At 45.9% G+C, this 483784-nt stretch overlaps 4 protein-coding genes, 3 long non-coding RNA genes and 2 pseudogenes across 15 annotated transcripts; 6 read left to right on the top strand and 3 right to left on the bottom strand.

Moving 5' to 3' along the window:
• Positions 1-8186: 8186 nt before the first annotated feature.
• On the top strand, positions 8187-30653 carry TXNDC8 (thioredoxin domain containing 8). Its single transcript, XM_045841048.1, has 5 exons — positions 8187-8210; positions 12254-12358; positions 18111-18170; positions 19961-20026; positions 30547-30653. Exons 1-5 carry the CDS (start codon positions 8187-8189, stop codon positions 30607-30609), a joined length of 318 nt encoding a protein of 105 aa, XP_045697004.1. The 3' UTR covers positions 30610-30653.
• A 9694-nt stretch (positions 30654-40347) lies between these two features.
• LOC123819616 lies at positions 40348-41731 on the bottom strand (annotated as a pseudogene).
• Positions 41732-43790: 2059 nt separating this feature from the next.
• Positions 43791-53002, top strand: LOC123820098. Its single transcript, XR_006785888.1, has 3 exons — positions 43791-44067; positions 51070-51344; positions 51895-53002. It is a non-coding gene; the product is annotated as an uncharacterized LOC123820098 (long non-coding RNA).
• A 3734-nt stretch (positions 53003-56736) lies between these two features.
• Positions 56737-67729, top strand: TXN (thioredoxin). The gene is made up of 5 exons (XM_045840842.1): positions 56737-56893; positions 61788-61892; positions 62369-62428; positions 66736-66801; positions 67463-67729. The coding sequence occupies exons 1-5, from the start codon at positions 56870-56872 to the stop codon at positions 67523-67525; spliced, it is 318 nt and encodes a 105-aa protein (XP_045696798.1). The 5' UTR covers positions 56737-56869; the 3' UTR covers positions 67526-67729.
• A 22520-nt stretch (positions 67730-90249) lies between these two features.
• CUNH9orf152 (chromosome unknown C9orf152 homolog) lies at positions 90250-96262 on the top strand. Its single transcript, XM_045840841.1, has 2 exons — positions 90250-90442; positions 94408-96262. The coding sequence occupies exons 1-2, from the start codon at positions 90250-90252 to the stop codon at positions 94935-94937; spliced, it is 723 nt and encodes a 240-aa protein (XP_045696797.1). The 3' UTR covers positions 94938-96262.
• Positions 94871-99764, bottom strand: LOC123820127. Of its 2 annotated transcripts, XR_006785893.1 has the most exons (4): positions 99686-99764; positions 96799-96874; positions 96120-96194; positions 94888-94996 (listed from the first exon to the last, which is right to left on the bottom strand). It is a non-coding gene; the product is annotated as an uncharacterized LOC123820127 (long non-coding RNA). The 2 variants fall into 2 exon arrangements; XR_006785894.1 differs by lacking the exon at positions 96120-96194 and having other exon boundaries at positions 94871-94996.
• Positions 99765-113407: 13643 nt separating this feature from the next.
• PALM2AKAP2 (PALM2 and AKAP2 fusion) lies at positions 113408-421278 on the bottom strand. Of its 8 annotated transcripts, XM_045840285.1 has the most exons (13): positions 421264-421278; positions 420539-420584; positions 352801-352881; positions 340807-340937; positions 305095-305209; positions 304206-304227; positions 298630-298731; positions 287683-288378; positions 239881-239966; positions 141944-144338; positions 126308-126486; positions 121161-121199; positions 113408-117340 (listed from the first exon to the last, which is right to left on the bottom strand). In XM_045840285.1, exons 2-13 carry the CDS (start codon positions 420581-420583, stop codon positions 117242-117244), a joined length of 3990 nt encoding a protein of 1329 aa, XP_045696241.1. In that variant the 5' UTR covers position 420584; positions 421264-421278; the 3' UTR covers positions 113408-117241. The 8 variants fall into 8 exon arrangements, with proteins under 8 accessions (XP_045696241.1, XP_045696242.1, XP_045696244.1 ...); XM_045840286.1 differs by lacking the exons at positions 121161-121199; positions 421264-421278 and having other exon boundaries at positions 420539-420857; XM_045840288.1 differs by lacking the exons at positions 287683-288378; positions 421264-421278 and having other exon boundaries at positions 420539-420856.
• Positions 319245-325504, top strand: LOC123819757. Its single transcript, XR_006785858.1, has 4 exons — positions 319245-319331; positions 319557-319653; positions 321905-322052; positions 325014-325504. It is a non-coding gene; the product is annotated as an uncharacterized LOC123819757 (long non-coding RNA).
• LOC123819756 lies at positions 396009-396554 on the top strand (annotated as a pseudogene).
• Positions 421279-483784: the final 62506 nt, after the last annotated feature.

Below are 483784 nucleotides of genomic sequence, written 5' to 3'. Positions count from 1 at the left end.
AATGGTATATCCTTGTGTGATTGGATAAGAAATGATCAAATGAAATCATCAGTGCCTACCATTGTATCCATACAGTATTTGACATGAAAATTTACAAGCTTAGGTGAATTACTGGCCCAAGGCTCTAGAGATATTTTCTACATCTGTGAAAAGCCTTCTTGAGTCTCTGTGTTCTCTAAACACTGCTATTTCTAATAAAAAATAAATATCGGGATAAAGGAAAAACAAGAGTTCTTTGCAACCCTGAACTTTGCTTTGGGAAAGGTTCTTCCCTGAGCACCATTGTTTTTGCTTGGATGAGTCTTTCTCAGATGCCTCTGTGGATCCTGGCCCTGTTCCCAATTTGGTTTGGTTTTTCTAATAGGTTAGTGGAAATATGGGGGAAAGAAGTTGCCAAAATCCAGCTTATTTCTCCCTAAAATGGCTCTTATAACAGAGCTATTCCCTTCCATACGCTTGAACTACCTACTCCACCCATTATCGGCCTTGTCATCAAAGTCCCTGGTGACTCACCTAATAAACACTGGAGGGCCTGTCTTTTTGGCAGCTTAGCTGGACGACACCCCTAAACCCTGACTTTGTCTTCTGATTGTTGATGCTATCATTTTTCTTTTTTTTTCCTGGTGTGCTTTCATCTTCATTTTTCTCTGTCCAGGAAATATGCCTTTCCCCGAGTCAGCTTTTGCAGTAACAATTGCCATTAGTCTTGACAGCTCAACTCTCTGCAAGGTTGTTGTCACCAGAAGGGGAAAGGGCCTTGGGAAAGTTAAGAGTTGTATAAGCCAGCAACTCTCGTGATTTCTGATTTTAGAAATGAAGCTCAGGGGTGAGGGAGGTACCCAAGTGGCACGATTAGGAAGGGAGTGAAGAACAGAAGCTTGGCCACTGGCACCAGCCATTCCTCCGGGGAGCAAAGGTACCTCTTTACTCAGTTGAGATTCTTTCCAGCTGCAGTCTCAAGAAGAGCAGATAAATTGCAACACTGGGCAGCTATCATCCTCTGTGTAACCTTTCTGGGTTGTCATAACAGGATATGAGAATGTACTGGGCATCACTATTATAACCCAGAGAGTGCTGGCTTTGTAGGGACTGCAATGTGGTTGGAAAATGGAGTGAAAAGGTCCACTTGTATATGACTTTATTTAAGATCAAGGAAGAGTCCGTCATCCACATCACAGAGTGGAGGGTATGTGGGAAGGGTCAAAGCATTCCCCACACTAGATCCTTGGCATCCTCAGGCAACCAGGTGCTAGATTTCCTCATCTGTAATCCCTTAAATTTCTTCTCCATTTGGGGATCTGGCTGGATTAATATATCATCTGTTCTTCAGAGTAAAATGACATGACGTTGACTTGGGGATGTATTCTCCTCCCCATGCCAATGAACATGTTGACTACACTCCCTCTTGAGAAAATGCATACATGGTGCAAAAAAAAAAATTAATAGTTTTGTCTCCGATAAAGGTGATAAAATAGAAACTTAATGGACTTAGTAGTAGGAGGCGAGGATGCCTCTTAGCCTAGCTGTCTGGTCCCTTTGCTGTCCATGAAAGTGGAAGACTTCCATGCCCAGACCTTCACGATGTCCCTACGTAGAATTTCCCTAATACAGTGGAGAAAAATCTAATCTGAATCTTCCCTTCTCTCCTCTCCTCACTGTTTTAACATTTATTTCCTCCAGACAACTTGCAGCCCAAGCAGTTTTCAAACTTGAGCATCAGCCCAATCACGTGGAAGGGTTTATTAAAACATTGGCTTCTGGGCCCCACCCTCAGAGATTCTGATTCAGTAGGTCCAGGGTGGGGCCTGAGAATTGGCACTTCTCACCGTTCCCAGGCAACGCTGATACTCATGCACTGGATAGTCTGTTCCACCGACAGCTCCCTAATGGATACGTGTATCTAGAGCAGTGCTTCTCAAATATCAAGGCACATATGACTCACCTGGGAGGGCAATGGCTGGAAGGGTACCAGTCACATTCAGGAAGTGGGTGAAATTACTGGAAATGGGGCACCTGCTGGACAAACCTCCAGAAGCCAGGCAGCAGCATTATCCCCTCGCCCAACCCTCCCCCGCCCCAACAGAGCCACAAAGTTTGAAGCAGGTTGCCCTGCCCTGGCGATTACCTAAGGGTCTGCCCCATGCAATTTGCAGGTGCCTTTTCTAAGACAGGAAGTCAAAGCAGCTCTACCTAATACGTAGAAACAAACACAGGGAGGCTACCGAATTGAGGAGACAAAGAAATATGGCCCAAATGAAAGAACAGATCAAAACCCCAGAAAAATATCTAAATGAGACACAGATAGCCAACCTATCAGATACAGAGTTCAAAACACTGGTGATCAGGATGCTCAAAGAGCTCATTAAATACAGCAGAAACATAAGGGAAGAAATGAAGGTTACTCTAAATGAAATTTTAAAAATCTACACGGCTTCAACAGTGGAGAGGATGAAGCTGAGAGTCAAATCAACAATTTGTAACACAAGGAAGGATAAAGCATACAATCAGAACAGCAGGAAGAAAAAATAATTTAAAAAAATAAAGACAGACTTAGGAATCCCTGGGACAATTTTAAACATGCCAACATCTGAATCATAGGGGTACCAGAAGGAGAAGAGGAAGAACGAAAAATTGAAAATTTATTTGAAAAAATAATGAAAGAAAACTTCCCTAATTTGATGAAGGAAATAGACATACAATTCCAGAAAACAGAGAGAGTCCCAAACAAGTTTGAGTCCAAGAGGACCACACCACGGCACATCATAATTAAAATGCCAAAGGTTAAAGGTAAAGAGAGAATCTTAAAAGCAGCAAGGGAAAAGAAGAGAGTTCCCTACAAAGGAGTTCCCATAAGACTGTCAGCTGACTTCTCAAAAGAAACTTTGCAGACAAGAAGAAACTGTCAAGAAGTATTCAAAGTGATGAAAAGCAAGGACCTACGACCTAGATTACTCTAGCCAGTCAAGTTGTCACTTACAATGGAAGGGCAGATAAAGTGCTTCCCAGACAAGGTAAAAGCTAAAGGAGTTCATCATCACCAACCCCTTATTATATGAAATATTAAAGGGACTTATTTAAGAAAAAAGATCAAAACTATGAACATTAAAAGGGCAACAAATTCACAACTATCAACAACTGAATCTAAAAAAAACAAACTAAGCAAACAACCAAAACAGGAACAGAAACATAGATATGGAGATCATTTGGAGTATTATCAGCTGGAAGAGAAAAGGGGAAGGATGGGGGGAAAGGTACAAGGATTAAGAAGCATGATTGGTAGGTAGAAAATAGGGGGATATCAAGAATAGTATAGGAAATGGAGATGCCATAGAATTTATATGCACAATCCATGGACATGAATAAGTGTGAGGAATTGCTGGAAGGAATGGGGGTACCAGGCAGATGGGAGCAAAGGAGGAAAATCAATACAACTGTAATAGCATAATCAATAAAATATATTTGTTTTAAAAAGAATCACCTGGGAATCTTGTAATACAGATTCCTATTTAGTGGATCTGGGGTGGAGCCCGAAGTTCTGCATTTCTGTCAAGCTCCCAGGTGATGCCAAAGTCCATGTGACCTTGAATAGCAAGGTCTTGGAGTATTATAGACAATTCACCCTTCTCATCCACATAACGAAAGTCCTATTTATAAATCCATCATCCTCCTGGTACACAAGTGCCTTCTCATCATCCTTCTTTCATTTATTATTCCGCTGTGCTATTGTTCTTGCAGCTTTTCTTTCTTTCTTTCTTTCTTTCTTTCTTTCTTTCTTTCTTTCTTTCTTTCTTTCTTTCTTTCTTTCTTTCATTAAATTTATTGGGGTGATGTTGGTTAATAAATTATATACATTTCAAGTGAACAATTTATAATACATCATCTGTATATTATATTGTGTGTTCACCACCCAAAGTCAAGTCTCCTCCCATCAGTATTTATCCCCCCTTTACCCTCTTCTACCTGTGCCCACCCCTCTTCTCTTCTAGTAGCCACCATACTGTTGTCTGTGTCTTGTCTCTTTCTTTCCCTTCCTTTTTTCCTTCATTCCTTCCTTTGTTCCTTCCTTCGTTTCCTTCCTTCCTTCCTTCCTTCCTTCCTTCCTTCCTTCCTTCCTTCCTTCCTCCCTCCCTTCCTTCCTTCCTTCCTTCTCTCTTCCTCCCTCCCTCCCTCCTTCCCTGCTTCCCGTTGGCCTCCTTCCCATGGTGACTGCATCTCACCATGAAACTAAAGCAGGGACATGCACACACACACATGCAAGATCCCACCAGGGAGCTGGGTAAGAGAGAATAAACTGACTTTCTTCCTTAGGATAGGACTAATAATGATCTGAGTTTTGTATAAAATAGTTCTCTATCTACTTCTGCGGTACTTACTATGTCCATGTGTCTCTAAGTTCTGAGGTAATTTATAAGTGAGTATATGAATGATTTATTTCTTCTATAAAATTTTTCACTTTGCCATCTTTTGTACTTTCTTTCTCCCTTGTCATATCACCAGCTTTCTTTTCATCCTTTCTCTCTTTGCTATTTTTCCTCCCACTCTGCTATTTTCTTGTTGATTTTTTCAATGTTTAAAATTCCCAACCCATTCTCAGGATTCCACCCCTGAATTAATTTTTTAAAAAACCACTCAACCTTGACATCTCAAAAAGAGACTCCACCCAGATTATTTTGGAGCTTCTTAAATCCAATGGTGAGACCAGAAATCAGTCTAGGAAAATACATGTGTGTGCATGTCAGAGAAACAAAGAAGGCAGTCAAGTGCAAAGGGAAAGGCTAGATCGTTCTTCTCTAGAAAATACCTGGCCAGGGCTTTATTCCAGGACTAAACATTTGTCCTGCTTACTGACTAAAGTACTCTTTCTCTCTCTGCAAAATAATAAAAAGGATGTTCATTTTTGTGAACGTGGCTATTTTCTGGATATTAATAGTGCTTAATTCTACTTAGGAATAAACAGACTGCTGTGAGCTGAGCCTGTACGCTCCCTGCCCTTGGGCTGAGCAAGGTGCTTAGCTGTGAGTTCCTTGCAAAAGTCTATCAGTGACGAAGCCTTTCTCCACTTCTCGGAACCCAGGGACAGGGCAGGAGTCTGTTTGTCTGTGTCTGAGAGTGAATTCTGTACTGTGCTCTTTCCAAATGCAGTGAGGTTCAAGAGAAGTTAAATTTTTAAGGAAAAGGAAGGTAGAAATGCTAGGTGTCTTCTTGGTGGAGAGGAAAGAGGACATCACTCTGAATTCAGTTCACCCAAAGCTTAATGGCTTTTCTAAGAGACTTGCATGTTTTAGTTGATCCTGTGTTCCTCGCTATGTGACAGGTGACCCAGACCTGAATTCTAAATGAATTCTAGCCAGGATAAGTTATCCAAACTTGTTGCACCTTGATCATCTCATTGGTAGAGGGGACACAATTACCTTAACTGACTGGGTGCCTGTAACTTAACAAATTAAAGGCATGCCTAGAAGCAAGCTCACACTTCTTCACAGCCATTGTCAACTGGGGGCTTGGAAGACGTTTATTATGTGTCAGCATCCATCTTTCCTTCCTGGATAAAAAGAAAAGACAAAGGAGGAGGGAATGATAAATCTGCAATATATAGTACCAATAAAATCCCTGGCTGTGATGGTAGAAGCATCAAAATCCGGGGGCTCGAACTCAAATGCCAATAAAGCCAGGCAGGTTGTGTGAATCAGGACAGCACCACCGAGGGAAAGAAAAAGGAGCAAAGCAGATGGTGGACAACCGCGTTAGAAATACCTCAAATGCCTGTTAGTTTAGCATTAGGAAAATAGCTACACACCCATAACAAAAATGGCATCCTGCCACTCCACTTTGAGTTCTCAAAGTAACAAGGAGACAGTGGGGCAGGGGTCAACTGGACAGAGCATGCGCCCTCCGGAGGGGAGCCACTCTCTCCACCTGACAGGTATCATGCAACACCGGACTCTAGGCTCCGTGTTGCCAGGTCTTACAGCTGTTTTCAAGATGCATAAGAGGCTTTGTTTACTCCTAAAATATTCCAGTTTATAAATGTCGGCCAGCCCTGTGGTACGGCCCAACAGAGCATACCCTCCCAGGCTTGTGGACAATGAGGTTGCAACCTGGGCGCACAATGAATTGCTGTTCGCTTTCTGTTCTCTGCGAGGTAAGAAAGCCCTTTCTGAAACCTGAACTTGGAAAGTCAGAATGGAATGCGTACACGCCTTTGCTGACTCAGGCTGGAAATTGCACACCCTTGACTAGACTTCTTCGTGTGTGTTTAATTCTCACCGTGTCCCTATGAGGTGAGCATGATCCCTGTTTTCCAGATTAGGAAATACGAGCTTAGACAAGCAATAGTTTGCCCAAGATCTCACACAGGAGCAACGCTCAGAGTTGAAGCCGATTGTTTTGTCCAAGTGTAGTGCCTCTGTCGTACCATGAAGGGGAAAAATAGCATTTGTGAGCCCAAGCTTCAATTTCCTTCCATGGTTTCTCTTGATAAACATTAGGTAGGTCACTGGAATGCCAGTTAGGAAAGTGGCTACCTCAGAGGGTGAGTGAATATTTTGAGCCTGGACATATTAGAGGCCAGAAACTAACTCCCTTCATCCTGAAGTTAGATTTGGCTCTACTATTTAGGGACCTTGTGTGAGAAATTTTTAAACACCAGTAATGGTGGGAAGTCATAGTTCCTGCAATTAGACCCAAGGAGAGAAACTTCCTTAATATTATATCTGCATGGTTTCCAGGAAGGTATGAGAAATGCCAGTTTAACCCAATTGAAACTATAAAGGAACTTACTGGCTGTGGAAATGACAGTGCCAGGCTTAGATCGAGTTTCTGGCAAGACTTAATCCAGTAGATCAAGGTTTTACCAAAAACCCAGATTTCCTCTAGGTCTCCTCACTGCTTTCTGAAATCCGGCCTGAAACAAAGATTGGATTCCCATGTGTTTTTTATCAGCCAGCATCTTCTAGTTTCTACCCTGGGGAAGAGAAAGAGAACAGTGTAGTAACCCTGTCCTCAGTGCCAGGAATTGCTTTCTCTGGCTTTCCTGCTTTCTAGCCCGAAGATAGGGTTACTGGTTGGGTTAAGGTAATCAGGTCTAACTCTGGATTTAGGGCTCTGCCACTCCCACTCCAGTTGCACAGCTGCTATAAAAAAAAGGTGGGGCGGGAGGTGGGTATATTTGCCCACAGAAAAGTGAGTATGTTTGTAATGGAAAATGTTCCTCCATTTCCCATGAGTTCAGGGAGGCAACTGACAGATACTTGCTACAAAAACCCACCTGGTCTGTGGCTGTACGAGACATAGTCACACTTCATACAACATGTTCTCTCATGCACACAAAGAAAGGTAGCAAATTCATCCGGGGGAGCCAGGCTGGATGGGAAACCCAGACAGAAGGATTTTGCTGTTTTTGCTTTAAGACAGAAATCTGCTGTGTCTCACTTTGTGGTTGTTTTTGTTGCTCTGAAGAAGATTTGGGGAACATTTGCCATTTGGGAGGGTTTCTAACACTAAATTCTGAAAAATGACAAACCATCATGTGCTCAGGGTTCAGCAAACTGCTGCTGTTTTTGTAAACTAAGAATGGTTTTTAAAAGATTGTAAAAGCAAAGATTATGCAGCAGAAATTAAACATGGTCTGTGAAACCTCAACTATTATCGGGTCCTTTTCAGAAGAAGTTTCCAGCCTCCGATCCAGTGCACAGAAGTGAAGTTTCTTTACCTCTTATTAGAGCAAAATAACAAAGTTTAGCGAATCCATGACTCAAAACCAAATTCACAGGAAACCTATTATAGAATTAAGGCATTAGTAATTTCCTTGACCACAAAACAATCCCTTCAAAGTCCTAACTGAAAACAACTTTCATCTACTACTAATATCTTGCTTCTTTCTCATTGGCTGGCTGCGGGGCTGGGGGAAGGAGAGGGGCGCACGGAAGTGGGTGACGGGAGGTCAAAGGCAGAGACATTATTGATTCCATAGGCGGCTATTCTTGGCTGATCACCCGTCGACTACTAGTTGTGGCATAAAAACAAAATCTCTGCCAAAGTTCTAGGTTCTGAGATGTCATGTGTAATGATGTCACAGAGAAATTACCCTTATATTCCAGCTAAGATCCTGTCATGAATAAGAGACAGCTACAGTGAGCCAACTGAACCAACAAGAGAGTTTTGTCAGCAGTTGCCAGGGGTAAATCATGGTGCAGATTATTAAAGATGAGGCAAGTATTTATTTGGCTTCGTTGAATATTTCCAAAGAGACCAACTTGAGAACAGATGTAATCAATTTTAAGAATGATTCCCTACACCCAGGACTCTGTTGCTTTGCAGCAAGGGGGGATTTCAAGACTCCTGCTCTTTGTGCTGTATCTTGAAGGTGGCACCGTCTGGCAGGGGTGTCCAACCCATGGCCCGCAGGCTGGATGTGGCTCAGGGTGGCCATGAATCTGGCTCAGTACAAAATCGTAAATTTGCTTAAAACATTATAAGATTTTTTTTTGTGATTATGTGTCGCAATGTATTTAGTATGTGGCCCCAAACAACGCTTCTTCCAGTGTGGCCTGGAGTCGCCAAAAGGTTGGGCGCCCCTGACAGAGTAGCCAGGGGCGAATGAATCAAGAAGGGTTTTGTTCCTCCCTGATGCTCCTTTCTTGCTCTGACTCTGGCTGAGTCCAGGCCAGCCCCGAACATATCCCATTCCGTACCTGATCCCAGAGTCTACCTTAACCAAGGGAAATTCTATGGAAGCCAAAGAGTCCGCATAGTTATCCTGTTCTGGGGAAGAGAAGAGAAGAGACACGGCTATGGAGTGGGGTAGGAAAAACGGTGGCCAGTGGTATCAACAATCCTTGAGTGGTCCTTCATAAACCCACTTGGTATCCATTGCTCGATGTCATCACAACAAACCTAAATATAGAGACAGGCCAGGGATACTTCTTTGTTTATAAAGGAGAAAATTGGCTCTAAAAGAGAAGCTGAGATCCTGCCTCATCCAGGGGTGGAGTGGGCATTAGAATCCGGGCTTCATTATAGGAGGCCCAGGAGCTGGACGGACCGAAGCGGGGAGGGCAGAGGGCCTGGGTTGCCAGCGCCCTTGGATTTTGACTTTCGACATTTCCCCCAAGTGCAGCTGTGCAGAAGGTCACAAAAATGAGACTGACCAGACTGAAAGGAAGTGTTGCCTCCTAACCTTGACAGAAGCCAGCGATTTCCAGCCGCTGTGCCGCAGTGCCCTGGTGCACCACAAGACTTTCTAAAACATGCAAAACCTGACTTGAGTCAGGGACACTGACCTCTTTTCCCTAGATCATCAAATTAAAGAACGACAACAGCCAACACAATTGTGGCGGCCTCCGGCCAGCAGAGTCCACCTGTTGTGACTGAAGATGAGAATAAATGCCTAGGAGACAGCAGTCCTGTGGAGAAAAAGGGGATGGCACAGTCACTCTCTCAAGCGGAGAGCGCCCCGAGTGCCTTGGCCACTGTCTCAAGAGGAGAGCACGCCGACCCTTGCCTAGACAAGCTTTTATGTTCTTCTCAGGTCTTACATCAAAGAAGGATTTATTATCTATTACCTAAAATATTGTTGTCTACATTTTAGGTACAATCAAGGAAGTGAAAATAACATGCAGAAGGGAAAGCCGATTAGCTCTGTCCTTGGGAGAATTCACACAGGCTTTGGAAATTACCTTGAAGACAGACGATACACATTTGTTGTTTTAGACCAGGGTGATGGAGTTTTAGCAAGAGCAAGCCATAGCAGTCTGTATGCATTTTCTAGGCCTGATTCCCACTGGAAAACCTGGTTTGAGGGCCTGGCTCCTGCCCACCACCTCGCTTCTGTAGGTTTTCTGTAAAGAGCTGAGTCACATTTGCCAGATCAAAACAAACCGGTCCCCTACAGGCCACCAGTGTGTGTGAATAGCCCCCAGCGTGAATGCATCAAAATTATACCTATTTTTTGGTCAGATCAGCAACAACTATATTTTCTGGTGTGCCGCAGAATTTTAGTAATTAGTTTAAGTGTGCCAGGAGATGAAAAAGGTTGAACATCACGGATGGATGCACACATTTTAAAACAGCACACATTTGCCAATGCTTTTAATGCTTCTCTTTTTCATTTTCTGCGAATCTCACAGTACAGCCTGTCCTGAGAAGCCTCCCCACCCCTGAGAAGCCCTCTCCATCTCCTCCTCAGACCCGTCTCCTGAGGGCCTGTTATCTCCCCCATGCCTTTATCCAAACCCGCCTTCTCACTGAGGTGGGCCTTGGCCACCCAGACTATAACTATAATCCTGCTTCTGTCCTTTCTTCCTACTTCATTTTTCTCCTTTTTTTTCTTTATCAGCAATGATCACTAACACACTACATATTTTACTTACTGATCTTACCATCGATCTTACCATCCGTTATCCCTCTACATTATAAGCTCTATGAAGGCAGGGAACGTTCTGTCTGTTTTTCTGTCCACAGCTGCATCCTGGCAGTGTGTCCAGTAGCTGGCCCAGAGCAGGCCCCAGCAGGTGCACGCTGAGTCAGCACATGCACAGTGGGGGTAGTCTCTTCAGAGAACTTAACCAAGGCCACGCCATCAGTCCAGCTACGCCAACTTACACCACAGCAACTGCTGGGAGGTGGAGGGTGTTGAGAAACAGAGGCTTGGTGTGGCCCTCTGACCAAAGGTAATTGCCCCATAGCCTAGAGCAGTGATTTCCAATTCCTTTTCATCTCCTAGCTCACATAAATTAATTGCTCAAGTTCTCCAGCATACCAAAAAATGTATTTTTTTTTTGCCTGACAAAAACAGGTATGACTTTGATTCATTCACACCAGTCAGCTATGGTTGTGTAGGGTGTTGTCATATTTTTTTTTATCTGACAATCTGAGAAATAAAAGGGGTCAGTGCCCCTGACTAAAGAGTCAGGTATTGCATGTTTTAAAAATCATTGTGCCACACCGGTTGAAAATCTCTGTCCAAGAGGAAAATTGGTAAAGGAACGAAGTATATCTTTTTTGAGCCATCAGCTTCACCTGCTTGAAAGTAAACCAAATGGCAATGAACACGTCAAGACTCTCCTAGTGCAGAGCCAGTGGCCCTTTGGGTGGAATTTACCACTTCCCTAATTCCAGTAGTAGGCCCTGCTTGACTTAATCCAATTGGTGATCCCATTTCCCCCGTCTTAACGAGTGGTCCAGGGATGAGCACGTGATACAATTAGAACCCGTGAGAGGGAGACTGAGCCCCAGTGCTAAAAAGAACTTCGGAGAAACTTTGTGTAGCAATTGAGGAAAACGGACCCTGGAGTCGGCTGCCTAGATAAGCAACCAATACACCACTCACCAGCTGGCTGACCGTGAGAAAACTGATCAATTTTCTTTTTTCATCTGTAAAATGGAGATCATGCTAATAATATCCACTCCATAGGGTGGTTTTAAAGACTAAGGGAGAGAATACCAGGCACAAAGTAAGTTAACTACTATTATTACAATTCCAGTCAGAAAGGGGAAGCTAAATCTTGACCAGAACACTAGATATTAGCACATCATTCATTCATTAACTACACATTCCATGATCACTGTGGAGGTTCCATGGAGGTCACAGGCGTGAGTCCAGGTGAGTTCTGCAGGGGCATGATAGAGAGATAAACCATGCACCTACACGGTTTATCTTGTTGATACAGCAAGCAATTATGGATACAGTGACATGAGGCCCTAGGAAGGGAAAGCTTATTTAGATGATATGGACAGGTGGTGGAAAATTTACTTAAGACATTCAACAGGAAGTGTGTCAAATCCTTAAATATATGGTTATGACGCTAGATGTAATAATGATCACTTCTCCAAAACTAAACAGAACAAGTGACTCAAGGTGTTAGATTCATTCTTCTCCTTTTAAATTTCACTATTTATGTATGTTTAGGTCCTTGTTTGAAAACTCAATACAGATGCTCACGTTAAACAACCCTCCCCCCTCCCCCCCCTTCTCTCACGGACTAATCTCGGTTTTCCCCAGGGGTAAATAACCATTACCAACAATCACTTGGTAAATAGGCTCCTAATCTGGAGGGTGATTTAGCATCACATGTACTTAAGAGATAAACATATATGACCTCAGGGACATTTGGGAGATTTTGGGCCACCAGGAGAACCATGAGATGGGGAACCTGGGTGAGGTTTGGAAGAAATCACCTATCATTTTATTCTTTGTAAAATTTTGTGAGTTTCTGTGATTATGCACATTTCCTCATTTATATTCTGGTTGCAGGATGAATTCAAAACATTTCTGAAAACTGCCGGATGCAAACTTGTGGTGGTTGAATTTTCAGCAAAATGGTGTGGTCCTTGCAAAAGGATTTACCCTCTTGTTCATGTAAGTATCACCAGTCTCTGTTTTCCAGTTTTAGAAGGAATTTCAAGCCCCCAAACATTTTTCACAGAAAAATCTTAAAAGTTTGGCACTTATGAGCCATTATGGAATCATGGTTTTTCAAACATCTTGATTAGCCTGAATATAATATACCAAGATCAAATTAATTAGCACACACACCAGAAGATGAAGAGTATTTGTCTATGGGTAATTCTGCAAGGAACATCAAGATGTGCAAAAGAAGGCAATTGTACAAGTGAATGGATTATTCATAATAAGGACATTTTACCAAAGGTCTTGAGTTGAGCACTTCTAAATATTGGAATAGATTCCAGATAAACATGAAACTTGGTTTTAACTGTAATATAAAAGAATAAACTACCCCCAATTCCTCAACCCTCTTACATATTCCTTTTGTATCTTTGATCTACTTTATAAAATAGTTTAGTAAAATATTCTACTTAGTAGAATATAATTGCACATTTATATTCAGATTTTTTCCACATATACATTTGTTCAAGTTTTTGCAGGTCTTCAGATTATAATTTTAATGCCTATCCAATGTTTTTATCTATTTAATTTTTCTCTTGGCCCATTTAAAAAATTTTCACCATTTTCTTAATTTTCAGTGTAACATGCTGCAGAAAAAAACTTCAGGGCATTTTTTTCTCATTTTCCTATAAGTGCAGAAGTTTTGCATTTATAGTAAAGTTTGTGAAATCTAGTTCTTCAAACATAAACAAATTTTCATTTCTCTATGCAAGTGGAAATAATCTGGTCTATTTTTCAGTGAGGTTTCTAATATTTCAATTTTTTTGACTTGAACTCTTGAATCAACCTGAGTTAATTCTATCCACAGTTACAACCTTTGACATTTAATTTAAAATAAACTTAGATTCAAATAGAGAAATTGGCTACGTGACATATGAACATCCATTCTGTGCCTAAAATTCTTGGCATATCAGAATGCAACATTAAAATATCTGACAGGCCCCTCTATTCTGACACTCAAGACTTTATGAGAATCTCCAAAGTTCAGCTTTGGGAGTATAAATATACTCACATGTTACAGAACCAAAGCTGATCAAATTCCAACAGCCAACCAGAGGCATTTCATAAAACACAATGAAACCTAAGGCTTGGTTACCTCTCCCCTCATCCCTTCGGGCCCTAAGGGTAGTAACAGCTTTGCTGCTACATCCAGGCTCCTGCAGCCTCTCCTGCCTCTTTCTTTATTGTACGTCACAGGTAGCCCTGTGGAGATAAACCTCCCTGAATTATCCTAACTTGAATGTGCCATCTGTTTTCTCTTGGAGTCTGACTAATGCAAACATAGTTTTTAAATAAATTTTGGTGCATCCACAACTGTGAAATACTGTTAAAATGTTGAAAAGAATCAAGTAGACACATATGTCTTGAAGATAGCACAGTATTAAGTATAAAGAGCACAATAGAAGAAAATGTATAGATGTGGTTCCATTTATGTAAAATAGAAACACATATGTATATGTGTACACACACACACACATACACATATATGCAGAGAAAAAGCAGAAGACGCATACCAACGTTTTTTTCTGTGAAAGGGAGTAAAACTTAAGGGAAGACTGTGAATGGGAGAAGTTCATGTTTTGCTCTGTTTTTCTTATAATGTTTGAACTTTTACAAGAGGATGTATTCATGTATTGTGTGTAATATTTTAAAAACTCATAGTACATAAGGGGGTTGGAGAAAATATTTTACTTCCTCGAGGTCTTTTATCAATCAGAGATCAAAGCAGGAAACAAAAACCAAATCGGACAGAAAGATTTTAATACAAGAAGTTTAATCCTTATAAAATCACTGAGAGACTGGATGAATGGCCTCTGGACTGGCACACCATGAACTCTTTCCGAACACCACAGACCCACCTAGAGGGATTCTAACTTTGCCGTAATCAAAAATGGGAAGATGGCAGCCGCCACTGGAAGAAAACAAGCAAACAAACAAAAAACCACAGAGCAGCAGCCAGGGAGTCGGGAAGCTGCTGCTGCCACAGCTGCCTCTGCATATCAGGGAGCTAATGGGTGATGCTGGATCCGAGTCTGGCGGTTGCTGCTGCCTCCAGCACAACTGCCTTCCAGTACCCACAGTCCTGCTTTCTAGCAGGAACATCCAAAAACAAACAGAAAGTGCCTTCTGTCTTCTGCTGCCTTTCAAGTCTTACCTGCATGCATCTCACAGGTAAAACCAATTTTCATCCAGGACTCTAGCTGCAAGGGAGTCCAAGGAATCTTCACCTTTTGTCCTTTCTAGGCTCCGAAGGAAGGTGGAATGGAAGTTAGCTAGCTAAACCTTTCCTCAAGGAAGAAGAACTCAAGATGTTTTAGACACTCAAAAACTGTAAGTTTACAACCCATAGCATCTCTGCTAAAGGATACATTGCAATGAGAACGAGGTGAATTATAAGAAAAAGTGGTTTTTAAGAAGTCATTTAGAACTTTAAGTGTTAAGTAAATTCCACAGTCCCATTTGATGACTGAGAACAGGGGTTGCAAGTGTTTCCTGTAAAACACTAGAAAATCAATATCTTCAGCTTTGCAGGCCGTATGGTTTCTGTCATGACTACTCAGCTTTGCTGTTGTAGCACAAAAGCAGCCAATGGCAATACACAAACGAATGGATAAGCTGTGTTCCAATCAAATGCTACTTACGAGACCAGGTAGAGAGCTGGCTTTGGTTTACAGGGTACGGTCTGCTGATCCTGGGCTGAGAAGATCACCAGGCATAGACCCCCCAGAAAGAGCATTTCTGGAAAGGGAAAGGTTGCAAATTTGTTGAGAAACTACATGGTGTGATCATGCAAAGGCAGGTGTCTTTGAGGCTAATTACAGTGTACACAAAGGAGCTTCAGAAAGGAAGCTGAGGCCAGATCAAGAAGGACCTTGTGCAATAACCTAAGTTGCTGTACACTCAGAAGAATTTTAAAAAGGGTTTTGACATGATCAAATGTGGGTGTTAGAAAGTACTTTCAGCACTGTTGCTTAGGAATGGTTTGGAAAGACTGAAGGCAAGTAACCCAAGCTGAACAATAATCTCTATTTTGGAGATTTGGTGGTTTCTGGGGTAAAAAGGAAGGCCAAATTCAGGAGACATTTTAGAGTTAAAATCAACAGAATAGGTGACCCAAAAGTAACATTAAACATGAGGACAAACAGAGCGGAAGGAAGAGCTGTTGTTAGCGGCTGGGGAGAGAGGTGCTAGGTGGGAGGAGTGGACATAGTGAAGGAAGGCGATGCCCACACGAGAACTCCGACCTAGCACGGAATCATCTCTCTCCCATGTCTTCTGGCTGCTACTTGACAGAAAACTGAAAACTGCCACCTACCTGTGTATTTCCTGACAGACTTGGGATGCTCTGGAAACTTCATAAATAGAACTGATCCTGGGAATTAGGTGCCCACACAGGTCACACCCATCGCCCTGACCCCTACAGGGGAATATCCAGATATCTTCAAACTTGCAAAAAGCAAGTCATTCGCCCTCGAATTCATGGGTGACACCATTTTCCCGCCAGGCATCGAGATGCTGCCGATCAAAATCAACAACTTTCTTATCTGAAAAGTACTCTAAAACTCCGAAGGCCTTTGTGGCTATCACCTGAGAATTGTCCCCCGATTTCACCATCTTCATGAGTTTCTAAAGGAGGGACTCCCACTTCGGTCACAATCCGCGGACAAACACCTGGAGTGAACCCTCCGACGGAACTGTGCTGTCTCCACTACTCAGCCGGCTCCATGCTTCTCCCTCCTTCTCCGTGGGCGCAGCCCTCAGTGACAGCCCCATCTCCTACTGCCTGCCCTTGGCCAAGCTCAGCACACCTTATACCAGTGGTCTCCAGCCTCTTCCGCACCAGGGACGGGTGTCATGGAACACAATTTTCCCACTGAGATGGGGACAGGAGGCGGAGCTCAGGAGGTTTCATTCATTGGTCCGCCCCTCACCTCCTGCTGTGCGGCCCCCATTTGCAACAGGCCACTACCCGTCCCATTTCGCAGCCCAGGGGTTGGGGAACCCTGCCTTACACCATGATCAGAGAGAGGTCGCATTTGAAATAGGTAACTGGATATGCTTGAAATATGATGCTAAAGCAAACAAGTCAGTGTGCTATTAAATGTCAAAGTATGAACACAGCTGTCTGGAAAAAAACAAAACGAAGCAAAAGCAGCAGCTGACAGTTACAGGCTGTTTCTGCTGCTGCGTCCACTATGCGCCCCCCACCCCCATCACTAACACCATTGTCACAGCCGCTGCCAAAAAGGCTTCCAGAATGTGGAAAGCAGGGCTAAACTACGATGGTGTCTGTCCTGTGCTCTAGGAAGCCATGTTTAGGGCATGCGCAGTCGAGCAATGACTCAGAGGGGTAGTGCAACCCCGGGAGCAAGCGCAGTACAATGTGGGAGATGTGCTTATCCAAGGGGTAACACCCCGCACTCAGAGCATGCGCAGTGGGGTGACATAACCAGCATGTGCTTACAGAAGTGGCACAAGACATGTATTCATCGAAGGCTGATGGAGCATCACATCCTGCAACACTATGAAAGCAGAAGCCTTCAAACAGACAGCTGAGACAGCTGAGAGGAAGAGAACGGGCAGGCCGCTGCCCTCACCAACCCTGCCCTCGCTGACTCTGAAGCCGCTGCAGACACTGCCTTGCAAAACACTGGCCGCTGCTTCCCGGACCGAGACTCTGATCCGGGCTCTTGGGATTCATTATCCCTCGGTTCTCTTGTGTGATGTTATTGCTAATTGTTTATGAGTGGTGATTAGCGTTATTAGGTTATTACAGATTTGGATCGAATCTACTTTAATAAAAGCTGAGTGAAGAGCGCAGTCACCTGTGTGGACTCACTGTTTTTCCTTGGTGGCAGCGTTACCTGTGGGGCGCATAGACCATATAGGTGGCCTGACGCTTTCAGTTCCTAAGGCCTGGGTCAGACAGCCTGAGCAGGAGGTGGTGGGGGGTGGGGGCGGTGGTGAGGGCTGGCTTACAGGAAAGACTGTATAGTCAAATGTTTGCTCATCACACAGAGCAAAACAGAAGCAGAGAATGTTGCTTTTCTGCCTCTCACCTTCCATTTTTCTGCAAATGCTTCGCCTTGGCAGAACCTAATTGGAAGACAGCTGGCAAAGGATCCGGAAAACGCAGGTTCGCAGTGCAGTGCAGAGTAAAGCACGGGGGATGGCAGTGAGGGAGAAAGAAAGCAATTAGGCTAATGGTCGGCACAGATATTCTATAACACCTCAGCCGTTCGAGCCTTCCGCCACCCGCGGCATCACCACCTTCAAAAAGCCTGGCAAGAGGAGAAAGTAAAGGCAGCGTTTGGTATTTGGTTCAGAGGTCTGTGTTTTTCAGACCACTGAAAACAGACTCTCCCCCCAGAAAAAGCTGCTCTCTCTTCCTCCCTCTCCCCAGGTAAGTCTGGGTCCACCACATACTGCTCATTATTACTTCGTTTCGTGTCCTTGCCCAACTTTGAAACTCTAACCTTCAGTTCGGTTCTTAAGACTCTGGTTCTGCTGTTGACTTTAACTTGACCTTGGCAGTGAAATACTTTGGTGCTTCAGGGTCTAGGTAGCAGTGAAAGGCCAGAATGATGCTTAGCTGTCTTGGACATTAGTTCGTTTCTTGCTTTTGCCAAAAAAGACACCTCTAGTGTGTAATTTAATATTAACACTAAGCTAAAAGGGAATTTTTATGCTTTTCTTTTTCAAGGCAATGTCTCTGCAATACCAAAATGTAATGTTTGCTAACGTGGATATCGACGATTCTCGGGTAAGAGTTTTAAATCTTTCCACGTAGGCACGTAAAAATCTGAATGTAACTTCACTGAGAGTACTGTCTCAGTGAGTGATTATAGTCGATTTAAAGTCAAGCAGAATTTCACAGTTCTTTGTGATGAACAGTTGTAAACTCTCTCATATGCTCTAGTGTGTTGTGTATTACTTACAAAAAAAAATTTTTTAAAACAGCAAACATGGGCCTCTCCTGCCACCCCTCCCCCCTCATAGGAAGGCAGGCTTCATTAATCAATCCTCACATTCTTCACCACTTACTGACCCTGGACTCTGCCCCAGAAACCTGCTCAGCAGAGTTGCTGGAGACAGACCACACCACCTGGTTGGAGCTGGGCTCAGGATGAAAAGTGAATTTCACCCCTGTGATTATGAATCAATTTCTAACTCAATGCATTACAGACGTTTTAATCTATCTTACTTACCTCTTGCTGTATCTTTTTTCTTTTTTTTGGTAAGGTTTTTTTAAACATCACAAGAAATTCCAGGAAATCTTTCTTTCATGTCCCTAGAGCCTTTCTTTCTGAACCCATCCGCCAAAAATAATCAGCTGCAAGTCCTCACATTGTGCCTTATTATACACAGAGTGTGGCTACAGAATTATTCTTCCTAACATTTGTTTTACTTGTCATGAGGAAAAGTAACAATAAGTGGTGACCTATGCAAACATCAGAATTTGAGCTTTAGAATAGCAAAAGAGCATGTGATCCACCCATTCTGCTCTTTCATATGTTTCCTTCTCGTGTGGGTATGTATATCTAGGAGTAGAATTGTTGGGTCACATGGTTACTCTGCATTTAAGTTTTTAGGGAACTGACAAACCATTTTCCAAAGCAGCTGAACTATTTTGCATTCCCACCAGCAATGTCTGGACATATGATTTCTCCACATCTTCCCTAACACATTATTGTTTGCCTTTTTAATTGTAGCTCTTTGGCTTTTAAGATTAAACAAAACGCACAATTTTCTTTCCAGTTAGTAATTTATTTATTACTTGTTGTCATTGCTGTTATTATGGAAATTATAATGTAATGTGTATGTGCACATGTGTGTGAGTGTGTGGGGGGAGTGTGGTAGTAGCAGAGAAGAGATTTAGTACCATGAGTGACAAGTATATCACAGAGAAAAAGCCCAATTCTGTTGACCCTGTGGGTGATTTTCTTTTAACTCTAAACAAGATCAACAAAAACTGCCATTGAAAGCGGATTGTAATAGATTAAAACAACTGACATGTTGACATTTTTCTTTTTTTTTTTGCTCCAAATTTTTTACAAAGATGGGCCATGAAGAGGAGTAGGCTTAAAAAAAGAAATATGTAAGCCTCACTTAAAATGCTAGACCATTATGTCACTCCATATCTCAAGTGCAAGAAGTGTAAATTATAAAGATACCTTTACTCTTCCTTCTTCCTTTTCCCCCACAATGTGCTCTCTCCATCTTGGCTTCTACTGGGTCCCTCTGCAATCTTTTTCTGGTTCTTTTAAGCAGAGCTCATTTAGTCATTCAACACATTCTGTTTCGGCATCCCCCCTCACCCCTCTTTTCCACCTCTGGGGTGAGAAAGCTCAGGAGAGCTGGGAACAGTCATTTTCTATTGTAGCACCCTGGAAGCTTGGGGGATACGTTAGAGAGTTCCTGGTAGGAGAAGCTTAAAAATGTCAGCTGTCCCTGAGCTTTAAGATAAGCCTTCTGAGAAGTCACCCAAGTCTATGCTTGGTACAAAAAGAGGGTACCAAATTTTGACTTTGTGACATTTCTTTTCTTCCCCAGGAGTTGGCCAAAACTTGTCACATCAGAGTAGTACCTACATTTCAGATGTTCAAGCAAGCCCAAAAGGTATGTTTCCATGATAAACTGGCAAAGTTGAGATAGATTATAGAACCATCAGAATCTAAAAAAGAAAAAAAAAAGACTGGAGTATCCTGGATGGATTAAACAACCGTGTTTATTTTTAATACTTAACAATGTAATTCTTACTTCTGAGCTTTACATATTGGCAAGGAGTTAAAAAATGCATGAATGATAATAAATTTCCCCATTCAGACCACCTGAGGAGTCCAAATACATAAGAAATACCCTACTATTACCTCTCTCTGGGGTAAACCATTCAGAAAGAATCTTACCAAAAAAAGGACGTGATGAAATTCTCATACAAATGTATACAAGTTTTAACAACACTTGAGCAATAGAGTTAAATAATGTTTCAAAAAAAAATAATAAAACGACCTGTTCCCTCTCTTGCGTGCTTACTTGAAGACTGAAGCTGTTTAACATATGCAGCGTCATCCTCCCCCGCCTCCACGTCAAGTTCTCTGTGGCATCTTTTGTTTTCTTCTCTCGTCCACCTCAGAAACAAGGATGCTTTCTCCTTCCAAATCCATTCCATCCACCGCATCTTGATTAAATTCTTTCCATTCTGTTCCAGGCTTCCACTCACTGGCAGAGTCATAGTCCATTAGGCCTCTTCTAAAAGCACAGTGTGCAAAAAGCCTTCTGGTAATTCCTCCTAGAACACAGACTGTGGAGAATATTTGCCTCCCTTGAAAATAGGATTTGCTCCCTTGCATTCAATCAGGAGACTTAGGGAATTCGTGGTTTTCCCTTTTTCCATTGCTGCCAAGAATCTCAGGGTTCCTTCCACTACTCAAACACTGTCGCCTCCCTTAGCCAGTTTCCGGGCATTTCCTAACTACCGTCCCCACACGGCCCCATGCTTTTGATGTTTTGCTATTCTGTCTTGCTCTTGATTCTAGCTCATTTCAAATATTTTCAAGGTGTATAGAATATAAATAAAATAAAAAACTAAAATAAATTAAGCCATTATAACAATGATGCAGGGCCCTGGTGTACAATGGGCATTCCTCGGTGCTAGAAGTTTTCACCCAGAAGTTGGCTAAGCATCTGGCAGGGATGCCCTGGCAACAACAGCTGCCGTTGTTTCACAGCTTTAGGGCGCAGGGCAGCCAAAGCCAATTACAGTCCATAAATAAGGTGGGTTTGTTCCTTCTTGCTGTATTTCTCAGTGTTTTCACCTGAGACATCACATTTTTGTTCCAGTAACGTTAATGGTGGTTTAAAAAAATAGTGCATTCCTGTGGTATCTTCCAGGTGGGGCATTCAAAATCTTGGCTGGCTTTTGTAACCAGAATAGTATATTGTATTCTATTATAAGTAGTTCATAAATTTGGTTTACAGACCCTCTTAAAAGCCAGTAAAGACTATAAGCTCTCTCCAGCAAAATGTACATAGTGCGCATGTACTGACATGCGCATATCATACCAGGGTACCCGTTGAGCCCCTGAAGCCAATCAAGAGATTCCCTTGGATAACACCTTTGTTTCCACATCAGCGTTGGTAGATGTCCGTGGAAGGGGGGAAGGTAGAGTAACAAAGACCTAGCAAGTCCTGGCCAACTGCTTAAGCATGGGCCACTGGCAACAGTCGGTTCCACCTCTCATTCTTTGATAGGATAAAATGCAGTTCAGTCTTCTCATAAGAGTGATGGGATATGGGTACGTAGATAAGTAACAAATGGATTATTCACAAATGAATAACTCAAAAGAACTGAGCTGTCCTATTAAGTGAGAGGAAACTTGGCCTTTATGCTTGTGGCGCACACGGCTCTTGCTGAAGTCATAGAAGTCATTTCCAGCCAGCACCCCGCTTGACACAGGCACAGAGGGGAAAAGAATCCCAAGTAGTCAGCAACACTGTGTACTAAAAAGAGGACAGTTTTGGAAGCAAGGGGTCACAAACTCAGTGTCCTCAAGGGTCAAGCAGGGACAATAGGTGAGACAATGGAAGTGAGGAAGATGGTGGGTGGCCCTTGAAAAAATCACCCTCCCAAATGCTCACTGTTCAAGTTCATAAAAAATAGTGTTGGACCCACCCTCTAAGAATAGTGTCTGCAGCTAATTTCTGCCGTCTTTGGAGTCAGACAGCTGTAGGTTGGACCCCAGGTCTGCCTCCTATTAGTGAGTTACCCTGGAAATGTGTTTTAACCACCTTGAGGCGTAGTGGCCTGCCCTGTGCAATAGGGACTGTATCACATGTATCTGAATGATTGTCATGAAAATGTATGCAAGGTGCCCTAGCCCTGGACTTGGCACACACTGCAAAATGTAGCTGCTAGCAGAGCCCCAGGATCTACCTGTACACCCATTTTCCTGAAAATGTAGAAATAAATAGAACTTCGGAAATAATAATTATGAGAAATCCCCAAAGCTCTTTGACTAACTACAATATCCATCTAAAGTAAGTCATCCTAGCACGGAGGAACTACCTACCCAATGACAGCCAACCTGGTAAGGATTGTTTCAGACGCAGAAGGGTTCTGCATGAGAAGGGAAAAATAAGAACTCTTACACGGTCTTCAGGGTACCAAAGGGTGCAGATTCCTGAAAGGAGTTTCCTATCAGCCCATAAGCAGCTGATTCATGGGGAAAGATTAAGATTAATTGACTTAATTGACGGGAGGACGCAAGAACCGAGTGAGACCGGGGGAGGCGGGCGGGGGGGCGGGGAGGCGCGGAGTGCAGCAACCATTTATCACCATGTTGCAACCTTGACCGCATTGCCATTGCCAAAGGCACTGCTCTGGGCTTTAGTAACAGAAAGGCAATAATTGCTCATGCGCCTCTTTTCTCCAGGGCAGGGATTAGGGTGAGGCAAGTGAGGCAGGATATTTCAAGTACAAGGTGGAAGGAACCCTGTCTTTATGTGAATGTTTCGTGTTGTGTTTACTATGGACTTTTGCATTCATTTTTAATACTTTTAAAAATGTGTTAAACTATTATTTATCTTGAATCCTGAGTCTCTGGCACTCCTTAAATTTACACCCTAGTCCAAGCCCCATTGTTCTCTGAATTTTAAATTGTTGAAAAATGGGTAATCCTCCAGAAAGACTTTACAAGACTCCATGGCAGCCTGTACTCACAGCTAAGATTCATCACAGCAAAGAGTAGAGAGTGAAACAGCAGGAATCAGAAATACACTGATGGAGTCCGGAGAGGTTCAGCACGGACTCCTGATGTTCTTCCTTGTCCAAGGACACACGAAAATATTCTCTCTGGCAATGAATTTTAGGGGCATGTGTAGAATGTCTCTACTTGAGGGATCTCCTTTTGAGTCTCAGGGTCTGAAGACTTGGTGTGGGGACTGGTCACACAGACGTATCATGCTAGGCAACCATTGCTACATGACTAGCCATGACGGTGGAAACTCAGGACCCCCAAAACAAAGCCTGATTCACATGACCAATGCTGATGTTTTCACAAAGCAACTTGACAAGCCACTGAGTAGCGGTCCTTCACTCCAAACTGATACAAGGTCTGTCTGGAAGGTATCCAGCTATGTAATACAAGAAACAGAGATTTTTATTGAAGGAGATATGAGAAACATTGTACATAGGACAGCGATGCCTCAGTCTCCACCAAAGTGGGCACCTTGGGACCTCACACAGTTCTCCCAGCTGCCATCAGCTGCCCCGCTGTATTTTCCTCAATCTCATCGACAGTCCAAAATCTCTTCCCTTTCAAAGCTGATTTTAATTTTGGGAAAAGCCAGAAGTCACAGGGCACCAAATCTGGGCTGTAGTGGGGAGCTGAGTCACCTGGATGACTTGATCTTTTGCCATAAAACTCTGCATGAGACGTGATGCATGAGCAGGTGAGTTGTGGTGATGAAGCTGCCAATCACCAACTGCCCATAGCTGCGACCTTCAGAATTATCCGAATATTTTCCACAGAGGAATGCTCACACTTCACACAAAACGTGAGGCAGATTCATTGCTCTACTCGCTCAGTCATTTTGAATGGGACGGCCACACAGTACACATGCTCACTCAATGATGTCTATTGTCCCTACTGACTAGTACAGTGAAGTGGTCATTGTTCACACATGCACAGTCCAGTCCACTCTCCTAGGCTGCCAGGTTACATCAGTGCACAAACCATTCTTGTTGTATGAACAATGGTTGAACTTTTTCCGGATAGACCTCTATAATAAAACATCAATCACTAACACAAAGAAAATTCAGAGGGCCACATTTTCTGAGTAATTGGTGAAAGTTCTCTCATGATTCTCTTGGAGACATGCAAGGAGCAAGCTACCAGATATGCTGTGTTAATTATTTTCTTCCATGGTGTGAAGTAGAAAATCAAACATCACCTTTATTTTAAGTAACAGAAATGCCAAGTAGGACTAACTAAAGGGCGTGGCTTGTACCCACATCAACAGACTTCCCACGATCCCTTGAAAATTGACTTTTAGATGACCCGTCTATGGGAGGTTTGGGGCAGCAGAAGAGAAACTTAACCACCAGGTGAAGGTGATATTGCTGCTTTTCACAACTATGGACCCCCGAAAGTGAGGTCAGAGGGCGAGAGCCTTCGAGACCTATCTGTAGGAAATCAAACTTAGGCCCCCGTCGGATGTGTTTTCCAGAAGAGCAGTGGGAGGAGAGCAGACCTGTCCCTTCAGCAGAATATCCCCCCAAAGGGAGTAGATAGAATGGGCTCTCTCCTGCACCTAGGTTTAACCGAGAAGCTCGCCTCTGAACTTGGACAGAAGTCAGGGAAGGGGAAAAACAAGCATACTTTCCTAGTACTTCAGAGTGGAGCAGGTTTTCCAGGGGAAACATGAGGAGTACATGCCACTGAAGGAAATGGCTCCAAAGTCATCCCCGAGTTCCATCCCACGCTTCTCGTGATGGGCAGAATGACATCTCCTCCGGCCGCAGTCCAAATCACTTTTCCTATTCCAGTGTGGCTCCAAATGAAGTCCCACAATCCAGCCCCGCCCCCTCTTCCCTTCAGCCGGAAGCCGTACTAAGTCGCTAACTGGCTCTCGGTCAGCTTCATGTGTGTCCTCAGCAACTTCAGCTGATGGCAGAGAATAAAGGTTGGCCAACTACGGCCCAGAGGCCATATCTAACCCTCCACCAGTTTTTGCCAAAAAAAGGTGTCACTGGAACACAACCATACCCATTTGTTTAAATATAGTCTGTGGCTACTTTCACACTGTACTAGCAGATTTGAGTAGTTTCAACAGAGACCATGTGCCCTGCAAAGCCTAAAATAGGTGTTATCAGTCCCTTTGCAAGACAGCGTGTCAGTCTCTAACACAGAAGGAGAAAAGCACTTTAGTCATTGCTTATGCCATGGAGGTTCTCATAAAGATACGTGGGCAGAGTTTCAAAGTGCAAGTAAGTTAGTAATTTATTGAAATCTCACTATTGTAATGGGTTGAGAAAAAGGCCAGTCTAGATTAGGAAGAAAATGAGATAATAGATTGCTTTTACATGTTTTGTGCTTGAATTCACACCCATATCATTTCAAGCTGTTTGAAACAGACAGTTTCAAAGAGGCCCTGCCTGACTTCTTGGTTTGCTTTTTGCTCAACTCCAAAAGAGCTTAGCGGGGCTGCTGACATGTGCAAGGCCTGCCCCGGGTGTTGTGAAAGCCCGAGGGGAAGTGTGCAAACACCTGCGCCGTGATGCAGATGGTTCTGGGGAGGAGCGGGTCTGGGGTGGGGGTCAGAGAAACAGCCAAGACAGAAACAAACAGGGCTTAACACTGTCCACCTCCCAATAGAAGCTTAAGGTACTTTTAAAATTTTCTTATTAGACGTGTGCTTTCCATCTTATTTGTGGGACTTACTGCCTTAATAAATAAACCCTTCCTAAAGAAAAAGAGCATCATACTATTACAAATGACAAGATTGTACTGTACATGCAAACATTTCTACTGTACACACGAACATCCCCCCAAAATGTCTTGTGTTGGTTGGTGGGTTGAGATTTCTTTTTTTTTTTTTTGTGCTGTTCCTGTTGCCGTTGCTTTCAGGATTTTGTTGTTATTAACCCAAATGTTTTTGACCCAGTACAGATGTCTGAAAATTTTTTTGAGCTTTCATGCAGCTGGTTCAAATACAACGTTAGTATTCACTCAACCGCATTGCGTATCAACTGGCCAAGACATTTTATAATTATTCTATGACTGCAGCATTAGTCAGACCCCTGATCTTACACTCTCAGAAGACCCTCTGTTAGGAAGGGACCACTGTGTCCAGCCTGTTTGCACTTTCCCGGTAACAGAAATAGACTTTTACGGAGGATTTAAAAAAACACTGCCTCTGGTTGTAGCTGGATAGGTAAGTGGGGAAGTTTACTTCATGAGCCTATTTTTGCGTATATTTGAAAATGTCCAAGGAAACAACCTTTTTTAAAAAAACCTGACTGTTGGACATGGCTGTTTCTGTTGTGCATGGACAGCCACCCTGTATCCCAAGTGACCTGGAGCTTATAAATGTCATTAGCAATCCTTAGCAGAGGACCAGCAGTCCATGGGAAGTGAAGACATTGAGAAGACAGAAGTCAGAATTGTTCTGCAATGCTCCGGAGTAGAGGATGCCTTTGAGAGACACAGCCAAACATTCAGGTTAAAATGAGAAAACATTTTAGGCAGAACAAATGGATTAGTTGCCTTGCATCCATTTTCTCTTAAAAAAAAAAGCTACTTAAGAAATAAGCTCTTATCAGTAAACTGCTCTTCCTTCATTAACTGCATTTATCAAGCTCCTGTATGCAACGCCCGTGCTAGACTGGAGACACAGATGCAACATTTGCTTTTGGCACACTGGACAGGGAGAGCCTAACATAGGTCCCAGTATGAGGAGTGTGTGCCTTCCAGTGCCGGAGACTAAGCATTACCCAGAGTCTCAGACCCGTACTTCAGTGATGAGACATCAGCTTCACTCAACTCACTTCAGGCCTAAAGCCGTTCACAGAGCACCCAGGTGCAAGGCTCTGGGTTAGAAATGAACAACATAGAGGAAGGAACAAGGTACTTGGTTCCCGTCCTCGGACTAACGAGGAAGAAAGATAACAAAATCATCTCTTTGTAGTGGAAGGCGCAGGGGACTGTGAGATCACTGAGAAGACTTCGAGGCAGGCTTCATGAGTTAAATCTTGAGGAGGGTTAGGACTAGCAAGTGGGAAAAATGGGAAGAAACAAAGAGATATAATAAAATAGCATGGCTGTGTGTCAGGAATTGTTCGATCATGATATCACAATAGTATGAAATGACTAAGTTATCACTAGCATATGAACTTCATGAGGGGATCTTGTCTGGTTTTCTGGCTTCTAGTGGGGACTGATGAAGTATTTGTTAAGTGAATTTATCTGGAAAGTTTGCTAAAGTTTATGGTCAAGTGTGGCATAGATGTATACAAGGCAAAAATCAAGGACTCCACGTAAGAGACTTGAACTTGATGATGATGGAGAAACATTGAAGAATTTCACAAGGAAGGATAGCATGCCTGCACTTGTGTTTTTTGTTTGTTTGGTTCGTTGTTTTGACGGGGGGCAGAGGGGGTAGCTTTGAGGGTTAGAAGGAATCTAAGGGGCACAAGACTGGAGACAAAAACAAATTAGAAGCCATTGCTGAAGTCCAGGTGAAAGCTGACGAGTTCAGTGGCAAATGTAATCCCACCTGAAGCCCCCAGAGTGGCTGACATGAAAAAGACTGGCAGAACCAAGGGCCATCGAGCCTGCGGAGCAACCAGAACACGTGGGCTCTGCTGGCAGAGTGCCAGCTCATGCCATCGCTTTGGAAACCCACTGGGTGTCTCCTAGTGAAGCCGACCTCCGTAATCCCACCTTCAGGGACACGACAGAGCCCGACAGGAATGAGTGTTCATATGTCCTCAAAGATATCCCCACCGAGATGTGGGGACGAATGTCCCCCTCGGCACTATTGTTCTTGGCCTGACTGGATAAATTGTGTTAGTCGTGCAGCAAAATAATTCTTTTTAAGACACGAAAGATGAATCTGCTGCCACTTATACAGGTAAATGTCACTATGTTGAATGAAAGAGATCAGATACAGAAGAATACCTACTGTAGAATTCCGTTTATGGAAGTTTAAACACAGACTGGAACAACTGATGGTGATAAACCCAGATTAGTGGTTGCCTTTGGGCCCAGGGCAATGATTGGGAGGAAGGGGTCTGGGTACCCGTGAAGCTCGGTATCTTGATCTGGACATGGTTGTGTGGATGTGCTCTCTTTTCTAATATTCCTGCAAACTCTATGCTTCACGATTTGTGCAGTTGTCTGGGTGCACATGAATTTTTTTAATGTGGCCTCGGTTCCCTGGCTCCAGTAACAGGGTGGCTGGTGGTGCCCATACAAGGTTCCATGCATCTAAAGGGAAGAGGAGTCCAGTTCCATAGTAGCTGGGGCTCTTCTCGCACTTGTGGCTTCTGGCTGCCCTTGGTGGCTGTCCTGGTGTCACAGCATAAGCTCTCATAAAGTCCATGGTCATGGAAATCACCCCTTCCTGGAAATCTACCTCGGGACTTTGCCCTCCTATTTCTCATCACCCCTGCCCCCAAGCCTGTGCCATCCCTGTGTGAGGAGCAGTCTCCTACACGAGGAGAAGCTTTTCTTTAGGGAGCCAAACTCTCTTTGGCTCCACGATGCCCTTTGGTGGTGGGGGAGGTCCTAAAATAAACAGGCACAATGAGATCCCTGAAGTTATTCCCATAAGGACACACAAAATACCTTCCTATACACCACAGGGGGTCCAGAGAACTCTAGAATCACACGATAGTGGTCGTGGGGAGCAGACACGCCTTGGGAACTTCCCATCCCTTCCTTGCCAGTGTGTCTCTCCTGCTAGGCTTTCCATGTTCCTTCACTTGAGTCGAGCCATTCCAGAAGCAGAGGAGTAGAGGACAGGAATCTAAAACAGAAGCCACCAAGAAGGACTGCAGACATAGGGACACCTGCCTTTCAGCTCCCGTGGGGAAAGACAGAATAAGACTGTGGTTTCCGCCCTGCCTTCCAGCTCCGCGTTGGCGAGAGACAGAGGGTGAAGCCCCTTTAAGAGCAGACTGAGCTGTCCAGGAAGTCCCGCTGCCTCCAAGTGAAAAGTCATTTAAAAAGTATTCCCCTCTCAACTCCTCATGCCTTTGGGGCATGCTGCCTTGTCATCATCCCTGGCTTCCTAGGAATGTACTTAGCACTTTGATCACTTAGATAAGCTTAGTATCTTCTTCCTGCTCCCTGACAAGTCCAGTCATTCAGGTGGCCACACCCTGCCTATGTCCTTGCCAGGACTCCTTGTCTTGGTACCCGCTCTGGCCGCAGAGGATTATGAAACTCTCTTCATGCCTAGAGCCACCATCCAGCTGCCACCTGACTCGTAAGCAAGAGAGACTCTCATAGACCCTTGCTGACACCCTCCTCCCCAGGTGGTCAAGGCCAAGGCCAAGAGAACTTTTTGTAGAGGAGATGACTATAAAGCAGACAACCCAGATAAATCATGAAATTCTGCACCCACACTTAGGTAAACCTATTCTCAAGAATCCAAAGAGCAATTTGCTGCTATAGAAGTGGATTCCTGGGCAAGCCGGTAAGTGAAATGGGACTCTGTGTTGAGACAGAGTCACAACACAGGGGCTTACTTCAAAGGAACAGAAGGAACCGTGATGCCCGCAGGCAGCACCCAGACTGAATGCTGGGGAAGCAGAACCACTCGATGTGGGAATCGCTCCTTCTCTTCTGCACACTGAGCAGGGAAGTCACTCCTAAACTTGTCCAACCCCCGCCCCAAAGTCCAAACACTGTGTTTTGGCTGCTGAAATCTCCCTCCCTGGAGAATCAAGTCTTCAGCCAGTCCCAGCTTCAGTTTTCCCACACCGTTCCTTCTTTCCAACTGCCTCAGATAACTGATACTAAAAGGATAGTGAATAGTAAGGTCTTTAACTTTCCTGTTTCATCAAATATAAGATGCTCATTGAGAGATGCACCGTCATTTTATACACTCCTGAGAAGTGTCCCAAATAAAATATTCCAGCCCCCCGTGAAAGGCATCCTGATTCAGAGGTGTGAAATTCTGAAAAGAAAATGTGCTGCTTAGAAGCAATTGGTTGCAAGGCTGTCACCTGGGCAACAGTCAGGGAGTGGACAGTCACAAGCCATTGGACTTCAGGAACTCATGTCTGTGAGTTAGCAAGCCCTGAATACCAATGGATAGAAGTTCAGACATTTCAGTGACTGGGTTTCATCATTTTCAACAACTTTGTATGTTTTAGATTTTAATGTAGGGGAATATCATGGCAAATTGTATAAAACTAGAAAACACTAGCATAAACAGTTTTGAAAAGGTACCAAACAATTAAAACATCATGAATTGAATGTGTCCAATGCATATTTATATTTAAAATATCTTGTCGATGTTGAAAATGAACAGAGGATGATTTTACAAGCAGGAACAAAACTCTTAAACGCTTTAACGTCTTTGCAGTATTTAAACCAATAAACATTTCACCTTTGTGTATTTGTGAACAGATTTTTGAATTTTGTGGAGCTGATGCTAAGAAATTAGAAGGGAAGATTCGAGAACTAATGTAAGCTGATCTCCAAGGCAAAATACACTTGCAGCATTCCAGAAGCCCACAGCAAAGTGTCCGTGTTTTTATTTCCAACAAATATTGCAATGTTGTCTGGCCTCTTTCCTAATGCTTTACAGGTTGAATTCCATATCGCAGTCTCACTGCAAATTTCTGAAAAGCCTTGAGCTCTCAGAGACTGTGTCATTCCCATTCTCAGCAGGAGTGCCCAACCTGCAGCCTGTGGGCCTCATGCAGCCCAGGACAGCAGTGAATGCGGCCCAACACAAAATTATAAATTTACTTAAAACATTATGAAATATGTTTGTGATTACATGTTGCAATGTATTTAGTGGGTGGCCCAAGGCAACTCTTCTTCTTCTGGTGGGACCCAGAGGCGCCACAAGGTTGGACGCCCCTGCCAGGGTGTCCTTTCTGCTTACTCGGAGCACATTTCCTTAGGCAATGTTGTTATGACCTTCGCAACAGAGACCCTGAACAGCTAAACATCATCAGGTCATGGAGGTGGTTTCCCAGAGATCACCGAAGATGGAGTTCTTCACAGTGACCTAGAAACAAACAAACATCTCATCACCCTGGTGCGCTCCAAATACACAGGGGCCCCCTCCCGACTAAGCCCTTGTTTGTGGTACAAGATTCTTTTCCAGTGTGTTACCTAGACCTGTGTCATTTTTCTCTCTCTCATTTCCTTCCTCAAGTTTTTTTATAAGTTACATTTAAAAAAAAACCCACGAAAACAAAAGCTGGAAAGTCATTTTACTACCTATGTATTTTTTTAAAACTGAGATAGCGCAGACATTTAGAGGTCAGAGAGCAGGGCTCCTCCTCATACTAACTCTGCCCGCCACGGGGCTGCCGTGGGAGGATCGGTAAGGCTTCCACGTCACGTAGCAGAGCCAGCTCTCCCTAACCGTCGATGACTGAGATTTCGACAAAGTATGGCGTCCGTGTGCCTTGTTAGAGTTCTCTGGAATCTAGAACAGAGGAAACAAACACACGCTAGCTTAAGCAAAAAGCAGCATCTATTAATCATTCAACAAAGGTTTACGCAGCACCTATTCTGTGCCAAGGACTTTGACAGTCACTTCAAATAGGCATGCGGGGCCCAGGGTATGTCTGAGTGCCCCTGTCCTCTACTTTTCTCTTTTCGTCTGAATCATCATTCCTGTTGTTTTAATAGCTGTTCTGTACTCCCCAGTCCTCGGGTTGGAAAGTGGCCCCTTGGAATAACTCCAAGGTATCTCATTCAAGAGACCCGTCAGACCAGTCCAGAAGACTCCAGCCACAGGGCAGGGTCACAGGATAAAAACAGTTTTGCTCGTACTGTAAGGGTGGGTCTGGGGGTGGCAGGAACCCCAGACAAGCAAGAGGCTGGGAAGACTTAAAATATTGTGTCCCCTACTAAATACAAATGTTTTTTAAAAAGTAACGATTTAAAGCAAAAATTATTGAATGAATGTACAAATATCCAGCTGTACTTATACACATGAATACTTGTGTACTTAGGTGCTAGGCAATATGCTAAGCCCACTGCATCCATCCCCCATTGAACCATTGCAACAATTCTGTAAATAGCTGTGTCCTGATAAATGTTTAACAACTGATCCTGTGGGTAGGGGGTGGGGGTGGGGGTCCTGGTTTGTAGTGATTGCCAATTCCTATGGTGTAAATACTTGGTAGATTTCAAGCTACCGACATGACCTCACAGAACATGGAGCTGGGAAAAGATGTACGTTAAAGGCTCTTGTGAGCTGGTTAAGATTTAGCACCAGGACACCACTACATATAAATGAGGTACTCCTTTTATCCCTATTTTCTTGCAGAGGAGAAAACAGATACATCACAGTTAAATGGCCTGCCCAAGTTTCCCCAGATGAATCTGTATTAGACCCCAAGCTGTCTGATCCCAAAACTGACACCAAGGATTTAAGAAAAATAGTGTAGTTGGGCATATAATGATGCCATGCTCATCTTAAATTTCACCAGTCACTCTCGCTGCTTAACAAAATAGTGTCCACAAACTTCACATCATCCTATCCATCTGGTGCCCTCATTTCACGCAGGAGCCATGTGGAGAGGTTTAGAGTAAGACATCTCAATTTGCACTTCTAGGACTCTGTGCCATAAACTACAGTTAACCCAATTCTTTGTACCATATATGACATGCATCATCTCACTTGCTCACAACATCCCTAAAGGGTTCTTAGCGTTGTCAATTTACAGACAAGGAAACAGACTCGGAGTTTGACCTGCTCAAGACCACAAAGGAGGTGGAGTTGTCAGGATTCATACCCAGATGGATCAGTCTCCAAGATCCACAATGAAATGCTAGTTAAAGTTCTTTGAAGCCATGCTTCAATCTCAGGACTATTGCTGTTCTGCAGTCAGCAGCCTGCTTGACAGCCAACCCCATGTTCGCTGAAGCAAGCCCACAGCCCTTCCTGAGGGCCCCTGCCTTCTTCCTTGTGCACAGGTCTGACCAAACACGTCTGTGCCCAGCCTCCTGGCTCCCAAGCACAATTCTCCCATAATTAAATTTTTTAAATGCATTTGGCCCTGGCTGGATGGTTCAGTTGGTTGGAGTGTCTTCCTGTGCACAAAAAAGTTGGGTTGCATGTGGGAGACAACCAATCGATGTTTCTCTCGCATCAATCTCTCACACACACACACAAACACACACACACACACACACACACACACACACACACATTAATAAACATATCCTTGGGTAAGGGTTAAATTGCATTCAGACTTGCTGCATCATTTCCTTCCATTGATGATAACTTATTTAACCATAACAAAATCTTTTACCTAGCTCTCACATCTGCAGTGAACACACCTTTAACATGCTAAGAAAGGTCTGCTTATTGTCCACATTTCACTCACCTAGCATCACCAACTGCCGTCTCAAGTTGAAAGTCCTACTCCCCTGTCATTTTCTACAGGCACAATCAAAGATACTTCTGGTAAAATGAGGAGGTAGGTCAAGACCAAGTTGAGACCTCCCCCACTCTTGGTTCCAGTACATCCACCCAGCTTTTCTTCCTCCTCCCTTCCACTTCTGTCACCACCCAGCACACATTTTACATCCGCTTTCCCAGAGCCTTTCTTGCTCTCAACTGATTCTGTAGTTATTCCTTCACTCATTCATCCCACAACCACTGAGGGCTTTTTTATGCTAGCACCAGGCCTGTCTTCGGGATGCATAGACTATGAATACTACTTCATCAGAGGAAAGTCATATACAAATGAAGCTAAGGGAATTTCAGAGAGAGGCTCTAATCACTATTAATGCAAATGCAAAGTGATGTAGAAAAACAGGTGAGAGAGTGAGTGATGCTCCTAGAAGGTGGGCGGGGAATGAGGTTGACCTCTGTTTAACCTTGACTTGCGCATCTCTACCTTTAGGATCTTTAGGCTGGGACACTCCCAGAGGATGGGAGCGTGTTCTTACTCGTTCCTAATTGCCTGGTATCCAGCACAGTGCACAGACCAGAGGGGACCAACGGAGACGTGACAACTAAATGCAATGTGGGTCCTGAATTGGAGCCTGAAGCAGAAAAAGGACGTAAGTGGAAAAACTAGTGGAAGGCAGATAAAATCTGGAGTGTAGTCTACAGTAACATACCAGTGCGTGTCTTGATAAATAACGAGGCTCAAGAATTTCACACACTGTATCACTTAATCCTCAAGCACCCCTGTGGTAATATACTGTTCTCATTTTATAAACACACAAGTTCAGAGGAATGAGGTGCCTTGTCCGAAGTCACAAAGCTAGTAAATGAGCCCAAATGTGAACCCAAGTGTGCTAGAGGAAATTAGAGGAATGGTGAGCCAACATGATAAGAGTCTATAAAAGCAAATCTACTGCCTCTATCAATCGCTGTATCAGTGCCATACTCAGACCCTTGCACCCTGATCTAGGAAGCAGATTCCAGAGAAATGTCCTCACTGACACGTTCTGCTCCTCCAGGAAAGTTCCTGAAAGTCTGAGCATGACGCCTCTACCTTTTAGATGTGGCATGGGCACTCACTATTTTACAAATCGTGAGCCTTTTCTATTGCATCAAGTTCAAGGGAAAATACTTGGTATTTTCATCTTAGGTATCTTATCCAAGGGAAGCATTCCTTTGACTCTTTCTCACCGGGGCTTTAAAGAAAAGGAACACGTAACCAGATGGGAGAGAGAGGTCAAAGAAAAGCAGTGAAGGAAGAGTTGAAGCAACATATGGGATTTCCAAGAAGGCCCTGCACACACATGATCCTTACTCATTCCCACAAAAATGATGGACTTTTCTCTAGAAGTTCCTCATCAATCCTGAAAAGTCCAGAAGGGCATGTCCCACCAGGTAAGAGAGCGACCTTGGCCAGCACAGCCCTGAATTTCCCACGCTTTGGTCAGTCTCATGCTGCTTTTACTGTCAGATACTCGATCCCCTTTTTGTCTGTGACCCAGTCTCTTCCCAACAAACCTTTTTATCACCACGTGGTACCCAGAAAATGAGTATTGTTCTTAGAATAAGACTTCATAAGCAAATACACTGAAAACAAAGTGATTTTTGGTTTAGAGTAACTTGGTGTGTGGATAGTGAAAAACTCACAGGCAGAGTACTCGCTCTCCTCTGCCTTCCCCTCGCCTCTCTTCTTCTCCCGTCTTCCTCCCTCTTCTTCTTTTTCCTCCCTCTTCTCTTCCTCCTTTGAATTCTTCTAACTCAGTCTCTCTCTCTCTCTCTCTCTCTCTCTCTCTCTCTCTCTCTCTCCCCCCTGCCCGACAGGGTAAACTACCATAGAGGCTTTAAAGTTAGAATAGCACCATATTAAGATTTCTTTCTTGAGTAACCAATATTGAAAGGAAGTAAAGTAGGAGCTGAGAGGGGCTATATGAGAACTCTCTGTATTTCTGCTCAATGTCTTCTAACCCCAAAACTGCTCTAAGAAAAGTCTGTTGATGTTTAAGTATACAAATAAAAAATAAAATTGAGTTTTAAATTGAAAAAAAAGAAAGTAACCTTCCTCTGCATGAGTCAAAGTTATTTAATCTGCATTCCCTATGCTATCCCCATCATCAGAATTATTACCTGAAATTTTCTCTCACAGTAACATTGGTCCATGGTCCACATTTGTGAAAAACTACTTAGCCAAACTCTGATTATATAAAAAAAAATAAGAAAAAGTATAGATTGGATGGTTTCCTGTTGATGGCAGAAGGAAGTTGTGATTCATTCACCTTTCTGCTGAAGCACCTCCTTATTTTTTTAAGAGAGGGGAAGGAAGGGAGAGAGAGAGAGAGGGAGAGAAACATCAGTTTGAGAGTGAAGCATCTGTTGTTTGCCTCTCATACACACCCCAACCATGGACCAAACCCACAACCCAGGCATGTGCCCTGACCAGTAATCGAACTGGCAACCTTTCAGTTCATGCGACAATGCCCAACCCCTTGAGCCACGCTGGCCAGGGCTCTGCCAAAGCCCTTTATTATCTAACTCTCATGTTCATTGTTGTCTTTCTCCCATTGCCCATGTACACCAGGAATTATCTCAAACTCTGTGCTCTTCCCTGTATCTGGAATTTCCTCCCCTCACCTCTGCCTTTCAAATTCAAGATCACTGAGCAAACACACCATTCTTCCAAATCAGCCCAACCAGTCATGTGAAGCCTTCCTGCCTATCCCAGACAGAGAAACAAACGTTCCTCCTCTTGTGTGACAGGGAGCTGTGTGTGCACATCCCTTAGCACCGCCATCGTCTTGTAGGGTATGGGGGATTTTTGTGTCTGCCGAGGGTTACCAGGTGAGACACATGGCAGCTGATTAAATTTGAATTTCAGATAAAGGGTACATTTTTAGTGTCAGTATGTCTCACGCAATAGATAACTGGGTGTCCTTTATCTTTTATTTGCTAAGTATGGCAATACTGCATCTGTCTACAGGGAGTGAGACTCAGCCTCCTAAGGATAGAAGCTACGGCTGCCCATCCTTGTGTGTGCAGTACCCGAGGGCGTTAGCAGGCACTTCGTGAGTCTTGGTAACAACCGAATGGCTGCTGTTCAAACTCAGCCAGGAAACCCTAAGCTTCCAACTTATATCAGGACCACTCTTCTACTCCTACCTGGAATGGCAGGTTTGGAAAGGGGAAAGATAAGGTGCTCAAATTTAATACATTTAAAATCTCTAAACTAGACCTGTAGGAAGGAGCAAAGGTGTCTCCCCTATTCTCTCTCTTCGTTTTAACACACATAATAACAGGTCACACATTGCATGGCTTCTATACACTTCCGAGTCCACACTCAGCTCGCACACAGATCACATGTGAGGGTGAGACCTTGGTGTGCTGACTCCAAAGGCAGACAGGAGAGTGAGCAGCAGCAGCCAAGAATACATCTACTCCATGTTGGGGCCCGTTCTGCCCCAGTGAATCAGGTTGGCAATTAACCATCATGTTTCGCTTCAGAGCTTTCCTGTGAAGGGAGTGTATCACAATGGAAGGATCATGGGGCGGAAAGTCAGACAGACCTGGGTTTGCAGTTATGACTCAGCTGCTGTCAGGAGGAAGGCCTCACTGGGGCTCAGTCTGCTCACCTGTAAGCTGGGTTATCATGGCTACCACCAGAAGGTCCGTGTGAGCGCGAAATGAAATCAAGCACATGAAGAAGTGTTTTGTATGGTACCTGTCCATAGCGAATGTTCAGGTATAGCAACGATGATGTTGGCTGAGGATGATCATGTGTTCATTTCTACTATTCCAGCCAGATTATAATCTCTTTGAACATGAGGACTGCTTTATTCATTCACTGAGTATTTACTTATTTTGACTTCTTTTGCACCCTCCAACAGCCTCTAATATAATGTGCAATAAAACGTATTCATCATCTAGACACCCAAAGAGTCTGACGTTTTTTCAAATGTTCAGCGTTTTATTGCAGGCAATAAAACACTGCATTTTAGTTAACCACAATCATGTAGGGCAGACCAGAAATTAACCTTTGTAAGCCACTGGTGGACTGCATGCCGTCTTTCATAAGTCATTGATAGACTACGATTAGGCTGTAGAAAACACTAGAGAAATAAGGACATAGCTATGTTCTTTTTAAAATAGTAAAGAACCATTCTGATGGAAAAACTATCCTTCCCACATTTCCCATCAGGATGTTCTAGTGCATATGTGTGCTGATCACACACACACACACACACACACACACACACACACACACAGCATTGGGAACACAGACGAGTCCAGAATGATGGATAATCTACTCTCAGCAAATGAATATGGACCATGTAGACACTATCCTCTGAACTTGGTCTTTATTCAGCTCTAGTTAAATTTAACTGCAGCTATCATTACACCTGGAATTTCTTATTAAAATGTGACAAATCTAGCAAATTCTTCATTGGCACTCGCCTTTACGAATATGTCACCCTCACCCTCCTTTTTCTTAGACTCTGTGGCCTTGGACAATTGGCTTTACCTGGAATGTAATTCTTTCCCCTGTACAGAGAGAACGTTGGAATCTCGAGGTCTCTAAGCTCCCCTTTGGTTCTCTGTCCTCAGGATCCCATCTCTGAATTTTGTCTCTGCATCTCTTTCTACTGAGCCAATGCTAAGTCTAAGTCTAGGAGAGACTGCATCGATCAAATTTTGTTTTTTTATAATTTCAGCATTCATTTCTAAGTCAGCTCAAACACATATTCAAGATAATCCAGGTAGAAAAGGATCCAAAGATTGAGGTGTATTTAGCTCTTCTTAACCAAAAAGTTCACTGGTAACTTCTTTCCCAAAGCCTGGAGATTGAAACGATAGAAAACGTTAAGTAATTGTTGGCTGTGCCATTATCGTTACTGTTGTTATCACTGCAACGGGAAAATTAATATATTGAAATTATCTCACCCTTGTCTGTGTTTTTATGAAAAGAGATCCCGCCACGTTCCCCAACCCTTCTGCCATGTGAGGACACAGGAAGTCTGTAGCTTAGGAGAGGACCCTCACGTGACCACGCCTGCACCCAGATCGCAGACTCCCAGCCTCCAGAACTGCAAGAAATAAATTTCTATTTTTTCATTACATTTGGAGCCAGAGCAAAGCAAACTGTTTTTGAATAGCAGGGGAAATAATCGTACCTTATACACATAAAGCTGCGCATCAAGGGCTTTTGGAAAGTTTATTCCTGTTCACAGAGAGTGAATCAGTCTTTGGGACAGTTTCAGATTTTACTGAAACAGAAATCGAGCTAAGGAACAGTAAACAGGACACAGAAGCTTCTGGGGAGCCTCATTGCTTTCAGAATGAAGCCTTACGCCCTTAACACGATACAGGGCCACACGTGATCTTACCCCGACCCCCTCCGTACCTTCGTCTCATAGCACTCCAGCCCCCACCTATACACGCACACACACACACACACACACACACACACACCCCACTACAGCCAGTCTGGCTTCTTTCCCATTAGGGAAGGCGCTGACCTCCTTCCCACCACGAGGCCTTTTGTACACGCTGTTTCCTCTTTCTTGGACGCTCCTCCTTCCACCATCTTTGCCTCTTCACCTTGAACTCCAAGGACTTTTCTTCTAGGAAGCCTTCTCTGGTTTCCCAAATTGTAAAAGGGCTCCTCATTTTACATTTTAATAACACCGTAGTTGTCTCCTTCCTGTTACTACTGCACAATTGCAACTTAACATTTATTCCTGTTGTTGTGTCATTGAGACCTTTACATTCTTTACATTTACAAAGAGCTACATGCCCTTTGAGGGGAGCCCCAAGTTGTTGCTCACCGCTGGACCCACCCCCACTGTATGCCAGTATCTGGCACACAGTAGGCACGTGATGAATCAGTCGGTGAACTAATTGGGTAAATGAGGCTATAGTAACCTTCCTCAACCAGCTGCGGTACAATGTACAATGGCTACAGTACAGTACACTGGCTAACTGAGTGTTTAGACTCTAAGTCAGCCAGGATAAAGCCCTGGCTCTGCCCCCTACACGCTGTGGAGCTTGGGGCCAGTTAATTAACATCATTGTGTCTCTGCTTCCCCGTCTGCTAAATGAGTGTAATAAATCTGTATTTTATTGACTCTTAGATGCCCTTGATTGTAAGACACGCTATCTACCATTAAGGAAAAATAAACCTACTGATTAAGTAGAATACAATGTCTTCTTATCACTGAGGCTCTTTCTCATACAGAACTGCCCTCTGTCCCACCCATTGGATTAGTCGGGCGGCACGTCTGAACGAAGCTCCCAGTCACACCAGGGCCCCCTGGCCCCAGCCTTATCTGGGGCACTTGCTTCCCTGCCGCTGGCATCCGTTCTGCAAGAGGACCTTCCTGGCAGGTGCCACCGGAAGTTGCACACAAGAACCAGGAAGACATTATAAGGAATGAATACCTGAACACATGCAGCGGCAACAATGCTTGTAATTCAACAGAGATGCTGAAACGTGATACTGTTTTTAACACCATGCCCAAGTGTGACGTTGTAAGCATTATCCCCATTACTTCCACCGCCCTCTGACAGCAGCTATGAGGGGCCGTGGCTTCTAAGACGCCCCTCAGTTTCAGAGAACTTGAGTCAAAGTAGGTGCTTTGGCAAATTTTATTGATTGATTGGCTGATTTCTGTGTTGTTGTTATTTTATGAAACAGCTGATTTCAATCTACATTAAACTAAGCTGAATACCAAGTCTCAGTGAAGGAGGCCCAGTGGTCTCGCTCGCAAAAGCATGTGACCACTGGCCTTTGGCCTTTACATTTCAGGAAGGGCACTTAAAATAGCTTCGTGTCTGTACGTTTCAGCACCAGAGCACAGAACAGACTCTGGCGTCCACAGATGTTCTTTAGCCAGCAGAGCATCCAGTCTCCGCAGCACCTGATCCTTCGGTGAAGACATCACTTTCACAAATCCTCCATCCCCTGGGTTTGGCTTCGGTCTGCCAGTCTCAGCCTCATCTCCATTGATAGCAACTGTCTCGATGGGCGTGGTTCGGTGTGACAAACCCGGATGCACACATACAGCTGGAGAGTATTCAGCCACGTGACCTTGATAGTTAGTTTCTTTTCAAACCCACCCCCCAAAGAGCAGCTGCTTCTGGGCTTCCATTACCACCTGTGGCCCCTGCGGGGAACTATGGATGGTAGCCTGCCACGGATGGGCAGAAGTGCTTCACCAGAAGGATGCGTTCCCAGGGCTGAGCTCTTTGCCACCGAGATAACCCTCACACCATCAGCCGACTGTCCTTCCCTGGTGGCACACGCCGCAGTTTCCCAAGCTCTCGTTTTCCAGTGGGATCCATGTAAGTTGTTTTTACAAGCTTGACCCGTTTTCCTGCTGAAATAAAGACTGTTTGGTATTTTGAGAAGAATCCGTTGATTCTTGATTTTCTGTTTTTGAACTAGTGTTTTACCATCCTGAGGCAACAAGTTCACGTCCAAGGTGTGTGTGTTTAGGGTGGGGGAGAGGGGACTCATTTGGGGAGGGGGATGAAGGAAGAAAGACAAGCCCAAGGCAGCAGTCTCAGGAGAGGCAGTGCTCCTGCTTTCAGACCTTAGGTGATTGTGGCAATTAAGTGTGTTAGAATATGAAGTGCATGGTTTATACATGTGAAATCCAGGGTACATAATAACAAATTTTCATTATCTCCTAGCAGATACTGTTGCCCCTGCCACAATGGTGTTCTTGAGCCACAGTGTCCTTCCCGCGGGCACCTCGGGCAGCACCTGACCAGCTGATGTTGCACAGATGCACAGACTCTGCACAGCCCTCAGATGAACTCATTCTTTCATTCATTGTACTAATAAAAATGATCAGGAGCCAGGGAGATCCAGGCTTTTCCAATTATTACTTGGCTGTGGAAGCACAACTCCTCACTAGAACACCAGCGCCGCTGAGAGCAAGGACTGCCGTCCACTCGTTCACCATCATAACCCCAGTGCCCAGGACAGTGCTGGGCCCTTGGCAGGTACTCAGTGCATTTTGTTGAATGAATGGATGGATAACTCCATAGACATTACTAGAGTTAATCATGGTGAGATGAGAGAATTCTCACTGTGGAGGAGATATATGACTCCTCGCTGAGCCAATGGCAAGACGTGCTTTGGGCCTCACTGGTGTGGTTCAGTTGGCTGGGCATGTCCCGCCAAGCAAAAAGTCACCAGTTCAGTTCCTTCCTGGTCAGAACACGTGCCTAGGTTGCAGGTTCAGTCTCCAGTCAGGGCCCATAAGGAGGGCAACCCACTGGTGTTTTTTCTTCCTCTGTTTCTCCCTCCCTTGCCCTCTCTTGCTTAAATAAACAAGTAAACAAATAAACAATTTAGAAAGAAAAGAAAGAAGAAAGGCTTTGGTTTTCTCGTCTTTCCTTTTCTATAGCAGCCTTTAAAATATTCTGGAACTATGGGGCATATTAATGAAAATAAACTTAAAAGTTAAAGTTATATAATTAATTTGATCATGTTGCTTCCCTTGTAATGAATTATTGATCCAAGGCTGCTCCTGGAGCACCTGGCGATGGTGAAAAGGAAACAGTAGCAGATGTTTGGACTTAGTTCATGTTTGCTAACTAATTAGACAAGGACTTTTTGTGGCTAGAAAGCCTAAGCAGTTTTCATTTCTCTCCAAGCTGGAAGTAGGAACCCAGCAGCTTCAGCCAACTCTGTTTATCTTTCTGGATTCCCGACTGGAAGATACTCTATCACTAATACATTTTGGCAGATGGCTAATCTTATTCATTAGAAGTCCTTTCTGGACGTTACATCTCAGTAGTCTGATGATGCCAGACCTCACACAGTGGATAAAGGCATGGCCCAGAGTCAGAATGTCATGGTTTGAATTGCAAGTTCGCCACTTGCGAGCTGTGTATCCCAGACGGTGTTACTTAACCTGTCTGTGCTCCAGTTTCAAAAGCTGTAAAATGGGGATAATGATTGTTTTACATCACTGATTATAATGACGATTAAACAAATAAACAATGTCTTGGACACAGTAAGTGCTATATAAGTGGAGTTTTAATCTTAAAAATACATGTTAACTTCTAATACTTCAGTCCCCTGTAAAGTTTTTGTTAGTAATTGATCATGCAGTAGTTTAAGCACATGACAGACACTATAAACAGGCTTCTGTCAGGCTTATAGTTACTCATGCCTACTAAAAATTTAAAAAGCAACTCGTGCCCTGATGGGTGTGGCTCAGTTGGTTGGGCATAGTCTTGCAAAGCAAAATGTTGCCAGTTCAATTCCTGGTCCAGGCACATGCCTCAGTTGAGGGTTCGGTTCCCAGTCAGGGATGTGCGAGAGGCAACCGATCAAAGTTTCCCTTTCACACTGATGTTTCTCTCCCTCTCTTTCTCCCTTCCTTCCCCTCTCTCTAAAAATAAATAAAGTCTTTAAAAAGCAACTCCTAAATAAAGGCTCGATTGTGTTTGAGATTTTTGGGTATAGAATATCAGCTAAGGGTTTTGGCAACATGCAAGAGAAATTCACTCCAAGCCCCTGGCGAGTAGGGGGTGGGGGATAGTCAAATCAAGCCTCAGAAAAGGCAAAAATCAGGCCCCTTTGGGAATGCCATGAGTGCTTTTTCCCTCTTGCATCACTCTCCTAGATAACTGAATTCTTGGGAGTGTGGCCTGAGGCCATGGGCCCGCCACTGGGTTTAGTGGAAGGAGCGGTGTGGTGCCCGGATGACTGACCCCAACAGGATTACAGACAATGGATGGGAGAGAGTTATCCAAAGGAAAAGCAGGGTGTTGTTAACCAAAGAAGTGGGGAGGATTGCGTGCTGGCCAAAGCCATAGCTGTCCTCTTTCTCCCAGAGAAGAAAGAAGAAGGAGAGAGGGTCAAGTTTTCTAAAATACTATTTATGTTTGTACTGTAGCCCTTTCCAGGAATTTAAATGTTTCAGTCCTCAGAGAGTCCTCCCTGAGAGGTTGGCTCATCCCTGCGGCAAAAAGGGCAAGAGGCTGGCAATACTCGTGAACGGCTTCTTTCCCCAGCCCCATGAAGCAGATCTCCAGTTGTTTGTGTTGTCTGTGTAGCAGTCATTTAAATGCTAATCTTTGCCTCACAATTTCATAATAGCAATAATTTCTAGTTCAGCCAAAACACATTATGCTGAACTTTCACAATTCCACAAATGCTAAGCTTACAAGAACAACTCACACATTCATGAATTCTGTTTTTGGCTGGGTTTCTCTGGCTGTGGGTATGAGAACACCCAACTTGAAGCTGCTTAAGCAGAAATGGGTTGGCGCACGTAACTGGGCGTTCGATGTGTGAGAGGCATTGGGGGACCGAGTCCGGTTGTTCCAGTCCTACGTCTCTGCAGTTACCACGGTGCTTTCTGCCCTCGTTTTCTCCCTGTTCTTCATCTCGGGCTGGAGGCACAATGGATGCCGAATTTCCAGGTCTTGCAGCCACACAAAACAGTATCTGGAGGAAGACAAGCTCATTTTTTCGTACAGGTCTCAAGAATAAGGTAAGTTCCTCTAGAATCCCCTAGCAAACTTTCCTCTCACCCAGACTAGGTCATGCGCCCAATCCTGAAACAACCCCTGTGGCCAAGGACATGCCGTGTGCTAATAGGCTGACACCTGGGTCCTTGAATCAGTCCCTGGCAAAGAGAATTATGTTACCACGCCTGGCTCCCAACTCACAGGCCACTAGATGATGAGAAAGAAAGTATGTTCAAGAGAAAATAGGGTAGGCATTTCGCTTTTTTCTCCTTCAATATCTGAAACTCACTACTGCTCCAACCTTGTGTCTGAGAAATTGAAGGCATAGTAGAAGACAGAGGCCACTTTCCGTTGACAATAGAAACGCCATCGGCTTTCTGACCAGCTAGAGCAGAGGCAAGTGACAGAAACTCCACCAATCCCACATAACTGTCTCAGCCAGGTTCTTTTTAGAACCAATGATGCAAAAAGCCAGGAACCTCCTGGAAAATCCACTTGGGTGGCAGGTCGTAGCTTGTTTCCAGGGAACAATGGCAATGGCAATGATACATTCTGTAGAGGGCTGCCAGATTTAGCAAATGAAAATACAAAAAAAAATTTAAATTTCAGATTAAAAAACAAATGATTTTTTAGTATAACAATGTCCTAAATACTGCATGGGACATACTTATACTAAAAAAAATATGTATCATCTATCTATAATTTAAATTTAAGTAGACATCCTGTATTCTATCTGACAACCCTAATCCAACAGCAGCCAGTCTCCAGTAGCGGTGAAATGTTCAGTTGCGATGGCAAAAGGGTCCTTGCTAGATAAGACTTGTGGCTTGTCTTCTGGTTGTGGTCCTTCCTCCTGAGGTTCCCAAACGTCAGTGCAACATTATTACTGGGAATTCTGTGAGAATAAATCATACAATGGAAGCTTTGGTTCCCTGCAACTATGAACCCTGGTCACACAAATCTCAACGTCCACTACAAGAGCTTGCGCCTGTCTGTTAGCCAGTTCAAAGGAGGAGAGGAACATTTTTACAGAAGCAGCATGTGAGCATTAGCAGCGAAATGTCACCAGAATGTATCGTACCTTGCTTGGTTCAGCAACTTTGGTACTTGAATTCAGCAAATAAAGAACTCAGAACTGAGGAACTCAGACTGAAGAAGAAAGTATATTTAGAAAGTCACAGAGATAGAAAGAAGTGAGTTGTCTGGTCTGTGCAGGCTTAGGGAACAAGTCATGGAGGCAAAGGAAGGGCCCTTGGAGCTCAGGAATGCCACGGAATGATTTGGCATACCAATGCCCGTGTAGGTAAGGAGTGATAATCAAAAATGCATACTTTATGTTTGATTGGCCGTTGTGTATAAGTAAGTTGTCTTCCCCACAACAGTCAGGGTGACTCTTATCTCTAGACAAGTACTTAAAAGCATTGGGAAAATGTTGGGAGCTGTCCTGCCTGGTTCCACAGACTGCAGCCTCACTAAGGGACACAAAGCGTCCCATGGCTAGAGCTGAGTGAAAAGACCTTGGGGACATGAGGTACTAAGGAGACAGAACATTTACTCCTGGCAGGAGCGCAGCCCCTGCCTCCCTCACTCCCTGCCTGCCTGGTCCAGGTGGATGACTGGTTAAGCCAATACAGGTAAGACCCCTCAAAAGAGGAGGGGCAGCCTGAGATAGACACAGTCACAATGGACCATCCAGGAAGAACTTAGCGGTCTACAGAGAAGGGGCAGACCCTCATCCCTTAGCTTTGTCATAGTCTGAGTCCACAGTCTTCCAGTAAAAGTCTCTTAATCTCTTGGCTGCTTTGCTCTCCCAGCCTGACTCAGCCTGGGAACTCTGCCAGAGGCAGCTGCAACCTTGTACTGGAACAGGCAGCTCCTGGGGGCAAATCAGGCCAGAGAAAGAATATACATTGTTTCCTTTGAAGCTTGCTCTGCCCTGTTGCTATGAAACAGACGCTTGAGCTAAAGCCAACCCTGACCAGAGACAATCCCTGTGTTTCTTCAACTATTATCTGTAAATGATAACAGTTTTTCATGACTGTAGCTTTTTGGACATTGGTTGACGAGCTTTATGTGCATACTATCTATCTCTGTGTGAGCTGAACTCAATAAGAATGCAGGAAAGGAAATGTTCAGGAGGTCACTCCTCTGAAAGACCGGTTACCTTGCCTCCCCAAGCAAATCCTGTCTTGGTAGCTTTATCTCATCTTAGATGGCCCGGGGGAGCTATGCAGGCGGTGCCCCCCACCCCAACAGGAAAAGATGATCTATCCACCATTGACTCATACCTTTGAGAAAGATAATGTTTCCAAAGTAGAAGCACAGGAACTGAACTCACCTACCTACAGTGGGAGGGACTTTTCTTTCTTTTTTTTTATAATTTACAAAACATATATATTTATATTACATGATTTGGTGAAGACAGAATAAATATCCCTATCCCATTTTTGTTGTACACTGGAGTGTTCTTTAGTATATTTACAAAGTTGTATAATTATCACCATTATCTAATTCCAGAACATTTTGAAGACCTCAGGAAGAAACTCCATACCCATTAATAGTCATTCCCCATTCCCCTCCTTCCCCAAGCCTCCAGAAGTCACTAGTTTTCTTTCACTTTGAATGTTTTCAAGATTTAGCTGTATTGTGGCATGTAACATAACATCATTCCAAATAACATTCCATTATATGGCTATACCACATTTTGTTATTCATCTATCAGTTGACGGACATTTGAATTATTTCTACATTTTGGCTATTAAGAACAATGTTACTTGTGATTATTTTGCTATGTATGCAAATGTCCAATCATTATGTCATGCACCTGAAACTAATATATGTCAATTATACCCCAATATAAAAAATGTAAAAGCTGCTATGAACATTTTTGTGCAAGTTTTCGTGTGTATGTTTATTATCAATTCTATTGGGTGTATACCTAGAAGAAGAATTGCTACACCATATAGTAATGCTATGTTTTACTTATTGAGGAATTGTTAACCTGTTTTTCACAACAGCTTTACTCTTTTTTATTCCCACCAGTAATGTTTGAGAACTCCGATTTCTCCACATCCTCACCAACACTTGTTGTCTTCTGTCTTTTATTATAGCTATTTTAGTGAGTATAAAGTAGTATCTTGTTATGGTTTTGATTTACACTTCTCTAATAACTAATAATGTTGAACATATTTTCATATGCTTATTGGCCATTTGTATATCTTCTTTCAAGAAATGTCTATTGATGCAGACAGCACCCGCAGTGTCCGCGTCATTATGGATGAAATGAGACATTCACACAGACTACCGAGTCCAGTGGAGGGAAAGGGACAGCATGGCTTTTCTCTCAAGGGGAGCAAAAGCCTCAGCCCTTGCTCCAATGAGCTTTTATTGTCTTACTGGGCACATTACAAGAAGGTCCTCTTTAACTATGCACAGGCTCGATTTAGGTGGTTACCTTTTACAGAAAACAAAGGAGCCAATGCTGCTAATCACATCCAGAAGAGGGATATTTGCAAATGAAAAGGCAAAAGTAGTTGAACCGGTTACACTCATCCTTGGAAGGTTTAGCATGGTTTTTAGGAAGTTGTTTTGTAGTAAATGTCCTCAATTTGGAGTGAGGGAGTTTTAGCAAAAAGCAAGACTCAGAGTGGAGTGGCCTAGGCACATTGCAGGCCTGATTCTCCACAGGAGAACCTATCCGTGGGCGTGGGTCCTGTGCATCTCCACGTGGGAGCTGGGCCCACACCATGCAGCATGGTCCTCCTACAGTCTATTCAAATCCTTTGCCCATGTTTTAATTGTTAAGTTGTAGAGTTCATTATGTATTCTAGATGCAAATCCCTTATCAAATATATGACTTCCAAATATTTCCTCCTACTCTGTGGGTTGTCTGATGGTATTCTTCGAAGCACAAAACTTTTTAATGTTGAAGAAGTCCAAATTATGTATTTTTTATTTGGTTGTTTCTTATTTTTTTGATGTCATATCTAAGCATTCATTGCCTAATTCAAGGTCACAGAAATTTATATCTATGTTTTCTTCTAAGAGTTTTACAGTTTTAGCTGTTAGGTTTAGGTCTCTAATCTATTTTGAGTTAATTTTTCTAAATGCTGTGATGTAAGGGTCCAGCCTCCTTTTACAAGTGGAAATCCAGTTGTCCCAGCACCATTTGTTAAAGACACTATCCTTTCCCTGTTGAATTGTCTTGAACACTTTTGAAAATCAATTGACCTCTATTCTATCCCATGGATCTATTTGTCTATCCTTACGCCAGTACTATACTGTTTTGATTACAGTAGCTTTGTAGTAAGTTTTGAAATTAGGAAGTGAGTTTTCCAACTTTGTTCTTCTTTTTCAAGATTGTTTTGGCTATTCTGAACCCCTTGCATTTCAATATAAATGTTAGGATCAACTTGTCAGTTTTAGAGGGAATAAAAGCACTTGGGGTGTTCATAGAACTTGTGTTGAATCTATAGGTCCTTTTGAGAAGTATTGCCATCTTAATAATATTGTCTTCCAATCCATGAATATAAATTCTTTCCATGTATTTACACTTTACTTTCATTCAATAAAGTTTTGCAGTTTTCATAAAACAAGCCTTATACTACTTTTATTAAATTTATATCCATGTAATTCATTCTTTTTGAATTTTTTATATTGAACTTATATCCCAGACCTTTATTGAACTTGCTTTTAGTTCTGATAGCTTTTAGGATCTTTGAAATTGTCTATATACAAGATATGTCATCTGCAATAGTGATAGTTTTACTTCTTCCTTTGCAATCTGGATGCCTTTTATTTTTTTTTCTTGCCTAATTCCTCTGGCTAGAACCTCCAGTACAAAGCTGAACAGAAGTGGTAAGAGTAGGCCTTCTTGTCCTTTACCTGTTCTTAGGGTGTGAGGGTTATAACTCTTTCTTCACTGCATGCTTTCTTAGTACTTGAAACATTAGAATAGATAGCTCAAGACTCTTCCGGGTGGTTTTTAATAAAGAGTCCATCAGGTACTTCTTACTTGTATTTTTTTCTTCAGTGGTTCTCTCTTTCTCTAGATTTAGGATAAGTACAATAACTCACTCAATTAGATTATGTATGTTTAACCTCTTGTAGCCTATCTGAAGGCTACAATAGCTGTAAAAGGGATATATACTTTTACATACACTGTCTCTTTCAGTTAGCCACCATTAGAACTTATATGGACTGAATTATAATACTGTCAAAATGTTCCAATTTATCCAATCTTTGTTGCTTTGTGAATGTATTTTAATATCTTCTGGATGGATTTTGTGCACAGAAATTATCATTCAGAGATGACATGTTACTGTTTAAATCAACTTTATTAGAAGTATAGTTTACACTCATAATAAATGAAATGTACCCAGTTTTAGTGCATTGTTCCATGAACTGTAAAAAACGAATAGATCTATGCAGCCACCAGAAACTTTCCCTGTGCCTTTCTGCAATCCCCCACCCCGACGCTGAGAAACCACTGATTTGCTTTCTGTCTGACCTGTTTTAGAACTTTCTATGAATGGATTCACACAGTATGTAGTCCTTTGTATCTGGCTTCTTCCACTCAGCATGTTTTTTTTTTTAAATCCTCACCCAAAGACACTTTTTTTTTCATTGTTCTTTGAGAAAGAGGAAGGGAGAGAGGGAAGGAGAAAGAGAAACATTGATTGGTTGCCTCCTGTACGTGCCTGGACCGGGGATAGAACCCACAACTTGTGTATGTGCCCCGACCAGGCATCAAGTCTACAACCTTTCCGTGATGGGACGATGCTCCAACCAACTGAGCCACATCAGCCAGGGCTCAGCATGTTTTTTTATATTTATCCATAGTATTGTGTATATAAGCAATTTATTCTTTTTTGTTGCTGATAGGTATTCTATTATATAAATATATTATGAAGTAGTAGTATTGGTAGTATTTCACCCGTTGATGAACATTTGGGTTCAGTTTGGTCCGTTATGAATAGAGCTGTTATGAACATTATAGGCAAGTCTTCGTGTAAATATGAGTATTCATTGCTTTTTGGTAAATACCCAGAAGTGGAATTACTAGGTCATATGGTAAACTACCAAACTATTTTATAAAGTGGTTGTACAATTTTATGGTCACACCAGCAATGTAAGGAAGTCATTACTAGCTAATCTGCAATATCACCAGTATTTGGCATTATCAGTGTCTGGAATTTTTTTCAGTCTAGTGCATGCAAGGTAATCTCATTGTGATTTTCATTTCAATTTTCCTGTTGACAAATTACGTTGATCATCTCTCTGTCATGTATTTATAGATCATCAATATATCTTCTTTCAAAATGTGTGTGTTTATATGTATTGCCATGTTTTTACCAGTTGTTTGTCTTATAAATGAGTTGTAAGAGTTCTTAGTGAAATAAACCAGCCAGAGAAAGGCAATGAACATATGATTTCCTCATCTGTGGACTCTAATGAACAAACTGAACTCACAAGCAAAATGGAGACAGTCATAGACAGAGAGCAGGCTGGCAGCTCTGGCGGGGAGGCTGGGGGTTTGAAGGGAGAGAGCAAAGAGGAAAAAAAAGAGAAAGAACCATAGACACAGACAACAGTGTGGAGATTGCAGGGTGGGAGCGAGTCGGGGGCAGGGTGGGAATTGCAAAGTGGAAGAGGAGGTAGGTGGGCTAAATATAATGGGAAAAATGCAATAAAAATTTCATAGATAAGTAAATAAATAAATTCTGGATCTAAGCCTTTTGTTAGGTGTATGCATTAAGCATGTTTTCTCCCTATCTGTGAGTTACTTGCCTTTTCATTTTTTTTAAACAATGTTTTTCAAAGAACAGTGATCCTTAATTTTAATGAAGTCCGATGTATTAGCTTCTTTTATAGTTCATGATTTCCCTGTCCTGCCTAGGGAGTAGCTGCCTACCCCAAGGTCGCAGAGATTGTCTCCAACATCTTCTAGCATAGTATATGTTGAATGATTTTGTTGTATGGTGTGGGATAATGCTCAAGTTTCTTTTTCTTTTTTCTTTTTTCAGAGCCATCAGTAGGGTTTTTAAAGGAGAGGTAGGAGTCCTGAATCAGCAATACAGAGCAGGCGCCCAACCTCCCGGCCAGCCTGGACATACCTGGAGCCCGTGTCTGAGAAGGGCAGAAGTTTCAGACAAAAGGAACATCTGAGGAGAGGTTAAGCACAGAGCTGTGCTTGCTGAACCCAGCTGGTTCCAGCAGGGCGCACAACAAAAGGGTTTGAGAGGCAGAGGAGGGCGTGATCGCACCGGATTAGGGGGTGTCAAGAACAGCGCTGTGCAGGGTGGGTACTCACAGAGGTATTCTACCATTGAAATTTACATTCAAATACTTAGCAGCGAAAGTGTGACGTACATGTATATGTATATTAGTTTTTTTCCATCTAAACTGTTAACATTTGAAGTACCCTAATCAGGAGTTCACTCCTAGGTGTTTAAATTAGCATCTGAAAATCCCCAAGTTGGGGCTGATGTTCCAGAGGGAGTTTCCACCAACTAGTCAAACTTCCTTATGGAGTTTGTAAATGACATAACTGCCACCACTTCCTCCCGTCATGAGCAGGGTGGAACATTCAGTGCCCACGTGGTGTGACCAGACGGCCTCCGGAACCTCGGCGACTTTTCCTGTAGAGTAGAAAGAATAATAGCTATCTCCTAGCAGAGGTTGACAAGAATGATGTAACACACCCAGCTCCAGGCCTGACACTTAATTATTAAATATGTGTATTTGTTTCTTGTCCTTTGACCATCTTCTTCACCATAGTATTTTGAGCTTGCAATTTTATATCATTTACCATGGTTTCTTTCATGTCCTCATCTCAACTCTCCTGCTAGACACCGTCTTCAAGCATAACTGATGATCCTGGGACTGCCTATCCCATCTCAGTGTAACACCTGGATCTGTCTTTAAAATGCGGATTCCTGGGATCTACTTCAAAAGGCCAAGATTCCACAAGTCTGTCTGGGTGTAGCCCGGGAATCTGCTGTATCATCAAGGACTCCCAGCTGTGCCGAGTGAGGTGCTGGAGGGCCATACTGAGAAAAGCTTGCTTCAGAAGTCCTAGAGCTGAATTTTCTTCAAATTTGGACCTGAACAAAAATAGCAAACCTACTTTTCCAGCCCCCCTTGGAGCCTCAGGCTGAGCTGACCCAGAAACCTGAAGCAAGCTTATCTGTCACCTGTGCTACCTGTTTCTCCTCTTCGTGATGATGAGGAAATGTCATCTTTGCCTGTCCAGCACCCACTTCCTCTCTCTCTCTCTCTCTCTCTCTCTCTCTCTCTCTCTCTCTCTCTCTCTCTCTCTCCTAGCCCTCTAGATTTTTCTCACTCCTGACGAAAGCTGACACCCTCCTTCGCCCCCCCTCCTACTCCCAACTCAAGTCAGCCAAGCTCAGCCTCTAGGGCATTTACTATAGAGAAAGGGAAAGGAGTGTTCTGCCGTCAGGGATACTGGACTGTTGGGAACCGACACCTGCCCTGTCTTGTGTTACATGAATATGATAGAGTCTGCTGAGAACGACACAATAGAGACGGTGCCCAGTGACAAATGTCTTTTGGGAACAAGAGTTACTCTTTTTGGCTGAGGTCAGTTTAAGCTGGAATTTCTCCTGAATTCTGACTAATGCATACAACTCCTTATCCCACACACCCAAGTAAAGGCCCTTACACCAACGCCCTCTCTCTCCTCCTCTCCTCCCCACCTCTCTGCAGAGAAGAATCTTCCCTCCCTGGGCTGTCTCAATGTCCCTGCCCCTCACTCTCCTCACAGAACATCCATCACCTCCTTGCCACCCTCAAATCGTAAGGATTCAAGTTCCCTGTGTTCTGCAGGGAGAGACCTTCCCCTTCAGTCCACCTTTCCTTTACTCTTTTTTTTTTATAAACAACATTTTCTTTTTTTTTCCAAAGACTTTATTTATTTATTTTTTAGAGAGGGAAGGGAGGGAGAAAGAGAGAGAGAAACATCAATGTGTGGTTGCTGGGGGCTGTGGCCTGCAACCCAGGCATGTGCCCTGACTGGGAATCGAATCTGCGATGCTTTGGTTCACAGCCTGAGCTCAATCCACTGAGCTACGCCAGCCAGGGCTCCTTTACTCTTTAAGGAGAAAAAAATTCTTTTCCTTTGAGACTCACATTAGCAAGCTCACTGTTCACTACTAATTTCCTGATCACTTAATTCACTTAGGTCTTTGACACCTGTTTTGCAATCTCCACGTCCATCCCTGCCATCCTTCCAGAGGGATTTCAGCATTCCATTCAGCGGCCTATAATCATAGTTCATATAGCATTTACTGGGTACCAGGCATGGGCCTAAGCACTTTGTGTATATTTTAAATCACTCAACCTGTATAATAGCATAAGGTGTTATTATCCCCACTTTATGGATGAGGAAACTGAGTCACAGAAAGGCTATTTAGACTTGACTAGCGTTACCCAGCTACTAAGTGGAGAGAAGGACAAGGGGATATCATTGAAGAGTCTGGGCTTTTAACACACACACCAGCCTCCCAGGTCCCTATAATTGTACCATTCCCCCATCTCCATTCCGTATTGGTCCTTTGAAGGCAGGAGGGAGTCACTGCCTCCTCCCACTGAGTCACTGGGCATTTGGAAGGTCTTTGGAGACAAAGGAGTGTCAGCTGAGGATGGTTTGTACCTCCTCTTCCTGCAGCTCAATTAGTTATTGCCATCTCCCATGTGAATGGGAGATGGCAATAACTCCACTGCAACAGAAAAGCAGGATATATATTCTGCCCCAGGCACCCCATACGGCCTCTTCTCTGCCAGTGGGTAGCTGCATTCAGGCCAGTCTCTTCTCCCTCTGTCCAGGACTGTCCTGAGAATGTGTCCCTTGCCCATATCCTTACCTTTGGCCCCGCGCTCCTCCACCTTCTAAAAACTTTGCAGAGTAGGTCCAGGACTTCTGGTTTTCTTCCTGCCTCCCTTTGGAGAGTGAGGAGAAGGAAACCAGAGGCTCTGGGGAGAAGCCAGGGAACAGTTTCACCATCACAGACTATCGCATCTGGGTAGCTTCATCCAGAGCTGCTCCACTCTGAAAGTCCATGCTCAGACCCTGCACCCCAGCATCACCCTGCCCCCTGGTTTTTATTCCTCTCCACAACTCCGTAGCTTCTCCACCTCCACCTTCACCTGCAGAGAGACACTCCTGGCCTCACAGTGCTCCGCAACACACCTTTCACAATCCCCAGTCTTGCCAGACTGAAACATGTATCCCTGTATCAACAACAAAGGGCCCACTTCTCTTTTTCAGGCTCTACTACTGCTGGGGAAAAAATTCACACAAATGCATGTACTGGTGTCATTATAAATGTAGGGCCGCCAAGCTCATCCCGGCACCCCCATGGCCCCAAACAAGCCTAATCACTACTCACAACAGCTATAATTATAACTGTTTATTGAGTGCTTACTATATGCCAAGTACTGTCCTGATTACTTTACAAGCTCTGTAACCCTCAAAATACCACTACCATGCATTAGAGACCACTGCCGATGAAAAGGGGGCTTGACAAGCTCAGGGGAGATCTACATCATGGGCCTTACAAAACCAGAGACCAAAGTACCTGCACAGGGTGGTCTGAACGTAAAACTCCCCAACTAAAAGTGGATTATGGTGAGTAGTCATGTCTTAGGCCTGTAGCTTCCTTGACAAACATCCATCTTTAACTTTGAAATTATCTATCGTTTTTTGTGCATCGAAGATTGTTGGTGGCAGCAAAAACGACACCAGGTGTTAGACCCGTGGAGTCAAACCAGACCTCGGTTCAGCAGCCTCCGTACTTGAGTTGGCAAAGAAAGAATTCTGAGATGAGACTCAAATTATAAGATGAAGTTTATTTAGAGGGCCACAGAGGGAAAAGAAGTGGGAAAGAGAAGAAACTGGCTCAGAAAACAAGTTACAGAGGCCAAAGAAGGGCCCTTGAAGTCTAGGAGAGGAAAGGGCAAAGGTGAAGGCCTAGCGGGGAGAAGAGGTAGAGAGGAAAGATGAGTGGGTTCTCCCAGGAGGGAGAGGGCCCCAGGTCCTCCATCCTAAGAGCTTTAAAGGGCTTGGGATTTTAGGGGAGGTCCCAGGGGAGGATCTCAATAGAATACTCACCAGCTTTCAGGGTGTATCTTTTTGGGGTTGTGGTCTTCACTGATTGGTTGGTGTCGGGGCAGGGGGTCATTAGTCAGTGCAGCGGGTCCTGATGTTAGCCATGACATTGCTTGCCTGGTTCTGCTGGTTTTCTGGGCCTGGAGCTGAAACACAACTGAGACCTGCTCAAAGGGAGTGGTTATGTAAGGGCCCCACACTCTTCCACCCTTTGGTCCTCCTCTAAGCCATTAGCTAGGAGAGGAGAGATCACCCTGCGGGGAGGATTCTTGTTTTCCCAGTTTTGCCCATTGCTAGGCACCCAGGGCTTCTGCCCTGGTGACCTTCTGTACTTGGCCCATGGTTCTTGCTCTTCTCAAGTCTAACTGCCTCCCACAAAATAACACACCTTTGAGATGTCAGAGAAATCTTCTTTTCCAGACCCATCAGGGCACAACTGCCAGCACCAGCGTCCACACCACTGTTATCTTGTTCCCACATGTGGGGTAAATGTTAACTAGCCCATACCCACCAATGTCTCTCCGTTGGGCTTTCTATCCAATCTCTGAGATTTCCACGTTTTTCTTCTCCCACCTCCCTAATCTACCATAGTAAATTTCGAGCAACCCCTCTTATGCCTCTTCCTTTGATTCTAATGTATAAAATAAGATGCAAAAATTACCATTCTCAGGAGCAATGTGCTGATCTGTTGAGATTTTGCTTCCCAGCAATTGTTATGACTTTGGCACAAATAAATTCTTAATAAGGATCTCTCTTAGGCTGGAGGTTCTTTAATGGATAACGTCATAATTTCCATTTCACGGAACGTGAAACTGAGGCACCAGGAAGTCAGAACCTGCTCAGGGTCACAATCCCACACAGGCCCCTGTCTGCTCTTCCAGAGATGGGCCCGTTCCCCTGCCTGTCTACCACACTAAATTGCTGTGTCACTGTAGCAGTGACATTCTTTCATTCTTTCATTTCTTTCATTTCATTCTTTCATTCTTCAATGAAAGTGAAAAGAACAGGAAGGAGGCAAGAGAAAACTGTCGCTTTAAATTCTGGGAAGGTGGGGGTGCACGCAGATACACTTCCTAGTCATGGTTACTCAGCACTTTGTGGGGCTGGGGGGCAGTAGGGTTGTGGGATAAGGTCGGCGGGCCTTTTTGAGGAACCCAGTCCTGCCTAGGCGGCCCCTTCTCGAGCCCAGTCCCATTCGATTAAGGCAAGGCTGATCCCTTCCCAGGTGAATCCGTCTGTGGCTCTGGAAGTGGTCTGATTCGCCGCCTCCCCACACCATTCACAGGGCATGCTCTCTTGAAGTCTCTCTTATGGACCTCGCAGAACCCCCTCTCCCAGCTGGGGTGCGGAGATGGAGGGGGGGCGGGGCCTGCGGGAAAGCCACGGAGGGTTTCCCGGGTTGCGGGGTGTCCCAGGAGATTCTCCCCGCGCCGGGGCAGACTCCGCCCACTGACAGCGGCCCCGCCCCCACAAGGGGTTAGGCTGCTCCAAGGAGGCGGGACTTCGCAGTGGCGTCAGGCGGTGCCCAGGAGGCCCGAGCGAGCCCGCCCCGGCCACACGCACAACGCGCGCGCCCGCCCAGTCGGTTCTCCTGTCTATAAAGGGAAGGCGGGCTGCGCACTCTCCAAGTTGTATTCGCGGCTTTGCATCCATTTCCATCGGTTCTTACGGTTGCTCGTCAGACCTCAGCCGCCAAAATGGTGAAGCAAATTGAGAGTAAGGTATGCACTCCCGGGAAAGGCTTGGGCGCGACGATCAGCCTCCGTAGCTGGGGAAGAGATAGGCTGGAGGTGGGCAGGCCGCCGGTCATCATTCCTGGAGGAAGGGGTCGCGGCGGCTCGGCCTGGGACTGCGATAAACCTGGGCCTCCGCGCCCCGGAGGCGCCGGAACACACCCTGGCGTAAGGGAGGAGAGGGACGAGAGGCCCTTGGAGGGCGGGGGCGAGTTGTCTCGTGAGCCGGGGAGAGCACGCGAGCGTGGACTGTGCTGTGCGGGTGTCCCCTCCCTGCGCGCTCCCTGCATCACCTCTGCCCGGGGAAACCTCACTTGGGTGAGGGGATGCAGGGAGTCTGCCCTTAGCCCCCCGTATTGTCCATATACGATCCCGGACAAGGAGATCGAGGGCCCTTTGGAGAAAACACAGGGCTGGTAGCCGCCACTCCCAAACCCTGTGAGTGGTGTGATCCACCCGCGCTGGGTGGGGTGGGGTGGGCTGCCTGGAAGCGGGTCTATGCCGGAGACCCCGCCTGCCTCCATCACGGTCGGGCCCCAGAGATGACGCGTGTTGTATCCTCTCAAAAGGGGCGGTTGCGAGCCCTAGAACCTCCCTTCCGTCCTCCCTCGCGTGTACCAATCCGGCCTGGAGGCCCGAGGGCCCCAGGTATCTGCGAGGAAGTGAGGTCTGGCGACGGCCTTGGGACTCCTTCCTGTCGGGCGTTGCCGGCTGCTCTGGCTTTAGAATGACTCAGTCCCAAGGCGCGCCACGGGGCCTCCGCTGCCACACTGATCTGTGAGATTTCACCCACTATTGGTGGCTCTCGCCGAAGCCAGGTATGCCCCTGGGCACTGGTCGGCCTTTGGGTACACCGATGGTGGTTCTGTCCTTTTGGAATGCCCAAGGCAAAAAGTGTTCCATTCGAGAGTTATTGAGAGCATAATACCCTCCTGCACGGAAAACTGAGAGCCGGCATAGTGTCTGGTACACTGTAGCCAGTCAAGAAATGTTTGTTAAATGCAGAGTCAGAAAACTGAGTGGGAGAGAATTGGTGTTGTGCAAACAGGGGGAGACTGACCCCCCGGGAGCATTTACCTCGCGAAAGTCCCACCCCAGTAAAGCAGGCCACAGGTAGGTCCTTGAGTGCCCAGGCCTGTTAGATGCTGGAGCAGGCTTCGCAAACCTCAGTTTCTCCGTAATGGTTCCTTATCTTTTTGTTACTTTTAGAAGATGAAATATGTATATATATATATGATCCTTATAGAAAATTTGAAGCGAGATCTTCTGTTTCCTACAAGCAGCTACAAAGTAGTTGAAATTACCTTATGTATACTGTTTTCTTTCTGAGCTCTTATTTCCCTAATTTAGCCTGAACACTTTACACACAGTCACAAGGTTTTTGTAATCATATCAGTATCTGAACACATTGCTGGAGTTGAGGCAGTGTTTGTTGCTTCAGTGAGTATTTTGTTCAGAATGCATTGTACTTACTGTCCATTGTGCAGAGTTCCGGCAGTTTCCTCAGGTCAGGCAGGGGCTGGAGTGCATTGCCTGGGTCAGGGGAGGTGACCTTCTTAAGACTTGTAAAAGCCCAGAGAAATGTGTCAGTGCTTCCCGTGGACACTGACTTCCCCCACAACTTTGGCCAGATCATTAGAAAGAAAAATTCTCATTCTCATTTGAATGTCTTTGAGTATCAGTGACTAAATTGGTCTCCCACATCTGTTGATTGGCTGATTGTCTCATCTGCTTGTTTTTGATTATTTTTTTCCCCTATTGGGATTCCTTTTTTTAAATTGTGAGCATTTATATTGAAGTTAGCAGCCCTCTAGCCCTGACCTGGTGTGGTGCAGTTGGGTGGGTGTTCCACCAGACAGCGAAAGATGGGAAGTTTGCCGGTCCGTTTCCTGGTGGGGACACAGGCCTGATTGCAGTTTCATCCCCGGGCTGGTAGGAGAGGCGACCCATCTGTGTTTTTCTCACACATCGATTTTTCCCTCCCTTTTTCTCCCTCCCTTCCCTTGTCCCTAAAAATAAATAAATAAATCCTGTAAAAAGAAAATAAAATTAGCATCCCTCTCATTTGTGGAAAACACGAGTCATTAATGTTAAGTTTTGTTCCACCTACTTTTTAATACCTACTGAGTGACAAATATCAGTTTATTGCGGGGTGGGAGGGGCAGGCGTGTTCCTCCAAGGCCTGGCGACCTCCTGAGGTCAACTTAACAGGTGCGCACCCTTGAAAGACGTGAGAAAACTTTTGAAGGGTCTGTATTAGTTAGTTGTCTCAGAATCCACACAGAACAAACGGAAAATTGATTCCTGGGGCACACCCTTCAGTCTACCCCCGGTTTCCTAGTCAGAGGTATGGCCCCGCCCGAATCACTAAGATATGTAAGGGTGATAAGACATTTCTTCTCTAGAAAGCACTACAGCCTGGGGCCCAGAGGTGCTCATAATCAAAATTGTGGTTGATCTTCCAAATTAGAATACAGAGTCATTAATCAGATATTAAACTCCAGTAATTCGAATGTTGTAGATATTGAATACATATAAGATTTTCCTCTTGGTGCCATTGGCCATCCAGGACAACTCTTTCTGAGCTGTTGGTAGTTCGGAGCCACTGGGATCTATTTCAGATACCACTGGGATGACGTGATGAGGAAGAAATCAACACACAGGTTTATTCTTTCTTCTCTTTTTTTAATAAGAGATGCCATTTATTTAACTTAGGCACTTTGCTAAATGCTTTACAGGCCTCTTCTGTGGTTTTTAATTACCTCTGGTATGATTATGTTTAGGAAAAGAAATGGCTAAACTCTTTATTCAGGTACCTCACATACAGAGTTTTGTTTTTTAAATATTTGTGTCAGTGAAGAGGATTTTTATTAAGCTTCATTTTTAGTGTCTAGGGGCTGGAGATTGTGGTACTCTGAGAAGTCAGGCCATTTTGTGCTATTTCCAAACTGGCGTCTGTGGGGGCGAGCTGAAGCATTGGGGAAGAGAATGGGTTGTGCGGGCTGCACGGGCCAGGCTGTCTCACCTTCGCTGGGGCCCAGCGTTCTGTGGCCGTTGCCTTTTTCTCTGCAGAATTTTAGGTAGTTCTGCTGGAATTTGATTCGGAATTGTTTTGGGAATTCCTTGCGTGTTTGAAATGACATTCTATGTTGAAAGGAACCTTCCCAAGTATTTACTGAGAGCCAGCCACGTTCACCAAGCAACAGGCCGCTGACCCTTGTGCAGCCCGGGGTTTAGGGACACCGCCCCCCCCCCCCACCCCGCACAGTCGAAACTCTGGGGAGAGCGTTTGACTCCCCCAGAACAGTCTGTTGCCCAGGAAACACGAACAGTCGATTAACACCTATTTTATATGTTATGCATATTATATACTGTATTCTTACCATAAACTAGAGAAAAGAAAGTGTTTTTTAAAATATCATAAGGGAGAAAGAATACATTTATAGTACTATACATAGTCACTGAAAACATCTGTGCATGAACGGACCCACGCAGTTCAAGCCCGTGTTGTTCAAGGGGCGGTTGGTTGTGTTCCTCGTACTGGATAGTGTTGTTCCGTGACTTGTCCCGGCCTTGTTCGGAGCTCGCTCTTGTGGAATGGCTTGTTTGGCCTTCTAGAAAGTCTTGTCAGGGAAGACTTTGAAGTTCATCTGAGAAAGTCAGTGATGATTTGGCAATGTAATTTCTGTAATTCCATCTGGGCTCTCCCCACACACACCCAAAGGTGGGGCGGGAGGTTGTACCTGCGGGACTGAGAAGGTGACAGGAGCCATGGCAGGCCATTCTCGAAAAGCCATTGTGAACTGTTTGCCCAGAAAACACGAAGTAGGAATTAGCAGTCTAGAGAAGTAACTGTGCTTCAGGGGACTCCCCTTTAGACTCTAATGGTGCTGTGTTTATTTACTCTCCCTTTTACGGGACCAGATCTGATCTGAGTCTTAGCTCTCAAAGGAAGGACATGTTGGTTTTTCATTAAACCAATGTGGCCAGCATTTTTCCCTCAAGGAAAAGCTGAACTTCAGGTGGATGTCTGTGTTTTGATTTCTCGTGGTTGCCCAGGTTTTGGTCAGCACTAATTGTAGCTAACTTGTGTTTCGTAACTGAAAGGTTAGGTTGCTTGGGTTACGGTATTGAGACCATTAGTAAATTATGCAGGGAGGCTGGTGGTAAGGGTTTTCTTGATCATTTCTGCTCACGGAATTTTATTTAATACACATCCCTTATGAGGAACTAAAAGTTTTTCATTTGGTCAAAAGTGAGGGCAGAGTTTTGAGATAAAGGGCAGAAATCAACTAGAAATAGTATGATCTCAACTCTGGAAACTCCATTAAAAAGAATACAAGGAAATATGCTTAATGTCAATAGTGACTGAATGTGAGGGTTCGGAGGGGGTTATTTTCTTTCTTTTTTTGGAATGGTCCACCATAGAAAATACGAATCAAAAAGGGGTTCACTTAAAAAAAAAAACCCTAGGTAGCTTGCAGTGTGGTAGATGGCAAAATCCCGTGCCTTCGTGCTTCTTCAGGTGACCCCTTCCCATCAGTTGATAAGCATTTTGTTAATGTCTCCAAAACACCTTGATGTGATGTGGAAAAATTCTTAATACAAATATCTGTTTTCCTTTTGTTTGCTTAGCGTGGATGTAGAATGAGTAATAGTTTACAATATATTTATGGAGCTCTGAATATCTATACAACATGCTTGTTTTATCAAGTAACACTACAAACAACACTGAAGGGGTTTTTTTTTCCAAACAGTTTATTTGTTTTGTTTTCTCGTTGAAAGACAAGACTTGCTTTCAGAACCGCAGAATTGTGCTTTGGGTCACATTTGATCAGGTTTTGTTAAGACTTTGGAACACCTGCTTCTCTTTGTCTCTTAGGAAGCTTTCCAGGAAGCCTTGAACAGCGCCGGAGATAAGCTCGTGGTCGTGGACTTCTCCGCCACGTGGTGTGGGCCGTGCAAGATGATCAAGCCTTTCTTTCATGTGAGTATCAAGCAACTGCTCTGTACTTAAGAGATTTGTGTCCTTGGGGTGGTCACGAAGCTAGGGAGGGAGAAAAAAAAAAGACAAGTCAAGTTTGGGGGTTTGTTGTTGTTGGCTGTTTGGTCTAGAAGCAGTAATGTAACGTCTTAAAGTTAGCTTCACTACAGGAGCCCACTGAAGTCAGCTTTCAAAAGCTAATTTGTTTGTCTCAGCTGGCTTTGCTTTTGTTCATTTTGATCCACGGGCCCTGCCGTATTTGAAATTCGGGCCTCAAAAAGTTGGGGTGCCAAGTTATTTAGACTAGGAGGAATTTGATTCAGAGAAAACATGTACCTTTATGCCTACCAGTCCCTAGTCTAAATGTTTGCATCTTTAATTAGTGTCTACTCTTATGACATTTCCATTTAAGAAGGCTGAGTATTGACTGCCAGTAACGAGTTCTAATTCCTCATGTATCTTCATTTGAAATGTTCCAGTCCCTGTCTGAGAAGTACACCAACGTGCTGTTCCTGGAGGTGGATGTGGATGACTGTCAGGTACGTGGCTGGAAATCGGGAAGCCTGCTGAGCTCTTCACACTGGCCTTCTTCTCTGTGTCGCAAGTGATTGCTTGCGTATGCATGTCAAATAATGCTAGAACCACAGCACTAGCAAAAACATTGTATTTTGGAAGAATGGGTAATTGTGCCCATTATGAGCTTAATCCACAATATCAGGAGGTGTGTATATCGCATCCTAAAATAAGCATAAAAATAGATGGTTGAAACTTTCAGTACCTTACTTCCCAGTTACTTAGCTTGCTGAAAACCTATGTATTCTACCTAATATCCTGAGAAGCTCAGTAAAGAGAATTTGGCTTTGACTGCGGTAACTAACCATCGAGTTGATGGTATCACCAAAGGTGGAGACCACTTCTAAAGTTCTTGTGGGGTCAGGACATGAGAAAGTGTATTTGCAAACGTATTCTAGCCTTAGTTGGGGTCCATTAGAAAACCCGGCTGTTTTAAAGAAAAAACACCAAGGTGCCTGGTAGAGAACTGAGAGAATAATTAGCGGGGAAATTCCAGGGTGGTTTAATTAACACATGAACACTTTCTGTGCCAGGCACTGCTCTCTGTGTTTCATAAGTATTGACTTATAAAGCCCCCTCTACAGCTGAGAAGAACACAGGGAGGTGGTCCATGGAGCTACAGTGGCAGAGCCAGGGTTTGAAATGAGGTTGTCTGGCTTCCCGGCCCTGGCTCCTCAGCACACTTTAGGGGAGGCTCTGTCGTGTGGTGGGTGCAGATCAGGTTGTCAGCACTCGACCGTGCCTCCCACAGCCCGCAGAACTAGGAGGGCCTGCTCACGGTGTATCATGTAGGGGCTCTTTGCAGACACGTGGGCAGTTTCCCCGGGGCCCCGGTGGGGAGGAGAGGCCTAGGATGTGGTGTGGCAGCAGTGGTGCTAGACCTTGGTTTCAGACCCAGCTCAGTGAGTTCTGTCTGCTTCTCTTCCTCCTTGAGCTTTGGTTTTTCTGTATGATCATTTTCTACGTGATCTTAATGCCTGCCCCAACCAACTGGCCAAGGTTGCTTACTCTTAGCAACCATGGAATGTTTAATAGAAGTACTGAAGGGACTCAGCGGGTATATGGTAGTACTTTCTAAACCCCTGAGGACCTACCCACACCACCTTGCTTATCCTCAGCACATTCTCTGACCCCACAATCGTCCCTCTGCTGGCACTGTCTTCTCTCCTGGGCACAGCCTTTCCTTTCCTGCCTGATGAGCTCTTGGGCGTGAGCTCACCTCTTTTCCAGGAACTCGGCTCCAGCACCCCCTTCCACGTCCCAGACTAGATTAGTTTCCTTCCTCGGTGACGTCCTGTCCTCCTCTTTTCCTCTTGCATTGATGGCAGTGGAATGGGGTGGGCCCTATACCTAGACTGCCTGCTTCATTTCCCGGCTCTGTCCCTTGTTAGCTGTGCGGGCTTGGGTAAGTTATTTTGCTCAGTTTGTGCCTCAGTTTGATCCTCTGTAAAGTGGCAATGTTAATGCAACATCATAGGCTGGTCATCAGGATTCAATGAGTCAATACTCATAAAGTGCTTAGAACAGTACCTGGCACATGGTAAGTACTCATTGAATCTTCACCATTATTATTGGGCTGGCCAAAAAGTCTGTTTAGTTTTTTCCGTAAAAGACAAGACACATTTTTTCATTTTCACCAATAACTTCATGGATTTGGGTATTTTGAGAACGTTGGCTTTCTCTTGCATGGTAGAACACGGATTGTTCTCAGTTTATGTCTCTATTTGATTACTATCAACTTCAGCGGGTTTACTCGACTGGGGAGCATCCTCCAGCAAGAACTCTCCAGCGTTAAACTTCGCAAACCACTTTTGACGCATTTGATTTGTCACAGCACCTTCTCCATACACGGCACAAATTTTTGGCCTTTGTTACGTTTTTACCTGTCTTGAAATGATAAAGCGTAATATATGCAAAAAATGTTGGGTACTTTCTTCCATCTTCAGTATTACCATGGCTACACAAAAATTCAGCACTTTTGATAAGGTTTTTTAAATGCACGCTGACATGACAACTGTCACAGTACAATCTAACAAAATTGTTTCAAATGAAGTTAAAGACAACTCAGTACTCCTGGAGCCATCTTACAGGGAAAAAACAAATGAACTTTTTGGCCAACCCAGTATAGTCATCTCTTTGTGTCTGTCCTTTACTGTTGGTCAATGTAAGTTTCTTGGGGGCTGGGGACCCTGTCATATTCATGTTTGTTTCTTCACTAAGCACACCTGCCCGGCATGTAGTGGGTGTGGAGTGAATGGATTTTCATGGTTATTGAGTAAAGCTGCTGTTCTGATGTGTCCCAGAATTTTAGAATCAAAAGGACTGAGAATAGATACTATGTGTTTGGGAAAAAAACCTTGCTCCCTGTTTTAACCTCACTTGGTCTTGAGAGAAACTTCTGGTTTCTCTAAACTTGCTGACCCTACCAGCTAGCAACTAAATACATTTTTATTTGAAAGTAATAACATGCTAGCTATTGTGGGACACTGTCTGCCCGCATTAGGTCATTCAGTCCTCAGAGTAACCATGAGAACAGTTTCTTAGGACCCCACTGAAGAGGTCGTGGGAGTGTAGCTCAGAAGAAGTAGGTCACCAAGGCAGAGCTGGGGGGTTTGCGCCCTGCACGGTGCTGGACCGAGGACAGGCGCCCTTCCTGCCTACGTGAGATCTGCTGCAGAGTTAAAAATTGAACGAATTCCAGAACCCTTGAGTCACCACATACCCGCCGCTCCTACTCACCTGGTCCTTCAGCAGCATTAGGAAGGCAGGTAATTCAAACGGAATGCAGTTCATTGAACAAAGAGTGAATGGTTTTTTCTCCATGGCAACTGTGAATCACCTGAGTGGATCTCTGGTTGCCTGGGAACTCTAGGTAAAACCGTCACCTCGTTTCAGCCCTGAAAGAGTACAGAGAAGGGGTAAAAATCAGATCAGTCTCATTTTGGAGTATCATTAAATAGCTGGAATGGCCCTGGCCAGTGTGCATAACTTTCACATCACTGTAGAAGTAGCAAACTAGTCCGTAGAACAAGAGGTGGGAAACAAAAGTAAAGCATTAAATTTGGATAGTAAAGATCAAGTCCACAGAAGATTGTAATAGGCAGGTATGCTGTGGTCAGAGTTAGTAAAATGTCAGGCTCCCAAATTTATCTAACTTGAACTCAGTCTGACGTTTTGGGGAAATCCACCGTGATATTCTGAAATAATGTCAGGAAAAATCCTGTGGAAGTTCTCTGGTTTCCCGTGACCTGGGTCTGGGGGTCTGCTTCCTTGGTGGCTGGCTGTCCTGCAGCCAGTTTTTGCTGCTCAGGGCCTATGAGGTTCTCCACGTCATGCCTGATCCCCTCTCAAGTGCCGAGCTGGTGTTGCTGATCCCTTAATAGACCTCTTCACCTGAAATACTTGTCCAGACAGAACCACTTTCATGCCGTTTCCCTCCAAACCTTGTGTGAACAAAGTACAGTGTTAAAAGTTCTTACATGGTGTTCTTCTAACCAAATTGAAGAATGCTTGATATTTCGGTGACCTTTGAGCTGTAGAAAAGTCTTCAGATGTGGTGAGAGCCCCATTTAGAAGAAGATATGCACCCGCTAGTGCAATGTACGACCTTTGGGGTTTGCCCATTTTTCTCGGTCGGGCAGCCCGCAAAGGCTAGAGCATTTGGGTCCACCGGGGCTCAGCCTTGTCCTGATTGACCACGTGGGTGTAGGGGAACCTCGTAGTGCCCCTCCGGTGACCCCGATCCTGCAGCCAGGTTTGAGAACATACATTTTTAACTAAAAAAATCAAATAAATACCAGCGTGCCGCTTTTTAGGTTACCATGACATTATTCTTAAACAATTCTTCTGCAAGTAACTTGCTCCTCTTTCTGCCACATGGGGCATTAGTGTTTATGATCATCTCTGGCCCTTGTTCCCGTAATGAAACTGGGAAAGCTAGGAGCAGTGATAAGAGGCGCTGAGACGGAGGAATAGTTGGGATTATAGTCCTGAGTACAGTTAAAGAATTTGCTGCTGCTTCTTAACGATTCTTGAAATAGGGTGTAACTGGACCCACCAGCTTATGGAATCAGTGTATGCGTATAGTGTCTGGTGCCGGGAGCATCCCGCTCCTTAGTGATCATTTGAATCCAGACCGTAAGCAGTTAGGCTTTTGTGCTCCCATTCCATATTGTCGGTCTTGACGGCGTGTATAACAGAAGAAAAGAATCTGGTGTAGGGTTACTTCTGTCAAAGCTCAGCACTTAACCTTGTTCTTATTCCCTCCCCCCAGGATGTTGCTTCAGAGTGTGAAGTCAAGTGCATGCCAACCTTCCAGTTTTTTAAAAAAGGAGTAAAGGTAGGTATATCAGACCTTGAAGAAAACTGAGTACATAGGACAGCATGGTATAAATGAGGAAACAGCAGTGACTTGTTCCTTCATCCTGGGAAGCATGTCCCCATGGTCTACTTTTAGGACTATTGAAATACGTCACTCTTTGTTGATTTAGGTACATTATGGTGCATCTAATTGAAAACTGACCTTTGCGAGAACTGGTCACTAAATCTGTGATTGGCATGTCATACCTACACAGGGTCCGGCAGAAGGCCTGCTTGACTGGGGTTGGTAGGGTAACAATATGGGTGTGATGATTTATAGTTTGAATTTGAGCATTTCACCTAAAATGTCATATGGTGTGCTCGAGAGGGATGGTCATATTACAGAGTTACATGCTTACGATTTTGTAATAAAAAGGCATTATTTATGCTGGACCCTGTATAGTAAAGTACATTTGTCTTTGGTAAGAGGTACTTATGTCCCCCTCAACATTATATTGGAGTCTTTTGCCTTTTCTTGGGGGGCTATCTTTTCCTAGTTTTTGTTTTTAACTTAAAACCGTGTCCTCCAGAGATGTTAATTTTAATTACACTTCTCCTACTCCCCTGCCTTCAGTCCCCCCGCCCCGGTCCATTAGAGATAAAGTGCCCCATCTAACGCCAGTTTAATGTTCTCTTCACAGGTGGGAGAATTTTCCGGAGCTAATAAGGAGAAACTTGAAGCCACCATCAATGAATTAGTGTAATTATGTTTTCTGAAAACATAACCAGCCATGGGCTCTTGTAATTTTTTTTTATTTACAAAAGAGAAAGATCAAGTATAGATATTATAATACTCAGCTGCCCTCTGATATAGCAATGACAATAAAATATTAATTCTACCCTTTTTAAAACTGTCTGGTGTCTTGAGTAGCTTTCAAAATAAATGAAAAGTGGCCAATTAGAAGATATGGATGTGTCCTAATTATTTTCATACATTCTTGATCACTTTTTAGTAACCACCTAGGTCACTGATTGGTTTAAGATTTTTTTCCCCCTACTACTACTTTAGTGTATTTCTAGGAAAATCATGTGGTGGGCAATGTAGATAATAGATTCGTATGTTTAAATTGTTATTTTTTTACCTTTATGAACAAAGAAAATAATATCCCCTGTTCCTATAGGCACATCCCCTCTGCCCTCTGAGTGGTCAGCGTGGCCAGAGCTGACGTCCACCCGTAAAGGAATTGTTTCTCTAGTTTGAGATTTTTGTCCCAGAGGTTCCCATGAGCTTCTGACTTTGCTCCTGATTTGATACAACTTATCTTACACCAGTGCGGAGTTCTTCATGGTTGGCTCACAGGGAATGAATTTCTGCAAACATTACCATGGCGTTTTGATTTGCTCAAAGTATCTAAGAAACTGGCTTTATGGGCTAGATAAAAGTTCCAACCTGAGAAAATTTACTCATTATCTCATCCAAAGAACATCGTGTTTCTCGTACTTTAGAGACAGCCAAGTGGTGAGGGATGCTTGAAGTTTTTAAGGTATAATAATCATATGTCCCACAATATCCTTATATTAGTTAATCTTTGCACCCCAAAAGGTAGGTACATAAACCCCATTTCCCAGTGAGGAAACAGGCAAAGAGGGTAATTTCCCTGGCATCATGCTAGTCAGGGGACCTGAGAGTCCAGCCAGGGGAGTCTGGAGCCCAAGTTCTTGGCTCTCCACAACGCTGCCTCTCACTGCAATGTCTCAACAAGTAGTAAAACAGTGAAACCCTTTCCTGGGTTCCTTTTCTCACCTAAAATTAGGGTGCTGAACTTAGATAATCTTTCAAAGTATTGTTCTGTGCAAGACTAGGGATACAGCTGTAAGACACCCTTCTCGGAGATTACATGCGAGAAAGGAGGCGGATGGCAGACTAAGGGATAGTCTACGAGACCCAAGCAAACACATGGACACCATAATTGAGAGTAACAGACTGGCTTTGGGTGGGGTAGGGTGCTGGGAGGTGACTGAGACCCGGCTAGTGGAAAGGACTGAGCTGCAAAGTTCCAGCGGAGAGAAGGGCACGCACAAAGCCCTGAGTCAAGGACGATCTTGGTACATTCTAGCAGAAGCAGGAGCTAAAGCTGGATGGAGTGGCAGGGACCAGTCACTAAAGGCCTTCCTTGTTCTAGGTGCACATGTCAGCTACTGAAGGGTAAACCAGAGGTGAGAGCAGTCCGACAGGTTTCTTTTGGCCGCTGTGTGGAAGCGGGTGGGGGAAAGACCGGAACATGGGGCTTTTGCAGGTATCTAGGCCAGAGGTGATGACAGCTGTGGTTGAGGGGAGGCAGGGAGGTGGTCAAGATGAAACTGCAGGTTCAATAACAGGAAAGAGCACCCAGTGACTTCTGGGAGTAGAATTCTGGAGTAAATTCCAGGTTTTGGGTTCGAGCACCTTGCTAGTTGGGGTGCCGAGTAGCACGAGGATCGGGGAAAGCAGCCCAGGTTGCCTGGACCTGCACAGACTGAGGCTTCAGCCGTGTGTGTTCAGATGATGTCCTGCAGCTGTTGGGTGCCTGCCTGGAACTCAGGACAGGTCTTGACTGGGGCTGGAATTTGGAAGATATTATCGTGCAAGTGGCACTTAAACACAGACATGTATGAAATCACCAGGGAGAGAATTCAGAGTGAAGAGTGCTCCAGACAGCCTGACGAACTTCCATATTTAGAGACCGGGAGAGTAGGAGCCAACAGAGAAAACTCAAGGGAAGCCCAACGAGGAGGAAACCCAGAAAAGGGTTTTATCCTAGAAGTAGAGAGGGTTTCAGAGAGCAAGGGGTGTCAGCCACCAAATGTTGAGAGGCTAAGACGACAGGAACACACAATGGAGGTGGTGGTTGTGACCAAAAAGTTCTATGAAACAGTTGGGACAGAAGCCACATTGGTGGGAACTGAAGAGAGTGATTGGAAATGGCCTAGAGATAACACTTTTCATATCTATTCTAAAGGAAGTAACATTGGTAAAGAAAACTGTCCAAGGATAATTTGTTGCAGCATTGTTTACAGCAGCACCAAACTGAATTGCCATCAAGAAAAGAATGGTACATTCGGTGATAAATCTGTTCTAGGTGTTATAGAATAAGGAGCTGTTACTACTGAAATAGGAAAATCTCAGTCACTACGTGAAATAAAGCAAGTTGCAGAACCATATTAATGCTGCAGAGCGGCATGGTTCCATTTGGGCAAATCACAAGACTTGCTGTCTATCTCTACAGGTATATCTGCATGTAAGTTAAAGGAAAATACCTCCAATATAAACATTTCTGATGAATCACAGTGGTGACTTGTGGAGCAGAGAACAGGTAGATATTGGTGGTTTTTCATTTTATCTGTAAGTGTTTGGATGTTTCATAACAAGAATGCACACATGCATTGTGTACAAATAAAAATATCTTTTAAAAAGTGACAATGTAAAGAGGGACAAACAGGGTCTGCAGCACTCATGAGAAGTTTTGCTCTCGACCGGAGCAGAGAGATGGGGTTGGACATTTTGTGTATAAGACGGGTGTGCTTGCTAGCATGTACAGGTGACTGAGACAGTTCCAGAGATGGAGGTAGCTGTTGGTTTTGCAGGAAGAGGACACCTGAAAGTGGGAACGCCTTGTGTAGTCAAAAAAAAAAAGGGACTCGGAGCACAATGGGAGAAGCCAGTCATTTCCTCCACCACAGCCAGTGGGTGAAGAGGTGAGCACGAGCCCCTGAACACAGAAAGCACGTATTAACAGACCTAAGGTAAGCTGGACGCATACAATAATGTAGGGAATGTAGTGCCCCGCTAACATCCATGGGTGGAGCATCCAGACAGAAAATCAATAAGGAAACATCAGACGGAACACATTGGACCAGATGGCCTTCACAGACACACAGAACCTTCCATCCAGAAGACACACTTTTCAAGTGCACATGTCACATCACAATAGATCATGTTAGGCCACAAAACAAAACAAGTTTAAGAAGACTGAAGTGATATAGCACCTTTCCCAACCATAATAGTATAAAACTAGAAATAAATTACGGGAAAACTAGAAAATTGACAAATATGTGGAGAATGAACCACATGCCACTGAACAACTAATGAGTCAAAGAAATAAAAAAAAAAACAAAACCTCAAGACAAATGAAAATACAATCTATCAAAACTTATGGGACGCAGCCAAAGCAGCAAAAAGTTTTAGGAGGGAAGTTCATTGTGATAGATGCCCACCTCAAGAAACTTTTTTAAAAATCTCAAATAAACAATCTACATTTACACCTAAAGGAACAAGAATGACAACCAAATTACAGAGAAATCACCCTGAATTACAACTGAACTATAGCTGGAGAGAAGCCTTATAACCAAGGACTTACAGAGGAAACCACCGCAGCACAATGAGACTGGTAGGGAGTGCAGAGGTGGGACAGGGCTGGCTGGGCTCTCACAGGTGGCAGCTGAAGTCCCAGAGGGATGTTTCAGCAGCCGGGGGGGCGGGGGGGGGGGGGTCTGCCTGGGAGCTGAAGGGTATAAACCCTAAGCTAGGCTCCCAGCCTAGAGCACCAGAACCAGGCAAGGAATCCAAATAACATCTAACTATGAAAAGCAGAGGGGTTTCTGTCTGCCAGGAGTGACGGCTAGAGATGCAGAGAGCCTAAAGCAAACTAGATTCAGTACAATCTCTATCAAAATTCTGATGGTTTTTTTTTCTTACAGAAATAGAACAATGTATGTAAAACCACAGAAGACTCTAAATGGCTGAAGTGATCTTAAGGAGAAAGACCAAAGCTGGAGGCATCCTGCTTCCTGATTTCAACCTATATTACAAAGCTATCATAATCAAACAGTATGGTATTGGCATAAAAACAGACACAGAGATCCATGGAACAAAATAGAGGCCCAGAAATAAACCTACGGAAAAAGATGTATGCAGATTTAAACAGGGTTGTGGATTTAGCAATAGGAAGATGGAATTTCCATCTAATGGAAATGGGAGGAAAGCAAGTAAACAATTGTAAGGAAAAGATAAGGTGAAACAGTAATCTTCAAAGCATGGAAGCAGAGCATGGTTTCTGGGCAGGGTTGAATGCTCAGTGAGAAGTGCGTTAGGACTGCAAAGCCCTGTTCTGTGCTTCTCCGGCCGCATTCAGCCGCTTCAGGGCAAGCAATCAAAGGTGCAGAGGCAGAGTGCAGGCAGGATTGGGCCTTAGCAGGCAAGTCCAGTAGAGGGAGGATGCAAAAGAGTTGATGGCATTTTCAAAAGATTGCTTATATGGATGCAGCAAAGCATGAAGGCTGGGTAGGCAGAGAAGCAAAGGCAGCAGGAAAAGGCTGGCAGAGATAAAGGAAAGTGATGGAGTCCAGGGATTGGAAATCTTAACAAGGTCAAAGAGAGGTGGCAGTGGCGTGATGGAGCACCGTCAGAGGTGACAGACAGGGTGAGATTTAGAAACGGATGTTGGAGGTGATGCAGTGTCCTGGGAAGACAAGGATTCAGGTTACCTTAAAAAGGCAGTGAGGTGGGGCAGAGGTCATAACTCAGCAGGTCAAGGGTCTGAGACCAGGGTTAGAGGGGTCACTGAGAAAGAAAATGGGAATAGGGATGGAAAGAGTCTTTGATGGGAACCATCTTCAGCGATGAAGGGGTCTGGAAGACAGCAGATGGCTGCAATAAGGTGGCAGGAAGTTGGTGAGGGCATAAATGAGTTTCAGAAGGGCAGGGGATTCTGCTGGAAGGAGAAGTGGTTTGTAAGGGGCATTGGCGGTCTGGCAAAAACCCAATCATCTCCTGACTCTGGATGGTGTGGGGTATAGAAGCCTGGGAGGGAGGACCCTCAGAGACCGCTGCAGAGGACGGAGGGGGTATTCCTAGAACTCACAGAAGACACAGAGAGGGCTCCTGATGCAGATTCCAGCAGGCGCTGTGAAGGGGAGGGAGAAAAGGCGGGGCACGGTTTGGACAGATTTAGGATCCGGCTCTCAGTCTTGGCAGCACGTTGGAATCAGAGATTTTAATTTTAAACTGGCCCTGGGTGTTGCCTGGTTTGCAGATGATTGGATATGCAACCCGGGGGCAGAACCCCTGACTTAGGGGGTGACGGATATGGCCAGGATGATGGGTGCCCAGCTGAAAAGCCTGGACTTCTGGCAGTGAGTGTGGCCAGCAGGGGTCTGAGGCATGACAGCAATCATTCTGGTAGCCTTGTAGAATGGGACAGAAACACTTACAAATTGTCGCCGAAGACAGTTAACTCTCTTTTTTCCACTTTAGCATTTTAGGGAATAAACAAGGAGTATCATGGTCTTTCCTCTTCCCATTCACAAAGGTTTTATAGCTCTTTCCTGCCGACCTCCACCAAACAGAACTTCAAGTTGCTAAGCTTGACTGCTTTACTAGGGACCAAGCATTTAGGGTAGATACTTTAACATTTGAGGAATACACTGTTAGCTATTTAAAATATTAAATATGTTAGCATTAGTTCAAGACTCTTTAAAAATCTCAGTGACTGAACAGTGTCATTGAATGTCACATAGGATTCTGTTGTCCCCAAAGTGAATTACTGAGAAGTCTAGAAATAATGGTGAGAATTTTTTACTTGTTACCCAACTCATAATAATGAAGGTGAATACAGGATTTATGGCTCCAAAAGATATAAAATAACTGGAGTTATGGAAAGGCAAATAGACATACTGCGCAGTATAAAACACCCTGCTTCAGAGTTGGCCATGGTCTAGGAGAGGAGAAAGATATCAAAACAACTAAACCTGGCTTGATCAGGCCTTTAAGGTCTCGGGAAAGGAAAGAGGAATTATTCTGTCCAGGAATTCAGAGTCCCCTTTACGAAGGTGAGGGTGTTGGAGCAGAGCCTGAAGGAGAGAAAGAGCACCCAGGGTGTTCCAGAAGGGGGCTTAGCAGCACAGCGGTATCCTGGAGGAAGGAGAAGGATGCAACAGCTAGAGTCTGGAGCCCGGTGACAGAGGAAGCTGCAAGCGAAGGCTGGGACCTCCAAGGCCTTCGGGATGATCTGGCCCCTGGATCCCTGCTTTCCAATGTTGATGTCATGCACACAAAGAAAATATTTGAGCATCCCCTGGGTTCCAGTGGAAAGGAGTTGGGGACATCAATATGTGGTTTAATATTTCACTACCTTTTTCCAAAGATTATCTTAATACAAAAGCCAAATAAAACCATTAGGGAGGATATTATACAACTTGTATAAAATTTCCACAAAAACATCCTCATGTAATGTGAAACTTGAAGCTTGTTTTCATACACATAACTTCTTTTAAAGGTTTACTTGTGAAACACAGAAGAATGCATTAATATAAAACACATGTGTAAATAAATATAAGCGGGATAATGATGAATGCATTCTTCTGTGATCTGTTTCTCCCTCATCTTCATGCTTGTGTCAGCCTTGTTACTATGCACAGTTGTGATTCATTTGTTTTCCTGACTGTAAAGTATTCCATTCTGCCTACTCCATACCGTGTTCCTTCCCCTGTTGTTAAACGAGGGTTCGTCTCTGTTTTCACTCACGAACAGTGTTGCTGTGAACGCTGTGCTGTGAAAGAGGTTCTTTCAGGTGGATGCTTGGAGTGGAACCACGGCACTGCAGAGCCGCGCTTCGCGGACATTAAGCATGCGTGCCATCACCTGGCGAGCTTGTTCAAGTGCCAGATCTGATTCAGTCTGAGGTCCTGCCGTGGGTAGCTCTCCATGATGCCCGTGCTGCTGGTCGCACTAAATAGGGTACAAATTCTCCCCATTGTATTAGGAAGTGCCAGTCTTACCAGGTACTTGCAAGTTCCTGTGTCGGGAGCTGACCAACAGGTGACCCTTGACAGAGTCAGGTGGGGTGAGATGCATCTGCACAGCAGAGGTGGCTGTGGCCAGATCTCCTGTCTATCTCCTCCTGTACGCCTGTCCCTGCTAGCAATAGGTGGTGGGTTTTTTGGATACCTGTGTGTTATAACAAAAAATCCGCACGATGCCTCTGATTCTGCATGAAATGACTTGCCTACCACAGACTAGAGACCCCTAGCAACCCTAATGCTGCCTGCTTCCCCCACCTGGGAAGTTAAGGACAAAATTAAACTATGGGCAGACCAACTGCCAGAACGCTGGAGGAAGCTGTTGCTAGGAATGTTTCTTAGGGAGTCACCACTTGAAAGCTTAAGATTTATTAGAGCCACTACCCCTCCCATACCCTGGACAGGAGTGTAAAGAAGCAAGGAGTTCTAGTTGGAAATAATAATCTCAATACATGGAAACAAATACAAAACATGGCCCCACCCCCAAGATGTATAAGTCAAAAGGCCTAAGCAAAAAAACCAGTTACCTAACCGAGACAAATCTAACCTCAATGGACAATAGCTAATTTCTGTACAACCTATAAATCACCCCTTGCAGCCCTTTAATTTAGACCAATCCCTAGAATCTTAATAGACACCTAGTTACTAATTGGCACCTGAAAGTCTGTGTCTGTATAGCTTCATTGGCTATCTGATTAAAGACCCTCTTGGTCAGAATAACCTTTGTTTAATATGGTTGATCTGTGGGACCTCCTGTACTTTTCGGTTATTTCTTTGTTTAACATGATCGATCTGTAAAAACTTCTGTATTTTTCTAAGTTATTTTGATAGTAACAATTTCTGTTTTAATAATCACACTATGAACTGAATATTGTGTAACCTCCCCTATAAAAATAAAGATTGATTCTTCTCGGGGAGTCAGTCAGGCCCAGAAAGCCTGGCTGTCCTCCGGCACCCCACCGGGTGTCTCACTGCATTCACTTCACCTGAGCCGTGCATCCTTCGGGACCCTGAGACCCCGCCGAGGCTGGACCCCAGAATTCCTGTTACTCTACAAACTCAGCAACTCTTAGTTATCAGACGTTTAAATGTAAATGAAATAAAGTTCAGGCTGGTGGGTGTGTAATCATATTTTCTTCTGCATTTCTGTGATCACTACTGATGTTGGGCATTTTTCATACGCTTTTGGCTTCAGGTTTCTCTTTTGTGAAAAGCACCTATTCAAGCCTTTTCCTCTCTTTTTTCTATAGGTTGTTCATGCTTTTCTTATTCATTTTTCAGCATTCTTTATCCACACTGGGTACTAGCTGTTTGTTGACTTTACGTTGCAGACACATTTTCTAGTTTGTGGCCTATCTTTCCACCCATGTTGTGCAGTTCTGGGGTAAACAGAAGTTCACAATGTCGATATCCCTGAAACCCTGGAAGTCAGGTAGGTAAGTTGCCTTTGCACCTGGGAACCTGATGGGTTATCTAGACACAGCAATTCCTAATCAAGTCTTTTAAACTGTTCCCTTTGTATTATAGTTAGCAACCATGAAAAAACCCAAACCTAATGCCACTAGTAGGTGACAAGCCTATAAGCAACTTAGCCACCAGCATTGAAATGATATTTAAAAACAAAACAGAACAAAAACAACAGTTCTTCCTTTTCTTTCATTGCCCACTAGTGTTAACATGTATTGTGATAATGCCGGTCGATCTCAAATCCAGTTTCATGCCTTCGAGTCAAATCTTTTAAAATGAGAAAAGGCAAGCAGCTTTCAGAACACACATGCGCTGTTGGAGAGTCACCCTGTGCCTTGCAGAGGGCACAGCAGTGACAGTCAGGCTCCCATTGCAGCCGACGCTGCCACCCACCCCAGCCCACGTCGCCAGGCCCCCTTCCCCAGCCAGCCCTACCTTGGTGTTGAGCTTCCTGGGCATCTGGGCCCCATTCGTCTTCTGCATCTCAATGGGCACCTCGTCTGCAGTGGGCACCAGAGAACACAGGGTCCCGGAGGGGAGGGGAGAGCAAACGCTGTTGGCTGGCGCTATCTGCCACCCAAGAAGCTGCAGGAGAGGCTGCTCAGAGTGGAGCCCATGGGCCCAGGAGCGGGCTGATGAGGGTGGATTGATGTCTTACCACACCTGCAGTCCGCTTGGCTTCTCGGGGATGCAGGCTGGGAAGCTCTGCTCTAGGCAAGAAGGAATCTTAGAATGCCTTAAAGCAGAGTAAGAAAGACCACGGGGGGCAGTGGATGGATTAGAAAAGGCATCCATGCTGGATGCAGAGTCAGAGCTACTGGGTTTGCTCTAACACGACACTGGTAGCCGGAGCTCCGCTCCCAGGGAGCCCAGGGCTGAGGCTGAGACACAGGCATCAGTAAACATTTAAAAGTTCTCCAGGTGATTTAAATGTGTGGCCGGTGATGAGAATCACTGTATTAGTATGCCCCCGGGCCTGGGTGTCAGTGGGGAGTCTACGCAGTGAGAACCTGGAGAACCAAACTGTTTGTGAGGAGTTAGAGAGGAGGTGCAGGTGGAGACCAGGATTTCTCTGTGTGGTCCTGAAAACATCTAACAAATGCAGATTCCTGGGCCGCTTGCTAACTAGGATTTCTAGGGGTGGGACCCAGTGATCTACATTTTATTTTATTTTTTAAAGATTTTATTTTTTATCGATTCCCAGCCAGGGTACATGCCTGGGTTGCAGGCCATAACCCCTAGCAACCGCACATTGATGTTTCTCTCTCTCTCTCTATCTCTATCTCCCTCCCTTCCCTCTCTAAAAATAAATAAATAAAAAATAATAAAATCTTAAAAAAAAGAATATGTTTAAAAAAGATTTTATTTTTTAGAGAGGGTAAGGGAGGGAAAAAGAGAGGGAGAGAAACATCAGTGTGTTGTTGCCTCTCACAGTCCCCCACGGGGACCTGGCCAGCAACCCAGGCATGTGCCCTAGACAAGGAATCGAACCTCTGACCTTTCGGTTTGCAGGCTGGCACTCAACCCACTGAGCCACAACAGCCAGGGCAGAATTTAAATAAGCTCTCTCTATGTGATTTTTCAGAACACTAAAGTTTGAGAAGTGAGAAGTATTTTGGAGGTAGGACCTACAGGATTTGATCATTACCTACAGGTATTAACATAAAGATTTTTTAAAAATTACTTTAAGAATTCACCCGAGTGAATACCATATAAGAAATACTGCATATACTCACCAAAAGGGGTGCCTCAGAAGCAGCCTTGACAAAAGCAGTAAAGAACACACCCAGCCGTCTTTCAGAGAATTCACACACTGCTGTTCATGGAAAGGACTGCCGCACTTTTGAGCTTGTTTGTGTCTCAGCAATTCATACCTGGTACAGCTGCGACATATTTGGGCCGCTGCTGGTGTGGGGGGATCATGTTAGGGTGCAGGGAGGGACTGTGGGGGAAGCAATAGGTAAGAGATAAACTGTGCCAACCCTTCTCAGCCTGGAGGCAATTGATTTTTGAATGACAAAGTATCCTTCTTGGTCATCCAGAGACTGCCTTTTGCCTCTCTTCGAGTTTCAATCCCCAGCTTTTAGCTACTGCTCACCTAATTAGTGTAGTTTGGCAACAGTCGCACAGGCAACACAGGGACCATTTTGCAATACTGCAGAATTCCTCTCAGTCTTGAATTTGCATATAAATATATGGGTCTAGATGTACCCTGTGAAATGTGATACTATTGTACTATTACTAGTACAAATACTATTGTAATTGGCAAGTAGATGGACTTTGGATACTAGAAATGGGTAGTTTTATTGCTTATAAAAGTATTTAATAAGATTTAATTAATTTTCACAAAAAATGTGGGCTTTCTTGAAAAACCTTTGTTTTTGTCCCTTTATTTTTGAAGCAGTTTTGAATATTTAAAGAGATAAGTCATTTTGAAAGCATGAAACCATTCTGGTTTTTAATTTTCTAACTTCTAATTTACGTTTTACATTAAAATATATTCAAGTTTTGAACATTTGGAAACAACTCCACATCATTTTTTAATCCTTCGGATCACTGAAATGAATACAAGATCATAATTGAAATAGATAATAATGACAGAGAAGAAAAGCTGAAAGCGATGAATAGAAAAATTCCAAAGAAGAAGGGTGCTTAAAATTTTTAAAGCTAGAAACAATGAAAACTAAGACTTTGTTGAGCATCATCCCTGTAAAATTCAGAAATAAGGCATTATAAATTATTTATTAATGAAGTTTAAGATTTTACTTACTTATTTTTATAGACAAGGGAAGGGAAGGAGAAAGAGAGGGAGAGAAACATCAATATGTGGTTGCCTCTCATGTGGCCCCCACTGGGGACCTGGCCCACAACCCAGGCATGTGCCCTGCCTGGGTGGGAATCGAATCGGTGATCCTTTGCCTCACAGGCCCGTGCTCAATCCACTGAGCTACACCAGCCAGGGCTAATGAAGATTTTATTACTCATGAAAATAAGTAATAAATTATTACTCATTCTGAATAAAATTGAGAAATAAGGCATTATAAATTATTTATTAATGAAGATGTAATTACTCATGAAATGAATGATTATTCTTATCAAATGCACACCTTGGACTTCGAGTCAGATTAAATACTTACAACTTCATATTGCTTGCTAAGTGATTCTTTAGATATTAATGAAAACATTGAGATGGATGAGAGATTGATGTCAATTACATAATTCAGAGGTAATAAACTTAACTGGGAGCTGCACCCTGACAGATAAAGAAAAGCATATCCCTGACACCAGCAAATTAATGAAAACGGACAAAACCTCTGTAATGATACTATTTGTTAGATAATGATACTGAAAAGAGACTCTAACCCATTCAAGGGCATGAGTTTATTTCCAGCAAAACACAAAGGTGCTTCGGATTAGCGGTGCAGATGGGTCAGGGGCTGTGTCATAAACCTGACAAGCTGAGGGGCAGGGGATGGGGGGCCCACAGCAGGCCTGAGAAGCTCTGACAGTGACCGAGAGTAATCACGTGGGACGGTCTGGTCGTAAATTCCTAACTGGGTAGATCATGTGGGGGCGTCACGGCTGTAGATTCCTTAGCAAAGGTCAGTGTTTACCTTAAGTGAGCCCTGTCCACAGTTCTGTGCACCTAGGACAGCATACCTTTGAAACAACGTCAGAGGAATTTTCTTTTCTAAACCCCTGAAGGCACAACCGCAGGCAGGCGTCAGAGCGGGAGACCAGAGGAATCCTGGTTGTTATCTCGTCCCTTGAATACATACCATCTCCATGAGCTGTAAATGTTCATTAGCTACCCTGCACCCACCAGTGCAAAAGAAGCATGGGTTCCTCCTTTCGCCTTCTGTCCAGTCCTAGAGATTTTCCCACTTTGCGTTCTTCTGCCTCCTGAACCTGCCACTACAGGATTTCATGTAACCCTCCTTCCTCCTCTGTCTCCTCCTTTGAGTCTAATGTATAAAATAAGCTGCAAAACTGCCATTTTCAGGAGCATTTTCTCAATTGAATGAGCTCTTGCTTCCAGACACATCCTCAAAATCTGACTCAAACTCTTATAAAACTTTCTCTAGGTTTGGATGTTATTTCAGCAACAGCGGTAATGGTTTCCCATTGGTTAAACGTGGGATAAAATACAGTATTGCACTGAACACTGTCTTCCAAACAAAGTGTATTAAGCATGTCTTTTTATTCTGGTGTTTTAACATCTGGGGCCTTACGGACCCTGGAGGGGTCACACCAACCCAGACCCCAAAACAGCTCATTAGAACATCAGGAAGGGCCAAATTTAATGTGAAAACGCAACAGGGAAATCATGCCAAACTGAACAACTCGCACCTGGCTAGTTCACGTTGGGTGATTTTTGTAAGCCCAAAGGTCATGAGCAAAACCTCCCGGGTTCCAAAAGTTCTTTTCCAAAAGACATGGATGCAGTGGACATCTTTAATAGAAATAGAAGCAGAGAACCATGGGACTTTCGGTAAATTTCCCTGGAACTTCGGGCACATACCTAGATCTGTGCACTGATGCGCATGCTCTCTGATGCCCAGGGTGCAGGCAAAGAGCAGAGCAGAGGCCGGCACCTCGGATACCCATCGCCTGGGTAATAGGAAAGGCAGCACGATCAGTAGGACGGCTGGAGGAAAGTCCAGCCCAGAGTCTGTGAAGTTAGGTTCTCTGTTCTCCCCTGAATCTGTGTAACAGGTCCGGAGCTCAGGTTGCAGTGCCAAGGGCCCGGGTCACACCTGTGTTAAGATGGGTCCGAGAAGCCACAGCAGGCGAATCTAGGAAGAAAGAGACCTGAGGTGGATCCCTTCTCCCACCCTCCCCCCACTACCACTCTCTTAGAAACTCCTCTCTGCAAAAAGGCCCGCCCGGAGTGTGAACAGAAAACAGTCTCCCCCAGCCTAGGAAGCCTGACAAGCAACCACTTAAATAGTTCTGTGTTTCTTGGTCTTGGCTGCACCCAGGCAAGTACCAGGCCCCTCCTTCTATGATTTGGATGCCGTTGGTGCAGGATAAATCCTGGCAGAAGTAACTTTGCAAAGTTACTCAAGTGCTTCTGAAGGAGCAGTCAGGACTAAGAACCCCTGAGTGAATTTACACACCCAGGCCTGCAGTCATCTGATTTGGGCTAAAACGTACAACAGTCCCCGAGAATGTGGGCCCAAATGCGGGCAGGCTCTCCAACCCATGGTCAGATTCAAAATGAGTTGACTGAAGGAGACCTTAGAGTTGATGGAGCTAGGATCAAATTGTGCCTAGATGTTAATGGATTCTGAAAGCCCCGTATAAAACCTTGTCTGATAACCTGATTACAGTTGTTTAATCTAGTTATTTTTTAAAAGATTTTATTTATTTATTTTTAGACAGGCAAGGGAAGGAGAAAGAGAGAGAGAGAGAAACATCAATGTGCAGTTTCTGGGGGTCATGCTCTGCAACCCAGGCATGTACCCTGACTGGGAATCGAACCTGCGACACTTTGGTTCGAAGCCCACACTCAATCCACTGAGCCACACTAGCCAAAGTTAACCTAGTTATTTTTAAAAGAGGGTTTTGTTGTAACAGAAACTGGGATAACATCTAATTTCATATCTCCATTGAAATTCAGGTTTCAATACCACAGATGGGTAGGGGTTATGGAGTAGTGGAAGGCGTCCTATCACAGGGTCTGATGGCAGAAAGAAGTAGGTGCAAATTCGGTACTGCCAATTTTTAGCTGTGGGACCTTGGGTAGGTAACTCAACCTCTCTGAGCCCCTAAAATGGACATAATAATACCTGTCTCTCAGGCAGTTTGCAAGGATGAAATGGGGCAGCATATTCAAAGCATCTTTGCTAGGCTCTTTGACAACAGAGCGACCTGGGGTTACGGTAAGGATGTCCAGGGAAGGTAGGAAAAAGGCAAAGATCACAAGCCCTGTGTGGAGTTGTCTGGGCCTACTGCCACATCTTTGTGTTAAGGGGTAGCCCTGGCTAATCAGTAGCAGTCATTCTTCCCTCTGATGCTCCTCCATCTTGGTTCAAATATACTACTTTCCAGTTTTTTCTCCGACTGTGGATTCATTGGTTCTGTATTACTCCATATTGGAGGCTGATTAGCTGGGCCTGTCATGCTCCTGTAGGAGGAACTCTGTTTACTCGAGTTTCCATTCCAGGCCACTGACCAGCCATCAGTGGTGCCCCGGAGTGGGGCAAGGTCACGTGGCACCCAGCATGCACAAAGAAGCCCTCTGAAGGCAGTTATGGGCACGTGGGGCCCTAGAGCAGGACTTGCTTGGCCTGTCTGGTACAATGCTGGGGATCTCAAAGAATAAGAGCTCATAAACAGCTGCTGAAATATCTAAAACACTCAACCTTTCTCAGTTGTGTGGCCATGATTCAAAGTGCCCACTAGAGGGCAGAAAACTTTGAGATGATTGATTTTTTTTAAACTGGTGAATACACTGGCTAAGTTATGATTATTTGAATAATAAATACTCATAGATAATGGTCATTGCATACTTTCTAAGTGCCAGGAAATCCTGTAAACACTTTATGTGCATTATTTTATTTATTATTGTATTCTCTTCATCTAGTTCATATTATAATTATGCAACTGTTAATTGACTTATTTTTTTCCTTCATTTTTAAATGTGATTAAACCAAAATTTATTTATATTTGACCAGGAAATTTATTATTAGAAAATGTATTTTTCCAATATCTTTAGCTTATGTTGTTAATTAATTTTATTAGTTAACTTGTTTTTCTTCTCTCTCCCCACACTGGACTGGAAGTTCTATGAGAATGACGTCCATTTAATTTACTGTTCTGTACTGATTAGTGAGTCTGGATCATTCCAGTAGCTGAATAAATTCTTATTTAATGAATAAATGTTGAGTGACTTGAATCTTGGCCTCAAAATCAAAATGTGGAGGCTGTAATTATAGTGCATTGTGTTTTGTTATTAGTAAAATTGTTTTAAAACTTGTGATATCATCTGTTTTTTAAGTATTTGAGGTTAATTATTAAGTAGTTGTCTCGTATTCTATCAGTGACTTTTATATGTCTTATTTTGGGAGAAAAACGTTCTTTTGTAGACATCTAAGTTTAGATAGTGTGGATATCGCCAAAACTAAAATCTTTAAGATCCTACTTTAGAAGAACTTGCACTATCATTTAGTTGTTGATTATGGTGATTGAAGATATTGTAATTATGTAGACCAATTTGTGATTTTACATTCAAAACATGCTCAGATAGCTCTGACTTCATGCCAGGCACTGTTCTAAAGACATTGCATCCTCAACAAACAGCAAGTCTTGGAGAGGCTGTGGTGAAAAGGGGACCCTAATACACTGTTGGTGGGATTGCAGACTGGTACAACCACTATGGAAAACAGTATGGAATTTTCTCAGAAAACTAAAAATGGATCTGCCTTTTGACCCAGCAATTCCACTACTAGGATTATATCCTAAGAACCCTGAAACACCAATTCAAAAGAACCTATGCACCCCAATGTTCATAGCAGCACAATTTCCAATAGCCAAGTGTTTGAAGCAACCTAGATGCCCATCAGTAAATGAGTGGATCAAAAAACTGTGGTACATTTACACAATGGAATTCTATGCAGCAGAAAGAAAGAAGGAGCTCCTACCCTTTGCAACAGCATGGATGCAACTGGAAAGTATTATGCTAAGCGAAATAAACCAGGCAGTGAAAGACAAATACCATATGATCTCACCTTTGACAGGAACCTAAACAACAAAACAAAGAAACAAGCAAAATATAACCAAAGACACTGAAATAAAGAACAGACTGACAGAGTTCAGAGGGGAGAGGAGAGGGAATTGCAGGGGAATTTCAGGGGAAAAGGGGAAGGGTTTATAGGAACGAGTATAAAGGACACATGGATAAAAACTAGGGGTGGGGGAAATGGGAGGGAGGAGGGGAGGGTTGGGTGGGTGGGTTGGGATGGGAGTAAAGGATAGAAAATTGTACTGCAACAACAATTTAAATAAATTTTTTTAAAAAAGACATTGCATCCTTACAGAAGTGCTATTATTAGCTCCACTTAACAGATGGGGAAACTGAGGCACAGAGCCGTTTCTTACATTAAGGAACTTGCCCAAGATTTCACAACTCGTAAGTGGCAAGGGTTTCAAACATAGGTATCCTGGCTGCAGACTCCAGGCACATAAGCACTGTCTCTAAAATTCACTGATGATTTTATACAATGATTGCATAAAATACTGTATTTTGTCATGTATACTGTGTACTTCTTGCCCAAATTTTTGAGGGAAAAATAAGGGTGTGCATTATACATAGGTAGTACTAACCCCATATCAATATAATTATGTTTAATTCTTTTATTTATGCTCATGCATTAAAATTGTAACTCCTTTAAAATTCTTTTATAATGCAAAAATCAAGTACCTAAATATAAATAAATTAAAAATTAAATTTAAAAATTAAAATGAAAGGTTTTTTTCCCTGAAAGTTTGGGCCAAAAACGTGGGTGCATGTTACACATGGGAGCACATTATACATGGCCAAATATGGTCATAATTGCATAGGTAACAATTCTTACAAGTCACAGCAAAACAAATTTGGGAGAACTTTCATGCATTTTTCACAATGGACTTTTAATGTATTAAATATTTGAAACAGGAACAAGCATAAGGACAAATGGATAAAAACTAGGAGCGGGTGGAAATGGGAGGGAGGAGGGTTAGGGTTGGGTGGGTGGGTTGGGATGGGAGTAAAAGATAGAAAATTGTACTGCAACAACAATTTAAATAAAATTTTAAAAATAATAATAAATATTTGAAATAGTAGTGTTGGAAAAGAATTCAGAAGGTATCATTGGTTCTCAAAATCTTGTTTCTAGCCAGAGACTGGTTTTGTCATTATAGGCAAAAAAAAAAAAAAATGATAAGGTATTACCCTCTTCCCGGTAAAACCAAACACATGAACCAACGAGTGCGCAAAGGCCCGCCGACTGCCGGGCAGAGTTCTCCGTGTGTCCTCAGAAAAGACAAAGCATGAGGCGCTGAAATCTCTTAATATCATCCAGGAAGTTTCATAATTCGAACAGCACACAAAACCCACAGGACTCAGCAGCCCGACTCCTATACAGAATACCCTGAAGGACTGAGAACAGGTATTCCAGCAGAAACCCGCACAGGAGCACTCAGAGCAGCACTATTCACGGGAATGCTCCTGCACTCGCCCACATGTCCAGCACCGGATGAGTGGATAAAGAAGATATTTACGTGCAATGGAATGTTGTTCAACCATGAAAAGGAATGAAGTCCTCATCTCTGCTACAACATAGATGAACTGTGAAAACACGATGCTGAGTGAAAGAAGTCTGACCAAAAATGCCACATACTCTTTGGTTCATTGATAGGAAGAGACAAGTCCGTAGAAACAGAAAGCAGATTAGTGACCTGGGGACAGAGGGGACGAGGGAAAACCAAAGATTGGGGCAACTTAAGCTTTCCCTGGGGTTTCCAGTGGAAAGAACTTGAAATGGGATTCCTCCGCCGGGACAGGATTCACGGCTGTCCCGTACCCACTCTATACCTAGCGCTGCTGGCCTTGGGCTCACAAACCATTCCTACAGCTTCCTTCTTCAAGCCTCTGGCGCTCCACTCAGCCATGGCTGCTCCTTGGTCACAGTGCCTCCAGGTGGGGTGACTCTCTCTGGAGTAGCGCCCTAGTGAGAAGTGATACCTTGCTACCCAGGTCTCATAGAATAGCTGGACCTCCTGGGCAGGAGCGAACCCGGATCCGCTAGGGCTACTTTCCTTTACTCTAAGCCCCAGTGAGAACCCCAGGACCTGCTAGCTGACCTGCTGGATTAAGCACAGGCTCCTCTTTCACCCACAGAATTTAATTTTCGGGTTCAGTGCAGTTTAATCACATGCGGGCAAACATTTCCTGAAATACCAGAGCATCTCATCCCTACTCATGTATCTTGAACCCTGGGCAAACTTAAATCTCATTTCTTGCTCCCCTTGTGAGTCTACCTGAATAACAAAGGACACTCCCCTTTTTTTTTCTTTTAGAGATTTATGTAGTTTTAGAGAGGGGAGGGAGAGAGAAGGAGAGGGAGAGAAACATCAGTGTGAGAGAGGAGCACTGGTCCGTTGCCTCTTGTGCACGCTCCAATCGGGAACCAAGCCTGCAGTCCAGGCATGGGCCCTGACTGAGACTCGAACCTGTGAACTTGCGGTTTGTGGGAAGACACCAAACCAACCGGAGCCACACCAGTCAGGGCTAAAGGACACCCTTTTGGTGGCAGCACCGAACCTTTTCCAGCAAGGGCTCCCTCCAGCCTCAATCATATTTTTCAGTTATTTCTGAAGAATTACTGAGGTGGGGTACAGTTGCCATATTTTTCTTACACTATTATTGTTAAATCACAAGGAGAGGGTTGATTATACCACAGGCGGTACTGTGACAACTGGGCAATTGTTTGGAGGGGAAAACAGCTACCTCCTTGCCTTATCTCTAACACCCCAACACTAAAATCAGCTCTGAATGGGTTAAAGATTTGAGTGTTAAGAGGGAGAGAACTGTCTGAAGTAAAAGAAGGTACTTAAACTTCGAAAAGGCATACCACTGGCAATTAATAGATATTTCTTACTGAAACATCTACAAATATGCACACATAGAGAAAGACAACTATGAATACTGATAGGGGAAGCCTGACAACTTAGTGACAAAACCCAACAGAAGTCAAATTCAATTTATGGCAGGTTTTATGGCAGCTGGACCAGCATGGAGGGGCCCCTCTTGCCTTCTGCTCGTGATAGAGACCCTCTATTAAAAAGGGATGGACCTGGCTGGCATAGCTCAGTGGATTGAACTCGGGCTGAGAACCAAAGCATCGCAGGTTTGATTCCCAGTCAGGGCACATGCCTGTGTTGCAGGCCACAGCCCCCAGCAACGACACATGGATGTTTCTCTCTTTCTCTCTTTCTCCCTCCCTTCCCTCTCTAAAAATAAATAAATAAATAAATAAATAAATAAATAAATAAAATCTTTTAAAAAATACAACTATAGAATTTTCATTAAAAATATTAAAAAAAAAAAGGGATGAAGAAGCTTGTGTCTTAACCAGAAGCCCAGGGACTCGGTAAACCAGGCAGAGCGCTCTCTAGAGCAGTGGAGGACTTTAGAAATGTGTCGCTCTACAGACACCGCCCCAGAGTAGTTAAATCAGGCCATTTAGGGGAGACACCCCAGCACTGGTGTTTCTTTAAAAACTCCCAGGGTGGTTTCAATGTGTAGCCAGATGGATGGCCGGTCGTCCACACACATTTCCCAGGTGCTATTCTATAGGGAAGGGGGGAGACCAGAGGATTCTCCCACATTTTGGCCACCCTGCCTCATTGTGGCATTTCTTCCCTTCCTCATGGTTTCCTTCTTTATGGCTTCTTCTCTTACCATTTTGATTGCTCTTTTTCAATTTTCAATATTACCTTCTTACTTCCACCTGCCCCTTAAATATTGGTCTTTCCAGAGCGTTGTATCTTGAAATATTCTCCTACATTGGAAATTTCATTCAATTCTAAGATGTCAGCTGCTGCATGGGGGCTGCAGATTTCCGTTCTTACCACGTAGGGTGTAGGGTGGGCATCTTCACCTCTACAACCCTGTTCAGGGAGTGCATACCCACTCGGCAGATGGAGCCACACCCAACCCAAGCCAGGAAAACTAAGAAGGTCTTGACAAGGTGGCAGAAAGAGAGAGACCTTTTTGAAAAACATAATAGTACAGAAATTATGTTAAGAAGTACCCTTGCAGAAACTCCGCCAGCCTAGCCCACTCATCCTTTCTTTGAACACTTGGAGCACAATGATGGACCAGAGGCCGAGAGAAAGTAGCCCGACCTGGGACACGAGGAGAGAAGGAAGGCACTGGAGGAGCACAGGGGAAGCCTGTCTTCTGCCCACCACACAGGGACAGGAACAAGCTGACCGGGAGACTGAAAGGGAAAAGGAGGAGCTACTTGGACCGTCTCTCCGTTCCATACATACCTGACTGTCTAATGTCAAAACTTCCCCAGTAATGAGCTGCACCATTTTCACAACTGATGACACATCTCTCTACCAAGCATCTAACCCCCTTCTGCTGACCCAGCAACACCGAGAATGTAACATGTGAAATGAAGCCCTCCTCTTTTCCCTCCCCTCACCATCTGCTACCCACCTGCACCACCTGCACGAAAGGCACTGCCATTCCCCCTGCCTGCTATGTGAAATTGTGTGCCCCAAATTCTTACGTTGAAGTCCTGATCCCAGGGCCTCAGCATGGGACCCTATTTGGAGATAGAGTCATTGCAGATAAAGAATAATTGGATGAAGATGAGGTCATTAGTGGGCCCTAATCCAATACGTCTGTTGTCCTTCCTCATGAATAGGGGAAATTTTGACACAGAGACGTGTGCACAGGGAGAACACCACGTGACTCTAAAGGCAGAGATCAGGTGATGCATCTACCAGCCAAAGAACACAAAAGATTGCCAGCAAACCACCAGAAGCTGGATGGCAGACACGGCATGGATTATCTCCACGGTCACCAGAAGGAACTGACCTTACAGACCTTGATCTCAGCCTTCGAGCCTCCAGACCCGTGAGATAAGGCATTTCTGTTGTTCAGGCCCCCCATTTGCGGTACTTTATTTTGCAGCCCCAGCAAACTGACACATCTCCCAAGGAAGTGCACCCTCCATCTCGCCCCCACAGCCAATGACTGGGACATGCATCCACACGCAACCCACATCCAACGACTAGCAATTTCCAGTGACACACAGATGACTAGCAATCTGTGGTACTTTGCTTTGTTCTGCAGCCCTAGCAAAATCACACACTGCCCAGTGGAGATGTACCCTCCGCCTCTTATGCATATCGGGTGACTAGGTCCCATCCAGCTAACCCCTCAGACTTCTACGTCCAGTCTCTGTTTCCATTGCCTCTGTAGTCATATTGGGTTTGGGGTAAGCTGTTAGCCTGATGTTAGGAGAAGATAGAAAGGGGCTTCATCGTCTAAGTGGAGCAAGGATAGGTCGAAGCTCGTGCAAAAGACAGAACGTCTAAGATTCAGAGGGTTTCCAGAGGTGGGGGTGGGGGGCTGGCGGGCAGAGGCCGAGGGAGTCCCCAGCTGTGGGAAAGATAAACACCAGCTCATTGCCTGGTGGCAGAACGCTGAGACCGCAGAGGCTGCATCAAATGTCAGGGAGGTGGGGCTGGCTGGAGGCCTGGGGTCCCCTGGGCTCTGTCCCCAAGGAAGAGGACAAAGTGGGGTTGGGCTTTTTCCTGAGATGCGTTTTGGGGGTGAGTGCAGATCTTGGGAACAACTTTGCTGCTGGGTTTCCCTGGGACATGGCTGCAGCCCGCACACTCCCCGGGCAGCTGCTGCGTGAGGCTGAAGAGGGTGTTTCTTTTCCAAATGCAAACTGAACGGACAGGTTTGCTGATGGGTGTCTAGGTGCCAGTCCAAGGGGTGTGAGCTGAGCGGGCACTCGGCATTCCCAGCATCAGCTCCAGCTCTGCCGGTGGGTGGGAGACCTCACTGTGGATACTAAACTTCAGGATCCAGCACCGAAGGACCTGGACTACACCACCGCCGCCTTGGGCCCTCAGAAGGACCCTGAGCAGCTGTGTTTGCCTTCCTCATTATCCCCCGGCCCTTCCCCTCATCTCTGTGCCCCTCAGTCTCTCAGCCCCCACTCATTTCTTCCCCCCTCCTCCTCCCGCAGCCCCTGCCCGCCTCCCTCTCTTCTCATCTATTAACACCCCCCCACTGTCACCTTCTTCCTTCATTCTCCCCTTCCCTCTTCGCATACCCCTTCCTGCTCCCCATTTTCCCTGCTTCCCCTGACTATTCCTCCCTCTCTCCCACCCCTTCTCCTCTCCTCTCCCCAGTTCCCTCACTGGCCTTTCTCCCCACCCCACACTCCGCTGTACTCCTTCCCCCACCTTTTCACTGGGCCCCGCATTTGCCTCCACTCTGCTCCTTTCCACTTAGCGTCCCCCTGCCGATGCCTCCTCCCTCCCTCTCCCTCCCCTGCATCTTTCCACCCTCCCTCCTCACTTTCCTCCCCACCCTCCTTCTTCAGCCCCACCACCTCCCACTCCTCCCCGCTCCTGCCCCACCCAGTGTTTGCATTTCTCCCGGATCCAGATGAAGGGGTTGCCCTACCCCAGCCTGTGCCCGGCCCACTTCTGGGAGCTGGGGTCTTGCTTCATGGCTGACGGCTCCAACACGCAGGCCCTGGGGAAAGGGCCCCCACTCAGCATCCAGCTCCTGCGAGCCCAGTACAAAGGCTTGAGGCAGCAGCAGAGGACCCAGGCCCACCTCGTGGTGCTCCCCATAGGTAACGCTGGTCGGCTGCTGGGAGCAGCCATGGAGGGGAGGAGGGCCTGGCTATGGGTGGACCGGGGGATAATGAGTGGCTGGGGGTCCCAGGGCTCGGCCAGGGGAGAAGATTCCCCTGGTGGGGAGGAGCAGGAAGGCAGGTACCCTGGAGTGGGAGCCAGAGCAGGGAGGCTGGCTCAGGGTAGCCCTGCTGGACTCAGTCCTCTGTCTACTGAGCCAGGGCCCTCAGTCAGGCATCTGGCCAGCAGCCTGCTGTTCCCTGGCCTCTGCTTTTCTGTTCTGATCTTGCTGGACTGGTCTGCCAGGTGAGCCAGGCTGGGCCCCCCTGCTAAGCCAGGTGGGGAGATGGGACCTCTGCTTCCCGGCTGGGTCTCACCCAGGCCCCTCCTGCAAACCCGAGAACCTGGCTCAGGAGAGAGAAGACACGGCATCCCTAACAGCCTGGGTCTTGGCCTGAGGCAGTGCAGGGCTCTGGCAGCTTGCTCCTCACAGCCTCAGACGGCAGCCAGGGAGGTGCAATGAGACACAGAAGCACCCCTCCCCCTTTAAGGGAAGAAGCCTGTTCCTTTTGGGAACTCAGATTTCATGGCAGGAGGAAGTTAGGAACACAGGAATCAGGAATCAAGTGATTGCCAAACCCCAGCCCTTCAACCTCTAACAGAGGAACAGGTCGAGGGAGGTGGGAAGGTGCCCTGAAAGGTCAAGGCTGTGCTGGGAATTTCTGTGGCTATCTGTATAGTTCAGCACTCATTGAGAAACCCGCCCCACAGTAGGTCAGGCTGGAAAGAAATCAGGGGCCAGAGGGACCTCACCATCCTGGACAGGAAGCGTGCTGCCTTTTGGAGACAAAAGTGCCACTTCTGAGCTGAAAGCGACCATCTCCCATTACTTGGGCTGTTGCCAAGCAACGGGATCCATTTGAACCAACTGTCACAGCCAAATAACCCTGCCCCCCACCTCTGCAGGCAGGCTTAAGCTGAAAGTTTCCTAAAGCCCTATCTCATCCTCAATGTTGTTCATTCATTCATTCATTCATTCATTCAGCAAACATTCATTACATGAAACCATTAGCTAATGAAAGCACCATGCTCAACACGCCTGCAATTCAGACTTACGAATCCATGTACCAAAAACAACGCACACTTAACATGCCCTATGGAATTCACCATCCCCTTCCCCTACTCCTCCCAGCTGGCCCTTCCTCGTGCATTCTGTAACTCAGAGCTACCTACTCCAGGAAGAAATCAGGGTACATTGACAAAAGTAAGATGAAAGTGTTGCTAGGGAGACAAAAAAGCAATCTCGCCAGTCTTTGAGCAGCAGGGTAGACGGTGGTGCCTGCCATTCATGGAGACAGGGAAGACAGAAGACGAAGACTCAAGGAGGGAGGGGGAAACCTGTTTGTGAATATGCCGCATCGGAGACAGTTGTCTGTGGGACTTCCCGCCAGCCTGGATCTCAGGGAAAGAACTGGGGCTGGAGGTAGAGATTTGCAGCTGAAGCTGTGAGTTTGGGTAAAACTGCGGCAGGTCAATATGGAAACTGATAAGAGGCTAGGATGAACACTAGAGTTCTGGAGTATTCAACTACTTAAGAGACAAGCCAAGGAAAAGAAGCATGGAGAGACAGAGAGAAGAACGCAAAATGGTAGGAGCGGAATATTATAGCCTTAGAAAGGCAGGAAACTCGTTCACAGGTGGGCCTTGGAGAACCACAGTTGAACTTTGAGAACATTATGCTAAGTGAAATAAGCCAGTCGCAAGAAGACAAATACGGTGCCATTCTGCTTCTGTGAGGTCCCTGGAGTCGGCAGACTCACAGAGGCAGAGAGCTGAGGGGTGGTTGCCAGGGGCAGGGAGGAGGGGGGAGCAGAGAGCCGTGGTTGCACGGGTACAGAGGTCAGCTTGGGAGGATGAACAAGGGCTGGGGATCAGCTGCCTGGCGGCGTGAGTGTGCTTGATGCCACTGAGCCTTGAGGCATACCCTTAAAGTCGCTAAGATGCTAAGTCTTATGCATGTTTTACTACAATTAAATATTTTTTCATGGGTAGGAAACAACAGGTGGTATTCATGTCATGAAGCCAAGTGCACAGAGGAAGTTTAGGAGACAGTGATGCCTTGTGCACAGCATACAGACACCCAGGAGGATACAGGGACCGTTGAGATTGGCTTCGACTGAAACTAGATTCCAGTGTCTCAAGACATTGAGTTGTGTTTGGAAGGGCAGGTGGTCTGGGAGTTAATTCGTGGAATGAAGGGCCTTGAATTAGCATTCTTCATCCGGTCTTAGCGTTATGGGATGGATCTAAATTCTAGACTTTCGGTTCCAAGGAGCAGCATCGCTGCACTGACGCAACATAAGGGCACCGTGGAAGCATGAGCTGGGGCCCAGGAAGGCCCTGCGCCCCAGTGGCTGGTGTCCAAAAGGCATGCGCTTTTGTCACATGCAGATAGTGTGGGACTCGTCTCGTGGAGAAGGGACTAGGGATGGGAGCTCATGTCTGGGCCGGGTGGTTTATGTGCACATGTCGTCCGGCATTCCCAACAGCACTGGCAGGCGGCTCCTCATTGCAGCTCCCCAGTCCCCGTTCCTCCATCCAGCTGAGAGAGAAACCAAGGAGGAGCGCAAAACGCCTCTTCCCTGACCCCTATCTTCCAGCAAATGGAACCGAGGATGGGGAATCAAGGAAGCAGCACCTCCCCCCTCCTCTGTTCACAGATTAAGCACAGAGCATGTTGAATATCTGTAAAGGTCTTCGTGTTTGTTACACCAAGAAGACAGTTGTGCAGGAAAGAAGCAGGAACAAATCTTCTGTCTTCCCACTGGAGCTCGTGCTTGCGGGACTGTGATGCGGCAAAGACGGCTGCGTAGGTCCTCTGTGTGTGCTGGGTTCCCAGGACTGGAGCTCAGGGGCTTCCTCTGACTCAGTTCCTCCAATGCTCTCTCTCTACTCCTGCCATATCCTTTGTCACCTACAGGGCCTCCTGCAGGTGACAAATGCCAGAATGCTCAAGGGAGCTTTGTAAACATTTCAGAGGGCTCTCCAGGCCGGCCACAGGCCCACTTGCTATAAGAACGTGCCTTATAGACCTTCACTCCCACAGTCCTCGCTGCCCCCCCAGAGCTGGCAGGAAACTATCCTGTTCGACAAGGTGGTAAGGATACGGCCCTGAAGAGAGACTTGGTTCCGCATCCCCATCCCTGAGGTCCGTTCAGGGCAGCAGTGGGTGCTGCAAATGTGTTCCTACAACAGAGTCTGTGGGAAGGAAGGATAAGGACGAGTCCTCCCCCGCCCTGGGTGGTAAACCTGTTCTCAGGATCATACAACACACAGACCCAAAAGTTGAGTCCTTTCCACTGGGGAGTGCATGTGAATCCTGACAGGTGGTCACCTGTGTGCCTTCTCTCCTTGACACTCTTTCAGCCCGAGATGCTACGTCCTGTGCTCTTCCCAGGGGCCACTCCCTCAGTGCAGGCAAAAGCTGAGATCTCTTATTAAATTCTGTGGTGCTTGAGTTTTTCTCTATGGCATTGGTCACCAGCTGCCACTTTATTCCATTCATTTGCTTACTGCTTTTCTACCTGACTAGAACACATCGTGAAGGTAGGGGTGTTGTCTCCATGTTCACTGCTGAATTTCCAGGACCTAGAATAAATAATACCTGGCACATAATAAGTGCTCAGTAAATATTTGTTATATGAATGAATGCTTGTGTACGTGAGAGAGAGAAAGACAGAGACAGCTCGCATGGGTGTGAGTATGTGAATGAGCGAGGTTGGGAGGGCGTGCACTTGTGTGAGCATGTGTGAGTGGAATCACATGTGTTTCCCTATATATGCGTGCACACACACACAATGTACTGGGGACCTGGCCTCTGTGCCATTTGGGGCATAGCCCTCATTAATGAGAGCTGCCCACGTACCTTCCGGCAGTGACCCTGCTTGTGCCTTTGCTTTCTCAGGAGGGAACACACCAGCTCCTGCTGAATCCATGGTCAGCGCTGTTTGGATCAACAAGGAGAGGAGGCACTCACTGTTCCTGGACCAGGCGGATCCTGAGGTGGCAGGGATGCGGGAGGAGGATGAGGGAGGCTACCCACAGGTCCTCGGGGCTCTGTGGCGCACACACCTGCAGATGCACTGCTCGGTCCAAGCCTTCCACCAGGAGACCAGTCATCACATAAAACACAAGGGCAAGTTCACAGGGTCTGGGCAAAGGCTGCCACAGCAAAGGGACCCAGGCTTACTTGAAAACAAGCAGATGACTCAGCAAGAGACCACAACGCCAGAGGCAGCACCCCTGCACGAGGGTCAGGTGGGCAGAACACAAACGCAGGCAGTGGGATCTGGCTTAAGCAATGGCATCCAGTGCCCTTCCTCCATAAGGAACCCACACAGGTCTGGAACACCAGCTCACTATCCATTTCCCCAGAGGAAAACTCCCAGGATCTCCCAAGCTGCCCGCAACCTGGGCTTATATGGCCCAGCCTGACGCTTTCCACGCAGCCAGATGTCCCGACTTTGACGCCATCTGCGGCCTCATCCAAGAACCTAGGAGACAGAGCCACAGTGAGGACCTCCAGCTGTGCACAGAACTGGACTAACTCCAGGGTAGGGACTGTGGGAAATGGACTGCACGGTGGGCACAGAGTCTTGTCCTTCGGCAGAAGAGAGGCTGCCCAGACAGGACTGCTCACAGCAGAGGAGGAAGGAGTGCTGTCTGACCAATGCAGCCCCATTCTGCTTAAACAAGACGTTGCCGCGGAGCCCCGGATGCCTGGTAGGGCACCTGCTCAGTCCCCAGCACCGGGGAATTCTGACCAACGAAACAGGGGCCCTAGCCCCTGGGATGCCTTGGCAGTGCCCTGGAGTGTGGACGAACGTGAATGATCTCGTGTCCACTGCCTTCTGGTGATTTCTCACGTGTCCTGGAGAAGACTGAGCTCTGAGAATTGCCTTTTTCTGGTTGCTCTGCCTGGAGGCCAGCTCAGTTAGAAGTCACTACGTTTACTGGTAGTGACCACACCGTTTCAGCCTGAGCTTCCCAGGGTATGGTCCCCCGGGGGGAAAGGGGGCAGAGCAATGCCACCTACCACTGTGGGTGTTTAAGGGGCCTTTAGGAAGCATTGGTCACCTCTCACCTCCCATTGAGATGGCACCCCCCCACCCATGTCACAGAGTTATTTCCCTCTGTCCTTCCTCCTTCCCTTCCTTCCCCTCCTCCCTTCTTTCTACTTTTCTATTTGTCTGTCGTCTCTCCCTCTTTTCCTCCCTCCCTCTCCCCCCTCTCTAAATTAAGTTCTTATTAACACTGCCCATCATTCAAGACCTATAGTCACAGGGGTCTAAGAAACGAGGAGCCAAAGAAACGTTCCTTCTTAGAACATATGTGTTTCCCTCACACGGTGCCCTTTGCTGCCGCATTTGGGTCGCTCGGCCCCTTCCTGGGACAGTTTAAACGTAGGAGAAAGTGAAGCAGGTGTTACTTGGGTGAGATGGGGAGTAAAGTGTGTCTTTCCTGGTTAATATTTAACTTCAGTAATGATACTTAAACACATCCGAGGTGCCTCTTCCTCATATCGATCCCCTCTCTGTAGTTTCTCCCACATCCTTTTCCCCCACGGCAGAGCCTTGCCTATCCACATCCTGAGTGGTTCGCTAGGATTGTCATTACCTGCCAAAAATACATGTGTGCTTGCTCCTTGGGCCACCCAGAAACTCACTCCAACTTGGGTATTCATTGTGATTCCTTTTGTGAATAATGGAAAAGTTGTTACATTTTTTATAGCCTAATGAAAAACAAGACCATTTTCTGAAGAAAACGAAAACAAAACTGTGTCATTTGATTTTATTTTAAAAAAGATTCCCACTCCCTGGCCAGGTGGCTCAGTTGGTTGGAACGTCATCTCATACACCAAAAGGTTGATGGTTCCGATCCCTGGTCAGGGTGTGTACGGGAGGCAACAAATCGGTTTCTCTTACACTGATGTCTCTCTCTCTCTCTCAAATCAATAAACATATACTCAGATGAGGACTTAAAGAAATTAAGAAAAAAGAGATTCCTACAACTAACCCCCCTTTCTGTAGTGTATCAATCAGGCTGTGTCTTGCTGCAGTAACAAACAACCCCCACATCTCACAACCCCCACATCTTTTTTTGTCTCACTCATCAAAAGCCTGCTATGGATTTGGGCAAACTCCCAGGGAAGCTTTCCTGAATTTACTACCAGCAATTCAGGCTGCTTCAATGTTGTGGCACCACCACACCATCACTGGTTTCCTGAATCACTGTAGCAGGAGAAGAAACTATATGCATCAATGGTCATGTACTGGCTCTTGTCGGTTTTACTCACATTTCATTGTCCAAAGCAAGTCCCGTGTTCTTATCTCCACTCGAAGGGTATGAGAAAGTTCGATCATCCCGTGCACCTAGCAGGAGAGAAGACATGGAAGCACAGGTGAGCAGCACTAATGGCTAACACAGGTAGACAGGAGCCAGGTCACGGTACAATACTAGATTTCACTCCAAATACAAAAAGTAGCCAGTAAGGGATTTACATGTGAGACTAAAATGACTTGATTTGCAGTTTAACCAGGTTACTCTGGTTCTATGGAGAATGAGTTGAGGGTCATGCTGGGAGGCGATGTCGGGGGGAAAGGGCCATGGCAAGGCGAGTGGGAAAGATGCTGTTAGCTCAAGTGGGAGTGCAAGCAGGGAGGTGGAGAAAAATGAATGCATCTGATACATACTTTGGAGATAGAATCAACAGGGTTTCCTGAAGGAACATGAAGTTCAGTTTGAAGGCCACCGTGTTGGAGATACTCAGGAGACACACAGATGAAGATATCAAATAGACAGGTATAAATGGGACGGGAGTTCTGGGCTGGACATGAATTTAATTAAGCGTCACGAGTATGTAGAGATCCTCAAAAGACTGAGCAGAAATGAGCTCACCTATGCAGAGTGCAGAGAGAAGACAGGGTCCAGAGTGAGTCCTGGAGACTCCCAATTTACTTGGCTGAAGGTCTCTGAGAATTTTCCCAATTCTTACCTAGAGGAAGTGGGGTAGATGGAGGAGGGGGCAGCATGGGACACTGAAGGGGAGTGACCAGGGGAAAGACAAGCCAGGGAATGTGAAGTCACAGACCCCAAGGGCAAGATGTTGCACAGTTACTCCCCTCATTGCAAAACACCCACAGATCCCCATTTTCTGGAGTCCACATTCTCCAGTCTGGAGTCGCTTTTCCTAGAGTGTGGTCTGAAGAGGCCAGAGGCCAAGAGGAAATGCCAGAGGGGCGGGGAAACATTTCTGCCGAGGGCAGGCCAGGCCATTGTTAGCAAGCTCAGGTCCCAGCTGCTGAGAGTTCCTTTGCCCGAGAGGCCTGCCTCTCCCCAGGACCGGGTCATCCGCAGCCTGGGGTGAGCTGCGGATAGAAAGTTCCCTGTGGCGGAGGTTGAAGGGAGATAAGGCCAAGAAAGTCTGGTTTGCGGTCCTTCCCCTCCTTTCCCTCGAGGCCGCTTCTGCCAGGCATTAGACCGGAACCATTTCTCTGTGTTACAATCACACGCACTTTTACTAACACTTGGGTTGTCAAACTGTTGGGGCCAAGGGCTCAGATTACATCTGGGCTGTCACTCTACCCAAGACCACAATTTTCCTTCCATGCTGGTTAGGACTGGAGCTAATTTTCTCTTTCCACACTCTCCACAGTGCTAGCAGAAGATTATCCTAGAGTAGAGAACAACCAGCTCACATCAGAAATCCTGCATCAGGCAGGTTACATCCGTTGGAGTGGGCCAAGTCAGAGCGCACCAACCTTCACCACCCTGCATCCTGTCTGCCCACAGCGAGGATGCCCCCGCGTGGCTGCCCAGAGATTTGCTTCAGTCTCCCTAAGCTTGGAGCACGGTGCATCTGGGCTTGTCTCAGCACTGCTCTTGGTAGGCAAGACCTTGGCTGAATCACTCAACTGGCAGAGTCACAGATTTCCCAGTTGTAGAATGAGGCGATAATAGCCCCTGTGGGTTGAAGATAGGGATGGGAGCACGTTGTCATTAGCTGTGGATTCTGCCCCATCCCTGGCTAGAGGGCAGGCTCTCCTCACACCAGCTCAGCCTGATGCCCTAACTTGTCAGTCACTCCCCATCATTAAAGTGCTTTCATATCTGTCCTCAACACTTGCAAGTATTCGAATTTGGAAGTCTATCTCATATTCAAGTCAGAGACCACCAACTTGCCTCCCCCATTACCACCCAGGACGGCCTGGTTTATACCTTTAAGACTAGAGGGAGGGGCGTGGTCTTCTTGCTCAGACACCCCTCCCCCTCCTGTGCCCACAGCTTTTTGGCATTGGGTAAAAGGACACGGGGAGGGCACAGAGGGCTCTTTATGTGACTGGCCGTGGTGTACTTTGATCTTACTTCCCTGGGCTGTTTACTCTGACCTAACTCGTGGTCTGCAGGCTCGGTGCGGTCACGTGGTGGCCCCCACAGGCTCCTGTGGAAGAAGGAGGCCCCTAGTGCTGGGGGTGCCCAGTGAGAATGGTTGTGCCTGCCTCTGCTGCAAACCCACCCCCACCATTGCCTCGGAGATCTGCCTCTCTTTGATAACTGCCCCAGTTTCATCTGGCCCCCAAATTCAAGTCGGTTTATGCTCAGATAAACTATTAAATGTCTTAGCATGCCTCAGTTTACCCTTTAATACTACTATGTTAAACCGCCTTCTGAATCCTTCCTTCCCTTCACCGATTTCTGTATCATCACAGCTGGGAAACCCCCTTCAAATGCAGGATGGGGGAAAAGTAGTGTTTAAACTATTACAGCTGCTTATATGAAAAATAATACAATAATTAATAAATAAGAACACAAGCATAAACTCCATGTTTCACGTACTCATCCCTGTAAACCTATTCTTCACCCCAGCCTGTATTTCTGAAACAAAACCACAGCTGGTGACATCGGTGCTTCTACCTGGAGGCCAGAGGGAACTGTGACTTTTTCTAAACACTCGTGGACAACACAGAGGCTGCGGAATAAACCTGACAAGCTGGGGGGCATAAAGCAGGCCTGACAAGCTCCGTGACTGAGAGTAACCACATGGGATGGTCTGGTCATGAATTCCTAACTGGGGAGGTCATGCGGGGAGTCTGGTCCCAGGCCTGGAGCTCCCATAGCAAAGGCCGGTCTTTACCTTAAAAGTGAGCCCTGCCCAAGATTCCTATGCCTCTAGGACAGCATACCTTTGAAAGGTCGGAGTCATTTTTTCCCAGGGCCCTCAAAGGCACAACCCCCAGCGCCAGAGCACGAGACTGCAGAAGCCCGCATTGTTATCTCGTCGCTCACATACCACCTCTGTCTGAGAGTCAGTGGTAATTATTAACCATCCTCTACCCACCAATGTAAAAGAAGTAAGTGTCTCTGTTTTACTTTTTATGCAGCCCTAGAGATGAACCTGCTTTGCTTTCTTCCGCCTCCTTACTGGACTGCCAAAGGACTTCATGTGTCTTCCTTATGTTTCCTCCTTTGATTCTGATGTACAAAACCAGCTGCACAGCTGCCATTCCCCAGAGCATTTTCTCAGTCTGTTGAGATTGTGCTTCTGGGCGTGTCCTCAACATTTGGGCTCCAATAAACTCTTACAAAACTTTTCTGTAGTTTGGACATGCTCCCTAAAACCAGAACCTTTCCCGGCTTTGAGGCACTGATTATCCCTGCTCTGCACAAACATTCTCTTAGGTCACTTCCTTGTCGTTGACAAAGACCCAATTCACCTGCTTTCAACGATTTCCATCAGCACCTCCTTTTCAGAACTTTTTTCCCTGCTGTGATCGTGCTTCTCCCACAGATAATAAACAATAGGCTTCCTAGAAACAATGTTCAAAGCGCTGAACTTTTCGTTTTAGTTTTGTTTCTTGGGTTGGTGACAATTACGTTGTTTTCTCCTCCATTCTCACCCAGGAAAACAATACACCCACTGTGTACTATTAATCCTTTTATCTCTGCTTTGTCTGTTTGTTGATAAATCTACAACCTGGCTATGTTTGAATCCACTCCACAATTTCCCCAAATCCAGGAGCATAATCAAGACTTGGTGTCACGCCAAGCCTTTGGTCCTGGCTGAGAAATAGGAGGGGGCAGGGGGAGGAACTGGTGGTGGCACACACGGCATCTTCTGCACCCGAACTCTGCGTGTTCTTACTTATAGGGACCCTGAGCCGGCCCTCAAGGTCACTATCAGGCCCAGACCCTGGTTAGAAAGTATTCTCCCAACGCAGGTGCCGCGCCCCTTCACAAGCAATGCCGGTGCTCTCGAGGGGGGAGGGGCCTGGGAGAGCCTGTCCCTGCCCCTCCGGTCTCAGATTCCGCTTGCTCGATTCTCCCTCAACACCAGAGCCTTGCTCTCCCTTCAAGGCGACTCAAACAAGTGTATGCTGGGTGAAACCCTGGGGACATTACAGGAGTCCCTCTTTGCCCCCTAGCCTTAGGATTACACCAAGGTTGGCCCCGTCCTATAAGGCAGGCTTTTGCCACCTGGGCTGCACAAGAGAATCATCAGGAAGCTTGGAGAATGTTCAGTTAAGTTGCAGTCTCTGGAGTGGGGCCCCCATATTGATATTCCATGTTATTTTATTTAATAAAGACACAATATATGTAAAGTGTGGGAAGTGCACTAATCTTCTATATAGCTCAAAATTTATTTTCATGTATACGGAATACTTATTTTCACAGAGCTACTCACGCACTTGTGTGATTAGATGAGACAGACATTTTCAGTGTTCTAGCAAGTTCCCTTCAGCCTCTTCTCTGTAATCAGCCACAATGTTTCCATGGTCCTATTTCAATTTTTCATCATTGTGAATAAAGCCAGTATCACTCTTTTGCATGTCCTTCAGGAGACGTTTGTTTTTGTCTCTTTATTATATTCTTTTTTTTTAACAGATGCCTATCTAGACGGGCTTGTCTTGAGCATGGGCACTTTTTACTTTATTTATCTTTTATGAGTTTTAGAGAGAGAGAGAGGAAGTGAGAGAAAGAGAGGCACTGATTTATTCTTCCACCCATCCATTGGCTGTTTCTTTGTGTGTCCTGACCGGGGATTGAACCTGCAACTTTGATACATCGGGACGGCGCTGTAACCAACTGAACTACCTGGCCAGCGCGATCATGGACACTTGTAGAAACACCCCCCACCCCAGAGATTCTAAAGTGTAGTCCGCATTCAGGCCCACTTAGGCCCACACGGATTGCAAACGGGATGCACAAAGTTGTTTGAGGGACAGGCTGCTCTGTGAGACCAGGCACACCAGTCGTCAGAACCTCTATGGCCCCTCTCCTTTGGGTCCCACTCTTATTCTACTTGACTTTCCAAGGAGGGGGAGCCGCAGTGGGGGACGGGCCTGTGAGGGGGGCCGCCCCACGCCTGTCTGGTTGCACCAGCTCTGTGGGTGGGGAGAAAAGGAGGGAATGCCCACGGGCCCTCTGAAGAAGAAAGCTGACCAAAAGGACCATGGTCTCTCCTGCCAACAGCAGGCCACCTCTGTCCCCTTTGTGGGGGGAGGAAGAGTGGAGGGAAGACTTTGCACATCTTCCCTCTGGCCAATCGTAGAGGGAACCAGAAGCATCTTAGTCACTACTTGTGGGAGGGATCCCCAACTTCAGGATTCTTCTGGACGAGAACTAGATGCCACGTGCGGGTGAAGGAGCACTGGGGGATTACGGCGAGGAATGCTTTAGGAGGTCAAGGACCTGAGGTGGTTTGGGGAAGAAGCTCCAGAAAATCCTCTCTTTGTTTTTTTGCCAGAGGTGGAGCGGTGGCGGGAGGGGAGATGGCGGGGCAAAGATTTTTTTTCAGATGCTGAAAATTTCAGGCTGGGGTCGCCAAATGTACCCCGGCCAGTCTCCTTTAGTCCAGCTCAGTGGTTCTCCACGGGGGCTCTGTGGACCGGGACCAACAACATCAGTGTCACCTGGGAACATGTCAGCGGTGAAAATTCCCTGGCCCCACCCAGAGCTACCGACTCAGAAACTGAGAGTGAGGCCCTGCAACCCATTTTAGCAAGTCCTCCAGGGGATTCTAGAGCAGGCCCCCGGTCATGACATAGGCTGTCCCCGCCTCCATGTGTGTGGATGAGTCGCATTTGCTGGACTCCCTCTTATAGATCTTTTTTTCAAGCAAAAAACATCCCCATTAATGTCCCAAGCACTGGCATGGAGATATGGAGAATTGCTCACTAACTGGGGAGAGACACGCCATTTTAATATTTGCTCATGAACTTTCACCTCTGTGTTTCTACTCTTATCTAGAGACTGGCAGTCCTGCCCTGGCTGGTGTGGCTCACTGGATTGAGTGCTGGCCTGCAAACTGAAGAGTTGCTGGTTCAATTCCCAGTTGGGACATCAGGGTACATGCCTGGGGTTGTGGGCCAGGTCCCCAGTAAGGGGCGTGCAAAGGCAACCAATCAAAGTATACAGCAATGTTTCTCTCCCTCTCTTTCTTCCTCCCTTCCCCTCTCTCTAAAAATAAATAAATAAATAAAATCCTTAAAACACATTTTTAAAAAAGAATGACAGTCCTGTTAGCCTGTGCTGAAGAGGAAAAGGAAAAGTTGCCTCCTGCAAGTCCCCGTAGCAGTGCACAGAGAGCCCCCTCCCCCAGCTTTGTTACAATAGCCCCCAGCGGATGGCTGGTGCAGAGCACAGGCTGGTGCGATGCACAGGCTGGTGCGGTGAGGCAGTAAAGAGTCTACGCACAGAGAGAAAACAAACTTCTTCCAGGTACTGAGCATCTCCCACCTGCCAGACTCAGCGCTGAGACAAAAAAGGGACAGATACGTAGGCAAGTCACACACTTTGTTCTTAAGGAAGGGAAATAAAATTCAATCACACTGAACAGACATGACTCATGGGGTATGACCATCAGTGACTTTATTTTTGCCTTCCACGGGTGATATTCATGGCTGGGCCCCTGGCTGGGCTAATCCCTCCTAGGAACGGAAAGCGCTCCTGGCCACTGTGAGTCACAAAACAATTTCGGAATGCCATCTTTCTCTCTCTGCAGCTCCAGGCTGGGTGTCCACAGTGGGAGGGGCATGAAGCTTGGGTAGCCTCCCTCCCTCCCATGTGGGGCTTCCAGCTCTCATCCCAAATTACTCGGCGAGGCTTCTGTCCTCTCCGGGGTTGGGAACATGTAATGGCTGGGACGGAGGGAGGTGAGGTAAGCCCTTCTTTGATTAATACAGTCACGAGACGGGCAAGGAAGCAATTCAACGCCAATGTGTTTTCTTTCCTGGCTTTGGAGACTCACCTGTCACCGCTGGGCTCTGCCCGACCTGGGAGCGTAGCCCGCTCCACCTGGTGGCTTCTCACCGCCTGCAGCTTCCCGGCCCGCAGGCAAAGCTCCAGCTTCTCGGTGGTCCTGGTGTCTGGCATCTAAGAAAACCTCACACCAACTGTCTTAAATGAGATGCCCGTCTCTGCTCCCTGGGAAACCCACAGCATGCTTCGCACCCACAAATTCTGGAGAGGGGCTACACTTGCACAGTCACCTCTCTTTGCTATGTGGTTAGGAAGTGGCAGCCGCAGCCTGCAGCCCTTTCGTATGTCACCTACCGATCTGCATGTTCCGTGATCTCCATAGCACGCTGCCTCAGGGCCCTTTGAATCCCCTGGCTCTCAGCCTCAAAAAGAGGCTGCCCCCGCTTTCTGTGGGGAGGGACTGAGCTCACCGAACATTCTCTCCGACAGCCCTCTTTAATCGCTAACTCCTGATGTGGGTGGGGTTAATGGTTATTTAGAATAATTCTATTTAAACATAGAATTATCATTTGACCCCACAACTCCACTCCTAGCTATATATGCCCCCAAATTAAATGGGGACTCAAGGCTAGGTACACACATGTTCACAGCCGCGCTATCATTCCCCTTACAATAAGCCTTTACCTTTCCAAGTCACCGGACTGATGGGTACGGACCAAGCACATGGTTTAGGTGACTTAAGTGTGTGAAGATGCAGCGAGAACATCTGTGTTAATTACACATTAATTACCTTAACTGTCCTACTGCCGAAGGCACTCATAGGTCCCAACAGTACCCTCGGACTGCCTTGTTACAGGCGGAATTCACCATGGCAACCACAGAGGAGAGGTAGGCACAAGCTTCCTCATTTCTTTTTAAATTACAGTTTATTTTCAGTATTATTTATGTATTGGTTTCAGGTGTACAGCAGAGTGGTTAGACAATCACAGGCTCTACAAAATGTCCCCGGTATTTCCAGCACCCACCCAGCACCGTACATCGTTGTCCCCTACTGTCGCCCCTGTTCCCCAACCGGCTCGCACTGTGCAGCCCCGGGACCATGTTGTAGCTGCCAGTCTGTCCTTCTCAGCCCCTTCGCCCCTTTCACCCAGCCCCCTGACCCCCTGCCCTCTGACAACCCCCGGTCGGCTCTCTGTGTCTGTGAGTTTGTTTCAGTTTTCTTTGTTTTGTTCTTCAGATTCCACGTGTGAGTCTCTGATGGACTTATTCCACTGAGCATAAAGATAGGACCCTCTACGTTCATCTATGCTGGACCCTCTAGGGTCCGTCTATGCTGTGGCAAATGGTAAGATTTCATTTTTTTTAATGCACAGGCTGCTTTAAGTCACACGGGTCTTCCGCTGCCACCAGGGTATACGCAAGTCACCTGAGCACCGGAAGCCCAATGTCTCCTTGTGCTGGAGGTCTCCAATGTTGAGCTGCTCCTCTGGGCAGGTTCCAGCTGCCTGGCCAGCCTCCAGTGTCACCTTCCCCTGCCCCCGCCTCCAGCCTCCCCTGAGACCAGATGCAGTTCATGCACTCAGTTATCATGACTAAGCATCTCTGGCAGGCTGGTACTTCCCTCCCGAAACAACGCATAAACTTGTGCTTAAAGAACATCACTTATCTTTAGCTAATGCATTGTACAGTGTTAGCTAAAGTGATAGCTGCCATGCTCCGGCAGCTCTGGAGATAAGCATGAAGCCCTTGCATTCAATAGAGATTAACCCAGACTAAACAACATGGAAAACATATTTGCCAGCCACCAGAACCTTCTTCGAGCCCATCTGTATGACTTACAGCTCAGAGTCAGAGAAACTTGCCCAAGTCCAAGCAGCTGCATGACCCTGAGTGGCTCTGAAAAGCCCTCAGCTGCACAGGTGTGAGACACAGGTGACATGACTGAGGGGCACGTGAACAGTCAGCTGAATTGCATCTGTGAGCGATAGTCCTGTGACATCACCGTCCAGGCTAAGCCCCCCATGAGTCCTTGCTGAGCGTGCCGGCACTGTTCCCATGTTATCTAGGATTTGTGCGATGTGGGAGTTTGAGTGACCTTTGTGTTGCTCAAGGAGGCGTGCATTGTCCTTTGTGTTAAGATACAGTCAGTATCCTAGAGGCAATCTAGAGGACTTTCCAGGACCAGTGGGCAGTTCATTGTCCCTCTCATCTGTCCTGCTAACCACTCTTCTTCCCATAGTTTGTGTCGTTATAACTATAGGAAGGGATAAACTTGACGTGGATGGTGTAATGAGGGAGAATATGCAACTTCAATGAAGGTTTTCTTTGTTTTAAATTGATTTGAGAGAAAGAGAGAAACATGGACTTGTTGTTCTACTTGTTTATGCATTCATTGGTTGATTCTTGTATGTGTCCTGACCAGGGCTCGAACTTGCAACCTTGGTGTGCTGGGATGACCCTCTGCTTAACCAACTGACCTATCCATGGGCTCAATGAAGCTTTGAATAGCTTATTCCTTTGGGCTCTGAGTTGTCCCCTTGCTAGCATTCATGATACCAGTGGAAATCCTAGAATTACTGTTGCCTAATTTCTATAAGCCAGTCTGCTGTCTCTTCATCAATTCAGGGAAGTCACAGACACTGAAGACCCAGGGAAAGGGCACACCTATTATTCCCATAAATAGAACCTCTTTACTGCATCTCTCCATTTCCTAAGCTTGGATCATGCCCATGGCAACAGTCCTGGGGGTAATGAAGGAAGGGGGTGGAAAAAGTATGAGCCTATATAGTACTGCTTGAAACAAGTCTGCCCTCCAGCTGCGGGTGTTCGCCGTGGACTGCAACGTGAGAATTAAATTTCTATCTTGTTTCAACCACTGAATGAATCATTGGGTCTCTTTGTTGACTGCCTCGCTTTAAGCCAGACTTAGAGCTGGGGTGATTCCATAATACGTGTGCACGCGTAGGTATGTACCTGTGAACAGCAGGGACCAAAGAAAACAGGTGCTTCCGGTTGGAGAGCCAGGGGTGCTTTCGATGAGACTCTAGAACATTTGCATAACCCAGGAGGCACATGTGGTAGCTTAGTCCACAGCTCTGTGTGCTCAGGGAAGCTGTGGGAAAGAGCCAGAATTTTAGTGGGTGTTGGCTCTTGGTGACAGTGGACAGTGGCTTCTAGCAGAGACTGTGGATGTCCCACTCCTACTCACATCCCCACGTCTTAGCCATGTCAGCACACAAGCCCAGTTTCCAATGGTCAGGGTACCACCTCCCTGTTGGAGCTGGTCAGTGCAGGAGATAGGTTTCCCTGTCTGAGAGAAAACAGAGCTGGTTCAGGAGTAGGGCTGGAGATTCGTCTGCTATTGAGTCAGGTCAATGAGAAGGAAAGTTTGGGAGGTAAGAGCACAGGCTTTGGCACAACCCCCTGGGTTTGAACACTCCTCCTGCCACTGGTCATGTCACCTGATGCAAGTTATTCAAACCGAGTGTGAGTTTCTTTATTTACAAAACCGGGATGGCACTATAGTATATACTGCAAAGGAGCATTGTAAGAATTGAATGGAATAATCTGTGTAAAGCTCTCAGCACAGTGCCTGGTAGGTACAGAGCTAGTGGGGCTTTATTGGTAACATGCAGATGTCTGCTGCCATCTGGTGGTAGCAGGTGCCACATTCCATTTGCAAGTGTAAGTAAAGTGCAGCCTTTGACCAGCCGGTACGTAGGATTGCAGAAGCGGTGGGGGTTTTGTTTTCTTTTAAAGATTTTATTTTGAGAGAGGAGAGAGGGAAGGGAGGGAGAAAGAGAAGGAGAGAAACATCAGCGTGTAGTTGCCTCTCACACACCTCCAACTGGGGACCTGGCCCGCAACCCACACATATATCCTGACTGGGAATCAAACCAGTGACCCTTTGGTTTATCAGTCTGGCGCTCAGTCCACTGAGCTTCACCAGCCAGGGGCCCTGTCCTGAGTGAAGAGTGGGAAGCGCCCTCCAGGCCCCAGGGACCACTGCCACCTACTGGCCGCATTTCATACTTGCAGGCAAAGGTGAGCATCTTGAGTCAACCCAAAACATTGAAAATAGTGAGAGTTATTCCCTCCACCTTCCCGTTATCAATAAGGTACTTCTGTAGCCTTCATGTTCATCTTGGGAAGTTCCTTCCCAAACACCTCCTTGCAAGCTCCTAGCATCTTTGCCCCTTCTGCTAATGGGTTCTTAATCTTTCTGGCTTTTAATAAACCCTCTCATTACTTGGATCTCTCTGGCCCAGAAAACCACCACTTTATGGGCCTACAATGAGAGGAAAAGTTAAAAGCATGCTAAGACAGTAAAGGTTATCCTCGCTGGCCTTAGTGAACAGGCAGGTGTGAAAACTCGGCCTGACCTTGGAGCAGTTCTGTCCACACATCCCCAGCGGGCCTCCCGGATTCCAGGGGAAACCCTCTCTAAAAAGCCCCCTTTCCTTTGCTTTTACACGCCAAGAGCTGGACACATCTTAAGCACTTGACGAGTGCTTGCTGACTGAATACAAGGCTATAAAGAAAGTGAACTCTGAGCACACCTGTCCCTATTACTCACCAAGCACTTTACACGCGACTCATGTAATCTTCATGCAACTCCGTGTGTCAGAAACCCAACGCGGAGTAAGCAGCTGGTCAACGGGCCCACTGAACAATGAGGGGCCCCAAATCTGGGTTCCTTGCCCGGTCCCCAAGGCTGAGCACTTGTCAGGGAGACAACGACACTGGAGGTCGGAGTCGCCGTAGATACGGGAAACTGCCTGCAACGCCGGCCCTCCTGTTCCACAGATTTGGTCTTCCCAGCATCCTCTCTGCCCCAGCCCGGGCAACGGGGTGGGCACGTGACCTGGGCTGGGTTTTTCCATATCTAGGACCGCTCACGGTTTGATGGTCAGAACACTGAGCCCTTGATTGCTACCTGCTGCGACTGGTTCCTAAGAGCCACTCCAGGCAGATGAAGGCTCTTACTAATGAGGGCTTTCGTCCTACAACGGCTGTCATGCTGTGTGTCTTCTGATCACAGCAGTTTTGCTCTCCGCCAAGGACTAAATATTCAGGAATTCTGCAGACCAGTTGGGCAACCCTTGCTAGCCTGAAATCAGCCACTACGGGACTATTCATACCACGCGAACAGGCAAACAGTTATCAGCAGAAATGGACAGAACGGTCATGGCTTCTCACAGCAGGAATCGCCCTGTGGCATTGTGGGCCTTTGTTCCTTGGCGCTCCTCTTCTGTGCACACCTGCCACGGGCTAGATTGTGGCTGTGGCACTCCCCTGGGGTTTGTTTATCCCTCAGCTGGCCCAGGAGTTTTACAGCCGGGCCTGCGGCCAGAGGCGCGCGGGAGCGCTGAGAGTCCCAGCTCCACCAACCAGACAGAGCTCTGCTCTGTCTCCTGGGGCCAGTGACATGGGCCCATTCGGCCACGCAAGGCCTTTTATAATTTCACTTTGATGTTGCCCCCAAGAATTTTATTAAGTGGGTGAGGTCACGAAACAAACACACTTCTCCACGAGGCTAGTGACTCAGAACCCTGGCTCCACGTTAGAAGCACCCGGGGAGCTGCTAAAATGCACCCATGTCCATATCCGTGTCTGCCCCGTTCGGAGAGAATAAGCTGGAATATCTAGGGATGAGGCCCAAGTGCCAGTATCTTCAAAAAACCACCCCGGTGATCTTAATGTGGAACGGGTTTCAAGCCACAGCACTAGACAGCGACGCTCAGTGCCTCTGGGATGCTTTTAATACACGTTAGTGCCGGGGTTCCAGCCCAGACCAACGGAAGCCGAACATCGAAGCTCTCCAGGTGATGGAGATTGGAGCCAGAATCGAGAAATGCTGCTCTGTACCAAGTGAGAATTGTTGGGTTGGCCAAAAAGTCTGTATGGTTTTTTCCATAAGATAAAGGACATATTTTTCATGTTTACCAATAACTATTGATTTGGGTGTTTTGAGTATGTTGGCTATCTCTTGTTATTGGCTTCTAGTGGGTAGAGGCCAGGGGTGCCGCTAAACATCTTCCAATGCATAAGACAGCCCCACAGCAAAGAATTAGTTGGCCAATGTCAACAGTACCAAGAATCTTCACAAACCACTTTTGACACGTTCCATCAGTCACAGCACCTTCTCCATACACTGCACAAATCTTTTTCTGCATTTCAGTCATGTTTCTACCTCTCTTGAATAAAGCATACTATGCCAAAACTGTTGTGTATCTTCTCCCATCTTCAATATTAAAATGGCTGCACAAAATTTATCAATTTTGACAAGTTTTTTTAATGCATGCTGATATGACAGCTGTCACAATACAATCTGACAAAATTGTTTTGAATGAAGGTAAAGACAACTAAGCACTATGAGAGCCATCATTTGGAAAAAAATGTTACGGACTTTTTGGCCAGCCCAATCCCTCTCTTTTGCATCTGTCTCAAATCATGCAACCTTATTATTCAAACAAATTCGTATTATTGAATTCTGACTTGGCTATCACCCTACACACCAAAAACTTCTTCCAAGAGTCAGACTAATCTCTTGATCTTTTCCTGCAATTAAAGTCTTAACATACATAGACATTATCCTCTCCATGTTTTCTTCTTAATCTGCTCAGACCCACCAGGCTTCACAGGAGAGTCTGGCTGGTGTCTCAGGTCTGCTCCCCCGAGACCCACAAAGTGGTGAGTTGCTATGCTGGGCAAACATACAAAACCCCGCAAGAAATAGTCATATCAGCCCAGAACCACATGTGGCTGTATCTGGAGCTCACAAAGCATGCAGCAACCCCCAGACCTCAAACCGAAGTGGTATGCCCAGGCCGTACATGCTACTTACTCTCCAGACCCACGATTCTCAGAGTGAGGTCGCTGGATCAGCAGCAGCAGCAGCAGCAGCAGCAGCAGCATCTCTAGGCTAGAAAGCACCTGGGTGACACCCAGACCTACTGAATCTGAGACTCTGGATCTGGGGCCCAGATCTGTGCTTAACAAGCCCTCCAGGTGATGCGAATGTCCACTCACATTTGAGAAAAGTGCTGTCCACAGCCACGGGGCTATTACCAGCTAATCGCTACAGAGGCAGAATGTTGTCTAAATGGCGGGGCAGAGGGAGAAAAGCCAAGAAGGGAGACAAGAGATGTGTGGTTGTGCTTGTCTGGGGTACCAGCAGGTCCATTCCCAGCTGTTCAGAGCCTGCCACCTGTGAACGTAGAACAAAGTGTGGGGATGATTCTCCCATGAGCGTTCACGGACGCTGAGAGTGCTCTCTGTCAGGGAAATTGTTTTGTAAAAGCTACAATGCATTCCTTCTTCTTCCTCCGAGAGAAAGCATCCGAGTGCTGGGGCCACCTTCAGAAGTGGCCAGGGCGGCACCTGCCGTTATTCCCAGTCCCCGTTCTTGGCTGTGGTGTCATCTTGTACACTGAAGACGTTTGAATGCTCCTTTTCAATTCCCCATTTGCTCTCTGTGCCCCAGCAGCCCGATTCTAAATCTGCGTAGGGTGGGATATAGTCACTACCCTCTTGAAGCCCAGGAATCCCATCATTAACATGAGCAAGGCTCCAAAGAAACCTGTGGCCTTGTGGGTCCCCCAAGATTCTCTCTTACCCACTGTAAAAAAACAGGGCAGACGAACCTGGGGTAGTAGCCACAGGCTCCCTCTTCCTCCCCACTGATGCGCTACATCAGGGATCCACAAGCTTGCATACCTACAAGGGGTTAGTGCTTCACAGGGGTGGTTTTGCAGAAAGAGCCTTCTCAGAGTCCCTCCAAAATACCTTCCACTCTGACCATCCCAGAGATCACGTCCCACTCCCTGGCTTTTCTCAGCGCTAGTGTCCCGTGTGCCTTGGACTCCCCTGGCTCTGCCTAATGCCACAGACGTTAGTATGGACAGGATGAGGACCAGGACTTGTGAATTCACAGCCGGTCAAACTCAACTGGTCCTGGTTCTGGGGCAGGGGCCACCCCAGGACAGCAAGGTTTCTCCCTCCCTGGCTGGCGGCCGCATGTTGGGATGAGGACTCTTCTCACTGCTTTCAACCTAAGGTGGTGTGGGCTCCTTGGCCCCTTTCCACAGACTCTTCTTCTGCTTGCTTGCTTTATTTATTTCCTTATTTATTTATTTATGTATTTATTGGCTACAGTTTCATTGTGGTATAATTTACATACTATTGCAAGTGCACGACTCAGTGATTTCTAGTACAGCTGTGCAATCATCACAACTCAATTTTAGCGCATTTTCATGACCCCATTTGCGATCACTTCTGGTTCCCTTTTGGCAACTGGGATGCCCGGGTCAACTTCTCCTACCGTCTCCTGGGGGAACTGACCCCCAAGAAGAGCTCAGAAGGAATTCATTCAAATGGAGAAACTTCTTTGCTGCTCCCACCAAAACCCCACTCGCACCCGTCCCGGACCCTGGCCCCCATCCCATCCTCGGCCTTGACCCACCACAGCGCTCTTCTTAGAGAGTCCGGTGAGAGACGAGGGAGGGTCACCGAGACCTCGCACACATCACACCTGCTGGACCCTGCCTGTGAGGCTGGCGGTGTGTGTTTCTGTGGGAAAAGTGGGTAAGAGCAACGCCTTGAGTCAGAGTGCCCAGGTTCAAATTCGAGTGCTGCCATTTACGAGCTACGTGGCATGTCTCCTAACACGGAAAGTGGACGTCAAAATAGCACATGCTGTGGAGTTTTTGTGAGAAATAGATTACACATGGAGACCATGAAAGTGCCTGTCCCGTCCTCAGTGCTTCATAAATGGTGCACATTATTGTTGGCTTGATTGGATTTTCAAAGGGGCCGTATCACCAACCCCCGCCCCCCCCATACCCACACAGAAGTTGGAAAATGCCACCCGTGACAGGTGCGACAGGGAAGCCCCCAGATGCTCAGAGGAAGACATGGTTGCAAAAGATGTCATATAAATGAGGAGAATTAAGAGGTAGCTGGGCCCTGGCTGGTGTGGCCCACTCGGCTGCAGTGTGGGCCCATGAACCGAAAGGTCACCGGTTTGATTCTCAGTCAGGGCACATGCCTGGGTTGTGGGTTTCATCCCCAGTTGGGGGTGTGTGAGAGGCAACCAATGGATGCTCCCCTCCCTCTCTCTTAAGTAATAATAATAAAATAGTAACAGTAATGAGGTAGCTGTAAGGGAGCCCTAGGAAGAGGGGCAGGATGGGAATGGGGGTGGGCAGGGGACAAGCAGGAGGTGTTAGTGTGGGATGAAGCAGCTGGAGCCTGAGAGGAGGCAGGAGCGGGGGGGGGGGGGGGGAGCGCCTCCTGACTCACCTGTACGGTCCAACATTTTCTGTTCTTTGGAGGAAAATCAACTACAGGTGCTGGGAAGCTAACAACAACAACGGGAACCTAAGAGCCACATGCAAACCTTGAGTTTCACCATCCGTCCCATCATCTTTCTGACCTTGAGGCCCACCTCATCAAGAGGCCCCCGCACCATTTCGCTGTGTTCTGTTGGAGTTTCTGGCTTCTATCCAGGGCAGCTGGAGAGCAAGCTGCAGCAGGGGCTTTGGCAGCAGTCTGTAAGAGTGCGGCTCCGCCAGCGAAGCTGCCGTCTTGTTTTCAGGCGTGCCAGAAGCGGAGTCTGCTGTACGGAAGTGCAGGCCAAGGGCGCTGGCTGCCACTGGCTAGTCGGTCCTCTGACCTCCCTCCCACCGTCCGACAAATAGCCGTCATTTATAAAAACACAACACACACTGGGTTTTAATGAGAAAATAATTGTATACTTGCATTGAATGCCTCACAATCACTATAAAACCAAAGCAGAATAATGACATTGAAGTGGTTAACATACACAGGAGAGCCAGATACAGAGTATAATATTCGAACACAGTATTGCTGCGTTTGCCCCCTCCTCCTCCTCCAAAAACAAAAACAAAAAAAGTCATCTGGGTAAAGAGCAACACAAAAATCAAAAATTGGCAGCTCACTCACTGAATGCTTAAAATTCAGGAAACTGGTTGTCGCTAAAATTGGATATATTCACCATCTCTAAACACTTAGGCTATTTTTTTTCAATACATAGTTTAATTACATTCATTTTTAGTTGAAAAACAAAACTGTTTAATTATTTGTCTTCAGAGACAAGAGTCAACACTGATGTAGTGTTCCTCGTTCCGCTTTACATACGTGTGTGCGTGCTGTGCATATATGTGGACACTGGTCGATATACTGCTTCTAGGTCATTGTCTAGGGCGGGCAGCATGCACGGGTGCGAAGAGGCGAGGGAGCTGCGTTGTGTCGTCTGAGTGGGACACAGCTGGCCTCCTGCCACTGACAGACCCTGTTTCCATAACTCCTGGATGAGAGAGCCAAGGCATGTCAGTAGTTAATCAGCTGCGGAGGAAAGGGAACATCTATTAAATACTGCGGAATGGAACACTTTCAGGAAAGCCTTTAACATCTACAGAATCTAAACATGTGTCCTAGCTGAGAGTAACAAGCTTGTGTACTAACTGGGGACAGGGATGCCCCTAGGAGGCCGAGTTTCCTACAAGGATCTGTGACATCTTCAGAAAGTTAAATAGGGGTTCGTTTGGGATCCCAGAGCCTAGCACAGTGCTATGTACAAAAGCAGGGGCCCAATGTTTCTTGAATAAAAAACTCAGGAGCGCAGAGAAAATCTGGCTCTTCCAAGGGAACTGTAATTTACACGTTAACAGGATTGTACGTGAGTGGAGGGAGGAAATAGACAACAGTTATGCAGAAGGCAGTATAAGAGGGCAAGCAAATGCCAGAGAGGAAGGGGCCACAGTTAAACAGCTATGGGGCTGCGGGGCGGTCTTGGAAACTCTGCATTTGTTGCCTTATCTACACGTGGCGTGTGGACCAAAGGACTCAACGCAGCAAGTGCCTCTGGTTCAACCAGCTGGAGTCAAAGACCCATTTTTCTGCCTCTGAAGTGATCTCATGGTTGTGTGGCCTCCTAAGCACCCCTTCCAGCTGCAAACAACAAAAAACTTTAGGTAAGTCCTGAGGGCAGATTCCTCTCGTGAAAGATGAGGGAGTTCATTCAGACCATGTCTACGGTCTTAACCGGACCCAGAGTCAATCCAGGAGGTGGGCAGCGTGTGTCCTGCGCAGCCCCCAGAAGCACTCTGCCCTCCTGCGGCCATCCTAGCTGCCACCGGGCCCTGGGCCACTGGAAGCTGCCGCCCCATCTGTTCTCACCCGCGTGCCTGCCTTGGGCACCCTGGAAATCCCCAGGCAAAGCATCCTTCCTGATTGTCCCGTTTTACCTGCCAGGACTTCTAATCAAACCCAGATCTCATTTTCCTGAGAATGTCTGTCTCCATGCCAGCCTCCCCCACTGGAAAATGAATTCCTTGCAGCAGGGATAGGATTTCTTTGGTGTTCCCAATGGCTGGCACATGTTGTGGAATATTCACCCCGAATATTCAGGAGCGCGAACCATATAAAGATGGCACCAACTGCCCACTGGTAGAATTTGGCTTCAAATTGCAGGTTCCCTTGGCAGTTTTAAAGGATCCTTGTAAGGTTATCAGACAGTTCCGTTTTGACTTTGTGCCCACTGCTTGTCTGTGAATCAACTTTTCCCTAAGTCAACACTAGTCTAAAAAAGAAACAAAGATAACGTGGGTAACATCTACATACAAATGTTGTGGGGTTGCTACTTGTCAGAATAACATAGGAGAGCTTATGCTATAACAATATAAAGACAAAAATTCATGGTCGTGAGGTCTGACTTAATTATTGCTTATTTTTAAAAACCACAGTTTTAAAACAAAAAGGGAAAATAAAAAGAATGCTGGTAGGTGTTTTTTTTTTCTCTCTCATGGCCAGAATGGAGCACTTTCTCATCCAGAAATGTAGGGCACCCGATCGCCGAACGCCCTCATCCTATTGCTGTAAATGCCGGAGAGAGTGAAGCTGGCATCCTCCACGGTGTACTAAGCACGACTACAAAGCATGAGAATAAATGTGATACTTTCCTAAGCGTCAAGTGACAAAACTGCTCACAACTCTGCAATTGTGACTCATGCAAATGCCATGTTAGGTCAACTGAATATTACAGACACTGCATCAGTGCAGTGCCTCTATATCCCTTTTCATAAAAAAGAAATTCCCACTCACTCCCGACGCCGGCTAAGAGCTTTGGAGGAAATAACTGTCCACTCTTGTCCCACGATCATCCTGGAATTTCCATCCTGACCCACACGCGCTTGCTCACAGGCATACACACCTGATACGAACACACAAAGGTAGGTGCATGTGTGTGCATGAGCCTACACACACACACACACACACACACACACAACCATCTTTAGGATTGGTAGCTGATTCTAAGCCTGTGCTTCAATTCCTATCCTATATTTCTGTGTCATCCTGAAAAACGCGGGTTGCTCCACAAAAATATCCCCCCCACTTCCTTACCTCCCCTCCCTCACTCTCTCTCCCTCCCTCCCTCCTCTCTCTACCTTCGTCACCTCTCTTTAATGTGTCATTTCTGATTGATCCAAAATAATCTCATTCTTCCTACCACCCCTAAGGTCCACTTTGTCATATAAAATATAAACCCCCTTTTTATTTCTTGTCGTCTGCTTCTCTGAGGCAGAGTGCGCCCTGTTGACAATTATTGCCACTCTAAAAATACCCCTGCCCTCTTGAACCAGGCCGCTCCATGTGCACAGGCTCTCTACATGGACATATTCCCCCGTCCCATCACAAAAATAGTTGTCCACTAAATATAGCTTTCGTGTGAAGAAACATAATTGTGAAAATGTAATTCTCATAACCTGCAGATCAGTCAATACTACAAGCAGACAAGGTGCTAAAGCTAAAACAGTCCATTTGGTTTGGCTTTCTCCCCCTTTCCCAACCTCCTAACGTAGAACAGATTGTGTGTGCAACAGGAAGAAACACTGTCTTAAAAATATGGATTTTATATATTGCGATCGTTAGTTGTTCCCAATTTAAAACAGTGAAAGGTAAGAGAAATGGAATCATAGTTGCCTCTTCTTGGCGAGCAGAGAGAGAAACATTATCCGTTGTATGGCTGCTGGAGTACTTGGAGTTAACCCAGCACCCCTGACACTGAGTGACGGGCGGGAGACCAGTGCCGAGCGCGTGTCCTGTGCTGCGTAGACGGCACGAGCGTGGGCTCTGCTGCTTCCTCAGTGGCCCCATCGCCACTGTTGCCTCCCCACTCAGCGAGGCTGGGCTCAGTTCTGCCTGCAGCAACCACGCTGATTTGCTTGTAACTGCTTCGTCCTGTTGGATCAGTGGTGGGTTGGTCCAAATCCAGGTGATGCTTTGAGTCACCAAAAAAATCCTTCCTCTGTTGACTCCTGGGTGTTCGAGTTTGAGGGGTGGACTTCTTTTCAACTTGAGTTTTCATCATTGTACATTGCAGCTTCTGTCTACAGGAGGATTGTTGAGTTTGTTTGCACTTTAATAAATATCCCATTAAAATGCTGTGGTGTGTGTGGATTGCTTGGTTTCTTGGCGACCCAAGCACCAATAATGCTTCCTGGGTGGAAGGAAGTTTATTATTCATGGTCCGCTTCCTCCTGGTTGGCGTAGATCCCTGCCTCCCAGCGCAAGGCCAGTGCGCTCTTCCTTCGATTCACCCGTGTGGCCTCAAGGACCTGAAACGAGAGGGGGGAAAATTAGGCCAAATTCACGGATGTGAATCATGCACGCAAACAAAGTCCTCCGTTCCTTTCCTCCTCTCCCTCTCTCAACGACATGTAACGAAGGGGAAAGGGAACAGAGTGTGTGGTCCGCTGGGAGGTAGGGAGAAATAAAGGGAAGTGGGAGCTTTGCGTATGTCTCACGGCCACTGTTCACTTGCTATTTGACCTAGAGCCATCAGCACGGATTTCATTTTCCTGAAATGTCCTACAAGTTTCTTTAAACTAGATTTGACTGCGTGGAGTTGTTAGAAAACCAAGCCTGTCCCCACCTGCTGTGAATGGGTGCTCTCTGAAGGGAGCCCCACCCAGGACAGTAGCCACTAGCCCCGTGTGGCTACTGAGCACTTCAAACAGGGCTGGCGTGGCTGGGAAAGTAAATATTTAACTTTAACTAACTTCCATTTAAATATCCTCATGGAACTTGTAGTGACAGCACAGCTACAGATAGTCTTTGTCACTTTGTAAACAAGCAGACCAGAGACCAAATCCAAACAATTGGACCAGTGTGAATTCAATCCATTAGGCTTTGTGAATCTTTATAAGGGATGATCCTATGTATATCTTGACAGTCTACTTTGGCATAATTAAACTTCAAAGAGGTATTAAGTGGGGGGAAAATAGCTTTTCAGGCCAATGAAAAGCAATCGGAGCATTCTGAGGCAACTTGAAGGCCATGGGTGCTAGTGGTAAGTGCAATGAAGCTGACAACATCAAGGACGCGTCAGCGCACCATCATCAGGGTAGGGCCCCTCCCTCCGGCTCATGAGAATAGCCTATGGGCTCCTGAGGGAAACTTTGGCCAATCTGTTCCAGCTTTGGTTTGATCAAGATGAGGTCCAGATGAGTAACCTGTAACGTTGCCAACGTAGGAGAAATGACTCTGTGTCATGCCACTCCACCAAAAAGCAAACCCATGCATGCCAGCTGGTCAGTTAAATTATGATGGCATTCGCTTAGGATGTGAAGTTTCTGATTTTAAAGAAAAGTCCAGCAGAGCCAACCCTGGATGGCTGTCCAAACAGCAATAAAGGCTTTGATTATAATCAGAACCATCATTTTGGCACGGACAGCGATGCTGGCAACTCCAGAGAAGCAAGGAGGTGCAGGTGACAGGCGGTGCTGGCGGCCCAGGCATGAACGTTTTCTGGGGGTCTGTCTCGACCTGCTTCTCTGCCCCTCTAGCAAATTAATAGACTTCACAGCAGGGCCAGCTGGACCTGACGTGTAGGACACAGTCAGGTTGCCTGAATATGTGCTCACTGTCAGGCATATAAGCCATGTCATACAGTGTTTTGTGTGTCAGCATATCATGGCCACTTACTCAGAATCTAGGAGTAAGATGTCAGCAGGAAAAAGCATGCTTTTAAACCTGCCATAGTTACAAACGGAGGATTCTCGTGCTCAGTGCACGGTAGCATGGCTCAGAGAAGCAGGGCTGGACCGGACTTGGAAGTCCTGAGCTTTATTTCTGGCTCTGGAACATGCTGCTGTTGTTCACGGTATCTTGTGCCTCAACTTTCCTCACCTGTAAAATGGACAGAACCACCACCCTACTTCATAGGATTTCCCATAAGGCAGTGCCGACTCTGAAGTCCAGGCAGCTCTCGGTTTAAATCCTAGTGACTATGTCATCCTGGGGAAGTTTACCTCTGTGCCTCAGTTCCCTTCTATGTACAGTGGGAACAAAACAACCTGCAGGACAGAGTTGGCCTGAGGAATAAATGGGGCAATATATGGGAGGCATTCAGCAAAAGTTCCCCCTGCACAGTAAGTTCTCAAACAATGATTATTCCTATCATCTTGTGAAGGGGCTTTATAAACTATGAAGTAGTATTAGATAAAAGGCATTTTTATAAGGCTCTCTATACTTTGTAAAATGGTCATCTGTTCACTTTGCACGCACAAACTGAAAGATGTATCTAAAAGTTAAAAAACACATCTAAGCTTCTAAAAACCACAATTAGACATTGAGAAAAGTACATGTAATGATACTCTCAATATTTGTTTTATACCTTATGAAGGAAAATGACTGATAACGATCAACTTACATATATATAGTTAACTGTAATTTTGGCTAAATAGGGAGATTTTAAAAATACATCGTGTTAGTCCTGACTGGTGTGGCTCAGTTGGTTGAGTGTCGCCCCACAAAGTGAAAGGCCACCTGTCCAATTCCAGGTCAGGGCACATGCCTGGGTTACGGGTTCGGTCCCCGGTCAAGGTACATGGGAGAGGCAACCAATTGATGTTTCTCTCCCTCTGTCTCTCTCCCTTCTTCTCTCTCTAAAAAATAAATACAGTCTTTAAAAAAAATGTTTATTGTGCTATAGGTTAGCATACCAATTTGAAGAATAATTTTACAGTATGTAGTGAATGTAAGGATATCTAAGCCCTGTAACCCATACTTCTATTTCTAGGTATAGAGAGAAATACTGCATAGGTACACACAGAGATATGTATAATAACACTCAGCAAAGTGTTGTTTGTAATGGCAATAATGTAGGTTTTTCAGAGAAGAACCTACATTTCCCTCACTGGGAGAATAAACAAACAGTGAGATGTTCCTTCCATGGAATACTACACAGCAGTTACAATGAGTGGCCTAGAGCCCTAAGTCTCAATATGGACACATCTAAAAACAACACAGACAAAATAAAGTCAGGAGTACAAGATATTACAACATCATGTCATTTAGGGAAAGTTCTAAAACATGCAGAACTGGAACACTGTTTACATATAGGTAGGATAAGTATAAAAACATGCATGGAACTGATGAACACCAAACTCAGGAGCAGCTGCCTCTAGGGAGACAGTGAAATGGGAACTGGGAGAAGTAAGAGGAGGGTTTGAGTTCTAGTTGCAATATTCATTTTTTATGAAATATTAAGCAAATATTGTGGAATGATGAGAATGGACAAAGCTGGACAGTTGGGCTTTGTTATTTTACTCTGTCATGGTCCCTGGCACATTGGGATGCCTGCTCCGTGACTTTGTTTCGCTGGCTGATCTGTTCTTGGGACCGAGAAAAGTGCCTGATGCATAGCAGGTGCTCAAGAAGCTGTTAACGGAGCAAATACCTGAACGATTCTCTTTACGATTCTGTGTATTTGAAGTAATTCTTTTAAACTAGAAATGATACAATGCTCTAGACATAAAAATATAAAACACTGTGCTTTCTCAGAGCAAAAAAGAGAAAACATGAAAAAATGGGGAAAACGAAAAAGTGCTTTTTCACAGCACAAGTTGGTGAAATCTGTGTAAAAGGGAGTTGCAGGGAAAAGGAGACTTGGGGGGAAATTCAATGCTTTAAGAAGCTTCCAAAACAAAAAAATACAGATTGAACAACTGGGAAAAAGGGAAGCTGGCAGGGTTCACTTCTGGACTAACATAACCTAAAGCTATGGCACGAAGCTCTCCGGATTTGCATTAACATAGACTCGATCCTCTGGAGGTGCATTGTTTGCTACCCAGACTAGGGAAGATTTGCTATCAGTGCCCGAGGAAACGAAACAAAAAACCCACTGGTTGTGCCCTCTAGTGCAAACATCTTCCAGATCCACGAGCAGGGGGACCCCACCACACGGCACAGCAAAGCACAGCGGGGCGCATCCTTGTTGCCTGTGCGCCACCACTCTGAGGCAGGAGGAAAAAGACACGGAGACAAAGTGCTTTCTTGTCCTTCTCATTCAACCCACGGGGAAATGGCAAACCACAACAGCATGCACCGGGGCCAGGCATGCAGGAAGACCAAGACAAACAAGTTGAACAGTACCTCGGAAGTCACCTTGCAAGACAGTAACTTAGAGGTGTACTGGCAGAGAGGGAAAAGACCAGGGTTAGTACATGGCACAGAATACCCCCGGCTGGGAACCAGCACCACACCAGGGCGGACAGGAGGGGTGACACCAGGAGACCATTAGACACCCACGCCAAGACTTGCTTCATCTGATATTAGTTTATTTGGAAGTCTGTATCTTTTGGAGCACGAAGATACCCCATTGCCAGTTAATAAAAATATCAGATAAGCCATACTTTGTTAATTCAAGATTTGTTGCTTCCACATTTCTGTGCTTTGAATTAACAAGATCCCCCCACACCCCCACTATGCAACCAACCGGATGCCCACAGCAAGGTCCTTGGGGGTCCTTTTGGAAAAGCCAAGGAGCCTTTTCTCTTCCTGTAGGGTTCTCTGGACCCCAAAGCAGTCTTGTGGCCTGTTTTCCCATGACAAGGAGACCCGAACTACAGATAACATTGCTTGAATGAGAGCCTCGTGGAGCCCCAAACCTAAGGACGCCTCTGGAAACCACACAGCCTCTCTTCACTACCTCGGAGGCCTGGACAAGTACCTGTAGGAACTAAAATGATCCTTCAGTTCCTGTAGGAGACTAAACGTCACTGCAAGAAAAGCTCAGGGGGGAAAAAAGTCCTGGTTATGGGAAATGAGATACAATGACCAACTGTGGACAGCCCCATCTAGATTCCTGGCAGTGACTTTGCACTGACATTACTAAGGATGTTGGAGGCATGATGGGTTGTTAGCATTGTAACCATCGAGATCATAACATCTGTGATCACTGCTTGCTTCTTATGTGCAGCACTTACAAATTAGTTCCGTCATCGCTGGGCTGATGGCCAGGAGCGGACGAATCTGGAGCTCTCCCCTTCTTTGCACCTCCCTAGGGTGCGAGGGAGAACCCAGGAGAAAGCTGGGCGGCACCCAACATCACTGACTGTGGCTGAGCTTCTGCAGAGCCTGGGGTAGAGGGGAACCGGAGGCGGACGGGCTCCTTTCAACCACTCAGTGGGGTCATGGCCACAACCCTCCAAGGCTGTCCTGGTCTAGAGGAAAATGCGTGCCAGGAATTCTTAGACAGTTGGTAACTGCTTGTCCCCAGCTCTGACTCAACCCAGGAGAATCAGTGCAGCCTCCTCTCGTTTCCAGACAGGGCGGGCTGGCTGAAAGTCCTCTCGGCACCTGTTCCCGGGGCCAGAGGGAGAGAACACAGGAAAAACCTACCAAGAATAGACCCTATGCTAGAAGTGAGGGTGGGGCTGAATGCCCAGGAGGCTAGAATTTGGACTCAGGTCAGCATCCCTTCAGTCAAGAAAGGGAAAGCAACCCACCAAGTTCAAGGACATCACTGGCTCAAGAACCCGTCATCTTCTGAGGCTCGGGTCAAGTTGGGGGAACAACTGCCAGAAAAACAGTTGCCCAAATATCCTTTTTCTGCCCGGCACCTAGAAACCCTTTAGAACTCTATGATTCACCCGTCCACTATGTGTAGTGTGATGGACCAGAGCTGGCTCAGGCCCACCCGAGGGGGCATTTCCACCCAACATTTTCAGATGAGAGGGACCCACAATAGGAGCGGGGCTGCAGCATCTGGGTGTGTGGTGAGTGCCCTGCGCAGAAGCACCAGGATGAGGGAGGGGATCGATGGGGTTGAACTCAGTCCCCCAACTCCACTCACCGACTGTGACAGTGTGGCTGCGGCAGGGCTGGGTCCTCACAGGGCTGGGAAACGGGCACCTTTTTCTAATTCTCACACGGGCCCCGAGTAGGCTGCTAAACGGCCCAGGGTAAGGTGTGGGGTGGAGAGAGCAACTCTCCTACCCCCACACACCCAGGGGCCCATTAGTATGTGGGGCCTGGCCGAAGCCTCGAGCACTGGGATCCTCATTGGTGACCACGCCACACGGAACAAGGAAGCCAGCCCAGGTGGGCACAGCCTATGCACTCCAGCTCTGAGATTGTGACCAGGATGACCATTTGGACATAACTTTTTGGGAAAACGGGGCTTTTCCTGGTTCTTCATCACTGACTTTTTCTGCAAAATAAACAGAATACCCACAGAGGACCCAATATCACTGATATAGTGACTCCCGGGTCGATGTTCTGAGAGAGAGTTCGTGGTTTCACTTTCCACCTTCTGTCATTCTCTGAGCCCTCACCTTGTTCCCAGCAGGAGAGGGACAGCTCAGGTGCATGAAAAGCCCACCGGATATCCTCCACCTCACCCCCAGGCAGGGATTCCGTGAACCAGAGGCCTCCCTGCCTGTCCTGCATCTGATTTTCCACCACGTGGGAGAGTGCAAGGGCCCTGAGCTGGAGACAGGACTCCAGAGACCACTGCTGCTCCGGGGGTGGGGGTGGCGGGGCTGCCACACCTGTCTGATGGCAAGGGTCAGCTTTCACAGGTCGGTTGGCAAAAGTGACTCATGAAAACCCCAGGCACAGCTCCCCGTGTGGTTCCTCTATCCTCTCTTCTGTCCTTCATGCCCGTGAACCCCACTGTGTCTAGTGTATCACTGTGCATGCACCCCGGTCGCCCTACTTTGTTTCTTAAGTCTGTCTTCTCCTTAGGACGCACGACAAATAAGAACTGTTTTTGTTCAGTTCAGAAAAGAGCTTGCCACTTCCTATGGGCAACACATGGTCGGTCCTGGTCATGCAGGAGGGACTTTTTGGAAGGCGTGACGGCAGGCGGACCCGCCGGTGTTGATGCCAGGGTGACACTGGACCCAGGTGAGCCATGCGAGGTCCTCAGAGGGTGGGGGATCTCAGAAGCCAGAGTTTGCCCAGAGAATAGCTAGTGTGTGTGAACGGAGCCAGAGCAGGACTGCGGCTTCTAGGGGCAGAGAAGCCAGTCACACAACTTGGGCACCAGGCAATCCGTCTGCTCCTGTTTGTGATCCTTCTGGTATCGGAGACAATTAAAGGAGGGGCCACGGATCAGCTGGGAAAACAAATGAAGGCTCGTTCATTTGTTACATATAGGTAAATGTCAACATGATCTCCAGTGACTGACGCAGACACAATAGAAAAGATCCCTGAATCAAGAGGAATAACAAACAGGGTAACAAGGGGCTCTGATCCCGTACTTGCTTTAGAAGCAATCTGAGTGTGCCTTTTCCAGATGCGGGTCTCTTAAGAGGGCTACAGTGGACTGAATAGATTTTGTTCTGTTCTTTTCTGTTCCTAAGAACTTTCAACAGCAAACTTGGTTTTCTTGCAATATCAATAACAGAGCCAAACACTTGGCTCTGAATCCTAGATCTGGGGATACTAACAACTTGATTAGCTAGTAGGTTTCCTTATGCAAAATGTTTATTTATGCAAAAATAGAGCCAGAAGACTGCCACTTCATCGCATACAAGAAGAGCGATCAGTGTATCGAAACTCTGATTAGGAGCAGCTGCCCTAATGCAAGGGCGGGGAGTCCAACCTGGTTGGCTCTCGCCAGGTGGCTGCCTGGGTGTCAGAGTTTGCACAAAAGAGGCTTCCAGCCTCTGCCCATGAAATGAGTTAAGAGTGGGCTCTTCACCTCTGTGTGTAGGCTTTCCCTCTAACATCTGCACGTCGACACAAAAGGCACATGTAGAGGGCGCTTAGAAAACATGCACCGGCATGGTGCACACGCAGAGTGGTTCCATGTGTTCTGCCCCCTCCACTCCAGATGCCAGGGGCCCGCTCAGCCCACTCCCACAAAGCTGCTGATGCCAGGTGTGGAATTACTGGGGAAAAGAAACAGCCATTTTCTTAGCAGGAGGCTTCAACATGGTCGCAGGTTCCAAGATTCCTAAAGTGTAAACTCCATATTGTAAGTGGGGCTGCAAAGGGCCGGCTGATGTGACTTAGTGGAGAGAGACAGTCCTGTGGGCTCAGGGAGGAGCTCCGGCGGCGGGAAAGTCTGCAGCAGCCACTGGGGGCCAGGCACATCCCATGGTGCGATAGGAAACCAGCCCAGCCAGGCTCCAGACTAACAGAGGAGCTGGGTGCAGATGCCAAGGAGGTAGGTAGAGACTCCAGAGACAGCCTGGGATACACCGAGAGAGCCGTCAGGTTGCTACAGGAGTGTTTGCTTTCTTTACCTTTCTTTACCGCCAAATATTTTGAAAGCAACATTGAGTTTCAACTGCAGAAATTCTTTAACTTAGTCAACCAGCGTATGAAAGGCATTAAGTCAGCCTGGAATTCTTACTGTGAACCCCACAGCATTCAAGTTGAAGGTGACCAAATAATTTGTCACCCAAACTGGGGCACTTTTTAGGAGTGAAAGGGGACACTATTAATAATGACACCAGGACAACAGGCATAAACCAGGACTGTCCCAGGTAAACAGGGTGGCATCCTCCACTAAGCCAAGCTATTTGTGACCTAAGTGTAACCAGGGGGAAGACGCAGTCACCTCAATAAATGCTAGGGGACTGAGGCCAGCAGACTCCTAGGAGGTTGGTGTGGACCTCTGCGGCTGATCCCTGGCTCATGGCTGTGCAACAATAGTCCTTAGGTCTCTTATTGGAGAAAGAAACCACAGAGCAGATGATTTCCTTCAAGGTCAATGTGAACATCATGTGCAGTCTTCAGGGTAGCCGTGTGGTTTTTAACTGTCATTTTAAATGGCTCTTTCCTGCCAAACGGTACAGAAGGCTTAGTAACAGCCTCAAACTCACTTAGTCTTCTGAGAGCTGAGTAACATGTCCAGGGACTGCCCACAGCCAGCGTGGAAGGAATACTATGAAGTACCGTCATAGTTCTCGAGAGAAACATAATCCTACAGAGCAGGCCAGTGATGGGAGAAATCAGCTCCCTGGTGCCTGGGGGATGACTTCAGGGTCCTTAAGTCCTCCTCCCAGGCTTGCATGGTCTTTCCTGCCACCGAACATCTCACGCCAGTGAGCTCGAACGACAGCTGGCAGCAAAAAGACCCGTCCCTGGCATGACCAGTGCTTTTGAGAAACAAGGTGAAACCCCAACCCCAACTCCAGGCATATTGAACCACATGTGTGAAAATCGGTTTTGGGGCCACAATGCTGGCCGACACCTGTATGCACATCCGTGCCTGAGCCGGCACACCGCACGCCACGCTACGTCCACCCTCGGAGAAGTGAAAGAGGAAAGGAGAAGAAACTTACACTACTATCATCCATTCTCTCGCGCCTTTTAGATTTGTGTGTCTCATAGTCTTCCATGAGGGTCTGCATCAGATTCTTGGGCCGCTGGGATCCGGCAGCCTCTTCGAGGGCTAAGTCAGGCTGCGAGCTGGGGCCTTCAGGTGTGGGGGATGGAGGAGGTCTGACTTTCTCTATTTTCCCTGCAACAATACGAAGAGAACACCCTTTCTAAGCTTGTCTGCTTGTGACTGCTTTCAAAAAGAGCAGAAAGCTGGCAAACAAGCAACCTCTGACGTAGAGAGCGGTGCTAGGACAACGGTACGTGCAGGACATCTCATTACAGGGACCAGAGAACTTGAGGATAACGTCACAAACCTTCCAGCAAGGACCTCAGGGACCCCAGGGCTGAAGCGTCAGACCCAAGAGGCCCGTTGGGCACTTTGCAAATATAAGTCAGCCAGACAGACGTGGGTTCCAGTTGTTCTGGGACACGTGTTCTATGACAGGTGATAGAATTAGACTGTGACGTGATAGCATCGTTCAGCCTTAGAGACCCACTTCTTAGAGATGAAGAAAATAGAGGTTGTGCAAAGGAGGGGCTATGCTGGGGTCACTGGGAGCCAGTGATGGGGCCCAGGTCCCCTGGTTTCCTCGCCGGGCTCTTTCTTCTCTGTCAAAGGCCACCAGCTATCACCTGACCTGCCCAGGCTTTAGGCATGGACGGCAGTACAGTGCTGTAAAACCTTTGAAGGGAAACCAGGTTCGCTCTCCCCAGGTGGCCCCAGTCTTGCACAGGCCGGCTTCATTCATTCACCCTACCTGCCCCGGTCCTAGAGCATCTGGACTAGAGGCCCCCTCCCGTCCCCCAAACCCCAAGGACTGAATGCCCACAGAGACAGTGTGGGTGCTGCAGAGAAGCTGTGCACCAGCCTGGGGAGAGGTGTGGTCTGAACTTTGGGAATGCCTTACAGGAATTCTCAGATGGGGAGGCACTCCCACTGAGACCCTCTGCTTTCCTCCCTCTCGGGAAATGCCCGGGCCTGATTTCTGGCCCATTGAGCGGTGGGTTTAATCACCACAGAGCCCCAGATGCACCCCGAGATGTATCTCCTTACAGATGCCACAGTCAGGGTTGTTCCAACGACGGCCTCTGCGGGAGACAGGGGGCCCGTGAACAGGGAACGTGGAAAAGCACGTGGAGGAAGTGGGGCCATTGGAGCCCGCCGTTTGGAAGCTGCCACGGTTGGACTGAAGACCCGTCTGGCCCCTTCCAGTCCCCGGCTCAGGGGACTCCTCTTTCTCCGTCTTCTTCCCCAGACCTTTAACTTGGGGACTGCCTTATCTAGCCTGACTCACGAGGGAAGCCTGGGGTCCATGTCCCCGCGGGGGCTGCTCTAGCCCCTTTCTGGGCACAGCTGCTTTCGATGGGAGGGGGAGAGCCCCCAAGAATTCAGGAAACCCAGGTTTTCATTTCTGCTTTCCCAGGAACCAGCCATGCGGTGGGCCATAGACAATCGTTTAATACTCCCACACTCATCGCTTCAGTTCTCCTAGCAAGAAAGTGAGGATTTTGGAAGAAGTTGTCTTTGAGGTCTCTTCTGACTCACACATTTAGCTATTCTATCAACTATATTTGGCAAGAAGATCAACCCTGATTGACTTAAAGAAAATGCACGGCCGTCACATTTGGCAACGAGGTGGGATGTGGTTTTCAATACACAGGACGGAGCCCTCTTTCTGCGAGAGCCACCGTTACATGAGTAACTTACGGAAACCCGTTGCCTTGACCTAAATTACCTGGACCATCTACAGAGAGTCCTCTGATATTAACAGCAAGGTAAAACATATTTGAGTTCCCATATTCACTAGCAACGATTTCTATTTTTTTCTTATGGAAATTAAGGAGTGCCATAATGACTCCCCATCAACTCCATTAAACACTTACTGAGACTTTACCACACCTGCTTCATCTATCCTTCCTTTCTCCTTGCCCCCTTCCTAATACTGAAATATGTTAAAGTAAATGCAGACCTCAGGGTAACATCACCTCTGCATAATTAAAATATAGCTCTGCAACTTCAGATTAACTTTTTGAATGAAGGTTTGAGAAAGGACACCGCACTGAGGTGAGCATGCAAGCCCTGGAGCCGGCCTGCTTGGGTTTGAACCCGCCACTTAGCAGCCAAACAACCTTGGGTGAGTTACTTACTGCGTGTCTCTCTCAGGTCCCCCACCTGTAAAGTGGGTGTGACGATAGAGGTACCTACCCCATACAGGTGGCATAAGGACTAAGTCAAGACTCATAAAGTTAATATTTAGAACAGCAAGCATCCAATGTATCCAGTTACTATATATATTTGGAATCTTAAAGAATAATGTCTATAGAATGAGAATGAGTAATTTCGTGGATATGCTGCATAAAATGTTTACAATTCTTCTGGAACTAGAAATAAACACTGAATTGCCAAGGCTGGTCATCACGAGTTACCAGTTGACCTCTTAAGTGTCCAGATCACCTCCCAGCAGCCATGCCTCCAGCCTCCAACTTCTAGAAAGCATAGTCTACCTTCCCTGCCTCCCCCTTGTGCACACGCCACAGTCGGTCCCTTGCTCCACAGCACTCGTTTAGACTTCTGTGAAAGCTCTTTCACCTGCTGGCTTGTACCATATCTTTCTGTTTAAGCTTTTCTTCTCAGTTAAGCTGTAAGGTCACCTGAGGAAGGGGACCATTTCAATCATCTATGAACGAACCCCTTAGTTCATCTATATACAAACTCCATGAAGGCAGGGCCTTGTCTGCCCTGGTCACTGCTGGATCACAGCACTCACTGTGGTATTGGGCACAAAGTAGGAGCTCAAGTTTGTTGAGTGAACCAGTGAGCCCATGATGAAATACACACAGCAACCTCTTATTAAATGCTTGTGGATAGGGACAGAATGCCCAATACACAATCTGAGGAAAGAAAGAGTTTCAACGTCTTCACCAAAGTGTTTGAAACGGAACAGTCTCAGTCTGCAGAATCACAGGCCCAGTGGCTCTGTAGTAATAAGCAGCACATTGAAACGGCACTTCACGTATGGGCTTCACATTACTCCGTCCTCCCAATAGCCTTGGGGTGCAGTCAGGGTGGCAACCACGCCATCTGTGAATGGTTCAGACCACGGAGGCTCGGACGCTAATGCCAGCCCAAGTTCCATCAGCTAGCAACCATCAGAGTTAGGGCTGGTCTGGGAGCCAAACCGAGTTATTATGGCTAAATTATACTGAGGGGACATAGGCTGAAAGAGAACTGGAAAGAGGGCAAAGGGTTAATAGAGAGAAGTGGTTAACCGTTAAACATGAGAGACATTTCCTGCTTACTTCTTTGTATTCTAGCAAAACCACCCGTCTCTAGAGCAAGTTTTACCACTGACAGACACTAGAGGTCACAGGAGTAACAGGGAAGAAACGCTGGGTTAGCAGGTCCAGGGCAGTTGCTTCTGAAGAGAAAGTAGCTGAGGTCTCTGAGAGACCCAGAGACACCAAATAACCAAGCCCACACCAGAGCCTCAGGCAAAGCTGTCACAGATCTCCAGAGAAAGGAGACATGGCACCCCATCCCCACCCCAACCCCTCGATATCGGGGGAGTCAGCTCAGCCAGGCTTCTCTGCTGGGCCCTGTGACCTGCAACACCTCCCCCCATGCCTGCCACCAACATGCCCCAGTCCGGTTCAAACCATGCACTGGTTCCGTGTACCATTCCGTGTGCCATTTCAGGAATATGCCATTTCACACAGACTGCTAAAACAGGGGGACCTGTTCTGCACCTACCGTCCTCCTCAGAAGTCTAGAGTTGGCGGTCCTCACAATTAGGATGGTGAATAAAACATCTAATGCTCTTCCCTCAGTGGCATACACCTGAACACCACTACGGTTTGGGCCTCAGGGATCACTGCATGAATGTGACACAAATGATCTGTCCCACAGGCTTGGAAAGCCTATCTCATCCTTGTCTGTGGCCTCGGGGGCCCCTTGGAATTTCTTGGCCTCCAGGACAAACCCTGTTAGGGTCCTTAAACAGTGATGCCATCTCTGGTCCTCATCATCGCACATCTCACCCAGCACTTCCCAGGATCCCCAGGCTCCACGCCCACTGGCCTCATCAAACCTGCTCTCTTTTTTGCTTCTTCACCTGGTGAATGAATGCCTCACAGCTAGCTGATGACAGCTGAACGGGAGCTCCACTTACAATGGCAAACATCCCGCCATCTAGGTTCTCACGTGGGCTGAACACTCTACAGAACAGCACGCAGAAGGACCCCAGTCACACTGTCCCTGGGAAACCACGCAAAGGGTCTAAGAGTCGCACAGACCTCAGGGCGGACCTGCTGGTCTCACCCAAAGGCTGGGGCCTGACACTCACAGAGCGGGACGCGGGCGCGGCGTGAGCTTTATGACACGAGGAACCAACAGAGCAAAGCTAGGCTGGAATTCTGAGAGCAGGGTAGGAACAGTTTCGAGTTGATTTTATAAACATGGTTTTGTTCAAACGATTCCATCGTCGGGGGAGTTTTAGACTGAAGCGTTCAAGGTGCTCAAGGGTAGGCAGCTTCGCTTGGCTGAGATGGTTCCACAGCTGTGCTCCCCAAACTGAGCCCAGTACCTAAGTTTTGTCAGACATCACTCAACGTTGCAAACAGAAAGCCATCAGTCACATTCACCTGGGCATCACTGGGGTAAAGGAAGCTTTGGAAAAAATGAGAGAGAGAGATTTCTTTACCAGAGGACTTCTCCAAGGCTTCAGTGCTAACATGGCCGTACATCTCTAATTCAAGGATGCGTGTGCAGCCTCTCTCAAGTTCATTAACCTGAGAACCTCACTTCACAGAATTCCCCACTAGAAATTCCCACAGAGTTTCCTTACCTTAAGGAAAAGTCTATGGCACATCATTCTCTACCGAATACCAGTTAACCAGCTCCCAAGGAACTCCACCAGTTCAGCAAGTAAGTACAGGCACCACACTCTCACCATTGTGTTTTTTCAATAATTACGCATTTGCAAACAACCAAGATCTCTGACTACAGGAAAATGGGGAAAGTCGTTATGGCTCATTCAGACGACGGGGTATTTACTTGGCCATTACATATCATGGTTTAGCCAAATTTAGAAAAATAGTTAGGGTTGTGGGAAAATCTTCAAAATATATTAAAAGGAGAGAACAGGTTGACAAACCAGATATATTGCAGTTGTTTTAAGAGTGTAGGCTCCAGACCCAGACTTCCTGGGTTCAAATCCCAGTCCACCCCGTATTAGCTGTGTGAAAGACAGCAGAAGTGTGTGCGTGGTGCGCGGCGACAACTCCACCCGCTGAGATGAACAAGAGTGTGTCTCGTGGTAGGCAGGGTAATGGCTTCCACAAAGATGCCTACATCCCAATTCCCCAAATCTGTGCATAAGTCGCCTTATGCGGCAAAAGGACTTTGCAAATGTGATTAAGTGAAGGGCTTTCAGATGGGAAGCTCATCCCGGAAATGTCCAGTTAGGCTTCAGGTAATCACAAGGGCCCTTAAAAGAGGGAGCTGGGTGAGGGTGGAAGAGGAGGAGAGAGATCTGAAGACGTTAGCTGCTGGCTTTGAGGGAGGTCGGGGCCAGGAGCTGAGGAGCGCAGGTGCTCTCTAAAACTGGAAAGGGGAAGGAAACGAACTCTCCCCCAGAGCCTCCAGAAGGAACACAGCCCTGCTGACACCTTGATTTGAGCCCAGACAGACACCACCTTCATCTGCTTGGGCTGCCCGAACAAAACACTGTGAACTTGGCGGCTTAAGCAACAGATTTATTTTTTCCCTCACAGTTCTGGGGGCTGGGAGCCTGAGATCAGGATGCCAGCAAGGTTGGGTTCTGGTCAGAACTGGCTTTCTGTCCTGCAGATGGCTGCCGTCTAGCTGTGCCCTCATAGGCAGAGAGAGCAACTGAGCTCTTGAGTGGCTTTTCTTGAAAGGGCACTAATCCCACGGTGAGGACCCCACCCTCCTCACATCTGACTCTAACTGCCTCCCAAATGGCTCTACCGCCAAAGGCCAGGCACACTGGCAGTCATGGCTTCAACATATGAATTTGGGGGTTGGAGGACAAAGCCCAGCCCATGATGGACACATCATAGACTTGGCACCTCTAGAACCATAAGACAGTAAGTGTGTGTTCTTTTAAGCCACTGGATTTGTGCAGTTTGTCCCAGCAGAGGTAGGAAACAAATACCAACATAAACCCAAACTGCCTTTCATGCGCACATGTGCACAGAGAAAAACAAGACAGGTGGTGAGCAGGGCAGGATTGTGAGTCTCTGTGGTTTGTACCCTTATTCTCCCACTTTTTTCTACACTATGCATGAGTTAATTTTAAAATATAAAACAAATCAGAAACATTTTTAAAAGGATTATTAGTCATGCTCAGAAAAGTAGAGAGAGCCACCCACTCTGGCCTTCACGAACGAGGCAGATCCGGGAGCCTTCCCTTCATGGCAGGCGTCACACGCTGGGAGGGCTGACGGGCTGCCGCCTCCCCGGGGCCCCGGGGAAGCACTGGTCACGCCTGGGGACAGCGGCACTGGCAGGCTGCAACGCTGGAATTTCACTCTGAACCAGTGAGCATCGCCTCCCATCGTGAGTGGAAGAGAAACCTAGGAAATGTGAATCTGATTTCCTGTTTCTTTTTATAAATAGAGCACTTTCGGGGCCCGAGAAAGCAGCCAGGCCTTGGCTGCACGTCTGGATTTCCTGAGCAGGACGGATTTCCCTGGGGCATGGGTGACAGGCTGCACTGGCGGGGACAGAGAGAACACCCGAGGTCGCTCCCACCCAAGGGAGCTGGGGGGCGAGGGCTGCGTGTCCTCTGGACACTGCGTCTGCGGGAACGGGACTTGGTTCCAAACAGCCGAGGATGCGGATTCCGAACGTTTAGAAGAGGAACTGGATCAAATAAATGCTTTGATTTGGGTGATTATTATATTATTCCATGTATATGGTGTCTGAGGTCCTAAATCAAAGAGCCTTTGTTTCTGCACTTTTTCCAAAGGAAAAGAAAAAGCCAGCACCCACTCCCGCTTAAAAAGCAAACCGAGCCGAACAAAGACGCCCACCCGAGGACATGCCTCAGCTCGGGCCGCCTGCGGTGACCTTTCTCCGCGCGGCGTCGGGGCGAGGGTGCCGACATCAAACACGGCTCTCGGGTCCCTGAAATGAGCTCAGGAAGAAAGGAGCTCAGACTTGCATTTTCGATTTCATTTCCTCGCAGTAAAGGGAAGATCCTGCTGTCAGGCCCGGCGGGCACGGGGCCTGTGCCAGGCACAGCTGTGACCCACGCGCCACGAGCCGGCCCCTGGTCCTTTCATCTCCTCTGAAGGCCCCGGGGTGGGAGGATGGGATGGTATGAACCTCCCGATGATAATAAGCCTCACTCAGAAAGGACAAATTCCCCGCCTGGCGAAACAAGCCTGAGGAACACACAGATATTATTAACTTAATGCTAAGTTGGGGTGTGTGGATCGCGTTGCTGACATGGGGCCGTTCTTTCTGGGCAAAACCGGAGGGCGAAAACTCAAGGAGGAAAGAACTCTGCTTCTCCAGGGGAAACCCAGGTCAAGACCAAAACAGAAAACATTTCATTGAAACGGTAAGAGTGAAAATGCGGTAAAAAGCAATGTGCTTACCAAGACCTTTTCGTTCAGCACATTTCCACCCACAGGGTGGGCTTAGCTGTGTGTGAAGATGATTCCCCAAAGAGAAGAAAAGGGAAATCTTTTATGGTCACAGTACTTGTCATTTCACTGTCGCCCAGCACACTTTATATCGGACTTGGTTTTTCTGAAATCACGGCTGATGATTGAAAACTAATTCCTGAACCCCGATTTCAGATGAGGGACTTTAATGCTAAGGAAGCCACCGGGAGAAAAAATCCCATCCAGAAAGCCATTTTCTGATGCAGGTGCTGCCATTTACCTCAGGGGCACAGCAAGCGACTCGCACGTCATTCTGCTGAGGTTCTCTAGGATTTTCCACAAAACCTACCAGCAACTGTAGGTTGCAACCTCCACAACCACAGCTCCTTCTCAGGAGCCTGGTGTGCCCCAGGTGCTGTCCACACTTACTGATGGGGCTGGCCCCCTTCACTCCCGTTTTGACTGGCGAGGACACAGAGGCGTAGGCAGGTAGCAAGCAGTGGAGTCAGGGTCCGAACTCTAGAAATCATTCTAGAGAAGTGGCTGTCACACCGAGGCCCGTGATTTTCTTTGCCCAGCTCTTTCACATGAAGTGTGAGTTTATGTTTGAGTGAGAGGGAATGGCGATGATGTCAGGTGCGGACAGCTTTTGGGAAACCTCGGATGTTTACATTCAAGGTCATGAGAAATAGCATACATTACAAGAAATATGTCGTTTTTTAGGGGAATGTATATTCTTTAGGGGAATCTAAAAGGCCCGCTCGGCACATTCTCCCCTCCACCACCCCGGCCCCTCCACCCTTTAAGTGGCAGCTTATTCACAAAGATCAAACAGATCTGAGACGCCCTTCTCCTTAGGGAAGTACACAGTGAGTCACCGCGGCGAGTAAGAGACACATCACATCCTGCCCTGGACTCCAGCAGTCACAGGGGGACATCCTGTTCCCAGGCCTGGCTTTGATTAGCTTATACTTCTTACCAGGGATCTTGCAGGAATTAGGTCCTTTGATTCAGCTTTTCTTTCTGAACTCGAGATTGCATCTTTCTCTGCATGGGGTGAAGTCTGACGTTTCAGAAGCCACTGTCCTGGGAGTGTGGAGTAGCCATGTGGGGTAAAAGGCGAACAACAGGGACACTTGGTGGTGTCCCCAGCAAGGCACGGGCTCCACTAGGCACTGACGCAGACACCCTGGACCCATCGGAAGACCCAGCACAGTGAGCAGTGACAACAGAACCTGCTTACAGAAGGGAATGCCACTACTGAGAGATGCGCACACTCCAAAGTTCTATTTCCCAGACGCATGACCATGTCACGCTTGTCACAGAAGAAAAGACAAGAGCCTCCACCTTCTCAGGACGGCTTTAACCATGGCAACTGTCCTTCTCAAACCACTGAATGGAAAGTCCAAAAAGAACTTTGAATTCTGCAATTCGAGAAGTCCCAATTTCAGAACATCCCTTCGCCCCTTGCCGGACACTGCTCCAACCTCGTCTTTTCTTACCAATTCCTTCCCAAATGCCACTTTAAAACAAATGAACGTGTTTTGGGGGTTTGGATAAACAATGTCCAGGGAGGTTCTGGTCCAAGGCTGAAGGACGGCTCTCAGAGCCACAGAGAACAGCGGAGAGCGGCCGTGGCGCTCCACGGCCACCAGCGAACCAGCCTCGTCGACTTTGGCCCCACGCCGCCAAACGCATTCAGTCAAGGGGGTGAACACGTATCTCTGCTCAGCCTCAAATTAAGAAACTGATTCCTTGCACACAGTTCTTTCAGAGATTTCAGGGCATGAGCCTGGGTGGAGTGGGTGGCTGAGCCCCTTCCTGGGGGTGAACTCTCAGAAAGAACTCAGGAGAATGCCCAGGCCAGCTGGCCTGGGCCACGCCAGTGCCTCTGTCATCAGCTCAGATCTGTGGATAGCACAAGCTATTCTGTCCGTTGTAATCTGGAGCACTGGAATTAAGTTCTAAACGGACAAAGGAACCATTCTGGGTCACTGGGGTACCACTGTCTCACAGCCTCTTGGAGCACATTCATCTGCCCTGGTAGAGGACTCCAGAGCTCTAAGAAGGAGGAGGGGCAGGAAGGAACCTCAGGGGTCAGGCCTGAGGACTGGGGGTGGGGGGGCAGAGGGAAACTGAGCTCAGCCACCTCACAACTCACAGACCTCAAGGACGGAGGGGCAGGCTCCACCGTAGAAGGCAAGACAGGGCGTGGAAAAAATACAGACGTTGGAGTCAAATACACCTGGGCTGGAACCTGGCTCTGCCACTACCCGGGCTGGGTGACCTGGGCCAAGTTACTTCGTCCCTCTGGGCTCTGGTATTAACTCTTCGAAGAGGAGATACTATTGCAAGTCCAGGATCCCTCATGCACAATTCCAAAATCCAGAAAAAGCTCTGAAAACCAAGTTTCATCATAACTTATTTGGCAGCAAAACCTGACATGAACCGGAATTAGGCTCTTCATTGTCTTTCTTTATCTCACTTGATGTGACTAACCTTAAGTTTTATAGCAGGAGTCGAATTTCGTGACAGGGGCCATCCCAGGCCCCTGCTTGAGTGTGTTACACAACAGTATATGCTGTGAATTGCTTTTCTAAGTAACAATATGTACTCTTTATGGCTCTTCTACAATTAGAAAAACTCTGAATATAGCGGGCCTCAAGGGCTCAGATAATTTGTATTACATCTGAGAGGCCTGTTGTGGGATCAAATGAGAAAACGAGTGTGAAGTAAGTAGTCCAGTCACAGCCTTCAGGCCTCGGTCAGCCACAGCTACCCTGATTAGGCTCATGTCACCAGAGCATGTCCCGGAAATGTGGCAGTAGACACAATCCTCTGTGGGATGCTATCCACAGAACAAGTCACCTCACTCTGCTTCATGAATACTGGGTTCACATACATTTCTTTTTTTTTTCGGGGGGTGGGGGCAGGGGCAGGTTAGGACTTTGCCTTTGATATCCAAAGATAGCAAAGGGGAAAGAAAAAAAACAGATCCAGTCATTAATCTTTATAATAATGTGATGGTCAATGCATGTGCATCGTAATTCAAACTGATGACAGAAGTTGAAACTCCTTGGAAATGTTACATTTGTAATATAAATAGCTGTCCCCTCCTCCCGCCCATTGACAGACACGCACGGACACTCTAAGTTATGGGACTCGAAGTCCGCGCCTCCTCCCCTTCACCACTCCCTGCAGTGTCCCACTGGGCAACTTACTGGACTCAATCGAGCAACACCTGGCATACAAAAAGAAACTATTTCAAAAAACGAAACGAAAGATTAAAAAAAAAGCAAAGCAACAAAACCCTCACTAATCACCTAGCTAACTGGGTTTCTGTCATGCCTAGCACTTGGAAGTGAAACCAGGATATCTAATAATAAATAGGCTATAGGCACTAAAAAGAGAACTGTCTGTCAACACCCTCCATTTGAAGAGGCCGAAATTGTTAACTGCAATCAAATGGCTGGGTCGTCCTCCCAAACTGACTCCTCATACACTTCCCAGCAGCGTGTGGGTGATGCCTGCGAATCAGGCCTGTGCGTGTGCGGAAGCCCTTTCTTTATTCTCTGCCTGTAAGCACACCGATGAAAGGCGCACGTGTGTTCACTCTCGGGACTATGGCCTCTCGCGTGTCATTTGGCAGGTTGGCGGCAGTGGCACGCCTTCAGAGGTGCGCACCCAGAGGCAGAGCTCCGGGGAAGCTGGTGGAATGGACTCGTGACAGCAGGAAGACTTGGGGTCCCTCAGCTCCTAGGTGAAGGCAGGACAGCCTGGAGCCATGTGGGGGTAATTTCCCCTTTGAAAGTCTTCACTGGCTTCCCACCGACCACGGGATAAAGTGTAAAAGCTGGACCCTAAAAAGCTGTCTGGCTCCAACCAACTTTGCTTTTTTTCCCACTGTCTTCCTTTAGCCCACCCAGACCTTATGTTCACACCTCAAATGTGCCATGTTCTCTATTCTTGGGGGGCCTCTGTAGGTGCTTTTCCTATAGAAATTGTCCCTGGAACAATTTCCCCCACCCCCTGAACCTCACTTCTTCAGTTCAAAGCCGAGATGGCAAGGGGGGGCTTCCCTGGTCCCCACGGTGAGGTGGTCCGCCTTGTTTTTGACTCCCACAGGTCCTCATGCTTCTCTGTCACGAAATTACCACCTTTGTGTGATGTTGTTTTTCTTACTGAACTCTAAGTTCCCCAGGGCAGGGAGCTGCCTTGCTCACCTCTGTATGAATAAATGGAACATGGACCTATTTGAGTGGAATTTTTTCCTCTAAGAATCACATGAGGATCAATAAGATAAAACTTCTAGACAATTTTTTTCTAATAATTGGTCTTTGAAAATTACTATATCCCTTTAAAAATAGAAATCCTATCATCCCCCATCTTTCAAAAGGAAACTAAAAGCAAAAATATGTGTCTTTTCAATAGCTGGGGTATGGGTGGGGGAAATTTGTAGGTTTCTCTTTCCTTATCACGTCCTGGCTTTCAGTAAAATTCACTTGAGGGTTTAGAAATTCCAGCATGTCTCCAGCATGATTTTCACCAGAGGGGAAGTTAAAAATTGTATTTTTTTCATCACCTAACATTAAATCGTCCATCTGAGTCATGCAACAAAGCAACTGAGTCACCGCTACTGGCACCAAACATGGAGTAGGGCATTAGCAACATCCCCACTCACAAAACCGAAGTTGGAGCCAGCGGTTCTGACGCTGGCCATGAATCGTCCAGTTTGGCCACTTTGAGTGATGCGTCAGCCTCCTCCCTGATCATGAACTTGGAGGCTAGCTAGCCAAGCAACACTCCAAATGTTCCCAGGCATAAACTTTGCATTTAGTTCATTTTAACCCATGTTGCAATCCGGGGAAGCCCTGCCACCTACTTTGAATGTTTTAGAGATAAACATGAAGGAATGAGGTGCACAGACCTGAATCAATGAATAACCATCTTACTATAAAGGGGAAGACATCAATCCTATAGGGATGGGATATGGAAAGGAGATGAGCATGAGTGTGGAAGGAAGTGCTGGGAAACATCAGTTCTGGCTGCCGGGATGCTGAGGGCAAACTTTAGGACCCTGCCTTATTTTAGGTCTGGTAGGGAAGACTGACAGACGACAGCAGGTACTAGGGAACTAGGGGGCAGTGCTGACACGTCCTTATTTTTGTCCATGTGCTAGAAGTAAAGTAAGGGGGCCATACGGTGAAATGAAGACAACTGAAAATACCCATTGAGCACATGAACTTCAAAGAAGATTCTCTAATGAAACAATGTGAAGGCGGCTAGCCAGGTGGAGCCAGCTAAGCTATACCTGATAGGAGAACCATTGCACATGCCTCCCGTGCGAGCAGAAGGGGCTGAGGACCGTGAAGAATCTTCTTCCATCAGACCATGGGTTCTTATGAAGGCCATTTAGAGTCACTTATCTGAGGAGGTTCTCCAGATTGGGCTGAAGTCAAGTGATATGAAAAATTTTTCTAGGATACCGTGCAGAATGCCCAATTGGCATCTTGGTGCTAACCCAGCCCCACTGTTAAGCACGAACAAAAACCTGTGTTAGTTTTCTCTCTCTCAAACACTCAGCTGACCATTGCCCTAAAACCTAGAGGGATTAAAGAAGTTATCAAATCACCAGCCTTCTCCTTTTCCTGGTCCCTTCTCTTTCCTTCCTGAATAATTTAGCCCAAAAGCCATTAAGTGGGTTTGGACAAGACTGTGTCTCCAGTGGGGGTGGCAGGAGCCACAGTGGCCCTGAGGGGTATGCTGAAGCCAGAGCAGGGTGGGTAGGGGACAGTGGTGACCCAGCACAGGATCAACCATATAATAAACATATTGAGGATGATAGGAATCAGGTATCCAGTTATTAAGAAGAAGGTTTAAATATGAAAGAGAGAAAATGAAACCTGTGGTATGAGATTAGAATTGAAGATATGTGTAGGTGAGCTCATGGTTTTTAAGACGGATGGATGGATGGAAGGAAGGAAAGAAAGAAGGAAGGAAGGAAGGAAGGAAGGAAGGAAGGAAAGAAGGGAGGGAGGGAGGGAATATTCTTTAATTCTGTCCATTGAGAGTACCTGTGATAATCCAACAGCAATGAGCACACGCAACAGCTGGATCTTGGTCTCTAAACACCGTCTCCACTAGAAGAAACTAGCGCTCCTCAGAGAAATGGCTGATTTCAGGGCTAGAAAAATGTAAGATGAGACTGGACCTCTCATGGTGCAAGTAAGGACGTGCCCAAATAGTATTGGGGATGTGTCAAAAGGACACTGAAGCTAGCTTGAAAGGGCTCCCATGAGCTCTATCTGAATAGATTAAGGATAAAAATAATAATAGAACTGCACTATAACCCACTGACTATAATAGGAATCCATGAGACCATAATGATATAAATAGACCAATGAATAAATTCAAAGTTTTGGGGGGAGCAGGATAAAGATTACATAGTACCAAAGTACCTCCCTACAAAATACATACTAATTACAAAAGGAGAAAATAAACAACTTCACTGTGCAGAAGCCTGGCAGACACTCCCTCGATCAAGTAACCGAAATCAGTACCACGTGAAAAAAATTAACATCTGTCCCCACAATGGGACAGACTGACACGATGCACTGCCGGACTGGACCCAGTGAAAACACGCATTATTTCTGGAGCGGTCCTACCCGGGATGCATCCCTTGAACGCCATCACGGGAAAGCGTCAGACAGACCCAAATGCAGAGACGGTCTACATGACGTGGGGCTGACGGAGTGTCCTGCTGGTGACTTCCTGGCAACTGGTTGAGAGTAAAAACTTGGAAACTTTTCTTTAGGTTGAGACTGTTTCAGAATTTAAAACTTAAGAACAAAAAGAGTCACCCTGTGTCACTGTAGATTCAATGGGAGCCAAGTGTCAAAATGGGGTATAGATTTGGGGGACCGATTTAAAAGCCAACAATTATACATTAGGGCAATGCTTTTAAATTCTCTCTGGTAAAGAAACACTTTTCCCCCAATCTTTTGCAGGCCAACGCTTCTTAAAACTACGAAGTCCCACCCTTGGATGTGAGGACAATATCAAATTGCTACAGGAGCTTTCAAAAGCTTGCTCTCACTGTCCGTAACTGCATCAGTGTAGCCCCATAACCAACTCTTCACAGACTAGCTGAGGCCACACTCTCAGCAGCATCCCTCTGTGGTGGGATATGTGGGTCTCCAGTGGCCATGGTACCCAAATGGGAAATAAAAACTGGTCACACTGTTACCCATAATGGTAGCAATAACAATTACTGTTACAATTGGCATTAACCACTATACAAAGTATTCAAGAAAGGGACTGCCCAGCCAATGGGAGAGGGGACGAAAGACCTGCCTTTTTGTAGAGTAACTCAGCTGCTCTAAACGGGTCACAGGACACAAAGAGCTGGGGACCACCCTGAATTCCAATGTAATTGCCCTGTGGTGACTGAAAGCAAACCCAACCACATAGAAGAGGGACAATAGCATCTTCTATGGGTCAATCTATGACATCAAGTCACGACTGCCATTGTTGGGAAAGGACCTCGCATTCAGAAGGGGTTAGTAGAGCACATCCCCCGTATCAGATGGGTTTGATTTAACTCACACTCAGGGTGAAGCTGCTGACTCCAACAGGCCACATGGGCTCCACGGGCCCCACAGAGTCCCTCCCTCCACCAAGAAGCAGCCTCTTCAGATAAAAGAGAACAATTCTCGGCGCTAAACAAAGACCACAGCAGAGTGACGAGCAAGGAGCTGTCGCATCCTCTGGGAAGTGCCTAACACCATCGGGGCTCAGGCTTCTTGCAGAGGACACTCTGACACTCCCGCTGCTGCATGCTCCGAATGCTGAAGTCCTTGTGCTAGTGGACCCTGGACACATTGCAGCCACACACAGAGGAAGCTCCACACGGAAACCTGTAAGGTGACACCAACCCACGGCATCCACGGCACTTCCCTTACCTGGAGTAGTTTTGTAGTATGATGTTCGGGAGGGCAGCGACAAGGCGTTCTTCGCCCTGGAGCTCTGGGTACTCTGCAAGACTTGTCTCTGCCTCTTCAGCTCCTCTTCCCTTTCCTGGGCAGCTCGGATCTCTTCTTCGATCATGGACAAAGTCCGCTGCTTCCTGGACCTCAGCCTGAAGGGCCCAACCATCACGTCAGACTCTTGCGTGGCCAGGAGCGAGGCTGTGCTTCTCAGCTCGGCCGCCTCCGAATACTTGCTGAAATAGCTCCCTTCTGGTCTGGTCTCCTCCATGTTTATTGGGCCACTGGGTTGCACTGCTGGCAATGGAGGGGAGGGTCCCCGTTCCCTGAGCACCCTGTCTTCAGCAGGCAGGATCTTTGGTAATACATCCCTTTTCTCTTGAACGGGAGAGGACACCTGAGGTGGCTCGAACATGCTCTGAGGCTTCTCTGGGCTCGGAGCCCCGGTTCCAGCTCCCTCTGGAGCTGCCCCGGGTGCCCGCTGTTCCACTCCCCCCTTGCTGGTTCCAGACACAGCTCTATCCACTTGCTCGGCTATGGCTTGTTGAATGGCATTTTGCACCAGGAGACCAGCCTGATATTCCAAGGGGTCATCGACCGATGGGGAGTCTCCCAGCGTGGACGAAGGGGAATAGAAACCGTGATCGCTAAATGATTTGGAGACACCTTCTCCTCGGCCTTCTGAAGGATTGTCAGTTTGGGGGGTCTGGGGCAGAGAAAAATCGGCCAGGGAATTTTCCTGGAGGGCGTTGGTGGTCTCGTTGGAGGCGCCGCTGTCACTGATGTTGTCCATGCTGAAATCATTGGACAGCGTCTCCAGGACAGTGGTGTCCTGGGACCTCACGGACAATTCATCCAAACCAGAGTCTAGCTCCTCTTGGGTCAGAGAGACATTGACAGACCTTGAAAACTGATCCAGAATCCCAGGGTCTTCATCCTTGACCACGGTGAGGATGGCCCGGGCACTTGTGAACTCCCCGTCCTCGGCCCACAGTTTGGATAAGGGCCCGCGTTTGGAGGGCTCGCTGTAGGGCCCTTCTCTCCCCTGAGGGGCAGTGCCGCCCTGGCCCCCTCCCGGAGACTGGCTCTCCAGGGCGCAGGGGCCTTTCTGCCCCTTGGCTGCCGATGCACCACTGTCTTCTGGAGGACCCGCGATGGAGGCTGGTCTTGAGACGGCCAGGGGCTTGTCTGAGTTGATAGAACCCAGAGGCCTATAGAAGGGCTTGATGGAGAAAAGCCTGGGTGTACTCTGGCCCTTGGCCGCTGTTTGCCTGGAGGTCTCCATGAGCTGGAACTGTTTGCGAGCCGCGGAGAAATCTATCTGCTCCGTGACCACGTCCTTCACCCCCTCAGCCGCGCCGGGAGGTTCCCGAGAGGAGGCAGGGCCTGCGCAGGGCTGCGGCGGCGGGGGCCGCTGCTGCATCTGCAACTGCTCCTGCTGCGCTCTCCGCTCCTTGCGCTCCTTGTACTTCTTGTGCGACTCCAGGTGCTCCTTGTCCAGCTGTTCCTCGATGGTTTTTTCCTGCGGAGGGTTCCACCACTTGGCCGCAATGCCGGGATTCTTTTTCACAGCCTGACTCCGGATGAGTTCTCGCCTTTCCTTTTCCAGCTCCAGCATCTCTTCGGTAGGCCTCACTTTTTGGACACAGTACTGTTCTTTCTCGTTCTCGTCATCCTCAAAGAGCTTGGAGGGCTTCTTATCCTCATGGAAGGCGCGCAGCTCAAACTTGGCTTCCTTCTTCAGCGTGGTGAGGGTGAATTCCCCGTCTCGGGACGAGCACCAGGAGCTCGTGGAGGAGGTGGGGCTCACGGGTGCCTGCAGGCTGTCCCCCAGCAGGTCTCTGGGCTGCTCAGGGGAGTGGCCGTTCGCTCTTTCACCCTCTGCCATGGCGTCAGAGTTGCTCTCACTGAGCTCGATGTGAGGAGGCACCTGCCTGCCAGCTGCTCTCTCGGCGGGTTCCGGCTGGACGGCCGTGTGGGCAGGCGGGCTCGGGCTGCCCGTCAGGATGGCTGCGCCAGGCTCCGGGGAGGACGTGCCGTTGTAGGTTCCGTCCACGGCGGAATCACAGCAGTTGGCCTCCAGCACCTCGTCTAGATACCGGATCTCACTGGCCACGTCATTATCCAGAGACTCATGGTGATCAGCGAGGAGGCCATTGTGGGGGGGCGAGTAGAAAGGGGAGGGGTGGTCCATGGGATGCGCAGCAGAGGTGATTCCAGGGACACTTTTACATTCTGCAACAGAGACCTCAATTTCCATGTTTTTGTGGTCTGAGGGAAGGGAGCCGATGGCAGGATCCAGGGGGTTGGCACCACAGATGTCTCTCTCGGTTTTCAGCCGGACATCATCCTCGGAAAGCTGGGGAGGCTTCTGGAAGAAAGAGGAAACGAAAGTCGGGGTTAGACACCACTTCTCTTATGGATGCGAACACCGAGAAATTACCGGGTAACTAACAGGGAGGAACATTGAAACCACAATGACAAGTCCTGCTGAATGGAGATTTCCCTGCCAATGAGGCTTCACAGTTTTCATTTTGTTGTGCTAACGGGTACCTACACCTCTCCATTTTACAGACTCCACTGTGTTTACTGGGTGTCCAGAGAACGTTCCTTCAGTGCTACTGCCCTTTTTAAAATTTACGAGTCAATTAGGACTCATCATCTGAAGACATACTCAAATATCTTCCCAAGTAGAAGACAGTATACAGAAATTTTACCAGAGTCTCCCAGAATATTCACAGCAAACTACTGCAGAAATGTAATAGGAATATTTGTGTGCCCTGGATTTGTGTGTATAAAGAACATCCTTTTACATGAACAAATCTTCTTGAAAAGCTATGATTCTTTGCCAAATGTAATACAATTATTCTGGACATAAGAAACTTTTTAGAATGTTTTTTTCCAACATAAAATACTGGAACACAATCGATTCCTTCAGTGACTCCCCTTCAAGGCTCCGGAGCCCTGCGGCATCACAAACACCACAGCCACCGCCACCAGCTGCACTTCCGTTCTCTGGGACGTACAGCAGAACAATCCTCTTAGTCTGGGAATGAGTGTTGCTCTGAAAGGCAGGTTTCTGGCTGTGTGTCCTCTCTAGTTCCTAAAATGCTTTACGTGATAGCTCCAATTTTGTGGTTAAATAAGAAAACCACATCTTCTAAATGTTTTTAAATATGCATTTTTTTCCCATTGGTTATCAATGTCAGGTAATTTTGTTACTGATATTATTAGTAAGATTAATTTCAAATTCTAAGATAATTATATTCCCATACCAAAAGACTCTGGTTTGTTCCAGATAATTCGGCAGTCAGTTATGAGCCTGATTTGGGTCCCCCTTGAGGATGTCACTAGCACCTCGGTCAGCTTTGTTTCCCGGTCTCAGGTCTACGCCCAGGATTACTGACAGAGCACAGTGCAAAACTGCAATAGGGTATAAATTTTCACTTACTGAAGTTTCGAACAATTTTATAGGCTTATAATATAAAAATTAAAACCAGCTTAAGAAGATTCTAGGGGATTAATTTCAAAATCCTTCACCCAAAAGTGGATAATTATAGATTTGTTCATGAGATCCAGAAAAATATAGGCATTCACCTATGTGCTGTGCTTTGCCGTCAGGGTGTTGACAGCCTCGCACGGTTCTCCGTGGACCGACCAGAAGGTCATCCCTGAACTAAACGCTTGTCCCTGAGCTGGGGATTTCCTTCAGGCCTCGTTTTCCACAACCCCCTTTAGACTTAAGTCAATCAAGTAATATACATTCCCTTCTTTCGGAAGAGGCAAAAGATGATGGATGGTCTTGGATGATCTAGTCCGGGTCTGGTTTTTGTCAAAGACTGGTCCTTAAAACCACAATAACTTTTTTTATTTTTGACCATCATCAGCACATTGTTATCTTTATAATGAATTAAACAGGCATGTCAAAGACATTTTATTGTCCTTTTATAAACATTAACTAAACTTTCTCCTGGTAAGGCAATTATCAGTGACTTCTTTGTAATTAAGAATTACAGAAGTGGCCTTGATCTACGTGGCTCAGTTAGTTGGGCATAACCCCACAAAGCCTAAGGTTGCAGGTTCGATTCCCAGTCAGGGCACATGCCTGGATTACGCGTTCAGTCCCCGGGTCAGGGCATGTACAAGAGGCAACTGATCAAGGTTTCTCTCCCTCTCTTTCTCCCTCCCTTCTCCTTTTTCTAAAAAAATAAATACAATCTTAAAAAAAAATAAGAGAAGTGGCTGGAGCCCCCTCCAGCTGTGACTTTTAACAACTATATAATACTATACAGAGGAAGTTGTTGGTGTTCTAAGACTATGTGGCTGTGCAATTTCTGTACATGTGCAATTACAAATATTAAAGATTTATTTAGCTATTTAAAAAAATTACAGATTTGAATGCCTGAACATATTGGCTGCCATTCAGTTTCAAGTAAACCTAGATCAAAATTAGCCCACCCCATGGAAAGCTATTGTCGGAACACACAGAGCAACACAGAGAGAAGCACAGTACCACTGAGGGGAAATCAGATTATCCATGACCCTTCCACCCTCAGCTTCATTCAGTCAATGATCTACTAATACTATTCTTCATGGGAATAAGCGGAGCTTTCCTCCCATCCCTTGTGAGGGTGGTGGGGAGGCAAGTAGCAAACCAGTAGGAGCTGCTGGGGCTGAAATATGCTTAAAAACCACTGCTGTCCTGAACTATAAAACACTTTCAAATACTTGACACGAGAGGGGAGAGGGCAGTCTACCATTAAAGGAAGCTAAAGGGCCAACAATTAATTCTATAGTTCATTCAGTTATTCATCGGCGTGGGGAACACGTTGGAGGGCTTATTCTGTAGGGCTGGGATACAACTCGCAGCCACAACAAGCTCCAGGAGACAACACCATTTTTAAACAAACACTGAATTTCCCACACTTCTTGGGAAGCCATGAGTCTATTTTGGAGTTTGCTTAGTCTACTTGGGCGAAGTCAAACCCTTGTCTATACTTATCTCCCGTACAGAGGAGTGGCTGAGCCTTGCTCCTCGGCGTTTCCCAAGAACGCTTTATGGCTCCTCTCGACAGCCGGTCTCTTTGTCCTGGACACCTCACAGGTCAGTGTTGGACCGTGAACGAGCAGGCGCCGTGACAGGTTTCTTTTTTAGAACCTAAAAATCCCACCAGTTCTTCCCAAGGCACACTTTTGGAAGTAGCAACAACCGTTCCAATTCAAAAATTTCAAGGCTGATAATAACACGTGACGGTACACCTTTGTGGTGTGAAAAAACTAGCTTTGGCTTTCTGCCAGAAATCGTGAGTCTCTTAGTTATGTTTCTGGGATGTGTTCAACTGAGATTTTTAAAAAATGCTGATTATTGTTTAAAAGCCAAAGTTTTCGGTCCCAGTGTAACGTGAGATGGTTCTTTCCCAACACATTTAAAAATATCTAGTTAGACACTAGAAGATGTAAACAGGGAAGAGACTCTCTTTTCTGTTACGTACGTCTGCCCCCTCCTCTTCTTTCCATAAATTCAGAAAATCCTTCCTGACAGTCCTATCTGCTTCAGGGAGCAGCAGCTCTAAGCTCTAAACCCCCATCAGGGCAGAAATACTTAAAGAAATAAACAACTCTGCATCACTGATTCAGGATCATGAATCAGAGGTCCTGACCTTAACAAGAGAGCAAATTCTAATCTTGGCAGGAAGAATTTACCTTCATGCAAGACAGCCTGGTGTGATCATAGCCCCCCCCCCCCGACAAACCCCCCAAAACTACACCAGGTACATGGAAATGGGCTGGAAATCCCGCAGTCCGAATTTGGCAGGAGTCCGGATTTGACATTATCCAATGATGTCTCGTTTAGACCAACAAATGCTTATTGCTCCCTTTGAAGATCAGAAAGGCCAGCACTTTCTCCATGCTTCAGGTAACGTGAACTTGATCCCAGATTCAGATAAAATGACATACTCAGTAAATGGGCTGGAAAATTCTTTCTGAAATAAATTATGCCCCGATGCAAAAAACAAGATAGGAAAGAACCACCAAACTGGACTTTCCAAGGTCAGAGGACACCTAGGGTGCTAAGGGGCCCACGGGAAACGATGGGCTTGCCCTGCTACCACTTCAGGGGGAGCCTCAGCAGCACGGCCCATAATACCTGTTTTCCCAGAATAGCTGTCCGCTGGTCAGGATGTCTACTCTACCATTTACTTAAAAATACTTGGGCAGAGACCATGTAACGCAGCTGGGTATGTCTGGAATTAGTTTAAATTATAATCCAGAGGTAGACAGCCGTCCTCATCAGGAATATAGGCCCAACCAGGACCTAATCAGAAATTCCTCCCTCTATAGGAGGCGGCTTCCTAGTAGTTGAGCTCTCTTAACTCCCGCAGGACCCCCAGGGCTTTGTTAATTGGCATAATTAAAGTGAGAAATGAATTTTCATCAGTGAAATTAATGGCTTGTCAATTAGAAGAATGTAGTGTGAGGAAAGGGTGAAACTGATGGAGTTCGTTTGAATTAGTGGAGCAGAGTATCCTTCCGCCCTTCCATGACAGGCACACAAACGGGGTGAGCACTGTGGTTGGAGCACTGGTAGGGGTGAGGCCCGAAGGCTGAGAAGGCAACAGCCCTGCGCTCAGCCTTCGGCTGGGAGATCGGTGGTTGTTTTAATGCCCACTGTATAGTAACGGAATCCTGCCTTTGTAAAACTGCCACGTCTGCCTTCACGCAAGGTGGGGATGGAGTATCTAGGATCTACCAGAGCCAAGACCTCTTTGAGGTTACAGACAATGGTTTTGTACCTACTTTTACAAATGTGTGTTTAATAAATGAGTGGAGCACCAGAGTTTGGTCTAAGACCTACTTTTACTATATATAACCTGGTAGCCAGATTGTACCTAAAGCTGCCATTATTTTAACCCAAAAGTGTTTGTTTAATAATTACATAGAGCAAATTAGTTAGGATTAATATACAATATAGGTGCCCAGATTTCCTGTAAAAGTTCAGCCAGACTCTGTGCAAGACAATCATGGAGCTCTTCTGAGAATGTACGTAACTTCTGCCCTGGCTGGTGTGGCTCAGTGGACTGCGCACTGGCCTGCAAACCAACAGGTTGCAGGTTTGATTCCCAGTCGGGACACATGCCTGATTTGTGGGCCAGGTCCCCAGTTTGGGGCATGCAAGAGACAACTAATTGCTTTGATGTTTCTCTCCCTCTTTTCCCTCACCTCCCCTCTGTCTAAAAATACATAAATCTTTAAAAAAAAAATGTAACTCCTTTGTAAGCAGGGCTCATAATAATCTCTCAAATCTGGTTTGAGATTTCAATTAGATAATGTATTTAAAAGTACTATGTAAAATGTAAATGCAAATATTCATTATTATTAAGCAATTTTACACTAAAGCGTCAATGATTAACATTACATTCTTTCCAGGAGGAAGAGGCAGGAGCTGATGGTGAAGTTTTCTGCTTTTGAGGAGAAAAAAAATCAACTGTGGGATTAAAGGACCAAGGCCCAGGCCCTAAGGTACCTCCAGTCTCCCCACCCTCCCTCTCCTCAGCATTCCGGATCCTTAAATGGTGCTTTTAGAGGGAGACATGCACAATCAGAAAGCTGCACTTACTGCCGCAGCAAACAGAATAATCGTACACAATGTCCTCAAAAGTCAAGTTCTGAAGGTGCAGGAGAATGGACGGTCAAGAACACCTCAACCCGGGGCTCTGGTCACATGGGAAACAGGCAGGAGTCACACGCTGGTCTGCACGGAGCCTGGTGCATCCCGACACTCTACCAACAGAGTGATCGAGCAAATGAGCCCAAGGAGCCTGTCCTGTGGGCCCACTACGAGGGTCACGTCCGGTTTCATGGTCGGCACATGTCCAAGAGCTTATTAGTCACAAAACATGCATATACATCGTCTTGACCAATGTTCATAATGACACTCTTTGTTATGTGAGAAAGGCAGTTTTTACTTTGGGTTTAAAACATTAGACTAAGACGTTTAGAGAACGATCTTTCCCAAGGTCGCCTGGCTAGTCAGTGGCACAGCGAGGATCTGAAGGCCCGTCTCCCTATCCCAGTGCTCCCAAAGCTGTTCTCAACGACAGGAGGCTTCTGAAACGACCAGGGAAGTGTTGAGAAGGGTGGGTGGATTTAAAGAGCATTTACTTGGCTTTCTGGTTGATAGTCTGTATACCCGAATCTCTAGAAGTCATGTGAGACTCATGATTTGGCTTCAAAGTCCAGGATCCCTTTCTCCTCTTTATTCAGAGTGGCCAGAGACAGGCTCCCTGAAGACGTGGTATCAGCCCTCTACCTTCTGCTCCACCTGCAGGATCCACCTGTAGGACCCCCCAGCTAGGAATGGGGTGCTGACTTCCTGCTCCGCCTGGGGACTCTCCCCTCTGGACTGGCCTCTGAGGCAGGTCCTCTCGCTTCCTCTAATGACATCCTAGGGGCAAAATATTAAAATCCCACGTCCCAGTCATCACAATGGACACTGTGGAAAAAGGCTGGGGTTCCTTCCCAGCACCATAGAGTCCACAGCACAGGTCAGAGTCTAGAAGCCTACTTAGTTGGCACAGAATATATATACATCAGGGCCCTGATCCGTGGCCAACTGGGGTGATGGATGGCAGTGTGCTCTTTCCTACTGGGGTACCTGGGCCGGCAGAGGGGTGAATCAGGACAGAAAGAAGAAAGCATTTCCTTAGCAGATCTGGAGGGGCCCAGGGGACACCAGAAAGGTGTCCTTCACGATACGGACAAGCATGAAGCTGAAGCCTCTACTCATGCCCCCTGTGTTCTCAGCTCCCCAACCTGCCCGTCACGCGCAGGCCGTCACCTCCTGACGATATCTGCCACCAGCGCCCACCTCCTAGGCTCAGGGCCTAAATGCAGCATGACCCAAATTACTTCAAACATCAGGCGCCTGCGGCACAACCAGGTTTCTCCGCTCTGACTAACCCAGATTACTTCCTCCTACAGCCATGATATTTAAATTAGAAGCACTTTCCCCCAGGTAATAGGTGACCTGATCCTTTAATCCAGTTATTTTTAAGTTCCACCAAAAATACAAACTCACTCTTGGCCCCGGAACAGAGGCACGGCTATGAAAGAAAACTTTCTCACAGCGGTGAGCCCAGACAAATAAATGTCTCTGTTGTCTCTCTCCCCTGCCTCTCTTTTCTAAGTTGGGTTTTTAGTACACAGAGCACAGCCGCTTCAGGCGAAGAACTGGTTTCACTGGCCCAGCGTGGCTGGCTTTAGAATGGGTCTTAAAAGGACTCGGAACTTTCTGGCTGAAGTCTCCATCATGAAGGCAGGGGCTACAACCTGGCTGATGGATGATCCTCAGACACCCGCAAGATGCCCACTGTGCTCTGCTGGCCTTCATCGGCCCATGGGGAACCAGAGCAGAGCTGGCGGAAGTCTAGGAGAGACGGAGTCATTAAACCTAGGGAACCTGAGGAATGTGGGAGGGGATCAAGAGGCTAGAGAGGTCACAGTGCAAGGATAAGGAAGCACTGAGAACCTGCAGAGTGACAAGCCCTATGATGCCTGGGGTCATGGAGGTGAGAGGGGAACATGGGAGTTCCCTGGGGCTCTGAGGGGGGTCCCCTCTCTGCAGCAAGAAACTTAGACCCTGGAGGAAGGAAGTACCAATTCATATAAAGATAGCAAACAGCACAAGGCAGAAAAGTGTCGTAATAGTAACGAGGAAGAAAATTCTGACCCTGTTGATTGGTGCAGATTGTGCAGGTTGAGAAGACTTTGCGAAGGAAGCTGGGAGCACCAGTGGTTGCCAGCAGCTGGCCGGCAGTTACTCTGCCCCAACCCTCACCCCCGCTGAAGATGGCAGGCTGGAGAGGATCAGGGATTCTGAGTGGGCCCCTTCCACCACCCCCTCCACAGAGACACAGACAGTAGGAATGTCTGAGAAGGACTCGACTTGCTCCGCGAGAAGCCTTCAGGCAGGAAGTGGAGGGTAGAGGTGATAACCTGGGCCACATTCCAGTCCAAGGCAGCCTTTCCACTTCCACCCCCAGCTGAGCTTCTTCCGGCTGTAGGACCAGGGGCCTGTGTACATCGTGGGAAGCCGGAGCCTAGCCACTCCCCAAGGAGCACAAGGACCCCCGCCTTGGCTGATAGAAGTCAGACTTAAGACCCCAAACACCAAGTAGGCGCAGGCTAAATTTAGACCAGACAGGCTCAAGTTAACACTGTAACCCCCCACCGGACATCTGCCCCCCTTGAGAGCATTCATACTAATACCGCCTCTCTGTTTCCCTCCCACTGACCTCCTGCCTTGAAGCCATTATAGCTAAGAGTGACTAGGGCAGTTCCTGCCCCTACAGACCCAGCCTTTCTTTCCCAGTGCTTCTACGGTACTGGTCCACGCAGCAGACACGCCCTGCTTTTCTCTCTGGCGTGTGCCTCAGGTACAGGCTTGAATACAGGATGCAAAGACTTCTGAGAACCCCTTTGATGGGAACAAGGCTCGCCTATGTCTTGGCTCACGCTCCGGGTGAAAGGAAAATGGTCCATCTGTACCATCACGGAGACTCCCCAGCCCCGCAGCCTGCCTTATTAATAGCATCCCCCTAACCCTGCTGAAAAGTCACCGGCTCAAATGGCAGGCTGCAACATCTGGAAAATGTTAAGGTGCGGTTTGATTAGCACATTTACAGCTTGGGCTTTCTGTGAAAGGAACTGAAGACGGTGTGTGCGCGACGGGGTGAGAGGTGGGGAGGGGAGGAAGGGAAGGAAGCTGTGGCCTTTCCGGCAGCGCAACTGGTGAAAGGCGTGTTTCTTCTGGTTACTTGGCAGCCCACTCCCCACAGGAGTGATGGAGAACCGCTGGGAGGTTCCAGGGTTTCCCCTGAATAAGGAGAGACAGGCTTCATTTCAGCTCCAAGAAAGTCAGGCTTTGCTTACTCCTCAATGCGATACACTCTGTGCTCTATAGCAAGGGGTCCTCAGATACTCTTCTCACCGAACGCCTTTTTCCCCTGTGAGATGATTTTGCAGGGCAGTCCCCACCTCCAGAATAAACCGAGATCAAAGCCACGGAGGAAATGCTGGCTCCTGAAGCCTGAAATTTCTAGGGTAACTGATTGTGCTGGAAGCAAAAGCAAGCACAGCTTTAGTTCTCTATAACTTAGCTGTGTCCCTCTTGGTTTTAAAATAGTTCAGGATCTTGGGTTCATGCCTGGCCCACCAGTAATGGCAGAGGGCAAACACTGAAAACAAAACAAAACAAAACAAAACAACCCCTAAACTGTGAACCAGGCTAAAATTCACTATGTTGAGGCAGAGAACCAGGAGAAAGGAGAAAAGGGTGGCAGATGACTTTGAAATTAACCCCTTGTCCACAGTGACTCTGTACAAGCAAACAGAGCTGATGAGGTTCCCAGGGACCCTACAGCAGGCGGGCACACACGTACGTTCCCTGAAAAGCCCTAAGTCACTGTGAATGTGGAGAGTTCCGCGACACGGACACAGAAGACTAGCTGTAGCCTAAATAAGCACAAGGCAACGACTAGAAAACCAGTTACCAGAATCGCTGGGTCACTTGGTTCCATGCTAGAAAGGGACTCGCACACACACTCTGTCTCACAGATAACACTCACACACCATCTTCAAAGCGTTATCTGCCACAGCTGACTCGTGCATCTGTGCACGCACCACACATGTTGTGTGGGGCTTCCTTTGTGGCCTTTACCATGAAAGCTGGAGTTTTACAAGATTTACAAAAAAAAAAAAAAAAGATGCTGATGGCCAGTGGGATCTCAGCTGCCCACTCTTTCTCTAGCAGGAAAAAAACTCCACAGCACAGCACTCCATGAAGCCTCTGGCCTCCAAAGGAAACCCTCTCCTTCCCGATTAGAGAGAAAAGGACAGTGAGATAGGTCAGCAGACTCCGCTTACCCTGGCCAGAGCATGCACGTCTCACGTCCAGTCAGAATGGCCTCCTTTTCCAGACAGATTCCTGCGCCCTGGCTCAAGCCGGACACATTCCTTCTGAGCCTCCTGACTGAAGACTGTGATGTCACAGCTGGCCCTCCCTCTGCTCCCTAAAAGGCCATTCACACAAAGAAGGACTTTAACCCCCTTCCAAGAGGCCTGCCCCTCCCTCCCTCCCTCGCTGGCCAGAGCCAGGAGGGCAGCGCTGTCCAGCCAGAGGCTCCCACGGTGTTGGGTGCTCGGAGCCGAGCGGGGAGGGCGGGTGCTGATAGGAACCAGCCACGGCTGTCTTCTTGGAAAGGCAGAGACGGGCCTTGGATAAGCCGGGGGTTAATGTCCCGGTGTGGCTGAGGTAGCAAAAAATCTGAAAGAGTCTGAGGAACCAGTTAAATGAATCTTTTAGGAATTTTTACATGTGTCTGTAAAGTAAGAAAGGCTCACGGTGGAAAATAAGATATTCATACTCCCTCCACTCAGAGGAAAAGTTAATATTTTATTGCATTCCATGTAGTCCCTTTTGTAAAAAAAAAAAAATGTGTATCTAATACGGTCGAGACCAGACAGTATATGCGATTTTGTTGCCAACTTTTTTTTTTACTCTGTATTACCTCACAAGCACTTTTCATGTCCTTTAACGGCCGTTGTAAGACATATTTTAAACGGTTACATGATGTCCCGTGCTGACTGGGCCAAGAATTTGAAGTCAGGGATGAGCGCGCTAATGTCAGGGCATGCCTGAGGGCAGAGGCTCCACTCTCCCGCAGCCAGCCAGAATCTTCTGCCAGGAAGAACGCATCCACACTTGCTGGGGGTAGACATGAGCATCCCAAACATTTCTCTCTTTCACCAGAGTCAGACCTAGGGAATCTGGGGCACAACTCGAGGTCTGGCCAACTAGAAAATGAATCAGAGTTCTAGGTGCATGCTGGGCCATGGAGAACTCATTTTCTTCAGCGAGATTGTGGAGAAGACAAAGAGAATTGAGCTTTATAGTAAAGTGACTAGGAAGAGGAGGACAAAGGTCAAATGTGGTCCTGCGGGGCCAGCTCTTTGGGGTCAGTTTGGGCGCAGTCTGTCTCGGTGAATCAGGTGAGCAGCCCAAAGATGGTGGCGGGGCCCCCAGTGGCCTGGCAGCTTGGCCCTCCGCAATGCAGACCACCCGGGACCCTCTTGAAAACCCAGTTCAAGGAAGGAACAATCGGAGTGGATGGAGCCTAGGGAGGCTTTTTGGGAAAGGAAGCTCAAAGCATGCTCTCCATGCCAACTGTTTACCACGCCTCAACGACATTTTTAACATGCTGAACCTTATTAAGAGCAATCCGGGAGTTTCTCAGTGACTGACGTGGTGACGGCAAACCACCAGGGAGGACTGTGGAAACCCTGAATTCATCGCGCCCTTTGGAATAACTGGAATGCTCGGTTGTACAGCCAAAGGCATTTCGAGATGCTACTTCACGGTGTAAAGTAAAATGAGGTGGAAAAACAAAAGTCAAACACCAAGGGCGGCACTGCCCTGCTCGAGAAAGATGAACCAGGGCGGGCTCTCCCATGAAGACATGCCCCCACGCCAAGAGGCATGCGTGACGGCCAGGGCCTGCCACAGAATCACACCTGCCCCTCAGTACCCATGAGGAGGCTGGTTAAAAAAAAAAGTTAGAAATGTGCCCTGCTCACAAGAGAGAAAATTGCATGTACTCTGAAAGTATTATTATCTAAGCAGTAGGCATGCTTCTGACCGCAGTCCGACGGTCCACGGTTCACCACACACACATACATGTATGTACACTGTCACAGAAGGGTCGTGTCTCTCCCTACCCCCAACCCAACTCCACGTGTTTAAGTCCTGACCCCTGGTTCTTCAAAATGTGACCTTATTTGGAGGTAGGGTCTCAAGAAATCAAGTGGTCATTAGGGTTGGCCCTTGGCCAATATGGCGAGTGTCCTTACAAAAAAAGAGTTAGACACAGAGACATACCTAGCAGGAAGACAGTGTGAAGGAACGGTGAGAGAAGACAGCCATATATAAGCCCCAGAGCGGGGTGCGCCTTCCCTACAGCCATCAGAGGGAACCAGCTCTAACGACACCTGGCTCTGGCACTTCCAATCTCCAAACTGGGAGGCAGTCAATGTCTGGTGGTTAAGCCACTCGGTGCACAGTCCTTTGTCACTGCAGGACTTGCAGCAAAGTGATGCACACACTTACATGGACATATGCACACAAATACACATGTGCACGCACACATTCATGCATGCATATTGGTGTACAAACATACACGTGCACACGTGCACACGTACACACATGCACACACACACCTCCCTCCAGCTACAAAAAGCAGGGCGAAGTTTAGAAAAATATTCTGTTACAAAGCCCCAGGGAGATGCTTCAGGAAACTGGCTGATACTCGGAGGCAGAGGGAGAAATCCAATCGGCAAGGTGGCTTTAGGCTGCGAAAGCACAAGCCCGGCTGCCAGCATGTGCGGGCACTCTGACGCACTCCCACGGGAAGGAGTGGAGCAGAGGCCGGCAGCACTCACCTGGCTCCTGCTCACCCTTCCACTTCCCTCCCCTCCCAGCACAGACTCTGGGCTTGGGCTGATGTTTCTGAGTTCATGAAAACCAATGTGTAATGCCTGCTCAAGGCTCCTGGTGCTGTAACCTGATCTTCTGTTTAGTCTGGGAGGGTGCCTTGCACTGGGGGTCCTGAAGCCATCTGGAAACCCAGTCCTCCTTGGTGACTGAGAAGCCACGTGCAATCTGTGAGGCTCAGCAGCTGGAGTCAGGAGGCCATCAGCGCTTCCGTGACCAACATTCAGCAGGCAGCTGTGGCACACTCCCGGGTGCCGGGTTGGTGTTACACCCCCTTCCCTACCTTCTCTATCTGCTCCTCACACCAACAGCAAGCTGGAGGGTCTCACCCATTCCACACAGGGGCAGGCCCCAGCCCGTGGTGCCAAGACCTGCCCAGGGTCAGGAACAGAGGTCTGGATCCATGGATCCCACCCACGGGGCAGGGCTCTGCCCCTGGGCACTTTGGGAGGGAGCAGACCCAGGAAGGGGGCTGTGCTGATCCAAGAATCGAAAAGGAAAACTTAAAGAGCAAAGGCAAGGCAGCGACAGGCTGTCTTTGAAATCATGTGCCTGCTGCTTCATGACTTTTAAGAAGGCTGTTTCTCTTCCGGGCCTCAGTTTTCTGCTCTGTAAAAGGAGAGGACCAGGCCAAACGAAACTCCCCCTCCCCGTCCCCCCAACTCACTCCCTTTCTGCTCCTAACCGGTAATTCTGTGATGTTACCATGAGCCTCGTGCACAGGTGAGGCACTGGGTCATTCTGCATCTAGTGATGGTGGCGGGGCGGGCAGAGCCCCGAGAAAGCAAGCCAAGGCAGCAGCCAAGCTGCCTCTGAAATCCGCTGGCTAGTCCTGCCAAGAGATTACAAGGGTTCCGGGAAGGAACTCCCTCCCCTCATCAGAACTTTATCTCTTCAGTTAAAGGAGTTTATTCTGCTAAATGGAACCATCCCATTTTTTGTGCCCTAGTGCGATGGAATGTTCCCAAACGGATCTGCTGAGATTGGGAGGAAGGAGATGGAAGCAGGCAATGTGGACTCACTGGCTTCCAAACAAAACAAACAAACAAACAAACAAACAAACAAACAAAAACCAGTAAGACCAGGAATTAGAAAGTGGGGAAAGCGGGGACGGGGTGTGGGGCAACAGGGAGGGCTCCTTCCTTCCCTGGGGTATAGGGAAGTGGAGATCCTTGGCTTCTCAAACTGCTCTAAGGCTTGCTTCAAGACACACACACACACACACACACACACACACACACACACAAGCATGAGCATGTACACGTGTGCCTGTGGCCCCGGGACCTCCCCAAACCAATCCCTGCCCAGCACCTTTTGGTTAGGTCCCTCCTCCAAGTCCCATCCCCAAAAGACTCCACATCTCAGCAGGGAGCCAAGCCTTTAAAGCAATTTGCACTTAGATGTGAATTTGATGGGAATATTCACAGTTTAAAATAGGGGCTTGTTTACCCAGAGGAATCCCTCATGGGGTGAAGTGTGGGTAATGAAGACATACCCAGCCCCAATATATTGAGGGAAGACTGGTGAGCAGAGAACAGGACAGGCTTATAGGAAACCTAGACTCAGCACCTTCCCATGGGGCCAGGACCCTGACACCTACAGAGCCGGCAGTTGGGTAAAACATACACAGATGCACAGGCCAGCCAGCTATGTCTGTGCCGTGGTCTCATTAATTCTTGTAAGACACATTATTCTATTGGGAAAAAAGTAGTTCAACTGCCAAGCTCTTGCCCTTCTTCCCACTGCACCCTCCCATCTCCCAGCGTACCCTCTGATGGTCTCCAATATTATCCCAAAGATAGGCTTTGGCGGGGAGGAGAACCTGGTCTGCTTCATTCCAGAACCAGATGAAGCTCATGGTGACCCAGGAATGGGGCTGAAAAGTCTAGCAGGCCCCAGGGCAGTGCCCGGCATGCACCGTTTCTGCCTTGAGTCTGTGAGTCCCCCATCGAAGATCTTAGACTCAAGAGGTCCCTCTGCTTGCGACCTCAGACACTACATTCTTATCTTCTGCAGGAACATGGGTGCCATCGTGGGGCAGCATGGAGGGCAAGGCTTTAGAAGAAATGCACCGTGGTCTTGTCTAGAGCAGTGAAAACCAGCAGGCAACAAAGGTGTGTAGTAAAAGAATCAGCATCTGAAAACGGCAGTTTGCTTAACAGATGAAATGCTATGCAACCTTTAGAAAGGATACATGTCAAAACTGCACTGCAACCTAGAATGGTGTTGTATTACTAGAGTGTGCCTGTAGGGGTACAGAGTCCTGGTTAAGAATGGGCTTTGGTATGCACCAGACCTGGGCTTTCTCTTCTCCGGAACAGGTCTTAAACTACGACTGCCTTAGGGAGCTGACGGGAAGCACAGGTGCCCAGGATGGGGCTTGTCCTACATTAAAAGGACCCAATGGATAGTAGCGAAGATAAAAATAAACATGAAAAGATTTGCAACTCAAACCACAAAGGTTCATGATACATAAAGAACTCTTACAAATCACTAAGAACAAGACCAAAAACCCAAATACAAAAATGGGCAAAAGACATGGACAGTCGACACACGAAACATCTATAAATTATTCTTAGACACACAAAGATTCCCAATCCCGCTCATATTAAAAGAAAAGGAAAATTCAGTTGTGAGGCCAGCTGGCCACCAATAAAATGAGTTACCAGTGTAAGAGGAAACAGGAAACTCCATGAAGTTGCGTGGCCATTTGGCATACGGACCCAACTTTAAAATATGTGGTGTCTTTCATCCAGTAATTCTAGTTCCAAGAATTTATACTCAGATATAGTGGCACAGGTATAAAATGACCTATACCCACGCATCTCCAATGCCACATTGCTTGCAATAATAAAAGACTAAAATAACCGAAGTCAATAGGGGGCTGGACTATTCATAAAATGGAATATTAAGCAACCTTTAAGAAAGTAGTACAGTGCCCAGCTCTATGAGGACTGATATAGCACAATCTCAAAGGTCTACTGTTAAGTGATGAGTAGTCACATATATATAAGGTGTATAGCATGTATACTAGCTACTTTTGTTAACAGAAATGAATATGAATGTATATGTGAATATATATATTTCCATGCAGAGATTAGCCCTGACAGGGTAAATGAGAAATGGTAACAATGGTTTCGTCTGGCATGAGAGGACAGGTAATCGGGGGCAGCAGACTTCTTTTCACCGTGTCCTTTTCTACTCGGTTCATATATTAACTTGTGAGGAAAATGTACCTAATCAAAGTGTAAATAGTACGACAGACAGACGGGCAAGAACTAAAAGGAAATATGGCAGCCATGATGGGAAATTAGATCCCTGGAGGAGACGGAGTCAGCATCTCAACGTCAAGGATACCGTTTGCGTACAAGTCATTTGGGAGAATCTCATCCGTGTACTAACTGTGGTTAACCCTGGAGAATGGGGAAAACCTCATGTTGAAGGGAGGATGAAAATCTGAAGGAAAACCTATCATTTTTATTTTACAAAGGTTTGCATTACTGAACTTGTTGCTTTGATAATCAGAAAAGTAATAATTGAAAAGTAACGCATTGCAAATGTGAGCTTTAGATGCACATGGATGTGTGAAAGGCCAGGGCTGGCCGCGTGTTGGGTCCTGCGGTCCCTCAGTCTCCCGTCTCCATCGACACGAGCGGTGGGGTCCTTACTCAGCCTCGAGGAGCTAATGCATCCCGACCAAATCATGGCCTCCTCCTGAGGAAGTGTGCTTTCTCATTGTAACATACTTTTAGGAGCAGGCTTTTCACTCTACAATTGTATGATAACTTAATCTTCCTTTTTCACCAAAGACTGTGATTGGTCACAGTCACATACAGACGGGTTCCTTCCATGAGCTGTAGATTCCCAGAAAAGCTGTGAAACATTCTATGAGTAACCAGATTCCTCTTTGGGAAACAAATGCTGCAGAATTTCATGGATTATGTCACAGGCAGGATGCGTCATAGGAAACTCCCACTGAAAAGTTTCCCCAGATCAGTCCAGCAGAGAACAAAAATTCGAAGCTGACTCTGTTATGCTTACACAATAGTTACTCTCTGCTCCACTCAACTTAAATGTGCAGATGAGTTATCTTGTAACCTCACCATACACCTGTAAGACACACACAAGTACTTGTGCGCATGCACACAAAGACTCAGTACATTTGAATCAATTTTTTCAAAGATTTGAGTAAAGTTTTAAAAACAGTGTTTGGGTCTACTAAATCTAGTCTTCTGTAAGCAAAACAAAAAACAAAAAAAAAACAAAAAAACCACACCATGCCTTTTATTAATGCTTAAAGCAAACGCGGGGGCGGAGGTTGGCAGGTGGACAGCTCTGCACCGAGGCAACCCCAGACCTTGGACCCAATGCCAGTTCAGCCTCGGGATTGCTGCCCTCCTGCCACCCGGTTCCCAGCCCTTGGGCTCAGCCCCAGGGTATGAGGTCAATGAAAGGATTTAGCGAGGAGCCAGCCCTCTTACTGGAATCGCCAAGCTCTTCCCTGCTCCAAGGCAGGAAACGTTCAACAACGAGCCTTCCTGGTCCCCAAGAAGGCACTCACAATTTCAGGGAAGGAAAAAAGTACCAGCAATCAAGAGATGGTTTTTAAATGAAATTCCTGGTGAGCACTAAGAAAACTCACCCCAAGGACAGACCTACCACTTACCAGCAGGAAAAGGGTTTGAGTCTATTGAATCAGCTGCTGACGGATTGCAAGGGAGCTGCTGGAAGGCTCTAGAAGGTTTCAGTAACCATTCACAGAACAGGTCTCATCATCATGGACATTAGTGTCACCACGCTTACTCTACAAACCCACGAATGGCCTTTTCTTAAGTTTCTTTAAAAGCACAAAGCCACATGTGAAGCCAGACTGGGCAGCAGGCAGGCCCCGATCCCATTCCCTCTGACGCTCTTTGGCAGAAAGAGAGAACTCCAGGAAAGTCCCGATGGTCACTCCGAGAGCCCGCCCTGCCAGGCCTGAGCGGCGACTCTGGGTGATCAGGCCGTGCATCGGTGAAGAGCAGGGCGAGCCGGCCCGCTCCGATTTTCAGACTCCCACCTCATGCTGCCGACTAACGCCATGGACCACACAGGTTCTGAGCCTGTCACTAGATGAGCATTTGTGGTTTAAACTAAGAGAAACTCGCCCTTAACACCAAGGACCTGACTCTGGTTCTGGTTCTGTTCCACTCCTGTCCTGTAGCCGAACCAGTGGATGACATGGAATCTTCTCTTTCCTGCCACTGCTCTGTGCTCTCCCAGTCCTGTCGGGGGCCAGCCCAGCTGGACCACATTCTGGGAAAAGTTAGGGCAGCCCAGCTCTGAGAGCAGCTGAGGGCCAGTCACCTGCTTCCGTCTACTGCCTGTGTGGTTCTCAATGCCAGGAAGGAACCTCTGCAGGAGAAGGAAAACACGGAATGTCTCCATCCACCAGCGGGCTGCACGATAAGCAAAGCTAGCAGAGTAAGATGGGGCACAGGAAAAGTTGTGGGAGGGGATTTGGCTTCATGCAAAGAAATATACTTCCTGAACAGTAAAATGACAACAAACTCACAACTATCAACAAATGAACCTAAAAGAAAAACAATGAAAACAAAAACTAAGCAAACAACCAGAACAGGAGCAGAATCAGAGAAATGGACATCACATGGAGGGTTTCCAGTGGGGTGGGGGAAGGGAGGAATGGGGCGGAAAGGCACAAGGAAGAAGAAGCATCACTGGTAGGCATAAAATAGACGGGGAGAGGTAAAAAATGGTATAGGAAACAGAGGACTCAAAGAACTTATATGTACAACCCATGGACATGAACTAAGGGGGATGGAGAATGCGGGAGGGGAGATAAAGGGGGAAAACTGTGAAAACTGTAATAGCATAATCAATAAAAAATACTTAAAAGAAATTAGCCCCCCCAAAAAAGAAATACCGTACACTCCTTCCTTTTGCTTAAAGCCAACAGAAGCCAACCACTACCTCACGTCTCATTTACGAGGACTCTCTGCCCAACCACGGAACCCCAGGAGCAGAGAGCACTGAGGATGAGAACCAACCAGTTACACCGATGATGCAAACAGGATAAAGCCTGAGAACCAGCAACAAGGGAGGGGGTTGCCATTTGCTTGTATCGTCTCTGCTTCATCCTGTTTACCATCCTGTTTACCCTCCAGAAGCCCCCTTTGATCTAGGGGCCAACTGCAGCTAACCTCTTTGCTGCCACGGTTTTCAGACCCCCATTTGATTATCCATTGATTCGTGTGTGGTACAGCAATCTGGCGGGAAGTACGTGAGTCTATCCAGCGGGAAGTACGTAAGTCTGGAGAAAAGAAGGTCTGGGTTGGACCCCACTGGAGTCACACACTGACTGCGTGATGCTGACGCAAGGGATTGTCTCCCCTCTGAAACTCGGGTTCGTCATCTGTCCAATGGGTATAATTTCTGTAGCAGATCACCAAAATTCCTGTCTGCTGGGAACCTTAAAACGTGACCGCTTTTGGAAACAGGGTCTCTTTGCAGATGTAATTAGTTAAGATGAGGTCATTGGATTTAAATGGGCCCTAAACCCAATGACTGGTGTCCTTATAAGAGGAAAGGACACACCGAGATGTACACAGAGGAGAAGTCGTGAGAAGACGGAGGCAGAAGTTGGCACGACTCCCCCACAGGTGAGGGAGTGCCGAGGGTGGCTGGCAGCCCCCAGGGGCTACGGGAGAGGCACGGGGCTGATGCTCTGCCAGAGCCGCTGGAAGGAACCAGCCCTGCCCTCTCTGATTTTAGACTTTCTGGCCCCCCGACCTAGGAGAAAATAAATATCTCATTTTAAGCCACAAAGTCTGTGGTAACTGGGCACAGCAGCAATAAAAAAAACACACGTTCCTTCTACTGGTTACGCAGATTACCTGAGAGGCAGCCTGTGAAAGCGGCTGGTCTCACAGGACAAGAGCAGATGAGACCCTCAGGCTAGGTAGTCACTCCTGCCTTCTCCTCTGCACACAGGGCAGTAAAGGAACTTTTCCATACACACCAGAGGCAGGTGGCCCCACGCTACTTGCATGTTTTAAGACCTGTGGACAAAACGGGCAGAGTGAAGAACTACCTGTGCAGTGAGTGCACGTGGCCAGCAAGGGCTGCAGGCACGGATGGTGTTGTCCACAGAAGCTGCTTTGTGAAGACGAAGCTGCGAAGCCCCAGAGTTGGCAACGAGTATGCACCTTGTCAAACTGGAGAAGGGACACAGGGGCCCCAAGGCCTCAAAGACTTGCTGAGGCTGATGAGTAGGTGATCATAACGTATACTGAGCCTTGGGGATATGCCAGGCATTGCACTAAGTGATTTGAATGCACAATCACATTTATTTCTCAGAGTCAGCCTATGGGGCCAGTGGTCTTGATCGCACAGGTCAGGAAACAGACTCACAGGTTTAAGTGGTGACCTGCCTCAAGGCCTCCGGCAGGGAGCGGTGAACCTGGGGTTAAATGGAAGCGCCTGTCTCAGGGTCTTTCACACCATCCTGCCTCTTATCAAACAAGGAAGATTGGCCCCAGGATTCTTTATCTACTGGACCACATACTCTAACAGGATCCTAGAACTCTCTCCAGGTGCCAGTTTGCTCTACAGGAAATAGGAATGACAGGGATGACAACTACTCATTGCAGCGTGCAGTCATTTCACTGTGCCCTCTACGTACATTATCTCACTACATCCACACAGCACCACCTTGAAGTAAGGTATAACCTCTATTTTGTGGACGAAGACACTGAAGATCAGAGCTTCAGTAATCTGTCCAAGGACAAAGCAAGTAAGTGACAGAGTTGAGATCTAAACCCTGGCTGCCAGCTCTCCGAGCTCCGCCCTAAAGAAGCAAATCTTGACGTCCCTTTCTTTCTGCTTTCCCAGAACACACGGTACGCCACGGCTCACTGAACCTAAGAATTCATTTGAGCTCTTAGCTGTATCTTGAAAAGCCGTGTCTGCCATCTGCCCCTACTTTGGATGTTTGGAGTTCTCCAAATGCTCCAGGTGAGTGACTTTCTCTTCAGCTGGGTGGTTGGAATTCTCTAGATAATGTCTAGACACTCCCAAGAATGTCTGTTTAGCATGTGCACAGTTTTGAGCACACTAGCAGGGACCCAGTCGGTCCATTCCAGACAGGGACCCCTCCCCAGGAGAGCAGGGCAGAAAGTGGAGATCCCACAACAGGAAATAACAGAGACTGGGTGTGGGGATGGGAGGCTTCCCGTGCAGCAGGAACACAACCAGCAAACATCTCAAGCTGTGAGATGTTAGAAGATTGACCAGACCCAAGATGTTGCATTGTATTCTAAAAATGCTTAAATCTCCTATTCCCCGCACCTGAGTTTCTTGAGCAAAATGAAGAAACATAACCCCGAGCCATGGTCCCTGCATTGCTAACATCATGCTGAACCTCAGAATTGGTGCAGATGGTTAAAGGTCCTGTGTCTCAGCTTATCTGGCCATTGGGGGATGGAGAAGGGAAAGAAGACCAGACTTGACCTGTGAAGTCTGGGCTGTCCGTAACGAGGGATTCTCACCCCCTCCTAAGTCATCCTCCCTCCATGGCATTGTGGAAGGCTCAAGTGTGTAAGTGGTTAAACCTCTTTATGAAAAGCATTCTTTAAAATCACTTGATTTCACTCTCTTGATTCACGTTTAACAAATAATGGATTGGGCCAATTAATGTCAGAGCTGGGATATAAGCATAAAACAATAGCCCGAGAGAATATGAGATGTTTAAAACCCGGAGCCCAGTTAGATTCAAATATACAGGTTGTCTCAGCCTGGACCACGTCGGCTACAGCATTTAAGAATTCAGGAGCATAGGTGCAGCATTTACAACCACTTCTGGAAACAGAGGTCCTGGGGTAAAGGAAGTCAGATGTGTGGTCCAGGAAGAAGCCCCCAGTCTGTATCTGCACCCCGGCCACCCCAAAGTGTGCTCTAGATCAGGGGTGCCACTGTGTCTTGCTCTGGGTCTTCCTTCCCCTTCCTCCTAAAGCTTAGCACAGACATTTCATGTCCTTCCCTCTCTCACTGGGCTTTCCCACAAGGCCCAGGACAAACCTGTTCCCCACCCCCACCCCAAATCTCCTGGTGTGAGAAACACTCTGGGGCGGAATGAACTGCCCTACCACCTCCTCCAAGAGGATTTACCCAGTAATTGTTGGGGCTCCCTGAGGGCGGGGTTTGCATTTGCAGTTTTGCAAACTGGAGGGCCACTGAGGAAGTTACTCATCTGTCATTGTCAGTCGAGCCCTATCATCAGGGCCCCGCCCCCCTCCCCCCAGGAGGCTGCCGTGTTCCCCGCAGGGCTTTAATGACCTCGGCCGAAAAGGTTCTTCAGTTTTAACAACAGGCCACCCCACTGCTGACATTTTCCCTCCCTGCTTCATCCAAACTCTAAATAGCACTGCGAAGTTTCTTTCTTTCTCTCTCTCTCTCTCTCTCTCTCTCTCTCTCTTTCTTTCTTTCTTTTTTAAATCTCATGAAGAATAAACTCCACACTAAAATTTTCTCCTGGCATTACAGACTTTGAGATCTGTCAGTGTTTTATTTCTCAAACAAACTAACAACAAAAAAAAATAGGGGCATAGTTTTCATATACTTTTTTAAAAATTGAGTTAAAATATATATAACATAAAAGTTGTTGTTTTTACCATTTTAACTGTATAAGTTAGCAGGCATTCATCACACTCACAAAGTTGTGCAACCATCACCATTATCTCCTTCTAAAATTTTTCACCACCAAAACGGAAACTCGGTGCCCATGAAGCAATATGAGGCAGCATTTTTGAAACATCTGTGAGGCCCATGAAGTATGAAAGAGAACCTAGACAGGGGGATTACATCTTGTGGCAAACACTAGGGGGAAACAGACTCGAAGAAAATAAACTAATTATTGATTGTATTAGAGTACTGGAATAACTATCCTAATTCACTTTCTAAACTTTTGGCAATTAATTTTTATATCCATTTTTGGTCTCAAATAAGCATACTAGAAAACTAAAGGTATACTGAAAAACAATATGGAATAGCTTGCTTTATTAAACTAATGTTTTCCTGAAATTGTATGCAAATTAACACTGGCATTTGTCATTATTTGAAAGTACTGGAAAGTAAAAGAAATAAGAAAAACTTATTTTCACCTGCAAATCTCAAGCACACAATTACTGATTCACCACATGTGCATCACACTTAAATTCAGTTTTGCTAATACTATAAAAAATTGTCCTGCTTACTTTTTCTTTAAAAAAACAAACAAACTGGGACTTTAACAGTATTAGGACCAATTCTTAAAGGAATGAAAATGGTAACTAGTTTGGAAAGGAAACTAAAGTCTTGCCTACCGAAGCCTCAGGTGATCCAAGATCCAATTAGTAGAGTGACTTCTAAAACAAACCAAATAACTAGAATATTTCTGCACTTTTGTCAGCCTCTGCCTAGGTGGAGATTACGCCTTTGCATAAGAATACATCCCAGATAAATGATGTCAATCAATGGTTAACAACTCAGAGATAATCCCGCCCTTGGAAAGTCCATTTGCAGCTTAACCCTCCAGTGGGGTTAACTGATGACTTATCTTCCATTAGGAGCACCCAGCACATCAAAGCATTGTTTGGGAACAGAGCAAAGCAGACTGGGAGGAAGGAGGCTCTTTTCCTCCCTGGCTAACTGCTGGAAGTGAATATTTCCTAATGGAGATAGCAGCTTTCAGTTTAATAAACAAGCCATTTTGTTTGAGAGCTGAAAGGCAGTGCAATCTCTGTGCTGTTGATGGATGTCTTTGCGGACACACGCTTGGACCCGACACACAAAGCAACACCAGCCTCCGTCCTCCAAGCCTCTCAAACCCATTCCTGGCTGCTGCGCTCCCCCCATCCCCAGCCCTCCTCTCTAGCTGCACCAGGGACCAGCACAGGGGTCCCCAGCGCACCTGGGACCAAGGAGATGAACGGAGCACCTATTATGTACCTCTCTCTTCCCAGTACACTCTCTCCCTCCTTCCGAGCACACCCACCAAGGGAGCCTTCTCCTCTCCCCACCTAAAAGAGAACAGTGCGGGCTTTCACGATTCCCCCAGCAGCAATGCCCAGGGCAGTCTGGAGGTGCTGAGGAGAGTGATCTTTCCGGCTTAGGCCAGTGCCTTGAGTCGCACTCCTAGAGCTGCTCCTCTGGGACCAGGGTCTCGTTTCTGCCAAGCCACCTCTGGACCCAGCTCTCAGGACGTCTGGTCAGCTCTCTCAGACTTCAGTCACAAAGGCTCATCGTCTGAGGTGAGAGCTGTGACCCTGCTGAGTGAGACCTGTGTCATTCCATCTGGGGATCCACCTCAGAAAAAAAAATTAACCTGATGGACTCAAGGCTTTCCTCTTAAAAAAAGAAAAAGAAAAGAAACCTTGTTTGCTAAGGAGCTCTTATCAATGCCCAAAACATGCAGATGTAGTCACCTGATCATTTCTAAAATAATTAAGGCTGTCGTCAACCCAGATTGCTTCGCCTTATCAAGCAGAGGTTCTTACAGCATTACACAAAAAGGTTTGGAATGAAAACCACCCAGACTCGTGTGCAAAATTGACCAACTAGCTGAGGGAGCTGGCAAGTCTACAAGGGTACTTGCAATAAAGTTAGTTCCTCTTGGATTTGCCTGCTGACAAGTGTCTTGCCCTCCTACATGCAAAAAAATAAAAGTGGGAGCAACCACCCCACAGTAATGAGCAGTGAAACAGCAGCACTGAGGCATCCATTAACTCCGCTGCTCATTGCCAATGAACGAGAGAGTACGATGAATATGGGCAAATAACAGGTGTTTTAAACAGTGTAATTTGTAGCCACCAACTAGACACTATTAAAGACCACTAATTATCTCTTTAACGACGGGTGCACATGTGGATAAGTAACCAGAGTCCTTTCAAGCAACCACCACAACCTCCCCCACAGTGTAGGAAAAAAACAAGACGCTTCTATCATGGGCACTGAAGTTAATTTAAAATCTTTTTTTTTAAGATTTTATTTATTTTTAGAGAGAGGGGAAGGGATGGAGAAAGAGAGGGAGAAAAACATCAATGTGGGGTTGCCTCTGGCACACCCGTAACTGGGGACCTGGCCCACAACCCAGGCGTGTGCCCTGACTGGGAATCGAACCGGCCACCTTTCAGTTCGCAGGCTAGGACTCAATCCACTGAACCGCAGCAGCCAGGGCTGAAGTAAATTTAGTTTCTTCAATTCAATTCCCAAGTAGGAACTACAAAGCAACCAAATTTTGAGTCGCGATAATATACACATTTAGATGCTATCATGGAACCACTAGCACAGACTACTGCGGTGGCATAGGGGCTGCAAAGCAAGCATTTACCACACAAATGTATTCTCTGTGCCCTTTTCCTGTACAATGCACCCAAAGGCTTTACTGTGAGCCAATCTCAAAGAAAGACCAGGACCCGTACTTATTTATTAAGCTTCTGATTTATTAACCTTGATAAAATTCTTCGTTGAAGTAACCATTAAGAAAGGTATACGGAGCCCTGCCTGAATTTACAGTCTAGAAGGGACTGCCTCCCGTAAACTGAGGCTGCGACACGGGACAACACAGAGCAGAACCTAAGAGACAATATCACTACCCTGAGCAAGTGAATCCATCTCGGTTTGGGGGCCCAGTCCCAGGGCACACACAACACACAGCCTGGCACTTCGGAAGCACCAAGGAGACAGAATCACTTCTGTGATGGCAGCAGCAGCCTTCCAGGAAAGCATGGGCCTATATCATCTTTGTGTTGCAGAGATAAACGCACAAAGGGAGCCCAATTCCAGGTTCAAAACATCCTAACCAGCTCCAAAAACCTCAGCTGAGATCAGGTTCTAAGCACATTACAGCTGAGCAGAGGAATCAGGTTTGGAAACTGGTTCCGTTCCCCATCTGGGAGCTTTGGCAGCGCTCTATCTTCACTCTGCCTTCTCGGGATTCCTAAGCCTGGCCCGCTCTGCTCCTCCCGGAGAGTCACGTCTGAGGTGTTTCCAGGCTATTGGAGCTGATAAACCAAGGGTTTCTACCTGCTCTAAAGCCACCCTTCAGAGCTTGATAAGATGAGGCCTCAGAGGTGTTGATGCTTATTTTTCAAGTCACTGGAACACAAGCAGCTTAATCGTTAAACGTTTTTTTTTACCCTGAAGTGTTTACTAGGAACGCAGAGATTCAAGACTGAAGAACGCACTTAGGCGTACATAGCTTCGAGGTAAGGGTCGATCTGTGCCCTGGGAGGAATCTCAAACATTACCAAATCTGGACCTGTTTCAACTTCAGCCTTGATTGGTTTGGGGCTAAACATCTGCAACCCAAACATAAATCTGGACAGAATTCAGTTTGACAACTGCACTTGACTCAAGATAATATGACAACTTGCCCCTTGCCCCCCCCCAAGAACTGTATGTTTCATAGCCTGCATTTATATTTAGAACACAGACAAGGAGAGAAGAAGAGTAGAACTGTGTGTCCAAGTTACAAACAATAGGAATAGGAGAGCCTCTTGGCAGAAATAGGATTCCCTGTTCCCGGGAGGGGACCCTTGAATAGCCCGACAAGGTGATGCAACTGGCATGCCTTTGGATGTTTCAGGGGTCGTAACATAGGCCAGAAAGTAGCAGGGGGAGAGGAGACGGCCCCAAGTTCATGTGGCCAAAAGAGAAATCTGAGCAAAAAAATAAATGAAAAATTTTAAATGGATATTTTGCCAATAAGGCAAAATAATTTCTCTCTATGCAAAGGAGCTCTATCTAACCCCAGAAGTCTTGGTTTCGGTGCCCCTACTGATAGCTGATCAAATCTCAAATACATCTCTTAGGGCAACCTAGGTATGCAGCATGGAATCACGTGAGGACACTATCCCTCAAGACAAAAATGCAAGAAAAGTAGAAAAGTCAACCAGAGGAAACAATGCAAAGAAGATCTCAGCAGAAGTCGCACTCCAGGTTCTAATTCCCAAGCAGGATTTGCATAAGATGAAGATCAAGGCTTTGTCAAGAGCTGCTTCTTCAGAATTCTCTCCCACTCCCCTGAAAGAGCTCTCCCTAGGCTGTTTACACTAAGAAGGGCCCAAAAGGATGGAAACTTGAAGGCAGAGGCGAGAAGCTCTCCTTTCCAATTTAACACCACTGCTACGAAAGGTGAGCTGTTCACTTTAGTGTCTCCCTGTTGCAATTCGAGCAGACTATTCAGTCGCTGTGAACAGATCTGAATACCGTGCTGGGCTGTACTTCATTCATTCATTCATCCATCCATTCTTAAATGGGTGCCTACTGTGCTTCGTGCACTGTGCTGGGCACAGTGGGGAGAACCAGGCACAGAGTTGCCCTCTGGAAACTTATTGCAAGAGGGAAACCAGGCCTTTTCAATCACAAAGAAATGCACAGTTGTGTCTATGATTAAGTACTTTGCATGTAAGGGACCTACGTGTTTTGAGAGCCTCTAATAGGGGATTTTGAGCTAGTCAGGGAGGTCAGAGGAGGCTTCTGTGAGGATGTAACAATTGAACAGCCTTGCGAAAGCTGACAAGTTAGCCCACTAAAGCCATGAAGGGCACTGAAGCTGTTCCAGGCCGGTGTGAAAGGTCCTGAGGTGGGAGCAAGAGAAGCTTACAAGAAATGGTGATCGTTTCGGTGACTGGTAAAGAGTAGTGGAAAATGCCACCGTGAAACATGCCCCTTTGACATAAGGATTATTTTGAGCTAAAGACAACTGAGAATAAGCAGATACAAGAAATGCTTTCCGCCCTCCTCCTATTGGCCTAAAAGCTGGACATAAAGGTATAAAAGTGCCCCCTCTCCCAAGAAGGACAGAAGTTAATCACCGGAAGTAACTCTAGACCCTCATCAGCCCAGAGACGGCAGTAGAAGAATCCATGTAAGAAACCTTTACTAAAGCCAGTTCTTCTCCACCATTAGTTTCCCCATAAATTGGCCTTCCCACAATGTGCTGCTCCTAGAAACTCAAATTCCTTTTTCCCTTGGTCATGTTACCTCCCTATAAAATTATCATGCTTTGCTAAGATGCTGTACAAGCTCAAGTTCTAACCACTCCCTTTGAGTTACTCATCATACTTTTTTTAAAGATTTTATTTATTTATTTTTAGACAGAGAAGAAGGGAGGGAGGAAGGGAGGGAGAAAAACATCAATGTGTGGTTGCCTCTCACTCGCCCCCTACTGGCCCACAACCCAGGCATGTGCCCTGACTGGGAATCAAACCAATGACCCTTTGGTTTGTAGGCCAGTGCTCAATTCACTGAGCCACACCAGCCAGGGCTACTCATCATACTTATGATGAGTAACTTATCTGATGCATACATTAATAAACTTTCTTTTTTCTCATTAATTTGTCTTTTGTCAGTCTAACTTTCAAGGCTCCAACCAATGAACCTAAGATGGGTAGAAGAAAAAGACGTTTTTCCTCCCCTATGTGGGGGAAAAGACTCCTGGAGAGGTGGCTGTGGCCAGATTATGCAGGATTTGGGACTTAATTTAAAGTGCCATTGAAAGGATTGAAGGGTGGGGGTGGGGAAGGACATACCATTTGCCGTCTGTCCTAATAGTGGTCTGCTGGTCTGGCTAAGCCCCAACAAGGCCGGGAGCCTGGTCAGGGAATGGAATCGGGCAGTATCCAGGCCGCCCTGGGCCTCCCTCCCACAGGCATTGGCCCAAGGACTTGGGGATTCTAATTCTGGGGCCCCGTAAAAACAGTGAACTTGAAGCCAGGCCTGAAATAATTTATTTACTTTGAGTGTCTGATTTCTTTTTTCTTAACTTGATCGTTCTAAATCCAGCCCTGGAGATAACACAAACAGAACGTATATGGTGCCACAAACACTGGACAGCACATTTATTCTCTGCTTGATGAAGTTCATACTGTAACATGTAATACAGGACCACCAATTCCAGTGTTATTTTCAGACACTCGCATCTTTCTGACAGTCCAGAGGACACAGTCTGGGGTACAGAAGTGGGGTACAGCCTGATTCCGTTGGCCGCTCGCCTGCTACTGAGGACGGCCCTGCTTTCAGGTGGCCTTGGATGAGCCCTTGAGGCCCGAAGGGCTGACGTAAAGTCAACTGTACCGCAGAGTCAGGTAGCGTGGGATTCAGCCCCGAACCACACTGGTTTGGGATCCCGGTTCTGCCACCTGCTCGTGGTAGAACAGGCTGCTGGACCTCTCTAAGTCTCAGGCTCCTCGTCTGAAAATGAGATGACAGTACCGTCCTTGGGGCGTTGCTGGGTCAAAGGACATCACGTATGTAACGTGCATGGAGGGTGCCCGGCAGGAGGGGTAACCCGGAAAGGTAGCCACAGCTCCCTGTGGGCCAGCGATCCCCCAGGCTGCCTCATGAGCAGTGGTACATTACATCCAAAAGGAACGGGAGCCACGAAAGGAAAAACATTTCACAGACGACTTTCCCAGATCAACCACTGCCCAAAACCACTTCATGCTCATTTTAAAAGCATGCGAGCAGCTGCTGCTGATTTCAGACAGGCTCACCCACTTTAGCCGCCTTCTCTGTCTCTGGGGGGGCCAGTGGCAAAGGCAGCACCAGCTGCCCCGGGACCTCAAGTGCAGAAAGGCAGCAGCAGGTCCTGTGAGAGGGTGCAGCTGCGCGTGCCCGCCTTGTCCTGGCCCATCCCCTGAGAGGCACCGACAGTTTCCTGCCCTCTATTTGTCTTTTAGGCAGATCTGGAAAGTGACAATGGGAGACGTTTAGCTCCCAGTAAATGTTCTGGATACAGTGGGAAGAGTAGGGGACCCAGTTTCTGGACATATAGCCTTGGTGCTGTGGCACTTAGTGTGCCTTGGGATTTTTTCTCTTCTTTTTTAAAACAAGGTTTGATTTCCTAGTTTGGAAGATAAGCTGAAGAGGGGACAACATCCACTAGGAAGCCACGCAGTCACGTTGCAGAGCTCCACTGCATGGTGGAGACTTGTTAGCTGTCAAAGCTTTAACTTCTGTGGAATGGTCTCCATCCTCTCCATTCACATGACTTCTAATATATGTTTCTCAGAAAGGTCTCGTGGAACATAAAGTTGATATCAGAAAGCATCATATTCTGGCTTCTGGGAGCGTTCTCCAGGCACCCAGCTCCCAGCAGCCACCCTTGGCTCACTCAGCAGACACTTTCGGCCTGCTGGTATACCTCAGACCAGCGTCTTCAAGCTTGCTGTGGGAACCCACTCCTTCTCTAGGGTGAGGTGGGCTTGGGCCAGCCTCACATGTTCCAGTCACGGATTCAGTGTAAAAGCATCACGAGGTTTCTTGCAGTTATTCAGAAAGATTTCTTGTAGTTATTCAGAAAGGCCGCTTGCCAAAATCCTAACAACAACCCTTCTCTTGTGCAAGAGTGCCTTTGTGGGCCTTCTAAAGGCCAGGGAGCAAGTCTGAGGATCTACAAATCAGAGGCCAGGTGGCATGGTTTCCTGCCTTTCTTTGGTACAAAGAGCTTTGTAGCTGGGACACAGATATGAAGTAGAGGAGTGAGAATTAAGCTATTCATGTCCAATGCCCTTTCTCAGCCGCCTTTCCCCTGCCCATGTAAGCAGAGGTCTTTGGGAAAATCACCCATCATTTGAACCAGAACCTGAGCCCATTTCATATTAAGTAATTCTGCAGAGTCTTAGGATCATCTGCCTCAGTTTCTTCCATGTAAGGGAGAGAAGACGAGGTCTATGCGCAAACACTGAAATAAGTAGACAGTTGTCAGCTTCCTTGTGGGTGGGCAGGGGGCTGCTCACAGCCTTCTTCCCCACTGCCTCGCCTCTCCGGAACAGCAGCAATGCCACCTCCGCATCTCTCTGGGCCCAGTGCCACCCACCCTGCCCTTTCAAACCTCAGCTTGGGTCCAGGTCAAACATCTAGCCCTTGGTAAGTCAGAATTACAAAAGGCCTGAGGTTGTGTGATGAAGGGAATTTACTACTCAGTTCTTAGTACCTTAAGACAAAAAATAAAAACGTATGTTGTGTGTGTGAACTGAGTGAGTCTCTTCTCGACGTCCCCTCTCCCTCCATTCTTTTCCTCCAGCTCTTAGCTGTCAGCTGAATTACATGCCCCAGATGCTGCAGTCCCAGAAAACAGAAGGGGACGTAAAAGGTGTTTACAACTGGTTTTGTTCCTATTCCCAAGGAATGGAATTCCCTTAAAGCCCTGCTCATCACAAAAGCGCAAAATTACTGTGATTAGTACCTACCAAGTCAGAGCAGTTTCAGGGCAAACCTGATTCTGATGTGTAGCTGTCCATTACTGTCTTATTTCACCATTTTTTCACTTTTCTGATTTTGTGTTCTCCAGCCTCCTGAACTGATTCATGCAAAGTAAATGACATTTCATAATAGACTTTGCTACAATCCTACCCCCGGGGGGCAAACCTATTCATTCAACGTCCATTGAGGTAAAGCTGCCATCTGCCAGGGAAAGCCTGTGCTGTCTGGGCCACTGAAGGAAGAAGCACTTCAAGTTCATCTCGGGGAAATGTACAGGCTGAAAGCTTGTACCTTCTTAGGTTTCCTTCCTGAACATGTTGCTCAGGAAAACATCTTATTCAGAGCTGCCTGGAAACTTGAGCCTTTTTTTTTCCCTGATAGTAATTTCACTAGTTCGGGGGAAGTGGTTTCCCCTTGTCCTCAGTACCAGATGTCAGGAGAAGGAAGAAGTCCCGGGACAAGGCAAGGGGCAGAGGAAGCGGGAGACGACGGGAGCGGACAGCTACGGGGCGACTCCGGATCCGAAATGGTTTCGATTACTATACAAACGGAGTGGAGTTGGCAGGGAAAAAATGCCATCACTTCATTTTTAAAGCACTGCTCTCTTATGCTACATTCTCGATCTTTAGACTTAGAAAATCTCAACAATGAGTAGGATTTTTCTGCACCCTGGGAACAAAATTTGTTATTAGTTTTGGTAGTGGCAGTGTTGGGAGGTGATTTTGAAACACTGTCCCTGTCTTGCAGTGAGAAGGTATCATTCTTTTTTTTCCTTTTCTTAGAAGCTATACTTGTTTTTTTTTTGTCTTCGACTGTAAATTCTTAACTGTTAGAAATTGGGGGACGTGAAAGCAATAGCTAAACCAAGAAATATCCATTCTATATCCAAAGCTGGAGAGAAGATACCATATTTTTCCTGGTGTATTTATAATGTGCCTGAAGTCTTGGAGAACATGAAGAGTGAGGGCAACTACTGGAAATAGCTGGTGAAGGTAGAATGCTAAGGTCTTAGGTCAATAGCATTATCTTTTATTAAGGTCTGGCTGTACGCCAGAACAGAAAGTGACTTCTGCCTCCAATCTGAATTTTATCCCTGCAATCTTCATTTTATCCCTGACAGTTTGCAAATAGCTTGGTTTGTGTGCCAAGAGTCTTGAACCCCAGGTGTATCTCTGCTACTCACTCACCTGGAGCAAGTCACTTACCTGCTGAGTTTAAAAAGGCAATGCCAGGCACATAATAGGTACTCAGTTAACTTTCCTTTATGACAGCATCATTGAGATGCAACTCACAAACCATGAGAATCACTAAGTGTACGATTCAGTGGTTTCGATATATTCACAGACATCCACAACCATCACCCCTGCTCAGTTTTTGATGAGTGAATGAATCCTAAGTTTAAAGGCGACACGGCTTTCAGTGCCATGCTGTATTCTGAATGCCTTTAAAGAGACACTTCGTGTGATACCCCCATAAGGCTGTGAAATCAGTACTATTATCATCTCCTTCTTACAGAAAAGTCAACTGAGATACAGACCCAGGTCATTCAGCTACACAACCAATATTCTTAACCAGTCTGAAAATTCTGTGACTCCATTAAAATGATTTCTTAAAGACTGTATTTATTTATTTTTAGAGAGAGGGGAAGGAAGGGAGAAAGAGAGGGAGGGAGAGAAACATGTATCATGGGTAATATATTGATTGGTTGCCTCTCACAAGCCCTGAACTAGGGATCTGGCTGGCAACCCAGACATGTGCCCTGACTGGGAATTGAGCCAGCGACCTTTTGGCTTGCAGGCCAGCACTCAATCCACTGAGCCATACCAGCCAGGGCTATTAAAAGAATTTTTAATAAATTAAGTTCCTTATTTATTACACCATTCACGCTATGAATAAAACATCAACACCCTTCCTCTTCATGTCCATGTCAAACTTGCTGTCCTAGGCTCCAAAATGTGTCTTTTCCAGGAAGTAGCAGTGAGCTCACTAGACTGTACACCCCTTCATGCAGGGCTGCATGTGACTGACAGGTCTCGAGCACCTGTCACTTAGCAGGGTCTCAATAGCTGACTGGCTAATGGGAAAAGAACACTGCCTGCCACGCATCACACGTGGGCCGCCTAGACATCCCAGAAGGAAGAGCCAGGTGCCTGTGGTGAGTTATTAACCAGATCCAAATCCTATTAGCCATCACCAGCTGGTGCCAGAGGGCCTTGGACCTGAAACTGGCATTAATGCTGCAGTTTTAGTCTCTGGAGCAGTAGGAATACATGAGTCCAGATAAACAAAGAAGAAAAATGTCACCCTCTGTACAACAGAAGGAATGGCATGAATCTGCCCAGCCTATCCACTTCAATGGGAAATCCGACAGGAGCACGTGATTTCAGACACCACGGGCTCACAGGTTTGGGGCTTGTGTGAACGGGTGTGCATCTGAATGGGCAGGAGGTAGAGGGAGACACAGCGACATGGTATTTCAACACCATGCCCAGCCCCAGCGGAGAAGAAGGAGTGGCCTGCCCAAGGTGGTCCTGTTTCATCAGCTCAGCTCTCCTTCCAGCTAAGTCTCTTAACAGCCATCACTTTTCCATTGCCACGGCCAAATGTTGCCTACAAAAAAGGCAAAAGTCCTGGTGCCGTTAGACAGCACAAAATGGGGAGAGGGTCATGGAAGGGGAGAATTACAGTTAATGTATTTTCATGCCAAAAAATGATCTTTTCCCCCCTCTCCGACTTGCTTTGCTCCCCAGGAACAAAAAGGCTATTCTCCTGCCTGACCGCAGGCCATATGTGATGTGCTTTCATAGCTCAGGGTCCACAGGAAATCCCAGGGTTAAAAGGAAACTCAGCTGGAAGCCCGGAGTGGCTGAAGGGAGGGCTGGCTCCTGTGTTTCTAAGGCATGTCACCAACCCAAACACAGCAGCCGCAAGTTAAAAGCAGGCCTCCCCTCCGGGCTGTCCCCCAGGAACTCAAGCTAGCAAGCTTGTGCAAAGTAAGACTGCCAGTGTCCCCTTGGTCTGCAGCATTAAGTAACAAAATGGGTTTCGATCCTTCTGTATTCAGGATGACCCACTTAAACAGCGTCCTCCATTTACATGGTTTTCAGAGAAGTTTCCAGGAGGAGTTTCGGAGGTTTCCTGGCAGCCCTGTGCTCCCAGGCAAAAGTCCCAGGGAAGGCAGGAGTCGCTGCCTCGCACGGTGGCTTGGCAGGAGAAGAAAAAAGTCCAGCAGCCAGAATACTCGGGTCATTATTTCTGCTCTCAGAATTGTTCCTTGTTGATTTCCTTTTTCTTTCCTGACAATTTCACCTATCTAGATGCCCACCTATGTGGTAGGGAAAAGTGTAATGGTCAAAAGTGAAGGTGAACATTAGCAAAAATCGTTGCCAGAGCAGCTGGAGGATGTGGCCAGGCCACCCAGCTCACCTCGTCGAGCCAGACAGCATCAGGGGTGCATATCCGGAAGGGTTAAGAGCAAGGCCCAAACTGATACTTGCACATCACATTCACGGCAGCACGATTCACAATTGCCAAAAGGTGGAAAAACCCCAAATGTCCACTGATGGATGAATGGATAAGCGAAATGTAGTGTACACACAGGGATGCCATTCAGCCTTGAAAAGGAATTAAATTCAGATGCATGCTATAATATGGATGAACTTTGATAACATTTTGCTACATAAAAAAAAATTAAAAGATGGAAAAGGACAAAAATTGGATAATCCTGTTTGGGTGAGGAAAAAGTTCTGGAAATAGTGGTGATGGTGAGTGTACTTCATAAGACTGAACGTTGCACTTAAAAATTTTTGAAATGCTAATTTTTATGTTGTGTGTCTTTTACCAGCTTCTGAGATCCTTTCTTAGCCATCTTTGAGTACCTCCAGCATCTCACACGCTCCGGCTCAGAGGAGCGACTTCACAGAAGCCTACAGAACCGACCACTTGTGCAGTCGAATGGTTGGAAAGTCAACGTTTAGATCAGTTTATAATGCACTTCCCACCAGGCATGGTGGATGCCCCAGAATCCAAACCACATTGCAGTTATTATTCCAAGAACTCCCTAAAAAATCTCATCTGCAGAAGTAAACATTCATCCAGCCATATTTCTCCAGCAGCTTCATGTGCATTAACCCTAGGAAAGTTCCATATAGATTTATTTCTCTTGCTCCCGGGACTGAACATTGGCATCACAGCCTGAGTCATGAACAGAAACATTAAAACAGCCCCAGATACACGACTATTTGGCGCAAAGTTAGAGGCAGCTGTGGATGAGTCTTCAAAGGCACTGCTACTTTACAGAAAAAATGCAGATTTGGAAGGCGTCTTTGAGGTGATTTAAAAAAAAAAACCCTCAACTAAAGTATAAGGTTTAAATATATTCAACAAATATTTACTAAGCGCCTAATTAATCTGTGCTGCTCGGTGCCCACCCTTCAGGAATGTGGCAGTGAGTGGATCTTCTTAGATGCTAAATCTGTGAAGATTGACTCACCCTGCCCACCTTGTCGTTCCCTAAAATCATCTACAACCAGAGGACTTAGTAGCCTAATAATAATAAGACTGTAGCTTTTAAAAAGTACCATGCTGACACGTTTTCTCCACTGTTTGCTCCATTAGACCCCAAAGCTGTTTTTTGCAGAAGACCAAGAATGCAAAGGAACGGGAGGACAGAGAGGGCCCTTGGGGTTTCGGGCTGCCCAGTGCGGGGTGAGTAAGGCCTCCGGTTGCCTGGTTCTTGGGAATGGCCAGTCTGTTCTATGTGTTCACTGGAAACTAAACTAGGAAACATTCTATCTTCTCCTTTATCCAATCAACCTTCAAACTACTCTTTCCTGAGGACCTACTCTGTGCCAGACATGTTGGTATCTGAGATGCAAAGACACAGATCACACGCACAGACCTCAGCCTCAATGAGAAGGTAAAAATCAAAACACACACACACACCACACAATGTGATGAGTGTGATGGTAACCAGGGTTCTTAACTCTGGCACTATGGACGCTTTGGCACAGATATTCTTTCTTGGGGGCCATCCTGTGCATTGTAGGATATTTAGCAGCATCTCTGGCCTCCAACCAACCAGATTTCAGTTGAACCCACTTGTCAAAAAAATAATCACAGATGTCTCCCAACATTGCCAAATGTCCCCCTGGGGACAGAATAACCACCAGCTGAGAATTACTGGTACAGACACACGCAAGATATCATGACCGGCACAGAAGAGAGATCCTTAAGCCAGAGAGGCACAGTCAGTGAGTGCTTCTCAAAGGGCATGCCATCTGAACTGAGTCTTAAAGGATGAGCATGAGTAAGCCAGAGAGGGGTTCCAGGCAGAGGACCCCAGCGGGTGATAAAACAGGGCGGAGGGACATGCCTGACGTGGACTTCAAGCTACCAACAGATGAGTGATGTCCATGACGAAGTGCAAGAGGGCAGCAGAGGGAGGTGGGGCCCGAGGTCAGGCAGGGGCCAGGCTACCAGCACCACGTGTGGGAATGTAGACTCCATTCTGGAAGCAATCACTCTTCACGTGATTAGAACAACTTTGCCAGTGTTTAACCTTCATGAATTCTCATCAAATGTTCCTTGTAGTTATTTGTATCCAAGACAGTACTTCTGCTCTTTCCGGCAGCGCTAATCAGTGCTGAATGTTCAGTGTACTGCTAACATCTATTGTCTATTTTTTTTGTCCTGACTTCTTTCCCTCAGATGCCAGGTTCCCTACTCAATGATACCTACGGGACCCATTTTCCTCATCAATCTAACTGGGCAGAATCCCACAGTCTCTCAATCTCAACTATTCTCCTCCAAAAATATTACAGCTCACATCACCTTCAGTAAATGGTTGTCATCTCACAAGCGAGGGAAAAAAAAAAAAAAAGGAAATCAGTCCTGGAAACTTTCGCTTGCTTGTCTGGGAGGCCAGGTCAGAGCAGATATTAATCAAGACGATTAAAACACACACACCACTGGATGTCCCGAAAGTCCCAGCTGTAGAGGTCAGATATTGTCTTGATCTGTCTGCTGTGTCTGCCCCTCGACAGCCCTTAATCTCACCTGCCAGTATCTCCTTCCGCGCTGTGGTCTAGGGGAGCCCACACCCCTTCAGCTCTTACAGGCAAGGGACCCAAGCCCAGCCAATCAGAACACTGCTCCCCACCACCTGGCCACCTCGTGGCCACGAGGGGGCAGGACAACCAATCAGAGCCAATGAGACTCCAGTCTGAGACTTTGGTTGGAGATGGGAGGGACTGAGAAAACGGGAGCAAGGCCCAGAGCTGCTGTCAGTCATCTCGGTACTACAGGAAGAAAACGCCGACCAAAACTGGAGTCAGCACAAAGGAAAACACAATCAAATGGGGAGGAGGGACGTGGGTGATGTCATTTGAACCCCTGCCTGAAGCCTCTGCTTGTGTACGTTTCAGGGATTTGAGCCATTAAATCCCCCGTCTGAAGCCAGTTTGAGTTACGTAGTCCTCGCTGTTAGCGGCATTTCACTTCCCTTAGGACCACACAGAACTAAACGTACACAGCAATGTAAACCCAAACTGCAAAAAAATTAACTTTTTCACTTTTAGTACATTACTTTTACTAATCACAGTATTTTATCACAAATGTCTTCAGTTGCTTTTTATAAAATGCACTTCACATTATGCCGTTTTAACCCACTAATTACAATGTGAAGAAACAACTAATCACATGGTGCAATTTTTTCATTTATAACTCTTTGAGCAAAGAAGCAACAAATCAGGCCTTGCTCCTAACGCCTCACTCACACTCACCCATGGGCAGTGTCAGGCACGGCTGTGTCATGTGTTACAGAGTGGCTTGGCTCCATCTTCAAAAGTAAGAGGAAACTCCACACCAAACATGTCAATAGAAATTCTAAACAAAATATAATGCTCTGGGTAATCTAACTGTTCTGTATCTTGGCTGTGGCAATAAATCCTGAACTGAATGCATTTATCCGAACTCATAAAGGGTTAGTTTTACTATGTGTACATAAAAAGCGAGTAAATCTTAAACATGGATTAAAAAAACCACACACACACACACAAACACATACCAACAATGCAAAACTACAGGAGTATTAGAAAAGCAACAGAAACCATCACACACCTTTACAAATCAGCACACCCAAGTGTGAAAGGGTTCTCAAAATGAAGTCACCTCTTTTGAGTTAAGAAAAAAAAATTTTTTAAGCAGTCTGTATTGACCACGGACAACACCTGATCTTTGTGAACTTGAAGAAGCCCAAGTGTGCAGCTCCACACTTCCTCTCTCTACACTCCACTATCGCTGGAGTGCTACAGACAAAATGGCCTGATACCTCTTCCCACTCTTTAACTTGGGTGAAGAGAGCTCACAAAACACAAAAACTGCCCCCAAATTCCCTGTAGGGCACGCAGTGGTGGGTCAGAAGTGGGCTTGAAAGGGAGCTCACATAGCACTATCCAACCTAAGAAAGATACTCTTCAGCTTTACCTCCCTGCCTACCTACCTTGGCCACATGCTCAAGGTCAGGGACAAATAATCTGACCAGATTTTAAAGCAGGACATGTATACCATTCATGTATTCCACAGCTTATTAACTCTATGCCTCATTTACCAGCAATGCATCTAAAATCATTACTAAATCCTTTAGAAATAATTATAGCATTCAATGATCAAGTAAAAATCCAAGAGAACATATCTACTTAGGCAATGCCTCCCCGAGAAGAAAGGGCTATCTATACAAATGGAAGGTCCTCAAGTATTTCAGTAACTATTAGGGAGAGAGAAACAATTTACACCAAAATTGGAACGTGAAACAAAAAAAGCATGTTTATAGCCTTAGAGCTATTCTGCCAGCTTTCTGAAAGAAAAGGTGGCTGCCAGAACATACCACTAGCTATGGAGAACTTCCAGAGCCTGAAATGTCCGGGGTGTACCTTTTCTTTCCCAGCAACTCCAGAGCCTCGGGTCCATAAAGGTAATTTTCCTAAAGAATGATGGAAAACATGCCTACACCACGCATTGGAGGCACTCGAGACGACCGCTCCCTGGGCGGCACTCGCCAGAGCTCCGGGGAGACCTACCGTGAACAGCGAGAACAGCATCCAGGTGGCAATCATGACCTCACGCTCCCTCAGTGACAACCTGATCTCGAGAACCAGCCGCTCCTAATGCTGCGCCCAGGTTTCCCTTTCCTCGGCCGGACACCCGATGTCGAGGACGCAGTCCTCTGCCAGGTCACAGCGTTTCAGGTGAAGTGGGACCGAGCGGGCATCCCGTGGGTGCAGGGACCCGGAGGACGCTGCCGCCCCAGGAAGCACACAGCCTGCAACGTGAACCGGCCCGACTTCTCCGATTCAAAGGTACACTTTGGAACCGCGTTAGAGCCTTCAAGGGCAAATGAAACAGGAGTCGAGTGTATTTATTTTTACACAGCAACTAATTATCAGATTACATTTTATCAGATCAGTTATGATCCAACAAATGCGAGCTGCTAGTTACATTCAAATAAGGTAATGGGATAACAAGCCCTAAGGAAGCAATGGGCAGTTCACTTTTTTTTTTTTTTTAAAGTTAGGATGACTTATTTTATAATACAAACACCTGAAAGTGACCTTCAAGACTTTTTTTCCTCCTGCAAAGCCGCTGGCTCCCCACAACAAGGAGAGTCACTGGACACTGTGTTTACAGTAAAGACAAGTAACTCTATTGGCTCACACAAAGGCACCTTTACAAAGAGAGGAAGAAAACCTGTTTAGCAGAGAGGCAGGTGCAAAAAGGGACGAGCCTTTCGCGAAAAATGACACCCAGTGAAGTCAAGGCTCTGATGCTTCTGTTAACGGAACAAGAGTTCTAGCCTCCTAAGATACAAAAGTCAAAACCCTACTTTTTTACTGAGAACCGTGTTTAGAAGGATTAAAAAAATAATAATGTCCCATTTGTAAGAGATCTGAGGAAAGGCCGTGAGAAGTTATGTTCATGGTAGCAGTTAGGATGGCTGGCTCCCTCTTTTTCTTTTTTTTTAAACTTTTATTTGTTGATTTGAAAGAGAGAGAGAGACATCGATTTGTTATTCCACTTATTTATGCATGCTTATATGTGCCCTGAACCAGGGATCGAACCCGTAACCTTGGTATATGGGGACAATACTCTAGCCAACGGAACTACCCAGCCACAGCTGGCTCTGTCCTTCTAAGGCTGAGGGGCTGCGCGGTGATCTCACCACTGGCCACTGAATCAATCACCATTGATGTCCGAGGCAGGCTGTATTCTTCAAGAGAGGTCTTCTCTCAGTTGGGTTTTTACATGCTTTATGTTATCTATAGAGGTCATTTTCCTTCTTCTTTTAGAAATTCTATCAGGCACATCTAGCCTTGACGTCAGCCCCAATTTCAATGAGTGAAACTGAAGGAGGTATTTCTTTGAAATGCACACATGTGCTCTTTTTCAAGTCATCTCATTTCCCTTCCCTCTTTTCTCATTAGCCTAACCAATGCCCTCTCTCCACCGCTCACTTCGCTCTAGCCACAACTGTCCCCTCCATGCTAAATCTGTTCCTGCCTTGTGTCCCCTGCACTTGCTGTTCCCTTGCCCCTGAATGTTTTCTATATCAGCTGTTTAATAAACTTTTCTGTGATGATGAAAATATTCTGTATCTGTGCTGTCCAATATCGTAGCCACTAACCATATGCTGGCTGCTATTTGAAATGTGCTTAGTGTGACTGAGGGACTGATTTTAAAATGTTACTTCACCATTCAGACCTCAGCTCAAATTCTGCCTCCTCCAAGAGCCCACGCCTGATGGCCTCACCTAAGCAGGCTCCTCAGCCCACACTCCCCTCTGCCCTTCTCTGCACTGACCACCTGGAATAGCTGTGCCTGTGTTTGCGTCACATCAGAATGTAAGGTCCCTGAGGTCAGACACCTCATCTCTCTTATTCCCTGCTGTCTCCAAGCACCCAGAACAGTGACTGCAAAGGCAAATATCCAGCCAATGAATGAATGAATGAATGAATGAATGAATCAGTTCACCTGGCCAAGGCGCTTCTTTGATGAAATGAAAAATAAAAGAGGGAAATCCATGCATCTTAGCAAAAGAATTGTGTATTGCTTTTATCAGAACTCTGACCCATGGAACCACAGCTCGTCTATGGTATCCAGCTTTGCGTTTACAGGGTAAGGAGGTGAGGAAACCTCCAAACAAGACTCCCAAGGTTGGAGCCTTGGAAGCCGTGCCCTTGCAATCCTCCAAGAGGAAACATGAAGTTCCTCTCACGAACAGGAAGAACCACCTCTGAACAAATGGCTACGACCCCAAAGAGCCACAAGAATAGTGGCAGCCCCAGTGGGGACGAGCTGTGTCAGGTACCGGGTACAGGGCAGTGATCAAGACGTACAGGATCCCCTACCCTTTGGGTGCTCAATCCCTCCCAGAAGAGACAGACACTTCAGTAGTACTAAGATGATGCATTAGCTCCAAGACTCTGTAAAGGGGGCTTATGCTGATGCTATGAGAGCACTATAGGAGACACCTCACTTAGCTGTGGGTGGTCAGGGAAGGCTTCCTGGAGGAAGGTCTAATTATGTTTTGTCTTGAAGGGGGATACAGTTAGGGCAGTCGTAGTTGTGGCAGTTATGGGTTAGGAGTAACATGGAACTGGGGAATAGCTATTCCAGGCTGGAAGAACAGCAAGAACAAAAACAGGCATGAAGTGGTGAGCTGTTTACGGAAAACTACATGTACCTTGGTTTTACTGGAGTATAAAGGGTGAGGTCTGGAGTAGCAAGAAGTAAGGCTAGACAAATGAGTGCAGAGTGAAATCACAGATCTTACAGGCCTCGAATGCCAAGGATTTGGGCTTTTCTTCTTAGGCCAGTGGGGGAAAGGCTTTAAGAAGAAGGATGAAATGGCTACCTGCTTTTAATGATCTTCAGGATCCTAGAGATGTACAGGTGGTGAAGAAATTGGAAAAGATCCTAACACTTGAGACAAATATACTATGTAGGACAGGGATGGAAAATACTGCCAGTGTGTCCAGGAGCCTGCTGGTGTCAGCGGGGCCAGAAGAGATATGGCTGCCAAAGAGAGGCCGATGCCCGTTCTCCCAATATGTTATTTACTTCGCAAAGTTTGGCTAATTTGTCTTAAGTGTTTACATTATTAGGATCCTGTAAATTTTGTGCAATGGTGACCTCAGAAGTACATGATGATTATGTTTTCTTGTCTCATTTTTATGTTTTTCTTTGGAATGAATAATTACCTCTTTCCCTCCAATTCTTAGTTTTCTACGTGCATATTTCTAACTCTTCCCACAATTTCACAAGGTCTGTAATCCCTCACACTAGCATTTTCTAAATAGTTGAGTTGATCAGAAAAATCCATCATGTCCTACACTTTGTGTCTGTCTGCTGCAGTCTTGCCTGGCTGGTGGCTGGACTACACTTGGCATGCTCCTAAGCTGGGATCCCTGGCCTTCTGTTTTCATTTACTCCCTCGTTTTGCTGGAGCATGTCCTTTAGTACCTTTCCTTTTCCTTTCCCCATATTCCCTTTTATTTTAATTACTATTTTTATTAAAGCATCTGAGAGTTCTGTGGATTGTATAAAACACCACAATCCCTTAATTCCACACCCTTACCCTACTTCCCTTCTATTCTTCCTCCAAAAAAGTAAGCATTTGAGAGGATTTTGGTAATAATTTTATATTGCTTCCTTGTGATTTTTTTTCAGCTCTTGACACTATTTACATTGACTTGAAATGTGGAAAATGAGGGTGACAGGATTTTTCCTCATTATGCCCTCACCACACATGTCTACCCCTCCCAAGCCCCTATCCTCTCAATGCAATTATACTAAAACTTCTAAAGGTCAGTATTACCACGATTACATAACTCTCCTTTCAGGAGAGCCATATGGTACACTATAATGGCTGTTCCTTTTGTAAACACCCTACTGTTTTCTCTGAAGTTGATAACAGATCTTCTTTCCCTTTACCTAGAAGTCAAAACCCAGCTGGACTCCCGACCTCTGCATGTCGTCTATTTTTCTCCCCCTGGAAGCTTGTTGATCTTCTCTTTGCCACTAGTGGTTTTTTAAATAAAACTCTGAAAGATAGAAAGCAAACACATAAATAATTATCTGAAAAAAAAATTTTTTGCCCTGGCTGGTGTAGCTCAGTGGATCGAGTGCAGGCCTGTAAACCAAGGGATTGCAGTTTGATTCCCAGTCAGAGCACATGCCTGGGTTGCAGGCCAGTTCCCAGCAGGGAATGCACGAGAGGCAACCACACATTGATATTTCTCTCCCTCTCCCCTTCCCCCTAAAGATAAATAAATAAAAATCTTTAAAAAAGAAAAAAAATTTTTGCAGACCTGAAAAAAGTAGATCCTAAGCTGTCCGTGGGGAAGGCCAAGAGCCAACAGATTCATATACGAGATCGCAAAGGCCCAGGAATGTTTTGATATTCTTAAAACAGACCAATCCTCTTTAAGTTTAGCCATATATCCTTTTCAGCTTAGAGCCAAAAACATTCTGCTCCTCTTGTCTCCTCTCCTGTTATCCATGTGCTTGTGAATTTATACCGTTTTTTAAAATGGCCTTGAATGAAATAAGCCAGCCACAAAATGACAAAGGCTGTAAGACTCCACTTACATGAGGTCCCTGGAGTACTCAAACTCGAGACGGGGACAGTTTCCAAGGGCTGCGGGGAGGGAGGAGTGGGGAGCTCGTGTTTAATGGGGACAGCGTTTCAGTCTGGGAAGAAGAAAAAGTTTTGGGGGAGATGGTGGTGATGGCTGCACTGCAGTGTGAATGCACTTAACACCACTAAACTGAACACTTGAAAATGGTTAAAATGGTGAATTTTATGTTACAGACACTTCACTACAAAAACCCCACACAAACTTCCTTTTGCAGCACCTTCATGAGGTTTCATTTGGTAGAGGGGAAAATAGATGAACGTGTTCCAGCCGTCATCTTCATGCTGAAGTCTTTTGCAGATAAGATTCTTTGTATTCTATTCTTTAGGCCAGGCATTTAACTATATTCTTTAGGGTATACAGGAATTATTGTAAAGGGTTACAAAATCATGTGGTGATTCTGTAACTGTACTTAATAGGTGATTACGAGGCTGATTTTTACTACACCAGTTTCCTCATCATACATACACTGCTTTAGAGCCTGAGCTCCCATATTAAGATGCTACTTTCTGCGTTACCTTGGGCTGTATTAGCAAAAGCATAAAACTAAGTGAGAACCAGAAGCGATACTCTGGACCAGCACACAGGTCAGTCTCTTGACTCCACATACTAGGAAGGTAATGGTTAGTGGAGCGGGGCTTCAACTATCAGACGAAATCCAGATGGAGGAACTGGGCTGTACTTAGTCTAGTGAGAAAGCCTGGGTGGGCTGGGGGGTATGGTGTGAACATGCAAACATTCCTTCAAATCTTTAGTATCTGAAGGGCTGTCACGGGACAAGGACATGCCCAGATTTTGTAAAACCTGTAACGAGGATGACATTCAAGAAGAAAAGTCCATGTGAGAAATTCCAGTTTAGTAAAGGGAGAATGTTCCACCACTTGGGCACTGCCCAAATACAGACTGGGCTGCCACGGAAAAATGGCGCCCTAGTGGTCAGCAGAGAGGCCAGTTGGGAAGAGGTGCTGGGGTCTAGACGGGCTGACCTTTAGAAGCTCTTTTTTTTAAAAATCTTCAATTGAGGACATTTTTTCATTGCTTTAAAATTTTTTATTTATTTTATCCTCACCCAAGGACATTTTTTCTCTTTCTTTTCCTTCCTTCCTTCCTTTTTCTTTCTTTCTTTCTTTCTTTCTTTTTTTCTCTTTCTTTCTTTCTTTCTTTCTCTTTCTTTCCTCTTTTCTCTTTCCCTTCCTTCCTTCCTTCCTTCCTTCCTTCCTTCCTTCCTTCCTTCCCTCCCTCCCTTTCTTTTTGAGAGAGAGAGAGAACAACACACACACACACACACACACACACACACACACTTTAAAAGCTCTTTTCAGTGCTGGGATTGTCTGTGAAAGAAAGGTTCACGTCCACAGAACATAAGCAGGAGCAGTAAACAAAACGCTGGGCCCTGCCAAGCTGGAGAGTAAATGTAGTAAGCTCTATTTTAAGAACATGACCCACTAGGAGAAATGGGCCCCTAAAAAAGGAACACATGATTACAGGCAAGCCATGATTCTGGTCGCAACCCCCTGCCTTCCTGCAGGTTCTCTTTTTAACAACATGAATTCCAAAACACAAGCAATCCGAACTCTCAATGAAATGCTCTGGCGCTGGTTGTGTTTTTTTTTTCCTCCCTAAAATGACTACCTGTGGATTCATCACTTTTCATCAAGAGGAAAACCTTCAACATCAACTAATGTCATAGATTTTCCAAACCACGCATTTTTCTAGAAGGCAGCTTTGGAAAATTAAGCAAGTAAGACTATCGGGAAAATCACCTTCTCTTATTTATTAAAATGTGCATACAAAGCAATACTTTCCTGTTGAAGCAGTTTAAATACGTCTCTTTTATTCAGTTTCTGGAAAGACGTTAAAATATCATCTTGAACTTTTGTTCTTTGGTTCCCTAAGAAGCTCAAAACACTTTTCAGATTCAGCTTGTCCATTTCTTTCTGAATTACCAGTGGACACACTTTTACAGATGGAGTGAGTGGACAAATCACTGCGGGTGACGGCACTGTAAGCGCGGGCTTCCCGTGTCCAATCACAGCCCCTGTGTCCCGGGCAGACATTCCACGTCACGCTCCCTCCTCTCTTATCCTACCTGACGCCGCTCTTCTACGGCTTTGATTATCTAGAATTATCAACCGGGTGGGCCACTTCTATCAAATCTTCGCCCAATGGCATAAAGCACAGAGATGAAAAGGGGTGGATGTACGGCTTTTCCTCCCCTACGTTTTCATTCTCTTAGGAAAACAGAAGACGCGGAAGGCTTTGCCTGCTGGTCCCCCTGACGACCATTGGTCTCCCTTTCTTGGATGCTGCTTTCTGATTGGCGGCAGGGTAACAGGGATGCTGGGCGACACGTTTATATATCCCCAGGGTTACACCCAGGACAGTGCCTTTCATAGGGTAGCAGTCAAGTGTATGTTCATGAAACTGAATGATGGAGAGAGAACAAAGATCCTTTTTGAGGTGGGGAACCCCAATCTTCAAGGCAACCTCTATACCTACTCTCTCCAGTAGGCAACGGGTCAATGGGTAGAAAGGGACAGCTACCCAGTGTGACTGTGCTTCCTCTAGCGGGGACGGCAGTGCTGCTCTGTTCACTGGCTGAGTCGCAGTAACTCTCCCCCAAGTCTTTTTCATGCTATTCCTCGTGGAAATACCCAAGGAGACCAAAGATGAACCCAACATCTCAGTTCAAAGATGAAAACAAACTATGTAGCCTCACTCCTTCCTCACTGTACACCAGAAAGGTACGTTTGCTTCCTTTCAAATAAAACGTTCACCAGAGCCAGGCAATGCTGAAGCACTCAATCAAATTCCCCAAGTGGGAAATAATAGTTTGTGGCAGGCTAATGTAGAATCATCATTGAGGGCAACAAAGGACTGACCGATTTTAAAAGAAAACATCTTTACTCAGCCAAGGTTGAACAGCCAGCCCAGGGCAGTATTTCAAATCAACTATACAAGTTTCCTGAACTAAACTGTCAAATGGGGCTGCTGTTATCGGACCTCCTCGTAGACAAAGCACAGCTGAACGTGTTTCGATCATGAAAAATATTCTTGGAGCAAACACCCCAAGTGTATCCACAAGCTGGTTCTTTTCTAGATTATAAAGGGTAATTGTTTACTTCTGAAAGCACAAATGTGCCCTCAGACATTGTTTTTCAAATTATTTGAGTTAACAGTAGTACAAGAGTGCAAGTGAGTTGTCCTTCGAGTTAAAACAAAGCTGTCTAAATCCCCAAAGAGAGTGTTTATTGAAAATTATCCTCGATGCAAGAGAATGAAAATAAAACAACAAACTCATATATAATAAACACTAAGAACACCTGAAAATATTTTGTTAAGCTGCATTTGGGGATGAAAGCTCTTTTCCCAATCTGCTTTGAAAATCATTTCTGAACAATAACCAAAAACAAAACAAAATTTAAAATTTGCAGATGCTAAATAAACCATGAATTTTTAAAAGATAGACATTGATAGTGTTAGAAAAATTCCCCATAGGAAAATAAAGACCTCCCTGGCAGGTGTGGCTCAGTGGATTGAGTGCTGGCCTGCAAACCAAAAGGGCACTGGTTCGAGTACCAGTCAGGGCACGTGCCTGGTTGTGGGCCAAGTTCCCCAGATGGGGGAGTGTGAGAGGCAACCGACTGATGTCTCTCTCACACACTGATGTTTTTCTCCCTCTCTTTCTCCTTCCCTTTCCTTCCCTCTAAAATAAATAAAATCTTTTTAAAAAAAGACTGATAGATGAAGTTCCCTTATATTTAGCAAGGAGTGACCAGTACCTACTATGTGCCAGGCCTAAGCCATTGGAGCATTCTTCATCATGTCTTAGTACTCAAAAGAAGGTTCTTGTGTAGCCAATATAATGAAACACACATGCCTCCTGCCAGAAATACAAACTGTCTAAATCAGGGGTTGATAAAACAGCCCACGCCTGAGCCAAATCTGGTTGCCACCAGTTCCTACAAATATGGTTTTATCAGAAAGTGGCCATGCCCATTCATTTACACATTGCCTAAGTCTGTTTTCAAGTTCCGACAGCAGAGATATTACAACAGAGACCATATTGCCTGCAAAGCCTAAAACATTTACTATCTGCTCTTTACAGAAAAGGTTACCAATGCCTGGTCTGTATTTAGACATATCTGTGGGAGAAGCCTGGGGTTTATTCAACATGTGCCCAAAGAGCTTTGGACCTCCCGGAACAGAGTGATGGAGCAGGCAGTGGAGCTCAGGAAGAGCCCTGAGCGGGAGTCAGAGCAGAGAGATGAATGCCCTGCCTCGCTGTGGATGGGTGGTCTAGCTTTGGCTGTTCACGGAACCACCCTGAGCCTGGGGTTTCCCAGCTGTCAAACAGAGGAGCCAACACCACACAAGATGTGAAAGCAACTTGGGTCACTGTAAAGCACAGCCTCAAAGAGAAGAGCCTGTTACAATACTTAAGAAAGCTAGCAGGCAATGTGTGCTCAGGATATGCCGAGCATCATGCTAAGTGCTTTCTATGGGTTATCTCAACCACCCTGTTAAATGGGTACTATTACCATCCTCCTTTTACAGATAAAGGAACCAAGGCTCAGCGAGGTTAAGGGTTTTGCCCAGTGTCACACAGCAAAGTAAGCGGTGAAGCTGAGACTCAGACCTAAGAGTGTCAGATTCCAGGGCTTGTGCTATTTACTACGAAGAGCACTGATTCCCAAAACTGGCCCAATGAGTGGTTATCTACCAAATCTACCCATTTCATTGGACAAAGGCCTGTTGAGACAATGGGCCTGTTTCTGAGACCACCACTGGGCCTGGGCCTGGGCCTGGCGCTGGGGTGGTGCGGTCTGTGTGACAGCCCCACTCATATGCTCGAAGTTAAGAACTGCCCATAAAATAAACATTAAAGCTTTATCTACACGGGCAGTGAAAGGGAGCCCCAAGCAATGATACAGTCATCTTACCTTGGCGAGTGTCAGGATCGATTTCAAATTAATAAGTAACCCACAAAAACTGGCTTGCCTACACACTCTACAGAGGCAGCCTTGACTATCTTGTCTTCTCTATACTTCCAACCCTTAAGAATGCAAAAGTTGGGACTCTGTGTTTTTTAATGTTATTTTTTTCAATCCTCACCTAAGGATATGATTTTATTGATTTTTAGAGAAAGGAATGGGGAGAAGGGGAGAGAGAGAGAGGGAAACATCAATTGGTTGCCTCCCATACACACCCGGAACAGGGGACCAGAGGACCAGGGATTGAACCTGCAAGTTAAGTATGTGCCCTGACTGGGACTCAAACCTGCAAACTTTTGGTGCAGGAGACAACACTCTAACTAGCTGAGCCAACCTTGCCAGGGCGGAATCTTGCATTTTTGCTTAAAGGAAGCACATCTAAAATACAAATACTAGAGAAAACTTTACAGGGACAACAAAGAATACAGCTATAGGTCTTCATTTTATATTCCTGTCTTTCAAAAATGGACCTGAATTTGGCAACTGGTGAAATTTTATTACTGCCAGTTGTACCCTTCCGAAAGCAATTTGGAAATACGCCTCACGCATCTTTATAGCCCTGCCAATTTACACAGTATTTTCATTCCCAGGATCTGTTGGGTGGAAATACTCAGGGATGCTTATAAAAACATAAGGGTTAGTATGTTCACAGCAACGTTATTTATAAAGGTAAACATCTGGAAGCCACCAAACCACTTAATGTAAACCATTATCTAAGCAAATCTCAGTGGGACATTTTGTGGCTATTAATGACCATGTGTCAAAAACAGACTAACCTGCGTGGAGAGATGTTGCCAGGACTCCTCACTAATGTCAATGGCAAGTAACAGGTGGAGGGACTGTCCCAGACTAAAGGGGGCTAAACAGACATGACATCTAATGACCCTGGATTCGATGGCAGTTCGGGAGTTTGAAAAATTGCTATACAGGGTATTTGGGTAAAAATTGGCAAAATTTGAAAATGGAGTTTATATTAGATATTAGTACTGTGTCAATGTCAACTTCCCTGATTTTTAAAACTTGACCATGACTATACAAAGTAATATAAAAGCACAGGATGCCTGCAACTTATTTTAACTGGTTCATAAAAATATTGGTGCGGTTCAGTCGGATGGGCGTCATCCCCCAAAGTGAAAGATCACCACTGAATCAGTTCCCGGTCAGGGCATGTGCCTGGGTTGTGGGTTCGGTCCTGGTCAGGGCACCTGCGAGAGGCAACCAATTGCTGTTTCTCTCTCACATCAATGCTTCTCTTCCTCTATTTTCCCCTCCCTTCCCCCCTCTTAAAAAAGAAGGCAATAAAAATCATATGTATTAATGTATGTAATATGCCTACATTATGTATAAATTCATATGCTATATATGAATATGAATATGAATATGAAGAGACAAAAAACAACTATGGGAAATGTTAATAATTCAGTGAAGAGAACACACAAATCTTTTCTATTATTTTTGCATCCTTTTTGTTCATAAGTTTAAAATTATATTAAAATGAAAAGCTAAAAGCAAAAGGCTGAAACTTTGTTACATGGGGAAATGCTTGTGTTACAATAAAATGAGTTACAACATTAGGATACAAACTATACACTCAGCATGCTGCCTCCAAAATGGGAGCAATTTAAAAATACCTGTTAGAAAGAAATAAGCCCAAATGTCACCTGTGACATGTCATTTCTGAGTGGTGAGATTCTATTGGCACTTTATTTTTTAAGTTCTTTTTATATCTTTTGTGTATCTACAGTGTTTGTAGTAAATATGGAGCATGTTCACAATCAGGAAAGAATGAAATATCATGGGAAAAAATAAACATTTTTATGAACCACATACACATCTGATTGTCTTTCAAAACTTATGCACTAGCTTCCTACTCCATGTCAGAGGAATTTGAAGATACGGCATCTGAGCCCTAAAGAGACTACATCCTGTGCACGGCAGCAACGTCACACTGGTGCATTTCACTGCATAGTTGAAATTACTTCCCACTCAAACCTCAGAAGAGCAAGGGCAGACTACAGGACTGGCGCATGAACACGCTGGTACTCCAGGCTGCAGCTAGAATTTTCTCGGGGTGGTCAAACTGACAGCATGAATAATCGTGCCCATATTAAAGAATATACCCTCTAATTTGTCTCTTATAATAATGTGTTTTACCTATTTTCAGTCCTAAAACTTAAAATACTACATGTTATCTGTGTGTGTATAATGTCTTTTTTTTAAAAAAAAAACACTGGAGTCAGTGGCAGACATAATGCCCCATGATCTCTATGTTTCATGCACATTTCCTAAAAAAACAAGGACAGTTTCGTACCTAAGCACAGTATCTCTTCAAAACCACGCAGTTAACATTGACAGAATCCTGCCATCCAAACTACACATACACCCCATTCAAGGGCTAACAGTTGGTCCAATGATGTTCTTACCCACAAAAGGGTCCAATCCAGGGCCCCATGTAGCAATTAATTCTCATGTCTCTTCAGAATCCTTCGACTTGGAGCACTTTCTTGGTCTTTCATGGTTTTGACACTCGTAAAGATCACTGACTGGTTATTCTGTCGAACACTATCCAATTTGGAGCTATCTGCTCCGTTCTCGTGGTGGAAGCCAAGTTATGCATTTCATAGGAATGTCCCATGCTGTGTTTTTCTCTTCATCTCAGCATCAACTTGTCCAATGACTAATGGCTTTAACTTTGAGTATTTGACTAGGGTGGTATCTACCCTGTTCCTCCTCTGTAAAGTTACTATGTTTCCTTTGTCATGAAAACATATTTTGTGGGGAGATACATGAAGCTATGCAAAACCCTGATGGGACAGTGTAACAGTTAAAAATGCTATAAACTTCCTCCAGAAAAAATAAAAAACTAACACATCCTCATAATGTGTTTGCTAGTTACATTTAAGAGATACAGTACCCCTAAAAAAGATATTTTAGAAATAAGATTTTTGGGTGAGACATGGGGGGGGGCGGGATTTCTCATAATAGAGACACTGCAATTTGTCAAAAGTGAAATGTGGGTTATCTGCATGTGTTACAGAAGGAGGTGCCACCTATATCCCCTGGGGAAACTCAGAAAAAGAAATATTATTTGATCTCTAGTTATATTCTTGGAGCTGGCACCTGAAATACCTTCTTGACTCACCTGAACTTTGTTTGTTCTCCTCCCCCCTTATTTGTTCTTTTAACAAAAGCCTTTTAACTGAGACAAAACAACAAGCTAGGCGAACGCTGACACGAGTCGGTGGGTCACATACCAAGTGGGTCCATGCAGAACATCCTGGAAAAGCCAGCCCCACCTCAGTACTCCTCAGCCCGGGTCATGAGGCTCACTGCAAGGACTCCAGCTGAGAAGATTTCCAGAAACTCCCATGGGGGCACAGCCTGAGTCTCTTTACTTAAGCATTTCTCCCCCCAAAGCTCTGTGTTTATCTAAAAACACAAGACCAGTGATGACGCACTCTTGCTCGGAATGGAGAACCTGTCATGAGATGAACTTGCAGATAGCAGGTTCAGGGTTCACTCTGTGCTTTAGAATTTATGATGAGGTTATTAAAAAGACCAACGCAGAATCCATTGTAATTTTCCTTTCTCGTCACCGGCAAACACCACGGTAGAAATCTTTCCTAAGGCAACACTTCACAGTTTGGGTTTGTTACTGTGTGAATTCCTAGGCCCGACTAAAGGTTCTAAAAATAAACAGTAATGCATTTCTACTTTTCCTCATTGCCCGTGATTTTCATTTTTTTTTAATAAAATGGTCTCTTTAGAGAATCAAACTGGAGTTGGCATGCAGAGTTAAAGCAGGGAAGGGGAGGGGAAATCCAGCCGGGTGTGCCAGAGAAGAAGAGTCATTTGGGGTGGCAGATCCAGGGGGACCCGGGGCAGAACTCTGCAGACAGGGAAGTGAATGGAGCAGTCTGGGAGACGAGAGCAGACTCTCTCGTCTCTGTAAGAGAGTCAATTATTCAGACAGTCCCCTACGATCTGGCTGCTCCCCAAGGTGGGGGGTCTGGGCAGACTGGCAGCATTTGAAGGACCAGAATCCCATGGACACATCGTGCCTTTCAGTGGTTCATGTACCTCTAGAGAAGTGAGGCTCTTCTAAACACCGCTCTCCCAATCAAGACAGTCCTCCTGCACCGAAGGGTGAGTGTCCTAACTCCAGACCTCGTGCAAGCCAGTGTCTTCTCCGTCCCCACGCCCATCCCTTCGGGTCGTCTGCAGATGCTGGAGGACACAGGGATGGGTCATCTCTCTCGGGTCCACCCTCAGTTTTTCTTCCCTGTCCACAAATGACACCACAGGCAAATTCTATCGACTGCACCATCGTGGAAAGAGCCAAGGTCAACGGCAGGCAGTTTTGGGAAACCTCTGATGGATCTGGGATCGCCTCACTCTGCTTGGCCGCTTGCCAGGTGAGACACAGAGCTGCCAGAGTGGGCCCAGCACCCCACGCCACAGTGGGCAGTCTGGCCTCAGGGTGTTCTGAGAGGCTATTTCTGCCCTCCTGGCCTGCACTTAGCACGCCTCATCCTTCCCACGGGGGCAGGACGCCCTGTGTTTGGAGGGGCCCCGCCTCCGTGCCCGCAGCCCGCTCCCTGGCTGGACATACCATCCCGTCTTTCTTACGTGCCACCCCAGCTGAAGAGTTAGTTACTAAGTCTACAAGATGCAAGAATTCACTCGATAAATTCCCAGAACTTAAGGTAAATGCCAGATCTTGAAAGGCTGCCGTGGAATCCGGCTCCCACAGAGGAGAGGAGGACAAAAAGAGGAAGGATGGAAAGCGAGCCAGGCAGGGGCCACAGGAAAGGTCACGGAAGAATAAACCTGCCTTTTCCTTGTGGTCCCACTGCCATCGCCCTCCGAGGCTCACTGGCCTTGGGACCACCGCGAGTGCCTCCCAATCCATCAGCCAGCGGCCACCTGGGAAATTTTACTGAATGACTCAACTTTAGGAAAATGGTTTCTTTCTGCCTTAGAGCTGGTTTTAACAGGGCATCTAAACACACAGTACCGGCCCGTCTCACATCGCAGTATTACTGAGAGTCGCCCCCACGTGGAGGGGGTGAAATTTATTTCTTCCATGTTCCCATTTGCTCTACTTCCCGTTTTTTATCTAGATCGCAAGGCTAGTAAGATGCCTAGTAATAAAACTATGCAGACCAGTGAAACAGATGACACACACCTGCAGTGTTAAGGAAACAAGAGAAATCCTGAAAATGTATGCGGAGAGATGTATACTACCACTAGGCATAAGCAGTCGAAGTGATTGAATGAGTTCAGTTTTCCATAAATGCCATCTTCCTTTTTCTTAATCACTGAAAAGATAATACACGAAAAGGCTTAGCTTGTCACTTCTGAGAACAGAAAACCGAGCGGAGTCCTGTGAAAGACGATGGAGATTCAGGACTGTCTCATTGTCTCTTCTTTCTCACCTCCCCACCCTCCGGCCTCTGCCCCTGTCAACAGTCTGCTTCACTGTTTAAGAATCCACATCTTATTGAGCGTGGGCTGAGAACCAAAGCATCGCTGGTTCGATTCCCAGTCAGGGCACATGCTTGGGTTGCAGGCCATGGCCCCCAGCAACCGCACATTGATGTTTCTCTCTCTCTCTTTTTCTCCCTCCCTTCCCTCTCTAAAAATAAATAAATAATCTTAAAAAAAAAAAAAGAATCCACATCTTACCAATAGGCTCAAGCAACAGATTTCTCTGGGTGCAGTGTTATATGGGTTCAGGGGAAAATTTTTGAGGGGAAAAAATGGGAAAATACAGTAAAATTAATGAATATCAACTAACTTTAACCCACCCTTCCCTGTTTCCCTAAGGCTCACTGTCTGCACTATCTGTAAATAGACAGTGGTGAGAAAATCACAAATAAACAATTATTTTACTTAGAATGATCTTCTAGAGCTTGTAGATCATAAACAAGTCACATGAAGCCCAAGGTCCAACATGTAGTTAATAACACAGTGATGTCCAGAACACAGGTACCCCAAAAGTCACCCTCAAAATCACTCAGTAACACTATTTCAGTATAAAGGAATTATATAAATGCAGCTTTAGCCAAAATTTACCCAAGAAAAAACTATGACTGCTAAAAGTCCTGAAAAGATACCCATTTTCTAGGCATCAGTGAGGTAGGGCAGTTATTACACAGAGAAGCTTCTAACCTAAAAATATTTGATCTTCAATGAAAGAAAACTGGAAGAAGGAGGAGTTACAGAGGACCTGTCTCCACCCAGGTGAGCGATAAAAGCTTGGGAGAAAGTGAACAGAGCCGTGAACCGTCAGAGACATCAAAATGATGGCCCGGAGGGGCGGGGAGGGGCGATGAGGGGCGGGGGGCAACCGAGGAGGTAGGAAGCTCCCAAAGTTAGAGAAGACCTGCAGAAACCTAAGAACATGTGAAGTCCTACTTGTGTTCCTCATTTGCTTGAGAAAAGAAACAGACATGTGGTATCTAACTGTAATATCCGTAAACATTACGTTTTGAGCCTGTATTACAGCTCAAGGAGTTTTACTCTTTACTCAGTGCCTATTGGGCTCTTTAAATATTAGGGTGCCCCATAGGGAAGTCCCACTATTTGACCATTTTCATGTATAAGAATGGCACCTCCAGCTGCATTCTACCTAACTCATTCCCTCTCATTGCTAATTCTAACTTTGCGAGATGGGGAGTGTTATTCCCATTCACAGATGAAGAAAGAGACGCAAAGAGGAAGAACGAGAGGCACGATGTCACGGAGGAACCGAGAAGCGCCACGTTCCGACGCCCAGGACGAGGAGCCTCCCTCAAAGCAGTGCGCCCTGCGGTCCTCCGGGTTCGTTTCGGCCGCCAAACATGTGTGCAGCAGAATACAGACCTGACGCCATCACATTTCGACTATTCAGTTTATTTTAAATGGAAATATATGACATGTAACCTTGTGTAAACTTGAGATGTCCCGCATGTTAACTTGATCCATATATATGTGTATATATACACACACATATATATGTATATATACACATATATATATAAAATACAACAATAATTACCACTTCTATCACATTACTTTTAGTGATTGGAATAGCCTATTAAGTTTTGAGATATATTTTCTATCACCAGCCAGGTTATCACATTGACCAAATTACTTAATTGCACTTGTCTTAAGACTTCTGGTCTGTAAGAACAAGAGGATTGGACTAGAGATCCTTTATTCATTTATTTATGTTTGAATAATTATGAATATAATAAATGAAAGTTTTAGCTTTTATTAATGATTATTTAAAACATTATCACTGTTCTTTGGAAATGAGCCAGCCAACATAGAAAAGTTGACAGGAGAGAAAGTCTTTCGAGACTTCCCCTTCTCCTCTGACTTCAGTGGTCCGTATCCTTCTGGAATATTGCCAGATCCGAGTGTGTGACCTTGAGCCATTCCCTTAGCCTCTGAGACTCAGTTTCTTTGTGTGCAAAACGGACAAGAGGTGATGTCAGCTCAGCCTCCTCCCAGGGGAAGATGAACGTATTCAGGTAGGCGAAACTGTGCCTGTAATGGGTTTTGTGTGAGGCTGTTAGGATGGCTTCACTCGTGATCATGTGTTTCCCTCTCTGGCGTGTGCCCGAATTCCCACCAGGTGGGGATGCCTGCCAACCCTCCTCCTCCCAGGGGTCTCACCATTAATTAGCAAGCAGCCTTTCTCCGTGAGTCCGAACAACAAAGGATGGTCACCCTTGAGCTAATCGAGTGGCTTTAGAAAAATGGAAATAGCCATCAGATGATGATTCAACCAAAATAAAAATTCTTATAAAACCACCTGTGAATCATGTTCGAATCAGTCCCAACGAATGGGACCAGGCGGAAAGCGGTCCGCGTGAGAGAGCCTGAGGAGTCACTTCACTGCAATCCCACCCTCGCCTCATGTGTCTGAAGACGCAGGTTCCATGGGGCGGATGGACGGCCGGAAGCCGTCATTTCCTCAGTGCCTCCTTGTCACCCCGTGGTTTTAGAATCAATAAGCCAACACATACTGTGTCCCCAAGTGTACGGAAAGGTTTATGTGAACCAAATGAATAAGTTGCAAGAATGACCTGCAGTAGATTTTAAATGCTAAAAATGCACTTGTCTCATGATCCAGGGGTACTTCCCTTCTGTTTCCAAGACAAACAAATGTTTTGAAGTCAACCAAGAGGCAAACACAAATGATACCAGTAGCTTTCAAAACACACTTGAACACACGTCAACTCATTTCTTCCTGATTGGTCAGGGGGAGGAAATATGTATTTTTTCAAAACTCCATTACTGGAAATGGGCCGGCCACTTTGGGTTCGTTACTGCACTTAATCCTTACCAGCAACAGTCAGTCCTAGGTGCTCTTCACCCCATTTTGCAGTTAACAAAACCAAGGCTTTGGGAAGCAGAATAATAACTGGGTTAAGTCATTCTGAGTTTCCCCACCTTTTTAGGGATCTTTCCCTACAACCTAGAACTCTGTAACCTTTGACCTTAGTGAATTTGTGGATTCCTGTATGGCTTTAGAAAATGTAAAACGCGTTGCAAATCCAGCCAACTGGACACTAAAAAATATCCACCTCCTTCCTCCACTACATTCTTGCTTCCATACTGTTGGGGGGCAGCCCCATGCTCTGCCAACCGGGGCTAATTATTTCCGGCACCTTTGTCACGCAGAAGTGAGACAACAGAAAGAGGAGCTGCTGTCATAATTTAAGAAGAGTTCCAACCCTGCCCATCCTGAGAACAGCCAGACCCACCACCACAGCAGCTGGAGCAGGGGCTCCCACACCAGCCCCTTGTTAGCACGAGGGGTGGCCCAACCCACCGCAATACCCTTCACTCAGGAACTGCACCACCACCCGCAGCCCTGATTTTCACGTGACTCACCTGCCCCTTTAAAGGGGACAGAGGTCTCATCAGGAAAACAGAGAAAGAACAAAATAACAAAATTAGCCAAGCGAGATCTGCTGGAGACTTTGTCCTACTTAACCATTCCATCATGCCAGTTTATTTGAGCAAAATAGACAACCCCGAAGGATTATCCAGTCCAGGAAATTTTATCTGCCTCAAGTTCTACTGATACTCAAAATTATGGTCTTAAAAAAAAAAAAGTTTCCCAATCTGGGAAATTCTCACTTGCTAAAAGCCACAGAAGTATTTCCAACACTGCTCTCAAGAGATTTTGGCAAAAAAAAAAAAAAAAAAAATCAAAATTTAAACAGAGAAAATAAAACTCCAAGGTCTGTTTTCACTTTTAATGACAAATATGAAAATAAATTCCAAGGCATGCAACAGACTTCCCCCCCCACCCCAGCAGACTGAGCAATTGTCAACATAAAAAAACTCTTGATCAGAAACGCTAATAGGAAGATCACAACAGACCCTGAGTTAACCAAAGCAAAATCCCAAAGCCAGCAAATTAAAATGCAGACCACTGAGCTTTAAAGCAGCACTTGGGGGAAATCTTCCTTAATACTAGTAAACAAACATACAAAGCAATATGCCAAGGAAATCGAGACCTTGGTATTTCTTCTCTCTCACAATATTAGTTTACAGCTTAGCAACGGGCTAGGGTGGAGGAGGAAATTCCTCTGTTCACACCCACCCCCCTCAAAGGCCTATGTTTTTAAAGGACTGTGTACAATGCACTTAGAAAAAAATCTATTGTTGGTTCAAGGGAGACTTAGATGTTTTTTCTCCTCGCTAATAATGGATTCGATTGCCTTGAAGTCGATGAACTCACGGGTAGGAAATACCAGGCAGACAAACAGGAACAGAGTAAGAAATGCACCAGCAGCCAGAGGCTGTGTCTTAGACCTATGTTCTTTGGGGTATCCTTTCACAGAAAGATATTTTACTTTATTTTTAACTTTAAAATGTTTCCATACGTATTACTAGGAAAACAAACGTAGTTCAATGTTGACATTAAACTCCTCTAAATATGAAATCTCTCACTGAGAGAACAGCCATGCCCGCACTATTCACACAGACAGTGGCATCAACCCCACAGTCACCAAGAGGCTTGAACCCGTGACCTACTCTCCCCATCTGCTGGGAGGTAGAGAAAACCAACTCCCTGCCCGCGGGATGAAGGTTATCTACCAACTGTCAAGTTCCTTCCTCATTCTGCTTCTCTCCAATGATAAGAAAGCCAAGCCATATTGATGTTTATTGTCAATTATCTGACAAGAACACGTGAAGAACTTTCTTCTCTCTACTGGTTAACATGAGAGTCTCTCAAATAGGTTGCTGGGACTAGAATCTTAAAAGATCAAGTAGGAAAGTCAGAATAGGAACCATAATTACTTCCAAAACTGTGACAAATACAGCAAGTAATGTTTATGGTCCTATTAAGAGGACTAGAGCCCCGGCTGGTGTGGCTCAGTGGATTGAGTGCCAGCCTGCGAACCAGAGTCGCCAGTTTGATTCCCCATCAGGGCACATGCCTGGGTTGCGAGGCAACCACAAACTGATGTTTCTCTATCTCTCTTTCTCCCTCCCTCCCCCTCTCTAAAAATAAATGAGATCTAAAAAAAAAAAAAAAAAAAAAGGACAAGAATAGTAGCCAAACTGCCTGACATTTAGGGTAATATGTTGCTGCTTCTATGTTTTCACACAGAATGCTAACCCTGTGCCAGGCTCTGTTAAGCGAGTCTCTTTCTACATTTTCTCATTCAATTCTCCCAACAAGTCTATGAGGGAAGTACTAGTATCCCCATTTTACAGATGAGGAAACCAAATCTTTACAAAGGTTTAAAGATTCACCCACCGTGACATGGGCAGTAAGTGACAACGCCAGCATTTGAACTTGGACCACCTGATGCTGGAACCCACGCCTTAGCATAAACTCTCTCCAAGTCACCCCTTTGGCAAAACCACCCATCCATGCTCTAGTGACTCGTCTTCCCCGGATGTCTCCTACTACACAACACTTGCACTGCGATTCACTTCTTCCTGTGTCTGTGCTTTGGCACTTGCTAGAGGCCATGAACTCCTTCAAGGCAGGGACTCCCAGTGGATCGTACCTCTCCGAAACAAGGGGAGGGTCGAAGGTGGAAGCCACCCGGTGTCCACTGAGGAATGGACAGACAAACAAAATGTGGTACATACATACAAGGGAATGTTATTCATAAATATTTTTAAAAAAGGAAATTCCAGCCCTGGCTGGTGTAGCTCAGTGGATTGAGCGCGGGCTGTGAACCAAAGTGTAGCAGGTTCGATTCCCAGTCAGGGCACATGCCTGGGTTGCAGGCCATGGCCCCCAGCAACTGCACATTGATGTTTCTCTCTCTCTCTCTTTCTCCCTCTCTTCCCTCTCTAAAAATAAATAAATGAATAAAATCTTTTAAACATTTATTTAAAAAAAAGGAAATTCCGACACAGATGAACCTTGAAAACAGTATCCTAAATGAGACAGCCAGCCAAAAAAAAAAACAAAAACAAATACTGTAATTCCAGTTATAGGAGGAACCCAGAGTAGCCAAACTCATAGAGAGAGAAACAGCATGGTGGTTGCCAGAGGCCAGAAGGGTAAAATGGGGAAGTTGCCGTAGAGTGGATGCAGTTTTCATTGTGGCGAGATGAAACGGTTCTGTGGGCGGCCGGCAGTGATGGTATCACGACATGTGAGTGTACTTAATGCCACTAAACTGTACATTTAAAAATAGTTCAGAAAAAAAAGAAAAATAAATAAATGGTTCGCATGGTGAATTTCATGTTACACGCATTCTACCACAATTACATTAAAAACCAACGCACACGGGCAGGAACTAGGAGGAGTGGCCGCCGCAGAAACGCCTCCGAACCGCGTGGGGCAGGCAGGCAGAAGTCACACGGCTGTCAGGGTATCAGAAGGAACCTTGGGAGCTGGCCCTGCACCAGAAAGTCACCCGGCGGGGGAGGCACCGGAGCCTGGTGGCAGGACTGCCACCGCTGTATTTCCACAGCCTTGCAACCCCAGGGTCACTCCCTGAGCATGCGCTCTGTGACAGCCACGGAAGCACGAGGAGGCAGAATCTCCCAGAAAGTGTGTCTTTGAGACGGGGACAGGCACCTGGTCCTGACTCAGAGGTTGTGCCGGTGCAGGGCCCCACGTCTCTCTGGCATTTGGACGCCAGAGGACAAGTCTAGGCATCCATCATTTCCCTTGTCACGGGGCCAGGCCAGCATGGGGGGAAAAGAGACGGAGGGTGGGGGGGAGAACTTTCCACCTTTGAAGGGTGAGACAGTGAATTTGCAAAGGAAACAGTAACGGAGAAATGTGGCTGCTCAGGAATCCTTCGATGATGGTAATGAAGGAACTGCATGTGGCCCCAGGGCCAGGGAGCTGCCTGGATGGTAGGGAAAAGCACAGCCCCGCGGCCTCCAGTGAGAGCACCATTGCCACCCGGGGTTGTCCTGCTGAGGGCTCTTCAGGGGAATGGACCGCTTGGACCCTCAAACACTCCCTGGGCCACTTCATGACTGGGCGTCAGGGGCCCACAGTGTTTAAGGCTCAGGCTGGGCTCAGAGGTAAGACAAGACCCAGCACGTCCCAGGGGAGATGTCCTTGGCCTTTCAAAATAGTTTTCATGAACATGTTTTTTATCCTTATAATTATTTATTTCTCATTTATGTCATTTGGATATTATCTTTTTGCTATTTTTAATTCAAGTCAAAGTCTGTACAAAGGACATACAATTTTTGCATTGATGGCATTGGTTTTTTATTGTGGTAAAATATACATCATATTTAGCATTTTAATCATTTCAAAGTGCACAGTTCCCTGGCACTAAGCACATTCACACTGTGCTACCATTGCCACCATCCATACACATAACTCATTTCATTTTGCACAACTGAAACCTCGGACCCGCTGAACACTAACTCCCCACTTCCCTCTCCTGCCAGCACCTGGCAGCCACCATCCTGCTCCACGAACATCTTTGAGATCTTAATAAACGTCTTCTCCTTGCTTTCTCTCCTCCTTAGGTAGCCAGCCAAGCTTTTCATTTCAATGCTTGCTTGGGGATCTGGGGTCAAGGAGTCAAAGTACTTCCTGGCATGTGCAAAAATCTAAGCCATCAATGAGATTATGCAAGGTGGTTTGGAAAGGGTCCTTTCTCCCTGCACCCTGGGTGTTTTGCCCTACTCCCTGGGAGGAACTGGCAAGACTTGAGAGAGGAGAGATTCCAGGTTCCACGCTTCCAGACTTGCCAAGGATTCCGTGTTCCAGCTCCTGCCTGCAAAGACTCGCAGAGAGCCTCAACCTTGGCCGTGTGGACAGAAACAGTCAAAGCCGTGTGGACATGTGAGTGGACATCACAGCTAACCCCGGTACAGATGGGTTTGTGGATGACCCGCCTTCCCACAACCTGGCACCTTCTCAAACTTTGGATCTTGGATGCAATCCGTCACAAGGTGAGCGTGTTCCAAAAATAACTGAGGTTCAATTTTCTGTTAGCTGAATAGGTTGAAGGCTTGGAGGCAAAAATTAAGTTAATTCGTGTAAGTTTTAAAATGCCGTCTTTTTGCAAGCCTTTGCTTACGGTCTGAGATTTATACCCTCCAGGGTAGTCAAAGCTGAGGCCAAGCGCAGCTTATATTAAGCACTAAGAAGGCAGAATAGGAGGGTAATGATTAAGAGATTATCTATAAAAGCAAGACTACAGGAATTCAAATCCTGGCTTTACCACTAGCAATGTGCCCTTGACCATAATAAGCCCTGTGCCTCAGTTTATCTATCTGTAACAAAAATATTACAATAGTCTTGTCCCCAGTAGCATGTTATGAGGGCCAGAGGTGAGTATTCATTATCAGCCAGCAGTTTAAACTCACTTCAATCTCAGAATATCTGCTTTTATGGAAGATTCAATTCACTGAAGAAATATGAAAATCTGAACTTTTTTGAAGTTCCAGTCTTCTGAAAGAAGCTAGGTCACCATGTGTGGATGAAAATTAGCTCGTGTTATAGGTTCAAGGTTTTGCCCTGACTGGTGTGTCTTGGTGGGTTGGGCATTGTCCTGCAGACTGATGGGTCGCAGGTTCAGTTTCCCGTTGGGGCACATGCCTGGATTGTAGGCCAGGTCCCCGGTTGGGGCGTGTGAAGGGCAGCCAATCACTGTTTCTCTTGCACATCGATGTTTCTCTCCCTCTCCCTCTCTTTCTCTTTGCCTTCCCATCTATCTCAAAATAAATAAGTAAGATTTTTTTAAAAGGTTCAAGGTTTTATTCAATTGTATGTGCAGTATATTATGTCCTCCTGAGCTCATACAAGCTCTGTCCTTGGTTTGAGTCCATTCTTTATAAAGCAGCTAGTAATTGTTACTTTGTATTTATCCAAGTATTTTGCAGCAGTCAATTGTGTGATGATTGTTAGTATTGTTCCAGGCCAATTTTGAAAGGCATAATTCGTGGTAGAGGGAGTTTAATGGATGTTGCAAGAGATGCCATGCACTATCAAGCCCAAGAGGACCCTTGAGGAGTTCATGAAATGTGAGAATGCACTTGGTGGGTGTGGGTTGGAGACAGGTGGGGGTGGGGGAGGGGGGCAGAGCATATAAGGAAAAAAGAGACACAAGCAGAGATTACCTTTACCTTTTCCAATTTAAAGCCCTCTGGTGCAGATCAGCTGGCCTACCCTGGAAAGACGAAGGCTTCCCAGACCAGGGCAGACACATTCCACTCTGGCCGGACGCCCAGGACTCTGGCTGCTTCTGCCCTGAACCCTGAGTCCAAATGCTGGGGGTAGATGTTCTGCACAGCCTGCCAGTCACTTCCCAGGCCTTCTTTCACTTCTAGGGCCCCACCTTTCACTTGCAAGAGATGATGAAAGTTAAGAAAAGAAGGTACACAGAAGTGGCAAAGAGGTTTTCCCTTACTTGGAAGGCCTTGTTATAAATCTATTGCACTTTGGTTCCAAACCGTGTCTAGACCAATCTACTTCACTGATAATGTTCATTAAAAACGAGTGGGAAATGACTGTTATAATACCAACAATGAAAGAAAGCTGGAACACACAAGAGAACTGAGAAAGAACTGTTTGAAAATTCTGGAGCTCAATAAAAAGCAAGTGTAATCGGAGTAAAACAAGAAAGTAGGTGGAGATGTTGGTAGCAACTTTGCAGGAGACTCACAACCAAAGGACAGGGGCTCTTTGTTGTCTGCAACGTCAATGCAGAAACCCACCCCCTTCATATATACACTGGGTGTGCTGGTTTCACTGCCCAGTCAAGATTTGGGTTCATTTTTGGTTCACGAAAGGAAGAAAAGAGAGTGAGGCAGAGGAAAAGAAGAAAACATGGCCCCAGATGTTCTTGACCAGAGTTTAAAGAGAAGAAGGGAGAGAGGACAGTGGTTCCCCAGTGGGAGTGCCTGCAACCTGGTGGAATTAAAGGAGCTGAGTGAGGATAAAGGGAGATGCACAGACCTTCCCAGGGGCAGGAATGAGTCTTCCCCTCTCAGGGTCTGTCATTTACTCCCTTCCGCCCCCCAGCCTCCAGGTGGCACAGCTGACCCATCTCAGCATGCTAGAGACCAAGAAAGATAGGACAGAGACCTGGGCAAGTTTGGGGAAGACAACTAAGGAACAAAAGGCATTGCTGCCAGGCAGGATCGGGGGAGTGTCGCCTGTTAGCATCCTCAGTGGCTCTCAGCTCTCGCTCAGAAACATTTCACTGCATCTTGAATAGGATGGCCAGACACTCCCAAAACTACAACGGAAATCTTTCATGCCACAATTTAAGCTCTTGTTCTCTTTTCTTGTCCCAATAAAGAGAATGGCGTTGACACAGCACACAGCAGTTTGTATCATTTCATTTTATGACATGCTTGCTAGAGACCTGCAGTTACTTGAACCTACGGAGACACATTTACAGGACGGGAATTCTAGATATAGACAACGAGGCCGGGGTTTCTCAACTGTGGACATTGGGCCAGGGCGTGAGAGGGCTGTCTGGCGCCTTATGGAACATGTAGCTGCATCCCACTAAATTCTACACAGTAGCGCCCTTCCCCTCTCCCAGGGCGCCTAATGTCTCGGGAGTTTGCGGATTCAGTCCAGAGGCTGGGCTAGTTTTCACTGTAGTGGGGTGCTTCCCACAATGGAATTAGCTCAAAATGCAGATCCAGTTCAGCAGGTCTGTGATGGGGCTCAGGATTCGTCAATCTCAAGGAGCTCCTGAGCCGGCGATGCCGGCGCTGGAGGTCCCCAGACCACACTTTGAACGGCAAGGCCCCCTCGCACTGGTTTAGTGACAGGAGGGAGCTGGGTGGGAACACTGGCCTGACACTGTGTCCCTGTGGGACCCCTGGCTGATGACAGAACGAACTTCCAAGGGCCTCAACATCCTCAATTAAAAAATGATGACAGTTATTAAGGATGAAGTAAAACACAGTGAAAACGATGCGACCAGTCTGGCATCTGGCTTATAAAACATGTTGATTCCCCACCCCTTCCCTCTTAGCTCCTCCCAGCCCCATGCCTGGAAACCTCAAGCTCAAGGCATCTCTGGGGATTACAGGGAATTCCCTGGAAGAGAAAAGTCTATTCCACTCTGAATGGTGGTTGGAGAGGGAGCGACTTCTCCCCGCTTCCACTCCTCTGTCTAACACCCCCTCCTATGCTGTGGGTTATGCCGTCACATCTGTCAGCCTTTGGAGGCTGCGAATTGTTTTGACAATGAAGCATATGATGAAAAGAATATTTAAAAACAATGTACACATTGTGATTTCATGCCAGAGCAATGCCTCCCACTCGAGGCCCATCTCTGCGCCGCATTTAACGCTGAATTGATCTTTTCTCTGAAGGACAGATGATCCCAAACAGGAACGATCACAAGCACTTTGGGTGGGATCTAAGTTTCCAACATGGTCTGTTCATTTTCCTCCCCAAACGAACGGATCCTGCTCATCTGGAACTGCGTCAGAAGAGCATGCCTGCTCTCCTTTGCAAGGATAAAATGTTCCGATGCGAAATACAAAGGAGCCAGCTAACGGTAGCCTCGGAATCACGAGGCCCAGGGCACACGGACCCTGATCTTCACGCACACACAGAGAGAGCTTTTGAGTCCAGGGTTGCGAAAGACTTGAATTTTCCACAAAATTAATTAAGATGTATTCCTTTGGGACTAAAACCACTCTCCCAACTCCCCACATAAAAAAGGGCTAAACAATGGTGCCTTTCTCTGTGCACAGGCTGTATCACAAAACTTGCACAAGGCCTCACTCCAGACCAAGTAACTTTCAGCGTGATTCCACTGTGCCAATGACGTCATCACAGCGCGAGCCAACGCCACCGCCAGGGAGCGGGGCTGAGAGCAGTGAAGCGCCTGCAGGAAAGGGTAGTTCGGCCTTCCTCACCCCTTCTACACAAACTTCACCCGGGTACGGATACGGGGCTCAGCTGGGCCCTGACAGAGCTCGGCTTTCAGGCTGAAGTCAGGCTGGGTGGGAAGAAAGGCAGGGAGGTTCCGACCCCTCTTCTGCACAGGTGTGGGGCTTTTCCAGGCTGCGGGGCTAGTCTCTACCCTGGGAAGCATTGGCTTAGCCCCAGCCCACAGGTTCACCACAAACAGCCTGCCAAGAGTCACGAGCTGTGGATAGGATGGCCACCTGAGAAACCTCCTCTCTCTCTGTGCAGAATCTGGGGTGGTTGTGGGTGGCAGTTCCAAGCACATGCACTGTCCTTCTAACCAACAAAGAACTAAATACCTGGAAATCCTGGTAAGCTTCTCCTGTAAACCCTACCAACCTGGAGTACTCCAGCCCCTGTGGAAGCCCAGTCCAGCCCCCTCTGACAACCCAGGAACACTGCTCCCCCATCACTGATCCTCACTCGGCACAGTAATAGTCCTTTTCAAGGCCCCCTTACCAAAGCACATGCGAAGCAATAACATACATCTTTATGTGTTCAAAAAGAGGTTCATATTCCTGGGCCCTTTTATCTATCTTTACAAATTGACTCAATTTCTTACCAATCCTATATGGCAGATAAGGAGTTTAGGCACTCCACAGGGCACAAAGCTCAAGGAGAATCTATGAACCTGTTGGTGTAGCCCCAGAACTGCCATCATCACCTGGCCCTTGGCATCACCAGGAACGCTGGTTTAAAAGGCTGCATCCAGGCTCCTCCCAGACGGCTGATCCTGACAGCCTGTGTCAGGGTCTAGGACATCGGGGCGAGTGGGCCACTTACCCAGATGTGCCGCCAAGTGAACAGGCGGATTCCTGAGAAACTGAATCTTCGTGCAGAGCTGAGGTCCTTAGGGGGAGTAGACACCAGAGAGTCCCTGGACCCGAGCTGGGCAGTCCCTCCCACCCACTACAGGCATTTGGGGCGGGGCACGGGGACTTCCCTCCGCAGAAAGCGACTAAAAACAAAACTTCGCAGTGGCATAACAAACTGACTTAGGTGCTGCAAGGTTTTGCTTTCTAAATCATGTTGCTAGTGAATTCCCCAACTGGTTTCTAACCACCTCACTTCCTTAAATGTACAAGCTCTTCCTAGTCCACGGACCCACCCACCGCTGGCTAGCACCACAAATTCATGTCGAGGTTTGGACCAAGGGTGGCAGACGCTTTTCATATGTGTTTGTTTACAAGCATGATGTGTAGTGCCTAAGAACTAACTCGAAATAATGTTTCAGGTGTGTCCGCCTCACTGTGGTGCTACTTAATCATCCGTCTAACCTGCCAACTCCACCACAAATGAGTGAAAAGTTAGATGGGAAGACAAAAAAGACGGGCTCCACTAGGTTTCCCAGGCTTGTCTGAAAATCGTTTTTATGTTAACCCTCATTGCAAATCTTTACTTAATATATTAATCCACGTCCTGTCTTGGAGACAGACAAAACTCCTAAGAGCTGGAGAAGGGGAGGCCCACGGACTCCCATCACCTGCTGGTCACTGAGTGAGCCTAAAGCCCAGGATTAGGGTCCTGAAAACTCAGGTCTGTTTTCCCAATAAGAAACAATTTCTGACTTACTCAAAATGTTACCAGGGAGCAAGTATGGGAGACTGGAAGAAGCCTCAATACAACCGTGTCAGTGCTTTGGGGGTAAGAAGGAGGGGGAGGATATCAGCCAGATTCCCCCAGGTCAAAAGGAGGGGGCAGTAGGGCAGGGGTGAAGGTCAGGCTTGTAGAACATCCATGCTCAAAGCTTCTCCATGAGATCAGTGCAAAGGATGCACAACTGATCTGCTACACAATTAGTGCAATTTTTAAAACCAACTTTGAAAACTGTTTACTTATTTGCATCTGATCTCTTATTTGCATAAGCACGAAAGAAGACTTCATTTCATTTAAGAAAACAACCAACTTTGGGAAGAATACCGCATGTGCGAGGTGCTTCCATATACATCTCATTTAATAGAGGCTCTCAAACAGGCAGGTGTTGGCGCTCCCATTCGTACAGACCAGGGAACTAAGACTCCGTTTACGTGCACGCTCCAGATCTCACAGAGAACTCAGCCCTGCCTGGTCTGGGTAACTGCCTGGGCCATAAGAGCACCCGTGAATGTCCGAAACTTGAACAGCAGTTGTAACGTGCATTCTTGGAAGGAAATTAGCTGACAGAGGTATGTCACCCACTGTGGTTCAGGAAGCACCATCTCCTTCCGTCCTCAGCCACCCGAAGTGCTGCTGGTGACGCTGGTACCCATGTGCGGGGGGGCCCCAAACCTTAGGCTTTTTTGAGCTTCACAGAAAATCTGCCTCTGGGTATTAAAGTTAACGAACACTAAAATTGTAACTGGTAAGTATATTAATTCATGACTTGCAAATTCCAGTAGCTGGCACGGGATCCCTGGTCAATCAACTAAGCAAACTCAAGATCCTAGAACAGCTAATTCCAGGTAGATGAAGGTGGAGACATGTATAAAAGTAAAGAATGGAGCTAAATACCATCCCCTTGGTTTTCAGAGGTAAATTTTCAACACGTTCCCGTTTCAGTGATTTAAATTCCCCAACACGACCTCCATCAAAATTCCATTTCATCTCTCTTTGAAACATTTCTCATTACCCTACTCAGTAGAGGCTCGCCATGCACATGACAGAAATCTGGGACGTGGGCGCGTTAAGAGTCTAATGGATCTAAGAGGGCATCTAGACAATAATTATAAATTAACTGGAAAGGGCAGGTGTTTGCGTATTTTAAGAGCAACAATTAATATGTTAGTTCTATACTAAAATATTGACAGTTTTTGAAATAAAAACAAACAAACAGTGGACCACTTGCCCCTCGCTTGCTCATGAAGTTAAAACAACCTGCTTCGATTATAAGCCCGAGATCTTGAGGCTACCGAGTCACAATGAGCCCCTTATGAAAGTGAAATACATTCTGACAACACTACCCCGAATGCTGCGCACGGGAAGCGGTGCCAACTGTCATTCCAGAGCTATGAGATAACGGGTGTTTCACAATGTCTGTGCCATCTGAGGGCCCAGCCACCTCTCTCAGCCTGGCAGCACCTCGGCATCCCAGAAAGGATGTGGAATGTGCCTGGTGCCAGAGAGACAGCTCGCCACTCGACTGCACAGTTTGCTAGGTAAGGGGTGGGGAGGCCCAGGTGGTATCACTTTCGTTTTTCCTGGCTCATGACTAATTTTGTGAGAGCAGCCCAAAATAACTGCAGGGCCCCCAAGACCCATGGCGTGTCCACTCAAGAGAAAAATGCCCTTTAGGCAAGGAGCCCGGGTCAGAAGTGGGGAGGACAGCAAGCTGGCCGAGGACAGCTGTTCAGGAGGTGCTTTAGGGCAAGTTTCGATGCTTACAAGGCTTTTTGTTTAAAGAAACAGAGTACACCCCTTGTGAGATGTACATCTTCTAGACGCAGTACTCTGAAATGTTACTGATGAATAAACACATTCAGGGAGGCTGCCATGCTGGGAGAGGAAGAGTGTTTAAATTGGGAACATTTCCGGGAAGAAAAGTGTGATGCTCAAGTGAACGATCTTTAATTAGAACAAAGCCAGGGAAACAAATCCTCTGGGACTGTGGGGGGGTGGGGGGGGCGGGCAGACGCCTGGAAACGGGCGTTAAGACAGGAGAGCACGTCCTCAAAGAAGTTAAACTTGTTGCCAGACTCAAAGATATACAATACGTCCAGGGACATACGTGGGCGTGTATAGTTTCTTTTCACAATGGGTGGGGTGGGGGGTGGCATCTGCCACAATTAATGGCGCTGCACTGAAAACTGCTACAGGGAAGGGTCCAGATTTGTCCCAAGTCTAAACCACACAGCCTATCAGAACCAAACCACTCCTACCCCACGCGGGAAACTGGCTTTACCTCGCCCGGAGAGATAATCCACCGTCTCTCTAAGTGAGCCACCTCTCTCGAAGAAGCCCCCTCCTCCCTTTTTCGGACTGAGGAGGGACTCCCCGGGGCTGCCCAGAGTCTAGCCTCAGGGCCAGGGAGCTCAGAAACCCGGCTGCTGCACCGCTCGCTCCCGAGACGGGAGAGAGTCCTCTCGCCGCCTCGCTCCCACTGCAAGCAGCCCGCCCTTTTGCCTTCATTTCTCACCCCACCACCAGCGCGTGCGCTCCCTGCGCAGGCTCCCGGGTTCCCAGGTTCAGTCCCGGTTCTCCACTGCCTTTCTCTAAATTCATGTCTCAGGGCGGCGGGTATATCTCCTTGCCGCCTCCACGGGCACCACAGGCACAGTACCCAGCGCTCACCACCGCGACGCTCTTCTTTGTCTCCGCAAAGAATCCCAGAAGGGCCCAATTAACAGTAGCCTCCGGCTTTATCTAGGATAAAACACCGGATCCTGAGAGCCAGAATCCCAGCCTGGGGCCAAACTTTCAGGCTCAGGTCGGCCCCCGGCCGCCTCCTGCCTTCCGGCGCAGAACAGCTGCTCCCTCCTCGCGCATCATCTCCAGAGTTCAGCTCCCCAGCCCAGAAAAGGCCCGGGCAGCCCGGGACTGGAGCCTCCCTGGCCTCAGTCTCTCCCTAACGCTCCTGACTTCTGAAAACGCTCCCAGCGCTGCCAACTAAGGAGGCAGGACCCGCGCCTCCCCTTGAGTTCCATCCACCGCTGCTCCCCCGTCTGGGGAGGTCGCTATCGCCGTGCGATTTTTCACTGTTTTTCCCGTACAGCCAGCTGAGTGTATGTGTTGGGGAGGCGTCTTAAGTTTATTTTCTTAAGCATATATAAGTAAGTAAGTATTAAATAAAGCAGGCAACGGCTTGGCCCTCCCCCAAACCTAGGAATTCAAAGCCACACGGCCACAGCCCTGTCTCTCCAGGCGTCCTCCCCACATAAGGCTCCGCTAGACAAGTACCAGAAAAGCCCTTTAAGGTCCGAGGTGGTCCCCAGGACTCCCCAGATCGCCGATCCCTCCCGGGCCCCTCCTCCCCACCCTGGAGGCCCCAACACCTGGAGGGGAAAGCGCCCCAGGGATGGGGTATTCGGACTGAAGCGCCACAACTTGGACACCCACCTCTGGGCACCGGGTCCTGGGGGACGCAGTCCCCGGGCTCCGCTCCAACACGGCGCGGGCACTGCCTCCTCCTTAAGGCGTCCAGGAGACTCCGGAGAAAGGCGTGAGGCAGCCCCGGGGTGGGGCAAGAGCATCTGTCCAGTGGCCGCAGGGAGAACTAGAAGGTTGGGAGCGTCGCCCGCCTGCTCCCGAGGCCCGCCCCCTTCCCCGCCCCTTCCCCGCCCCTCCCCCGCCCCCTCCTGGGCTCGGAGCTGGAGGTCCGCCCCTCCGCTTCCCCTTCCCTGTCCTTCCACCCTACTTCCATCTCTAAGACCTGGGCGAAATCTATGCAAAAACCAAGACATGAATGAATGGATAGAAAGGAGGGATGCAGGAATGGAGGGATAGGAGGAGGGAGGAGCCAGGGGAAAAGGGGTTGGACAAGTGAACCCGGGTATTTCCCAGCTGGGGAGAGGGCTCTGTGTCTGCGTGTGTGTTAGCGCATGGGTGGGCGCTTCAGCATGTGTGTGTGTGTGTGTGTGTGTGTGTGTGTGTGTGGACGTGGGTGTTAGTGTATGCATAGGTGTATATGAGTGTTTGAGGAAGCTGGTGGGAGCATGGGCGCGCTCGCAACACCAAGATCCGCGGAGTTTCTACCCAAGTGGGAGGAGCAAGAAGACTCTCATCCCTTACCCCGCCCCACAAGGGTCCCTGGGGAAGTCCCCGGGAGCAGTTGGCAATGCATCTCTGTGACAGGGATGGGGGTCTCCGTGCGTTTGGGGGCTCTCCTTGATGGTGCCCAGAGGCTGAGGTGTGGACAAGGATGTTTCCAGCGCGCTGCCTCGCCAGAGCGTTCATGCTGCCCTCCCCTTTGCGGCCCAGTGTCAAAGCGCCTATGTTAACAAAGCCAGCGCTGGGGAAGGAGGCAGCTGATACAGTGCGTGGGGCTCGGTCAGGTGGGTGGCCAGCCATCCCTCGCTCCCGGGCTGTCTGAAATTTCAGTCTGTAATCCCCTCCCCCTCCATGAATATTTAAATAATGTTAATGACCCTTTGAAAACAGAAGGCCTAGAAATCCTGAGAGGACACACACAGAAACACCCTACCCGGAGGAACACCGTTTAAAAAGCCAGCAGCTATCTTACTCTGCACATTTTCTGCAGAGGAAACTACCGTCAAGTCAGATTTCTTGAATTCCACTTTTCACTAGGCATGATGAGGGTTTGCAGTTTCCTAGTGATTCTCTCTCTCTCTCCAACTTTGCAAGTAAGGGCTTCTCACTCATTGAGATCCCATCCTCGGAGGGAACTGCTGGCCAGGGTCCTGGGGTCGTCTTCTGAGAGTCAGCTCTGTGTGCCAGACTTAGCAGGGAAAGACAGACCCCAGGGCCCAGTGCTTCCTTCCTAGTCCTCAAAGGTCCTTGATTTCCAGCACAAAAAAGAAAGAAAGAAACGATATCATGGGAACTGCCCAGAAAGCCTGTCCACCCTAAGGATGTTAACACAGCGCTCCGGGGGTGGGGAGGAGGCTGCTTCCCCGGCCACGGCGTTATTCACACCTTTCCCGGGGAGGGGACAAGGTCTACACCGGAAACATCCGGGGCTCTCCTCGGGGTCCCTGAATATCAATAGGCTTCTTTTTCTTTGCATTTAGGAATTATTGCACCAGCCTGTTTGTATGTGTGTCATTTACATTCTTGAATTTCAATAGAATTTACTGAGGATTACGTCAATCGCTTGGGCCTCGGACAATGCCTTTCCCCCTCTCCTCTCTTCTCCTTTCCTTGTTTTCTTCCACCCCTCCTGTCACTGACTGAAGAAGCTAAATATTTGGGTGCCCTACATCGTGATCTATTTTTAACATGTTACTATCATGTGAAAAACTCACACTGAAATGAGCCTGTTTGGGTATGGTTATTTATTTATATGGACCAGAGACTCCCCCAGGAAAGAGTCTGAAATGACAGCAGAGGTGAGATTTTATAAAGTGTGTGGGCAGGTGTACCATCGCTCTTTCTTCCCGTGTTCCTAAATGTGAGTAAGCGTCAAGTCTACAAATCCAATGTGTTTTGTTAGAAAAAGTACGGCAATTCACACTGGCTTCATTCTGAATTAGTTCTTTCCCAAAGCAATGTCAGTGTTAATATTAACATTAATTTAATGTTATTCTTATATTCCTGTTAATAGGAATTTTAACATTCTGGTGCATCCTATAGAAAAAAATGGGAATATTAATCTAGGAAAAAAATGCTTGTTTGATAGGTATTACCTTACAAGAACATTTCCTTTTCTTCCATCTTATAAAATATTAAAGAGGTAGCCATGATTAGATTAAACATTTTTATATAAAGGGCTTGGTACATATCAGGCGCTCAGAAATATTTGTTTAATTTGTTCGGTGAAATCAATGCCAGGGTACAGATGTCTGTATTCAATGGTAAAAACTGTTTTTAATTAAGATTTTCTGATTTATTTTCCCCTAGGTCAACAAACCTCAAGGATGATTTGACCCCCTAGAGGACATTTTGCAAAGTACAGAGACCCTTTTGGTGGGGCAGTGCTACTGGCATCTAAGAGACAGAGGCCAGGGATGTTGCTAAATGTCCTAACATATACAGGACAGCCCCCAACAACAAAAAATTATCACATCCCAAATGTCAAAGCACTGAGGCTCAGATAGCTTTCTCTGGACTCCAAGCCAGCACTAAGAACCACAGATATCAGAACCACGTTTGTGCTTATTAAATACGGATTCCTGCCCTGGCTGGTGTAGGCTCAGTGGATTCAGCGCTGGCCTGCAAACCAAAGGGCTGCCAGTTTGATTCCCAGTCAGGGCACATGCCCAGGGTTGTGGGCCAGTTCTCCAGTGGGGGCATGCAGGAGGCAACCAATCAATGTATTTCTCTCACACTGATGTTTCTCTCCCTCCCACTTTCCCTCCCTTCCACTTCCCCTCCCTTTCTTTTGCTTTATAAATAAGTAAATAAATAAATACAGATTCCTGGGCTCCGCCTTTACCTCCCATGTCGGAATCTGGGGGGGCAGGGCCAGGGAAACTGGACTGTACGGGCTCCCAGGTGATTCTTAAGAACATGGAGTGAGAAACGCTGGACATGGGAAAGGACTTCATTACCCGGTGCTTATAGGTGCTTATAGGTTCATCACATCATATGTCTTTTAACATGTAACGGTTATTAGAGCTGAGAATATTTTATGAAAGAAGCACATGTAGTCTTCTAGATGCATATTTGAAGAAAATAAAGGGTTACTAATTCTGTGGGAAAAGAAAAAAACAAAACATAGTTGGGATTTGCAAATATCGAATGCTCCCAAGGGCCCTGCACCATTCAGAACACAAACCCTTCCATGCAGATTTTGCTTGGCAGGGAGAGAAAAATAGGATTTCTTTTATAATGGCATTCATGTGCATTTGGCTAGTGTGATCTCTGCCACTCTGCTGGCCCACTTTAAACTGTGCCCTGAGCAAAAGTGGCTTCCAGGGGACCCAAGAAATAGAATGTCCTTACTAAAGAAACACCAGAATTGAAGTTTATGTTTCTAGGAAAGGAATCAGCCTCGACACAGACTAACAAAACCTCTTCTTCCAAAACTGAACCAAGTGAACCAAATCTAGCAAATGGTCTAGCAGGAGCCACATAACCCCAAGCCTAGAAGGAGAGCTGAAACTTAAAAAAAAGCCCCATGTCCTGACCAGTGTGGCTCAGTTGGTGGCATCACACAGCAAAGTGAAAAGCTGCTGGTTTGATTCCCGGTCAGGGCACATGCCTGGGCTGTGGGTTCGGTCCCTGGTTGGGGCATGCACAAGAGGCAACAGATTGATGTTTCTCTCTCACATAGATGTTTCTCTCCCTCCCTTCCCCTCTCTCTAAAAAATAAATAAAACATTCTTTAAAATGTGAGTAGCTCAGAGAGCTGATCTGAAAACCCAAAGGAAAGGCCAAAACTGGCATCATAAAAGAGAATTGGCCATCTTCTCCCTCAGCAGGGGGAGAGCACAGGAAGCACCAGGTAGGTGTCACCCCCAGGTGCTAAAAGTGCCCCCCAGAAAGCACACGTTGGCCGGTGGTGAGAGGCAGGCAGGGAGAATAAGAGGGAAAACAAACAAAACACCCAAACGGCTGGTCCACATCAAACCAATAGCCCTCGATGCGTGGGGCTTTCCCACCAAGCACCAGGTGGAAAGTCAGAAACAATCCCAATGCCAAGGGCATTCCCGTGGGACTAGATGCACCTCTGACAACCAAAGAGAAGAAACAAGCCAGGGGAAATACTTGCAACATACACAACGGCAGGTTACTATCTTTAATATGCAAAGAGTTCTTACAAATCAGTAAGAAAATTACCAACTACCTAATTAAAAAAAAAACCCTGGGAGTTTATAGATAAATAAGTACAACTGGCCATTGAACTCATGGAAAGATGCTCCAACTCTCCATAATTAAACAAATGAAGTGAAAATACCAGGACAACATATTTTGCCTACGATATATATGGGTACATATATAAAATACAAATATCTATTATTGGTGAGGCAATGATGAAAATTGAGTGATTGTACTCTGTTGATGGAAATATAAATTAATATTAATAGAATGATAAATTTGGTAGACAGTCTGGTGCTATTTCTTGAGATAAAAAAATGTTTAGACACGGCTCAAGAGCAGTTCACTTTTGGAATCCGGGAGCTTATAAAATCTGTGGAGTCAGGCGGAAGATTGGGGTGTTAGGGAGGAGTCAGTAAACAAGAAATTCCTCATCACTGGGCCAAAAGAAAGAGAGTGTTTCAGATCCACGTTTAAAGTTGTTTGCTGTGCTATGTTGTGAAGTAGGCACTCCTGGTAACTCCTAGACTTCTGAAAACAGACAACCAAAGGCAGGGGCCTCGTACGTGGCTTAGTGTGTACAAGCGGACGTCAGGCAAGACAGATATGAGATGAAAAATTCAGGCACAGTAGGAAACCAGAACCGGAGGTCACCGGGAGGACTAACCCCACCCGCCATGAGTTCATCACGGGAGCTAAAAATCCATAGAAATGTTACAGGGTGCAGCCAAGAGGGGGGACCCCAAATAGGCATTTGAAATGGGGTCCAGAACTCAAGGTGTCCAGGAGATTTTAAGGTGTCTTCACCCCTTCCCCCACAGGTGTGAGTTGGGGGAAGGGGCACACAGAGCAAGAACATGCAGGGCAGCTTTGCAGCTAATCCATGGCGTGGTCATTTAACATACCTATAGCCTTTGGCTGGTCACTTAGATATGCTAAATAGCTATGGCCATGCTCAAGGCCAGGGGGATGGAAAGGGATCCTCCCCCAAGATGTGACTAGGGGGCAGGTCTCCTGAGTTACAGTGCCTGCGTGGGTGCTGGGAGAAGATTGGCTCCATGACATGGGGTGACACCTGTCCAGACCCATGATGGTGACCAGAAAAGCTGGAGAAGACAGCAGATTGAGGGCAAGTGTGCCCAAGTGTAGGAGGAGTTGGAAATGGGGCTGCAGAAGATTGGCGCGGGGGATTTAAACCCAGACACGGCAGCAACTGAGAGGGAAGGAACCACGCGGCCTTGACAGAGTGGAGACTCCCACAGCCCTGGGAGAGGACCACGTGCCTTTGCCAGAGTGGGACCCCGCCCCCCCCCCGCAGCATTAGAAGGGGGAACCACCACCTGATTTCAGCAGAGATCCTGGCGACTCAGCCGAGGGTGCTGGGAACCCAGTGAGGTCTCCCAGTCGAGATGGAGTACTAACTGGGAAGAACCAGAGGACTGCCTGAGTGAGCCATGGACTTCTATTTCCTTTCCTGAGATATGGTACTCTGGACTGGACAAAGGGGGAAGGACAGAAGAACTGTGTGTTTGTGGGTGTTTTTAGGAACTTTAGGATTTTTGATAAAGACATTAGGTCACTACTTGAAGTTTGTATAGCATTAAATAAACATTTCCTTTCCTTTCCACAAATCTCTGGCATTGAGAGACGTCTTTCCTAGGGCGGCGGACATAACGAACCTGGGGCCTTCTTTCAGTAATAGTATATCGTCCCAGGCCCCCCTTGTTGTGTTCTGTAACAGAAAGAGTGGGGTGGGCACTGGATAACCTCCGACACTTTCCTGTTCTCGAGGTCCAAGTCGTTTCAATTCAAATATAAAAGGAAAGACTCACTCCTGCGGGCTGCAGGGCTTGGGACAGGTAACCAAGGAACCCCTAGGATTCACACAGATCATTGGCTTGCTTTCTAGTTCAAACGGTGGTTTTACTCTGCCTGGGTATTTTGTATGTTTAGGGATTTCGCCCTTAAGACATTTCTGTACTGGTCTCCCATTCTTATTAGGGCCAGAAGGGTCACCCAGATAATGTGGCGTTTGTATCGAAGGGATAATCCACCCCTAGACTGTGTTAACCACCCGCTTCCTGAATCCACACATAGAAGACTGACCTGTGTCTGTCTATGGACTATTTATATGGACCTGCAGTTGTGTTTTATCAAATTCAAAGCCCCCTCCCTAAAAGCGTCTCTTCTGTAAAGTCAGGCCTGGTTGCAGAGTGGTGGTCAGCTGGTCAGACTCGCAGATCAGCGTTTCCCAAGCTGGCTCACGTGGAGAGTAGCTGGAAAACGGGGTGGAAGACATTCTGGGTTCATTTTCCTAGGCGATCTGGGGCCCAGGAATCTGTATTTGTTTACACCTGCCGGCTGCTTCCATTGCACAGCCTGCTCTGGGAACCTCGCAGGGTGAACTCAGTGCTGGAAGGTGGGGGAAGCAGAGAGCACGCGGATGCGGAGAGAGAGCCCCTGTCATCCGAGAACCCTTGGCTTCGGGGCTGTGTTTACTCCTGTTCTTGGCCTAGTTGGTGGTGCCTGCCTTTCCTTCGTTTCCTCTCCAGGGTCTCCGGCTTCCTGTGCCAGCGTGAGTTCCTTTCCTGCCTATGCCACATGTATTTCCTTTCTCTGCATCCTCGCACTTGGCCCTTCCTTTGCCGAACCCTCTCACATAAGGAAAAGATGATTACATTCACCCCAGCCTCTTGAGACCCTTTCTTCAAAAGACCTTTAAAAACACTCCAACAAAACATTCCCGGACCCAAGCAACATTTGCCCACCTCATTGCTTTCACTTCGTCCCACACTGTAACTGGACTGTGCCTTCTCTTCATCGTCAAAGCGGCATTATATCATCCACACTGCCCATTGTGAGACGCACTTAAATGGTTCCATTTATAAAGACAAGATCATACATTATTCCACACTAAAATCTTCCATGAAAAACAACAACTTGGGAAGCTCTGTGTTTCACAGGATGGAGGAAAGAGGCTGTTTGTGGAGGGGAAAGAAGGGTGGGAAAGGGAGAGAGGGCAGGGGACAGAGACCCCTGGGGAGGGAAGCAGGAGGCACAAATGACTCCAGGAGACTCCCATGGGTCCCACGTCTGGGTTCCAGAGGCCGCACAGCTCGTGTGCTGATGACAAGAACGTACCCAAGTACTCTTCAGTGATTATCAACCACGACGAAGCCCTGTGAGGCCCAAGTGCTTTGCTTCTTGGCTGACCACGTTATCTCCTTGAACAACTGAAGCATTTAAAAAATCCAGTAAACACTCTAGAGTTCATGCCCTACCAGAGACACAACATAAAACAAGGTACTTTTTAAGTACAGCATGGGAAACATAAAATATGCCAAATATACTCGGAATGTATACAGCGGGATCTCGGAAAGGGGGCTGGGAACCCGTGCCCCACCAAGGCCGAGCATAGTTTCCTCCGGGGAAACCCGCTAAATTTGCTTCCCGTTCATGACCTGCGTTTTAAATGCAAAACTGCCTTTCCTTCCAGTGATGTGTAATTAGTTCCATTTTAATTTTAGGTAAGGTAAGATTTTTTTAGTTTTTAAAAAATGAGACTGTAACATCTTCCCAGTAATTCCCAAGTATTTCCCTCAGAACTTTTAAGTTATAGGCTGTTAATTTATGAAAAGAATCATAAGGATCCTCCTCCGTAATATTGGGGGTGGGGAGAGACAAAATCTTGCCACTTTAAACTGCAGTCATTGCGATGATCACAGAGGTAGTCTTGGCAGTTGTCTCCAACTTGCTCATCGGATGCTTTACTATTGAAAACTACCCAACGAGAAAATAGACTTTCTCCTTCTATGATATTGGACATAATTACCTGCCCTAACATTAATGTAAGTTCATTAAATATGACTGGGAAATACTTTGAAGGCATTTTTGAGTTTGTGTACACAACCTAAGGTTAATTCCTTACCTGAGTAACCACTAAGATAACAATGTGTTAAGACGATTTAAATATGAAGAATGTTAATAGCTTCTTCTACAGCCTATGAAAAGCCTCCTGGAATGGGACGCTGGCCAACATAAAATCCCTTTAGCAACCACAATAGCTTATGATAAAGTCAACTAAAGCAGACACATCCGCCTCCTCCAGGGAGGATGGTGAAGATTTTCCAGCTCCTCCAGGGGACACCTTTGCCTTCTCTCCACCTCCCTTCCCTCTCCTCCTCCCCTCTTATTCTCCCATCCTTCCTTCTTCCTTCCTTCCTTCCTTCCGCCAACCCTCCACCCTCCCTCCACCCTCTCCCATCTTTTTTCCTTTTCTCTGAGGACCACTGCCCAGTTGACTTTACGAGCAGGCATTACAAGCACAAATACCTTATGAAGCCAGACAGCAGAGAGCACACATGAGTGGAGCTGCTGGGTCTCAGAAACAGCCTGTGCCGCTGTGCAGGGCTCAGGCAGCGAGGAGCCCCAGGGCCGGACGGCTAGGTAATTGATAGACTGCTTGAGATAAGATAGGCAGGCGCGGAGAGGAGACCTGTGTATGCAGATAGCTGGTTGCTGCTGCTGCTCCTGTTTTAAATCGGGCATTTTCTTTACTTGCTTGGGGTGGGTGAGGGCGTATCAAAGTGTCAGAGAAATGAGAATTGGAGCTTGGAGGAAAATTACCTGTCACCTAAGCCCCTTTCCTCATTTTACAGTATAGCCAAGTATCAGTGAAAAACAGGGTCTTGAGCCAAAGGCCTGGGTTCGAATGCTGAGCTGTTACTTGCTAGCTGTGCAAACTTGGGGAAGTTGTTCAGCCTCTCCAAACCCTTGCCTGCAGAAGGCAGTGCCTGAGCACACCCACCATATACAACTGTGAGCATTACAAGCACATTCATGCAAAGCTGTAAGCTGGGAGCCAACCACAGGGAGAGAGTTTGATGTTAGTTGTCATTAGTGAAACAAGTGAATCCCAGCAGGGGGCCGGGACCTGTGCAGAACCACCCCGCAAGAATGGGTCAAAGGCAGGACTCACACCAGGCCTCCATACTCCCAGTTCAAGGCTCATTTATTTGTAGTAAGCTTGCTTTCTTTGGTATTTTTATTACTTCTATAGAAAACAACAAACAATAACAATTATGTGGGATGGTGAGAGGAAGCCCTGGTTAATTTGGTTTGAAGGCCGGTCATATCTATGGCCCACTTCTAATAGTCTCAGCAATAAGGCCAGACGGGTGCAAAAGCAGTGGCTGCTGTCATTGTAAGTGGCCCAGACACCCAGAAAGTCTGTGCTGTTGGCACAGTTATAGGTCTACCGGCTCTATCACAGGATCCTAGGAATATTTTCCTCTTAGCCTTTTTGCCCGTGGTTTTGCTTTGAGTTCTATTAAAGCCTCCAGCCCATTCTCAATATTCTGGAATATTTTGTAGATAGAAGATGCTGCTCTGGATGTGAATGATAAGAGAGCAGAAGAGAAGGCTCCAAGTTGACACCCACATATGTTATAGTTTGTGGCCACTTGCTGAAGGGACCTCGCACAGGCCCTGTACTGAGGGCCCGGTTCCTATAAGAGCAGGGTGCCATCTCATCCCAGGGACAGCCCGGTGGGTGAAACGAGCAAGCGGAGTCAATGGCCCCGCCCCCTCCTTATCTAGCCTTAGCTCTACCCACTGCTTTCACCTGTCCTGGGATCACTCAGTCTGCCCTGAATCCACCGGCTCTTTAACCCCTTGACTCACACTCTGTCCTTTACCTAGAAAACCCGGCTTACCAGTCGTGCCCCATCCAACTCCTCCCTTCAAGGCCTCTCCCTCAGTCCACCCCCAAGACTGCTGTTCCCCAGGGACCATCCACAGCCTTCTTCCCCCAGGCCCATCATCCTCATCCTTCCCTAGATAGAGATACTCGGTGCGTCCTGGAGTCCTACCTGGAACTCAGCATCTTCCCTTGAGTATCCATCAAACCCACATAGTCCAACCAAAACCTGCCTCCGCAACTCATCTTCCCTGTTTTCCTGGTTTAAGGGTCTCACAATCCCTGAGGTCACGCCCACCAAGAAAGGGAGTGAGGTGTCGGGAAAGCAGAGAGGAAACAAACAGGGGGAGGAAGGAAGGAAGAAGTAAAAAAGGGAGGGGGGAGAGGGAGGGGGGAGAAGGAGGGAGGGAGGGAGGTGGGGGAGGGGGAGGGGAGGGGGAGGGGAGGGGGGGGGAGAGGGAGAAAGGGAAGGAAGAAGGGTGAGAGAGGAAAAAAGGGGAAGGGTGGATCAACAGCTAAGAAAGTTTGATAAAGCTCACATGAGAAAAAAGGTTTATTTTAATAAACTGTCAAATACAATGAAAGATGCTTAGAAACAGGATGCATTTTTTTTTCATTTGAAAAAGAAAAAGATTCTATGCCTCTTTTGCAATGTCATTTCTCTAAAGAGGGATTTTCCTATGCCACTCATGGGATAAACTTAATATAAACTTGGAAATTTTTTTCATATTTGGGCTTTGTTTATATTTTCTTTACAGGAACCAACATAACAGAACATTAAGAGTGATTTAAAAATAACTCAGTGGGTGAATATGTATCTGTTTTTCAGCTTAAATAAGCTTTTATTTTCAAAATGTCCAAAGGATTTATTGACATTAATTTGAAAATTTACTCTCAAAACTTGAGCCTCTGCAAATATGGCAAGCCAACAAGGAAGGGAACGCAACACACCCGTCCGTAAGTTGATTTTTTACCTAAATATTAACAAATGTTGTGTAACATAGAAATGCTAGATATCTTAGGAGAAATGAAAGGAACTGGCCTAAGTTCAGGCATGGTGGGTATAACAGTTTCCTAGTAAGCACTGCAGGACATCTGCACACTGAATTTCTTTCTTTTTTTAAAAAAAAATATTTTATTTATTTATTTTTAGAGAGGGAAGGGAGGGAGAAAGAGAGAGAGAAACATCGATGTGCGGTTGCTGGGGGTCATGGCCTGCAACCCAGGCATGTGCCCTGACTGGGAATTGAACCTGTGACACTTTGGTTCGCAGCCCGCGCTCCATCCACTGAGCTACGCCAGCCAGGGCTACACTGAATTTCTTTAGAGTCAGTGAAAGGTGTATTTCTTCACTGTAGGCTCAGTCTTCCTTATTTACCAAAGAAGCAGCTCTGTTGTATCATATCCATAAATCACTGCAGTAGAACGACAATGAAAAATGTAATCAGAATGTTGTGAGGACGAAGATCCAAGGGCAAGTCTGAAAAACAACCAGATCTCTGGGACAAGAATCTATAAATAATTGTGCCCTATCAGGTAAGCTCCAGCTTCGCATCTGAGGAACTACAAACAGAACTCTGTAAAAGCCTCCTTACAGATTGGGGGCTGTGAGACCTACTTTACAGGTTTGCGTGTGAACAGCCCCAGGCAAAGTCATTAAGAGCGAGGGCTGCCTGGCTAGAGCTGGGCTCTGAGACTCCTTGGCTGTGTCTTTGGGCAAGTTGCTGGAGCCGGTCTTCCTCTTTAAGTTGGAGATACCCGAAGGACCCATCTCTTAGGGCTGTGGTAAGAAGGAAATACTGTAATGCCCTAAGCACTCAGGACAGTGCATGCCACACAGAAAATCTCAATATATGTTAGCTGTTATTCTCCTGATTCATTTTTTCTAAACCGAAATTCACCCCCAAAATTCATTAGGTTAGAGATCAAAACTCCCACACAGTCTCTGAGCCCGTGGAGAGGAGGGCGACGGACCCAGCACCCTGTTCTCTGGTACAGATCCCTTTGGGGAAAGACAGTGAGGATTGTAACTGCTGGTAACTTCCTTTTCAGAAACAGACATGGGAATGCTGCGCTAAAATAAGCGTCACATCTCCATTGGTTCATTTCTGAGTAAGAAGCCATTGTTACAACGCTAATAAGCTCAGCGACATCAAAATAGCCCAGCTCTCAGCTCTGGCAGGATAGCTCAGTTGGTTACAGCCTTGTCCTGATATGTCAAGGTTGTGGGTTTGATCCTTGGTCAGGGCACATATGAGAATTAACCCATGAATGCATAAATGGGTGGATCAAAAAAATGGATGTTTCTCTCTAAAATAATAATAATAATTGTTTTAAAAAATAGCCCAGCTCTTGGTGTGTAAATCTACTAGTGCTTGCAGCCTGTTCTCCTAGCCAGTGAGCCAATCACCTTGTCTGAGCACATTTTATCTTTTCACATACAGCTAACATGTGTGTCATGGTGTTGACCATGTTAACTACATGTTTTCACTACACAGAAAAAAAGCAAGGAGGAAGGACATTGGAGGATGGGCAGGGGAAAGAGATGAAAAAGGAAGGCACTGGATATAAGTTATCGAGAGGAGCACTGGGTACTCACTTAAACAACCTGAAGTGCTTATAGAAGGAAGAAAGACCTTTCTGCCTACAAACAGATATTCTTGAGAATTATGCACAAGATTTATGAGACCTCTGTGATATCTGACTTGTTTCAGAAGGATGAGGCCTATTGTGAATGGCCACGAATTATTTTAGGAATAACTTGTGACTATTCCAGCCCTCCTGGGCATTAATGATAATTTACTCATAAGTTAACTGTCTGAGTGGGAAGCAGATAGGCAACCTTCCAAGAGCACCAAAGACCGGTGGGTTCTGCCAATGGGTTCTACATTTGGTTTGCTTGCCTTCATTCCGTGGGATGTCATAGATTTTGGTGTTTGCAAAGCTCATTAAACTGGGGCATTATCTCGTAAGAAAACAGGCTTATTGGACATGCGTGGACAAAGACGGCTTCAAGAGATTTAACATCATTATGTGCCCCCAGCTGCTGGAACACTAGAAATATCCACAGGAGGAAAACGCACTGGTGTAGTCAGGAAATACTGTGAATGTGTCGGGATTTTTGCTGGAAACATCCAGGCCAGTGTCATCTATTTTAGAGGGTGATTACTCAGAGAGAGGGGATTTTTACCAAGGATTGGAGTTGGTAAAAGTGCACAAAAAAAGTCATCAACATTTTAAAAATGGAGATGATGAGAGTCTCTGCAGAAAATGAGATCCGGGCAATGCCACTAGCCCAACTCAGACCCATTTCTAAAGACTTCCTCACTGTCTAACCACTGTGCTACACCCCTGAAACTAGTACAAAATAATGCGGAATGTAAATAAACTGCAATTGAAAATTTCTAATTTAAAAAAATTAATGAAAAAAAAAAAAAAGACTTCCCAAGCCCTGCCCAATATCCTCTTGGGTTTCAAATGAATTTTGATTAAGTGTGCAAACCTACAAACTGGTTATTCAGATGTGTATCAGTTAATCCATATTGGTAGGGAAAGGAAACGCAAAGAAATTGATGGAATTAGCCAACTGGAAAGAACCTTTAGCAGATTTTTCCAACCAGCATGCGGCAGAGAAAATGACAGCTCAAAATTTGGCTAAAGAGCTGCGTGATAAAATACACATCTTTCCACCCTGACTGGCATGGCTCAATGGCTTGGATGTCATCCATCCAGAAAATCAAAAGGACGCTGGTTTGATTCCTGGTCAGGGCACATGCCCAGGCTGCAGGCCAGGTACCCAGTTGGGGGGCGTGCGAGAGGCAACTGGTTAATATTTCTTTCACATGTCAATGTTCCTCTCCCTTCTTTCCCCTCTCTCTAAAACTAAATAAATAAAATGTTAAAAAAAATACAAGTCTTCCCAAAGAATATTGGTGGGAGGAAGATTGAGCAATGTGTTCAAAGACCAAATGGAACTGTTTTTGATTACGATGGTCATTTAGAAAAGATAATCTTACAGTTTTCTGGCATTGAGAATGTCGAGAGGGAGGAAACTTCTTTTTAATACTACATTTTCAAATGGATTAGATGCTGAACCTAGTGCTGTAGTAAAAAAAAAAAAAACCAGAAACAAAAACACAACTTCATTGGGCCACTGTGGATACTCATGATTTAGTTAATCTGGCCAATTATCCAAAACCACAGAGAAAAATAACAAAAGGAAAATTAAGCAGGCTCTGAATGATTAAAGCAGCCCAAGTCATGAGTTTACAATTGTAGTTAATATGCTCACCCGAGCTGAAAAATCAGGGAGGGCTGTCTAACAACCGAAAAAAATAAATTTGCAACTGTTGCAAAAACCCTGGACACTGTAAAAACATTGCCATAAGCTCAAATGGCTATGGGGAAAACGACAATCTGTTGCTATAATACCAACAGGACCTAAAATGGGATGGGGCTACTCCAAGGATAAGATGGGGGGAGGGGATTCTCCTCTCCAAGGGACTGATTGCAAAGCCTTAGCAAAACTGATTATAGAACAACCACAAAGTTCACCTTTATGTTCAGCTGATACTCCATTACAAACACCTGACAAATAGCCTAATGACAGCACTATGGCCATGGTTTCTCCCTGTCTTATAATGCTACTGTTCAAGCAGCCTTAAGGAAAGAGTGAGAATCCCGACCAAACCATGAGAGCAACTGGACAATATGAACAAATTCGGGATGGGTTCATACAGTTAACTCCTAGACATGGATACTTAAGCTCCTCAGGTCCTTTATTTTGAAAACAAAGAAACCATCCTCTACTAGAGTTTCCTAAGAGTACCAGCATGTTAGGGGAAAGAGCTAACCATCAATGTAACCCTTATATAACTTTTGAAAGGTCTGACTGGTTTGGGATAGCCTGGGAAAGAAGACTGAAATGTAACGCAGCCCCTAATGGAACACAATGGCTGTGCAGTACGAATCTCTGGCCTTGACTGCTCCCCGTTGCAGAGGGAGATGTACTACCAGATGTCGGTGGGCGTAAGCACCTGTTTGCCCTTCTGTCTCCTCTGTTGCTCCCCTCCCTTTTATGAAAGGGACTAGAACTGTTTTCCATTGACACGATCACTTAGCAGCTATTTTTGCATCTTCCTCAGGAACTGAAGATGTTATCACTCATATGGAAACTTTAAGTTCACTCAACGAGCTCCCAATGAGAGTCATCAGAGCTGAACTCCAATAAACACTGGAGTGTTCTCAATGAGAAAAGCGGTCTTAACAAAATAGGACGGCATTACATAGTCTCACTGTGTCTCATGGTGGCACAGGTGAAAACATGAAAACAGAACGTTGTGCTTATACACCCGATGAGTCCAGAAATGTGACATCTCTTTTGGCACACATTCAGAAACAGATAGAATCCCTGAGCGACCCCACTCCTAGCTTAAGAGAATTATTGTTTAGTGGGTTCAGCTCTTGGGACTCCTGGAAAATGTAAATCAAAAATATATTTCACTTCCTGGCTGGTGTAGCTCAGTGGATTGAGCGCAGGCTGAGAACCAAAGTATCGCAGGTTCAATTCCCAGTCAGGGCACATGCCTGGGTTGCAGGCCACAGCCCCCAGCAACCACACATTGATGTTTCTCTCTCTCTTTCTCCCTCCCTTCCCTCTCTAAAAATAAATAAATAAAATCTTTAAAAAAAATAAATAGATAAATTTAAACTTCAAAAAATATATACATGTTTCAGCCCTGGCTGATGTGGCTCAATGGATTGAGTGCCAGCTGAGAACCAAAGGGTTGCCAGATTGATTCCTGGTCAGGGCACATGCCTGGGTTGCTGCGCCAGGTCCCCAGTGGGGTTTGCTCGAAAGGCAACCACACATTGATGTTTCTCTCCCTTTCTCCTTCTTTTCCCCTCTCTCTAAAAATAAATAAACAAAATCTTCAAAAAAACTCTTAAACAATAAAAATTCATATATTTCAAATTGATGTGATTATTATTATCTTGGAAATATTTTTTAAAATATTTTATTTATTTATTTTTTAGAGAGAAGAGAAGCCAGAGGGAGAAAGAGAGGGAGATAAACATTCACGTAAGTGACAAACATCAAGTGGGTACCTCTCAAATGCCCCCAACTGGGGACTCAACCTGCAACCCAGTCATGTGCCCTGACCAGGAATCGAAACTATCAGGATGACACCCAACCCACTGAGCCATACCACTCAGGGCTTCGGAATATTTCTTATGATCATTAAAGATTTATGCATGTTCTACTAACACTAAGGAAAACCAAGGCATGCACCAGTTCATACTGTGATAACATAATGCATTAGCCTCATTGGGCACAAATACCCACTTACTAAAACTGACATGTAAAAATAATGAGTACTTTCCCAATGCTTCAACCTAAAATTGGCATGAATGTTGACTGCTTCTAAAACCCAGAGATGGCAAGCATGGCGTGGACCCAGGGAAGGCATTACCACCCTGGCGATGAGGAACTTTAAAACGTTTTGTTTGACATATGATGTTCTCTGAAAGACAAATCCTGATTGAAAGGTGGAAATAAGGAAGGAGTGGACATAAGAAATAATATAAAATGAAGGCATTTTAACCAAGTTGCTAACATTGTTAACATTATGAAGGTTGAGGCATGAGGAAAGATTACATTCTTGTGCTACTAGCCTGGGAACTTAAATTTTTAAAAACTTTCCAATCTTATGTCCATGTCTAGGCATAACATCTGGACATATACCAAGCCTCTAGAAAACGCTCTGATTACCCACTGAAGGGGTAATCCAGATCACCTGACATTACCACCCCACGTGATCAGACCTGCTGGTCTCCTCCATCTTCCAGGCCACCTGACATTTGTTGTCCTGACTGCCAGTTATCTGGTGGAGAACCATCCTGGACCAATCCTAGAGCTAACAATGCAGGACTAATAATTCTCCAAGAATGCACTTTTTGCAATAAGAACATTTAACTTTCTTCTCATCTTAGAAACACTTCTGGGTTTGTGCCTGCGCTGTGTCTAACCCTGATTACAAACTCTAAGACCCTTGAATAAGTCTTTATAATTTATTTCTAGCAAAGTTTCCAGACTCCTTTTGAGTGTGCTGAACAAGATCTAGAGATTGGTCAGGTTTGAGAGCCTTCATTTCTAGAGAAAAAAGTGTGCTAGGAGAGGTCTGTTCATAGGTTAGCAGCACATTGTGCGAACTGAAAAACCGTGCCTGCCTGATTTAAAACTTAGTATAACACACTGTCATCCCTGAAATGAATGAAGTTGTAGTAAAAAAAAAATCACAAATCACAAATAATCTCAAAGCACAATAATCAAATTCATTAAGCAATTCCATTCATCTCTTTGGCAACACCCCCACTGTCTAAGATGTTCAGACTTAGTAAATTAAAACATAGGACACCCAGTTAAATGTAAATTTTAGGTAGCCAATAAGCAATTGCTTAGCATATGTATATCCTATGAAATATTTAGGACATACTAATACTAAAAAGTTATTTACTGCTTATTTAAAATTCAAACTTAACTGGGTATCTAGTATTTCATTAGGCAAAGCCTCCCCTGATCCCATCTTTGGGGATCCTCTGTTCTAGCTCCCAGGAAAATTAATTTGCATTCAAGTAGGTTAAAAAGTGTCTTTCTACCTGGGTTCAAAGGCTCACTTGGAGACCTTTGATGAGTTACCTAACTTTACCATTTTTCTTTTTTTTTTCTTTTTTTTAAAGATTTTATTTATTTATTTTTAGAGAGGGAAGGGAGGGGGAGAGAGAGAGAGAGAGAGAGAGAGAGAGAGAAACATCAATGTGCGGTTGCTGGGGGCCATGGCCTGCAACCCTGAGGGCAACCATGTGCCCTGACTGGGAATCGAACCTGCGATGCTTTGGTTCGCAGCCTGCGCTCAATCCACTGAGCTACGCCAGCCAGGGCCTTTACCATTTTTCAACACACCTGTAAAAGGGGATTAATAGCATTTCCTCCTTCTCAGGGCTGTTGGGAGGGTTACAGGAGATGGTACGTGGGGGGCCTAGTGCAGGACTCAGCTCACAGCACACGCTCAGCCGGCATCAGCTGTTACTGTCGGCAGGAAACTACGGCGAAGGAGTAAAATGACAAAAAGAAGAAGGCACTTGACATCTTTCATTCACCAGGAACATTCCTCATTGATACATAAATAATTGAGAGCTGTCGACGGTTGTGACTTCATTTATCTGGCTTTTATTTTATTTGACACGTAGGGAGTAACCCACTGGAATAATAAGCAATACTGACGCAGTGTATTACAGTTTCCAGCAGGGCCTTTCACATCCATCACCTTGTCACAGTGCAAAAGACATACTTAATAGAATTTCAAGACCGTGATTCTCGAAGCGGGTTGGGGGCGGGGGGGACTGTGAAAATTCAGCCAAACAGTCCTGGTAATGCCTCCTACCTCTGCACTGCCAACTCCCTCCAAGATCCACTATTCTAAGTAGTTTTAAGGATTAAAACAGATCTACAATAAAATATTTCCTTTGTCAAGGAAGCCAATTGAGAACAATCTTTAAGTATGTACTCAGTAATGCAGAAAGGACTTCTGGTCCTCAGTGTGTCTTTTCGTCCAGACCCCCTGCACAAAACAATTCTCAGTGTCGTCACCATCAAATACAAAGGACATGCGGCTCAACACTGCTGGCGACAAAAGTCCCTCAGCAGAATGTTTTTTCCAAAGCATCCTCCAAAGAAAGCTGCCACCTGTGGCCTCTGTTCCCCATCGGAAGAGTCTAAATGCTTTCCCCCTCGTGTAAGGAAGAACAGCTGCCCTTCCAGAAGAGCGGTCTCTCTCCCGGCAGTAAGTGTTACCTACAGAGACACAGCACCCTTTTTTTTTAATGTGGCTGGTTCATGTCCCTGATTAGAAAACGTGTCCCTTTCAAATGATTGTGCGGCCAGAATCTCCAACTTGCCTCAGTGGCACCCATCTTGTCTCTTGCCTGTGGTCAAGTGAGAGATATTATATACGTTGTTATATTCACTAAACGAGGAGGCCATTAGACAGAGGTGGCTCTAATGCCATGGTGGCCTATATACAAACAAACCAAAATCTAAGCCTGGAATGCCTCCAGGTTATGAAGTCATAGCACTAAGAACAACCAATCACAAAGAGCCAACTAGGCTTTACGCTACGACCAATCCATCACAGCTACAGCCTTTCTCCACATCTGCCTTTTCTCTATAAAAGTCTCCCCCCACCCACAGACCGCCTCTGAATGGCAAGGACAGTGAGAAAAGCAAAAGCAGGGAGGGTCGGGAATGGTGTGCAGCTGAGGGGAGTGGATCGGAGGCTACTGCTGAAACACAAAAACTGGCCTATGAGTTTCCGAACTGGCTCTGAATTGACAAGGGCATAAAGTCTAGAAGGATCTTTGAGGGTCACCTCATGACACTTCATCTCCAGCTTACGCGCTGACTTTGGAGAGCTGACCTCACAGAAGACAAGTCTCCATGGCCCTCACACACGGTGATCTGTCCTTGGACCGTACGTATGTCATACCCTTGCCTGGTAGGTGGGCGCATATGGTCTAACTCAGAATGTGAAGAACTTTTGAAGATAAGTTGTATGCCCTCCCCCCCCGCCCCCCAAAAAAAGCTCTCTCCCTGCACTCCTCTCCACCGAGCACTCCCAACCACTTCCAGTTCGGCACAGCCCAGTTCCAACAGATTTTCATCAAAGAAACTCTTACAGTTTTCACTATGCCTCAGTTTATGTTTTCACAACGTAAATAAGCACAAGGCCTCTTTCTGAGAGAGACTCTAGTGTACTAGCATTTTCTGTGCTCCTTTTTGCAAATACTTAGTTTTTCGTCTCTTTATACAAAACAAAGGGGCAAGGTAAAGGTAGCATTTGGGATGCAATTGGTGCGTTTGACTGAAATGGCAGCCAAATCACCTAATCCCTACTAGGAGATAATTTTTTAAACATACATCAATGTAGTTTTGAACAGTCATCAAATGAATGAAATTAAAAAACCAAACCAAACCGTGCAGAGCCAAACAGGTGTAACTGGTGGCTCCCAGCAATGCGCCCGGCTGAATAAAGCCAAGAACTTCCAGGATGTGGGCCCTGGGTGGTTCACCCCAGAGAAGAAAGGCAGCTCTGTGCCCAGCAAACTCTTTTAGTAGGGAGCAGCTAACCAGTAACTTCATTAGGCAACACTACTCGTACATAAAGCTTGCCTTCCCCAGAGGGTATTTAAATGCTCGGTTGGAGTGTAGCCATCTTACTGGCTTTTTATAATTAACAGGGTATATTTTAAATGCCTTTGAGAAAACAGCTAGAGTTTATTATATATGAAATGTACCATTGCGGTGGTTGCCCAGATCCGGAGGGAGGAACGAATGGGGGGAATGGATGTTTAACAGGGACAGGGAGAGAGCGAGGAATTAGTATTTAAAGAGGATAGAGTTTCAGGTTGGGATGATGAATGGTGATGTTTGCAGAATAGTGTGAATAACGTAAGTGTTACAGAACTGCACACTTAAACATGATTAAAAGGATAAATTTTATATCATGTACATTTTACCACAATAAAAAATACAGCATTGCTTGGCTAATAAAAATAAAAAGAAGAAGAGGAAGAGGAGGAGGAGGAGCTGAGGTGTAAAGGGAAAATAACCAGACAATAAAAAAGAAAGAGAAAGAAAAATGAATGGAAAGAAAAGAGATTGATGAGATTGCTAAGACACCCCCTCCCCCACCCAGGGCAGTTGGGGTGGGGCGGGGCAGCAGTGATCCTGAAGAAGAAAAGTGGGTTTCTCCCCCACCCTCCACAGTCAAGAAGGAGACCCCCACTCCGAAAACACTGGCGGGGCACCTGCAGTGAGGGGGTGCTGCGTAGGGTGGAGAGCATTTAATAACTGAACAAACTCGGGAACCCACCCTGCAGCAAATAAAGCAAATCAAGTCACTGAAAAATGAACTACACACAAATGGCCAGACGTACATGAAAAAGACACACAGCAGCACTGACCTTCGGGGAAACGCAAGTCAAAACCACGATGGAATGCCACTTTACAGCCAGTAGGACAGTTACAATAGAAACACAGACAATAGCGAGCGTTGACCCGAATGTGGAAAAGCCAGAACTCTCATGCAATGCTGGTGGGGGTATGCAACGGTGCAGCCACACTGGAAGATAATCTGGCAGTTCTTCCAGAAGTTAAACACAGAGTTACCATACAGCCCAGCAATTTTACTCCTAGGAACAGACCCATGACAAATAAGAATATAAGTCCACACCACAACTTGTACATGAATATTCATAGCAGCATCATTCATAATAGCCCTAAAATGGAAACAACCCCCAAATCCATCTACTTGTGAATGGACTAAGAAACAAAACCAAGCACTGGTATACCCATGAAATGAAATACTGTTTAGGAGTAAAAGGAATGAAATACTAATAGAGGCTATAATATAGATGAACCTCCAAAACATTCGGCTAAGTGAAAAAAGCCAGACACAAAAGACCACCTGTTACATGATCCCACGCAAACGAGGTGTACAAAGCAGGCCAGTCCACGGAGACAGATAACAGGTTTGTGCTCCCCTGGGGTCGGGGGTGAGAACAGAGATGAACCGTAACAGGGCATGAGGGATCCTCCTGGAGTAATAAAGCTGTTATCAAGCTGAATTATGGTGAGGGTTGGTAAGCTTACTAAAAAAATTTTTAATTGAACATTTAAAAGCATGAATTTTATGGTATTTAAAAGATATACTTCAATTGAGTTATGTTTTTAAAGAAAGGAATGGGTAGAAAAAGAACCGTAATTCAGAGGGTCTAACAAGTGGAAAACCAAACACTCGGGCCAGTGGCCTGTGAGGGGAAAGTAGGGAGGAAGCTACAGGAGAAAGACCCTGAGGTGAGAATACAGGGGGTCGGGGTGAGGAAGGCCCGAGGTCCAGCTTCAGCGTGGCCCAGCTTAACTGCAGTCTAGATAAAGACTGGTCTTCATTCATTCATTCATTCAACAGATATTGACACAGTACGCCAGACATGCAGCTATGTGCTGGGGTGCACGCCCTCAGTGAAATCACATTCTAGCAGGGGAGACTGGACATCAAGAAGGGTAGGAGCAGTTTTTGGTAAATCTGAGTATATTGGCCTCCTGTGGCTGCCATAACAAATTGCCATAAACTTGGAGGCATAAAACAACAGAAATTTATTCTCTCCCAATTCTGGAGGCCTGAAATCCAAAGTCAAGGTGCTGACAGAGCCATGCTCCCTCCAAAGTCTCTAGGGGAGAATCCTTCCTGGCTCTTCCAGTGTCTGGTGGCTCTGGGGGTCCTTTGGCTCGCACCTACATGCAACTCCGATTCCTGCCTCTGCCTCTTTGCGTGGCCTTCTCCACGTGTGCTTCTTCTTCTTCTGTTTCTTGTGGGAACACGTGTCACTGGACTTAGGTCCTACCTGGTTAACCCAGTATGTTCTCATCTTGAGAGTCTTAATTATACCTGTGAAGGCCCTTTCTCCAAACAAGGCCACCTTCACAGGTGCCAAGGTCTAGGACTTGGATGTATCATTTTGGTAGGGAGGGAGAGGTCCACAGTTCCACCTATTACACTGAGTGATTTAACACTGCTGATCAGGCGCACTGGATGCTCCTACCTGCATTACATCAGTATATTTAGAGGGCATTTTTAATATCAGTGCTCTTAGCTCAAGGTTCCTCAGAATGACAGAAGTTTGTTTATGAACAGATTCACTCATCTGAGTCATGTATATTTTTAGAAGCCTGATTTTGTCATTTTGAAATAAGACATGGTATTAAAAGGCTACGCATATTAGAAAAAAAAACACATTCAGACAATTAGGGCATTGCAAAAAATTCGCACCTTTTTTAGATGGAAAAGTTTTAATCACTAAGACAGATGCATCTATCACAAGAAAAGTAATATGGAGGGAACCGAACTACCTCAGAGATTTCTGCTGATAGTCCCTTGGGAAGTGCCAATGAATTGGCTTTTATTGTAATTAATGTTTTAACAGAAGGTACACCCCCCCAACCAGGGCCAAAAGAATATATCAGGAACAGCCGATATTGCACGGATATGTTAAATAGCTATTAGAAACACAAATAACTGTAGATACATAAATATATAATGAGGAACCTGTAGTTAATTAATGAACATCAGGCATTTATAGACACAGAAAAAATAGCCTTTAAGATGGGTAGAAGGACAGGAGGAACAGGATAAAGCAGTGTGGGGCAGGGAACAGCGTTGCACTAAAGGAAAAAAATGCTGACTGCTGATTTATTGGGAAACCTAAAGGGGAAGATCTAAACAGAAGCATTCCCTAAGGTACATCCACCTAGAGGTTTCACAAGTTCTTCAGTGAGAAGAAACTGGCATGAATAGAGGAACTTAGTATGTATACAAAGTTATTAGCGTATTCAAATATATTTCTATTTTGCCTAACTCGTTCAAGTATATGGTGTTTATTCTTCACAGTGGGCTCAGTTCTTGTGAACTAAAAGTCCTCTGTTCTTATAAGGAAAACTTCCAAGTATTCATTAAAAGAGAAGAGAACGAGAATACCAATTAAGCTGGACAGGCCAGAATAAAACTGCAGCCAAGGTCCTGGTACCAAGGATAAGTAGACTGATGAGGCCCAAGAGCAAGCTCACAAGACGGGACTGGGGTAAGACCTGCTCCTATCAGATTACACCATGTGTGTGTATGAAACAAACTCTGGCCTTTCTGACCCTTTCAATGTCTCCACAGCATCTGCAACTCACACAGATAAGAAACGAATTCCTAAAACGAAGGCAAATTCATAAACAGCACATCCACATCGGCCACGCTCCACTGTCGGCACCCATCCCCTTCCATCCGGACTTCTCGAACTTTTATGCCTTTTCAGCAGAAGCCAAGGAAGCACCAACGCATCACTGTGATTTATATTATTGTCTTGCAAATTCTGCTGAACATAATTACAAGCAAACAAACTTTCAGCACTGGATCCTTATTTAGATTAGTGGATTTTTTTTTGACCAATCAGGCTACTACCCACCTTTTATTTAATTTCACTGTGGTAGTTTTGTTTGCTTTCTGTAACATTTTTAACATAGATGACTTAAGTTCAGCCTTTGTATCACGAAGGAAAGCTTGAATACATTCATTCTGTATATTCTTTTGTACAAGCACTAGTAAACCCAGGAGTGAAATATCTGTAGTTATATCTCAATATAAAAATGGACATGACTTTTTGTTCTCAAAGAATAGCTCATAAGTGGCATATATTTAAATTCTAATCATTCAAGCAAAAATGCTAGAAAGCCCTGCCACCGCAGCCTCTGTGAACTGAGACATAAACAGAATTCCAAGAGAGGGGGGCTGTTCCTTCGTGTCTGATCCAGTAACGGAGGAGAAGTGGTTGAGTCTGATAAATTTTGTTACGAGTTCCTCAGCCTAGGCAATAATTACAAACTCATGTATTTAATTAGAACGGTGATAATTAGGTTGATTTTCAGATGACTCATTCTGTAAACCTTTGGCCATGAGTGCTCCAGCTGGAATGGGCCGTGTGCTGCCTTCCCCCTGACATCAGTGGAAATCTTGAGTCAAGATCAAAGCTACTTTATGCCTCTCTGACCTTTCTTCACAATGCACAGTGGGGCCCAGTTTCTCAGCTCAGAATTTTCAGATTTGCTTCACTGTGCCCGTAGGGTTACCATTTGCAGACAACCTACGTGCAGCTATTCACTGGAGACCCTACAATAGGCTCATTGGAAATCACATCTTGGCTTCTGGCTTTCAGGAAGTTTCCTAATCCAGATCCCACATTTCAGGAAATCGCATGTCTGGGTGACTCACTGAGGCTTCGGTGACTAGAGAGGTGGAGGAACAGTCCTCACTTTACCCCTAGAGGTCTGCCACAGTCTCACGTCACTCAGGAGATGCACTTGGAGAATCAAACTAGAGAAAGGACGCCTTACCGTGATAGTCATGTCTGCGCTGGATGTTCCTGGGGCGTCCGAGGCTGCCTCGTCTCCCCTCAGTAGCACGCTCTCCCACCCGACTCCTGGAAAACAACAGAACGGGGCATTGGAGCCAAGTGCATTCAGCTGGCATGGATAGACGCAGTTGTCGTTTTGCCAATTCCAATCCCATGCAACTTGTAAAAGAAACCGATGATCATCCCCAGCACCTCACCTGCCTAGCAGTTACCATGGAGGAAAGCTTCCTTTTAGAAGTGTGGGTGGTCAGAACATCCTTTGTTTTTTTGTGTGTTTTTTTAAAGATTTTATTTACTTATTTTTAGAGAGGGAAGGGAGGGAGAAAGAGAGAGAGAGAGAGAAACATCAATGCGTGCTTGCTGGGGGCCGTGGCCTGCAACCCAGGCATGTGCCCTGACTGGGAATCGAACCTGCGATACTTTGGTTCGCAGCCTGCGCTCAATCCACTAAACTACGCCAGCCAGGAGAACCTCCTTTGTTTTTACCCAACCTCCAACTTTGGAGTACATTGTCCAAATCCTGTGTCTTACAGACAGTTCAGTTCCTAGCCCGAAGTAAAGAGGATGTTCGAATGAACTTCTCCAGAATCCAGGCCTCACACCGCGCTCTTACACAGGGCTTACGGTGAATTCCAGACACAGGAACACACACCTCTGCATCTAATTCAACACCCAGTAGAAACGATTCCAGATTATTCACATCCTACATTCCACACACCTAATGGAAATAGCTGAGCTGTCACACTCACTGTTAAAATCTACATACGCTTTCTCTCCAAGTCTTGATAAATTTTAGTGTTCCTTTTCTCTTAAGCTGTCAAACCATCTGTAAGAGTATTTGTCAAGATACAAGATTTTGCTCTCTCCAACCTCAAAAGAGAAGCCAAGGGCTCTTACTTTGTAATACCTAAGAACAGAATATAGTAAAGCTACATGAATTCAGAGGTAATGGTGTGTGGAATTCAGATGTGAATGGAGGTGGAATGGTCTATATTAGTGAAAAGTTTGAAGTAACGACAAGTATATCTTTAAAAACAGATTTATTGCAATTTGACCTGCGATAACTAAGATATGGACACAACCTAAGTGCCCATCGATGGATGAATGGATAAAGATGTAACAAAAAAACTCAGCTATTAAAAAAGAGAAAGAAATCTTATCATTTCTGGATGGAACTTGAGGGTATTATGCTCAGTGAAATAAGTCAGACAGAGAAAGAAAAATACCATATGATTTCACTTATATGTGGAATCTAAAACAAAACAAGCTCACACATCCAGAGAACAGACTGGTGGTTAGCAGAGGGGTGTGGGATTGGGGGCGGGGAGGTGAAATGGGTGAAGGGGGTTAACTGTAATGGAGTGAACTGGACTTACAGTGGTGAACATGACACAGTGCACACAAATATTGATTATTCTGTTCTACACTTCTGGCTGATGGGTGTGGGCAGCAGTGGCACCTGCCTTTTCTGAGCGGGAACATTTAATTGTTGATGCAGGACCTTCTAAGCACCCTTCCCCTCCACCACGGTGAACAGTAATGTTCCAGATACTGGAGGTTTTGTCAGCCTGACTCCCAGCATGGAGGGATGCATAGCAGAGACAGCCAACCCACAATGCCGTGCAGAGTTAAGTGAGAACTAAACCTTTATTGTTCTTAGCCACAGGAGTTGGGGCTGTTTATTACAGCAGCACAACCAAGCCCAGCCTTAGGAGAAGGAGCCCTTCCATACCTGCCTTGCCCATCAATATCCAGTTCTTATTACAGAGTTCTTTTTTTATTTTTTTTTAACTTTTTGATGTTACAGAGAGAGAGAGAAAACATCAATTTGTTGTTCTACTCGTGTATGCATCCATTGGTTGCTTCTCATATGTGCCTTGACTGGATACCTAACCTGCAACCTTGGTATATTGGGATGATGCTCCAACCAACTGAGCTTCACAGTCAGGGCCTACAGAGAGTTCTTGACATAAATCCGTGTTCTGGCCTCTAAGTCAGTTCTGTTGCCATTTATATTTTATCTCCTTGACCAAGTTATATTGGCCCATACTTTCTACTTTTGGGGGGCCACTCTCTGTTGCCCAGTGCTTATTGTGCAGATTAGTTGCATCTCATGAAGGTTTACATTCCAAAGACAAGGGCATAGGCCTGCACAGTAATAACTGCCCTTGAAAATGCCTTACATCTCCCATGTAGTGCAATGCAGCCCCGTACTTCAGAAAGCCCCACAGAGCCACGTTTTGTTCTAGCTTTGGACAGACCATTTCTTTTTTTTTTAAAGATTTTATTTATTTATTTTTAGAGAGGGAAGGGAAGGAGAAAGAGAGAGAGAGAGAGAAACATCAATGTGTGGTTGCTGGGGGCCATGGCCTGCAACCTAGGCGTGTGCCCTGACTGGGAATCGAACCTGGGATGCCTGGTTCTCAGCCCGAGCTCAATGCACTGAGCTATGCCAGCCAGGGCAGACCGTTTCTTCTGCTAAGTATCAGATGATGTTGTTGGCTTGTACTAAGGATCATGCTGTCCAAAAAAAATGCAGAAGTTGAAATTTTAGAATTCTCAGGGCTTGGAGATACTCAAACTACGAGAGAGAAGGAGCTGTGATCGAGTGCAGAGACAGAAGGCTAACACGTCCCTTGTCATCTTCACACTGGGGTGTGTCATTTAGGGTATTGTCTGCCACAGGTAATAGGAAGTCTACTTCACGGAGGCTTAAGCACCACAGGACTAGCTGGCTCATGGAACGAGAACTCCCAAGGTAGCATGGTACCACAGGTGATTAATTTAGTGGTTCCATGGCCTCATGGCCTTAGTTTGACTTCTCTGCAATTTTCCTCTGTGGTCACAAGTTGGACATAGCAGTTCCGTGTGTCATGAAAACATCCAGAGACAGGGAAAAGGAGTAAATAAGCCCTTCACAAAAGTACCCTTCCACACCCCTAAGCTGACCCCCAAAGCTTCACGGGTCAAAAACAAAACATAAGTCTATTCCTAAACTGATCGTGGAAAAAGGAATGGAATTATCCAAACTGTCTTGGAGCTAATTAATGCAGATTGACCCCCTGGTTTGGGGAGGGTCTCAGCCTTCTCTGAGCATACAGCCACCAGGAAGATGATGAACAAAGGCACTAAGCAGATCTCGGCCAGCAACAAAGAAGGGGAGATGTTGATGGCCGTCACAGAAGCGACCACTAGAGTCTGTCACACAGGAGGACATGCACATAGCTTGCAATGGCAGGCAGGATCACTTATACTTTTAAAATTTCTCTTTTACTTCCTCTTTCTGTCATTTGTTTAGCTAGAAATATGCACTTGAATTCATGTAAGTTAAATACACAGGTGATGCCAGGACTAAGCCTTACCTTCTGGTGCCGGCTCCTTGGAGTCTTAGCGCAGTGCCAGACTGACATCTCCACCTCCTCCCCCAACTGTGAACACACAGCCCCGACCATGCACCCCGCTTCTCGGGGTGCTCACTAGGGCCTGAGCCAGGAGTGCCCTTAAGCGTGCCTTGTCTGCTGATGTCTGCTCATCAGCGCTGAGCTTGTAAGCACAGTGGGCAGGACTGGGCCTGATACCCAGTTAGTGTCACCCGGCTGTCTGCTCAATGAGAAATGTGAGTTTGGGCAGCCAGGTTGGAGGGACAGGAGCTCCTGAGTGGGCCTGGGTAAGGGCAGAGAGTGCCCAAAGCAGAAAAGAGGAAGACTAAAGGAAAGGGTATGGAGGGCATTGGAAACAGTTGTACCTGTGAGCTGGTTCACTCTAGATGCTGAAGAAACACGCAGACTATGATTTACCTTGTCCTCCAGAGCCAGGCAAGGTCAGGTGGCCCTGCACACTCACCAGCAAACCCAGAAAGAGAAACCACATGAAGCTGTGGTCACCAGATACAACACATCTGGGTGATAAGACCCTGAGCACCTAGAAGAGAGGGCTGTCCATTCTCGGGCCCGACCCCAGACCCACCTTGCTCCTCGGTCACCCACCGGCACACAGCAAGGGCACATGAAGTGTTTCCCTAATGGAACTGGTGTCAGACAGGACACCTTGAGTCTGACCTTTGGCCTTGAGTCTGCCAAAGCTGCTTTCTCATCAGGATAGAAGTCTCCTCTGCCGTGTCACCTGATGGGTGCCCCTCACATCTACATGGCCTTTTCCTGATCACATTCCTCTCCACCTCCCACGGTCATGCCGATTGGGTAGCTGGAATAGACTGTCTTAGAAGAACTCAGCCACAAACAGATTGGGGAGAAGAGAAATCCCAGATGATGACCTGCGTAGCCTGGCTTAGGGAGGGAACAGAGGGCACAGTGCAGGGCCTTCAACAGCTAGGCGTGTCCCTCTTGTTTGCAGGGGGTTTGGGAAAGTCTTCTCAGTCCAACCTGCACTGTGCTTATCCATCCTAGCTCTTGTCTTTCTCACCACACCTCTGCCTGAATCCTCACCAGCCCACTGACCTAAACGACGTCATGGAACTGCACGAAGTCTAGAGCCCAGCCTTCCACGTCCCAGTAGGAGGACTGAGGGCCTGAGACAGAAAAGATGCCACGGTCTCAGGCAGTAGCTGGTGAGCTGGGACCGAAAGGACTAGATGACCGGATTTCCAAGACCAGGGTTCTTCCTGGGGCCCAAATGATACCAAACCCATTTTACAGACAAAAGCCTGTAAAAGCCATTGTGAAATCATTTTGTTTGATCACAGTGAAGAGATTAGGGTTTGGGCCTGGTTCCCACCACATGTTAGCTCTCTTCCTCACCCAAATCTCTGCACAGGGCCTCAGAATTGAGACTTGCCCAGCTATTTGTCTTTCTTTTAGTTGCCTTTGACTCTCCCATGGGTTTCAAAAACTCCTACTCTGTTCTTGGAGGAGTTCTCAGTGGGGTGGTCATTAAAACCTAGCGGAACTGCAGAACAATGATTTGCCTTTACACGCTCGGCCCTGGGAAACCCCACCCAAGGATAAGCTGATGGGGCAGCTTCCTCAGAATGGGAAGCCCTGCCCCGGGGCTTGGAGGAGTGGAGCAGGATGTGACCCCACCCCAGACAGCCCCGCCGCCGCAGGTGGTGGCTCATCCTCATCCCTGAGCCCCAGCCTTCTCTTCCCGGGCACAGACGGAAGGCCAGGCCCTGGGGGCCTCCGAGAGCAACGGTGGCAGGGGCATCTCCCCCTCCCTTGGCCCTCCTCCCTGAGATGAGCTCACTGGGAAAAAGAGAAAGGCCCACCCTTGGATGGATGACAAGTCATTTCCTCAAACTCCCCCGAAGGTCGTTTCCCCTTCCCCGCACCTCTACGTCCCTGAGTAAGGGAAGTCACTCGGGGTGCTTCTGAGGAGCAGACGTTCAGGTTGCTCAAGATGCACAAGAAAAAACTTCAATGTCTTGCCAGGCGTGCTCCCCATGCCTTCTTCTCCCCACTGCTTTCCCCAGCACATGGCCACAGTGACACCGGCCCTGGAAGCTCGCCTGTACTGAGGACAAACTGCAGGGCGAGGACTGTGTCTCTGTGTGTATCACCTTGTTCGATCCTCACAGGAGACAGGCACATGAAGCAGGTACAATATCATCCCCACTTTACAGAGGAGAAAACTGAGGCTTAAAAGAGTTAAAATGGAACTACTAGGTAATGGAACCAATACTTAATCCAAGCACTCAGGCCTCAGAGGCTCTTTGCTTAACCAGTCACCTTACTACCACTCGAAAGATTAGTATTTCTTCTGTTTTCGGAGGTACGAGAGCAGGAAGCCTGAGGATTCTGTTCCCAGAAGGGAAATTTTCTTCCCTGTGGTTCTAGTTCCAGCTGGCTCAGAGCTCGCGATGCACCGGTCATTAAAGGTATTTGCAGTGAGGCACCTAGAGATATGGACAGCCCTGGCTGACACTGCCCCCAACCCAGCGCAGTTCAGCAAATATTTACTAAGGGTCCACAGGGCCTCTCTGTGGTGGCTAGGATGGGTGATTCTTCCTTGGTGCAGGAAGAACTCCGAGGCATGGCTCTGAGGGATCCCAGAGCCATCTAGTTCTGCAGAGGGTGGCCTGAGCAGCAGAGATCATGAAAGGTGGACAAGGATTAAGATTTTATAAAGCACCGCCCTGGCTGGCGTAGCTCAGTGGATTGAGCGCGGGCTGCAAACCAAAGCTTCATAGGTTCGATTCCTAGTCAGGGCACATGCCTGGGTTGCAGGCCACGGCCCCCAGCAACCACACGTTGATGTTTCTCTCTCTCTCTCTTTCTCCCTCCCTTCCCTTTCTAAAAATAAATAAATAAAATCTTTGAAAAACAAGATTTTATAAAGCACCTAGTGCCTCTGAGCTCCACGTTGGGTTTGGATACCCCACAAAAAACCCAGGACAAGCGCTGGGGGATCTGAGAAGCAGCTTTGGATGGGGAAGATGTGGAAACTGACAGCACTCTGGGCTGGAAAATCGTCTGCTGCTTCTCCCAGACTCTCTCCCGTCAGCATGAGGCAAGAAGGAACCATGCTGCTGCTGCTGCTGCTGCTGATGGCAGCTATCATTTCTTGAGTGCTTGTTCTGTGCTGTTGTGTTACGGTTAACGTGTATTTTTTGCAAATGAAAGTAAACACTACTTTCATCCTCATGGTCCAGATAGCAAAAATGAGGCTGAGAGAGGTAAATAATTTGCCCAAGAACACCCAAGCAACGGCAGGTCTGGGATCTGGATAAGGCTCCCCAGGGCCAGTGTTCATGCTGCAGTGCGCTCTTGCTACTCACCTCTGCTGACCAACGTGCCCTTGACCAGAAGGGCAAGAAAGGCACCTCTCTTGAGATTGTGAAGGTACATGCATACACATACTTGCTGGCCACATGTATATACTCTGTGCAAGCACATGCACACACACATGCACACACAGCCATTTATGCGCATGCCTTTTGGCACATACAGAGCCACATGTACACACATGCATAACCCATGTGCCTGTACACACACACGTGTGTACTGAGATGTGAAGCTGCAGCAGGTTTTTAGCTACCCCCATTCACTGTACACTCTGGAGCCTTGGACCGCCTGTTAGGGAGAAAAGACCCTTTTCTGTCACAGCGTCTGAGAGTGGGTGAGGAAACCGGGTGATTCTCTTCCAGTTCTCCCCTCAAACGTGCATTTAAGCAGCCTCTCTTATGGGAAAGGGGAAGTGGACTGCGACCGCGTGAGAATGAGAGCTCAGAAGGATCAGGGTACAGAGTTTCAAATGAGTGTTACAAGGCTCTTGAAGCCCAAACCGGTTTTGAAAATGGCTTGTTTGGGCTGGCCTGAACCGTTCCTCAGAAACTAAAGCCATTTTAGGCAACCTTGCTCCCTGCTGCCAACCCAAGGGGCTGTCCACCAGCAGGCTCCCTTCGCAGAGGTTAGAGAGCCGGCAGCTCAAAGCCTTGCTCCACTCTCAAAGTAATCTGAGGATGTTACCACTTAGTGGGGCTTCTCCCCAAGTCCAATAGAGGATTCTGTTGTATTCTGTACAACAGCCTGATTTTTAGCTTTGTCAGCCTGATTTTACTAGGCTGGAAAGATATTTGATATCATCCCTAAACAATGTGATGTCAAATTAAATAAAAACCCAAGCTACCACCTTGGGTCCAGTTTCCAAGCAGAGGAGATGTGCTGTTTTAAATCAGAGTTAAAACAGGAGGAGATGACAGGGGCACATCTAAGGCCCTTGGGCTATTTGGAGGGTCAGCCCCCTCACTGGTGTGCTGTGACTTTCCCTCTCCTGACCAGGAAAAGGGTGCCATTGGCCTGGAGGCACCGTAGAGAGCATGGCCCGTGGGGACGTGAAGAAGCTGGTCTCGGCCATGTTTTACCCGGCTGACCGCTCTCCCCGGCCCCCGGCCCCACTGCCAGCTCCAGCCCCGAAAAGCAAGGCCCCCCAGCTCATATGTCTTCCATACCATCACCCTTGTTGTTTTTCACAAACGTGCCTGTGGTCACATCACCCCCCCCCCACACACACCTGGACCTCAGTCCTTGCAATCCTGCTGTGTGCCCTGCACTGTCCTTGGGCTGCGGACACCCAGATGGAGAGACCTGGTCCCAGCCCGCAGAGAGCAGGACATCAGGGAGGGGGTTTTGTCTCAGGGCCATCTGATTTCTAGCACTGCTGCTTTCCTCACGGCATGGGGCCTTCCCCTGCTAGGTGGTCAGGATGTTACATTTCCTGGCTGAGTTCTGGGTGTCCTGCCAGCAGAGCTTCCTCCCCTTCCCCTGTGGAGGGGCTGTGGTGGTGTCAGGTGACCTGTGGGAGCTCACCCAGCCATTCAGAAAACACAACTCAATGAAGGAAATGTGTAGAGGAGAGGATATTTTAAAAAGAGTCCTCTGGAAAGTTCAGGAAGGGTCTTAGCGCAATCATCAGAAGTTATCGAGGGTGACCCGTCTGGCTTGTAGACATGCTTTCATCGGCAAAACACTGTTGTTTTAAATGCCTTAGTTGCCAATATTTAAAATTGGCAACAAGAATTTATGTGAATGTACAAACATCTAGTTTCTTAGAAACGAGAGAGAGAGAGAGAAAGAGAGAGAGAGAGAGAAAGAAAGAGAGAGAGAGAGAGAGTTAGTTTTCGCAAAACTGGGCCCAGCACCCACAGCTCTGCAAGGCAGCAGCTGCTAGGAGCTGCGATTGCTACTCTGACAGCCCTCATGACCCATCGTCCTCTACAGCTTTGCTTGTGATTTGATGCCGCTCACTAACAGTAACAGTCTGGCCCCTCACAGTGTCTGAGTCTACAGTCCCAGTCTGCTCTGGTTCCCGCCAAGGCCCCCATGAGCAGGCTCAGAGAAGTTGTGAACTAACCCCACTTCCAATTCTTTTTGGAAGAAGACTTTCTGAAATAGATTGAATTTAAACCATCAATTTAAAAGATACATTGAACCCTGGCTGGCGTAGCTCAGTGGATTGAGCGTGGGCTTCGAACCAAAGCATCGCAGGTTCAATTCCCAGTCAGGGCACATGCCTGGGTTGCAGGCCACGGCCCCTAGCAACCGCACATTGATGTTTCCCTCTCTCTCTCTCTTTCTCCTTCCCTTCCCTCTCTAAAAATAAATAAATAAAATCTTAAAAAAAAGAAACTAATTATCAAATTACCACCAACATCATTATATTAAAAAAAAGAAAGAAAAAGTAAAAGATACACTTGACTTGGCCAAAGCTGGTTAGTAACTCATTGTGGAAACTGGCAGAAGAACCACATGACAACTCGCTTCACCAGCCTTACTTTCCTTTCCCTGTACAATTAGGATAATCACAGAAAACTCAGGGTCTGGATGTAGATGAACTGAAGCAATATACAACACTCCTCAGTTCAGTGCCAGAAACACAGCAATTAATCACGGAAAGACATTATTATTATGTTTATGCTGTGATGCCCTAGCGGCTTCACTTTTAAATAAATGACTTCTAGGAATATGCAGCCTCACTAATTGTGGCTGAGAAGCATGTTGCCAGGAGAAAGAGCAGAGGTCCAGATCTGAAGAGAAGCTTCTAAAATCCTCATGGGGCTGGGACCATAACTAGCATCTCTGCTGGGTTATTCAGCCAACTTCAATTTCTGCAAATAGTGGTGATGACTTGGTCCCTTCCTTCCCCCTCAATCTCTCAAAGTTCTTTTTTTTTTAAGATTTTATTTATTTATTTTTTAGAGAGGGAAGGGAGTGAGAAAGAAAGAGAGAGAAACATCAATGTGCTGTTGCTGGGGGCCGTGGCCTGCAACCCAGGCATGTGCCCTGACTGGGAATGGAACCTGCGATGCTTTGGTTCTCAGCCTGTGCTCAGTCCACACCAGCCAGGGGTCATAGTTCTTAACTAGGCTTCAGTAGAAACTACTTTAGCTGGGTGAGTTTCTGACTCTCAATTCACAGCAGATTTAGGGGCCTGAAGGTGGAGAGGCAGCCAGCCAAGGTTAAAGCCCTAGTGCCCAGTCCCTGGGAATGTGACTGTGTTTGGAGGTAGGGTCTTTAAAGGGGTTATTACATTAATGAGGCCATTAGAGTCGACTGTGATCCAATGACTGGTGTTCTTATAAATGAGGGCATTTGGACACATGGAGACCCTCCAGGGGTGCATGCGTACAGAGAAAAGGCCGTGTGAGGACACGTGGAGAAGATGGTCATCTGCAAGCCAAGGACAGAGGCCTCAGAAGAAACCACACCTGCCGAAACCTTGATCTTGGACTTGATCTAGCCTCCAGAACAGTGAGAAAATAAATTTCTGTTGTTTAAGCAGCCCTAACAAAGGAATCCAGCTGGGTCCACGGGGTCAGGGCATGAAACAGGAGAGCCTCTGGCTGGCAGCTGATGGGTGTGAGGCAGTGGGCAATTCCCAGAAGCAGGGCCATGGTAGGATGTGGGATCAGAGCCTGCACCCGGAGTCAGAGAGGGAGAAGGAGCAAGGCCAGTGATGCAGGACGGGGAACAGGAGGTGATCAGGATGCGTCCCAGAGACAGGGCCAAAGGCCTTGGCTGGGCTGCTAAATGCTCTTAGCAGGCTGTTTGCGCATGGGGGGTGGTTTTGTTTAAAGGGGTTGAGTCTGAGCTGCTCTGGGGCTGAATGTGCTGAAGGCAGAGGATAAGAGATATCAATTAATTTTAATATTATTTCATGATCCAGTGTTTTTTTTTTCCAATTCAAGAGTGCCTGTATGATAGAAAACAAATAAGCCTGACGTTTCTCAAGTTGAAAAGTCCCATTTGGGAGTTTGGCTTGATCCACTGCAGATGTCTGGAAGCTGGAGCACAGACACTGCTGGACTGGGCTTTGGGGAGGCATCTGTACTTCACATCAGAGCATTTATCTCCTAGACTCTTCTCACACTATCATGTGCAAACTTATCTACTTCTTTTCTGGACACGGACATGAAATGTTAAAGCACCTGCAATTGAAATGACACAGGATCACTCTAGTGGTTTGATATAGGATGGGGACGAACATTATTTCTGTGAGTTCCTCCCTTCCTCCTTCCCCACAGATGCCAAAGGAATCCGGTCTTGGCCGATTCCATGTTTTTCTCTTCGTTGCCCTTAAAGGAGGGATCAGTACTTGCCAATTAGTATTAGCTAGGCATTTACAATTCATATTTTTAGAAATGAGTAGGAAAAGACAAGCTGACAAGGCAGGGGGACAGGAGAAGGGAAAACCAAGAGACAGACATTAAGTTGTCTAGATTTTAGATAGATAGGTAGAAGGGTGGATAGATGGATGGATGGATGGATGGATGGATGGATCTACCTAATGGATAATATTTCTCTATCTATCCATCCACCTACCTACCCATCTACAAGGGGGACCCCCCACAAATGGAGTTATCTCCTGGGGGGCAGGCCCCTGTAGCACAGGCTTCCCCTGCTGGGTGAGTGTTCTAGGAACCCATCTGTATCAGTGTGCCGGCTGGCATTGTTGTGAGAGGCTGCCTTCAGCCTCAGTTGATTTTTTTTTGAAGACTCTTTCAAGGAGTTTGCCCATTTCACGATGGGTGGTTTACGAGTGCACCTGCCCACACCGCACTGAGTGTTCAGCAGTTTTTGACCAAAACGGCATGATCTCCAAGCCTCACCCTCCCTAGTCACCCAGTCTTGCCCTGAGTGGCATTTTTTTTTGGTTTTCCAGGTTAAAAAAGTCCTCAAAGGGAAACTTTTTGCTGATGTGGAAGAAGTGAAACCAAAAATGACAGAAGCACTAAAAGGCATCAAACTTGACAAGTTCAAAAGCTGTTCTGAGCAGTGGGAAAAAGTCTCAATAGGTGTATTGCATCAAACGGAAAGCACTTTGAGGGTGACCGAAATTTAAACATGTAAGAATAAATGCACAATTTTTTATAAATAAATTCTGGGTTTGGGAGGCCTCCCTCAATATATCTGTCATTTGTGTCTAATCTATCTATCTCACCACTAAGAAACACCATTGGTTTGAGGGAAGGAATTAAGGAACCACAGTGGACAGCTGTCACTTTGCCCTCTCCAACACTGGTTCCTATGTATTATCGTAATAACACCCCAATTTTCCCTTGGAGTGGTAGGCTCCATTCCGAGTCTACGGGGCTCAGGCACAGCTGTCTACATTCCTCACTGCACCTTCCAGCGGAGATGTCTCTGTGTGTCTGCTCCTGGGCCACGCCCATCCTGGTGCCTCGAGAAGACACTGCTTGTGGGCAGCCACCGAGCCTGTTACTGTTTCTTTAATGGCCAACCAGAGCTGCAATATTCCAGCACCCTCCGTGCCTTCTTCTTTGAGATGTGAGCTGAGGAGGGTTTGGGATCAACTGCAACTCTGGACTAATAGTTTTTCTGAAAATCCTCCAAAGTGACACCTTTTCATTTATAGTCTTCAAGAAATATGATGATTAAAACTATGGTGGAAAACTGTTAAAGGAAGAAGCAAAATCATTAGAGGCAGAGAGAATGTTGCCAAAGGCAGCGTTTAAAAAAATACTCTGGTTCCTTTCTCCACCAGGGAGACAGGGGTGCCTCCTAGGGAGTCAGTCCCACCCTCCTAGTTGAAAAGACTTTATTTATTTGTTTTTAGAGAAAACAAATAAAAAAGAGGAAGAGAAACATCAATGTGTGGTTTTTTTCTCACATGCCCCCAACTGGAGACCTGTTCCACAACCCAGGCATGTACCCTGACTAGGAATTGAACCAGTGACCCTTTGGTTCACAGGCCAGTGCTCAATCCATTGAGCCACACCAGCCATGGCATCTACCCCTTGCTGTCTGCTGTCAGGCCCCTCCCTTCACCCCCAGGCAGAACCAGAGGGAAGGAGGAGTGGCCCTCAGGGAGCCCGTAGCCCTGGGCCTTCACCTAGAGGAAGTCCCCACCACCCAAAGCTAAAACCCTGCATGAGTCAAAAACGAATCGCTCTGCACCGAGGGGAAATCTGGAAAAGGGAAACACAGCCTGTCCACATCGCCTTCTTCCTTTTTCTCCAGGAGTCAAAATACTACTGCAGAATTACAGGTCCTGGGCACACACTGGTGTGACAGTGAATGAAAAGGCAGGGTGTTCTGACAAATGGGTGCCAATGTCTTGCAACGTCACTGACTCCAACTGTGCGCCCACACCCAGAGGACTTGTAGCTTTGGTCTGATGCCATACCTTCGTCCTGCCCTGGCTGGTGCGGCTCAGTGGATCGAGCACTGGCCTGCAAACCGAAGGGTTGCCGGTTCAATTCCCAGTCAGGGCGATGTTTCTCTCACACACTGGTGCATTCCCTCTCTTTCTCCCTCCCTTCCCTTCTCTCTAAACATAAATAAATAAAATATTTTATTTATTTATAAATAAATATAAGGACTAAGACTCTGAAGAGTGAGTTCTGGACTCCCCCCCTGGGGCTCATCTTTACATGGGGCTCACTTATGGAAAGAGTTTTGACAGCACCATGTGGAAATGTGTGCGCACATGGTGGGTGCTACCCACACATGCCGACATGGTGGAGGGCAGCCCGCCGCCTCTTCATCAGGACGTCTGTAGCTGACTGACCCACAGGAAACAGTCAGGGAGGAGTAGTGAACTAGGGGGTGGTTTCCCCCTAAATTCTTTCCAGCCCAGAAGAAGAATTTCGGGGGCAAAGCCCTGATCTTCCCCTTCAGTGGATGCTTAGAGAAACCATTCTTTGTAATTGTTTAAATTTTTATTTTAAAATATTTATTTTTCAATTACTGTTTACTTTCAGTATTACTTTGTAATGGTTTCAGGTGTACAGTACAGTGCTTAGACAATCATAAACTTTACAAAGTGTCCCCAGTAGTTCCTGCACCCTCCTGACACCACACAGTTATGACAGTATCACTGACTGCATTCCCTGTGCTGTGCTTTACATCCCCATCACTATTCTGTAACTGCCAATTTGTACTTCTTCATCCCTTCACCTTTTTCACTTGGTCCCCCGACTCCTCGCCCGTCTGGCACCCACCAGCCTGCTCTCTGTGTCTATGAGTCTGTTTAGAGGAGAAATTCTTAACTAAAGCGTCAGTTCAGTGTTAGATTAGGATGGGGATCTTTGTAGGTATGATCTGAGTTCCCACATGGCTGACTTACTACTTAGATAGGGACAGAAAGGATGATCTAGAATATATATATATACACAAGAGAAGTGTGGCAGAAACCATCTGTCTGTGAAACAGAGCCCGGATGGTCCAGGAAAGCTGCCCTCCTCCACATGGCCCTGTGTTTCACTAAATCAAACCCAGAAGTCCCAGGCCCCTCGCCAGTGACTCGTGTAGGGAAGCCACTGGCCAATGAAACCAAAGGAACAATTAAACAGAAGCCCGAGTGGGACCTTTGGGAAATCTTTTCTTGTTCTTTAAAATGATGAAGAAACTCTTCGTCTACTGAACACTGCCATATCTAGGAGGACTGGTGATGGCTGGACTGTGGCAGCCGCTCTGTGACCATGAGAGTTGCCGGTTGATGACACAGATGAGCTTCTCACGATGACCGAACAGAGACGTGGAAGCACGCTGGGCCCTGGAGGATGCCCCTGTGTTGTGAAATTAAACAACGCCAGAGCAGCTCCGCCACCGGAGTTCTTATGAGCCATCGTATTGCTTCCTTATTATTTAAGCCAATTGAGATATAATTTTCTGTTACTTGTAGCAAAAGAACCCCAGGAAACTATAAGATCATTTGTAATCTTTGACATAATAATTTGTTTTGGAGAAGCTATATCAAAATAATGACCAAAAGATGAAAATTTTTCATCCCAAGCTGAAAAATGCAGAGACGTGTGCATAAAAATCACATTATGAAGAAGAAAAGCAGAACATAAAAGGGTCAGTACATCATCCTAAACTTGTAAATATTCATACAGTTTCTACCAAAGATCATGAGAAAATTCAACTTCACAGTGATGGCTTATCAAATGTTCACTAGATTGTTTCTATAAATTATTCAAGTTGAAACAGTCACTTTAAACATTTCTGGGAAAGGAAGAAGTGTCAGACCCCAAATACAGACTTCTGCACAAAACAAATGGCAGAGAAATGACTGCTGAGGAGAGGTGGCACGCACTTTAGGCAATGCTTCTCGAACGAGTCATTCTGCGACAGGGACTCGGAACCCCGTCCTTTGATGCAATTTCCCGTTACAATAACCCGAATGTGCGAAAGGCCTTTTCAACAGATGTCAAGCGCACAGACTTCAAAGGAGAGAGAGGAGAGGAGTGAGAAAAGAAGACTGAGGGAAAACAGCGCAGGAGACACCATCAACATCTCTGACACAATAATCTCCGAAAATAAGGCACAAGCACAGCCTGGGGCTTGCTTTAATTGGCACGGACACAAGGGAAATAGAAAATCTAAGTCAGAGAGGCTGCCGCACTGAGAAGTGTCTGCCTCTGTCTGCCTGGACATCGGAGAGAAGGTTGGGCGGGGAAAAACAGGAGGGGAAGGAAACCTACCAAATTTCCCTCTGACAAAAGGCTATAAGGTTTGTTTGTTTGTTTATAGGGGGAGGAGAAAGGAGGGAGAAAGACACGGAGAGAAACATCACCTGGTTGCCTCTTGTACATGCCCTGACCAGGGACTGGACCCACAGCCCAGGCATGTGTCCTGACTGGGAGTTGAACTGGTGACCTTTTGCTTTGCAGGATGACACCCAACTGAGTCACACCAGTCAGGGCTATGGGAATTTTTTGCAGCAGGTGATGATAGCCATTTATTATTGGAATTCCTCTTTCAAGGCACCAGTGAAGGTGAATTCTGTTATTCATGGTATTGACAGCTAAAGTAAGATTGGAAAACCAAGACTAAGAAAATTACTGTGATATTAGGAGGTTCCTTATGAACTACAGCAAAATAATTCAAGAAAACGTATTTAATTACCTTAATTAAATGCACTTTTCCTCCTAAGCTTTCTGTCATTCAATTTCCCAAATGCTGACTCAAGCAACATAGGATATCAAGCCTTTATTAAATATGAGCTTTTTTTTAAAAAATTTTGAAGTACAGCTTAGGGTTGTTTTCAGATCTGGATGTGGTGAGGGGGTCAAATTTCTTTTGAACTTGATGGAAGTATTGCCACTTGCAACCAGTTCAATGAGGTGAAAAGAGATGTCAGGTTACTGGAAAGGTGTGCAGTGGAATACAAGAAAATTCAGAGAGTTTTCAAAGAGAATTAGGTGGGGAAAAGAGCCTACACACATTTTCCCGTGTTACAGGTAGCAAATATTTAGTGCAGGGATATTCTCCAGATATGCCCTGTTTTCTAAAAAGTTAATGCACTAAATACTGTATCTCAAGTTGTAGAGCAAACATTCTTTAATTCTAAAAGGAGCCACCTTGTATTGCCTTTAAAAGGTCAGTTTCCTGTGGAAACAGACATTTGATTTGCAATAATTACACATAGAAGGAGATTTTCAGAAATACGTTTGTTACTTCCATGCAAGAGACCAGCGATATACTTCACTATAGTAATTTATGTTAGCCATCCCAGTAGTATTATTAAACTAGGGTTAAGGATCTCAGAGTCAATGGAGAAGTTAGCTTTAAAAAATGGTCAAGACTGAAAAGAAGGGTGAAGTCATGTGCACATTCGGTGAATTTTTAGTATCCCATCCGAATTATTTTTAAGTGATTTTCACCTTTTGATATTGAAAGATGGCATTAATTATGGTGACAATCAATTACATCTCAATACCTCTTTTCTGTATATGATTTTTTCTTTGATGCCACTGGTCACCTTGACTCACAGAGGTTGTTTTTTTTTTTTAGTTTGTTTTTTCCTCACCTAAGGACATTTTTTCATTGCTTTTAGAGAGAGAGGAAGGGATAGACAGAAAGAAACATCAATGTGAGAGGGAAACATTGATCAGCTGCCCTCTCGTACGTGCCCCAAACGGGGGGAATCCAACCCATGACACGCGTATGTGCTCTGACTAAGAATCAAACCTGTGACCCTTCTCCAGCCTACAGAATGATGCTCTAACCAACTGAGCCACATAAGCCAGGGTGACTCACAGAGTTTTAAACTGAAATGTCTTGTGAATAACATGTCCCGAGAGGCTGGCCCTAGTCGAAACTTCGAGTCTCTGGGTAACGAGGGTTGTCTCCCTGCCACAGGGCTCTGCCTGATCCCTGAGTGCATCGTACTGCACAGCTGAGCCCACAGCTAGATCAGAGCCCACAGCATGCTGAAACATGAATCCGGGAAGATATGTGCACCCCTGTGTTTATTGCGGCATTATTTACAATAGCCAACATATGTAAGAGCCTAAGTGCCCATTCATGGATAAATGAATGGAAAAGTTGTGGTACAGGTGCACAACGGAATGCCACTCAGCCATAGAAAACACCGAAAGTTTGCCATTTGTGACAACTTGGATGGACCTTGAGGGGATTATGCTTAGTGAGATAAGTCAGAGAGAAAAACACAAATACCATATGATTTCACTAGGTAAGGTCTAAAGATCAAACAAAGCAAGCAAAACGAAGCTCACAGATACAGAGAAAAGGCTGGTGGTTGCCAGAGGGAAGGTGGGTTGGTGGGTTGGTGGGGGGCGGGGGGATGAAGTGGGTGAATGGGGGTGTGTCAAGAGGTACCAATTTCCAGTTACAAAATAAATAAGGCATGGAGATGCACAAAAAAGTGCTAGAAATAGCAGGTACAGCATGATTACTACAGTTAATATCGCTGTATGACATGTAGCAAAGTTGCTAAGATAATAGACGGTAAGAGTCCTCATCACAAGGAGAACTTTTTTCTTTTCTTTCTATTGTATCTACATAAGATGACAGAACTAACTAAGCCTATTGTGCTAAACATTTTATAATAAATGCATGTCAAATAACTACGCTATACAAGTATCCCTTAAACTTCTGCAGTGATGTATGTCCATTGTTTTCTCAATAAAACTGAAAAAAAAAAAGAACCCTTTCCTCACTCATTCCTGCTTGCTTAAAGGGACTAAAGGAAATTTTTTTTAAGTAGATGAGGCCACGGTCAGTGTCCATCTTCCCTGTCATCCACAGTCCCCTCTCCGGGACTGAAGGGTCTGGTTTTCACGGAGCTGGGAGACTCTCTCAGTGGGTCAACGGGCATTTGGCTCTTTGTTGTTAAACACCAAACCAAACCAAAACAAAGAACCCCCTCTCTGGTCCCCTCCCTCGTCTCAGTTAGATGTCAGGCAGAAATTCGCTAAGTTATATTTATCTGTTAGTGACTTCTTAACCTGCTCAGAGGCATTCCCCTGACCAGAGCTTCTTTATGAAAGTTTTGTGGCTGGTGGGGGCCCCACGGATGGCTCAGACAGATGCAGGAACCCACGGCACATGGCCAGACCACAGCCTGAACTTGGGTTTTCTGGCTCCACTTCCCCATGCTCACAGAACTTCACCTTTGCTTGTCTTTCAAAGCCACTGGTCTTTCAAAGTCAAGGTGCGCGGAACCCAGTCAACCAACAAGTACTTACTGAATGTTTGCTGCTGTGTGCGGGGTGCTGAGGGAGGATGCAAATGGATGTTATTAGTCACAACTGAACCTGCCTCTAGGCTGCTGACATGAACTTGAAGGGTTAAGAGAGCAGAGGCATGGAGGAAGGAAAGCAGCTTTGGATAGCAGGTGCCGGTCTAGGGTGAGGGGGGCCGGGGCAGAGCCCTTAGCAAGCTGCTTGGTGTTCCTGAGCCTCAGTCTGCAGAGGGAACATGCAGAACCATTCCTAAATTATGTAAGTCCTCTCACTTGATCCCCCAAATTGCTTTGAGAGAGAAGAACCCTCCTCACAAAAGAATTTGAGCTGTCTAGTATTGGAGGTGCTCCTAACCCAAGGGCTGACAAGGTTGACAGCACCTCATTCTACAGTGAAGTTCAAGGTGATTAGATGACTGTGTCCAAAGGCACCAGGAAAAGGTAAGCCCATGGTCCAATGTCTCTATCTCGTCTTCTTACCAGGGGAGCATCCGCTATTTGCAAAGTTCCCAGGACCTCAGAAGCAACAGGAGTAACGGTGGAGAGGCCTGCTGCAGGTGTGGGCACAGGTAAGGGCTTCAACAGCACAGAGCAGGCCTTGGCTCCAGGGACACAGGAGTCAAAAGCAGGGGTGACGGGTTTTCAGCACTTGCGATATACCGCCTTCCCCCTCTTTTAGGAGGATCGCGAGAACACCTGTTTCTCTCCTCTGGCCTTCTGACAGCAAGCTTGCTCCTGGGGGAGGCCTGGGGTTGTCCACACCTGCCTGGAAGTGGGCAGGAGGCTTTAGTTCAGGTGAGGGATGTATTCTGCACACAGGTCTAGACCACATCCTCTAATCAGCTTTAATAAAAGCAAGCAAACAAACAAACAAACAGAAACACTCATTGGGACTGATTTTTCAATTGATTCTCAATTTAAAGATTTAAAAGGGACTTAAGGGTGTTCTCAATCATTTTTCCCCAAAGCCAACAATATACAGGAAATGGCACAATAAGTGTCGTTCCCACTTCACTCCTTTTCTGTGCAGTAAGACGCAGGCTGGGTCTCCATAGTTGCATTGGTGGGGATAGTTCACTTACTGAAGTATCCCTGTTGTGTCCAAGCCCTGGGCTAGGCCTCAAAGAAACAAAGTAATGAAGACAGTGGCCAAAAATAAAGTTCCTGGGAAGACAGGCACAGAGAAAGGCAAGCCAATATAGAAAGGACAAAGATGACACAAGATAACTTTAAACCTGGTTTATTGCATTTCTGCAGATATGTGTGCTGGCAGGGTGGTCAGGGGGAGGGTTGCTATTGGCATTTTCATTCAAAGAGAAATAGGTGACAAGTGTCCCCCACTGCCACACAAAGTTCCTAAAGACACACACACACGCACGCACGCACGCACGCACGCACACTCTGCACCTCAGATTCTTCCTCCACCCTTATGACCGGACTCTGGAAACAGGAGACCCGGAGCAGAGAGGCATGTGGAGAAGACAGAAAGGGGAACAAAGAGCCAATGACATCTGCCTCCTGTCCTTGGTGCTAGCCACTCACCACTCGGTCAGAGAAATGGAGCCAAGTGTGTCCGAGGTGACACAGCCAAATGACTCGGGAGGACCTGCAAGGATTGCTCCATTTATTTCAAACAAGCTCTGGGTGCCACAAGTTAAGATAGAAAGGAGTCTGGGGGAGGACGTCAAAAATCGCAGGAGACAGCAGGATGGGATGGAAGCAGCAGCTCCGTTCAAGGATCAGGAGTGAGCAAAGAGAGGCCACAGGGCGGACCGATAATTGTCCATGAGGTCACCCTGCCAGGACGATGAAAGCCTTGGACTATGACAGTCTGGGCTGGCAGAGGAAGCAAGTCCTCATGCAGCCATGTAAGGAGGGTGGGGACAGTAACTACCTAAGATGTAGATGCCCCTTCTCAGGGAGCTTTACAAACAGCCTTGGGAGTGACTGGCTGACTGGGGACCAGGCCAGACGCCACCTTAAGGCGTTCCACTTCACTAAGATCACAGAGTGCAGGCACACTATTTAACCCACGGTAGAGGCCCAACAGCTGGCTGCTGGGTGAATGCACGAGCCTGGCCAGGAGAACTCGGCTTTTTTCAAAGCATTTGTGATACTCTTGCCTCGCCTCCCTCTGGGACCCACAGAAATTCCTACCCAGATTCACCGATGTTGATGGCCTGCCTTAGCCTGCTTTCTAGATTGTGACCCCCAGGAAGGCTGGGGCCCTCCTCGCTTACCTGTCTCCACTTACTGTAGCTGCCAACTCAGTGTCTGATCTTGAAAAGGCATGCGTTCCCCCATTCCCTCACCCACACACCTGTGGACTTCTGTTTTCCTGTCCCGAGTCTCCTCTACTGTTTTCCAGAAAACATTCCTTCATTCATTCCAACTTCATAGTTTGAGAAGGATCTCATCCTCTAAAAAGCCTGTCCCGCCTCATCCCAGATTGAACATGGGTGTACATCCGAAACAGTCCCGGGCTCTGGTCTAGGGATGTACAGCTACCCCAGCTAGGCCACTCAGACCTCTCCAGAAGCCAGCAACCATGCCTCCTTGTCCCTATTTCAAGGTGGGACTGCGAGGGAGGTCTTGAGGGTCGATGGCAGCCAAGTCTCCAGCTGGTGGAGAGCACCTGCCTGAAGGACGATGCTGACAGTGAGAAAGAGGCCGAGGCAGGGGAAGAAGAGTGGAGGACGGTGGCATTCGGAGCCCGGCTGCACCCCCTCCCTTCCAGCAACCAGGCTCTGTGAGTCAGTCCCGGGCCCCTTCAAACTGGCTTTTGCCACTTGCAGCCCCACCACTCTGAACTAATGCACAGAATGAGTTACTATTTGCTGTCCTTAGACCCCCCCGGGAGTCTCGAGAACCACAAGGAAACAAGTGAGCGTCAGGCTCTTCCGTCCTCACCCTGACAGTTGGCGTCTGCGTCAATCCAGGAAGCACGTCAGACTTAGAACAGCTGTCGTGGGACGTGGGGCTGGTTCTGCAGAAACACCCACATGTGGGGAAGTCATTGGAGTCCACATGTGCAGAAAGCAACATGAAGGGCCTGAACAATCAAGAAGCTCAACTCAAACAGAGAAAAGAAAGGCCCTGAAGCTAAAAAAAAAAAAAAAGGAAAAAGATTGAAGGCTCAGTAGTCGGTTGATTCTGATCTGTGTAGCAAGAAAGAAGATGCATTTTCTTTTCATGACCACCTGTGCTGGTTTCCCAGCCCAGCTTAGGAGAGCAGTGCTTACCCTTGTTGCCAAGAGCCGACATAGTGCAGTGGTTCTCAACGTCTGGTTTCTGGACCAGCAGCATCAGCATCCCCCAGAGGAACTTGTTAGAAATGCAAATTCTCAGCTCTGCCCCAGATCTATGGAATCAGAATCTCTGAGGGTTGGGGGCAGACTTTTTTTTAAACAAGCTGTCCAGAGAATTCCAATGCATGGCAAAGTATGAGAACCACTGGCACTGTGTTTTGGCTAAGTGTGCCACTCTGGCGCCAGGTTCTTGGCTTTGCATGGACCACAATACGAACGGTGCCTACTGGGGATGTGCATGGTGGGTTCCCCGGGTCTACACTGTGGCTTAGCGCTCTACTATCTGTGCAGTCTGGAGCAAGTTACTTAACCTTTTTGACCCTTGGACTCTTCATCTGCAAAGCAGAAATGAGAATAGCAGTAGCCATTCACAGTTGATTTGAGGACTTCATAAGATAATACACATAAACTATTCAGGTCACTACCCAGTGCATAGAGTCAGCACTCAATAAATGTTGGTTGTTTGTATTATTTGCTGCTGCTCTGATTCCAGAGCAGGGCCTGGGCCCAGGGAAGCCAGAGACCTTTCCAGAGAGACCTGTTCCTCTAAGACACTCACTGCTGCAGGCTGTACTAATATTTTCTGCCTACCAAGCTTCTACGTATCCTTCAACATCCTACTCAAGGTCACCTCCTCTGGGATGGCTTCCCAGAGCTGAGTCATCCTTCCTTCCGCTGCGCATCTTCCACCAAAGACTACCTGGACACGAACCCTGGCTCTGCCTCTTCCCAGTATTTGATCTTGGGAAAGCGTCTTCGCCATTCTGTGCCTCAGTTTCCTCATCTGTAAAATGGCACAAAGAATTATATGGCCATAGTCTGCTATTTTAATTTTTTAAAAAATACTGCACTGGAATATTACTTGTCTTGATTACTGAGGCATGGGCATAGGACATGACTGCTTAATCGCGTTCCCTTCCCCAGTCGACCCTGAAAACAGGCCCCTCAGGTTCCCTAGCGATGGGTGTCTTTCCCTTGCTTCACCCCACGTCTCACAGTCTACAAGGAGGCTCCGGAGCAGAGGGCACCTTCTGCAGCCTCCCTGCCCGTGGCCTGGGGCCCAGTCAGTCAGCTCAGAAGGCGCTCCTTTCTAAACACCAAGAGAGAATTTTTGAAGGGAGGATGTATAAACTCAAAGTACAGCAGTGTCCACCTGCAGTTTTCAGATAAAAATCAAAGGTAAAAAGAGTATTTTTATATACTCATATACATACATGTATGTGTATACATGTATATGTATACTGTATATACATATGTGGGTATGTATGTGTGTGTGTGTGTGTGTGTGTGTGTGTGTATATATTGGGTTGGCCAAAAAGTTTGCTATATTTCCTTCTGTAAAATAAAAGACACATTTTTCATTTTCACCAATAACTTTATTGATTTGGATATTTTGAGTATGTCACCTCTCTCCTGCCAGGGGTGCTGCTAAACATCTTCCAATGCATAAGACAGTCCCACAGCAGAGAATTATTTGGCCAAAATGTCAGAAATACCAAGAAACTTCACAAACCACCTTTGTCACATTTGATCAGTCACAGAAGCTTCTCCATACACTGCGCACTTTCTTTGTGTTTCAGTTCCCTTTTTTACCTTTCTTTAAATAATGAATCATAATACACTAAAAATGTTGCATATTTTCTTCCATCTTCAATATTAAAATGGATGCACAAGTCACCAACTTTGATAAGTGTTTTTAAATGCACGCTGATATGACAGCGGTCACAACGCAATCCAATACAATTGGTTCAAATGAGGTTGAAGACAACTAAGTGCTACTAGAGCTATTGTATGGGGAAAAAAAACATATGGAAATTTTTGGCCAACCCAATACCTACAACATACATTTGGCTTTGTGATGTTTTCTGAAATGTTCAAGGTTGTGTGTGTCCACAGCCAAGTTGGAAATGGACTCACTGCTTTAAATAAGACATTTCCTCGGAGACATGATGTGTGGCCAGAAGGTTTGTCACGGGACATGTGGGCTCACATTTCAGGTGCCTTCCTCATCCCACCAGAGACAGTCCGAGGTTGTGCTGGCTTTTGGCTGGGGTTGTGCCCCACTAAGAGGCGCCCTGTTTCTCAGCTCACATGCCGTCTCTGTGTGAGGGGCAACTGCTTCCTAGGTTACCAGCCGCACCTGCAGAGACAGGCAGGCGTCATGCCGGCCCCCAGGCTCTGGTACAGAGGCAGCTGTGATAAGAAAAGGCTTGCTCTCATTATTGTAGTCCACTCTGCAAACCACCACTGGGGATTTCCTTCCTTCTCCTTTTCATTACAATGCCTTTAAAATGGAAACCCATCGGGGGAAGTGAGCAATGTGCATCACTGAGCTGATTCAAAATCAGATCGAATCTGGATTTCCCTGTCTCTCTGAGGCTGATGTTGGAGTCTCCAGGTCTTCATGGCATGCACGGTTCTGAGTGTGTATGGGGTGGGACAAAGTTGTAGGAGAGGCCCAGTAAGGGTTTGGGAGCAGACACGATCTCAGGGTCCTGCCCACAACCACTGCCTCGGCAGGGCTGTTAGCAACGGGCTGGGCACCTGCCCATCTGCACTGAGCTCCTGCGAGTCCTTTTCCGCGTCCAGTGTGTCTCGGGGCTGGGGCCAGTTGTGGACAGGAAGCTGTCCTTGGCACTCACCCTGCCAGGCCGAGCCCTGACCAGGGCCATGTGCCACGGCCCCTCAGCTCTCAGCTTCTGAGCTGTCATCAGAGGTGTGCTCTGGCCATGGGCTCTCAGTGGCTGTGCCCCGCTGGCCCTTGTGGAAGCGCCCCGCTTATCCTCACATGCTTCCTGTCTGCCTCTCTCCTCTGCTGGGCTCTAGCCTCCTTGAGGCAGGAACAGTGGCCTGCACATCACCATGTTTCCCGTGCTAGCACAGGGCCAGGCACATAGTAGGCACTTCATCAATTTCTACTGAACCACAACGTCGATATGAAAATGAGTTTGAAAGTAACTGCTGCCCAGGCCAAGGCTGGTCACACATCGGAACCAGCTTCCTATCAGACGACTCTGTGAATTTGCTGGCGACTTCCTGGGCAGCAAGTTAGCCAAACTGAGCTTTAATTTTCCACTCTATAAAATGGGGATAAAAATACTCACCTCCTAGTGTTATTATAAGGTTAAAATGAGATATACAGACTGTATCTAATTTTAGCAGACTGCATTACTATTCCTGATTATTTTCTGCTTCCCCTATAAGAGCATTATATGTCCCCACTCATTGCCGGGAGACCTGGCAGTGCTGCTCTGTGGGAGGAGTCTACTTCCCGGCTCCACAGTTGCCCCTGGGCCACATGACCTACCTCAGCCAATGGAACACAAGCTACACATGCCACATCCAAGCACGAACTTTAAAAGCCCTGGACAGCTCTGCTAGTCCTTCTTCCCTCTGCCATGCGAACGGTACATGTCATCTAGAGGCTGCTCCTTCTCCCTGGATCCTGGAACGAAGACACCTGGAGCAGAGCAGTAGCCACCTCTCATCCACTATCAAGCGTGAGCGAGAAAGAAACCTTTGTTGGGGTTGTTTGTTACAGCATCAACAACTAGAGGGAAGAGCTGACCGATACACAGTGCATCGCAGGGCCGGGGCTTGGTGAGCCTCCGCAGAATGAATGCACGCATCACAAGGCCTCTATCAGGTCAACTGTGCCAGTGCTGTTTGTTTGTTTGGGTGTGACATTCAATCAGTAGAATGAATTCAAGGTAGCATTTTGTGGCATAAAAGGAAAATGGATTTTTTTGACCTGTTCTATTAGGGCACAGCAGTGCCTGTAGCCTAGAAACCTCATCCAGAGTATTCTTTGTGGATTATTCACTCCCACTAATAGCAGTTTATATTGATTAAGTCTTTTTGCTTTTGTTTATCAAACCATTTAAAAATATGTTTATTGATTATAGAGAGAGAGGAAGGGGAGAAAGGGAGAGGGAGGGAGAGAGACAGAGACACAGAGACACAGAGACATCGATTAGTTGCCTCCCATATGTGCCTCAACTCCAGGTGTGCCCTGACCAGGAACTGAACCCTCAACCTTTTGGTGTATGGGATGATACTCCAACCAACTGAGCCACACCAGCCAGGGCTTATCAAGTTTGTTTAATCCTCACGGCTGTGCCGTGAGATACAGTGATACAGGAAGAGGACATGGTGTCCAGGCAACGTTGTTTGTGAACCTCCTTTCCCCACAACTCTGTGCCAGAATTTGCAAAGATGAGCATCTTTGTGGCATGTCGGGTAGACTGGCAGTGGGCTCAGACGTCCCCCTCAGCTTCCCCTTCACTATTCCCCTAGCACGAGAGGCCCTGACATTACTCACATTGTACGGGTGATGAAACTGAGACTTTGAGAAGTGAAAAACATGCAGGAGGTCACCCAGCCAGGCAGCAGCAAAGCCGGGGTTGGAGGCCAGACACGCCCAATGTCAGATCACTAAGCCCAGTGCCGGGCTGTCTGCTGCCTTCGCCCGCAATCTGGTCCCTTCTGTCTCTGGTTCCAGACTGAGGACTGGTGCGGTCCTTCACATTGGGGCCACTGTTCCTCCTACACCATTAGGTTGTCCAGAAAATGCCCACACTAAAGAAGTGGTAAGAGAAACGTGGCTTGGGGGCAGCTGACATGGGGCTTTCATTTCCTCTTTGGATTGACACCCACGTTTGCCCACAGTGGGATCTGCTGACCTTATACTTGCACATGGGGACCTACCGACAACTTGGACTCTGTGAACATGTATGTATGTGCCAGCCCCGCATTGAGCACCAAGCCCCTTGTCCTTAAGGAGCCCGTTGTCCTTAAGGAGCCCCACCTTTGTACAGGGACAGACATGCGCAGAGTTAACTCGATTACACGGCCTTCTAAAGAGGGAGGGTGGGAGAGGGAATGATCGGATGTGGAGGGCAGAACTCTGGCTGACTACTGGGAACAGCTCCAGGGAGTTGGGTAGAATCAGTAGTAACCTTTGAACAGGCGGGAGCTGAGAAAGGCCGCCTGGAGGGAGAGCAGGCTCAGGGCGCAGCAAACAGCCCCCTGTGCTGGGGTGCTATAGCCCGTGCGTGTCACATGCCTAGAAACACGGTTGGAGCCAGATTTGGGGTCTAAATGAACCGTCGCCTGAGACCTTGTTTATAAGTTGTAAAACTCTATCCTGAGTCCGATCTTAAATAGCCTGCCCAGGAAGGGCTCGCACCTGAGGGGCGATTCAAGTCTTTCTTGCATGAGTGGGGGCTTGGAGAGTGTATCATAGGCACTAAGTGGGGATCAGCCCGGAGGACAAACAGACCTGCCCTTGGCATAGAGTGAAGGGCAAGATGAACACCGCTGTCGGAAGCTCAGCACACGTTAGAAGATGGATTCATTCCCTGGGCAGATATTCACTGAGCACCTGCCAGGCGCCAGCCCTGGTTCTGGACGTTCGGGAAACATCAGAGAATAAAAATCCCTGCCCTCCTAAAGCTGCATTTTAAGGTAACCTTAATAATGGCAGGCATTTACTATTTGCCAGGCGTGACTCTGTGTGGATATCCACTTATTCATTCATCCAGTCTCTAAACAACCCCGTGAGATGGTACTGTTGCCCCAATTGCTCAGATGGTCGACTGAGGGGTCAGGGCAGTGGGCGGCAGGGCTGGGGTGCATCGCCAGGCAGCGGGCTCTAGAGGGGGCCTCCAGACCCCGACCTTGCCCTCTCTGCACTGGAAGCAGTTGTGAAGGAGGCTGAATTTCAGTTTCACAGTTCGGGGGGGGAATGACTCTCTCTGCTTCTGGTTGCTATGTTGACTCCTTGAAGAGTCTGCACCCCACAGAGCTCCACTAGTTTGGGGTGAGGAGACCCCATTCCCCATCCCGAGTGCTCTAAGGCAGTGCTCAAAGTGGCCCAGCAACGGGGGCCCCTCCACAGCCGGTCACCTGACTGTGATGAGGTGTCTACAGATGGAGAGACAACGTTTAGAAACTTTCAGAGCACAGGTGGCGAACACAAGGTCTGAGGGCCAAGTCCAGCCCTCCACCTTGTTTTATCCGGCCCGGCGCCTCGTTTCTACCCGGCAGCAGCCTTGAGCTCTCAGTTAACTGTTAAAGGGTAGTCACATTTATACAGTCCTGAAGTTACATTCGGCCCTTTGAAGGCAATCAAGAGGCTGATGTAGCCCCTGGTGAAAATGAGTTTGACACCCCTGTTTTAGAGCAATTTGTTGAACCTAATACAACATTGGTACCTGCATTCTCTTTTTTTTTTTTTTCATTTCATCTGTCTAATAATTCACTGTACAACAGTATTGTTCTGGAATGAATTGGAAATTTAAGAAGAAGAAAATAAAATCTGATCCTTCCCCATAGCATTGTTCTCAGGGAGTCCAAGCTCCTGGCCGGGGTGGATTGTGTCCCTGAGAACAGAGGGACCCCAATGGCAAGGGCCAGGAAACATCTGTGTGGGTGCTTCCTACATGTCACCCTCCTTTCCATTTCTAGCGGGTGGGTGGCTTGTGTGCTCTTGCTCGGGGACAGGAGGGGTTGTGACAGAAGCCGCTTTTGGTTGTGGGCCTTCAGGTCTTTTGCAAAAGCCAAAATTCGTCAAAGGAATTCAGTGAGGCCTCCTGGGGTGGGCTACACTGTCCTCCAGGAGCTACAGTGGGGAGAGGCCAGCCAGGCTGCTCCTGGTGGGAGGGCGGGGACCGGAGGGCGGGAAGAAGAGGTGTGGGCGTGCCCTGTTGTGGTATGTGTAGGGAAACTGGTCTGAGTCCAGGGGCTCCCAGCTGCTGCCAAGGATCTTGTCCCCGAGCATGGCTCAGAAGGCACACAGACTTCAGCCCTGAAGGGGCTGTGAGGGCCAGAGCACAGGCCTCCCAGGGCAGACCAGTGAGGACCAGCGATGGTGGGCCTCCCCCAGGTGACCACAGTCCCCTTGCACAAGCCTGGGTGCAACAGAGTCAGTCCCAGGGTCGTCTGAGATTGACCCGCCTGCTGGGCCAGCAGCACTGGAACTCAGACTCTAATATACAGTAATTTGATTGAAAGACAATAAAGTGGTACTTCTTGCACGTGAGTTTGTGGAGCAATAGTTATACCTACCACCCTTAGGGAATGAATTGAGGAACTGCAGCAAAAGAGAAACGAGAAAGATGCTGGCGGGTTAGGACAGAGCAGGCAGGCTCATGACGGTCCCAGAGTGAGGAGGCGTAGGGTATCTGGAAGCTGTGAGTCATCCTTTTGGGCGGAGACTCCAGCTGTGGCACTGCTGAGCCTTTGCCATTGCCATCTCTTCTGCCTAAAACTGTCTCAGCAAGTCTGCTTTTTCCCTGGTTCGGGTGTCAGCTAAAATGCCCCATCTTTGCAGAACCTATCCGGGAGAGGGGTGTGTGTGTGTGTGTACACGCATGTAGTGCATGCCTATGTATCTGTGTGCCTGTGGTATGTGCATGTGTGTGGTCACATGTGTTCTATGTGCGAGTGTGCATGGTGTGTTTGGGGGTTGCAGGGAGAACTGTCAGATCAGACAGCCTTGCCGCCTGCAGCCCTACAACCGTTCAGTTGCTTTCCTGTCACTGTTTCCTCTGAGCGTCGGATTCCCCAAGTGTCCCTCTGTGTCAAGCTCTACAGGTTTACAGCCAGGACAGGAACTGGATCTAGGGTCACTCCCTGAAAATCTGGGGGCCCTGTTCTGTGCATACAGGATGTGCTGACTCTTCCTGTGAAGACAGAAGGCCTGCCACAGACCACCTTCCCTACTGGGTGCCCGAGAGTGAAATGCCACACCGCCCAGGTGGCCCTGAAAGCCGCATCTGCACTCCCGGGGCATCCCTCCCCAATTCCTTTTCCCTGACTGCACATGAAGTCCTCCGGAGTCAGGGACTGGGGGCTGCACACGAGTGGAGCGGCAGACGCTGAAGGCCGGACGCAGCGAACCGAAGGCTCGCTCAGAAACCCACACTCCCCGGCCCACCGAGGGCGCGGTCGCGCCCGCCAGGTTGCCTGAAAGCCCGACTTCTGTCTTGGCAGAGTCCTGTTTCCTGTTGCTGATCTGGCCAGAAATCCCCAGAGAAAGCCTCTCCCTTAGAGATTTGGTCACTTTTGCTGTGTTCATGCTATAAACAGGAAGTGGAGAGAGCTACTTAGAAATAGAGACCATCATAATCAAAATAGCCGCCGTTGACTTTCATTTCCCCCTGAAATGCCATTTTCTGTTTCCATTTAATGGAAGTCAAGAAGGAGGTTTCCCAGGAGATCCAGGCCCCCCACAGCCTCGGGTCCTGCAGGGACCAGGGAGTAACACAGGCCAGAGTGACCTCTGAGCAAACACAGGAGTTCCTCCCCTCGGGAGCAGTGAGGACGCGGACAATCCAGAGAGAGGTTTCCAGAACAACAGACCCCAGAGCCTCTTTTCAGTGCGTTCATTCTGCCACGCATCCATCCTATACACACGTATTATGTCCCTTTTGTGTGCCAAGCACTGGGCCGAACTATGGCACTGGGACCGCTGCAGAGAAAAAGGCACCTTGAGCTCTCGTGATGCGCATTGTCCAGTGGTCGAGACAGACACCCCGGCACTCACACAGCCTCCTGCCGGCCGGAGAGAAACCCCGTGCGGCCCAACCACACCACCTCCGAACCATGAGCGCGAACAAGCCGTGCCAGCTTCCCTGGGCCGCTCATGCTCGGCTCTCCGACCCGGTGAGAACTTCCCGAAGAGAGACTCTGGTGGCTTTAGGGCACGTCTGCCATGCTCTGCCACGTCTCTCTTCCGGACACGAATCTAACTGTCCCCCCGTAGTGTACGGGCTGGCCTCCGTAACACACTTCTTTTTTTATTTTGACACTTGCATATGTCATGTTTTGATGTGTAGACAGACAGTCTTTTGGCCTAATCACTCAAAACAATTCCTGGTCTCCCGCATCGCGCTGTGTGTCCGTGATGACGACACGCTCCTCTGCGGCGTGAGACACGCTAACCCCTTCCCTGAAACTCTTCTGCAACAACAGCCAACCAGCGGTTGTTCAGTCGCAGACACTTGGCTGGGCTCACTCATGTCGGTGCCCTCTAGTCTCAGTTCTCAAACGGAAAAAAAACTGTCTTACAAGATGTGGAAACTGAGGCACAAGGTATAAAGACATGTGTGGGAATTACTGGGCCAGCACAGCCCTCAGTGACGTAGTTTCTTTTCATTCAAAAGTACTTACTGGGTCATTATACTTTTTCTTCTTCTTCTTCTTCTTTTGTGGTGAGGATAGTTAAGATCTAGACCCTGAGCAATTTCAAGTTTATATTACAGTATGGTTAACGATAGCCACAATGCTGTGCTTAGACCCCAAGTCACGTCTACCAAATAGAATATGCAGAAGTCAAGCCCTGGCTTGTGTGGCTCAGTGGATTGAGTGCTAGCCTGCAGACCAAAGGGTCACTGGTTCAATTCCCAGTCAGGACACATGCCTGGGTTGCAGGCCAGGTCCCCATTTGGGGGTGTGAGAGAGGCAACTGATCAATGTTTCTCTCACTAATCAAAGTTTCTCTTTCTCCCTCTCTTTCTCCCTCCTTTCCCCTCCCTCTAAAAATATAAATAAGTAAAGTCTTAAAAATATATGCAAAAGTCACACAGAGGGACTGTGGAGGTGAGGCTAGAAAAGGTGACACTTCTACCTGGTTTTCTCTTGGGACACTTGGAGAGGCCACGGGGAGGTGTTCTGGCTGACAGCCCCGGGTGAGGTCCCCATGGACAGCAGCACCAACTACCAGACACGAGGCGACTCGGCCCTGGCTGCTCTCTGATGATCAATTCAAGAGAGAACCGGAGGAAGAGCTGCCTAGCTGAAGTGTGAGAGGTAACAGTAATGACAACAGCAACTGTAAGAAATCACTTTTTTGTGTCAAGCTACTTGGTGTGGGTGATTTGTTGTAACCAGCGCAGGGCGCTGTCCTGGAAACACAGGTGGACCTCCGTTCCCGCACCCCCTCGCTAATCAAGCAGAGGCCAGCAGACCTGCTGCGTCGGGTGACCTGGAAACTTGTTAGAAATGCAGAGCCCGGGACCCCACTCAGACCCACTGAACCCAAACCTGCATTTTCTCAAGATGGCCGAACGTTTCACATACGAGTTAAAGTTTTAGAAGCACAGCTCTGCAGTATCTTTTTAAAAGTATGTTATTTTAATGTAATGCTTACAAGATGCAAATAAAAAATAATGTAAAGGTATATACTTCCAGTTATAGAATAAATGTCACAGGCAAACAATGTACAGCTTGGCAACTATAGATAATAAAACTGTATTGCGTATTTGAAAGTTGCTAAGAGAGGAAATCTTTAAGATTTTCATCACAAGAAAAAATTTGTAATGATATGTAGTGACAGATGTTAACTAGACTTATTGTGGTGATGATTTCACAATAAATACAAATATCAAATCATTATGTCAGCCCTGGCTGGCGTAGTTCAGTGGATTGAGCGCAGGCTGCGAACCAAAGCATCGCAGGTTTGATTCCCAGTCAGGGCACATGCCTGGGTTGCAGGCCATGGCCCCCAGCAACCACACATTGATGTTTCTCTCTCTCTTTCTCCCTCCCTTCCCTCTCTAAAAATAAATAAATAAAATCTTAAAAAGATTCTTTAAAAAAAATTTAAAAAATGGTCCTTAAAAAAATCATTATGTCGTACACCTGAAATTAATACGATGTTGTTTGTTAATTATACCTCAATAAAATAAAACAGAAAATAAAATATAAGTCTGACCATACCAAGAGTCAGAGATAATTTAAGAAAACAATAATGTAAGAGACCCTAACTCGAACATACCTACCACTTAGATTTAAAAAGATAATAGGAAGCATATCTTCTGTGCTGAACACTATTTTCAACTACTTTGCCAATGTGACCTCATTTACCCTTCCTTACAGCCTTGTGTAAGAGGTGCTACTGTATCATTCATTCATCCGTACGTTCCAGATGAGGAAATTGAGGACAGAAAGGCGAGGTAACTTAACTCAAGGTCACAATTCATGAGCAACAGAGCAGGCACCTGAATGCAGAGTGCCCGGCTCCGGGGCTCGGCTGTTCTTTTTCTAGACAAAAAGTACCCTGCCTCTTCTTCTTGTCCCCTGGCCCTGCAAACCTTTCCATATAGTGAGTCTTTGAAATCCGTCTGCAATTCATCTCTCCCTTTCTTCTGCACGGTGACCATGCCACTTCAGTGGGGACTCCTACAAGCACCCTGACTGGCCTGCAGCCCCTCGAGTCCCAGCACCCCAGTCCATTTTACACTGCGCCCAGGTGGATCTCTCTGCAGACATTGCCCCTACCACCCTCCCTGCCCAAACACCTTCAGTGCCTTTGCTCTGCCTGACATCTCGCCATGTCCGCTCAAGCTCCAAGGCCCTTGACACCTGCTGCCACCTCTGGTCTCCAACAGAAAACAGAACGGGACACAGCGTCATCACCCGGCCTCCATGACAACACGCTGCAGCCTCCCAGTTCGCTTACCCGTCTCCTCCCGCCTGGGTTTGCCTCCTCCCTCCCTGGTCTCCTCGTCCTGCAAACCCCACCTCAAATCCCACCTTGTGGGGAAAGTCTCCCTTGATTGTTTACAAAGGCTGAACTCCAATTAACACTGAGTAGTCTCCGGATGATCTCCTTTTAGCATGCGCTTGCGTGCTCTCTCTCACTCCCCCACCCCTCTCTTTTGTAGTATCTTTAATGGTCAATGACTGAAGGACACATTTATTTTTGTTGTGCTCCAATATTCATGACATAAAATTTACCACTCTGTTTATTTTTTAAGTGCACAGTCTAGTGGCAGTAAGTACATTCACGGTGTTGTGCGAACATCACCACTATCCATCTCCAGAACTTTTTCCTCTTCCTAAACTGAAACACTCTGTACCCATTAAACAGCAACTCCTGAACCACCCTTCCTCCAGCTCCTGGCAACCTCTGCTCTACTTTCTGTCCACGAATGTGACTGGTCTTGCTCCCTCACGTAAGTGGAGTCATACAACATTTATCCTTCTGTCTCTGGCTTGCTTAACTTAAGTGTTTTCACGGTCCATCCATGTTGTGGCGTAATCAGAATTTCATTCCTTCCTAGGGACGAACAGTGGAACACTGCAGACCACGCCTTGTTTATTCACTCATCTGCTGATGGACACTCGGGCTGTCCCCACCTCCTGGCTACTGGCACTAACGTGTCCCTGCTTTCAGTCCTTTTGTGCACGAAGCACTTAACATTTTATTCTCAAAACAAATCCATGGCAAGGATTGTTAGTTCCAGTTCATAGCTGAGGAGAGTGAGGGCTCAGGGAAGTTAAGTCCCACGTCCAAGGCCACATGTCTAGGGCTTTAAATACTGTTTTCCCAAGGATTCTGATTTTACAAATAAACACATTTTCTAGAACAGATGGGTATCTACCTCCAGAAGGATCCCACAATTTGATGATCTGTGTGACCTCTATTAATGCTGGGGTAATGACAATGGCCAGAAACAGGTAGAGAGAAATGACATCCCGTGTCCAGCAAAGGTGAACTGGGAGACACTTTCTCTTCTAACACGAATCTGGATTCCAAGCCTCTCGAGTTAATCTTAGGGCCTGAACGCTGATCTTAGGCTCCTTGAAGCACTGAATCTGTAGCACCTGGGAGAAACCTCTGTGGCCTCACACTTACTTGCTGTGGTCAGGGGGAGTTTTTTAATTTAGGGTGAAGGAGCAGAAAAACAGCTGGACAATTTGCTTTCAGAACAAAGCTGTAGTTTCCAAAACACACCCAAGAGCTTAGAGTTCAGTGGTTTGGTTGATAAAGTAGTAGTATGTTGCACGTTTTACAAACTGAGTCGCCCAAACAAAGGAAAGAGAGAGAAATAAACATTCAAAAATCTATGCTAGTCTGAGTCCTCTGGTTTCATCCTGTTTTTCTCCTGACCTGATTTCTCTATTTTTTTTTCTGCTGCATTTTTAAATAAATGCCGCAAACACTTTTCTTTTGTAAGGAGAAATAAAGGACAAAGGGAAAACAAAGAGGAAAGCCTTTAAAACATTCCTAATAGAAATTCTACATGATAAACATGAGTCTCATTTTACAGACAAGGAAACTAAGGTTTGATAAGTTGAAACCAATTGTCCAAGATCACCCAACTGGCCCGTGATGGAGTTGGGATTTGATGTTGGTCCTGACTCTGAAACCTACTTATTGTTTTGTTTGTTTGCAGAGTTGAGACAAGGATTCCAGCCTGGACATCTCCCCTAGATCACGCCTGCCTACTCTCTGCTCTTCCCTGCGGTTGTTTCCAACCCTAGCTGCCCACTAGAATCACTTGGATCCAGTTCATAAATGCCCCAGGCCTCACCCACACCAATTAAATCAGGATCTCTGGGGTGGGGCCCTAGTATAATTATATTTTTTAAGGAAATGTCCTAGATTCTAATGTGCAGCAAGCAAAAAAAAAAAAAAAAGAGAGAACTGGAGTGCTACATTGCATGGTGCTTCCTAGGAGCATTCTTGGGCTTCTTGAGAAGTTCAGCTCATCCTATAGGCATGAGTACATCGCATGTGAAAAATGGGCTCATTCAATCAGAAAGCACAGAGAAGAGAGAGAGGGAAGAGTGAAGAGAAGTTGAGATGTCCCTGAGTTCTTCCTTTCCCATTAACTCTGTTTAGTTTTCAGTGCTGAGCCAGTTTTGCAGCTTGCATGGACTAAATCCCGACTCTCCAAGAGTTCACCACCAAGTCTTCTAAGCAGGAGCCAGCCTGCTAAAGCTCAGAAGATGTACTGAAGCTGAAGCTGAGTGTTGCACAGTGGACCCGCCCTTGAGCCCACCAGGTGCTTGCAGATTACATCACATTCCCCCTCTATCTGAAAACTCACATCTGATCATGCAATTTACTTTGCTCAAGACAGGAGCCCAATTAGATCTGGCCTCCGGTGGTGAAAAACTGCTTATGGCAGAGGCAGCTCTAGCTGGAACAGCTGTTACTTTTGTTTGTTTAAATGCTGAAGATCTTTACTGGAGAGCTGAAGTTTGCTGAAGTTTGCTGCTGATGCATTTGATTCATTCCTTATAGCAGGAACAGCGGGACAGGCACCTGGTGTAACAGAAACAATCTGATGTCACCCCGAACCGGGTTGAACCCCAGTTCTGAGTTTCGCTCTTACTTCCTGTTGCTTTGAATAAGTCACTTTGTATATCTCGCCCTAATCTTCAAGATGGGGAATTGGGGCTTTTATGGGAATACAATGAGGCAGGGCAGTGTTTCCCAAGTTTTAGGGGGACATGAGCATGGCATTAAAACAGTGAATCACATAGCAAGAAAGTGATTCCCATTTTCACTCTGTTTCATTCCATCTGATTATATGAGAGAGATAGAGGTGTATGTTTGACATCTCTCTAACCCTGCTATTCCCTCCTTTAACAATGAAAGAGCTGGTCCAGGTAATTGTATGTATTGTGAGACAACTGCATACAGTTGGAAATGAATAATAATGTTGATTTATACTGATTTTTTATTTTTTAAGTTTATTTTATTCTCATTGGAGAGAGAGATAGGAAGGGAGGGGGAAGAGAGAGAGAAAGAGAGAGAGAAACAGTGATATAATCGGTTCCCTTCCACCTATGCCCCTACTGGGGATCGAACCTGCAACCTAGGCATTTGCCTTAACTGGGAATCAAACTGGCAACCTTTCAGCATGTGGGACAATGCTCCAACCAACTGAGCCACACCAGCCAGGGCAATTTAGATTTATGTTGACAGTTACTTTTATGGTGTGTGCTACCTATTTAAGATAGGACTACAAAGTTATTTTTAAGTAAATTTAAGACAAAGGAGTGCTTAAAATATCAAACTAGGGCCCACAGGTGGTATACACACAGGCCAAAACTCATCAAGGTGATACCCAAAAGTCAAGGTGTAGGAAGAACAGAGCGGAGGGATGTGACAGAACCTCAACTGGGTCTCGGAGTATAGTTAGGGTGTGGTCAGAATTTAGGGAAAGAAGACACTGCTAAACCTGTCTGTGTACTCTGGTTTGAAAGAAGCTCTTTAAGAAAGGAAATTCGAGGCACGTTCTGACAGTATGGAAGATTCGCACTCCCCGCAGAATTGGCCTGAGCTTCAGGTCGTCCTCGGGCTGACCTACGAACCCTGGCCTGGAACGAGGGGGTCCATGGCTCGTGTTTTCAATACTCAGCCACCTGGGAATAAAAACATAATCGTCATCTGGAATTTGATGAGCTTAGCTAACTTTTTTTTTAACGAGAACCCTAGAAATACTAGGCCACATTGGTTTTAGACGACAAGCCTTAGGAATAAAGATTCTTGTTTCATCAGTTCTTTTCATTGTCCAACTTCCTGAAGATCATTATTCTTAGCAAAAACAGGAAGGAAACGTTAGAAAATACTACTATTCTGGGACCCCATGACCTCAGGAGCCCAATAAAAGACTGAGAATTTGGAGGGGAGAAAAGATCACATTTAAATTCAAGTACATTGGAGACTTGCCTTTTGCTTTTTTTCGTAAGAAAAAAATATGAAGTGCCCAGAACTATTCAATCATTGACTACAAAGTTTTTGCTTGTTGTTCTAGGAATGAAATTTTACCAGGAAGCACATGATAGCACAAAGTTCTAAAAATATTACATTGGTCATTTTACCTAAGGAACATAGAGTAGAATAATTGATACACTATAAATTGTTGCAGAAAAAGGGTTTTTTTCTCTTCAGTTTGAAGTGATCTCACCAGCCTGTGATAATCTATCATTATACAAGTCACGTAGGTTCTTCTGTTAAAAAGCAAAAGCACCAGATTCTGATATTGGCTTTCTGCTTACAGCCTATTCATAACTTAAAAAGCTTGTATCAGCTTCAAATCCGAGCACAGTGCCAAGCCTCATTCTTCCAAAGTAGTCGAAGAGATGTCATCCCTAGTTCTGGCATCTCCACTGTGGACTCATTTGACCCAGCCACAAGACGAGTCGGGGTATGGCAGATTACGAGTCTCACACTCAATGCCAACAGGGGCCAGGCAGGCGGTGTAAACAGAGGAAGCCGGCCAGGACTAAGACAACAGGAACAGGTGGTGGTGATGGCGAATAGGATAACATGTCTCCTCTAAAGGGTAATTTTGTTCATCTTTTTTATGAATGAGGAAGGAAACACTATCAACAGAAAAACAGGATTCCTCATGAACAGATAAGAGAACAGAGGGTGATCTCACCCTCTGCTTCTCCTTTGGGAAGGAAGTGCTGCAGAGACACCTCCCATCCTCCAGAGGGCGGTGTTATTACAGAGCATTTGCTTGCGCAGGTAAAGGCACAAAATAAGAACTAGCTCCATTTTGTCTTTTTTTTTTCTCCTCACAGATGGTTCTGTTATTCAACTCTTTCTGCATCCAGTCTGAGTTACATCCCCACATCACTTTCACGACACAGAGCCTTCTGTGCAGAAGGATGTAAAGACAGCTGAGCTAGAAACTTGTTCCCCCGAGACCAGTTTTTACCTTTGCTAATCTGGGCATGGTTTTGACTATTTCTGTAGATCAGTTTCCTCATGTATAAAGAAGAATAATAGCAATGCCTCCCTCACAAGGATGGCATAGGATTAAAGGAAATCCTACCCACCCGGGGGAAATGCCTAGTTGTGCATTGATAGTACTGAACTGTATACCTTTCCAAAGTTCTTATTTTATCATCTCCATTTCTCCTGCTAAAGTTAGATGTCATCTGGTAAGCTTTTGCCCTCCGTGTTAGCAAATGAAACCTGGAATTAAATTATCAGGTTGAACTATATGAAACTGTCAATGCTACTGGTCTGTAATCTGGCAATTTCATATGGTTCAATGTAATACGAGCAGTCACCAACCAACAAGAGGGAAAAACAGCTTCCCTTTTTATACTGGTTCTGAAACACACCTCAACAATCCATAGTCACTACAGTTGGGAAAGTTGAGACATTTGGTAGGGGGACAGCTACGGTCTCATCACAAGTAAACTAGCATTTGCTATCCACTTCCAGCTTACCAGGTGCTTTGTGTAAATATGGTTTCTTTTAACTTCACAATAACTCTGGGGAAGGATGTGAGGACACAGCTTTTTATAGGTTCCTTGATGTGTCACTGTTGATGTGCTCTGGAGTTGTGGGGTGTGTGATGTGCTATCATGTTCCAGTCTGCATGCCCACACAACAAAGACTATTCCAATTAACGAAGAGAATAACTAAAGAAAGCGCTGCCACTCACTGCACAGGATGGATCAGACAAAACCCGGTTCCACAAACACTCGGCCTAGAATGCTTAGAAGCCTAGAGACCCCAGTTCTGGTACCCCCAGCACTTCTAACAAGGACAAGGTGTCCTTGCACTTCCCAACTTTGTATTGGCTGAAATTCTTATTAGGATCAGCCTGGCAGTTTGAGCAGTCTCAAAGGCACCTTTCAAGTCTCAATCTTTCCAGTTCCCTCCATGCACAAAGACATAAAAAAAAAAAATCCACCATGGAACGCAAACATGTAAGCATTCCCCAGGTGATTTCGTTTACCCCACAACCTCCAAGACAATGACTTTCTGTGACATTTTTACAGGTGACATCACATCTGCCCTTCGTTCATTCTCTCACGCAATAACTTTTCAACTTTGTATTAACCACCTACAATGTGCCGGGCCTGCTGGAGGCCAGGGGTCAGCAAACCTCAAGCCTGCAGGCCTCATCCAGCCCAAAGGCTGTTTAACAAAGAAAGTTTATTGGAGCACAGCCATAGTCATTCACTTGCGTATAGTCCATGGCTGCTTTCTAGCAGCTGAGTAGTTGTGCGACAGAAATCATCTGGCCCACAAAGCCCCAGATACGTACTATCTGGCTATTGACAGGAAAAACTTGCTGACCTTGTTCTAGGCAAAGAGGAAACGGCAGTAAAGAAGAGTAACAAAGTCCCCGTGTGCATTCAGATGTTTAGAAGAAACACACTGGGTGAATGCTTAATCTCAGGGGCAGCCCGAGTTTCACCCATGAAATCACAGTCAGTGCCGTGGCTGGGGACTTGCAAGGGACAAGAGAAAGGACGACAGGTGTGGAGAAAGATGTGTAAGAGCAGGTGGGAGAAAGGATGTGTTGGGAGATCGTATTAGTTAGTGTGGAAACCAGCTGGAACAGGCAGGCCACAGGGCTTCCCACTGGGGGACACCCAAACCCATGGGCGGGCCAGGTACCACATGGATCAGAATCACCTGGAGGCGGTATTAAAAATACAGGTTCCCGGGCCTGGACCTAGGAATCTGCAGCTGAGTTCCAGAGGTGTGACTGAGCTTCCACACCCTCAGCAGGTACCCCCGGGTGATTCTGAAGCACGTTCAAGTTTCATTAGCGTTCAGGTTGAGTGAGCAGTCCAAGGCGCTCCCAACCCGGCCTAGCTGGGTGTGCACTTGTGGCAGGTGAGCAGGGAAAGAATCGGGGCACAGACACGCAGAGGTAGATGCAGTGAAAAGGCAGTTTATTGTCTATTAATACTGTACAGAGGAACAGAGAGAAGCTACAAGTACAGCATCGGCTGTGGCTGGCAGTGTTATTTCGGAAGTTGGTTTTTGTTTTTGTTTTTCATCTGAAGGAACGAGAACAGTCAAAGTACACTTCAGGTTACAAAGTACAGCAGCTAGCCCGGCAAGTCTAATTCAGAGTAAGCACGACAGGCCCCCACCCCGCCCCCCCAACCAACCACAAAATGGACATATTTACAGAGATATCACTCACCCCGAGTGAGCTGCTAAAGCTGAAAATTCCATCAACACCTACATTCACCGAAAAGCTGCATCACACACAACATTTTCTGGAACCCCTGCATGATTTTAACTCGACGAAGTCAGGAGCTTGAGAGGAGGAAAGAATGTTTCAGAGCCCCACACAGGATAGAACTCTTTCCACTTGCCAGGATGCAAATTCACGAAATTGGGAGTTGGAGCGGCACACAGAATAGTTCAGATCAGGCATGGCCCGGTGGCCTCTTTGTAGATACAGACTTGTCATTGCAAAACCAAGGGACTGGTGGCTCCTACCCTGCCCACCGGGAGGTTCCCGTAGGAATAAGAAACTAGAGTAACTTGGCTCTCCTGTAGCACCTTCGGGCAGTTGCATAGTTCTGTCATTTGGGGAAACTGTCTCCATGACCCGGATGTTCACGGCTGGGCTTGAGCCCACCAGAGGGATTCTGGTGACAAAGGAATTCAGATGATTTGCACGGGAATCAGAAGGGTTCCTTTTCTTGAAATGGAAAGAGTGTTTATGACCTTGCCTTATTGGAAAAAGGATCTCAGTCTTTTAGGGTGATAGAAATAGGGTCCATCCTGGGAAAGGATGCTGTCTGGGAAAAGAATCTAACAGGAGGGCTGAGCAGGCTGAGGCTGGTCCCACTGTCAGCCAGAGGAATGGGTGTGGGCGAAGATCTTCACGAAAGTGAGTGTGCTTGTGATGAGAACTCAGGAATTTGGTAGAAAACAGAGGGGAGGAGGGGTGTGAATCCAAGCATTCTAAAAATTCAGAATCATCTTCATAGATGGATAAAGACAATTCTTTCTCATCTCTACTTAGCCCTGAAAATACAATGCAGCCCCGTTAAAATTTACAAGGCCAAGAATGCCTGGTAAGCTTTATATTGTTGGTTCACACATATATGTATAGACTAGAGAGCCAGATGCTTCGGACTCGCCATTTCACATCTGTGCCTCAAATGCACCATAGCGAGTGGTCCCTCAACCTCGAAAGTGCTCCTTAAATATGTGGAAGAGTTGGACTTTGATAACTGCTGGGCTTGGCTTACATTGCAAAGAGCCACCTCCTTCTAAAAGATCATTATATGTTTATTTTTAAAGATGGAGCCCAGGGAGGTCTTGAGCAGTATAACACAGTTTCTCTGAGGGCAGCTACAGGAAGTTTGATTTTACAAACTGGGTCTGTGTGGAAAAACTGGGCTTCCTGCATTGGCGGTGCAGGGGCAGGTCACGGACCTTTGGGCATACCCCCCCGGAGGTCTGGGCTAGTGCTACAGAACTCACCAGAAAGTTACCTTAATGGAATGGAGAAATAACTCAGTCAATCAAGGGAGTTTTCAAACTCAAGCTTCAGAATGCATATAGATTTCATTATAAAAATAGTTTTCCTTAAAAAAATACATAAATGTAAACTATTCCATTTCCATCGCGGCTCCTCACTCCCACCCATATCCTGCTCCGAGTCTTAGACTATAATGAACGGGCACACCCATCAGTAATGACTCAATCACATCATTTGAGTCCATCTATCTTGCTTTTTCGAACTATGCCAATTATGCTTAAAAGTATGCTCCCAGACCCAGAGAGGGGCGTCCACGAGTTCACCTCCTTCACAGTGGGAAGGGCTGCGGGTCACGTGGACTACCCCAGGAATGTCAGAGTGTGATACGGCAGGCCGGGATGAGAAGACAGAATGTGTTTGGTTGCCAGACGGGCCAAGGCAGTGCCCGAGCCACGCCCACTTTATTCCCCCCTGGGCCAGACCTGCAAGGTTCAGCCTCAAGGCTCCATGATGAAATTCACAGCTCGGAAGAGGGCTGGGCAGGGGTGGGGGAGAGAATGTTGTGTTAATACAGCTTTGGAATACAACCTGCGTTTTTTCAAAAAGGACAGAAAAGGAGAACATAAACAGCGATGCTAAGGCAAACTTTCGAATGGCACATCAGAACTCTTTTTTTTTTTGTCATTCATTTTGTTAACATCACAAGGCAGATACAGTCTGTAAACATATATACCATACAGTACATTAACCATAGGAAAATAAAAAGAAAGCCACCCTGTAATTCTCTTTTTTTTCTGTATTTCTGCTCTCTCACTCTAGAAGGACTGCCTGAAGTCTAGGGAGAATTTTGTGGTTCATGAGATAAACTTCTCTTGTGATAAAAATGCCGTGACTTGCAAAAAAGAGCCCCAGGTGATGAGTAAGAGGCATTATGGGGAGAAGATGACCATTCACACCTCAACCTGTAGAAACTTAGAAAATAGTCACAAAATATAAAAAAGTCATTAATTTCAGGAAACATGGTGTTTTCCCACTTTGTAAAAGAGAGCATTGAAAAATTGTTTTACAAAAGTTAAGGCAGTCCAGATCTTAGATGCAGAAAGTCTGTGGTCCCCCAAAATGACATATTGTAGTTTCACATTGAAAGCAGGATTGTTGATGGTGGTTGTTTTTTTGTGTGGGGTGTTTTTTTTTGGTGTTTTTTTGTTTGTTTGCGCTACAGTTCTGGCCTTTCTATGTTGCACTAGAGTGGAGTGGGAAGCAGGGACCTATTTAAGTCTTATAAAAATTAAGGGTCAGGGACAAGGCTGATCTAAGGATTCCCTCATGAAGTTACCCTTTGAAACTGCCAGGATGTAATCTTTACTCTATCCTTTTCTACATCCAGATCATACGTATTCTGGGTTTTGTTAGACTGGGAATTTTATTATGGAGTTTGCTGAAGCTATGAAAATACAGTGTGCTCCCCAGAAAAGATGAATGTTTCTTTTTCCCTAGGAAATGCAGGAAAATGTTCCTGCTAAGACCAGAAGGGGACTACACAACGAAGGTGAAATGGTAGCAGGAATCAAAGACCCCCATCTTGCTCATGACTTTGAACTGTTCTGGGACATACACTGTACCCACCCTGTATCTGCTGGTGGTATTACTCATCAGGACAAAAGGCCTTTCCAATTCTCTCCTAATCAGTGGAGTTCTACATACCTTGCTTATTAAATAGAGGAGCTTCTAAAAGATTGCCCATTTACAAAGTTTCTGACACTTATGTCTTAGCTATGCTGAGAATTTGTGGTTTCAATAACAAGTGCACATATTGCAAAAATGCAACATAAAGCTGCTTGCCTTGGAATTTGTTGTCAACAAAGTAACATTAAGGGAGATGAGAATATTTTCCCACGAGGAACGGGGCCTTTGGTGAGTCACACTCCCCAGCGGGTCTAGTGACAGGGACAGCCGAGTCTCTAGACTTCCGTACCAACAAAAAGAAAGTCCTCTGTGCATATGTTGTCTACGTTCATCTGTGTTTTATTATTTTTATTTTTGTTTTTAAATTGAATTTGTTGGGGCGACAGTGGCTAATGCAATTATAGGTTTTAGGCGTGCAATTCTGTAACACATTGTTTGACTATGGTGTTGTGTTCACCACCCCAAGTCAAGTCTCCTTCTGTTCATCTGGGTTTTAGATCGACAGGGTCAATGCTTTTTAAAAAGAAAGTACCAGCTTAGTGGTTCCATTTTTGCTTCTATCACCATATCCCCTCCTCCTCTTTTGCTCCCTGTTTGTTTGTTGGAATTAAATAAATGGTCATTGCCAAGGGTGGTCTGTGGTCCTATGAAATGGAATTCTGCCGGAGGGAAGAGAAATAAGCTTGTTTTCACACTTGGCCTCAATGTTTTGCTCCAGAGATATTGTATCTCTAGACATATAGCTTCCCCCTTTTATAAAAACTTGACCCTACCCAAAATAAAATATTGTACTTGCATATAGGAAAAGCACATTTATCACCAGGAGTAAGATGTTACTAGGTAGGAGTTTGAAGCAATACATATTCTATCAACATTTCAGAAAGAAGTCAAATCAAATAAACACTAGACTTTGTTTGAGTTTCCCAAAAGTCTTTGAATAATTGTAGGTTGCTCAGAAGGCTGACTGAAACTACATTTTGGGTTTAGCCAGAAGGGAATTCCTAGCCCCTCATCCTCTATCCTCCTAATATTAAGTAACATCACTGGACATGGTCAAATCACTGTCAGAGCCAGCTAATTTTTGCTTATATAAGGAGTTCATATACTGATGGGTAAAAGAGATACAGCTAAAAAAAAATTCCCTGGAGTTTGTCCTACTACACATCAAACCAAAAAAAAAAGTCAAGGATATACAAGTCACCATGGTTTTTCAAGATATGTGATATTACACTTCATCATTTTATCATTAAAGGATCTTTAATTCAATGCCACTGAAAATGTATTTATAAACAAATGAAATATTCTTTCTGTCCCTCTTTCTCCTCTTTTCATGTAAAAGGGAACTAATATGATTTTCACAGAAAACCCAAGTAACTCTTAGCTCAAAAAAGATACGGTGTTGCAGCTTCGCAACCAACTCTCTAATCAGTCTGGTTACGTAAGTCGATACACAGAGCATGCTGATGACAGCAGGGGTGGGGGCGGGGGGCAGCCTATTCACAACCACAAGTCAGGGTTTTCACCATGAAGGGCAGTTACTTGTGGCTGTAGGTGGGGTTGTAGGTCTCATCCCCTGAAAGTACCAGCTGAGCCTGAATCCCCCATTATAATGGGAAAATGATATAAAATATGCAAATATAGGCCATATTCAAACACACCTGCATTTACTGTGGCCAGAAATCATTTAAATAAAGGTAACACACCTTGCTTTAAAAACCATTACATGAAAAGTTTTTTAACAGTAAATGTTTTAGAGAGCACTCTAATTGATATAAATGGCTAATCCCTAGAATAATTATTGGTGGATGAGAGTACAGGTTATCATTGGTCTTTTACATCTTCTGTGTAGTGTGGTAGTGAGAGGTGCAGATCATTTTCTTTGTGAGAAACTAGTTCACTCATGGAAGGAAGGGGGGGTCATTTCAGGGAATAATTATCTGTCCTAGAAGATTCTGATTTTGTTTATCAGCCAGCAAGCCCGAGGGTGCTAAGTTCCACCTTTCCACTCATTAACTGTGCTTTTAAAAACTCCTGTTGGATAGTTTTAATCCCCGAGGGAATTATAAAAAAAAGATAATCTATGGTAAACTTTTAGAGTTTTCTTTCTTAAATAAATTATTAACATAATAGATTGTCCAAAACATTGAAGCTCTCTTCTTTTTCAACGTAGATGAGTTTATCTGGCATGCCATTTTATTTAACACTGAGATAATGCTTCTGCGACGATTTGCTGAGGAGTGTGTAGCTGAGAAGTGGTGAGGTTTATAGGCAGCAAAACCAGGTATTAGTTCTAGATGACAGAACAGGTTTATTCAATTGCAGCTGCCCTAGTGCACCTGAGATTGAGAGAAAATCCCCCTCAACTATTCAAAACCAAGCCAGGGATGAAATCATCTTAGAAAGCAGAACTCAGCTCCTCTATTTTACCCCTTTTTCACTTGTTTGGCTTACATATTGGAGAGAAAATGATTCACTTTGTGCTCATTAAAATGTAACTAGAGAAAAATTAACCGTAAACAATAAAAAGTATTTTTCTTTCCGATTGGAACACATATCATTTCAAGCCAAGAAATGAAAAACACTTATAGAAGTAGCACTGAGAACGCTATTCAGGTCAAGTTGAGTTGGTTCTGTGGTTAAGTTCTCTCAAGATTACCATATTGTTTTCTCACCTACTTTTCACAGAAGTTAGACTTGATGCAATATATCTTATTGCATGTGTTTTGAAACTCTGTTTTATGGAACATAGATAACTTTGTGAATGATTCGCAGCAATGCTATTAGTATTGGGCAAATAACTTAGAGGTAAGAAAGATATCTCTGCTACTAAAATCAGTTAAAATATCACATCTTCATTTTATCACTATATTATTATGCTATTATTAAATTGCTTCCCTTTGGTTTTACTATACTATACAGGTGGCTGTTTGCTTTTGGGGAATGCTAAGAATTTATTGAGAGAATTGTTCATTATGTTCTAGATAAACACTAATTCTTTGATGTTCTAGAATCTCCAGAAGTTTGAGAAACATGTTTTAGGAAGCTCAGCTATGTGCCACTCAATCAATCAGTATTTGTGGAATGAATTTAAGCACTTAACGTTGAGAAGACAGGTCTTTCTTAATTTTTTACATTTTTTTAAACATTTTAAAACTTGTTTGGAGAGAGGATAAACCTACATGCTGATGTTACGGGAAACATTCTCTTTCTAGAACGGGGACAGAAAGAAAAGAGTCCAGAAGTAAGGCTCTGTAATCAACTGGGCAGGAGAGATGACAGGTAATTCAGTCACAGCACCGTCCGCAATGAAGTGGGGGTCTCACAGCCCCCACCGTGGGTCAGAAAGACTGTCCTAGAAATACGGTCACTGCAGAGATGCGCCTGCCAAGGATCCCTTCATGGGAAATAGATTAACATGATCAGAAAATATCCGTGAAAAAGAAAAACAATATAAAAATTTACATTGTTGTTCTGAGAGAATAGAAGCAAGGTTCGTGGATTTGCCTACACTTGGAGACCACTACTGATGCTTAAAACAATGTTTGTTTCACGTCCTTAGAAAATTAAAAAAAAACGGTGCTTCTTTTATAAAGGGTCCATCAGTTAAGCCATGAATGAGGGACAGCTGCGGATGGGCAGGCGACAGACACATCAGTCCCTACGTTGCAGCTGTGACAAGCACTGGGCTCTTTCCTTTTACATCCACTTCGTTTCAGGTTTAACAGAAGGGAAGCCAGAGATGCACATACTGTAATCTGGAAGCTTATGTAAGGCAGTGAAAAGCATCACCCTAGGTCGGACAGACTAAGTAAGGTCTGCTTTTGGCTACACTAGCAACCAGCTAGAGCCAACAGCGGTTTGCCACACCAGAGATAAAAGCAAAGATCCACAGCAAGGGAGGCGAGTGAGAGGCCAGCAACGTGGCGATGGGTGAGCATGGCACCGGAACACACTACCAAACGAAACCCCAGGGCCACTGGGTTCGAGTCCGGTCAAGTGAATTAAGGCTACTATATATAACTCGCTGATGTGAAGAGTCCATTCCAATCGAGCAGTAAGGAATCGATTCACTCTTGAAGACACAAGGAAAGGCTTAGAGGAAAAGCGAGTTCTTGGAAAGAATGGAGCACGCACATGCACGTTGTCTCTGAGGTGAGGAAACTGGAGAAAAATGAAAGGGGGAAAAAAAATAAGAGAGATCAAAGCAATCCGACTGCAAGGCAGGCAGGTGCTGGCTTCCAGTTCACAGTATTGCAGTGAGTGGTACAGTGAGGTCTACGAGAGTGGAGAGCACAGAGGCTGCCCAGAAGAAAAGGGAAGAAAGAAGTGGTCACATGACAACACAGCATTGACAGCGCTTTTTCTTTTGGGTACCTGGGGCTGGCTCTGTGGCCAGGCTCTCTTCCTTCCCTTCTGGGGACGAGGGCTCTGTGGTGTCTGAGACAGGCCTCCCAGACACCAGCTCCGCCGCATTCCCGTCAATCGTGGACACATCCGTCACTGTCTTCTCCCTCAGTGACTTCTCATCGTCTTCGTCAATCAGGACCAATTCAGCCTTGATGGTCTCATCATAGCCTAGCACCTTTTTTGTCTCCTCTTCGTCCTCGATATTTTGGTAGCCCATGAAAATCATGGTGACGGGCTGGTCCAGGTTGGCCTCGGGCCCTTCCGTGCTGGGGGCTTGGGCCTGCTGCCCTGGGTTCCCGGAAGAGTGGTCTTTCCTAGACTTATGGACCATTTCTAACTTGGCCTCTTTGCAGAGCACGTGTTCCTTAGGGGGGCTGAGGCTCCCATCTGCAATCACAGTCCTTTCTGACCCGTGCCCTCCTCTTAAGCTTGATTGTCCGGCCTTCTGAATAAGCTCTTCTACGTCCTTGGAGCTTAATCTGTGCACTCCGTTCTCTACTACGGTGCCTCCTGAGCGCACCTCATACACTACTTTGGTACCATCGTCATAGACTCTGACTCCTCTCTGATGGACCCCCTCTGGGCCAATGGTGGATGCAGAGAGAATCTTGGTCTCTCCTGTTTGTTTGTCTTTCTCCACATTAATTTCCATGGCGTACACAGCTTGAATGAAAACAAGAGAAAGGAAGTGCATGTTACAACAAAAAAAGCCAGTGAATGGTTAATTGCCAAACAGACCAAAAAAAAAAAAAAAGGTTCTGTGCCCTTGCTAGTCTAACTGCCAAGCATCTTGAGTGTTAGAGTGAGTGCACATTGTGGACAGAGGTGGTTATATATGTGTTTTAACACAGCAGCTTAATGCACCGGAAGACAGATGTACAGGGTTACCACATCTCATTACACTTACACTTCTAAGGAAGATCTGCAGCAATACAGCCACAAGCGGCCGTTTAGATCCAGCGTCAGGAATCACAGGGAGGCTGGCGACATGCAAGTTTGCCCCGATGGACAGCTTACCCTCAGCTTACAGACTGTTTTAAAGCCCTTAGTGAAGACGTATCCTAGTTCCAAAGTCCTATCTTTTTTAACCCTTCCAACAAGCATTCCACTACTTCTTCGCCACCTCTCTTTACTGTTAACGGAGAACACGTGAAGCTTTTCGCAGGTGGGACATGTACTGTAAAACAGGATTATTTGCAAAATTGAAAAGCTACAAACGTAGTCAGACAGTACGCTTTGTGAGTACTTTGGTCACTTAGCTAGGTTTCTCCAAACCTAGGAACTAGAAAAAGAACAAGATGGAGGACATGTCATCCCCCTGACACTGGAACCTGAGGACGAGGATCACAGGAGGTACCTCTTCTTCTTCCGTGTACCCAGTGCCCAGTCCTCGTGGTTCAGCCCCGTACCCCCGTCTTCACCTGTCCCCTTCTTTCTACTACTACTCCACCTGAGTCACTATTTCCTCTCCCCCGGATTACTGCGAGAGCTTCCTATGTGGTCTTCCTGCTCTGGTCTCACCTTCTGCAGCTCATCCCAAATCCACTGCAGCCAGTCTGGGGTTCCTAAGGACCAGCTCGTTCCTGTCCTATAGTCTCCTGTGACACCCCGACCTTCCAAACCTGTTACCTCAGGGACACCTATTCTGAGTGTGAGGAAACTGAGTGTTAGACCCATGGAGCCAATTCTCCCCAGGCACCCTTCTCTGCATGACCTGTGGACACCTCAACCTCTGCAGCTTCTGAACCAAATCCGCCTGCTTCTCTCCAAACCGCCCCAGTCCTGGTGATAAATAATACCAGTGCCACCCAGTCTCTCAAGCAAGAAGGCTCAGAATTGCACCTGATGTGTTTGTCCTTTTCTTCCTGATTACCCAATAGCCAAACAATTCTTGAGAGTAACTAACTGTGTTTCAGACCTACCCCTGTGCCTCTCCTCCCCACTGCCTGCATCACCGCTGCCCTAGGCCAGCCCCCCTCTGCCCTCCGCATCCTGCACCACAGCCTTCTCTCTGGTTTCACCTGCCACTTATCTCTTCTCATGGCCAGAGGGCCAAAGGTCGCCTGAGGCTTGCTTTTGTGTGGCCAGAGGAGCACAGATAGTTTTTGTATGATTAGAAGACAGTAAAAAGTTTTTTAAAAAAGGAAGGAAGGAAGGAAGGAAGGAAGGAAGGAAGGAAGGAAGGAAGGAAGGAAGGAAGGAAGAAACAATATGTGATAGAGATCGTACGTAGTTCACAAAGTCTGAAATATTGCGATCTGGCCAATTAAGGAACAAAGCCTGCAGTCCCCCGCTAGCCTGTGCTCCGTGCTGCTCATAGTTACCTCACTCATAAAGCCTCTGTTGGTTCCCATATCTGTATAAGATAAACATCAAACTCCTTAACTTGACATCCAACGCCCTTCTGAATTGGTCTGCAGCCTTCCTTTCTAGGCTTTTCTTGCAGCCCCCCTCACTGCATGTAAGCTCCAGCCGCAACAAACCGCTCACCACTCCCGGGACGCTCCACAGCCTTCCAGGACTGCCGTCTCTCTGCCCAGACTGCCCTTCGTCCCCTCTCCACCTCAGTCTCCTGGAGTCGCATGTCACGCTCTGCTTACCATTGCCTTTGCGTTCCTACCTCTTTCTGAATAACCACAAGGGTTACAAGTCCTGCAACTGTGTTAAGGAGATTCAAAATATCTTTTCAAGCGCTTGTGCTCCTGCTCCCTCTCCCTCTAGCACAACCAAATAATGTCACCCCACACCCAGACGTTTCCTGCTTTTGTTAAGAGTCCCTTCTCTTGAGTGTCTATGCATCCAAATGTGACTCATCCATCCCTGTCCAGGTCAACTGCCCCTTCTTCCATGAGCTAACTTTGACCTTCCTATCTCTAAGTCATTCCTCTAAGATTCTTTGAACATGGCTTTTAAACTTCTCTGAACGCATTTAACAATTTTATTATACTTCCACTCAGTAGTATAATGATTTGTGGGAATGTTTAATTAGCATCTGTATAGACTTTTAAGATCTTTGAGAGCTAGTTTTTTTGCCTGCCATCTTTCTGTGGTTCTCCCTCCCCGCCAGCACCTACCTGAGTGCCTTTTGTACAGAAGATACCTGATACACATACCTGTGAAACAAATGCTACTAATTGAAAAGTCTAATTGGGTTGTCTTAAGCTAATCACAGATACTTTGTGTAATATGACACCCACGAAAAGGTACACACAGTAATTAAGGTTTGAACTGGTTTGAAAAAAACAGCAATGATATCGTTCCATCTGCTTGTGTAATAAGATACAATCTGTTCACCATTGACACTTAACTAAAAGACTCTGAAGCAAAATCCAATGCTTGATTTTCATCGTGTCCATTTTGAAAGTTTCACTGTTCAGCACAAAGATTTTGCATTTCCTTAAGTGATACAATGGGAGGCCACCCAATATTTGTCATGGAGGTACACGGGGCTCACACAATGACAGTGAAGATAAATATTTCTGTGTTTTTTCCTGATTTCCCACAAAATGTATCATCAGAAAAATAGAATTGGCATTTAAAATTTTGCATGGGCTACAGGAAGTTAGTTCTTTAAATATCACACTTAATTGAAAAGTACATTTTGGGGGTTAAATATTATGTCCTGTCACTATTAACACACTCATGGGACAGATTTATAAATAAGAAAGGCAATAATGATTACTAGTTGTAGGTACACTAGTCAGTTATCTCCCAAACATCCAGCAATATGTGAACACAATGACACCTTTACCTGCAACCAATACAGAGTATGGAATAAAATATTTCTATTTTCATATTCACACAACAGGATGCACATTATTGACATGGGAATCTTCAGAGACAGCCCTCTCCCTCCACCCCCCAGTGAGGATGCTGGTGCTGTTGGTCCACTTTTCCCTTCACCACCCTGGCCCTCAGCCTCCTGCTGCCTTTGCCTGTTCCTGGAATCAGAGTCCGGACAGAAAGGAGGGACGCTGAGGCGTTCCTGGAGGGAAGGGTTAAGTAGATGCACACAATAAAGAGTTGAGAAAGAAGGAGCTGAGTGGAAGACAGGGCAAACGCTGTGTGGGACACTGATAGAAAAGGAGCGTTGTGTGGTGTTAGATGATGCTTTGGAGTCAGTGATAAGTGGAAGGAAGAAACGAAAATATAAAAAAATATGTCTGCATGGAGATGTGCACTGGATTCCTTTTAATATCCTTCCAAAAAAAAACCAGGTAAAGAACAGTTTATTTATTTATTTACTTACTTACTTCTTCCCTATACCTGTGATTTTAAACTATATTCTGTTAAATTGACCTGGCTCTGAATCTGAACCCCCCGTTACGTGGTTTCATCAGGGTTACACATTACTACTTATATTTACATGTCATACACTGCCTTTCCAATATTTCTAGAATGTGAAGGTAGAATATTTTAAGACATTTTTATAGTGCAATAAACCTAGATATATTATGCCATAAAATACAACAGCATCTGTATTCCTTACCCCAACCCCAGCTAAAACATAAGGCTTCAAAGGAACCACAGAGTTTTAGCAGGTTTCCCCAGGGTTTGATCTCACATTCCTTGTCTGCATTCACTCTCTTCACTGGTAAGGGGGCTTAGGTGAACACCGAGGAGCTCTGGCTTAACACAAAAGGCAACCTTTACACGTCATGGATACGCATAGGAGAATGTTACCAGACATTCAGAAAACGACACAGGAGGCACGAGCGTCCATCTAAAATATGTTGTTTATGAGTGAGTCTTTATATTTTGCTCTGGTTCTCAGACAATTGTATTGCAAATGTTAACGAAGGTGGACGTGAACCCTGAGGAAAATGAGACTTACATTTCAAATTCAGCATTTTGTTTTTGATGCATGCATGCACACAACTGTAAAAACTTCTGCTTTTGCTGCTGCCAAGGAGCGTACACAAAAGAGCTCTCCCTTAAACTGCGCCATCATCTCTAACCGAAAGAACTCCCCCTAATCCACCCTGTTCTTCTGTCAAGCTTTCCCACGACTCAGGGACACTACAATCTGTGTGGTGAAGAGGGTCCCGTGCTCGTCTCATTGAAAACAAGTGAAGGTGGGTGCTGCGCAGGGGAGAAGGCTTTCTGGAGAGCCCCTAAAAGAGACCTTGAAAGAACCCCATGGGCATAAAAGTGTTTGAAGAAAAGCCCTCTGAAACTTCCTGGAGGAAGGGTCTGGAGCCAGCACAGTAAGAAAGGATACAGTGCCGTGGAAGTTTCAGTTGACAGGGCAACTGAGTGAAGTCTGTTCTTATTAAATGATAATTTAACTACTGATAATTTCCAAACATGACATACCGATGACAACAAGATTGGAGTATACAAAGCATTTTGCATTTTGCTCTTCCTTCCCATAACCCCTTAAGACAGGGGAGGGACACGTTCATTTTGTTAATGAAAAATAAGAACCAAAAGTAGCTGGGTTCTGCAATGGGATATGAAAGAATGGCCGAATTGGTGCTTTGACTTTGGGCCTTGCTGTTTGGTTTACTAGGTTCCTACTCCCTCAAAAGCACTCACTGAGGGCCACTTTGAAGAAGCAGAAACACTGTAATGGGGCATGATAATCCCAGCCTCGGGCTTCTGAAAACGGCCAGGTTTGGGGTACAGTGGGAAGCACCTGGGGAAAACACCTGCCCGAAAACTGGGCTGAGGAAGGGATGAGAAGCTACTGTGGCCTGGCGCGCTGCAGCACCCAAAAAGATGGGCCTGAGCCGCAGAGAATGCTTGGTTCTGGTTCAGACTTAGTCCCCTGGCTCTCTTACTGTCTTCTTCCCTGTTGCTTGCAGCCTGAGCAAAAAGAGAGCAGCTCTAAGGGCTACATGGAGCCCAGGGAAGAGGAAACGTGAGCACATGGCACAGGAAGGGGAAGGGGAATTGACATGATTCCACTTGAGAATCAAACTCAGAGCTTATAAAATAAGACACTGTGTCCCATAAGGATGGAAAGTTCAACCCCTGTTAGATCCTTTGACTCAGGCTTCTCCCAGCTCACTTCCCTGGACTCAACTGTGATCAGGGGGAAGAGGGACAGGCCGAGGGTCCACACGTGAAGTATAAAATGACACCCCCAGTGTCACTAGACAGTAGGATGGGAGGTATCAGAAGGAGGGAGAGTGACACTGGGTCTGATTCCTAACCGGACGACACTGCATCTTTGGGCATCACTTTTCCCATTTGTAAAATAAAGGGTATCCAGCCTTGACATTCCATGGGGCCGTGAACAGCGTGCACACTCGTGTGTCACTGATGGGTAAAGCACACTAAGAGGTAGTACACAGCCAGAGCAGGCTGTCACCCAGAAGTGGGGTCATCCCACCATAAGGAACACTCAGTGGCTGGCAGGCACCACTCCTGGAATGTGGAAGAGAAGCAGTACGCATGCTTGGCTCCCTGAATGAACATGCACACACCTGTAGTCCTGTCCCTTCGGGCATACAATTAGGCATAAGCATATACACTCACACTTTCTCTGGAGGCTGGAGATAGAAAACTGACTATTGTGATGTCAGTATCAATGAAGAGGAGGAAATGAACTCCAAGTAGATTCTCCTCCTCATCCCAGAGGGAGATCTCTAACTACAAAACCCACTAATCAAAAATGTCTTTGAATAATTGTTTTCCCAGGACACCTTGGTATTAACAAAAATAAGTCGGCAAATAGGTGATGTTGTTGATGGATAACAGAAGCCAAAGCTTATTTCTCATATGTAATTTTACTTCCACTTTTTGGTCAAGAAGGACAGTGTTCAGTCTGAAAAGTGACGGAAATAATATTGCTAAGAGGGACGTGAAGAGGGGAAAATAATACAGCACCCGGAGATAGAGACGCTCTCTGTGCTTTGGGCCAAGGGTCAGTCCCCCTACTGATGAACGTGTCTCAGGGATCTTGTGCACCAGGAGAGGTGCTGGAGGCAGGCATTCAAAGTTCATCAGGACATCACTTCAAAGCTCAGTACCTAGAAGTGAGCTGGACATCACCGCTAGCTAAATTCAAAGAGCAGAGACCACCTGAGCCAGCAGGGGTCATCCAAGCAGAAGTTATGCAGATGAATCTCATTTTCATTTTGTCCAAGGTCTCTATGCAGATTAGACAAATGCCAGAGACACAGCACATCTGGATCGCCACAGAGTCCCTTATATTCCCGTGGACAGGACAGAAAGAGGACAACTGCTGGAATGTGTTACTTGTTGGATGATCTAGGGTTCCTAGGGGCCAGCAGACCCGAAACGGTGTGTTTGCAGGCCTCTGACTTCAGGTCCAGCGAGGCAACGTTTTTATCAGTGAAATGATCAGAAATAATAAAGGTGTGCTTCTCAGACAGGAGGTGAGGAGAAAAGTAAGGCTACGCAGGGTGCCACGATCACGAGCTATAAAAATGCTGACAATAGGGTTTTTCCTACTTTCAAAACTGTTAAACGCTTTATTCAAATGAAACCTGAAACAGAAATACAATCGCCAACACAAGCACGGAGGAGCCGCTGTGTTTGAAATGGGAGAGAACACCACAGCCCTAGCTACCAAATCGCCTGACCTCCTTCCCTTCCCACCTTCCTTTGCGGCTCCTCAGTGACTCCATGAGAACCTCCCCACCACACTTATGAGGGACGATCTAACAGCAAGGAATTTAACAGGCATATCACATCAATGAAGGGCAGAAAGGTGCATAGCTCATCCTTATTTTTGAGGTTAAGAAATAAAGAATTTCGTAGGTTCTGCGTGTGAGCCGGTGAAGCAGCGTGGGCACCATTGTCGGGAAGAGACTGCACGTCTCACCTGAAATGATTCTGAACAACGGCTGCTCTGGGTGAAGGGATTGAGGCCGAGCAGCAGCTTTGCTTCAGAACCTGAAGCTGAAAGGCCGTGATGCCAACAGAGCGGGTCAAGCGATCTGCCGTGTCATGTCCTGCTCCTTACGGGGATCAGCCCCTCCCACAGTGTGCAGGGCGGCTCTGGGCACTTCCAGAAGACCAGGGACAAAGTGTGGTGTGTTCAGAGGGGAGGGACAAGGGTGCTGGAGGGTGTCTCAAAGCAATCTCATCACCTTGGGACCAGCTAAAGAGACTAGGGCTGTGTGGGCGTTCAGGGGATATAAACTGAGGATCTGGGAAAGATGGGAAATGATAGTCATTTTCTTTCTTTTTTGAAAGATTTTATTTATTTATTTAGAGGGGAAGGGAGAAAGAGAGGGAAGGAAACATCGATGTGCAAGAGATACATTGATCAGTTGCCTTTCCCATGCCCCCCCCCCCCCCCCCCGGCCAACTACAGACCTCACTTGCAACCCAGGCATGTGCCCTGACTGAGAATTGAATGGGCAACCTTTTGGTTTGCAGGCCAGGCACTCAATCCACTGAGCCACACCAGCCAGGGCATGACAGCATTTTCAAACACTTAAAAGAAAATTGGAACTTAGGTTTGTTCTGAGAGGCTCCTGGGGGCAGGACAGGAACCAAAGAGGGCAAGAAGAGTGTGGACAAATGATAGCTCCATCAGAGGAAGAACTTCCCAAGAGTCAGAACCAATCACAGACAGAATGGGCCCCTGGGGCCGGGGGTTGGGGGGGAACGAAGCTCCAGGCACTGAGGTTTGAGCACCTCTTCGCAGTGCTGCTATACCCTGGCTCCGTGCTTGAATAAGGGATTGGAATAGATGCCTCTTAATTCTGAAGAGTGGTGAGTCTAAATATAGTCTCATTTATTCAGAATCCTAAAACTCCCAAACTCCAAATGACCGGAACATTTGTCATAATACTGAGTAATGACAAGTGAGTGACATTCATTGAAATGGCCCTAAGTTTGTGCAAATCTCCAAAAGGGCATTCCTAAAGCAAGGTGGATGATAACTAGGAAAATTCTAGGGGTGAGCGCCATCAGTTGGTATGCTACCCACGCCCTGTGTAGTCACCGCCATGGACAACGAATTTGAACACTCTATTCCCAAACCAGCCTGGACAGAGGAGTACACAACACATCAAATGTGATTCCTCCCACCACTCCGCTTATCTTGTATTTCCACAGTAGATGCAGTCACGAAAATTAGTTCTTTAATAAACAAAAGTACATGTAAACTTATTTTTAAAAAGATTCTGGTCGCATAATGCTTTTTGAAAAATGCACTTGCTCTTGGGATCCCTCCGTTTTTGCAAGACCTCTACATGTGGAGGATGCCGGGATGTGATGCTGCGCGCATTCCTACACACACAGCGCTACACTCACATCGACACACCACTCTTGAATTTAATACTCCTTGATGACTGACACTATGCAAATCCTTTCTGTGCCTCTTAAACAGCAGTCCTCACACACTGCCCCTACCCTCTCCACATGCTGATCCATTCGCTAGAAGCCACTGCATGTCCTGGGAAGTGTGGCAATATGTACAGAGGGGCTGGAAAGCTTTTTTAAAAAAGATTTTATTTATTTATTTTTTAGAGAGGGAAGGGAGGGAGATAGAGAGAGAAACATCAATGTGCAGTTGCTGGGGGTCATGGCCTGCAACCCAGGCATGTACCCTGACTGGGAATCAAACCTGCAACACTTTGGTTCGCAGCCCGCGCTCAATCCACTGAGCTACGCCAGCCAGGGCTATGGAAAGCTTTTTACACACAGCTTGGAAACTATCAACACCCAAGTCTCTGATAACAATTGGAAAGGTGTGTAACTTTTGAAGAGTTATTATATGACTTGATCTCAGAAGTGCACCTTGCAGCTTAGGTCACTGCCAATGATCCCCATGTAGCACAGCCGCAGGCTGCAAATTCTGGTTTATTCTGTAACTATCCAGAGAAACGTGGACCAGACCTGAGTTGGACCAGACACCACTTCCGGTCCCACCCAACCCTCGAACTCCGTGCATCTGTATGTAAAACAATGTGCGAAGATGTCTACAGACAAACCCAGGAGACATTTAACTTTAATCAGTGCCTATGACAAATATGTCAATACTTATTTGCCAGTTCATTTTACTTTTGCATTAAAATAAGGAGGGGTTATTTGCTTCATAAAATATATCCCGGTTGGTCTATATAAAAGATTTCCTCTGGCTTAAACATCCACAATGTTTTTTTTTCATAAAAGGTATCATTACGTGGTTTATTTTAAACACACAGGTACCTGGATTATGGAAAATACAATCTGACGTCACATTTGAATTTACACACATTGTCACTAAATGTGCAACCTTAGCAATTCACTTTTTCATTCAATCCCCAGATACGAGGGGCATTTCTGCATAGAGCAAACAGGCTGACACAGAGATTCACTGTTCATGTCCTTCCAGTCGATTCCTGAGGCACGCTCACGTTGAACAGAGCAAAGCACGGCTCTCTCTACACTTATCCTCATGAATGTATTATTCTCTAAAGTCCACAATTGGAAGAAACATATGTTTTTTAAATTGTTCCTTTCCTCCCACCAAATGCACCACAGTAGCTGAGAAATAACTCCAGCAATGGGAAGACTTGGGCATGCATATATGTTCACATATACAAACAGCTCAGATTCCAAAGGATCCCAGCAACATTCTCATACACCTTGAGATATACCTTCCACCCAGCTCCCAATATGGGAACTAAAAATCCCTGGAGGTGGAGTACAGATTACCCGTGAGAATCAAGACAGGTATAAAGAACACAAACAAAACAGAGAGACTTCTCTGAAGCTGGAGGGAAAACACTCTATATCCTCAATATTCCCTCCCATTCAGTCCTCAGTCGGTCATGAGGGCCCAGTGCCTGCCCTTTGAGGCCACTGTAAATTCTGTTTGAGGCTGGGCGGAGGACTATGTCCCTCTGTGGAACAACACCTGGGCATCCTCCATTAGTAAAGTGCAGAGAAATGCAAGCCCCGTGGCCAGTCCTGGCATCAAAGCCAAATTAGCTCCCCAGGACTTACCAGCTGCTCTGCTGGTCCCGTCCTGCCCAGGTGCCGGCTCTGCTGTTCGTGAATAGAGGATTGGCAGGTCGGGGAGCTGGGAGGAAATGCAATTTACTGCATCTGGTAGCAGAGAACAGGGAATACAATTAGGCACAGTGTCGGGAGGCCCAATGGGTTCACTGCCGAGGCAGCAGCTTGTCTGCCCTACATAATGGAGCTCTGAGGCAGACACTGGGCGAGAGGATCAGGGTCAACAAAGACAGGCGTTTGCCCAGTGGCTGGTAGTCAGCGGAGTAGCTGAGGCAGGAGGGATCCTGGCCAGAGAGCTCAAGCCCAAGTCTGCTCTATGTATTAAAAGATTCACCAGAAAGCTCTAGGTTCTAAGAGGACAATGAGTTCAGGGTGGGGAAATGACATGAGCCGGTGGGAGCCCTCATCAGCTTGGTGGGACTGACTGCCTATGCTGAACTGGAAATACAGCTTTTTAGTCCTGATTCGTTCAGAAGGCCAGTTTTACGTGCTTTAAAAAAAAATTCTAGAATTTATCCCATGATTTCAGTACTGGTGTTTCAGCCAGAAAACCCTGAGATTCCAAATAGCAACCCCATAGTGAACTCACCATTGGCTCAGTTGCAGGAAATAATGCAAAAGAGGGATACGGGCTCTGTTTGGGAAAATACCCTGACAAGCCCATCCAGGGAGGTGGGACCCCAGACAGCATGAACGGCAGCAGGTGCCGAAGTGTCAGAGGAGAGGCAGAGGCCACTGGGGTGGGACCAGGGCGAGAATCTGTGTGTGCCCCAGAGAGAAGTGGAGAAGCCAAGACCGGGACATCCTAGAAAGCTGCGCTCTATGTGATGTGATTCCTTCCTGGGTCATAGCGACGTCCCCAGGTCCTGGAATGGTGGTCAGTCACTTACCAATAATTACCTCTCGCTTCTTACTGCCCATCTTCACTGACTACCCCACAACCACCTCAAACTCAACATGCCCAAAACGAACTCTCGTCTTCCCGCATCTGCTGCTTCCCTGGTTCGCCTGAGGGCCTGGGCAGCACCCTGCACGCCCCCTGCCAGAGTCCACCCTGTCCCCCAGCCTCTGCCTCCTTCACATCCCTTCCATCTGTTCCATCCTCTGTATCCCTGTTGATGCCACCTTCATTTCAGCGAGTTTCTGTTTTCTTTGTGTGATTTCATGTTAGAGAGGGCCACGAACAGACGCAACATGAGGATTAGGATTAGTTCAGTTGCTATGCAGACTGGAACACTGCTGACTCACGTGTGCCTCTGAACACTGCAGACTGTACTGATATTAGACCATTTGGTTCTGAGTGCAAAGAACACACTCTGCGAGTGAGGACAGAGCAGAGTCTCTCTAAGAGAACAGATGTTCCCATATCCACCATTTGGGGAGAAGGAACGAAACCAGGAGCATGCAGGTAGGCAGGCCTTAGGTTGGAGTGAGGCTCAGGCTACAGGCTCTCACTGGGGCCTGTGGAGGCTGGAGCTTGCACCTTAGACTGGGCGGACAGGGTTAAGGACCCTCTATGGCAAGGAGGAAGGTGGAGCATTTCAGAGGGTGGGCTGGGAGATGGCCATTAAAGAGGCCTGGTGCACCCCTGAACATGGACTTGCATTTGAGCCGGGCGCTGGAGGTAGCCACGTGTCTGAAGTTGCACGTTACTTTCTATGTGGAACTGCCCTGCTAGTGTTCCTGAACTTAGGTTGCAGACCCTCTTCTCACTGTGGGAGGGGTCTGGGCCCCAAACCAGCACAAGGCAGGACCGGACAGAGCGGCAGCTTGGGGTAGACCAGTCCTGAGGAGTAGGGTAGATCGCTAACAGCGGTCCATGGGAAGAACGGAGTAGCAATCTGGCGCTAGAGGAACAGTTTAGGGCACAAGAGACAACCAGGGCAGATTTGCAGAACCTGTGAGTTTCACTGAGGATGTCCAGACCTCTGCGGAATGGCATCTTGGTAACTCACTCCTCATGCACTTCAGCGAGGTGGAGGCTCAAGCCATTAGGACCAGGTGAGAACTCACAGGGCGGTCACATATATGCCTAGTACATTCTATGCTAAATATAGAGTTTCTAGGGCACCTCTGCATACTAAAAGTTTTAGTAGCTGGAAACAAAAGCCACTCACAGCCAGAGAACTCTGCATCCGAAAGAGCATGCGATTCCTAGCGCTTCTGTCTCAGCTTCCCCCGGGGAGGCAACGCCCTGCGGGTGTGGGAGGGTGGCGGAGTGATCTCGGCCCAGCGTTCACTGGCTAAGGGCTCGAGGACTACAGCTCTTGGAGGGCTGGGGCTACACGGTTTCTGCTCAGAGATGAGGGAGTAGCAAGGAGCGGGGCTTGAGGGAGAAAGGAGGGCAGCCCCCTCAGGATATCATTAGGTAGTAAATCCTAAGGTTATACAGCCAGGAGGTGTCTGATAGACCAATACAAGGAATAGCTAACAGCATCCATGGGGAAAATGTTTTCACTTGGCCTCAGTCAGTACATTGCCCTCTTGCTGCCCCAGTCTGAGTGGCCTACCATTATTCTTCCCACTGTCAGAAAAGGCAGTGAGTAATCCCAGAGCAGCAATTTAAGGTGAGTGCTTTTTATGAATTCCAGGACTGCTAGAATATTTGCTGTAGCTATGAAGAATATAAGTAGTCAAAGCTAGGTGTTGAAAACCCTCCTGAAATGTGAATTCTGGGCAACTTCAAGACACACTGAGATTCCCCAACAACTGGGATGAAAGCATGGCTGTGGGGAAGACTCCAGGCCACCACGGAACAGCATGGGGTGGGACCCGAAGAGGATCAGTGTCACAGCGAGGACCGAGACAGGGCCAGGGCATTTTCCCTTCCCAGTTCTGGCCAGGGGTGTCACAGCAGCTCCTCCACGGGTGAAGCACAGAGCTAGCACTAGAAGCTGTATGCGATTTATAGTTACACAGGACACACTGAGCCTATTTAAGGCGGTAAAAGCAACCCACCCAACCGATGAAGATGCTGCTATGTAACAAGTGTGCAGATGGGGGAGGGAGAAAGTGAGGGGGGTTAAGAATGTCTATGGCCAGGAAATTCTGCTCATGATTGGAATCCATTGCTCTTGATTGCCGGGACGACCATGGGATCAAAAGCCATTGGTGATCCAGCAGTACAGGACATGTATTTCCACTGACATAGGGTGACAGGCACAGGGCACCTGACGTGGGGTCATGACCCATGCACATGCCAGCAGCCGTCTCCTTGGCACCTCATTAAACCCCGGCTGTTTCTGCTGATTATCTGCCACCTCTTGTATGGCTACATAATCTTAGTTGGCCTTGGATTCCATAATCAGTGTGTTTCAGAAGTTGGGTATTTTTCTTAAGGTATTATTACTATTCTATAAAAATTTTGTGTTCTTAAGTAACAACAGTTGATAGATTCTAAGACAGTCTTGGCAACTTTGAAGTCAAAGGCACCTTGGAAATTAAAGAATGAGAAAATACTCAGACATTTCACAGTTCCTTCCTCACTGGGTGTGCCTCAGTTTTTTTCCTCTCAGACCACAGAGTGACCTGAACAGCGACCACACTCTTGGAAGGACTCAAGGTCTCCTTCAGACTTCTGGCTTTGCTGGTAGACGTGGTGTGATGAGCCCCCCCTCCCCCAATTGAGTTATAACCAGCGATGGCAGGAGTCATAACCCAGGGTGACAGGTAAGACCACAGTAATGTTTCTCTGGCCATTTCCTGGGGTCCCTAAGACTTTGGCATCCTCTGAACTCTGAGGTCGTCCATCTGGTCAACAAGCGACAGAGGACAGAGTCACAGAGGCAATTTCTCTGCAGGCATGACCGTTAGGTATGTCCTTTTAGGTATGACCAGGTTTCTCACCACCTCTACGAACTGCTTAGGTGAACAGATGGAAACAGTGGGAAGTGACACGGGAGGAAATGAGGGAAGCTTGGAGTGAAAACGAAAGGGACGGTGGCAAGAGTTTACAATGGGGCTTCATTTTGCTTGTTTAGCGTGTCCTGGGACATGTGGTCGCTACACCCTGCACAGACTCTCAGGAACACGACAGACAGACTCCTTCCCTTCCCTAATTAGAGAGAAGTCCAGGAGAGGTCCTGGTTCGAGAAAAGAGAGAGAAAAAGAGTGAAAACATAAAAGGTCAGTGTGCACCTTTCTGGTATGTGGGTGTCTGGGGTCAATGTCCCAAACCCCATCCCTGCCTGACCTTTACTGCACTATTGCTGGCATGGCCACAGGTCTTCCCTGGCACCACGAAAACCCACTCACTTTCCCATGCTGCCCCCCAATCCCCCGAAACATGCAAGGCCACGTCCTCAGACCGTGCTCCACCTCCAAAGCACAGATCTGACTTGGCCCCGACTTGGCCATACCCCAGAGGAGTTTCCAGAACTGTCATAGGTACTCCTCCTGGAGTCTGCTGGCTTAGCCATGACTTGTCTCTGCCCACATGCACTGAGGTTTAATTTAATACCTTCCCAAAGATTACCCAGAAAGCCAAAATCCAGATCCTCTGCCTTTCACTGGTTGGGGAGGAAAATACTCCCCCTCCCACTCCCCAAATTCAGAATTAGCCTTAGTGCAAGCTCTTGGCTCATCCAGAGAAACCCATTACCTATCTCTGCACTGTAAAATCTTTCCCCACGTACTTCCAAATGACAGTGGGAAAACACTGACGTCAACTCCTATTCTGGCTCCTGATTATCTTCCCAGTTGAGAGGTGGACTTGATTATAAGAACCAGGTGAGCAGGTGGGATCTGATCTTTCTGACAAGTCCGACATTCTGAAGCAGGTCTAGCTGAGGGCCAGAGTGAAAGTGGGCAATGAGTGGTCTTCCTGCATTTGCAGCTAACTAAGATTAGGAGAACAAGGTGAAGAGTGAGAGCCGCACAATCCCAAGTTCATCCCCACAGCCCTAGGTAAGGAGAGCGGACAGCAGGGGGTGGAGTAGACCAAGGAAGGGGAGGGAGAGCAGGACGAAGGCCCCTCCTGCCAGGACGGGGACAGGAAGCCAGGGCCCCGCTCCCACTGTTCCCACACCTCATGTGTTCAGGCCAACTATACCCCTCAGGGAGGAAGGTTCTGCCCAGCCCTGCCCCCTGGAAGGCTGGAGAAACTGCAGTTTCCTGAATCAAAGAAAAACCAGAGGCCTTAGAATGGTTTCCTAAACACCAGATAATGGCCTTCTAATGTGTGCTGTGACCTTGGGGACCTGCGATAACCACCAGAACAAATGAGCTTCTTCCAGCCTGAGATCTGGTCCTGGTGTTAACACTCTTTGCTGATCACCTTTCAAGGAAGATCCAAATCGTGAACGTTGGGGAACGGATGGGACAGGGAAAAGCCAGGCGAGCTGTATGAGACTAGAAACAGGGAGTCGAGAGACAGTCCTTGCAGAAGAGAGGCAGAGAAGGCTCAGGATGTGTGGGCCCCCTCCGTGCCCTGGGAACAGTGCGGCTCTCTCTTTCTGACACCCTTACACACCAACACACCGCATCTCCTGATGAGCCTGTGTTAATGAAGCTAAGCTGACCAGGATGGAAACATTAATCTACGGGCAGAGAGCACTTACACTTACCTCCATCCGTATTGGAGAAGCTCTGTGGAAACAAAAGCAGGGCAGAGTGTTACTACACAGGCAGGGTGACCGTCCCTCCTTCATGCAACCCGTCTTTCTCCCCCAGGCCCAGGCCCCCGTTTCCACTGTGATGGGCAACCCCAGTGCTCTCTTTTCTTCTGGAACATTTTTGGGATCCCGAAATTTCAGGGAAAGGTTTACCATTCCCACCTTCTACCATCTTCCTCCCGGTAGAGATTTATTTTCGATTATCTAGCAAATACCCTTGGTTGTGTTGGAGAAGTGATATCAGGAAGTCCAATCCTAAAATTAATTTGCTTAGATTGGTTTCCTATGGCTGACAGGTACTGGAGGAAGCAGGAGTTATGAAACGGACACGAGGTCCTGAGACACTCCAGGCCTCCGGGCTGTATGGGCTTTCTCCTCTGCTACGTGGCGCCCCCTGTTTTCCGACACTGTAAAATCTCATGTATCTACACTTGCTTTTCAAGTTCATGTCCATTTCATATGTTCTTGCCTCACCTCTGGCCTTTTTATAATAGAAAGACTTACATTAAAGCCACTTAATAAGAATTGGTTTTCAGATTCTAAGAGTCCACAGAAGATGGCTTTTCAGGCATTAGACATATAAATAGTTTGGACACTAGGTGGATGGGGTTAATGTAATGACTCTTCTCCGTGCCTCCCCGGCAGGCCAGGCGGTCCCAGAAGCCAGGCCACGCTCAGCTTCAGAGACGGCGCTGGCCTCACACGCCTGCCCCTCGTTCCCGGAGTGAGTGGCTCAGCCTTGTCATCAGTACCAACTGGCCTTTTCTCCGCTTGGCACCATTTTGCTGGGGCTCACTCCCCCGTGGGTATCATTTAGAGAAATCACAGTTGTTCCCTTCACCTTCTGAAAGTCCTTGAAGGATTTCTCCGTCTCCTTCAGTTTCTCTAGGATGATCTGCTCTTTGGCCGATATCTGGGACTCCTCACTTTCTAGCGCTTGGATTTCCTGCTCCAGCCTGGAAAACACACAAACACAGGACAGGTTGCTTTATTGTCCTGCCACCGCGGGGCCAGAGAGCAGCTCCTTCCTGGGGGGTGGCTTCCTGCCGGGCTCCGTTTTACCTTCTGCTGAGGTCCCAGGCCAAGGTTCTACATTACAGAGCATCCTGTGTTTTCAACTTGACCACTGAGCAGGAGCTGGTTGGAGGAAAACAGCCCAGAGCTACAGCCACTGGTGCACCGCCGTTGCTCCGTGGTACGTGCTGCCGTCTCCTCTCCAACTCAGTGTGACAGCTCAGTGTGAGCATTCTTAATTTGGAGGCAGATATTTTTACATAGCAGAGGACATTACGTCTGAAGGGAAACAGACCCTCGTGGTCTCCTAGCTGTCCCAGAGTAACTGCTCTTCTATCACATTGGCCAAAGGGTGAAGAGTGCATCTTATGACCACCGAGAAATGGCTGGTGGTCACTACCCTTGCGAGCCTGCTGTCATTTTCCTCAACCTTCCAAAAGAGGGAGATGCATTGGACAGACAGAAGAGCCCTCACTCTTCTGGAACTTTCCTCAGTTTTCACAGCCATCAAATATATAGTTCCCCAAAGGGAATTTTCAGCGCTGCCTGGAGACTCTGGGAATATTCCAGAACAGCAGCGACAGTTATAATATGGGGGAAGTCTCAGCAGCTGCATTCTTGCAATGAAATGATAGTCATAAATTCACTTTATTGAGCACTTGGTCTGTGCCAGGAACTGAGCTAAGACTTCACATGGCTTATTTTATTTCACAGATGAGATCATCGAGGCTTGACAAGGGATTAGTCTACTGTGGCAGAGCCTGAAAGCAAGGGTTAGACGCCCTGGCTAACTCTAGAGCCTGTGCCTGACCATCGTGCGAAACTCCTACCCTCTGGGCCCTACAGTAGTAGGTCACGTATTCCTGCCTTGGTAAGCACTGAGCATGCTGGCACACTGGGGTGGCCGTGTTATGCAGCAACACCTCTGGGCTTATGAAGGGATGGGTGCTCCCTGCCGAAAGGACTGCAGACTATTGTGCCTCCTGAAATATTTGATCTGAATTTATTTGTTCATGCACTCGTTCCATTTTGCTTTTGGTCTCTTTCCCCTCTGTCATGCTAGAAGCTTTGCTGCGGGGTCTGTGCCTGCCTATATCAGTCCTCTCCCTCCCGCACTTCCCTTTCCATCTGCCAATCTGCCGCTGGGGACAGGCTAACCAGGTCTGTGTGTCTAAGACCTAAAGTTAAGAGTGCAGAGTGAGGTCTTCGGAGGGGTGAGCCACACTGAGATACAGGCACGGATTTACTTAGAGATGTGCTGTACCTGCTGAGACCTTTTCTGTTTCCTTCCTGGGCATCAGAAAAAAAATAACTTCTGGATGGATGAGCCTTTGCAGCAATTACTTTGTGTTATGCAGACAAACCCTATGCAAAAAGGCACCCCTCCCAATGAATACAGTTTCAGATATTCTTATCACTTCACTCACAGTAAAAGTGAAGTCCTTACATTTACTTATCATGCCTTAGGTACTGGGAGGCTAGTACCTAGATGGCCTCCGCCCTTACCAACATGCCTATTTCACTTACACTTTCGTCAAACAGAGCTACTCCTTATTCTCCCATTTGTGTCCCACATTTTCCCCTCCTCCAAGAAACCCATCTCAAAACCCTAACCATTTTTAAGTCTCTGCTCAGATACCACCCACTCCATGAGGCTTTCATAGATTCACCACTAGGAAATAACACCGCCTCCTCTGAGCACTTATTAGTGCATCACTTTGGTTTACCAGAGGGCTTATCCAGTCTACTGTATGTTAGAGCAGTGGTTCTTAACCGAGGTGACTTTTTGTCCCCTAGGAGATACTTGGCAATGTCTGGAGGTACTTTGGTTGGTGGTAATTCAAGGAGAACAGAGTGGGTGCTCCAGGCATCTAGTGGGTAGAGATCAGAGATGTTGCTAAATATCCTGCAATGCACAGGACAACACCCACAACAAAGACTTATCTGACCCCAAATATCAATAGTGCTGAGGTTTAGTAACTTTAGAAACTCTATGTGCTAGAACATAAATTATTAATTTTCTCTACTAGATTATAAATTCTTCATGGAGGGACCACAAATGCTCAATACAAGTATGTTGAGTAAAAGAAGGGAGCTGAACCAAGCTGCAGAAAGCCACGGTTCAACCCAGGCGAGACCTTCAGGATTTCTGAAACCAGGGCGAAGTCTTCCGCAAGCTTTGGCTTGGGAGAAGCTGCGTGTGGGCTGGGGTGCAAACGGGATTTAGAGAAGGCGGGCGGGCAAGCAACACAGACATTAAAGAAAAAGACATAAACTCCTTTGCCACTGCAAATGTTCAGCAAAACCTTCTACGCATATCTATGTAAATGATTTTGGGGGGAAACTAGAAAAGGGATATGAGTGCAGAATAGGGGTAACACACATGAAAGAGTTGAATGATCCAGAACTAATTCAATGGGTAAAGGAGCTCTGGGCTAGAAGTTTCCTGGAAATACTGGATGACTGTCCTGGCCAAGTGGGTTCTGAGCAGATTTCTTCTGAATCTCAATGGACAGAGGACCTCAGCAGGTATTTGGGTAGATTCTGCTCTTCTCCAATATATTCCTTCCCTTCCTCCTCCACCACCATCGAAAGGGTATATATGTTGACCCACTGATGTTGGTCTTGGCCACACGATTTGCTTTGGCCTCATGGCGTGCAGACATACTTCCCTCCCCCTTGACTTCAGGCTCAGCAACGTGACCGGCTTTAGTCAATGGGACATTAGCAGACACAACACAAGCAGAGGCCTGAAATGTGTTTGCCAATTGGGCTTGTCCTCTTGTGCCTCTGCCAGCAACATTGAAGAGATTCTCTGGGTAACTGCTGTCCCTTCAGTCTGCTGCCCTGAAAGAATACATGGGCAGCGGACCGCAGCCCAACCTAGAGTCAGGAGCCACGCCCCTTTGGGCCTGTACCTCCCATCAGGGCTGCTCAGCTGAGCCCAGGCTCGATCAGCAATATTCACAGAAGTATGAATGGGAATAAATGATTGTTGTTTGAAACCACTGAGTTTGAGAGTGTTTTGTCATAAAGTACTATTGTGACAACAGCTGATACAGCTCAAATAGTCTATTATAGGGATATATTATTTATTTATATATATGTGTGTATATATATGTGTGTGTGTGTGTATCTTAATTATGTATAGATAGATATATAGATGTACCAGTAACGTCCAAAGATAAAAGATTGGAAAGAATATAAGCTACCCTTGCCCTACTTCCCCAACCCTCAGAGAAATCTGGAAGCATACAGGGCAGCCCTTTATGAGGACTGAAATTGAGAAAATAGGAAGGTATCAGTGGCAATTGTGTCTGGGTAATGGAATTTTGGGTGATTTTAATTTTGTTCAACATGTTCTCATTTTAAAAACCTTTCACAGGCTGTGGCACAGGAAGGGAGCCAGGGCCTCAGCTCCTCGTGGCAAGTGAGGGGTTAAATGGGTCCACTCCAACGTCGATTTGCAGTTAATTCAACCGATATTTATGCAGTGTGTTTGGCTGGACTTGGAGGGAGAGATCACTGCAAGGGACTGTAAAATAAAAATAAGATTGTGGTTTACTTAAAAAAAAAAACAACCCACCTGACTCCAAGCAACTTGCTTCTTCGGGTGAAGCTGCCCTGAGTGGTTAAGAATTCTCTGTGACCTGATGCCCCACTGTCCCAGCCCTGCGGGTTTCAGGGCTCTCAGCTATATAGTTCAAGCGCTAAAGATTTGGGTCAAGATACTGCGTAACTGAGAAGGAACAGAGAGACAGAGGAGTGGGGGAGAGAAAAAGCAACGAAACTAGACTTTTGAGATAAGAACAACTAAGTTTCACCCGAAGGAAATGAATGCAGGAAATGGACAGTGGATATAAGTCTACGTAGCTCAGACCAATTAACAGATTTCTCTACACTCATGTGGGCTTGGGTCAGGTCCTGCTGGTGCTGGATGGCCCAAGGCAGTATTTTTCTTTGGGAAACCCAAGTCTTCCTGAGGAGCAGCCCAGAAAATAGTGTCATGGGTTAATAAGAGTCATTCCAGCAAGGCTAGAAATGCCACTGTTTTGTAGTTTCATGACTGAAATCTAATGCAGGCTTCCCTGGAGGAGCCAAGGAGGATATTGCTGAGCTAAAAATAAAGAATGGGCAGGAAGTGTAATTTATACACAAGGTTAATAGAGACTCGTTAGGCTGAGACAGGTGCACATAGCAGCCTCTGACCGGCTTGCTCTGTCTCTTCTGAGCAAACAGCAGACGGTAATAGGTGGTAAGGAAAGGTGACACACTGCAGCTGTGCAGGTTTAATTTACTGGAGATGAAGTTGCAAGCATGGCCGAATGGTCTCGTAAAGTCTACCTAACCCCAATAGACCTTCCGCACAGGAAATACAAAGCATCTACGGCTCTAGGAAGTGCATCGGTTATTCTCTCACTTCAAAATCCATTTACGCACCCATCCATCCAGCTTTTTGCAAACAACTCTCTCTGTCAAGCACTGTGTTGAGCACCAGGGACAGGGAGCTAAATCAACCACAGGGACTGTGCGTGAGCGTTCTTGGTCAAGTGAAGAGGACAGCCAGTTAAACACATAAATCATACTGCAACCCCAAAAGACCCATCATAAAGGAGAGCAGGACGTGTTGTGGAAGCGTCAGCTTTGCCTGGGAGTGTGGCAGGATTCCAAGTTGCCCGCCTGGTATCTATCTTCCCCTTCCTCCATGCTAATACAATCCTTATTTTGCTGGGTGGCAATGTGCTCAGCTGAACATGTCCCCATCCCAGCTTCCATTACAGACAAGGGTGGCTGCAGGGTAGCTCTGATCAATGAGATGCAAGTAAAAACTGTTGGGGGAGACTTCTGGAAAAGCTCCTTAAAAGGGGAGGGTTGACTTCAGTGGCATTTGTCTTTTGTCCCTTCCCTTCTTCCTACCTGTGGGGATCTGGCGCTAGAGTGATGTATTAGTTTCCAGTTGCTGCTATGACAATGACCACAAATGCAGTGGCTTACCACAATGTAAACTTACCATGTCACATTTCTGTGGTCATAAGTCTGACATGGGTGTCACTAGACTAAACTCAAGGAGTTGGCAGGGTTCTGTTCCCTTCTGCAGGCTCTGAGAGAATGTGTTTCCTTGCTTTTCCAGCTCCCAGAGGCCGCCCACATACTTTGCCTGGTGGTCCCGTTCCTTCATTTTCAAAACCAGCAATGATGCATCTCCCTGACCATTCTTCCCCTGTCCCATCTCCCTCTGACTCTCTTCTGTTGCTTCCCTCTTCCACTTTAATGATCCTTATGATCACACTGGGCCCCTATAATCCAGGATAATAAGCTCCCTATATTGAATCCAGCTATTTGGAGACTTTAATTCCATCTGTAATTTTAATTCCCTTTTGCCAGTATTTGCAGCTTCTGGGGATCAGAATGTAGACATCTTTGGGGGTCCATTACTCTGCCCACCATAAGGAAGATGCTGCTAGAGGAGAAACAGCAATCTGGTGTCCACGGGGGTAAGAGTATGCTAAGGATGGCTGAGTGTGCAGGAAGAGAGGAATTGCCTGGGTTCTCAGTGGCATCTAGGAGTGACTGCAGCAGCTCTGGATTGTTGGCTCCAGGTTCCTTGTTAAGAATATGAGCCACTGTTGTGATCCCAGATGAATGCGGTTTCCAGCTGATACAAAGTGGTGAGAAGAGCTCGACTGAGTAGGTGAGATGTTAGCTGGGCCTTGGAGAATGCATTCACCAGGTGGAAAAGAGAAGAAAATGTGTCGGGCAGAGGAGACCACATGGGCCCAGGCCAAGAATATCCTGTGTCCCTACTCTCATCCAGGGGCATGTGGCCTCGCATGGCCTTTCCAACCACTGCACACTGAACCCTCCAGTTGGCACCACTCAGCATGTTGCCTCAGGGGGACCCTCGACATTCCTGTCCCTCACCACCATAGCTCCTGTGCTCTTTCATTCTGCTGTGCTTTACCTGGACCAGAAATACCTGGCCTTCCAGACCCTGCTGGGAGCCTGCCTTCCCTCCTCCACAGTGGGAGAAAACAAGGCTCAAACAAAGAGAGAAGAGAACAGGAGAGGCTGACTGAGAGAGACCCTGGGCCACTGATTCTCCACCTACTGCCTCCCATGATCCTCTGCTATACGTACACTTTAGCCATTTTACCTAGGGGGCCAGTACATTTTTCCTGTGTGTAGGCTTCTCTCAGTTGAATCCAAATGAGTATAGACTAATACAGACTGGGTTTTCAGCAGTCCTACTGGGTTTGTTTGGAGGGGGCTTTGCCTGTAAACTCAGGTGTGCTTCATTTTTCCTTCTCCATCAATAATGACAACATTAATTATAATAATAATTTTAACATTGTTTTTGTTATGTATGTATTTCTTGTACAGTAGCAGCAAAAATATGACTAGGATTGCTGAGTGCTTACTGTGGGCTAGGTACTATTCTAAATATTTTACATGCATTCTGATACTTAACCTTTAGAATATGCTATGAATGAAGAAAACCTTTAACTCGCATTACATAGATAAAAGAACTGAGATGCAGAGAGGTCACTGAGTTGCCCAGGGTAACACAGATAATGTGGGGACCTGGATTTGAGTCCTGGTACTAGAGAACCAGTATTTTATTTATTTATTTTTTTGCCACTACTTTCAAATACCTCCCTATACTATTCCTTTCCCCCTTTATTTCCTCAAGAATGTATAGTGTGATACAGTGTGCTCACAGAACCACAGGAGGTCAGGCTAGAAGTGGAAGCCACTTAATCTAATTGCTTTTCAGAAACACGAAGCCCCTGAACTGTACTCCACCCAGCAGTCACCCTACCTCTGCTTGAAATCCTCCACGCATGGGAAACTCACCACCTCCCAAGGCAGCCCATTCCCTCTCTGAACAGCGCTGGCCATGAGAATGCTTGCTTACAGATTCAGGCAAAGTGCATCTCCCTGTAGCTTTTACTAATTGTCCAAGTTCTACCCCTTGGAAGTGTACAGGTCAAGTTTAGCAAATACCAGGACTTGTAGGACCTCCATTCCTGGAAGTGGGAAGACCCAGTATGAACTTACTACCCAGTAGGGAGCCTGGGCAGTATGAACTTGGACCCAGGATTGGGACTGGGGCGGGGGGAAGGAGAAAGAGTAAAAAAGGAAAGGGGCAGGATGATCAGGAGGAAGGAGGACTTCCAGCTTCCTCATGGAATGAACTCAGCACTGACTAAAATCTGAAGCCAGAAGCAGAGCAAAGAAATGTTCACAAAATCCTCAGCCCCTTAAGTATATTTCTGAGCAAGCTCTGAGCAATCTCTGAGCAAGACTAGCCTATTCCTGACAATGGAGCGAGCTTTGACGACTTTCCTCACTACTGAGGGATGTGGGCTGGGGTTACACATGTCAACTGTGAAGAGCTCAGCGGACATGCATTTGAGTCTCAGTAAATTCTCCCAGAACGAAGGAGATGCTGACAGATGGGCCAGAGGTGCTGAGTTCAGACCTGTTCTTTTCTCTGGAACTGTAATTTCATAGTTGAGCAGTCAAGTGGGGTGCGTGACTGGCCAACCTACCAAAACAAGAACTTCAGGAGGAAGGTTTGCTTCCCCAGGGAGAGGAGAGTTGCCCACATGTTTATGCATCCAGTACAAGGGAACATGGAAGAGACCACCAGATGTCTATCAATTTCCACCCTCCCCTTCCTTCACAGCGCCACAATCCCCAAGGGTTAGCTGGGGGTGTGGCCACACAAAATGTCCACATTTCTCAGCATCTTCTGCAGCCACACTGTCCAAAGGGCTATGTGTGAAAGCATTGTGGGCCAGCTTCTAGAACCTTCTTTAGACCTTTCTTCTTCAGCCCTTCCTTCATCCTTTTACCTGAAATACACAGGAGTGCAAGTAGAACTCTAATTGCCACTTTGGGCTCTGAGGATGAAAACAGGAAAGGGACAAGCTGGAAGAAGCCTGGGTCCCTGAGAATTCATAGAGAACAGCTGCTGGATGGCTCTTGACTGCCTACTGGTGGATTTTTACTCCAGGGACAATTAACACCTTCTTGCAGCTAGTGTTGCTGTGAGGGTCTCTGCTACTTATATCTACTTCTAATCCTAATTAATGCAAGACATCTGCCACATGATGTTAAATTTTGCATGAACGCTCTTAGAAATATTCTGAGGATAAGGGGCCATCGTTAATCCACAGCTCAGAGCTGCAGTAATGACTCAGCAGAAGCAGAAGCAAAAATGAGCAACTGCAAAGTTTGGAATTCAGTACCGCTAATCAACTCTCATAAATGGGGCTCGGCTGGAGCTGCACTTCACCTCCATCCCACCTCCAAGCCCTGCCCCACCTCCAGTCTCAGCAGGGAAGCTCCTTATCTTTGCACAGTGCCAGTCATCCATGACGTAGCATCTCTTTTGTGTGCTGTGACTGGGATGTTTGTGTCGCTAAATTAACATCAGAAAGGACCAAGACTGGACTGTCCACATGCTTTAAATACCTGTCCAGCCTTGCAGTGCAGTGAGCTAATCACTCCTATGCCTAAGACTTAATATGGAGCTCACCCATAACGCTGAAGTTTCACTTACATTGTGGGAGCGAAGACACAGTATATCTGGTTCAGAAGTAAGTATGGTGACAGATGCTAAGGTGGCCTTCCTTAGCTGTTGATTTTGCCTGCTCAGAACCCCTATCACTTTCCTTTTGGGACCAAAATCTAGCTCTTTCACCTGGAAATAATCTCTCTGGAGTTCTTTGTGGATCTGATGAAATTATTGATCAGAGGACCCACCCCCCTGGCCAAGGAGTAGAAATATAACTATCTGAGATTGACTGAACTCTGTCTGGCCCAGTAATCTGCCTCCTGTGAGAAGTGGCCCGAGAATGGAGAGTACTCCTGGGTGAGTCACTCCCACAGCGGCGGGATTCTGAAGCTGTCCCATTCATTAGTTCCTGCTGCCTGGGTCCCCAGTTCTGACTGACACCTCAGTCTCTGACCCCTCCCTACAGTATTTGAATATTTCCCTTCTCTCTTTCAGTATCTCTATCTCTATATCTCTGTCTTAATATCTCTATATTCTAGATAGAGCATTTGGGAAGAATAATGTTTGTTCTCTTACAAACAGATGCTATAAAATTCACTTTCCATTATTTTGGGAAGATAGTGCATTTGTTTCTATGGCACTCCCAAAATATTTTTCGTTTGTGACTCAATTTGCAAGGCAACAGCTTCCTTTTATTTAGATGAGTACATCAGGAATCACTGCAGATCGGTCGGTATTTTACTGAGAAAACAGGTTATCGGCCCTTAAATAAACAGAGGATTTCCACTTCTCCTTAGGAAAGAATAGTATCTTCCTTGACGGCAGAGTGGGCAGTGGAAACTCAAGCTCATTTCATTTTTTTCTCCCACGTCATCACTAAGACAGAAATATGGCAGAGGAGAGATTGATCCCTTTAAGGATTCCTAAAAAACAGCTCATATCCTCTCTCTCGTCTCCACCACCTCCTTCCCGAATTTCATCCAGCTGCTCAAACTGGAAGTTCACACCCTCTACGCTCTGCTCTAGCCCTTTCCGAGGTTTACACCTTCCTCTGTTTTCCAGCCAAAACAGATGGCTTGTGTTCCCTGAAAAAGCCAGGAAGACCCACCACTTCCAACTCCATCTACTGATAATACACCTACTAACAAAGACCCAACCGAATGCTTGTCTGTTTAGTAAAGATGTTTTCCTTAAGTCCCCTGGACCTAAGGTGTTCACTCCCCAAACTGCCACAGCATTTTTAGCCCTTGTAGGTACCTGGGATACTCGTCTCCCAAGTATAGGCTTATTGAGAGACAGAACTATATTTTTATTTTACTACTGTACCTCATATACTTCCCTGTCGTATTTGTTGAAAAAATGAAAAGCAAGCTAAAACAAGAACACACTTTTAAAAGATTCTATAGTAAAACTAGCTTGGAAGTGGTGATAGTAAGTGTAATTTTTCAAATCTTGGCTTGGTTTTGCTACTTACCCTCAAAATATACTGATTTATATACTTCTTGAGGAAAAAAATTGATATTAGATTGATTTATATCTTTATCTAAATATATAGCTGGGACATAGTAGCACTTTTCATTACCAGTATGGGTTCAATCAAATGTAATCCCAAATATGTATGAATGAACATTTCTCTCTGCATAAATTATCCTTAGCCCCTGGAAACCAGCCCCTCTCTCCTTTTCTTGTTATCTATCCCATCTGGAATCACATGGCTCATACCCTCAGAATCTGGGCAAGTTGATTGCTGCTACAGGAAATCATTTGTAAGCTTACACTAAGCCTTGATTCCTTGAAGTGTGATTCTTGTTTGACTCTGTTTCATTATGAAGAGTTTTGAGTCCATGAAAGTGAGATAATCTCCTTTCAAATAGTATACTTCTCAGAAGCTTAAACCCTTCCCGAGAAATGTCTCTTTTTATAGGAAGAAAGTCTCATCCAGCCTTCTTAGCTCCAGTCTCTGACTCAGACACTCCCCTGAAGGCCAGTGCCTCCACCTGTGCACCTGAACTTGCGCAGAGTCCTCTGGGATGGCACTCTATCAGTTTCTCCCTCTTCCCTGGAGCTTCAATCTGTCTCCAAGATGCCTCCTTCCTTTTAGTCCACAAACAAGAATCAATTCTCTCACACTAAAAATAGGTGAACTTCTCTTGACCCTGCATCCTGTTCAAGTTCCTGTTGAATCTCTCTTCCAGATTTTCCCAACAGCATTCGCTTCTTGCTGTGTCAACATCCTCACAACCCAACCACCCCTTGGCTTACTCCCCTCTGCCTTCTGCCCTGCCACTCTGTTGTATATGGTCTTATTGAAGTCCATACCTGCCAAGTCTAATGGAGACTGTTCAGTGTGAATCTACTGATTTCATTAAGAAAAAACATTATAGACCACTCCTTCTTCCCTTTGGAGCCCATGACACCATATTCTCAATAAGGTCTTCTCTCTACTATTCCATCAAATGTTCATTTGGTTCACTGTTCTTTTTCCACATTTTACCCTGGCTAGTCACGTCTAGCCTTGTGCTTTAGCTCCCACCTTCATGCTGACATCTACCCAACCTATATCTTCCATTTCTTCCTTGAACTCCAGCTTCTATATACTATTGTATTTTCAATGTCCCCGCCTGGATGCTCCACAGATACCTCAAACCCAACATATCCAAGATCAAGCTCAAAACCCTTTCCAGAGTCTATGCTTTAAGCTCCTTAATCTGACACACTTCTAGGCTCTCATTTACCTCCAGGGACAAGGAGCTCTTCGTAGGTCCCTGCACACAGAGTGCTCTTTCTTGCCTAAATGCCTTTGCTCATACCTTCCCCTCTGCTTGGATTGCCCTGGTTCTCCTTCTTTCCCATCTCCTAAGTACTCATTCTTTAAGAAGCTCCTTAGGTATTGTCTCTTTGTGGAAGCCACTGCTGATACCTTTCTTGTGAAGGTGCCTTTCCTTCTTGCGGCCATATCTCCTGTAGGTATAGTGCATCACCAATTTTATCCCATTGTATTTTAATCACTTGTCTGTGGATTTGGGGTTCCCTCCCCAAATCCATTTTGCAGAGCTCTTGAGGTTAACAGCCATCTCTTCTGTATCTTTCTCTGAAAGATAAAGCATCTACCTAGTTTGCTTCTAGCAAGGAACCTGGCTCATTGAAAGCCCCCAAGAAATGTAGGTGAGTCAATGGCTGTTTCGGTGAATGCACGAAATAGTTCTCCTTTGGAAGGAACCTCAAAGACAGACCCTTTGACACAATTCCTTCAGTCAAATATAATTCTTAAAATAAATTCACGTTATGGCAACTCTTGACTTAGTAAAAACTACTGATTAAAAAGAAACTTGTATTGCTTGTTTTCTTGGAGATCAGGAAATGCCAAAGGTAACTGCTATCTTTTCTAGGCTTCTCACTCTTTCTCCCAAATATCTCAGATATGTAATTTCACCTGACCCCCTGTGTCCGTGCATTTGTGTGTGCACTGTTGCTATTTACTCTAGGGATCACCTGAATAAAAGCACAGGCGGAGAACACACAGACATACAGGAATTGGGCCAGCAGGATGGATAGTCTCAGCGTTCACTTCGGTTCACCCTATGATTCTCTTTTTGAGTTCACCCTTTCACGCAGGAAGCATCTGGGCTTTCATTGCTCATTGTGAAAATTGTTTATGTGATGCATTCCTCTTTCCCAAATCCCTGTTTACTCATGGTCTGTGCCTACATCCAGCACTCAGTGATAGCTTTCCTGCTGAGTTAGAGATTCCCTTCACCTCTGTGAGCATGTGTGTGTGCACATCCACACAGCTTCAGACGCTGCTTTTATAAATGCCCACATTGGGGACAGCATGTTTGCCTGTGGTGCACATTGGAGATTACTCTGGGGAGACTGATGGAGCGCTCCAGATACTTGAGTTAGTATCTTAATAAGTTATTCATGAATAAAATTATTTAATGTCTAACAGTCATAGTGGTAAAATCAGCTAACATTTATTGAGTATTTACCATTAGATGTTACACAATCTGCGAAAAGCCATGCAGATATTGTTCAATCTCTGAAATCTGCATAGTAACTGCTAGTATAATCCACGCTTGATAGATGGCACACCTGAGATTGAGGGAGTTAGGTGTCTTGTGACCCAGCAGCACTGGGATGTAATCCCAGGTTCCCCTGTTGCTGGAACCTAGGACATTATTCTGCCCTGTGCTGCCTCCTTCCAGGAGCAAATGAAACTACTCTGACTCCAAAGGTTTTCAGTATTTCCTCTTTCCAGCGTAGAATTTTCTTCTCCAAATATCTTGATCAAATATTGCAGCTGTGGTTAAGGCGTGAGTGGACTGGGAGCCCCTCCCACAACATCCCTGCCTCAGTTCAGCTTTTGCATGGAACAGAACATGGTTTGGAAGCCACTGCCCTGGGAGAGTAGGAAGAGTATCCTGTGTATTACTGTGGTTCCCACTGTGCCTACAAGAGTGCTTTGTACACAGCCAGCGCTCAACCCACAGGAATGTGGTTCTGAGAGGGAGCATCCCCTGCCTGTGGCTGCGGCCTGGGCTTCCAGAAGCTGACTGGATGGGCCACCAAAGGATAAACAGCCCCTCTGGCCTTTAAGCCATGGAGGGGAGAATCCTACCCATCTGGAAGGCACAGGTGACAGCTCAATTGTGCCTGAAGTAGACATTCAGAAGGCGGCTGGCTTGGGGAGCCTGTGCAGGGGCTAGGAGGCTTGGTAATCCAAACGCATCTTCCTAAAGGGAATTTCCTCTTAGGTTCTTTTTTTTTTTACTAATCATGTTTTCCACACACAGCATGACCAGAGGACAGCTCCTCCTTGGTGGAGAAATGTGTCATCCCACTGGGATAATCCCAAAGTTATTCTAAGAGTTCCTGCTCCCAGCAAATCAAGCCAATCAGGAAGCTCCTCCACATGGGCGGTGCCCGCTGATTGTTTCCCGCTCCAACGCTTCCTGCTATTGTTCCCCCTTGTGTTCTCAAAGGCGCAGCAGCTACCAAGCCCTGCCCCTTCCCCTCAGGAGCCCAGGGCTACCATCTGGGCTTTGGGTCAAGGTACACTAGGCTCACAGACCTGGCGCCTGGCTGGCAGAATCGGGCCTGAAATGAAATGAAGGGGTGCGTCCTGGCCCAGATGGCTAGAGCGGGAACCACAGCATTTGGGTCTCTTGGGCCTTGGAAGAGAGGTTTCAAATATTCTGGATCATACATTAACTGCTTATCAAGCATGTGCTGAGCTAATACAGTGACAGTTGCCCAGTCTCTACTCTTGGGAAAGTCATCATCGGATGGAGAAAGCAGGTGTATAAACAATTACCAAACAGTGCTCAGTAGAACTCAGACTGCAAGTCCAAAATGCTGTGGGAATGCAAAGACCGGAGCTTGAGTAACTCTGCTCCGGGAGGGAGCAGGGCAGGGCTTTACGGGCTTGGGACATTTCAGTAGGATCTTGAAGGCTGAGAAAAAGAGCAGCAAGGCAGAGAGGGGCTTGGGGGCCTTCTAAAAGGGCTCTGAGGCCGAAATGTGCAAGGAGATTCAAGGGGGTGAGTGAGGACCTGTGCAGGACTGGACTGTTCTGTGTGCGAATAACGGGAAGGGAGTAATGGGGAGTGGGGGGCCCAGGGTGTGATGGCTCTTAAATGACACAGTAAGTTTAGGTTGGGTCCTGAAGGCAACAGGAAAGCATCAAAGTTTCTTGTCTGTCTGTCTGTCTGTCTGTCTGTCTGTCTGTTTGTTTGAAGGGAGTGATTAGATTGGCTCTCTTCTAGAAAGACTGCACTGGCAGCTGTGTGGAGAATAATGCAGATGTGTGAAAGGGGTGCAGAACAGAAGTGTGAAGATCAGTTGCAGCTGTGGAGGCAAGAGGTGAGGAGGCTGTGCTCAGTGTGGCCTATTTTGTGGGAAGCAAAAAAAGAAGGCTCTATTTATTGATTTTTATGTTGTGATGACGTAGAGGACTTTCTAAGTCAATCCTTTTGTGCTGCTGTGGTCCCACAGGCTGGACTGAGGGGGAAAAAAAGGGCAACATGAAATTGTGAATCCATAAGCAAAAGTGGACTGAGCTGGCCTGGTGGCTACAATCAGTACGGGGTCCGTGAGACCTTCAGCTTTTCCTCCTGCCCACCTCTCTCTGGACCACTTCCCTGTGACTGCCCAGTTTGCAGAGGCACCCGAGGGCTCTGTTTCCTAGAAAAAGGGACGAAACACGGCTGAAGCCAGCCATTTCTGCTCCCTTTGGAGACCTAGGGAAACAGTTTTCAATCGCTGTGCCACAACACACTGCTGCTACAAGAAATTTTAAAACATGCAATATCTGACTATTTCACTGGGGGCGCTGCCCTCTTTTCTCCTAGACTGTTAACTAAAAAAAATGACAACAGCCAACACAAAATAGCCATCCAGTGCGAATGAATCAAAAGTATACCTATTTTTTGTCAGATCGGCAAAAAATATACTTGGGTGCTGTGCTGCAGCATTTTAGTAATTAGTTTGTGTGTGTCATGAGATAAAAGAGGTTGAAAACTGCTGGTCCAGGGTCCAGTGTTGGCCAGGACATGAAAGTGAACATTGAGGCCCTAATGCAAAGTGTTTCAAGGATTGAAATGATCTCAGATCCGCGAGTTTCAACAAGGAAAAGGAGCCCTTAGCCTTGCGAGCTCTGTCGCTGCCCTCACGTGGATGCGGCAGGAAGGGCCTTGGAGAAATCTGTGAAGGGATCGTGGAGGGGTCTGGGCTAACGCTGCGTTTTCACCTCTCGCTCACAGTCAGGGGCTGAGTCCACACCGAACCCTGTGTCCTCCTCGAGGTCCTGCATGGCTTGTCGGCGCCAAGTGGGCCTGTACTGTTGGTTTCTCCTTGGCACGTTCTCAGGAGTCTCTGGCCTCTCCCTGTCATTTTTCTCTGTTACTGTACAATAGAGACATTCGATCTTTAACATGTCGGCAAGAAGGCCTGGTGAGGGCCTCTTCAATGGTGCACGGCTTTGAGGCAGAAGCTCCATCCCCCCGGCTCTTGGCTCATGCCTGCCCCTGGTGGCCTGGAGGCTGGCCAGGGAGGGACAGAATGGCCTTGGAATTTGAGCCCCCCTGCCCTGAGCTCCGGGAAACCAGGCTTAAGGCAGCTGAGTGAGCCAATGTCCTACTGTGAGTGAGGCCCTGCAGAGGGTGAAAAAGTGACCCTCACTACATTAATTATGGGCATTTGAGGCCAAAACTTTAGGAGCTAAAGGTAAAGTTACAAAGGTTCTCTCTGATGAACTTTATAGACTTACCAACACCGATTCTGTTTTACAACAGCTTAGTGTTTTGAGAAGTCGAACAAGAATGATGACTATTCCTGGGGTTTTCAAATCCAGAAGGAAAATAGCATTTTCCTTATGCAAAGAGCCTACCAATAAGAGCCCTCAGATACAAAATGATTCAGATGTAGGGATCAGAGCCTGGGCCAGAAATTAAGCCAAATTAGAGGCGATCAGGAGCAAGGCAATAGTGGCTCCCATCAGACACAGACAAGAATCTCCTTCACAGTTCATCCAGAGACTACTTATGCTTTTAACTGAGCACCTCTCTCGAAGACACGATCAGATTGGCCATTTAGAAATGGGAACTCTGGGATACAGAAATAGTAGTACACTGTGTTCCAAAATAACAATCCCTAAAAGAGATCCACCTCTTCTTGGTGGTTTGGCTTGTGCAGAATTGGTGTGGCCGTCGCCCTGTTCAGCTGTGGTCCCACCCCAGAGTTGTCCCACCGCTGTCTATTATTTCTGGATCCCGAGGCTAAGGGAGGAGGACCTGCTGAGAGCACAAGGAAACCTCGTTGCAACGCTCCACCGCAACAGGGAGTTCAGGGCAGACCAGGTCTGCTGCTAAAACAGCGCAGGCGCCTCAGAATGGGAGGTCTCACTCAGAGGCATCCTGTGCTTTTGTGTGAAGAGTGAAGGAAGGATCACAAGCCTCCTGGGGCATATATGATACGAGAGTTCCCATATTCCCACAAAACCCAAATGATCCCAATAATGAGAATAGCAGGCACTTGTGTCATGCTTTAGAGCTCACAAAGTCCTTCACAGCAATTAGGGTTGTTTTTTTTGTTGTTGTTGTTTCTTATATTGCAGATAAGAACACTGAGAGAAAGGGAAAAAGAGAAGTCAGAATCCAGTCACCTTTCCTGACGCACGCAGTCTGGTTTCTGCTGAGCCTCTCCGAGTTGTTTAGACCAGAGGCAGGCGGCAGGAGGCAGCGCAGACCAGCCGGGACCAGGAGGTATGGTGGCCCGCGGCTTCCTGGCTGAAATCCTGCGTGAACTCCTCGCTTTTCTTAGTCTGTTTCCTTGCCTATAGGATGGTTGTAAGGACGTATATGGAAGAACTAATTCAAAGCTATGGAGATTGAGTCAATATTTAAAATCTCTCATAACACTGCCTGCTGTGGCATAAATACTATTCAAAATGTTTGTTCTTCCTTTCTCTTCTAGTGTTTTTTTTAGGAAAAAAAAGGAATATAAAGGCAATCCTGTTAAACGCCACATGTAGTACTTTACAAGACAAACCAAAACATACCTTTTGATAGAATAAATTCAAATTCAGCTTCTTAATCAATCATATGGTTTGTGGCCCATAAAATTTAAGGAACACCCACAGATTTTTATGTTAAACAAATTACCCACAAATTTAAATAAGCCCTATCATTTAAATGCTAAAAGGAAAATTAAAGAATTGATTATCGGCTTCAAGAATGATGGAAGAGTGTGCGTGTGCACAGGGAAAGGAAATCCAGAAAGTCGAATTCCAGTTCTCAATGTGGAAGAGGCTTATGCGCACGCGGGGGGCCACCTAGTGGCAGGTACAGTCATATTCCACCAACTGGGGCGGTCTGTCTGAGGATTTAGGTGAAGCACCTGGGAGGAACCTGCTGTCATTCTGCAAATCCCATGTGGTTATTTCAGCAGAGAAAGCTCAGTATATAAAGGTTAAAATGTGCCTAACTCTGAATGCTTTGTCCTGTGTTCTTGTGACGGTGCACGTGTGCCTAGTGCTGGCTGCAGAAATCTCCAGCCGAGCCATGTAACCTGTGAACCTAACCTGTTGCATGCTCTACAACAGGGAGAGAAACTGAATGAGAAGATCCAGAGGTTGGAGGCTTCAGGAAGCAATGGCTGGGAGTATTGGTACCATCTTCCTTGAGACCATTGCTTTTATAGGAGCCACATGATATAAGATATTATCAATGGATTAAATAGGTGTCCCAAAAGGTCAATTATGAACAACGCAACCAGTGGTCCTGTGGTTCAGTATGGCCAGCTCCTCCCAACACACATGTCCACCCTACCACTGAAGGTCAGTTACTGGACTGACACGGACCCCAAAACCCGAGGCTCTTCTAGCTTCTGCAAAGTAGCAGAGGCTCTGCAGGACATGCTGCTGCAAAGCCTCCCTCCCTCCCTGAGCCTGGCTCTGCACACTTCTCCAGCATGTGTGTGTGTCCCTGGTCCTTCCATTAAGAAACCCAATAACAAGGGCCAGGAGTGACCTTTGGCTCACAAGGTCAAGCACAAGAAGAGGTTCATGAAGACTGTGAGGTTCCAAGTGCAGAGGCTGGGCCTTTGTCATTTCAGGAACCCCAGCCCAAAGCAGACCCTGGGCGTCTGTGAGACTGAGCAGGGGCTTGCACTCATGTGTGTGGTTTGTTCTGCCATGTTCTCCTCTCATCTGGGCCAGGGTGAGGGGATAGCTGTGTTCCCTTTTGAACAGAGAGATCCCCCCAGAGTGAATCAGTCACATGCATCCTTGGATTTCCAAGTCTGGTCAGGGCCAAGGGCATTATGTCTGGGGAAAGGCAGGCCCTGCTATGAGGCCATGGGTACTTCTACTCTGAGGGCTAACTAAGGAGTAGCTGTGCAGCTAAATAAGCTCGTAACTGTCCTCCACCTTTAAATGAACTCAACTCGACAGAATCAGCACACATAAAAGATTTCCATGAAAACATATCTCACCTGCCTACAGGCAGGGCTTACCAGGGTGTCCAGCTACTTTACTGCATTAAAATGATGGTTTCCTATACAGCCTTTTAGGGACCCAGTGCTGTGTAAACTGAGGGACGGTTGAATTGACTTCATAATGAAAGGATGTTACTATTCCAATCTCCTCCTCCCATGGAGGCTCTGCCTCTGGCTGGAGAGAAACAAATCCACAGAAGACAAGCTCTCTGCCGCTGCAGGGAGAGAAAGACAAAAGGATGCTGACAGGCAGGGAACCCATTGTGTGCCAGGCATTGCTTAGATGCTTTCCATATATTAACTAAGTTAAGCCTCACAACAGCCAAAGGGGATACATACTGTTAAGTCCACTTCACAGATGGATTACACGGCTTGCCCAAGGGCCCGTGCAGTTAATGAGGGGCAGAGCTGAGATTTCAGACCAAGGCGGGGTGATGACAAAGAACGTAACATTTTCATTGCATCTCTTATAAGTCCCTGCTCAGCCTTTCAGAACCCTGGAGGAGGAAGGACACCCATTCATAGAAGGACTCTATTCAGGCCCAAGATACTGCTGGAATTTTAAAAACAACAACAAAGACACAGATGAGCAGGTCTAGAACTCACTCCAAGGCTGGCAGGTTTTTTTCACGGTGCAGCAATACCCCTCCCTGGGAGCTATCCAGAGCCCTGGACAACTTCCGCCTGAAGCTTTCTCTGGCCCAGGCTGGATCTTGGGATTGTTGAGTTATCTGTCTTATTTGCTCTCTAGTGTCCTGATCCACCACCCTCTGTTGGCAGAGCACCTTTTTCCACCCTGCCGACTTCAACTTAAACTGGCCACCTGCTCAGGTGGCTTCCAGTCTACTCCTGACTTCTCTATTTCCTGCTTTCTCCCTATGGGGCATTGAACCAGCACCCTAATGTCATCCCTGGGCTTACTGCAACTCCCCTACTCTGAAACTTTTAGTCATGCTCCCTGGCCTCTAGGATAAATTCTAAGTCCCTCAGCTTGGCATTCAAAGCTCTCTATGATCTAGTTGCAAACTGCTATTCTGGTCATTTCTCCAGAGCTGCTTCTACAGTTAAGTCTGTGATCATTCTGTCTTCAAAGAGGCTGCAGGTCCTATGCAGAAGGACCATCCCACATCTGGCCCATTGCTCCTGATGAAGAAAGTGACTCCATGAGCGCGGCATCAACTGTTTACTGACCTCCCTGTTTCTCATGCTTTCCCTCCTTTCCCTGGCAGAGACAACATACCAGACAGTGACAACGTCCAAATGGAGCCAGGCCCCTTCAGCTGTTTACAGCAGGCAGCTGAGCCGTGAGGAGCCAAATGACCTTGGTCAAGATGGGGCGTCCATGACGACCAGCTGACAGTGCCAGTGTAGTTCCATTCCAGCGTGCGTGTGGCCACAGTCTCCTAACGATTGTATCATCCGGTCAGAAATGTCTAGCGCTAGCATGGGGATCCGATTTGAAGCTGAAGGGGCCAAGCCCTCACTGGGGGGAAGGAAGGGCCCCCGTTTTCCAGTCTGGTTCTATCTGATGGCATCCATGTGCACTGGCTCCCTCTCAGGGACAGCCATGCGGCTCACATCCCAACACGGCTTTCACCGTGCATTTCCCATGAGCCTAGACTCTCCTTGTAATTCACTGGGGCGTATTAAACTTGACCTAGTATCTTATATTTTTTAGAAGTGGAACCATCACTGTTTTAAAAGATTCAGTTATTAAAGTTCTGAATTGGGACCATGATGTGCTGTCTGAGGTCAAAGTTAACTCTCTCTCGGTGTAAGAAATAATTCTCGGAAGGGGATCTTCTAATATCAAATGATGAGAATCACGAACAATAAAAACATAAGTCTAGAAATTTCAGGAGATCTCTGAATACCTAAAGTTACAGAACTCAGAAGAGTTGTCTCCCATTATAACTGAGTGGATTATAGATGTCTTGAGTGTAGTGATTGTGTTATTTTGATGTCTGTATCTTTAACCTAGCTCACGGTCTCCACCATAAGCATTTTATTGAATGCATAAATACATTTTAGAAAGATTAATCTTGGCCAAATCCCACTGGGGTAAAAGTCCAATCCTCAGGTCCTCAATGATCATTCCTCTCTATGAACTTCTGCCATCTCGAGAACAGGTAGGGCATCTCTCAGCACCTGTCAAGTGCTATTCCATCCATCAGCAACCTAGACGGTTGGATCCATAAGGGCAGGGAGAAGACTCCGACCCCTTTTCTGTAACCCCCACACCTTGCCCACTGCTATGCACAATGCTCAATGAGTATCTCTTTAAGAATCTTGTTCCAAATGAATATTATATCAACCACTTCAGAGCAATGAGTTGAGAGCATGAATGTTTGTTCCTAGCAGCACTTGTCCGTACTTCTAGGTAAATAAAAGCAGTGCCAAGAGAATAATTTCCTTCCATTAGTTCATGTCATGATTACATGTCAACAAATGAATGGAGACAAAGGCTCACCTTTCAGCTGGAAATGCCTGTGCAGAGAGAAATCTTACACTTACACCCAAAGGGTGTGTCACCTGTGCTACCTTCTTTCTTTTCTTCCTCCTCCCAGCAAATACATATAAAAGCCTTTCGTGCCGAACAGTGTGGTAGGATCTGGAAACACAGAAGTGAACCCCATACTCTCTTGGCCTCCAGGATGCGGAGGCTGGGGGAGGACACAGAGAGAAAACAGCTTCCTGTGTGCTATAATACAGCAAGTTCTGGGCTAAAAATGAGCAGGGGGGGGGGATGTTAAGTCAGTGTTCAGGGTTTGGGGTGTTTGAACTGAGGTGTGATGGATCGGTGGGAGTTAGCCAAGTAAAGAGGAGGTGAAGAGTGTTCCTGGCAGATGGGACAGGTTGTACAAAGAACGTGACACAGAGAACATGATACCTCCAGGGAACTGCAGGGAGTGACTGGGGTGGCCAGCGATGGGAGGAGGAGGCGATCATGGGAGAGAAGGCCAGAGAAGCAAGAGAGGTCCTATAAGTGGCTCTCTAAGCCATATGGGGAGTTTGGACTTTATCTATAGTCGAAGGGGAATGGGTAAGGGTTTTCAAGCTGAAGAGTGACATCAAGAGATGTAAATTTTGAGAGATATTTCTGGTGGCCGGTAGAGTTTGGGCTAGAAGGACACAATGCTAGAGGAAGGGAGACTGGGTAAGAGACTGTTGCACAGCCCACAGGAAAGACAGTGACACTCTGGACTAGTGTCGTGGCAGTGGGAATGGAAAAGAGTGGAAGGATTCTAGAAGTACTTGTGACATATACTTACTGAACAGAAAAGCGGTTGAAAAGGGGAGCGGCATCAAGAATGATGCCCTGGTTTCAGACTTGGGCACCTGGGCGCACAGGGAGGCTCTTCAATGACATGAAGAACCAAAGAGGGGGACTAAATCAGAGAAAGTAGTGAGTTCAATTTTTGACATGTTGCGTTTTAGGCATTTGGGAGAGATCCAAATAGCTATAGCCGGGAGGCCATTGGATATATGGGTGGCTCTGAAGAAAAAACAGGGACAAAATTATGTTTGCATTTCAGAAGCTAAGAGAACAGATACTATCACTCCGAGAGAGTGTAAGAAGGAACACGAGCACGAACATAAGAATCCCAAAGAACGAACATTTCAAGGATGGAAGGAGGGAGAGAAGTTGGAAGGTCAAGGCTATTCTCATGTCAAGTCAACCAGGGAGGGGCGATCTGTCAGGACAGAGGGAGTGTTCAGCGGTCTCGGCTTCTGCTAACAGTCGGCTCAGGTGAGGATTAAAATGTCTCTGCCGCACTTAGGCACTTAGCCGCTAAATGGTCACTGGTGACTTGGCAAGCGCAGGGTCAGAGGGCACACAGGAGCGTGAACGGGAGGTGAGGAGGCAGAAATGCTGGGCACGGAGGACGGTGAGTGAGGAAGGGGGATGGAGTCAGTGCAGTTTGTCTGAGGATGGGAAGAACATTTTATAACAAGGGGGTGACCCAAAGTCAGCCACCCATAACCAGGATCTTCACAAAGTATTGTCTTGTTTTTATCAAAAATTTCAATTTTTAATCTCTATATTGGTTTTAAAAAAGTTAAAGAGTCGAATCCAGTGAGCACGCTGGCTCTTGGCCCTACACCACCCCACTGCCCACGGCGGGTGCCAGGTTGGCAACAGCCCACCCTGCTGAAAGGTTGAGTGGTGACTATTTAAGCCTTGTCGAAAACCCACATCTCCTGTTGCTAGAATTCTGTATCTAGCATTGGATTCAGATCTAAGGAGTGGCAAAAAGTCCTTAGGGCTAATTACTAAGTGAAGCCTAGCGGGCTGGGGAAAATCCTCATTAAGACATGTGAAAGCCAGTGAATTACATCAAAAATTATATCATTTGAAGAGAAGTCAGAGAAGCATCTTCACCATGTTCTTCATCAGAGCTGCATGACTACCCTAGACACAGGACACGCTCAGGATATAAATGCCGCCATCCTTGAGATACGAGGGTGACCCTCTGACTTTCCACCAGTAGGGACTGTGCCCTGACAAAGCCGTGCTTCCTCCCTGCCTGACCCCATGAACACTGTCCTGGGCACGACAGTGCTGGCCATGGAAAGGCCACTCAACTGTAGACTCTCCCTCCCTTTCTTACAATCCGGAGAAATGTGCATCACTCGGAAATGCCGTAAGTGTAGTCCTACCTGAGCGCGGAGGGCTGAACAAACCAGTCACTCTTGGATGACTTTTCACCATGGAGAGTCCTACAGAGTGGAGAGCCAAGTTTTACTTCTGCTTTCCCAGACTGAGACATTCCTCTGGGCTTCCTTTTGTCACCTGATAAAAATTCTTAGCATGTCCCCAGGGAGAGCAATCTTATTCTTGGTCCTATTTACAGATTCAGCTGGGACATTCACTGATTTTCTCAAGATCAAAACCAAGCTATTTGTGTGTGTGTATGTGGGTAGCTAATGTTAACATATCAGTGTCCTAAAGAGTCCTGCCCTTGGCTGAGCAGAGCGAAAGACCCCAGCAACGGCAGAGTACCCCATATGTCAGACCAGGGTTGTTTATGAAACATCTGTTCCCAAGGAAACAGTATCATCCTCGGGCACTCATTTGGAGTGTGTGACTCCTTGTCGGGGGCTGAAATTGCTTTTGCATTAGCTACAAGAAAAGAACGGCCGCTCCAGAAGAGCACCGGAGACCTGGGTTTAGTTCCAGGAAGATCACTGGCTGGCTCATTCCAAGAGCTCCATGGTCTGTCCCAGCCCTGGGTTCTTCACCTTTAAGGTGAGAAGTGTGGGAGGGGCTTAGTTGAAGAAGGGGTGTCCAACCCATGGCCCTCGGGCCGCATGCAGCCCAGGATGGCTACAAATGCAGCCCAACATAAAATCATACATTTACCTAAAACCTTTTTTTTGCTCATCAGCTTTCGTTGGTGTTGGTATATTTAACGCGTGGCCCAAGACAACTCTTCTTGCAGTATGGCCCAGTGATGCCAAAAGGTTGGATACCCCTGGAGGACTCTCCACGTTGTTTCTTCTAGATCTAAAGCTGAATGGTGCAAGAGCTGGCAATAATGATATTTAAACACGTAGGCATTTGGCTTTGCAGTATGCTTCTCAAGCTCTCTATGGGAAGGACTGGGGTTTATTCAACTCCCAGCAGACTAGTACTTGTCTTGTACTAGTAGTTGTACTAGTACTTGTCTCACGACACAAGTAACTCACCACTGGATGTGTGACCACACCCAAACTGGTCTCTTTAATGAGGCCGGTCCACTGATTGCCCAATTGGTTGTCATGGTGATGTCAGATTGTTATTAAACTTTCTAAACACCTAACTGGCAGCTTCTGACTTTATGTTGTCATAGACGGGTAACAAACAGTTGTCTAACTGGAAATAGCTCGAGGACCATGCTGTGACCAGCACTGGGTTTGGCCATTTTCCTCTGACAGAGCCAGTCTCCCAAGCAGCTGAGCAGGGCATCCCTCAGACAACCCAGATGATTTTTTAAAATAAGCAACTGAAAAGCATCAAGTTACTTTGAAAAAAAAACCAAAACCCTAAGATAATTCCAGACTCTTACCCTCTTCCACCCAGTCTGCCCCACTAGTGGTCTAGATTCTTCTCAAGTCCATCAGTCATACTGTCCTACTTCGTCTGCCCTTGGAGTTGTTCTTTTTCAGCCTCTACATCAGCTGACAGGTCCCAGGAAGCCCTGGAATTCCTGCTGAGGGCCTCAGGGGTAACAGACATAAGCTGGTCATAGGAGGGAAGCTGCGAGCGAGGGGCAGCTGCCCTGGGCACAGACACGTCCCTGCCTTGTAAGGCGGCAGGCACTCAGCTCTTGGCACAGTGCACCAAGCCTCGGCCCCAGCTCTGCCTGGACCTCACAGTGGGAGGGCTGAGGCTTCCAAAGTCACCACTGGACTCCACTGTCCAGCTGGAGCTGACTTCTGAAATGGAATGCTAAGCTTGAAACATCCTCTCAGCTGTTTCTGGAAGTAGAGAGAAAGCCTTCTAAAATCAAACAATTTGGGGTTACTTATATATGACACATTGTCTCATATTAGACACTCTTCTATTTTTATAATAGAAGCTAAAATGTATTAGGCATCAAGTACTAGACAGTTCTAATTTGCATACATTCATTAAATCATTCATTTGACTTAATCATCACCACTACCCAATAAAGTTCATCTCATTATTATTGTCTTCCTTTACGCAGGAGAGGAAACTGAAGCGGAGAGAGGCTGAAGGAACTTGCCTAAGATTACACAGGCAGGAAGTGGAGACCCTGGACTTGAACTCAGCAAGTGCTGCTGATGTTCATGCCCGTAACTACAGCCCTACACTATCTCTAGACGTAAATGTTGGTTTTGAACCTCATGACAATCCTGTGGATGACCTAAGGCTGATGCAGACCAGTTACATTAAAAAATATGTACTGAGCAACCTAGTAGACACCAGGCAGCACTCTAGGCTCTTGGGGCACATGCAGTGGGTGTAGTGTGCTGAGTGGTGGCCTCCCAAAGATACGTCCTTTTTCACCCCTGGGACCTGTGAATGTGACCACATTTGGAAAAGGGGGTCTTTGCAGATGTAACTAGTTTAAGGATTGAGATTATCCAGGATTATCGGGTTGGGTCCTAAATCCAATGGCAAATGTCCTTATAAGAAACAGAAGAGGGGAAGTCACAGGGGGAAGAGGAGAGGCCCTATGAAGACAGAGGAAGGGATTAGAGTTGTGTGGCCACAAGTCAAGGACGCTTGGAGCCACCAGGAGCTGGGGGAGGCAGGGAAGTGTCCTCCCCTAGAGCCTTTGAGGGAGCACAGCTCTCCTGACACCTTGATTTTGGATGTCTGGCCTCCAGAACTGTGAGAGAACAAATTTCTGATGTTCTAAGCCACCTAGTTTAAGGTCATGTGTTACAGCAGCCTGAAGAGACGAATATGGTGAGCGACCAATAAAGCCCTTGCTGTTACAGAATTTACATCCCAACAGGGAACAACCAGAATATAATGGAAAGGAATGGAATGGAATGAAAAAAGAGAAAACATTTGCCTAGCAGGAGAAAAACACATTCCCTCAAACATCATCTTCTCTAGGAAGTCTCACCTGCACCCCCTAATCTGAGTTCCCCTCCTCTGTATATGTTCTCATAGACCCCTTCGGACTCTGCTAATAGGAGCTTCCCCACCCTTTTATGGTTGGATTACCTGTCTGAGCTCCCCCGTGGCCTGAAAAAAGCTTCATCTCCATCTCTTTTGCCCTCACCTGAGATTAGGTAAGAATGGGGGAAATTGGGACTGTCTTTTTTTTTAAAAGATTTTATTTATTTTTAGAGAGAGGGGAAGGGAAGAAGAGAGAGAGAGAGAGAAACATCAATGTGTGGTTGCCTCTCATGCTCCTCCTACTGGGGACCTGGCCTGCAAACCAGGCATGTGCCCTGACTGGGAATCGAACTGGTGACCCTTTGGTTCACAGGCTGGCACTCAATCTACTGAGCCACACCAGCCAGGGTAAAATTGGGAATATCTTAATGGCCAAACAAGAACAAGGTCACTGAGGAAAGGATGGGAATGGGGCCACTGTATAAGCTTGCAAAGCGTATTCCTGTCCCCAGGATGCTGGCTGAAGGAGCGAAGCAGCTGGATTCCAGCCAGTGGGCTTCCCAAGCAGTGGCCCTGTGTGAAGCTGCATTTTCTAATTTGTGCAAAGGAGCCATGTGGCCCAGCAGTGGCCTTGAATGCCACTGGTGTTTAGACACATCCTGTCCTCTCATCCAGAATCTGGTGAAGGTTGCAGCCCTCATGCCATGTACTATGGCAGTCCTTAAAGTCCCTCCCCCAGGCACCCAGATTGGGGTGACCATCTATGCTGGCAGGAGTGTCCCTGAACCCTCACAGACATTCTCTGCGCACTGGCAGCATTCAGATATGATTCACTTTTTTCCTTTGCCTCTCTGCATGGGAGAAACAAACACATGACTCCAGGGTCCCTGGCGTGGGTATTATTCCAACAGAGATTCTGCTTCAGAGGAGAGCAGCAGGCCAGGCTGCGAGGCGGGAGATGCTTTCTGTCGGCAGGAGGCACCGTGGTCTCCTCACTTCACATGTGGCTTTCAAGTCACATTCATGCCTCCACTCCTTAATCCTTTTTTTAACTGCACCAAAACAGATTTTAAGATGAATAAAAATAAAGAGGAAACAGCATAATAGTAAAAGAAACGTTCAAACAAACGTATATAATAATAAAGGCTAGTTTTCAAATATGCGCCAAACAACATAGGCTCTGAGGCAGACTATATTTTCCAAATCTGGCTGCAAAAATATCTTCCATCCCATGTGCCCTTCTGCAGTGTGACCCTACCATTCCCATCAAGAGACAAGAGTTTAATTTTCCTCTTCTTGAATCTGAGTTGCTTTCGTGGGTTAGTTGAAACCAATGAGATGCAGCAGAAGTGACACTACCGACACCTCCAGCAGCAAGGACAGAGGAAGTCTTGCGGCTTCCACATGGGTCTCTGGAAAGGCTCCCCAGACACCCTCCCTTGAGTTGCTCCTTGTCAAAGCCCAGCTGCAGTGCAGTGAGAAGGTCAAGCCCATGGAGGAGCCATGGGGACATGCCCTGGACATTAGTCCTAGCCTTTGAGACATCACAGGCTCAGGACCTGGACATGCGAGGATGAAGCCTCCAGCTGATTCCAGCTCCCAGCCCCTGGAGTCACCCCCAGCCACCTGTGTCTTCCCAGCGGAGGCCCCATGTGCTGTGGGGCAGAGACAAGCCATTCCTGCTGCTCTCTGCTCAAAGTCCTGACTCAGAATCTGTGAGCGTAACAAACCTTAAGCCTTCATTTAGCAAAGATAACTCAGCATGTGCTCCAAATGCGCTAAAACCGTTTCTCAGAGCAAAGGGAGTGGGGAACAGGATGTAGGTAAATCCCTCCTAACAAACGTAACCTAAACCTAACCCATCTGTTGCTGTGTCTTGTTCTCTTCTCACCTCGCCTGAAATTCCCACTGTTAGGGCTCACTCCTGGGGTGAGAGATTCAAAGAATCCATGATGACAGGAGTCACTTTTAGTGTGGGAGACCACATGGGGCACTTCTTCTAGCATCCTAGTGATGGAGGCATCAAGGCGGCCTGCCTAAGCACATCTGTTCCCCATCAAATCCTCCTGGTCACTGGACCACAACCCCCAGTCTTGCTGGTAAGGACCCCCTGCTCTAAGATCAAAGGCTGTCCTCCCTGGGAGAGACCCAAGGGACCATCCAATGCCTTCAGAAAGCACCATGGGTGAAGACTGTGCAAGAAAATATCGACAGGGCCCTTGATGGTTTTGGTCCGGTAAGAGTATAGAAGGATTAGAAATGACCATGTTACAAGCTACAGGGGCAAGAAAAATACTACTTTCAAAGCTTTTTGTAGAGGGAAAACTTGAGGGATGGCAACCATAAGCCAAAAAGCCAGGGCCCAGCTGCCAAGAGAGTTGACTTTGCACGTTTCCTTTAATTACAATGATTAAGCGCTAGAAAATGTAAGCACTCCTCAAAGGTGGCTCTTATGTGGTCTCAGTGGAAATCTCCCACTATTTGCATAGTTCCGGGCACTTTGAACCCAATTTACCTGACCAATAATGAGGCAATTGGAGTGAGTAAGGCAAGAAGCATGGGAAGTGTCTGGCAGTGGGCTCTTCCACTACTGCCATGAAGAAACACACAGGCAATGTTGACAAACTTGAGAGCAAGTTCAGAGTGCTTCCTTCTGCACCTGTCTCAGCTTCCCAAGCTGACCACAGACCACAAGCATCCAGATTTCAGAGTCTGTAAAGAGTGACTTCTCTGTGTAATCTCAGGAGGTCAGGCTAGGAGCCACAGAGTCAGTGGAAATTGCACAGAATATAATTTTCATTCCAAAGGAGGATCTTCGATAATAATGAGAGTTGTTCCAGTGTGGACTTGGGTGTTACTTTGAGAGGGTATGAGTTCCCTGTTACTTTCTGCCTTCGGGTTTATTGGAAAGTTGAGTGTCAAATAGGAGTTGATCCAGATAACACCTCAGTTATGCGTACCTAAGATCTACAGTTTTATGAGCTGTCATAAAATCACTGCCTTCGCAAAATCAGTGTAGCGTTGGATACAACCTTTAAAAAACAACAACTCAGAACTGACTTTCATGGCTCAGTGCTTAAGAGAAGCCTCATATTTCCAAGTAACGGAAACACTTTGTCATTCTGCCCCGAGAATCATTATTGTTATCTTCATATATCTTTTGAGGGTTCTATATCCCTAATCTACTTGATGGGTTATTTTTGCCTTAGTATCAACACCTGTCACTCTAGGCTTTAGAGCAGTGGTTCTCAATTCAGGGCTATTCCCCTGGCCCTCCGCCCCCAGGAGATAATTAGCAATGCTTGGGCACATTTTTGATTGTCTTGACTAGGGGCAGGGGAGGAGGTGGTGCATCAGCTGGGTAGAGGCCAAGGATGCTGCTAAATATTCTGCAGAGCACACAACAGCTCCCCACAACAACCACAACAATAACAACAACAACAAAAATGATCTGGCCCCAAATGTCAATAGTGATGCTACTGAGAAACCCTGTTCTCGAAGAACGGAGGAGAAAACAATAACAGGAGCAATACTCTTACTTGCCAACAGCCTACTGTACTCGGCACTTCACAAATGTCATGATCTCTGCACGTCACAACAACACTTCATTGTTAACCCCAGTGGACAGGTGAGGAAGCTCAGTCCAGGGAGGTTACACCGTTTGTCCAAGATCAAACAACTCGTACATGCAGAACTAGGACTCAGACGAAGGTCAAACTCCTTTAAGGTCCAGCTTCCTAATCAGCATGCTATGCTAGAAGCCCTTTACATAATCACACACTGTTTCCAACAGAGATTTAGGCTATGCACATACAGCCAAGAAAGTGGACTCAACAGCAAAGGGCTTTGGAGACACAAAGCAACTAAGCCTAAAATGGAGCCTGTACTTCCCGAGAGAACCTGAAGGGGGCAGCCTCACCAGTCATGATGACCACTCACGATGGCTCCAAGCCCAGCCCTTTGTACATTTGCTACACTGCTTCCTGGAAGAGCACTTGTTGGGGCAGAGGAGGGAGACCTACATTACTGTCCACCCACCTATAGTCACTATGAGGTGAACTTTGTCTGATTTCACTGAACATCACGGGTCTCAGACATTTTTAACTTAAAATAACTTTTGCTGAGATTTTTGATGATGTGCTTTGGAATTAGGCATAGCTGAGTTCAGATACTCACTGTCTCACTTACATTAAAGGGGTCATTCCAGGTAGCATGTTATTCTACTTTACCTCCTAAGTCTCAGTTCTTCCAGCTGTATTATGGGCATCATCACGATCGCTGCTACTTCATGAGCGTGTTGTGAGGATCAAATGAGAAACTTACTGAAGTAACGAGGGTCAAAAAGCTAGGTCAGTACCAAGAGCAGAGTAAGAGAGCAATAAATATTAGGTGATATAGGGATGTCACTGTATCACTGTATGGTTCACAGTATGTATAATTTATTTTAGTAAAACACAAAGAAGGGGGAGGAGAACAGAGCTGGATTGCCGAAAGGGGGGGCGGCGGCTGGGAGGGCACAGAGATGGAATGCTAATGTGGGGTGCTCCGCTCCCTGCTGAGAAGGAACAGGGCATCTTGGGGTTAAAAATAGCAAGCAAGAAGAATGCACTAAGTCCCATGCAAGTGTGCATTGTCATTCCAATACATTTCTGTGGTTGCCTTTTCTATGTCTGTTATTTGTGGGGGACTGTCTTCTTGGTTGCCAGAATCCAATAATATAACACACACATGCCTTTGCCTGATTTTGCCAGTCTTTTGCTCTGGGACTTAAGAATGTGGGAAATTAAGTGAATTCTGGTATCCATCAGAGACCACCAGAGGCATTCAGAGGATTTTAAATCAGAAGCAGAAATGAACCAGTCCATTTGCATCTTGAATTTTCTTTTAAAAAGTTGCCCTCTCTGGCTTCGCAGCTGGGACTTCAGTATTTTATCCAATGACTATGTGATGTGACATATTTTAGAACTGACAGCAGTTCAGATGAATTAGTCACATCTGTGATGATTCAGTTACACACGGGGCTTTTGTTTCCTGAGAATTTAACCTCTTTCCCTGGTGCTGGCCTGTCTCCAAAACCACTTCCTTCCACAACAGTGACATTTCTGTGCACAGGTACGTGTGTTCAAAAGAGGGATCTCAAGCCAACCTCTCAAATCAGAGGATCTCAGAATACTGGAGGGGGAAGATCCCGAGAGAACCTCACTGAATAGATGAGAAAACCAGAGACAAGGAGACACTTGCTCAAAGTCACAGAGCAAATTTTCGGCAGAGCTAGAATTAGCACCCTGGCTTTAGGACAGCTCATTCCATTTCCATTTACTACTCCACGAGCGTTCTCAGCTTCACTGGGGTAACTCCAAGGCAGCGAGCAAATGCTCCCTCTATTTCTCACCTAATCAAAGAAAGTTAAGAACACTGCATTTCAAATGCTTGAATAAAAAAAAAACCTCATGGCAGTAGAAAGAGAATCTTATGTGGTAAAACCACAATGTGAACGACAGGACTTGATTGGAGCAGATGTGGAGTAGATAGGGCTAGTGTGGCTCCAACTGCCTAGAATGTCCAAAAGCATTCATGTGCGACTCACGTGTGGCCCCTGGGCACCCGTCCCACACCGTGATGGCGTGGACAGTGGGTGACAAGGGCCCAAACCAGAAACCATTCTTTGGGCTTTCTCAACGTGGTACCCCAATGGGACATAAAGCATATACAGAAGATGTGACATTTCAATGTTTTAAAAAAGAAAATTTTAAAAAGATATCTGGGTGCAGATTTTGCTTTCAACGCTTCTAACCTCCTTTAGTCTATGACGCTTCTGGTGTCCAGCAGGCCGGGAATGTAATCAACAGACCGCGCCGTCCTGACGCTGTCCCAGGAAAGGCTGTGCAAAGGAGTAACCACCTGCTCATCCACCGTGATGACCTGTTCTCCTCCTTTCCCGCCAGCTCAAGGGCATCGCCTCGGGGCTATAGCGCTCTGAATTTCAACCAGAAATCTTTGATAAATGGTGGAATGTTCTGGCCTTGTAGAAAGTAGTCTGCTTTCCTGACCTGTGTAATTTTTAGTCTGGTACCCCAGGGGTGTTTCTAGTCAGGTTCAAGTGGAGTTTGGAGTCACAGTGGGGCCTGTGGCAGAGAGACGGAGCACTATACTGGACAGAGAGCTCTGTTCCCACCTGCGAGAGACCCGAAGCAGGCTTCACATGTCCTCGAGTCAAAGCACTCAGGCTTAGAATCAGCCTAGAATCAAGGATCAAGGTTGTCTTTATCTGTTTGTGTGAAATCAAGTTTCTTATAAACACTATTAATTTCTCACTTCTCTTGGGGGTTTTCTAGGCACTAAAATGAGATTTCATTTTGTGATCTATTCTTTTTTAGATAACCATTTAAAGCAATTATTCTTGAGCCGGACCACGCAAGAGACGTACACGGAGCACTCATTAAAAAACATCAATTACTGGGCTCCCCACCTGGGTCACTGAATCCAAATTTCCTGGAACGGGGCCTGGGAATCTGTATATTAAAGCATCCCAGATGACTGGAGTGCCCAGAATTTAATGGTCTATTTACATATTTCCTACCTTCCCTCGCTCCCTCCCTTTTTGTGAGCTGACCTCCAGATCTAAGCACTGTAAATAATAGTTTAAGAAGAGAGACAACATTCCCAGTTCCAAACTACTAACAGTTTATAATCCGCATTTTGGAAGAAAACTTGTCTGTACACCTGAAACTTCTTGTGCGGCTACTGGCACTATAAAGAATTTTAGAATCAGAGAATTCAAAAGGTGGTTAGCCCTGGCTGGCGTAGCTCAGTGGATTGAGCGCGGGCTGTGAACCAAAGTGTCGCACGCAGGTTCGATTCCCAGTCAGGGCACATGTCTGGGTTGCAGGCCACAGTCCCCAGCAACTGCACATTGATGTTTCTCTCTCTCTCTCTTTCTCCCTCCCTTCCCTCTCTAAAAATAAATAAATAAAATCTTTTAAAAAAAGAAAGGTGTTATGTTCTTTCATCTTGAAGGTATCTAGGGAAATAGACACAGGTCTAGTTCTCATGCTCTATTTTAAGTCTTTATCGTACCCAGAATGGCCCAGACATAAAAAGTTAAAGAGTGAGGGTTGGGTGGGTGGGTTGGGATGGGAGTAAAAGATAGAAAATTGTACTGCAACAGCAATTTAAATAAAATTTTTTAAAAAAGTTAAAGCGTGACCTACATCCTATATACACTCAACTTTCTGAGTCAGGCTGCTATTATCTTTTCTTATTCTAAACGAAATGACCCAAATTTCCCTTAATTTTCCTTGTAGGCATTCTCCCTGTTCTTTGGGTACTGTTCTCTCTCCTCTCCTGCTCCTTCGGGTTCTTTGTGTTACTCCTGGTTTTGCCAACAAGGACTAAAACACCGTCAGGATACAACTGCACTAAAATACTTCGTAGTTGGAAGAGTTCATACATCTCTTTAAGAGAATCTAATTTAATTTGTGGCTGGGGAGGAACTTAGACTAGTGGACCAAAACCTAAAGACTTACAAATTCCTGTTGTGCTTCAAGGTTTCCTTTAGAATTTCTTTATTTGTCTGTTCAGCTGCATCTGATCCGTGGACAGTTTCCAGATTCTTATTATATAAAGATTCAGATTCGGAATTTTATCTCTACATGCACAATGCTGCCCCGCCCCAAACCTGAACCACGGTTCTTGCTGGGAACAGACTGTGCCCAGCCCACTTGGCCTCTAGGATTTTTCCAAGTTGGACTGGAGGGTAAACTCCCAGGCTTGCTCCGCCAGGCAGGGGTTCCCTGAAGCACGGTACACCCACCCCAATTCTTTCATTTGACACATACCTATGGAGCATCTACTTTGCCCCAGACCCATGTGTTATGATTGTGTCAAGCCAGCAAGAAAGGGCCAGGAAGATGACTGTCACTTTTGACATGAGTAAAGACAAAGAGATCCTGTAGCGTGTCAACTGTCCCTGCAGCAGAAAGCACCAGGGAGCAGAAAGCACTGTCACTTTGAGACTTAAAAACAAACTTCCTCTAAAACCATTTCTCAGAACTGCCTTTTCCTCGTCAATTTACTGCCAGTATTTCCAATAGTCCTTGGCTTCCTCATCTGGCCTAAGCTGAGCCCCTCCTGAAGAGAAGAAACCCCCGAGGCTCAGGACTCTGCATCCTGCCTCTGACCCTCCCATCTTCTGGGCTTCTAACAGGGAGTCCTTTCCTGGGTTCTGGAGGTATCTGTCCTCACAAGCTTATGCCACTGTTTACAGCATTCACGTGTCCTTCTTCCGGCACTACTACACACACACACAAGCACACACCGGGCGGGTGAATGTAGGTTTACAGGTGTAAGTGCACAAAACAGAGTTTATTCTTGCATTACTATTTATTATTGTATTATTTTCCATATGAACAACTGTACCCCTACTTTTGCCCACCCCTGTATATAGCAAAGTTTAACCACGCTGCTCTGAGAGCTCTTGAAAGCACATCAGAGCCCAGGCAAAGCAGGGACATGGGCCTCAGGGCATTTCCCCTTTGGTGGCACTACTGGGCCCCCTCACAGTCTTCATTCACTCTGGGGTACAAATGGCTGGGAGCAAGTTAGCTATTGCCCTTTGTGTTTTAAAAGAGCTCGTAACCCCAGGAGAAAGATGAAGCTCTCCAGGGTGAGATTTCAGGCCAAATTTGGTGACATAGGGTGGAGGGGAAGAGTTGGTTCCAAAGCCTTCCACCACCTCCCACCACCACTTCATATGTCCGACTAGGTGTCCTGGGACCTGTCATGGCTACTGTTCCCAAGTGGAACCTACGTTGTTGCTCCTGTGTGAGCCTGGGCAGCCCGTGGCCAGAGGAAAGCCACTGATCTCCCGGACTGAAATGCTCAGATCCTGGTTGAGGACCCTAGAGGAAGCCCCTCGCCCTCTGAGCAGGGAAAGGAGACCACACACGGTGAATTTTTGGAGTGCAGGCACAACGTAACCCACGGGGTACCGTCGTTCAGTGCTCCTGCCCTCTTCGTCTCAATCCCGAGACCCTTGCTTACAATTTCCCCGCGTCCAATCGATCAACGGCAGCACTGAAAACAGACCCTCTATATGGCAGCACTGACAGCTGACAGCCTGAGCCCAAGGAGGAAAGAGACAAAAACTGATAGAAAACTCAAAAAGGGGCAATTAGTGAAGGGGCAAGCTGCTTACAACACCTCACCGGTCCCTGAAGACATCGATGAACTGTATGACAGCCCAAAACAATAGCTATTACTCAGAGTAATAATTCTGGGGTCTCTGTAAAAGTTGAAATGGTATCGATGCACTCTGTTTAGGAAGATAATTCTAAATCTCTGGATAAAGGGTGACCGCATTGAGCACGCCCCCTAGAGGAAAATAGTGGTTACTGCACTGTGAAACCTTAACCGGGTGGCTGCTGGGCGGGAAAACCACCTACCTCTGAATGTTATCTTCAAGTTGTTTGACTTTGAATTCATCCTCTTCAGACTGCCGCCTCCTGGCTTCCTCCTCTTCGGCAGTTCCAGCAGGTATACCCTGCAGCAGCCATTTTTCCCGGAGCACTTTGGACTGTGGGAATGAGAGAAGAGAACAGACCGCGTGACCCCTCTCGGCCCACAGCCTCCGCTCCATCCTCAGAGCCTGTGCTGTAGCCAGGCCCCTACCCAGCAGCCCCTGAACCGCCGCCTTCCCCTCCTCGCCAGCGTGGCTCCTGGCTTCCTTCCTGCCCAGTCCCCGGAGAGGGGTTTATTCTACATTTTCTATTATAAAAAAGTTTGAAAACATACAGAAAAATGGAGGAAACTGTATAATGAATGCCCATGTAACCTCATTTAGATGTAACAATTATAAACATTTTGCCACATGCACTTTTTTCACCAATACATAATAAATAACAAAACATGATATTTCACACATACATATTTCATTATTTCTTTTTTAAAAAAGGACATTCTTCTGTGCAACTACAGTCGCATAATAAAATGTCCTAAGATCACCTAATATTCAGTCCATCTAAAAGTCTTCTTTTTAAAAGGTTAATCTACACCACAGTTTGTCTTAAAAACTCTTTCATGACTGCCACCCACCCCCAGCTGGGGTCCCAGGTGGTACTGAAATCAGGTAGCACACCTGAGCCAGCGTCGATATATCTTGGAGTGAAAGGAAAACGTTTCTGTGTTTTGGTCGGATGTTGGGACAGAGTGATGACTGCTTTGAGAAGGGAAAGAAAAACAGCCCAAGAAAAAGGCATGTTGAAACTCCCTAAAATGAAGAGCAAGACAAAGAAAGCAGGAAAAGGATTTGTGATTTGGGTTTCCATTCCACGGACCCTAGCTGGCAGGCGGTGGCTACTGGGTATCTGCAGAGGCTGGACACGAGGGCTGAGTGTCCCGGTGGGCAGGTGGGTGGTCCTGGGAATGGGCCGCTGTGAGGATGCACGGCCAGGTCTGCCAGGAGCAGGGCACGTGACCAGTTCTTCCCAGCAACCACAGGCGTGACAGCTCTGAGGCCAGTCAACATGCAGCAACACTGAGCTCCCTGGCTCCCTGACAGCACCTCCATCAGAATCTTATTTAACCTCCGCAGACAGGGTGAGCAAGGTGAAAGAAAGGGAGCCCTCTTAATGACTAAGAGGCAGGCCATGCATGGCTCGGAGCTAATTAAATGTCATTCACAGAAATGAGAGAGTGGGGTGTGTCTCTAAGATAGTGAACGCAAAATTCACACTCAATACAGTTTCCTTTCTATTGCTCTTATGAGCAAAAAATACTCAATTCTGGAGTTACATGGGATTAAGGGCTACTTATTATGGGCCTGTAAAATGAGTCCCTAACAATGACTAATATTTAGTAATAGTGAAGTGGAATTCACTGGTGGTTCTGATTCTCCATCCTGTGAAGGAGTCCGCAGCCATTCAGCACGGCGGAGACCCTGCTGACACAGAGGAATGAGCAAGTTCTGATGGCTGAGGACCCTGCACCTGCAGCAGGACCTTCTGTCAGCGATGCTTCTTCATCAGTGTGGCATCCAGGAGGCCACGGTGCTCACTGGCATCATTCTTGTTTTTAATCATAAATCACTGTGGGTGGAGACCTGTTTGGTTACTCTTAGAGTGCACAGAGAAGCATGTTTATAGGACTCCATCTGCAGCTTTCCATTAGTTAGAGACCCGAGTCTGTTCGCATGGAAGGCATTCCTAACTGCACCGCTAAAGTGAGTACTGACAGGAGCAGACCCATCACTCCAATGTGCTCAGTTACTCTCACTCACTGGCAACATACTGCCTGTAAGTATATTATACATAAATAGTTGGAAAGTAAAAAAAGTACTTAAAAATTTACAGAGCGTTTTAAATAATATAAAAGCATGCATAGAAGCCCACGGTATAATTTGTTTACTTTGTTGCTCTCACTGATGGGCTGAACTGAGCCCCCCTCCCAACATTCATTCACAGGTTGAAGCCCGAACCCCTACTCCCCGAGAATGTCACTGTATTCGAAAAGAGGGCCTTTCAGGTTAAATGAGATCACTGGGATGTGCCCTAAGCCAATATAACTGGTGTCCTTACCAGAAGAGGGGGTCAGGACACAGACATGCACAGAAAGAAGACCATGCAAAGACCCCCGTGGAAGACAGCCATCGACAGTCCAAGGAGACAGCATTAGAGGAAACTAACTCTGCTGACACCTCAATCCTGGACTTCCAGCCTCCAGTTTTAAGACACAGTAAGTTTCTGTTGGTTAAGCCGCCCACTCTACGGTATTTATTATGACAGCCCTAGCAGTGACTACATTCTTTGAAGCTTTGTCACTGTCCATGGGAAAATGGGAAGGGATGGGATAAACTGGTGGGTCTTCCTAACGGGAATACAGAAGAAAAAAATACTCAGAACCACGGTTCTCCACTCAAGCTACTGAAAATCCCCCAGACAGAGCACGCTCACATCTACCAGAGGCCATGCGGAACAGTACTTAACAGCCTGCATTCTGGAGCCACGCTGCCGCTTATTGGCGGTGTGACCTCGGACAGGCTCCTCGGCCTCACTGAGCCTCAGCTCCCTCATCTGTGAAATGGGCACAGCAAGAGCGCCCACTGTGGGCTTGTTATGAGGATTAAACGAGTTCATACATGGAAAGTTCTGGGCCCATAGACACTACTAGAGAAATATTTATTATGGTTGTTCGCCCTGTTCCCTTGGCCTCTCCCACTTTCACCTGAGAAAGTGCAGGTAAAATGCTACCCGAGAAGCCGTCTTCCACACTTTGGCCGGCAGGGTCAGGGGCTCTCTGCTCTGTCTCCTTTGGCAGAGAACATACTCCAGGGCGGGGGCCCCCAACCCACGGGCCGTGGACTGGGACCGGTCTGTGGCCTGTCAGGAAGCAGGCCGTGCAGCAGGAGGTGAGTGGAGGATGAGCAAGCGAAGCCTTGCTGGCATTGCCACCTGACCTCCTCCTCCTGTCCCCGCAACCCCTGTCCCGTTCCCTCTCCAGTCTGTGGAAAAATCGTCTCCCACGAAACTGGCTCCCGGTGCCAGAAAGGTCGGGGACCATGCTCTAGAGCACTTCCATACTGTCCTCAAATGACTTCTTTTTAGATCTTCCTCACCCTGCACTCCCAGCTCCTCAAAGGCTGGAGGTAGTCCTCATTCACCCGGAGAATAAATTAAATGGGTAAACTGAAAAGTTGTCGAATTTCTTTCACTCCAATTACTTGGGGTGGGGGGAATGTCACTTTCAGAGTGCTTTCTGTGCTAAAATGTTTCACATTAATGTAGTTCAATCCATAGAAGGTAGACACCTTAATAGGATCTGGGGAGACAGATATGCTGGTGACCTTGGTCACCGGAAAGGCAGCCACGGACAGTCCCGGCTTTCTGTGCGCGACCAGGGATGTTCTGAAGCCAGGGCTTCCTGAAAAGCAAGGAAGCGCTGCCCTTGGGAATGTCCTTGTCTCTGCTCTCGTCCTCCCCGGGAAGGGCCTAACCCCCTCATTCAGACTGAGTTAGCCCGGGCGATTAGTCCGTACCAGTGATAAAAGCAACCCATGACCATGAACACAGGAAGCCCATGTGTCCCCAGATCTGTCCCTTCTCTGGATATGGCAGTGATGTCACTCAAACATCTCCCACAGCTAGACCCAGAAAGAGAGGGTCTAACGGAATAAGACGGTAGGCCTGGTCTCAGGGAATTCTGTTTCATATATATGTTCTGACATTGCCAAAACGAAAAGCAGAGTGGATTTTTTCACCTGGCCCCAGAGTAATACTGTCAGGGGAAACCACCAAGTCAAATACATTTTCCTCCAAACGCTTCCTCAGCCCACCACAGACTCCCTCGAGGTGTCTCTGACGGCCGACTGCGTGGACGGTCGCTCTGAGTACTTGAACAATGGAGCTGAGACCTGAGACAACGCACGTGGGCATTCTGATCGTGCACCCCCATCCAGGCCCCTGCTCCCCTTTCTGTTCCGGGTTTTACCCGCTGCCTGAGTGTCTCAGAATTAGGTGGCAAGCAGAGCTCAGCAGAAGTGAAAACTAGAAAGAGAAAGGTTTTTTTAACGCCCTTACTGTCCAAATAACACACATCAAAAAAATGAATCAGAGCCTACAGGTGCTAAGAACTGTCGAAACTTCTCATGTGTCAAGTGGAGGCAACTGTGAAGGGCTGAGACACGGGAGGAGCAGACGGAGGGCCGGCAGTGCACAGACGGAGCCCTGACGGGGGTTCCTGAAAAGCAGACGGAGGGAGCTCCTAAAGTGCATCTGGCCCTCACTCTGCGGGGCCTGTCCAGCTTTGTCATTCAAAATGAGAACAGAGCCTCAAGTGGCAGTGTGCCCACGGATCCTCAGGAGAGCTCGCTAACAAACTGATTCCAGAGCCCCACCCCCAGAGCTGCTGATTCTGGAAGTCCAGAGTAGGGCCCGGGAATCTGAATCTTAACAAGCTCCCAGGTGCTGCTGCGGGTGACGCTGCCGGCCTGAGCACCACAACTTGAGTAAGCATAGCATGAGGACCTGTGAGTATCCAAATGCCTGAAGAATGCATATGCTTTCCCATTGGCTAGCCAGACGCACTCACCCAAAAAGGGACTCCTCATCATCTTGCAAACCTGTTTGTCTTCCTGCACCCCCATCTCAGGTGCAGCAGGGCCCCCATCCATTCCCTATGTGCCAGGCACTCTGCCAGGTCCTGAAGACACCACCCAGGAAGGCAGGCAAGTCCCTGCTCTCCCTGAGCCTTTGTCCCAATAAACAAGGATGAAAGACAACTTCAGACAACATACAGGCATGGCAGGAGGTAGGCAGGATGATGTGACAAATAGGGACCAAAGGAGGACACTGTAGATGGGAAAGGTCTCTCTGAGTATGTGAACATTTGCGCTGAGGTCTGAGATCCAGGGTGGGGCCTTCCTGGTGGGCAGACTGGCAAATGCAATGGCCCAGAAGTGGGAGAGAGCGGTGTGTTTGTGGACCACAGGGAAACCCCTGATGGCTAAACCACAGTGAGTGGGGCTGGATCAGGAGGCACGGAACAGCTGAAGATGGAGAGGAAGGCAGGGGTCAGATGGGTAGGATCCTGCAGCCTTGTTAAGGAGTTTGGCGTCTGCTCTGAGCGCAATGGAAGAAAACAGGTTTCGAAGGGCAGAATTACAAAGTACACATGACAGGACTGTATCACATCGTTCAGGTGATAGCATGTTCGCTTGGAACAGAGGAGGAGTACAAGGGCTGGAAGGCATGGGATGCATTGTGAAGGTAGAGTCGGCATGAGGTGATAGCATGGAACACTGGGATGAGGAAGAGGGTGGGATTAAAGGGGATGTGTATCTATGTGGTTTGAGCAAAAGGTGGATGGTGGTATCATCAAATGGAGTTTGGGAAGACTAGGGGAAGAACAAGAGTTGGAAAGTCAAACTTCCAGTTGGGGCGTGTTAAGTGGGAGAGGCTACTGAATGGCAGTGACACCCATCCAAGTGGCCATGTCAGGAGGGCAGGCGGAGACAAGAGCTGGGAATTCAGGGGCCGCGGGGCCTGGAGACACCAACCTGGGAGTCATCAATGTGTAAAGGACACTTGAAGCCATGGTGTTGGGTGATGACGACGACAATTCTCACAGAACTCTTACTGCTTTAAGTGCTTTATATATAAATTCATTAAACTTTCACAAAAATCTCAAGAGGTGGGTGCCCACACCAAGCACCTTATCCCCGGTCACATACCTGCAAAGGTGTGCATCTGAGACGCAAAGCTCAAACATACACTCTGCTGTCCTGCCTCTGCCTGAGATCACCCGAGGGTGTTTGCCCCTCCAAAGAGCATTTACGAAATCATCAGGCACCACCACCCTGCTCCTGAATGAGAGGAACTAAGTCCCAGCTTCCTGAACAATGGGTTCTGTATCGGTGCCCGTCTCCGACTGGTCCTCGAGCCCCATAGGGTCTGGGGCTGTATCTTTGATTCGTCCACAGAGGCTGGCGTGCATGGTTATAGCTGGCGATCAGCAGTAGTTGTTGAATGAATGAGGGACTGAAAAGCCATGCCTGAGCACTGTGTTTTAGCAAGCACGAAATCTTAGACTATTAAAAAACACCTTAAAGATCATCTGATCAAACTTTAATCTGGAGATGAGCTATCAGAGGTTAAGCAACTAGGTGACCTAGGTGAACAGTGAGGCATGTCTGGGATGGGTGGGGGAGAGTGGGCGTTGGGAGAGGAATCCAAACTAGTATGTTCGCAATTTTTTTCTCATTGTAATTTTTACACAGTTATAGGTACCAATCTTTTCACTTTCTGTTTCTGGCTTTGGTGTAATACATAGATAAGACTTCCTTACCCTAAGACTATGAAATACAGGGTCCGGCAGAAGTAATGCCTGCGTGAGTGTGGTGGGTAGGGTAATAATATGGGTGTAATAATTTATAGTTTTAATTTGAACATTTCACCTGAAATGTCATATGGTGTACTTGATGTGATGTTGTTATGTTACAGAGTTACATGCTTATGATTTTGTAATATAAAGGGGGCATTATTTGTGCGGGACCCTGTATTTAACTGTGATTTCTTCTTTTATTTTTATGATTTTTACCTTTTGCTCCAATCCTTTTATGCACCTATAACTGACGTAACTGACATTGCGTCCATGGGAGACGGGCAGAATCTGAGTAACTTGAATTTTCTAACGGAAAATGAACTAAACACAAGGTGAGAAACAGCTGTGCTTGTTTTCTCATTCATTCGTGTGCCCTCTCCATTTTCTGTCCCTTCACCTGGAACACTTCCCTTCCTCCCCACTGATGGCTTTTGAGGTTTTGTTACCTAATTCAGTCCACACAGAGGCTGATCCACGGCTTCTGATAGAAGAAACCTGGTCTTAACTTCCATCCAAGCTGTTTACAGGGGCACATGAGAGGAAAGAGGAGGAGACATAAAGTCCCTTTATGCTGTGCACCTTGGCTGTCTGTTCAATAATTTAAAACTTGAAACTGGCCTTTCACACACACTAAAAACGAAGAAAACTCTCAAATTAGTGCTAGTTCTTAAGAGCAAGACACACTATAGTATCTTCACAGCCAGTCTCCTGATACCTTCAGGCTATTCAGCAAATGACCTTGGTGGATTGACAATAAACATTTCCCAGGGTCACAATTCAGTCTTTGATTTTTTTTTTTTTGCAGTCAGTCTTCTTGAAAGAAAAGGTTGTGGTTTTAAAAATAGAATGACAATTCTCATAGCTTGGATTAGAGAAGAACTCTGGTCAGAGTTCCCTGCTCATTAATAAGTAATTCAAAGGCCGCTTATGTATGGAAGGGGTGGTATTAGCAATTTGATTCTGACAGCGCTGCCTCTGTCACACAGACCCTTATAAATGTGCCAGTCCCACAGGAATTCGTGCGGTGGTATGTACTGTGCTGGGACCTTGAACTGACCAATAAAACAGACAAATCTCTGGCAATTCAACCACGAGGCAAAGGGGATATTACACTCAGTCTGTTCTGGTAGAACGCGATTGTTGATTTATTTGCTTTTTTAAACTCACATTATCACAAGCCACATAATAAAAACAATAAAAACTGTTTCCATGGAGTAAAAAGCCAAGACCATTTTTCAAAAGAAGAAAAAGAATAGTTCTTGCTTTGTGAGCTATTACATTAAAAACCTAGAGGGGCTGAATGAGGATGGTACTGGCATGGGAGTGGCAGGTTAAAGGACTAGGAAGAATCCACAAAGGGTGGACTCGAGGATATGTGAGAAATGGGTATGAGATCAAGAAGACTTTTAAACCAGTGAGGGAAAGAATGAATTAGTCAATAAATCATGTTGAGAACTGGCTCACCGTCGGTAAAAAGGGAAGTGATCACCACCTCACACCGTATAGGAAAATAAATTCTAGCTGGACTCAGACTATTGAAGGATAAGAAACATCGTAGTTCAGTGTCTGCAATGGAGGTATTCTTTCCAAGGATAACATCAAAACCAGGAATCATAACATTAAAAGAATGTTAGATGAGATGTCATGAAACTTTAAAGTTTTGTATGAGAATTTAAAAGAGCCCATATACAAAAATTTTTTTAAAGGTCAAGGTCAATACAAATGTTAATATAATTTCATTTTACTCACAGGCTGATGAGGCGTGTGAACAGGAGTTATATATATATATTAATCTATACAAACATGTTGGGGAAAAAGCATAAAAGGATACATCTGTGTGGGGGATAGCTAGGTGGTGAGTATACAGCTGGTATGTTTTCTCTATGTTTTCCTGTCCTCTTAAATCTCACTTTTGCAATGATTATACATCCCTTCCTTTCATAATCAGCAAAAATAATACAGCTATTAGAGTTGCTTACTGGTCCCACAGGTAAGCATTTCTTGGAAATTCTTACATCATACATATTAGATACCAAATACAGCCAAGGATCTTGTAAAAAGGAATCTGAGTTTGATTGGTCCAAGACTTCAGAGTACCTGGAGGCATCCTAACCCCTGGGGTGTGGCAGCTAATAGTTCAGCGTTTCATACTTTGCTCCTTCATTGCATTACAGAATTTGTTCATTGTCCATACACGAGTATAAAGTAATGATGTTCTACTTTGTGGAGTTACTTATTGGATAGCCCTGAATACTATATAATTAGCAAGTATATTAATCAAACATATGAGTATCAAAACTATGGTCTTGAATGCTGTTTATTTGCTTTGACAAGAGGTCAGTGAATTTGTCTAACTCATTCATATCTCATTGCATGAGAATAAGTGTCCGTAGACTATTCGATCATGAGAATTATAACTTAATAAATATGACATCTAATTATATTGCTTTTCCATTTAATTTAACTTTGCACCGAGAATATTTATTTCTGAGGGACTACCTCAGATTTTGTAAACTGGTGAAATGTAAATATCCATTACTGATGTACTTCCTAATATTTTCTACTTCAAGGAACTACCAGTAATTACCATGGTGTGTCTCCACATGGTCTAACTTTTCTGGAGTCCATGAATAGGTGCTTAGAATAAAGACACGTGATGGTAATGATGGTAAATAAGTGTGATCATGGTAATCGGCATCTAGACAAACTATTCAAAAGGAAACATTTCATTGGGGAAAAAAACAGTGTCTGGGAGAAAGAAAGGTTATGGAGGCAGATACTCCCAGGGTTTAACCTGGGCACCCACACTGACTGTCTCTAAGCTCTGGGGCAAGTTACTTGATCTCACAAATGTGTTTCCTTACCTGTAAGACAGGGGGAGGAATAGCTACTTTGTGGTCATTAATGAGGGGATGTATTTCAAGTGCCAAGCACATATTTGACACTCAGAGAAGAAGACAATTACTGAAGGTGGACAAGGAGAGGACAAGGCTGCCTACTGCCAGGGCCGAGGGGGCTGAGTCTCCACCGAGAGGCCCACAGAACAACTATAACCTCAGTGAATGCACTACGACCTAGGAGCGAGGCTGCCAAGTTCGAAACTGAATGATAGCAGGGAAGGTGACTCACGCTATTCAGGTTCAGTCAATGCTGAACTGATCTGAAATAGGACACACTCCTTTCTGGTGCCTGAAGCAATCATATTTCTTAGTCAGGCACCACCTTCCTTGTATTAAAGTAACTCAATTATTTGGGGGAGGTTGGAGTCAGAACAAACAGAGGTAGAGTTGTGAGGGAAGTTTCACCTGGGTCAAGAGGAAGCCAAATGACTTTCCTCGCCAAACCGCGGAACCTGCCCACCAGTGTATGGATATCTAGTTTCTCCTGGAGTTGGGGGGGTCTGTCTACTAGTTGGTGGCAGATGAACCAATGTTGGGAGCTCTGAGCTTTCCTTTTTCATTGTTCAAGGCTAGTGATCCACCCTCATTCTGCCCACACAGGTCTTCCCCAGAGAGAGAAAATTACAATGCGCTGGTCTCTGTTTATTAAATTACTGTCACTTCCAGTCCTTTCTCCCCACCCCACCCCCCTGCCATTATGGCAAGTTTACCTTGGTGAGCGTACTGGATGTTTCTTAGATAGCCATAGTAAATGAGACTTGTACCTGGAAAATCATTAAGAACTATCTGATTCCTTTGTTTCCAAGTCCTTGAAGGAATCTCACTAGTTCTCCATGTCATATTGTCATTTTTAGTGTGGTTTCAGTAGGTTGGATGGATGGAAACAGGATGGATAGAGGGATGGATACATGGGTGGAGGGAGGAAGGGAGGAAGGCAGAGATGAGGGGATGGATGAAAAATGCAAGGACAAATAATATGAACAGAATGTTGTAACACTGTGCTGGACATTAGTAATGAATGAGTCCTTGGCATCTCATTTGGCAGCCAGAATGATGAGAAGCTGGACAAAAGAAACTTGATCTTCTCACACAGACTTATTGCCTGAGTTTGATTCAAGGAATGCACGGGCAGAGAATCACACGGACCTTAAAAAGGAGAGAGGCCGTCTAGTCAAAAAGAGCCTCTCATCTTTCAGCCTCCTTATTATCAAGCTCACCTTTAACCAAGAATGCACTGAGTTTTAGTACATTTGGCTCTTTTATAAGGAGCAAGTTGACTGTACTCTGAGCCAGAGATGCAGCTCTGTCCAGATTGACCTTGAACGATTCACTTGGTTCTGCTAAGCGTTTCTCAGCCCCCCTCCGTGAGGAGAGGATACTAACTTAAGCCCTCCATCCTCCCGCAGGAATGTTTTAAGGAAAGAGCAGCAACGACATATGGGGCCTGTTGCAAGCTCCTACAAAGAAAGGTCCATAAATGGATTCACAGGATGAGCAGAGAAAGTATCATGCTGCTTGTCTTCCCTTTAAACACGTTTCTCTGGTTCAAGTTAATGACAACTGGGAAATAGGCTAAGCAGATTTGGGTCACGTTGCTCTTTGAAATCAGCAGCTAGCTTGCCTCATGATTTACATTCGGAGGACTCGTTTAGCACAACCCTGTCTCCCAGAAAAGAAACGCCACTACATCGGTCCTCCTGGTTTAAAAGAATTCAAATAACCCCGAGCTAGCACCACCCCGCGAGTCAGCCCCACCTCCCCAACCAGCCTCTGAGCTCTGCAGTTCCGCAGGTGCACCTGCACCGTCAGGGCCACTGGAGGTGAGCAGGTTTGCCTGAAAAAGCCCAGGAGCCCGAGAAAGCAGTGGTGCCTGGCTGGCCCCTGGAATGTGCTCACATAATTCCTGAGCCTGCAGGAAGCAACATTCTGCGACCAGGGGAGCCGGGTGACAGTGACAGAGCTTTCTCCTGGGTTGTAATCAATTGCGATGCTTAAGGGCCCTATGCTTCCAAGAAAAATAAATAAATAAACAGCTTGTGCTCCCTCCCCACCCCCACACCCTCTTTCCCTCAGTGCAATGGAGACTCTTCCAAGTCACATCATTTCAGCGCTGTCTTTTGACTAACTGCTTGTTCTAATAGAACACTTTTGAAATTGTTCAAGTAGAGACAAAACAAATGAATAATCGGAAATTCACAGGGCGGCTCAGCACACTGCTGTGACCTCCCTTTGCTCCATAGCCAGAAAGGATGATTACGACTATTTTTAATGCTAAGAAAGAGCATTACGTTAAATATATCTGTGGGAACCTCGGAACAAATACACGCAGCACCTGTGCCCTGGGGACACCGCCCCAGAACACTTCCTCACCCACCATGTGGAAATTCTCTTCCAATTCCTATAAATAACCACCACATTTCACATGCACCCCCTGCAACCTGGCCACACACACACTATAATCTCATCATGCTGGCAGAAACTGGGATGCTGTAACAACGCTCTGAACGTGAGAAATTCACAAGGAAAGCCCAGCGATGGTTTCCTGGCTGAATGAAAACGAGCTAGTTCAGCCGGCGGCTTCACGCCAGGGCAGGCTCTGCCCGGCTCTCCGCAGGGTGAGCTGCATGTCTAATCATGGGAGAGGCTCGTGGATCGGCCGCTTACCTTGCAATGCTGCAGCAGAAGTATCTGCTCGTCAAGCTCTTGCCGCTTGCTTTCTATTTCAGTCTGCCTCTTTCTTTTTTCCTTGAAAATAAAGAGAGAGAGGCTGTAAGAGTGGGTGGGCGTTGGCTCCAGGAATTTGACGGCAGGAAGCAGCAGTGGCACACATCTGTAGAGACACTTCCAGAGGAGCTGGGCACACACGCAGTGTCACCTGCCCCTCCGTCTCCGGGTGTGTTGCAAGCAGCAGCATTCTCCTAACATGTCTGCTGTGGGCTCGGTGAGTGGGAGAAATCCTCCCTCAGCCAAGCTGCAACAATCTAACCCAGAAGAAAAGGCGGTTTACACACATACACACACACACAGTCATGTTCTGTGCAGTGTTCACTAGGAGACAAAGAATAAGAACGTCTCCATCGAAAACACAGAGGTGGTTAGAAACTGCAAATATGACAGAATAGAACAGTGGGAATTCTAGGGTAGATTTATTTGATCAAAATCATACACACGAACAACCCAAGGTAATTTCACATTTTGTAGGACAAATCATTCACTTGCTCACACCAAGCGACACAAACTAGATGGGTGATCTTTCTTCAACCAGCCTTGTGGGGCCGGGGGTGCATTTCATGTGGGTGGGGCTCGCTGAGGTTCTGGTAGATATGAAGTCTGGGGTTGGTCTGCCTGCACCCAACTCCCAGCTCTACCATTTGCTACCTGTGTGACCTCTGGCAAGTTCTTTTACCTCCTGGGTCTAAGTCTTCTCTTGCATAAAGAGGAGGCAATAACTATACCTAAACCATAGGCTGGGCATGTGTTAAAAGACATAATACATGTAAAGGACTAAGAACAATGCCTGGCACATAGTAAACACTCAATGAATGTTACTTGCTATCATTCTTATTGCCATGTACTACTTCTAGGTAATGTCTAGGGATTGGTGGCAAAGGGATGTATCTCCCTTGTATTGACAGCATAGCCTTTTTCCACTTCATACTTTTCTTCTTCATATTTTGTGAATGCAAATAATAAACACCATATGACTGGTATTTATCCAAAGAAACCCAAACACTAATTCAAGAAGACATATGCATCCCTATGTTCATTGCAGCATAATTTATAACAGCTATGGTATCAAAGTAACCTAAGTATCCACTGACAGACAAATGGATAAAGAAGGTATAGTAGTACCTATATACAATGGAATATTACTCAACCATAAAAAAGAATGAGCTCCAGCCATTTGGGACAACATGGATGGACCTAGAGGATATCATACTAAGCCAAGTAAATCAGACACAGAAAGACAAATACCATATGATCTCACTTATATGTGGAATTTGAAAAATGAAATAAATGAACAAACAAAACAGAAATAAACTCATAGATACAGAGAATATTCTGACGGTTGCCAGATGGGAGGGAGGTTGGGAGCAGCAGGCGAAAAAGGGAACAGGATTAAAACGCACAAATTGCCAGTTATAAAAATAGTCAGGTAAAGTACAGCATAGGGAATAGTCAATAATACCGTAATAATTATGTATGGTGTCAGATGGGTACCAGACTTATCGGAGTGAACACTTCATATGTTATATAAAGGTTTAATCACTATGTTGTATACCTGAAACCAATATGATACTGTATGTCAACTGTAATTGGAAAATAAGAAAATTATTAAAGAAAAAACATCATATGAATGTGATTAATTTAAGAATAGAAAGGCTTTCCCTTATGAGAGCTTATTTGTTCAATGTGTTCCTTTCAACATGCACAGGGTGGGGCTTACTGACACATTTACTGCACTGAATTATTTTTGCTTTGCTCACACATGCAGAGAGAAACTTGTTAGAGCAGACATAACGGCATTTTACAGTGCAGCAGCCGAATCCTGGAGGAGATAGTAGTGTAGAAGCCTGGCTGCTGTGCTCTGTGTTAACACAAGCTTTTATTCTAAGTCATCACTATGCTTCCGGTTATGTGCTCACACCACTGTTATTCAAATAAACGTAGTAATAATTTGTGTTATAACCAAGTTCTACACAATGCACAGACCTTATGAAATATCTTATAATATTTCTGGGACATGATATCCAAGTCAGGGACATAATCTGCTCGCCAAAGTGAGGCCGGTAAATTTTTTAGAAACTTATCATTTATCAAAAAGTTCTAATCCATGGTGCATCACTGATGCCATTTAATCCCAGTGTGTCCAAGAACACACAATATGTGACAGTAGGTGGGAAAAGTGAAGCCCAGTGAGGAAAGTCCACCTATCCAGCAACTCCGAGTTACCACATGGTAAAGCAAGGACCTCCAGAACCAGCCACCATCTCCATAGTCTAGGGTTCCTCAAGAGTAGGTTTGCTGGATGTTCTCATTCATTCTCATTGACTACCAAGATATGAATGGTCCTACATTTAAATATAGAACCAAGATACAGCATGTCAAGAATATAAGATGCTATGTCCTGGCTGGCATAGCTCAGTGGATTGAGCACGGGCTGCGAACCAGGCATCGCAGGTTCGAATCCCAGTCAGGGCACATGCCTAGGTTGCAGGCCATAGCCCCGAGAAACTGCACATTAATGTTTCTCTCTCTCTCTCTCTCTCTCTCTCTCTCTTCCCCTTCCCTCTCTAAAAATAAATAAATAAAAATCTTTAAAAAAAGGAGTTCACTATCTGGCCTAGCATCATTTAAAAAGAACAAAAAAAAGAATACAAGGTGCTGATGACTGAATACTTCCACAAATGTGAATTGAATACTGTGTGTTTGCCATAGACTGAATATGTGTGTCCTCCCCAAAATTCCTATGTTGAAACCTAACCCTCAAGGTGATGGAATTAGGAGGTGGAACTTCGGGAGGTGATTAGGTCATGAGCATGGAGCCCTCAGAATGGAATTAGTACCCTTTTAAAAGAGTCCACAGAGAGCTCTTTCACCCCTTCCTCCGTATGAGGACACAGCAAGAAGACACTGTTTGTGAACCAAGAAGCCAGCCCCAACCAGACACTGAATCTGGCAGAGCCTTGATCTTGCACTTTCCAGCCTCCAGAGCTGTGAGAAATAAATACGTTGTTTATAAGCCACCCAGTCTGTGGTATTTTGTTATAGAAACCTGAATGGACTAAGGCAGTACTATCATTATACTTCCAGTCATTTGCAAACCTTTCCTAGGTGGCTATCCCACTTCTGCACCCTTGTTCAGAGGAAAGTCCTCACTCCAGGCCATGTTTAAGGCATGGTCCACCATCACACTGGTGCACCATGCCTTAAACAGAAGAAATATTACCAGATGTTTTGAGCAGTGAATCTTTACATGCTCAAGCAGCAGGTATGTCGATGGTCACTGTGAACAGATACAATCATGAAAGATGCATGTTTAAGTTAGTTCTTTAAAGCATGGGTAGGAATTAGGTAGATACAGGTTAATGGGCAGTGCATTCCAGATAAAGAGAACTGTGTGAGTAAGGGCTGTGTGTACTTCATATTCCAGGGACAATGAGGAGGCAAACGTAATTTGGGTGAAGGGCTTGCCTTTAGGAATGGAGAGCAATGCTTCAAGAGACTGGCTAGGGCTAGATCACTGAAGGCCTTGGATGTCTCCCAAGAAGCTGGGGTTTTACTGTACGATGATGCAACGTCATTGCAAAGTTCTCAGCGAGAGAGTGATATAGTGAAATGGCATTTTGGGAACATTAATCTGGCACTGGTGTATAGGATGGGTCAATAGGGGTTGGGATACCTTTCCTTTAAAGAGCCAAATAGTAAACATTTTAGGTTTTGTGGGAAATACAGTCTTCATTACAACTACTCCATGCTGTCATTGCGGTGCAAAACAGCCTTAGACAACATATAAATGAATGTGTAGGCTGTGTTCTAATAAAGCTTTATTTACAGCCACAGCTGGTGGGCCAGATTTAGCTCACAATTACAGTTTGCTGACCTCTGAGTGAAAAGATCATTAAGTGTCTTAGGAGGATGCTACATTCACCGTAGGACATAGCTGGGATGAATGGACTAACAAGTTCACCTCAGCTTAGGTTTTTTCAATAACAATAGAAAGAAGAGAACAAATACAACCATCAGAATTGATGAGGCTCGGGACTAACAGGGTCTAGGGGATGAGGCAAGGTGGTGTCTTGGCTCTGAGCCACATGGACCAGAATGCTGGTGTAGGAACTGACCATCATGGGAAAACAGTATTTTCCCATTTGTGCAGTATTTGTATTTTCCCTGAGGAAACTCCTTATTGGGTCAAAGCTTGAAAAGACCCAGTTGTTAACACATGTAACCAGGCATCAGCATCAGCATCAGCATGGTCACATCTGTGTTCTGTCAGAGGAGGACCCCGAACTTGAACTTGGCCCCATCTGTGGCTATTACAGAATTATTTAATCAGTTGGGCCCCATTCTGCAGTGATGGGGTTGGGTCCTGAAGTCACCCCTGGCCAGGAAAGAGGTAAAATGTGCAGTCATCCTCTGTGCAGAATTACATACGAGTCAAAGCATGGCGAGCTCGAGTGGGCTGCCTTAGGGTTCCTGACACCTGCTTGGGCTGCTGAGGTCCGAGCTGTGCTCCTCGCCTGGCTAGACTGCGGCTTCCCAGACTGCTCCTTCCCTTCATCAAGGTGAGGCTGCTGATCCCTGGGCCCTCTTCTCATTCCAGACATCTAGTGTATGTGATTTCCTTTACTCTCCTCAACCATACAACCTACCTAAGTGGTAACTTACTGATCTATATTTCAATCTCCATTTCTCCTTTGAGCTCCAGACCCCCGCTCCAGCTTCCAACTGTTCATATCTGAGCTCTCAAACTTGACCCTGTAGCCATCACCTCAGCCATCCCTCCTCCCTGCCTCTCACATCTGTGCCTCCTGTATTTCTCATCTCAGCGATGACCACTCAAGCCATGAATCTCAGTTGTTCCAGGTACTTCACCTTCTTGACAGATCAAGTCCTTTGATTCTGCTTGTCATTTTCCACATCTTCTGGTTCCCCACAATGCCCTTTATTACTTACTACCCCAATACTCTCTCCTTTATCTCCCCACCTGTACATGCAGACTAGTCTATATTAATATCTCTAGCACTCTGAAACATTTAACTGCTTATACCCTATTTCCAGCTGTATTACTGCAGTGGTTGGCTCAATAGTCTCTCTGCTTCTGGGTCTTAGCTCTGAGCAAGTCACCCTCCCTGTTGCTGTCAGAGTGATATTCTAAAATGGAAATCCGACTACCACCAACCTTGGCCTAAAATCCCAGAATGTCTCCCACTGTCTACAGTGAAAAGAGCAAGTTCCTTAGCTGAGCTAATGAGCACCCCCACCCCCCACTCACAGCTTCATCTCAGACCATGACCCACTTAACCATATGCTTCAACTTCAACTAACCACTCGTAGTTTCCCAATCTACAAGGCCGGCTCATGCCTTCCTGGTTTTTCTCTTACTGCTTCCTTTAATAAAAAATGGATTGTCCTCACTGCTTCATCTGACAAAAAAATTCTTCTTCCTGGACAACATAGCTTAAATATTACTGAAGCCAGACTGATCATCTGCCCAGCCGTCCTTCTTTTGGAGAACCCACCTACCCTCACTGTCAATGGCATTGTGGGAATGCCAGCCATAGTTAGTCACAAATAGCCCAGCTCATCCCTGCCACCAGGACTTGCATGCGACACAAGTTAGGCCATTAATACTACCTTATTTTACTACAACAGAGATTGGTCTCCAGGTTGGCTAAATGACCCAAGCAGGACCAAGCAGGACATTTCTAGGGAAAAACACATGTATACCAGGAGAGAAAGTATCCCTTTCCACTAAGGATAAGCTGGGATGATGACATCTGAGTGGCAATTCTCCCAAGTCACAAAGAAGAAATGCATCTCTGTTGGAGAAAGGTCAGCATGCAGAGAAAAGCAGAGCTGAAAGACAGAGAAAGAAGGATCCTAATGACACTCCTGGAGCCCCAGACCTAGTTATGCAAGAATCCAGAACCATCCCTGGGCTTCCTAAATTATATACACTAATAAATCTCCCTTTTGCTTATGCTAGTTTGAGTGGTGGTTCTGTTGCTTGCAACGCAAAGACTACTGACAAGTACAGAAGCCTTTCCTGCTCCCTCCAAAGAGAACTCATCACTCTTTCTTTCTTCCCTCCCTTCATAGGCTGTGGGGTCTTTCTACATCAGCACCTTGAGCACGTTAGCACTTTATACCCTTAACTGTTTGTCCATATTCTTCCTCTTCCAAACTATGGGCTCCTTAAGGACAAGGACCTTGGCTGATGCACCTCCAAAGCCTAGAGTGTTGCACAATGAACACATGCAATAGATGCTCCCTGAGCCCCTCTGAATGAGATACTTGCTCTCCTCTGATCATGTTTCTGCTTGTCCACACCCCTCGCTCAAATGCATTATGAGTTTGCACTCACGATTTCAATGGCAGTAAAATGTATCATCGAAAGCACATTAGCCATCAGACTATAAAACTAGAAGTATCTTTCTGTTGAAGACATCAGTCCATAAGGAACAGACCATTATTACTGCACATATAAGAAACTGTTGAAAAAGCCGATTCTGGGAAAGAATCATGGGAAGCGCATCCTGGGGAGGACAGCTGGGGGAAGTGGGAATTCCAGGGAAAGTGTAAGGAGCTGACAGCAGCAAACCCCTCAGGGAAAATGTGCCTCAAGAGACATCTGAAATGAAGTCATCTCACTCCATTAGGAAGATTTCCAGATCACTCCGCTCTCTAAGAGGGCTAGCAAGCCACTTTCTTTGCCTTTCAGTATATTATACATTTTCCTGGCAAGTATTTCCGGAACTATTGCAACATTGGGAGACTGCAAACTCTTCCTACAGCAAGGAGCGCCCACATAGAATGGAGCACACTGTGTTCAAGGGTGGTTCATAAGTATGATGGGAAGACAGGTATTAAACGTAGTCTAGAAGTCATTAATCCTTTCGGAAAACATTTTGGTGCATTTTCTTCTAGTATTTCTGTGAAGGTAGCTACCAATGCATTTTGCTTTTACAAAATTGTTATTATAGGTTTATGAATATACTGATTTTAAATATATTTAATATTTGTTGCATCATTAAATATTCTTTTAAAACATACAAATAAAAATAGTTAAGAAGCCTATGTCCACTGTTATGTGCTTCAAGCAGAAACCCTCTTCTCTCCTGCTGGCCCCACTGTAACCCAGGCACTAAGAAATGCAAGGTGGAGGCTGGGGGAGGAGTCCCAGCTGAGTCTGTGAGGAACCTGGAGGCTGAGCAGCTCAGGCAGTGAGAAGCAGTGAGGCCCATTCTGACTTTAGTTGATACCTAGAGCCCCAGGGCACAGCAGCGGTGGGGGAGGGAGGGGACCGGAAGAACTACTCAAAGCACAATTGCCATCAAGATATCCCAGCATTTAGATGAGAGGGAGAGAAAGAAAATGTGTTCAGTTTTAAATGTTGCAGTCTTCCCTCCAGCTACAGCTAGATGAAGAGATTTTGCTTTGACACTTAAACTGTTATGAGCTAAAGGGAATTGGGTGGCCCTCCCCCTCACACAGGCCTGTAAGGGATGTGAGCCAGCAGGCTCCTAGGCTTTTGCAAGGCAGCAGCAGAGAAAGCGGTAGAGTGCTGAACAACTGCACGGACCAGACTGATTTTAATAGTCTGCACTTGGAAAGGGAACAGGAGATAGGGCAGATGGGAGAGGGGAATCAAAGACTCAGAAAAGGAGGGAAGGGATGAAGAAAGAAGAACGGAAAGGGCTTGGGGACTGTTTTTGAAGTTCAAAACTTTAAAAATAAAGGGGCTGGGATCTTATGACCAGAAAATCGGGGAGAGAGCACTTAAGATATTTTGTTGTGGCTTATAAAAGGAATCTCCTTGGCTGTTTTCCAGAAGTCCAGTAAGGATACTGGATTTTGCCTTCTAGACGATGTTTCTTTGAATGAGATTTCATGCTGAAACTGGATCACCAGGGTGTCAGGTTTTATGTAGGTTATGCTAAGAAGTAAGGTGACATTCTGAGAATTAAATTATGGAAAAAAAAACCCTGCATAGGGGGACCCAATGAGCTTTTTCTATTAAGGAATCAGAATGTCATCTCAGTCATGGTTGGATTATAATTACCTGTTTAATGCTGCTGCAGAACCAGTGCTATTTATACATCTGAGGAAAGAAAGGGAGGGTGGGCTGTCTGAAAACAGAGAAGCTGAGTGACCAAGCATAAAACGATCAAGGCGGTGCCCACTCAGCTCTGTCCAGTTGCCTGTCCAGCTACCTGGAATGTTGAGCTTGCTTAGCAGACACATCCCTGCTAGGGATCAGTTATATGATCTCAGTGCCGTTACATACGAAAACTCTCTCCTCTGGCTCTGACTTCAAGGTCACCAATCATGATTCTAATTATATTCAGGCTTCCCAAGTCGTTAGCTAAGTGGAGAGACAATACCTGTTAAGCCACCTGCCATGGCCGTCCACTGTAAATGAACAAAATGGCACTTGGGTTGGTCGATGAGGGGATGGAAAGCTAAGTTGGCATGCGATTTTCTGATCCCACAAAACTAAGGAGCAGAACCTGGAGTCAGCTTAAGAGGCTTTTGGTTAAAAGGACAAGTAAACTAGAATCCCTATAATCATACTGTTCTCCCTAGTCACATACCCATTCAACCTGGCACATCACCACCATGTGAAGTACAGAATTCTACAAGGCTATTCATGCCTCCTTGCTTAATTTTGACCAGCATTTCCATTTAGGTAACTTCTCTTCTACTCAACCGATTACTTGGCCTTGAATTTATCATCTATTGGTAAAAGGAGGAGCTGCCTGCTTTGTTTTGTTTGTAACAAATTATAATGTCAAAAGAAAAAAATTTTATATAGGAAAAGAAGACATCGATTAGTTCAAACCTCACTGCTGGTTTTTGAAAGAACACTTTAACACCTAAACCTTTAAGAAACATCATGGAGAGTTTAGATGCAAAAGTGTTATTAATTACACTGAACAGTTAATACACCTAGCCTATTAGCAACAATTCTGATGCCAAATACAGAAGAGTTTTACTTTAAAGTCTTTTGTAGAGACTTTATAGTCCATATGGATTATATCTTAGATTTATTTTTAAGGTCTACCCACAGTGTTACTCTTTAAATAATTGCTTAACCATACAGCTGTATTTTTGCTGTAATGTTCATAACATCAAATTCTTTGCTGAGTATCTTTCCCTGAAGACCATCTCTAATGTGAAAGTAAGATCTGTTCCTTATCATATTGATAACCCATTTGGTGACAAAATTGAGCTCATTCTGTACGGGTGAAATGGCAGAGAACTGTGAGGAAGTCCCAATGCCAGAAATAGCATCGCTCAGTGCACCTGCAGAACGTCCATATCATTACTCTTAACATAGTTGTGTTATTCCCACCATGAAGCCACATAAGCACTGAACGGGTCAGGAGGCCTGGCTTCAGGTAGAGGTTCTGCCACTAACCCCTGGGGGACGTAGACAAGCCTCTTATTGTTCCTGGGCCTTAGATCCCCCATGTGTAAAATGAGGTTGGACCAGCTTTGCTTTTAAGATTCCATGATGCTAAGAACAACAACAACTTCACATTCCAGACTGTCCCAAATGCACTTCCTCATCTATAGAGTAATACTGGCATATATTTGTATAGTGCTTATTGTGTCTGCCAGGCACTGTTCTGATTAATACATATTAGCACATTTAATTTTTATGATAACCCACTGAGTTAGGTACTATCATTATCCCCATTTTACAGCGGAGACAACTGAGGCAGAGGGAGATGAAGAGATGAGGTCAGATGGCTAGTAAGTGCCAAACAGAGTTGCAACCCAGCAGGAAATATGGAAACAGAAACATCTAAGTGCTACTGTGGAGCTGAAATGAAGTATAAGAAAAATGGAACCAAGCTTATCTCCGGTTGGAATTCAAAGAGTCAATGAATAAAGGTGCCTCTTTGGACGTGGCACAAAGACTTTTGGCTTGGGAGTTTGTCTAAGCAACTGCAATGTACTCCTGGAACCAAAATTCAGTTCTATCGTGGTGGAACCTAAAAACAGCACTGATAGTGGTGGTAAACATCATCACAATAGCACTGGCTGGTGTGGCTCAGTGGATTGAGTGCCGGCCTGCAAACCTAAGTGTCATCAGTTCGATTCCCAGTCTAGGGCACATGCCTGGGTTGCAGGCCAGGTCCTCAGGGGAGGTCATGCAAGAGGCAACCACACACTGATGTCTCTCTCCCTCTCTTTCTCCCTTGCTTCTCCTCTCTCTAAAAATAAATAAATAAAATTAAAAAAAATAATGATAATAATAATAATGGCAACTAAGTTTCTTGACTACTGGCTATGTGCCAGGTGCTATTCTAAGGATTCCTCCTCAGTTTTTAATTTAATCCTCAGAACACTTAGAGGTAGGTCCCTTTAAGATCTCTGGCTTTACGGATGAGAACAGTTAGGGCTCAGTGATGGTGAGTACACACATTCAAGGCCCTGAGCTAGGAAGTGGCCAAGCAGGGGTCGCCGTCCAGACAGTCTGACTCCAGGACACTTTATCACGAACAGAGACATGTTTCAGCTACGAGCATTTGTTTAGCTGAATGTCACAGAAGACACATGAAACACATTACCTCGCTACCTAAGCACATGTGCCAAAACCTTCCAGAACAAATGAGATGTTGAAAATGCAAAACACTCTGATTGTCAAATCCCTCTGCCACCCCACACAGAAGGCCTCTTACAAAATCCAGGAGCATTTCCCAATCCCAAGCAGAAGTAGGTTGAGGCTGGGTTGAAACTTTCAGTAATGCCTGGTGAACCGATATATTTGTTTATTTCTATCCCTGAACAAGACATTTCCAGGAGATTGAATGATCTAATGAGGAGAGCAAATGCAAAATACTGCTCTCCCACTGGGACTTTTCATCGGAGAGGGACTATTGCAAATGCGGCAACAGCTTGGACGGCTCTCAGTTGACCGTGTCGAGCTTATGCTCAGGGAAGACTCTAATCCAGGGCTTCTAGATACCAGAATATATCTCCCTGAAACTAGACAACAGGCAGAGGAAGGGGCAGTGCAATCTGCTGCACTGACAGTCCAGTCCTGGGGAGACATGTGCAGCCCAGAGAAAACATTGCTGGGCAGGAAGCAGGTGTGGACACTGCGTGGATCTCACAGTGAGCCGCTTTCCCACTGGCTCCTCGCAGGTCTCAGAGCAGCAGCCCCTGGAACCGTAGAGGGGCGGAGATGCAACTGAACCACACTGTGTTCATTGGAGAGACAAAAGAAAACAGGTTGGCGTAGCACAGTGGATTGAGCGGGGGCTGTGAACCAAAGTGTCACAGGTTTGATTCCCAGTCAGGGCACATGCCTGGGTTGCAGGCCATGGCCCCCAGCAACCGCACATTGATGTTTCTCTCTCTCCCTCTTTCTCCCTCCCTTCCCTTTCTAAAAATAAATAGATAAAATCTTTTTTAAAAAATCAGTAGAAGATGATTGTTAAAAGAAAAAAAAGAAAAGAAAACCGTGCACCAGACAGTGGGAGAACACGATATTTGGCATTCCAAGGACAACAAAAAAAGACGAGCTCCAAGAAATGAGTGTAATTCCAAACAGAGAAGTACACGCCTTTACGGACTTTTGCTGATCATGTTTTTTGCTGTTGTTGTTGTGCCTTTAGATGTCAATATCTGATGAATTTCTATATCTATATATGTACCATCTATATATCAATGCCTATCAGACGGTATAAAGAAGAAAATACAAATAGTCCACATACAGCATTTGAATAAATAGAAATCAAACCAATAAATGCACATGGTAAGAAAATCCAAACAACACACACAAAAATAATATGAACAGTTTTTCACCCTTCACCACCATCTATTCCTTTAGGTTTTGCATACATCCTACTTAGCAAAAAAAATTTAAATCTACCAATATATTATCCACAGATATTTTTATTCTTCACACAAAAGTATACTTCCTGCTTTTCAGCTCACTTTCTTCTTACTAAGTGATGTATCTTTGAGATTTTTCTATACCAGCTCATGGAGTCCCACCTCTTCTAACTGTTGCCTGATAGTTCACAGATGCACCTGAAGTTATTTTACCGGACTGCTGCCGATAGGTAATTTAGCTGCTTCCCAGTGCTTTATCTGCCGTTATAGGCAGAGCTGCAATGAATCTTCCTCTACATACGTCTTAGATGTACTTTTGTGGCTATACCCACAGGGTAAATTTCTAGCAGTAGAACTGCTAGGTCAAAAGATTTGAGCACATAAAACTTTAAAAGGGCCAACTGTCCTCCCCTAAAAACATCTTTTCTATGTTTTAAATTACACAGATCTGAGTTGAAAGTGAGCCTCCAGCAACTGATAAGGGTTTTAACAGTTTTCCCCTTTATTGGCCATATACTATGTGACCCAGGGAGATTTTAGGTGCAAGAAAATATCTAACACTTTGTTAATAATTCCAAGCTGTTCTTAAAATGTACTCAGGTAATCTGTCCTTATCATAGGCTATTACTGTTTTTTTCAGGTTAAAAAATGATAATTTGCTACCTTATGAGCAGAAGGCTAATTTAGCGTCATCAGTTTTTTAGGAGGACTTGAATTTGAACCTCTCTTTCTTGTACTGTTAATGCTAGAATCATCACATTGCCAAGTTGCGCCCACTTGTCCACAACGGAAGAGTGGTTATTCCTTCTCTGGTGGTTGCTGTCCTACGTGGTTTAAAATATAAAATTTTCCACCTACCAATATAACACATAAGTGGATTCAGACAATGTAAAAATGAAAACATGACAAAATACAGTGATGCTCTGATTTTTAGCAGAAAGGACTTTGAAAACATAAAGCACAGAAAGAAACCACACAGCACAAAACTGATAAACTTCATTACATAAAACCTAAAACTTTGGGTTTTTTTAATGCCAACTAAACATAACCCAAAGGCAAGTGCCAATCTGGATGAAAGTATTTGCAATGAGTATGTCAAAAGGCTAAGACCTTTAGAAAATAAAGAGTCCTTACAAAACAATATAATTTGTAAATAAAGATACGAACACTTAAATATAGAAAAAAGAACAAAGTATAGAAAAAGTGTTCAATGTTATTAATAACCGAAGAAAAGCAAATTAAGCACTGAGATGTCACTGTTCCCTATGGAATGTACTCTCCCCCTTCCCACGCACACACGGTATATTTTAAAATATCATGTGTTCTGTGTTGGGGAGGGTGTGAGGGAAAAGAGCCTCTCTTTAGTCTCTGTTAGAACTGGAAATCAGAAACCATCGTTCTGGAGGGCTAATTCAAAAGTTTTTATTGAGTTTATCACACATAATTGATCCAGAGAAAATGATCTTTGCTATGTTCAAATATTTTTTGTAAAGAATATTCAACACAGATATATGCAACACATACACAAACATTCGGACAGCAAATGATTGGCTAAATAAGATGGCACCTTATGAACCATCCAATGACTACTCGTTTCACTTGGAATAAAATCAAAGCAAGCCCATTGCCTTTCTTCCTCTTCACCCCATCTTGTCCCTCCCTCCTCCTCCTCACTCCCACTCTAGCCACACTGGCTTTAACCAGAGATCTACTGTGGGAGAGGTGTACAGGGCAGGCAGGCGAGTGGGGAGTCACACTAAGCCTGGCTCAGAATATTGTGTTCCTTTGCCCACGTGTCCCTCTCCCTGGGGAATCCTCCCGAGTTATGGCTGCAGTCTGGGGCAAGATTCTAGATGTCTTACTACTAATACCGTGTAATCTGTGCCCAGACCGAATCATTCCTAACATCTGCTTTCCAGTCTCATCCAGTTCTTAACATGCGTGACCCAGTCAGATGCCGCCACACCTTGACCTTAACTCTCCCCAGAGTGAGCAACCCTCGATGACCATTAAGATCACCTGAGGACCATTAAAAAGGTACCAAGCCCAGGCCCCACCTCCAGAGACTCTGATCTTATTGGTCTGGGCACCGGAGGCTGTAAATGTTCCCAGGCCGTCTGAACGTCAGCCAGGGTGGAAAATCGTTGCTGAGCATGTGGTGGCCTCATGGGCCGGGCCGATAAGCATTTCCTGCTGCTTCAGCTGGTCTGAGCTCTGTCTTCATTGGTCTGAAATAAGCTATTTGGTTACATTTTGCTAGAAGACTGGATCAGTCACTTTTCTGGTTTAACAGTTAAGTCCTTGCTTCTTTTTGATCTTCAGAATCTGGGTTTTAGCCACAGGTGGGTGGGGTTTTTTATTTTTTTTAAAAAAAAGGACTTGCAGGACTTGGACTGAGCACTTGGCTGCCACGAGTCAGCGCTGCCTTTTCCCTGGAACAGTGGCCGCCCTTACCAGCTGCTGTCTCATTTCTCTTCCCCTCCTGGGAGGACCCCTCTTACGAGTGGATTACTATTTTCTACCCTATGACATGGGTGGTGAGCCAGGACAGAAGGGACAAATTCAGGGTGGGGGTGTTGAATATGGAATTACAGAAAACACCTCAAATGCAGGTCAAACTGAGTCTAGCTTGAATTCTAAGGTAAACAATTTTGAGCTTTAAAAAAATTTTTAATTGCATTATTGCTATACTAATTAAAAATCTCAGAAAGGCAATAGTTGAGGGAAAGATCATCCCTGAGAAATGGTTTCTTCTTTGCAGCCTCCACCAATACCACGCATGAGTGCTGAGAGAGAGCAGCAACAGGACCCGCGTCGTCCCAACCGGCTCTGACTCACAGGCAACAGAGTCCACGTACAGCTCCAGAGCCTCTCAGGGTTCCCTAGGCCGCCTCACTGGGGACGGGTGACACCCTGAGACGAGGAGAGGGAATCCGTTCTGGGGGGGCCTGTGGGACCCAGGGATCTCTCCGAACTGGCTCAGCCTCCCTGGGTCTCCCCTACACGTGATGAGCAAGCGGACCCAGTCCACCCTCCTCCTTTGTTCTGGCACTTCCCATGATTTTATCAGCATTTATTTTAGGCAAGTTCCTGGTCAGGGTGAAGACCGAAGAACTCATGCTGATATATCGTAAAGGTCTAAGGTAATGAAACGTATTTTTGTAAAGTACAAGAATGGGAAATGAGAAACTTGGCCAATGGCATCCTGGCGTCACAGGCTTCTTCCTCTCACTTGTTTTTTTGACATCGGAGCGTGACCAAATTGCAAAGGGAAAATGCTCTCCAAGAAACAGACAAAATTATATGAAGTGATGCCAAATAGTTATTTTTAATCGGGAGGGTATTTATCTGCAAATCCCCAGCTGTCTGCTCCTTTTGAGACGTCTGCCTCCCACAAGTGTTTATTATAAGACCAGCCTGGAGTCCTGGGGCTCGGGGCCCCACTTTGACCTCTGGAAGATCCTCGCCTTTAAGCTGAAGACTGAAAGTGTGCAGGTAATACCCAGACACTGACATCGCATTCATTAAGGAACAAAGGGCTTCCTTCCTGACAACTCTGAGTGACCTCTCTCACCCTCTTCCTCCCTCTCCCTCTCTTTTTTATAAGGAGTCCGTGCTCTGTCCTATACCCTACAACCTCTACCCTCTAATGTGGGGGTTGGCCCACCTGTTCTGTACAGGAACACACAGGAAATATTTCTGGCTTCGCAATCTCTGTCTCAAGGACTCAGCTCTGCCCTCGTAACACAGAAGCAGCCACAGACAGCACTTGACCAAGTGGCTGCATTCCGTCTGGCCGGCAGGCTGCATGCAGTTTGCGGACCCCTGGCTAAACCACTGCACCAAAAACGGGGTAGGAGACGGAAGAGAAGATGGGATTAAGGAGTACAAACTGGCAGTTACAAAACAGTCACGAAGATGTAAAGTACCATGTAGGGCATATAGTCAACAATATTGTAATAACCATGTTCGGCACCAGGTGGGTACAGGAAATATGAGGGGAGCACTTTGTAAAGTATATGGTCATCTAACCACTTTGCTGTACAGCTCAAACTAATATGAAATAATATTGAATGTAAACTGTAATTGAAAAATAAAATAAAAATAAAAAACAAAGAACCACCACCACCACCTGACACGGGCTACAGGCGCAGGCTCTAGGGAGTGTGATGGAGGTGGTGCTGGGCGGGCACGCGTGGCTGAGCGTGGGAGGAACACAGGAGGAAACACAGTCTCACAATTCCTGAACCAGTGTACTCCCTGTTCCTTAGACGGAAGGAGAAAGCAGGGAAGTCTAGGGGAAGAGATTCTCTCTGAGTGTTATGTGCACCTCAACTTTATTTATGAAGTTTAGACATTATTTAGGGGTCAGAACACCAAGGAAAAGGTTGTGCTTTCCCCACTTTGCAGAGGAAGTAACTAAGACCCAGATGGGTGGAGCACCTGGGACACAGAGGGAGAAAGGCGTGGTGCTGGCGTTTGAATCCAGTTCTGGCTGGCTCCGAGCCAGGGCTTTCCCCCCCAAGCCAAGGCTTCCATAACTAGGGTTGTCAGGCCTGGCGCCTTCCCCCTTCTAACACCTGCATCCTGCCTTACAAAGCTTGGTGAGGGCTGGCCAATAGAGGACGCTCGCTAGACTCTCCTGTGGTGCTGACCCCTCACTAGGGTGGTCGCCCAACCCTCGAGGGCCTTTGAAAAGATCTGTGTAGCAGATGTGACACCACTCTGTCACTTCTCTTCCTTCAGAGGCAGGTCCCTATCATGGTGGGCCCAAGTCTGAGTGCCAGGAGCTTCTCTCCTTGTCTGAGCCTGGGGACATGCCCTTCCCACCTGGACTTCTCCTTTGCTTTTCTACCCAACTCCCCTCCCCCCAGTTTCTATGCAGGACCTCAGTGAGACCAGCGGGACAGGGAGGACCTGCTGCCACCGAGCTGCCTCTCTGTCTCCTGCCTCTTCCCCATTCTTCAGAAATCAACTCCAAGGTCACCACCCTGATCCCCACAGTGTAAAGCCATCACCCTGTCCCCACACACAGCCCTCTCTGTCACATCAGTATATGCCCTGTATTTTCTTCCCAGGTGCTTATCAGAACCTGAAATTAACGAGTTTATACACGTATGTGAACTGGTTTGTATCGGTCTCCTCTCTTTAGGATGGAACTTCCTGAGTCTGAGACCTGTGGTCCTGACTGCAGTCTCAGTGCTCTGCCGTGAAAGGTGTCTGCTGCGAGGTGGACACCCAGGGAAGGAGTGAGCAAGTGCGTGTGTGCGTGAACAGGAAGTTCTGTTCCCAGCAGAGACTTGGGCTGAAAGCACTTAGGTGAGTGGGTTTGCTTCCTCTCCCTGGGACCGACTGCACAGTAAGAGTCACCCAGAAAACACAGAACACACATTTCTCCTGCTCGCTGGGGGCCCCTAGCAATTATACTGAGGAGCAGGACGAAATTAACACAGGGTTCATGAACACCCATGAACCCTGAAAATCCCTGAATCTAGTCAATAGAGTGATTTTTAGCAAGTCAAGCCCTTTTCATGGCCACCTCCAGCCATCTGGGAAAGCAACTGCTCTCTGCTGAATGGTGAGGTGTCTTAACTCTGGCCATTGGCTACAGGACACACTTGGTGTTGACACAACACACGTTAAGAAACAAAGCAAAAGTCTGTGGACAGCAGGTCCTGGACTTGCCTTTTAGATCACTGCTCCAGGGGACCCTTCTGTTTCCCTTTGGGAGGGCGATGAAAGGATGAAACAGAGGAGCCCTCCAATGCACTTGCTAAAAGGAGGCGGGTGGCAACAGCCTTGCCTGAGAAGGACATTTAAAGTGCAAACTGGTCGTTCTGAATTCCGCCCTCCATCTTCACGCCTGACTGCATGAAGCCCTCCCACCGACCTCCTACACGCACCCCTCCCTGACCTTTGACACCAGGGAATAAGACTACCACCTGCCTTGGCCTGTGTGAGTCAGCTGGGTGGAGTGTGGCTCCCTAACTGAAAGGCTGAGGGCTCAGTTCCCAGTCTGGGTGCAGCCCTTGTGCACACGATCCCCAGTCTGGGCGCATACAGGAAGCAACCAATCAATGTTTTTCTCTCACATTAGTGTTTCTCCTTCCCTTCCTCTCTCTAAAAAAGCAATGAAAGGGTGTCTTAGGTTGAAGATTAAAAAGAAAAAAAGACTACCACCTGTCATACACAGTGTCCACTGCCAAGGTGAGGTGTGACTACCCAGGGCACATCACCAGGGAGTTGTGTGGGCTTCCTGCTCACTGGCAGCGGCGTTGAGTCCCAGATGGGGCTGGACGCCCTGCTGCCGAGTCGCACAGCGTGCAGGGAGAGTGGCTGGTGTGCAGTATACTGCGTGCAGGTGGGCCTTAAAGCCTTGGCACGTGCAGAACCACACACAGGCACGTGTGTCTGTGAACATATACACACAAGGCTGGCTTTTCCACTTTTAAATACATTTTTTATTTATAATAATTTAGGTGTAAAAAGATGTTGCAAAGATGTTATGAAGATATAGCATATAATCTTTACGCACCCAGCTTCCTGTAGCAGGGGTGTCAAATTCATTTTCACCGGGGGCCACATCAGCCTCGAGGTGGCCCTCAAAGGGCCGAAGGTAATTTCAACTCCTTCACAGTGAGGGAGTAGTTACATTTATACAGTCCTAAAATTATTCCAGCCCTTGGAAGGCAACCACGAGGCTGATGTGGCCCCCGGTGAAAAGAAGTCTGACACCCCTGCTGTAATGTTAGCATCTTGCAGAACCATGATGCTTTTGTCAAAACTAAGACGTTAACATTGATATGCTGCTGTGGACTGAACTATAGACTCTGCATTTACCATTTCTTTCACTTACGTCCTTTCTGCAATCCAGAATCCAATCCAGGACACCACACGGCCTTTGGGGCCTTTCTGTTTAATGGTTGAGGGTGGTACATCCCCTCCGTTCCTTACAGAATGGGCTTTGGAAACAGAGAAAATGGCTCTCGGGCCAATGAGATGTCTTCTTTCCACCTATCTTTGGTAAAAACCTATTTTATTTACCTATCTTTGGTAAATACACTTAACCTCACTATGTCTCAGTTTGCTAATGTGTAAAACGAAGCCAGTAGCAGAGCTCACTTCAGGTGATTGCTGTGAAAATGACATTAAAGAATCCTAGAAAGGGGCTTAGCTGAAGGCTGGGCATACAAGCGCACCAAGTGGTAACTACTGTAATCTGCTCTCACCACTGAGAGGAGCAACTGTATCTCATATTCAGATTCACCAATAAATGAATGGTCAGCAGCCAGTTTGAGGACTAGACCCCCACATCTGACAATTGTAGTTTTTGTGTACAACCAACCAAAGAATTGGGTGTGGTTGTTGGGGTCAGGAGCTATGGATTTGAGTCTTGGCTTCTCCTTGGCCATCTGTTGGCTGGATGCCAGGGCTGTGGCAACTGAGCAGTGGTGACAGAAGAAGGCCCCTGACAGGCCGCCAGCTGGCCTCGGCCTGGCTCCTGCAAATGTCTGCAGCTCACCGCGAACAGGTGGGATGGGGCCGGGCCTGTGGCAGCACGGCCAGCGAGCTTTAGATGCACCTTGTTCCAGAAGTCAAACCAACTATGCTCTTGTCATCAACAAGTTTCACCAAAGTTTACTATGGACTCCATTACATGGGGAAAGAGGATGCAAATCAACATTTATGAAACACGTTCTGTGTGCCAGGCCCTGCCCATATATTATACATAGTGGTCTTCAATTATTTTTCACGTGCCTTTATCTGTAAAATATTTAGAGTACACACCATCTATGTAGATACAAATAATAGACAGATATAATATACATGCCCCACTGAACTACGATGTGTGCATTACAGAATATGCACAAAGTGGGCATTTAGAACAGATAACCTGTAGATGAAATTAAGCAATATATTGAATCAATTTAAATTAACAGGACTGTTAAGGAGAGTAGATGTAAATCTTTAGTTCAAAGAGTCTTCTTGATAACTGTAAACTTCCTGGGGCCAGTGTCCTATTGGATATAATTAGCCTGCCTTTGTTTTCATATCTTACTGAAGCTGACTGGGGGGGGGGGGGGGCGGGACTCATTTCCTGGAGGAGAAGTGTTATCTCTGTCATTTTTTTGGTTTGTGTGGACACTTTTAGTATCAGCCTTTAATTCCCGGTTTCTGTGCAAAAACCTTGTCAAGCCACATCTTCAGTTTGCAGGGTTTGTCACATTTCAAATAGAGACTGTGCCCTGTGAGCCCACGTCCCTGCAGAGACCCAGTGCTGACTGGGGACAGAGCCGCCCCCTCCAGTTCTGGAAGTTCCCTCTTTTCTTCCAGCACGTGCACAGCACAGGAGCGTGCCAGGGTGGAAAGCTTCATTTCTTCTTCAGGACGAAAGAAATAGAAATGCTGAAGTTTTCTGCCCATATTCTCAACGACCTGTATACCTCCCTGCGGGCATTTGTCTCTTTCGATTCCATAGTCTCGCTCTCTGAATGGTCACAACAGCCCTATTTGGCCTGTGGATAATACCATCTATTTCACACGAGAACGGGAAACTGAGGCCCAGGGAATCTGTGCAGGTATGGCGTCATCCAGCGGGTAAGTTTCAAAGAGAGGGTTAAACCTGGGTCTCTTTTTATTTCGCTCTCTCCTTCTGCCCCTCTACCTCTGCCAGGGGGTCACCACTCCTCTTCTCACCTATCAGCCCCTGACATGAAATGCCAGCCCCAGGAGGCCACAGTCTGAGCCAGCTCTGCCGTCACAGTCCTTTGTGAGCACTGTCATCATGTAGGGAAGCCCCTTCTGTGGGGCCTCCTCCGCTGGACCGAGAGCTGCACGCCAGCTCCCTCCGTGCTGACTCATCTGTGCGAGCTCCAGGCCCACAGCACTGCCTGCCATGCAGGAGGCGCTCCCTACATGGCTGGGAACTTGGTTTTAAAAGGTGAGTCAGCTTGTCTTCAGTGGGCTGAGCTGGTTGGACAATGGAGAGCCCCCGCCCCAAGGACGCAGGTGCTACAGGGGTGAAAGGAAGCCAAGGGTTTAGGGCTTCTGTATCCAAGTGCCATATATACTAACGTCCTGCATCAAGATGCATGCTCCTAGGTCCCATCGGCCTCCCAGGGGCAGGGCTCGGGTATATGCATTTTAAACAAGCTCTTACCATTTGAGAACCACAACAAAAACGCTCAAGCGATCTGTGACTGCAGGGTGGTTTTGTTGGAATAAAGGAAATTTTAGGCTTGTCAGAGCTCTCAGCACCGCCGAGGGGGTTTCTGGGTCAGAAGTCTGTTTCTGTGCAAGTCTTTTAAGATGTCTCTGGGTGTTTCCACTGAGGCATGGAAATTAAATTAGAAATTAGATTTCTAGGGACATTTTTCTTAACTGTAAATTAATGTTTCTTTTGAAAGTGGCAATCGGTGTCGGATTATTGTTAGGCAGGGAAGAGGGATTAAGACCGCCCTGGAGACTGAAGGAAGGAAGTTCCAAAGAGCTAATTATTGACTTCAACCGAGCCCCCAGTGCGAGCCCAGCGCTGCGCCAATGCACCGACACAGACGTCTCACTCACTCCTCATCGCACGGCATCCTCACGAAGTGGGGATGGTTACCACCATGCCCTTTTCATGGTGGAACTGAGGCTTAGAAACATTAAGTGTTTTGGCTACATTTACACGTTAGTGACTGAACCGGGAATCGAACTCAGTAAGACTGGGTGAACCTCAAGCCTGGAGTACGTCTGGCACCTTCTGTGCAGCCCAAACCGCCCCAATAAGCACACTCTGCACTTGTCCCCATGAGAAGATTAGGGTCTTGCTTCTGTGTGCATTGAATCCGTTCCACGGTGCAGCCTTGCCAGTTACGAGGCTTTCCCGCATCTCTGTCTGAGTGCAGAAGTGGAGCACTGGGGTTGGAATGAAATAGAAAGCATCTGTCAGTATTCCCCCCAAAAGGAAATATTTACACCCTGGGTGGTTGGTTGGCTTCCAGTCCATGACTCTAAAATGTGTAAGGCTCTACTGCTTGAAAATAATTGGCTTTTAAAACTTAACTGACAGCTCAAGTCACCCCAAATGAGAATGTATTACATCATTTTCTCTCCCCCCGCAAAAAAGACTAATTCTGCAATCAAAAAAATAGAATTCTATACTGACTTAGACAGTTAGCTGGTTTGTCAGAGCAAAGCCCTGTAAAGCTCAATATTTTCCAGTGATTATCAACAGATGCTGGGCCTATCAATTATAAACAATTAAGAGGACTTGCATAATTTTAGACTTCTTGATTCTGTTCCCCTGACTGCATCTATCACTAACTTTGAGGCAAGCCCAGAAAGGAGGCCCGCACACAGCTCGAAGAAGATTCCACAGTCAGCCTCCCTCAAGGAAACGGCTCTGCTAGGGATGTTTTTATTGGGATTTTAAAAAGCATCCAGCTTCATGTAACATGCACCCACACAGTGTAACCAATGGTAACATAAACATCAAGTGGTTGCCTATGTTACTTGTCAGGAATCACCCCAAACCATCAGATAGCTTCATGACCCTTGTGCCGGGAAATATTCAGGGGAAAGGGGGGCTTAAAGATGAAGGAGGCACACTCTCGGGGCCCTGGGTGGGGAGTTCTTACTCGTCAGTGCCTTAATACAAGGCAGAGTTCAGCCACGGAGAAGCACACATTGCTATGGGCTTGGAGATGGGTGGGGAAGGAGCCCTTCCTTATGTGGGAAAAAAGATATGTCTGTATGTGAGTGTGTGTACATGTGTGTACATGTGCCTGAGCACTCTTGTGTGTACATGTGCATGAACACCCCTCTGTGTATGGGCATAAGCACTCCTGTGTTCACACGTGCATGAGCACCCCTGTGTGCACACATGCACAAACACCCCTGTGTGCACACACACATGAGTACCCTTATGTGTGCATGTGCACAAGCATCCTTGTGTGTACATGTGCACGAGCATGCCTGTGAGCATACGCGGATGAGCAGCCCTGTGCACACCGGCATGAGCACTCCTTTGTATGGGCCATGGGGAGGAGCTACGGTGGTCCACAGGGAAGAAGTGACTGCACTGGAAACTCCGAGTGGGCACCTCACCTTCAGCAGAACAGCTCCTGATTCCAACAGCAGCTTTTCCCTCCAAGTCTCGGCAGACCCAAAGACTCACAATCTACTCATTCTCCTAATACTCACCCCAAGCCTGACCCTTCCCCCCCAATCTGGGGTAGCATCAGGTGTCCCCATCAGCCTTTACCCTTTGCCAGTTTTAAGAATCTGCAGTGAGAAAAATACAGATGTCATGTTGAGACAGGGCTGGGCTCCAGTCTAGACTTTGTCATTGCTGACTTTGTGACCCTCAGAAGTCCCTGAGCTTCACTAGCATAGTTAGCAAAGAGGAGAGAGCTGTTCCTCCTACTCGGGATTGCCATGAGTATAAAGCACAGCACTTAGTGTACAGCAGACATGAAAACCCAGCATCCTCTTCTCTCTCCCTCTCCCTCAAGGCCATTCTGTTACTTCAGCCCAGGTTTAGAACTATTGGCTGGGACTTTTCCATTAAAATGAAATAAGCACACTCCATTCTCCTTAGTCAATGGAACCTTTGCTTGGCTGATGTTGTTCTTTCCTTTCCCTTAACAGTTCCTTTTTCTCTCTAACTGAGATAGGAAAGGCAGGCATGAAAACGCTTTGCTCAACCCGAGCTGGCAATTGGACCAAGATCAGAATCCTAGGCCCAGATGTGTTCTGTTGATCAGACATCAGCATGCGCCCTTGTCTGCTGACTGACGGGGGGCCCCCCTGCCCTCCCTCCAGGCCCCACACACATACACGCCATGTTCACAAAGCCTGCCAACCCTGGAGTCTATCTGGACAACGACTTTCGTGTCTCCCAGAAAGTCACATTCAGTTTCTAGTCAGCCAATAAAGTGAAAATCATCTATAATCAAAATTAGCCTTGAGAATCCCTTACAGTGTTCACCAGGTACTCAACAGCAGTGTCTCACGCAAGCCCAGTGCAGTCACCTCTTCCTCCTGCTGCGAACCGGGGCACCACCTCTTTGTTGGACCACCAGGTCAAGAAAGCCGGCTCGTGCTTTTCCTGCAGAGGCGTGACAGACATTTCTCGTCTCTAAACACTCAAATCAGGAACAGACACCAGTAGAGATGTCAGCTAACCCATCAGCCTCCCACCTCACTCTCACCTGGCGCATGTGCCCATTGAGAATCAATCATCGGCACTGTTCACATAGATCGTTATTTTTCCTTTTCTTAGTCTTGTTTTTCTTTCAGTATTTTGTCTGTTTGCCTAACTGGCCTCACTTATGTGAAATGATCACACAATCACATTCTAAATTAAGGTTTATTTTGTATTGACTCTTCGTTAAAAATTCATGACTAATGGATGGATTAATTTTTCAAAGTGAAAAAGATTACCAAACAAAACTGGTTATGTCAGCCCTGAGGCCTTAATGAAAGACACTGGAAATGGCAGGAGCACCCACAAATGATGTTCTGGCCAGGACGGAGAGTATGGCGCCCTGAGGAAAAGGGGAGAGAGCAGGGAGCAGGCTGGATGGAAAATTGTGAAATGGAAAGCTTCAGTGAGTGCAGAAAGGCACGCTTCATAACTTTTCCTCCCAGAACTTCGTGGCAGATCGACAACATAGAAACCTCAGTTTTTATCTTCTATCCACAGTGAGCAGGACAGTCCCAAGGTTCCTTGAATTACATTTGCCACCAGTCCCACTACGAGCTGGGCTCTTTGACCCAGGGGCTGGAAAAACCAAGATAAGAAGGCCACTCTCCCAGTCCACAGGACACCCACAACTGAACAGAGGAAAGCAGGTAAGGGAACAATAAATGCACCAAATGCTGTGGATCTAACATGACACACTTGGATGGAAAGCAAACGAGGGGTTCTTGGGAGAGGATGGCCATTGGCATTACAGGGACAGAGACACGGTAGGGTCTGCACTCCCCAGACCAATGGAGGAGTGAGGTGGGCATCCCAGAGGGACGGCAGAGTCTAACAAATAAACAAGGTTAGCCATTGGGAATTTTCACTATCTTAAAAGCAATTCTTTAAATAAGTAAGCAATACTTCCACTTTGTGCTGGTTAGTGGCTGAACAAAAGCTGAAGCAGAAACCAAACTCCCGTGAAATCAATAATAAAGCATTACACGATGAATCATACTTCATATCGCCTCACCTGAGAATTTGGAATAAAAGAGTCCATTCACAGAAAAACCTCTACACCCCGTCACTACATTATTGCCTTTTGGCAACACTCTTTCCAGATCCATTTTCTAGTGATAATAAATTGAGCTTATTTTAGGTCTGTTTCTGAAGACTTAATTTACTCTCGTGATTAGATTCACATACTGATGTTGTTCTTTCCACAGGATCAGAAAACATGACCCCATGGCTGGGGAGCTCAACTGGAAGGAGTGTCATCCCCATACACTAAGGCTGTGGATTCAGTCCCCAGTCAGGGCACATACATGAAGCCACCCATGAATGTACAAATAAGTGGAAACAAATCAAAGCTTCCCTCTCTTCTCTCCCTCCCTCCCTCTCCCTCCCTCCCTCTCTCTCTCTCTCTCTCTTCTCCTCTCTAAAATCAACCAATAAAAAAATTATTAAAGAAAGGAAACATGAACCCAGGAACTCAATGCCACAACACTCACCATCTTTTAAGAAAACCCAAAGTGTGATTTTTCTGTGTGAATGCATCTTCTTTATGAAATCGATTCCCATTTTGTGAAATAATGGTAAAAGTCAAATAAAAACCTCTGGCTAAGGGTACAGGTTCACCCTGATAGAGTTACTATACATATATCATGTTTATATCACAAAGCATGCCTGAAAGGAGGTAGAAGCTCAGCAGGGGAGTGCGCTACCACTCGCAAATCATGACAGACACCCATGAACAGACCAAGCGTATGGGATGTCAATAAATCACTGACTAACACTGATGAGCAAAGCAGAAGCAGGCTGTACAACACTGCACTGATTCAAGAAACTTCATACATGAATTAATCCTCAGGAGAGAGATACACATGGCCATTCCGTACCTGGCATATAAACTCTAAGAATAGCAACAGAAGGCATTTTGGTCATGTCACATTTGGAGACCTGGAGTGAGGATGATGTACCTCCTTAGTAAGTAGGAGACAGCCTGGTAGGCTACCACAACGAAATAAATTAGAAACCAATAAACCTCGAGAGGAAGGACACAAATTCTGGTTTACCACATCCCAGACAGGTAATCCAATCCAAATCCCCTCCGATCTCTGAACTTCAGTTTTTAAATCTGTCAAATGCCAGTGACACTACAGGGCTTGTGAGCTTGAAGTGAGGATTAAAGGAAATGACCAATAAAAGGTACACGGGACATGAGTGGTAAGTACTCAGAGAAGGCTGGTACTACTTCTCTTGCCTTGTACGAATTGGTTATCCAGTGACTTCTTAGAATGTTTGCTCTTTCTAAATGAATAGTATACGATCTTTGAAGGAAGAGACCTCTCTTTTATTTTTGTTTTTTAAGCTGGATTTTTACACCCCATGGTATGTTATATAATGCTGAAAACGTAGTGGTGGTGATTTTCCTCAGTTAGCAAGGCTCTAGCCCCAGGGATGAATCTTTACAACCCTGTTTTTGTGTGTTTGCTTATTTGTTTGTTTGTTTGTTTGTTTGTGGCCAATGGCTGACCGGCCATGGACATGTGGATGAGTTCTAGCCAAGGGGAGGAAGGTCGTCTGCTGGGCAGAGGGTGGATTCTCATTCAGTGGATCATCAGGAGTCCAGCGACTCATAATTCTTAAGTGCTACAGACAGTCATGATGCCCAGCTGGGACTGAGAATAACTTCGCTAGACCAACGACTCTCAAGCATCTTCAACCACTGCCCACTTTGCTCATTCTATACCCCGTCCACTCCTTCCTATTTGGGCAGTTCCAGCCATTCACAGGCAGGCTGTGTTCTGGGAGCTTTGTTACTGAATGGCAACTAGACTTTCTGGTGGCACTAATTAGACCTCGGCCTACAGTCTATGGGAACATGCCAATTTAAGTTCAGGAAAACCCTTAGTAACTCACTGAACAGGTTATTCTAGCAATGCTTACTTATATGTAGAAACTGATATTTTTATGGGATCGCTTGTCATTTATCAAGGCAAGAACTTGCACGTCTATCTCAGTTCATAATCCATCAGGAAGACTATACTTTGAGAGGACTGTATTTTGAGCATCACTGCTCTAGAACACAATCATGGTGTATTAAATCCATTATGCCCATTTATGAAAGATGTGAAAAAGGATATGGTCTCAGCTTTAATTATCACCAAGAGAAAAATCAAGTCCTAACAGATACATCCACTCCCCTTCCCCCTCCCAATAGGGAGGCACCTTCAGGCAATGTTTTTCACAAATACTTGTATCATCTTTAGCTTTCTCCTCATTCCCTGTTTCTCCCAATTCTTACCTAATTAGTTCAGAAAATTTTATATCACTATCTTCCCTGTGCAAGGCAAAAAAAGAAAATTCCAAATAATGTGAACACAAGTAATTATAGCTATGTCAAAACTGTGTTTTCTGGCCCTGGCTGGTGTGGCTCAGTGGATTGAGCACCAACCTGTGAACCAAAGGGCTGCCGGTTCAATTCCCAGTCAGGGTGCACGCCTGGGTTGCAGTCCAGGTCAGGTCCCCAGTAGGGGGTGCACAAGAGGCAACCACACACTGATGTTTCTCTTCCTCTCTCCCTTCTCCTCTGTCTAAAATAAACAAATAAAATCTTTTTTGAAAAGTGTGTTTTCTGGTGTAATCATACATAATAAAGTACCAGTGTCATTATCTTCTAAACTCTAGAGAGCCACGAATCCCTTTGAGAATCTCTGTGAGAGACTTTATTTGACCCCATTCAGTGCCTCAAATTAAACATGCTTTTCCTCAACACCAGCATTCACGACAAAAAAACAAACCAAACCAAAACACAACTGTATTTTAAATTCAATGTTGGGTTCTGTTTTATTTCATTGCCAGATACGCAAAGTTTGTTTTTTCTAAGTTTTTTGGAGAGGTACACTAATTTGGTTTCATTTTATGTTAAACTGATGACTGTGGACTGGCTTGGGAAGATATTTTTACACTTAATTACTAAGTCATCTATCATTTTGGAGTATAACCCCTCAGTAGGTTGGCAACTCCTACTTGTATAGGAATGCCAAAACCTTCTTTTCTTACTTAAAAAAACATCATTAACAGCAATAATAAGAAAAGAAAAACATAAAACAGTATGTCCAAGACATCCTACCTTAAATTTTATGTTTTAAATGTAGACATAGTTGTTAAATATCTTTATAGATGAAAACTATGTTAATACTTCTAGACTCATGTTAAGGCTCACTTATGCACATCTGCCTGACACTCTGAATGAGCTAACAGCTCCATCAAGTAGCAATGCAAAACAAACCGAGGTTGGTAAAAACTGAAAACCATGTCCTTATCAAAGCAATCTGACTTAAACAAAAGGGTTAAGACTTAACAAAAGGGTTCATGTGCAGGGAGTCTTAGAGCCCTAAAGACGGAGAGGGCCAAATGTGCCCTTGAACTGTCCCATTGTCTTAGCTGTTCAAACTCCAGCACAGACCATGGAGAGAGTGACAATATCAGAGGTTATGGTGACAGAGGCAGAGATACACACATACAGTCCCCCAGGAAATGGGCCAGCATCTCCACTCCACAGATCACAGCGGAGCTTCCCTTAGACGTCTCACAGTGACGGGGAGTGCCAGCTGTCCATAAGCAGTCAGCACCATGGTGGAGCATCCTGATTATGAGGACGTTCTCAGCCACGGTCGCCACATTGTGGTTCCACTGTGGTCAGACAGGGCAACTGGAACTAGACAGGTAACACCTGCTCCTTTTCTTACACTATGACCTTTCAAACAATTAAAAGCTGCCTCAGTGACTCCCAATTGAAACAGGAAAAAGAAGGATCCGCCAGGGTGAGAACTGGTTCAAGGTCCCCAAGGTAGTTAATGGCAGATCCACGACTGGAAACTAAGTATTCTGGCTCCGGCCCCGAGGCACTCCCAGAACCTCCACACAATCCCATCGAATTCTTCAGCTAACGTCTGGGCACCACATGGGTTCAGGGCAGGGCCCATCTGACCATCCTTAGTTAGATGTGCAGCCACGAAAGGGATTTGAACATATGGGCTACGGGTGTGTCTGTGTGTGCCACCCAGGAGTACTAGATACATTTGGGTATGTCTGTCCCGCTCAACATGTGCCCCCTTCTTCTAGAAGTTACCCACCTCCAGAAGAGTGACCTCTGGAGCCATTTTGGAACAATATGACCCTGGCTCTGCCACACCTGATTTGAAGGGAGTCTCTGTGATATGGCCAGTAAACTTAAAACCTGTGGGGTAGCCATACTTGATCGACTGCATGCACTGGGAAAGCAGAGGAAGTGAGGGGAAGAAAGAGATATGGGGGAGAAGGAGGGAGGGAGGGAGAAAGATGGAAGGGAAAACTGGAAAGGGAAGTGAGATGGATGGATGAAGAAGATGAGCAGGGAGATGAAGGAGAAAAAGGATTCTAGTGACTATCTGCTTCCCAGCTTTGAGGCTGTCCTTGGGCCCAGTCACATTTCTGTCTCTGCTTCTGTAAGACACCCCCGCATCCTCCTAACAACCCTCCCTTTCTTCTCTGAGCTTGTTCAATCTGGTCTCCATTCCTTAGAACCCCAGGCTTTGAACTAATACATTTCTTATGGAACATGCAATGATGAGTCTGGTATTATTTTACCCTTCAAATCTGGTTAGCTGCATGGGCAGAGGATAAATAAGAGAAGGGCACCCAGGTCTAGAAGGAAAAACATTAACTTATGAAAAACTATTTTTTCATTAAAAAAAAATAATAAAATGCCTTTGGCCCCAACACGCCTATTATATGCAATGGAATCTGAGGCATTTTATTTTTTGACCCAGGAAGATCAGCTTACAAAGGTACTCAACAGAATGGGCCCCACCCCCCAAGGTGGAGTAATGACCGGGGGAGGAGATGAATGAAGATAAAGCAGGGCTGCAGGTCTTGGGCAGGTGCCAAGAGTCCTTTCCTAGTCAGTGAACACAGGGAAGCATCATGACCAGTTCGCTGGGGTTATAGAACACCCTACAGCCATTCCAGAATATCTTTTCTGGTAGGTTATGAAGTTCTCAATGTCAAGGACCCTGCCTTTTCATCACCACATCCCCACCACCTATCCCAGCATCCAGCGTGGACTAGGTACTTCATATTTGTTGAATGAATGCATGAATGGGTGGATGCACAGCCATCTTGGAGAGGTTCCTCAAGGACGTGGATGGATCCCAGGAGCTCAGTTACAAAGGTTCTACGGTGAGGGGGAGGCCCATTCATCTTCCCAGGTTCTGTGAATGTCCGTTCATTTAGCTATTCCAGGAATATAGTTCAGCACCTACTCTACAGACCAAGATGTCAGGAGGCCCCTGCTCTGGGTTGTGCCAAGTCCCACCTAGCATCTCACCAGGTGGCCACCTCCACTGGCAGTGATAGGAATTGGAAGTGTTGTCCGTGCCTGGTGCAGTGACAGGGGAGCACTTTAAAAATAATTTGAAATTGAGAAGAGTGCAATAGACTGACTTCTTAGACTGAAATCAGGATGCTGCATTGTGTCTAAGAGTTCCTGGGGGTAGTTGGGAGCTTAGCCGGGACAAGCTTCAGGCAGCAAACAAGTCAATGAATTCCAGGCTGCTGCATTAACGGAACTGTCCAGGCAGCTCCCATGGCTGTCCCCTGATAGGATATCACAGTAATGAAAACCAGGTCTACGAAGCCACTGGTATATGCTGTGCAAACTGCTGTTCAGAGGAAAAGACCAGATCTACTTTCTCTAGTCACTCCACGAATTCCCCAAAGACAACAACTGAAGGAGACTTGCAGTGGCCCGTGCTTCCCATGTCTTGAGCACAAGATCTGCTCCAAAGCCAAAATTCAAAAACTAAAGAAGCAGCTAGTATGGCCAGCATCTTTGCTGAGTCCTTTCAATCAACTGTGTGGAGCTAGTGGTACCTTGAATAAAAAATATAGGAGTAAAATAGCATATGTCTTTAAGGTCCCAGGAAATTTTGAGATTGGTTAGCCCTTAGGGATTTCACTGCCCTCACCCAGGGGCCTTGAGCTAACAGTGGACAGAAGAGGGGTTGAGGCCGAGCCCTAAACTATCACAATCCACCAACACACTGGACTGCGGTGACAATGTCCCACCTCCGGAGCACCCCAGACAGACCTGTACGAGGAGATTTTTCCCTCCTCTGTCCTTTGAAAAAGTCTTCAGATTGAAAGGTCTGATGAGAGTGAAAATTCAGGTTCCCTTTGAAACTTTCATCATGTCAGTTTGTTTATCCCCAGGCAGTGTGAAATAACTTTTAAAATGTAGATTCCAAAGAGGTTTAAATTGGATTAAATTCTTTAATTACACAAGTATATATGAACACAGGTTTGATATTTAAAAATTCTGGTAATACAGAAAAGACCAAACTTCCTTCTCTCTACCCTCTATAAAATCCAAAGCCATTTATTTATGTACTTACAAAAAGTATGTGTGTATATATATAGATATTTTCATGTTAGTCCATCTAGATCTACTTTACTATTTAGACCACAGAACATATCCTTTTATCCTATTGAATTGTTCCATTTTTTTATTATTGCAAACAATGCAATAATAAACTTTCTAATCCATGTTTCTGTGGGCATATGCTCTAACTTAAATTTTAATATTTTTATTTTAAAAGGCTTATTTTATCCTGGTGATTTGTGGTTGCACAATGTCAAACCAATAAGGACAGTTTATCCCAACTCAGAGTGGCTGATCTCGACATATACAGCGCTATGGAAAATGAAAAAAGCACACTTCCCTCAGCTAAACATACACAACACACACACACAGACACACATAATCCGTCTGTGTGTGTGTCCAAACCACGGGGAGGTTGGCAGAGTTCCATGACGGGCGTGGGCGCTACCCCTGAAATGAGTATTACCAGAGCATCCTGTTCATCTGAGGAGGCTGGAAGACATGAATGGAGGTGCAAGTTCAGATTAACCAACTCGAAATCGCATTTCCTAACCTGAGAACCTAGAAAAATGTCCTTGCTCTTCCAAAGCCTCCTTCCCCCACAAACAGCTAACGAGACTTTATGGAAACTTGGCAAGTGCTTCTGGAATCAATTGGAGTCTTTCAACTTCATTGCTTTTTCCTCATTTCTCATCTGGATTATACAAATGCGAAAGCCTTTTTGAGATTTCCTTTCAGGTAAAATTTTAAAGGTATTAGGTCTTGAAAAAATTTAATTCCAACTGAATAACTTGGAATTAAACGATGTTGGACTTAATATTACAGTCCAATGTCAATTTACCATTTATTTACAGTACTCTTAAATAATTTCTCCTGTAAAATGCCCTGCAGGAGTTTTTACCATTGGAGGGAAGCAGTCAAATGTTTCAGTATTGCTAATGCATCTGTCCCACTCATGTCTAAAACAAAATGCAATTATTCTGAATTTGGGACTCTGCAAAAAATCTTTCTGACAGACAGACGCCCTCCTAAGTAATTCTTACTTTCTCTCCCTGACTGGTCACTAACATGAATTTGTGAACTAAATGATCATTTCTATGACACTTGGATGTGCCAAGTGCATTATTGAATTTAGACTTCTCTGTAGTAGTTGGAAGGAGAAAATATGTGTCATAGAGAACATAAAAAGCTCATATTCAAATACACAATAGGACAAACGTATACAGCCTATTAAAAAGCATAATATGTCTGTTGAAGTAAACAACTGAACTAAGTTTGAACGATGCTACCAGGCCTGTCGCCGCAGGTGTTTACCAGTACCTAAGCCTTATTTTTTGAAAGTGAGATGATGGCCCGGCTGGTGTGGCTCAGTGGGTTGAGTGCTGGCCTGCTAACCAAAGGGCCACTGGTTCGACTCCCATTCCTGGTTGGGGCACACGCCTGGGTTGTAAGCCAGGTCCCCAGTGGGGGACGCACAAGAGGCAACCACACAATGATGTTTCTCTCCCTTTCTCCTTCCCCTCCCCTCAGTCTCAAAATAAATAAATAAAATCTTTAAAAAAGAGAGAAGTTAAAAAAAAGTAAGATGATATAAAGTGTCAAAACCATACGTGCCTTAGCATTCTTGGGGTTTCTCTGAACAGGGCTATAAATTTAGGAGGTGGTGTGATTGGTCAAAAGTTTCCATATTTTCTGACCTTTTAATTAAATACAGATACAGAAAACACCATAAAAATCAATGTTTAGTTAAATGAGTTCCCAGTTAAAAATAAACAGAACTGGCCAACCACTTCCAGAAGCCTCTCTGCGTGCCTTATCTCAACCCCTCGCTAATGTCAACCCCTCTCGCTTTACCCACAAATAACCACAACCTCAGTGTCCATATTGTTAATCCCCATAGCTCACACAGTTGTAAGATAGATACTGGGGCTCAGAGTCATTATTTGCACCATTAAAATACTGTGTAGTAAATTAAAATTTCTGAAATGATTGTTTATACCTTCCTATTTTACTTCCATCCACATTTAATGAATACATCCACTAGTGTATTTGTTAGTATCGTGCCTCTTTCCAAAAAAAAAAAAAAATTTTTTTTAATGTGTTGGGTGGAACACATGCTAAGAAATTGGCTCCACTAGGCGGCACTGCATTCTTTGATGTTCTCCAGTAGCTGGGAAGACAGAATTTAATGCAGCTGGGGAATCAATGCATTTCTGTGAATGAAGTTACATATGAACACATGGGAAACCCACTGAATGACTTCTTTACCTTGCTACACATCACAAACAAGATCCCCTGTCTTAAAGTCCATACCCGAAGGTGCCCAGAAGTCCTGGTGACTGGCAGACTCAGCAAGAGTGAACGTGCATTTCAACAACTACTTTTCCACTAACGACCTAAGTCCGTGAAATCGAGGGAGGGGGGCCAAGAACATTTGGATCAGACAAAAGGGCCCTGTTTCCAAGCTTAAATGAAATGCAGCTGCTTTACAGCTGTGCTACCTTCCCTACTGTAAGTCAAGTCACAAAACAGAATGAAACTTTCAGTGGTCACCTCCATGATTTTCAGGAATTCTGAGCGCCCCCATGGGCCCTGAGGTGATCAATTATTTGCTTTCTGGATTCCACTCTTTGACCCGTACACACATTACCACTCATCACAGGGGCAAATTTCCACTGTAAAATTACATGGTATCATATGCATATCATCTTCTATCATCTACTTTTACCCCAGTGTTTGTTGTTTGATTTTGTTTTTCAGATTAAAACAACATCTGAGGAACAGAACTATGAATTCTTTAGTTCTAGAGGTTTGAGGGGGGGTTCTTAGATTAAATTTACTGTGGTGTGTGTGTGTGTGTGTGTGTGTGTGTGTGTGTGTATGATTTACAGCTACTTACATTTCTCTGGTCCTGTAATTCTCCACATAACAGGCAGGCCTGGGTGCCAAGCATGCATTAGAGACAGCAGGACATCATGGGGCATTTCTAATTCAAAGCTGGCCCCAGATCAGACCAAAAGGCCAGCAACTGTGCCCAAGCATCGACCAAAAGTGTCAGCTAGAATGTCCTCACATTTTACGTGTCCACTGATGCCTACATTTTAAACTTAGAGTTACAAAATTAGCTTGATTGATCAAATGTGTTTTGTGGCTCATGTCATTTTATTCCTCTCATTTTTTTTTGTGCCTGAGATTTACTCCTTAAAATGCAAACTCTCTGATTTGGAAAATTCAATGGAGGTAAATAGATCTCTTTTTTAAAAAAAAGCTGAGAATGGAAAAGACTGCTTCCCATAGCTTTCTTTCTTTTTCTTTTTCAAGTGCTGGTACCACCTGCAGGCAAACTGGCAGCTGTCAAATCAGCTTCAGACCCAGTGAACAGTACAGAATAGTTTTTAAATATGGGCTTTCAAACCAAACTGTATCAGGACCAGGAAGCAGGCTTGGCAGTTTTTTTACTCCTTAATGTTGCTTCCAGGCCGTGACTCCTCTGTGTTCCTGGAAAAAGTCATGCTTGCTCCCTTGTTCTATCCACCCTCATCTCCGTCACCAACTGATCCGGTCACTTCCTCACACCCACTGATGACTTCATGCCTGGGCTCACAGGATCCATATCACATCCCACCACCATCCTGGGTGACCTCAGGGTGTGTGTGCGTGACTCATCCCACCGTTATTCCCACAGTTCCTTGACAATCTTAGATGACCTTGATCTCCCCTCTCCTCAACCACCGTTACCCAGGGTGAAATGTTCAAGTCCAAAGGCCCAGATTCCAGCCACTCCCACTCACCCTTCCAACTCTCACTGGCTTGTCCTCACCATACCTGCTCTTGAATCTTTTCAAGCCCTCTCACCTCCAGCTTCCTTCATTTTCTCCCCACCCATCATAGCAATCCTGTCTTCCCCTTCACCTCTTTTCGGGTAAGACCATGTGAACTATCATTGCTAACTACTGTCTTCCTGTATTCTCAATGACCTTGCCTCCTCATGCTTTTGTTACACTCACCTAGCAAAGTCCCAAATCAGAGTTAACCACCGTGCTGATTTCCAAAGACTAAACACCCATGTAGGGTGCCATACCCTGCTGGAGAAAAATCATACCACCGTGCAGGAGAATGCCATTACAAATCTACAGTGTTCGACCTTAGGTGGGCTCTCAGTGCTGTCCAGGAATCTTTGCACATGCTGTCTATCAACTCTCTAGCTTCAAGAGAAGATACTTCCCCCCAGCACAAGCCCATGTTCATCGTAAGAGCTCAAGATAATATTTTCTGTTTGTACATAAAAAGCTAATAACTGGAACCTAATCAACAAAAGAAAAAAGCAAATAAAATATAACCAGAGACATTGAAATTAAGAACAATCTAATAATAGCCAGAGGGGAGAGGGGAGGGGACAGTGGGGAGAGGGTTTTCAGGAACAACTATAAAGGACACAGGGACAAAACCAAGGGGAGGGCGGAAGCAAGGGAGGGAGGTGGGTTTGGCTGGGGTCAGGGGGAGAAGTGGAGAGAAAATGCAGACAACTGTAATTGAACGACAATAAAGTAATTAAAATAAAATAAAATGAACATATTTTTTAAGATTTTTAAATTTATTTTTAGAGAGGGAGGGGAGGGAGATAGAGAGAGAGAGAGAAACATCAATGTGCTGTTGCTGGGGGTCATGGCCTGCAACCCAGGCATGTGCCCTGACTGGGAATCGAACCTGCAACACTTTGATTCGCAGCCTGCGCTCAATCCACTGAGCTACGCCAGCCAGGGCAAAATGAACATATATTAAAAAAAAAACCCTAATACCAGTGTCTTGCGTTACAGCACCTCCAGGCCTCTCATCAACATCATGCCATCAATTACCCTTCCATTCGTCTGTAGGGTTCACCTCTTTCTCTATTTTCAACTAGCTCTTTCACTTCTTTAAAAAAAATCCAGATAAATCCTATGCCTTCTCTAGTTAGTCTCATTTCTTCTTCTCCTTCTCCTTTTTCTTCTTCTTTATTGCAACCACACTACTTGGGGAGAAAAAGGCTTCATTAAATACCCCACTTCGTCTCAGCTCAGCTCCTCACCCCACCACTCTATCTAACCAAGCTTTTCTCATTCCACCAGCGGCCTTCCAGTTGGAACATTCAGTTGTGTCATTTCCAGAAATTGTGTTACTGCCTGTCAGCAGCGTTCAACATCAAGCATCACTATCTTCTTCTTGGAAAGTTCTTTCATCCTCACCCACCCCAAATGTGCATTTACGTACATGTATGCATTTGCACTCATACATACATGTGGGAAAGTATAGCAGCGCGATGGAACCACGCAGACATTAGTCGATGGTACAAGTAGGTCCTATTGGGGAACTGGGAGCTTTCAGATGTCACCACCAAGGACAATGCAAATTCCTACTGCATCTCAGGGATGAGAGCCAGGGAGTGAGTCAGTCTGGGTATAGTTTTTACCCAAACCCATGAGTCAAATATGGGGTCAAAATCAACAGCAAGGCACTCAGAGAGTGAGAATGATAAGGTTGGCACAAGAGCAGGTGGAAAACCAGGGAGGAAGATCCTGGGGACCATGACAAACCATCTTGTGCTGACCATGGCTGAGTATTACCTGTTGGGTTACACTGCTTTGTAGGCCTGACATAGGACAGGTGACAAGAGTTTGTCTCCAGGTTCTTCCCGGGAGTTTGTGGGCCTCTTGGAAAATCCGGGATGCCCTGGATTAGCTCCCATAGCCCCTGGGGGCCATTCTGATTGGCCTCATGCCCTATAATGCACACAGAACAGCCATCCATGTCTCTGCATCAGGACCAGCTCTCTGAGGCTCCCAGGTCAGGGCCCATAACAAGCCCACTTTTCATACCATTTTTTATCCCTACCTCCTTAAAGGGAGGCAGGAAACGGGAAAACTGCTGACCTCACAGCATGAGGCATTAAAAAGCAGCAGCTTCAGCAATGAGCTGAGCATTTACTAAGAGAAGAACAATGCAATCAGACGCTGTTATGGATTGCTGGCAACTGGGACTGAAATCTGACCATTTATTTATTCTATAGATGTGAGCTACACATCTCACCCCCAATTCATTAGGGCAAGCTGAGAGATAGGCAATCTTTTAATGCTGCGAAGATCTCTTAGCTCTTGACAAATCAAACCTCAGCAGACACACGGTGGTTTTTCTTTCACTTCCTGTGGGAACATTTCTGGCGAAATCTGGGTCAGTGATGGTCTACCACTGCATTTACAGCAATGACCAATTTCTAACTTGGCTTTATCTGATCTGCTCTGGAAAACATTTTCAGCTGCTATGGGCAGGCCTGTTAAATTGTGCAGACCTGCAATCATTTTTTAAAAATCTCTCAACCATCAAAGATTTGATCTGGTCTGCTGAGTCTGTGCTGACCTCACTTCGTTCTGCAAGGCCAGGCCTCTGGACCCCAACCGGCCACTGAGGCCTTCCAGCTGTGTCTTGTACTGCATCTGCCCAAGTACTTCCATATCTCCTCTCTCCTGCTACTGAAGGAACGCAATGGCCACTTCCTTACCGAGGATGAGGAAACTCAGACAGGGGAAGATCTTGTGACAAGACCTTGATGCTGCTGCATTACAATCAGCACTCGGGCCCGGTAGCGCCACCCCACTTCATGAAATTAACACGCCATATGGTCATGCCCCAGGCAAGAATAAAGTCGGTGAGGGCCAAGAGGAATACCCGTGGTTGCCTTCCAACGTGTCCTGATTTATGTTAAACACGGACAGTAAAGCCATGGGCAAATAAACATGGATTTTGTCACGGGTGAAGCAAATGGTGTGCTGGTATTCAGGCCTTCCATCTGCACTGGGGAGAGAGAGCAGATGTTCCCTGTCAGCCCCTCCTTGCTTCCTCTGCCCTCTGCCTTCCCCACATTCTGCAGCTGGATCCGGCAGCGTCCCAACCCTCAGGCTCACGTCCTACCCAATGCCTGAGCCAGCGCGGGCCGTGGAGGGAAGAGTGTCCAAAACTAAGAGGCTCACCCAGGGTCTTCCCTTTTGTCTGGATTACCTTGGCTGCCTATTCGTTTCCGTAAATAATCCTGGCCCCCATCCAGACTTGATGGAGACCCAAGCCATAGCTCCTCTGGAGTTCTGTCTAGGACACTGCCTGCTACGCTGCTCCCTTTCTCAGATGGGCACCCTCATTGCCTCGCTATCCTCAACTCTTAACGGTTCTCTTTTCCCAGGTCAGACAGATTCTGACTCCAGTTGGCCAGCTGCCCCCTCCCCTGTTGGCAGTCCCTGCCCCTCTGACCAGACACTCCATTGATTGCCAGTTACTTTATTGTAGCCAAGACTGTTGCTCCCTTGGCCAGTGGGCACCAGCTGCATATTCAGATTCAGCCTTTGGGGCTGGGTCAGTTACCCCTAGTTCACATGTGGCTTTCACTCAGATCCCTCCTAGTCAACCAGTTGCATTTGGGACTTATCCATAATGCCTTACATCTAGTTTCTTCCAGATATACCATGACTTGCTTTAAGAAAATTACAATACAAACAGCAATGGCAGCAAATGATTTTGACTATCATCTGGAATGCTTCCTATGTAAAAATTGACTACAGGCTTTTAAAACATGGGAACTTTCCAACACGTGTTGGAAATGATTTAATTTACATAAAAGTCCAGTTTATAAAAACATAATACTCTTTGTATACTGTTTTGATCCTACCACCCTTTTACTGCCCAATACCCACCTCATGCCCCCATGTCCCTCTTTGGCCAGGTTTTAGATTCCATGATCAATAACTACAATCACGTTCTTCCAAAAACCCAGATCAGATGAAATCCAACACTTTGCCTGTTTGTACCTGCACATATTCCATTGAAAATGCTGGAGAGAAACACATAACCATGCTTTTTTTCTCAGTTCGTGACCTCAAATCACAGGGGGACCTTGAAGGGATCCAGAAATCTGACTGTAATTACTCTTGAACTGTCCTTGAACTCCCAGCACTTCTCCCCGCTTCCTCACTGCCAGCAGAGCATCTTGCTTCCCACTTTGCAGAGCAAACAGAAACACGGAGAAGGGGTCGCCTGCACGCTGCCATCACAAGGCTCCAGCCTACTCACGGGTCCCAGAGGCTCTGCTGTCACTCTCGTGTCAGGATAATCCATCCGTGCCCTCAGCGACATCCTCACTCTCCAACTCGATACCCTTCTCGCCATTGTCTCCTCTTTCACCTGCCTCGTCGACTCTTCCCAGTCTCTGGATCATTCTCAACAGCACTCAAACACGCTCTAGTACCTCTAAAAGCAGCCTCCTTGGAGGCCACATTAGCCTTCATCTATGCCTTCCTTTCTCCTTTTCCCTTTAGAACAGAATTCCTTGCAAGAGTCAACACTCCTGCCATCTTTCATCCCTTTTGTCTTATTCTCATGAAAATCCAACCCATTCAATGTTTACTTCCACCTTCCCACCGATACAGCTCCGGTCCAGGGCACCAGTAACCTCCACACTGCTGAATCCAAAGGTCAATCCTCAGGCCTCAAATTTCTTGACATATCAGCAACACCGGCCAAAGATGATCACCCACCCCCACTTTCTTAAACTCCAGGTCACCGCTTCTCCTAGTTCTCTGCCGAACTCGTTTCTCACCCTTTCTTTGTTTCACTGACTGGCTCCTCATTATCTCTCCCAAGAGTCCAGAGCTCTATCCTCGGACCTTTCCTCTGTTTACCTTCATCCTCTTGGTGATCTCACCCAACCGCCTGGCATGAAACACCATGCGAATGTTGACGAGTCCCATCTTTATGCCACCAGCTCAGACCTCCCTGTTGAACTCCAGACTCATACATCGAACTGTCCACTGGAAACTTCCACTCAGGTCGCAAGTAGGCACCTCTAATTTAACATTTCAAAGACTGAGGTTTTGTTTCCCCTCCATAACAGATCTTCCCAGTCATCTCCATTCTGTTAAAGTGAAACTCCGCCCTACTAGTTTTATAAGCCAAAACCCATGAAGCATCCTTGACTTTTTTCTTTCTCTCATGTTCCACTTCTAGTCAACAAGAACTCCCTTGAGCTGCACCATAAAAATATATCCATCATTCACCACCTCCACTGCTACTATGTTGGTCCAAGTAGGTTTCATCTGTTTCTTGAATTACCATAATATCCTCCCAACTGGCTCCCTGCTTCTACCCTTGCCCCCCTCCTAAGTTGTTTCATCAAAGCAGCTAGTGTATTCCTTTTAAAAGGGCAGTGTGTTCTAAACCTTCCAGCGGATTCTCATCTCACTAAAATAAAAGGCAAAGTCCGTACCCCAGTATATAGATGCCTTTGGAATCAACCTGGGCCATTACTTCTTTGATCACAGCTCCTACCACTCTCCTTCACCCACTCTATTCTGGCCACATCAGCCTTCCTGCTGCCTCTTGAACACACCAAGTATGCTCTCAACTCAGGGCCAGTGCCCTTGCTGTGCCTTCTGCCAGGAGTGCGCTTCCCCCTGCCATCTGCATGGCTTACTCCTTTTTTTTGTTTGTTTTTTGTTACAACTCAAACATCGTCTTATTAGAAAGGCTTTCTCTGACCATCCTATAATGGTATACCCACTCCCTAGCCCCTGCACTACAAATCAACACAGCACATATTCACCTGTCTACTTGTAAATTGTCCCCTCTGCTCCATGAAGTCAGAGGCTGTGCCGTATTTACTGTGACAACCTCAGCACCCATAAATGCGTCTACCACATAGGAGACGTTCTAACCACAGGCCCACAGCCCAGGCATGTGCTCTGGCTGGGAATCAAACCAGTGACCCTTTGGTTCAAGGGCCAGCACTCAATCCACTGAGCCACACCAGCCAGGGCCTTATTTTATAATTGAGCAATGCCAAAGATAGAGTCCACATCACTCTCCATGTGAGGAACATGTGCATTTTGTTGGCACAAAAGGGGAAGACTGTGGCATCAGGAAAAATACTAAAATCGTATTAACATAGTTAAGAGAAAACGGTGTATAACTTTGGATGGGTCTGGTTTAGAGGCCTGGTCACGGCTGGCCTAGAACCCAAGGCAGAGCTCTCCCATGGCACTGGAGCCAGGAGCCCAGGTTGTGAGTCCTGCCGTCTCAGGCCATTACTCTGCCCAGCTACCTTTCAGGTAATTACATACTGATCTGAAGTAACATTGGAGCAGGACTCTACCACACAGCTAATACCCTAGGTGCCTGGGGAAGCGTGTCAGCAAATGAACCATAATTTTAAAATCGAGGAGATGTATAGATGTTAGAGGTCACCTAGGTGCACTTCATCAGATGCATAAATTACCTCTTCCGCCTAAGTACCAAGGATCTGTTTAGTCTCTGCATCCTGGGATAGGTTGCTCACCATTCCATGAAGTAGTTAGTTCCAAATTGGACCAGCTCTAAATGCCGAGGAATTTGTCCTCATCTTGTGTTCACAGTTGCCTCCCTGAAATTGATACCCACCACTCTGGGTTTTGATGCTACTTTCACGGCTGGTTGTACATGCATGTCTCCAGTGCCAGATTAGATGGTCGTAAATGGTTGTAAATGGAGCACAGGCTGTTAAATCCTGCCACTTTCCAGGTAGGCAATCAAACTACAATTCTGAAAACAAACAAACGACTACCCTTGACATGGTGATTCTAATTCTGGTCACTTCATTCTAAGAAACCCCCTTTCCTCCAGTTACAGAAGCTGCAAAGCAATCAATTCACCTCCTCAGACTTTTTTGAGAAGGGCGATCACATGACTCAGTCTGCAGGAGGTGTAACTTCTGGTTCTGTGGCTTGAGTATAGCAGTGTTTCTAAGAGAGGCAAGACATCAAGAGCTCCTTTTGTCCTCAGTGAGCGGTCCCCTTATCCCAAGGGCCTCCACAATTGTCTCAATTTCTTCTTCCATGAAACTAAAAAACTCCATAAGCTACCCTTTTCAGGTTTCCTGGTACTCACAGCTGAATGTACTCCTAATGAACGATTATATAACCAACTAAAATTATATTTCAGAAGACTTTGTAACAGCATAAGGAAATGTTCATGAAAAGGTTGAATGAAAAATCTCAAAGTAAAATGTATATGGAGTAAATATAATTACGATAAAATCTATGCAAAGAGACCCCACCCCAAGATTTGTTTAACCTTGAGATTACAGGCATTTTTTCTTTTAAAATGTTAATATATTCATGGAGTGTCAGGTTCCATGCTGAGCACTTCTAGATTATTTCATTCTTTTCACTTTCTTGTACATCTCACATTTTGTGTAGAATGAAAAAATACTTAAGGAAATTAAAAATCCTTTGTCTTGGAAAGTCTAAAGAAAAAAATCTACCTTCTCCCCACCACCCCGAAATTAGCCAAGTATGTTTTGGGTAAAATCGACAGAAGTAAACTTTGCCAGTCCTCTTTGCTTTACTAACATTACCATTTGGATTTGTCAGCTACCTAGGAAAATGTGGACTAGAAATAATGAAAGACAGACAGGAAATTGCCCTGGCCAGGTGGCTCAGTTGGTTAGAGTGTCATCCTGATACACCAATATTAGCGGGTTCATTGCAGGTTCTAGCTCCCATCAGGACACATACAAGGAGCCACCAATGAATGCATAAATAAGTGAAACAACACAGGGATCTTTCTCTCTCTCTCCCTCCCCCTTAAAATCAATCAATAAAAATAAAATAAAATACTCTCTCCCTCAGCACTGTCTATGGAGGTGGCAGCCATCTCTTACTCGGCACCATGGCTGCCCTCAGACCCCACAGAAACCCAAGATTGCCAAAAAGAGGACCAAGAAGTTCATCCGGCATCAGTTAGACCGATATGCCAAATTAAGCGGAACTGGTGGAAACCCAGAGGTATTGACAATAGGATGCACAGAAGATTCAAGGGCCAGATACTGATGCCCAACATTGGTTACGGGAGCAACAAGAAAACAAAGCACATGCTGCCCAGTGATTGGCACAGAAGGGGAAGTCCATGGCATCATGAAAAACAATAGAGTCATGTTAACAGGTAGTTAAGAAAAAATGGTGTGTGACTTTGGATGGGGCTGGTTTAGAGGCCAGGTAATGGCCGGCCTACTTCCTGGTCCACAATGTCAAGGAGCTTGAAGTGCGGCTGACGTGAAACGAATCTCACTGTGCTGAGATGGCTCACACCTCCTCAAAGAACCACAAAGCCATCGCGGGAAGAGCAGCCCAACTGGCCATCCAAGTCACCAATCCCAATGGCAGGCTACGCAGCAAAGAAAACGAGTAGACAGATTGTGTACACACTGTATTTGTGTTAATGAAACCTTAAAATTCTGCCAAAAATAAAAAAAAAGTAAAATAAAAGACTGGCAGGAAATTGACAAATTAACCTCAACTACAGAAAACTTTAAATGATAACTGCTTGATTTCATTGCTACCACATAAATAATAATTGTTCAGAAGTGAGGGGGAAGCAACCGAGTTCTATGATTTCAGCATTAGAATGGTAGGCTGCTATCGGGCATATAAACATTATTTTCAAGGAAGAAGCTCTTGAAATGCAGAGCCATTCAAATCCAAACTGATATTATGGCTTGGAGTTAATTAACTGAACTCCACTTGTGTGTAAACTGAATTTTAAAATATAACCCAAATATGTAGATGGCACTATTTCTGACCCACAGTGATGCCACGCTAACTATCTCATTTCCTTGATTCCATGGTCCGTTTCAAGAAAGAAACTGCGGGAGGTGGTGATGCATTTTCTCCAGTGATGTGGTGACATAGACATAACACCACCCAGGCAGGTGAAGATTTCTGCTTAACTCAGGCTAAAGCAGGAAACTTGGCTCCATCCTTCAGCCCCCCGGGGAAACAATCCAAGTGGTTTTGGCAACAGCAATGCCCACAACTCAGCCATCCAATTCAGCTGTCAGAGCGAGGCTGGGAGTTGTCTTTCTCTGGAGGTGCCTGGGGAAAGGTGGGGCTTCAAGGGTGGCCGCCAGCAAAGCTGTTATATGACTGTCTTTGATTTTCTTTGGATTCCGAGGGCCTGGGCTGGGACACATCCAAGGGACTTCCAAGCACCAAAGAGTATATTTATGGTCACTGCCTTCGTTTAGAGATCCCTTAACCTCATTTACTTCCTTAACTCCCAAGGAGCACATATCCATCAAATGCAGACACTGAAAATTCCAAGCCACTGTCTCCACTTCCTCTTCCCACCATGTCTGCCATGGGAGGGAGGAGTAGGGTGAAGGATGGGGCATCGAACCCGTGGTCCTAGCTCCCTCATGTTGGCGCTAGGTTGCTTTTATACTTCCCGTACCTTTCCCATGCAGCTCACAGACACACCTCGGCACCCTAGCCAAGTTGAGGCAATGAGACAGCTACATGGGATGTGTCCAGTTGCAGAGATTTGCGAAACTCTCCAGGTCTCTAATCCCTGCTTGGCGAATCATCGGCATTTCAGGAGATGAGTTAAAATCATCTCCAAGGTAGCCGAAGCCCTGACCCTGAACCCCAGGCCTATGGCTGAGGTCCTGCACCCCACTGACAGGCCTCCAGCAGCTGCTGACTTGAGCTTGCTTTTTTTCTTTTTTAAAGTAGAGCAAAAAGATTTTACTTGTATTAAATGTTCCCTGTGTTGGCAATCCATATGTGCTACCCCTCCCTTTCATCCATTTCTACTTTGCGACCCCCATGGTACCTCAATTATCTGGAATCTTGAAGAAATCATGGTAGTCTCCACATTTCTAAGCAGTACTTTTGCATTACTGTTTCTTGATGTTCAGTTTTAGATCTTGACCGTGGACTTCCTCCTAGGTAGACTGCTATCTCATCCTGCCGCATGGCTGGACCCTCTGCCTCCCTTTGCCCCATTCTGGAGCTTCCCTTCCCCTTTCTCTTGTCTGAGCTTGCTTTTGGGGAGCTCCTTTCTCCCGTTGGGCTTGCCTGCTGAGCTGGCTTCTTCCCAGCAATGGACGCATGCCTGTCCCCCAGAGTCTGCCCCATGATCTTGCTTCCTTGGCCTGCCCACCACATCCCCCACCCCACCTCACCAGCCTGCTGTACTTAATCAGACTGGGCTACCGGAAAATTTACTGCTCCAGAAGGCCTGAGGTCTCAAGGTTCATTCTCCATCTCTGACTCATCACCATCACAGAGACCGACACATAAGCCAATTGTCCGTGTCAAGGCTTTGGGTCCTAAAATGTCATCCTTTCCTCCGAGGCAGTTAGGATCCCCTAGTAAAGAATACAGAGTCTGTACTGACTGCAAAAGGAGACTGTATTAGAGGCTCTATGTTTTACAAGTGTATAGGAAATAAAAGATTATAAATAGATCTGTAGAAATTGTCAACAACCAAAAATTCTCCAGACTTAAAGATTCCATTTTGAGCAAATACAAAGATAAAAACTAAGGTGACAGATGAGCTTTATCTCCAGTCCTAGTACTACCCAGGTGATCACAGCAGCTACCTACAGCACTGTATTAAGAAGGATTCCCGAGGCCCAATCTGACCTGAGCAGGAAAAAATTCAGAGATGAATCAGTGATTCAGAGGACCAAAGAGTGGCAGCACACAAGCCATTTATTTGCCAGACTGGGGTGGTAATTTGCATGGGTTTTAGAGCTGGACCTGAGTTCAAATCTGACCTCAACTACCTGGTCCTAGGCTAGTGTTTAACCCCCTTAAATTAACATTTCTAACCTATTAAAATAGTGACAATACCATATTGCTAACAGAGTATCAGTGTTTCCATTACATTTTTGCAAAGCATTTACCATGATGTGTACTATATATTAAATGCCCAATAAACAGGAAATCTTAAGATATTAGTTCTTTAGCTCTAAATCCAGTTCTCAAATGGAAAGGCCCTGGAATATGCTCGGCTGACTCAAAGGTTTGTTTACGTTGGTTCCTACCCTCTTTTCAAATCAATAAACCTCGAGCTGGCGTGTAGGAGGCTCTGAGTAACACCCAGTTGATAAACACAGCATTTTTGCCCAGCAATCTCTTCACCAATAGCACATTCTGCAGAGTCAGGCAATGGGGATTCTGAGTAGTTCCAGACCAAATTCTCAGCCTTCTCTAAAAATAAGCTCACAGACTGAGTCACCCCTTTATTCCCAGGCTCCTCTGAAAGTTGAACAGGATATCACAATGTCCAGAAATAGCCCTCACATTCCAACCCCAAACTGGCTTCCATTAGCTCTAAGGTTTTCAGCTGAAGTTGGTTAAGACTCTTCTGGGTTTCAGTATAAAGAGATGATCTTAGCGATCTTAAAGGCTGATGTTGACCCCTGCAGAGAAGGACCAAAGAGGCCACCTCCAAAGCCTTTAGGAATGTACCAGCACTGGCAGTGATGGGACCTTGGGTGGGCAGTCAGGGACCTGAAGCGGGTCCCTGCCTCATCTTTCCACCAGAGCAATCTCTGATAAATCATGGTCTTCAGTGGCTCCTGTCACCCATTGGGACCACGGCCCAGCATACCTGGCCTTCTGTGACCCAGCACCCCGACTCTTCTACCCTCATTTCCCAGCATGCTTCAGCAACATCCAACTCCTTGTCAGGCCTTTTGACACTGCTCTGTGCCTTCACACAGCCGTGTGCCTTTGCCTCTGGCCACCTCCTCAGCTTTAGGCTACTTTTTGACCCCTTGGGGAGGGTGGGAGGGCCTAGGATTGGGCCCTGAGCCTCTGAGACTCAAGTTGCATAAACCACACCGTGGGGACCCAGAGGAGAAATGGAGGGCAACAGGGCATGTATGTGGGAGGTAACAAAGAGAACTAGCATAGAGACACAGGTAATGTAGCCCTGCATGAGAACGAATGAATTACTTAGCTCAGCTGCTGTTTTTTTCCGACATAAAATGCAGAAAATACTGATTGTGCTCATGGATGCCTCAAGAAGATAATGGAAGTAAGAGAATTCTGTAAATTCTAAACAGCCATGAACCCGCCAGGAAAGTTTTGTTCATTACTGAAGGCGAGTAGGAGGGCAACACAGACAGCCCTGATGGGGGCTGAGTGGCCCTGTGATGTAGTTTATAGCTTTTCCTTGCTTTGTAATGGCTTTTAGGGGGAGGAAATATCTAAGCTTTCTTCATCACACTTCAGTGTAAAGTGAAGTTCTGGACCTTTCCAGATAGAAGGCTTTGATGAGACACAGAGGGTTATAGGATACTGAGGGTCATGGGTGCTAAAAGGAAGTCATCAGTGTGAAAAAAGGGCAGAGATTTGAGGCATTAATGGCAAATGGCACCCACTATGTAGGGTGGTCCATGGGCCTCTTCCCTTGGACACCATTTCTACTGCCATTGCCGCAAGCTGAGTAGGATGCAAAGGGCCGTCGCTGTGAAATGCAGGTATCAGCTGACAACATGCAGAGATCCTGTTACAGGTTGAATTGTGTCCCTCTAAAAATGATATATTGAAGTCCTAACCCCCAGTAACTCTGAACATTGCATTATTGGGAGACTGGGTTTTTAGAGAGGTAAAATAAATTCAAAATTATGTCACTAGGGTTCCCTAATCCAATATGACTGGTGTACTTATAAAAAGAGAAAATAGGGACACAGAGGCAAACACACGGAGAAGATGGTGTGAAGAGACGCAGGGAGAAGATGTCCATCTACAAGTGAAGGACAGAGGCCTGGAGCGGATCCTCCTTCACAGCCCTCACAAGAAAAAAAAAAACAATCCCGCTGACACCTTGATTAGGACTTCTATCCTCCAAAACTGTGAGACAATGCATTTCTGTTCTTCAAGCCACCCAGTTGGTGGCATTCTGTTATGACAGCCCCAGGACACCGGTACAGAGCCTTTATAATAACCCAGGGCAAAAGAACTGGGGAGGCCACAATGGTCCAAAGTGGGTGGAACACTGAAGTGTTCGTGTGATGCAAACCACAGGTGCTAAGTCCACAACGCACATTTTGGAACCTGATGACCTTCATTTCAGAGGGAACTAGATTAGAGATGGTATGCTTTTGTTTCTCATTTTTAAAAATATATATATTTTATTGATTATGCTATTCCAGTTGTCCCAATTTTCCCCTTTTGCCCCCCTCCACTTGGTACCCCCATTGCCTCAAGCAATCTCCCCCCTTAGTTCATGTCCATGGGTCGTGAATATAAGTTCTCTGGACACTCCATTTCCTATACTGTTTTTAACGTCCCTCTGCCTTTCTGTATCTACCAATTTGTAATTCTTAATCCCTGCACCTTTCTCCCCATTCTCTCCTTTCCCCCACCAAACTGGTAACCATCCAAATGATCTATAATTCTATTTCTGTTCTATTTGTGTGCTTAGTTTGTTTTTTAGGTTCAATCATTGATAGTTGTGAGTTTATTGCTATTTTAATGCTCATAGTTATGATCTTCTTTTTCTTAAGTAAGTCCCTTTAATATTTCACGTAATAATGGCTTGGTGATGATAAACTCCTTTAGCTTTACCTTGTCTGGGAAGCACTTTATCTGTTCTTCAATTCTAAATGATAGGTTTGCTGGATAGAGTAATCTAGGTTGTTGGTCCTTGCTTTTCATCACTTTGAATACTTACTAGTCCCTTCTAGCCTGCAAAGTTTCTTTTGAGAAGCCAACTGAAAGTCTTATGGGAACTCCCTTGTAGGTAACTCTCTGCTTTTCTCTTGCTGCTTTTAAGAGTCTCTCTTTATGTTTATCCTTTGGCATTTTAATTATGATGTGTCTTGGTGTGGTACTCTTTGTGTCCATCTTGCCTGACACCCTCTGAGCTTCCTGGACTTGTATGTCTATTTCCTTCACCAAATTAAGGAAATAGTCTTTCATTATTTTTTCAAATAAGTTTTAAATTTCTTGCTCTTCCTCTTCTCCTTCCAGCACCCCTATGATTCAATTGTTGGTACTTCTGAAGTTGTCCCAGAGTCTCCTTACCCTATTCTCATTTTTTCTTGTTGCCATTCTGATGGAATGTTTTTTTTTCTTCCTTTTATTCCAGATGATTGATTTGATTCTTGGCTTCACCCACTCCACTGTTGATTCCCTGTAAATTTTTCTTTATTTTGTTCAGTGTAATCATTTCTGCCTGGGTCTTTCACACTATTGATGTACTCAGTGAGTTCCCTGAACACCCTAATAACCAATGTTTTGAACTCTGCATCTGATAGCTTGCTTATCTCCATTTTATTTGGTTCTTTTTCTGGATTTTTGTTCTGTTCCTTCATTTGGGCCATATGTTTTTCTCTTCATTTTGGCAGCCTCCCTGTGTTTGTTTCTATGTACTAGGTAGAGCTGATTTGACCCCCCCTGTTTTAGCAGCATAGCCTAATACAGAAAAGTACACTGTAGCTCTGGCTGGTGTGGCTCAGTTGATTGAGCACTGGCCTGCGAAGCAAAGGGCCACTGGTTCGATTCCCAGTTGGGGCACATGCCTGGGTTGTAGGCCAGGTCCCTGGTGGGGTGCATATAAGGAGAAACCATACATTGATGTTTCCCTCCTTCTCCTTCTCCCTCCTTCCCCTCTGTCTAAAAATAAATAAATAAAATCTTTTTTTAAAGTTTAAAAAAAAAGTGAAAGGCACACTGTAAGTCAGATGGGACAGGGTCTTAGATAATCACCAGGGCAGACTAACCCATGTGAACCAGGGTATTTGGAGTATCAAATATGGTTCCCTGCTCTGTGGCTTTGTGTTGGAGAGGGCTTGGGAAATGGAACAGTGGCCACTGTCCAGCCTCTGGAGTTTTGTTCAGGAGGAAGCTATTCCCCAGCATTCACCCTGATGTCAGACACTTCAGTTTCTCTCCATATGGCACTGATGCCCTTCAGGCTGCTGCCCCAGTTTTAGAGCCCAGACAGAGTAACTTTGAGTAAATCTAAGTCCATTGCAGGCCCTTTAAGGGGAGATGCCTGAGAATCCCACAGTTTCTTCTGCTGTCCCAACCTGCACTGGTTTGTACAGCCAAAAGTTATGGGGACTTGTCTTCCTGGCACTGAAACCCTGGTCTGGGTGGTCTGGTGTGGGACTGGGATCGTTGCTCCTGAGATATCCCTCCTGATTTTTATCCACCACACGTGGGTGTGGGACCAGCCCATTCCACGTTTCCACATCTTCACATCTGCCCTTCCTACCAGTCTGAATGAATGTGACTTCTTCAATTCCTTGGTTGTTTGACTTTCATACAGCTCAATTTTCTGATGGTTCTGGGTGATAGTTGTTTTGTAATTTGGTTGTAATTTTTGCTGTGGTTGTGTAAGGAGGCAAGCTATGTTTACCTATGCCTCCATCTTGACCAGAAGTTTTTGTTTGTAATTTTTAATATGAAATTCCCATGTAGCAATAATTAACCCCCCAGGCTGCCTGGTTCATATGCAGGCACCCTTCCCTTGTGGTCCAGAACAAGGTATGCAATGGAGAAGGTGATGGGTTCTGTAGAAATGCTCATGGCAGGTGCATGTGGTGAGGTCATTGCTACCTCTCCCACTGGTATCCAGACTTCTCCTGAGAAGAGAAGGTCTCACAATATCACTCTGTAGACCTCTAAAAACCAGAGCACTCTATAGACGTCCAGGGAAAACCAGACTGAAAGCTCATGCTCTAACTAGACATACTGGGGTTGGGGGGGCAACGAGAATGGATTGATCTCAAACACAGTCCAAGCATCCAACAGCAAACCCAGATAAAAAGGGTGAAGTTGGCAAAGCAACCATTTCAACTCAATAAGCATCCACTGGGCATCTACAATGTGCCCACTTCTCTCTCTTAAGCTCAGGGGAACCCCAGGCTGGGGCTGGAAGCTTCCCTTTTCTTGCTGAGTGAGAACTTGCTAGGAGCCAAAGAACACAACCCAGCTGGGAGAGTTTAGATGGAAAGGAGTATGGAAGAAGGAGCCTGGAGAAACTTGCGAGGGGAGAGACCCAAGAAGGTGAAGGGGAAGATTTAGCCAAGAAAAGATGGGAGTCTTGAAATCAACAACCTACTTAGGAAAGAGGTCAGGGAGTTCAGGGAGAAGCTAGAATCCAGGGCGTCCAGTTAAGGGTTATTTTCACTAACGTCTAAGTGAAATTTAGCAACATCTTCACTTATGAACCTAAACACAAGCCTCAGAAATATCAGTAGTACCCATGACTTCGTCATGAGGAGAAATCACAGGTATTTTCATATCACATTACTGAATAGCTGCAGGAGAAAACTCACAATGCCACTTATACTCATCAATAATTTGAAAATGGAAAGTGTGTCAGAATGGCCACTTGATTTTACTTAAGACAATAGTAAAGTAGCACATTTGTTCTCTCACAATTTTCTAGTCTTTTACTGACTGTCAGCATAATTGGTTATCTTTTTAATCCCATGCATTTTATTTTGTGCATTAAGCATTATTGAGTTCATAGGATTGCATGGCTCCAAGACAAAAAAACAGATGAACCTTGCTTAAAGTCACTGAACAGGCTTGACACGATGCAAAATGTATCGTGGAAGACAGTGAACAGACAGGGATGGAAATGACACAGTCCCTGTCCTCCAGAAGCTTACAGTCAAGTGATGCAGAGAGAAGAAGTTCCATTCTTTGTCCCTCTCCTTTTGTTTCCTGCGACTTATTCCCATCAAACTACCTACAGTGCCTCCCCCAGCCCGTAGGGCAGCTCTGCAGGATTTAGAGAAAACATCCCTTCCTCAAGACAGTTTTCTAGAACCTGCTGGAAAGTCATCTTAACAAATCCACAAAGCCACAGTGGCCCGTGGAAATGGAGCAGTTACAACCCCAGGCGAAGGCCTGACTATAAGGAATTTCTGTAGAAAAATTAGGTAAAAAGGCTCCTTACATACATGTGGTAGCTCCCTCATCCCGTGCGCACGAAAGACAACTCTAATCTATCATCATGGTGTTCTTTCCCCAAAACCCAAATGCAGCTTCAGAGAGCTTCCCAAGACAGTACTAGGGACGGCTGCTACCTGTCAGTCAGCGCTGACACAAGAGATGAAAACCATTTGCCATAAAGCTTGCAGTGTTACCCTTTTTGAGAGACTTCTATTTTCATGAGAGACTCCAGAAAATTAAAAAAAAAAAAAAAGCCTTTAAGACCTAAAGGAATGACTCCCCAAAGATTCCCTCGGGAATCCCTAAAGATAACAGTGAACACTTGAAACAAGGAACCTCTAATGCTGAAAGCAAGGAAAACACCTATGGTCACACCCTTACGTTTTACTACATCAGTAGTTCTCAAAGGATTTCCTTTGTCCCCCAGAGAACATGAACAATGTCTGGACTCAATTCTTTATTGTCATGAAGGGGCACGGTGGATGCTACTGGCATCTACTAGCTAGAGACCCAGGTACAGCTAAACATCTCAAAAGGCACAGGACAGCCTCCCCACGGCAAAGAATTATCGGGTCTAACATGTCAGCAGTGCCACAGTCGAGAAGCCCTGCATGACACAGTTGGCTTCCTAGTCTCCACACATCATCTCAGAAGTAGTCCAGATAGAGAATGTCAGACTCAGGTGTATAAAAGACCAGAAGGGCAAAGCCACCCATTTGCAGAGCGAGCAACCGCAGGTATCGCCGCTGCTGCTCAGTCCGGCCTGTTCACCTGACCAGCCCAAGTATGAATCTTTTTTTAAAACACCTGATTTCACAATTATGGTTCTGCTATCTCCCAAACCCTTGGGCAATTTGAAAATATTTACTAAGGCACCAAAGTCCCTTTGGATATTTCCAGGAAGAGAAGAATCGAAACTGCAGCTGGCCCTTCTGAAAAAGAAAGGGAAGGGGGCAGGAAGGAAGTACTGGATGATTCAGAGAAGCCAGAGTGGACTCTGCTACCAGAGGCCACTGGCAGCTTCTACCTGATGATCACGTCATCTGCCAGGGAAAGCGCTGGCCCTGTGGGTTCCATGAGGTTACTGACCCTTGGTGAAGGGTTAACCAATGAGGGGTAATGGGCTAGCTGGTCAGAAGCCTCACTCTTCATCGCCTTCCTGCTCAGACTCAGGGAATGTGGTAGATGTGTTCTGACCCTCACTCTGACACTTCACCCTTAAACCCCCAGGGGAACAGAATGAGAGTTCTGGTCATTTCTGGGGAGAAAGAAACATGATCTGGCGAATCAGTGTTTTTTTTTCCCCCTCTCCCTCTCAGTCCCTGTCAATAGAAAAAAAATGGTTTTGAATGTAATCACTTAGACGAGCCAAACCATTACTTCCAAGAGATCAGATTTTCTCATTTTCAAAAGAAAACAATCTTCCGTTGGCTTCGATAGGAAGGATATTCTACAGGAAAATTCTGCAGTAGCAGAACTCCCACACTGGCTCTTGAGGAGGTAAATATAAGCCTTGCATCATGGCAGACCCCAAAAGCAGTGACGAAAAGGTCTGAAATGCTTCACTGTGTTGACTGCCAGCAAGGAGGCAGCAGTTACTTCTTTAGCTCAAAGATTCCTAGAGCCTTAATGGCAAATAAAACCATGGGAGATATGCTAGCTGGAGCAAAGGTTGGCAAAGGTTTTCTATAAAGGGTCACGCAGTAAATATTTTAGGCTTTGCAAGCCATATGGTCTCTGTTGGAACTACCCCACCCCTGCTGCTGTAGCACGAAGTCAGACCCCGACCACACGTAAATGAAGGGGAGTGGCTGTCGTCCAAAAAACAAACTTTCTTTGTGCACACTGAAAATCTGAATTTCACGTGATTTCCACCTGTCATAAAATAGTCTTAAAGTTTTTTTTTCCCAAACCAAGATAAATGTAACAACCATGCCTTCCTCGCGGGCAATGGTGTGCTGCCCCTCGGTCTAGACAGCAATTTGGAATTTCCATGCGTTCTTAATTCTGAAACTGCCATGTAAAATTGATTTTCCTTCCTGTCTCCTTGTGAGTCTAAGACCACACGAGTAAAATCGATAAATGAAAAAAACAAACAAACAACACAAAGAAATCAATCATCGCAGCACACTGCACCAAAACATCCGGGCTGGGAATGATCTGATCCAAGCTACTGCGTGACTCATTCACAACAGCCACAAAACGCATCTTGCTCAATGTAGTGCAAGATATATGGCCTGCTGAAGGCTAGCGTCCCAGTGGTATTTTTAAATGAGCCCAGCATGAACAATCTCCTTGTATAGTCTTTGGAGTTTTCTATTATCCCAACGTTGGGCCAAGAGAAGGGTGCTGGGCAATGCACCAGCTTCTGAAAGCCAGTTGCAGTCTTCCCTAACACACATCAGGCCATTTCTTATAGTCCATAAAGGGTATGTCTAGTGGGCACAAAACACTTCTTGAAAGCATGCTACTGTATTAAGGAAGCCCTCAGAACCTTCCAATACATGTCCTATTTCCCCATAAACACATTATAATTTACAACTGAGTATTTTCACACTCACTGTGGAAGAACAAGGCACAGCCCTAGAAAAAGTAGATTCTGTGAGTGCAGAAAGTATGTGAAGGGGATGAGCTTGCCAGATAAACTCCAGGACACCCAGTTAAATCTGAATTTCAGAGAACCAGCAATTTATTTAGTATAAAAGTTTGTCTCATGCAATAACTGTCATCCTACTAGTGGGAAAAAAAAAGGAGCGAGGCTGGAGCAGAAGGTATATATTGAGGGGGGAAAAAAAGCAAGAATTTGTCACAGGTGTGGGAGGGGAGCTCATTATGAAACAGTCATCCACCAAAGCCTGGGAACCCCAGTTTCCGGTCTGCTTCACCCTCCCACCCCTCACTGTCCTCAGAAGCCTTGCAGTCGGGGTGCTAGGTGGGACCAAACAGAACTACTTACATCCAGTGTTTGACACACTTTAAAGCACAGTGCCTCCTGGGGGCGTCCTGGGGGGTAAGGGGCTGCTCTGGATCATGATTCTGCTGGTGGTTACACCAACCTACACGTGTTAAAACTCAGAGACGCGAACATCGAAATGGTCGCTTTAGCTCTAGGTTAATTAATTTGTTTGAGATCTTTCCGTGGTTACTTATGGAGAATTCTCGGGCTCATCCGGCACGCTAGATAAGGAACTGGCTTAAGCAGTGGTCCTGACTCCAACCCGAGACTGTAGTTTCCACATAGGGTCCCCTCCTTGTCCCAGAGGGCCCTCCACAGGCTTCTGGCAGGCCCATCCCACCAGGGTGCCCCATGAGGCTAAACATAGCGCCACCTCATCTAGCTCCAAGCTGTAACGCTACCACTCCATCACCCCTGCACACCACTGGCTTTACAATTAAATTTTTTAAAAATTCTTTGAAAGGCAGATGTGGAAAACTGGTGGCTCAGGGTGGGGGCTGGGCTGGTGGCATGGGGGAAGAATCGGGCCCACACTATGTTAAAATCTCATTGTGTAGGGTTCCGCCCACACACTGTTTAAAGTGTTATGAGCACTGGATCATCAACCGACTTCCTCCAAAAGCTAGATTTCCAGGTTCTTAAGAAAAAGGAGAAGACTCTGGGTTTGCATTCCCACAAAGTACCAATCAGCTGGAGTTGAGTGCTGCCTGTCCCCTGAGGAGCCTGTCCACTCCTGCTCACCACAGTCCCCAAAGGTCAGCCACTAAGTAAATCAACATGGCACAGGGGGCATATCTGGGTTTCTAACACCGACGATAAGGCATTCAGCCAGGTGCCTGGCACATACAAAGCTCTCAGGAATGGGGAGGCGCTTCCTCCCTCCCCGTACAAGATGCTGAAGGACAAAACTCCCATCTCGTGTTCGCCTTCTGAGCTCTGGCATGCCCTGTCTCCCCACAGGGGCCATGTTCCGCTCCTGCCCCTCCACTGCTAAGCCATTCTGCTTCCAGCCTTTCTCTGTAGTGCCAGGCTTAGAGCAGACAGAAGGCTGGAATCACCCAGAGGCAGAAGCAGTGACGTGTCAGAGATGACGGAAGGAAAGGGAGAGAGAGAGGGTGGTAACTGAGCAATTGAAATTATTTTCACCTTCCCCTCCTGTTCTCTGGGTCATCAGAGCCTGTGCCTTCTCTTCATTCTCCCCTATCAGACCCCATCCTGACCAAATACCTACGCTTCTCACTCCAGTGTGAGTCAGGGTGGGGGCTGCTACAGTCTTACCGCTAGTAGTTGGTGGGGTTAGAGGGTCCGTTCTGCAGCCAGCCGCCAAGGCTGCCCTGCCTTCTGACCCCTCCCCACCTGACTGACTTCACCTGTCGTTCAAGATCCTTCGGGTTTTGCTTAAGTTCTATCTGATGACCAGCGCTAAAGACTGAACACGTATGCTCAAATGTCCCTGTTCTCGAATAAGGCCGCCTGCATACCGCCTGGAAGAAGAGACGGGGCACTCAGATGACGGCTCGTCGCTAGGCCACAGGGCGCGTTTACTTGTTTGGAGGAGTAGCAGCCTTTCTTTTCAGGGCCACCCACGTTACCTGTGAGCGCTAAGATCTTTTTGTTTATTAACTGATCGTTTTTTCTAGCTTTATCGAGATATGGTTGACAACTAAAAGTTGTATATTCTAAGGTGTACAACATGATGTCTTGATATACATATGCATTATGAAATGGTTACCATTCCAAACTAACATACCCATCACCTCGCACAGTTACCGCTCTTTGTGTGTCACGAGAGCACTTGGGATCTACTCTGTTGGCAAATTGAAGGTATATGACACATCGTTATTTACTCTAGTCATCATGCTGTACGTTAGGCCTCCAGAATCTATTCATCGTATAAGTGAAAGTTGTACCCTTTGATCAATATCTCTCCTCCCCGCCACCTCCCAACCCTCTGGTAACCACCATTCTACTCTGTGTTACTATCAGTTTGACTTCATTTCTTAGATTTCACATGCAAGTAGGATCGTAAAGTATTTGTCTGTCTGTGCCTGGCTTATTTCACTTAGCGTAATGTCTGCAAGGCCGATACATGTTGTCACTAATGGCATCATTCCCTTCTTTTAGGGCTAATACTCATTGTGGGTATATACCACATTTCCTTTCCCCATTCATCTGTAAATGGATGCTTAGGCTTTTCCATATCTTAGCTGCTGTGAGTAATTCTGCAATGAACATAGGAATGTGGCTCTCTCTCTGAGACAGTGATTTTATTTCCTCTGGATATATACCTAGAAATAGAATTGCTGGATCATGTGGTAGTTATATTTGTAACATCTTGAGGAACCTCCATACTGTTTTCCACTTTTTATATCTTATATACCTCACAGTTCTACTGGGGCAAGGAAACTCTCAGACCACTACCCATCCCATTATAGACAGCGAGTATGACCAGCCCAAGTTGACAAGTCAGGCCATAGAAACTCAGATGAGGGGTTAATATTCAAAATACATAAGGAACTCATATAATTTAACACTAAAAAACCCCAAACTGATTAAAAAATGGGCAGAGAACTTGAATAGACACTTCTCCAAAGAGGACATACAGATGGTCAATACACACATGAAAAGATGCTCAACATCACTAATCATCAGGGAAATGAAATTTAAAACCACCATGAGATACCATCTCACACCGGTCAGGATGGCCATCATCGATAAATCAGCAAACAAGTGTTGGAGAGGATGTGGAGAAAAGGGAACCCTAGTGTCACAGTTGGTGGGAATGCAGACACAGTGGAAAACAATATGGAGATACCCCAAAAAGTTGAAAATGGAACTCCCGTATGTCCCAGAAATTCCACTTCTGGGTATTTATCTGAAGAATTTCAAAACACTAACTCAAAAAGATATATGCACCAGTATGTTCAATGCAGCATTATTTACAACAGCGAAGACATGGAAGCAACGTAAGTGTCCATCAGTAAACGAGTGAGTAAATAAGATGTGGTACATATATATAACGGAATATTACTCAGCCTTAAAAAAGAACAAACCGTACCATTTGCAACAGCATAGATGGAACTAGAGGATATAATGTTAAGTGAAATAAGTCAGTGAGAGAAAGACAAATAGCATATGATTTCTCTCATACATGGAATCTAAAGGAATCAAAAGAACAAACAAAATGAAAGTAAACTCATAGATACAGAGAGCAAATTGGTGGTCACCAGATGGAAGGGGGTCTGGAGGGATGGGTAAAAAAGGTGAAAGGGATTAAGAGGTAAAAATTGCCAATTATTAAAACAGTCACGGGGATGTAAAGTACAGCACAGGGAATACAGTCAATAATATTGTAGTAACTACGTACAGTGTCAGGTGGGGACTGGATTTATTGAGGTGATCACTTCATAGGGCATATAAATATCTAATCACTATATTGTACAACAGAAATGCATAAATGTCTATTATAATTGAAAAAAAAGAAGTGAAGCAAGAAAGAGGTAGAGCCATTAGTATAGTGTTTTCCCCTGTCTTAGGAGAGGAGAAAGATAAGCACCAAAGACAAGAAGGTTAACAGCAAAACTGGATACAAATCTTAATATTCCTTTCAAGATTAGATTTTAGGATTTTAAGATTTAATTTCAAGATATTGTAGCAATATCCAAAGAATAGCAGTAAAATCAATTTTAAAAATTTTGTTAAAGAACAACCAGGAGCTTGGGGAAGCCACGGCATGGATTCCATGCCTCTGAGCCGAAAGACACCTCTCCTAGATGCCCGACTGTCCTGTCACATGTGGGACACGCATGCGATCACAGCGGCCTTGGTCCTGAAGCCCGTGTGGTATCTACTCCATCAAAGTGGTTGGCATTACGGCTCAAACTCACAGAAAGAAGATCCCCTTGCCTACCACCCAAGGGGTTAAATTTTCAAGCATGTTTTTTGCTTAAGAATGACATTTTTTTATAACCCTCAAAGTTTTCAGTTGCAGGCCTGGATTTAAAAATAAAGTGAATACTCAGATGACTGGTTATAATTTAGAAGAAGGAGGGAAAAAAAATCCCACCCACCTAGAACAGTAAGTAAACCAGTATAATTCAGCAAAAAAAAAAAAAAAAAAGTAAGGGCAGGTTTTACAAATGCCTTGAAGACATTCGGTAATGCACAGACTGTCAACAGCCCAGAAGCCTGCAGGGGGATGAAATAGGCCTCCCGAGGGCTAATGATGGGCAGGAAGATGTGTTCTGACATCTGCCCCTCCGCCTTTTCATCTGCAGCTGGAGCTTTAATCCCGGGGGATCATGTGGCTTTTCTTTCCCCTTCCATCTCAGGCAAGGGAAAGGTACCAATATCCAAAGTATACTCGCTATACTGCTATACTCGCTACTCCTTTCTTCGAGCTGAGTTCATTTGATGCTACGGAAGCATTGATCCTCGAGCCAAAGGCTAACCCCGAAGTGTGTTTAATACATGTTTAACATTATGGAGATGGGCTATTGGCTTGTCTCTGTCTGTTTGTCTGTCTGCCTCTCTCTGGGCGTATTTCATAATCTCCTTTCGAAGATTTTAATTCAACATGAGGCTAATGAAAAAGACTGACATAATCATTAACCAAGAGCACATGCAGCTCCGCATGTAGCACCCGACACCAACCTCTGCTTCTGCTGGCATTTCCTGTCAGAAATAGGTCTCAGCTGTGCGGGGCCGGCCCGACCCCACAGCCCTCATGTGCCAACTGTCCTCTGTGAAGCACCCCAGGCCGCGCGGCCATTGCCCATGGTCCATCCATTTTTCTTAGGTCTCGTCTCGTGCAGTGCGGCCTCTGTGCTTTGTGTCTTAAGACAGATAAGAATCCGGGGGGAGGCTAGATCTTTCTGAAAATGAAGGGTTGACTCAAACAATGGATGCTACAAAATGGTGAGGGAAGCCTGTAGGACATCTTTGCAAGAATAAACTCCTCTTCAATGTGCCAATGACACGCCATGCTTGTGGGCACCTAGACTGGCTTAGCGGAACCACTGGCCATCGTTAAGTAAACAGACCTCAGTGGCTGCTCATCCTGGCATCCTGCTAGAGTGGCCCACGTGAGAAGCAGCTGCATTGAGATTCGGTGTCTGCAGGCTGGAGCGGCTGCCACAAGACTTGATTGGCTGATCTGCTAAGAGACTGCTCCATCCATAGCATCATGATCTGTATCGTGCATCTCTCTCAAAAGGCCTCCCGCTGTACTGCCAGATAACTGCTCTACCACATGACGCCCTGTCTCACTGAGGTGCCCCCGAAGGCTCCCCCAAGTGAATTTTGCTGCCCACAGTTTTAATCAGCCAATACCAAGCATACCCCTCAAACAGGTATCTTTAAGTGACCAACAGACAGAAATATTACTTTATTTAAATAGATTAAAGCAACCATGCAAGACAAAGACTTCTTCCTGATGTGAAAGGAACCCAACTCCATCACTCTCAAACTGAGCAATACTTAAGCTCTCACTACTTAAGACTGAATTTGGACTTTCATTCCATGTTACCTCTTCAAAATATGCACACCTCACAAACCCCTGAGCATGTCACAACAGGCATGTGGCACTTTTCAGGACTCAGGTCACAGTCTCCCTTTACCACAGGTCTTCTGCCTCTTCATCCAGGGATCTTACGGTGTGTGCCCCAGAACAGCAGCTGCGGTTGCGGGCAGTACTGCTGGGCACTCGTTAGAAACACAGATTGTCACACACTCTGGGAGTAGGGCCCAGCAATGTGTGTTTTCAAAAGCCCTCCAGGTGATCCTAATGCACTAAACTTTAAGAATCACCGTGTTCCTCCATTTCTGGCAAAAAGTTACTCCTATTAGGAGAAGTTCTGAGCCCAGCTGGGTGTCCCTATATTATCTGTTACTTGAGACCCATAAACTGAAATCGTCTCCCACAGCCTGGGTGCTCTGTGATGGGTTCAGATGTGTACACCTTGTTTTTAAAGGTTCTTCTCTAATAACAGGAATTTCTTACTTCAAGGTACTAATTGTCTTTTAAGTGTTTCTGCTAATTTTCAGACAGTAATCACCTACCAAGATGGGAGTATTCTGAGTTACAATGTCAGTGATTGCAAAGAGCTCACTGAACATCCAAAGATATAGCCAATATGCACTATTTTTCCAATGATCCAAACATTTGGACACCAAACTCACAGAGCCCTGGGGAAAATGCAACCTGATGTTGTAATATTATGAAAGATCTCGGGAAAGCACGTTGTAAAGTTCAAGCTCTACCTACACCTGGAGGTCACAAAAGGTCAACCTGTTGACCGAAAGGAATTTCTGTGGTGTCCATAAATGTTTTTAAAAAGCTTTTTAAACTAGTTGATACCATTCTTTTTTTCAATGGGAGAGCCCACATTTTTAAAGAGCAGGTTTCTGGTTTCTCTTGAAAATGAGTCGGTGTGACCACACAGGCCCACGTCCGCACATGGTATACATTATCTGTATTGAAACTGAGAGGTGCCATCTGCTCCCCAGGCCCTCACGATTTCCCACCCGTCGATGCCCCTCGTTTATGTTACATGCTGGCCCCCGGAGCCTTTTGCCTTTGCAACCCCTGCCCACTATAAACAATCCTCTTTATTGGTATCACTCTCCTCACACATGGGACACTGTCGGCAGTTACTATACTCATCTGAAATTTCCCAGCTTGGCACTAATGTTGACGTGAATAGACTTCATCTTTAGCTCTTGGTGTCCATTTTCCTGTGTATAGGTGCATGCGTTATGATTTGTTGATTCACTTGTTGTAAATAGAACACTTCTGCTGGGGGGGGAGGTTTCTATAGCCCTGCTCTAAGCACTTCCCATTAAATCTCTCAAATCACCTTCACAGCAATCCCATGAGGGGGGTAAGGTCATTATCCCATCTGACAGATGGAAAGCAAGAGACAGCAAGGTCATAGAGATACTACTAGGACAGCCAGGATTTGTGCCAAGGCTTGTGGACCCCAGAATCCATGCTCATGAACTTGTACTGCCAGCCCAGGGAACCACCCTCTCCAGGTATCAATGCCCACTTGCTGTCTCAGCCAATGTCATACCACAGGATGGCCAACTCTTATGGCCAAGCAAATTGATGACATCTTCAAAAGGGATCGGTGGTACAATGTGGGTAGTTCAAAGGACCAACAGCAGGGGTCCCAGCAGCATTAAGTAGCCCCAAAGAAATGTAGAAGTGCCTCTACTGAGCCCCAGTTTTCCCTTAAATATTGACAGACCATAACCCACAAGTCCCCTGGTTGGCTTTTTAAAGGTGACTGTTATATTTCTCAGAACACTTGCCGGAAAAGCTGCTCTTTATCCCAAGAGGCAATGCCTGAACTACTCAGGAAGCACAAAACAGTGGCTGGAGAGGTGTGTGACCTTTGTGAATGTTTGTGCAAGCCCTGACTCAGCACTCCCAGACCCACCAATGAGTCCAAATGGGCCCAAAGTGTCAACTACCTGCTGGGTGGCCCTGCAGGCTCAGTCAGGGTGAACCCTCCCTCAGCCCCAATGTCCCAAACAACCTATTTTTTTTGGCCTTAACTTGGAATTTTAGAAGCAGGGCATCATCTGTGTCTCTGAGATGGAAAATAACAAACGAGGGGCCAGCATCTTCAATTTTCCAGTCCTTTGCCGCTGCCAGCCGCTGACCGAGATTTACAAGGCACATGTTAAGGGGGCAGTCCCCTTAAGGATCGGCACTTTTGTTCCTATAGGTTTGGGTTTAGGACTCTAAACCCTGTGAGGGATCCCTGACCCGGGAAGCTGGCCTGGGCTGAATCCCATGCCAATCAAAGCCAGGACTTTTGCCCAGGCTTTTCAGAGGCCAGTCTCAGAGGCAGGGGTAAACAGCAGGAAGATTGGCCCCCTTGGCCCCTGGTCCCCGACTCCAACCTTGGTTCTCAAGGCCATCTCTCTCCAAGGCAAGAAGAAGCATTGAGAGATGAATCCAAGCACACATCAAAAGTATTTCTCTGCAAAGCGCAGGGCAGAGCCCAGCCTACGCCATCCACCTACACACAGGCCTTCTCAACACAGAAAAGGGGATCAGGTGGAGCCACAGGCCCACTGACTGTATTCTCAGGGTCAGGGTTCCAGGAGGAAGAAGGCTCCAAGGTAAGACTCAAATGGAGGCAGATTCTATAGAGGCAAATCCAGGCTGCCATATACCTCCAAGCTCACCAGTCTCCTCCCCCTGCCCTCCAAGAACCCTAGCTCTGGAGGATCCCACGGCAGCTCCAGCCCCTATCAGCGCGCTCACCCAAAGCCAGATTGGCCACTGACACGGGGGACCGAGAGTCAGGAGAGCCTGGACTTAATACAATTCTTGCGCATCTCACTGTGTGAGCTTGGATGTTCACTTCCGCATGTTCAACTATAAAGTGGACATAAGGAGGCCTGCCCGAATAGTTCAGGATTAAGGTCACAGGTGTAGGCTTTTTAAAACTGTAAAGTGCTGTGCAAATGCAAAAGATCACTTTTATTATTCCATAGAGTGCTTTCTTATTAAATGACATAATTCCCTAAAGACCACGTGTAGGTGAGACTGGCATTTCCTGTTTCAGTGCATCTGAACACACTCAGGTTGGTCCTGGTGCCGGCCCGAGGCCTTGTCCATATGGCTCTGAGCACTTCTGCCCCAGACCACCTCTATAACCTTCACACATGCCCAAGGAGGACTCGCTTCCTCTTGGCTCTGCAGACATCACAACATCTTTCCCCAGAGCTGGTTTCCGCTGAGACCCAGTGGCCTCTTCCCCAAGGGAATGTTACTCAATCAGCCACGGCTTTCATCGGACATTTCCATGCACCGAAACTCAGCTTGGAAGACTCTCAAAAGGATGTGGGCCTCCCGGTTGGTCTTGGACTTTCCTAGTGCTACTGAGTCAGTCTGCGTCTCCCCCGTCAGCCCACACTGAGGCTGCTGGAAACGCCCGCATGACGAGCTCGTGGGCGAATTGTGAGACGCTGCCGCCATCCTCGGGTAACGGTTAATATAAGGGCGCCAGGGCCCTGCAGTGTGGGTTCAAATCCTGCCTTTGACACTCTCTATTAATGTTGGGCTCTTCATCTATAAAACATGGATAATAGAGTTCTCCCCACTTCATCAGCTCATTATCAGGATTAAGCTGCATAACATCTTCAAACGTACTTTAGTCTTATTACTGAGTTTGTACCATTAGCTGCTAACTTAACTTCACACTTTGGGCTTTTTCTGTCTCATACTAACTGTTCCAAATAAATCATAAAGAAACTAGCCGCCAAACAATTAGGTCAATGCCTTCTGCTAGCTGGGAAGGTTACAATGTTATGTTATATTTTGTTTCACCCCAGCTCCCTGTGTATGCGCATCCGTGCTCCTGGCACTGTCCAGTAATTGCTGACATGCTTTTCTATTTCCTTCATTAGACCATTAACAACTTAAGGTTAAAAAGAAAGTGTGTCATGCAGTGCCTTGCTGAATAAGGCTCCGTAAGGGGCAGTTGTACGCTTAGCCCCTGGAAGTACCACTCGCATTCATTCTGCTACGGGGGCATGTTTCTGTCTCCTGAAATTACAGCTTCAGGAGTGTCCCTGGAGATGAAAGGAGCACCTGGGAGTGGGGACAGGGGTCAAAGATGGACTTTGTGCTGCTTTTGGCAGGAAATGGAATGAGATTCACTTTTGCTCACTGAGGGGTCTCTGGACTCAACTCGAAGATTCCATTAAAGAGCTAGGGTTTCTGAGCATTTCATGCCCTTCCGGTGATCATAGGACATGATCCTGAGTCACAAGACCTTTCGGAACTTAGGTGTGCCAAGGGTCCAATCTTCCCTCTGGCGGCGGAGACTTGGGGACGCGGCTGTTTTGGTGACACCAGTGCATCCCAGAGGAAGCATCTGTACATGCATGCTGACCGAATCCTCAGGTGACGTCTCCGCACCTGTGTCTGAAGCTACTAGTGGATGTGAGGCTGGGCAGAACTCTAGCCTTCAGTGACTTAAAGAAAAGGATAAAAAAAGGCTATTCAGACACTTTCCCCTTCAGACATGTTGCCTCCGCCTGCCCCCCAGGACAAGGCAGCACCGCAGACAGGAACTGGGGGTTCTGCCTCAACTCCATGGGCAGCTGTGAGCCAGGTACTTCACCTGCATCACACCTAAATCTTACAGTCGGTCCTTGAGGCAGAGCTCACGAGTTCCTTTTATACATGAAGGAACTGAGACCAGGCTAAAGACTGCCCGCGACCCTACTGCGTGGGGTCCCAGTCTCTCTGCTCTGCCCCTTGGAGAGGAGCCCAAGCTGGGGAAGAGGTGAGGACTCATCCAGAGGAGAAACTTCAGGAATGCTAGACTCTGAAGGTGGGTTTGTGAGCTCCTTGGGGGCTCCCAAAAACTCTAAGAAAGTGGAAGAGAGAAGCAGGGTTTCCTGATTTTGGAGAGTGTGCTCTAAGCCAAAGCATGACTAGAATGAATTACTGATGTGGTCACAAGCTCCCCACTCCCCATCTCTTATTCATTCTCTCTTTCTCTCTCTCGCTCTGGCTCTGGCTCTTGCTCTCCCTCCCTCCCCCTCTATCTCCCTCTCTCTCTCTCTCTCTCTCTCTCTCACACACAGCGATTTCACTATTAGAAAACCTGCACTGACAATAACATATACATATATTCATTGAGGCTGATACGTGCAAGAGATCCGCACCTTCCCAGGTACAAAGGACAAACTCAATTCCATAACAAAGCAAGCACGCGTGTTTGTGTTTATTCTTTTCCCACACTGACGAGCATTCCAAAAGTCTGTCTGGATCTTTCTCGGCCCCTGCTGGGATACCCAACCCCACTTGGAAAGGGGCGGCCCCTGTGTTAGCTGCTACTGGCACCCCGATCAGAAAGCAAGTCCTTTCATGAAGCTCAGCTGTTCCTCGGGCATCCAGTAAAGCTGGGCATGCAAAGGCAGAAACTGTGACAACTGTTGGAGACCTTCAGCAGCAGCCTATGGGAGCAACTGAACGTTCTCGGGAGTCGCCACTTCGCGGACGCGTGAAGCAGCCTATTATTCAGTTTATATAAAACCCCCACCAGCTCCATGGTACCAATAACTGAATATCCCCATTCTTATCAAGTTCCCGACAACTGGCCACACTGCCTGGCCACTGACTTTAGAAACCACACACAACTTCATTAACCATCAAAAGACACAGGCACAAAGGGAAGGGGAGAGAAAAGAAAAGACAGCCTTCCTGAGTGCTGAGGACCAGAACTCAAAGATTGCTCGATAGGCAAAGAGCAGTATTTCCCTCTAGCAAACTCCCCCTAAGTCTCTAAGACGTTCAAGATTTGCAGAGTTTGATAAGGAGGATCTCAGAGCCACGGAGACCACGTCAAATGCTTCTTTTAGAAAGAAGGGCCTGTGTGCCTTTCTCCCAACAAAGAATCCATCCAAAGGATTTCAAACACACACACACACACACACACACACACACACACACAGTAATATGCTTTGCTTCCAAAATATTACACACTCTTTCTCCAACAAATTTATATGTGTTTCCAAGGAACTCCTGCACCAAAAAAAAAAGTACTTAAGTAGAAAAATGTCTGGTGATTCTTGTATGCCAATATGTTAACAGACCTTCTCTTTTAATTGTTATTATTTCATATAGCAGCAGTAATCATTCCCTCCTCTGCAAAGGAAATATATAATCCAGCTGCGGTGGCTCCAGTAAAAATACCACATCTGTGGATCATTGGCAGCACTGTGGAAGCTCGCTCAAATCTAGGCAGTCTGCGGGAGTTATTTTTTTAACCAAAATACAGATGGGTACACTTTTCTAAAAGTACATATAAACTTTGCCAAAACTGGTTGCTCCTTTGTGTGCTGAAAATAGGTTTTTAGATTATCCACACCCATTGGAAAGAGGTTCTCTTGGAATATTATTGCCAGGTCCCAGATGTGGTAAGAAGTCCCCAGACCCCTCCAGCGTGGAGGCTTGCGCCAGTGCCCTTGTCAATATCAAGAAGAACAGGGAAAATGAACGCTCCGGGTTGGTTTCAGGGAGAAGCTTCTACCGCGTGGCTGGCAGTGGAGCTGACTGCTGGTTTTCCACTTAGCAGAGAAACGTTTCCGCAGAGAGGATGGCAGCCACGGATCCCTCCGTTCTCCAGGGTATGAAGTCAGAGGTATTACTGAGCACTGGGTGATAATATTCCAGGAGTCACAGCCTGCCCCCCAACTCTCCCTAACCAAGCGTCTGTTTCGTCTTCCCCCAAAGCCCAGTAGCAAGCATCTTATTTCTAAGCCAATTTTCCACAGTCAAATCCCCAGCCCAAAGCGAGCCCTGGGGGTTTCTGTACAAGACTTGTAAAAGAAAAAGCAGCATAGCTGAGCCTTGACAGACTAACATCCCCACAACACATGCCCCGTGGGCTACTGTGCTGGAATGTCGGGGCCCGAAGCACTCGGGTCCCTTGCATCCCAGACAATAGAGCAAGAAAATAAAATGAAAGTGGACTTACAGCTATGGCTTGCAGCCTTTCCTTGTGCAATTCCGCCTCTGCCATCCTGGAGAAGGGCACACAGGGAGAGGAAAGAAAAAAGAAAAACAAATGTACGCTGTAGTCACTCAAGGAAAATGATGGGCACCCCGGGGGGCTTTGCTAGAACCCGGGGAGAGAGAGGGACAGCTGGGATCCGCTCAGGGGATTGCGGGCAGAGCTGTGCGCGCGGCTGGCTTGCCCGCCTGGCTGGCCCGGGCTCAGGCTCTGGCCCCCGCCCGCCCGGCCGCCTGGCTGCGCCCCAGCGCCGCCGCTAACTGCATCTCCCTGCCGCCGCCGCCGGCCGCGCTAGTTGGGAACGTGGGCCGTGGGCAGCGGCTGGGAGGGCTCGTTCTCCGCCCTGACGTCTTTGCGCCTGGCTCCGCCCCTGGGGTGTGTGGGACTCGGGGCCGCAGTCCGGGCTGCGGCCCCCAGCGGTTCTAGACCGCCAGGAGCCGTGGGAGCTGTCGCAGCGGGGAGGGAGTGGGTGGTCCCCAAGGTGCCGACAGCAGCGCGCGTGCGGGTGGGCACCTGGAGCTCGGAGCTCAGTGCGCAGCTAGGGCGCACGGCTGGCGCGCCTGGGTGGACACGCGCTCTGTGGGGCGTGAGCAAAGCGAGGCGGCGCCTCCAGGGAGCAGATGCCAGCCAAGAGGCCTCTGGTGGGGCCAGGGTGGGGTGGGGGGATCCGAGCACTTGCCCTTATCTACCAGCTGTGGCCGCTGAGTCTTCTAGTCGCCTTCTAGCTCATGCCAGATGCTTGGGCTCCACGTGGGGACATTTCCAATAGGGAAGGGCTGCCTGGCCTTAGACGGCGCCGGGTCCTCAAATATCAAGGCCGCTGGCCGAGGTATAACTCAAAACAGACCTCTGTGAGGCCAAAAGTGTTTGTAGTCCCGGGTGCTCAGCTCAGCTGGGCTAGACAACTTATTAAATAGCCGCGAAACCTCCGGCAACTCAACCACTCCGAACCTGTTTTCTCATCAGAAAAATGGAGGATCACAATAGTAATCCCCACATAGTTGTCAGCAATGAATGAAATAAAGTCTATAAACATGCTTTGTAAAGGGCAATCTGTTCTACCACCACCCTGCGATTCTAGGCTGAAGTTCTTTGAGGGTCTGTATTTCGACACAGTCTCCAGAAGGAAAAGTAGCTCCTGGTCACAGAGATACTTCGCCTCTTCTTTACGGAAACGGACGACAGGGCTAGAGTGCATTTTCTGTGACAGGCCCCGGGCAGGATGTGAGCCATGAGCAAGGCCAGTCCAAAGGGAAATAAACGCTAAAAATCAGAAGAAATACTTCTTAACATTCAGGAGGGGCTGCTAGAATCTGTAACATTTATAAGCAGACTCTCCTCCAGAAAGCGAAACAAACACTAAATATAAAAATAAAAAAACCCACCCAATGTGCCCTTTTAAGGTCCTTGATGCCTCTCTAAATGCAGGACTTAAGACAGCATTTGAAAAGGTATGCACGTGAAATTTCCCCAAGTCTCTTTCCTGGGCAGATTCTTACAACTCAACAAAAATGGCCTTTTCAACTTGCACAGAGGTTATATTGGTCCCTTGATGAGCAGTTACTGCCCTGCCCGAAGACTGAAGCAGTTACCAAACCAACTTTACTGACGGATCGTCTTCTCTTCGTTTACACACCGGGGGTAGGTCGTGCCATAAAGCCAAACAATCCCACTCCAATATACCTGAACTTCTGCTTCTGGCTCAGACCCATCACTGTCTTCAAACCGTTCATTTTCCCTTCACTTCCAGCACTAGCTCACACGCGAACAAAACTGTTACTTCTTCAGTAGAATGACTGCTACCCAACAAGAGTAGAAACGATCAAGATGTTGAAAGTGGGGCCCGTGACTCAGCCAGAGTCACAGAGCTGGGGTGGACACTCAGCCCAGACTTGGCAGAGCCCGTGTTCTGAACACTCAGCGGAGCACCACAATGGTAATGAGTCGATGTCCCTCAGCTGTACACTTAAATGTGGTTTAATAGGTAAGTTTCATGTGACAAATATTTTACATTTTTTTCAAAGGAATCACAGAAGAGGAGATGGGGTGGGAGAAGGACCTGGGCACCCTTTTTAAAGGTGACCTCCTAGAAAGATCTGAACCTCAGGAGAGAAGAACCAGGATTCATGACCCATATCTGGGTGCCATTCACTCTGAATAGCTTTCTTTTATAGCTAAAGAAATGAGAATGGCTGGAGGGAGAACATAGAACAAGAAGGGGAGAAAGCCCAGCCGAGGAATCCAAGAAAGTATCACCTGAGAAGTAGAAGGAAAAAAATAGGAAGGGTTTTCAACAGGGTCAGATGCTTCTGAGAGGTCAAGGACACTAAGAAGAAGCTCGGCCAGTCGGGAAGCCATGGGTGACACTGGGAGAGCAGTGCACGTGTGGAGGGTGAACCTGGGAGCAGTTAGAGAGTTGAGAACAAGCAGAAGGTGGGGAAGAAGCAACCATGACTACAAAACACTCCTTTCAAATCTTTGGCTGTGAAGAACGAAGGGGTGGGTGGCAAGGCGTACAGCAGGGTGGTCTATGGGAAGCAGGGTCAAGTTCAGGACTGTTAGGTCAGGTGAGATTTGAATGTTTCAGGGCCAAAGGGAATTAGGCATCATGCCTAATGAGGTCAAAGACATAGTCATGGGGAAGATGAGTATTAGATAGGTCTCAGATTAGACCAAAGAGCGTCCAGGTGAGCACTGGTGGCCAGTTTGGCCTTAGAAAGAAAAAGGAACAAAGTAGGGCAGGAGGACAGAGTGGGTGAAGATAAGAAGAAATTTTAAGTTGAAGGAGAGAGAAGTTGATAGTGAGTGTGCATTAGCTGGCCTAGATTTCCCAGCTAATGGAAGGGTCACTGGTTGACTGGTGGTATAATGGCTGGGGAATTCAGAAAGATAGAAATGGTTTGTAAAGAAGCTGTGGGACATGGGAGGAAAACGAAACGTGTTTGACAACCAGAAGTATGCATCAGAATCTCCTGGGGCACATCTCTCTGAATGCATGCACGGAATTAAATTTCTACGGGGTGAGGAAGGGTTAGGGGTTCAGAACCATTGTACTAACTGAGTTTACTAGAAATAGACAAAAGACTCATGACCAATCAATCTTATGTCCTTTCTCAGTGGTTTTTAAATAGCTGAGATATTAACCAGCTAAGACCCATGATATGCAGTGAATGTGTTTACTCCGTATTGAGGGTTGTCGAAGTATAAGTATGGCACAGAGTCAAAGGAGACTTTTGGCCAGCTGGAAGTATAGCAGACTCTTTTGTAAATTTTGGCTGCCTAACTTGTGAATCCCTCCCCGTCTTTGGGGAATTCCCATACTGCAAGCCGTAGCGAGAGTCAGAGGCATCGCTCATGGAAGCTGGGAAATGCCAGACGCTTGCATCCCCAGACCCCTGGAACCTCTGACATGGCTGGCAGTCTGGGCTCAGTCAGGCGTGTGCACCTGTCAAGGATCTTGAAGACAAAGCATTAGAGAATTCTTTTGGGTTGGTAGCTCGCCTTTGGTCCTGCCCATGGCCCAAGCCTCCTTCTCTAGCCTTCCCAGCTGTTCTGTGAGCTACTTTAATGCACTTTCAGTTCATGCCTTCTCTGCTCCTACCCACTGGAATCAGTTTCTGTTGCTTGGACTAAGAATCTTAAGTGAAACGGAGGCCTGGGGAGGCACCACGTGAAATGAATGGCTGATGCTTGGCCAAAGAGTGGAGGGAAAACATTTTCTCTTCTTCCAGCACTTCTCCCCTCAAATCTCTAATTTTAGCATTTTAGAATCATTGAACCCATGACACATACAGATATTTAAACCCAAAATTTGACATTTCTTTTGCCCACTTCTGTTGTGTAGCTTCTCCTATACCAGACGTTAGGCTACAGCTTGGTATTCCAAAGAAGTCATAGTCCAGTGTTAATATTGGTGACTTTTTGCCCTCCATGCATTTAAAATCTGGAAAGATCTATTACAATAGTGCACGATGCATGTAACAAATCACTGCTTCGTGCTGGGACACAGATTGTGTTGCATAAGCACTACCTGTATTGTTGAATGGTTTTTCAGCTAGATGCTGCTTTGCACAGCATTGCACGGAGAGAATGCAGAATGCTAGATTTGCAAAATGGTTGTTTTGTTAACAAAAATTTCAAACTCTGTTTCAGGGTATGAGTCCTTTGGGAACCACAAATGACCACGGCCCACTCCCCTGTGGGGAAAACAGGAGCTCTATAAGCTGATGGGGAGAGAGCTTGCCAAAGCCCATTGAGTGAGTAAACACTAAAGGCTTGTTGAGTGGCAGCGAAGAGCGTTCAAATTCCATAGTCACTTGAAGCTTCCCTTTGACGAAGTAATTTTAAAAGGAACACCAGCATCCTCTAACATGTTTGTGTTTCGTATTGGCTCTCTTTTGCCCAGGACCTTGTAGAATGTGTGGTCATTCGAAACATATGCGACGGCTGCACAGAATTAAAAGGAAGGGAGCAGCGCTTGGAGCCCTTCTGGCCCCTGTGGTTGTGAACAATTTGGAAAGTTGATGGGATTTCAAGTATGTGCTGTGTTTAACGATGGGGCTCAAATGATAGGTTCATACAGGGAGTGCCCCTGGTACAAGAAGACAGAGAAGTGTAAGAACACTGCACCAGCGGAGGCAGTCAGCTAGGCTGGGTGACACACAAGCTGTGTGTTGACTGAGGTCTCTGCATGGCAGATTCAATATGAGCAACTAGGAATCTACCTGGAAATGAGCGTAAGCATTTCCATGTGAGGGGTTCCTTTTCTCCGGGTTATCTTTGGCAGCGTCAGTGGACCAGCTCCTGAGCCAGAGAGGAATGGAGGTGTTATGAGGAGTGTTAGGAATTATAGCTGGATGCTGAGCGATCGTTCTTTATTTACTTGCTGGGACATTCAGATGTTGATTCATAATAGTCTTGCCTTTGACAAAAGTTTTGAAACGTGGGATTAGGAAGCGAGAGGCGGGTGTGGCCCAGGAGAAAGGCATGAGCACTGAAGACCAGTCAGAATCCGGCCCTCAGACTCACCGATGGCACCGCCTCGAATCCTTTTAGACTCCTTTTTGTCATCTTTAATGTGGGGATAATAACTCTAACCTCATTGGGATATTGTGATAAATCAGAATAGCAGGTATAAAATGCTTGAGAGTGGGTCATAATTACTCGTCCCAATTATTGCTTCATTGCAAATGTCATGGACCAAACTGAGTGACTTGATTTTACCTACCCTTTTATGTAGGCTTTTTTCTTTTTAATGAGCTTTCAGTACTCTTAAAGTTCTTCACATTACTGAGTACTTCTGTCTTCTCACCTTTTAAAAGGGACGATTCTGCTCTGTGTCATTAACTGTCTAGAAATTTGTTCACCAGACTCCCTTTTAATGATTCATATACTCCTACAATCTTATCTGCTGGAGTGGATCAATTTACTAATTATCAATAAGAAGGCATGAGAAGAGACTCATAAGAGGAGCTAGATTAAATCCTAGGAATCGATGGAAAAGAAAGCTTAATGTTGGATTGTTTAGGAGGAGAGAGACATACCTACATATTAAAACTGCTGGTTGGTGCAGTCGATTCTCCGTGTGGGTGTGAATTTGCTACAAAGCCACAGAGCCTTCGGGAAGGCCAGTCTGGTTCTCTAATGCCAGTGGACACAATCGGGTCATCAGCTTCTCAGAGAGCTTAGGGGACAGTCTCGTTTGCCTCAATACAATGACCATGATGTGCCCCGTCAGCTTGGAATCCCTTGATGTAGAGTGGCCATCAACATTTTCATTGTTAGCCATGGTTTGATAATGCCACACACATTCTGCAAGTCAGCACAGCTGACAAGAGAGAGATTTCCTGCGGGGTTGGGGGCAGATGGACAGTGGCCTATCAACTAAATCCCGTGTGCCCTGCTCATTGGGGAATGAATAGTGAAATTGGACAGTCTAGCTTCAGCTCCTTCCACCTATGGATGCTGAACTCTTCCGATGCCCTTTGGGGTGTCCAGAGTCTTCATAGTCCATGTCCACCCCTGGCCCACCCTCCAAACACTGGCCAAATGGACCCAATTCAAGTTTAGCCCCTCTGAGCCTGTATCACTGAGAGGTAACAGTCTTAAAAATTACTTCTAATAAGTAACCCTCCCAGCTGGGGCCTTGTGGACAAATTGCCTTTTCCAGAAGGAGCTCAAAGTAGAGCAGGAAGAGCACAAGACAAAAATCTCAATTCTAGGTCCTAATCCTTACTCTGCCACTAACTGTGTGACCTCAGACAAGTCACTTAACCAGTCTGAGCTAAGGTCTTCTTTTTGTGAACCGGGAATAGGCATAACTAACTTCTCCAAAGATTCTTAGGATTAAAGGAACTCGTGAGTGAGAAAGTGCTTTGAGAACTATAAACTCTCTGTGTGCTTGGAAAACTACAGTAAAAGGGATGACTTCAAAGTGAGGGCCCCAGGGAGATGCTGGCAGGTCAGCTGGGAAGCGTCAGGAGGACCACACAAAGGTCTGCAAGCCAACAGTGGGGCGGGGGCGGAGGGAATGGCTAACACATTAGACGAAAGAGACTTATACGTTTCTGATGGGTTTCTAAGTCTATCCAACGAATACACAATAATGACCCACACCACCATGGTCTCTCTCTTCTTCTCCTTTTTAATTTTCTTTAATTTATTTTTTGGAGAGATGGGAAGGGAGGGAGAAAGAGAGGGAGGGAAACATCGATATGAGGAACACCAATGAGTTGCCTCCTGTATGCACCTGAACTGGGTGTTGAACCTAAGAACCCAGGCATCTGTGCTAACCGGGGACCCAACTGGTGACCTTTCACTTTGCAAGATGACACCCAACCAACTGAGCCACATCATTCAGGGCTCTCTCTGACTTCTTGCTATTCCTCAGTCAATCGAGTGACTTCTATTTTATTCGTCCAAAGATAAACAGCCCCATGTTCTGATCTACATATTGAATTAGCTTAAATAAATGCAAAAAAGGGTGCAGGAGTCTGAGGATGACATGGAAGAAGCAAGAAAAAGTAGGAGAGAAGGGAAAAGGAAAACGTGGATCTTTTGTGCCACTTGTGTGTACGTCAAACCTGTATTTGAAAACTATTTGGTCTGTGTTTGCATTAACGCACTCTGCTTTTCTGCATTCATTCAGAGCTAAATTTATCCCACGGGAGGGGAAGGCATCCTTGGAGAGGTGGGGGTGGAACAGAGGCGGCTGCTTGAGGGCGAGCCAGGAGCACTGGGGGAGCCCCAGCACGTGCAAGGCAGCCCCTCTGGAGGCTCCCAGGGTAGAGCCTGTGCAGACTTGACAAAGGAACGTGTTTTCACTGTAGTGTCTGCACCCTTGGCTTCTGAGAAGGGTATGAGCACAAACAAGATTCTGATCTTGTGTGTTGGAGAAAGCAGTTCCCAGACTCCCATGAGTTCCCAAGTCTGGCCCAGTTGTTCCGACATGGACACTCAGCAGCTCTCCAAACCTCCCCAGTGAAAGCAGTGTCTGCCCCTCTAGGGACATGTAACAGGGCAGCTGGCCGGGCCACTTCTGACACAAAATTGAGCTTGCCTTCTGTTGCGATGACATTCCAGTTGTTTTCTCTCCCGAGGAAGCCTTTCTGGGGTGGGGTGGGTGGGGGACAGGAAGGTTGTTGCACTCCGAATCGGGGTTGGATTCAGTGCTGTGCACCCACGACTGGACGCAAGACCGCTGATGCTTGTGTGAAGACTCAGGTGCCTTCTGTCGGTCCTGCTTGGTCCCTCTTCCCACTCAGTTACTGTTTTCCATCCTCTAATTCCTTACCTGTCATTCACCCCTAAGTCCAGCCCTTGTTAAACCATCTTTTACAAATGGACAAGTCACTGCAATTCAGACAGCGTTTCCTGCGACCAGAGTTAGCTCTCTGCTAGAATCCAAGACCTCCGTGTGGAACAGACAGTCAGCTTCCATCTGGGACTGTGTCGCCTTCACTGTGCGAAACTTCCCTCCATAGGGGTGGGGGAGGGGAGGCTCCTTGCAGTCTGGGATGGTTCTCCTTTGTTTGAGGCTCAGCTCAGTCACCAGAGCATCTTGCCAGAGCTCTACTCTTTTTAGCCTCCAGTACCCTCTCCTCCTCCCCAGAGAACTCGACACCTTCTTCATCTGTTTGTCCCACTCCAAATTTGGTGCTTTCTCATACCATGAGCTATGCCTGGAATGCAGCCTCCCCCTCCCTTTTCTAACTTTCCAAGTCTTCTCATGTTAACTCCACAGAGCTACAGAAATCCCACTCCCACAGGGTTTGCCTGACAGTCCCTTTGGGAAGGAAAACTGGTTATTCCTCTCAATTCCTAACACAGCGTGTGACTTTCTGACAGATAAATCAAGGTCCCCAGGCCATCACAATGGCTGTTTACTTAAGCTGGGAGGAAGCATGGACTGGACAAACCTGACCTTCAATCCCAATTCTACCACTTAACGACCTTGAGAAATTCATTTGACATCTTTGAGCTTAAGACACTCTATCATAAGATTATTGTGATGACCCAGCGAGGTGCTGTGTCCAAAGCTCCTGGCATACTGTAGGAGCTCAGTGAATACTCTTTTATGATATGAACACAGTCTTGCTTATTCATTGACATCTGTGCCACTCGATGTGTTTGCACACAGATGTGTCCGTGTTTCAGTGAAGGCTCTGGAGTTGCCTGTTGAGCCCAGCACCAGGCACTGGGGGCTGCATGTTTGAAGCCGCCCCACCAAATTCATACATTAAAATCCTCATCCCCAATGCGATGGAAGTGAGGCCTTCGGGATGTGATTGGATGATGAGAGGGGAGCCCCTGTGATGAGATTAGTACCTTTATAGGAAGAGACAGGAGAAAGCTTTCTTCTCTCTCTCTCTCCACCATGTAAAGACACAGCAAGAAGACAGGCAGCTGCAGACCAGGCAGAACGCCTTCACTAGGAACCACGTCTGCTGGCACCCTCATCTCAGACATCCCAGACTCCAGAACTATGAGAAATAAATGTTTGCTGTGTAAGCCGCCCAGCCTGTGGTGATTTGTTGCAACAGCCTGAGCTGACTAAGATAGCGGACATGAATATGGCTGGCCCTTCACACCCGACCAGCACTTTCTCATAGATGCTCTTGACTCTTTCTTCTTACCTCTAGAGTTTGCCATCCAGGGCTTTGCCAAATTCTGCACATATTATGAGAGATAAAAGTACAATGTGTTTGTTCTATGCTGTGACTTATGATACCATCTAGAACATGGCTCTAAGCTTGGCAGGAGGGAAGATCACAGAATCCTTCTAAGAATTTGATGTGAACTACGGACTATTTCCCAGGGCAATGCACCTGCATACAACATTTTGTATACAATTCCTGAGCTTTCAGGGAGCCCTTGAACTCTTCCACAGACACTCTTAGAAGCCCCATGGACCTTTAGTTTAAAAAAAAATCTCTGCTCTGTAACCTAGAATATCAGAAAAATTGAGAATGACAAGAGAGTGGATTTATCTCCAAGAGCTAGGATGCTCTCCTTGGTTATTAATGCAAGTCACCGGAAGTCTGGGTGACCCCTGCTCAGTCCTGTATCTCCTCTGACCCAGCCAATGGCTGTCCAAGCTGCCCACTATCTACTCTGAGAGGTGCTCTTTCTTAGTTCTCAACTCACAGCTGCTGGCAGAGAAGAGGCACAGGCTCCAAAGGATCCCTTTGTGGGTGCAGGCTACCTCTCCCGTCTTTCTCTGATGGAAGTTTCATCTGACCTTATGCCCATCCAGCATTTAGTGCTTCTAGAGTGGCCTTCACTCCTTCTGCTTCAGAAGGAGTCTGTCTATCCTGCATCTATATACAGTAGGAATCCTTTCAATCCATTCTTGCCTCACAAAATTAGCTGAAAACTACTTTCTGTTCTAGATAGAAATAATAAAACAAACAAAAGCAGATATAAGGACCCTGCTTTTGAACAGGATAAGAAAATGGTTTGCCCACATCACCCTCAAAGAGCGTTCGCTCCCACCTCATTAGACACCATGATGAATAGCCCCCCATGTTCAAATTCCACTGCCCAAAGGCCGGCCCCACCTTCTCCCCAACCCAACCACTGTTGGATGAAGTCATTTGACTTCCAGTCTGGAACTGGCAGCAAGAATTCAAGTTTGATCTAAAACCACTGGACTCCCCAGCTTCCAAGGAAAACAGTCTATCACTGAATTCAACACACTGTTAGGTTGGTTGGAGCCAAAGTAAATGGAGCAGACTTTTCTGTGGGAAGGGGGAAGCAGCCTTGCAAGGTGGTTACCTAATGAGGCAAGCAACAAATGAATGTCAGGTTTCAAGCCTCCCCCCACCCTACCCCGCGCCCTGGAAAAGGATATTGTCCTTTAGGATGGACTACAGAGCAGCCTGGAGATTTCACACTTGCCCTCTGAGCAAGGGAAGTCCTAAATCTGATAATCCTATTAGTTTGAAAAGACGTGGTCACAGCCCTAGTCCACAGAGGGAACACTTATTTGGTAAGACTATGACCACAGGTAGAAAAAAGAAATTGGCAAAGATGTACTTTTGCCATTTGGCTTGAATAGGAGTGCAAACTAGTATTTTCCTAAGTTACAAGAAAGCAGAAACAAATCAATTTAAAATAAAAACCATAAAGTTTCCAAATGCTTTTCTAAATTAAATAAAGGTTGAATTAATTACTAACCCTAATTACTGCCCCCATTTTACAGATGAGGATATTGGCACCCAGAGTTTCTGGTCACACAGCGTCTCACTGGCAGATTAATATTGGGTAACAAGCTTGTGCTGTTGGGAGTGCGTACCTGAGTGGGACTATTTAAATGTTGGGATGATTTAACTGTATTATAAATACTACACATTGGAAAGAGGTAAAAGTGATTCCTTTCTTTTTGAGGTATTTGTAGCAGTAGCATCCTCTGTAAGTGATAAGGCCTCAGATAACAACCAAAAAAAGGTAGTAACTAAGCGACTTCTTCCGCCATTCCTTTTTTCCTTTCTTCCTTTCCTTTCCTTTCCTTTCCTTTCCTTTCCTTTCCTTTCCTTTCCTTTCCTTTCCCTTCCTTCCTTCCTTCCTTCCTTCCTTCCTTCCTTCCTTCCTTCCTTCCTTCCTTCCTTCCTTCCTTCCTTCCTTCCCTCCCATGTATCGGGCATACACTTCGTATCGAACATTGTCTCGTGTGCTGGGGATCAGTAGAGAACAAGACAAAGAAGCTGCCTGTTTGCATTTTCACTCCAGGGAAGGGAGAGAGACATTAAAAGGAGGGAACCCTACAACATAACTTCAGAAAAGTTCTGAAAAACCAACCACATGAAGGAAAGATAATGGTATGGACATGATGACGTGACAATCCATCAGAGCCACCTGAATGGAGCAAGTGACAAAGCCATGTGAGTACTGAGGGGAGAGCGTCCTGGGCAACAGCAAATGGGCAACCTCGACACCCTGGGGGAATCACAAGGGAACAGTGTGATGAGGCAGAGGGACCGAGGGGATGATCGGTGAGAAAGCAGGCCAGAGGGTTGCCGGTCAGATCATGCCCTTGAGAGGGTTTAGACGAGCTGTGAAGGGATGCATTTAGATTTGAAAAGATCACTCTGGCTTCCAGGGATGAGGGAGGGAAGAAGATGTGAGCAGGAGGCAGATGGAGGACCATGCGGGGGTCACGTGGGAGAAGGATGGAACGGTGTGTGCGTGTGGACAGAATAATGGCCGCCGATGATGCCCATGTCCTGATTCCTGGGACCTGTGAACATGCCACTTTGGGACCTGTGAACATGCCACCTTGCATGGCAAAAGAGGCTTTGACGGAGTGGGCACAGGAGGGCACTGATGGAAGCAATGCATGGGCAGATCCGGGAAACCTTCTCTCGAGGGCTGGAGGAGACGAGTGTCTGGGAGCAGGAATCAGCGAAGGAGAGGCACGTGTGCCCCTTGGGTTCAAACCCCAGTCTGAGTGCTTACAAGGGGGAGTGTAAACTCAGGAAAATGGCATCATTTCTCTAAGATCAGCCTCCTCAATCACAAAGTGAAATGAACAGTGCCTCGCCCATATGGGCACTGTGAGGGCAAAAGGAGATAATCTATGTGGAGCCCTTAGCCCAGGCATGGCAGGTACTAAGCACTCTCATAAATTCTGAGTAGCAGCATTCTTACAAAAGGAGTCTAGTGCAGTGGTTACAGCGTTGGTGCTAAGAGGCACTGGGTTCAAATACCAGTTCCATATTTATTAGGTAGGGGAACCTGGGCAAGGTACTTAACTTCTAGGGCCCCAGTTTCATCCTAGGTAAAGTGAAGCTAGTAATATCTATTTTGTGTGATACATGGGGAGTCTGTGTTGGCTCTTATTGTTCTGGTGATGAGGATGATAGATAATGCATGCCTTCTTTCAAAAAAAATCAGTGTTGACTCCAGACTTTAGGAATCATAAAACATGAAATAAAAGCCTACAGCATGGGTGTCAAACTCATTTTCACCAGGGGCCACATCAGCCTCACGGTTGCCTTCAATTTTTGGACTGTATAAATGTAACTACTCCTTAACCAGGGGCAAGGAGCTCAGCACTGCCACTGGGTAGAAACAAGGTGCCAGGCCCGATAAAACAAGGTGGAGGGCCGGATTTGGCCTGCAGGCCCTGTGTTTGCCACCTGTGGCCTACAGGATAGGTTTGCTATGTAAAAAGTAGGAGTCTTTGTAAAGTCAAGGTGGATAAAAGATTTAAATATAAACCATAACACCATTAAAGTCCTGGAGGAGAACATAGGCAGGGAAATCTCAGATATTTCATGCAGCAACATTTTTACTGATATGTCCCCTACAGAAAGGGACATAAAGGAAAGAATGAACAAATGGGACCTCATCAAAATAAAAAGCTTCTGTACGGCTAAAGAAAACAGTATTAAAATAAAAAGAGAACCAACCATATGGGAAAACATTTCCCAATGATACCTCAGACAAGGGTTTAATCACCAAAATATATAAAGAACTTACATGACTCCACTCTAAGAAGACAAGCAACCCAATTAAAAAGTGGGCAAAGGACTTGAACAGATACTTCTCCAAGGAGGACATACAGAGGATCCAGAGACATGTGAAAAGATGTTCAATATCGCTAGCTATCAGAGAGATGCAAATTAAAACCACAATGAGATACCACTTCACACCAGTCAGAATGGCCATCATAAACAAAGCAACAAACAACAAGTGTTGAAGAGGTTGTGGAGAAAAGGGAACCCTAGGGCACTGTTGGTGGGATTGTAGACTGGTACAACCACTGTGGAAAACTGCATGGGATTTTCTCAGAAAACTAAAAATGGATCTGCCTTTTGACCCAGCAATTCCACTGCTAGGATTATATCCTAAGAACCCTGGAACACCAATCCAAAAGAACCTATGCACTCCAATGTTCATAGCAGAACAATTTACAATAGCTAAGTGCTGGAAGCAACCTAGGTGCCCATCAGCAAATGAATGGATGAAAAAACTATGGTACATTTATACAATGGAATTCTATGCAGCAGAAAGAAAGAAGGAGCTCCTACCCTTTGCAACAGCATGAATGGAACTGGGGATCATTATGCTAAGTGAAATAAGCCAGGCAGTGAAAGGCAAATACCATATGATCTCACCTTTAACAGGAACCTAAACAACAAAACAAACAAACAAGAAAAATATAGCCAAAGACACTGAAATAGAGAACAGGCTGATAGTAACCAGAGGGAAGAGGGGAGGGAATTTCAGGGGAATTTCAGGGGACAAGGGGAAGGGTTTACAGGAACAAATATAAAGGGCACATGGACAAAAACTCAGGGGGTGGAAATGGGAGGCAGGTGAGCTGGGATGGGAGTATAAGACAGAAAACTGTACTTGAACAATTAAAATAAAATTTTTTAAGAAGTAGGAGTCTTTGTAATCAGGTATTTAAATACTGTGTGTGCTTAACCGACACACAGCAAAAGGATGCTGTAACGTTAAATTTGTGTAGATAAGTGAAGATGCTCTCAGCTTTGCCTTGAGGGTGATTCATGATGCTCTGATTCCCATGTCCGACACCCAAGCAGCAAGGCCCTCTGCTTACAACTTCAACCTTGTAGAGGGCGGCTTAGGGGAAATCACATGGAGTTTGCAAGAAGATGCAGATACAGGCCTGCAGAATTAATATCCTATGCCTGTCAGCTGGCTCTGATTTAAATCCTCCATCCCTCTCACTTGCCCAGTTTGACAGTAAGCCCCTGACTGTCACACCTGGACCAAATTGAGGGCCAGGACTTCGGCATTTAATGGTGTTTGAAAAACACTCAAATCATTTATGCCAAAAACAGGGGCAATCATACTCTTCCCACTTGACAGGGTCATTGACTCAGCCGCTTAGACACACACACAAATGACCCTTTTATGGGCAAAACGCTGACCCTGAGCTGCACAACCTGAAGGGTGAGGTGCTAAGTGTGCGGTATTTCCTTAAATGCCTTCTCAAAGAACTCCAGGGACAGCAATGAATGTTCGCTTGATGTATCTTATCAGAGAAGTTGGAGAGAGCCTGCCTGCGTGTCTTCTCAGGGTTTGGCCGTGTTAGTGAGGGGCCAGGGAAGCTTCCAGGCAGAATGTGGCACTGGACATCTGACAGGCCTGGATGTAACTAGGAACCGAGTGGCCTCTGTCACAAGTATTTTGTGTGTTGACACTGAACTGCCAACCAAACTGTGGGTTGTGTCTGTTTGTTGTCAGGGGTTTTACTCTAAAACCTGCTACTCATAGTGTGGTCTGTGGACAGCAACAATGGCATCATGGTTAAAATATGATTCTAGGCTCGCCTGAAACCTTCTGAATCAAAATCTGCATTTTTCCCAGATTTTCTGGTGAATCACGTGTGCATTCGAGTCTGAGAACCGCTGATGCAGGGCCTGCTAGATCTCAACTGTGGCTCTACATTCAACCTTGGATGCTTTAAAATAACACCCCTCTCCAAGACCCACTCCAGACCAGCTATATCAGCATCTGCTTTTACTTTTCCCAGGTGATTTTATTATTCATGTTGGATTAAGAACCACTAATCCAGAATCTCATCGATGATGATGATGGCAGTGATTGCAGGTAACTTACTGAGCACTCAATCATGTCAAACTCTTCTTACTGCTATATTAACTCACCACAGTTTTATGAAGAGGCACTATTATTTTCTCCACTTCAGACATGAGAAATGAAGAAACCGTCTAAGGCTGTACAGAGCAGATGTGGCAGAGGTGGAGTCTGTACTTTTAACCTTTCACAAATCACTGAGCCTGCCCCAGAATGACTTTATTAGAGTCTCTGGAGAACCCTAAAGATTCTACTAAAAAACTACTAGAACTGATAAATGAAATCAGTAAATTAGTAGGCTAAAAAATAAATATCCAGAAATCAGTTGCATTTTTATATACTGATAATGAACTATCAAAAAGCGAACCTAAGAAAACAATCCCATTCACAATTGCTTCAAAAACAGTGAAATACCTAGGATTAAATTTAACCAAAAATGTAAAAGATCCATACTTGGAAAATTATGAGACACCGAAGAAAGTGAAGAAGATAAAAATAAGTGTAAGTACATACTGTGTTCATGGATAGAAGAATTAACATCATGAAAATGTCCATACTACCCAGAGCAATCTACAGATTCAACATATTGCTATCAAGATACCAATGGTATATTTCACAGAACTAGAACAAATATTCCAAAAATTTACAGGGAATCACAAAAGGCCCCAAATAGCCACAGCAATCTTGAGAAAAAAGAACGAAGTTGGAGGGATCATGCTACCAAATATCAAACTAAATCACAAGGCCATAATAATCAAAACAGTATAGCACTGGCATAAAAACAGACATACAGATCAATGAAATGGAACAGAGAGCCCATAAATAAACCCGTGTCTGCATAGTCAATTAATATATCACAAAGAAGGCAAAGACATACAATAAGGTAAAGATAGTCTATTCAATAAATTGTGTTGGGAAAATTGAATAGATAACGTGCAGAAAGATGAAACTGACCACCTGATTTCTAGTCAAGACAGAAATGTAGGTAAACATACTTTGCCTCCTCATGCAACCACAGAATTACAATTAGATCTCAAAACAAATAACACCCAGGACTGTCAGAAAATCGAGCTGTATGGAAGTCTGACAACCAAGGATTTAAAGAAGCCACATTCATCCACACAGGTAAGATGGGCTGAGATGTGGAGATGCCCAGAGAGGCACAGAGACATGGTGTAGCACAGAGAGGTGGCAGTGGCGGATCGGATGGTCTCACATTCATGTGTAATGGATAAAAACTGGGAGGGATTCCTTGGGAGCAAGCGATTGCAACCCCAGGTCAGACCACACAGCCCAGGGTTCCAGCACCAGGAAGATAAATCCCCATGACTTCTGGCTGTAAAAACCAGTGGGGGTGGTCTAGTGGATGAGCTGCCAGATTTTCAGAAGACTGAGCTTAAAGGGCCTGCAAGGACTTAAAAAGTACACAGACCCGCCTTCTCTGGGATTCAGCACCAGGGCAATAGTCAGAAGGGTGCCAATACACAGGATGAGTACTGGGCAAACCTCCAGAAGCCCGCAAGTGGCACTGTCCCTTCTCGAAGGCCTCTCTAATCCCTCCCCAACACAGAGCCACAGAGCAGTGGTATGGGTTGCCCTGTCCTGGAGATTACCTAAGGCTCTGCCCCATACAACTTATCAGTGCACATTTCTACAATAGGCCAGGATACTAAGACAGGGAGTCAAAGCAGCTCTACCTAATACACAAAAACAAACACAGGGAGGCTGTCAAAATTAGGAATAAAGAAATAGGGCCCAAATGGAAGAACAGAATGAACATCCAGAAAAAGAACTAAAAAAAATGGAGATAACCGACCTATCAGATACAGAATTCAAAACACTGGTGATCAGGATTCTCAAATAACTCATTGAGTACAGAAACAAAATAAAAAAAGACCCAGGAAGAAATGAAAGCCACACTAAGTGAAATAATGGAAAATCTACAAGGAATGATCAATGGAGAGGATAAAGCTGGGATTCAAATCAATGATTTGGAACATAAGGAAGAAATAAGCATTCAACCAGAAGAGCAAGAAAAAAAAAGAATTTAAAAACAAAAATGAGGATAGTATATGGTACTTCTGGAACATCTCCAAACATACCAACATCCAAATCATAGGGGTGCCAGAAGAAGAAGAGGAAGAGCAAGAACTTGAAAACTTATTTGAAAAAAATAATGAAAGAAAACTTCCCTAATTTTGTGAAGGAAATAGATATACAAGTCCAGGAAGCACAGAGAGTCCCAAACAAGATGCATGCAAAGAGGACCATGCCAAGACACATCATAACTAAAATGCCAAAAGTTAGCCCCGGCTGGCATGCATCAGTGGATTGAGTGCTGACCTGCAAACCAAAGGGTCACCAGTTTGATTCCAAGTCAGGCTACATACCTGGGTTGCAGACCAGGTCCCCAGTACGGGCACTCAAGAGGCAACCACACATTAATGTTTCTCTCCCTCTCTTTCTCCTTCCTTTCCTCTTTTTCTAAAAGTAAATAAATAAAATGCCAAAGGTTAAAGATAAAGAATCTTAAAAGCATCAAGAGAAAAGCAGAGTGTTACCTAAAAAGCAGTCCCCATAAGACTGTCAGCTGATTTCTCAAAAGAAACTTTGCAGGCAAGAAGGGACTGGCAAGAAGTATTCAAAGTGATGAAAAGCAAGGACCTACAACCTAGATTACTCTGTCCAGCAAAGCTATATTTGGAATGGAAGGGCAGATGAAGTGCTTCCCAGACAAGGTACAGCTAAAGGAGTTTATCATCACCAAGCCATTATTACATGAAATGTTAAAAAGACTTATTTAAGGAAAAGATCAAAACTATGAACATTAAAATGCTAACAAATTCACAACTATCAACAATTGAATCTAAAAAAGCAAACTAAGCAAACAGCCAGAACAAGATCATATTCACAGAAATGGAGATCATCTGGAGGTTTCTCAGCTGGGAGGGAGAAGAGAAAAAATGGGGAAAAAGGTGCAGGGATTAAGAAGCATAATTGGTAGGTAAAAAACAGACAAGACGATGTTAAGAATAGTAAGGAAATGGAGGAGCCAAAGAACTTATATGCATGACCCATGGACATAAACTAAGAGTGGGATTGCTGGGGGGAAGGACGGTATCGGGCAGAGAGGGGCAAAGGGGGAAAATTTGGGACAACTGTAATAGCATAAACTATAAAATACATTAAAAAAGAAACTGACCACCATCTTATACCATATACAGGAATAAACTAAAAGGGATTAGAGACTTAAATGTTAAACTTGAAACCATAAAAATCCTAGAAGAAAACATAGGCAGTAAATCTCCAACACTTCTCATAGCAATATTTTTTTCTAATATATCTCCTCAGGCAAAGGAAACAAAAGAAAAAATAGAACAAATGGGACTACATCAAACTAAAATGTTTTTGCACAGCAAAGGAAATCATCAACAAAATGGAAAGAACTCACTGAATGGGAGAACATATTCACCGGTGACACATCTGATGAGGGGTTAATATCCAAAATTTATTTAAAAAATATAACTCAACACCAAAAAACACAAACAATCCAAATTAAAAAATGGGCAAAGTACCTGAATAGATACTTCTCCAAAGAGGACACGCAGATAGCCAATAGACATACGAAAACATGCTCAACTTCATTGATCATCAGAGAAATGCAAATTAAAACCACAATGAGATAGCACCTCACACCGGTCAGAATGACTACCATCAATAAATCAACAAACAAGTGTTGGCAAGAATGTGGAGGAAAGGGAACCCTTGTGCATTTTTGGTGGGAAGGCAGATCAGTGCGGCCACTATGAAAAGCAGCCTGGAGATTCCTCAAAAGGTTAAAAATGGAACTGCCTTATGACCCAGCAATTCCACGTCTGGGAATATATCCAAAGGAACCTGACACACTAGTTCAAAAGAACATATGCACCCCTATGTTCACTGCAGTGTTATTTAGCATAGCCAAGATTTGGGGCTACTTTTTGAGAATGAATTGTCCTGTGAAGACCGTACGCTTTTTAGAGTCTAGAAAAGAGCTGATAAGCCCCTGAATTGAAAATAATAACTATGACAACTGTAACAGGTTGAATAGTTCCCCCAAAGATGTGTCCAAGTCCTTACTCTCTGTACCTGCTAATGTGACCTTATTTGAAAATAGGGTCTTCACAGATGTAATTAAGTTAAGGATTTTGCAATGAGATCACCCTAGGTTTAGGGTGGGCCCTAAACCCAATGACTGGTGTCTTTGTAAGAGAAAGGAAACGGCTGGCCATGTGAGGAAGGACAGAAGGAGGAGTTACGCAGCCACAAACCAGACAATGCCTGGGTGCCAGCAATGCCTAGAACGCAGGAGGGAGGCACAGAACAGAATCTCCCTCCGAGCCCTCAGAAGGCACCACCCCTGCCGCCCCCTTGGATCCAGACTCCCGACCTCCAGAACTGTGAGAGGATACATTTCTGTGGTTTTAAGCTCCCTAGTTTTGATACTTTTTTTTTACATTAGCCCCAGGAAACAAATGCAGCAGCTGAGGTGGAGTTCTTACTTTATGCCAGGTACCGTGTGTTTCCCAAGTGTTAGTTCATTTAGCACTCCCAACAATTCCATAAGATAGGTACTAGTATTATCATGCCCATCTTTCAGATGAGAACACTGAGGCATAGGGAGGATAAGTAATTTACCCAGGATTACAAAGCCAGTAGGTGGAAGAGCAGGGTCTTACATGCAGGCACTCTGGGAGCAGAGCTGGGGGTGGTGGTTCCCTGGTCTGATGTCTGAGAGATGGAGAGGAAGGGGCAGATTTGAGTAGGTGGGGAGAATTACGAGGACCTGGCGATGAACTGGGCATCTGGAGGGTGGGCAGGAGGAGCTGAGCCTTTCAGAGTCCAGGTACTGTGCTGCCTCTGTCTTCGGAGTTTACATCAGCCTGTTTTCCACGTCACTCTGCACCCTGGGATGTGCAAGCCCCCCCACCCGGCCCCCAAATCCCTAGTCCTGCTCTTTGCACCTGCTCCTCAAGGAGTCCTCTCTGGCTCTCTCCAGATACGTCCTCAAGGAGCCCCTACTCTGTTGACTCCCTAGACAAGCGGCCTCACAGCCTCCTTTTCTCTCCCGGCTGTCGGCTGTCGCTGCATGCTTTCACACCTGCGAGCCCTCCCCTGACAGTCAAACTTCTCCTGACCCCAGAAGGCTGATGTTTATTCTGGTTTCTGTTGTCAGCATCCCCCTGTCCCTTTCCTCCCCCGGGGTCCCCCTCCCTATAGGATGACACGGAGTAGCATCCAGGTGCATGGCTGGTAGGAAAACCGTGACTCCCAAGGAGAAAGCTCACTTCCTCTATGCTGCTTTCCTATTTCCCTTTTCAAAATTTCTCGTTCTCTCAAAGCTCAAGGCAAGTGATGACCAAAAAAAAGCGTGCCAAAGTACTTTTTGCTCCTTTATCATAATTTAGGTTTCCTTCTGGTTCTCAGTGAGTGAGTTACTTTAGCCTGAGTTGCAGTGATAAAGCTCAGAGTCTGCTGTGTTGTTGCCAAGTAGCTGTGCACACTCCTATTTCAGGAAATTGCCAGCTCCTACAATTTCCTCTGCAGGTCTGGGATGGCAAATCTGCCACTGAACATAACAGATCGATTAATATAAAGGCATGCATTAATACTGTTCCACACATCGAGCATTTAATTTTAAGTGGACTTTTATTATACTCTGAGGTAGTATTTCATGGGAAAGGCCCACAATATTAAATAGACAAATATTTCAAATAAAATATGGCTAGCTAGGCCAACAACCTAGTGCCACCAGACTCCCACTGATCAAGGTTCACTGCAAAAAGAGGACCTATTTTGGAGACACGATTATGAAAGACTGAAGACTTCCCAGTGTTCCCTGAGACACTTTGGAAACCCCTTTGGGAAGGACGTACGCTCACCTGATAGAGGATCATGTTTTCCACGGTTTATCTTTGCCCTCAGACACCGCTCCCAACATTCCACAGAGTGCTCCTGTCATCATTCCTGACATCTCATCCACTTTCGGACATTCCAATTGTCTTTTGAAAAGCAACGCTCTCACTTGGGAAGAAGTTTACCACGTACCCAATCAGTTTGCCAGTGATTTAAAAGACAATAAAAGGAGATTTTCCTTTTATTCCAATATACTTTATATATATAGGCAATGTTGTATTCAAATCTATCTAAAACATTAAGTATTTATTAAAATTGTTTCTAAGTGTTCTTATTAAGTTCATTTTACTTCAAGCTGATTGTTATTTCTTGGTCTAGATATAAAATGTAGTAAGTAATGATTAACTGAATATTGCCTCTGGCGTGGTCTTTAATGAACATAAAGCTTCACTCAAATAACAGACAGTCCGAAAGGGGGCACTGGAACTCACCCACACTCCTTCGGTGCACATGTGGGGATGAGGTACCCTGACCCAAAACTGCAGAGATCAAGAGATAATTTGCATTTTATTTTGAGTAAAAAAAAAAGGAAACCTTTAAAAATAATAAAAAGTGTTAACAGTTGGAAACCTCCCAGTGAGCTACTGAGAGGGAAAATTCAGTTCATTCGGAGAATCAGAAAGATAGATTCCTTTTTCCTCTCTTGGTTTGTTTAACAACATTTAATGAACACCTACTACAAGGCGGTCACGGGGCTCCTCCCTGGGCTCACAGTGAGCGAGTTTCTGGGTCAGTGAAAGACACACAGTTCTTTCTGGAGCTCGGAGTTCTCCTTCACTCTTGCTTGCCAGACTTCAGGGAAGAGGAAGCCTGGAGAAGTCCACCACACAAAGGCTTTCAAATCAAAGCCTAGTAGGTTCTTCACCTACTTGGGTTTTGTCTGGGGACAAACCTCTTAAACAGTCTGAACCTCAGTGCCCTCATCTGCAGAATGGGAATAATAACAACTTTTAAGGTTTTCTTTCTTTTTAAAAAATAGATTTTACTGATTGATTGATTTTAGAGAGAGAAAAGGGAAGGGAGAAAGGGAGAGAAACATCAAGATGAGAGAGAAACATTGATTGGTTACCTTCTGCATGTGCCCCAGAGGGGGATCAAACCCACAACCCAGGCACGTGCTCTGACTGGAAATTGAACCTGCGACATTTTGCTTTGCTGGATGACATCCAACCAACTAAGCCACACTGGCCAGGGCCAATTCTTAAGAGTTTCATGTGGATTACATAAAATGCTGGGTACACTGGAGGCACTTCATATGGAGTAGTAATTTCTATACAGCAAAGAATATTGTAATAAATACAGAACTTTTTATCTGTCTCTGTGTCAATTTCTGTTCCATTTCTCCCCCACTTCCTCTTCACCCCTTCCCTCTGACCACTGCCTAACCAAGGGCACGACGTTGGTGAGCAAGCGTTCTCAGCCTCAATTCCGCAAAGCAATGAGGAAACTCTTTCCCCTGAGCTTGATGGCAATGCACTGTGACTTAGAGTAAAAATAGCCAGACACAAAGAGCTGAAGAACATATGATTCCTTTTACATGACAACCTGGAAAAGGCAAAAACTACAGAAACAGAAATCAGACCAGTGATTGACAGGGGCTGGGGAGACAGGGGGGACATTGATGACAAGGGGCCCAAGGGAACACTTTCTGGGGTGAAGGAAATGTTCTCCATCTTGATTTGGGAAGTGATCACACACCTGTGTACAGCTGTCAGCACTCACGGAACTGCACACTTGAGAAAGGTGAATTTTACCGTATGTAAATTAGACCTCAATAAACCCGACTTTATAAAAAGAAGGCTGTGGCTTGGGAGCATCAAGACTTCATGGAGGAAAAAAAAATCTGTGATCAGTTCGGGAAACTAGAGGTGCTTCTGGGAATACTCTTGTAAGAAAGTAACTGTAGTAAAGGCAGCCGCTGCTGATCGCACTAAGAGAGGTGCAAAGTTCCCTGGCAAGGCAGAGGCCGCCGGAACATCTGTCCCGGGGCACCGAGGTTCACTTCATGGAAGAGGTTTCATTTCCGAGGGGTCTGAGGATGGCAATTAGTCACTGTTTTTATTTCTTCTCTACCAACTGTGATCAGTTTTAGACCGTAGCCTCTGTTTAAAAATTGCTTGCGAAATTTTATTATAGGTTTGATTGTTTTCCATTCTAATAGTCTGTGTATTGTGATGCATTTGCCAGAGATTAAGTGATTCACAGTACCTTGCCCCCTAAAAATAACCCACAGTTTTAAGGCTATGTTTCCTGGGTCTGTGGTGTTTAGGCAGTTGTTTACATACCCATTTATAAAGTGTCCTTTTATTCTATGAAATGAATACAAGTGCAATGTCATTAGAGGAGATGGCATGGCCAAGTGTAAGAGATCAGAATGGGGCCCAAAAATCTGGATTCTTTAACTCACAAGTGACTCTACCAATCAAGACGATAAAGATCTGTAATCCAAGGATAAAAAAAGGAGAAAACTATATAAATGAACAGTTCAGGAGAGAAAATAGAGTGACTCGTAAACACATGACAAGATGTCCAATCTCAATAAATCAGTGAAATGTTTACTTCACTTAATAGATGTCTTTATGAGTCAGTGCAACATCAGATCAGCCATCCACTTTAAAAAATGAGCAAAGGAAATGAATAGACAGTTCACAGAACAGAAAATACAAATGGATTTGAAACACATGAAAAGACACTTAAACTCACTAAGAGGAAGACAAATTAAAATTACTCATCGCACAACCCAAGTTTAGCACGTTAGTTAACCCAGTGTTAGTAGGGGTGTAGGAAAATCCGCTACTGCTCAGACCTTCCTTACAGGGGGACACTTGGTGATGTCGGTGAAAATTACAAATGCACCGTGACTCTGACCCAGCAACCCGCTTCCATGAATTCTGTCCTGCACATCACCCGTGTATAAAACGACATGTGTACCACATTATTTACGGCTATAACAGCAAGCCAGTGCTGCTAAGGAGGGTTAAATAAGTTGCTCTATATTCTACAATAGAATACTACTCCGTTGTAAGGGAGACTGAGAAAGCTCTTCATATACTGATAAAGAAACGTTATCAAGATATATTTGAAATAAAAAGTCACCGTGCAGAACAGCACACAGTGTGTTAGCATTCAGGTTAAGGAGGGTGGGGTTGGAGAGCGTATGCATGTATTTGCTGGTGGACACCGGGATTCTCTGAAAAGATGTCAGCAGCGGGTAGTAGTTTGTCTTGGGGGCACAGCAGAAGGGTAGAGGGGTGAGTTGTGGGTGGAAGACTTTGGGGATATATAATCTTTTATGCCTTTTGAATTTTCACCATGTGAATATAGTACCTACTTAAAATAAATAAAATTTAAGAATTCAAACTAACATGGATAAATTATGGAAAAAAATAGAGAAATCTGGGATCTACTCCTTATTCTGCCATTAAGTTTTGTGACCATAGACAAGTCCTTTCTTTTTTTCTAGAGGGGCTCTCCCCACGTGTAATATGTAAGTAAGCGAACATTTCATGTCAGGCAGTCACTGGGGCTTTATGGAAAAGTGAATTGGGGGAAGGGGATAGCAAGGAGTGGAGGTGGGGCCTGGGGGCTCTTTTTCTTCGAGGTGTCAGGGAAGGAAGCGCCTTAGAAATCCAGAACCTCAGGCTCCACCCCCGGCCTCCAGAAGCAGCCTCTTCAGCATAACAAGATTCCCAGATGATTCCTATGCACATAAAGACTGAGAAGTTTGGTCTAGCTTCTTCCTACCCGTGGTCACTTCCGGCTCGGCCTTCTAGCAGTCCTCTTCTCTCCCTTCACCTTTGTTCTACCCAGTCCACACTGAATGCCTTTCTCTGGTCTCCCATCACCATATATGTTTCCCACCATGGTATCTGCCACTTTATAATTGCCTGGACTCTCTGTCACCCCCACCAGGAGATATGCACCTCTGGCCATATGTAATAGGAGCTAAATGAATATTTTTTGAATAAATATATGAACAAAAGGGTAGACGAGCCACATCAAGTGAAAGTGTGAGTGGAAAGGTTTCCTTAGTTATCTTCTTGCCATTTATTTTTTCTTAGATATTTCTCCTTTCTGGTTCTTGCTACACGTTCAACGGCCAACCAATCGTGGAATAGCTGGGCAACCCTTGGGAATAGCCACTCCGTGCATACTCCCTCAGGCCAAGAACTTCAGGCATTTGAACAAACAAGTCTTCCAGATCTTTGCTTGGCTACGGGTTCAGCTCAGATTAGAAATAAAAACTTTGGGTTCAGATGACATTTTTGAAGGGACAGAAACTCCCTAGAAATCCTAGCTGCATCTTGCTTTATAAGATGGGTTTCCCGAACTGATTCAAGTTCTTCCTTTGAGAATATTGGCTAACTGTTGCTCAGACTGCTGTATATTCCAGCCGCACAGAGAAAACGGACTCCAGGAAAAGCTAAAAGCACGTGGTGCATTAGAAAGCATTTACCGGCATGTGGGCACGTGACTCTCAGGAGTGAAACCGAAGGGATGCTAGCCAAATCACCACATGGCCGGAGTTCCCTCCAGAGGCTGGCGCACTGATGGCAAAGAAAAGCAAACAAAAGAAACATTCTTTCTACTTGTGAGTGAAACAAAGACCCTACTGAGAAAACTCAAGTGAGCAGTGGAGGTGTAAAATCAACAGAAATGGGGGCTGTCTGTGGAGGGGGCGTTTGGTTGCAATGTAAACATCCTTAAAATGTTTCAAGAATGAATGCACATTTGAATAATTTATTATCAAATGTTTTTCTTTGGACCTCTGAATAGTTAGGGCAGGTTCAGAATTTGAGGGTGTGCTTGCATGCACCTAACTTAGCTGTAGTTCACATTCAGTTTAGACATTTTCTAAAGGGAATATGTTTGAAAAAAGCAAATGAAACAGAATTGCCTGTGCCAATCCAGGATTGCCGGGCTGGATGCAGGTATATTTTGAAAGACTCACGTGAACAAAGCACATTAAGTTGACTGTGCGGCTCGCGCAGGAAGCCGGAAGGAGGGTAGGTGCGGGGTTGCTGGCTTCTGCCTGGCGTTTCCTCACTGGGAAAAAACTTTGCCTTGAACTGTGCTGCTGCTTCTGATCATGAGTGTAAATGTACAAAGTTCTGAAAGATGCTCTGGAAGAGAGGCTGCAAATTAGTGACCAACAGTGGTTTTGTTTGGGCCACGCTTTCTTTTTAAAAAGTCTTAAATTGGTTAACAACACTTTCAAAATGTCTGCATGGCAACAACTGGCTGGGTCAATCCAGTTGTTGTAGCAAATGGGTTGTAGAACCCATCTGCTAATCGCCTTTGGGAGAAACACGCATTCCTGTTTGTCCCAGTCCCAGCCATTTGCTTTTATCTAAGCCCAGGTCACTCCTCCAGGCCAGCTGTAACACACACACACACACACACACACACACACACACACACACACCCTGAGCACCCCAAGGATGAGAAGTTTTGTCTCCACTGGTTGGCCACCTTTGGCCAGTCTAATTTAGGCATCATATTCGGTATTGCATGATTTTTTTTTGCACATGGTATCAGAAATTCTTTCTTCTTTTTTTGTGGTATTTTCTTTCTATTATACTACTTGTGCAGAATTGTCTGAATGTTAAATTTGTGTATGTTCTCTCTGCTCCTTCTTCAATGAGGAACCAAAACTGCCAGTGTCAGGGAGCATTTTTATCAGCAATCTGTCTCAAATAAGGTCTTCCATGAATTCGGGGGGAGGGGTGGTTCTTATGCCCTGTACTTATTACACACATGAGTGTGCACACACACACACACAATTTTCCAGGGTGAGGGGAAAACATTCTTCTGTGCTTTCTAAAATAGAACCATCTAGCTAGCTTTTAAAAATAACTGCTATTTCCCTCCCAACCTGCTGGCATGCCCAGCGTCATTATCGCAGAGAGCAGGCTCAAAGAGCAATAGCTCAGGGCAGATAGGACATCCTGGGACTAAGAGCAGAGGGGGTTTTTTGCTGTCATCTGTTCCTTGCTGGCCGACACTCTTAAGTGGTTGTCATCTCCTCATGCAGAAGGAAAATACCGTAAAAGGCAAGGCTCCGGCGGGCCGCTGAGCAGTCTGAAGTGTGCTGGGGCTGCGACCCCTCCGGCGGGAGCGCAGCACACCCTGGCGCGGATTCCAGCACGCTGCGTGGCAAACTTGGGGACTGACAAAGCACACATTGTTACCTCCGAACGCCGAGCTCCACAGGCTGGTAAAAATCCATACTATACCTTTTAATGGAGCACGGGGAATTGGCTTCCCTGGAACGTTTTGGATGGAGACATAACACAAATAAACTGTATTCTAGGGTCTGAATTTATGAAGCCCAGAGCCAAGCTGCGTGGTCACAAGCGGGGCAAGCCAGACCATTGTATAAATCAAGTGCAGAAGCCAGGGAGTTCTGGCAGCTGCCCCTCCGCATGCTCGTGTGCGGAAAAGATGTCTTTGAACCACTTCCCAGGCGTCTTTACTGTCTGCCACTTTTTTTCTAAACGTGTTTATTGTTCACAGAATCAATGGTATCTGCCCGCTTTTATTGTTGCTAAAAATCTGGCAGCCGAGTAACGTTTTGGAAAAACTGCAGCGGGGTTTAGCAAGACAGGAGAGGGTGTGAGTGTGTAGGCTGACTGATGTGGCTTGTGTCCCATGCGTTTCTTCTTGGAGCCGAGTGGGCTCGTGTCTGCAAACACACACACACGCGCACACACACACACACACACACACACACACACAGTCCTGGGGCGGACTCCAGAGATCAGGGAAGGAAAGAAGTGAGGCAGCAGCATTCACTGCAGCCAGCAAGTGAAGTCACAGAGGAAGCGAGAGGTTGGGACGATGAGTCCCGTTTTTCATTGGAGCCCACACCCATTGCTGGTAATGGCCGTGGTTTCCATGACTTGGAGCTGCCTTCCTGCCATTTTGTGAAAGGCAGAAGCTCCTAAAAGCTCATTGTTGGGCTCTGAAAGTGAGCAAAAAAGAAACTTGTATTCACTGACGAGATGTGATGGAGATGCCGAATAAGCCGTCAGAAAAATTGCTTGGTGCCTAATGCTGAGAGGAGGGGCTGTAGAAGCCAAAAGTTACTGCGGTGTAAGGGCGCACAAAGACTTAAATGGAATTCAGGGTAAAGGTGCCCTGGTCTTGACTCTGATGGCAGACAGGGCTGAAACTGGAAGTGAACATTGCTGGAGGCTGTGGTCCCTATGTCACTGTGAGAATATCTGGGTGTTGGTAACATTCCTGGAATCCCAGTGAACGCATGAGAGCAAATGATCTGAAGCGGAAGGAAAACCTTGTTTGAAGGGATCTACAAACACTCAAATCAATTGTCTGATTCTTCTCAAATACAATATTAAAATAGTCAATCACTGTTTGAGACCCTCCAGCCTTCAAAATGTTTATGAAATCGTCAGATAACCAAGTCCAGCAGGGACCTGGTGATTCTCCGCCAACCTCTCCTTCAAAGATGAAGGCACTGAGACTCAGAAAACTGCCCCAGGCCATGCAGCTAGACAATGTCAGCTGAGATTTGCAGGATATTTTTCTGTCCTCAAGATCCAGAAATATGGTCTTTCATTTTGCACGGAGTGTGACAATCATATCCTTGATTTCCATATAGAAAACTCTTTCTTCAAAGTCTTTATCATTTATTTTTGTTCCAGTTATTGTTACTAATTCAAAAATATCTACACATTTTCAGGTCAGAATTCCATTCCCTGTTGTCCATTTCTAGCAATCTCTCTCCTGTCATGTGCATGTCTTCACCTTTTTTCTCTATATTCTGAGGGAGATTTCTAATTTATCTTCTTCAATAATGGTTCAGTCCTCCACTGGTTCAGTTCGGTAATTTACTGCCTCTAATAAGGATTGTAATTCTGCTCTTGAGATTTTTCCCTTTTAGGCGTAGTTCATCCACCTATCATTTCTGTTTTCATTTCATTCCTCCCCTTCCCTATGTATGACCTTGTGATTTTCTATTTCCAATGTTTAAAGGTCATACAGAACACAGACAAATGAGTATATCCACGTACTAAACAAACAAAAAGAAGGGCACATTTTATCGCTTGCTGTAATTCATCCATTCACCTATCCATTCAGAGTCTATGATATGCCCAGCACTGTGCTAGGCTCGAGAGCAAGACACGTCTCCTGTGCTCAAAGGGTGTGTGGATATGTATTAAAAAAGACACATAATGCAAGGTAGAACGTGTTACCTGACTTAAGAAAGGCTGAAATGTCAAGATATTTTTTATATTTTTATATAGCCATTTGAAAGAGACAGAGAGAGACCCACCATCCCACCCACTCATGCACTCACTGGTTGATCCTCGGATGTGCCCTGACAGGGGGCTGAACTCGTATCTCTGTCGCATCAGGATAATGTTCCCACTCACTGAGCTACCCGGCCAGGGCTCAAAAAACATTTTGAATGCTATACATTTTTTGAAATTTTATTCCGGTTCCTGCAATAGATCATTTTCAGAGGTTTCATTTTCCTCTAAACTTTTAAGATTCATGTTCCCTTTCCTAGGGTCTGTCTACATGTAGCACTTTTTCCCCAGTGGTGCCAAGTAGTCTTTGATTTTTTTTTCATTATTTTTTTCAGTAGTATTATTTACATAAAGTGAGCTCGCTCTGTAGACCACATGTCAGCAGCCGCACGTGGCATGGACTTGGCCATTTCAATGCCCACCCTTCGCCTGTTTGATTATGTCACATCTATAGCTAGAAAACAGGTGGATGGCTGGCTTCTATACCAAACTCCAGATTCTAATGCAGCTCTGCTCTCCTGAGACGGCATCTTTGCCTACCCCCACTGTCTGATTCTTTGAAACTCTGACCCAATGTACATGAGAAAATACAACCCCAGCATATAAAATGCTCTGCCATAACTCTTACTGTTGGACCCACCTGAGTGCTGAATTTATAGAACTACACTTCCCAGGATGCAATGAAACATGACACCTTTCAAGAGAGGGGAAAAGGTCCCTCCCTGTTTTCCATTCTTGTGATTTGGGGGAGTTGTCGAGGTTGGTGGACAGAGAAAGAAGGGTGAGCAGAAACAGCTTTGCACCTGCCTTAAAAGGAAGCAGACCCTCAGAGGTAGGAGGAGAAGCTTTTTGGGTGAAACAGACCAAGGGTTACTGTAAAAGGAAGATTCTAGGACAAGCATAAAAAGCCTTTCTCCTCTCCTTCTACCTCTGCTGCCCCCACAGGGAGGCGGCCACCAGATCCTGGCCCTAGGCTGTCAGTCACACTGTTCGGGGCTGCGGTAAGCTTTCTTTGCTGTTTCTGCATCTTTCTGGGCATTGCAGGAGAGAGTTGGGGGGGCTGCCACAGGCTGCAATCCAGATGCCATTTCTCTGCTGTCCACATATGCTTTTTGATCTTTTCTACCCAAGTATGACGAGTAAAAATGAGAACAAAAATAGAAGCTAAGTTAACCATGCAAGGGGCCAGTATATGTTTATGTGGTATGGGTTGAAGAAATATATAATCCTGCATATGCACTTTAAATGCCCTGTTGATCTGAGACTAACAATCCTAAATGAAAATGGTCACAGTGTGTTTGTGGCAGCCACACAGAACACAGACAAATGAGGACATCACATGCTAAACAAGAAAAAAAAGCTAACTTAGTAATTTGTTGAAATTCATTCATTCATTCATTCATTCATGAGTACCTATGATGTGCTACCCACCATGCTAGGTGCTGAAAATGGCAATAAAAATCCAAGTAAAATATAGTTCCTATTCTCAAACTGTGCATGAATGCATTTTAAGATGTACACATAGTTGACAACGGTCAGAGGGGAGGGTGTTGGGGGAGGCAGGGAAAAAGGTAAATGGATTATAGATTAAACACACAAAAAAGCAAAAACACATAGACAGATAATGGTATGGTGATTACCAGAGGGAATGGGGGTGGGGGGAGGTAGGGGGTAGAGGGGTAATAAAGGGGGATGGAAGGAGACTTGACTTGGGGTGGTGAACACACAATACAATATACAGATGATGTATTATAGAATTGTGTAGCTGAAACGTATAATTTTTAAAAAGACAAGCACATAGTCAACTATTCGGCAAGGCAGAAGTTGTTAACTGTTTTCAGAGAGCTCTTCAAACTTTCCAGCAGAGTTCGCACTTGGAGTAAAAACAAACACCTTCTGCTGAAACAATTCAATGGGAAAATGAAGCGTTTGTAACCAATAGTGCTGGAGCCGAACATCTGCACCCTCAGCCCGCCTACTGTACACACAAAATGTCATTCAAGATGGATCTCAGAACTGAATCTCAAAGTAAAACCATAGCGCATCTACAAGAAAGTGTTTTCATGACAAAATAGACAAACATTTCCTAGAGAGGACACAAAAAAAGGACTAATCATAAAAGGAAAAAAATGATAAATCAAATTTCACCTCAATTAAAAATATCTGCCTCTCAAACAGAACCGTTAAGAAAATAAATATGTACTTGCAGGTTTAAAGTGATAGATAGATAGATAGATAGATAGATCTGTTAAAGGGCTCTTATCGGAATATATTTTTAAAAACTCCCACAAACAACAGTAAAAACACAAACAACTCAATTTTGAAAGACTGGGCAAAATGCATGAACAGACACTTTACAACAAAAGGATATGTAAATGCCAAAAAGTTCACTGCCATGTGCTCAACATCAGTAGTCAAAGGACAAATGCAAATTAAAGCCACAGAGGAGTATTTTAAAAGTGCCTAGAATAACTAGCACAAACACAAACAAACCCACCCGACAATACTAAATATTAGTGAGCACATGGAACATATAGAACTCTTACTCATTGCTGATAGGAGTGCAAAGTGACAGCACACTTGCGAAATCTGTCCGGCAGATTAATGTGAAGTTAAACCTGTTATCACCCTCTGACCCACTGCTATGCCTGTACTCGAGAGAAATGAGAACACATTTCCACAAAAAGACCGGCTCAAGTATATTCATGGCTGAATTCATAGAAACAGAGAAACAGAGAACCACAGTGGTGGTTGCCAGAGTTAGGGGTAGGGGATGGGAAAAATGGGTGAAGATGGTCAAAGGTACAAAAAAATATAACAGAATATTCATTAAATTTTTTTTCAAGATAGACAAAAGCAAGAAACATCTCAAATGCCCATCAACAGGACAATGCACAAACTAACTGTGATACAGGTATACGATGGAATACCACTCAGCGACACACTGCTGATAAAGGTCACCTACATGGGTAAACCTCTAAAACATACTGAGTAAAAGGACACATACTGCATCATTCCATGTTCAGGAAGGTCAAGAACAGTGATAAAAGTAAGAACACTGGTTATGCCTGTGCTGGGGGGAGAACTGACAGGGAGTGTCACGAGGGAGCTTTCTGAGGGGACGGAAGTGTGCTCCATTCGGTTTTGCGCAGTGGTTGCCGGGTGTGTATAATATTTAAAGCCCTTCAAAACGAGTTCTTGAGATCTGTGCATTTTACTCTAGGTAAATCACATTTCAGTTTTTAAAACTTAATTGAAAGAAGAAAAGTGCTTACATTATTTTAGAAGGCCTGGCTTGGCTACCTCCCCAGTCTCACCTCCTGTCACTCTGCACCTCACTCGCTCCATGCCGACAGTGCAGGTGTGTCTGCTGTTTCTTGACCGTACCAAGCCTCTCCGGACTTGGGGACCATGCCTTGCTGTTGCCTTTGTCCGGAAAGTTCTCTCCCAGGTAGTAACATGGCTTGTTTCTCCATGTCCTTCACGTCTCTGAGCAAATGCCACCTTAGCAGAGTGGCCTTACTCAACTTTCCTGTGTAAAATGCAGTCACCACCGCCACACTCCCTACCCTCCCTTACCATGCTTCTTTGCCACTCACCAACATCCGACATATAGAAAATTAATTATACTTCTGCTTATTGTCAGTCTCTTAGCCCTGCAATTAAAGTGTCTTGATAGCAAAGATTTTGTTTGGCTCACTGCTATTTCCCAAGCAGTTAGTATAATTTCTGACATGTAAACACCTACTAAGTAGTCACTGAATAAATGAATGAATACATGGACAAATGAACGGATAGAAAGTTTTGGTAATCAGACAAAAATAACACCTTGGATTGGTATAGTTATTTTTGACTAAACTTGTCCTTCTAATTGCTGGCCAAAACAGTTGCATTTTAGTTTATTGTATTCTAAATAATTTGATTTCCAATATTATTATGTATTGGTTTCAGGTGTACACAATAGTAGTTAGACAATCACATGGTTTACCAAGTGTTTCCCCTCGATATTTCAATTACTTGCCAGGCCCCATACACAGTCATGGCGATAGTATTGACGATATTCCCTATGCTGCACTTTAGATCCCCGAAAACACATTTTAAAACACAAACAAGATGAATAGCCGATGTGTTTCAGGGAAAATAAACAACTTATTTCAGAGAACTCTACAATATTGTTAAAGGCCCGTGTGGCCAACTTTGACAGGCCCTTTAAGATGAGGAGTCACGGAGCAAGATGATATTATGACACTGTCCTTGGTGGTCAGGGTGGGAAGCTTCCGGGGCGATGACGGGCCCAGGAGTGACCTGCATGCCGCAGCCCTCCCTTGTGGCCCTGCAGGGCGTCAGGCATGAAGTCTCTGAGCTGCCATCCTTTGCATTTCAAAATCACAACCTGCTCAGAACCAAAGACCTAAAAGTTATGATTGAAACAGTCTAACCTTTGACTTGAATCTCTCTCTCTCTCTCTCTCTCTCTCTCTCACACACACACACACACACACACACACACACACACATTAGTAATAAGGTTTGAACAGGGTTCTTTATTTTGCCTCTTGGAAAGCACAAGCAAGCCGTGGAACCCTATGGGTGGGCTACTTAGAGATCTGCTAAACAAGGTAAGGTCAAAATGCACTAAATGTAGCATGTTAACTAGTAACTATTCTCACTGAATGACCAACTACCCTCCCTTTGAGCTAAGTAAACGCATCTCGCTAAAATTAGCAAAGCCCATTTCTAACCCTGGTCCTGTTTTCCTTCAGCTTTCCACTGTTGCGCGCACACGACTCCTGCATGCTTCTTTTCAGTTTACAGTGGCGGTGGCGGCAGAGGCTGCCATCTCCAATGTTTTACTTGCCTCTGTCTCTTCTCAGATACACACTCGGCGAAGTATGTGACACTTCTCTGCACAATCAAACCAGAGCTCACCCTTGGCCACATGGTCATGGAGTCAGTGAGGTCCGTAGTCACTTCCCCTGGGCTCTCAAGGGAACGGTCCTAGCTGTGCTGCTACAGGACACATGGATCCACTGGTTACGTCTTTCCGGTTGTGAGGACCACTCAGGCTACCTGGGGTGCTGGTCCTGTATGCTGGCCTCACCGGACACCAGCCCTTATGTCTTTTCCACCACATCCCTGTGAGCCGCTCGGATCGTCTGGTTCCCAGGCTCCCTTTGATGCCTTCTGATCCAGAACAGCGATCGCTAAGCTTCCTCTTTGCTTCTCTTAGGATTTAGCATGAGAAGGAATGTTTCTGGGCACAGACCTTCTCAAATGCTATTTCCCTAGAGATAAAAGGATCTTTGGCTATGTTGTCTTTTTAATCAATTTTCAAATGCTTTCTAGTTCTCCCACAATGATGTTAAAGATAGAACAGCTAAGCTTAATATGCAAAAGATACGGCTAAACTGGGCAGCTATTCAGTTCCTGAAGGCTGTTTAACTCTTTTCTGTTCACGGTACATGGGTTGCAAATTCACACCCATATTTTGGCTGTGATAAGAAAGGATGCTCTCTCCAGCCTTCAGAAAGTGGCAGACAAATCCTTTAAATTATGAAGTGAAAGTGGCCCTGAGTCTCCGCCTTCCACTAAAATTGAAGAAAGTGTAACTCATCTTGCTTGGACCAACACCCGTGGTGACTGTTAGAAAAGTCTTACCACTTAGACCATTGTTTGAGCATGCCTTCCAATACAGTATCAACTCATTCAATTTAAATGATAAATTGACCTCACGTTCATAGTTGCTACAGAAGAAAAGACGTCGTCCCTGTAGTGTACTTTTACACAGACATTCACACATGCATGTGTGTGTATGACCATTTCTTGTTTGAGGTGGGGCACAGGATCAGATCCCTGGGACCTATTTTCCATAGAGACAGACAAAGGCAAGACCAAAACACAGGGGATTTTAACCCTGTACTTGCCCTGCAGAAGCCTGATGGTGGCTGCTGGGAGGGTTGATGATTGTCCAGATCCCAGGAATCGATGTAAATTTGGCTCTCGGCCCACGAGCAGGCGAGTTTCTCACAGTGGGAAATGACCTCAGCGGAGGCTAAAGATAACCGCCGTGGGAGAAACGCCTCCTTGGCTTTCATCTTCGCATTTGGCCCCGTTCTCTAACATCTGAGAGCCAGACAGACGGCTTGTCTGCCGAAGCCCGTGGCACACACACAGAAGGCAAACCCGAGTTACAGTCCTAAAAGGCAGGGAACAATGAGTTTTTGTGCTGATTCTGTTCATCCCACCATCAGGATGATGACAAGGTGCACGAAGGCCGACTTGCCACTCATGCTTCGAACAAAACTAACAAAAGCCTCAGGGAAAATCCATCAGGTGAACGTCAACACCTACCCTATCTTCTCCTTTCTCCTCAGCACGTAAAACATCCTTATAAAGAGTACAGCAGAGTGCAGAGAACAAAGTTCTTGATCATGCATCATGAATTTCGGTCCCCCAAAAAGTCATTTCTTGATTCCATAATTAATTTGCTATGTGATTTCAGGCATTTCGTTGGGCCTTTCTGTGCCTAATTCCACAGCTTTAAATATGGAAATCATTAGACTTGGGACTCCTGGCTCCAGTGGAATTTTGTCCCATGAAGTTGCCTTTAATCCAGGCTCACCAGATGTATGGAGCCTTTTGAACACCATCTCCAACCACCCTTAGACAGCATGCTCGCTGAGTGTGCAGACTGTGCAGACGGTGCGTGTGCAAGTACACGACCTCCTCCACAGCATCAGGGGATCATGTGGATGATGGGCCCGAGTTGCACTTGAGTTTGAGTTGCTGGAGATCAGAGTCAGCATGAGCCAGAGTCAAGAGAAGAGCACAGAGAACTGGAAGGAACTCTGCTCGGAGAACAGGGTTCAGTTTTCCTACTCTCAAGGCACTATTTGACAAGCAGAGTTGCTCTTATTTCTCTACACTCTGAAAAACAGCTTGGTGCACCTGCGCGGAATGCTGTTTTGTTCCCCACATCAACTGACCAATGTAAATCAATGTGCCAAGATGGAACCGAAGAGGTTTCACTCTGTCTTCTCCAGGGATGAGAAAGGCTAGGTTCACTGTAATAGGGCTTTGTGATGACTTGCTGCAAATGCTTTTGGTCACTTTGCAAAAGAACCTAAGATCTTGGGAATACCAGCACATTGGAAATTGCAGGAAAATTAGCTTCAGTTTTCTTCTTCTGGGTTAATTAGTTAGTTCCAATACATGGATCCTTTGCTGAAGATGTCAATGGTTAAAGAGTATGAAATTAAAATGTCATGAAAATTGTTTGACAAGAACCCCGTGCTTCTTTATACATTCTGAAGAACACTTCTCTTGGTTCCAACTAATAAAATTCCTACCTCGGGCTATTTGTAGAATTCCTGCAATGAGGGAAATATTCTATATAAAAAACTATCAATATTGTAGACACTAGCTACATGAGGCTACCAAGCACTTTAAATGTGTGTAGTGTGGCCAAAGAATTGAATTTTAAGATTATTTTGTTGTAATTCATTAACATTTAAATAGACACATATACCTAACGGCTATCTATTAGTGGAGCTCTGTTAGGGTAAATATTCATTTGTGATCTATTCTTTCTTTACTAGTTTTGACGCAATGCCAGTTTTGATGTGGTATTTGTGGTAGTCTAGGTTGATGCCTAAAAGGACATGGCTGGAAGGGGAAAAAATGACTGTAAGAATCTTAAAATATTTAAAGCCACTATCTAGGAAATCATTGAATAGAGGAGGTGCCTTAAGTGAAGTGAAAACAAACTGGACTCTAGGCTCTGCCAAGAAAAGGAGAAGTTAGTTATAATTATGGGCTTACTTATAAATAATGTAAGCTCTCCCTTGGGCTTACATGAAGTCAAGGTTAACTCATCTAGAAGAATCTGTTTTAACTCTTCTTTAATCAAACTACTCAAATGTGGCTGCATCTCCACCTCTGCCATGGCGCACTCACCTTCGGATGTATATTTGAGCTACCCAGAACCACCTCCTAGTCTTCTACAAGCTTTCACTATTGGTGCAAAAGATACTATAATGCTGACTAGTGGCTGACAGCAGCAGCTTCTCATTTCCTGCAACATCAAAAGCAAAAATCTTTCCTTTACTTGATTGTACAATTGCTATCTGTGGTAGCAGTAAAAAGAAAAAAAGTAAGAATTCCCTGATAATTTCCAGATTGATCCCCAAATGATTATGTTAAATGCTGTGATTAAAATTAAGGGCAAATTTACATATAGTTGTTTCCCTTCTCCAAGAGATGAAAGCCATAGGGTTGGTGGTAAACTATCAGTCTTGAAAGGCACTTGGGCTGATTCAATGTCATTCCACAAATGAGGAAATGGCCTTAGACACTAATTGAAAGCAAAGCAGGGACAAGGGATGAGGGATGGGGAAGAAAGGCACACTAATGAGCATCTGCTTTCCACCATGCTAACGTATTTACACATGTATCACAGCCTCTGTTCTCACCCTGCTTAGCCATGAGACAGACACAGAACTTCCTCCACTTGCTATTCAGCATCTACTCACCCTAAAGTGGGGTTGAGAAGTGCAGAACTTCCTGAGTATTTTCAAGGAGAGATGGAGGTAAGAGCTTTCCTCACACACCACAGTCTGAACCTAACAAAGTTCCTTGGCCATCTCTCTTCTCGCCAAGGTCTGTCTTTGTCAAGCCACCAGGAAGATACAGTAGGGGATGTGCTTTCCCTCAACCCTTTCCAAAATGCATCTAAACCACTCTAACTACTGTCTCTAAGCTCCCTCATTCTCTCTTCCAGGCTTCTAAATTCCTCATCAGTTTTGATACCTAGCATCTACCAGATAGATCATTCTTTTGACACTTCATGGCATCCCAACCCACTTAAGACAAAATCCAAACTCCTTGTCTGAGCCTCTTTACCTGATGTGGGACCTTCCTACCTTTCAGCCCTCACCTTCTACCATGCATCGATCATTGTATTCACTCCTGGTTTGTTGATCTCCTTGGGAATCCATCAAACACTCCCGCTCATTCCCATGGAAGGGTCCTTGTACTTCATCAACCTCTGCCTAGAACACTCTTCAACCCTGAGTTTTGCATGGCTTGTCCCATTGACTCAGAGAGAAGCCCTCTCTGGGCATCCTGTCCAGATGGACACCTTTCCCCTGCTACCCTGTCCACTTCAGGCATTCTCAAAGTCCTTCCCTCACTTTATTTTCTCCTTCACACTCATCATTATTCACATGATATGGTTTATCTGGTTGACTATTTGCTTATTATTTGCCTCCCCCAACTAGAAGGTAAACTCTGTATGATCAGGGTCTTTGTCTGCCTTGTTCACCAATATCATAAATGTCCATGTGTTGAACGAATGAGTAGAAGCAAGTTAGGTCTATCCTAACACTTCCAAACATGCACAGCCACCAGCCATCACTCTGATAAGCAAGCAAAAAGTCCTCCAACTACTATCATCTGCTCACCTTAAATGAAAGCAAGCAATTATAAATAAAATCTAATTTTTCCTAGGGGTATTTCGTTAATCATCACAGAGATCTTGCCAGGGAGATGTTATCATCTACAATGAGCATGGGAGGGCATGACAGGGTACTGTGGGGTGGTGCTGCTCAGGGTCACACAGCTGAGCTTCCTGACATTTTTGTTCTAAAGCAGATGCTATTTTCATTACACCATCCTGCCCTCCTAGTCTCCCAAAGTAATGCACCTAGGAGCTTTGGGGAAACCACAGAGCAGGGTACACATGGAAGGATCACGATTCTTACATGTAATGCTTTTCACTGCCATTGATCTGTACACTGGTCTTTGCACAGATTCTAATCCCACACACAGTGAAGCAGGTGCCTTGAACTTGCTTTGAAGAAGACTAGTCTCAGAGGGGTCTTCCTGTCTGATTGTCCCGTGTGCTAAAATGGCTCCTGCTGAGGCACTAAAGCTCTGGGCTTCCTAAATCACAGATCTGGCTGGACATCCACCCAGGATGTCATCTTGGCACCACTCATAGTCCCCATCCAGCCCTATACCTGGAACAAGAATCACACACAAGGTCACCTCACATCTTAGCTCCTCAGGCCAAAACAAGGTGAGATCTTACTCTCTCCTCTCTTGGCACATGTCACACATCTGAACATTATTCTTAGCTATAACTATTAACTCCACCATTTGCCTTCTTCATAATACAGGGAGATGTACAACATGATTAGATGTACTCCAGCTCACATCATTACATTGTTCACAATCTTCAGTATTTAACTACCATAGCAATACATTAGCTATAACATAACTCAGACCTAAGGTCTACTGTGACAAATGATAATTAGGCAGTCAGACAATGGAAAGAAAAGCATATTCTAACTTACAATTTCACTTTAATAGAAATATTGCAGTTCACTATTCTTACTACTGAATACAAAAAAAGTGATTATACTGGGGTTACAAATAATTTTTTTTTAATTTTTGGAAGAGAGAGAAGATGGAATAGATAGGATAGAGATTAGCTTTTCTAAAAACTAAGTCACTCCAAGATGTTACAGATTTGCATCATTTGACAGAAAAATAAACATGTCTAGTATAAGTTGGTTCATTTATACAGCCTCACTGGTTCCATTTTTAATTGGAAATATGGGCATAAAGAGGACCATTAGGAAAAAATCAGAAATTAAGACAATTTTCTCTGTAACTACTCTAAAATAGTTCAACATAGAGAGTGTCTGTATGTATATGCATTTATAAGTTAACTTTAATAAACACCCAGGTGTGGTCAGCTAACATCGGCAGTACCTATAAGAAATCCATATTCCAGGATGGTTAGTTAGCACCAGATGGTCCCTAACTGGAAAGCAGAGGCAAGTAGTCGAAGAACAGCAGTCTAAATCTATACCAGATGGTTTATGAGTTAGCATAAGGGGTGATACACTTTTTCCATTGGTAAATGAGTATTATCCAAGGTATGCGGTTGGTTAGAAAGACTGCAGACATCTCCACCCTTGCATGAGTAGGGTGTATACGCTCGTGAGCCTAGTAGCCTGATCTTTGGAAATAATTGTGCCCCCATTCCCATTTGTAAAGGATTCCACGGGCAGGGAAAGAGTGGTTATTGTTCTTTAAGGACTCTTGTATGCATATACTAATTCTCTGGAAATACAACAGATGTTTAAAGATACAGTGACTTCTACAAATTGTCTTAGATTTCTTAAGCCAAATCCAAAATCTAAGAGGTATACTAGTGGCAAGAACATGGCAGTTTCCCAAAGACCAATTGTAGAAGAATTTCTTACTTTATCAAACACAGAAGTTTAGTATATTTTCCTGACCAATCCTTGATTCAATAATATTCCTGGTGATGCAGCCCCAGGCAACATTCTAGAATAAGTCGACTTTAAGAAGCGGCCTTATAAAACCAGCAGGGAGGAATCCGCCAACTTCCAGAAATGGTTCATCACCTCACAAAGGTAATTGGCCTAATATAATGCTTATGTGTGGCTAAATTCCAACTTCTGGCCAATGTCCACAGCAGGACATTTATAAATTGGGATTTTATTTGTACTTTGATTGTAAAGGTTTGTCATTCATTACCTTATGCAACATTTTACTCATGGATTCCTGCTATGAATTATTATATACTTGAAATTCATGTCTCCATTCCTTTGTGCATGCTGTTCCTGCTGACTGTAATTCCTCTTCCCCCATCTCTCCTCCTTCCCTTCACTAACACCTACTCATTGTTTAGTCCCCAGCCCCAAAAGACTCCTCTGCCAGGTGGTTTCTGTCTTCTCGAGGCATTGCTCACCACTTTAGTGCATTTACTCCATCAAGAGATAATTATTGGATGCCTCCTGTATGCAATCACTGTGCTAAAACTCTAGGAACTTAACATTGAGCAAAGACAGGTACAGTCCATGTTCTTTGGTTAATTTGGAAGAAAATGAAATGAAACATGATTTAAAACCAAACCATAGCATTCTCACCTGCAAACTTCCACAATACAAGTTCCTCTTTTTTAGGAAACAAAGGCTCCTCTGGGGCAGAAATGTATTATGTAACAGCAAGGTAATTGCAATGTAATTGCACAGAAAGGTTAACATGTCCTCCAAAGTAGCCAAGCTCTAGCCAAGGAACTACCTTGCATTCTGGAAGAATCCATCTCCTTGTGTTTTTGGCAGAATAGCCAAAATGCACACACTTTTAATTAATCCCTAGTTTAAGATCAGGACTATTGTACTGCAATGACAGCAGAATTACTTTTGGTCTCCCTGCTAAAGGGCTGACATGGTAGATTAGATCATATTTATCTCCTCAATCAAAAATCACTTGTGCACGAGATCCAGTCTTCAAGATGCCTTTGGCTGTACCAGCGTGTTCGTGCCGGTAGTCACTTCTAATTATGTTTCCAAAGAACTAAGCAGCAGTTTCAAGTGTTAAAAATTTATGTATCCATTCTAAGTACCAGCACCTACCTGGTTTGGGACAAATTAAATTCATTACATTGGAGGTGCCTACTGCAGGTCCAGGTGGCTGCCACAGGTCATCGGTAATACACCTACACCATTAACCAAAGTGCTCTCCACAAAGTGTATCAACTGGCTGCCTGTCACCTTTGACAAAGGCACAATTGAATAGCATGAAAAATGATGCAATAAGAAAAAAAAATCTTGAAAGCATCCTCAGCAGAAACTTAAAAAATTCCAACAGGGTTTGAAAAAAAAGAGCAGCCAACAAAGACCAAAATAAACCCCTTCAGGCCTATGTCAGTTCAACATGTTGTTAAAATATCCCAAGACCTTTCTCAGCACATGTATTATTCAAAGGTCAAAAAATTCCCTGTGCAAATAACTAAAATATCTACGGGATGTTTCAGCAAAATGCCATATTAACTCATTTCTCCAGTGCCATTCAGGGCTTCGGTTCCAAAATGAGGAGAGAGAGACGAGTCTGATGTGTGGACCCCCACATTCAGCCTGCTCTCTGGAGCCAGATCAGGGGTGATGGGCCTTTCACTGGCCTTACCCAGGAAAGAATAATTGATTTTTTTACACATTCCAGAATTAAAATGTATCCTTTGGATAAGGATCTTTGTATTGGTAACATTAATTAAAACAAGCCTATATCAAGTAAGATTCTAGAAGGTGCAAGAGACAGAAACACTGACCCCTCCAAAACTTCAATGCCTCACAGGTTCAAAATGCAGGGGGAGAGCTGGCTTGGGCATGACTGACTTCGGGGTTCAGTTGCTGTCATCAGGACGAGACTTTTCTCAGCCGCTTTCACCTCGTTCTTCTGTGGGCTGTCATGATTTTCCATCTGTATACGCCTGCAAGCTGGTTACGACGGCTCTAAGTTTCAAATCCCCTCAGTGTATGCCCTTGGTTAACTATAACCTATAAGGCTAGGCAAGTCTCTGAACTCTCTGTACCTCTGTTTCCACATCTATAAACCGAGGATGCCAATAAAGCGCTTATTAACACACAGAAAATGCCTAGCGAATGTTAATGACAATGTTGTTATAACACAGTTCTCTGTTGACAAAGACAAATGACCATTTTCCTGACAGAAAGTTCTAAAAAATTGTTCTAAGTTACCAAATCTACTTAGCGCTTACCACTCCCTCACCTGGAATACCCTTGTTTCCCAAGAATCTCCAACCTAACACTTTAATGGTAATAGAAGCTGTAGCATCAGGAGGTTCAACCGAGACAGGCCGACGACGCTGTGTGTGTTTGACTTCCTGAATAGAAAGGGCTTGCAGGGTCTTTCTCTGAAATGGACTGGGCGGCTGACCTAATGGGGTAACTTTGAAATATGCATTTGAATTTTTTAATAGAACACTCAGTTTGTTACAGGGGAAAACAATTTAATCGTTTTTGGATACACTGTGTCCAACAGCAAGGAGTGAGTTGCCAGGCATGAAGCTGGGCCACCCAAAGAGAAAATGCATATTTGAAATTTCACTGGTTTGCAAGTTGCTTCTGAACCCTTAAACATTAACAACAATGCAATACAAATATGACCATTGTGTAACTTGAGAGACAGAGGTTTGTCAACTAAGTTTTTCACTTTTTTATTCTGCCTTTCACATCCAAAGTAGATTGGACTCTTTCCCACCAAATCCTGAATAAAGATTCAAGATTATCATCATCTCTGACTCCCTGACCATTCATTGCCCACCAACCTCAGAACTCTATTCTCAGCTCCTTTGAAGAGATAATAAATAAAACCTTTAAGACTCTATATGGAATAACAGAGTTTTTGAATGTTGGTCACGGAGGAGAGCTTAGAAATGATCTCATTCAACTTCTTCAGCTGACTGGTGAGGAAGCCAGAGAGCCTGAGAGATCTGCCCAAAGTCCAATGGTTAAATCACAGAATCATCTCATCTCAGGGCTCATTCCAGACCAGTCACAAATGTGAAATCCCCTCCCGAAGTCTATTATTCTGCTCATAGCAGCCTTGTGATGTTGGCAGGGCAAATGCTGCCCCAGACGACTTACAGCATAAACCTGAATAACCTGAACAGATTCACCAACATGGGCATGGCAAAAAAAAAAAAAGGAGGGTGGGGAGAGGAAAAGAAAGGTTGGAAGGCAAAGAGCAAGATGGAAAGACAGAATCACTATTGCTGAATTTTCCCTTTGCTTTGGACTCCAAAGTAATATTCCTCGGTATGGCGTTGTTCCCACAATGTACGCTTGCCAACCCCAGGCATTTATAAATCCTTTTTCTTTTTACCATTCTGATAGGAGAAGAATGATATCTCATTTTAATGTTCATTTCTTTGATTTTTATTGAGATTGAGCATCTTATATATTTATTGGCCATTTGTATTTCTTCTTCTCTGAACTAATCTATTTACATTGATTTCTTACTTTTTCTAATTAGGTATGCATACTTTATTGATTTGTAAGCACTCATTATATATTAAGGATGGTAGCCCTTTGCTATCATATATTTTGCAAATATTTTTCTAGTTTTTCATTTTCCTTTTAATATATATTTCAATTTATTGATTTAAATGCCTATATAGTCAAATCTGTCAATCTTTTCTTTTTCATTGTTTTTAAAAATATTTCAGTACTTTAAACTCCCCTGGTTTTTACCTGCAGAAAGATAATTTTATTGTGATTGAAAATAAGGGATTCTGAGTCTGACAGCCTGCATACCACTCACTAGCTTGCATGCAGCTTAATCCACATGTGCTTTTTTACACGTAAAATGGGGAAAACAATAGGACTTGATTCATCGAGTTTTGTGAGAATTAAATAATACAGAATGTTTAGAACAGTGCCAAGCACATAGTAAGTACTCAATAAACATTAGCTACAATTATATGCTAATGAATATATATGCACACGAGTCTGTTTCTGCGTAGTCTATTCTGTTCCAGCTTTCTGTGTGTTCCTGCTCCATACCACACTGTTTTAATTACCGTAGATTTATATAGTGCCTTTTGATCTGGTGAAGCAAGCTCCCTTCTCATTTTTCTTGGTTTTTCATATTTTTCTTGGCTGTCCTCTTCCATTTATACATACAGATGAATTTTAAAAGCTATTTGTCAAGCACCGCAAAACCCCACTGGGATTTTAACTGAAACTGTAATAAATTTATGTATTATTCTAGGGGAACATGACATCTTTACAATATGAGTCGTCCTGCCCAGGAACGTGGTGTTTCTCTTTACTTAGTCAAGTCTTCTTTTTACTCTTCTATCATCGGCTTTTATAGTTTTCTTACTGTACATTTTGTACAGTTTTATTTTACTTGGTATTTTTCATTTTTATTGCTATTTATGTTATTACTGGCAATTACATATATGTATAATTGGATGGTGTTTGCATGTTTATTTTGTATCCAGCTTTCATTTTGAGCCTTTTTACTCATTTTTTGGTTGATTGTCTGCATGCTGTCACTCATCTGCCTAAAGTCCTTCAAGGACGCCAGGACAAAGTCTGAATTTTGAGACCTGACATACACTCATTTTTTTATATGCAGCCAATACACATCAAGCACCTCCCTTGTGCCAAGCACTGTGGAGCACCAGGGATAGGTCAACAAAGAGACGAAATTCCCTGCCATGATGATACCTGCGTTCAGGAGGAACCTCTGCTTTGTTTCAGCTCATGCCTGTGGATCCATCCCCATCCTCTGCTTCTTCACAGGTGCTGTGCCCTTCAGCTGTGCCAAATTACTTCTAATTCTCCTGAAGTATCTTCCTGTTGGATACCTCTTTGCTGTGTTATTATTCTACTTGGCATCTGAAAATCTCCATTTATATCTTCGTGACTCATGTCAAGTACATGAGCGGTTTTCCCTGACCCGCCCCCACCCCTGCCCTGCAGAGTTAGGACGTCTCTCTTCCATATCCCATGGACCTCAGTGATGCCTTACTGCATCACTTAAATGTAAATGCTACTTTATTGGTCCAAGTGTTTCTTGAGGGTCGTAGTGGACTCCTGATCGTCTTTTTGCTAACTGGAGACATGGTGTCTGGGTGATATTCCAGAGATATTTTTTGAAAGCATAAATGTATTAGGTTGGTTGGAGGGCACAACACAACCCTAAATATCAGGGTACGTGGCTGCACCAGGTCGGTTCTGGGCAGTGCTATGGGCAGTCACAATTAGACTTACAGGAGTTCATGGGAGGAGATCAGCAAGGCCATCTGGGGAAATGGACCTTTAGGCAGAAATCGAAGAAGCTGGAGACTTCTGCCAGCTCTTTCCACCCTATTCCTTCTCCTTCCTTGCACAAAAGGCCTAGCATCAAGGGTAAGACCTCCCTCCCACGCTTAAGAAAGGAGGTGCTATGGGAAGTTCCAGTCTGAGGTCACTGACCAGGCCATGTTTTGTAGGGATGAAGCCCTAGGACAAGAGACATAACAAACCTATGTGAACTTCCCCCAGGAAGGAGGCAAGGTGGGCCCTTCTGCCCACCCAGTTTCTCATCAGGAAATGCGTTATGCTCCATGACTAGTCTAGTTTACGTAAACTCATCATTGAGGTCTGGTCAAGTCTCTTACTAGTGTCCAACATCCAGTCTCGCCCCCTAGAGGCAGTCTAGCATCATAACCAAGTGGCTGGTCTCAGGATTCAGGCTGCCTGGTTCTGAACCCTGGTCCTTTCATTCTTAAGCTGTGTGAGACCTTGAACATTAAATCAAGTTGAAAGTGAGGAGTCCAAAAGAGGGGGATCTTTAATGGAGACCCCAAAAATCATTCCAAGAAGATCACTGTATTGTTAACAGTTTATGAGTCACTAAGTGTAACGCATTGTGTTTAAGTGTTTGGGAGACAGAATACCTGAGTTCAAATTCCAGCTTCTACACTAAGCAGCAGCTTACCTCCACAGATCTCAGTTTTTGTATCTATAAAATAGGGATGCTCATAGTACCTGTGACATAGAGTTACTGTAAGGATTACATGAGTGAATGCATGTTGACTGCTTGGACCAGTGCCTGACACAGAACACTTAAATATTTGTTAGCCATCACTATATTATTCATATTCCAATATCACCTTGTATCTGGTACTGTTTTGGTGGACCAAGGAAATATACAGATAGAGTTTTTCTGTTTTAGGTCAAAGTCCCATTTGGAAAGCACCCAATTTCTGCACTAGGAGAGGCCACTGGGATCCAGGCCTTATGAAATTGAGCCCTCCCTCTTAGCGCAGTAGGCAGCGCATCAGCGTCATAATCTGAAGGTCCAGACCATATGAAATTAGCAGCACTAAAGATCCACTAAGTAACATCACAGAGAATCATAGCACGTGCATTAACTGGAAAGGGGACTCACTGTTGGGTCAAGGAAGGTTCACAAGTGTCCCTTCAGGCCTCCTGAGCAGCATCTCACCTGGAGGCTGCAGAGATCTAGTGTTGGACAGGATGGGGGTTCTTTCCTGGGGACTGAGGAACCTCACCCTGTAGGAGCCACTGCCCTCCATAAGAGTGTCATCCTAGGGATGAAAGGAGAAAAGTGGCATCAGCCTCTGCTCAGGAGGATCCCATACCAGATTTGCTTCTAGGAATAGGGAAGTTTACTTCTAGGAGGCAAAGCTGCAGTGGGCAGGTGCCTAGACCAGTGAGGTCACCTCCTACAGCACACGGTTTGCTACTATACTTCATTTGTCTCCTGAAGACAGAACCCGCTGATGAAGAAAGAGAGGCATTGAAAGGATATTGTCATAATGAACATCACCATGATTCCAGAAATCCAAAAGCGAGAAAGGCTAAATTGAGAGGGTAGCACATGGCAGGAGGCACAACTATTTCTACTGAGGACCTAGAAGATGTAGAACTGGAACTGGAACTTGGCAATTTGACTTTGAAGGAATGTAAATGCAATAATGTACTAGGTGGGTGTTTGGGCGGACCCACATAGCAAGAGCAGAGGGCTTCTGTAAGAGAAATTATGGTAGTTCTAAAAATATGGTTGCCAATGCCATAGGGGGCCAGATTGTGAGGCCCTTCATTGCCCGATGAAGGATTTTAAAATTTAAAGTGTATATGCATCGGTATGTATGTATATATGTATGTATTTGTAAGAGTTCACAGGGCTCAAAGAGCAAAAGGTATCCATGTATATTACAGTGAAAATTCTCTCCCTCACTTGTATTCCTGTCACCTAACTTACCATTCCATGGGCATCTGATATTTCTCATGTATGCTATTAGGAATATTAAGTGCACACAGAAAAAAAATGTATGCATATGTTTGTGTGTGCATGTGAATCCATTTTTTCACAAATGTTAACTATTTTCATTTGACAGAATAGTTTAGAGATCATTGCTATCACGATGTAAGGATTTCCTTTATTATACTTATATAATAATCTACTATAGGAATCAATAAAAATTTATTTAATCAGTCCCTAATTAACTGACACATGAGCTATTTCCTGCCTTTCACAATTACACATGCTATAATAAATAATTTTATAAACAGGTTACTTCTGCATGCATGTGACTCTATTTGTAAGGTTAATTCATAAAATGTTAATCACTGCATCAAAGGGTAGGCTATGAATTTGAATTCCATTCCATAATAGGGATTCATTGAAAGTTACTAGCCAAAGAATGCCTATATGAACAGTATTTTAAGAATTTGACTTCATATGCAACTAATTAGATATGATAGATGATAGATAAAGAAGAATTCAAGGGTTATTCCAAGTTTATTAATTAAAAGGATGGGGACAGTCAACACTTAGGCATAATGGAGTATTTTTTCACACTTACAGACTATTTCCTTTCTATCTCTTATACCAGATAAGGTCTGAACCAGACAATGGAGAAAGAACAGAGAAGAAGGAAAGTTTCCTGAATGGAAAATTACTTAATGAACCAGAGATATTAGAGATATCATTGGATAGTGCCATTAAAAGAAATAGAAAATTCTAGAAGTGGAGTTGGCTTATTAGCTTACGGGAACCCAAATAACACTGACATCAAAATGGATAAAAACCTCTGATCTGTTAATCGTTCAAGAAAATTTTAACAAAAACAAAATTCCAGGGGAAACAAAAATGTGGAAAGATATATGGTAGATTTGCCTTTGCTTTATTTGGAGTTGGAAGACATAGAGTTAGTATTCTGACAATGGATTAAAATGAAAGAGTTTCCATAGAAAGTGATCCCTGCAGGCTCTATCCTCAGAACCTGCCATCTCATATTTGAACCATGACCTCCGCTGCTTGCTGTCATCCAGCAATGACATTGTGAAGGCAGATCAAGGTCCTACTGATGCCTCCGCAGTATGAGCTCAGCCTGCAGATGCCCAGCTCCTTAGTAATGGAAGACAGATGCCAAACCAGCTCAACTTACTGATTAGCTGGGAACTCCTTTAAGAGAAGCATGCTTTGGCTAGAATCCTGTAATTCAACCATCCAGTTAACCTTTTAGGTGAATAAAAGACCAATACAAGAATAGGGCCAAAGCAATATGTTGCTGGTGATGACAGGTGAGCCTTTAGGAAGAAAATGGATCTTGGCCCAGTAAAAATACAGGCTCATCTTCATTTACATTCTGTTCTTCCTCCTGGGGAGCAGGCTCTAACATATTGAGTGGTGTGTGTGTGTGTGTGTGTGTGCGCACCCACGTGTGTGTGTTACACTAAAACTCCACTAGAGAAGAGACTTGACCTGTTTTCTCACTGTTGTGTTCCCCAATGATCAGAATAATTCCAGGCCCATAGTAGGCCCCCACTAAACATTGGTTAAAAGAATGAATGCATTTACTGTGAATGAATGAATAGATCCACCACATGTGTATGCCCTTGTCTATATTTATGTATGTCATCACATAACAGGAATCATATCTACATGTGGATATCAATTTGTCTCATGTTTTTGCTTATGAAATTACACTAAATCATTTTGTAAGTAGCTCCAAATGAGCCTACACATCTTGCTAGCTCCTTCTCTTTGCCAACTCCTTAAATATTAGTACTCCCCTGAACTCTTCCTTGGCTTCTTTCCATTCTTCAATGAAACCTCATCCACGCTTCAATCTCATCTATACAAGCTATTGACTTCCAAACTCTCTCCGGCCCAGGCTTCCACATCTGGGTGCCCACCTTGCATCTCAGTATTCACCCTTGGATGTCTCAGATGCTTCGGCATCAGTGTGTCACCAACTGAATCTACCACCTCACCCCTATCAGATATGTTCCTTCTCCTTCATTCAGGATTTTTTTATAAGAACTAAAGAATAAAACTAAAAAGGAGTGTTTTTAGTAGCTATGATGCTTATTGTGAAAACTGTCACTCTTCATCCACTACTAAGTTCTGCTGTCTAGTCCAGAGCTTCCTGACTCATGAGCTAGAGTATGCCATGACTGGATTACAAGTTGGTGCACTAAGTGTCAATCTTCTCAACCCTTGGGACATCTGGGACAATCCTAGGGAAACTAATCCTTAGGCTTGAGCATCCTCACCTGTTTGCCCCAGTTTTCTATGTGTGCCACATCATTAAAAGTGTTCAGAAGCATTGATCTTACCTTCAGTCCTCAAAATCTCCATTAATTCTCACCTATACATTTCATCAACACCATTACTAGCATTCACATGTGCCCTCATCCACAGCAAAAATCCCAAGTGCCAAGTGAATCATCAGATAATATCAAAAGCCTCAGTGTTTAGGGAATTTTATTTTGTTGTGGAATCTACAATTTGGGGAAAACTTTAACTATCTCTTTGTCTTAATCCATTTGGGAGGCTGTGAAAAAAATGCCATAGCCCTGGCTGGTATGGCTCAGTTGGTTGGAGCAATGTTCCATACACCAAAAGGTTGGGGGCTCAATTCCCAGCAAGGGCACATACCTAGATTGCAGGTTCAATCCTCAGTCATGGTGCATACTGGAAGCGACCAATTGATGATTCTCTCTCACATCAATGCTTCTCACTCTCTTTTTCTCTTTCCTTTCCTATCTGTCTAAAATCGATAAACAAAAATCTTTAAATGTCATAGACTGGATAGCTTATAAACATCAGAAATTTATTTCTCACAGTCCTAGAGGCTGGAAAGTCCAAGATCAAGGCACCAGCAGATTTCTCATAGATTTCTTACTATTAACCTCACACGGTGGAAGGGACAAGGGAGCTTTCTCAGACTGCTTTCATGAGGGCACAATCCCACACATCAGGGCTGTGCCTTCATGACCTAGTCACCTCCCAAAGGTCCCGCCTCTTAATGCCAGCACCTTGTGAGGGACACAAACATTCAGACCGTGGCATAATCTCTCATTTACAGGTGAAGTCATCAGGTCTAAAGTTAAGTTACCCACCTTACATGGAACAAGTCAGCCAGACAGGCTGGAGGTAGGTTCGCAGCCCTATGTGCCCATGTTCTGGCTGACCCACTGGACCTTTCTTTGAAAACTGAACTTTTCTTGAGAGTGAACACACAGTGATCACCTTTTAACTTAAACACTTAAACAAAACATGTTTCCCCCTTTTCATGCTCACAGAGCTTTATTGTCTTTTTTCCTTGATAACAGTTTCCAGACTACATAGTGAATTCAGTAATTTTCAAATAGTTTATTTTTATGAAATGATTACATTCCAGAGTTTGGCCTTGAATTAGGAAAATGAATGTTTTTATTTTACCCTCATTAGTATATTTTCCCTTACCATAACAATGCATTTCTGCCTCAGTTTTAACTCCAGGAGTGTGAAAAAATCATTGTGATATTTTACAGTTAAGACTGTACATAGAGATGTGGTAAATACAAAAATGAAGTAACTGAGAGGAAAACACTATTTGAGCAGGGACCATACAGTGCTACCAAAGACTGGTAGAAAACGTCTGGCTCATGGGGCTAGGGAAAGCATTGGTCTAATGAGTGCACTTCTGAACTCCTGAAAACTTGGGTGCTTCAAAGACCATTTAGAAGTTATGCTAAGGAGTATTCAAGACCAATAGTGTCCATATCACACAGTCAACTTTTCAACATATTAATATAAATCAATATAGCAGACACCAACTTGGATAAGAAATGCCTTATAGAAGTTGGCCATTGCATTGCAAACACTTGTGTAAAGTCTAACATAAACACAAAATATAAGGCAACAATGTCTTACAAAGACTAATCTTTAGAATATTGAGTCAAAATGCCTAAATCAACTTCTGCCAAGATAAAGGCATAGATGAATATGTTTCACTTGCTTGCACAACCAAAAGAAAGATAACAACCAATTTTAAAAAGAAATCAACCAGAAATGCCAGAAAATCAAAATATATGAAAGTGTGACAACCAAGGGGTCAAAGAAGAAACATTCATCCAGATTGGTAGGAGGGGCACAGATGGGCAGCCAGGGCAGAGAGGACACATGGCAAGGCAGCAGCTGGTGGACTGGGCAGTCCCACATTCATATGAGGGTGAACCAGGAAGAACAACTAGAGAGCGAGACAGACTATGTAACCCAGGATTCCAGTGCCAGGAAAATAAAGACTCAAAACCTCTGGCTGTAAAAACCTGTGAGGGTTGCACCAGTGGGAGACACTCCCAGTCTCACAGGAGAGTCTGTTGGAGGGGCACACAGGGTCCTAGAACAAGCCCACCCACCCAGGAATCAGCATCAGGGCTGCACCTGAAAGGGCACGATTTGCTTGTGGAAAGTGGGCAAAGTAACTGAAGGCAGGGCGAGAGCCAAGCAAGTGGTATTGTTCTCTGTCTGACCTCTCCCCAACATACAGTGCCACAACACAAAGACGTGGGTTATCCTGTCCTGAAAAATACCTAAGGCTCTGCCACTTACTACATAACAGGTGGACAAAAACAAAGAAATGTGGCTCAAATGAAAGAACAGATCAAAACTCCAGAAAAAGAACTAAGTGAAGATGATATAGCCTGCCTATCAGATACAGGTACAAAACACTGGTAATCAGGAGGCTCACAGAAATCATTGAGTACAGACAAAAAATGAAGGGAGAAGTGAAGGCTATACAAAGTAAAATAAAGAAAAATATACAGGGAACCGGCAGGGAAGGGAAGAAAACCAGGACTCAGATCAATGACTTGGAACAAAAGGAAGAAATAAACATTCAATGGGAATAGAATGAAGAAACAAGAATTCAAAAGAATGGTGAGAGGCTTAGGAATCTCTGGGACAACTTTAAGCATCCCAACATCAGAATCATAGGTTGCCAGAAGGAGAAGAGGAAGAGCAAGAAATTGAAAACTTATTTGAAAACATAATGAAGGAGAACTTCCTTAATTTGGCAAAGGAAATAGACTTCCAGGAAGTCCAGGAAGCTCAAAAATTTTTGGATCCTCAAAAATTTGGACCCAAGGAAGCACACACCAAGGCACATCATAATTACATTAGCCAAGATTAAAGGTAAGGAGAGAATCTTAAAAGCAGCAAAAGAAAAGGAGAGAGGTACCTACAAAGGAGTTCCTGTAAGACTATCAGCTGCCTTCTCAAAAGAAACCTTGCAGGCAAGAAGGAGCTAGAAAGAAGTATTCGAAGTCATGGAAAGCAAGGACCTACATCCAAATTACTCTATCCAGAAATCTACTGTATTTTTAGGACTATAAGACACACCGGACCATAAGATGCACCTAGGTTTTAGAGGAGGAAAATAGGAAAAAAAAATTTTGAAGCAAAAAATGTGGTAAAATATTTAATAACCTGTGACCCTGCTCCACCACTGCCCCCCCAACAGTGAGCCAGGTAAGCTACATTTGGACTATAAGATGTACCCCCATTTTCCTCCCAAATTTTTGGGGGGAAAGTGTGTCTTATAGTCTGATAAATACAGTATCATTTAGAATGGAAGGGCAGATAAATTGCTTCCCAGATAAGGTCAAGTTAAAGGAGTTCATCATCACCAAACCTTTATTATATGAAATGTTAAAGGGACTCATCTGAGAAAAAGAAGATCAAAAATACAAACAGTAAAATGACAACAAACTCACAACTATCAACAACTGAACCTAAAAAAAATGAACAAATAAACAACTAGAACAGGAATAGAATCACAGAAATGGAAATCACATGGAGGGTTATCAGCACGGTGGGGGAAAAGGAAAATGGGGAGAAAGGTACAGGGGAGAAGAAGCATAATTGGTAGGTACAAAATAGGGAGATGGAGGTTAAGAATAGTATAGGAAATGGAGAAGCCAAAGAACTTATACATATGACCCATGCACATGAACTAAGGGGTGGGAGGAATGCTGGAGGAAATGGGGGTAACAGGTAGAGGGGGATAAAGGGGAGAAAAGTAATGGGACAACTGTAATAGCATAATCAATAAAACACACTTTTAAAAATGCCTAAATCAGTGGAAATAAGTCAAAGAATGCCTGCATGTTTTTTGTGGCCTCTTTCTTTTCTGTGTCTCTCCATTTCTCCTTCACTTTCTCTCTTTTAATTTCTCATTCACTCCCCCAAACTCTCTTCTTTGTTAGCTTTGGTGTCCCCAGAGCACCTGAATTTATTTCTAGGACTTTGCACAAGGCCAACTGCACTCAATTCAATTGAGACCTCAGACCTCATGAAAACATGCGCCTTTCTGTCGAGGGCTTGGGCTGCTCACCCTGTAAGCTCTTTCCAGTGAAAGCCTTTTGGGGACAGGTTCCTGCTAGTACCTAGCCAGAGATCACACACAACCTACAAAAGCCGATTCCCACAGCTTTGTAATGGTTTCTGTTTTTCAAAGGAAGAAGACCTTTATGGCTTCTAGTGCTATCTTTATATGATGACGCACCTGCCTTTTTGGCCTGTACTTTCCTGTTTCAATCAGTCCTGCATCTCCAACTGTTTCTGCTGCTTCTTCAAATGCTGTCAGGGACACAGGCTGCTCTCTATCCCACACATCCTCCTGGCACAAATGAATGCAATTCTATGGCTGATACCCCCGTCGTCTGAGCGACTCAGATCCTAGATCTTCTGTCAGCCTCATGGGCCTACCACCTCCTGGACCCTAGCTGCACTGCCCAAGCAGATAGGACATGAACTGGCCCAGGTCCCTCTTGGGCTAGGTGTAGAATCAAACATGCTATGCTGGCAGGGTTATTAGAGTGTTGGGAGAAGCCCAGGAGTTCCAGAGCCTCAAGCTGCCATCTTCACTAACACCCCTTCTCCAGCCACCAGCTTCCTTCATCATCACCTGCCATGCTTTCCAGGTCCCCACTGGGACCAGGGTCCTGACCCTTATCCAAACACTTGCCAACCCTCTCTCTTTAGGAATCAGGTCTTTGTCCTGTAACGGGCCTGCTACAATGGATCCCATCAGATTTTATTACCCACTCAAACCAAGACCAAGTATCTCTTGTAATTTTGAATACTGCATATTAGACAACTGAACATCCCATCAGGGGCCAGCTCTGCCTGCCTGGCTCTCCATGACCCCATCCTTCCTCCCTTCCCCAGCACAGGGCAAGGATACCAGCACACCTCATAGCTGAACCTGTCCACATCAGCCAACTAATTTTCTAGATGTACACACCTGCGGCCATCTGTCTTATTCTCCACTTTCCACAGACCATTGGTTGCATCCACCTTCCCAAACTGTTTCTGTTTTCAACTGAAGAACAGATTTTGATGGGGCAATGTGCATTACTTTGACTTTCTAGCCTACCACTAAAAACATGTCCTTTCACCCTTGTTCTGACCTTCCCCCATGACCTGGTTTTCCCCTTGGGGGAAAAGAGGAGTCTTCTCAGGTTTCTGAAAGCCTACAGTTGCCAGATTTAGCAAGTAAAAATACAGAAGGTCTATTCATATTAAAATTTAAGGAAAGCAGCAAATAATTTTATAGTATTTTAAGTGTCTCCCACACAATATTTGGGACACACTTATACTAAAAAATTATTTGTTGTTTATTCTGTATTTTACCTGGCAACCCCTATCTCAGCATAATAAGTGGGATTCAGACAATAGACAATCAAAATATTCTTCTGGGGCCTTGACTTAGAACTCCCATGTCCAGTGGGGATGAACGGCTCACAGTAGTCACACATGGTCATGCTCTCCAGGTGATTTTGATCTTCGATAATATTAGAAACATAAGAAGACATATTAAGATTTAGGGGGGAGTGGTGTGACATAAAGGGAAAAGAATTCTGACAAGCAGAGTTTTCGCAATAAAACCTTGACTTTTTCACATTTTTACACAATTCTCACTCTTAGAATTACATCATGGAACAGTCTGGACTAGTTTAACATCTTACTTCTGCCTTGGCTGACATAAGAATCGCTGGCATAGGAAAATATTCAGACAGTTCAGTGATTTCGCAGCTGCAGGAGATGAGGCGTTCTAGCCATGCTAGTCAAGCTGGCAGAACAACCCAGGCTCAATGGCACCCAAAAAACAGAAATCATATGTGGCCCATAGATGTGGTCATAAATAAAGAAGAGTACATCTGCTCAGCAAAGCTGGTGAAAATGGGCATTCTGGGGTTTATTATTCTAAGGAGCACTGGCATTGCATTCAAGTCACACACAGTGATGTCATTCTCCAGGTACTTCTGGTCTTCTAAGCGAGGGCACAGAAGTGGAGGAAGGGGTACTCGGCCCTCCAGTGTACATTCGGTGTACTCTTTAGATCCCACATCTCAGGAGGGGCACGGGAGGTCACTGGGCCCCATCCTCATAGGTCCATAGAAGGGAGGGTTCATCCGCTGCTCTTCCCATGAGGACATAGTATTAAAAGGACATTTCAGATTCCCAGTTCCTCTTTGTTGTTCGGGTTTCTCTGCCTTCCTGGTGAGACTGAACTGGTCTGGCCTCCTTCCCTCTTTTGGACCTGCCAGAACTCAAACAGGGCCTGGGCTCTTGATCTGCTCCTGTCCCTCACAATAACTATACTTGCCTCCGATGCCCGAGTTCAGTTGAGTTCAGAGTAGGAAACCAGAGCTTCCTCCTCTAAACCAGTATCCCCAAATCTCGGAATTTTAGAGTAATGCATTTAGTATTGTATTTAACTTCTATGCCTTTTCTTGATGGATTCAGGGTGCCAGTGAGATTGGAGCTCCCAGGTCAACCAAATCTTCAACCTCCTCAAAAGAAGTTTTCTCAGCTCTAGGGGTGATCTTCTACAAGGTGTGACAGAGGCCAGAGCGGCTGCAACCGCACTGGCTTGGGGAGGTAAATTCCTTATGTGGGGGTAGGATTAGGGAGGCCTTTCTGAAGGAGTTGCATGTTTAACCAAATTAAACTTGATATAATGGGCATGGGCCGATGCATGGGCATTTCTGGAGGAAAAACAAGGCAGAGACAAAGGCAGGTGATGAGCTGGTGGCATCTGGCCAAAGGCAGGGAAAGCAGAGTTGCTGGCTTAGAATGAAGGGCCCAGGCATGGAAGTAGATGTGGCCGTGGGAGTGGGGACAGCCATGAGCTGTTGTATGGGATGACGGCCCAGCCTTCTTAGACCTACTTAGCCCTCATCTCCTGGCACCAAATGTGTCCCTGGTCAGGAAGAAGTGAATGGTAATTCAGCACCAAGTCACTTATGTCCCTGCCTGTCATTTTGACATCATCACCACTTGCTGGACTTCCTTCCCTAAGTCCAAACACCTTTCTGACTGAACCACTCCTGCACATTTCCAAATTCTTTAATCCTTAGTACTCTCACCTGGAGAGCAGGCCTGTCACGGGGTTGATGTAAAAATTAGAACTCATATATATTAAATGTCCCAATATAGCACCTGCAACCTATAATGGATTCAAAAATGCCAGTTATTTATTTTTTTTTTATTTGAAAGATACTGTACATCAGTGGAGACAGCACAGACTTTGCTGGATATGCTTAACCTTGGATGCCGCCGTAGATGTGGTTCCCCACGAAGCGGAGGCCCAGATGGAGATTTGTGTGCAGGAAGTATAATGGAAGGCATGGGGGGAGCAAGAGCTGTGGGGAGTCGGAGAAGAACTGTGCTGTGATTCAGTCACAGCCAGGCAGCCAGTCCCACGGGGAGCTCCAGTGTTCCTCTGAAATGCCCTGCTTCCAGGCAAGAAGATAAGGGTCTCATCCACCAGTCATTGGGTGCGGGCTGTCCCTGAGAGGTAGCTGTCTTCAGGTGAGAGCAGCTCTTAGAAAGGGGCTAACCTGAGAGCTGCCAGCCACCTACAGTCCCTGCAGTGGGTTGCAGGGAGGAGAGCCCTGGTCTGAGTAGGTACCCAGCATCCACCACAGGTGCTCAATAAATGGTCATTGTTATCCTTGTCAATTAATTATCTTTGTTGGGTCAGCTAGTTGCTGATCTTCCCCCAGGTCCCCGTCCTGCCCTGGTGGGCATGTGTAGTATCCAGGTCTTCGGCCATTCTACCCATTGGGTGTTTGGAAACACAGACTTGTAAATTCTCAAGCCAAGGAGGAAATGGGAAGAAATTGATGTTAGTGCATTATTTTAACCTATGTTGGTGGAGGTCAGAGTGGCCCAGCCTTGGGGTGATGAGAGCTCCAGGTCCATGGCAATAGTTAGTTGTACAAATTGAACACCCCTGAGATTCTAGAGAGAGGAAGAAGAGGTGAGGGGGGGGGAACAGCAAGATTCAATAGTAAACTGAATACAGTAAATTAAGGAGGAATAGGAGTCCCGTATCCTCTAAGATGAGCCTGAGGATCTCAGAAGTTGGCAACTGGGAGCAATGGGGTAGCAGTACAATCTGGGGGAGGGGGAAAGGTGACTAATTTAGCTTTTGACATGAAATGTCTTCCAAGTGAGTGGAGATATGATAGTGAGTAAACAGACTGCTGACCCTGGCGAGTGAGATTTTAAAAAAAATTAATAGGCTGTTTTTGAGTAGTTTTAGGCTTATGGAAAAATGGAACAGCAAGTATAGTTTCCATGTTCTCCCTTACTCACCCACCCCTATTATTAACATCTTGCATTTGTGGGCTACATTTGCTACACTTGATGAGCCAATATTGATACATTATTAACTGAAATCCTAATATCTTACATTAGGATTTACTCTTTGTGTTGTACATCCTACGGGACCTTTTACAAATGTATAGCTACCATTATAACAGCATACAGAATAGCTTCATTGTCCTAAAACTCCCCTGTGCTCCATCTAGCCACCCTTCCCCCGAACCCTTTAGAACCACTGACGTTCCCACTGTCTCCAAAGTTTTGCCTTTTCCAATGTATCACATTGTTGTAATCACATAGTATGTAGCCTTTACAGATGGTTTGCAAATGAGGTTTTGAACAAGATTTTTATTTATTTGGAGATTCATTTGATTTTAAACAAGATACAAGGAGCTTTGGGAGGGGGGTACTTGATTCACCTTTATTCTTAAATAAACTTATTTTGAAAGCAAGCTTTATATCATTATCATACAGGGAAAATAGTATCACCTACAATATTAGAAGACAACTATGAAATGCCATTTAGATTGACAGAATAATTTTTAACAATCCATATGCTATCTAAAAATAGTCTTTCTCACCACCTGTCAATGCCAACACTTTAGGAAACACTGATCTAGCGATTTCCCAGCCCTCCTCCCCCAACCTTCACTTTCAGCTGCATCCCTTTGATCTGCAGTTTAGTGGCTGGGAAAAGGGAAGACCAAAGAAATAGATGTGCTGCCTTCAAGTGTTTGAAGAGCTGCCAAGTAGAAGGAAGAGAGGAACATTCAATAAATGCCCATGATTTTTGCCAGGCACCACGATGGGCCGTTAAAATACATTAACTGATTCAAACCCCACAACAGCCCAGGTGATGGGGACTCAGATCCTTGTCTAAGAGACCAGGAAGCCGAGGTTCTGAGGCATTCTGAGCTGCCCGGCTAGTTCCGTAACAGAGCAGGGTCAAACCCAGTATTTCAATGCATTTGTCTAGACCACACAGTCATCATGAAGAAAGAGATTTATTCTTTGTTGCTTTAGGAAGCAGAACTAGGGCAAAATGTCACATAAGCATATTTCAGCTCGACAGAAGAACTTCCCTTGTGTTACCGTGGCCTTGCTGTAGAAATAGGTGGCCTGGGTGAGTGGTGGGCATCCCTTCCCCGCAGTGAGCAGAGACTGGAGCTGGGGACCACCCAGAGGGAAAACCACAGAGGGCATGTCTCCCTGAATGGGAAGTGGGTGCAGGAGCTCTAAGCCCCTCTGGGGAAATATTCCATAACACCAAGCCTCCTTGGCTCCTCGTGCTAACACGTAAACTTCCAAAGAGGGTGCTGACTTGTTTGAATGTCGGCAGGGCATTAAATACTACTTTGGGACACTTCAATCTTTCTGCAAACCATATTCTTTCTGTAGGCTTTATTAGGGGTCATATGAAAGACATAAAGCATCAAAACAACTGTTTCCAGATGGACCTGACTTGCCGAATTATTTGAAAAACATGTCACTGGCAGGTTGACAAGCTTCTGGAGACCAGAAAAACTTATTCCATAAGTCTACCAATACCACCTTGGATAGAGATAAAACGGTCTTCCTGCAAAGAAGTATGCTGAGACGTGACTTGAGCATCAGCGTGCTATTTAGCAAAAGGCTCTGAGATTAATCTTCTCTTTTGTCGGTAGATATTGGCAGTAACACTGGGATAACACATGGATAATGTTTCAGTTAATCCTTTAGCATCTTTATTTAACTACCCTCTAAGCAAGGAACTTCTGCCTAAAAGTTCCCAGTGATGCTGAGATGGTGCATAAAAACAGACATTCTTATATTACCCCTGCTTTATTGGATGAACAAGTTCATAGTTCTAATGTAAATGTATCTGCCGGTTCAGAAGGCAGAACCTAGCCCTGTTGAACCTACTTTTTATGTGCATTGCTCACACATGTGCACACACATACAAACTCAAGCATGCACAGGACAGGCACATGCCACAGGGATTGCTTGGGAACTCACCACTCATTTGGAATAGCTTCATTAATAAGGATATATGTAGAGATAAGAGAGCCATGACTTTGCTACCTCCTGCTCCGGAAAAACAGTAAGATCCCAGCTACTGAATAGCCTGAAACCTTCTCACTCTTACCGAGGACCCTGACGAATCCAACAGAAATATGCTCAGATTTTCTTAGGGATTCACCTGGGAGTGGAAGCCAAAGCAGACTTAGCTCTCTCCTCTGTCCCCCTTTACCCCACCGCAGGCAAAGCATAAGCTTTCATCAGGCAGCTATGAAAGAGGCACAGAGTGCAACCATCATGTTCTCCTCATTGTCCCTGGACCCCGAGCATTACAACACTATGCACCTGGGCACCTCTATAACCAGGCCACTCAGGACCAACCTTGGGGCTCTCATAATTCTTCAACTCAGACATGCACACCACACTCCAATGTCACACTGGAATACGTTTATAAACATGGAGACTGTGGATCCCTTTATCCATTTAAATATCTGCAGTATAAAACCAAAATATAATCAAATGAAATGAAAATGAACAAGTTGTGTCTTATTACTTATTCAGTGAAGATTCATCAGTAAACTCTCTCTCATACATGATTCATAAGGATTTTATACATCATCAAAACCCTTCTGATGGTGCATATTAACACTGTATTTCAACAAACTCTTCTGTTCAGGTTCCAAATATGTGAAATGTCCCTCTGCTTCGGAATGGCCAGACAGACTCCATTTGCTGAAAAAAAATGTAAATCTGATCTCTTCTACCCCAAGGCTAATGCACCACCATCTCTTTTTCTTTTTTTAATTTTTTTAAAGGAAATTAAGTCATTCCCTCTTGTGTGGCAAAGACAACAACATCCAAAAAACATGGGCCCACTGGAATAAAGAACCCATTTCCCACTTGCACTCCTACTGAGATCAAAATAGTGGATAAAATACTAGTGTTCATCCTGGAAATTGCCTTAAACCAGTTATGCATGCACATAGTGTTACATACAAAATAGATACGCAGAGTAGATTTCACGTTTTGTCCCTGGTGGGGCAATAGTATATACAACTGCAGCTCTTGCTTTATCTCTTCCCTCTTTTCTCCAGCTTTCTCCAGTGCTTTCATCTCATTGTACCTGCAAGGCCCACAGAGCCAAGGGCAGATACCACTGGGCTCCATTCCAAGAGACCCCAGCATTTCTGAGCTGAGCCAAGTTGTAGTGCAGATCCAAGCAGCCCCCTTGCTCCTCCATACTGACACCGGTTCGCCAAGAAGGGAGGAGAAAAGGAATTAAATATATATCGAGGAAGGATGGGACACCAAGCACTGTACATTGCCACGCAATCCTGACAGCCATCCAGTGAAGTGAGAGGAATAATTCCCAGCAGGTGATCACTACATGCTATTTCCCCATATGCAGATGAGAAAAGGATGCTTAAAGTCCTGTTAAGTTGTAACAGTGTTGGAATCCCAGGCTTCCATCTGCCTCCAGAATTCATTCTTTTCCCACTGCCATATGCTGACTTCTTCTAAGGCTTTGTGTGGATTGGGACTCTGTGTCTGCAGCCTCAAGGAGAGCCTTGGTGAATGGGGGTGCAGCCTGCACCTGTGCCATGCTAAAAAACAAACAAACACACAAACACACAAACAAACAAAACCAAAAACAGGCTCAGGGGCAGGGAGGGGCTCAAAGCCAGCCTGTGCTCTGCCCGGGAATCTAGGTCTCCTTCCTGGAGTGTATATTAGTTTCCCAGGGCTGCTGTAACAAATTGCTGCAAACTGGGTAACCCAAAACAACAAAACTTTGCTTTCTCATTGTTCTGAAAGCCAGAAGTCTGAAATCAAGTTATCGGCCGGGTAGGTTCCTTCTGGAGTCTCCAAGGGAGAATCTCGTCTTGCCTCTCTCCTAGCTTCCGGTGCCTGCCGACACAGTCCTGGGTATTCTCTGGCTTGTAGCTGAATAACTCCAATCTCTGCCTGCATGATCATATGGACTTTGCTCTGTGTCAACTCTGTTTCTTACAAGGATGGCTGTCACTGGATTTGGGGCCCACCTGGCAAATTCCAGATGATTTCATTTCCCGATCTTTAACTTCATTATATTATTAAGACCCTTATTCCACATAAGGTCACATTCACAGATACTATTGGTTAGGACTTGGATATATCTTTTAAGGGGCCACCATTCACCCCACAACAGGGTGTATTTATCCAGATGAAGAGCAGCTTCTTCTAATTGTTCTGTCCAAAGGGGATGTGTGTTTTTTTCTATTTAGCACAACGGCACTTATGGACTAATGGACACCCTGGCGTCCTCAGTGTGTCCCCAGATTCCTGCTACCCATCAGCCTAAGGCTTTGACCCACTCTTTTTTTTCAAGGTTATTAGAGCCTTTAACTCATGACTTGGTATCATCCTCTGTGACCTCTCTGAAGAGCACAGCCTGGTGAAATCAGCATGTAGCCAGGTCCTAAAATTAGACTTGCATGAAGGGTCATACGGTGGGAAGACAGGCCCTTCGGGCACAGGCTCTACCTGACAAGTGGCTGTGAGGAGGGATGGTGCTGATGGAAAGCCAGTGCCCTGACAGCAGACAGCAGCTCAGTGAGCATGCAGCA

This window comes from Phyllostomus hastatus, unplaced genomic scaffold, assembly GCF_019186645.2.
Source record: "Phyllostomus hastatus isolate PE091 unplaced genomic scaffold, TTU_PhHast_1.1 phas_contig_34, whole genome shotgun sequence".
Classification (NCBI taxonomy): domain Eukaryota; kingdom Metazoa; phylum Chordata; class Mammalia; order Chiroptera; family Phyllostomidae; genus Phyllostomus; species Phyllostomus hastatus.
This window is presented reverse-complemented; position numbering and strand designations above follow the sequence as displayed.

Bases quoted from the DNA above. Each gene is read 5' to 3' on its own strand.
- TXNDC8 (XM_045841048.1), top strand. From the start codon at position 8,187: ATGGTGCAGATTATTAAAGATGAG. The intron at 18,171-19,960 runs GTAAGAGTTTTA...TTTCTTCCCCAG, and splicing joins TGGATATCGACGATTCTCGG to GAGTTGGCCAAAACTTGTCA. The intron at 20,027-30,546 runs GTATGTTTCCAT...ATTTGTGAACAG, and splicing joins TGTTCAAGCAAGCCCAAAAG to ATTTTTGAATTTTGTGGAGC.
- TXN (XM_045840842.1), top strand. From the start codon at position 56,870: ATGGTGAAGCAAATTGAGAGTAAG. The intron at 56,894-61,787 runs GTATGCACTCCC...TTTGTCTCTTAG, and splicing joins TGAAGCAAATTGAGAGTAAG to GAAGCTTTCCAGGAAGCCTT. The intron at 61,893-62,368 runs GTGAGTATCAAG...GAAATGTTCCAG, and splicing joins TGATCAAGCCTTTCTTTCAT to TCCCTGTCTGAGAAGTACAC.
- CUNH9orf152 (XM_045840841.1), top strand. From the start codon at position 90,250: ATGAAGGGGTTGCCCTACCCCAGCCTGTGCCCGGCCCACTTCTGGGAG. The intron at 90,443-94,407 runs GTAACGCTGGTC...TTGCTTTCTCAG, and splicing joins CCTCGTGGTGCTCCCCATAG to GAGGGAACACACCAGCTCCT.
- PALM2AKAP2 (XM_045840285.1), bottom strand. From the start codon at position 420,583: ATGGCAGAGGCGGAATTGCACAAGGAAAGGCTGCAAGCCATAGCT. The intron at 352,882-420,538 runs GTAAGTCCACTT...TTTATTTTCAAG, and splicing joins AAAGGCTGCAAGCCATAGCT to GAAAAAAGAAAGAGGCAGAC. The intron at 239,967-287,682 runs GTACCCAAAAGA...GTTGTTTTCCAG, and splicing joins GGCCACAGAGCCAGCCCCAG to GAGTCGGGTGGGAGAGCGTG.